The 471,031-nt window shown below is 37.3% G+C and overlaps 17 protein-coding genes, 4 long non-coding RNA genes and 1 other non-coding gene across 49 annotated transcripts; 10 read left to right on the forward strand and 12 right to left on the reverse strand.

Moving 5' to 3' along the window:
• Positions 1-23,346: 23,346 nt before the first annotated feature.
• hmgxb4a (HMG box domain containing 4a) lies at positions 23,347-33,643 on the reverse strand. Of its 8 annotated transcripts, none has more exons than XM_089128333.1 (14): positions 33,540-33,643; positions 33,257-33,462; positions 32,041-32,121; positions 31,850-31,959; positions 30,187-30,265; positions 28,723-29,355; positions 27,647-27,859; positions 27,126-27,304; positions 26,967-27,048; positions 26,817-26,881; positions 26,061-26,163; positions 25,783-25,958; positions 25,237-25,359; positions 23,347-25,093 (listed from the first exon to the last, which is right to left on the reverse strand). In XM_089128333.1, exons 3-14 carry the CDS (start codon positions 32,081-32,083, stop codon positions 25,049-25,051), a joined length of 1,851 nt encoding a protein of 616 aa, XP_088984459.1. In that variant the 5' UTR covers positions 32,084-32,121; positions 33,257-33,462; positions 33,540-33,643; the 3' UTR covers positions 23,347-25,048. The 8 variants fall into 8 exon arrangements, with proteins under 8 accessions (XP_088984459.1, XP_088984457.1, XP_088984455.1 ...); XM_089128331.1 differs by having other exon boundaries at positions 31,820-31,959; positions 33,261-33,462; positions 33,540-33,641; XM_089128329.1 differs by having other exon boundaries at positions 31,820-31,959; positions 33,540-33,641.
• Positions 33,644-33,810: 167 nt separating this feature from the next.
• On the reverse strand, positions 33,811-39,380 carry ankrd54 (ankyrin repeat domain 54). The gene is made up of 8 exons (XM_039685510.2): positions 38,758-39,380; positions 37,792-37,839; positions 37,599-37,697; positions 35,952-36,023; positions 35,784-35,831; positions 35,543-35,667; positions 34,363-34,470; positions 33,811-34,216 (listed from the first exon to the last, which is right to left on the reverse strand). Exons 1-8 carry the CDS (start codon positions 39,122-39,124, stop codon positions 34,142-34,144), a joined length of 942 nt encoding a protein of 313 aa, XP_039541444.1. The 5' UTR covers positions 39,125-39,380; the 3' UTR covers positions 33,811-34,141.
• Positions 39,381-40,289: 909 nt separating this feature from the next.
• Positions 40,290-47,518, reverse strand: foxred2 (FAD dependent oxidoreductase domain containing 2). The gene is made up of 10 exons (XM_039685511.2): positions 47,351-47,518; positions 46,720-46,939; positions 45,925-46,230; positions 45,566-45,817; positions 43,111-43,443; positions 42,870-43,036; positions 42,277-42,442; positions 41,525-41,751; positions 41,196-41,366; positions 40,290-40,591 (listed from the first exon to the last, which is right to left on the reverse strand). Exons 2-10 carry the CDS (start codon positions 46,932-46,934, stop codon positions 40,383-40,385), a joined length of 2,046 nt encoding a protein of 681 aa, XP_039541445.2. The 5' UTR covers positions 46,935-46,939; positions 47,351-47,518; the 3' UTR covers positions 40,290-40,382.
• A 711-nt stretch (positions 47,519-48,229) lies between these two features.
• hmox1a (heme oxygenase 1a) lies at positions 48,230-52,418 on the forward strand. 2 transcript variants are annotated; one of them, XM_039685513.2, is made up of 7 exons: positions 48,230-48,366; positions 48,444-48,486; positions 48,876-48,987; positions 50,084-50,299; positions 50,416-50,688; positions 51,857-51,905; positions 51,997-52,418. In XM_039685513.2, exons 2-7 carry the CDS (start codon positions 48,446-48,448, stop codon positions 52,119-52,121), a joined length of 816 nt encoding a protein of 271 aa, XP_039541447.2. In that variant the 5' UTR covers positions 48,230-48,366; positions 48,444-48,445; the 3' UTR covers positions 52,122-52,418. The 2 variants fall into 2 exon arrangements, with proteins under 2 accessions (XP_039541447.2, XP_088984461.1); XM_089128335.1 differs by having other exon boundaries at positions 52,006-52,290.
• A 39-nt stretch (positions 52,419-52,457) lies between these two features.
• Positions 52,458-61,160, reverse strand: mcm5 (minichromosome maintenance complex component 5). The gene is made up of 16 exons (XM_039685512.2): positions 60,819-61,160; positions 60,229-60,355; positions 59,773-59,901; positions 59,435-59,607; positions 58,394-58,549; positions 58,153-58,322; positions 57,888-58,059; positions 57,692-57,803; positions 56,574-56,717; positions 56,418-56,483; positions 56,133-56,309; positions 55,930-56,042; positions 54,697-54,825; positions 54,378-54,520; positions 52,954-53,081; positions 52,458-52,863 (listed from the first exon to the last, which is right to left on the reverse strand). The coding sequence occupies exons 1-16, from the start codon at positions 60,986-60,988 to the stop codon at positions 52,762-52,764; spliced, it is 2,211 nt and encodes a 736-aa protein (XP_039541446.1). The 5' UTR covers positions 60,989-61,160; the 3' UTR covers positions 52,458-52,761.
• Positions 61,161-61,883: 723 nt separating this feature from the next.
• Positions 61,884-66,557, reverse strand: gcat (glycine C-acetyltransferase). Its single transcript, XM_039646837.2, has 9 exons — positions 66,263-66,557; positions 65,044-65,174; positions 64,858-64,959; positions 64,610-64,756; positions 63,902-64,056; positions 63,631-63,713; positions 62,849-63,020; positions 62,432-62,553; positions 61,884-62,342 (listed from the first exon to the last, which is right to left on the reverse strand). Exons 1-9 carry the CDS (start codon positions 66,483-66,485, stop codon positions 62,191-62,193), a joined length of 1,287 nt encoding a protein of 428 aa, XP_039502771.2. The 5' UTR covers positions 66,486-66,557; the 3' UTR covers positions 61,884-62,190.
• Positions 66,558-74,055: 7,498 nt separating this feature from the next.
• LOC120465120 (uncharacterized) lies at positions 74,056-87,996 on the forward strand. Of its 3 annotated transcripts, XR_016155082.1 has the most exons (5): positions 74,056-74,332; positions 75,585-75,668; positions 76,766-76,841; positions 77,575-80,686; positions 87,588-87,996. It is a non-coding gene; the product is annotated as an uncharacterized LOC120465120 (long non-coding RNA). The 3 variants fall into 3 exon arrangements; XR_005618788.2 differs by lacking the exon at positions 87,588-87,996 and having other exon boundaries at positions 74,056-75,164; positions 77,575-81,164; XR_005618787.2 differs by lacking the exon at positions 87,588-87,996 and having other exon boundaries at positions 77,575-81,164.
• On the reverse strand, positions 82,558-93,278 carry tom1 (target of myb1 membrane trafficking protein). Of its 3 annotated transcripts, none has more exons than XM_039646834.2 (16): positions 93,127-93,278; positions 91,315-91,399; positions 90,669-90,747; positions 90,421-90,570; positions 89,785-89,919; positions 89,505-89,609; positions 87,911-88,027; positions 87,661-87,794; positions 86,347-86,386; positions 86,167-86,257; positions 86,022-86,073; positions 84,839-84,905; positions 84,608-84,676; positions 84,130-84,189; positions 83,353-83,383; positions 82,558-82,668 (listed from the first exon to the last, which is right to left on the reverse strand). In XM_039646834.2, exons 1-16 carry the CDS (start codon positions 93,176-93,178, stop codon positions 82,574-82,576), a joined length of 1,362 nt encoding a protein of 453 aa, XP_039502768.2. In that variant the 5' UTR covers positions 93,179-93,278; the 3' UTR covers positions 82,558-82,573. The 3 variants fall into 3 exon arrangements, with proteins under 3 accessions (XP_039502768.2, XP_039502770.2, XP_039502769.2); XM_039646836.2 differs by lacking the exon at positions 93,127-93,278 and adding an exon at positions 92,283-92,727; XM_039646835.2 differs by lacking the exon at positions 84,608-84,676.
• Positions 93,279-101,519: 8,241 nt separating this feature from the next.
• Positions 101,520-120,043, reverse strand: LOC120458966 (bMERB domain-containing protein 1). Its single transcript, XM_039646838.2, has 6 exons — positions 119,753-120,043; positions 110,076-110,199; positions 107,489-107,562; positions 104,905-105,019; positions 103,450-103,520; positions 101,520-102,254 (listed from the first exon to the last, which is right to left on the reverse strand). Exons 1-6 carry the CDS (start codon positions 119,829-119,831, stop codon positions 102,136-102,138), a joined length of 582 nt encoding a protein of 193 aa, XP_039502772.2. The 5' UTR covers positions 119,832-120,043; the 3' UTR covers positions 101,520-102,135.
• Positions 120,044-123,033: 2,990 nt separating this feature from the next.
• On the reverse strand, positions 123,034-126,206 carry mfsd6l (major facilitator superfamily domain containing 6-like). 3 transcript variants are annotated; one of them, XM_039646832.2, is made up of 2 exons: positions 126,001-126,206; positions 123,034-125,180 (listed from the first exon to the last, which is right to left on the reverse strand). In XM_039646832.2, the coding sequence occupies exon 2, from the start codon at positions 125,155-125,157 to the stop codon at positions 123,451-123,453; it is 1,707 nt and encodes a 568-aa protein (XP_039502766.2). In that variant the 5' UTR covers positions 125,158-125,180; positions 126,001-126,206; the 3' UTR covers positions 123,034-123,450. The 3 variants fall into 3 exon arrangements, with proteins under 3 accessions (XP_039502766.2, XP_039502767.2, XP_088984463.1); XM_039646833.2 differs by having other exon boundaries at positions 123,034-125,207; positions 126,001-126,199; XM_089128337.1 differs by having other exon boundaries at positions 126,086-126,190.
• A 530-nt stretch (positions 126,207-126,736) lies between these two features.
• On the reverse strand, positions 126,737-144,044 carry pik3r6b (phosphoinositide-3-kinase regulatory subunit 6b). The gene is made up of 20 exons (XM_089128338.1): positions 143,843-144,044; positions 143,579-143,726; positions 138,691-138,795; positions 138,021-138,112; positions 137,822-137,890; positions 137,490-137,622; positions 137,083-137,152; positions 136,453-136,639; positions 133,335-133,476; positions 132,957-133,043; positions 132,481-132,868; positions 132,294-132,387; positions 132,104-132,217; positions 129,894-130,007; positions 129,628-129,742; positions 129,240-129,310; positions 128,510-128,600; positions 127,660-127,715; positions 127,451-127,554; positions 126,737-127,314 (listed from the first exon to the last, which is right to left on the reverse strand). Exons 2-20 carry the CDS (start codon positions 143,583-143,585, stop codon positions 127,161-127,163), a joined length of 2,193 nt encoding a protein of 730 aa, XP_088984464.1. The 5' UTR covers positions 143,586-143,726; positions 143,843-144,044; the 3' UTR covers positions 126,737-127,160.
• Positions 144,045-148,458: 4,414 nt separating this feature from the next.
• On the forward strand, positions 148,459-198,889 carry ntn1b (netrin 1b). Of its 2 annotated transcripts, none has more exons than XM_039646830.2 (7): positions 148,459-148,712; positions 148,887-149,936; positions 173,658-173,846; positions 180,032-180,181; positions 181,893-181,946; positions 185,571-185,645; positions 196,661-198,889. In XM_039646830.2, exons 2-7 carry the CDS (start codon positions 148,922-148,924, stop codon positions 196,981-196,983), a joined length of 1,806 nt encoding a protein of 601 aa, XP_039502764.2. In that variant the 5' UTR covers positions 148,459-148,712; positions 148,887-148,921; the 3' UTR covers positions 196,984-198,889. The 2 variants fall into 2 exon arrangements, with proteins under 2 accessions (XP_039502764.2, XP_039502765.2); XM_039646831.2 differs by having other exon boundaries at positions 148,892-149,936.
• LOC148981989 (uncharacterized) lies at positions 153,017-228,289 on the reverse strand. 4 transcript variants are annotated; one of them, XR_016155083.1, is made up of 4 exons: positions 228,194-228,289; positions 224,661-224,764; positions 196,840-196,979; positions 153,017-153,839 (listed from the first exon to the last, which is right to left on the reverse strand). It is a non-coding gene; the product is annotated as an uncharacterized LOC148981989 (long non-coding RNA). The 4 variants fall into 4 exon arrangements; XR_016155086.1 differs by lacking the exon at positions 153,017-153,839 and adding an exon at positions 193,840-194,423; XR_016155084.1 differs by lacking the exon at positions 153,017-153,839 and adding an exon at positions 194,430-194,797.
• Positions 228,290-230,769: 2,480 nt separating this feature from the next.
• LOC148981990 (uncharacterized) lies at positions 230,770-231,894 on the forward strand. The gene is made up of 2 exons (XR_016155087.1): positions 230,770-231,242; positions 231,792-231,894. It is a non-coding gene; the product is annotated as an uncharacterized LOC148981990 (long non-coding RNA).
• Positions 231,895-235,003: 3,109 nt separating this feature from the next.
• usp43b (ubiquitin specific peptidase 43b) lies at positions 235,004-299,527 on the forward strand. Of its 3 annotated transcripts, XM_089128339.1 has the most exons (16): positions 236,001-236,938; positions 244,268-244,420; positions 259,064-259,173; positions 264,560-264,652; positions 266,189-266,324; positions 266,772-266,916; positions 269,908-270,076; positions 273,150-273,261; positions 275,523-275,626; positions 279,834-279,911; positions 280,045-280,174; positions 282,040-282,385; positions 285,737-285,895; positions 289,930-290,088; positions 291,577-292,247; positions 299,439-299,527. In XM_089128339.1, the coding sequence occupies exons 1-16, from the start codon at positions 236,348-236,350 to the stop codon at positions 299,502-299,504; spliced, it is 3,222 nt and encodes a 1,073-aa protein (XP_088984465.1). In that variant the 5' UTR covers positions 236,001-236,347; the 3' UTR covers positions 299,505-299,527. The 3 variants fall into 3 exon arrangements, with proteins under 3 accessions (XP_088984466.1, XP_088984465.1, XP_039506795.2); XM_089128340.1 differs by lacking the exons at positions 236,001-236,938; positions 299,439-299,527 and adding an exon at positions 235,004-235,076 and having other exon boundaries at positions 291,577-297,420; XM_039650861.2 differs by lacking the exon at positions 299,439-299,527 and having other exon boundaries at positions 236,003-236,938; positions 291,577-297,420.
• Positions 299,528-313,659: 14,132 nt separating this feature from the next.
• On the forward strand, positions 313,660-322,705 carry LOC120462129 (uncharacterized). Its single transcript, XR_005618313.2, has 3 exons — positions 313,660-313,768; positions 321,182-321,432; positions 321,528-322,705. It is a non-coding gene; the product is annotated as an uncharacterized LOC120462129 (long non-coding RNA).
• mchr1b (melanin-concentrating hormone receptor 1b) lies at positions 314,999-324,889 on the reverse strand. Its single transcript, XM_039650625.2, has 3 exons — positions 324,642-324,889; positions 323,665-323,734; positions 314,999-318,612 (listed from the first exon to the last, which is right to left on the reverse strand). The coding sequence occupies exons 2-3, from the start codon at positions 323,726-323,728 to the stop codon at positions 317,597-317,599; spliced, it is 1,080 nt and encodes a 359-aa protein (XP_039506559.2). The 5' UTR covers positions 323,729-323,734; positions 324,642-324,889; the 3' UTR covers positions 314,999-317,596.
• A 3,303-nt stretch (positions 324,890-328,192) lies between these two features.
• Positions 328,193-373,577, forward strand: grb2b (growth factor receptor-bound protein 2b). 2 transcript variants are annotated; one of them, XM_089128341.1, is made up of 7 exons: positions 328,193-328,332; positions 329,461-329,530; positions 329,616-329,766; positions 363,659-363,756; positions 369,099-369,221; positions 370,419-370,587; positions 373,032-373,577. In XM_089128341.1, exons 3-7 carry the CDS (start codon positions 329,689-329,691, stop codon positions 373,215-373,217), a joined length of 654 nt encoding a protein of 217 aa, XP_088984467.1. In that variant the 5' UTR covers positions 328,193-328,332; positions 329,461-329,530; positions 329,616-329,688; the 3' UTR covers positions 373,218-373,577. The 2 variants fall into 2 exon arrangements, with proteins under 2 accessions (XP_088984467.1, XP_039506750.1); XM_039650816.2 differs by having other exon boundaries at positions 329,461-329,766.
• A 6,003-nt stretch (positions 373,578-379,580) lies between these two features.
• Positions 379,581-379,662, reverse strand: trnas-aga (transfer RNA serine (anticodon AGA)). Its single transcript has one exon. It is a non-coding gene; the product is annotated as a tRNA-Ser (tRNA).
• A 4,051-nt stretch (positions 379,663-383,713) lies between these two features.
• On the forward strand, positions 383,714-414,064 carry bptf (bromodomain PHD finger transcription factor). Of its 7 annotated transcripts, none has more exons than XM_039650936.2 (32): positions 383,714-384,617; positions 386,343-387,168; positions 388,739-388,959; positions 390,905-391,111; positions 391,815-391,997; positions 392,376-392,549; positions 392,649-392,797; positions 393,012-393,343; positions 393,457-393,588; positions 394,513-394,642; positions 394,756-394,891; positions 395,003-395,290; positions 395,434-397,255; positions 398,850-398,974; positions 399,063-399,191; positions 399,332-399,482; positions 399,817-399,937; positions 400,194-400,434; positions 401,546-401,713; positions 402,866-403,002; positions 403,090-403,204; positions 403,457-403,632; positions 404,872-405,151; positions 405,506-406,179; positions 407,085-407,167; positions 407,380-407,605; positions 408,292-408,575; positions 409,962-410,135; positions 410,228-410,420; positions 410,705-410,789; positions 411,057-411,243; positions 413,424-414,064. In XM_039650936.2, the coding sequence occupies exons 1-32, from the start codon at positions 384,134-384,136 to the stop codon at positions 413,458-413,460; spliced, it is 8,670 nt and encodes a 2,889-aa protein (XP_039506870.2). In that variant the 5' UTR covers positions 383,714-384,133; the 3' UTR covers positions 413,461-414,064. The 7 variants fall into 7 exon arrangements, with proteins under 7 accessions (XP_039506870.2, XP_039506872.2, XP_039506873.2 ...); XM_039650938.2 differs by having other exon boundaries at positions 395,006-395,290; XM_039650939.2 differs by having other exon boundaries at positions 383,715-384,617; positions 412,585-414,064.
• Positions 414,065-415,133: 1,069 nt separating this feature from the next.
• Positions 415,134-418,566, forward strand: kpna2 (karyopherin alpha 2 (RAG cohort 1, importin alpha 1)). The gene is made up of 11 exons (XM_039650918.2): positions 415,134-415,191; positions 415,335-415,436; positions 415,538-415,678; positions 415,767-415,852; positions 415,943-416,211; positions 416,310-416,404; positions 416,834-417,097; positions 417,179-417,412; positions 417,504-417,686; positions 417,966-418,115; positions 418,304-418,566. The coding sequence occupies exons 2-11, from the start codon at positions 415,371-415,373 to the stop codon at positions 418,391-418,393; spliced, it is 1,578 nt and encodes a 525-aa protein (XP_039506852.2). The 5' UTR covers positions 415,134-415,191; positions 415,335-415,370; the 3' UTR covers positions 418,394-418,566.
• A 175-nt stretch (positions 418,567-418,741) lies between these two features.
• Positions 418,742-469,275, forward strand: smurf2 (SMAD specific E3 ubiquitin protein ligase 2). The gene is made up of 20 exons (XM_039650822.2): positions 418,742-419,176; positions 438,717-438,755; positions 440,688-440,796; positions 445,217-445,350; positions 446,915-446,980; positions 448,963-449,047; positions 449,201-449,284; positions 451,773-451,975; positions 453,339-453,423; positions 455,112-455,270; positions 455,403-455,447; positions 458,913-459,120; positions 461,913-462,016; positions 463,920-464,034; positions 464,129-464,307; positions 464,872-465,009; positions 465,099-465,219; positions 465,301-465,502; positions 465,580-465,655; positions 468,031-469,275. The coding sequence occupies exons 1-20, from the start codon at positions 419,125-419,127 to the stop codon at positions 468,128-468,130; spliced, it is 2,304 nt and encodes a 767-aa protein (XP_039506756.1). The 5' UTR covers positions 418,742-419,124; the 3' UTR covers positions 468,131-469,275.
• The last annotated feature ends 1,756 nt before the right edge of the window (positions 469,276-471,031 follow it).

The following is a 471,031-nucleotide window of genomic DNA, read 5'->3' on the forward strand; positions in this document are numbered from 1 at the left end:
ATCATAATTCAGAGTTTTGAGAAGATTGGAGAAACTTAATTTTTCGCCCCAAAATGAAAAAAAACGAAAGGGGTAACACTGTCGTTTTTTTTTCGGGTCGAAATTTTGAATTTTGATATCTCAGCTCTGGAAGGGTCTAGAGCCTCCATTTTTGCACTCAGGTCAAAGTCTCACAGCCCTCTATCATAATCCAGAGTTTTGAGAAGATTGGAGAAACTTAATTTTTCGCCCAAAAACGAAAAAAAACGAAAGGGGTAACACTGTCGTTTTTTTTTCGGGTCGAAATTTTGAACTTCGATATCTCAGCTCTGGAAGGGTCTAGAGCCTGCATTTTTGCACTCAGGTCAAAGTCTCACAGCCCTCTATCATAATTCAGAGTTTTGAAAAGATTGGAGAAACTTAATTTTTCGCCCCAAAATGCAAAAAAACGAAAGGGGTAACACTGTCGTTTTTTTTTCGGGTCGAAATTTTGAACTTCGATATCTCAGCTCTGGAAGGGTCTAGAGCCTCCATTTTTGCACTCAGGTCAAAGTCTCACAGCCCTCTATCATAATCCAGAGTTTTGAGAAGATTGGAGAAACTTAATTTTTCGCCCAAAAACGAAAAAAAACGAAAGGGGTAACACTGTCGTTTTTTTTTTCGGGTCGAAATTTTGAATTTCGATATCTCAGCTCTGGAAGGGTCTAGAGCCTCCATTTTTGCACTCAGGTCAAAGTCTCACAGCCCTCTATCATAATTCAGAGTTTTGAGAAGATTGGAGAAACTTAATTTTTCGCCCCAAAATGAAAAAAAAAAACGAAAGGGGTAACACTGTCATTTTTTTTTCGGGTCGAAATTTTGAACTTCGATATCTCAGCTCTGGAAGGGTCTAGAGCCTCCATTTTTGCACTCAGGTCAAAGTCTCACAGCCCTCTATCATAATCCAGAGTTTTGAGAAGATTGGAGAAACTTAATTTTTCGCCCAAAAACGAAAAAAAACGAAAGGGGTAACACTGTCGTTTTTTTTCGGGTCGAAATTTTGAGTTTCGATATCTCAGCTCTGGAAGGGTCTAGAGCCTCAATTTTTGCACTCAGGTCAAAGTCTCACAGCCCTCTATCATAATCCAGAGTTTTGAGAAGATTGGAGAAACTTAATTTTTCGCCCAAAAACGAAAAAAAACGAAAGGGGTAACACTGTCGTTTTTTTTTCGGGTCGAAATTTTGAATTTTGATATCTCAGCTCTGGAAGGGTCTAGAGCCTCCATTTTTGCACTCAGGTCAAAGTCTCACAGCCCTCTATCATAATCCAGAGTTTTGAGAAGATTGGAGAAACTTAATTTTTCGCCCAAAAACGAAAAAAAACGAAAGGGGTAACACTGTCGTTTTTTTTTTCGGGTCGAAATTTTGAATTTTGATATCTCAGCTCTGGAAGGGTCTAGAGCCTCCATTTTTGCACTCAGGTCAAAGTCTCACAGCCCTCTATCATAATCCAGAGTTTTGAGAAGAATGGAGAAACTCAATTTTTCGCCCCAAAATGCAAAAAAACGAAAGGGGTAACACTGTCGTTTTTTTTTTCGGGTCGAAATTTTGAACTTCGATATCTCAGCTCTGGAAGGGTCTAGAGCCTCCATTTTTGCACTCAGGTCAAAGTCTCACAGCCCTCTATCATAATCCAGAGTTTTGAGAAGATTGGAGAAACTTAATTTTTCGCCCAAAAACGAAAAAAAACGAAAGGGGTAACACTGTCGTTTTTTTTTCGGGTCGAAATTTTGAATTTTGATATCTCAGCTCTGGAAGGGTCTAGAGCCTCCATTTTTGCACTCAGGTCAAAGTCTCACAGCCCTCTATCATAATTCAGAGTTTTGAAAAGATTGGAGAAACTTAATTTTTCGCCCCAAAATGCAAAAAAACGAAAGGGGTAACACTGTCGTTTTTTTTTTTCGGGTCGAAATTTTGAACTTCGATATCTCAGCTCTGCAAGGGTCTAGAGCCTCCATTTTTGCACTCAGGTCAAAGTCTCACTGCCCTCTATCATAATCCAGAGTTTTGAGAAGATTGGAGAAACTTAATTTTTCGCCCAAAAACGAAAAAAAACGAAAGGGGTAACACTGTCGTTTTTTTTTCGGGTCGAAATTTTGAATTTTGATATCTCAGCTCTGGAAGGGTCTAGAGCCTCCATTTTTGCACTCAGGTCAAAGTCTCACAGCCCTCTATCATAATTCAGAGTTTTGAAAAGATTGGAGAAACTTAATTTTTCGCCCCAAAATGCAAAAAAACGAAAGGGGTAACACTGTCGTTTTTTTTTCGGGTCGAAATTTTGAATTTTGATATCTCAGCTCTGGAAGGGTCTAGAGCCTCGATTTTTGCACTCAGGTCAAAGTCTCACAGCCCTCTATCATAATCCAGAGTTTTGAGAAGATTGGAGAAACTTAATTTTTCGCCCCAAAATGCAAAAAAACGAAAGGGGTAACACTGTCGTTTTTTTTTTCGGGTCGAAATTTTGAACTTCGATATCTCAGCTCTGGAAGGGTCTAGAGCCTCCATTTTTGCACTCAGGTCAAAGTCTCACAGCCCTCTATCATAATCCAGAGTTTTGAGAAGATTGGAGAAACTTAATTTTTCGCCCAAAAACGAAAAAAAACGAAAGGGGTAACACTGTCGTTTTTTTTTTTGGGTCGAAATTTTGAATTTCGATATCTCAGCTCTGGAAGGGTCTAGAGCCTCCATTTTTGCACTCAGGTCAAAGTCTCACAGCCCTCTATCATAATTCAGAGTTTTGAGAAGATTGGAGAAACTTAATTTTTCGCCCCAAAATGAAAAAAAACGAAAGGGGTAACACTGTCGTTTTTTTTTCGGGTCGAAATTTTGAACTTCGATATCTCAGCTCTGGAAGGGTCTAGAGCCTCCATTTTTGCACTCAGGTCAAAGTCTCACAGCCCTCTATCATAATCCAGAGTTTTGAAAAGATTGGAGAAACTTAATTTTTCGCCCCAAAATGCAAAAAAAAACGAAAGGGGTAACACTGTCGTTTTTTTTCGGGTCGAAATTTTGAACTTCGATATCTCAGCTCTGGAAGGGTCTAGAGCCTCCATTTTGCACTCAGGTCAAAGTCTCACAGCCCTTTATCATAATCCAGAGTTTTGAAAAGATTGGAGAAACTTAATTTTTCGCCCCAAAATGCAAAAAAACGAAAGGGGTAACACTGTCGTTTTTTTTTCGGGTCGAAATTTTGAACTTCGATATCTCAGCTCTGGAAGGGTCTAGAGCCTCCATTTTTGCACTCAGGTCAATGTCTCACAGCCCATCATAATCCAGAGTTTTGAGAAGATTGGAGAAACTTAATTTTTCGCCCAAAAACGAAAAAAAAACGAAAGGGGTAACACTGTCGTTTTTTTTCGGGTCGAAATTTTGAGTTTCGATATCTCAGCTCTGGAAGGGTCTAAAGCCTCCATTTTTGCACTCAGGTCAAAGTCTCACAGCCCTCTATCATAATCCAGAGTTTTGAGAAGATTGGAGAAACTTAATTTTTCGCCCAAAAACGAAAAAAAAACGAAAGGGGTAACACTGTCGTTTTTTTTTCGGGTCGAAATTTTGAATTTTGATATCTCAGCTCTGGAAGGGTCTAGAGCCTCCATTTTTGCACTCAGGTCAAAGTCTCACAGCCCTCTATCATAATTCAGAGTTTTGAGAAGATTGGAGAAACTTAATTTTTCGCCCCAAAATGCAAAAAAACGAAAGGGGTAACACTGTCGTTTTTTTTTTCGGGTCGAAATTTTGAACTTCGATATCTCAGCTCTGGAAGGGTCTAGAGCCTCCATTTTTGCACTCAGGTCAAAGTCTCACAGCCCTCTATCATAATCCAGAGTTTTGAGAAGATTGGAGAAACTTAATTTTTCGCCCAAAAACGAAAAAAAACGAAAGGGGTAACACTGTCGTTTTTTTTTTTGGGTCGAAATTTTGAATTTCGATATCTCAGCTCTGGAAGGGTCTAGAGCCTCCATTTTTGCACTCAGGTCAAAGTCTCACAGCCCTCTATCATAATTCAGAGTTTTGAGAAGATTGGAGAAACTTAATTTTTCGCCCCAAAATGAAAAAAAACGAAAGGGGTAACACTGTCGTTTTTTTTTCGGGTCGAAATTTTGAACTTCGATATCTCAGCTCTGGAAGGGTCTAGAGCCTCCATTTTTGCACTCAGGTCAAAGTCTCACAGCCCTCTATCATAATCCAGAGTTTTGAAAAGATTGGAGAAACTTAATTTTTCGCCCCAAAATGCAAAAAAAAACGAAAGGGGTAACACTGTCGTTTTTTTTCGGGTCGAAATTTTGAACTTCGATATCTCAGCTCTGGAAGGGTCTAGAGCCTCCATTTTGCACTCAGGTCAAAGTCTCACAGCCCTTTATCATAATCCAGAGTTTTGAAAAGATTGGAGAAACTTAATTTTTCGCCCCAAAATGCAAAAAAACGAAAGGGGTAACACTGTCGTTTTTTTTTCGGGTCGAAATTTTGAACTTCGATATCTCAGCTCTGGAAGGGTCTAGAGCCTCCATTTTTGCACTCAGGTCAATGTCTCACAGCCCATCATAATCCAGAGTTTTGAGAAGATTGGAGAAACTTAATTTTTCGCCCAAAAACGAAAAAAAAACGAAAGGGGTAACACTGTCGTTTTTTTTCGGGTCGAAATTTTGAGTTTCGATATCTCAGCTCTGGAAGGGTCTAAAGCCTCCATTTTTGCACTCAGGTCAAAGTCTCACAGCCCTCTATCATAATCCAGAGTTTTGAGAAGATTGGAGAAACTTAATTTTTCGCCCAAAAACGAAAAAAAAACGAAAGGGGTAACACTGTCGTTTTTTTTTCGGGTCGAAATTTTGAATTTTGATATCTCAGCTCTGGAAGGGTCTAGAGCCTCCATTTTTGCACTCAGGTCAAAGTCTCACAGCCCTCTATCATAATTCAGAGTTTTGAAAAGATTGGAGAAACTTAATTTTTCGCCCCAAAATGCAAAAAAACGAAAGGGGTAACACTGTCGTTTTTTTTTTCGGGTCGAAATTTTGAACTTCGATATCTCAGCTCTGGAAGGGTCTAGAGCCTCCATTTTTGCACTCAGGTCAAAGTCTCACAGCCCTCTATCATAATCCAGAGTTTTGAGAAGATTGGAGAAACTTAATTTTTCGCCCAAAAACGAAAAAAAAACGAAAGGGGTAACACTGTCGTTTTTTTTTCGGGTCGAAATTTTGAATTTTGATATCTCAGCTCTGGAAGGGTCTTGAGCCTCCATTTTTGCACTCAGGTCAAAGTCTCACAGCCCTCTATCATAATCCAGAGTTTTGAGAAGATTGGAGAAACTTAATTTTTCGCCCAAAAACGAAAAAAAACGAAAGGGGTAACACTGTCGTTTTTTTTTCGGGTCGAAATTTTGAATTTTGATATCTCAGCTCTGGAAGGGTCTAGAGCCTCCATTTTTGCACTCAGGTCAAAGTCTCACAGCCCTCTATCATAATTCAGAGTTTTGAGAAGATTGGAGAAACTTAATTTATCGCCCCAAAATGAAAAAAAACGAAAGGGGTAACACTGTCGTTTTTTTTTCGGGTCGAAATTTTGAACTTCGATATCTCAGCTCTGGAAGGGTCTAGAGCCTCCATTTTTGCACTCAGGTCAAAGTCTCACAGCCCTCTATCATAATCCAGAGTTTTGAGAAGATTGGAGAAACTTAATTTTTCGCCCAAAAACGAAAAAAAAACGAAAGGGGTAACACTGTCGTTTTTTTTCGGGTCGAAATTTTGAGTTTCGATATCTCAGCTCTGGAAGGGTCTAGAGCCTCCATTTTTGCACTCAGGTCAAAGTCTCACAGCCCTCTATCATAATCCAGAGTTTTGAGAAGATTGGAGAAACTTAATTTTTCGCCCCAAAATGCAAAAAAACGAAAGGGGTAACACTGTCGTTTTTTTTTCGGGTCGAAATTTTGAACTTCGATATCTCAGCTCTGGAAGGGTCTAGAGCCTCCATTTTTGCACTCAGGTCAAAGTCTCACAGCCCTCTATCATAATCCAGAGTTTTGAGAAGATTGGAGAAACTTAATTTTTCGCCCAAAAACGAAAAAAAACGAAAGGGGTAACACTGTCGTTTTTTTTTCGGGTCGAAATTTTGAACTTCGATATCTCAGCTCTGGAAGGGTCTAGAGCCTCCATTTTTGCACTCAGGTCAAAGTCTCACAGCCCTCTATCATAATCCAGAGTTTTGAGAAGATTGGAGAAACTTAATTTTTCGCCCAAAAACGAAAAAAAAACGAAAGGGGTAACACTGTCGTTTTTTTTTCGGGTCGAAATTTTGAATTTTGATATCTCAGATCTGGAAGGGTCTAGAGCCTCCATTTTTGCACTCAGGTCAAAGTCTCACAGCCCTCTATCATAATCCAGAGGTTTGAGAAGATTGGAGAAACTTAATTTTTCGCCCAAAAACGAAAAAAACGAAAGGGGTAACACTGTCGTTTTTTTTTTTTGGGTCGAAATTTTGAATTTCGATATCTCAGCTCTGGAAGGGTCTAGAGCCTCCATTTTTGCACTCAGGTCAAAGTCTCACAGCCCTCTATCATAATCCAGAGTTTTGAGAAGATTGGAGAAACTTAATTTTTCGCCCAAACATGAAAAAAACGAAAGGGGTAACACTGTCGTTTTTTTTTTTTGGGTCGAAATTTTGAACTTCGATATCTCAGCTCTGGAAGGGTCTAGACCCTCCATTTTTGCACTCAGGTCAAAGTCTCACAGCCCTCTATCATAATCCAGAGTTTTGAGAAGATTGGAGAAACTTAATTTTTCACCCAAAAACGAAAAAAAACGAAAGGGGTAACACTGTCGTTTTTTTTTTTGGGTCGAAATTTTGAATTTCAATATCTCAGCTCTGGAAGGGTCTAGAGCCTCCATTTTTGCACTCAGGTCAAAGTCTCACAGCCCTCTATCATAATTCAGAGTTTTGAGAAGATTGGAGAAACTTAATTTTTCGCCCCAAAATGAAAAAAAACGAAAGGGGTAACACTGTCGTTTTTTTTTCGGGTCGAAATTTTGAATTTTGATATCTCAGCTCTGGAAGGGTCTAGAGCCTCCATTTTTGCACTCAGGTCAAAGTCTCACAGCCCTCTATCATAATCCAGAGTTTTGAGAAGATTGGAGAAACTTAATTTTTCGCCCAAAAACGAAAAAAAACGAAAGGGGTAACACTGTCGTTTTTTTTTCGGGTCGAAATTTTGAACTTCGATATCTCAGCTCTGGAAGGGTCTAGAGCCTGCATTTTTGCACTCAGGTCAAAGTCTCACAGCCCTCTATCATAATTCAGAGTTTTGAAAAGATTGGAGAAACTTAATTTTTCGCCCCAAAATGCAAAAAAACAAAAGGGGTAACACTGTCGTTTTTTTTTCGGGTCGAAATTTTGAACTTCGATATCTCAGCTCTGGAAGGGTCTAGAGCCTCCATTTTTGCACTCAGGTCAAAGTCTCACAGCCCTCTATCATAATCCAGAGTTTTGAGAAGATTGGAGAAACTTAATTTTTCGCCCAAAAACGAAAAAAAACGAAAGGGGTAACACTGTCGTTTTTTTTTTCGGGTCGAAATTTTGAATTTCGATATCTCAGCTCTGGAAGGGTCTAGAGCCTCCATTTTTGCACTCAGGTCAAAGTCTCACAGCCCTCTATCATAATTCAGAGTTTTGAGAAGATTGGAGAAACTTAATTTTTCGCCCCAAAATGAAAAAAAAAAACGAAAGGGGGTAACACTGTCGTTTTTTTTTCGGGTCGAAATTTTGAACTTCGATATCTCAGCTCTGGAAGGGTCTAGAGCCTCCATTTTTGCACTCAGGTCAAAGTCTCACAGCCCTCTATCATAATCCAGAGTTTTGAGAAGATTGGAGAAACTTAATTTTTCGCCCAAAAACGAAAAAAAACGAAAGGGGTAACACTGTCGTTTTTTTTCGGGTCGAAATTTTGAGTTTCGATATCTCAGCTCTGGAAGGGTCTAGAGCCTCAATTTTTGCACTCAGGTCAAAGTCTCACAGCCCTCTATCATAATCCAGAGTTTTGAGAAGATTGGAGAAACTTAATTTTTCGCCCAAAAACGAAAAAAAACGAAAGGGGTAACACTGTCGTTTTTTTTTCGGGTCGAAATTTTGAATTTTGATATCTCAGCTCTGGAAGGGTCTAGAGCCTCCATTTTTGCACTCAGGTCAAAGTCTCACAGCCCTCTATCATAATCCAGAGTTTTGAGAAGATTGGAGAAACTTAATTTTTCGCCCAAAAACGAAAAAAAACGAAAGGGGTAACACTGTCGTTTTTTTTTTCGGGTCGAAATTTTGAATTTTGATATCTCAGCTCTGGAAGGGTCTAGAGCCTCCATTTTTGCACTCAGGTCAAAGTCTCACAGCCCTCTATCATAATCCAGAGTTTTGAGAAGAATGGAGAAACTCAATTTTTCGCCCCAAAATGCAAAAAAACGAAAGGGGTAACACTGTCGTTTTTTTTTTCGGGTCGAAATTTTGAACTTCGATATCTCAGCTCTGGAAGGGTCTAGAGCCTCCATTTTTGCACTCAGGTCAAAGTCTCACAGCCCTCTATCATAATCCAGAGTTTTGAGAAGATTGGAGAAACTTAATTTTTCGCCCAAAAACGAAAAAAAACGAAAGGGGTAACACTGTCGTTTTTTTTTCGGGTCGAAATTTTGAATTTTGATATCTCAGCTCTGGAAGGGTCTAGAGCCTCCATTTTTGCACTCAGGTCAAAGTCTCACAGCCCTCTATCATAATTCAGAGTTTTGAAAAGATTGGAGAAACTTAATTTTTCGCCCCAAAATGCAAAAAAACGAAAGGGGTAACACTGTCGTTTTTTTTTTTCGGGTCGAAATTTTGAACTTCGATATCTCAGCTCTGCAAGGGTCTAGAGCCTCCATTTTTGCACTCAGGTCAAAGTCTCACTGCCCTCTATCATAATCCAGAGTTTTGAGAAGATTGGAGAAACTTAATTTTTCGCCCAAAAACGAAAAAAAACGAAAGGGGTAACACTGTCGTTTTTTTTTCGGGTCGAAATTTTGAATTTTGATATCTCAGCTCTGGAAGGGTCTTGAGCCTCCATTTTTGCACTCAGGTCAAAGTCTCACAGCCCTCTATCATAATCCAGAGTTTTGAGAAGATTGGAGAAACTTAATTTTTCGCCCAAAAACGAAAAAAAACGAAAGGGGTAACACTGTCGTTTTTTTTTCGGGTCGAAATTTTGAATTTTGATATCTCAGCTCTGGAAGGGTCTAGAGCCTCCATTTTTGCACTCAGGTCAAAGTCTCACAGCCCTCTATCATAATTCAGAGTTTTGAAAAGATTGGAGAAACTTAATTTTTCGCCCCAAAATGCAAAAAAACGAAAGGGGTAACACTGTCGTTTTTTTTTCGGGTCGAAATTTTGAATTTTGATATCTCAGCTCTGGAAGGGTCTAGAGCCTCGATTTTTGCACTCAGGTCAAAGTCTCACAGCCCTCTATCATAATCCAGAGTTTTGAGAAGATTGGAGAAACTTAATTTTTCGCCCCAAAATGCAAAAAAACGAAAGGGGTAACACTGTCGTTTTTTTTTTCGGGTCGAAATTTTGAACTTCGATATCTCAGCTCTGGAAGGGTCTAGAGCCTCCATTTTTGCACTCAGGTCAAAGTCTCACAGCCCTCTATCATAATCCAGAGTTTTGAGAAGATTGGAGAAACTTAATTTTTCGCCCAAAAACGAAAAAAAACGAAAGGGGTAACACTGTCGTTTTTTTTTTTGGGTCGAGATTTTGAATTTCGATATCTCAGCTCTGGAAGGGTCTAGAGCCTCCATTTTTGCACTCAGGTCAAAGTCTCACAGCCCTCTATCATAATTCAGAGTTTTGAGAAGATTGGAGAAACTTAATTTTTCGCCCCAAAATGAAAAAAAACGAAAGGGGTAACACTGTCGTTTTTTTTTCGGGTCGAAATTTTGAACTTCGATATCTCAGCTCTGGAAGGGTCTAGAGCCTCCATTTTTGCACTCAGGTCAAAGTCTCACAGCCCTCTATCATAATCCAGAGTTTTGAAAAGATTGGAGAAACTTAATTTTTCGCCCCAAAATGCAAAAAAAAACGAAAGGGGTAACACTGTCGTTTTTTTTCGGGTCGAAATTTTGAACTTCGATATCTCAGCTCTGGAAGGGTCTAGAGCCTCCATTTTTGCACTCAGGTCAAAGTCTCACAGCCCTTTATCATAATCCAGAGTTTTGAAAAGATTGGAGAAACTTAATTTTTCGCCCCAAAATGCAAAAAAACGAAAGGGGTAACACTGTCGTTTTTTTTTCGGGTCGAAATTTTGAACTTCGATATCTCAGCTCTGGAAGGGTCTAGAGCCTCCATTTTTGCACTCAGGTCAATGTCTCACAGCCCATCATAATCCAGAGTTTTGAGAAGATTGGAGAAACTTAATTTTTCGCCCAAAAACGAAAAAAAAACGAAAGGGGTAACACTGTCGTTTTTTTTCGGGTCGAAATTTTGAGTTTCGATATCTCAGCTCTGGAAGGGTCTAAAGCCTCCATTTTTGCACTCAGGTCAAAGTCTCACAGCCCTCTATCATAATCCAGAGTTTTGAGAAGATTGGAGAAACTTAATTTTTCGCCCAAAAACGAAAAAAAAACGAAAGGGGTAACACTGTCGTTTTTTTTTCGGGTCGAAATTTTGAATTTTGATATCTCAGCTCTGGAAGGGTCTAGAGCCTCCATTTTTGCACTCAGGTCAAAGTCTCACAGCCCTCTATCATAATTCAGAGTTTTGAAAAGATTGGAGAAACTTAATTTTTCGCCCCAAAATGCAAAAAAACGAAAGGGGTAACACTGTCGTTTTTTTTTTCGGGTCGAAATTTTGAACTTCGATATCTCAGCTCTGGAAGGGTCTAGAGCCTCCATTTTTGCACTCAGGTCAAAGTCTCACAGCCCTCTATCATAATCCAGAGTTTTGAGAAGATTGGAGAAACTTAATTTTTCGCCCAAAAACGAAAAAAAAACGAAAGGGGTAACACTGTCGTTTTTTTTTCGGGTCAAAATTTTGAGTTTCGATATCTCAGCTCTGGAAGGGTCTTGAGCCTCCATTTTTGCACTCAGGTCAAAGTCTCACAGCCCTCTATCATAATCCAGAGTTTTGAGAAGATTGGAGAAACTTAATTTTTCGCCCAAAAACGAAAAAAAACGAAAGGGGTAACACTGTCGTTTTTTTTTCGGGTCGAAATTTTGAATTTCGATATCTCAGCTCTGGAAGGGTCTAGAGCCTCCATTTTTGCACTCAGGTCAAAGTCTCACAGCCCTCTATCATAATTCAGAGTTTTGAGAAGATTGGAGAAACTTAATTTATCGCCCCAAAATGAAAAAAAACGAAAGGGGTAACACTGTCGTTTTTTTTTCGGGTCGAAATTTTGAACTTCGATATCTCAGCTCTGGAAGGGTCTAGAGCCTCCATTTTTGCACTCAGGTCAAAGTCTCACAGCCCTCTATCATAATCCAGAGTTTTGAGAAGATTGGAGAAACTTAATTTTTCGCCCAAAAACGAAAAAAAAACGAAAGGGGTAACACTGTCGTTTTTTTTCGGGTCGAAATTTTGAGTTTCGATATCTCAGCTCTGGAAGGGTCTAGAGCCTCCATTTTTGCACTCAGGTCAAAGTCTCACAGCCCTCTATCATAATCCAGAGTTTTGAGAAGATTGGAGAAACTTAATTTTTCGCCCCAAAATGCAAAAAAACGAAAGGGGTAACACTGTCGTTTTTTTTTCGGGTCGAAATTTTGAACTTCGATATCTCAGCTCTGGAAGGGTCTAGAGCCTCCATTTTTGCACTCAGGTCAAAGTCTCACAGCCCTCTATCATAATCCAGAGTTTTGAGAAGATTGGAGAAACTTAATTTTTCGCCCAAAAACGAAAAAAAACGAAAGGGGTAACACTGTCGTTTTTTTTTCGGGTCGAAATTTTGAATTTTGATATCTCAGCTCTGGAAGGGTCTAGAGCCTCCATTTTTGCACTCAGGTCAAAGTCTCACAGCCCTCTATCATAATTCAGAGTTTTGAAAAGATTGGAGAAACTTAATTTTTCGCCCCAAAATGCAAAAAAACGAAAGGGGTAACACTGTCGTTTTTTTTCGGGTCGAAATTTTGAATTTTGATATCTCAGCTCTGGAAGGGTCTAGAGCCTCCATTTTTGCACTCAGGTCAAAGTCTCACAGCCCTCTATCATAATCCAGAGTTTTGAGAAGATTGGAGAAACTTAATTTTTCGCCCAAAAACGAAAAAAAACGAAAGGGGTAACACTGTCGTTTTTTTTTCGGGTCGAAATTTTGAATTTTGATATCTCAGCTCTGGAAGGGTCTAGAGCCTCCATTTTTGCACTCAGGTCAAAGTCTCACAGCCCTCTATCATAATTCAGAGTTTTGAGAAGATTGGAGAAACTTAATTTTTCGCCCCAAAATGAAAAAAAACGAAAGGGGTAACACTGTCGTTTTTTTTTCGGGTCGAAATTTTGAACTTCGATATCTCAGCTCTGGAAGGGTCTAGAGCCTCCATTTTTGCACTCAGGTCAAAGTCTCACAGCCCTCTATCATAATCCAGAGTTTTGAAAAGATTGGAGAAACTTAATTTTTCGCCCCAAAATGCAAAAAAAAACGAAAGGGGTAACACTGTCGTTTTTTTTCGGGTCGAAATTTTGAACTTCGATATCTCAGCTCTGGAAGGGTCTAGAGCCTCCATTTTTGCACTCAGGTCAAAGTCTCACAGCCCTTTATCATAATCCAGAGTTTTGAAAAGATTGGAGAAACTTAATTTTTCGCCCCAAAATGCAAAAAAACGAAAGGGGTAACACTGTCGTTTTTTTTTCGGGTCGAAATTTTGAACTTCGATATCTCAGCTCTGGAAGGGTCTAGAGCCTCCATTTTTGCACTCAGGTCAATGTCTCACAGCCCATCATAATCCAGAGTTTTGAGAAGATTGGAGAAACTTAATTTTTCGCCCAAAAACGAAAAAAAAACGAAAGGGGTAACACTGTCGTTTTTTTTCGGGTCGAAATTTTGAGTTTCGATATCTCAGCTCTGGAAGGGTCTAAAGCCTCCATTTTTGCACTCAGGTCAAAGTCTCACAGCCCTCTATCATAATCCAGAGTTTTGAGAAGATTGGAGAAACTTAATTTTTCGCCCAAAAACGAAAAAAAAACGAAAGGGGTAACACTGTCGTTTTTTTTTCGGGTCGAAATTTTGAATTTTGATATCTCAGCTCTGGAAGGGTCTAGAGCCTCCATTTTTGCACTCAGGTCAAAGTCTCACAGCCCTCTATCATAATTCAGAGTTTTGAAAAGATTGGAGAAACTTAATTTTTCGCCCCAAAATGCAAAAAAACGAAAGGGGTAACACTGTCGTTTTTTTTTTCGGGTCGAAATTTTGAACTTCGATATCTCAGCTCTGGAAGGGTCTAGAGCCTCCATTTTTGCACTCAGGTCAAAGTCTCACAGCCCTCTATCATAATCCAGAGTTTTGAGAAGATTGGAGAAACTTAATTTTTCGCCCAAAAACGAAAAAAAAACGAAAGGGGTAACACTGTCGTTTTTTTTTCGGGTCGAAATTTTGAATTTTGATATCTCAGCTCTGGAAGGGTCTTGAGCCTCCATTTTTGCACTCAGGTCAAAGTCTCACAGCCCTCTATCATAATCCAGAGTTTTGAGAAGATTGGAGAAACTTAATTTTTCGCCCAAAAACGAAAAAAAACGAAAGGGGTAACACTGTCGTTTTTTTTTCGGGTCGAAATTTTGAATTTTGATATCTCAGCTCTGGAAGGGTCTAGAGCCTCCATTTTTGCACTCAGGTCAAAGTCTCACAGCCCTCTATCATAATTCAGAGTTTTGAGAAGATTGGAGAAACTTAATTTATCGCCCCAAAATGAAAAAAAACGAAAGGGGTAACACTGTCGTTTTTTTTTCGGGTCGAAATTTTGAACTTCGATATCTCAGCTCTGGAAGGGTCTAGAGCCTCCATTTTTGCACTCAGGTCAAAGTCTCACAGCCCTCTATCATAATCCAGAGTTTTGAGAAGATTGGAGAAACTTAATTTTTCGCCCAAAAACGAAAAAAAAACGAAAGGGGTAACACTGTCGTTTTTTTTCGGGTCGAAATTTTGAGTTTCGATATCTCAGCTCTGGAAGGGTCTAGAGCCTCCATTTTTGCACTCAGGTCAAAGTCTCACAGCCCTCTATCATAATCCAGAGTTTTGAGAAGATTGGAGAAACTTAATTTTTCGCCCCAAAATGCAAAAAAACGAAAGGGGTAACACTGTCGTTTTTTTTTCGGGTCGAAATTTTGAACTTCGATATCTCAGCTCTGGAAGGGTCTAGAGCCTCCATTTTTGCACTCAGGTCAAAGTCTCACAGCCCTCTATCATAATCCAGAGTTTTGAGAAGATTGGAGAAACTTAATTTTTCGCCCAAAAACGAAAAAAAACGAAAGGGGTAACACTGTCGTTTTTTTTTCGGGTCGAAATTTTGAATTTTGATATCTCAGCTCTGGAAGGGTCTAGAGCCTCCATTTTTGCACTCAGGTCAAAGTCTCACAGCCCTCTATCATAATTCAGAGTTTTGAAAAGATTGGAGAAACTTAATTTTTCGCCCCAAAATGCAAAAAAACGAAAGGGGTAACACTGTCGTTTTTTTTCGGGTCGAAATTTTGAATTTTGATATCTCAGCTCTGGAAGGGTCTAGAGCCTCCATTTTTGCACTCAGGTCAAAGTCTCACAGCCCTCTATCATAATCCAGAGTTTTGAGAAGATTGGAGAAACTTAATTTTTCGCCCAAAAACGAAAAAAAACGAAAGGGGTAACACTGTCGTTTTTTTTTCGGGTCGAAATTTTGAATTTTGATATCTCAGCTCTGGAAGGGTCTAGAGCCTCCATTTTTGCACTCAGGTCAAAGTCTCACAGCCCTCTATCATAATTCAGAGTTTTGAAAAGATTGGAGAAACTTAATTTTTCGCCCCAAAATGCAAAAAAACGAAAGGGGTAACACTGTCGTTTTTTTTCGGGTCGAAATTTTGAATTTTGATATCTCAGCTCTGGAAGGGTCTAGAGCCTCCATTTTTGCACTCAGGTCAAAGTCTCACAGCCCTCTATCATAATTCAGAGTTTTGAAAAGATTGGAGAAACTTAATTTTTCGCCCCAAAATGCAAAAAAACGAAAGGGGTAACACTGTCGTTTTTTTTTTCGGGTCGAAATTTTGAACTTCGATATCTCAGCTCTGGAAGGGTCTAGAGCCTCCATTTTTGCACTCAGGTCAAAGTCTCACAGCCCTCTATCATAATCCAGAGTTTTGAGAAGATTGGAGAAACTTAATTTTTCGCCCAAAAACGAAAAAAAACGAAAGGGGTAACACTGTCGTTTTTTTTTGGGTCGAAATTTTGAATTTCGATATCTCAGCTCTGGAAGGGTCTAGAGCCTCCATTTTTGCACTCAGGTCAAAGTCTCACAGCCCTCTATCATAATTCAGAGTTTTGAGAAGATTGGAGAAACTTAATTTTTCGCCCCAAAATGAAAAAAAACGAAAGGGGTAACACTGTCGTTTTTTTTTCGGGTCGAAATTTTGAACTTCGATATCTCAGCTCTGGAAGGGTCTAGAGCCTCCATTTTTGCACTCAGGTCAAAGTCTCACAGCCCTCTATCATAATCCAGAGTTTTGAAAAGATTGGAGAAACTTAATTTTTCGCCCCAAAATGCAAAAAAAACGAAAGGGGTAACACTGTCGTTTTTTTTTCGGGTCGAAATTTTGAACTTCGATATCTCAGCTCTGGAAGGGTCTAGAGCCTCCATTTTTGCACTCAGGTCAAAGTCTCACAGCCCTTTATCATAATCCAGAGTTTTGAAAAGATTGGAGAAACTTAATTTTTCGCCCCAAAATGCAAAAAAACGAAAGGGGTAACACTGTCGTTTTTTTTTCGGGTCGAAATTTTGAACTTCGATATCTCAGCTCTGGAAGGGTCTAGAGCCTCAATTTTTGCACTCAGGTCAATGTCTCACAGCCCATCATAATCCAGAGTTTTGAGAAGATTGGAGAAACTTAATTTTTCGCCCAAAAACGAAAAAAAACGAAAGGGGTAACACTGTCGTTTTTTTTTCGGGTCGAAATTTTGAATTTTGATATCTCAGCTCTGGAAGGGTCTAGAGCCTCCATTTTTGCACTCAGGTCAAAGTCTCACAGCCCTCTATCAGAATCCAGAGTTTTGAGAAGATTGGAGAAACTTAATTTTTCGCCCAAAAACGAAAAAAAACGAAAGGGGTAACACTGTCGTTTTTTTTTCGGGTCGAAATTTTGAATTTTGATATCTCAGCTCTGGAAGGGTCTAGAGCCTCCATTTTTGCACTCAGGTCAAAGTCTCACAGCCCTCTATCATAATTCAGAGTTTTGAGAAGATTGGAGAAACTTAATTTATCGCCCCAAAATGAAAAAAAACGAAAGGGGTAACACTGTCGTTTTTTTTTCGGGTCGAAATTTTGAACTTCGATATCTCAGCTCTGGAAGGGTCTAGAGCCTCCATTTTTGCACTCAGGTCAAAGTCTCACAGCCCTCTATCATAATCCAGAGTTTTGAAAAGATTGGAGAAACATAATTTTTCGCCCCAAAATGCAAAAAAATGAAAGGGGTAACACTGTCGTTTTTTTTTCGGGTCGAAATTTTGAATTTTGATATCTCAGCTCTGGAAGGGTCTAGAGCCTCCATTTTTGCACTCAGGTCAAAGTCTCACAGCCCTCTATCATAATCCAGAGTTTTGAGAAGATTGGAGAAACTTAATTTTTCGCCCAAAAATGAAAAAAACGAAAGGGGTAACACTGTCGTTTTTTTTTTTTGGGTCGAAATTTTGAACTTCGATATCTCAGCTCTGGAAGGGTCTAGAGCCTCCATTTTTGCACTCAGGTCAAAGTCTCACAGCCCTCTATCATAATCCAGAGTTTTGAGAAGATTGGAGAAACTTAATTTTTCGCCCAAAAATGAAAAAAACGAAAGGGGTAACACTGTCGTTTTTTTTTTTTGGGTCGAAATTTTGAACTTCGATATCTCAGCTCTGGAAGGGTCTAGAGCCTCCATTTTTGCACTCAGGTCAAAGTCTCACAGCCCTCTATCATAATCCAGAGTTTTGAGAAGATTGGAGAAACTTAATTTTTCGCCCAAAAACGAAAGGGGTAACACTGTCGTTTTTTTTTTGGGTCGAAATTTTGAATTTCAATATCTCAGCTCTGGAAGGGTCTAGAGCCTCCATTTTTGCACTCAGGTCAAAGTCTCACAGCCCTCTATCATAATTCAGAGTTTTGAGAAGATTGGAGAAACTTAATTTTTCGCCCCAAAATGAAAAAAAACGAAAGGGGTAACACTGTCGTTTTTTTTTCGGGTCGAAATTTTGAATTTTGATATCTCAGCTCTGGAAGGGTCTAGAGCCTCCATTTTTGCACTCAGGTCAAAGTCTCACAGCCCTCTATCATAATCCAGAGTTTTGAGAAGATTGGAGAAACTTAATTTTTCGCCCAAAAACGAAAAAAAACGAAAGGGGTAACACTGTCGTTTTTTTTTCGGGTCGAAATTTTGAACTTCGATATCTCAGCTCTGGAAGGGTCTAGAGCCTCCATTTTTGCACTCAGGTCAAAGTCTCACAGCCCTCTATCATAATTCAGAGTTTTGAAAAGATTGGAGAAACTTAATTTTTCGCCCCAAAATGCAAAAAAACGAAAGGGGTAACACTGTCGTTTTTTTTTCGGGTCGAAATTTTGAACTTCGATATCTCAGCTCTGGAAGGGTCTAGAGCCTCCATTTTTGCACTCAGGTCAAAGTCTCACAGCCCTCTATCATAATCCAGAGTTTTGAGAAGATTGGAGAAACTTAATTTTTCGCCCAAAAACGAAAAAAAACGAAAGGGGTAACACTGTCGTTTTTTTTTCGGGTCGAAATTTTGAATTTCGATATCTCAGCTCTGGAAGGGTCTAGAGCCTCCATTTTTGCACTCAGGTCAAAGTCTCACAGCCCTCTATCATAATTCAGAGTTTTGAGAAGATTGGAGAAACTTAATTTTTCGCCCCAAAATGAAAAAAAACGAAAGGGGTAACACTGTCGTTTTTTTTTCGGGTCGAAATTTTGAACTTCGATATCTCAGCTCTGGAAGGGTCTAGAGCCTCCATTTTTGCACTCAGGTCAAAGTCTCACAGCCCTTTATCATAATCCAGAGTTTTGAAAAGATTGGAGAAACTTAATTTTTCGCCCCAAAATGCAAAAAAACGAAAGGGGTAACACTGTCGTTTTTTTTTCGGGTCGAAATTTTGAACTTCGATATCTCAGCTCTGGAAGGGTCTAGAGCCTCCATTTTTGCACTCAGGTCAATGTCTCACAGCCCATCATAATCCAGAGTTTTGAGAAGATTGGAGAAACTTAATTTTTCGCCCAAAAACGAAAAAAAAACGAAAGGGGTAACACTGTCGTTTTTTTTCGGGTCGAAATTTTGAGTTTCGATATCTCAGCTCTGGAAGGGTCTAAAGCCTCCATTTTTGCACTCAGGTCAAAGTCTCACAGCCCTCTATCATATTCCAGAGTTTTGAGAAGATTGGAGAAACTTAATTTTTCGCCCAAAAACGAAAAAAAACGAAAGGGGTAACACTGTCGTTTTTTTTTTCGGGTCGAAATTTTGAATTTTGATATCTCAGCTCTGGAAGGGTCTAGAGCCTCCATTTTTGCACTCAGGTCAAAGTCTCACAGCCCTCTATCATAATCCAGAGTTTTGAGAAGATTGGAGAAACTCAATTTTTCCCCCCAAAATGCAAAAAAACGAAAGGGGTAACACTGTTTTTTTTTTCGGGTCGAAATTTTGAACTTCGATATCTCAGCTCTGGAAGGGTCTAGAGCCTCCATTTTTGCACTCAGGTCAAAGTCTCACAGCCCTCTATCATAATCCAGAGTTTTGAGAAGATTGGAGAAACTTAATTTTTCGCCCAAAAACGGAAAAAAAAACGAAAGGGGTAACACTGTCGTTTTTTTTTCGGGTCGAAATTTTTAATTTCGATATCTCAGCTCTGGAAGGGTCTAGAGCCTCCATTTTTGCACTCAGGTCAAAGTCTCACAGCCCTCTATCATAATCCAGAGGTTTGAGAAGATTGGAGAAACTTAATTTTTCGCCCAAAAACGAAAAAAACGAAAGGGGTAACACTGTCGTTTTTTTTTTTGGGTCGAAATTTTGAATTTCGATATCTCAGCTCTGGAAGGGTCTAGAGCCTCCATTTTTGCACTCAGGTCAAAGTCTCACAGCCCTCTATCGTAATCCAGAGTTTTGAGAAGATTGGAGAAACTTAATTTTTCGCCCAAAAACGAAAAAAAACGAAAGGGGTAACACTGTCGTTTTTTTTTGGGGTCGAAATTTTGAATTTCAATATCTCAGCTCTGGAAGGGTCTAGAGCCTCCATTTTTGCACTCAGGTCAAAGTCTCACAGCCCTCTATCATAATCCAGAGTTTTGAGAAGATTGGAGAAACTTAATTTTTCGCCCAAAAACGAAAAAAAACGAAAGGGGTAACACTGTCGTTTTTTTTTCGGGTCGAAATTTTGAATTTTGATATCTCAGCTCTGGAAGGGTCTAGAGCCTCCATTTTTGCACTCAGGTCAAAGTCTCACAGCCCTCTATCATAATCCAGAGTTTTGAGAAGATTGGAGAAACTTAATTTTTCGCCCAAAAACGAAAAAAAACGAAAGGGGTAACACTGTCGTTTTTTTTTTTTGGGTCGAAATTTTGAATTTCGATATCTCAGCTCTGGAAGGGTCTAGAGCCTCCATTTTTGCACTCAGGTCAAAGTCTCACAGCCCTCTATCATAATTCAGAGTTTTGAGAAGATTGGAGAAACTTAATTTTTCGCCCCAAAATGAAAAAAAACGAAAGGGGTAACACTGTCGTTTTTTTTTCGGGTCGAAATTTTGAACTTCGATATCTCAGCTCTGGAAGGGTCTAGAGCCTCCATTTTTGCACTCAGGTCAAAGTCTCACTGCCCTTTATCATAATCCAGAGTTTTGAAAAGATTGGAGAAACTTAATTTTTCGCCCCAAAATGCAAAAAAACGAAAGGGGTAACACTGTCGTTTTTTTTTTGGGTCGAAATTTTGAACTTCGATATCTCAGCTCTGGAAGGGTCTAGAGCCTCCATTTTTGCACTCAGGTCAATGTCTCACAGCCCATCATAATCCAGAGTTTTGAGAAGATTGGAGAAACTTAATTTTTCGCCCAAAAACGAAAAAAAAAACGAAAGGGGTAACACTGTCGTTTTTTTTCGGGTCGAAATTTTGAGTTTCGATATCTCAGCTCTGGAAGGGTCTAAAGCCTCCATTTTTGCACTCAGGTCAAAGTCTCACAGCCCTCTATCATATTCCAGAGTTTTGAGAAGATTGGAGAAACTTAATTTTTCGCCCAAAAACGAAAAAAAACGAAAGGGGTAACACTGTCGTTTTTTTTTTCGGGTCGAAATTTTGAATTTTGATATCTCAGCTCTGGAAGGGTCTAGAGCCTCCATTTTTGCACTCAGGTCAAAGTCTCACAGCCCTCTATCATAATCCAGAGTTTTGAGAAGATTGGAGAAACTCAATTTTTCGCCCCAAAATGCAAAAAAACGAAAGGGGTAACACTGTTTTTTTTTTCGGGTCGAAATTTTGAACTTCGATATCTCAGCTCTGGAAGGGTCTAGAGCCTCCATTTTTGCACTCAGGTCAAAGTCTCACAGCCCTCTATCATAATCCAGAGTTTTGAGAAGATTTGAGAAACTTAATTTTTCGCCCAAAAACGGAAAAAAATGAAAGGGGTAACACTGTCGTTTTTTTTTCGGGTCGAAATTTTGAATTTTGATATCTCAGCTCTGGAAGGGTCTAGAGCCTCCATTTTTGCACTCAGGTCAAAGTCTCACAGCCCTCTATCATAATTCAGAGTTTTGAGAAGATTGGAGAAACTTAATTTATCGCCCCAAAATGAAAAAAACCGAAAGGGGTAAGTAACACTGTCGTTTTTTTTTTCGGGTCGAAATTTTGAACTTCGATATCTCAGCTCTGGAAGGGTCTAGAGCCTCCATTTTTGCACTCAGGTCAAAGTCTCACAGCCCTCTATCATAATCCAGAGTTTTGAGAAGATTGGAGAAACTTAATTTTTCGCCCAAAAACGAAAAAAAAACGAAAGGGGTAACACTGTCGTTTTTTTTCGGGTCGAAATTTTGAGTTTCGATATCTCAGCTCTGGAAGGGTCTAGACCCTCCATTTTTGCACTCAGGTCAAAGTCTCACAGCCCTCTATCATAATCCAGAGTTTTGAGAAGATTGGAGAAACTTAATTTTTCGCCCAAAAACGAAAAAAACGAAAGGGTAACACTGTCGTTTTTTTTTCGGGTCGAAATTTTGAACTTCGATATCTCAGCTCTGGAAGGGTCTAGAGCCTCCATTTTTGCACTCAGGTCAAAGTCTCACAGCCCTCGATCATAATCCAGAGTTTTGAGAAGATTGGAGAAACTTAATTTTTCGCCCAAAAACGAAAAAAAACGAAAGGGGTAACACTGTCGTTTTTTTTTCGGGTCGAAATTTTGAACTTCGATATCTCAGCTCTGGAAGGGTCTAGAGCCTCCATTTTTGCACTCAGGTCAAAGTCTCACAGCCCTCTATCATAATCCAGAGTTTTGAGAAGATTGGAGAAACTTATATTTTTGCCCAAAAACGAAAAAAAACGAAAGGGGTAACACTGTCGTTTTTTTTTTTCGGGTCGAAATTTTGAATTTTGATATCTCAGCTCTGGAAGGGTCTAGAGCCTCCATTTTTGCACTCAGGTCAAAGTCTCACAGCCCTCTATCATAATCCAGAGTTTTGAGAAGATTGGAGAAACTTATTTTTTCGCTCATAAACGAAAAAAAACGAAAGGGGTAACACTGTCGTTTTTTTTTTCGGGTCGAAATTTTGAATTTTGATATCTCAGCTCTGGAAGGGTCTAGAGCCTCCATTTTTGCACTCAGGTCAAAGTCTCACAGCCCTCTATCATAATCCAGAGTTTTGAGAAGATTGGAGAAACTTTTTTTTTCGCACCAAAAAAAAAAAAAAAAAAGGGGTAACACTGTCGTGTTTTTTTTTCGGTCAAAATATTTTAGTATCTCCGATCTTCTTGAAACTCTGGATTCTGATAGAGGGCTATGAGACTTTGACCCGAGTGCCAAAATGCAGGCTCTAGACCCTTCCAGAGCTGAGATATTGAGATATTTATAATGCATAAATTCTACGTGGGATCTCAATATCTCAGCTCTGGAAGGGTCTAGAGCCTCCATTTTGGCACTCAGGTCTAAGTCTCATAGCCCTCTATCAGAATCTACCTGAGACAGTAATGGATCCGTGCACTACCGGTAGTTCTTAAAGTGAACGCAGCCATATGTGTCTGTCATTAATTCTGTTGTCATAACAACATAATATAGCATTAATTGTAAGCAATCAGAATTAATAGCCTATGTATTTAATTCAGTCTGGACTAAAAAGACTACCCAGTGTTATTTTACATTGGATTTCCGAATTTACTTTATTCAGTTTGTATTTCTGACATACCCAAAAAACTACCCAAAATGTCTATTTATTTGTGTCTTTATTCTATTGTATTTATTTTCCAATTTAATTCAAAGATTAAAATAAAGCTTCCATATGTTGCATAAACTCTTAACAAAAAATTACCCCATTGTAAAAACAAACATTTAGGTATGATCAATGTAATTAAAAAAATGTCTAAATATTTATATATTTATTTATCTATATCTATCTTAAACATAAAAAAACCTGATCCTGTTTGATCAAGCGGTGCGACTGTTCTGACTTGTCCATTTTCCAGTATCAATTTTGCATCTTGCATCAAAATCCTGTCTATTCATTGTATGCATTTAGTGTATAGTGTACCTAAAATAAAAAGATTTTTAAATACAGGTTTGTGGCTCTTAATTTATTTGTATTAATTAACCAACTGGTAAATTTATGTCCTGTTCTTTTTTTTTTAAATAAATATAGGATTTGTATTACATCCATATTCATTATAGTTTAATCGAGAATCAAATCAGGAATCGAAATCGAAAATCGAATCGAGAATCGAATCGAACTGAGAGCTTGCGAACCGAAATCGAATCGAATTGAACATGTGAATCGATACCCAGCCCTACATGTTTGTAACAACATGGTGATTAAATAATGACAGAATTTTCATTTTTCAAACTATCCCTTTTATGGAAAAGAGTTTAAAGGAAAAAGTACAAGAATGTACTTACTCTTAAGTTTTTACAGTATTTTAGATCAAATAAATCAGCCTAGGTGACATTAAGAGAAAAAAAAAAACTTTAATGTTTCCAAACTTTCGACTGGCACAGTACATCCAAATATTTTTTGGAGGCCAACGTATGACACACATCAGGAAAAGTCATTTATAAAAATATTTTATAACAACAAACCCACTGTTTTAGATTAGTTTTAGATTTAATGGAAATAAGTCAATGCAAAATGCACATATATCAATGCAAATATATTTTACTTATTTTTCCATCTTCTAAAACTATCAACAATCACTTTAAAGGTGAACTAAACCGTTGATGCATCAAGTAATTATTTTATGGCAACTGATACCCATCAAGCAACACTTCAGTTGATGCTACTGTAAAATATTCACAGGCTTATTTGATTAAGTTGTTCAGCAACCGAAAGTGAGCTATAATTGGCAGGTTAGCAAGATGTGATAAGTTTTCATCTGATCATGCGATTTCAAAATGAAGGCTACCATGCTGTGGGGCCCACTGATATGACTGGGGTCTTCATGTCATATAAGTGTACATTATTATAAAAAAAAAATAGTGAAATGAGCTATGGTTTCTTAAGGTATAAAACAATTCTAAAAGAAAAAAAAAGACTTAGTCCACCTTTAAAATGATTTTATGCATGCTTGTCCTGTAAACGTGCCAAACCTTGAAAACTACAGGTGTTGGACAATGAAACTGAAACACTGGCCAATATAGTGTTGGAGGTTGCATGTCTGTCTGTATATGCGAGGCCTGATGACCAATCTTCACTGATTCCACATTCCATCAGTAAAAGCAGAGTGAGGATTGAATTAGCAGAGCAATAGCACAGCTGTACATAAAATATTGCAACCTACTGTGCCTGATGGACGCATCACTGACAAGGACTGACGAAACATTCTGGAGGATGAAGGGGGTGCCGTGTATCAGCATAATAATGCACCTACAAACACAGCAAGACTGGTGACAGAATGGTTTGATGAACATAAAAGTGAGGTTGAAAATCTCCAATGGCCTGCACAGTCTTCAGATCTAAATATTTAGAGTCACTTTGGGGAATTTTGGAGGAGAAAGTCAGAAAACGTTTTCATCCAGCAACATCACATTGAGACCTGGCCACTGTCTGGAAGAGGAATGCCTCAAAATCCCTCTGGCCACTGTGAAGGACTAGCGTCTGTCATTCCTAAGATTAACTGATGCTGTATTAGCTGCAAAAGGAGGCCCTACACCACAATAATAATTCACTTTCATTGTCCAACCCCAGTATATTATTACAACATTCACAATACAAAAATACAATATGTAAGACATGAAATGATGATAGCACAGTTAAACTGCAGTTGATATAAATTAAGTCAATGTTAAATTAGAAAAACAACAACATTGGGCCATAAAACTAAACTGCACATATTTGTATAAAACATAAAAAGCATGTGAATTTGATCACATATACTCACAAACACATCTTTAAACAGACCTTGACATTTTGAGACGCCAACACAAACACAAAAGGGAAACTTCAAAAGTGCCCTCTAAAAAAGGATTTTTTTTTTCTAACAACAGTAAAAAAATGACTGACATTTTTCTAAAAATTGTATTTAAAATGTTTGAGATTAAGAATGTCCATTGATCAGAAAAAGTAAAAAAAAAAACAACTCTGGTCCTCCATTTGTTGCTTCTAGGAATATGTCCAAATGTAACCCAGTCTCTTTAAGTGCTTTTTAAGAGATTCATAGTCCAGGCATTATGTAAGCAATGTTGTCCAAAGTGTTTGACTGCAAAAAAAATTAAGAGTTGAAATCATAAACTGTGCATTTGATTCGCAAATGAGAATCTTTTGTAAACATTTTGTAGAAAACAAGTGAATTGTTGAGGAGCCCATAATAAAAAAACTGGAATGTGTGAAAGTGTGTCTCACCAGGACGTTGCGTGGACAGCCGTTGAGCTGAGGAACTTGTGCCGTCAGGCAGGTTAATGGACCAAGAGCACATAAAATAGAGTCTAACAGAACCGAAAGACTGCCAGACACCGCCACCATCCCCTGCAGGACGAACAGAGACTTTTATGAAGATGATCGACACTGATGAGACAAAACATTATGAACACCTCCCTAATATGAATGTTGTCCTCCTTGTGTTGCCAAAACAGAACCGGCCCACAGAGAAATGGACTGTACAAGACCCCTGTGAGTGTGTGTGCCTCATGACAGAGACTCAGGCACTGAAATTTTCGTTCTTATTCGGCCTGGTTTTTACTGGTTACGTCGGAACGGTTCCCTATTGGCACCGCGTTTCGGCACCAAACCCTATCCATAATGCATCCGTCTGTGTATTCAGCACCTTCGTCCATATTTTCAAAAAGTTTCTGCCGGTGAAATCAAACGCACTGACAGTGATCTGTGATAGGTCTGTTAGCGATTTAGGTGAAAAGGAAGGATTAAAAGAAACATTTTTGTGACACAAACCTCCGTTTCCTGAAGTCGGTGTCCAATCAGAGACAGCGACTCGCCCAAAAGCTGCAGGTGAGCTGCTGCATCTATGGGGTCCACATCAGGCACCCGCACCGGAGACAACGACATACCCAGAGACGAGCGGCCCTGAGGGGCCAATCCTGCTCCTAAACTGACACCTTTACTGGAGCCTGAGACAAGCAGATACACAGAAAGGGCTCAAGAAATATGTTGATACATGCGGAAAAATGAAATGTGTAAGACAGTTAACTGAGAAAAAGATTTGGTCTCACCTTTACTTTTATTGTCTGAGGTTGTTAAGGTTTTCCGCTTGACCGTCATAGCTTCAGCTTTATTCTGCTTGTGCTGGAGATATTGAGCTTTCTGTCTCCAAACCTTCAGTGTTAGAAAGAGGACATAAAGAGAGGTTTTTTTTGACTGAAATTACAAAACGCTGCCGTTAAGTATTTAAAGCCAACATAAAACAACCCATTTTACTCACAACCCATTTGTTACTTTCAATTTTGTTATTGTTAACTAAAACTATTAAAAATAGTTTTCGGTAATTGAAAAAACGATGAAATAAAATATAAATATTAGGTGAAAAATATTGCCTGTTTTGCTAAATGTTTTGAAATGCTGCCTGGACAAAGTAAGTTTAAGCTGATGTACTAAAATATATTAAAATAAAATAAAATAAGTTTAATGATAAAATAATTTAAAGCTAAATGTTAATAATAAAAAAAATAAGAAAAGCACATACAATTACTAAAACTATAGCATATAAATAGCATATAAATAATACTAAAATTACTCTGGCCTCTTTATGAGCATTAACCAGCATTACATATATATAAAAAAAAACATTATAATTTTTCCATTACAATAGCCTAAACCAATGACTAAATGACCATTAGTTAACATTAACCAGTGGAAAAGGAGTTACATTTTGATAAAAGATTCTAAAGACACAATAATACACACAATGCATGAAAATAGGTCACTTTTTTAATTTGAAATCTATAAAAGTAAAGGTAAAAGGTGCTGACCAGTTTGTCTTTCTCAGGAAGCTGTTTCCAAACCTCTGCGAGTTTCTTACTCAGCTCCCCGAAGACTGAGGCGGAAAAAGAACAAATTCAACCAATCACGAAACAGCACAGATGATTGACAGATCAGGTGCAGAAAACAACAGCACTCACCTAATCCAGGCTGCTCTGCGTTGATATTGACCCTGTACTCTTTACAGAACACCTGATAGGCCGTCATGTTCTTCTTCTTCGGCTGACACGATGAATGACAGAACATTAAAATTACTGGAAAAATCAAACCTCAAGGTGTGAGAAAGAGTTTTAATTTACCTTGTCCTTGTCATGCTTTTCTTTCTCCTTTTCGTCCTTCTTCTTCTTCTTCTCACCCATTAGTTCAATGCTTTGATGGTGATGGGATGAGGTGGGTGGAGCCATGGCGTACACGCCACCGGCAGAGCTGTGATTGGATGAGCTGTGCGTATGGGAGTGGCTTCTAGACTGATCAACTGATTAACAGAGAGAGACAAGTTTAAATTCAGAGTAAAATCAGATTCAGTGTAACCCAGAGTACACTGAATGTTCATTTGAAAGCAGACCGAGACCCATCTTTTCAGGCCTCGGCCCACTTGTTTGGTGCATACCAGGGTTCAGATGGCAGTGTTCACACTTATTCAAATGAATCAAACATGTCAAGTGTGAACACGACATTTCAGAAAACTCGTAATACAAAAAATGGTTGCAGTTCCTAATGTAATCAATCATTGGTCTACTCAATCAACTATATATTAATTCAATGTTTTACCCAATTCACCTGGGGTGTCTTGCCTTAAAGAAAGTAAAATGTGTCTCACCTGGACAGCTTTTCTTCCCTCCACTTCCTTTGCTGTGTTTCTTCTCCCTGGATCCTTTCTCTCTGTCTCGCTCTCTATCCTTTTTCTTTTTGCTCTTCTTGCTCTTTTTCTTCTTTTTTGAAAGATGTGTGTACGAGTCATCAATCACCAGCTCGCCGGCCTCTAGTTCTCCTCCTGAAGATGAGCTGTCTCCACCCATGCCTCCGTAATGACCTGATGAATACAAACAGAAAAATGATTGCTTAGTGTCGGTGAGTGTTTCATTTCTTTGTTCTTTAGAGATTTTGAACAATTGGATGTTGTCATTATATAGACACCATAAGTAAAGATTGACCAGTATTGACTTTTTATGACTGATACCGACACAGATTGTGTTTCAATATTTGTTTAGGTTTTTTTTTTTTTTTGATGCTATAATAAATATATAACCAGAATAATTTTTTTTTAATATACAATAATAAAATCTATGACTTTTTTTATTTTCTTTAAATAAAAATAACTACTTTTGCATTTATTTGATCAATCATACAGTAAAAAAAACACTAATATTGTGAAATGTTATTACAATTTAAAATATCGGTTGACTATTTGAATATATTTTAAAATATAATTTACTCCTATGATCAAAGCTGAGTTTTCAGCATCATTACTCCAATCTTCAGTGTCACATGATCTTTCACAAATCATTCTGATGTGATGATTTTGTGCTCAATAAACATCGATTATTATTATTATTATCAATGTTAAAAACAGTGATCTTTTTTTTTTCAGGATTCTTTGATTAATAGAAAGTTCAAAATATGTTTTACTGTCACTTGATCAATTTAATGCAATCTTGCCGAATATAAGAATGTTTCTTTTTCCAAAAACAAACCTTACTGACCCACAACTTTTAATCACTAGTGTATATCTTTGTTTTGTCTACACATTTCTCACTTAAAATAAATGGTTATTATTCAAATATTATTATTATATTAATAAATACAATTTTATTTAATGAAACAACACATTGATGGTTTTCTTTAAAGATCCCCCAATTACATCAGTAGACCCGAAAAGTGTAATTCCCCACTCACCCACGACCTCCACCTCTTTCCCCACAACAGGCAGCGGCTCTCGGCTGTGCTGCTTTTTCTTGGGAGGCTTCGGCATCATTTTGTCTTTGTCTTTCTCCTTCTTCATCCCTCCTTTCTTCGAGCTGGAGGACGAATGATGGCCTACCACACCCGAAGAGGAAGAAGAATGGACCGGGAAGGAGAATCCCTCGTTCGTCCCGACACCTTCGTTCTTCTCTTTTGAAGAAAGGATGAGCTTCATCTTCAGTCCTTCAGCATCACAGAGCGTCAGCGGCTCTCCTTTTCCAGCTCCTCCGTGGAACAGCAGTGACTTTGAGGAGGACGAATGCTTTTTAGACGAGGACGAGCCGGGCGGACGCGAGTGCGAGAAGGAATGGCTGCTTTTAGAGCCGCTGTCCTGTTTGCGGTCTTTGGAGGAGTGCGAGGAGGCGTGGGGAGGGTAGGAGGGTTTTTTGTAGAAGTGCGGGGTGGGGTCGGTGCCCGTGGCCAGCGGGGAGGTAATGGCCTCCAGGAGGCCCATGGCTGTGTCTGTGGAGTGGGACGGGTGAGAGGAGGATGAGGAGGAGAGGGAGAGCGAGTGATCTGAAGACTTGCGCTTCTTCTTGTGGGGCGGCTGACCAGAGCTGTGATGGTCTGTGGGGAGAGTTTAGAAACTATTTTAAAGCTGCATTATATTCTGTTTTTGCACAATGATAAATTGAATAAATTGAAGTAATTAACACCAAAATCATCCGGAATAACAGCGCAAGAGTGACTGGCAACAAAATTATTGGAATTTGTGTTTTTGCTTGGTTGGTAATGTATTTGCGGTCCATGTGTTTCTACTCACGAGAGACACCTCAGTACACAAGTATTCATCAAGTAGGTAAAAGTATTCATCAAGTATTCATACGGAAACAGAAATCTGCACCTATGGCAGTGATAATAGTAAATGTGTTCATTTTATAAAATGATTACAATTGTATACATAGTTATTAAATATAATAATAATAATTATTAATATTTTTTGATGTAATTTAAAAATGATTTAACAACAAACATTTACGTAATATTAGATTATTCATATATTTTAACGTATAAAAAGCAGCTAAATATAAAACATAATAATATAGAAACAAAAATATAAAATTTGAACATAATATAAGAATAAAAAAGGAATAAAATGAACTATTTCACGCAATTTTGTGTTGGCTGTTTATTTTTTTTGTGCTTAGAAAACAAATATGCTAACGTAAGACTACTGGAATCAATGAACAACATTCAACTTTGCGCACTATTTGCATAGTACACATGACAAGCCATTAACTGAGTAGCAGCCCATGAAGAATGTTTTAATAATGTTTCTGTAGCTTTAGAGGCTTGGTTATTATTTACAACACTAGCAAGAAGCTCTGGAGCACTTTTAATTTTGGACATGTTGGAACAGAGCAAATGCTGCCTATAAAACAAGACAAAACTCCTCACCTCTGTGATAGTAGTCATCACTCAAGTGCTTCTTTTTTTTCTTGTGAGAATCTCCTCCTAATAGGAAAAGGTCAGAATCCTAAAAGACAACAGTGCATGTTGAAACAGGCATGATATGTACCACAAAGATAATATTAGTGAGGAAACAATCCACATATGGTTACTGATCTAATACTACAGCTACAATGGGAATGCTCTGAGTAGGGATGCTCTGATCAGGGTTTTACAGATTATATAATTACTGATAATTGTTATAAAAATCGGCATGTGGATTCCCAATTACTGAAAGGTACACTATGTAACTTTTGTGGCAATAGTGAAAGGCAAAACTGCATACATTTTGCTGAAGAACATTGTTGTGGTTCGGCTCTGCGTGATTGTGAGGATGAATATGATCCTTCACAATAGACAATGCTTTACAATGAACTCTGTTAGAAAAATATATATAGCAATTTATCTGTTGATGAAAATACCTTATTCTCACGATGAGTAATAAAAACACCATCTTCACATTTACATTTCAAATCCCTCAGTTCTCTGCATCTCAGAAAAGCAACGTCAATGTTGATTCTTGTTTTATTACGAGCTCTGTAGAGTTCACTTTTTGCTAGCTGACTTTCCTCTCTTCAGAGTTTTATTTTTAAACGGGTGATTCAGTGATTAAACGGGTGATTTTTAAAAAAGTTGGTGATTTAGCTGCTCCATGTTCACCATTCTCGCTCGCTGTGCCAACAAACCTTTCCACTCACACACCATACACGCGTCAAAGTAACCGGAGAAACTTCCAGCGAAAAACCATCCAGCCTGGTCTAAAATATAAACTTATGATAGACTTACCACAGTGAATCAGGGTAAGACAAAACATGTTTTGGGATAAGGATTGATGATGTATTGACTAATTTTTTAAATGTTGTTAATTTTGAACAAAAAAGTTACATAGTGTAACTTTAATGAATTAAAAAATATACCAAAAAAAAGACATTTTTAAGAGGCTTAATAAAAACCAAGTAGGCTTACACAAAATATTATCTATATTAAAATAAATAACATTACGCAACTGACACTTTCAAGCCCCAGAAAGGTAGTAAACTAACTCTTTAACAAGGAAATCAGATGCTACTCTTATAGGAGTGTTTTAATAAAGATCTGTGAATTGTATCCCACTTTGTAACCAACATTATTATTATTTTACGTACACTTGAGGAAGACCGAGGGCAGCACATAGATTTTTCCTCTTTTCTCAACACTTTTAATACAATCACGCAGGTGATGACAGGAAGTGACGCTGAGGGCAGAAATGGAAAATCGAAGGCTTTTTGTCAGTTTATTCGATCAGACAAGTTGCAAGTCATAGGAAGTGAGTATCAGCCGAGTGATCACAGCATCCCTAAGCAAGAGTCAATGACAAGTGCCCTGAGAGGGAAAAACACAGGTCCAAATCCTTCTCAGACCAGATGTCATATCTACCTAGGTAACATCTCATCAAGTTGCGTGTTTTATTAAAATCATTAGTACCTACAAACAGGCAACACAGTTACGGAACATGTTTACTGGTAAAATCAATGGACTCGTCAACCTCTTGTTAACATGATGCAACTTGATGTTGGATGTTACAGTAACTCCCTGCTGTTACCTTGTGGTGTTTCTTGGAGGTTTTGAGCACCTGCGCTGCGATTTCTTCTTCCTCTCTCAACAGATCTTTATACGAGCGCCTCTTCTCTCTTTGGCTGCGACCAGCAACAAGACCAACCTCTCCTTCCATCCCTGAAATATCTACAAGAAAGGCAGTTTCACAGTAGGTTTTCAATGGACAAGTTTGAGTGAATTAACATGCTTTTGTCTGACAATCATTACCCATCATTCCTTTCTTCTTTATCTCCTCAAAGGCCATAGTCATTCTTGGTTCTTCAGGTGGGACTGGTCAGTCATGTGGCTCTAATGCACAAAAACAGATTAAAATCATCAAGCTCAGTCCAAAAAAACACTCTTGACCAGAACAAAGTGTTATCTTCAAAGACCTTTCCAGCTTAGGTAACTAATAACTCTGTTTCCATTAAACTTGCGCTTTGGTATGTACTAGTTATCTGCACTACTTGGAAGCAGCCTAAATGTCAAACTGAAGAATTGTTTTGCATGAAATTTGATTATAAATATAGTATTTTTCGGTTGGTCTTCAGGTGTATTCTAAATCTACCACTTTTAAGTCTTTTAGCAATAAAAGTGTATGCTTTACTACAATTTAAAGCACAAAATAAACATGAATGAACGTCAGAGTATCATGTCTCATGTAATCGCTCAATTAGTGTTTCAACCGCTGATAAAACAATGTCACGTAACGTTACATTTACCTCAGAAAAGCCATTCAGTATCCATGAACTGTAATTCAATCAATATCAATACAAACCCCATCCCTAATTCTCACTCCACTCCAAAACTCAAAAGTTGTCAGCCCTGATTGTTAACACTTTATTTGATATGTCCTTGTTACACAAGTTACATGCATTTACTATAATAAAAGCTAGAATTTCATAATGTAAATAACCCAAAACCAAACCCTACCCTAACCCTAAGAACATATTGCTCAGTAATTAAATCATGTACAATTACACTGTAACAGGGACAGCATAAAAATAAAGTGTAAACAAGATCATTTGATTATGGACTAAAAGCCACAGAAGTTTGCAATTACTACACAAAAAAAAGGGGAATTCTATGATATGATGCTTAACATATTAAAGATGTAAAACCAAATAAATGTAAGGAAGTAATCACTGGAAAAACTATGAAAACAAAACAAAACTCATTCTTCTGATTACGATAAAGGGTTTCTTCAAATACAATGTTGCATGCCAGAAGTGTTAAAAAACTCTGAAGATGAGCTACTGAAAGCACACACACTCATTAGTGACAGATCAGGCTCAGCAACACACATCAGCTTTCCTCCAGCCGCAACTTTAGTCAAGCTTCCAGTGGCATTCGCCGGAGTCCCAAAAACACGAACGAGAAGATCTGCCTCCTTCAACACTCATTATTGAACATTTCCCGCCTACTTTTGAAGAAATGTACTCACACACCCCCTTCCCCTCGCTTCATCAGGATCCAGCGCTTCCCTGTTTCAGCTCAAGTGTATTCGGGCAGCTGCGGACGTGTCGCGCGTCTCTGACGGATCGCCTAGCGCGCGCAGACCCGCGGCTGCGGTGCACATAGGCCGGTATCGGGTTACAACTCGATTAACGGAACGTTCTCACCATGCAATTTTATGGGGTTTTTTCAGTACTGCAAAAATGGCACGGAATGCATGTAAGTTACATGCAGAAATCAGCGGTTTTGTGCAAAAATCAGTGAAATATTACCTCGGGTTGGTTGTGGGTTTAGTTGGCGCTCGACGCCATCTTTGATGGGAGTCAACAACAAAGCAGCCAAAGATGAGGAGGAGGGACTTTGAGACCAGAGAGTGTATCACAACAATGAAAGCCCTCTTTTTTTTTTACAAACCAAAAAACTGACAATAAAAGTATGAAATAACGATAATTACTATATAAAAGCGATATGCAAATTCACAGCTTATACTTTAGTTTTAATATTGTAAGATCATTGCATCAAAGACAGAGTCCACAAACACTCTTAACATTATGCAATTTATTTGGCTGTCTTTCAAATAGATATACAGTAAACAGTGACATAATAGGCTACCATAAAGGCATAACAGAAAAGGAATTGTTCCAGGAACAAACATAAAAAGGCAATTCATTGTGTTCTCAGTTAAAATTAAATTTAAATAACCGGAAATACACAGTTGTGTTATACATTTAGGCAGTCAAAACTGAATTTAAATAACCGGAATTACAGTTGTGTAATACATGTAGGCATGTCATCATATATAAATAGTTTCTCCTATTTTCTAAACAAAAGCCACAGTTGTCCCATCCTCTCACGTCTTTTCTTCCATCCATCTCTACCTGTCTCCTATATTCTGCATCTGAATACTGAGAGACGTGAAGCTGGCCAGTAGGTCCGTCACCTCGTCCACCTGTGGATCACATGAAAGAATTACAACGTCCCAAAGATACAATGATATCAAAGACAGAGAACGGTACTTAAAAGGATTCAGCAGATGCACAAAATATATCAGCACCTTATTCTGAGTACATGCGCTTAGATGTGTGTGAGCTGTACCTGCTGTCTGGTGCGGGTGTTCTGCAGCTGGTTTGAGATGTGCTCTAGTTTCTCTCTCTCCTCACTCTGTCCCATTATATTCAGATATTCCCGCAGCATTTGAATGATCTACAGACATATTCAGAGATCATTGGTTCATCTTCCAATATAGCACATACAAGCATGTACAGTACAACAGGAGCCAAGTATAATTATATTATGTACATATTAGAAACCTTAGTCAGGCACATTAATATTAATTAACATTATTTTTTGCCATGTAGTCATTACAATTACACACAAGACTTCAATAAGAAGTCAAATAAATATATTTGTTAAATAAATATATGTGCTGCGCAGTGCCAGTCCTCCCTATAAGCAAATTATACAAGGTCTGTAGGGCCCCCAAACCACCAGGGGGCCCCTTGCTCTCAAAGTATTTAAGCATATCACTTTATAATGTAAAAATATTTTTTTATAACATACAAATGTGATTCAACTTTAGCGGAGTCAAGTGGAAATTTCTTTTTCTGATACTTTATAATTTATATTTAATTAGTAATTGTTTTGGACTTGGACATCATGCAGTGTGGCATATAAATTGTATGCGTCTTGTTGCAAGAAAAAAAGAAATAAAATGTGCCAAGAATGAAGCACGTAAGATTTTAAAATGTTACAAAAAAGCATATTTAACCTTGACAAACCAATAAATTCATAAAACAACAATGCTCAAATCCAGATCTCCAGGTTCAATATTAGATATCAATATTATATTTGTGTATCGTTGAACAAATCTTTTTTTGTCATTTGGTTCATTCAACAAACGAAATGAACGAATTGACTCGGAAAAATATTTGTTCATTTTGATGAACGAGTTCGAACAGGAGAGTCACGAATGCGCATCACAGAACAGAGCAAGGCGAGCATTTGAGCTTATAAAACTTAAACTTTGTTATTTTTTTTTTTAATGAGCGATCATTTCACTTGATAAGACCCTTATTCACTGTCTGAAATCGTTTGCACTGAAACGTCTTTTGGACCTTGAACCGTTTGGTTCCCATTGAAGTTCATTATATGGAGAAAAATCCTGGAATGTTTTCATCAAAACCTTCATTTCTTTTCGACTGAAGAAAGAAAGACATGGACATCTTGGATGACATGGGGGTGAGTAAATTATCAACAAAAGTTGTGTGTTAATGACCTGTGTGACCTCTCCTCTGAGGGTTTCTAGACTACGGGAGTCTCCCTCTTGTAAAATGTTGAGCTTTGAACGGGCAAGATGAAGAGGAGTCCGTCCAGCACGGTCCAGAGCATCAACACGGGCACCTAAGGGAACGTTCATAATGAACCTTTATTAGGAATTTGTTGAGAAATATCAGAAAGATGTCGGATGAATAAGATTTAGATCCATTTGTTTTTCCGTCATAGATGATCAATCGTACCTCCTCGCAGTAAGGTAGTGATGACAGGCACATGGTTGGTGCAGGCAGCTGTAAAAGGCAATTTAAGTCACAGTAAGCTTCTTTCTTACAGCTTTGAATATAGATTTAATTATACATGATTATGCAAATAAATATGTACCAAACAAATTTGCTAATGCACATTCTTACCCAGATGCAGTGGTGTGTTTCCGAGGCTGTCTCTCTGGTTTGGGTCAGCACCATAACTCAGCAACAACTGAACTACATTGTTAAAAGTGGAGATGGAAAGAGAAAATGGAAAATGTTTAAAGAGGACCTATTATGATCTTTTACAAAGTCTTAATTTGTGTTAGGGGTTCATTAGAATAGATTTTATTGCTTCCATGACCGGTTAACATCGGAGAGAAAAGCGAGGCAAGTCGATCTGGTACTGGTAATAGAAAAGCGCCATTAGACAGAGCGCTTAAAAAAATCATTTTACTCACCCAGTCAATTACTTTCCCAATTACCAGAACAAACACGAATGTTTTAATTTGTAACTGCTGTTCGAACGTTATCTTGGTAAATTTGTTTGCGATCAAATATTCATTACCCTCCATCATTAAGGTAGTAAGTACATTAGTAGTTTAAACTAATATCTGGTCATTTACGTCTCTGTGAGAATTGGTTGATATACCAAGGGAGGCTTGTTTCGAATATTAATGAAAGTCTTAAGATTAACGAAAGTTTCGAAAGACATGAGGCTGAGTAAATGATGACATGAATTAATTTTTTGGGTGAATTATCCCTTTAAAGGGTTAGTTCACCCCAAAATGAAAATTAAGTCATTAATTACTCACCCCCATGCTGTACCAACCCCGTAAGACCTTCGTTCATCTTCGGAACACAAATAAAGATATTTTTGATTGAATCTGAGAGCTAGATCAGTCCTAGATAGAATGCCTAAGGGACTGGCTCTTGACGGCCCAGAAAGTCATTAAAGAAAAGGTTTAAATATTCCATGTGCCTACAGCGGCTCAATTATAAGTTTATCAAGCGACGAGACTACTTTTTGTGCGAAAAAAACATAAATAACGACTTTATTCGACTATTCTATTTCTTCATTATGGGCGCATGCGCGAGAACTGAGACGAGGACGTTCTCCTTCGACTACTTTTTGTTACCGGCTGCTCACCGCTTAGGAGTATTACCGCCCCCTACTGTATAAAATGATGATCCATATATAAGGCGCTCCGGATTATAAGGAACACTGTCGTTTTTTTAGAAGATTAAAGGCTTATATGTGCACCTTATAGTGCGGAAAATACGCTAATTGAAAAGCGTATGTACAGCGCGCATCTTCCTCTGCTTGTAAACAGAAAGTTTTGCGCTTCCAGCTATAACAGCACATCATCTTATACGGTAGGGGGCGGTAAAACTCCTAAGCGGTGAGCAGCCGGTAACAAGAAGTAGTCGAAGGAGAACGTCCTCGTCTCAGTTCTCGCGCATGCGCCCATAAGGAAGTAATAGAATAGTCGAATAAAGTCATTATTTATGTTTTTTTTCGCACAAAAAGTCTCGTCGCTTGATAAACTTATAATTGAGCCGCTGTAGGCACATGGAATATTTAAACCTTTTCTTTAATGACTTTATGGGCCGTCAAGAGCCAGTCCCTTAGGCATTCTATCTAGGACTGATCCAGCTCTCAGATTCAATCAAAAATATCTTTATTTGTGTTCCGAAGATGAACGAAGGTCTTACGGGGTTGGTGCAGCATGGGGGTGAGTAATTAATGACTTAATTTTCATTTTTGGGTGAACTAACCCTTTAATATCAATCAGTTTTGTCTGATCTTACCAATACTCTCGTTGCCATTGCAGGAAGAGAAGTGTAAGGCCGTCCTGCCCTTGTCATCAGCAGCACAAGGATCAGTATCATCTTCCAGCAATCTACGAACTAGAAGGGAAAAAAAGGGAACAGACTTTAATCTTACTGTAGATCAAATCTTAGCATCAAGTGTGTCCACTACTGTCACGCTGATGACTCTCACCCGTGTCAATATCATTGGAGTTGGCAGCTTCTCTGAGCCTCTTCACAGCTTGAAGGAGAAAACGATACAGTATTGGTTAAGACAACTGAATATAATAATAAAAACAATCTGTTTTGACGATTAACATGTTCGCAAAAAAATCTCACAAATGAGGATTTTAAACACTTAATTATAATAGAGTTGATGTATTAGCTATGGAATTTTAAAAAAAAACATCACAGAAAATAAAACAGCTTGCTTATATATATATATATATACACATACACACACACACACACACACACACACACACACACATAGAGTACCATTTGGAAACATTACTATTTTGTTATTGCTATGTTTTTGAAAGAGGTCTCTTTTCTATTTTAAATAAATTCTGTTCTTTTTTTTTAAGTTTTTATTTATCAAAAAATCCTGAAAAAAGTAATCACATGTTTATATATATATATATTATATATAAAGTAGCTAAAACTGTTTATATTAAGTAGCTAAAACTGTTTCCAACATTAAGAAACAAATCGGCAATCTAAAAGATGATGTGCCACTGGAGTAAGGATTCTGAAAATTAAGCTTTGCATCACAGAATTAAATTATATTTTAAAGTATATTAAAATAGAAAACCATTATTTTAAATAGTAACAAATATTTCTTTTTTCGGCTTTTTTCCCCCTCTATTTTCAAATGCAGCCTTGATGAGCATTTCTGTTCCTTCCTGTTACCTATTTGTGTGGTACAAAATTGTCTAATAATTAACCAACATTTACATATAGGTTTTATATATATATATATATATATATATATATATATATATATATATATATATATGTATATATATATATATATATATATATATATATATATATATATATATATATATATATATATATATATATTCTTGGTGCTATATCTTTATTATTAGATAAGATATAACAATTGTAAAATGACATTTTGCATGCGTACACACACCATACAGGTCTTTTCCAATGGGCCCCATGTTCCTCCGGGCTCTTCCAAGGCGCTTCACTCTGCTCGATGTGATCTTGCCCGGTGAACTCCGTCCAGCCTGTAGCAGTTCACCGGGCTTCCATAACAGGTGTAGATACCGGAGCTCCGTGTCGGCGGACGGTCGGGTTCGGTTGAGTCTCAGTGCGCTCAGCGTGTCCAGACGAGAGATACTGAACCCGACCGCACCTGCAGCAGCCTCCATCGGCGTCTCACCCTCGCTTCTCTCGGGGTCTCTCACCGCAGGCCCGTTCGCTAGTGTGTACTCGCCCTCCGAACTGGACCGCTCGCCGTCCGAGGCAGCCGCAACAAGTGGGCTCGACACGTCCATATCAATAAGGCGTTTACTCGATTAATGTCAGCATGTAACTTACCAACAGAATGTAACTGTATCTGTTAAACAAATTTAACGCAACATTGTCACACATGCGCTATTCTTCAAGACTGCATTTCAAGTGATGTTTTTAAATAAAATAACATTTTGCGTTCGTTGCGATTTAATATTGTGATGTCGATTCGAATATGAATCGTTCCGTGTTCTAAAAAGCAGTGAACTGTGAGTCCAATTGAGCCAAAATGGCGCAGTTGCAATGTTTTGCGTTTGTTTTGAGTAAAACACGCCCGTATTGCTTAGTCTGGAGTCAACGTCACCTAGATAGCCAATCAGCATCGATGTTGTTAAGAAACCGGTCCATTGAGAACGTATGGTGGTAGCGGACATGGTAGCGTAATGGACTTGATTTCCATAAAAGGTGATCTCCCTAATTATTATGTTATAAAAACAAAGAATATTGTTTTGAATTCAATGGCCCAAAATACCTTAAAATAAAAAGTAATACATATTAAAATAATTAAATGTTTAACGTAAAATATTTAAACTGGAGCAAAATCAGGAATTTTTCATGCCTAGCTCTAATCTAACCGCATCCTACATTCACGAAACAATAGTAAGAAAAATTTGGGATTTTTTTTTATTACAGATTTACTAACATTAGATTTTATTATTATTATTTTATTATCATTCGGTTATTAATGTTTTAGATTTTGAAAACTACTTTTCTAATATTCCAGTCTTTTCAATAACAAAATGACTACAATAACGCTTTTCTAAACTTGTTTTATTTGCATGATACAATGCAATGTTTATTATATATTATATTATTTTTTTATTATATATTCTATAATTTAGTTGTAATACTAAGGTAAGCAGTAAGCACAAACACAGCTTTTTGAAATTATTTAGAGATGGGATGTTTTTATTGTAGTTATAAATATATACTTACATGCATGTCAACACATGAAAATTCTTGATATAACTTTAACAATAGTATAAAAATATAAGTTATACATTGTACTGCAACACCAAACCCAACACCATAAAACAATATACAAAGCTAAACTTTAGCTTATAATAACAAGGTAATACTCATTTCACTGTCATTTAACCGTATGTTTGATCATAGTCTGAGCGCAGTGGATGTGGGATGTTTTCTATAAAAATGCAAGTAGATTCCTTGAGAAGTGGGAGGTAGATGAACAGATGATTTTAAAAGTGGAACAGATTCAGTCTTTGGTACCATTAATGCCCCTCAAAGGTCAAAGTTCATAGTTGAAACAACTGTAGCAGCAGCATGTTTCAGGTTTTCAGGAACATGTCCCTGATGATCTGCCATGAGTCCTGCCTCACGGGCATGTTTCCATAGGTGGCTGTTTCCCACAATGCCCTGCTTTCTTAAGTAACCTTGGCGGCAAAAGAGGGGTAGGGTACGACTGGTGAGGGACAGAAGGAAACAGGATTCTGAGGGAAAAGGACACATAGAAGCACATAATAAATGATTAAGTCTTACAAGAACAGTTGCAAATGTTTTTTTTTCCAGGCATATACACTTCTATTAAAAAAATTGGGGGTCGGTACATTTTTTTATGTTCTGAAAGTGTCTTACGGTATACTCAGCATGCAAGCTGCATTTATTTGATCCAAAAATACAGTAAAAACTGTAAAATTGTGAAATATTATTGCAATTTAAAATTTATTTAATTTATTCCTGTGATGTACAGCTGAATTACTCCAGCCATTATTCCAGACGTCAATCACATGCTGAATAAAAACAATAATTTCTTTAAAAATAATAATAATAATTTACTGACCCCAAACATTTGAACAATGAGTTGCAATGTTCCTAAAACGTTAAAATGTCCAGTTTTCTTGTTGTAATTATAATATCATTTAAGGTTATGGTAATGTTCGTACAGAATTCTCTTAATCTTATTTTTACTAACAATATAACATTCTTTGAATAAGCAAATACAAACTTTTGCATTGTAAAACATCCAGAATGTGTACATTCAGTGAATTGTATTGGCACTCAAATGTCTGACATTTGCGTACAGTACATACTGACCAGCATAAAAGGCCCTGAGGTCAGTTTGGAGGCAGTGCTCAAGGAAGCGCCTGAGAGGTTGGCTGTGTGATACGGGCTGATCCCATTCAGTCAGGAAGTCCTCGACCATGTGATGAACGGCATCGGGTCGCGGTAGTGGCCAACCAACTGGACGCTGTCTCATATCTTTCTCTATAGAAACATAAAGCACACTTATTTTAATATTCCAGTACATGGATGTGGGACATCAACGGAAAGTCTAAAATATCTTCTCAAAAACACTACAATCTCATACAATTCCACATACAGTATGTGAGAGATCAACAAAACATGTTAGAGAAGCACTTCACCTGTAGGTAGAGTGTTATAGTAATACAGGACGGGATGGAGGAAGTTGGACCTCCAGGCTTTGGTCCATTCTGACTCAGCCCGACCGGGCCCTAGCGTATCAGTCCGGTTCAGTCCATACTGCATGACCAAGACCAGAAGACCATGATCTGAGAGAGGCCGACCAGATAGAGCGGACAGCTGGGGCAGAGCCTGCAGGGGAAACTCCTCCAGATATTCACAGTAAGACCTGTGGAATTCAGACATTAATCACGGTATTTCATTTGCTAAATAATTAAATCCCCTTCAATATGTCGTTAAAAACGAGTTTTGAGTCCCCTGCGCGTTTGGAAAGACTTAAACTGCTGTTTATTCAGGAAGACGCATTAAAGTGAAAGTAAATTTATGATGTTACAAAAGATTTATAATTTAAATAAATGCTGTTCTTTTGAATGTTCTGTTCATGAAATATTCATAAAAGAAAATGTATCATGGTTTTCAAAAAAAAAAAATACGAAGCAGCACAACTGGAGTTTTGATCAGCTTTGACATCACAGGAATAATTACATTTTAAAACATATTACCATTACAGTTATTTTAAATAGTAATACTATTTCACAATATTACTGATTTCACTGTATTTTTAATCAAATAAATACAGCCTTGTGGAGCAAAAGTTAAAATCTAAAATCCAAACCAATTCCAACATTTTGAACAGTAGGGTTCATTGAGTATTTCATCAGCTGAATGATTGACACCTTGAAACATCTCTTACCCTCGCAGTAAAATAATGTCCCCAAGAACCGCAAACATTTGGTACGGTCCAGAGGCTTCGTTCACCCTCTTAAGTATCCAAGACTGCAGCTGACTGATGGGTAATGTTGTAGCAGGCCAGGCAATGTTATGGTAACGTTGCTCCAGGATTTTATGAACAGCACGCACTGTAGTAGCAAAACACAGAAACTTTAATATGACCTACATTCTTATGACATAAAATAGGGCTGTAAAACGATTAATCGCATCCAAAATAAAAGTTTGTGTTTACATAATATATGTGTGGGTAGTGTGTATAATTATTTTGTATATATAAATACACACATATGCATGTATATATTTAAGAAAAATATGTTATTAATATATCAAATATTTATATTCATGTGTAATATTGATTTTGTATAATTATATATAAAGAATATACATGCAAATATTTATTAAATATATACATGCATGTGTGTATTTATATATACAAAATAATTATACACATAAATTATGTAAACACAAACTTATATTTTGGATGCGATTAATCGCGATTAATTGTTTCACAGCCCTAACGTGAAACGTCATGCTTAAGTGAGGTGTAATGCTTACCAGTGTAGCGAAACCCATGAACAAATCCCCCAGCAGACGATCGATAATCTCTGGAGTGGGCTGCCGTACCCAGGACAAACATGTTGGGCGTCCCTCTGCCTTCATACCAGGCTGTTACTCCTGGCAAGCGGCCTCGGGCACCGCTGCTTTGGGGCGGCCGCGCAGATCTGGATGAGTAATGAAAATACTTTGTCAATCTGAAAATAATTTACATTCAGAAACGTAATTGTTCAAATCTTACCCATCAAAAATAGAGAAGTTAAAACGGAAGCCCAGGCAGCGGATCACTCGGTCGTACGGCTGTCTGAGGGAGAAGTTATCAGTGTGGTAACCAGGCAGATTTTGACCGGTGACCTCTGAAATGTTCTTGCCATTCTGGTCATCAAGCAGTTCAGTAAGAGTTAAATACAGCGGCTCCTTTCCCACCACCGATGTTCGACTTCTTTTCTTTGCTGTTCTTCTTTTCCCACCATCTTTTCCTCTACGGACAATGGCGATATCCTCCAGTCTTCCCTCTACTAGACCATCTAGAGATTTCAACTGGTACGTGTCCAATAGCTCATTATTTACTGCCCTAAAAAACAGAAATGTTAAAGTCACCAAGAAATCTAAATGGACAATACTTGAATTCAGAACGTTGCAGTATTTTTTATAAATGATTTATCCATGCATGTCATCATTTTTTTTTTAATTCATGTGCACCCTGTAAACATCTCTTCATGATGCGTGTCTCAATAAAGTGCGAGACTAAGGCCCCGTCCACACTACTGCGTTTTTGTTTAAAAACGGACAATTAAAACGAATACGATCTCCGTCCACACCAGCGTTTTATCTGCATATTAGAATTGATCTCCGTCCACATTAAAACGACTGAAAACGTGGGTCACGTGACTATTCACCAACACTGGGCATGCGCGTGCCGGTGTAAACGGTGGCTGACGAATCAGGGAAGGATACGTTATGACTGATGACACCCAATCATAGAGCCTCCGCGTCATCGTTTCTAAAGTCCTCCATTTTTTCCCGTCAACACTAAAACGCCCTCCGGAGACTAAAAACCCAAAACGGAGCTGCAGCGTTTCTAAACTTCTCCGTTTTAGGTCTTGGTTTTTTCCGTTTTAGTGTGGACGGGAGGTGCAAACGTGGCAAAAGGTCTCCGTTTTTAAACGAAAACACAGCAGTGTGGACGGGGCCTAAGGGGCCATTTACATGACGCCATTTTTAACTGAAAACATTCCATGCGTTTTTGGCCGTTCATTTACACAGCGTTGGTGTTTTGAGGGCCTGAAAACGCAAACATTGGAAAATGGGTTTCAAAGTGCAAGTTCTTAAAAACGATAGCGTTACCGTTTTAATGTAAACTATAAAAACGTGAATTTGTGAAAACGTGACGTCATGTGTATTACGTGTTCAGTCTATAGGCGCATAGTGTTTCATTTGACATCGCCAACTACTGGCCTGGCAGCTTAAAGCGTTTCAGTTGTTTTATTTCACGGATCCTTGTGAACTGGGATTGTTTTGACAACGTTGTTTTCTGTACGTGAAAACAAAAGCAAAGGTAAAACTTCTCTGTGTTTAGTACATCGTTGACGTGTAAACACCCTAAATATCCTCACAACAAACTGCAAACTGGCATTCAGATCTGCCTTCATTTAGTTGGCAGCACCCAACTTCCTACAATCCGTTCAATTCCCAAAAGAAGGAAATCCAGTCCTACATTCTTTCTCATTCCAAAAGCTGTTTTACTTGAATATACTTCACAATATGGAAAAAAAAGCCTATCGCAACTTCCATTCTATGCTGACTCTTAACTTAACATATGTAAATTTCGACTTAACATTAGTCAAATTAACATTCGCCTATGCAAATTTCGACTTAACATTAGCCAAATGTCTTGGGCAAAAAAGGTCTATTGTCAATAGTATAGCGATGTATGAAGTAGGAATGTGAGAGATACTGCTGCTAGCTGATATTGGAAATCAGTTACAAAGGCTATGTTCAAATTACTGTCATGTCAATTTTACGTTTTAAAAATAAAACCTTATTTTGAAAAGTGTATATCTGGAGAAGAAAACAAAATCATTTAATTTCAACAGATTTTGCATTTGTATGCGTTCTCTATGTCACTCGCTATGGCAAGGTGAGAGAATATTTTGATTTAGAAGCAAGTCCTAATTGTCCTATGAACTCCCATTCATGAAGGGAAAAAAGTCAGAATTATAAGAAGGTCATGAAGAGGTAATTATGATACAGTGAATTTGATAAGTTTTTATTGGCTAAACATGAGCCAAGTATGGCATGTTCCAGGATTAACATCTTTTGTTGATCCTGGAACAACATTGTAATTAGGGTTGGCAGGTTTGTGGCCAATCAAAAAATAGCAACAATAGCCCATTATTATTTTTTCATTAGGGGATGAATTCTCCATGTGGTGGGGTGGGGGGATTAACCAACGGGGAAAAAAATAATAACAATAATCAACCCAGGGCAGCAACTCATAAGTAGCCCAATTTCACGGGATTTGGCAACACTGATTGTAATCATCCAATCAGTGCCCTCTGATTTTAGTGGAAGGGCCACGGATAGGTTCAGTGCTGTGATTAGTTGAGAACAAAAGGATGGAAATGTTAATCCTACCTGGATAAATCACTTAATCTAATGCATTTTGCAAAAAGTTGACAGAGCAGATTAAATACCTGAGGTCCCCAACGTAGTGTGTCTGCCATGCGAGACGTACTGGGCTGGGACTATACAAGTGAATCCGGCTCGCTCTTCCCAAGATGCTTTGGGCTGTCTCAAAGGCGGAGTTTCCTTTACCGAGGATTAACACAGCTTGTTCTTTAAACTCCTCGGGATCAGTGGGAATAGACTCATAACCCTCCACCAGGTCAGAGCCAAGAAAATCCACCTGCTGAGGAACCCAAAGGCCTGTAGACACCAACAGGACACTATAGAGACCAACAAAAATGAAATGACATAAAACATGTAATGGAGGCATATCAGAGAGCGCTAGAAAATATTATTAAATAAAAATAAATTCATGTAGATACTATACCTGCACTGGTAATTGACACCATTCTGATCGGACAGGATGTAGCCTCGGTTTCCATTAAATTCTGATGCTTTAATTTTCCCTATATCAGCTCCATATTTAACCTTCAGCCCCAGCTCCTTTTCAAACATTGAAAGGTAACGTGGGAAGTCGTCAGCATTGGGGTAAAGCTCCCGGCTTATTCGTTGAAACAGGAGGTCGGGCCTGTCACTCAACAGGGAGTTCCAATCATGACGCAAGTTGAATTCCTTGTTCCGCCTCCCAGTGTATATTTTATTAATGCTGATGAGCTTTCTGTGCCGAGGATATCTGAAAGGAATACAGTAAAACAAACAATGGTTCCTAAATGTTAAGACACTGAAAGCAAATGAATTATTTGAATTATGTTGCATGTTACAATAGACATAATTAAAACTTAGCATAAATGTATATGAAGAGTTCAGATGCAAAAGCCTCTAAGTGCCATTTGAAATTTTCTTCTAAAATGATAATTTTTATCAAGCTTGTATGTTTAAGTTCAGTAATTTCACTTAAATGGCAATGAAGATTACCTATTAATTGTCAGTCATTTAAGTGAAATTACTATACTTAAATATACAAGCTTGATAAAAATGGTCATTTTAGAAGAAAATTTCAAATGGCATTTAGAGGCTTTTGCATCTGAACTCTTCATATGTTTTACTCAATTATGTTCCCATTTTACTGCAGTATTTTGCAATAATTTAGTTTACATTCCTAATTGAAATTGCTGTAGCTCAGTTTAAGAAAAGATCCTTTGTCATTCAGATTTTCACATACATGTTGAAGAAGCTTCCAGGTCCTGTGTTTCTCTCTAGAATGATGTAATCTCTCTGGCTCCGAGACAGAAAGTAGCCCATCTGGAGCCCTGCAGGACCAGCTCCCAGCACACAGTACTCATGGCTCACGGTGTTGTTACGGCCATGGAGAGCAGAAACTGAAGTGGCCAGGGACAGGAGACACAGGAGCCTGGAGAGAAGCTGAATCACACTCATGAGGCCTTGTGATGGAAATAAAAACAGCAATTTATTAGAGCCAAGCGCTCTACCTGTAATTCAATGTTTACCTTTAAATCATTACTGATAGTTAATCATGCATTGGTTCTGTTTTATTAAACTAAAATTAACTGCAGATGGATACATGCCGAGAATTGGATACATGCCGAGAATAATAAGCTTTTAAACTAACTACATCATAGAAAGCATACAGAATAAATACATAACTATGGTAAACACAGTAATTGAAAATAGAAATACAAACTAAAGAATAATTGACATTATATAATACTTTTTATGTACATGTTTACTGATGGCTCCCCGTTCCAATGCTGGGGATGCGGCGGCAACATATAATACATGTAAGAGCGAAAAACACAGCATAATGTAAATACATTGGCATTAAATCAACGTACCGTCAAATACAGCTGCCCCTGTGATCCTTTAGTAACAGAAAGTATGGAAATATAAGGCAGGCATTTCGTAAACTACATCTTTGCGACTGCACAGATTTCATAACATCTTCCACGGACAGAGCCTGCTTTTGACGTCATGAAATGGATGGACGACGTCAAACCAATGAGAGACCAGAGGGGCGTGACTAAAAAGTTATCGTTGACACGTTCTGTGTTTTGTCCTGAGATTTTTTAATTAAAACTAAAGAAAGGCAGACACCTTTTTTTCTTCTTAAAAATGTTACTATGCACTCATCATTTATTTTTTTCTATTTTCAAATGATTTCCAGATGTTTCGCTTTTATTGTTCTTCATTATTAAATTGCGTGTATTTGCTTAACAAAGTTTGCGTTGACAGATAAATTAAACGAACTAGTGAGAGTATAAAATAGAGAAAATTATTATATATATTTAAAAAAAATATATTAAAATATTTTAAATTATGTTTTTTTTTTTACTAAAACATGTAAACCGAAATCAAGATTTACTTTGAAATCGTTTACAAACAAATAAAGCAAAGTATTGTATTAAACTACACTGTCATGGTTCTAAGATTTTGCTGTGTCATGTTTAGAAACACACCAACAAAGAAACAGTACAGTCATGAAATCATCGTCAACTATAAAATGCCCCATAATATATTTAAAAAAAAACGTTATAACTCTTAATAACAAACGTTGCAACACACTTTATAAGTTTATAACCCATATAAACATATTTGACTGAAACAACTTAGTTGACCTCATGTGACTTCATGTGTCGGAAAAAAAAAAAAAAAACCTCAAGTCATGGTTAGTGTAACCATGTGAAACTACCTCGACATTTTCACTTCCCTTTTCACTAAATCCAGTGACCTAGATGGGAAGGAAATCATATAAAAACCAAGTGGCACAGTTAGGGAGATCATAGCCCTCTGTGGACACTGACTGTGAAGAACGAGAGACCGCAACAAACACACAAGGACATCGACATCGCAAGTAAGATGGCACAACTTTTTTGTATATATATTACAGTGGACATTGTGAGATTGAATAACAAATATTTGTTGTTTTAGGAATGGAATCCATGAAAAGCAAACCGAGAGATGGCTCTGACAGGTAAAAATGTCTAACCACATTAATTTCAGTGATTATGAGACCAGCAATAATTGCCTCATAAATCATACCAAAAGTAGAAGCTACAGCAATTGGATTTATCCACAGCTGCACTACTTCCTGAGCTTCAGCCAGCTCCTTTGTTTCCTGTCTGCCATTATTGGACAAATCCAGGTGTGTCTGATTATTGTTGTTGTGACTACTGGGGTCAGGCACACCTGGATTAATCAGTTTGTCCAATAATGGCAGACAGGAAACAAAGGAGCTGGCTGAAGTTCAAGGAAGTAGTGCAGCTGTGCATAAAGTGTTACAGTGCTAGATATCGAGTCGAGTCAGTGATTCTTAAAAGCATAAATCAGTGAGTGAGTTAGCCTTAATTGTGTTCTTTGCAGTGATCTGTCTGAGCAGATTAAAGCTGCCACCAAAGACAGTCACGTCCGAGCTGAGAACACACAACTGATGCTCAACTACCAGAGAGGACAGATCACGCAAACACAGTACAAGGTAAATATAGCTGCACAAAGATCATATATTAGGGGGATGCAAACAAACAATGGGGACTATAACATGTAAACAAATTGATGAACTAGCCTATTATATATTGAAACAATAAAGGGGTTTAAAATAAATGTTTTTGGCATGTCACGTGACCTGTCAGTGGCTGGCTGGCAGTCTGCCTTGGCAAGTTTCAGAAACCATACATTTTTGGCAGTTTTTTTTGTTTTGTTTTGTGTTCTTCCCTCTCTAGCTCATTTAATAGTTGATATGATTATGTTATTTGTTTGATTGATGTATTGGGGCCGGTTATCCTAATTAAAGCCGTCAAATGGCTGTGATCACGGATTTACATTTATTCATTTAGCAGACGCTTTTATCTTAAGCGACTTAAAACAACAACAATATGCTAGTGCTACAACCCCTCTCAGTTTAATCTTACACAGTCCATGTAAAAAATATATTAAATATATATATATATATATTCTTAAATAATAAATAAATTAGAAGAGACAGTGTTAGTATTACTGGATCAATTGCCATCTTCAGCAGTTTACAGTTTAGTAATTTACAGATAATTAAAATTCAAATTCAAGGCTGTAAATGTATGAATTATGCTACATATTGTTTGCAAAAAGTTTAAAATGGATTAAATATCTCTTAAAACGATATCATTAGATTTCACATTATCAGTCATAATAATAAATAGTGTTAAGAAGTCTGAGAAACTTCAACAAGTCATCACTTTTTTCGAAGGTTAAGTGGGGTTTTATATTGAACACTAGGGTTCTTGACTTAATTTTAAAGAACGCTTTATGCAAAAATGATTCTATATAAGGAGAAATGTCTTAATACTTTCATGTTTCACAGGTTATTTAATTTTTTTCCTAATATTATAGTGTCTACGAGCTGTTTAATTGGTTAAATTTTAATTAAAAAATTAATTAAAACTAAATTCATAAAATGATTCCATGATGAGAACCCCTAAAAGGTTCTATATATGGAGCTCCTGACAGAACACTTTAAGGGTTCTGTCAAGAGTGTACTAACAGCTAACTTCATCTGTGTCATGTGTAATAAAGTTCCTCTCCATGTGTTTTTCCAGCTTCTGCTGTGTTCTCTGTATGAGATCTACCAAGCGCTAGAGGAAGAGCTGGACAGGAACGCTGACCATCCTTCCGTTCAGCCCATCTACTTCCCTCAGGAGCTGGCCAGACTGGAGTCTCTGGAGATGGACCTGGAGCACTTCTTTGGTCCCCACTGGAGGAAGAGAATAACAGTGCCGGCCGCCACACACAGATACACACAGAGACTGAGAGAGGCGAGTGTGTCAATCATCTCTTTAAGTGGAATGCATGAGGATGTGAAATCTTAGAATTCAACGCTCTTGCGTTCCAGTGATTCTCATTCTAACTCAGCGCTCTCTGTTCCCTTTAGATTGGCAAGAACTGTCCGGATCTTCTGGTGGCACATGCCTATACACGCTATCTCGGAGACCTGTCAGGAGGCCAAGTGCTGGGCAAAATTACCCAGAAATCCTTGGGACTGAGCGGCAGCAAGGGTATTGCATTCTTCTTGTTTCCTGGAGTGACGAGCCCCAACAGATTCAAGCAGCTGTACAGGAGCAGAATGAACAGCATTGAGTTAACAGAACAGCAGAGGCAGGACGTGCTGGATGAGGCTACCAGAGCTTTTGAGTTTAACATTGAGGTCAGCACTGATATCTTCTTTTATGTTCATATATATATATATATATATATATATATATATATATAGTTAATTTATTTTAAATCAATTAATAATTTTATTCAGCATAAATGTCATTTTAAAACATTAAATTAGAAAACAGTTTTTTAAAATTGTAATAATATTTCACAATATTAGTTTTTATTGTATTTTTGAATGCGGCCTTGGTGAGAATATATAACTTCTTTGAAAAACATTAGAAATGATTACTATGGATAGATGGATGCAGATAGAACGATGATCAATAGATAGATGGATGGGTATAGAACAATAATCGATGGATAGATGGAGATAGAACGATTATCGATAGATAGATAGATGGATAAATATAGAATGATAATCGATGGATATAGAACGATAATCGAAAGACATAGAACGATAATCGATGTATGGATATATAGAACAATAATCGATGAATGGATGGATTGATATAGGACAATAATTGATGGATGGATGGATTGATATAGGACAATAATTGATGGATGGATGGATTGATATAGGACAATAATCGATGGATGGATGTAGAACGATTATCGATTGATAGATGGATGGATATAGAACAAAAATCAGTGGATGGATATAGAACGATTATCGATAGATAGATGGATAAATATAGATCGATAATCGATGGATGGATAATATAGAACGATAATCGATAGATAGATATAGAATGATAATCAATGTATGGATATACAACGATAATCGATGGATGGATGGATATAGAACGATAATCGATAGATATAGAACGATAATCGATAGATATAGAACGATAATAGATGGATGGATATAGAACGATTATCGATATAGATAGATAGAAAGATAGATAGATATAGAACAATAATAAATGGATGGATAGATGGATATAAAACGATTATCGATAGATGGATAAATCTAGAACGATAATCTATATAGATGGATGGATATAGAACAATAATCGATGGAAGGATTGTAGATAAATGGAGATAGAACGAGGGATAGATGGAAAGAGCAACAGATAGAATGATAGATATAGAACATTAGATAGATCCAAAAGTAATTCAAAGTCTAGATATTCTTACAAGAAAATAGGGTTGAAAAATAGAGGTGTGACTTTAAAAGTTGATGCAATGTTTGTATTTGTCATTTTAAACAGGTTTTTGATGATCTCCAGAAAATGCTGAGCATCACAGAGGAAGCTTCAAGTGAGTATCAAAAAATAAGTCAAAAATCGGGTAGAAATAGTACATGTATATGCTAATGTTTTTGTTACAATCTTGCTTTTTGTTTGTTTAGGTGAAAAAGGAAACGACGCAGCATCCAAAACCCCAAAAACCTTCTCCAACTCGCCGATGCTCCAGTTTGCATTAGGTGTGGGAATCACTCTGGCAACTGTAGGAATGGGAGTTTATGCTTTTTGATTCAGAACATTTTATACTTGTCTGTGTCGTTGTGTTACATCTTAATATCACGCCGAAGTCAAATCAAACCAAGATCTTGAACCAACACCAATCATGATTATAAAACATGCACTTCTAATTTTCCCCCCAAATAGTTTTAGACATTACTGAAGGTATCATGTCAGCACAATTTTCCTTTAAAATGTGCATTTACATTTATACATTTGGCAGATGCTTTTGATTTTCAGAGTCCATCAATGTGATTTTTTTATGTATTTGGGAAATATGCAATAAAATTGAAGTTAAAATAAAAAAAAATCAATACTGATGTGTTTTCCATTAAAAGAGACCAGAATATTAATTTCTTAAATTGCTTTATTGTTTCCATACAAAAGTTACTTTAGTTTGACGAGTGGTGAACCATTTGAGAGAGTGTAAAGCATGGAGTTGCTATAGTAGCATTTGAAATCATACAAGCTTTGACAGAGCAAGATGAGAATAATTACTTTAGTAACAGTAAGATTGATAAACAGGACATTCTCCAACAACAGTGTCCAACACAACTATGTACAATAAATCTGAATTGTATATCATTTCTGCGGAGGTTTCAGATCAGATGTCAGATGTATGCATGAAGCAAACACACAACATCATCATCTCTCTACTTGACCCTATAAAGAACCTTCCTCTGCATGCGGTGCTGCAGCTCACCCCTCCTCATCATCAGATGAAGGACCTTGTGAATGGCGTGTTCTGGGTATTTCTGTTCAGAGAGGAGGAGAATTTATCTGAATGCTGTAATTGCACATTGACGGTGAAGAATAGTGACGTGAAAAGTTGAGCTTCAACTCACCTGTTTGGTGAAATCCTGTATAATGCTGTGTTCAGACACCTGAGAGCCGATGGCGAAGCGTCTCTTCAGCTGTTTTTCTATGCGAGAGATCATCTCCTGATCCTCCTGAGTGCTGAATCCTTCCACACCTAACGTTACAGACATACATCAGACTCTCCAGCTACATTTATAGAGGCTAGCGGCTCAATAACAGGATTCCGGCTGGTTTTTACTGAACATTTTTGGTATGAATTCCTGTGTTGCAAACATGGCTCAGGATCATTTATCTGGCCGTCATAGTTGAGGTTTTGAGAGAATGCGAGTTTTAGGCGCATCAGATACAACAGGCTAAAAATGGCAATCAATAAATATACCACTGTTTATCAACAAACATACTTCTGTAAATTTATAGTTGTCGTACAGCTGTATTTCCAGCTATTAATGAAAAAATTAAAAATGCTATATAAATACAAACACATAGCCTACATACAGTATATATATATATATTAGGGATGAGTTACGATTTTCAAATATTCAATTAGTTGATTTGATATCGAATAGATTGTGCGATTATCTTAAATAATATTTTTTTTTAAATCCCCATGTTTTCGGTACTGACACCATTTTACCAGAGGGTGGCGATGCCAATGACGCATCTGAAAGATGTCAATCAACTCTCAGATAACAATATACAGGGGTTGGACAATGAAACTGAAACACTGGCCAATGTTGGAGGTTTCACATCTATATGCCTGGCGGCCAATCTTCAGAGTGAAGCACGGGTGGATCAGTGATGGTTTGAGCTCCAATATCATGACAATCCTGATTGTATTTGATGGACACGACACTGCCGAGGACTACCAAACCCTTCTGGAGGATCATGAGCACCTGATGCTCAAACCGCTCAAACCACATGATCATGCACCAACACACACAGCAAGACTTGTGACAGAAGGGTTTGATGAAGATGAAAGTGACGTTGAACATCTCCCATGGTCTGCACAGTCACCAGATCTGAATATTATTGAGGTGTTTTGGAGGAGCGAGTCCACCAGCATCATATAGTGACCTGGACACTGTTCTGGAAGAGGAACGGCTCATAATCCCTCTGGTCACTGTGAAGGACTTCTATCTGTCAATTGGTGCTGTATTTGGATGCAAAATGAGGCCCTTACCATTCTAACAAATTATTGTGTTGTAAGACCAGGTGTTTCAGTTTCATTGTCCAACCCCTGTACACTAGGGCTGGGTAATAAATATCGATTTCTCTAATGAATTAAATCCTGTCCTATCCTGTCTTTGTTGCTTCTACATTCTTTTGAAGAGTAACAGAAATGATTGCAAAATTAAAATGTTTTTAATTACAGAAATTTTTTTTGATAATTTAGTAAATGTTTCACTAGAAAAATTAGTCTATTCTCTGCTTTAGAGACCAGCACACTTACCAGAGAGACTGCCGGACAGAGCCGCGTCTAGCGTGGACACCTGGAAGAGTCTCAGAGCCTCGTCCACCTCTTCCTCTCCAGCGATGGGCTGCAGCTTCATCTTAGCCAGAGACTCTGCAATGCGCACCACGGCCTCAAGCTGCCTGCAGGCCGACAAATGAACAAACACTTTATAATAACATAACCAGACAAGCGCTACGTTTGAAATAAGCAATAGTACTGCATACAGACTACTGAATATGCCACTGGGCTCATGTATATAAATACACAAAATGTATAGAGTTAAAACAGGTTACATATTCCTGAATTCAGTTGTTACCTGACAGTGATGGGGATGGATGCACGTCTGTCAATCTCTCTCTCGTGTTCCTTCGCTCCGCTTCTCATCACCACATATCTGTTCTTCAGTTTCTCTGCCGCGGCCGCAGACAGGCGGGGTCCACATTTCCTGTTTAAGAATTTACAACGCATTTAATTCTGATGACAACACTTGCGAATTTAACTTGGAATATTGCATAAAACAGGGAAATTGGCTCAAAACATCTGTAATAAAAACAGAACTTGCTGCTCTAATGTGGCTCTATTTCTTCCATCAAAAATTAATGAGAACACGCAGATGAAATGCAATAAACGCTGTCATGTTATCTTGCATTCAGAGGCTAGTGCTTGTGAAAGCACTTATGTGAGACGCTTTTGGGAGAGTTTTAAAGGGATAGTTCACTTTGAAATTAATTTTTGGTATGTTTTAGCTTGCCTCAAGGGCATCCAAGATGTAGGTGTCTGTTTCCGGAGTAGTTTCAATTTTTAGGTCAAACCGTTATTGTCAGTCATATAATGGAGGTCAATGGTCACCACCTCAAAATGAGTGGTTTGTGTGAGAAAACAAACAGTATTTATATCGTTTTAACGTCTTGTAACCACAGTCACCTCCAAGGGATCTGAGAGCGCGGGCACTTTGTGGCTGTGGTTAAGAGGTAAAAAAATGATACAAGTACTGTACGTTTTCTCACACAAACCGCTCGTTTCGTGTCTTAGGCCATCATTGTGTACTTACATTTACGAGTCATTAAACCATGTTTAATTTGGACTTCTCTGTGCATGCTCTTTGAGGTGGTGACCATAGACCTCCATTATATGACTGACAGACAAGAACGGTTCGACCTAAAAATATCAAAATTGAAACTACTGCAGAAACAAAGACACCTACATCTTGGATGCCCTTGAGGTAAGCTAAAACATACCAAAAATTAATTTCAAAGTGAACTATCCCTTTAAGACAAATAATTCTGATGACAGACTTTGGCTCAGATGCTTTTAAAAAATATATATATATATATTGGTCGCTGGTTAGTCAAGTTATCCAATCACAGGCACTTTTGGAGAACATGCTTTTTTTTAATGCACATTTTTAGAATTTATGTGCATCTTTGCATTTCCATCCAGCTTTTTTTATTTATGCAATATCCCAAAAATTCCCATTAAAGAGTGGATGGAAACTGCTACTGATGAATTAGGTTTCAGATTGTGTTTATGGACTTTGACCCAGACTTACACTCTCGCATAGGCGACGTATTTCTTCAGCATGGCCAGAGGAATCTCTCCCTCGACTCCCTCCGTCTGCGTCTGAGCGCTCAGGTGAACGTTCATCACATGCCGTGCCAAAGTCTACATAAACACACACAGACATGTGCATTAGCTCACATGAAATCACTGGGTAAAACTCTTCAATGAACTTTAGCAGTCTATAAGCAGCACCATGTCTCTGTGTTGGTCGTGCTGGTCTTTGATGATGAAGATCATGTCGAATCGAGACAGAATGGTGGGCATGAAGTCAATGTTGTCCTCTCCCTTTGTATCGTCCCAGCGGCCGAACACAGAGTTGGCGGCGGCCAATACCGAGCAACGGGAGTTCAGAGTGGTGGTGATGCCAGCCTTTGGGTGAAAACAAAGAATTGACGTGTCTATGTCTTCAGCTTACGGTCTCTTCAAACACAGAGGATGTGTATCGGCGAGTACAATGCAGTGATAAATGTCTGGTACCTTTGCAATAGAGATGGTCTGCTGCTCCATGGCCTCATGGATGGCGACTCGGTCATCCTCTCTCATCTTTTGAAAAGAGAAACATTCATAAGCATTTCATAAGACTGAATGAACATTTAATTTCAGGAAATCCAAACTGCTTAGAGGAAGTCAAACCTTGTCAAACTCATCGATGCAGACCACTCCACCATCCGCCAGCACCATGGCACCTCCCTCCATGATGAAACCACGAGTGTTGGGGTCTCGAAGAACCGAGGCGGTCAAACCAGCGGCGCTGCTGCCTTTACCGGAGGTGTAGATCTAACCCAGACACACACAATTCTCATTTAAAGGAAACATTTCCATTCATGCATTTAGCAGACACTTTTATTCAGAGACTTACAAGAGGAACAAAGCATACAAAAAGATTTATGTATCTGAAAGGAAGACGAATTGATTCATTTAGATTAAAATTGTAAAATAATAATGCATTCGATATTAAATGCTTCTATATAACATTAAATATAAATCTCTTACAATAGATTATATAATATACGGTCATAATTCTCCATTAAAGCAAACAATTATGTGACATGATTGATTACATGCACATCCATATATTATTTATAATAAAATAAAAATTGTATTAATACATTTAAAATTGTAATAGAGTATATAATACATGTTGTGCATGTAATAATATTTCAAATATAATTTAATAATATTGTAATATTATATTTATAATAACATATTAATGTCATGTAGTCAAGAAAATATGAAGATAATAACATTTAAGAATTTATATATTTTATAACATACAGAATGTCAACTATTATTAAATATATGACCTATTAAAATGACATGAAAATATAATAAATAATAATAAAAATAAATTATATAATAATAATATTATATAATAATATAAAATATATAAATTATATAATAATAATAAAAAGCATTACTACACAAATAATTAAGTCAATAAACAAATATATTTAAAAAATTATCTGTTTTAAAATAAAATCTATTTAAAAAAACATACATTATATCATATATACATATATTATATAAATACATGCATATTAAACAACATCCAGCACATTTCAAATATCTTTAAATAGGAATATATGTAAATAATTCCTTGGCCATATCTCTTTTATTAACATGGCAAAGAGCTGGATGAACATTCATCAAAAAAAAAAAAAAAAACAATCTTCTTTTCTGTTTCACGAAATGAAAGTCATACAAACGAGATGAGGGCAAATAAATGATGTCCATATTTATTATAATCTTACCCCAATGGGAGAACATCTCTCCACAAACTTCAGCAACTGAGACTTGGCTGTGCCTGGATCTCCCAACATTAGCAAGTTAATATCACCTCTGCGCGTCAGACCATCAGGCAACCTGACAAAAGCCATTTTGAGCAGATTAGAAAGGTGGCGAAAGCAAACTCAATATGAAAATGAGGCAGTTTCTGTGTCATCTCACCTCTTCCTGGAGCCCCCAAACAGAAGACACGCTATGGCCTTCTTCAGGTCATCGCTCCCGTAGATGGACGGAGCGAGAGAGCGAGCGATGGACTCGTAGACGGAGGGAGAGGAAGCCAGAGCCCTCAACTCTTCTTCCTCCTGAGGTGTGACTGAACCACTGGCTCCACGGCCTGAAAGACGGTGAGAAGGTCATGAGAATGTCTAAAGAGAGATGCCGTTTAAACCCAAAACAAATTTTCACATAATGTTTTGCACACGCTCACCTGCTCCTTCAGTGTCCACTTCAATGCCAACCACACGCAGGTACGCTGCTCGGATGCCCACACCTGCGCCCTTTTCACGACCTTTGGATTTGGTTTGAGCCACCTTTTTGATGGAGTAGATGCCCATGACGGTTACTCTGTTGCCTGGCACTACACGGTCACACAAGTACCTGGGAGGTAAAAGTCATGGATTAGACACACTACAGACAAATCTGAATCAACAAAGCGGAAAGACATCCACCTGTCGCAGTAGAGCTGCATGTGTCGTGGCATTTCCCCGTGGGGAACGGCATCAGGTGCTTCCTGCAGACGCTGAGTCTGGAAATCCACACACACGCACCGGTCCGGAATGATGAAATACGGATCCACGGGGCACTTGACACGGCCCGCCTGGTCACTGAGGGACAAAATAAAGACAGGAAATTGGTATAACAACATGGCCATTTTCTGCATCTATTTGGGCTAGGTTAAGAACAATAGTTCATTGATTTTAAATGACGCTTTATACATTATTTGTTGTAAACCTCCCACCCAAAAAGCACAATCTTTGCACTTTGAAAGTCAGAGCTTCCAAATTCTGTCTGTTAAATTTTCGTGACAGATCGCGGTAGCCACATCATTTCAAGTTGTAGTCCAATTTAAATGTGTGTTTAACTTAAGGGGACGTTTATACGACACCAACTACACTGCGTTTTGGCCGTTCATTTACACGAATAACTACGTTTTGGGGGCCTGAAACAGGTTTTAATGTGCACATTCTTGAAAACGATAGCGCTATTGTCTGTGTAAATTATAAAAATGCTAATTTCTGAAAACGTTGACGTCATGCAAACGAGTTTTAACGGTTCAGTCTATAGAGTGTCGAAGTTATCACGTCACTTCGTAGGCCAAACGCGGAAGTGAGTTAGCATTTTAGCACTCCCGGTTCCCTCGCTCTTTAAGTCTATGAGATTTTTGAATGGGATTTTGCTAAATCGCCTGAAATAATGTCTGCGGTGAACAAAGCCTCTTAATATAATAAAATCACGTGGGTGTCAAGATTGTGATTTTTTAACGATTAAACCTGCAGCTCTAATAACACATCTATAAGAGAGTCTTAAAGGCCCTGTTTACACGAAGGGAAAACGCAGATATTTCCCTGCGGTTTGGCCTGTCATTTACACGAAAACCACATTTTTATCACAGAAAACGATTATTTCTAAAAACTCCGGCCAAAGTGGAGATTTCTGAAAACGCCGGTTATGTTTTGTCGTGTCAACTGAGAGAAACGGAAGATACTTACGCGTTGCACTTGCGGGGCAGAGCGTAACCCTGCAGTCCCGGGGGCAATGGGATGTTACTGATGACTGCTCTGCATCCGCGGCACTGAAGACACACTTTAGTGGCTTTGGCCCTCACGGCCGTAGAGGATATGATTATACCGGGAATCTTCACGAGACGTGACACCTGCTCCGACTGCAAAAAATGACGTAGACAAGTTGAAAATAAACACTTAACCTAAAACGTCAATTGTTTTAACTGTAGATCTATGGATGTGGCGCACTATGCACAAATTAAGAGTAAACAAATACTCCATATCCGTTGGGTTTCATTTTTAAATTGTCATGGTTATTTTCTCACTTTCAAGTTGCGGATGGAGGACGGGTGGGCGTCGCTCTTCAGCATGACCTGTATGTCCTGTACGGTCTCTTCTCCTAGTGGCCGTGGACGTGTGACCTCATCAGCCACTTCCTGCGCCGCCTCCTCCAACTGTCAATCACAGAGCAACATCATTAAAGGGAAAACCTTATCAACAACAATGTTCAAATTGGACATTTTGTATTTCATAAATATAACACAGCATCCCGGAAAGTCATAAATCACAATAGTAAATTATTAAGTTATTTATTAATAAACTCTTCAGAATCTTCAGAAATTACATTAAATTGGCAAATATCTGATTATTAATGTACTACTTTGGTTTAAACTTGCTATTAAATATTTAATAATAAAATAGAATTAAATAATTACTTAAAATAAAAATCCAAATAAAACCGATATCTATTTGAAAAATTATTTCTGTAATTCTGTCCTTACCAAAGGCAAATTGTCTGTGGGAAGTTTGTAAAGACAGTCCGACAGATCTTCGTCAAAACTGGCCAGATCCTCCATCTCCACCTCAATCCAGTACTCGCCCAAAGTATAGTGCCTCTTGAGCTCATCTCTGAGGAAAAAAGACATTTAACAATGGAGCGAAGCATTAGAATGATAGAAATAGCAGTTGAAGATAATAACCCTAGGTAAAAAGTACGTTTTATGTACACAGTTCAATATATTAGTGGAAATGAAAAGTAGCGTTAAGGAATCATTCGTTTTAATCGATTTGATTCTTTCGAACCGTTCTGATCACTGAACCGACTCATAAACGATTCCGTCATACAAAACATGTTGCAAATGGGTTCTACTGAGTCACTCAGAATGAAGCAAATCCCACATCACTCCAAGATAAATACATCAAAAAAATAATAATATGAATTACGGAAAAAGTGGACATAAATATATAACGTGCAACGGGACTACACATGGAAACGGCAACGTTAGATACATATTGTGCAAAACATATTTTGAAAAAAAAAAAAGAAGAACCATCACCAGGACGCAAGTAAACACATCTGATATCACAATACCTGTATTTGTAGGTGAATCCAGTGCGATCGGTGCCGACCCTAAATTGTCTCAGAAACTCACGAAACTTCTTTTTGATCTGGCTGCGTTTCAGGACCCCCTCATCGCCAATGCCTTCTCCACCACCGAAACTGTCACTATAATAAACTCCTGGATCATCAAATCCCGACATTTTGCAAAATGTTCTGTAATGGACTCCTTCTAATAAATGATTAATAAGATATCACTTAAAAAGTGCAGTGAAGTCTTAAGGTTTGCTAATATTCTGTGTCGGTCAAAATCAACAATGTGTTTCCCTACACAGGCGAGCTGACTTTCGCGGCAAAACCTCTAGCCCTGCCTTGCGCTGAAGCCAGACTCCGCCCTCAGTGACTTTTCCGTCCCGCTTATTCGTCCACAAGCAGATATGACGAGTTACGTCACGAAAAAGGCGGTAGCAAAGCGGAGCACTGGCGGGAAAAACACAAAGCAAAGTGCAGGGACCGGAAGTAGTTGTTCTGCTTGGCGCGGAATTTCAGCATGGTTGAAGACTTTAAATGTAAATAAATATCATATAAAATAAAAAAGTAACGTAATGCCGAAATATTTGTTGTGTATAGATGGTGGAGACCGGGATAAAAAAAAACCACACAATGACATACATTCAGACAAGAGTCAATTATATAATGAAGATTTTAGCTGAAACTATCTTTAACTGTAATCTCAGAATAACAGTATTAGGCAATGGCCTAGAGTTTGTTATATACATTTATTACAGTATTTATTAGCCAAAACATTGTTACCCATAAATTGCTTTACTATTTATATAATTAAAAAGCCTATATTAGGCTGTTGTGACACAATGACAGACTTCACTGTGATAACATTGGGTTGTTGCTTGAAGAAATGTTGCAAATGGTAATAAAATGGACTTTTTGTTTATTAAACGTCAAGAATTAGGTTTCATTTTATAAAACTGTATAAGGGACAGAGAATGTCTAAGGTCTTGGAAAAAGGTGATTAAAAGGTCATAATTCTATAAGAAATAACTAAATGTTGTGTGCCAAAGTTTAATAAAGAGCAGAGGAGACATTAAATGGCATCTTTTTATTTTTTGAATCATCTATGGACAATTATACCATAAGTATGATCTACACATGATTTTGCAAATAATGTCTCAACTGAAAAAAGGTCAAGACACTTTTGGTATAAAGCTGCTGTGCAAGACTGCTGTAAAAGTAGCAACTATTAATCATAGAGAAAAAAATTATTCTGCCAATACCGAAAAATATACAAGCACCCCTCCCTTGACCTTCACAGATCTCAGAATTTCTATGATATGTAACTTTAGCCTCACTCTAACAGTCAGCCACTTTATCCATTATGTTTCTGGCATTAGGAAATGATCCCGTGCTTCCTGCCTGTCTGTATGAAGGCATCTACGGTACGATCAATGTCTTCATCAGTGTGAGCCGCAGAGATCTGGACTCGAATGCGGGCTTTTCCTTTGGGGACGACTGGGTAGGAGAAACCGATCACATAAACTCCTGATGACAAGGAGAGAAAACACTGTTTTAAACTGGACTATTAGATCTATTCATTTAAATGGACATGATATATACACCCAAATTCTCACCCAGTTTTAGCATGTCGTCAGCCATGAGCGAAGCCAGCCGAGCGTCACCTAGCATCACAGGACAGATTGGATGAGCTTGGCCAGAAATGGTGAACCCTGCCTGGGTCATGTTGTTTCTAAACCTTTGGGACAGAAGAAAAGATGCACAATGGACCATTGTGTTGAGAACTCCCATCATTAAACTCAGTGAACTCTAAAAATCCTTTCTTCTTAAAAGCATTCATACTGAACCAGCTAAAGTCAGCTCATTTTGTTTTGACTGCAGAGTCGACTGCTGCTTTGAAAAACATATTCTGTTAGTTTTAACACTGCTCATCCCCTTTCCACAAACGATAGATGCAGTGACACAAGCTAAAGGGTGTAATTGAATCTACAGTACAAACGTCACAGAATGCCAACTCCCACCTCCAGTCCTACCTCATGGTTTTAGCTGCCATGGACTGAGCAATTTCATTGGATGCCAGCAGCAGGTCCACAGCACCGATGGCACAGCCCACCACAGGAGGGGGGAGGGAGTTGGAGAAGAGATATGGACGAGAACGCTGTCTCAGAAGCTCAATTAAAGCCTTGGGTCCGACGGTGTAACCACCTGACAGAGAATCAGAAAAATATATGTTTGAAAGGACTGAAATTGCTTCAGCCTTTAAAGCAAAGGAACTGCTGTTTAATTTGTGATTTTACCCGACATAAGCTATGTTTCCATCCACCTATTTTTATGTGAATTTTACAATATCGCATAAAAAAAATGCTGTATGGAAACAGCAAGATGCGAAGATGCACATTTGAATCCCTCGATGCGTAACAAAAAAAACTTTACTGACTTTGCCTCAACAGTGGCTGTGACTGGATAACTGGACTAGTTTCATCGTACAGCATCTCAAATGTTGGTTTGATGGTCCTGAAATGCCTGAGCCAAAGTCGGTCATGAAAATTATTTGGTTTAATTCCCTCCCAGAAACGTTAAAAAACAAACAGCATCTGAACACAAGATAAAATGACGGTGTTTATTGCATTTCGTCTGTGGGCATTACAGATACAAATTCCCAGGAAGGGATGATTTTGTGATTTATTCGCAAATGTTTCAAGCGATAGTCCAATTTTGAGCACAAGTTAAATTCCCAACTTTAGATGGAAACATAGCTATGGTAGCTTGACCATGTAGCTGATGTTTAATATCTAGAAATGCAAGACATACGCACCAGCAGCACCTCCCAGTGCTTTTCCCAGAGTGGAATTGACAATGTGCACTTTGTCCATCACACCCATTAGCTCATCAGTTCCTCTGTGGGAAATAAATGCACAGATGTCCACTTGTAAGATATTATGACACAATAATTTCTCACACAGCAAGTCTTTAAAAATAAAAACATATAACTGCCTCAATATTTAAGGAGGAAGGTCCTTCTAAACAAGGGGGCCTCAAGATGATGTAGTATTTTTGTGCTACCAAGTGCTACCCAGTGTACTCACCGGCCGCGAGGACCCATGAATCCTGTGGCATGACACTCATCAATGAAAACCAAAGCTCCGTACTGCTCAGCCAGATTACAGATACCTTTCAGAGGAGCCACATCGCCATCCATGGAGAACACGCCGTCTGTGACCACCAACCTCAGACGAGAGGACTGTGGGGTTAAGTGACCGAATCAACACTAAATTCTCCAAAAATGACCTAGCTCCTCTAAGGTGTATAGGAACATAAATGAAATGCAAAACTAAAAGTTATGCATTTTTTGATTACAAAAGTTGACTAAACATAACAAGCTGTCACACAGTGATTAATTTTCATATCACCATGCACATAAACCACTTGCGGTGCGACCTCTGATTTGCATGAAAGAGATTTAAGAGATAGTTCACCCAAAAATGTTGTCCTCATTTATTCAGCCTCAAGTTGTTCCAAACCTGTGTTAGTTTCTTTCTTCTGCTGAACACAAAAAAAGATATTTTGAGTAATCAGACAGCTGATGGACCCCATTGACTTCCATAGAATATTTTTTCCTACTATGGAAGTCAATGGGGTCCAACAACTGTCTGGTTACCAACATTCTTCAAAATATCTTCTTTTTTGTTTAACAGAAGAAAGAAACACACCCAGGTTTGGAATAACTTGAGGGGGAATAAATTCCATTTTTGGGTGAACTATCCCTTTAAAACATGAGAAAAATCCAGTGATACCTGTGATTCTTTCAGCTTTTCTTCCAGGTCATTCAGGTCCATGTGCTTGTAGCGGAACCTCTTGGCACGGCACAAACGAATGCCGTCGATAATGGAGGCATGGTTTAGTTCATCAGACAACACGGCATCATCAGGACCCAACAGGACCTGAAGTAAAGAGCACCCATGTATTGAATTGTTACAGTGCATTGGCAGTGTAACTGTAACATGTTTACTTAAGTATATAATATGTCGATTGGTTAAGTCACCTCAAACAGACCAGCATTGGCATCAAAACAGCTTGCATACAGAATGCAATCCTCTCTTTCATGAAACTGGGCTAGCTTCTCTTCCAGGGTCTTGTGGAGGCTCTAGAGAACAGAGATTAAAAAACAAACATTAAGGCGTCGATACACATTGCTATCAATGTGTTCAAATACATTATTTCCCCTCACCTGGGTGCCGCAAATGAAGCGAACTGAACTAAGGCCAGCGCCATACTTCTGCAGGGCATCTATTCCAGCCTTCACCACCTCCGGATGACTGGATAAACCCAGGTAGTTATTTGCACAGAAATTCAGTATGTCTACAAATGAAATAGGGAGGCGTGGGCCATCAGAAGAGGAGCAAAAGATCAAATCCTCTTTATTCACATGTGGATATTCTGGACACTTGTTGGATGCTTTCCTTTACTATCCAGTCCGAAACATTTACAAAAATAACAATTAATTAAAAGATGTTTGTCCACCCTTGAATAATATTAGTATTGAGGTACTAACATAGTTTCAATTCATATTTAAATTAGTTTGGTAAAACTAAAAGTTGTATTTGTTAACATTAGTTAATGCACTGTGAACTTACAATGAATGGATTTTTAATATCTAATGTTGACACAAAATAAGAAATACTGCAACAAATGTATTAATCAGTTAATACATTAACTAATGTTAACAAATGAGACATTATGGCAAAGCGTTACCGTTACTTTTATTTAGGCATTTTCCAATTTTATAGTTTATTTTTGACATTTTTTTTTTGGTAATTTTGATTATCTTTTTGAAAATATGTCTGTATTGTTTTTTTTTAATTCTATTTTATTTCAGGTTTAGTTATTTAGTACAGCGAGATAAATTAAATGAAAATGCTAAATATATCTTTGTCAACTAACTGAAATAAAATAGGCTCCAAATGTTTTTTATAGTTTTGGTATTAAATAACTAAATGAGGTAACTAAATATAACAGAGTCCACACTATTTAAGCTACAGTTAATGTAAGCACAAATCTTTGGATCAAGTCAAGCGAGTTACAGAGAGACAGACAGACAGACAGACAGACAGACAGACAGACAGACAGATAGATAGATAGATAGATAGATAGATAGATAGATAGATAGATAGATAGATACCCCATATTTTAACTTCTAAGCCTACGTGATGTGACTATAAACCTAAATAAATAAAGTTTATAATAAAGTTGACAGATAAAACAAGTGTGTGGCGTCCTAAGCATAGAGTTCTTTTATTCAGAGGAGGAAATTTAAAAAAATAAATAAAAATTGAATTCCCCTTGCCACTGCCAGGTAACTGCCATGTGCCTCCAGGAACGTACAGCCCAAACATAACAATCTTCTCTGAAGTACAAGTAACGTTATTTGACTCTGCTGCGTAGCTCACCGCCTGTGCTGCCGTCCACAGAGATATGAGGGCCCTGTTTGGAGGTGATGACTCGCTCCCCCTTCCATGTGCCCGCAGCGCGGATAGAGTCCAGCTCGCTCTCCAGGACACACAGCGCTTGAGCCGCAGCCGCGTACGGTCTGCTCGCGTTCACTGCGGGCCAGGGCTGCAAAACACTCCTCAACGGAGCCCTGAGGCCACGAACAGCTGTGCGAAGTGACATTTCTCACACACTATCACAGCAAGTAGTACAGTAAAAGTACATGGACTCAATAAAAGTGACGTTTACGGCAATCATATGTAATTCACATGGGCGTTGAAACATCAACCAATCAGACGCATTTGCGTAGGAGGGGTGACAAGCTCTTGACCAATGGAAGAGCAGCTGATTCTGCATTTTTAAAGAAACAGGCTACACTCACATTTATTGTGTAACTGACTGTACTCTACAGTTCCAAACTGTAATGTAAAAATAAATAAATGAAGGGGAACAAATGTTGCAAGCACGATTATGCATGATATGAATCTCTTGAAAAATGCGAATGTGGCAATGCGGCCAGACTTGAAATTGAATTGCTGGAGCACCAGCTTAAGGTGGGAAACAGTATGTGAACATTAATCTGTCATTTGTTGTTGAATGAAATCTAAAGCAATAAATACAAATGTCTTTTGTTACAGGAAATAAAGAAACAATGAACAACACTTGACTGTTAACTGGTTTTAATTAACCCTTGTGCTGCATTAGATTTTTAACACCGTTGAGTGCATTAAGGACCAAAAATGGCCACATATTAAACATTGCCTAAAATATTATATATTATTATTATTTTCCACTTTTACCAAGTTAAATCTTTTAACCAGCATCAGTCCTCATCATAACTACCAAAAATGTATTCAATTTCAGGATTTTAACCCTTTAATTACCAGTTTTGTTTGCGAAACCATCGATTTGTATAAGAGGAAAAAACACAAAAATTCAATTATTTTCAATAAACTAAATGCAAAGAGAAAACTTTAGATTTGGATCATCACAGTCCCACTTTGCAAAAAATCCCACTTAGCGCGTTAGAGACCAAAAATGGCCACCTATTAAACATTGCCTATTGCCTAAAATAAGGTGCATTTCCACCCATAGGGAATAAATATGTAGTGACGTCATCTGGTGGAATACACTATATAATGCAAATATAATGCTTTTGCTTCAAAATGAAAGGATGTTTGTGCAAAAATCATGTTTCATGTATTACTGACAGCCTCGGATTTAAACAACGTTTTAATGGGTTTCAATGGGCCATTTTTGGTCTTTATGGTGCTGAGTGTTACTATTTGATCTACACAGTGTGTGTTATACATATTTTGCAAAATGGGATCACATTTTTTACATGTATCCAAAAAGTCACAATTTTGCCAAATTTCATACCATTTGCATTAAAACAGCCAAAATGGTCAAAGAAATTAAACTGCAAAAGACCAAAAATGTCCCTAATGCAGCATAAGGGTTAAAGTGATTTTGGCAAATCATGTCTTGTACTACCATGCCATCTCTTTGGTCTACTGGATGCACTGGGGCTTCCTCTTGTCCATCTTGAAACCTTAAACTGAAACCTTTCAGGATGCCTAGATGGTCATTTCCACGTTGAACCGTGTTCTGCTGTGGGCCAGGTTGAATTGTGCCTGCAGTCCAGGCTCAGGTTCAGGGTAGGGTGTCATCAAATAGGTCAGACAAGGGTACCCTCTGTCCCCCATCAAGTAACCATTGAAGTGTCCCATAAAGGTAGTTAAAGTGTATAGGTGCGTTCCATTCGACCGTAAGTGGACTGCGAAGTGGACTTCACAGGGTATTTCGCCATCTTAAGTGAGATTCCAATTCGAAGGGAACGAACATTTTCAGTCCGAAGGGCACTGCAAACGGCATAGGGAATAAGGGAACATTGGTACATCACTTCACAGGAAGTCAGTGAAGTCCCTTTCAACTGATATACCATGTTCAGGGAGTAGGGAGCAGTGAACACTGCGTAGGGACCCTGTTGAATGGAACGCACCTAATAATTGCATAAAAAAATAAAAATAAAAACATTTAAAAAAAACATTTTGTAAGGCAAAACATACCCTGTTGAAATTTGTGGCACAATAATGACTCTTAGTATATTCTGGCAACGTGTACAGACCCTGGCCATTTGGCTTCAAAATTAGTGATGAGGTGGGTTGCATCACATATTACCTAGTAGTTAGTGGGGACCAGTAATGAGGGTGATTTAATGGTTTAAACACCCAAACATTTAGCACGCAAAAAATCTCTTGTCACCTGCACATTGATGCTATAACAGTCTCCATTTACTGAAGGACCTTTATTGCATGAATGTGGGTTCCATTAATACACCCAATCAAATTTGGGAACCCTGAAATTGAAAGTTATCTAATTAGAAACATTTAAAATGTAACTGTCACCAGTAGATTAAGTAAATGGTCTGTCATAAAATATCATTGAATGGACAAACTCGCCACTCTATTATATATATTATATATATATATATATATATATATATATATATATATATATATATATATTATCCGTATTATCTGTGCTTCCTCATCCACTGGATCGTCTTCAAGAGGTCACGCCATGCTCCGTCACCTCTCTGAAACAAACTAACCCTACAACATAACCTGCTCCGGAGCAGGTTATCCTCAGAGAGTCAGTTGCTATGGTTACTTTTTGGAACCGAAAGCAGAGGTTATCCGCTTACTTACTCCTAAACTTACCCGGGTAAGACGTTGGAACAGGGAACCCCTCCCCCGGCCGCCCCCTAAATTCACCTAAGCACGGGCGTCAGTTTGAAATTTGCTGGGCACAGAGACACATTCGGAAGTGCTGGGTACAAACTTGTCAAACTGTGTAGCCTTTCTGCTCAATCCGTAAATAAATCGATTGATCCGCATAAGTTTGTATCATGAGTGTCTCAATGGTCTAGTGGTAACGTTAGATCTTTTGCCCAGAGTGCCAGAGGTTACGGGTTCTAATCTGCCCTCGGTACAGTTTTTTTTCTCTCTCTCATCAAAACAGAATATGTCCATCTGTGGTTACAGTCAATATCAAGCATAGGACACGTTTATTTCGTGATTTTACCTGAATTGTGAGAGTCTCCGACGTAAAGGCGATTAAAGTGCGCGTCCGAGTGAAGAAGACTGCGCGCCACTACAGTCGGTTGGTCTAGGAACGCCCCCGGGAACGCCCCGTCACGTGGTGTGAATTTAGCCGTGGGGGAAAACATTGCCTTGGCGCTCATTGAAATACATGGGACAATCATGCCGAAGTGTGTCGTTCTTGCTGTGTCGTTTTCTGTACCACCCATAAACTAACAAATTATAAATTGAAGTTCTGCAGCCTTTCTTACATACATACAGAACCGGATAGGAGGACAAAATGGCAAAATTAATCATATCTTATTAGATTACTGTGTGAGTAGAGGTCATGCAACTGACAGCAGCGGCAACAAGCGTTCCTCTTGATTTAAAAAACAAAACATTTTAGCGCTAGATCTCTTATTTAAACGAACTAAATTAATGCTCTGCTAGTTAACAGGAGATGTTTTATTATTGTTTAAAACGTTTTATTTTCCGATATGTGACTCTCAAGCACTGATGGATGGATCAAGGAGCGGTCCATCAGTAGTTAAGTCACCATATCGGAAAACATTTGGAATGGGTCAGACATGGCCCACAGTAATTCTGACTTATTATGTTTTTTAAAAGAATTTCGTTTTTATAAATTGTATTTTATTTTAATCAATGGTTTAATCAACAAGTTGACTGATACATTCTCAGAAAATGCATTTAATACCAATATATTAAAACGGTGCGTAATTCCGACAGACCCCCCCCCCCCCCCCCCCCACACACACACACACAAATAAGTTCCAACGTCCCTGGGTAAGTCACATAACCTGCTTTCTGGAATATCACCCACTGGTTTTGGTTGTTTTTTTGTTTTGTTTTGTTTTTGTTTTGTTTTTTCCGTCCTGTTCAGTAACCTACTACACTGACTGAAGTTCACGCTCCCTGAGTCACCGGAGCTCCCTGAGTCACTGCACCAACTCCTTCCTTACCCAGCTCCTCTGAAAAAAAAAACCCCGTTTGTAAGTTTTCATTCACACTCAATCGTGACTTCCAACCAATGGCAGAACTTTTCACACGCCAGCTCCTCCCCCTTGTCATATTTAGTTCTACATGGCACAGCAACGCCGACACTTGTCGCATTTAAAATTTACTCTTGAGATTTCAAAGACAATGACTGACATGGAAAGCAATAACGGAGGTAAGAATTGTGTAGCCTATAGCCTACTTTTAACGGCAGCATCTTTATAAACTCTTGTCATAATTGGCATGGCACTTGACCCTTTTTCTGCTGCTGCTATAGCCTACAGTCCCAACTTATTTATATTAAACGTGCTAACTATTTTGGAGTTGGTTAATAAATGCAAAATAATAGTCTTACAATGGAACTGAAATGGACTACCAATTTGCGTTCCGTTGCGGTGTTGTCGAGATGGTTTTTAGATCGTAAGCTGGTTTGCTTGAGTAAAAAAATATGTTTAAGTGTAGGCTAGCCTAGTACTTATTTAGCTACCGTAGCCTATAGTCTACTTTTTTTTATTAATGCAATGTTAACAAACAGAACATGTCAAGAGACAAGCAGTAGGCTAAACAATCCATCGTGAGGGTTAAATGTCCTCCTCACTCATATAGAAATATCATAACAGGTGTGCTCTTTTTATGTGTCCTCACTAATAGCCGATAAATTTCCTAAATCATGTTTCTGACTTGCACAGGTTTCTGTGTGACGGGGTCGGGCTGGCGCAAAAAAAAATGCGCATGCGCATCCGCATTAAACATTGCATTTTTTTAAAGGCTCACCGACTCTATATCTATCTATCTATCTATCTATCTATCTATCTATCTATCTATCTATCTATCTATCTATCTATCTATCTATCTATCTATCTATCTATCTATCTATCTATGATACTATCTATCTATCTATCTATCTATCTATCTATCTATCTGCTCTCTCTCTCTCTCTCTCTCTCTCTCTCTCTCTCTCTCTCTCTCTCTCTCTCTCTCTCTCTCTCTCTCTCTTCATGTACATGTCCATTCAGTACTAGCCGAAACAAATATCAGCAACAAATAAAGATTATCAACATCACTATAGATTTGCCTTAAAATCTGAATGGCTTTCGGTTTTACGTTGATCACTGTTTGCGGATGAAAAAAAAATAAAAAATAGGAAATAAAACCCAAAATCTCAGCGACGTCCCTTATGAAAAGAAGTTTAGGCCTATTCAAGTGTGCCATAGTATACATCTTTTAAACTGAACATATACTTTCAGTCTACACTTTATGTACTTCTCAGAAATATACTTCAAGTTACACTTGACTTGACTTATACTGAGAAAAAAGTCCAAGTATTTGGCCTGCTTATTCTTAATATTTTGATCGAGATATACTTAAAAGTATAATTAAACATTCAAATTATACTTGGCTTGAAGTGGGTTAACTCTTTTGATCGAGTAGCCTTTTAAATATACTCTTTTTTACATAGTTTTAATATACAGTGTTAAGAAATTGAAGTCTTTTGGAGGCATTTAAAATTCTTCCCACAGGTATACTTGAATGTCTCTGGAGGCCTCTAATAAGAGTCTGGGGACTTCTGTGCTGCCATGAGACTGGTGACTCTGGTATGTATCCAAAATATAATTTCACTTTACAGATCAGTTAACTTACAATGTTTGTTCATATTACTCTAAAGCTTTAATAAACACCATGAAAATGAATTCTGTATGTGATGTCTTACTAGAAATAAAACCATCAGAGGAAGAAACACAACTAATAATGCCCATCATCAGTGATGTTCCTAGCTCTGCCCATCCTTGGTTTTGAATCGAGAAGAAGATGATGGAGTTTCGGGTAAATACACAATTATTTTTACATACAATATTATGGTTCTTTGGGTCATTGCTCATGGGCACTCACATCTGTCCCCCATGCATTAGGAGCACCATCTTTCCACTTTCTGGAACAGCTCTCCTGGAAAAGGCCTTCCCCAAAGAACCACCTCCGGTTCATTCATGTCACTTGAAATGGGAAATTGAGTCAAGTATGGAATGAAGATTTTCCAAGTTCCTCTGGCTCAATTTAAGAAAGAAAGAAAGTTAAAAAAAAGCATGGCATTGTTATTCTGATAATACCATAATACTTAGCTGTAATTTCATCAGTATTCAAACTTGATGAGTATTTTGTTTTGATTGCCCAGAAATTAAAGTCTATTTTTTTTTTTTTTTACAATTGCATGAGAACACAGATTGTCATTTTTAGCGCTACTGTATTTGTGAAAGGCCCCAGCGATGTGCATTTAAAAAATCTGGGCATCAACTTTGGTTAGCAGATTAAGCAGAATAAAGATGTATGATAACCGACATTTCTATGTCGGTTATATAGGCTTTAGAGTTGTCGACTTCCGACAACTCTTTCAGTCGTTATTTCAAAAACATTTTCCCTGAAAGTTTGACTTATAGCTTGCAAGATAATGATTATAAAGACACTGAGGCTGTAAAAGTGGACAAGTGAGGAAATAAGTTTGCATGTTAGGCTGATGACTCTTTACATTTAATGTTGAAAACTTGCCTTAAGACATTTTTATGGGCCTACAGTTTCTTTTGTTTTATGGTTTATACGCATCTATTTAAGGTAAAATATATATTAAAATCTAATGTAATGAGATTTGCAAATGCATAATAGATCCAGTTGCTTTACACTGCTGCACAAAATGTGGTTAATGACAAACACAGTTTCTTCACAGTCATTTTTTTCTTCCTCTTTGTTGAATGGCGGGTTTAAACCACAAAGAACATCCGTTTGAAAAAAAATAAATAAATGAAAGACGTTTCTTTGTTCATCTCATAACAGCTAGTACTCATCAAAACACGTACATTTGAAATATTGTGGAATTCAATAAATGGGAACCTCATTGATAATTCAAGGCCTGATTCAAGGTCTTGATACCAAAACGTTTGATACTTTTTACAAGTATTAATAGACCTTATGCACCAGAGAAACGTGGGAGCCGTCATCTTTAGAATATTGTCTTTGAACTTTCGTTTTTACGGTTGCTCTATATGGCATTGCTGCCGAGGAGTAATTAGCTGGTGAAATGGATTTACTTATTGTAGAGTTAACAAAAGTTATCACGAGCATTGTAATGTTTATCATAAGCATTGTAAAGCAGATGTCTTAACAAATGTCGATTTTTTTTACGAGCAGTTCATTATGCAAGATCGCTGTGAAAATACAGACCGGAAGTCAAAAGACATAGAAAAGTCAAACGAGCCCATGATTTCCTTTTGTGTTTTTGCTTGATAATTCAAGGGAAATTCCGAAATATCCTGCATGTTTTTTTTTATTATTATTTTGGATTTTAAAACCTACTGTCACATGACACATTATTTTTTTCCCTCCGCATTGACATACATAGTAAACCAAACAGTTATTTAAATGTGAATTACCACTTACATATAACATTTACTCAAGAGTTGTATAGTTCATTCAGTCTTTGTGGTTTTGTTGTTATTGTCAGTACAATAGTGATTTTAGAAACTGCATGATGTCGTTCTGCCACGTTACATCGACTATTTTACGATCTTTATGATTTGCTGAGGAAAATAGACAGCACAAACCTAGTGATCAACAGAGAGGGCGCGATGCTCCATATTCCCTCTCAACCAAAAAGCAACCAAAGAAGAGCGACGCCCCCAAACACGCGCGGGAAAACCGGTTTCTCGGCAACAGGCAACGTGGTCCTCTCTCTCTTTTCAGGACTCATTAAAACAACGATATTGAACCATTATAATGGCTCTCTTGGTAAAAACACCGAAGAAAAAAAGATGCCGAGTAAGGCCATTTAATTCTGTCGATACTGCCGATATTTTCACAAAAAGAGGAGATGGAATGAGGAGTTCATTCATTTCCTTATTGCAACAGCTGGCAGAATTGACATGAGAAGGGGGAATTAAAAAGGTACGTTAAGAGTTTAACATAATTAAGTTTTTCCATTGCATTTATACAATTAAAAAGTCATACAGGCACTGGGAGCACTTGTTGAACTTAAAGTTTAGCAGAAATGTTAGGTCATCACTTGTTTGTGATCATTATTTTTTATTAAAAATGTCCTCTGTAATAATGTAACGTTAAATATCTTAACAAGTCATAATGTTTCTCAATGGGACTTGCACTTTTTGGAAACTGATTGTTACAGAAATGTAGAATAATGTTGGAGAAGCGCATATTATTCGGTAAGTTATATCTAACGTTAGCAAGAGAAACAGGCAAATTGAAGAAACAAGTGCAATGTCGTTAAGCATTTTTCCGAAATATAAATAAAAATGCAGGCTAACTTTAAACTGCAATTTGTAGCAAAAGTTACAGTCTTTGTAATTATGTTCAGTCTTATAAGTTCACGTTACCGCAACAGTTTTACATCAAACTGCGACTTTCTTGACTTTAAAATGTATCTTTTAAATTGACAAACATCATGTATACTTCAGGGCACAATTCAGAAGGAATAAAAAGATAAGTTGTCTCTCGCCATTGACTGCCATAAGTTACATAATGTCCCATGAGCCGAAAGGGAAAGGGAGAGGAGGGACTTTAGGCTTTCTATTTATCCCTCCCATTCGAATCTTCACGCGCGAGCTTGAGCAGCTCACCTCACACACTCATACACACACACTGCCTGGTGAAGTTTGCTTGGACCTGTCCGGACCTTTGTAAATTAAGTGTATAAAGGACAAATTAACACAACGATTGCTTCACCTTACTAATACTACTAGTATGGAAACCAACACCAGAGGTGAGAAATGCGTTGTTTTACTCTGGCGCCTTTCTGATGAAACACCGTCACCGGCGCGCGCCGAGTATTCCAACATGCAGTTTCCTACTGGAAGATTCTCATTTTTTTGCTTAGATCAAAATATCGTCCACTATAATTATTTCGGAGTTGACATTGCGATTTCACAGTTGATGTTGGGATTTCACACTGTTAAAAGCAAGATGAACCTCGAAATAGAAGTGACTTGTGGTTGTGGTCGGACATTAGCGAACACATCTTGAGGTGTCTGTCAAAACACGCGACGGTTTCGTGATGGATTCCGTTTACTAGAAGTTATTATAAACTAGTTTAAGTCGAGTTCATGGTTTAATCTATTTTAGAGATGTTTGGGACAATCGGAGATCAGTGCTAAGATATAATTATTATCTTGTCGTATCGCAGGTGGTGTGTTTGAGTGTGTTTGGAGGCCTCTGCGAAGAGTCTGGATGCTCCTGTCACTGTGCTGCAGTGGACCTGTGGAGGAGGGTGTGTATCTACTGATTTCTACTGTGTCTGTCATTGGGAAACACTTCATTATACCTTTAAGTCATTAACTAATATATAACCTAATGCCGAATAGATAAGTAGTTCATGAATGAGAATAACAAAATAACATAAGTACAAAACTAATATAAGTAATAATTTGAGAACATAAGTAATAATTTGAGTTTTATGTTAATATTTATTAATGTGTGGTATTGTATAAAGTGTTATATATTAAGATTCTTTATAAGTGTCTTTAACTACTATGTAGTAACATTTCATTTAATCATTTGATACAATGCAGAATGCACTTTTTGTGTAAACCTTGGGTTGGCCATTTGGGAAGGATAGGATGATTATCTCCTTGCTTTTTTTTTTAATAAGATATATTTCAGTATCTAGAGTTCCTAATGTCTTCTACTGTCAACTTTTCTATAGTAGAATTAGTCATAATTTTAATATGCAGCATACATCAAAAGGATGTTTTTTACTTCCTGTTTCAAAAACCAATGCAAAGCAATGTACTGTAATGTATAGATCGAGAAATGAAAATATGGAATGACTTGCCACCAGATATGACATTTTTTACAAGTAAAATGAGATTTAAAAAATCTTTACAATGTATAGTAAATTGTTGATTTTGAAATTTGGAACGCATTTGGGGTTTTAAAACTTTCTGTTTTATTGGCTTTTATTTTTGTTGATTAATCTAGTTTTGTATTATTAGTCGTCAGACTCCCAGAGAGTAAATTGGGATCCAAATAGACTTTTTTTATTTTTATTTTTTTTTATACAATTTACTTGTATTTAAAAAATACCTGCATGTCATTTATTTCTCGAATCACATCTATAATTACACTGTCGACCGTTCCTTCCCCCTTAAACCATAACCAGACCACCAAACCTGTCCCTAACCTTACCCAGTCACTAGCCTAGCAGTGTTTTGCAAAACAACATAAAAACAATTAACACATTGTTCCTAAAAATTTTATGCAAGGGCATATTAGTTAAAGACACCTAAAATACAGTGTGACCCTTATTCATTCTAAACACTATGAAAAACTGTGGTAAAAATTAATTGATATGTAATGTTTTACCAGAAATAAAACTTTCAGTGGAAGAAACGTCACCACTATTGCATGGCCAAAGCTCCGTTCGTCCATATTCTTCATAGAGGTGAGACAAATTAATTGTGACCTACACTGACTTTCATTTGCATGCAGTATTGTGTATCTGTTAGAACAGTAGTGATCTGATCTGAATACCATTTTTTGAGCTTCGATGCTTCGGGAAGCTGCATGGCTCACGCAAGCAGAGCTTATATGGTCCGAGAACGGACACTGCACTAGGAATATAAAACACACACAGGCCTGTTAACTTAACCAATATTTTTAATAAGGTATAGTCTTAAAATATTTTTCACACTGACAAAGTCGGGTCGATTTAAATAAATAAAAACGAAATTTAAATAGTGAAAAATGAAATTTGAAATGAAATTGTGATGTGACACCCCAGTAACATCTCAAAGTCTCCTATATTTCGAAGAAAATTAATTTAGATTGATAATAATGGGAAAAAAAAGGGTAATACATTTTCTATTTTACACAATGTCAAAGTAACACAGCTTAACCTAAAATGAGAGGCATGGACTTCTGTCCATTCAAACTCTGGTGTTCTGCGCTCTAGCCAGAGAATGCTCCCATTGCAGGAACACTTTTAGTAGTCCATGAAGAAGCAAATATATTTATTCAGTAGCTATAACAAAGCATTTAAGTATTATATTTCACCAGATTCAAGTGCAAATGAGAACTGTTTTGAGGGGGATGCCAGGTGTGCAAAAAAAAAAAAAATAATAATAAAAAAAATGATAATAATTGAATGTTACATTTTCAAATCTTTTTTTATATAGATGATCATTTTTGATGAATTGATGACCAGTAAAACTGCAGAATTCTTGGACGAACATTTGAAGCCAAGTTTAAAGACTCAGAAGATGGATATACTTCCCCTCAAATCTGCTCGACATGTCCGTCCCACTGACAGAATGTGATGTGTACTGGTCAAGGAACTTTATTACTACTGTGCACTCAGGAGAACACACCGTGCACAAGCTTTTGGGTGACTGACCTTTTGCTTTGACCCTCTGGACAGCACGATCTTGACTTTTGCCAAACCTGACAAAGGCCGTATACACTTATGGATCACCTTGAATGTCAAGAACACTTAAATGAGCAAAGAGGGAGTTTCATCTATTGCACGAAACGGACCTAAGTTGGTTAAGGTCAATGCAAGCTGTCATCAACAGCCGTTCAACTTGAAGAGAAAAAAAGCACTGTACCAGTGAAGTGTCCTTAAGATATATACGGGTACTATTGTTTCAAATATTGATTAATGTTAATAACCGTTTTGATGAGCTTATGCACTTATTGGTGCAAAAAAAAAAATTGGATGAATGTTTTCACAGAGAAATCATGATAAGGTCATGCTTTTAATCTTTTTTTTATCATTATTCCACATAAATCGTAAGCTCTGTCTCAGAACAAACTGTTTTCAGATTCAGGGCAAAGTGACGTACGTTTGCACAGGCCCCGCCAATGACTGTTGATGGACACTGTCGTATTAGCATAGACCTGCCCTGAGTGTGCTGTACACAGACGCGGAGCAGCTGTAGACCAGAATGTCTCGTAAGCAACTAAGGTGTTTTGTTGTTGGACGTACGAGTGAACATAGTAGTCGTCATTTACTTCTGACATCAGAACTGCGTTATAACCATAATTAAACTAAACTATGCATCATTTTAATAGCATTTCTAAAGTTCTGGAAAAAGCTGTTTTGTCACAGTTTCCCTTTCTGACCACTCACAACCAGTGTTGGGAGTAACGCATTACAAAAGTAATACATTACAGTAACATGTTACTTTTTGCTGTAACGCAGTAGTGTAAGGCATTACTAATCAATTTTCAGTAATATTTTACTCGTTACATGTTCAGTGAGGCTTGTATTACAGTTGTATTACAGTGTATTGTCTGCTTTTACTTCTTAAAGGCAACAGACTATGTGAAAGTTTTAAAGCAGTCTTTTAGTGCCAGTTCAGAGCGGTCGCGTCTGTAACATTGTTTTTTCCTCATAAATGCGAACACGGAAACTAAAATAAAATGAATATTTTAAGTTCTATGGAGACTGGAGAGCCAACCCTTCCTCATCCGATTTGCGCAGTGTAATTAACAGAATTACAAAAAATATATTTTGCCTCCTATTTTTTTGTCACGCATGAATGTGTGTCTTTCCCCTAATATTAAAAATAAAACATAGACTGATATTTGTCTAATGTCTGCAGTCCTTTAAGGAAGTAGCCTATATACGTTTCAATACATGTATTTTCTGAGAATTTTTATTTCAAGTTTTGACTGCAAATGTCATCATGTCCATAATGCTGGACTTCCCCAATTTTAAATAATTTATCCTCAACTAGTTTTGTGGTGTAGGTCTACGTATTTTATAATGTTAACTTCAAATAATACTAATAGCCTAATGTAAAGATAAGGCAGCATTGGATATGGACGGTAAGGAGAATAACGCTGGAGTTGGAAGAGGTGTGTCGCGATTCTGTAGGTTCGTGGATCTGAGTCGTGTGGCGAATCGCGATTTCGGTTTCATATTGCATATCGTTACAGCCCAAAAGTTAAGTTCTACTTAGTTATTTTGGTGAAAGTAACTCAAAAGTAATACATGAGTAATGTAACGCATTGCAATTCTGTGACAGTAATATTGTAAGGTAATGAATTACTTTTAAACAACAGTAACAAGTAATACCTAATGTATTACAGTTTGGAAGTAACTTGCACAACACTGCTCACAACATAATAGAACTTTTTCAGTCAGGTTTTATGTGGATGACTCGCAGCTGTACTTGCCTCTATAATCAATACAGACTCAATACAAGTCTTGAATACATCAAAAGGTGGATGGCTAACAACTTTCTCCAGTTAAATGGTGACAAGACAGAAGTCGTAATTTTTGAGCTCCCAAGGCAAGATGCACTGTTGTGCAAAATCTAGGTCACCCCTTGTGTCAAACCCTATGCCAGAAACCCGGGTGTCATCCTTGACCCAGAACTCTGCCTTGATAAACAGATTATCTCTGTTGTCAAAAATGTTTTTTTACCAGCTCAGAATGATCTCCCGCTTAAAATCATTCCTATCTCACAATGACCTTGAGAAAGTTATCCATGCGTTTATTACAGCACAGCTGGATTATTGTAATTCCCTCTACCTTGGCCTCCCCCAATCCTCACTTAGATGTTTGCAGTTAGTCTAAAACGCAGCTGCGCGTCTTTTAACTGGCCATTCTGGCCTCCATGCACTGGCTCCCAGTTCTTTTTAGGATTCAGTTCAAAGTTGTATTGTTTGTTTTTAAGGCACTAAATGGGCTGGCCCTAACCTATATTACTGACCTTGTACAGCCATACTCAGTTCAAAGGTGTTATCCGATTGACAAACACATCTTAATAGCAGGTGTACAGTAAAAAGAACCATAGAGAGCAAATGGCAAAAACAGAAGAAGAGGTAATCTGTTTCTCAAATTTAATCTTAATTTCTCAAAATATCTTTTATGTTAATATAGAACAAAGTCGTACAGGTTTGTAATGATATGTAGGTGAGTATGTGGCTGAACGGTTTACTTTCCATCTCAGAATTGGAAATGTAGTTTATAATATGTGGAAATATCTATCTTCTGAGATATTCTGAGACTTGAGATCTAATTTAATGCCTCCAGTAGGATTTTTTTTGGGGAATCCCTAAACACCTGAATTTCCTAGAGTCATGTGATTTTCCTCAAGGGTGTTGCAACAAGCACTTGTTCACATTACCTGAGTATTTAAAGGAACTTGGGTTAGTGCCTGTCCTGACATGACAGTGTTTTGACTTCTCACGAAGTGCCTACACTGGGAGTTTGTATCAAAGCTGTCTACACAGCAAAATGAGCAACACTGCATGCCCAGTCGCTTACAGTGAAGACAGGTAATGAGTTTTTATCGTTTTATTATATGGGGGTTTCTTAACTAAACAGTTAGTTTTGTTGGATTCAGCTCCAAAATGTTACAAGCAGATTGATTTTGTGTTGAACTCAACTTTACAGTGTGAATAGTGCCTGACTAAAGACTGTCCTCTCCCATTGATTTTGATAGCACTTATCCTTTACCTTTACATGCACTCTAACTTAAGCTTCATTGTGCCTTATTTTAATAATATTTATTTAGACAGAAAACGAACATGACCTAGTTAATGGACTTTTTTACAATAAGGAAGTGTCTTATTATGAAGTTGCTAATTATTTGGTTAAAAATAACTATTTATTTTCCAAAAAGGAATGCATAAATGAAATACTGAGATATCCTTTAAGAAGTTTGCTTGAAAGTCTTGCATTGTGTGGTACGTTTTAAATATATATGTCTACAATGTGGATTTTGCTGCCTGCATATGTTACATGTTTTGAGCAATAAAGTAAAATGATTCGAATCATTTTTGCGGCTTTTATTTATTACGCTAGAGGTCAAGCAACACATGCAAATCTCTTCTAACAGGCTTGCCTCAAGTTATGTTTTGCGAAACGTGTTCAGTCGGAGTTAGTGTACTTCTACAAATATACCGGTGTTAGGTACTGTGCAAACTCTTCGGACAATTGCTGAAGAGACAGAATATCATTGGTGCATTGTTTCACTAATAGATTAGTAATCATTAACAAAACATTCTTGATTACTGTTCAAGTATGTTTTGACAAACTAACTATACACACAAAAAGAGAATGTGTACCAGTACTCTCTCTATATACAGAAAACATGCTGTGTGTGTGTGTGTATTTATAGTTATAAACGCATTTTAAAATAACCTTAATTTTATTAAATATATTTTAACATAACCCCTAAAATGAGCTGTTTAAGGTTGTACATTGATTACAAACACTAATAGCTCATATACTAGAGCAAGGGTGGCGAATGTAGGTCTTGGAGAGCCACAGTCCTGCAGAGTTTTGATCAACCCTAAGCAAACACACCTGAAGAAGCTCATCAAGCTCTGAGGTTACTCAAAAGCTAAAGGCATGCAAGTTTTATCAGGGTTAGAGCAAATCTCTCCAGGACGTTCGCCACCCCTTCTCTAGAGACATACAGTAACCACAATTATTGTAAGAAAGAAACTTACCGACAAACTTCCATTTTTCTCTCTGTAAGAGCCACTTCAAACCAGTCTAATATAAAACATTTAGTTTATACAGACAACGGCTTTAACCTCAACGATCAAGATCTTAAAGGGATACTCCACTTTTTTTTGGAAATAGGCTCATTTTACAACTCCCCCAGAGTTAAACAGTTGAGTTTTACCGTTTTCAAATCCATTCAGCCGATTTTCTAAAATTTAGAAGAATATCAGTAACCAGAGAGTTTCTGGTCTCATTGACTTCCATAATATATATTTTTTCTGGTTACTGATATTCTTCTAAATAGCAGAAAATTGGCTGAATGGATTTGAAAACGGTAAAACTCAACTGTTTAACTCTGGGGGAGTTGTAAAATTAGCCTATTTCCAAAAAAAGTGGAGTATCGCTTTAAATAAAGTTCTTCATGTGTCACCATTGAGGCTTTCTCCATTAAACAATGAAAGAAAATGACCTCTACAACTGAAACAACATTACTGAAGAAATTAGTGTCTGGTTATAAATAATATTTCATAAGATGGCATCTGCAAAATCAAAATTAATGTAATATGAAACATCCACATAACCCGCACCTAAAGTTAGGTTCCTAAAATGGTTAGAAATAAACCAGAATTACTATACACAACCCGAAAAGTAAGAACATGGTTGTTAACTGAAACAAATGTTTTACGTCGAGATGTAAATCCAATCCAGAGCTACAGCTGTGAACGGCCGGGGTCGTGGGGTGGCGCTTTTACTGAAGGAAGACGTTCGGCTGCTTTCGCTCTCTCCGCTAGAAACTTATCGAACTCTGAGGGTGAGAAAGAGAAATTATGTCTTTCACACAACTGTAAGAAATGCCGCTTGCCTTGATTCAAACACGACTTGAGACAATAGGAAATGCCATATATGGACATACAGCAATTGCCATATGAAGAAATGCATTTATGAAGACTAATGGCATATTTGCTGTGTTTGGAAAGTACCAGAAAGAGTGTAAAAATGAATCACCGAGCTAAGCGTTTTCAGATTACAATAAGAAGTTAAGAACAGGAGGAACACAACAATGCCACATACTACTTCCATTAAATAGGAAGTAAAGATCACGAGTAGCGTGTGGGCGTAGGTGTACGTGACTTAAAGGACATTCGGCAGGTTTGACTGAGACTCTTACAAGAGGAAGACTGGATCATTCAAGACAGAATGGGGTTGGGGGAAAAAACATTCAAAGTTGGCCTCTAATTTAACATGCAGAAGAAAAGCTTACATGCGAACATGCAAAAATATAATCTTGACATGGATTTTTTATTTGTTTATTTTTTACACATTTTCTCTGTTCATTTAAAATCTGCATTGATATAAATGTGGCAAAAGGCATTACTTGCTGCTTATAGTATATGGGATATTATTCCCATAATAGTACAAGTCTTATTTGTAGCTGAAAGCATTATCATATTAGCCATATTAGTACATAAGCATACAAAAAGAAGAATACCTTCACTAGTCACCCCCTCTGAGTCATCTTCCTGCAACACAAAAATATACTTATGAAATACAGGAAACAATAATCAGTGTTTTAAGATTTCACTTTCTTCATAAATATCTCTGGTTTTATAGCAAGATTCAGTGCAACATTTCGTGACATTCACAAATCTTTTAATTATATATAAAAAAAAATTATGTAAATAGGATTCAAGTCTTTGATTAATAGCATATTCAAAAGAACAGAATTTATTAGAAGTAGAAATATTTTGTAACATTATAAATGTCTTTAAAGTCATTTAAGTCAATTTAATGCATATTGCCAAATAAATTGTTTTTAAACATTACTATATATATATATATATATATATATATATATATATATATATACACGATTAATCGCGATTAATCATATCCAAAATAAAAGTTTGTGTTTACATAATATATGTGTGTGTAGTGTTATTTTGTATATATAAATACACACACATACATGTATATACTTGATATATATTTTTTTTATTAAATATAAATATTTTATATTAAAAACACATTTTTCTTAAATATATACATACATGTGTGTGAATTTTTATATACAAAATAATCATACACAGTACACACACATATATTATGTAAACACAAACTTTTATTTTGGATGTGATTAATTGCGATTAATCGTTGCCCAGCCCTATTTATATATACATACATACACAATTGTTAAGTGGAATCAGAATTAAAACTGTTATTTCTCTTTCAATTCCCATTCTAAGAGGTTTAAGAACGTTTCACTCACATCCTCCATGTCAAGCCATTGCTCAATGTCATCCATCACTTCAGTCTGACTGACAGGGATCTGACAGCAGAAGCAAAAAATATGAATCAGTTCACTTTAGCATAATAAAGTACAACTATCAGTTCCAAACCACACCCATCTCAAACAAGCGTTACACTACTTTAAAGTATAAAAGAAAAATCGGTATGTTTCAGTCCTGAGAATAGGAAACAAGTTGGTTTGAAATGGGAACACCAAAAATACGTCACTGAGCAGGCCTGAAGGACAGAATGAACTAAACACCAAAAAGATCCACAAAACCTTCAGCAAATAAAGACGATGAAGCTCAAAACATGCAGGAGACACAAAAGCAAGACAGCAGACACTCGTCGTTCACCAAAGGAGAAAAAAATATGACATGCTGAAATAAAACACGAGCCCAGAGCAACAGGTACACAAGCTCAACCAACTGTCCATCTCATCGGCCAATCAGACCCACCATTCCCCTCTCAAGCATCCAATGAAACTGAGGTGAGCTGCCGAGGGAGGTGGAGTCTAGGCTGTCATCCTTAACATAGACAGACAACCGTTTTAAGTGAGGAACAATAGCAGGTGAAAACAACCAGAGGAACATCCTGACTGCTCTCTCATAATACAAAGAGCTGCTATTTGAACACCATTTCAAACATGATATCCTTTCTGTAGCGTTAAATAATTTAAAGACGCTTACCGCTCCAGTGTCCTGTCGCTGTCTTTGTGTGGCTGCCGGTCCCTCGAGAGCTGCACAGCTTTCTGGACTATCGAGAAATCACAATTGTAAATTGCTTTGGATATAACAAAAACCAATACATCAAATCATGCATAGTGAGCAACAGAAACTTTCTATACAACACTGTTTCTTTAAAGGGATACTCCACTTTTTTTTGGAAATAGGCTCATTTTACCACTCCCCCAGAGTTAAACAGTTGGGTTTTACCGTTTTTGAATCAATTCAAACGATTTTCTGATATTTAGAAGAACATCAGTATACAGACAGTTTCTGGTCTCATTGACTTCCATAGTATATGGGAGTAGTATATGTAGTATATATGGAAGTCAATGGGACCAGAAACTGTCTGGTTATACACCAAGTAGAGTCGCTGTCTACACAGTCAGGAAGAAATAAGACGAGGAAGATGCAAGGCAAGATTAATGTAGAGCTGCTGGTCTCGTTGGTGTTAGAACATAAAGAACTATATGACAAGCGTGACAGCGACTACAAAAATCTCCATAAAAGAGAACTGACATGGAGTGCTATTGCAGAGCAAATGGGCGGCATCTAATGTCAGGGAATGAATTTGCACGTTTACTCGGCTCATCGTCACCGAAAATCGCTTGGGTGCGAACACAAAAAACGTGTTGAAAAACACTGGCGAATAACGTTCGCCGATATTCGTCCCGGTGTGTACGGCCCTTTACATGCTAATATTATTTCCAGGCTATTATACAAACACATACTTTATTTCTAAAAAAATATATACTATAGTCACTGTGTATCCATTGCTGAGGAAGCCTCCGGAGATGCAATTCAAATATGGTTATGGCCGTTTGCTTTCCAACATGCGCTTCTCTGCTCTGATTGATCAGATCTGACCAATCAGAGCAGAGAAGGCCAGTCACAACAAACTGGGCAACAGATCTGACCAATCAGACCAGAGTAGCTCTAGGAGAGAGAGAGATTGAATCCTTTATCCAATCTTTGCAGACATTGTGAGAAAAGTTAGGAACCTTTAAATAGCAAAAGAGGGGCAAATTAATTTAAACAATCAAGGTCACTTTATAGCCAATAACATTTGCTCACAGCTGTAGTTTTTAATGTCGTTTAAATGAAAAATGAGACTCAAATTATACATATAAACTGCTTTAATTCTTACCTTTTATGTAATGAGCTGCTTTTATTTAGTTTTAGCGCATCTGTTTTTGTGCCTGTAGCAAATCATGCAACAAAATTATGTATTATTAACTGAAGGTTGAGAATAAAATGTGGACAAAATAAATATAAGCAAAATCGGCACTTACTCAATCCTGCCATCTGATTGGATAGTGTGGTCACTGTTGATTGGCTGACTGCATTGTGAGCACCATTTGGTGCTTTTGGATTTGCTGGATTCTGGAAAATAACAAAAAAATCAAGTAAGGAATCTATCTATCGATGAAACCAAACCAGCAATATTTAATATTAAATTGATAAATTCTTACAGACTGTGCACTGCTCTGTCGGTTGAGATGTCTTTCAAATCTGAAAAAAATAAATAAAAAAGAAGTAGTTGAGTCACACAGATGAGACAAGTTATTAATTATACTAATTTGATGTGGGTTACACTTTTTTAGCAAATCAATTTTCATGAGTTCAACAGTTGGTCATGCTTAGTTTACAAGGATTTTTTTCTATATATTGTAATATATTTACAGAAATGTATGCCAAGCTTTTATGCCTAGATTGTGGGAACCCTGCCATGCTAAACATATAAATGAAATTTCATAATTCCTATAATTGCCAATATTAGGATCATCTAGGTCAATTGGAACATTTTAGGAACATTAATTTGACATAACTTTCATTTGTTTTCAACATTTTTTTTGTTTTGTTTTGTTATGTGCTTTTGTCATTTGAATTGTTATTATTTTAATATTATTATTAAGTTTTAATTTATTTTTATAACAGTTTTTATTAATTTCCAGTTAGTATTTTTAATCCTTCAGCAGCTTCAACTTATTAAACTTATTTCAGTTAGTTGCAGAGTCAACTTTTTTCCCATCTAACATTTATATTTTATTTTATCAGATTCATTTCAATGAACAAATAAGCTTTTAATAGTTTTAATGGTTTACACTTTACAATAAGGTTTCATTAGTTAACTACATTAGTGAAAATAAACTAAGAATGAACAATATTTCTACAGCATTTATTAATATTACTTTAAGATCAAAAGTCAAATGTGAACATTTTTATTATCTAACATTAACAAAGGCTAATTCATGCTGTAAAAATATACTGTTCACTGCTAGTCAACCCATTAACTAATGCTAGCAAATGAGACCAGCATAACATGCCCGGGCAATGCATTTTTTGTGTTCATCATGCAATTATTTTGTTGTCCACTGGGGGGCAGTACACTGACGGATAAATATAGCGCCTAAGGTCAGGAGGTCAAGTGTCTTGATAATTGGGGATGTGCCCGCACAGTTTTTGGTTGGATATAGCATACTATTCTTACTATTACTAATACTATTTCTAACTAAGATAAAGTACCATGCTATTTGGAATTTGTGTTTATAGTGTGTGAGATTCTCTCAGAAATGTAAAGAAAAAACAACTTCACGGTGGAATTGTTAACCTAAACAACTGATGTGTACTTTAACTATTTTTAATATAATAAAAGCAGACCAGATCTATCATCAGTCAGATACTTATTCACCATATTTTTTAAACCTTGCAGGTCTCCATGTGCATGACATGAAAGTTTACAGATGAAATATTAATGGCACGTTCTCAAACATCATGCCTCTAACCTGTGATATTGTGCAAACGTGGTGTTAACGTCATCATTGGCAGTGAGTAACTGCTCTATGAGCGGCTCCTCTGTCAGTCGGGGTATGAGCTCCACCATCCGGCCCTGCATGTCCTTGCTCATGGAGTACAGCTGCTACTGACCGCCAGAGAGAGTAGAGAAACAGCAACAGGCCATCACATTTATACACTAGAGGATGAGTGTGTACATGCAGGAGAGAGTAAGAGTGTGTGTTTGAGTCCGATTCCAACCTGTAGCAGCTCTGTGTCCGTCGGCTCGAGACTTCCAGGCTCCATCTGACTCATCATGTCTGACATCACAGATATATTATTACGCACCACCTCCAGTTCAGCCCTCAATGTCTTCATCTGAAACACAAACACACTTGAAACCAGCACTATTCAATATTATACTTATAAAAACAACATTTTTACAGCATTCACATACATATCTTGGTTCATTTCTACATATACTAACAGATTTCAGTTAATTTAAAATAATTACAATGAGCAATAGTATATTCATTCATAAATTAACATGAACCCAGTTTGATAAATGCTAAAAAGTTACTTCATGATATATAATGCATTAATTAATGCCAAGAAATTAATCTTAATTTAATATGTAACCACCATAATTCTTCATTGGTCAGTGACAGAATTAATTCATAATGATAAGTGTGCATATATATATATATATATATATATACACACACACATGTATAGATCATGTTGTGTAGAATAGTAAATAAATAAATAAAATCCATCTAAATAACCTGGTTGGAGGTTATTTTTGCATTGACCATCATACCATGTAATATGCAAATTACTATGTACATACTGTACAAATTATTAAATAATATTAATATTAAACAAAGTATTCATTTAAACCTAATCTGAGGCCCTCTGGTTACTTTTGTAGTATGTTTAGTCAATCCATCACAATTTGTTCATTTCTAATTCTATTTTCCTTTCTCTCAGGGTATCTGCAGGTTTTATGAAGGTAAAGAAAATATAAAAATGTATATGCAAGAATATTTAATTTATTGAAGAGAACTCAATATGTCAATATTTTCTCTAAATGTGAATGTCTAGGGAGAAAAATAATGAGTTGTATTAGCAAAACTTTAGAATTTGAAAATGCAACTTCCAACATCCAGAATATGTACATAACTTTTACTGTACCGTCTGACAACACACTGCACAAAAGTGATGTTCTTCCTCAGTACAATTGTGAGAAGATTCTTAAATCAAGATGCATTTAATAAATTGAGTTTATGCTTAAAACAAGAACAGATATCTGACAATGGGCTCAATTCAAAGGGAAATTTTCATAACTCATTGACTGATATTTGCATAGACTCTTTAACATTTTGTTAAACTTTTCAAGATTTCATTTTACATTTGCATCTCAAGTTAATGTATCAAACATGTTTAGATATTTGTGTTGGAAAACAGGACAAAAACACTGAGGAAAACAATCTTTTTTTTGCCCCACCCATCCTTTATTTTAAAGAAATAGTTCACTTCAAAATGAAAATACTGTCATTATTTACGCCCCCTCAAATTGTTTCAAACCTGTATGAATTTCTTTCTTCTGCTGAAAACAAAAAAATATATATTTTGAAGAATGTCGTAAACCAAACAGTTGATGGACCCCATTGACTTCCATAGTATTTTTTTTCCGAAATATTTTCCTTTGTGTTCAGCAGAAGAAAGAAATTCATACAGGTTTGGAACAACTTGAAAGTGAGTAAATGATGAATATTTTCATTTTGAAGTGAACTATTCCTTTAAACGTGACGTGACATGCTAGTTAGCTTTGCTATGCTGGTGTGTGTGATACCTGTTGAGGTGACAGTGTGACGGGTGTCTCTGTATTCTGTGGCTGTGAGGATTTGATGGTGTGACTTTCTGCATGCGCCCTTACCGAAGGCGCGGACTCAACTGTCTGTTGGCATCAAGCATTAATTAATAAATCAAAAAATCGCATGCTAACACTCTAGAGATAATCTACTATGTGCAGCTTTTTTTTTAACAGTTATGCATTCCAAATTGAATTTATGCATTTATAATTGTTAATAAAAAGCTGCTTCAACAAGTATTTGAAAATGCAGCAGTTATACCCTGTTGGGAGTGTGAATTGGGGAATACCCATTCAGTTCAGTCATGGGAAACTCCACACCTTTTCTCCTGAGATCCTCATACACGGTTACAACACCCGTCAAATCTGGAGAGCTGCGGAAGGCATCGGACCACGCCTAGTGAAAGAGAAAGACACACACACAAACACACACCGCTTTGATATGATATACATTGATATACACAAAATTCATGATCTAGAAAATATACAGCATATTATTTACCATTTGAGTTTTGATGAATCATTTTCTTGCTGTAGCAGATGACTTAAGCAATTTAAAATAGTTTTGGCTAAATAACAGGTCTGGATCGCCATCTTTTTACCACATTACGACAACAAAATACCAGTTCACAAATGGAAAATATCATATTTTCCATAGCACGTGAACGCACCATGAGTTAAAGCCAGTCTGCGCCATTTTCATGTCAGTTTCATGCCAGTACTTTGTATTTTTTTTCACTTTCTATTCATAAAAGTATCCTGAAAAAAAAGCTGTTTTTAACCATAAGAAAAAAACGTTTCTTTAGCAGGAAATTACCATATTAGAGTGGTTTCTGAAGGATCATGTGACACTATTTACTCTGAGCACTAGCTGAGTTGACAAAGGGTTTATTCGCACCTGTATCATGATCAAGACTCTGTCCTGAAGAGCCATGGGTGCGTTGTTTTTAGGCAGGATTGTTTGGACCAAAACGTTCTCCACAAAGTCTCTGGTGGACACGTAGATGTGGAACTTGTGCCCGCAGTTCTTCACACAGGCCTCCAACACCTGCAGCAAAATGCACAATTCAAAACGTAATGTGAATTATTAATGTGTAAACATGAGCAAGAGGCTTTGATGGTATTCACAATATGTTTGACACTTACACTCAAAGCCAGCATGACCTCTTTGAAATTCCTATTTCCCAGAATTCTCTTCTTTATTGCCCTGACTGCATCTTTAGGTCTGCAAACAGAGCAGCATAACAAAAAATATGTTAAACAATGAATTTTATACAATCTAGAAACTCAAAGCACTATACTTGAATGAACTATTCAGGTTTGGACACTTTTATTTTATGCAAATAGTGACAGCTTAAACTAAATGAGAGTTTTAAATGTTAAAACAATAGCTATACAGCTCAAAATAAAGACAAACTGTAGTTGTGGTTGTGAAACATTAGCTTTTTATTGTTACTTGTCATATATCCACTGATTTATAATAGATCAGAGTACAGTATCAAAAGGAAATAATTTATTTGTTTACCTGCATGTCATGTGAGCATTAACCGACATCCCAGAATTGTGAATATGTGCATGTGTTGTTAAGCTATTGAAATGTCAACCTGAAAATCTCTAAATATTTTAAGGTCGAAGGGATTCGGCTGAAAGACAATTTTGTGAATCCTTGGTCTAATACAACGTTCAGATGTTGTGTAGTTTATGTGTCCAAATACATTTAGGGAAGGCTTAAAAATAAAATCCATTGTCATGACTGTATAAACAGAAATCTATCGTCTAACAACATACACACCCTTCATCTGTTTCATTGACAATGTCACAGATCTCCATGTTGAGGCCCCAGTCTTCTGACGGGAGAGAAGCACTGGTGGCATGTTCTGAGAAAGACACCAAGAAACAGTCAAACACTCGGTTTAAAATAATGGCTATTACATGCATACTTTATGTAGCAATTATGTAGATTAGATGTTTGCAAGCTAACTTGTACTGATCCTTATCAACAGAATCCACAGCACAAAATAAACTTTAGGATCAAATCAATGAACAGTCTATCTGCTGAATGTCCTAAAATACACCAGGAGGACATCATTGTTATCTTACTCATCAGCCAAGAGCTTTATGAGTCACAGCAATACTATCAAAGTTACAAGCACTGAACTTGTGTTGACATAATAGCTCCTTATTGTCATGAAGAGCCCAGACTAACTTTACAAAGAGGTCTCATATTGAAACTCCTCTCATACTGGATTAATGAAATCCCATCCATATGCTGAACTGGAAATTTGAACTACGATACCTAACTAGTTTGTTTAATAAACTAACAAGCTAGTTTAACATGACTTGTCGTATTGTTTACAATGCGCAAGGTTCCGCACCTGGGCAGGGAAAACAGGCTTTTCAACAGTTTGAAAGGGCAAGTTCCATCAAAAGCTCCCTCTTTACACTGCTTGTGTCATTCCATAAGGTGACTATCCATGAGTCACCATGAAATCAAAATTGACAATTCTTGTTTTTTACGCAATATTGCAGTATTTATTATAAATGGTTTATCATACTTAAATTCATGAGCCCTCATAATCATTAATCAAAATAACTTTGCCTTCCTTTTGTAATGCCAGCTCTTCTCTGATGTTCACTGGCGTGAAGGCGGGGTAACCTGTCATTCACATGACATCACAGAAATAGCAAACCACAATCATCCAATCAAGTCCCAGCCTACATTTTTTCTTGTTTGAAAAGCGTTCACTTGGATATACTCACAATTGGGAAGAAGAAAAGATTTTCGCAACTTCCATTACATGGCATGCTGACTTATTAAACGCTAAAAGAGACGATGACGTTGATTACAATTCTTAAAGATGTTCCACAGAAAAAAATAACACCATTAATTGAGTTAATATTCATAATCTGAAAATTGTAAGGATAAATTTGCGATGATGAGTAGAACATTGCAAAGATAATTTTGCTGCTAATGCATAATTATGGCGTTTGGCTAATTGCTCTATGCTGAGATGAGACTAGTCTAGCTGCAACGACACTATCTAGCACACAGCAGAACAAGAGGCCACCCCTTAAAATGAATGAAACGTAGACTTATTATTGTAATTCTTGCAAAAACAGCATTAAAATCTGGATTGAGTGGTTACATAACCGTTTTAATTCTCGGATGCAAATGGTTATTTTGCTCTTGCGGCAAAGAAATGGGTCAAAACGTTATTAGGATGCACAGAGACGTGCAAGCAACTTCGAACAAACCTCCTTGTCCCTATTTGCAGATGGCGTTTGATTGACACGCAACTCCGCCAATCACGAACGCGTTGATGAGGCGCCTCCGATTCTGGTTTGCACGAATGATGTGTCAATCTCATTTTAATCGTATCATTTGCTGTCATCCGTAATTAAACGATGTATACGTGTTCTGTTCATGTCTTGCAAGAAAACCAGGAGCGAATATTAAAGATATATTTGATGTAAACATCAAGCAGTCGCATTCCATACATCAAGTTAAAGTACACTTGCTGATCTGTATTCTGTGCTAAACTGACGCTAGCTTAAACGTACTGCGAGTTATTTCATTTGCGACCTCATCCAGCGTGTTACTCACCTATAAGTTGACCCACGGGTGAGGAAAAAGGGTTTCCTAATAAAAACTCCATCCCTCCGAGTGTCTCTGCCGCTCAGTGTTTCGGCTTCGGGCTGACCAACTGGAGAGCTAAACAAACTTAACTGATTACATCATTCCTTAAAGTGACAGTAGCACTATGAAAATATGGGCTTTCCCAGGTATTCACTGTATTCTGCGTACTGTTTTCATTTGTATGCAAAGCAGAATGCGTTATGCAACAAGAAACGTTTTAAACCGTCTTAAACAATTTACAACAAGCATAATTTTGCATGTTTAGTTCAAGTAGGCACGTTCTGGTTTTTCTTAAAGGGCCAGATCACCCAAAAATGAATGACCGACATGTATGCATTTCTTTCTTATGCTAAACATAAAAGAAGATATACTGTTTGGTTACCAAATATCTTTAGCCTTTGAACAGAAAAACAAATTGATTTGTTTGGATACTTGAGTGTATGAGTAAATGATGACAGGATTGTCATTTTGGGGTGAACTATCCTTTTAAATTGGATTTGAACTCAGTTTTGTATTGTTTTAATCTTATTAAATAATTAAAAATGAAAATTCCACTAATATTACTCACCAATTACACTGGAAATGGAAAGATGTGCATGTCAGGCATTGCATTGATGGAGTATCATTTTAAGCTCTTTAAATATCCAGATATTCAATGCATACCAAAAAATGTAAACATTATGCACCTATAAGTAATGCATATTACATACGGCAGTGTGAGCATGGTTGGATACTATTCTGAATATAGCATGGACAAACACAGCCAGGATTCTTATCATTTGAAAGTGCATAAATGTATAAATGATAAGGTGTGGTGCTCTTCAAACCAACTAAAATACAGGCCCTGCCCTGTATGTATTTCCCACATGATTTGATTTGACAGTGCATAACAAGCAGTCTGGTGACCTGTCTGGGTGTGTGTGTTTGTGGGTGTGTGTGCTGTATACACCAGAAAACATTGATTCCTTGGTGTATGAGATGCAGTTTTTGGTCTAATCAAATGATTTATAGGATCTATTGTAAAAACGTTTGCCGGAGGTCAAGCTAATTTTGATACATGTCAGACTTTATCATATCTGAAATACTGCCTCCACTAATATTAGTCTTTTTGTCTCTAAAGGTCAAGCGCTTTCTGTTAAACAGCCTATTAAACAGGCCACAAAACTGATCCCAATCCACGCCAGGCCTTCCAGTTTAAACAAGGACAGATGTAAGACATTTTTCTATATTAGTTTTGGGAAATGAGCCTATAAATGTTTGTAAGGGTTAGAAATCATCAATATTTAGAAGAGTGTGTTACGAAGTCTCTTATGCTCACCAAGACTGAATTGAAAACTTTTCAATTTAAAATGTCATACTATTTTAAATATTCAATTTGAGTGTATTTTAAAATGTAATTTATTTCTGAGATGCAAAGTTTAATTTTCTGATTCATTACTCCAGTCTTCAGTGTCACCCGATCCTTCAGAAATCAGTCTAATATGATGATTTGATGCCGAAGAAACAAGCCTTTTATATTTTTTATTATCAGTGTTAAAAACAGTTTTGCTATTAACTAAAATAAAACTAAAATATTCAGCAAAATGCAGTAAATTGATCAAAAGTAGGCTAACAGTAAATACATTTATAATACAAACGATTTTAAATTGTAATAATTAACAATAAAACAGTTTTTATTTTTTTTCTTAATTAAATGCAGCCTTGTTGGGCAGAAGACACTAATTATTCAAACATTCGACCAGTAATAAACAGCATCTCTGGTTGTGGTGAAACCTCCTTCTGTGAACTGGTTAACTTTCATGGTCAACCACATGGTGGCGTATGTCTCAGTGTAATTGTCTAACATTTTAAGGCAAACCATGTAATCCATCCACCTGGTACTGGCATTTAAAATGCTGCGGCCAGAAATTCACATAAAAACATCACTGAGACACTATATCAAAATGAATGATTCTTCATTACATTGTCATTTGTTCATTTCATGGTCTTAGTTATGAATACACTGTGCTGCATGTAATTTCAGATAATTAGTGTGCACTAAAATGACTGAAGTGCGATAGTTTTATTGGCACGTAAACCTGTTAATATCTCAAAGCTTTTCGCAGTTCTTTATGGAGTCAGAACTCTTGTAATTAAATTGGTCATGAATGAGTCAGTTATGACTCATCATAAGCTCATTCCTCTGTGTGAGATGCAGATCAACAAACGAAAATGAATACTTTTGGAGGAAAGAAATGAATACTTTTATTCATTAAGTATGCATTAAATTAGTAAAGTGACAGTAAAGACATTTTTAAAATAGATTTCTATTTCATTTAAAGCTACACTGTGTGATTTTTGTGATTACAAAATAATAAAATGTGATTACAAATCATGAACATATTATTTTTTACAGTGCAGGAATAAATTACATTTTAAAATGTATTAAAAAAGAAAAAAAAAGTTTTTTTTAAAAAAATTGCTTTAATATTTCAAAGTATTTATTCTGTTTTTACTGTTATTTTGATTTAATGCCGCCTTGGTTTGTATTTTATTTTTTTATATCATTTAAAAAAATTTTCCGACCCCAAACTTTTAAATTGTAATGTATATCTTCAGATAGACAGTTTTAGGAACTAAAAAGAAAAGAAAATCCTCCATGAATCCACAGTCAATAATGTGCATAAAACACACTGAAATACTGTCTTGTCAGCATCCCACAAGCTTCCCAGTCCAACTTAAAGCAAAATAAAGTACTCTTGTATGAAAATTAAGAGACATCACACACACGCACGCACACACACACGCATGCACGCACACACACACGCACACACACACACACACACACACACACACACACACACACACACACACACACACACACACACACACACACACACACACACACACACACACACACACACACACACACACACACACACACACACACAGAGGAAATGAGCTGGATTTCCCTACAGCTGTGGACAGTCTTCAGCCAATCAACACAAATGTCACGGACGCTGCATCCTCTGCCAGAGCTTGATGAAGAAGAAGAATGAATATCTAAACTAAATCCTGATTATACCGTCCACAGCGAGAGTCTGGACATTCAAAATACCAGCAGATTTTATTTCATCAGCCACTTAATTCCTCGGTTCCTTCCTGCCTACTGGAACCTGTCAATGAAGCCACACACTCAGTGACCTTGGCTTATTAAAGCTCGTGCACAAGAGAAGATTTGTTCTTACTTTTCCTGGGCTATGGAGACTTCACTAATGTCAAATCAACATAAAATCAGAAACAAATGCTCAATTAAATTTCCTATTCAAACTTAAAAGTGGAGACTATTCTACACGATGTTTTATTGTTTTATTCATTTTACAACCTTGGGTTTCATAATTTTGTTATTTGTATAGCAATAAAAGACGATTCTACGAGTCTGTATAATCTAAAAGTCAATGAAGCATTCATGGACGATTCATCAGAATACTTTTTTATTGATTTGTGGAAAAATATGCTTCTATTGTTTTTTTCATGCCACAAAATAATAAGCACACATAAAATCCTGCACAACTAAGCAGCATAACACATGTCAAGTGTCTGTGAGCATTGTATTATTACACATTTCTCAGTTTCACAATTTGATTTCTTTTGTAAAGATTTTCTTTTTTTTTTTTTTTTTTGCCTAAACACTATTTAGTTAAAACGATGCATCACAAATACACTATTTAAAAGTTTAGGGTCACTCATTTTTTTTAAATGTTTTATAAAATAGTCTCTTCAACAAGACTGCATTAATCTGATCAAAAATACAGTGAAAGCAGTAAAATTGTTACTAATAACTTTTTTCTATGTGAATATATTTTAATATGTAATTTATTCCTGTGATCAAAGACTAATTTTTAGTCCAGTCTTCAGTCCAAATCAATCTGATATGATTGATTTGATGCTTCTGATTATTATCAGTGTTGAAAACAGATATTCTGCTTCATATTTTTGGGGAAACTGATATATTTTTATTCAGGAATCTTTAATAAATGGAACTTTAGACCAATTCAGTGCAAATTGTTGTATAAAAGTATGAATTCCTGAAAACATCTTACTGACCCCAAACTTTTAAACAACGATTTATACATAAATAATATGCTTAAGCACTTTACAGAGGGGAAAGATAAACAAACTAAAACTGGGTAAAATATAAATATATCTACTTTACTAACTTTCAAACTGCATTTACAGTATATTGTGCCATCACAAAATTATACAGCTTTCATCAATATTGTAGTTAAAAATGCAGATGTAAAATGTGAAAGTATGCATCAGAAGCACTGGTGCATGTTCACCTATACGCAGATCTTCTGGCTGTCTCTGTTGTTCAATTGTATGGCCTAATTTTCCTAATACTCAGTCTTCAGTAGATCTAATGAAACATTTAGGAAGGTTTATTACTGTATCCAATCACTTGCCAGAAAAACTCATTGGCTGCGTCTGAAATCGCATACTTCCCCACTATATATAGGCAAAAAACAGTGACAGAGGAAGTATGTCTGAATTCACAGTAGCCTACTGATAAAATAGTATCTGGATGACCTACTACTTCCAGTGAGAATCTAAAGTGTACATATGATAGATTGGACAATGGACATTTGCAATTTGTGAATGACAGTGACGTGACGCAACTAACTGGTAGGTCATGACAGCATGGCGAATGTACATCCGATTACATTACACACATGCAGAGCCTACTATATAGAACGTACTTTTCTATATATAATCAAAAAGTATATTTCTATCTAGCAGTCGTGAATAACTTATTCAAAGTAAGGACCTACTCGAGAGAGTATGCGAACTGAATTATAATTGACGAAAATCTGGTAAATGGCGAGGACAGAGTTCTTATTTTGAATTAGTATTTATTCTTATATTTTTCATTTAATCTTAGTTAAAGTTTTAGTAATTAAGTTGTGTGAAATGTGTTTAATGAAAATGAGAAATGTCTCCTTGCTACTACATTTAGTTTTTTTTTTAATAGATTATTTAAATATAACTTTTATTTTATTTTAAGTACCTAAAATGTTTTGTTTATCAATTCTCAAATTGGTGATTTGCTGACAACATTTTTGGTTGAAATATTCCTTAAAGGCACTCTATGCAAGATCTGTACCTTAATATAACAGCTTCAAAGTCGTTTTGGTGGTTAACAAAGTCATAGTAGGGCGAATCATCCTGGTAGGAAAGCTTGGGGGGGACGCCGCCGGAAAAACCAGCCATGCAAGTTTGAGAGTGGCGCCCCTGACACAGCGCGTGAGAATCACGAAATGGTTTACGGCAACGACGTCACACGCATCAACAACATCATAGAGTATGAAGCTACTTTCGAAACAGGGAAAGAGAATCGGACCGTGCTAGAAACCGGACAAGAGTCCACTCGGTCGGGCTTTCACTCGTTGGCGCGAGCTTAAAAGCTGCACTGGATTGTAACTGCGATGCTGACCTGGCGATCTTGTTGATGGACTTGTAAGTAAATCTCTTATTTATAAACTTGTTTGTATTTGTATACTAGTTGTTTCTATATTGTATGTTGCTGCACCGGCTTGTGGTATGTAATTTTTTACGGTGCTGTTCATTCATCCGTTGTTGATAATAAGACCAGTTCAATAATTCTCACATGTCTATAGCTTTCGATTACCAGAGCTTTAAGCAGACTTCCTAAAAACAGTCGTTTCTCTTAGTCTTGTTGTTTTTTCCGTTATGTTTTATTGCCGAGCTTGCCACAAGAGCTAGTTTGCCAGCTGAACTCAGGTGTTGTGATGTGTATTTATCACGTATCTTTAGTCCTGTGTCTGGTTCGGATTTCTTATGACGTGTGTAAGTTACTGTTATATCAAGTTTACCTGACTAACAGTACACTTCCCGACTGTAACTTCAAATTGTGTTGATTATGAATCAATCAAATCTTGACGCTGTTGATGTTGATTCTTGCGATTACTATGAGGACATAGTCAATATCTCACATAATTATTAGGACATATATAAGCCTAGAGGTTGTAAATAATTGAACACAATTTGCTATTATGATAAATTGTAATCATGTCTAAATCATAACGTCCAATGTTATGAAATAATGCGACGTACATTTAACTTGATTGATGTCATCTGACATTTTGTAATTTTAACATTACAATCAAAAAACATGAATGAAATTATACAGTAGCCTATACACTATAGGCTATTTACTTCTGATTTTGCAGAAATCATGTAAAAACGCTATAAGCCAGCAAACGCGATAGGCAACTTTATTATTAAAAAGCAGTCTAGCACTTGACAGTAGTTCAGTAGATATGCAGTAACAGGGGAATAACGGTTATTTACGACAGTGCAAGTACACCACAGCGGCTCTAGAGGTCACTGTTTTACAAAAAAACCAGAGAGTGCATAGTGTGCCTTTAAAAACCCAAGGACATTGTCAGGGTTTTTGGTGACACACAATGTGATTGGCAGGTTGAGGAACCCGGCAACAGATAATTTGCTCTTTTGCAAGACAGAATGGAGAAAATAATGTACTTGCAAGAGAAAGAGTTACAATTTAACAACTGCTCTTGGGAATCCAGCACCTGATGGCGTTATTCCTGTGCTTTTAGACAGCTCTGTGTTAAAGGAACACTCCGACTTTTTGGGACTTTAGCCTATTCACCTTACCCCCCAGAGTTAGATAAGTCCATACATACCTTTTTCATCTCCGTGCGTGCTATAAGTCTGTTTGACGCACCCACCGCTAGCCTAGCTTAGCACAAAGACTGGATGTGACTGGTTGCAGCTTTCATACTAATCCAAATGAGTGACAAAATAACGCAAACGTTTTCCTATTTACATGTTGTGGTTTGTATAGTCACAGAGTGTGCAAATATCAAGGCCATATGAGACACAGACATCTTTTGACCGTATAAATACTATATTTTCTGAAGGGGAAGCACTGCTACTTGGGCAGAGTGATAACAATCACCTGAGACGCACCGTGACGAGGAGCAGAGAGTTCGCTTCGCTCAGCGTTGGAATAAAGAGTCAGCAATTACTAACATTAGATAGAAAAGCAAAGTTTATTATGGGTGTTTGCTTTTATTGTATGAGCTGTGACAATAAACAGGGGAGACCAGGTAATACAGTACCATGTTTCATTGATTTCCAACCAAAACGCACCCAGATTTATAAATATCACATGAATAAATAATTATTATTACAGGAATCAATATATTTTAAATGCAATTTATTAGCTGAACCAAATGTATTCAACAGTAAATACATTTGCCTATATAATATACAATATTGCATTACTATAGGATAGAATAAGGGGAAAGTAATAGCACAAATTGTTTTTGCACAATGAACTCACAGCCTATCGTACCCTTTTGCACGCTCAAGTTCGTTATTTCCATGGTTATTTCAAATTTAGGCTACTAGGCGCGCCGCGCGCAGGGTGCAAGTTCAAGTTTTTTTTTCCCAAGCGCGTCCGCACCGCATCAAGATAAAAACATATTCATACCCTAATCATATAATAGTGTCACTAACGTTACATTAGATCTGGCTAAAGGCACTGTTACAGTAGGTCATCTAAAAACATAACGGAACACTTACCTCAGCCGCAGGTCGCAGGTGATCCACTTGTCCTGTCTGTGCTATCGATGGGATGGCCGTATCCTTCAGCACATTATGGTCCGTGTGGCAAATTCCATTTTTTCAAAATAGTCGTCCTCATTGAAATGTACCGAGCAAACATAATGTCCCTTGATAATCTTAGGTGTGTTTGGATAAATATCCAGAGTAAGTTAGCCATTTCTTCATCCAGTCAGCGTTTTTAGTTGGAATTCTGTGAAACATGGTTACCTCCCCTGTTTACAGTCGCAGCTATTTACAATAGAGCGAAAACCCATGACTCTAAACTACGCTTTTACTATTTATAAATTGCTGACTCTATTACCCAAACACCGAGCGAACTCTCCGCTCCTCACCACGGCGTGTCTCCGGTGATGCGGTTATTACGCCGTCAAAGTAGCAGTGCTTCGCCTTCAGAGAATAGTTCCCAGGTTTTATACGGTTAAAAGATGTCTGTGTCTCATTTGACTTTGTTATTTGTACATTATGTGACTATACAAATCACAACATGTAAATAGGAAAACGTTTGCGTTATTTTGCCACTCATTTGGATCAGTATGAAAGCTGCAACCAGTCACATCGAGTCTTTGTGCTAAGCTAGGCTAGCGGTGGGTGCGTCAAACAGACTTATAGCACGCACGGAGATGAAAAAGGTATGTATGGACTTATCTAACTCTGGGGGATAAGGTGAATAGGCTAAAGTCCCAAAAAGTCGGAGTGTTCCTTTAACTGTGGAAATAAGGAACCGTACCATAATCACACTCCTCATCTTCTCCATTAGGTTAATGCAATAATTCTGCATAATATGCACATCAGTTGGGCACCCATGTACTGCCGTGAAAGTGTTAAAAATATTGGGTGACACTTTACTTGAAGGGGTGTGTATAAGACTGACATGACATGAAATGAATATGAATAGTCTTGAATATGAAGTAAGGTTTATGCATGTTTGTGGCAACGATCATTAAGTGTCATTCGCTCAGTTATAACATTTTGAATGCAAATATGACATTAAGATTTAAGATGTCTTTGTTATGACATCTTGACATAAGCCAATTCATCATAACCTGTCAGTGTCTTTTTCATGACAACTTGGCATAAAAAAGTTAAACTGTCATGTGGTTGGCTTTGACATTGACTGTCATGAGGCCATTATAACTGTGTCATGAATATTTTTTGTGACCTCAACTACAGTGGTACTAAGTGAATTTTTTCATTAAAAAGTTATAATGGTTTCATGAAAGGCAATTTCAAAACCAAAGTGTAAAGTGTAACCAAATATTGTGCTGAATCATTGGTCTGAGGGCTTGTTTACTTGTCACTCTCTCCTGTTTTACACCGGCGTATCTACATGACGGAGCAGGTGAAGCCGCAGCACTCCTTCAGCAGGGTGACGCCTGTCTTTGTCACGTAAGGAGACGAGGTCTGCTGGGCTCTGGACGTCATCCTCTTGTCCTTGGTTTGACCTGAAAAACACAAAGAGGGAGTGAGAGAAATGCAGTGACCTTCACAGTTAAAGGTGCAGTAAGCGATTTCTGAGAAGCGCAGTTGAAAGTGGATCGGACTGAGCAGCACAACACACTTATAGCCAATCCGCTGTAAAGCGTGTACACACTCATTGGGGGGAGGTGCTTGTGTTCATTTTTTAAGAAATCACACACTGCACCTTCAAGATGATTTGAGTTCAGTTAATTTGAGTTGAACTGAACTGATTTCATGAACACTGTTCTAGAAGAACAGTTCAACTTGGTCTGATTTGAACTGAACCGAATCAGTGAAGTTCAATCAAGCAGTTGAGAAAGTAACGCAATTTACTTTGTTTCTCCATTTATTGACGGACACGTCTCAACGTCGAGAGAAATCGTGAGAGTTAAATTACACAGATATATTTTATGTATTTTATAAACCAATGTCTTTGCTGTTGACCTTTCATGATCCAATTAAACCATACTAATAAGCAAAAATGACTTAAGATAAAAAGCACATTTGCGTTTTGTTTTTTTGCTGAAAGATAACACATTACTTTCAATAAAAAATAACTAAGTAGCACAACTAGATACTTAATTTATGAAGCAATGAAGAACCTTTATTTTTAAGAGTGATAGAAAATCTCAACAGCTTGATATTTTATTGAAAAATATTATCGCCCAACAATATATGAAAAGTCCTACTTTATCTGCATACGTAAATCTATAAAATGTTTATTTGGTTAAATAATAAACAGCCCCAGGTAATAAAGCAGCACTAAAGATTATGAAAGGTTTTTGTGAGAAGTTTCTAATTCTCACCATAATTAGTAAATTGACTATTTAGTCAAACATTCCCAATTCTAGTGACATTCATATACTTTAGCACTATTAATTCCAGTTCTGAAGAAAACAAATGAAAACAGCTTATTAACACCCTGAGAACAGAATTAACATTCACACAGGTTCTTTATTAATGTCTTTAGTTTCCATTTTTATTCAACTTGAACAGGCACCGAGTAAAACAATTATGGAGATGCTCAAAGAATGTATTATTATGTTAATTCGTGTAGGTTTAAGAGACTGGCTTTGAGCTCTCTCTCTCTCTCTCTTTCTCTCTCTCTCTCTCTCTCTCTCTCTCTCTCTCTCTCTCACTCACACACACACACACACACACACACACACAAATACATACTTTTCATGCGGAACCTGTTGGGGAATTTTGTCTGTAGAAAGTCAGCCATTTTGTTGTCTTCCTCTCGCTCTCTGCGTGAAGAAAAGCACATATCAGGGAGGCAAAAGCACAAACACACATTTTGAAACAAAAGTTTCAAAAAGCTCACTATATTTATTTGATTAAAAAAAACAGTAAAACAGTGATATTGTGAAATATTATTACAAGAACTATTTTCTGTTTTAATATATTTTAAATATAATTTATTCCTGTGGTGTCAAAGCTGAATTTTACTGCATCTTTCCTTCAGTCTTCAGTTTCACATGATTCGTCAGAAATTATTCTGCATCTGACGATTTGCTGCTCATTTATTATTAGTGCTAAATTAGGGCTAGTTTTTGCTAATTATTATTTTTGTGGAAACCACAATACATTTTTCTTTCATTGATGCGACTCAAAGAGCCTCAAAAGAACAACTATGACTCCATTGACTTGACTTGGACAAAAACTAAAACAAAACCAGCGATTTTTGTGCGAGCTTATCAGTGAACACCCCAGACCACTCGGTGAGTTTCACGTCTTTGTAAACTAAACATGCGTTTTATGAAGGATTGTTCCAGTGCACCTATGCAACCATTGTGGAGGTGCGATCTTAAAACAGGGCTTTAAGTGTAAAATACCAAACTTGTCCTTTAAGATATTATTTAGTGCGTTTAATAAGTCATTTTTCTGGTTCAGTTGTTGCTTGTTCCCCAAAATGCAGCAATATTTACTATTTTTCCAGTACCTGCCATGTCAAACTAGACCCACATACAAACAACTGTGAAGTGAGACACTGAACATTCACCAAACATTCACACCCAAACTCCAAACAATCAATTATTCTCTTAGCACAAGGGTTTAGTGTGCAAACGAAAAGTGTTTGACAGTTTTTCGCGGTCTCTCTCTCTCTCTCGCTCCACCGTCCACCCGTGTAATAGCTGCTTGTCATGTGGGTGACAGTGGCTTATTAATATCATGAATAAACTGTGAGGACTTCATTCGTGTTGGGTTCTGACGCGTGCGTCACTCACGATCTCTCACACACAGACACACACACACCCACACGTCAGAACTTGGCAGATGACAATCAGCCCAATCCATCGAAAAAAAAACAAAAAAAACACATCTTTTCTTTTTTCCATTTCTTTCTTGCCTGGAAATCAATCTCTCGTTTCTCAGAATCCGAGCCGCTGGGACCTTCTGTGAGTGTGATGTGAGGTGTGTGTGTGTGTGTGACAGGCGTGGTGAGGTAAGGGTGGATTATTGGCTTCAAGAGGAGGGTAATTGGATTGCAGTGTCTTCACAGATGAGGGAACAGCCACAAGAGAGACAAAACACATTCTTGGGACAGATAGTCACGCATGCTAGCCGGCAATCTAAAGGGTTGTGGCCCACGTTCCTGTCCCTTAAGGCTGGCGGCCCTTTAAAACTGACCTGAGCCTCTCGAACTCCATGTCATCCACTAGAAAGTCCCGTGTCTCCACCAGCTTCTGGATCTGTTGAAATAGTTCCTCCTCACGGTGTCTGTCCTCATTAGACTTTTCTTTGTCTGCAGAAAGGAGACGCGTGTGGAAAATCAAAATGATCATTCACAAATCTTGATGTCATTACAAACCTGGGGTACGTTTCCCGAAAGCATCGTTAGCCAACTATGGTCGCAAGTTCCGTCGTTATCGGCATAGTTCAACGAGTCGGTGTTTCCCGAAACCATCGTTCCAACGGACATTCGCAAACAGCATCGCAAAGTTGTGTGGTTTGAACGACAGCTGTCGACCTTTGGTTAGAAGCATCGTTTCTATATTGCAACACATTTGGACGTAATAAATTCTTATCTTGAGCAAAATAAGCAAGCTGACATTCAGTACAACCGGTGCCTTTTATTCAGAATACATACAAATGGAATTTACGTCTTTTAGTTTTTCAAAAGATTTGAAGTAATGTGTTTGAAGAGTGCGCATGTGCGAACGTGCTCTACTATGTAAGAACGAGCCAAATATTGAGTCTGGTAATAAAGCAAAACAACTGAGAACAATTAGAAACAGTCCTCAGATGACATGTCTGTAATGTATATAAAACAAATCTAGCGTTAATTGGATCTCAAACAGTTTCATTAAAAGTAGTTTTTACTCCACCACGTGCGAAACCAACATGGTTGAACGTTACTTTGCGACAATGGGTTTCGGGAAACAGTCGTGACAAGCTAGTTGATTTCTCCAACGATGCATCGTACTATGGTAGTGAAACAGTGAACTACGTCGTTGAAAGCATCGTTAGCCAACTATGGTCGCAAGTTCCAACCATTTTACCTTTCACTAAACATATTTAGATATACAGGAAATTGCAATGGAAGACGATTTTGATATCTAAATATGTTTAGTGAAAGGTAAAATTCCGAAATCTCTGTGTAAACAATGCGTGACCTCACTTCCGGGAGAGATCACTTCCAATGCGTAAACAATGCGTGACCTCACTTCCGGCGTAACGTCTGGGGACGGTTCACTTCCGTTCAGCTGGACATCTGATTCAGATCAGTTTGACGGCTGTTAACAAGAGGTAAAAACTATATAAATACTGTTTGTTTTCTCACACAAACCGCTCATTTTGTGTCTTAGGCCATCAGTGTGTACTTACATTCATGAGTTATTAAATCATGTTTAATTTTGACTTCTCTGTGCATGTTCTTTAAGGTGGACCCCCTAAATCTGCATTATATGACTGACAGACAACACCGATTTGACTGAAAAATGTCAAAATTGAAAATACTGTGGAAACAAAGACACCTACATCTTGGATGCCCTTGAGGTAAGCTAAAACATAACAAAAATGAATTTCAAAGTGAACTATCGCTTTAAGCGAAAATATCTAACATCTAATGACCTAATGAGTAAATAATCACTGGAATACATTACTTTTTAAAATATATTCAAATAGAAAACAAATTGTAATAATATTTCACTGTATTTTAATTAAATATATGCAGCCTCTTTGAGACTTCTTAAAAACAAAAAAACAAAAACAAAGACAAATTTCAGAGATTATCGATTAATTTTTTTGTTTGCTTTTTTTGTCCTTTGTGACTATTTTCAGTATCAATGTCTGCTATTTTGCTATATGCAAAACAAGAACATTCCTCAAAATATCAGTTTTTGTTGTTACACTGAAGAAAGGAAATCATTCTGGTTTGGATTAACATGAATAAAAGATGACAGATGAGTTAATGCCAAAGTATATCAAAATCCTGACTCCACAGTAAACCAGAAAGAACCCGAAGGTCTCCGAATAAATGGACATCACTAGTACTGGAATGCGATTTGTTTCATGCTTTGATGAAACAGCATAAGAGAATATTATCTGCCGGTGTGGATAAATAACCTCTTCTGTGAGTGCAAGCTTTGTATGCACTTGCGAAATGAGGTTTCAGCAGTAAACAAAACGTGGTGTACGCTTCATTCGTGTATCTCCTTGGAAACAGGAGACCTATAGTGAAGTATGTCACAAGCATGTGCTGAGAAAAGAGGCTGACATGAAAGAAGGAACTATAAACGAGGCCATTAAAGAGAACCAGAAGAGCATGCAGAAATGAAAAAGTAGCCATATAATACTAGGGGAGGGAAATATTATTTTTTTGGGTTCCTCAGATTAGCTTAATCAGTTCATTATACACTAACTGCTCAAAAGTTTGAGATTGATAAGAAAGAAGTCTCTTATGTTATCCTATCACCAATGCTGCATTTATTTGGTTGAAAATATAGTAAAAACTGAAATATTGTGAGATATTTTTTTAAATTGAATGTATTTTCAAATGTAATTTATTCCTGTGGTGCAAAGCTGTATTTTCAGCATCATTACTCAAGTCTTCGGTGTCACATGATCCTTCAGAAATCATTCTAATATGATGATTTGATGCTCATGGGCCACAAAGGGCCTTTAGGATTTGCTTTTGCACCACTGGGAATGAGATCTTCCAGCAATATATAAATGCTTAATATTTTGGTACAGTATCTTTTTGAGAACATACCTGGGATGGAAACCAATTTCTGGAGTTCTTTTTTGAGCCTTGTGATCTCCTTACACAACTGGATGTCATCCATCCTAAAGAATGAGGAACACAACAAAGAAAAACTTTCAAGATTTTTCTTTAAACCACCAGTCAAAATTTCTTTCTATGGAAAATAAATGACAAAATGACTTTCATGCTCTTAGATCCACAGTATTGCATGTCGCAAAACAGTTTCCAGTCAAGTGTGAATACCATAATTTATCAAAACAAATTTCACTGGTTGATGCCAAAGTATGTTCAGCAACGAAATAACAGATAATATGTCTTGCTAGGTAGTATTCACATTGGTATCATACATACGCACACAAATAACAACACAGACACATACATTTGCAGTTGTTGTCTAACTCCAGCAGAAATATATTACTGCCATAACACACAAATCTCACATACAGGGCTTGCGACAGACTCCCATCAGAAGCTATTGTTGTAGATAAGTGCCGTGAATCCCTTTTCTCAATCAAATGTCCTCAACAAGTTCTTCTGCTTTTATTTCGTCTATGCCTGTATCTCACACTCCTGATCTGCACGGATTTTTGCTACTTTTATTTTTGTTCAAACTTTTATTGAACAAAAAAACAAACATTGTGGTATAACAGTCATTGTGACACTTTCTCTGATTTTGCTTAAAGGCATACTGTATCTCAGCCAAAAGCAAGTATTTTGCAGAATGTCCAAGATGCTTTTTTTCTCTCCATACAATGAATGTAAATGGTGACCAGAGCTGTTTCCCTTCTGTTGTATAGCTAGTTTTGTGAATGAATGGGCATTGTGGGTAAAATGTGCCATAATGTACTTCTTGGTTCATGGTCTCAGTGTCAGGGATCTGCTCTGGCAGCCTCTGTGTTTTTGTGGTTTCATGTTTCTATTATGTTTATCTTGGTTTGTGTTTGCCATGTGCTCCTAATGTCCCACCTCCTTGTTTCCTGTTCCCACACCCCCTTGTTTAGTCCACGTCTTGTCCTTTTTTCACTAATTGTGCTCACCTGATCCTCATGTGCTCTGGTCCCTTTATGGTGGGGGTTAAGGGGTGCAAGATCATAGGGTGTCCCAAACCTCTAATAGTGTTCTCCAGGGCTGATCTTAAGGCCACTTAATGCACCCCTTTCGCAAGTGGGCATCAGACCTCAATTTGCTATGGGATATTACCCAGAATACGTTTCGAACAGCTAACCAATAGGGCAGAACGGTTGCTAAGGTGCTGTTCGGGAGCGGAAACTCCGAAGATAAAGGAAGTCGGTGTGGTGAAGTGGTTTTTCAAAGCCGCAAAATGTAAAAATATTGGTGTCATTGAGTCACGAAATCAGAATGATCTCATGAAGTAGCGTGTGTATGACACGCCAATTCGTATTTCCATTTTTGGCGTGCTATCAAGACGCATAATCGCTTTTCAGCGTGATTATGAACGCCGTTGACTTAACGTTATTACTGTATATATAAATATATGACTTACCTCAACCCCGTCCCTAAACCTAACCGTCACTGGGGTTAATGACATTTATGACTGTTCCCTTACCATCCTAGAAAAAAAAAGATCGCTCCCCAGATGTAGCCTACATTTTGCTTCGTTTTAGCGCGGACATTTAACGGCGTGTACAGACACGCAGAATCACTCGGACGTTAATGGTGTAGACATACACGCGGATAGCTCAAAATGCGTAGAGATAACACGCCACTTGACTCGAAAGTGGCGTGTATGTTTACGCAAAAGTCATGATGTCATGTTGCATGAAATGTAGTTTTAAGAGTTTTTCAATCGAGAATGTAGTTGTTTAAAACTCAAATCTGTGGTTTATTTATAAAGATAGCACCTTTCAGATGATCACCGCCACCGGGTGCTCAACGCTCATGTACCCCGCCTGAAACAGCCTAACCTCGGCTAGTCATTCTGACGTTTACCGCGGACTCTGTGTCTAATGGTTAAACATGAGCTATAAATCGGCTTGTGTATATCTAACGGGCGATCTTTGGTCTCATTAATCTATGATTTGTGTTTTGTATATCTTGTCTGTCTTGAGTCTCGTCTTGTATGTTCTTCTGTCTGTTCCTGCCCTGTGCCTGGCCACTGACTCATGACTGCCTGACTGGTGCAGCTATCTAACCCCTGTGTCGAGCCTCTGGTTATGTGAGGTTATGTTATCTCCATCAAGCTACGAGTTCCTTGTGTTCCTGCCTGGTCTTGGTTTGGAGCTGCCTCTATTGTACTCATGTCATCGCCATTTTTCCGTGGTCACTCATCCTGTCTGTCATGTTTTCTGAACCATGAATTATCTTGATTTGACAAAATAATAAAATGGATAATCATGAAAATATTGCATATGGTATGGGTTATGTCAGCATACACTGCATTATGAGATAACATGAAGCCTTCACTGAGCCTTTACTTCTCTTTCCTTTTGATGTCTAATGCATTGAACAGAAGGGATGAATGCAATGACGCAGTGCAACGTACAAGATGCAGTGCAAGTTGACATACCACTGTACTTTTGACCTCCTATATAAAGAAGCCACCTCAGGTTCTACCATAGTAAAAAACCTCACTCACATATATCTGAGCTCAGACTCTTTTCGGACCAGCGCATCCTTTATCCGCTCGATTTTGAACAACTCCCCCTCGATGTCCTCCACGGTGATGGTGGAATCAGCCATGGACACCACATCCTCTTCAGCTGTGAGTAACAACACAAGAACTATAAGTGATGTATGGCTCACGTCACGCACTTAATTACATTAAGCCCACCTGAAGAAGCAAGTTCGGAAAGATGCTACCAATCGCCGTTCTCTACTAGATGCAATTCTCGAATTCCCATTTTTTTTTGTTGAACGAATATGAATATGCAAGTTAGCCCTGCCTCCACTCACTCACACCAGCTCAGAATACCTGATCCACTTGGTCAATTCACAATGGCAAGTGGAAATACTGGTTTAATTCAGACATATATTTTGAACCAGAAACTGATTCAGAAAATGAAGAGGAAGAGTGAATTATACAGGCTAGACTACAAGTCGATGTATCAGAATGATAATGCATTTTATGTATCTCTCTCTACATTGTCGAGAATTCAGATTAGCCTTTTGCTTGACTATGTTATCAGGCAGCTAATAATGTGTTGCTAATGTCCCGTTCGCCCTATCAGAGTCAGACAGCTGCCTTCTAAGAATCAGCATCCTTAGAAATATTTGATAGGAAAAGCACCGCCCTGTCCGTTGACGGGATTGGTTACATGTTTGTGATGGTATGAGAGAGGGACGGTTTCAAACTGTGTTTTTGAGACGGTCTTTAGTTCATTTCAGTTTTAAGGAGAAACCACTCAGCAATGGTTTTGTTTTTTGAATTTGCACCAGGTTTGTCTTAAAGCACATTAAAAACACCACATAGAGATATAAAAAAACTTTTTTTTTTAAATTAGGGTTGCAAAGGGGTGGAAAGTTTCCATGGTAAGTAAGCTGGGGAATTTTGGAAATATTCCAAGTTCGCAAATTAATGGGAATTTATGGGAATTAATTGGAAATTTAGGTAATTTACATAAACTGTATAATTATTTTCAACAACACTTAAGTTTTCTGTTATGGCTAACTTGCAATTTTGCAAATTTCCAGTTCATTCCTATTTATTCCTGTTAATGCATGTAAAGTTTCTAACTTAAAAAAATCCTGGAATTCCCAGTTTGAATTTAAGCATATCTTGAAGTATTAAAATAAAATATGTATGTGAATTCCATATTTGTAACAAGAAATTTAACGAGGAAGTTTGTCATTTTCTGAAATAAAAAGAAAATGCATGTAAACAAATAAATGAATAAAATCATTAATTTAATCTAATATAATCTAATATAATAAATTTGCATTTCAGGACATGCATGGTGATATTCCAAATAAACTGACAGCAAACACTTTGCAATAGATACTGTAATATTGTTATACTGTTTTTCCAATTTTGTGCCCCTGAAGAGAAAAATGAAAAGCATCATCACACATTTGTTCAGAAGTAGAGCTTCTCTGATCTGGAATCAGCTAACAAGCACCCCAGCCACATTTCAAACCAGGCTGAAAGCAATGAGTTGGTTAGTCGTGCAGCCTGTGCTGTGTATGTGTTAATTGGGCTCGTGTTATCCTCACTGAACTTTGCATGAATCCGAGGGTGGGTGAGAATGTTCTGGTCAGTGTCAGATCAACATCTTCGTTTCATCGCATGCAGCATTTATTCAGAGGATCAGTCCTCTCTCTATTTATAGTAAGTCTGCATGATTTGTGACTTATACAAAACAGCACAGGATGAATCTGATGAATCAGACTCTAATAATCAAAAAAATCTAAAAAAAAATTAACAAATTGGGCAAAAGAGTAAATTCTGACCTTGAATTCCACATTAGACACATTAAAACCTGTTATTTTTTCAGTTTCAGTTGATGAAAAAACATTATTTTTGGGTGAATAATTTAATTTGTAATCTATGTGCACAGGCGTTGCTCATTCGTTTTTAACATTTCGAGGTGTTTTAGCCTTGAGAGGAACAGCAGAAAAGGCCAAGTATTTTTTGCCCCCTAAAAAGCAAGGCAGTCCGTATCCTCTGATGACTCATTTGGCTTATCCAATGATGCGTTCAACAACTGCAATGCCTCATAAAATAAAGTTCTGTCTCTATGGAAACAACCCAGGCCTTCAGTTTTACACAGTTATTGGATTTCAAAACTATGGGATTGACCCCCAAACCTAGTGGCGTCCTGTCTTTAAAACACTGTGATCCCTGGTGCAGACCGACAAAGAAAACACACACCATGACAACAACGCAACAAAACCATTTCTCTTATTTTACACCTTTGCATGGTAAAGTAAACAAAACTAAAATGAATATGAACAACATAAGCAACCCAAATATGGGTTGTTGGTTTTGTTCAATATCTTTCAGTACTGTCCTTTTAAAAAATACAAAAAGCATAAAATGAGTTAGAGGAACATTACTGTTATTATGATTTTTTTGCACAAGCAAGCTTAAAAAAGGCACAAGCATCCGGTTCATTTCCTTCGGGTAACATATTGCATCTTTATTAAGAGAGTCTGCTGTTATAATATTCAATGCTTATTAGGTTATCATGATTTAAGAGTCCCCTGTGAACAATATCTCTCTGATATAATGACAAATTGATTTATGTTTGATCTTGAACAGATGTACTTAGCAAAAGGTACGTGTGATATTAGTTGACCTTACGGACTCAACGAGAGCCAAAATAAAGGTGATTTAGATCAGGAATTTTCAAACTAGGGTCCTCTGGCAACAAGGGGATGCTTATTCATTTATTTCTAAATATTATATTACAAATATATGAACTTTATAGCAAATAATTTCTAGATTATATTTTAATTGGTTTTGGTTTTAATAACATAAAAGCCAGCATGTTGTTTTTATCATATTTTTCACACAGAATAAATGGGTTTGTATCATAATTTGTATAGCCTACACTAACTTTCAAAAATTGGGGTTTTAGCGTTTTTGAAATAAATATCGTATGCTCTCTAAAGCTGCATTTATTGATCAAACTTTAAACTAATATTGTGAAATATTATTAAAATACATATAACATATTTCATTACTCCAGTCTTTCAGTGTCACATGATCCTTCAGCCATATGCTGATACGCTGATTTGATGCTCAAGAAACATTTATCCATCTATAAATTCCAGGAACGTCCGTCTGTCTTTTATTCGCATACCTCTCGAAACGTTAGTCCGATGGATTTCAAACTTGACGGTTGTCTTGCTACGGGCACGAGTAAGTGCAAGGTCGAGTTTGACATTGTTTGAATTAGAAATACAAAAGATATCGGTAAATATATATCCGTAAAAGAAGCACACATTGAAGATGTTTAGAAGGTTGTGGTTTAAAATCAAATGTTGCTGTGTAATTGTAACAATGAGCATTCAAACACATGGAACCAACAATTAACACACACACAAAAACTGATTTTGCACGGGCACCGCAGTAGTTATTATCAATGTTGAAAACACTTCATATATTTTTGGAATTTTTCAGAATTCTTTGAAGTATATAAAGTTAAAAAGAGCAGCATTTATTTGAAATAGCAATCTTTTGTAACATTACAAATGTCTTTCTAAACTATTTCTAAGTCACATTTGATCAATTGAATGTGTATATGCTGAATAAAAGCATCAATAAAACTGATATGAAAAACAAAACAAAAAAATCAGCAGTGATCTTTAAGGGGTAAACTTTATATCCAGCGGTAAGCCGACGTTCCTCATGGCTTCCAGAAGGTTTTATCTGTGTGTTTATCTGCAGCTGACACTGACGCCTTTCTAAGGCTGTAAAGAGCGAAAGAGATTGTTCCGATATAATGTAGGCTACATCTTTTATCTCTCCAGTGCTTAGGCTAATCTCTCTCTCTCTCTCTCTCTCTCTGCCCGCGGAAACACTACAAGCTATGACTCACCTCAGCGCTAGAGTAGATATTGGCTTTTAATTGCCTGACAGTCAGGGAGAAAAAACAAAACAAACCACATTCTCATCCACCAAGGGAAAACAACAGGGTCGGAAAACAGGGCTACTAAATCAAGAGAAGGATTATGGCATATCCTAATGTGGATTGGTCAGTGTGCTGACAGTCATCGCCGCCCTGCACTCAAATGTTTCAGATCAATCCTGACAGTTTTATTCTCATGTGTCAGATCACCACAGATCTGCTCTGTCTCACTCAGGGCGCAGACATGATTTCACAGCTTCATGAATAAAAACAACAGTGAAACCCTGACAGGGAACAGGTAAGGTGTCAGAGAGGATTCAGATGGAGATGGAAGAAATGCTGCATTCCCCATGAGAGCTATCGTGCAAGACTGTGAACTTGAACTTGATAAGGACCATTCTTTTTTTAATTTTTTGCACCGTAAAATTATTTTCATGACAACTAGCACTTTTAAATCTCCTCTTTCCGTTCAATTCTCAGTATATACAAATATGTTTTTTTCCAGGAACAATTGTGCTTAAAGGCCACCTGAAATCAATTTTTGTAGTATGTTAGCCTTAAAGCTACACTGTGTGATTTTTACCCCCATCTAGAGGTGAAAAGGTATATGACCATCCAGTGAATATTAGTTTCTGTTCCTCTCAATTCCAATTTCATTTTAACTCCTACGGTGGCCAATGTAGTCCAAGACTAACATGGCTTCCAGTTCGACCTTGTAATGTAAACGCGAAAGGCGAAGCTTGAATTAACAGGTATGTCCCTCTTTGGCTAATGTACTTTCAAGATGGAGGGGCAACATGGCGACCGACATTAGAACCCCTTACCCGTATGTATTTTCAATGGCATATTCTACACTCACGAGAATACTTTAGTTTATTACTTGAAAGAAGTAAATATACATTAATGAGCACGTATATTTTTGAAAGATCTAAGTGTTTTTAGCTAAGAATAAACTAAAAGAGTTACACAGTGTAGCTTTAAGGTTATGAATATAGTGTGTTCCAAAACAATGACAAAATTCGCATTCAGGAGATATAAGCATTCATAACTTACAGTCCTTCACTTCCGCTAAAATGGCTCATGGATTCTTGTGACATCACTGCGGACTTTAGCTTCTCATCACATCTTCTGTCCAATCAAATGCTCTCGACAATCTTTAAAACGTCCCGCCACCCATGCTATACCACCTGGCCAAAGCGACCGTTGACACGTCACGGAGCAATATCAATGGATGTGTTCGGTTGAGTTTTATTCCGTTTTCCAACTGTACGTTGGTTAAAAATGCAATGGCTAGAATTTATTCACACCTCTACTATTGAATCCAACGTATCATCAGTGCTCGGATTCGCTTCCATGGGGCTGTCAAGTAGGCTACGATTGCAGTTTGTGAGCTAAACTAAACGCCATTGGGGGGAGGAGCCATTCAATATGTCCCGCCTTAGCTTGTTACAAGGCACTTCAGTGGGGCTTTAAGAGTCCTATTTTGCCCCAAATTATTTCCTAAAAATGTTAAAAACAAGATTCACCTGAATCAACAAGGAAATTGATTCTGGTCTAAGCTCTTGTCAACAGTGTCTGACTAAAGCAAATTAAAAAAGTACAACAGTAGATAAGGCTGGAACATCTCCTACACTTGAGAATCCCTCAAACCTGGAGATTGTAAATCTAAGTCAATCCCCTTTGGAACAGTGGAGGCTTTGGGATCTCACACTAACTCACAGTGTCAATCAATCTTCACGGTTTCAGTCACAACGCCTGGAGACACTCCTACACCAGCTCATGTGGTCTTACAACACACACACACACACACACAAATGCATTTTATCACAAGAACTAAGGCATCAAAAGTTTCTCTAAAACGCTATAAATCTGTTTGTTCGACCAATGGTGAAAGGAGGGGAGTAAACAGGAAACCTGTTAGTTTAATTATTTATGCAGTTGGTGAGATGCAAGAATGTTTTTCTTTTTTTGAGATTTACGCCTGCACACCCGCTGCGCAAACATCATCAAAGTAGTACTACGTACCATACACTCTGGCCTTGTTATCCAGCCCAAGAGATGTGAGGAAAACAGCACTTTTTATCTCATTATTTGTATTTCGTATGTCTGGTGAACCCTATAACTGTTAATGTCATTGCATCTAAATAATGAGTCAGATTTAAAGTATTATTGTGCCCAAGGATTGGAGGAGCTTCTTACACTTTTCTTTGCAGATTCTGTGAAGATCTGTCAGATTTCTTGTGAATGGCGGTCTTCGGATTTTACCACAGATTTTTGATCTGGGTTAAAGTTATACACTGTACTCTGAAACCCTCAGAGGCTTGTCTAAAAAACACATTTAAAATTTTATCTTTTCAGATCTTGACACATGCCAAAGTATTGGAGTGGAAGTGGATTTGCATGATTCTGCCTGGAGCGAAGAGCATTTGTTTGTAGCGGAGTCAGCGCGGGTGTTTTATCTCACTCGGAGACTGAAACGATAGAGCTCCTTCACAAGAATAACACTCTACACTCTTAAAAATAAAGGTTCTTTCTTGGCGTCAATGGTTCCATGGATTCCGTTGATGGAATCTTTCCATTGCACAAAAGGTTACAATGTTTTCACTATTGCTTAGTCTGTTACAGATCGTTTGACTTAACTGAAAGTACCTTTACATACATTTTTATAACGATGAATGTAAGAACGTAAGTGCGACAAACGATTCCCTCGTTACAGGAAAGTCCAAAAGTTATAACAAACATAAACAACATAACAACATAAAAAAAAAAAGTTTGCTGCACTGTAAAAAAATATTGATGGTTTAACTTAAAAAAGTAAGTAACCTGGTTGCCTTAAAATTTTAAGTTCATTGAACTGGAAAAAGTGAGTTAATACAATGAAGGAGATTAATTTAACCATCAGAAACTCAAAATTATATGTTATCTGAACTAAATAAATTATTTAAGTTGATTTGACAAAAGAAAAAATGTTATGATTACTACACTGTAAACAAATATTGTTGGTTTAACTTAAAAAAGTAAGTAACCCTGGTTGCCTTAAAATTTTAAGTTGATTGAACTGGAAAAAGTGAGTTAATACAATGAAGTAGATTAATTTAACCATCAGAAACTCAAAATAATAAGTTATCTCAACTAAATAAATTATTATAAAGTTGATTTGACAAAAGAAAATATGTTGTGATAACAAATCTTGAAAATATTTTTTACAGTGTGCCTTAAATTTTTAAGCACAATCAACTTGGATGTTTAAGTAATTCCATCTTAAATTACATTAAACTGACTTAAAATTTGTTCGGCATGAAATCAAATTTGACAAATCTTCTTTTTATATGTAATACTGCAGTGTTTATTATAAATGATTTATCAGTGCACTATAATCTTTAATCAAATACATTACCCTTCCCTCCCCCCTCGAAACTACCTCTCTTCTATTTTAGTCACGTGCCATGGCGAAAGGGTGCGGACAGATTCGATGAGGGTGCGGCTATCGGTGCACCGTCACTCAGAGAATCACATTCAAATCTGCCTCCATTTTGTTTGCAACGCCCAACCTCCAACGATCCAATCAATTCCCGAAGGACGAAATCAACCCCAGCCCTACTCTTTTTTTCTAATTTTAGAAGCCGTTTCACTCGGATATGCGTCACAACAAGGAAAAAATTACAATCTCAACTTCCGTTTCACGCCAACTTTAATTTATTTTGATGAGCAATGTAAAACCATATGGTGTCATAACTTAATGATAATATAATTTTTTACAGTTTATTTTGTACAGTGTTTTACAGTTATAACTGTACTAATAAATAATAAATAAATAAAATAAATAATTTATAAATAAATAAAACTTTATTTGCCACAACCAAGACCTCTTCATCACCTCTTCAAATTTAAAAAGACAAAAAAAAAAAAAAAAAAAAAAATCAATGAAGTGGACTTAAACTAGTACAGATGTGTTAAACCATGCGTTTTGTGCTTGTTTTTGTGAGAATCACAATGGAGCGTTTTCCTTAATCTGTGCCTGACGGTTTGGCTGACAGTTGAGACTCCACAGACCACATTAGATTAAACGGAAAGCCTTTCACAGACTCGTACATTTACGAAGAGCCTCCTCTGACATCTCTTATTCAATTTACTCAGATATTCAGTGATGTCATGCAGAAAAGCTGAATCACAAAGACAGTTTGCAATTTGCTTGGTCGCTTTGCATAAAAATCTCTATACTCTGATTGAAACATTCCCACGGCTGTTTGCTGAGGCATATTGTCATGCGGAGAACCAAATTCTTTCAGTCAATGAAGTTGAATGTTTCTCTAACAGTTTTAATTGCATGTTCCAGATTTAACGTCTTGCCATATTGTGCCTCATGATTAAAAATATAATGATGGGATTTTAAAAGAATGGTGTTGGCATCATCACATTATACTGTAAGGACACCATCTGTTCTACAACTTTCTCATTATATGATATAATCATCTCAAATCCTTCCAACAAATGATGCAGTTGGTCTAGTAGTTTACAAATCAGACTGTTCAAAAGTTCAACTCCCTGACATCCCACTGGAGAATATTATCAGAAAATACTGGCTTCAATTTTGCTTTGTTCTTCACACAAAGCTACAAGCGGTTGCAACACATTTATATATGTTTGTGTCTTTTTTTAAGTTTCCTCAATCTGAACAAGAGAAACTACAATTCTTCTAAATATTCATATGGATTTGGAATGAATCTGTGATGTGGAATATACAATTGATTTAATCTTCCATCACTAATGATCACTTCAAATCTAATGGCCTTTAGTTAAATAAACTGAACACACCCCGAGTAAAAAAACGCATGCTTAAGCATAATCAACCAGTAATCCTTTAAAGAACTAAAAGATCACAGAACGAGTCTGCTGTCTCCATTACGACTAAAGTGAGAAGGAATACATTTTAAGGAATACCTGCTGAACGGGCATCACAACCAAGTATTTATTGATAATCAATCTCCACTGGTGAGCATTCACTTCCCACAAGGTCTGTTTGTTGGGATTTCTTAGTCAGGATCAGTCACGACAGCAGAAAGCAGTCTCGCTATTTCCACCCTGCTGTCACTATTTCTGTATAATGATGAAAACATTATTGCATTTCCTTTGTTGGATCATAAAAAAATAAAAATAAAAACACAGGAGTGAGTATAGCATTCCTGGGATGAAAGCGATACTGGGACCTAACAGGAAAATTAACTTTAAAAATTTACTGTTAAATGAGGGACAAATCATGCCAATTACTAGCCCTAAGAAATGTTAGTACACATCAGATTGAAACAAAAATAATTGAGCAGTCTTTCTAAGATTAGGATCCAAATAATATTCACTAAAGATATTGTATGGAAGGAAAACTGTTAAAAGCGCTAGTGAATTTTTTTATAATTCATAATAAAAACAGTTATAAGAATTGTATCCTGTTGTCTGTTTGTATTAATGAGTCAATTGCACTCTCAAAAATATGTAATTAAAATAATGTCTTTACGTTGCATGCATGTAGCTTTCTGTAACTATTAGAGGAACTATAAATTACATACTATATACAGTTATAGTGACACTATAACTTCATTTCTAAGTTGACAATGTTAAAGATAACTGCATCGATGTAAAAGTAAGTTCTTTCGTCAAAATGAAGTCAAGCAGCCTATGAAATGTGAACGCACTCAAACACCTTCATAAACACAGAGACGGATGAATTTGTTCATAATATTCTTCCCACCTTGTTTTCCTGTTTCTTCGCAGAGCTCTGTTTGATCCAGAGATCCGTACTGTTTCGGAGTGCTTCGTCCTTTCTCCATTCCGTGAAGCTCCACAACACTTGAAGTTTGAGCAGGAGCAGGAGCAGAATGTCGCTGCTTTGCTCCTCGGCCGGTGTATTAAAGCGCAGTTTGACTGATGGAGGTTTTTAACTCCATGTCATCGGTGATGCTGAGTGATGCGCGCGCTCGCTCACACCTGCTGCCGACCGATGCTGCTATGAGTCAGTGTGACACATTGTAGATGCTCAACACGATTACTCTACCTGAAAGCGCCACCCTGTGAATAACGAGAAAAGGGACGTTAAGTTAAATGTTCAATAATTGAGATCAAATATAGAATATACCTTTCTTTTAAAATTAAACATATCACAAAACGTATACTTTACCGTTTAAGTTTTAAAAATATGATAACTACAGCATCTCATTGAACATGTACACTTTCATATATATATAAAAAAAACCATAATTATAAAAAAAAATGCACAAATTTGTCTGCTTTTTGATTCATGTTAACCTTCAAGGTAGGCGATTTCGGAGCGGCTAACAGAAAGCTAACTTAGCTTTTGGAAATGTCCAAGTAGCGTATCCATAATCTCGAAGTTATTGTATTTGGAAGAAATTATTGTACACGAGTCAAACGTACAGAATACATTTGTGTAGAGTTCTAGACCAACAACTTTTTGACACTGCAAATTAAGTTACTTTATAGCTAAACCAGCTCAACACGTTCACGTTCTCCTCAAAACCATGATGGTAACGTTAGAACCAGGATTCAACAATCATTTGAAGTTTCACAAAATTCTGAAATGATCGTAGGCTACATTATGGGATTTTTTTCATTATTGGTCGTACATCATATCAAAATTATCATACAAATAAGGTATGTTTGGCTGGCAGTCTCCAAAGCCACACCTCCTCCAATACACGTGAACGAGCACAGCAGCCAGCCATAGTCTGCAAAGTGTCACGAGACAGCGATAAATTAAAGCACATAATATTGCAATTTATGAATGTAAACAACCACAACTACTCTGGATGTTTCCAAAATTGCCCCCTGGCTATAGCCAACCCTCATTTACTATTCCCTTCACTCCACTAATACGTCCACTTGAAAGTGTAAATGAAAACGAGTGAGCATCAAATGATTATTTAAATCAAATCAAACTAGCAGCTCCGGTAGTAAGAAAATGATGTATCCTGAATTCGGTTGTGGAAATTAAACCTAATTTAAAATATTTAAAAATCAATAAAAAAGAAATGTCCCTGCAAGATATTACGCTGTTTGGAAAATGGACGGATGGATGATTGAGCTGCGAGCGCCATCTCCTGGCCAGACGTGGGAATTCACAATGCATTGTGGGTATTCTCCCACATACAATAACATTCTTGGCATATGTATTATGGTGCCATGGATTAAAATGGAAGTTAAAATATTGTTTTACATCCCCGTAATTACCAATTAGCAATACCCAACAATATCACAGAAGCAAAATGTGAAATACCACTTAAATAAAAAGCCTACTATTAGCTACTTATTTACATGCAATGCCAGAAGTATAAATTCACATAAAACCATATTATTTTCTGTTAGTTCAAGTTGACATTTATGGAAAGTCAAAATTCACACATCTAAAAGTAACACAACTGTAGTAGATACTTTTAAAATGTGAAACGTTCTCAGCCTTTGGGTCATTGGACTTGATGCCTTTTGTCATGTTAATATTCATAAAACTAAAAACCAGACAAGTATTGTTACAAAAGCTGTAAGACTGGCTATACAATTTAAAAGAATGATCCACAAATTCTTAGAAAGTTTATGAGAGCATACTAACATAAATCTATCATCTGCACGATACAGGCTTTCCTCTACTGTAAGTGTGATAATCTGAAAATGTGCATAAATCAATTTGAATGGCAAATCAAGTGGTTTAACAGTCAGGACATAAAAGATAAACATACATACTTTTGCACTGGGAATGCCTACAGAAATTGTTGGGATTCAGCTAAAGAATGTGTTACGGGAAGGTATCTATTGCTGAGCCATTAACAGCCTGTTTGCATTGATAGATTATGCTTTTGAAGCAGCAATTGAGGACAAAACACTTTTAGCTATGTGGTCTGACCCTAGTGTCAATGCACATTGTTATATTAAAGCAGCGTCAGTTCCGATCCAACGGAAATCAACACTGACACACAATGCCAAGCCATGAAATATCAACACGGCAAATTCAAGGTTATTGATTCCATTACATAATAATGTCATAAAACGGTTAATGCTGGACAAACAGTATCAAAGTACACCCCTTTTTACAGTACAGGGTTTATCAAGACATTTTAGAGAAAAAAAACTTGACTTCATGCATTTGTTGAAAGTGGAAATAATCATTTAATAGATGTTCTTGACTTCAAATATATGAAACGTACAAAATATTTATTCCAATCCTTCCTCACATTTAAAAAAAAAGAATTACCAGTCACAACTAATGTACTCAAGAACAAGTTCGGGAAGTTTCCCCTCACCCCAATACAAGTTAAGCAAATCTCACATCTAAGCCAAACATCTCTTTCTCAGTCCGTTAGGCTTAATCTGTAAATATGACACTTTTATTACGATTATCTTCAATAAACCTCTCCCCTTTTAGTACACCTAATAGTGCAAAACATGAGTGCCTCATACACAACAAATACAATAAAGTCTCTGCATAGGTAACTGAGGCGTGCCTTCAGATCACAAGTCTTTTCAAAACATAAGAATGAGTGGGAAAGAAAGGGTGTGAAGATGTTAAACAATCGGCACTATTTGCTCATGTGATTATTGCCGTTTTGCTCACACGCTTACTGTAAGCAAACAAACCAGATCAGCTCATCTCCAGTCATAGTCCCATCAGTTTACCAAAGAGCTGCCGTATAAATCTTCACAAAAGAATCATGACGTTCATTTTAGGATGTTCAATTATTGGAGCTGTAATGTATTTACATTTATTGATTTAGCTGACGCTTTTATCCAAAGCGACTTACAATTGATGTATGTCAGAGGTCGCACGCCGCTGGAGCAACTAGGGTTAAGTGTCTTGCTCAGGGACACATTGGTGTCTCACAGTGGATTCGAACCCGGGTCTCTCACATCAAAGGCATGCGTCTTATCCACTGCGCCATCACCACCCCAGTTCTGCTTTTCTCAAAGCCTTAAATGATCCCAGAAACTTCATAACTGATGGATTCGGCTTCATAGCACTCTCAAAAAAATATTTTCTGACTTGGTATTTTTGTCTCAATTTCCATTACAAATAAAGACATTCTTAAATCAAGATAAATTTCCTAGGAAAAATGACTTTGATATTACTCAGTCTTGTTTTCTGAAAATGAAATGGGGTGTCAATGCAATAAGAAAAATAATCTTGTTTTCCCTTTCAAATAAGTTTATATTTCATACCCCATTTACATATTTTTGTCTTGTTTTAAGCAAAAACATACTTAAATTTGAGTAATTTTCCTTCTCAAGTAAACAAATCTTGATTTAAGAATATTTTGATACATGGAAAACAAGACAAAAAAATACTGAGTAAGATTTTCTTTTTAAAGTTTAATGAACAATTTCAGTGTCATTTTACTCTCAGTTCTTTTAAATTGCTCTCTGTAGATGTTAACAAGTCACTCTTTACTTTACTTTCCATTGTCCAGTTATTTTCCCTCTGTCATCTTCCATTGCTGTCTCCAGCCAATCTTTCTCCTGGTCCGACTCGGACTCACTGACCTCGGTGTCGGTGGCCAGCAACCGCGAGTAGTTTATCCGCCGCTGCCGAGGAATCTTCCACTTGAGTACAGCAAGAGCGCTACTCCACAAAGCCAAAACGACCCCCGCACCTTGGAAAAGCAACATGAGCCCAAATTTTTGCACAACGAACCCGGCCGTCAGACTACCAAATGCAGCTCCCAGCTCCAGAGAAAGTGCCTCAAACAGCCTTAAAATGGTCTTTTCGGTGCCTGGAGTGGCGATGTCTTCGCTTTGCGATGTTACAGACCACCAGAGGGCGCCTGTGCTGAATCCTGCCATCAGTTGAGCGGGTATTACGGCCCACGGGCTCCACAAGAAGGAATAATAAAGGCACTGCAGGGCTAAAATGACGACGGCGAGTACTAGTAACCAACCGTGGTACTTAAGAAACCGGGAGAGATGCCCAGAAAGTGGAGCAAAGGCAGCCTGGCTAAGGTGCATCAGGGCTAAAGAGATTCCCATGTGGATTTCCGTCGCGCTGCAGTCCTGCATCTGCCAGAGGAGGAAATCCGACACAGCTGAGGTCACCATGCCCATCAAAACAACAGTGATGGCACATAGTATCGCCTGTGAGTTTCCATGCACCAATTGCAGTGCCTTAAAGCCGCCACTAGTGAGGCGGTCACGCTTTCGGAGGTAGATTGGTAGTAAGGCGGCAATCGGTATTGTTAGGATCATGAGTACGGTATAGGAGTAAAACTCCACTGAAGTTCCTGTTAGACAAAACAGGCTGGTTACTAGAACACCAACTGCACAATTGCCAAAAGCCGCCCCAAGTTGCTTCCAGACTTTCACAACACCATAGCGGTCGGTGGCATCTACGAAATCCAAGTATTCATACAGTCCATCATCTGCCGTCCATTCCAACGGGGCAGCCATGCACTCCCAAAATACCATCACTATGAGAACCAGAAAGAACATCTGGTGTTGGGCATCCATAGCTTTCAGGCTCCCCAGGAACTCAGTATAAAGACCTTCCTTTTTCAAAGATCTCAATCCTCTTGCTGACCAGTTCTGACTTACAGATGTGTTAACTTCGAAAGGATGTTCAGTACTTAAAGAAGTTTGATTCACTGAATAAACAGTAGCGTTTGATTGCGATGTCGCCGTCTCCTCTAGCGTGGCTAGAAGCGCGTTACTTAAAGAAGTTTGATTCAGTGAATAAACAGTAGCGTTTGATTGCGATGTCGTCAACTGCTCTAGCGTGGCTAGAAGCGCGGTAGGATCGGCATCGGATTGACTAGCGTTACACCGTCCGCTTTCAGCTTGGATTACTGCGGACGGGAAGAGCAGAAGAGTCAAAACCACCAGTGCCGAGCTGAGCAATGAGCCCACTATGACCGTCCGCCGTTTGTCATACTTCCTGGAGAGGACACTGGAGAACGGCCGCCACACCAGGGCGAGCAGGTGCTTCGACGCCATGATGATTCCGATCATGGCGGCGTTGAGACCCAGGTGCCGGAAGTAGAGCGTCAGGAAGGGAAGGAGGCAAGCGGAGCCACAGGAATGGAGGAAGTGAAAGATGCCAGCCATCCGCAAGGCTCCTTTCACGTTCCACTGCCTGCTCTTCTGCGTAGCTCCCTTCTTCATGTTTGTCGACTTGAGTTAGTGTTCTGTGTGGTTTGAAGAAAAGAAAAAAACTGAAATAAAAAAATATTGGCAACTTTACAGGCTTTGACACATTCACTGAGTACTCCCAGGTAATTTAAACAATAACACAGTATGTTATTATGATAATAGATTGGTAGCCTACATCTTGTGGAATGTTTAGATTTTTTGCTACATATTTTTAATTTGATGATATTATCTATTATGCTCCAAAAACGTGGTGATGCAAAAGTTTTATAGTAATATCATACTGGTAATTTTTCTTAGTTGAAATGATTATACTTAATCTTATATTTTCTCCTAGTAATGGGTCACATGAATTGTCACAAAAGACAACAATGTAGGCTTCTATAGCATTTAAATGGTAACGTTACTTCGACGCGCTTTATAGAATTCCATAATATGATATCGTCACGTTAATAAACTCCATATGGAACGAGAGTGATTTCTTTAGTCCAGTAAACAAACATCGTGTCATCATGATTTCTTTAAGCTGGAGATTTATAGAAAACAAACCGTATCACATATCAAATGAGAGCAAAACAAATAAAAAGTATTTAGGCTATCTTTCAAAACAATACGGAAGACAACGTGCAGTATCTCGCAATTTCATGAAATGACTTCTCCTACATAAGAATTATAACAGAGTTTAAGCAGATGTTTTCTAATACGTCTGTAAAACTTTATTTTAAATCGCGTGAGTAGGTTAAAAGAAAAAGAAAAAACTTTACTTTTCAGTAAGTACACGACACCTCTCAGTAACAGGTTAATCCTGCACCTGTTGTAACACGTCATGATGTTGCCGTGCGTTTAGCAACTATTTACCTGAGATCTGTCGTATCCGTAAAACCATGGTTTGCTTGACAAAATATCGTCGATTAAAGTTTTCTTTAACTTTTCATGTCCATACCGTATCCAGTTGTGGTGCAAAAAAGTTTTCCTTCTCTTTGACAAACAATCAATGGCCGACCTCCTATTTGCAGCAAACTGAGCAAATTCAAATATTTGAGATTCCAGCGCCATCTGTTGGTGAGAGGATGAACTCAGGTTTAAAATGAAATAATTAAGGTCACACGAGCGCTTTTTATATCTCATTGAAATATAGCATTGCAGATGAAAAAAAAGAAAAAGCTGTATTTTGAGTATGAAGTTCTGAACCAAGTTCTTTATTCATAAATACCGAATGTCAAAATCCCTCGTCTTTATGTGAGGATTTCTGTAACGAACTTGCTCTGTTAATGAAGTCACGTCAGACTATTGTAAAATATTATAAATTTGTATGGTGTTTATTTAATATAACCTAATGTTTTCTTTAGTTCTTAAAAAAAGAAGAAAATGTTAAACAAACTTCTATTGGCTTAGGTTCATTTGTCTAATAGTAAATAAAAATCGAGAACATTGTTGTGAAATTTAACACCTCACATAGCTGTATATTTTGGCAAACAGGTTTCCAACCCACAAGTGTTTAGGCCTATAGGCTACTGCAGAAAAACTGGGGTAGCATGTTATGCTATTGTGATCCAAAATTCCCACAACAAAATAATCCAAGCGTTTTTTTTCTATCACGTTTATTATTGCCAAGTAGGCCTACCTGTCATGAAAGTCGAAGTGCTTCCAAAGTGTTAAATTACGTGTCCAAAGTAATATACAAACACATTATTGCCATGCATGAAATTATATAAAAGTAGTGTAAACATGACAAAATGTGCACACTGAAGGACGTTTTTACAAAATTCGTGCATTTAAGATCGAGATTAATCTTCAGACACTATTTTAACATAACGCAGTATACATTCACACAGTCTATAAACAGCATGTACACAGTTTAACAGGAAGTCATGGCCTCTTGAGGTTACATGCATTTTAGACAAAAGAGAAGAGGCAAAAAGAGGAAATGCACATGTACAAACACTAAAAGCCTCAGAGAGGTGTAAGGTTCATTCCGCTTGTGATATGGGCTCATATCATGAATTGGAGTCATTATGTCATTGCTCATTGCCACAGAAGGTGTTGATTGGTAGCGTGAGGGTTTTATTCAGATATTTGCTCAGTGATTCGCCTCGCTCTCCAAGACAGTACTTGGATTTGGTACTCTGCTGATGGCAGTATGCTGGGTCCAAGCATGGAGAAACTTCAATACTGTGGGTAAAAGATCACACATTATGGCTCTGTCTGGGATATATACAGTATATGGTTTACCTAAAAGGTAATGCTTGGCATTGAGGTAAAACATTTTTTTTTTTTTTTTATAGAAAGGCATAATCTGACTGTTCACCTCAGGACATTCTTGAATGTTTTATGTGGGTCTTTATCCAAACACACTGTGAATGTTCTTTCCTCCAGAACCCTGATATTGGCACTGACAGCTCTGAGTGAAGGCTAGAGAGAAAATACACTTTTTACTTTATTATTTCATTCAAGATTACTACATATAACATCTAGAAAAATCAATATTTGATAAGCGCTGTCCAAACAATCACTCACCATGCTAGGCCTTGTGGGATTCGTATCTTTGAAACTCATGGTGACACTATGTAGACCTGTAGAATCAAAGCGTCACATTACAAACAAGGAAACTAACATCACTAATTATTTTCCTCATCTTAAAGGAATACTCCACCGTTTTTTGGGTACTCCACTATGTTATTCCCTTAACTAAGACGATTTGATACATTCCTCTCTCGTCTCAGTGCGTACACTCAATTGCTCTGGCGCGCGAGAAACTTTGATAGCTAAAGTTTGTGTTTACATAATATATTTGGGTGCACTGTGTATAATTATTTTTAATATATAAATACACATAAATACGCTTGTATATATTCAAGAAATATTTTCATGTATATATACTGTATATAGATTTATATATAATTCATATTATATATAAATATAAATATTTTATCTAAATAATGTTTTTTTTTAAATATACATGCATGTGTGTGTATTTTTAAATATACAAATAATTATATACAGTGCACCCAGATATATTATGTAAACACAAACTTTTATTTTGTATCGCGATTGATCGTTTGACAGCCCTAATATATATATATATATATATATATATATACAAATTCTAAGAAATTGAATTTAAATTGAAATAACTAAAATAACTAGAACTGAAACAAATAAAAAGCAACAAAAACACAACAGAATGAAACAGATAATAAAACATAACACATATTAAGTATACAAATAATATAGGGCCTACTACAAAAGTAAATTATTGATACTAAAATAAAATACAATAAAACCTATCTGAAATCACATTAATTCTAAGAGTTTTCCCATAAATAAACCGAAAAGAAGAATGTAGTATTGTAAATATGTGACGTACTTCTGACTCTGCAGGAAGGCGTGACCCTCATCAACACGCCACTTGTTGACAAACACATTCCCTTCTCAACTTCTCGGTCACTTATTGAGGCCTAAGAGAAATGTAAACAACAAATCTTTTATTACATAGGTTTCTATTCAAAAGTTTAGGGTCATTAAGAAGATTTAATGTTTTTTAAAAGAAGTTTCTCATGCTCACCAGCGCAACATTAATTGAATCAAACATGCTGTAAAATTGGTAATATCATAAAATATAATTACAATTTCAAATAACTCTTTGCTATTAAAATATATACCAAAATGTAATTTATTCTTGTGATGATAATGCTGAATTTTCAGCATCTTTACTCCAGTCTTCTGAAATCATTATAATGTGATGATTTGATGCGCAAGAAATATTTCTTATTATTGTCTATGTTGAAAACTTTTGTGCTCCTACACATTTTCAAGGAAACTGTTAAAAAAAAAATTCAGGACTCTTTCAAAAGAACTGAATTTATTTGAAATATATTAAAAAAAAAGTCTTTGCTCTCACTTTGGATTAATTTAACGCATGCTTACTAAACGTTGCTTTAAAACAAAAAATCACATTGACCCCAAACTTTTGATCGGTAGTGTATATAATACTAAAACATTGGATTAAATCTTAACATTCTTTTATATATTTTCCAAAATAATGTTAGCTAGTTAGCTTCCCTTATTAAGAGTCAATAGTTTGAGAGGAAACTCACCTTTCTATAATTTATTGACACAACTGCACCATGAAATTCTTGTAGGTTGTATTTTTTGTAACGCACAGAACCTTCAAGGCAAAATTTAATGACAAACATTTAGTACAGGCAGAAGAAGCAGCACAAACAGTAGATATATTGTGTAGAAACCCCCCATTTTTAATGGTTTCATATGTCTATGTGGTGTTTTATGACAAACCACGTGCAAATTCATACATTTTATATATCATTGCATAGTATTTTCTCCTTAAAACTTAGGAATAGGAAATGGTCTTAAAAAGGAAAAAGGAAAAAACTTTCAAATGTCATTTTGCTGATCAAAGATGAGTTTTAGTGGTAAAATGATTGACTATAGGGGGAATTTAAAACATTTCAATGGCATGAGCACCTTTAATTGTGTCTTTAAACGTAGCTCTGTAGCGCTTGACCTCGGGGAAGTCCATCGCGAGCTGAGCCACAAACACTTCCTCAACCGTGTGGGTTCTGAGGCCAGAGAAGCAGATCTAGATGTGGCAGCAAACAGACATTCAGCTTTTGTCATTGATAACAACTCACAATTTATACAATATTGACAAACTTTTGGTAAGAACAAGGGCAATGTCCTTTTCGCACAAATATTCATTTATTGGTACTGTATGCATGATTGAATGTAACCTTGACAGAGTAGACGGGAAGATGCACCGGATGCTGGCTGACACGCGTGTAGTACGAGATGATATCTAGCAGGAAGGTGTTGGGGTCTGAAGATTCGCTCTGACTGATGCTCTGCTACAATGAAACCAATTAAGAGGAAGGTTTTAAAAAACACACATATTCAAACTGCTCTTCAATATGTTACATTCATACAATTTCAGGCAAGCAGGTGAAAAAGCGTGTACTTTCAACTCAATACATTAATATAGTAATCAACTCTCAGGGCCAGCACAATTATGTATTTTCCTTTCAAATGTCGTCAATAATTCACAGATAATGAATGTCAACATATTGAAACTCAAAACGCTAGAGTTGAAAATAGGATAACATACATTTTTACTCCATTCTTCAAGCACAAAGACAGTACAGTAAGCCTCCTTTCTCTATAATCTGTTTTTTGTACTTAAAAACACAGTTATGCTCTCATTTTAAGTTATATTATGTAAATATACCGTTATGAAAGTAACAGCACAGAAAAGACTGAGGACTATTTATGACTGTGTGTTGGAAGTTGGAATCGAGAAAACGGTTTGATTACAGAAAAAATGACTCGTATGAGCCGATTCTTTTTAGTGAATCAAAATTACATCAAAACTAGAGAAGTTTAAAGGAAAAGTTCACTTCAGAAAAGGAAATTGTTTCAAACCTGTATGAATTTCTTTCTCCTGCTGAACACAAAAGAATTTGAAGAATGTCGGTAACCAGACAGTTGTTGGACCCCATTGACTTCCATAGTAGGAAATTATAGTTTGGTTAACAATTTTCTTCAAAATATCTTCTTTTGTGTTCATGAGAAGAAAGAAATTCATACAGGTTTGAAAAAACTTGAGGGTGAGTAAACAATGACAAAATTTTCATTTTGAAGGGAACCATTCTTTTACCTTCCGAGTGAATGACTCTTATGAGATGGTTGTTTTTAGTGAATCAAACTCATACAGTGCTCCCTGTGTAGTCCAACTCCTGAACAAATGAATTATGAGCCGATTCTTTTAGGGAATCACATTCACATTCAGTGTTGTTTCTGACCCATTGTTTGTATAACCAAAAGATAAGTATTATGAACTTTGCCAGTATAAATGGTAGAAAATAAAAGGATATTTTTTAGGAATTTAGTCTAATAATTAGATACACTTTTGTTGTACCTAAAAACCTGTCTAGGGCTTTAACATTCAATATGTAAACATACCTTTTGCAATTTTAAATGTATTTGTTATTGAAATGATGTATCGTCATTTACCAGTGGAATTACATTTATTTTTCCATATATTTATCCCATAAATCATTTAAAAGGTTGTTAATGGAACCACTAAAGCCTAGTTTACACTACATGATTTTAAAATGTCGGGCTGAACTGTGCAGTTCACACTACATGACTTGCTCTCAGTGAAATCATGAGTGTTCAAGTTGTTTAGCTGTTCACACCACACAACACAACGTGATTGATCCACAACAGGACGTAACTCACTACACGAGTTGACAACGCACTACACAGAGATACAACCACGATCGGATGATAAGAGCATATCATTTGTGACTCAATGAGAGCTGTTTCAGTACTATAGTACGGTCTAAATCCTGAAAATAATCAAATAAATAAGGAGTTGACAACAACACGATTCTATCTGGACTAGAAACCATGTTTTGTCACGAGAAACCACGCAATAAAACGAACCAGAAATGACGCGAAACTGCAGAGAAGAACACAACACGCGAATATGGACGTCAGACAGAAACTAGTGCTGCACACTGTTTGCTCGACGATCTGCTCTGAGAAAAAAAAAATGCAAAAAAGAAAAGAAAAAGTAAGATTTACCTGGTGTCCTCAACCCATGCGTTGCTATGATTGGCTGTACTCATGACATCACTGAGTTTGAGTCGCGCGACTGCTCTGGATATCTAGCAGGCTAGATATTTTTCTGGGCTCGGCGACCTGTCTGCGAGGCGTCTGCGAGCGTTTTCGCTGCGTTGTTGGCTCTTTCATACTAACAGATTGGCAAGCGTTCATCGTCCGCTAATCTCCCGCGATTTGCACGCGATAACACCCTGACCTGTCGGCGACTCAACGATTTGCAAATCGGGCATAAATCGGGCTTAAAATCATGTAGTGTGAACTTGGCTTAAGAAACCGGAATAGATAAGTGGAATTGGAACCGGAATACAATATTAATTACCATTTGGGCCAGTTTAAGAATCATGGCCCCCAAACCGGTGATGTTACAGTCATACCACAGATCCACACTTCCCAAGTACCCTGCCAGTGTCAGCATGTCTTCAGGAAGATCCCCCTGATAAAGACATGCATTACAATGAAACACTGTTGAGAAGTCATTGTGAAACATCTAAAAACACAAACTATATTACCTGAATGGAAGGCGGCGACTGCTCAGTGACTGGAACGTAATACATCTCCAGATTCACTCTCTTTGTCAGCAGCAGATGTCGTGCCTCCCTTTTCCTGAGCGCAAACACAGCTGAAATCATTAAACTAGACTTTTACTTTTTCAAATACAAATGAAACGTGTAAAAGAATCCATGCAGACATCTTTACCGTATAGTGTGGAGAGTCTTGGCTAGCCGTCCTAGCGTTCTGTCGTCACCCATTACAACAATGCGAGCCGTGAGGTTCCTTTCCTCTTTATTGAGTACGTATCCTCCATTTCCCTTAATGGCCTCCATCATGAGCGTCATTTTGTTCCCGGCTTTAGGCAATCGCATACACGGCCTCCTGTAGAAGGACTGGGAGCTGCTCTGTTCCTCCGGGCCTCCCTGAGACTCTATCATTATACAGGAGAACTCACTGATGGGCATGTCTCCCTCGATGCCACTGTCTGTGGATACGGTGGACACGACAGAGTTACGTTTCAGGTCATCCTCGTCCATATAAGCAGAGTTTCTGTCGGCAGGAACCTTCAGTGCAAAGTTCACCAGCTCATTCCCTGTTTAAAAGAAAACATAAAACAATCAAACTACGTCCAATGTCAGATTTGTACAGGCATTAGTTGAAATAACAGCAGTTGAGCTCACATATCTCGTCCTCTTTGGTCCAGACATGGAAGCTGACCTCAGGACAGGGCAGCTGAGTTTCCACTTTCGAGGTAGGACATGATAACTCTGATAACAGACAAAAAGTGTGAATATTAAAAGTCTTTCACAACCAGACTAAAATGCTAGTTTTAATTGAAAGCAACTTATCTTAAAATATGTCAGTGCCATAGTTTTGTCTTAAGATGCACACCAGTAATGTTTTTTTCTAAGGTACATTTTTAAAAGCTAATGTCCTAACTGAACGAAGGCCTAATCCTGGCTTAATTCAAGCCCCGTTTGTGAAAGCGGGCCTATATGTTTGAGTCTATTTGTGTCTATGAATAGTGTCTTATTGGATTGTGGTGAGGACATTTCTACCTTTGGCAGCAGTCAGGAAGTCTTGGTAGATCTTTTGTAATCTTGTTTTGTACTGGTTATCTTCAGAAGCTCCATCTTCTGTTGTCTGCTCTAGGATGGTGACAATATTCTGGAAGTGCAGCTCCAGGTCTTCACCTAAATTCTGAAAGAAACAAAAGACTTACACCGTGTCCTAACTACCCCCGGCGCGATAAAATTCCAGCGACAGCAAGTGTTACTGTACACACTAGACGCGACACGACTGTAAGACGCCACATGTCAATCAAAAATCACAGCCATTCAGAACAGTGTGAAAGCGCACTGCTGGCCTGCACTTGCATGCAATGGAAATGGGTAAGGACATAATCAAATCAAGAAATAACATTATTAAAAATCAAAACATTAACAAAATATAATCATTGACTAATTTTGTTATGAAGTACAGTTGTATGTTCGTATAGAATTCATTTTGAACGCTATTTTACATGCTTTCAATATCTGAGGTAAATTATCCGTTATCGCTTGGGGCACAGTGACCTATTTTTAACTAAAAATAAATAATGTGTACCGATAACCAGTGTAATTTCTTCATTCTGTCAGCCGCGACGTCGCAGAAATGGAACCGTTTCTAAATTAGAAACTTTGCGTGTCGCCGCCCTTACGAAAAAGAAGTTTATTCAAGTGTGCCATTAGTATACTTCTTTTAAACTAAAAATAAGAAAGTATACTTTCAGTTTATTTTTCCTACTCAGAAGTATACTATATGTACTTCTCAGAAATATACTTCAAATTACACTTAAGCGTACTTGACTTATACTGAGAGAAAAGCAAGTATATTTGTCCTGTTCTTGTACTCAATCTTTTGATCCAGAAATACTTAAAAGTATAATTAAGTATTCAAAGTATACTTGTATAAGTATTACAGTAAAAAAGTAAACTACTAGTATACCCATAAATTCACTTGCAGTACACATGAGATACATAATTATGGACTAGTTGTGCACTTACTGTTACACTTATAGTACACTTAAACATATACTTTTATGTACTAAAAGTGGGCCAATTTAGTCCCAAGCGGTATTAACCTCTTAACTGTCACCCCCCCCCCCTTTTTGAATAGACATGAAAATGCACATTTCGAACTTAAATGGCTGTAATTCAAGAATGCTTTGGAATATAGACATATAATTGGTCTTGTTTTAAAGAAGACATTTGGCAGATTTTTGTAGAAGTGAAATTAATTAAGAAAGTGAAACAGAAAAAAAGTTATAGAAGTTTGAGTTTATGGAAATGTACAATGTAAAAATATTAATTATTCATATTTTACATAAAATATATATTTTCAAAACCTGGGCTACTCTAAAACGGCAGAAAAATCAAAGCCAAAAATCTGAACAAGTTGTGTTTCAAATTTTAGATTGATATCTCAAAAAATGAGCTTTCAGTAAGATTTTGTTTGAGCGCAGTACCAAACTTTTTCACTAGGGCACAACCAGACTCCATTACTGCCCATATAAGGGCGCCTGCATTTCCATTCGTGTTTTGAGTGATATGAACCATTATTTTCACAATTTTCATACAATTTCTGAAGTAGAGATCCTATTCAGAAGTAGCATGGGAAGTTTGGCAGATTTTGAAATGAATTGAACCTCTAAGAAACACATACAAAGAACACGCATGTAAGTCATAGCTAGCTGCCACGTCACAAATGGTGAATTTATTATTTTTTTCTTGATATTTCAAACTTTTCAGACCTTTTTTTCCAAAATAATTGAATGGATTCTATCTTTTGAACTTTTGGCATGAAAACAAACAGGTATCTACCATTTTTTCATGATTTTTCATGTTTACTGCTATTTTAAAATAAAGGTCTGAACACGCCTTATGAGTATGAAAATATTCTTGTTGCATATTGATAAATTATGGCTCCTCTATAATATATTTTGAAAATCAGTCACCAAATATGGAAACTAGAGATTGTAAGCTTTCAAATGATATATAGTTTGTCAATATTATTTAAGGTATTTACTAAGATATTATTGTTTTAAAAATATAGTGGCAAACGTCTCACCTGTGGGACGGTGACAGTTAAAGGGTTAAAATAGTACACTTACAAGTTTACTACTAGTACATCGTGACATTAGTATACTTACTACATAATGTATACTTAAAAATATACTTGAACATTACTTAAGTATACTACATAAAATTAACTTGAAATATACTTCTTTTTCGTAAGGGCGTCGCATCTGGTTAGGACAAAAACTCTGATTAACATGGAAAAGATACCTTTTATCGTGTGTCACGGCGTCGCGAGTCGTTAGGACACGGTGTTAGGGCCAGATTTGCTAAACAGGGCAAATTAGTGTGAGAGTGCAATCCCTAAAGCGTCTACCAAAAGCCAATCAAATTAGCGTTTGGTTTAAGATGTGCTTTTTAGGGGAGGCAAATAATGCGGCAAATACCAGTAAATTGATGAGCGCAAAGTCGCAAACCCGTGTTTCCGTGTTTTAGTGCTATAATCGTGTCCCCAGTGCATATACCAACCCAGAAAACATGAAAAGTGACAGCTCAGTAACTTTGCTTCAGTGAGCCTTTCAATGCAAGCATGTAAAAAAAAAACGATCTGATTTCGCTCCCCTTCTGATGTAGGAAGGGGATCTTATTATAAAAAGCCCCTTAATCTGCACGTTTACGCCCATGGTGCCGCAATTTGGTTTACGCTAGCGTCAACAGTGTAACCAATTCTAAGCAATGGCAAAAGTTCGAGCAAAGTTTTTTTTTTTTTTTAAAACAAACAAAAAAAATTCAAGCATTTAATTGATCAAAAGTGACAGTAAAGACTTTTACATTGTTACTAAAAATCTATTAAAATAAATGCTGTTATTTTGTAAATTTATATTCATCAAAGAATCCTTAAAAACGGTATCATGGCTTCTACAACTTTTTTCAACAATGATAATTATTAGAAATGTTTCTTGAGCATCAAATCATCATATTAGAATGATTTCTAAAGGAAAATGTGACACATGATGCTGAAAATAGTTTTTACTGTATTACTGGTCAAATAAATGCATCCTTACTGAGCATAAGAGACTTCTTTCAAATGATCTCACAGTATTTTTAATCACACACAAACCTCTAGAGCATGTGCGAGCTGGTCAACATGGCACTGTTTTCCTAGTCCAGCTATCATCGTGTGCAGTAAAACCCTGCGTTTGCACATCAACGGGTCTCCACCACCAGCGTCCGTAGACTCCACGTCCGCCTTGAGCGCATTCAGCAGAGACGGAGGAAACACAGCGGGATCTATGAACACAAACACCCTGATCAAAGAAACACAGAGTTGCACACAGTGAATACAAAGACCATGAAGTGCATTTACAAATAAAAACACTTCATCACTAAAACTTCCCTCTTGTATAAAGGAACGGAAACACTTTCATTTCATATGCCTGAAATAAAAAGAGGAATTCATACTACAAATCAGGGGAAATTTCATAGAATGTTATTAAAAGAATAGTGTTTTAAAATCTAAAATGAGTCATCACGGTTTGACTTACAGTATTAACCAATTTGGGCAGATCACATGAGTCGGATTTAACTATATGTAGCTATTCATCAGAGTTAAAGTCTCAAAGTCTTTACTGTCACTTTTGACACATTAAATGCATCCTTTCTTGACAAAAGAAAAAAGTACCGACCCCAAACTTTTGAATGGTAGTGTATAAAAAAGTACAGTAATATTAATAGACTGGCATCATCTTACTTCTCATGAAGTGGATAAAGATCATTACGTAGGCTGTGTTCAGCAATGACTCTCCTCTGAAACAGTATTCCTGGAACAGATTGAAAACAGCACCTTGAAAACTGCTGCAGAATGGGATTTCCCCAGAATAAAATGCACATATGAAGTAGCTATCCATGTTTTCCTTGGTGCATCTTTTGAATGCCGTAAAAATTATTTCGATTAACTGCATCCAAACTTGCCATCTCCTCGCATGAGTTACAGGTGCACCAATGGTGGTTAGTAGGAAACACCCATGCAAACCAAACGGGGTTGAATGAGTGTATGCTAGTAACAATGTTACCAGAAATGAAACTGAAAAAATACTCCAGTTTAACAATGAGTTTGATCCATAGACAGCATTTCATGCTTTAATGTAACTGTATTACCTGGTGCAATTTGCTCAATTTTCATCTGTCTTGCATAGTTGAGTGCAATGGCACAGTAAGGTACAGGTAATGTGACTAAACTTCTCAGGCAAATGTACATCCTTCGATAGAGGTCTTCTGGAATAAATACAGACTGAAATACAGTAGAGAACCTGATGAGCAACATGCATCACACATGGCTAAAAAACAATCCAATCATGTTGATTTCCAGTTAAGCAACAAGGAACTGTTCCTACAATAACAAATCTGCCAGGAACCTGCTTGCAGATCTATTGCACATCACTGACTGGAAACAAAAACACAACACACAAAATCATTTACAGAAATCTGACCTGTAGGACTGTGTAGGCAAGTGTGTGAAGTAAAGGTATGATGCGAATCTTGGAATCGATTCTCTCCGCCTGGAATAAATCAGATAAAAAGGAGAGAAATAATCAGATGAAGTGAAAATCGCACGACTGCAACTCAACTTTGATGGTAAAATCTTGTTTCACACAGATCTTTGAAACATTTAACTTTAAAGAAACAGACCTTTTCAAGCTCTTTAATCAGAACCCTCACCAGAGGGACACTGATAGATGGGTTTCTGTCCACCCTGTTGTGCAGAGTCCATCTCAACATGCCTAAACAAAACGACATAACATATAAACTTAAACCGTATACTTTTCTGGCCTTTTCAGATGTGATTAGCATAAACTATCTTCAAAACTGCTTAGGTTTGGAACAGTTGAGCATTTTTGGATGAACTGTTCCATTAACCCTTAAGCATGCGAAAAGTCATCATAGGCAATTACCTTTGACCCTTTCCCATAATTCTTTGTGTCTGTTCTGTTTATATTTTATTGTGAATTGTATATATGACAACATTCTTTGCAATATTTGAAACTTTAGAACATTCTGGTAACATTGTTTTTTTTTTGGTTATAAAAATGCTATGTTAAAAGAAGGTTCCACACATGTTATGATTCGGTTCCCAAAGAAATAACCAAAAGGAAACCCAAACCCAGAATACACAATTTTGATGGGATAAAAACATTAGGAATTAAGTAATATGCATCAGAGGGACAATCTTGGACAAGGAAATAGCATATTTTTGATCATTCAGGGTGAAACGCATGATATCTCAAGGCACATTTTGGAGATTTAACATGCATAGATTTGTATTATGTTTTAGTTTAGATGGTTGGAACAGCGTCGGTACCTTTATTGCAGGCTGATCCGGCTTGAGGTTCACAGTCCAGTTCTCTGAGGATGGAATGGACAATGTGGTAGAGACTAGACTCCATGACTGAGGAGACGCCATCGACTGCAAAACAGTTCACACAACCTCGTGAAACACCAACAAAACACCAAAATTTGAAAACTTGCTGCTTAATATTTGGAAACCGTGATACATTTTATGAGGATTCTTTTGATAAATAGGAAGTTCTAAAGAATAGCATTTATTTGAAATAAAAGCAAACTTGAATAATCCTTTGTAAAGTACTACAGTAATATATGGTAGTACTATATACTCCCATTACATACACACTACCAAATAAATATTCAGCCCAGTCTCATTCCAAGGCGTCATATACTAGCGCTTTTGACATTTTGTCTACATCCAACGCACATGGCACCCTTTAGCGTCAATATGAGATGAATATATGGGCCAGTAGGTGCCTCCTAGTAGTCTAACCCTAACCTAAAATCAAGCCTTCCCAGCAGGCACAGTATATGACACAGTACAATGCCTTTAACACACCAAGCCGACAAATGAGACAACTGTCTATTTCTGCAGATATATTCGTCTATATTCGTCATTCAAAAAGGGAAACCGACGCTACAAGCTGCACCGAGAAGACTTAGTCGGCCGACGCACAAAAACTGCCCGACGGCCAACCGTCGGCTTGGTGGGTTCCGGGCTTAAACCCAACGTTTGTTTGGCGTCAAGCTCCAACGTCCTACAGATGCTGAATATTGATGTAAAAACATTTAGTGCATTAAACATTTTCTCCTACGTTATTACTTAGCCATCAAGAATCAGTGTATGACTCTCAACAATGGTGACAATCAATGAAATGCATCATGCTGCAGTGCATGCTGGGTACCACCAATCAAAACTCATAAATTATGCAGCTGGATTTTTTGTAGCTTGTTTTATGCTCAGAGTTGATCTGATTATCAGGATATTTTGTTTGATTGTCACCATTGTTGAGATTCATATGCTGTTTCTTGATGTCAGTGTGTCTAAGTAATGCCATAGATGAAAGGTTTTTGAGCACTAAATAGTTTTTAAAAACCAAGTATATTATTTGATAAACCACACTGCTAGATATGCTGTAGAATCAAATGACTTCTATTATGAATAAAACAATATCAAAACCACAAGTCCTATATAACCAAAACATCAGACACTGAATAAGATCAGGGATTCAGCCAATTACATGATGATATCATCATCATCAATAAACAGCCAACATCACCTGATCTCATTTTCTCATGGCTTTTTTAGCTACAACAATTGTGCTTTATAAACACACAATTATAGCAGTAAGAGAACATTTTATATTAAATTTCCAACCAAAGTTCAACGTTGGAGCTTGACGTCAAACAAACATTGGATTTAGACATCAACCCTACTTTCATTTTCTGACCGACGTTGTAGTCTATATTCTGTGCCTGCTGGGTTCAGATGAAAAGGACTAAAGGACTAAAAACCCTGCTTTTTAAGCAAGCATTTTTTTTACCTCTTGCTAACTTTTTAATTTTGCTTTCTGGTTTTTATCTTTGTTTATACTCTGTAGCACTTTGGGATTGTTTTAACTATGAAAAGTGCTTTACAAATAAAATATATTATTATTATTATTAGATGCAGAGCTGCCAAGTGCCAACTATCACGTTTTGACCGTGACTCACACAAATGACCCGTTTCACACTCTCACATCCATGTGTGATGCAGAGAAATCTCACACAGAGAAAAATTGCAGAGCAAAAAGGGCACTGACACCGACACACAAGACAGAGAAGGTTACTTTTGATATGGAACAAATTCCCAGCTCTCAGCTTCTGTCAGTATTATTACAAAATTCCATAAAATAGCTGGAGTTTACTTCAGGAAAGCCATTTAATGACAACAGCACGCAAGTTGGCTAGAAAAAATTGTGTTTTATAATATATTTAGTATTAGTATAAATTAGTATTTTACTAAATGTTTGCACTATATTACATATTTATTATATTTTTTACTTATATCATTAAAATATTATAAAGTTGTTGTAATAAACAATGCATTAGGCCTATATTTTTAATTTTAGTTGTTATTTTTAACCTTTAATAATACCAGCTGACAGGGCTCTCTAGCTATGTTTACAGCATTAGATATGCTTTTCTTTCTTGAGAAAAATGAACATCTTCTGTAGCCTATTTGTAGGCTATAACATGTATCCATATTGAATCAAGATCAGAATAAAACCACAAAAATTATTTGATTTTTGAAATTGATTTGTAACAAGCTATAATAAAAGCAGTAGCCTATACCAATTATTGCACCATGCTGTCACTAAACTTAATAAAAGTATGTGTGGTTAGGCTAACAAATGTTACAAAAAATACATAATTTTCGTCAATGTATAAAATGGAAGTGAGTCTGTAATAGAAAAGCAAGTGTAAGGAAAGAGTGTTTAAGTACATGTTTCTTCCATTCCATTCATGATTCGGCATGTCTGCAAGCACAAAATAAAGAGAACACGCCAACACACATCAGCAATATAATTATATTGCATGTATGCCCATTTCCTGCATTGAGGTTACAATTTGTAAATTTAGAGAGCAAAACACGGATGCAGAGAAGACCCCACGGTTCTCGGCACAGGAAGCAGATTTCAAAGGGGTGAAAACCTCACAGGTTTTCATGTTGCAAGAGAAATGTTGTTACTTCTCATAAATCATATGTTAGACATAATTACATATTTGTATTTTACAAATGAATGAGCTTAACATACACTAAACCAGTGGTTCTCGATTGCTGAGTCGCAACTCAGAAACAGGCCATAGATTTGTTCTTATAGTGTCACGGACAGAAGAGAAAAGACAATGTGAAATACAAATAATAAAATACAATGAATAGATAATAAAATGACATAAAAATAAATAGGCAACTTTTAAAAGGAAGAAGAAAACACTTCCAATATCTTTAGTAATTCACGTCAAATGTATGTATGGCACTTTTCCACAAATTAATTCACCATTTGATAATATGAATAATGCTGATACAATACTTAAGCTAGTGTTTGTTCCATGTGTTAGGCTACATCATAATATCGTAATATTAATACATTTGTTACTTTTCAATAATAAACAATTTGGGCCTTGTGTTGGGTTGCCACTTCATCCCAGCTAACAAAAATATGTTCTAAGAATAAGTTTTGGGGGGAAAAAATCTGAATGTTCTCTGAATATTAGATGAACATTTAACTAAAACGATTCAGAAAAAAACAACTCTTTATGAATGATGCATAGAAGATGTTTTTCAGTAAAGCTTGGGGACTCGGCTCATCTACTGCCCCCCTTTTTTGTGGTGTTCCACAGGGCTCAATTCTTAGACCACTTCTCTTTTCTCTCTTTCAAAAGCATAATTAGAAAGCATGGCATCTCCTACCACTTCTATGTGGACGACTCCCAAATATGTCTGCCCCTCAAAAGAGGTGAAAACTCCCTTGTACCTCTACTAGAGTGTTTAAAAGATATTAAGGCCTGGATGGCTTCTAACTTTTTAAATTGTAATGAAGATAAAACTGACGTCATTGTGTTTGGACCCAGTTTTGCCAGTGATATCCTTGACTTGGGATACCTGCAACAATATACTGTATGAAACCCATAGTGACAAATCTGGGTGTGAAAATAGACTATAGTTTTAAACTTGATAAATAGATAAATAATGTTCTTAAAGGGGTAGTTCACTTTGAAATTATTTTTGTTATGTTTTAGCTTACCTCAAGGGCATCCAAAATGTAGGTGTCTTTGTTTCCGCAGTAGTTTCAATTTTGATATTTTTAGGTCAAACCGTTCTTGTCTGTCAGTCATATAATGGAGGTCTATGGTCACCACCTCAAAGAGCATGCACAGAGAAGTCCAAATTAAACATGATTGAATGTCTTGTAAATGTAAGTACACATTAATGGCCTAAGACACACAACGAGCATTTTTTTGTGAGAAAACGAACAGTATTTATATCGTTTTTACCTCTTGTAACCACAGCTATGTCCAAGTGATCTTTGTGGCTGTGGTTACAAGAGGTAGAAAAGATATAAATACTGTTCATTTTCTCACACAAACCGCTAGTTTCGTGTCTTAGGCCATTAATGTGTACTTACATCTACGAGTCATTAAATCATGTTTAATTTGGACTTCTTTGTGCATGCTCTTTGAGGTGGTGACCATAGACCTCCATTATATGACTGACAGACAAGAACTATTTGACCTAAAAATATCAAAATTGAAACTACTGCAGAAACAAAGACACCTACATCTTGGATGCCCTTGAGGTAAGCTAAAACATACCAAAAATTAATTTCAAAGCGAACTATCCCTTTAATTCCAGTTTTTATCAACTGAGGCTTTAATCTAAAATCAAACCCATTTTATCTCATAAGCACTTTGAATATGTGATTCATGCTTTTATCTCAACTCCTCTTGACAACTGTAATACACTTTATATTGGCGTTAACCAAACCTCTCTCTCACGCTTACAGTTAGTACAAAACTCAGCCGCTCGTCTTTTAACTGGAACTCACAAGCATGAACACATTACACCAGCGCTGGTCTCGCTCCACTGGCTCCCGGTCTATTTTAGATCTTATTGTTTGTTTTTTAAGTCACTAAATGGGTTGGCACCTCACTACATCTCAGACCTTTACAAGTCTACAGGATTGGTTTGGAAACACACTTTTCTTTTTAAATATTAAGACTAAAACAAATGCTGCTGCTTTCATCCTATACTCAAAAATAGAACATTTTAATAGATTATCTTCGCTTATTATTGTATTATCCACGCAAACAATTATGAGCAAAAAAGAAATACACAGTAAATGTATATTACACAAGCCTACCTTCCATGCATAAAACAGCTGGGAACAGTGATAATGTGATAATCCCAGTCCTCGAGCGAGAGCAGAAGGTATTTGAATAATCTTGACAGCAATCTTGCTCATAAGGAAGTCTCTTTTCCCCAGTCTGATCATCTGTGTGAACGCCTGCCTGTGATAAAAGGAATAAACAGGCTCTTTACTGCCAAGGTATTCAAATGCTGTCTTGTCTTTCTCTTTCGAACACAGACAGACTGAAGACTATACTCGGTTGGTTTCCTGCCTTACCAATGTGTGGCTAAATGAAGCTAAGCGGATATATTTTTAGCACTGACGTTTTTTTCACCTTTCGTCCAGACAGGCCCACATCACTCAAAGCCTCATGCTCCTCACAGATACTGTGACTGTCTTTTTATCTCCTTTATTGTGCAAATAAAACCGGACATCACACTTTTTTACAGATACCAAAACCTGAGCTCCACCCCTTTTTGATCTTGCGAAGAAAAGGGAACTGTTAGTAACATTAGATATAACCCAGATTATGATGTGACTATATGATAGCATTCATAACCATGATTATTTACTGGCCCAACTTATGCAGATGACCCCTGACAACGAGTTTCTGGAAAAACAAACAATAATAAATAACTTGCAGAACATTCCGACATTCATCTGACATTCATCAAAACAGGATGTGGTCATTCTGGTTTTATATTACTGACCAATTAAATCTTTGGAGAAACAGAATGAGGACAGCAGTGGTTTAAAGAATTACCCACAAGGGGTTTACCTACCATAAAAGCTTTACGCCGGAAAGTCATAATATTTCAATTGTCATCTTTCCTTACTTTTAACGACAATGTCTCTTCTACGACTTGACCAACCTAAACGACCCAAGATGATGTCTGTGTTTAAGGTTCGTAAACTTGGTCCAGTTTTTATTAGAAGCTGTTTATTTTGGACTTTTTGGGTTACACTTTCTTTGTTACTTTTTGAGTACTGCGTAATATTGAGGAATGTATTTACTATAGGGGTTAGGATCAGCATTTGGATTAGGGTTAGTTGCATGTAATTATGCATCATTTATTTATTACTAGTAACTACTACAAGTAACATGTATTGTAAAAATGATATAAAAATACAGTGTTACCACATTGTGCTTATTCAATATATTAATTAGACTTATTTTTAAAAATCATGTTTAATGTATTGCGTTTAATGTAGAGCGAGTGATTCAAAAATTATTGTGAGCAACACTTGTTATTTCACACACACACACACACACACACACACACATATACATGAAATACTGTAAGAGTAAGTGTTATATGCCATGAATGCTTAACAGCATATTTGTTGAATCACTATATTAAAATGTCAACAATAATCAGATTTCTTAGATCTATTACGTTGACACTATGTAAAGCATCTTGATTGAGGCAAACAACAACAACAAAAATAAAGACATTTGCATCGCTATTATTTTAACTCTTCTCATACTTTGAATAAGTAGGCTATACATAAGAATTAATGTAATAATAACCGTGACAACATATAACCGAAGTTCATAGGAAGTAGATTGATTTTTGAGCCATGAGAATCACAAAAAGCTAGTTATGAAAAATCACAGAACATTTTCAATCGACCTACCTCTCGTGCCTGTCTTAAATTCATTCACACTTTACAGATGACAGATGAGCGCAGCGTTTGTGTAGCCCCGCCCACATCGAACACGTCACTTCCCACAATCAACAAAGCAAATTAATGAAGTCTCTGTAATCATTTGATCGACTGATAACATTTTGAGAAATGACGTACATAAGGAACTCTTCCAAATAAATAAATAAATAAGAAGGCTAAACTACATAAGTCTCTCAATTTATATATATATATATATATATATATATATATATATATATATATTTCAATGAAAAAATGTCACATATAGGCTAATGTATAAATAAATAAATATATAAAAAACATAATTAAAATATAATATTTGGCAAACCAATACAATATGCATTATGCATATCTGCTTTCTAAGATTACAGACTCCGGAAACTCAAACATTTTACATAGTTATATTTGTACACACAGCTCTGTTTGTATGCGAGGAAACAGCATGCTTCCTATTCACACACCACAACCATGCTGTGCACTCAGCGAACACCTCACATGTAGCTTTTCATTCTCATTTCACCCCAAAACGAGATGATAAGCTGCTTGACGGATGGCCATCAATCGTGCTTTTTACATGCACAAATGTAGCAGTTACAATGACAACCACAATACCAGCCCTTGCTCTTAAAAATCCATTCATAGCACATGGGAACTAAAACACTGGTTTGCACAAAGTAACATAACTTCCACCTGAAGTAGACACTGTTACGACATTACTACCCAAAGAGGTCAAATAAGAAGTTAATTTGCGATATTTATGTAAAAGAGGACATGAGAAACCTGACACTGCCTTGCAGGCACATGCATTTCCTTTTTTCAGTGGTTTTAAACTGACCTATGTTCACATGCGTGAGTCATCATAGGCCAGTTGTCATAAAAATCCATTGTGCCTACGTGAATCGAACGAAACCCAATACTGATGGAAAAATCTGAAGTCGTCTTATACCACGCAAGTGGGAAGCAGCCCACGACGCATCAGTGCTAAAATAGAGTCTGTATAATGATGTGCTAGACGGACGCAGTTTCAGTGAACCTCAGACTTAGTGGCCTATATTTGTTAAGACACATCTTTGGTAATGATGGAAAACCTGCTATTTGTCTGAGACCTGTGATGATGACATTATTCCAGTTTGTCCGTGACTTCAGCACCAAGGACAGTGGCAAGAAAAAATTACATGTAGGATAAAAAAACCCCAAAATGCATTCATCTGCTGCCAGGAAACAGAAAGAACTCATGTGATCCAATTTAGTGATTTTAGAAGATGCTCTGCTTATGAATGTGTTGCTTTTTTAAAGTCAGCATAAAAACAGAAGTTGTAATAGCCTTTACTTCCCTGTTGTGACGCAGGCCTGAGTGAAATTGCGGCTCGGACAAGAACAAATGTAGGGCGGGGCTTGATTTTGTCCATGAGGAATTGATTGGATGGTTATGGTTTGCTAGTGCTGTGATGGATGAGTGACAGGTTGTCCCGCCCTCGCCTAAGTAAACATCATCAGAGAAGAAATGTTGTTACAAGAGCGAGGATTAAAGATTATGAGGACAATAGTGTCAACTTTGATTTTTTGTATTCGAACAAAAAAATTAAATCTTTCTGTCACTTCTCCTCAGCATCTTTAGGAGTGTCGTGGACTCTGTAAACTCTATAGCCTGCAAAAAATATCGAAATTTAATAATTTTAGGTGGATGTCAACATGGGAGCATCTACTACGTTTCTGTTTACATGCGAGGCCTAACATAACATTTTTAACTGCATTGAAGGTGGCAAAGTTCTTATAGCTTGAAACCTAAAACTATGGAGAAACAATGGCACATATATTTGTGTATATATATATATATATATATATATATATATATATATATATATATTTTTTTTTTTTAAATGACTAAAATGGGCATTTCTTGTGTGATAAAATCCTATAAAACGGGTAACAAGTTGAGAGCTGCCAAATATTAAATGTTATCCAGAGTAAATTAATTTTACAAGCTAGCTAGAAAATTTGTAAAAGTAAAGTAAGGAGAAAATATAGTTAGCAAAGTAATCCTCGTACACTGTAAAAAGTGATCAATTGACCCATTGCCTTAAAATTCTTAAGTAAATAAACGTCATACATAAATGAAAAAAATTAAGTTATGTTGAATTGCCAAGTTCACTCAACTTAATTATTTCAATTATGCATGTTTATTACTTTAAAATGTTAAGATAAAGAGTTTCTTCACTTTTTTTTTAGTGTATTAAGGTAAGTGAAGAGAGACCTCTAGTGATTCTCTGTTGATCGGACTATTCTCCAGTCTACCACACGGTGTCGTTGTTTCTTTATTGTGAGGACCCGTGAATCAACAACTGGGCACGGTGGGTGGCCAAGAGTTGCGTAATCAGAACTGCGTCTGGAATTGAATGTACATGTAGGCTATGATGTGCATATGCTATTTATTTCCGTTTTTAGAGATTTAACGGAGCGTTCTGTAAAAAGGGTTAGGGTTTATAACTCAACATTCAATGTAGGCTATAACTTGGCAATCGTGTAGCTGGAAAGTTCTATTGTGCATGCAATGTCAGTTTGTCGAGAAGTCAATCTGTATTTCCATCCATCCATTCATCACTTTATTTTTGGTGCTTTAGATGTATTGCAGTGTAAATTGTCTGCTGTTTTATGTGGTTCGTATTTATGGGAAATGTTGTTCTATGCGATATTTAAATTAAATTAAAAATAACTTTAATATATATATTTTTTTATTTTGTAATGAAACGAACACAGATTAAGACGTTTTATTGTGCCACTTTAAATTTTCTTTTCATAATTTCAGGTTGATATTTGCCAGAATTTCTCTATTTCGCCACTTTTTTAACACTTTTTAATCCCCATCTACAAAATGACAAAAAAGTGTTAGTGAGGGGAAATTCTACTTTTTCTCAAGGCTTCAAAAATATACATTTTTGTTCAATAATTTGGTCTGTGTGTTTTTTAAATTGCATTCCTGAAAAAAAGCTCTCAACAAAACTGAAGTCATGGCGCATAAATAAAACGGTTTAAATGTGAGATTTTCAAGACTGAGAGTAGTCGAAAATTACCCTTTAATTACGAATAACTCAAAATGCAACTAGATAAACGTACATCAGAATTCCATTGTGCTTGCACACAGGGTAATAAAGCGCTTTACTCATGCAGGCGCACAGAGAGAATAGTGAATGACTGAACCCCCTTCCTATTGAATACAGGCAGAGCAGCAGAAAGAGAGAAGGGCTGAGCTGCGACACTCAGTCACAGTCACAGAGAGGCAGAGGTGTGAGTGAGTTAGGCAGAGGAAGAAAGGGAGACTTGGAAAGTAATAGCAGGTTTTCTGTTTCATTTTGGTTGAAAGTGGGAAAGAGATTACAACATATCCGGGAGAGAGAAAAGAAAGGGAGAGAACCCTATAATTTCTTTTTTTAGAGGGGTTTGTCATACTTCTCCACCCGAATAAAGCAGTCTCTCTGAGGTATAGTGCACTTTGTGGATTTGTCTTTAAGAAAAGTCGCCTACAATTACGCATAAATCTTTCACACACTTTTTTTTCTTCAACATAGCATGTAGGAAACTCCATGCTAGATTGCATATTGCATTTCAAAACGAGTCCTTTTTTTACATGCAAAAACGATTCTTTTCTGTTCAGTGCAGTTTCAGGGACACTGAGGACCAGGGGTTGCAATGATAAGGATTTTGGTAACTTGCGTCTCCATGGTGTCCATCACCGCGATGGTGGCTGGTGGTCGTGGTGGATACGGAATGAGTATGTTCGCGGCTCAATCCTCTCCCCCGGACCCTTGTTACGACGAGAACGGCAACCCCAGACGCTGCATCCCCGACTTTGTGAACTCCGCGTTCGGGAAGGACGTGCGCGTGTCCAGCACCTGCGGCACCCCGGCGTCGCGGTACTGCGTGGTGACCGAGAAGGGCGAGGAAAGATCGAGGGACTGCAACATCTGCGACGCCACGGACCCCAAGAAGACCCATCCACCTGCGTATCTCACAGACCTCAACAACCCTCACAACCTCACCTGTTGGCAATCGGAGAACTACCTGCAATACCCCCAAAATGTGACTCTGACGCTGTCCCTGGGGAAGAAGTTCGAAGTGACCTACGTGAGCCTCCAGTTCTGCTCTCCTCGTCCTGAATCCATGGCCATCCTCAAGTCCATGGATTATGGGAAGACCTGGGTGCCCTTTCAGTTCTACTCAACCCAGTGCAAGAAAATGTACAACAAACCGAGCAAAGCTGCGATCACCAAGCAGAACGAGCAGGAAGCGATCTGCACGGACTCTCACACGGACATGCAGCCGTTAACAGGTGGGCTCATCGCGTTCAGCACGCTGGATGGCAGACCTTCCGCGCATGACTTCGACAACTCTCCCGTCCTGCAGGACTGGGTCACGGCCACCGATATCAAAGTGATCTTCAACCGGCTGCACACGTTCGGGGATGAGAATGAGGATGACTCGGAGCTCGCCAGGGAGTCGTATTTTTACGCGGTGTCTGACCTGCAGGTCGGCGGTCGCTGCAAGTGTAACGGGCACGCGTCAAAGTGCGTCAAGGACCGGGAAGGGAACCTAGTGTGTGAGTGCAAGCACAACACGGCGGGACCGGAGTGTGACAGGTGTAAGCCGTTCCACTACGACCGGCCGTGGCAGCGCGCGACGGCCAGAGAGGCGAACGAATGTGTCGGTGAGTGCTGATGGTTCTTTGAAAGGAAACACGTCATAATAGGTTATGGTGGTATATGAAAATATATGCATCAGATCAGTGCTTTGTAATTTTGATCAACTTTGTTAAGTGTTTCCCCAGTCCAAAATTCCGAGAGACCACACATGAAATTAATTCAAACCTTAAAATAAACAGGTTTCTTGGATTTAGAAAGTAATTGTCTCTTAAATTGTAACGATGGTGTTTTTGATGGCCAAAATTGTGTATTTATTAAAGAAAAAAGCAAATAAACGACATCAGTGGCCTCAGATTTTTGGACCTCACCAGAGGTAGAAGTTTTCCAAAATGTTTAAAAGGTTGGACGAAAAGGTCACACTTTAGTTTAGGGTTCAGTTCTCACTGTTAGCTATTAACCTTTCTACCTCAATAAACTCCTAATTACTGCCTATTCATTGTTAGATGTTAAGTTTCGCTATTGGGTATAAATAAGGCATAGAGAATGGTCATTAATACTAATATGCATTCTAATAGAACAACTACCTTACTAACTATGAATAAGCAGTAATTAGGAGTTTATTGAGGAGGAAGTCCTAATAATAATAATAATAATAAAAAATCTGGACCACTAAAACGTATTATATATCCAGTAGCCTATGTTATGCACATGGCATGGTTTGTTTAAATGAATTGCCAGACTCTTGTATCATTCATTATTTTTTCTTGATGAATTGATCAAATTTAGTTCCAAAAGTAATACCAATCAATTCAAATGGAACATGCAGTCATATTCATCTTTATTCATTTCATGCAATCTATTAATATGTATTTGTTCTATAAGCAAACAAATCCTTACAAACTTATGATTAAGAATCTTATGAATTTTGTATGAACTTTCATATCAGACCTGAAACACTACTTTTATTTAATATATTATATATATATATATATATATATATATATATATTATTCAGTTTGTTCAATGCACTAAATAAACAGCATTCATTCTAATTTAAAATATTTACATCAGTTTGTGAGCAGGATACACTGTAAAACAATATATGACTTATTACAAAACAAAAAAATCTGTTAAATCAACTTATAATTAATGTGGCTCAGATAACATAATATTTTGAGTTTCTGTTGATTACACCAAACTCCATTGTATTAACTCAAAAAATAGGAAGGCAACCATCACTTACTTTTAAAAAAAAAAAATGAAACCAACAATAATTTTTGCAGTGCCTTTTCTTCACATTTTATGTTAATACTTCCGAAAAAGTAACTAAATTGAACTAGAAACCACATTTCACCTGAGTCGTATCCACATCAGCGCCTATATAATATTTGCTCTTACAACAGTAATAAGTTGATTAGATTTGGGACATTTATTGCATTTCCTTATTTAGTAAAATCAAAGTCATCTATTTGAAATCTTTGAAATCTTTGACATGTCCAACCATTTTGTTAGTTTCACAAAAGTAAGCAAAACTGGTTGCATTAAAATTTTAAGTTGATTGAAATTGAGTTAATACAATGAAAGAAATTGGTTCAATCAACATGAACTCAAAATATTATGTTATGTCATTTTTACTTCAATGTGTGGGTGTATCTGCGTTTGGAAGTGCCTTTCAACATCCATTCTGTGGAAGGAAACATTCTGGAGGGAGAGAAAAGGCTTGTCGTGTTATTGCAAGACAGGTGTCATTATCAGATTGAAGGCGAGATTACATCAGTTTTGTTGTTTGTTTTTGTAAGTTGAAAGTAAACTGCTTGTTTCCAGATGAAAAGTTAGTTTCTCCAGCCAAGGAAGAAAAATATATATATTAGAATGTTATTGTGAAACTCGTGCAGACTGAATAATTCTAATCATTTTCTCAATTTTAAAAGGGGCTCCAGCAGGTGTTTCATCAACATCTACGATTGTAAATTTCATGATAAGTTCTTTTGGTCTGTCACATTAATGCCATAAAAAAGATTTCCTCTATTGCAAGCACGACTCCATAACAAAAGCATCAAGCTGTCAGCAAAGGCTCTATTTGATGAGGTTGTTGTCACTTGGCAAAGTCAAAAAGTAAATTAAAAATGTGTGAATAGATATGAAACACTCCTGACAGATGGCCGTCACGCATATGCGAACATTGTTGTGCAGCAAATTAATGTGTAAGGTTTGTGGTTATAAATAAAAGTTTGTTCCCATGAATGGAGAATGAGGGCACCATCATGATATGAGAGATGACTGACGGAAGCTGTTTTCTCACAGTGTGCTTTTGCACGCGACAATGTTGAGCTGAACAGGAAGGCTTGATGATGAAGCTGTAAATGAGATCTGTGACAGAATCCCCCCCAAAAAAAGGCAAAAAGTTTTGTCTCAAACAGTTTCAAAGAGATTGTTCCATCTGGTACGAACTTACTTGCTTTGTTTAAATGATTCATAATTAAGATTAAGTCTCTCTGTGCGGATTCTTTCCATTCTTCTCGGTGGGGCAAGGCAGGTATTTGAGGGAAATTAGGTGTAGCGTTCACAGGTTGATAGGAATGTTATCTAGATAGATACTTCCGGCATTGATGTATGTTCTGTACAATTCTTGCCAAACTTGCAAAAACATGCAGAGCAAAAAAGCCATTATCACCGCATGTCAGACAAAATACGTCATGTTGAACAGATAAATGTATGTGTTTTATAATTATATACTATTGTGCATTATGATTATAATAGAACTTGATAGATACAACTTTAAAGATCTCACCTTAGTTCATTAGCAAACACTGAAACCAGTCTTGCTGTTTGAAAATACATTAAATATCACCACAATATTTTGAAGAATACAGAATAGGATGTCTTCATTTAGTTTCATGATTACACATGATAGCAATGGTTCTTCCTAATAAGAGAAGGAAGTCTATCCTCAAATGCTGTGGCCTAAAGTCACTGATATTGTCAATAAATTCTATTAATGATTTGATTGGAAATACTTGTCAAACATCTCTGCAAAATCATCGGCGCACAAAAAAAGTGTTTAAAATTCGTTTTTGGATTTCACAATCAGATCCATCATTCAAACGTGTGCATTCATTTTAAATGCAGCTTTTAAAAATGCTTTGCATTGATTTTTGATGAATGCAATTATTAATAAAGCTCTGACATGCATGTGTACATTTGGTCAGTTTAATCAAGATGCTTTGTTTCAGATGGAAAATTATGTTACACAAAACTGTACAGTAGTTTTCAGAGTACGTTCAGGGCTTGGTATGTGAACTTTGTATCTTTGTAAGATATGAGTGGTGTTATCAAGGAAGTATTTTGAAATAATCTGCACATGACTTAAGATCCCTCAGAAAGATCATCACTTGTGTACATGAACATGTTTTTGACGGACAATTTTTGTGTGGTTTAAAAAACAAAAAGTGCCATCGGATTTAATATATCCCACAATGCAGCTCAAAATGAGCTACTAAACTTAATTTAAAAGGGCAAAAGTGATAAAAACTGAAAATTTCATTGACGACCCACACACTGAAACACAAAATTTCAGAAACAAAGATGAGTACATATCTGAGAACTTTCAAGAAGTCCATTTTTATGTAGTTGAAACAAAATGTTGTCATTGACTAAATGTTCACATAAGCAAGTTGACCCGCGGGTGGAAGCTGATTGAGCCAGACGTGCATCGCAGCCCTTGACACAGAGCAGACGGCTGGAATTGTCCTGGCCGTTGGATCTCTCTGCATTGTTCCACTCGTAGTGTTTTTGGCCTGCTGTGATGTGAGCAGACTAACAGGAACCGTGAGCAGATTTCTGGGCTACCATGAAGAGCTGCTCGAGGTCTGTGGACCATCTGTGGGTTTCTCAGTCGTGTTGCTGGACCATAAGTCTGATGAAAGAATTGTGCAAAAGGGTGATGTCATACAACCTCTCGGGTCCCCCTGCAGAAAACAATGACTTTCAGTTCCTCATTCGTGTTTAAATGAGGCATCAGGAACAATTTTCCTTTTAGCAGCTTAGCTTTTTTAAATTTTCTCAGCTTTTTCTATGCTATCTCACGACCAAATTGTACGAATTCAACGAATGATTAAAAAAGTGGCTAATTCGTAACAATTTGTACGATTTCTCTAAACCAGGGGTGCCCAATCCTGCTCCTGGCGATCGACTGTCCTGCACAGTTCATCTCCAACCCTAATCAAACACACCTGAATGTGATCCTAAAGACCTTAATTGGCTACTTCAGGTGTGTTTGATTAGGGTTTGAGATGAACTGTGCAGGACAGTCGATCGCCAGGAGCAGGATTGGGCACCCCTGCTCTAAACCCACGTGATGAGTAGGTTTAGGGGCGGGGTAAGGGGTAGGTCATTTGTACGAATTCATACTAATTGGCCAATTTGTAAAATATGTACGATTTAGCAAAATCGTACTAATTCGTGCGAGTGAGGTCGTATGAATTGTTACGAATTAGCCACTTTTTAATCATTCGTCGAATTCGTACGATTTGGTTGTGAGATTGGGTTGGCTTTTTGGATCAGTTTTCCATCGCTGCAGCGTCACACTAAGTAAAAAGGACAGACAATAGTTTAGACAATAGAGCATGGCGCTAGCAACGCCAAGGTCATGGGTTCGTTTCCCCAGGGAAAGCACCAATACTGCGTCAGAAATCGAATATTTCCTTACTATGAAGTATGCGAAAAGCAGTATGCTAACAGAGTATGTCATACATAAATACATAGCATTTGATGGGATAAATACATGAGCATACTTCCGGAGAGATTCTGAAATGCATACAATGTACACTTTATTATCCCATGGGGCCATAGGAGAGGATTTGTGAATGACAGTGAACTGACGCTGGTAGGTCACGTGATATCCCCCTGAGACGAGAGATTTATGTATTTTTTGTGTGGAAAAAATCCTCTGATGACGTCATTTTGCATTTCGCGCTCTATTACCGGTAGGCGTAGCCTTCTAGGGCAGCGAAGCAAGTGCATTCTGGGAGTTGTTGTCTTTCATCCACATAAGCCAAAAATACATTTTCTGACTTTTTTCAGTCTAGAAAGCTCCAAATTCAAAAATGTTTTCACATTTCTTCTAAATGAATGACCCATTTTAAATACACATTCACCTTTCCAGAGGTGACGTATCCCTTTAAATGCAGTTTAAGCTGCTTTGTATAAAAGGGTCTCCCAAATGTATACGTAAATGAGTGCAGCCCCACCTACTGTGAATTCTGATCCAAAATCCTAACTACATTCATATCCTCTGATTGGCACTGATTTTTTTCTTGCCACGCAGTAATTTGTGGATGGAAAAATTGGTTATGACCATAGTGTTATCAATTTGCCTCAAGAAAATCAAAAGTCATTGGCTAAAAACAGGAAATGAAATTGTTCAAATCTCATAAAACTACCCCTGTGTGATCCTTTTTCCTAAATGAAAAGAAAATGAAGCCGCAAAAATGAAAACATGCAGAGATAGAAAAAAAAGGAGAAAGAGAGAAAGAGCAGGAGTGACTTTGAGCTGCTAATCAGAAGCAGGTGTGCTGCTGGTCAGCTGCTTCTAAGCCTGAATACATGTAAACTCACACATCTCCTGATATTCCCCAGCGGGACGCTTTAGTCAGGTGACTCGATGACTCACTCAGGTTAAATCAATTATCAAGGTGAATGTTGTACAATTGCATCAGAACAGAAAACAGAAATAATCTGTAGTGTATACGATTTGCCACGGCTACTTCTTGAAAAGATAACTCGATTTCAGAAGAAAATATGAGCCGCCATAATGCTAGGCTGTTGTTGATGGTTGCCAAGGTGTTCCTATGTGGTTGCAAAATGCTTCTTAGCTCATTATGTGGTTGCTAAGGTTTTCAGGCTTACCACTCCAAAGTAGGTCCCTCCTTCAATGCAAGTCTATGAGATTTTTTATCCATCTGCTTTATCCATCAAGTTAGTTGTGCCACATCTCTCCTCACCTCAACACAAGTTATGCACTGTAGTTTAACACTTTGAGATATGCTCACAAGTAAAAAAACAATGGCTCTATAATATTCATGCTCTTACTTGCTATAGAGCTTTTATGCTATTTTTGTCTTCAACAGAATAAGCATTTAATGTAACATTTCATTTATTTATAGCCATTTTAAAAACATCCTCTAAACCACAAGCATTGTTTGACCAACCAAAACTTTAGGATCGCAGGCTTGTGCTCTTGCGGTGAAGAAAAAAAAAAAAAACAGAACAAGACAAAGAAAACACAAAAGGGATGCATTTTGGGATTTCAAAATCCAAACCCGAGTGTATCTGCAGTCCTCTGGGCAAAGAGCTCCATGTTCTAGGGATTTTGATTTGTTGAGCTCATAATTCAAAACACACTTGACTTATGAGCCAAAAGGCTTTGTTTGGCTTTATGGGAGTTCAGAGAAAACACGATATATCCTGGGTTTAGAGGCTGGTTAGGAGAGGTGGTCCATTTTCTGGTGGAAGGGTCTGCTTGCTTTGGCCTTCTGCTTGTTTCCCCACTAATATTTATGTTTTGAATCCCCTGTCAGTCAGTGTATATTTGCGATTGGCCTTTTGGGTATTATTTGAATCTCTTTTTGGATGTCTGTGCCGGTGTTTCTTCCCAGGGGTTGTGAAACTCTTGCCAAAGCTTTCCGGCAGTTTTCAGGTCCTGTGATGATGTCACTTTTGAAATACACTTGTTATGGGAAAATGAAGCATCATCTGTGAAATGCTGAAATTGAATAAAATGATTCTGTGTCAGCATTGTACCCTAGCACAGTATGGATATCTACCATGTCGCTTTGATATTTACTATGATATGATTGAATGGCATGGATATACTGTAATAGGCCAGGCAAATAAAATTGCCCATATTTGAGCATTTTTCTATTTTGAGAGGCCAATAATCATAGGCTAATGAAAAAAAAAACAAACAAACAAAAAAAAACTGTAAACTTGATTAAATGTTATCTTAAACAAGTCTTTATTTGGTTTAAACCATTTTAAGTCTCATTTATTAAATTATTCATTTTAATATGTCTGTCTTCAGCCTTCCTCATAATCACCCATTAACTCATTATAAACCACGATGCACATGTCCAAAAAATATAAAAATGAACTCAAAAGCATAATTTAAGTATTTAAAGACACCATTATGCTTAAGTATTGTTTGCAAAACTGAGAACATTGGCAGAGTTTCATTTTTGTGCTGGGGAGTACTAAAATAATTTTTACTAGGTACAATTTGTATTTGTGAAGTCAATTTAAACTATTTGCAAATAATAATTTATTTTAAAATGTGCACACATCCACTCCTATTTGAATATGTGTAAAAAAAAACATAAATGCTTCTTGTTTCGTCACATTCATTTATGAATCATGATCACATATTTTCAATTCAAAAAGGGGAAATTTGCATTAGTAGATTAGTAGTCTATGACTGTCAGCCGCTGAACATTTCCAATCGTAACAGTGTGACAGTGACAGTAAGGTAGTTAGACCCGCCTTCTTTGATTTGATTGGCTGTCTCGATCATTTTGACATTGATGAGTGCTGTTAGACTGCTGAGGTAGAGCAGCCTAAAAATTTAACTTTTACAACTTTTTTTCATCCTAAAAACAAACAGCTTTACTCATTCTACACTAAAATGATAGGACAAGACAAATACATTTTCATATACTGTACATATTTTTCTCAGAAAAATGCTTGGCTCTGGTCTGGGGGGCTCTTGCTGTCCTCACCCCAGCCACCCCAAACTCCACCAATGACCGATGATGCAATATGTTGACCAAGCTCACATTGTTTCGGTGAGCAACCACAACAGCACCAGAAGTAAGCATGTCATTTGAGGTTAAAGGGTCTTGCAGAGTTGTGTTTGTGTGAAAAAGTTCAAATCTGCTTGTGTATGGTGGTGAGCTGTGTGTTTCTATTGGTTTTGCTGTGCAGGTTTGAATCTTTATGGCCTGCATTTGTGATAGCGCCCTGGCTAAAGGCATGACCACCCTGAGCTAGAGAGAAAAGGTGGAATAATGAATGATTGAGTAAATAGACACATTTTGTGCTCTCTCTCTCTTTCTCTCTCTCTCACACACACACACACACTTTTTGGATTAAACTCACTGGCACACACCAACAGAATTCATGCTTCACGACACAATAGACACGCCGCCAAAAAAGGTTTTGTGCCGCCACATGACCAAGCCAGGGTTAGAAACACACAGATGATCAGATACCTTTACTAAAACACACATTTTATTCTAGCCAATTTACCCCAAATTCCTTTCAGATCAGTTTGCTAAAGCTTAACTGTAGTTGACTTACTTTGGTAAATGATGAGTAGCTTGTGCTGTAGCCTGGGTAACGGTTTCAAACCAGCCTTCCCAACACACACTGCTGTTACAGTCATTACAAGCAACATCAAAGGCTGCATTTGCAGTAAACACAGAAATGAATGCATCCCAAACATGACTACATCTGCACAATGGCTGCCAATGAGCAGGAAATGATGGATGAAGGTCTTCTGTCATTGGCCGTTGAGACATGATTCAGGCATACTTTTATACTGTCAGAAAGTAGAGGCCATTTCAAGCCACAATTACTTCTAGAAGATGTCTGTCTGTAAAACAAGTTTGGGATCATTGCTGTGTATTTGCGGCTCACTTGTTGTGCGAGTGAAATGAAACATTTGCAATGCCTTTACATTTCGTATTTTATTTATTTCAAGAAAATAAATTTCACTCTGAAATACCATCACATACTGATATTAAATGCAGATACTTCTGGCTCAATGGCCATTAGATTATTTGATAATTTTATCCATAAGCCTTGGGTTACATCTGCAGAAATATTGTTTCAAATGGGGAAAGATATAACATATCTTTCAGGACCGCCTCGAAAACGAGATGTTACATCTCAAGGGGCTATCCTTCAAATAAATGTCAAATATCTGGAAAGATTTAGGTTTTTATATTTGGTTACTTTATTTTAATGGCTCACTTTAGACATTCTATACTTTAACTACATGTCAGCTAACTCTCATTAGAGTATTAGACTGTTAGACTGTTAGGTTAGAGTTGAGATCAGTAGAATATAAGTCGATGTAGTTGCAAAGTTCCATTAAATATCGATAGGTGAGCATCAAAATAAAGTGTTATAAGCAGATATTAAGATATTACAGTCTAATGAGATCATCTAATGAGAGTTAGTTGACATGTCACATGTAGTTGCAAATAAACTTTACACTCGTGAAATGTCTTCAAATACGGATTTATTTCTGTAACAACCCTGCATTTTTGCCAGCACTCTTCGCCTCAAACACTCAAAACACACGAAACCTCCACATCGCTCCACTGTGTGTATCTTTCCTCCTCCATAGCGCATATAATAAGTCATGTGATCTCAGTTGGTGGTGTCCATCATCTGAGCTGACGTCACTTTTTTAATGACGTACGACTCACATTTACTGGGGAATATCCGATTTGCCTGCTTACATGGGACTTGCAAATGCACGTATCCGATTCATATCTGATTTATTACCACATATGAGTGAGGCCCGAATCCGATCTGAGAAAATCGGAATCCATGCGCTTTTTTCCTGCTTATACGTTCACCGGTCAAATCCGATCTGTGCCACGTGAGAGGAACAAATCGGATTTGGGTCACTTGAACCATGCAGTGTAAATGAGGCCATAGTTAGTAGAATGTCTAAAGTGGACTATTGAATAAAAGTGTTACATTATATTTAACTGGTATTTCACTCATAGGCCTACTGATAAAAACCTCACTACATCCGACTGGATCATAACTTTCATCACTTCACGTTAGCATTTCACTTTCAGTGTGGAACAAAATTTTTCTCTTCAGTAAATGAATACAGAAAAACATACTTTTTGGAAACTGGCGAATCCTTCCTGTGTAAGCCAAGAGTTTAGCTGGAGGCATTTCAAATCACACCAAACTCTCAAGCCCTATCACTGGTATATTTGTCCAGATAGCAAGCTCTATTTCCGCAGGATATCTCTGTTGAGATATGCTATTTGCCCTCTAAACTCTCTAATGGGAAACGGAGTGAATTCTGTGTCCTGTGTTCGTCACAACAAAACACAAACGTCAAGATCACTCAACAGTTGCTCCAGCTAAAACGCTCGCCATTACCTTAGCACACTCTTATATACTATAAATACCCAAAACTTGAATGCATGTACAGCCACAAACATACAAAATTCCAGTGTAAATACTGGACCTTGTTAATAGGCACGCTGAAGCAATGATGTGCCACTGACACATACAGTGCAAATTTTCAAAACTCATTTAGTGTTCCTAACTCTTCAAATATTCCGTGGAGCTGATGCGCCACATTGTGTTGACAGATGCGGAAAGCCGGTCCGAGAACGATGATGAGATATTGCATGTTGGTGTTTCCAAGGGTTACCAGACAAACAGTTGCGCATGTCAGATCATTGTGTGTGCTCTCTTGCTCAGGATGTAATTGGCTATAGTGTGTTTCCTGGGACAACACACTTTTGGCTCACAGCAGGAAGCTCCTTCCCTCTTCCTTTCCCACCCTGTTGCTGAAAGCCACCTAGCTACAAGTGTGTCTCATTATAAAGTGTACTGAATGAGGCACAGTGTGGCTTGGCATTCCACCATTCTGGTATTGGCCGATATTTGTTTTTAATGTTATCGTTATCGTCCAGAAAATAGGAAAATTTGGCCAATATATTAAAGCAGAAAAATAATGGATTATATCCCTCGGGTGCGCACTGTTCGCCATGCTGGTTTTAAATTGCTTGAAATATGATTGGAATCTCTTAAAAAAAGGAAAATACAGTAAATTATACCATGGTCTGGGTGAATACTCGATTCTGATTGGCTGCAGGGTGTCCATTAAAAAGTGATAGAGGACACCTAATGGAGTTCTGGTGTAACCTGGGAAACCAAGTTATTGTTTGTAAAAACGTTATAGAGTTCGATTGTAAAACTAATTAAAATATAAAGTAATGTTTTAAAAATATGTTATTTGGAAAGTGACTATGGTATAAGCGGGTTAATGCCCATTGTCTAGGTATTAAAGGGTTAGTTCACCCAAAAATGATGTCATAAATTACTCACCCTCACTCACCCTCATCTTCGGAAAAAAGTCCGAGAGTTTTCTGTCCCTCCATTGAAAATGTATGTACGGTATACTGTCCTTGTCCAGAAAGGTAATAAAGACATCATAAAAAGTAGTCCATGTGACATCAGTGGGTTAGAATGTTTTGAAGCATCAAAAATACATTTTGCTCCAAAAATAACAAAAAATATGACTATTCAGCATTGTATTGTCTTCCAGTTCTGTTGTCAATCCGCGTTCACGAGTCCGCAGTGACGCTGATGACGTGCGTCCGTGTATTCGGGTTCAAATTAATACGTCTGGGCAACAAAATGCAAGTCTTCCTCTGTGGGGAAGTCCTTAGACATGTTTGCGAAGATTGTTTTATTTACAGCATGCGTCTCCCTCAGACTGTGAACGAAGCTCGAGCGCACCAGATAACACGTCACAGCACGTCTTACGTCATCAGCGTCACTGAACACGGATTGAACCGGAAGACGATACAATGCTGAAAAAAGTGTTAGTTTTTGTTATGTTGTTATTTTTGGATCAAAATGTATACTTGATGCTTCAAAACATTCTAACTAACCCACTGATGTCACATGGACTACTTTGATGATGTCTTTATTACCTTTTCTGGACAAGGACAGTATACCGTACATACATTTTCAATGGAGGGACAGAAAACTCTCGGACTAAATCTAAAATATCTTAAACTGTATTCCAAAGATGAACGGAGGTCTTACAGGCTTGGAACGACATTAAAATATAGAAGAGTTGGTAATGCACGTAGAGGCTATAGAACTCACACAATTCAACATATGTCATAAGGAGTTTATGACAGGCCTGCATCAAAACAGCCAAAGCACAGTTAGGATGAATGGGCTCCTGGAGTTTGTAATTTACAGCTCTGCTACTCGGCTTCTTGTCCGCGGTGGGGTAACTGCAGCTAGAGTGTGTGGCAGATTGGTTGAGGTTCAGCCCGCTGTGGCGTCTACTGAAAATACACCTCCAGCCTTCAGAGATTCATCTCATTTTCTTAGTGCTTCTATAATTGAGTCTGACTGACAGCAGGCTACTGCTCTCTGTTCCTCAGGCAAACTTATAATTAATAGCAGACACACCTTCATATTCTTTGTCTGCAGTCTTTAGTTGGGTTTGGCTTATGGATATGTAGCTATTGTCCATTTTTCTCTAGCTCTTTATTGTAATAGACTTAAATGATAAAAACAGATTGCTTGCATGCATGCATACAAATGGCTAAGACCTTTTTTTTTGGCTAAGACCTTTAAGGGGTCATATCATGTATTTTTTCATTACGAATTTCCACTGATGTTTTGAGTTTTGAAATTACATTATGTTTTCAAAGTCCATTAAACTCTCTCTCTCTTTTTTTAAAAAAATCTTAACAGATTTTAACAAGGAAAATTTGATTCCATAACCCCTTTAATACATTATTGTGCACTGCGACACTAAAGGAGTTTTTCCTTTTCAAATTTTGGAGGAAAACCGGTGCAATAGATTTAAACATAAAATTTAAAGCATAAGTGAAAACATATTCAATGCTATGGATGTTAACCAATAAATGACTTGTATAAAAATTATTGTAAAAAAAAAATGCAATTTTTTGCAAGTTTCAAATCAAAATGCAAATGTTTCAATAAATTGCATGTTGTAAAATAATAAATTGTATGCCCCAAATGTGTGACTTTTAGGTGTAGCAGAAGTGTGAGCTACTGTATATGCTCATTTATGTTTGTTTTTTAATGCATCTATATAGATTACTGTAATTAATAGTATACCTGCAAAATAATGTATGCATTTTGCAGACATTTGTATCAAAATATAATTAAAATGCATCCAAGCTCAATGTTTTCTCATTACCAGAATAAATATTCAGAGTATTTTACTGAATTGCAATTCAACAGACCCATCTCCTTAAGACTGTTTAAAAAAACACTCTAATATTTTTGGTCAATGTCAAACCAATGTTATTACTGTAGGTGAATAATTAAAGGTCACATAAAAATGACAATTCTGTCAGCATTCACTCACCCTCAAGTTGTTTCAAACCTCTATGAATTTCTTTCTTCTGCAGAATTAAAAAAAAAAAATATATATATATATATATTGAAGAATGTCAGTAATCAAACAGTTGACCCCATTGACTTCCATAGTATTTTTTTCCCTACTATGGAAGTCAATGGGGTCCATCAATTGTCTGGCTACCAACATTCTTCAAAATATCTTCCTTTGTGTTCAGCAGAAGAAAGAAACTCATAAAGGTTTGAAACAATTTGAGTGAGTAAATGATTTTCATTTTTAAGTGAACTATTCTAAGCGTCACTACATTATCATGTACAGTATGAAATATGAAAGGACTGTTAGACCTGATTTTGTTGATAAAAATGGTTGAATAGTTGAAATTAAAATAGTTAGCAAAATAAGTATCCACAATTAAATATGAATTCTAAACAAATACAAGTCTTGATAGGCCTGCATCCCTTCTGAATGCACACTGAAACTTGCCACTAATACCACTAAGTTCAGCACACTGTAGTCATTCATTGTCTTTCAATCATCCACATCAAGTGCACACCTTGTAAAGCTCATCACGGAGGCCTTTCCTCAGCATGGAGCTGCATTCCAGTAACGCAGCGTCAATGAGGCTTCATAGTGCCGTTCGAGGGCTGTAAATCTCAGCTGGTGAGAGACAATGAGAGTGACGACACCTGCAGTGGAAAAGCACAATCCCTCCGTCCCGTGCCACATCACAGCGTGATCCGAGGGAGATTCCTATTTACGGACCATTTGGGATTTGGACCCCGGACTCCAGCTGTGGTGGAACCAATTCGCCACACATCTGCAGCCCGGGCCTGTCGTGAGGATGATTTACATAGGCTCGAAAAACAGAAGGCATGCCAAAAAGATGGGAAGCGCTCACGTTGCGGTCCCCTCTTTCAAACTGATTTATGTTCCATGGGGAAGCCTATCCAGTCCTGCCAAATTCTTCAGCGTCTGGTGTCCAGTGCTGCTACAAATGTCTTTATCTTTTGCACTCGGCTCCAATCTAGAATTTTTTCCATTCCACCAGTTTCACTTGTCTCTGAGACAACATGAGATATTTAATTGAAGTTTACTGAATACAAAGAAGAACAGACTTCAAAACGTGAGAAATCCAAGCAAAACTTACGTTAACTGTAAAAAAATAGGATAATGTTTATGCTGGATCATAAGGTGTTCCTGTTGCTCAACTTAATACAATATGTTACCAACAACACCATGGGTTTCCCTGGAAGTACATGTATCAAGATAAAATGTGTCTTGAAATAAAAGCCAATCTGACAAATGCATAAACTGGCAAAATTACGAGCCCGTTCTCATCCCAAGGCGGCATATACACAGCTTTTGCCAAAGCGTAGTCATCCAAAACACACGGTACCCTTTAGCGTCAATATGAGACACAGATACATATGGGGCAGAAGGCGCCTCCTAGTGGTCTAACCCTAACCATATCCCAGACCTAAACCTACCCATACCAGAGAATGTCTAATTGTAGAGAATTGGCACTGGCTGGTTACTTCCAGTTTCTGGAATGGCTGCAGTAACACGTCTCTGTCCATGCGGGGGCGCTCGCGGTCGAGTGCAGAATGAATGGGAGTCAATGGGGTTTCACTCCCAGAAATCCACTTTTCTCAGGATGTAATTTTTTTTCAAGTAATTTGAAAGTTGCATTCAAAAGGGAGGGCTAAGATAATACACTCAGCTGAAAATTGCGTTTTTAAGTTCACTTATCTGTTCTAAAAATCCGTTCAAAAATGTGATGACGTCACACAATAGCAGAATGCTACCGTGTTCTGGCCAACAACAGCCTAACCTGTAAGAAATCAAAAGGACATAAGTACTCGTTCATTCGACTTTTGGCCTATAATCTATATTGAACTTCCGGAATCAACAATAAAATCTATGTTGATTCAACGACAAGCAGGTGAAAGAGACACATTTAGCCGTTTAGCCCCATAGACTCCCATTCATTCTGCTCTCGCCCGCGATCACCTCCAGTGGAATTCTAATGGATCTGCAACCAAGATGCTACACAATGGGGCTAATAGGAAGTGCCAAGGCTCTCCGTTAGACGGGCTCTGCCCATACTCTGTGCATGTTATATTGACTCTAAAGGGTGCCATGAGCATTGGATGTCAATTACAGTCTCAACATTATACTTGCCAATCAGAAAATTCCAATTCAAGTAGTTGTATTTCACGAGTACCAGAATGAATTCTGATAAATGAGTTCAATTCAATTCAATTAGTAGCACTTGAATTGAAAGTAGTAGCAAAATAGTTAGCAAATATAGCAAATATTCAGCACAGTACATCATTAATAAAAATAAAAATAAGAATAGAAAGTGGATAGGATGAGTGCATCGGTCTATGAAATGTTTTAGCACAGTTCAAAGATTTGGGTGGCGGGCGGTGGCTTGGAGTTTAGTAGCAGGACAGCCCTGAGGACAAAGCTCACCTTCACACACTTGACAGCGAAGACTGCGCGTTGAGGGTAGCCAAGTCTCATACAATACATATAGCATGTGATGGATCACGAATGATTCTACAGGCAGTCTACAAGGTTTGCTGTTCACATAAGGCGGGAAGAGCTCTCAGGGGGTCTCCAATAATTCTGGAACACACTTTAACAATTTGATGTAAACAGTTTCTATTTTGAAGAGTAATAGAGTAATCTTCAGAATAGATTACTCCATTGACTCCAGATTACCCCACTCATAATTGAAATGAAGTATTGTACTTCAACACATCTGCAAATAAACTTGATGATTTTAAGCTTTTTTTTAAGAATTTTTTAGAACGCTTTGTCAAGCCAACATTCAAAGTTAGCCTTTTAATGACAAATGGCAGTTTTTTTATTTCAGAATTTCAGAATTATTTGTCATATCCTAAATACAATTCCCCATCCCTTTTGCTACAGTACCTCAAACCATGCTCATTTAAATTCTGAATGGGACACAACCTTGCTTAAGCACTCCCTAGGAAAGAAACCCCATAACCTTGGCTTTGATAGCGTCATGCTATACTAGTTATGCGACAGGAACATCAGTAAAAGTTCAATTAGACATGCTAAATCTTGGGTATGGATCCTGCAATATGTCTATATTCCTTGATGTTAGATGTCTTAATTGGACAGGATGTTTTCATTTGAATTGGAAAAGCATCTGAAGTTTCCTAAGGGCACTCATGCTGCAAAGTTACAGCGCAACAGCTCCGTTGGCAGGTTGGCCTTTCCCTGAGATTTGCAGCTGCTCCCACACTGTACATGTAAAGAAAAATTAAAGCGCTGCAAATTAATCACCAATGGGTGTGTTGGGTTTATGAAAACAAACAGGCAAAACTCGGAGATAAATCAAATGACTAACAAGCCGCGCAATGATTCGCTGATGCAATATGTAAGCGTGGTGCGATGAGTTTCACCCTGGCACATTTCTCCTGTGATTATATTCCAAAAAGAAACATACTCTCCTCAACAGAACATGCCGACACATCCACCTATATTGTTTATTTTCTCAAACTGCTCAGAAGCCCTGAAATATTAGCACGACTAATGTGTCAGCCAGTGATTTAATTGGAAATTTTTATGGGCCAATGTTTTCCAGTGCCGCCCGCCCAAGCAGTCAAGTCACTCTTACTGTAAGGTCTCGTATACTCAATGCCATTCTGATTCAATAAGCCTCAGGGAGGTTTAATAACACAGCACAGGGGTTCTACGAGGAGTCAATAGAGTGTGACATGAAGATACACAGGCCATGAGAAACAAGTTACGATTCTGAGAACGGTTGGACCGGTTCCCTTCTGAGAGTTCAGCGTAGTAATGGTACCAGCCAAATTCCTTATGGGATAACCTGGGCCAATTCCAGCACTCTAAACAGGAGAAAAGGCCAGAGATATTCTGGCTATTATGTATTATTATCCATTTCATGTTGTTATCATTGGCACAATGCACTAGCGAGATTTATTCATGAAAGAAATGGAGACCTGGACATCAGCCATGTGCACAGATAGACCCCAAGTGGTGCTCAAGCACCTTCCTTTTTGGTCTCAGACTAGATAAGTGCCCTTTTCTAAAGGTACGTTTACATGAAAACGATATGCTTAAAACCGTAAAACGATAAGCCGCAAAAACGTAAAAAAAATGCTAGCTGTATTCTGCTGCCAGGCCACTAGATGGCGATAAAACACTATAGACAGAATATTTAATACGCACGTGCATGACGTCATAACGTGTTTCTCAAAACCAAGAATGCAAAAAACGAACGAGTCTGTGAACAAACTGGCCGTTTGGCTCGCAGGCACTTATGGAGATTCTCATTTCCGAAAACTTTGAGCACATTTTCGATTTGAGTTGATTTCTCGCATCAAATATTCTCAGAAGTAAATTTAGTGATGAAATAGCGTACATAATTGTAGAAAAACAAATTACTGTATTGATCTGCCTCTCCTTCCTTGAATGCCGGGATATTTCTGCCATCAAGTTCACACAAGTTACCAATCGATGCATCCTCGGTAACATGGGCGTGTCAAGAACACATTCGGGATTTTTAACCGTTCTTGCCAAAATGCAAACTTATCTATTGGGACTGTACTTGGGCCACAAAAGATGATGTTTCACAAGAACACAAGGACAGACAAGAACAGATTGAGAAAGGCCCATGGTCTTCAGAGATTCGCAGTTTTGTTGTTTACACAGACACCATCCATTTTCAAAAATGTACACTTTGAAATCTGTTTTCAAAAGTTTGCGTTTTCAGGCACCCAAAACGCCACTGTCGTGTAAATGAACGGCCAAAACGCATACAAAGTTTTACGTTTTTAGTTGAAAACGGTCTCTGTGTAAACAGCAAAAAATGTGACTCTCTGAAAACGATGATGTCACGCACATGTGTAATACTGTACGTCTTCAGTCTATAGTGTTTCATCGCCATCTAGCGGCCTGGCAGCAGAATACAGGGTTTTTGGTCGTTTTCGCAGATCTGTGTGAATGGGGATTGTTTTGACAATGGTTTCGTCTGTATGCAGAAAACTCAAAGGAAAAACTTACCTAGTCATACATTTTTATTTTAGTTTTTGGCCCATGGCATCAATTCTCAATTAAATGTGTACCTGAAAACTGCATTAAGATCTAATTCTCTGTCCCTCATCACAGCCACCTTGCAAATCAAGGTGAGCAGCATTTTCTGGTGATGGCGAGGTACGATAGTGTCAAATTAAACCTCTATCACAATATCTACAAAGAGCCGCCTAACTAGGCAGCAGCCGTACATTAACTTTACAACAAAAAGCCGAGCCTGGCATTGGTGTAAAATAGTGTTGAACAGGGTCAAAAATGCCACCAAAATGAATAGAAATGCCACCAAAATTTTATGAAGTGTATTAAATGTACGATTTTTGTCTTTTTATGTTTATATCAAAAGGGCTATTTTCCCAAATATCAGCACGTCGCAAATGTAATTTTTCATTTTCGTATAACAGTTCAATGAACAAAAAGTTGATATTAATTTTAAATTTTAAACACAGTAATGTCAATTTTGCTAAATTTCACAAACAATAATAAGTTTTAAGGCAAAACAGTTGTGTCTCCCTGAGTGGTGTTTCTGTTACGAACTACACCAAGACTTACAAACTATTCCGACATCTTTATTGGGACAATCCAGAAGCAAAATGCATATAACAGGGCAATAGATCAAACACATGGGCCAACAATCCAAAATTGAGCAACAGCAAACACAGGAAAAAAGTGTAATCCATAAACCATGCAGAGAATTAAAAAAAAGGAAACCAGGATAATGCTTAGAAACACAATGCAACAACACACAAGACTTTGCAATGAATGAGTGAAAACACAGAACGTAAAATGGCAAACACAAACAAGTTGATCACACAAAGGTGGAATTAATGAGACCATAAAGTCCAGGCAATGGGTTTTGGGAAGTGTAGTTCATGATGGGAAAGCTGTACAGGAGAAAGTCCCTCTGGAGGTTATCTTGGGTACTACAACTGCTTTCGTTCATGAATGAATCAGCTAGTTTGAACGAATCAGTGAATGAATGATTCTTTGACTCACATATTTAGACTGGCTGCCACCAAATGTCAAATCTTTAAACTGCAATTTCAGTTTAGGATATAAAGGTAATAACTTCATATTATGCATTTTGTATAGTAATAATGAGAGGGGTCCCCTTTTTTCTCACTTAAACACCTCCCCCTAAAATGTCTATACAGCCCTGCTGGACAATAATCTTTATTTTGCATTTAGTTGTCCCAAGATTCCACACCTTAAGAGGCCCATGACCTCCAGAAGCAACTTTAGGAATTATTGTGACTAAGTGTAGAACAGTATAAACTATATAATGTTGTTTTACAACTTTGCTACTGGCATGTGTCCCTGTGCTGATCTAAGATAGTCTTTCTAAATCATTAAATATCACATGAAGTAGTAGGCTGAGTAACAATCTACGTTGTAATCCAATAATACTTAAGCAGGCTAAATGATGAATGCCATTCAGGTCACGTACATTTTTGAATTAAACGTGCAAAATCATACCGATTTGTGATGAATGTTGTAGCAATTTCACAGCCAGTTAGTGGCAGAATAAGCTCTTTGTTGTCTTTTGCCAGTTAAGCGCGCGGTGTGGCTTTATTTGGTCAGATCGTATTTGTTGAGACGTTGTATATCACTTTCACTAGGCAACTGTGGCAAGCAGTTACACAAACAAAAAGCAGGGAGGTCCGATTGCCCCGCTAATTGGTGCTGGCAAACGATTACAGAGGCCCATAACGGAAACTCCCCCTTAATTCTCACCCGTCCTTACATCACGGCACACTCGGTGAACAGAGGCTCTTCCAGATGGCCACGCGGGAGAGGAAAGATTTTTAAAAAATGAGAAGCAGCAAACCTATTTGAAGAAGAGCGTCTTGTTTATGAGAGCATTTGTATCTTTTTTTAAAACAGTTCTTTAATCATTGAGAATAGTGAAATTATAGTGACCTCTGAAAACGTTGCCAATTTCTAATTTCTCTATATGTTTTATAGGCCTAAATAAAAAATAAAAAAACATAAGAATCCAATTATACATTTCATAATTTCATCAGAACTGATATTTTGCTAACTCACACCCTAACAACAAATACACCCTAATTTTCACCGGAAATATATTATACATAGTGGGCTACAGGGACTTGAATCATGAGCAGTTTTACATTTTTTATTTACATTACCTGAACCAATAAACTGATTCAATAAAATTAACTTATCTTTTCACTGCTGCGTGTGAGAGAAAGAGAGTATTGTTTAGGATTAATCGATTCACTATAGAATGAATCAGACAGTGCAAAGTATGAGAAAGAGATTCGTTTAGAAATAATCGATTCACTAGAATGAATCACGCAGGGCAAAGTATGAGAGAGAGAAAGAGAAAGAGTGTGTTTCGAACTTGGCAAACCTAGGGTTAATTGTATCAGAAAAGCTCCAACGCACTAAAATCATGTGTTTTTATACCTACATCAAACAGAAATATTAACTCTATTTCTGACGGAATGAGAAAAAAAGCAAGAGTCTATTTACAATGGAAATAGCTTGCCTGCTCAAAAGTTCGTGAAATGTCACTAGATAATGTCGTGTAAACGGCCTTTCTCCCCTAATCGCTAATTTAATACCCTAATTTTAATATTAATATAGCCAAGCTGCAAATGTCTAAGCTGTTCACATTTACATATTTAGGCCTAAGGAAGTCGCTCGCTACAGTATGAAAAGTCGAAAAGTCACTAATACTAAACAAAGTTGCTAAATTGTCAATCCTGATACTGTACATCCACTTCTTTCCACATAAATACTTATTCTCAACTCACACATGGCAATTTATGATATCAATGCTCATATTACTCATGAGTAACTCTCTTTTTCCTATAAGCTTACATTTATCTAAGCCTATATCAAAAGCATTCCAGATAGATAAATATGATTCATTATTGTACAGTCATTCTCCTGGAAGTGGGACCTTTGCTACTTTCCCCAAAAAATAATAATAATAACAAAAAGCCTGTGGAAATGAGCTGTAGTTTAAACTCTTAAAGTAGCTGGTGTAGTAAAATAGGGCTATATATATACAGTATATATATATATTGGGCACAAACGATGTGCAAACACTGATGGGTCGTTTTTTTTAACCAATGTATCTGCCCACTTTGGTCCACATGCACCATTTGGAATCACTCAATGGTAACATTAATGGCACGATTCAGTTAATTTAACCATGTTTATACCATCTGAGTTTAGCCTGATCATTTGCCCCATTTCTACACCTCTTGCTTTAGATTTTCAGTTCTCTGAGGATTACTCACCCAAAACCTGCAAGGCTTTCGTAGTGAGAGGAGCTGGTCTCTGTTGTGAATAATGGAGCCATGCTTGGCTGAATATCTTTTCACATGCAAGCTTGGCGTGCCTGGATGAATGACAAATGTAACCGACCTTTTCCATTTCCAACTAGTTTAGGCAATCAATAATAAATCATCTCCTCAATGTCTGATTAACTGACATTGTGACATATTTGTAATAATATTGTGATCCTATCAGAACATAACAGAGTAAAAACAAGTAAGAGATTTAATGTGCAAACAATGTTTTGACAAACATTACACAAGCAACGATCGAACCGAAAATTTCGGCGCAAATAAAATCATAATGAATTAGGGTTTGAAAATGGAAAAACAATGTTTATTATTTTCAGAGAAAAATAAGAAAGTGCACTGGAGCTGGTGCAAGTAGAACAATTACTTTCAATTCTCATTTACTGTTACAATATCAATTTGTGTTGTGTTTTTCCAGCTGAAAAGTCACAAAAAATAATGTCAACATGGAGGCCTCATTTCAGAACTGACTTCACTTGACTATGTATGAGCACACTGTTATGGTGTGTAAAAGAAAGAGAGAGATAGTCAAGGCCTGGTATGTTATCACTACGATGAGTGGTTGAAGTGTTCTAGTGTCAGCAGGATAAAACATGACAGCTGCTTAGCACTTTTTTTTCTGTGTATGTGTGAGCGACAGTCCATGTCCCTATTTAGTCACACTCAGCAGGTGTGATGGTGCCCGCAGTCTCTGTGTAGATGTACAAATGTGGCTTCTCTTTTGTGGTTATTTCAACGTATATACTTTATATCAGGAATGGAGTTGCCCATCTCTTTTCTATATCGATCCATAGACTGTAAAAAAAGGACTACGCAGCTTCACTCGCTTCCATTTAAAAAAAAAAAGGTAAAGCCATATTATCAAGGCCCCGCCCACACTCCCACAGAATCGGCTATACAGTTTACTGGAAACAAGTCAACTCATTATGTTGGAGTGAAATTAACAGTAATGCAATTGTAGAAATTAAAGTTAAAGCTCCAATCTCCTCACGAAAATCCAGAAAAAGTCAGTTGGTGTCTCAGTGACTTCTTCACTCAGAGAAGCTGTCAATCTCATCTGTCAATCATGACATCAACCCCCACCCCTATTTTATAGCATCAAATAACAAACTAAAACTCAACTTATTTAAAAAATGAACTCTTAAATTTACATCAGTGTGATAAAATCTACAGAAAATGACAAAAAAAAAAAACATTCAACAAGTGTAATTTGATTGTTTAGTCTTACGTCCCATTCGATTACATGAAGACGGCGGGGTTTATGACCTATACTGCATCCAGCCACTGGGGAAGCTTTGGCTTCACTTTTCAGTACTTGTGCGGCACACTGATCAGATAGAAAGATAGATGGATGAGTCAGCGAGACCTGCACCTATAATCTGTCTCTTTTGAACTCTGATATGTCTGATATGATATATTTTGTGTGTATTGCAATATTTTATGTACAGCTGTGCTATTGCTCTGCTAATTTAACCTTCACTCTGCTTTTACTGATGGAATGTGCAATCAGTGAAGATTGGCCATCAGGCCTCGCATATACAGACATGCAACCTCTAACACTATATTGGCCAGTCTTTTAGTTTTATTGTCCAACCCCTTTTGAAATGGATGAAGCTTGAACACCATTTGTCAGTAAGGGTTAGAGGTCAAAGTCATGGGCAGGTGTGTGTGCCGGATCTGGAGCGAGTAGTTTTATAAAGCCATTGTCTCTTATTGAAACATTGTAAATGGACGGAAGCCCGGAGATCCAATGATGTCATTAAAATAATAAAGCTCTCTCAGGATACTAGTCATATGTCTAGATGAATCTGGCCTATACTCTCTCGCTCACTGTGTTAATGGTATTCTATGATCACCAGGGGACAGAAAATCATTTCACATCACATCAGATTCAGACTCCACATTATCAGAAGTGGTACAACCTTCACCACCAATAAAGCAATTGTATGATTGTTCACTAAAATATATGATGTTTGAGAGAAGTACTTCATGGGTATTTTACAGATAAGCACTAAAATTGTTGGAATGTGATCTCGCAGTCATTTTCCCTTTGCAATTTCCTCAGTTATAGCTCTCAAAAGGAACGTGTAAAAATATATTTAAACAGAAACAGACAGGTAATGTATTTGTGAGAATTGAACAACTGCTAATCTCTTTTTTTTTTATCTTCCCAATTTCCATCTCTTCTAAAGCCTGTCACTGTAATCTTCATGCCCGCCGCTGCCGCTTCAACATGGAACTGTATAAGCTATCGGGCCGCAGGAGTGGAGGAGTGTGTCTCAACTGCAGACACAACACAGCCGGACGGCACTGCCACTACTGTAAAGAGGGCTTCTACAGAGACATGACCAAGGCCATCTCACACAGGCGAGCCTGCAAAGGTAAGCAATCACTGCAAATAATGAACTTTAAATCTAGATAAAATGTTAAAATTCCTAAATTTTGTCCAAACTTGCCTGAAACAGCCTAAAAGAGAACTTGGCTGAATGCCTAAACAGTAGAAAGGTGACTTAAAAAAAAAAAATGATGGTACCTGACTATAAAAAAAAATAAATCAATAAAAAAAAAACAGAGAAAAAAAGACTGTTGTCTTACCTTTGTCCAAATACAGGAAGACTTAAAGGAGTAGTTCACTTTAAAAAAAAAAAAAAAAAAAAAAAAAAAACTTTTGCTGATAATTTACTCACCCCCATGTCATCCAAGATGTCCATGTCATTCTTTCTTCAGTTGAAAAAGAAATGAAGGTTTTTGATGAAAACATTCCAGGATTTTTCTCCATATAATGGACTTTAGTGGGAACCAAACGGTTCAAGGTCCAAAAGACAGTTTCAGTGCAAAATACAAACTGTTCAAATGGCTTTAAACGATTCCAAACGATAAATAAGGGTTTTATTAAGCGAAATGATTGCTCATTTAAAAAAAAAAAATAACAAAGTTTAAGTTTTATAAGCTCAAATGCTCGCCTTGCTCTGTTCTGTGATGCACGTTCGTGACTCTCCTGTTCAAAATTGTCCATCAAAATGAAAAAATCTTTTTTCATGTCATTCAACGAACGAAATGAACGAATTGACTCGGAAAAAGATTCGTTCATTTTGATAAATGAGTTCGAACAGGAGAGTCACGAACGCGCATCACAGAACAGAGCAAGGCGAGCATTTGTGATTATAAAACTTAAACTTTGTTTATTTTTTTTTAAATGAGCGATCATTTCGCTTGATAAGACCCTTATTCATCGTTTGGAATCGTTTAAAGCCCTTTGAACAGTTTGTAGTTTGCACTGAAACTGTCTTTTGGACCTTGAACCGTTTGGTTCCCATTGAAGTCCATTATATGGAGAAAAATCTGAAATGTTTTCATCAAAAAAAAAATTAATTTCTTTTCGACTGAAGAAAGAAAGACATGGATATTTTGGATGACATGGGAGTGAGTAAATTATCAGCAAAAGTTTTTTTTAAAAAGTGAACTACTCCTTTAAAACACCCATAATAAGGGGTGTGTCTGAGAGAACAATTTGTTGGCAAGAGCTCATCACAGCCCCGCTGGCATTCGACTGACATGAAATGTTTAAATGTTGTTGAAATAATGTCAGTTTATGAAAAAAAAAACATGAATTCAGCGTCAAAACAACGTTGAACACCATATAGTTGAAGTCACTATGGATTCAACATAGAAATATCAACAATTTTTGAGTTGTACGTCAAATCAACATCATTTGTCGGCTACAACTTCAAAATTCAACAGTTATCCAACACTGGCACCTGCGTTGATTCAACAGTGACTCGAAGTCAGGAGCAGCGGTGCTTCTGAGTGGGCATCTCTGGCCTTTTGAAATATCAAAAGGTACAGTAGGTAGCATTATTATGCTTTATTTTGGCCAATTTCTAAGGGAGCACTGCATATCCTTTGCAAACAAAGCAATGCATTGTGATATGCAACCATTCAATATGGATAAATGAGAGAAATGTTGGTTATAAACGATGGTTTAATGCCAATAGTATTGATAAAACAGTTAACTAAATTAAATAATTAATAACATTCCAGTGTTTATTAGAATATTTTAAAAGTATCTTGGCAAACTTATGCTAATGCTATTGGTACACACTCTGTTGGAATCAATTGTGAGTGTAATCTCCCATGCACTTCACATGAGGACCATAATTCGTATGACACACACCTGCTGCCCATGTAGAACGTTCCAAACAGTCACTTATGCAACTTTCCTGCTCACTAGGATTTGCAACGTGGCCTGAGTGTGGACAAGAAATGAGAAAAAAAAGATGGCCATACAGTTGTGCAAATGCATGCCTAAAGATATATTTAGATATTCATATAATATTATGTTACTTTATATATATATACACAGAGTATATTCAATTTTTCATATCCGTTCACAGCCTTGCGAAATCAGACATTCCAAGGCGGCTGTAGTTTTAAATGCATGGATTTGATCCACGGTTGGTCCACAGATGAATTTCACAATGTCAGTCCCCCGTGTTCCCATAGTCCATTCACTCACAAAACATTCTTTGCTATTGCATATTTCCCACCTTCAAGCCAAGATAACTTGTATTCTCATCTGACTCTAGCAGACCCAGAGTTTGACGAACTGAAAGCTTCGACAAACCACAGCATAATTGATATGAGAGGTTGCTAACCCAATCACTGGGGTAGCTTAATTTTTTTTGCGGACTGTCGGGTTCTAATGTGCAGATGTGATGGATGGCAAACACTGCCCATGTTACATTGACTTTGCTGTGTGTTATCACAAGAGGAATGCATTTGATTCATGGGAGGTTTCAAATGGTTTTAAACAGCTTTCCCCTGCCAGCCAAAACATTTACTCGGGCTATATATGGGATGCTCGGAGGCCAGATGCGAGGGATACGGGCTTGTAAGGTCTTGTAATGACCTTAACATACAGAATACGGCCGGTAGAGTCAAAGCTTGTCCGGGAAATGCTGAGGAGTTCCAGTCACCGTTGTCAAGCTGATTGCTTCACTCGTCTCAGGTGAAAAACTCCTCAACCGTGTGACGTTGTGTAGCGGACTGCTGTATTTATTGTTCGTGTCAGGTAACCATCTCATTGTGCTTATTTTGGATGGGAAACGCAAAATCGGGCCAGCAGTGTTCAGCGCGTACGGGTCGTTTGGAAAAAGAAGGAATATCGCAAATCAGACCCAAAACCAGATCCATTGTCAGTGGCAGTCTGGAACACCTCATGCTTTTATATCCCAGATTGAGTTCAGAATAAACACCATGCCACACTCCAGAACTACGACATTTCTCTCTGTCCCATACTTGTGCTTAAAGCTGAACTGTTCCTTTAAACAACAGCCATGAGAACTTAGTCTATGCCGCATTGCCCCACGGCCATTTCCCCAGCATTTCTTCTTACTGCTGCTGAATTATTAGTAGCTCTGGTTTAGATTATGTGCTGTAGAGTTGTAGGGTCGCCTGTGAAGGCGTAAGAGCGGTGTCGTAATTCAGCTGGCGGTGGGCTGGTTGGTGGGTGGCTTAAGTGCAGAACTGTAGCTGCTTTTAACCTAATGTTAAGTGGGTATTGAAATTCAAAGCATCCCACCACTTTGTGTAGCATTTATCAACATCAGCTAAATCATCAGTGATGGGTCAAATCCAAATTTAACTAAAGCACTGCTAAAACATTTTCCTTAAATGTGTTTTAAGGGATTTCTACAGTTCTTCCATGTGTGCCTTCTATTCAGAAAATAATATGCGGAGCGCATTCTCATCTCTTTAGCCAAATGCTAAGGCCCGAGACGTATTCTATATGAATGTGAATGCAAATTCTTTACTGAAATACTACACAACCTGAATTTCACACATTGCGTTCAAAAATGTTTATTGAAATTTCTTCTACAGTCAGTTTTCTCAATCGATAGATAGACAGAATAGATAGAATGGATAGAATGACTGTCCGACATACAGAACATGATAGATAGACAGACAGACAGACACACATGGATGGACGGACAGACAGATAGACAAGATAGATAGATAGATAGCACAACCAGCAGACAGACAGACAGACAGACAGACAGATAGATATATAGATAGATAGATAGATGGATAGCAGGCACAACCAGCAGACAGACAGACAGACAGACAGACAGACAGACAGACAGACAGATAGATAGCACAACCAGCAGACAGACGGATAGACAGATAGATAGATAGACAGACAGATAGATAGATAGATAGATAGATAGATAGATAGATAGATGGATAGCAGGCACAACCAGCAGACAGACAGACAGACAGACAGACAGATAGATAGCACAACCAGCAGACAGACGGATAGACAGATAGACAGATAGATAGATAGATAGATAGATAGATAGATAGATAGATAGATAGATAGATAGATAGATAGATAGCACAACCAGCAGACAGACAGACAGACAGACAGACAGACAGACAGACAGACAGACAGACAGATAGATAGATATATAGATAGATAGATGGATAGCAGGCACAACCAGCAGACAGACAGACAGACAGACAGATAGATAGATAGCACAACCAGCAGACAGACGGATAGACAGATAGACAGATAGATAGATAGATAGATAGATAGATAGATAGATAGCACAACCAGCAGACAGACAGACAGACGGATAGATAGATAGATAGATAGATAGATAGATAGATAGATAGATAGATAGATAGATAGATAGATAGATAGATAGATAGATAGATAGATAGATAGATAGATATCACAACCAGCAGACAGACGGACAGACAGACAGACAGACAGACAGATAGATAGATATCACAACCAGCAGACAGACAGACAGACAGATAGATAGATAGATAGATAGATAGATAGATAGATAGATAGATAGATAGATAGATAGATAGATAGATAGATAGATAGATAGATAGATAGATAGATAGATAGATAGATAGATAGATAGATAGATAGACATCACAACCAGCAGACAGACAGACAGATAGATAGAGAGATAGATAGATAGAACGACCGTCTTGCAGGTAAGAAAGAATGATAGACAGAAAGAAAGACAGAGACAGACAAAATGACAGAAAGACAGCCTGAGACAGAGAGACAGACAGAATGATAGATAGACAGACACAGATAAATGGATAGAATGACCACCCGTCGGACAGACAGACAGACAGACAGACGCTTCAACAGTGTCTCCAGTATTTAGTGCGTTCAGATTAGTCACTTGTGAGGTTGCATAAAACTCACAGAGAAAAAAAGGCAAATGATTAACGGCGCAATGACTCGTCTCTTCAGAACAACCATTTCTGTTCTGGCACTGCTACGACTGTGTACCGCTTCTCCAGGGCAGACATAAATCTGAGACGAACAATTGCCTTTGTTACTAATTCAAGAAATGACTTCTAATATTCATCACATTTTTTTTTAGTCCCAAGAGCTTTAGCTCTCACTACGGCTGGACCACTTCATATAATTTCCAAATGAATCCCTGGCTACATGAAAAAGACCTGATGGGAAGAGTTAAGTTGAGACTTCAAACAAGCAGCTTTATGGTAAACGTTTGGCAGCGTGAGCGCACAAAGAAATTCTCACATTTTAACGTGTGATCATCTCGACTAACAGCACAGCCAGAGCACCTTTGAAGTAGACGTCGTTCCGTCATTATTAATGGGAACATTATTCAGCCTTTATTTGTGAGGGTTATTCGTTGCCAAGAGTCTTTACGTTGGAAACTTGATCAGACTGTGCTCATATGCGAATGACAGCGCTGTGTCGGAACGTAAAAAGTAGCTATAACTCTGCATACACAGACGCATAACAGGTCTGTTTCCTCCACACGGCGGGTATCCGCGGTATCCACATACACACTCTGGACAGGATCAGTGCATGGACACAGGTGTGGGCCATAACTGTTCTTAAAACCCCACTAATTTATTTCAAACTGAAGTTTCTGGTTTGTGATACGGCAAAGTAAAGTACCAGATTTGAGGGGGCATGACCCATGTATAACCTTGTGCTCCCCGCTGTGAAATCTATGCCACGGCAACAGAAATAATATTTTACTATATTATTATTATTTTACTTTTATATAGAGTTTCTTTCCGGGAGAAAACAACATATAATAGTACCAGTGTAGTACGATTCAAGGCAAAATGAGTCATGAGAAGGTTATTTTTAGTGAATCAAAACATACAGCGCAATCAGTAGTCTCATTCACAAACAAATGAATATTATGAGCCAATTCTTTTTACTGAATCAAAAACACAGCACGACTAGTGTAGTCTGATTCCCGAACAAATGTCTCTTAAGCCATCTTTGTTTATGAATCGAAAACATTCCAAAGCATTAAAGCAATACAGATAAACAAAAGATACACATGCAGACACAACTAAGTTGCCTATAAAAAAAGTTATTATTATTTTCTGTAGGTCTCTATGTTTTTGAGTGATGTATCACTTAAAATAGTGATAATTTGCATTGTAAGCAACAGTGCAGTATTACAAAGTGTAAAATCGACAATATGAGTCAGTAGATCATTAAAGTGCTGCATCAGTAACCACTGGTTTTATGTTTTCTCTTCAGCCTGTGATTGTCACCCGGTCGGTGCAGCTGGTAAGACCTGTAACCAGACGACTGGACAGTGTCCATGCAAAGATGGTGTGACTGGCATCACCTGCAACCGCTGTGCTAAAGGATACCAGCAAAGCAGATCACCTATCGCCCCATGCATCAGTAAGAGTTATCTGAGTTTTTTTTGTCTATTTCTCCTAATGTGTCTTCAAAAAAAAAAAAAAAATGTCGAAAAAAAAAAGTGTCGAAAAAATCAACAAATTAATTACACTACCCATTATAAAGTTTGGGGTCGACAAGATATATATAGCCTATATATATTTAAAAATTAATACTTTACTCTGTAAGGATGCATTATATTGATCAAAAGTGAAATCTAAGGCATTAATGATTCGAAAGATATATATATTCCAATTAAATGCTGTTCTTTTGAACTTTCCTGGAAAGAAAAAAGGTCTCCACAAAAATGTATAAATATTAGAATGGTTTCTAAATGATCACGATCTGTCATGTCAGCTTCATATTTACTAGTCGTAAAAAAATAGTAAGTGCATTTCTAATACATTTTAATGAGAGTACCAGAAGATCAATTGTAGGCCTCCTACCAATGAAACAATATTTTTGATCAGTTAAATTGTTAACCACAACAAATGAATATTCTCACTATTACTACTATTCTCATACTAATGTTAAGGAAAACATTTCTGAATTTCATTGTCTCTACCTCTTGAAAAATGTGTGTGACCTACAAATAAATAACAGAATGACACAAAATGGTTGTTTTAAAAGCAGAGTGCAGCTTCCTTCAAAAATGATTCATGGACTAAATGAGGTGGTGCAGCATGAGTTTTTTTTCCCATTACCACCCACAGAGACATTAATAATAATACTCCAAAGAAATTTTGCATAAACACCTATTATTATTCATGATTTCATGGCCCCAGCCCAGTTAATTTCCGTATCGGTCCCCTGTTCCATTATTTCCTTGGATGGACATTTCACTGATTGCCCTCCGCTAAGTCAAACAGACCATAAAGCCCTGGCTGACATGACCTAGTCTCCCCCCGAACCTTGCTGACGGCCTTTCAACTCATAAATCTCACGCCTGCTCCAGGGGCATGATGGGTGATGTGTTTATTGGCAGTATCAACAAGGCAGCAGACGGTCTCTGTGGCGATTTAGGACAGGCCCACACAGCAGCTGGCATTTCTCGATAAGATACTCACCGGGAGAGCTAAACAATATGTGGCTATTAATGTGAACCGCTTCTATTATGCACTAACTGATGACATCCAAATAAAAAATTATCTGGCCCTCTGACAAAAGCAACTATAGACATGAAGCCATTCAGATTTGCTTGGCAAGGATTCACGTAGAGACAAATAAAACCCTTAGAAACTAGATTTCCCCTAATTTCTCGGGGTAAGTAACAAATGTGCTGTTAAATCTGGAAAGAAAGAAAGAAAGAGAGAGAGAGAGAGGGAGCCCCGACAATTGAGTGGAAAATATTTGGTTTCTCATATATCTTGTGATATAACGTGCTTTTGTTTTAATAGACTGATATTAAATTTTTGTGACATCACACATTTTGCCAACTGCACATTTTAACAAGCCTCGATCCCCCATCGGCGTATATCTAACAGCAGAACGCTTAAAAGAGGAAGAAGGGGCTTCTGAGAGGAAACTCATTAAAACTAGACACCACCACGTCTTCATGGCACAAATTATATGTCTAAAAAACCTGATATGTCTACTAAAATTATCTTAAAAACTAATGAAAAAAAAGGTGTAATGTATATTGAAAGCAACAATGCCTAGAAAAAATATATATGGCATGAGATTTTGATTGTTTGTTCTTGACTTTTTGTTACAGAAATCCCTGTTGCTGCTCCCACAGCCACCTACAGCAGTTCAGAAGAGCCTACAGGTGAGTTCAACCAATTAAACCATTTACTGGCATTAATGAGCAATCAAGCTCTATATGATAAAATATCCCAAATACAAATTTGTTTCGATTTTTTTATGCGTTGATTCAAACATTATAATGTTATAAACATTAACATTATATAACATTACATAACATTATATATATATATATATATATATATATATATATATATTCTCCATAAAATTAATAATTTAATAAAATTAGTAATAGTAATTTCATAAAGTATAAAATTACAGATAAAAATGACAAGAATAAAAAGTGAAATTACAAGCATAATTTAAATGTGTTTAAGCGTAATAGTTAACAAGATTAAAAATATAATAATAATAATAATAATAATAATGTAATTAATAATAAATAAATTGTTGAAATTAAAGGTAGACTAAGTAACTTTTGGCCCTCTAGTGGTTAAAAAACAAAACTGCATGTATTTTGCGGAAGAACATTGTTTTGGTTGTGCTTTGGCTCTGCGTGTCTGTGCGAGGATGAATATGGTATACTGCTCATAACACATTCACTTTTGGGCTTAAGAGTTATAATCAGTTTAGATGGAAAGGATCTCAAGCTGACTCGCTGAAGCCGTCACTGTAGCTTTAACCATTAATAGACACAGTACACTGCGCTACAACAATAATAAATTGACCCTTCACAATAGATAATGCTATAATTCTGTTAGAGAGCTACAAATGGCAATTTATCTGTTCAATAAAATACCTTACTCACCTGTTGAGTAATAAAAACAAATCCCTCAGTTCTCGTCATTACTGAAAAGCAAAGTCAAAATTGATCTTGTTTTATTACAAGCTCTGCCTTTTTCCCTTTTTGAACAAAAAAAAAAACACGTTAGAGTGTACCTTTAAATACTTGAATCAATAATATTTATATCATATTGAATAGAAATAATATGAGATTCACGTATTTAAAGGTACACTCTAGCGTTTTTTGTTCAAAAAGAGAAAATGGCAGCGCTTGTAATAAAACAAAATATGAAATTATCTACATACTGTAGCTTGTCTCTCATTTCACACCAAAACAGATCAATATTTCATGTCCACTTAGATTGCTACCTGTGTCAATATTACACAATAAACCTTTTCATGGCGACTGCCAAAACAGTCCCATAAAAATGTATTGGTGGATCTTTCACACATATGATCTGGTGATGTCAACATAAGCCAATGCTTTCCTTCTCTACACGCTTTGTCTCAGTCACCATCGAAACTGCCTGGGACCTTAATCTGATTACATGCTTCATTTGAACCCGTTTGCTTTTCCGTCACACTCTCGCAGCGCTGTGCCATGAGGGAAAATACACCCTTGTACTTTCATTCATACTCAATTACCCTAGCTGCCCGATCACTGTCTGCGCTGTGGGAGTAACGCCCGTGACGTGCAGTCGTCCCATGGAGCCAAACTCAGCTGCTGAACACTTTCTGGCTCTGAGATGTTTCAGTAAGAGTATTTCCTCAATTTCCCCGGTTAGCGCACATGCAGACACAGTAGTAGTGGTCAGTGTGACCATATCATTAATTGAAACAATAAAATTGGCTGGTAAGTGTATCAAATTCTCTGTTTATCACCAGCCATTATTTTCATCATGAAACAAGTTAAACAGTTGAGTTTTGCCATTTTCGAATCAATTCAGCCGATTTTCTGATATTTAGAAGAATATCAGTATACAGACAGTTTCTGGTCTCATTGACTTCCATAGTATGAAGTATGAATCGGCTGAATTGATTCGAAAATGGTGAAACTCAACTGTTTAACTCTGGGGGAGTTGTAAAATGAGCCTATTTCCAAAAAAAGTGGAGTATCCCTTTAAGTCTTATATTTAAAATTTTAACCCAATAGTTGGGTTTGTCCATATTTGACCTAAGTTTGGGTTTAAACAACCCAGCATTTTTTATAGTGTGGTTTCCACAATGATATTAATAAGATATTCATGTTTTCAAAAGTGTTTATCAAATCAATGTAGGGCAAAACCTAAATGTAATAGTAAGTTTAACCTCTTAAGTCCCGATTCTCTCTACCTGTCCTGCTGTACTCTACTGTGAAGAATGCTCTGGTGTGGAGAAGCACAGTTGTGCTTCAGGGACTCTATTAAGCAGACATTTGTCCCTCCACAGGGGACGTCCATTATTTGGGGGACGTGGGTGCTGGGCATTGTGCTGCTTGCCTAATGGACGCCCAGTCTTATTAAAGAGAAGCAGGATGAGGCGGACAAGGGCCATCGCTGCACAAAAGCCGCCCCGTCCATCGTTCATGCATTAACATGGAATGCAGGCGTGGCTGATATGGACTCGTCAGAATCATTTACTTTCTGCGACTCCGCCCCCTTTTCTCTGCACTTTCTCACTCCCTGCCTCCAGTTCTCCCCCCACGGTCCTTCACATCCTAATTCTGCGCACCACCTTTTTGTGTTACCACCACCCCCCAAAGCTGCCAGACATCTCGCTCTTCTAGCACCCCCCCTCCCCCTCACTTTCCCCTTCAAACTTTTTTATATTCGGGTTGGTGGTTCTTTCCTGCTTCGCCGTTGCCCAGGTAACCTCATTCAGACGGAATATAAAGGGACATGAAAAGGGTGGATTGGACAGAGGGCTGGAGAAAATAATGAAGTTTGTCCATATTCAGGCGAAAGCTGAAAGGTCTTCTCGCTCCCATCTCTTCCAGTCCACCAGAAATCTCGAGGTTATTACGCTATGTGAAGTAGCTGCGACGAGAGACTCTCGGGTTTGCGGTTTGCAACAGGAGAACTGAGCCATTTTAACACTCCCAGTCCAAGAGTTGCCTGGTGTTCAAGCGACTCACATCGCCGAGGGCTCAATGTGGGGTTTGGGTCTCCATGGTGGTGTCGGATAGATCCGCTTGAGCGCTAGAGCTATAAATCATTGCGTGCTGGATGCCGTCCCTGAGGTTTATATGTGGAAAGCTGCGTTTAAATGAGGATTCGGTATTGTGGGCATTGTGAGGGGGGTGTTCTGTGTCTGAATGACGTTTAAATGACCTGTGAACCCCCTGCCCTGACATTGCTGAGTAAGTGGGGGGATATGGGGAGGCGCTTGATAATTAGGGTGAGAAAATGACTGGGTTAAGTGAAGAAAAGATTAAATGATTAAATACCCATTAAGTCTTAATTAGGTCTAACGTAACTCTCTTTAAATGTATGAATGATACAGCAGCCCCAAAATCATCTGGACACTTGAGTCGCACTTAAAAGTGCATGAATGCTGTTGCAGTAGACATTACAAGCCATCAGAATATCATCTTACTTTTTGGTAAATAAACATCAGCAACTGCACTAAATTACACACTTTTGCTCAGTTTGGGCCTCTGAATAAAATGTAGGTGTTTTTTTACTTCCTCAATGATCTTTAGATTCTCATTCTAAATGAGCCACGAAAGCCTGATGTATCAAATGTGATACCCCAATTTTTTAAATATTTTTTTCTGATTATTATTTCAAATGTCAGGCTTTACAGTACCAAAGATGTTGAAAATGGCAGATGATTCTCCACCTGCAAACACAGCTGAAAGCCTAATTTTGTTGTTTCTCACAGACTTTACCTGTGTTTCACTAGTTATCTCTCCTATCTTCCTCAGACTGTGACTCCCACTGCAAGAGCCCCAAGGGCAAGATGAAGGTCACCATGAAAAAATACTGCAAAAAAGATTTCGGTAAGTAGCTGTTATTTAGAAAAGCCTGCTGTCTTTTCACTTCACGTCACTAGACATCTTTCTCTTCTAGGTCTATTCTATCTCTCTCTGTAAATGTGTTCCCCCTCTCTCATAGCGCGGACAGCTTATTCAGAGGCTAAAGGTTTATGTTATAGCATCAAAGCGTGTGAACTCAGCAGGTTTCTCCAGATGGACACGCTCAAACTGCCTCGCAGCATATAGAGGACAAAGGGGACAGCTGGTTCCTGTTCAAAGCAGAGATTTCACAAGTTTAAATACTCATATAGTTAATATAATAAAGGACTTATAGAAGTTCAAGAATGTAGTTGTAGGTTTTAAGTGGCACTACAGATTCTTGAAAATCTGGTCAATGCTAGTTTTTTTCATCTTCTTGTGAAAGTTGTTGTACCACACATGAGAAACAGATTACAAAGAAGAAGAAAAAAATACGGAAAACTTCACATACACTAAATTTCAAACTCTATTCAACTATATTAAGACAATGTAGCTCAACTGGTAGAACAAGGGGCCGGTAAGATTTGTTAATGTTTTCAAAGAAGTCTCTTCTGCTCACCATGGTTGCATTTATTTGATAAAAAACAGTAAAACTGAAATATGGTGAAATATTATTGCCATTAATGATAAATTTATGATTAAAGCTGAATTTTCAGCATCATTACTCCAGTATTCAGTGTCCAAGATCCTTCATAAATCAGTCTAATTTGCTGATTTGATGATCAAGAATTGTTATTTCTTGTTTTTTCCCCTGGTTTATTTGATATAGATAGATAGAAAGAACAGCTTTTATTTAAAGTAGAAATCTTTTGTAACATAATTTATAAATTAATTAATTTACTCTCTCTTTTGATCGATTTAAAAAATTAAATTCTTAAAGAAAAAATATGCTGACTCCAAACTTTTGATATAGTTACTATATAGTTATACTGGCAAAATGTATACTTTGAATGTTATTTTACCATTTTTTGTAGTTTCTCTGGATAAAATTGTCTGTTAAATTCATAAATGCACGGACAAACTATATTTCTTATACTTCACCTTTTATCAGGGCCCAATATAAAGGCTCTTGCATGCATATTCGGTAGAGGCGGAATCTTTATTTGACTGCACACATGTCCTCTGGCTGTTCGCAGAGATGAGAAAAAGAAAAGATGTTTGATTTCACAGTGTGATATCGTAAACTCATTCCTTGCTGGCCTCAGGTCTGGAAACACATCTGAGATTTGCGGTGTCCAAGAGTGAGGACTGCACTGCCTCTGCAAAAAAACACTGCCAAGCTAGAAAGAAAAACTAAAATGAAGAGAGACACACGTCCTAAAATGGTGCAATGCAGTCATTTTTCTGTCCTTACAGAAACCATAAGTCCTTACATATAAACAAACATAAGCTAAGTTTCCATCCAAAGCTGAGAATTTAACTTTTAAAATAACATTTGTGAATAACGCAGCGTTTCCATCCCTTGTGTTCAAGAGAGCAAAATGGAAAGTTATAAATAAAAATGGAATACAAATGGAAGTTACTGCAATTGTGGAAGAAACGATGGCTCTTTTATCCTACTGTACATCATAAATGCGCTTGTGAACGCAATCATGCAAGACACTTCTGGGATGGAATTAAACCGAATTATTCTGATGACAGACTTTGGCTCAGGCATTTCAGAACGATCAAACCAACATTTGACATGCTGTGCAATAAAATTGGTCGCTGGTCAGTCAAGTTATCCAATCACAGCCGCTGTTGAGGCAAAGTCACGTGAGTTTTTGTGTTGTGCATATAGGGGGATTTATTCAGTAAATGTGTTTCCATCTTTAATGGAGTAACACAATATTGTAACGGATTACTTTTAAAAAAGTAACTTTCCACAATACTGGTTAGCATTACATTTTATATTTGAAACTGAAAGTTTAAAGTTGAATTAAGGAATCCAGCATGATTTGAAAATGATCCAAAGAGCAACTTGAGCTTCAGTGAAAGCAAAACCATCTGCACAAACAAGTTCATTGTCAAATTGTCACAAATTAGCTTATTTGATTAGTGACCTAGAAATAGTGCAGAAGCAACTTTGCTTGAACTTGTTTGGTTTCAGAGTTTTGGACCCCAGCGTATATATGAAGGCCTCAGCGTGTCTGCAGCATCTAGCACAAACTGAAATGTGAATTTGCAGCTAAAACTATTGCACACAGAATTAGGGTTATAAACACACAGTGAGAACCACACATGTCCAATTTATCCCAATCACACAGGCCATCTAAAGTGCAATTTCCTCATTAATATAGCACCTTATCTATATTAAGATCTCTGTACGTCTCATTACTTTTAAATGACTCATTTACAATCCCTCTCTGCTATCACATTGGTTCTCAAAACATTTTAGGCATCTCTTGGGGCGAAGCAGATAATATTAATATAGATAATATCCACAGGTTGAATCAGTAACCACGAAGACTAACTGAACAATAAAATGAAGCAAAGAAAGAGAGAGAGAGCAAACTGTTAATGGCATGGCTGGTCATCTGTAGCTGCTATCGTTCAGGCTGTGATATTAAGTTTCATTCGTTTTTCACTCTCAGCCACAAGTGTTCATACTCGGAGGTTGCTCTCTTTGGGAAGTCATTCATCATGTTGATGTTATATAGGACAGGTAACATTGGCTAAGCCGAGTGTCCTGACTGCAGTATAAATCTCATTGGGTGGGGTGTATGGAAGGGCTAATGGCGTGTCCCTGTTCAACCGGCCCCCATGTGCAAGAAAGACCCAATGATTTTTCGGTAACACTATAGTTTAGGGTCCTATTCTGCTTATATTACTAAGATGTTGGCAATTTATTAGTACTCAAAGCACATATTATTGTCTTATTTTGCATGACCATACATTCCTCAATCCCCAATACCTAACTATTAATTATTGAGGCAAAAGTCGTAGTGATGCAATAGTTAGTTAAGAGTGAGATTTGGAGACAGTAAACTGTGACCAATTTTTCTTTTTCACACTACACAACATAAGCAATATTTGCAAGTCTGGCTTAGACTTGTTACGTTCTGTGTATAATATTTTCAATTTAAATTTTTTTTATTAACACAGGATTCATTTTTTTTCTGGGTTCCATTGGCGAGCATTACAGTCGGCCTACACTGTAACTATAAATTTATATTTGTTTTACAACATATGTTTTACAGTGCTTTAATTCACCAAATTAATCAATCAATTTTTACCTTTTTATGTTATACGAGATTCAACTCAAGTCAGTTTAATGTAATGAAAGTTGAAATAACTTAAACATCTAAGTTGATTGTACTTAAAAATTTAAGGCGGTACTGTAAAAAAAATATTTTCAAGATTTGTTACCACAACATTTTTTCTTTGGTCAAATCAACTTAAATAATTTATTTAGTTCAGATGACATATTATTTTAAGTTTTTGAGGGTTAAATCAATCTTCTTCATTGTATTAACTCACTTTTTCCATTTGAATCAACTTAAAATTAAGGCAACCAGGTTACTTATTTTTTTAAGTTAAACCAACAATATTTTTTTTACAGTGCATAAATTACACATCCATATCGGAAACGCAAAATTTGAAGCTGTTATGTTTAATAATAAAAACTGTTTTTAATAAGTAACTAGATAAGAATGTTTGGGGGTGTGATTGCGTGCAGTTTATGTTGTAGAATAAAATGTCTAAAGCCCGGAAAACACACCAAGCCGACGCCGACGAACTAGCGCTGATGAAAGCTGACTGTGTTGTCGCCTCTCGTCGGGGTAAATAGCTGCACTTGAACACACCGAGAGAACTACAGGCGGCTGTCAGCTATAAAGTGCGTTCTGCGCCTGCGTGTAATGAGCCAACTGTCTATTTCTGCAGATATATTAGTCTATATCCGTCATTCAAAAAGGAAAACTAACGCTGCCGGCTGCAAATACACACAGTAAACAAAGCAGCGCCTGCTTACCGTTTTGAATATCAATCCTGCTAAACGCTGTCTTTATTCCACTCCACTCATGTTAATATTGAAATATTCGCCAACGAAGACTTAGGTAAGAAGACGTAACTTAAGAACAGCCTTCTATCTTGATTCTTTTACCGTTTGACCTTCTTTGCTCGCTGTTTTGCTTTTATTCTCATGCACTGGCTCTTTCACTAAGCTGAACAGCCAATCAGAGTTATCTGATTCCCCAACGGCCCGACGCCGATTCAACATGTCGAATCGGGCGAAAGAAAGCCGACGAGGACTGTTTTCAGCCGACAGCACAGAACGAGGAAACTTAGTCGGCCGACAAACAAAAACGACCGTCGGCTCGTGTGTGTTCCGGGCTTAAGTTTCATCAACTTAAAGGATTAGTTCACTTTTGAAAAAACTTTTGCTGATAATTTACTCACCCCCATGTCATCCAAGATGTCCATGTCTTTCTTTCCTCAGTCGAAAAGAAATTTAGGTTTTTGATGAAAACATTCCAGGATTTTTCTCCATATAATGGACTTCAATGGGAACCGGATGGTTCAAGGTCCAAAAGATAGTGTTAATAACAGTTTCAGATGCAGCTTCAAATGTCTTTAAACGATATCAGACGATGAATAAGGGTCTTATCATGCGAAACGATCGGTTATTTCAAAACTTATTCCAAAAATGTAACTTTTCTAAGGACAAATGCTAGCCTTGCTCTATTCTGTGAGGCGCGTTTGCAACGTCACGTAATACGTAATTACGTTCAAAAGGTCACGGGCGACGTAGCCGAAAGTACAGAGTCAGTGTTTACAAGTTGAACGCATAGGTTGAACGTGCAAACTAACTCAAACGCCGTTTACAAAAAAAGGAATTAAAAGGAAAAACAACGATGTCGGACGATACTTCGGGCTACGTCGTGCGTGACCTTTTGAACGTAATTACGTATTACGTGACGTTACAAACGCGCCTCAGAGAATAGAGCAAGGCTAGCATTTGTCCTTAGAAAAGTTACATTTTTGGAATAAGTTTTGAAATAACCGATCATCTCGCATGATAAGACCCTTATTCATCGTCTGGTGTCGTTTAAAGACATTTGAAGCTGCATCTGAAACTGTTATTAACACTATCTTTTGGACCTTGAACCATCCGGTTCCCATTGAAGTCCATTATATGGAGAAAAATCCTGGAATGTTTTCATCAAAAACCTAAATTTCTTTTCGACTGAGGAAAGAAAGACATGGACATCTTGGATGACATGGGGGTGAGTACATTATCAGCAAAAGTTTTTTCAAAAGTGAACTAATCCTTTAAGTTCACCACAGACCTTATTTTACTCATAAATAAATAAATAAAAAAACATTCTAAAAACCCTATGAAAATTAACGGAGCTCTACAACATCAAATAAGAAAGAAAAATTTCGACCTGGGCTCTTATAGCATATGACAGACCAGTGACCGGACCGGACCAACTTGTGCAATGACAGTCTCAGTAAAAATGGTACAAATTGTCCAGAACTCACAACATTTACACTACTGGTTAGTGCTGCTGCATCTAGCTCGACATTTCAGTCCTGGCCTTGGTGAAGTTTTAAATCTGTCCAGCGCTGGCAGATGAGACCGACAGAGAAGCGAGAAAGGAAGAAATACTCCCCGTCGATACACTTTTGTTCGGCGTCGCTACGGAGACAGCGGTCCGAAAGGGTCGCATTCTCCTACTCTTGGGTGGGGGGAGGATGACAATGAATCAAAGAACTGTGTGTGTGTGTGTGTGTGTCAGTGTGTATGGAGCTGCTTAGCATTGCCACACACACTGTGGAGGCAGCAGTCAGTACCCCGGCGTAAGCGGCTGGGCGTAGGGCGTCCCAGCGGGGAGCTCGCAGGAGCTTCAGTGTGGTAATCAGGCGCACTAATTAGATTAGAGCTCGGCTTGTGTACCGCGTGCGGGTCGTGTTCCAGCACACTGACTGCACACACAGAAAACCAGCGGGACACCTGGCAAATCTAGGGGCCTCTTCCTCTTTTTAAATTCATTTCTGTCCCTCTCTCAATCAGGAGAGAAATCCCTTACCTTCTAACTCTTTTCTTTCTCTCTTTCTCTTTGCATTGTCATGAAAGAAAATAAAAGTGGTCTCATCCCATTCAGCCGATCTCATGGAGCTTTGGAGATGGATTGTCCTGCTGGCCTGTGCCGTGTGGCCTCATGCAAAAGAGGGTTTAACTTGCCAGATTAAACAGGCCCTATAGACACTTTAACATATTCTTATCTTTTGCATCTTGGCTTGTGGTATTTTTAGCCAATTATTCTATGTTATCACCTAGATTTTATGCCACATAGTAAGTATTTGTAAAGAATATCGAAAGGTCAACCTTTTTACTCTAACGTTACGGTTTAGATTCAAATTATTTTTTTATTTTTTATTATATGCATCAGATTTTTTAAAATAATTTATTTTCATTATTCTTCAAGTCACAGTGAAATAAAATTTTACAATTCTTCTTTTTCTTTTATGGAATAGTATAAATCATTTGTCATCTTCATTTTTATATTAATGTGTCCTCAATCTTTAATCAAAATAACTTTTTTTTTTTTTAACATTTTTCGTTTACTGGTGTCTTTCTTTTTCTTCTTTTAACTTCATTGCTGACTAGGAGAATCTGTCTACTAAAAAGATCTCCTTTCTCGTTCCCATTTTCTCTCTATAGCTGCATCATGGTCAGAAACAAAGTTTAAAAATCTTTCATTTGCCGCTGAAAATAGTCTTTCTTAGTACCTGGACAAATCTGGAAAGCGTTTGCCAACCGCATGGCGTATCTGAGACTCAGTACTGGATTCAGACAGGAAATGTGCCAGTTTGGCAGGGTACGATGAAACCAGTGCCAGTGATCACAGCATTAAAGCGTCGTGCAGAGAGAGAGAAAGATTTGATATATTATAGTAACACACTCTCAATATAAGCTCACTTTATGCAGTATGTGTAAAATAAACAGTGATGACATCACTTTTAATATATTTTCAGCACAAAGCATTAGGTTGTTTCTCCTCGTGGTTGTTTGAAAGTCATACAATATCAATGTAATACACACACTGCTATGTGGTTGCTAACCTATTTGTTTAGTTGCCAGGATGTTGCTACAGTATGTGGTTGCTAAGGTGTTCTGTCTGGTTTCTAGAATCCTGTTATGTGGTTGCAAAGGTGTATTAAGTTGTTGCCATGATGTTGATATGTGGTTGCTAAGGTGTTCTAGGCAGTGTTGGGGGTGACACATTACAAGTAACTTGAGTTATGTAATCAAATTACTTTTTTCAAGTAACAAGTAATACATTACAAGTAACGCGAGTTACAGTACTTAATCTGATTTTTTTTCAAGTAACAAGCAACTTGATTACAAGTAATGCGAGTTATGTAACCAGATTACTTTTTTCCAAGTAAAGTACCAGATTACAAGTAACGCAAATTATGTACTCAATTTACGTTTTTCAAGTAACAAGTAAAATAACGGATTACAAGTTAATGTGCGTTATGTAATCAGATTATTTTTTCAAGTAACGCAAGTTACGTAATCAGATTACTTTTAGTGTAGGTTAGTGTAGGTTCAGACTAAATGTGAGCAGGAATTCACTCAAATGAATAAAAACAGTTCAATTCAAACTCAGAATATTATGACAACCTGCAATCATTACATTTTAAAAAATGTATTAAAAATGTTAATACGAATTTATTAAGCAATGTCTTTGGTGCTGACCTTCGATGATCCAAATTACTAAATTCAACATCACATTTGTGTTGTGCAGCACAGCTGAAAGGTTTGTTTGAGCCGCGCCCTCTACAGTACAGGCGTGAATTTGCATTTCCGTCAGCCTGAGGCTTATTCATTTCACTTTTGGTGTGAAAGTGCCTTAACATTTGCCAAAAATACAACTTAAACAAAATAAAATAAGCAAAAGCCCAGCCCATGTGAGAAAAAGTAATGCAATAGTAACGTAATGCATTATTTTCCATAAAAAGTAAATAAGAAATGCAAAGTAAATTTTTAGGGAGTAACGCAATATTGTAATGCATTACTTTCAAAAATAACTTTTTTGTCGAAACTCTGGTTCAAGGTGATCACAAGGACAATGCTATGTGGTTGCTAAGGTGTTCTGGATGGTTTCTAAGTGGTTACTTTTGGGAACAAGCATAAAGAGTTTATTAAGTATGGTATATTGAGTCCTCACTTTCTAAATGGAACTTTTTAGGCATTTTTTATTAAAAAAAAAATTAGAATTTTAATACAAGCTGAACACAATTTAGCAAACACCACTAATGAGTCAAAACAATTGTTTTCAACCTTTTTAAATAAGCTCAGCAAAACATTTTGAGTCAGGTTTCGGCTCGCTGCCGTCTCTCGCTGTGAAGAGACGAGAGCGGGTCAAGAGCGAGACCCGGAGCAGGATTCTCACGCTGCTCTTGGACCGGGCACCGCCGGCCGGGCTCAGATAGCTCATGAGGTCGAAACACATCCGCAATTCTTCTAGCAACTTCTCTGTGGCTGGGATGATAAACAGTGGCCCCCCTCCTCTCTCAGCCGCGCTACCCTCCGCACACCCTTCTTTTCTTTTTATCTCTTGTTATTTGGATGGCGAAGTGGGCTCCGGCCCAGAGAAACACAGGCGATGAATGGAGGGGCTGTGGGAGTGCGTTCTCTCAAATTGGGTGCAATTTGCTCGCAGCCTCCCCCCCTGCTGCTCAATTGGGACATTCCATTCAGCGATCGGGGCGATCCTTGCCTCCCTCTCTAAAGAGAGTGTTCACATTCAAGAGCGCAAAGAAAGAGTGCTAGGAAAGAAAGAGCACTTCCTGTGTCATTTTCACACAATGCTGTAATGGCATATTTCTTAAACATGATGTGCCACTGGTTCACGGGTTACTGGCTGCGGGGTGTGTGTGAGTGTTTCAGGGCAGCACAGCGATGCCTCAACGTTACACACCGGGTCCATGCTAAATGCGTAATCGAGGTCTTTTCCCCCCTCTGGGCGTCCTCCCCGTGTGAAAACACTTCATGTCAAGTACAGATTAGCTCGCAATCTGCGAGTCTGATGATAGTTAAAATGCATGACCCGAGGGGATTTCTGCCGACTGGGTTTGTTAGCGGTTACCACATGGGCTGGATGTCAACATCTGATGTAGAACTTTTTATGTTTGCTCCAAAGCTGCAAAATACTGAGAACACATTCAAATCACATTTTCTTTCTTCATTTAAAACCTGCTAATATTTTAGGACTTTGAATGGTTTTTCCTGGTAATAATATTGTATGATTATTTGTTTTTAGTTGAACAAAAATAATTGTGATGGTATAATTTTCAATAAAAAAGTTTTGAATGTTTTAAGATTTTGAATAATTGAAAACAAGGAAAAGTTCAAATTTCAAAAGTGCTCAATAAATGACAATGGAATGATCCATTTCAATGGTGGCCAAAAATACATATCTTCATATTTACTACACTGTAAAAATATATTGTTTTCTATGGTTTATAGGTTTTCTATGATTGCATAATTCTTATTATTACACTTTTCACAGATATAGGGACTAATGTCGATCATTTAATAACATGTGTCTGATAATCTTAGATTCTCATTGTTTTTCCATTGTGCATCTGCTTCTGTCTTACTGTTTTCCTTATAATGAATATTATACCTCAGAAGTCCATTTTGGGTGAGAACGTTTAACACTTTATTTAAATGTACAGTATTAGATTGTGACTGTTCTCGGCCCGCCGGATGTGATATTCTGGCCAATGAGTTCCCCACCCCTCTCTTAAAGTCACATAAAAGCTAAAACTTTCACACAAAAGATAATGAAGAGAACGGAATGGGCGGGTCTCCATCTTTTCCGTTTTATCACTATCAGGAGATGGAAAGAAAGCTTTTCTATGGCAACTTCCATTGTGGTCAAACATCACTTTAAATATACTGTGGTTTTGCCAAATTATACTATGGTAACTGTGGCTCAACTTGGCCTGCTTCAGGACCCAGATTTTATATCGGACAACAAATAATGACTCGTCCTAGTCCTAAAAGTGCTAATTTTAGAAAAATATTTTTTGTTTTTTCAAATTAAATATATTTATTCAATTAAATATATGTTTAATCATATTAACCATTTGTTATTAATATAACAAAAACAAAAATATAATGTAAATATTGTAGATCTACATAAAATGCATTATGATTTTTTTGTGTGTATCTGTTCCTTCCTTTATATTATTATTATTATCTGTGTATAAAAAAAATCTGACTGTTGCAATATATTAAAAAAAATTACTGTTGCAATATACTGACATAATTGTTATATATATATATATATATATATATATATATATATATATATAATGATATATATATATTACGGCTGTGAAACGATTAATCACAATTAATCACATCCAAAATAAAAATGTGTGTGTTACATAATACATGGGTGTGAACTGTGTATAATTATTTTGTATATATAAATACACATGCATGTATAAAATTTGTACTATACATAAATATTGTATATATAAATAACACATTTTTTTAAATATATACATGTATGTGTGTGTATTTATAAATACAAAATAATTATACACAGTTCACATACATATATTATGTAAATGGAAACTTTTTTTTTGATATATATATATATATATATATATATATATATATATATTTATGGATGGACTGACATTATTACACATTATTAAACACTCTTGTCAAAGTTTATATTGTGGATTTACATTTACATGGTCAAACATTATATTATTAATAGTTTTGTCCCTTGTTAGAATGGCCGACTCTAAGGAAAACTCGCAATTATCTTTTAAAATGTTTTATTCCTTGGCAGAAAACAAGCTTTCATGGGTTTCTGTCCGATATATATATATATATATATATATATATATATATAGTATATGTTTTGAATTTTTTCCTGCTGTTCACAAACCAATTAAAACAAACCTGTGACATTTTGGGGTCTGAATTAAGTGTCCTAATTTTGCTGTTTCTGATCTTTTAATCTGATTGTCTCTCTCCGCAGTGGTCCAGGTTCACGTACTAAAAGGAGACAAGGCGGGCGAATGGTGGAAATTCACTACCAACATCATATCCGTCTATAAGCAGGGCGGACACCGCATTCGCAGAGGAGACCAGCCCCTGTGGGTCCGCGCTAAAGACGTGGCCTGCAAGTGCCACAAAATTAAACCCGGGAGGAAGTACCTGCTCATGGGCTCCTACAGCGACGACTCCCGCGGTCAGAGCGGCGTGGTGGCGGACAAGGGCAGCCTGCTCATCCCGTGGAAGGACCTGTGGGCCCGTCGGCTACGGAAATTCCAGCAGCGTGACAAGAGGGGCAAGTGCTAGAGGGATTGAAGAACAGGAGAGAAGGAAAGTAAAATAATGACCCGAGGCACCTACAAGTCGGAGCAGATTGATTGACGATTGATCAGAACTGTGGTGAAGGACAACCACTTGTGCAGTTTTGCCTTTTTTTGTTGTTGTTCCCATCAAGATTTTATTTTTTTCATATCTTCAATTTTGCAGAATTTGCACCTGCTATTAAGTATACATATATGTAAAGTCGTTTATGTGTGATCCTTTATGATTTCTGCCTTTTTCCACAAATATAAAAAGAAAACAAGCTACTGAGTCAATGTATCTACATGAACGCTTCACTTCAGAAGAAGGGTGATGGCAGTCGACGTTTAAAAGCGCATGCAGTGGGCTCCGAAAGTCTGAAGCAAGATTTAAAACCTGGAATTACACATAATTGCAGAACTGTAAAACAAAGAAGAATTTAAGTGACAAAATATTCATGAATCTGGAAATGTATTCAATTATTTGACCTGTGGTGCACATTTGACTCATTGGGATGATGTTGCAATCTCATTCCCCTACTTTCAAAGAACATAAAATAAGTGCAAAATAAAAGCACTTTCATGACTTATGGGCCACACTGTACAGTTTTTATGAGAATGCAGCATACGTGATTATGAGGGAACTATAAAGATCTGTTAAGCCAATACATGCCAAAATTTCATACTGTATAACATCATTTCCATTCCTTCCACTCAGATAGAGAATCTGTTGACAATACCTCACTGTTGCTGTTTGGAAGAACTCTGATTGGTTCAAAACTGCATGACACCATTTGGATTATTTGGTGCCGTACTTTTGGCCTTTGATACTTTGATAACTGTGGTGATCTTTAAAGTGTGAAGTCTACCTTCTGTTCCATAACTAGTTGTAGTATGAGTTTAGACAAATAGAGTATGATTGTTTTAACCACTTTATGATTTTTGATTTGAAAAAATAAGTGTATTTTTCATTACGAACAACATGTTCTCTCTTTACTGCAGACTCCTATTATATTATACAGAATAAATCTGAGATTTTCCAGATATTGATATTGCAATAATCACAAAATTCCCCAAAAGTAGATTTCAGAGGAATCAGAGAAGCTCTACTAAATTTGAGACATACTGTAAGGTTTAGTGATACAGGGATCAAGGATATAACAGAACAATGAACACAAGCCTGAATGGTCTTCATGGCTGTGTTGACCAGTGTATGCAAACGTAAGGTTACCGCGTACCAAAATAAATCGGATAAAATGACTCTTATTATTTAGGGAAACAAACTATTTTCTGTGTTATCACTTGTGTGGTACCTTTCTTTGCTCTGGTACTTTACTACAGTGATATGCTCTACTGTTTTTGTATAGTTGTATAGTTTTCTTCTTTTTTTGTACAATATATTTAGTAGATTATATTCACATGCAATTAACCATTTTTTATTTTATGAATATTCTGAAAATAAGAAAAGGAATTTTAGATTTTCTTTGTTTACACGAGTTGATAGTGTAGAGAGAGGGATGTACTATGTCTATGAGACATGAAAATACACACACACACGCACACACACACACAATTTAACATCCAGTCACTGTCCAGCTCTGAATCTCTGACAGCGACTACGAACTGAAAGTCAGTGACTTTGGTTTATTAAAACTCACAGATGGTCTAGGTCTTTGGAGACACCCTGACCTCACAAGTAGACTTTGACCAGTTTTCCAGACATTTTGGAAAATGACTGAAGAGAATTTTCTTTCTTTTTTTTTTTTTTTTGATGAAGACATTTAGGCTACAATGTTCATGGTCCTCCTGTATATGATGTTTTACTGTGTACTTTGCAAAAGCTGTGTATTGTCCTGTAATGCATACTAATATATTATGATTCTCATAAATGAACATATTTAATGATACATGAACTCACATGGCTGTGTGTTTATTTTTCGTCCCAAATATGATATTTTATATATTATCTTTGTTTTTTTAGTACATATATATATATATATATATATATATATATTATATTCTGCAAACTGTGTACTTGTAATTATATTTAATTATATTGTGGCACAATAATGAAAAATGTCAATTAATAGTAGAGTTTTTAATAAGATGCAGTTATTTTATTGTGTATAAATGGGTTTGGACTTTATAAACCACAACATGTTTAATATGGATGAACGTAGTTAAAAACTATAATTATATAATAATTACTTTAATTTCATAATAATAATAATAATAATAATAATAATTGCTATAGTAATTATGATTATATTGAAATTGTTATATAATTTATTATAATATAACTTATAATGATAAATAAATAATAATATATATATATATATATATAATGCTTATTATTTATTTGTTCTATATTAGTAGTAATATAACATAATACATTTTCAAATGTCCAAGTGATATTATTTTATTCCGTCATGGCCTGAAAGAGACTACACAGATGAGCACTCTGGGCTAATTTAATGGTACCAACTAAATAACAATAAAAAATTATAATTGTAACAATTCCGAAAGCCAGAATAGCAAGCCAAGTTAAACACAACCAAATACTGTACGTCAAGTGCCGCACGGATGGAGGGCCTGTTAAATGCGAAGCAAAGACTTAGTGTGAACAATAAATGTCAAATGGAAGTAATATACAGTTCTGTTTTTGCAACAAAACCCAGCAGCAGACGCGATAAGCTGCATCATCATTTACTTTGGCTCTCTGGACCTCACTAAACACCAGAGCCTTTCAGAAGGGCTTCAACATGTAAATGTCAGGGCCCGTGTATTTCAGCTTTAACTGAGCCAGTGATATATCAAACGCGTAAAACAGACCACTGGTAACCGGGTGGGCACTTGGTGGTACTTATTCGAATGAAAACTAAGCCATTTTCAGAAATCGTCTGTGTGGTAGAAGTTGCGTTTTGTCCTAAACATCCATTTTAGCAATACAGCAGGTGTATAAAAGTACAAAGGCATTTTTCTTAACAAAAAAGTAAACTATTTAAAACATTTTTTTTTAAGGTGAAGTATGGTGGATGCATGCGAATATACTAAATATACTGCTAAATAATTACGTCAGTCAGTGTCAGGACAACCAATAGCAACAGAGGAGACAGTGACACATTTTAAACAGATGTGTCTAAATGGAAAGTGTACATTTCCAATAATTTAGGGTGATATTCTAAGGGAAGCACCAGTTAAATGCAAACTCCCCGGCCTGCTCTCAAAACATTTATCTTAGACACACTCCCACCATTGTGTCTCTGTTAACAGCCATCAGCCACCTCCTAAAACAACGGCTTCCGGAATGTCTGCAAGTGTATAGGGCTGGAAAGGTCAAGTTCAGATCACCCCAAGACACGACTACACCAGCGCAAGCACCAAATAGCACATCTTGTTCTCAGAGCATCAGATGGGTAGCTGTTGTGAGTGACAGGAAGGACGGATCAACTCTGTTTGATGGGTTTCTCAGCCTCAGCTTCTGAAGGAAATGACTCTATAAGAAACCTCATTAAACTTCTTGAGGTTAGTCAACATTGCCCATTTACTGTAGATCCCATTCATTCCGCTTTCATTTCAAGGAGTCATTTCAAGAATCATTCCCTTTCTCTCTCAGTAAACAATCTACAATTTTGATCTCTTTCAGTCCTGAGGGGCTCCTGGACTTTCATCAGCAGTATTAACCCTCACCAAAGTTTCCTTTTTTTTTTTGTCATTAATTTGCAAAGATTTTTTTTTTTTTTTTTTTTTTTGTATAGACATGCAGATGTTATCTACAGTTGCAATCGAAATTATTCAACCCCCCTTCCAAATCAGATTCATTGGCAAAATCTACAGACTTTCAGATGTTAGCAAAGAACAAATCAAACAAAAGTAATTTAAATAGCTCAACACCACAAATGTTTCAAGTGGTTTCCCCAAATTCAAATGAAAATGTAATAATTTAATAACTTCCGCAGTCTCAGAATTATTCAACCCCCCTGAATACAACCCCCTTACAGCTGCACAAATCTGCAAAAAAAGGTGAAGTCTCAAGCACACCTGATGCAACTAATCAAGGGATTCATTAGTTGCACCAGGTGTGCTTGAGCTAGAAATACATGATCTGCCTAGGTGCCTAATGGTGCGTTCTATTATTCATCCGTCTCGGAGATCCGAATCGGACGACAGACGTTGCCTAGCAACACGCCCCCTTTCCTCGGATTTCTCCTCTCGGACGTCGGACAACCGTGAGGACACCGAGAGAGAATTCCGTTTCGGAATTCAAGATGGCTGCGCCCTGTGACTTGTAAGAATGAATTGTTTTTGAACCACTTTGGTATTTTAAATGACGGTTATAATCACTCGTATTACTGCGTCCCCTGTAGTTATGGGAATCGGTTGTTGTGAGTGCAATTACTGACGTTGCTAGCGTTGCTAACAGAAGATTAACATGAAAAACATTAATAAAGTGAACATTTTCAAGTTCAAATGGCTGCGTTTTAATAAGGTGTAGTCATAATATTTTTTCGTTTTAATGTAAGTGCCTGCTACTCGGCCAGCGCTACCATTATAACAGCTTTCCGGGTGGCGTCCATTTTTTTCTCCGACTCGGACGCGTTAAACAAATAGAACGCTTGAAGTGTGGACGTGACGTCAAATCCGAGGTCCGAGTCGGTTCGTTGGCTATAATAGAACGCACCATAAGGCCATGTCCACACTAATACGTTTTCGTTTGAAAACGTATATTTTTCTCTCCGTTTTGGCCTTCCGTCCACACTGAGACGCCATTTTAAGTCACCAAAAACGTATCTTTTGGAAAACGCTCTCCAAAGTGGATAAATTTGAAAACGCCGTTTTCACGTTGTAGTGTGGACAGTGAAACCGGAGGTATTTCAAAACGATGACGTAAGTTTAGTCATGTGATCCATGAAGTACCAATAGATATTCATGTTTATTGCTATTGTGCTAGTTATGTGTTATTCATGTTTACACTGTTGCTAAAATATGTTACTTTCTATGTTACTTAATATGTGCTATTCTTCATAGGACAGCACTGCAAAGATGACAGAATGTACTCACATTTTGCTGTCCTGCGGCAAAACAGGAGAGCAGTTGCGTTTTAGACCAAACATATGGTGACTGAATGCGATGGACGCATCAGTGATGGTGAGATATTTTGCTAAATAAAATTATCCTGTTATTGTGCAATAACATTATTATTTATTTTCCTATCTGTATTATCTCAGTGAGCTTTCATGAAGTTTCACGCATGCACAGTAAAGTGAATTTAGAAGTTTCTCATCCACACTGAAGCGTCGGGAAAACGCCGGAAAACGCTAGTGTGGACGGAGAGCGTTTTTAAACGAAAACCCCTTTTTTCAAATGTATCCGGATTATTGTGGACGTAGCCTAACTCCCGTGAAGAGACGGTTTCAACCCCCGCAAAAACTTTCAGATGATGCAAACTCTGAATCAACATGCACCAATGCTATATTTTCGGAGGTCTTCATAATTGGCTGGATCCAAACTGGAACCTCAGTAACCTACAGTTACCTCAGGATGGGCATCCCAAGATAAAACAGAGATGTTAAAACAGTGACCTTAAAGGGATACTCCGCTTTTTTGGGAAATAAGCTCATTTTACAACTCCCCCAGAGTTAAACAGTTGGGTTTTACCATTTTCGAATCCATTGAGCCGATTTTCTGATATTTAGAAAAATATCAGTAACCAGACAGTTTCTGGTCTCATTGACTTCCATAGTATATATTTTTTTCCTACTATGGAAGTCAATGGGACCAGAAAGATGTCTGGTTACTGACATTCTCGGTTGCAATTTATTCACCTCAATATAAGGATGGCATGTTTTTTTTTCTGAAATGTAGCTAAGCAAAAAGTCATGCATCACATTTTGAATGTAGAAATATACATTTCCCAAAGTCAAATGATTTCTTTTTATATGACAGAAATCTTTATGCAAAGCTAGATACACAGAATATACTAGAGGAATTAAGATTACCTGGCTGGGACGTTTTGCACTTTCAACCTATTATTTACTTTTTATTCATTAATGTTCCAGATTTTCCCTTAATTCACCCCAGCATATACTCATGTTAGGCAGAAGCAGGCCATCAACCCTCTTTAAACCCCATACGAATGTTCATTTAAAAACCAAACCAAACAGTCGCAATGCTTTTCTGGTGTCTTGTCTCGTGAGCATCAGGGTTCAGCGCTTTCTTGTCGCCAGTTTGGAAACAAAGCGAATACACATTGAGCATGTGCACTTCCCAGTTCTCCTTCTCCCACCCCTCTAATTCTCCCCATCTCTCGCTCTCTCTTCTCTCACATCGTTTTCACAGAATGGCCCAAAGCCTTTGAGAATTGCTCCATGAGAAACAAATGCCCAGGCGCCTTAATGGAGTCCAAATCAGAGCAGGATTCAAAGAGGTGCTCAATATCAAGCGCTTCACCCAGCCACACATACACATGCACACAAAATAGGGGCCCAAGTGTTTGACACCTACGCCCTTGGCATTTCTTTCTGTCCTTTTCCCTTATTCCTTTCACTCATTCTCTCCATTTCCCCCTCTCTTTCAGTACTAATTTCTGGCTTACGAGACACGGGCACAAAGCCGCCTCTTATGTGCATAAGAGTGGCTGGGATTCCTCACCGCGCACAGGAATGTGAGGTTGGGTTGCTTTTATCTCATTAACATTTCCATACAGGATTAAGCCCCTTGGCCCTCAGGACCTGTATGTTATATATGTCAGCCATTCCCTGGGATATAGCTATGCTCTCGCCAGCTGCAAGTAAACAACCAAAAAGACAATTGGCTAATGCTCAAGCACACTTCATTTTCATTCACACGCTTTTAAGAAAGGGCAAAGGCAGGTGTGAGCTCGATGCTCTTGTTTCGCCAGTGGGACGACAACTAAGATGTGCTCTTCACATTCCAGGCCGTATATACAATCTTAAGTGTTAGTGCTAAAAAAACAACAACAACTTATGCACTTTATAAATTCAAATTTAGAGAAGACTCTACATTTGTAATAATACAATTTAATGTAATAATTTTGTGTCATTTCCACCTGATTGAAAGCATGAGTTGGATGCAACATACACTTTTAATTTGATTCCTTTTTTAAGAATTTAAAGATCAAATAGTGCGATTTCTCAGTTACTTACCAAAAATACTTTGATGTAATTGCCATTTTCAACCAGAATGACCTGCATGCAGACCTGGCTATATTAAACTGTTATATTACAGTAAAAAGTCACAATTATGACATGCCATGTCACAGTTATAATAACATGAAATAACATGTAAATACTGATATACTGTATGTACCATTTGATGTACAGTAGTTATCAGTCATATCAATATCTTTATGCTGCCTTATAGACCAATTCACAAGATGTAAACAACACTGGTCCAGAAGCACTTCCTGTTTCAGTTTTACATAAAAGCTGGGATAAAATACAACCAACAGAACATTTAAAAATGAATCAAAAAGTTAAACAAACATCTTTAAGATGTTTTCTTTACATGTGAAATAAAGAAAACAGTTAAAAACTGAAACAGGAAGTGTTTCTGGACCAGTGTTGTTTACATCTTGTGAAATGGTCTATAATTTCATAACCCAATACTGTTGCTACAAAATGGTGAATTGGAATTTACAATACGACATATTACAACATTTAAGGGCGATTATACATAACTGACAAAACTGTAACTTCAGCACATTTATACTACAGGGCTGTCGAATGCTCGAATCTGATTGGCTGACGAACGTTCTAAGGTGTGCAATTATTTTCAGGGAAATGCACAGCTAAAGTAGGTCTAGGTCTTGACCGCATTACAGTTCCATATCACTTATTTTCAAAGGTCTTTACAGATAACATCAGCAAAAGAATCAAAACCCACAGTGACACTGTCCAAGCAAATAAATATAGTAAACAATAGGATAAAAACGACAAATTATTCCCATATTTTTTACCACAAAATTAAGTTTTTATTATGTACAGAAAGCACATAGCCTACTCTCTTTCACTCACTCAAACACACACACACACACAGATACAGTACAGACACATATTCGCACAGAAAAGTGTTGTCAGCGCTGCTCTGACGATTTTGTCAGTAAAATAATTCAACAACTTAAAAGGTAGCCTACATGACAATTCTCACTAGCGAGGTAATAACAGCACTGTTCTTGGAGAAGATAAACTAACAGTTTCACTATTATTAGTGACGACGCTGCTGCTGCTGCTAAACAATGTTCAGAGACACATATTAATTCGCTGAATTACCTCTCTCTCTCACTCTCTCTCTAATAACTGCATTAATATCAGTGGCTCAAGCCTCATTATTAGCTGTAAATTTACAAAATTACATTTTGGAATTAGCAACTGATGCTTGGTTTAGATGCGTAAGAAAGTAGTCCTACACACAAGAGTATTTTAAGGACAAAAACCTAACAAATGTCTTGAAATACATGATCTGAAGAATATTTTAAGGTGTGGTATAAGCGGAATAATTGACTCAGTCGTTGAATTATTGAACAATAATGCATACCAGAGGGTGTGCATTATTTTTCAATAATTCAATGGCCCTAAGTCAATTATTCCTTACCTAGAATATGAATAACAGAATCAACTTGCAAAAGTCACATTTACCTTTTTTTACTCTGAGACTTAAATAAAAAGATGTGTACATAAAAAAAAAAAAATCACGAGTGCTGCTCGCCCATGAAAAAAATTGCCAATATGCAACAGTTCAGTAAAAATGTTAAATATTCTTAAAATAACATATACTTTAGAAGCAAAATCTCATTATAATATTTGTTAATTCAAATAATGAATTCTTAAGTGTAAGTCTATGGGATTTCTTCAGCCGTTTTATCCATATTTGCTCAAAAAGCCTTTAGGTGACATGACTACAATAGTACAAGTAAAAGATCTTCTCTGAAAGATCTTCAAGGAATATAACCACTGGAAAAAAGCTAACCAATCAAACCACGCATTACTGAAGTGCAGCGCAGGTCCAGAGAAGATCAAAACTTTAACGCAATGATTCATTGGACATTAAAAAAAATCAGATCGGAGTGTTCCCTGTAAAAAAAAGTTAAGTCCACTGTCAAGCGCTGTTGGATTAACAGCCCAATGGGAATACAACTACAAAATAAGTGCGGACAGAAATACAACAGTACGGTGAGAGCATGGAATTTTCCATCCTTCACAGGCAATCCCTATTGACCCCCATTTCATCAGAATGCATTAATATTCCCGAGTATTGGCACTGGTCTGCGGCACTCACTTGCCGAACAAAGTACTCGGTGACTTTGACGTCTGGGATCTTCAAATAAACCCCAGCTGGGAGCCATGGGGACAGGGAAGTGGAATTAACTGCTATATTAGCTGACCTTCATCCTGTTGTTTCTCCAAACTTGCCTGGTGGAGGCCCCTCGCTCCACCGTAACCAGGGTCTCCCAACTCAACAATGTGGGCATTTCCCTTCATGGCGCTACACAAGACTGTGAGGTTTACTGTGCAAACAAGACCCAGTTCTGCCAAAGGATTTCACTCCGACATTCCTACATCATTCTTTCTGCTTCTCTGCCAGCCCTTCTGGATGATGGAGGGAGTGTAACAGTAGATGAAGGCTGGCTTGTTGCTGTTGAATTCATTTCGGTCAACTCTGAGGGTGACTCATATTGCATCATGCTTCTTTTCACCTGATGTTGGCCATCACATCAGAACTCACACTACATTCTCTCAGCGGGACTGACGTCTCAAACGATGAATACGAAATCAGCACGAGAGACCTCTGGATGACTTGCAGAACGAATTTAGATTAGAAATTCAACACCTACTTAAACTTTCATCCTTATCATCCTCTTTAATCCTATAGCTAGCATTTAGAAGAAGCACATATGCAAACTTGATAGCATCAACACAAAGTCAGTCATCTCTTGGTTCCAAAACATCAATGCCATATAAGAGCCATTTTTGGCTCCACAAAGAACCTTACTTAAAAGAACCATTTTCCTTAGTGCAAAAAAAACATTTTAAAAATCTAAAAGAACCTTTACCAGAACCTTAATGGAAAGATTCCATGGATGTTGATGGTTCTTCATGGAACCATCAATGCCAATAAAGAACCTTTATTTTTAGGAGTGTTTGAATTTGAGTTATTCAATTCAAAATGGCATTTGAAATAGTCATTTATTATATTCAAAATAGTCATTTATATATTTTTTGATATTGTATAATTGACACATTTCCTGACATTTTAAGAACAAATTCTCCCATATAAACATTGTATCATATTAGAACTAGCTATCATAACACTACGAGAAAAATAATAACTAGCCAGAATGGAAAAGTATCATAATAATAGTGATCTCAGACACATCAAGGTGAGTTCTCACACTCACACACACACATACACACACTTTAATATGCTATTATACTCCATAGAACTCTCTAACCCTTTGTCTAAAGGGTTAATGGTTCCATCAACAGTAAAAATTAAAAAAATGTACCTCTTTGATAAAAGGTAAAAAAAAAAAAAAATCCAGTTCGCAATCATAATTTACTGTATATTGAAAATAAGTCATTTTGTGTGTGTGTTTTCCCCCCCAAATCGGTGACATCATTTATGAATTTGGCAATTAAAGAGTTAAAAACATGATTTTTTTTTTTTTTAATATTTAGTAGTTTTGATCAGGACTGAGGTTGATTAATAGATTTATGCAAAAAAAAAAAAAATTGAAAAAAATATTTATTTGATACATTTTCACAGCAGTGTAAAGAGGTGGCTGTTTTCAGCCACGAACATAACGAAAGGGAAGGCACAAGGGTTAATAAATACTTTCTGACAGTGCCTAAATGATTTAATGTTTCTGAATGTACTGTGGACTACTTTTCTGACTTCTTATTGTAACCTCGATTTACTACTAATATTTTTTTCTTGCTTTGTTTACAGTTTATGCTTTTCTTCAGCTAACCCACAACTGCTTAAGCAATACACATGTAGTGTACAGTATCTTGTAATGACAATAGAGCAGACTGAAACACTGAGAGGGATAGTAATAGTTCCCATCTGGCCTTGCCTCAGTTTAAGTCAGCGTAACAGGGGATAGACTCTGATAAACACATACGGGAGGCGATGTCCTCTGCTAGCTGACGATGAACAGAGCGCTCGCATCTCCATTTGGTGCCTGACAAATATCACCATCCCATTCACATCCCTCCCAAACAAAGAGCTTGAGATATGCATGACATACTTTGAAGCAAACACTGCATTTAGCCATGTTTAACCTATAAACCTATTGGGACATAATTGATAACTTTGTTAATGTTCCTAAAGTTCCTAATCCCAGGTCTAACTCCTTCCTTATCCCGAAAATCTGATTGGTTGAGAAAAACTTTGTTCCAGGACATTGATCCAGGAACATGTCCTACTTGCCAAAATCACATTAAGCGCCAAGATGCATGAAAACGTAATCATGACACCTGTTTGAAATGTGTCAGAGTTTCTCTCTCCTTCTATGCCAGATTTAACATGAAAACACTATAAAGATGTTTGTAATTTTCTCTGGATAAGAGCAAGCAAAATATTGGATCACCAGCAAAATGCCTTAAATGTCAATATAAAACTGTTACTAGCTACTACAATGCTTTAAGGGAAGATTTCAGGCCTGTTTTGCCAAAGTCTGCACTTGTAAAGTGTTACAAGTCAGGCATTGATCATTGCAAGCCAGAATGTAGAAACCTTTTGATTGATCCCAATTCTGCTTAAAAGCTCCCAGATTTTCAGGATTTGATGTCAAGCCTGAACTATGATCTAAAACAAAGTGTTAAGACAAGTATTATGGGAAAAAGATGACCGCATAGAAGTGCATAAAAATCAGATGGATTCTGATCAAGTTCCTTGCCAGCAAAGTACACGAGATAGATTAAGTCCTGGAAAAGGACCTTTTACCACATCAATTAAAAAAAAAAAAAAAAAATCTGTCCTCAAACATTTTGTATTAATATGATATTCACTGAGAAAGTTCATCAATGTTTTTATATAATTAAAGAATGACTAACACTTAGTATTTTTACCACAGGAAGACGCTGCCCTCTGTTAGCCTGAAGCTGCACGTTCAAGACGCTCCAACAGCTGGTGGATTATAAATGTTAATCTTTTTTATTTTTTATGCTATAGGCCATTAAGTCAGAAAGCATTATCTGGACCTTTTTTTTTAGACGGAGGAAAAAGGTGAGAGAGATTAATCCAAGTGAAAGAAGAACCCTTCAGCCAAAAAACACCACCTCCCATACCCCATCCCAGCCAAGACCTGACTCATCCACAGGAAAATATAATACATCATCTGTTCTAAATCAATAATGTCTCATATTTTAAAAATGTAAAAATTCATTTCAATTATCAAGGCACAGAGGAAGGTCACTTGTGACTTGTGAATGTTTACTGTTCCTCCTACTGTGGATTTTATCTCGCATTCAGTTTTATTTTATTTTCAGCTTTATCCACCCTGATATTTAAACTATTTTCTGTGAATTTGCTATAGGGAAATAACTAAGAATAACAAATTGCAGTAAACGGTAAAACTATTTGTAAGTGCAAATTGGCATTTCTAGCCAAGTATGGTAAGAAATAGTATCAAGCGGCATAGCAAGCTGTTTTGTTCAGCTGAAAATTACTGGAAGCGAATGACACAGGAAGCCAGACACATCCATTTTGCGTTAAAAATAAGCTGGATAGTGCGGTTAATAAAAATTAATACATTAATTAATTTATATTTCATACCCACAAAAATATAAAATACACTACTGGTCAAAAGTTTGCTATATACGTATAAATATATATATATATATATATATATATATATATATATGTTTTTGAAAGTCTCTTCTGGTCACAAAAGCTGCATGTATTTGATTGAAAATACAGTCAGAACAGTAATATTGTGAAATATTGTTACAATTTAAAATAACTGTTTACTACTTGAATATGTTTTAAGATGCGATTTATTCTTGCAATGCTAAAGTTGATTTTTCAGCATCATCATATCAGAAAGATTTCTGAAGGATCATGTGACACTGAAGACTGGAGTAACGATGCTGACAAAATTCAGCTCATAAAATGTAAAATATATTAACCCATTTGTGCCCAATTTTTTCTGAATGGTTTCATGCATATAGTCGTGTTAATAATGTCCTATGTGAACATGTTCTGCATTTATTTTCCTCAGGTTTTTTTTTCTTCTTCTTGAAAATCGTATTTGAATGTGCGGCAACTATAGTTGCCGGTGGGCAAATATGTTGTATGCACCCCATCAATGTTAAATATGAATAGGAGGAGAACATTTGGCATCTATCTCAAAATAACTGGTTTCAACAGATCAATCTTTATTCCTAAACAAATTTATTGTGTATAAAAGTCGAAGAATGTTTGATGCGAACCCAAAAAAAGCAGAATCTATAGCTTATAATGTCTTGAATATAAAAACACAACAAACAACAAATCCATTTGTCTTAAACCTTGTGTGCTGTTTGGGGTCTTTTTGACCCACATTTCTAAGTTTCATTAATGGGGATAACATGGATAATTTGACATGGTTTAGTGTAAGATTTTTGCCAATTTTTTGGAAAATGCCGTTTTAAAAGTAACAAATTATCACTTTAACCTGTAGATGGCTGCAGAGCTCCACTATTTGCGATTTGCTATTTGACTAAATCAAAGACATATTTTCACAAGTTTTTCCAGTTGTATTCATATCTAGATATTATGAAATCACAATTATAACAATAAAAGTAACTTTTTGTCGAAGTTTAGGCATTTTTTGTACTGGAAAAAAATCTGTTTTTCAATAATGTTATAGAATCAAATGATTTTTGTCAATGGACAAAATTCATCCTCAAAATCAGAAAGAACACAGAAATTTGGTGGCACACTTCACACAAATTTTAGAATTATATGAAAAACAGATGTTTCAAAATAAATTATAAACTCTAAAGACTCCAACTTTTCTCTTCGTAACATCCTGATCAGGTTTGATTCTAATCGTAATGTAACATTATTGTAAAACTGATTTTTTCAGTACAAAAACTGCTAAACTTTGACAAAAAGTAACTTATATTGTTATAATTATGATTTTATAATATGTAGATATGCATATATCAAAAATGTAATTTGTTACAAAATGTAACAAATTACATTTGTACAAAATTTGTACAAAATTTGTTACAAAATTACATTTTGTTGCCCTGAGAAAATGGCAAAAAACTACAATAACAGTGCATACAAGGGTAAAGTTATGTTTATGCACTAAACAAGTCCAATAACCTTGAATTATTAACCTATTAACACAGTATACCCCATTTCCCCATGATATATGTACTTACAAGGCATTTGCCCACCGGCAACTATAGTTGCCGCTTGGACTTTTGACTAATTATACAAAAAACTATAGATCTATTGTAAGATTTGTTTTGTTTAGAGGATTCTTGAGACCTTCATGATTATTTAGATATATAGATGTCAACAAAAAATACTTATTAGTAATATGAAAATTAGCTTTCTTTGGGAGGGTTTGCCTTCGCCATGCTTCCTGGAAAAAGAGGTAGGAAGTTGACAGCCTCATGTGACAGGAAGGAAGTGAATACCTTTTTTTTTTCTTCCTTGAAATCCTTTATTTGGTTGTTTCCTTGCATGGCATTGCGACATACAACATGGATAACATCTAGAAAAATACTTACACAAGGAAAATGACAACTATACACTGCGGCAACTATAGTTGCCGGTGGGCTTAAATGGGTTAAAACAATAGGCTCCAGCGTCCCTGCAACTCTCCAAAGGATAAAAGCAGTATGGAGAATGAATGAATGAATATATTAAAATAAAAAAGTGCTATTTTAAATAGTAATAATACGTAGCATAACAGAGTTCTTTCAAAAACAATTAGCATTTTTGACTTTTGACTGGTAGTATATGTGTGATGACTGGGTGATATCAAACATCAGAGTATTATTAAACTACACACTACTTCAAACTATTTTTACTTTCCTTCTCACTTCCTGTCTCTATTGAGGAACAATGGTCTGAGAGAATGAGACCCCCTCCTCTCCCCTCAGCATCTGGTCTTCAGAAGTGTCTGTGCACACATGGACCCATTAGTTCCACTTCTGGCTGGACCTGGCCCTAATCCTGTCCGTTTGCTCCCTCTCTCTGGAATCTTCAAGGGCCCGTGGGGGCCACCCATGAGACCCATAACCACAGCAGCACCAGAACAAATACCTTAGTCCTTACATTCAACTTCACAACTCCAGGTGATTCTGTCCCTGAAAAACCACTTCAAAGCTCTGTGTGTCACCCTCTGCGTTATTGCTGTGGCTTCTCGACTGACCTTGAGGGAAGCGAGAGAGATAGTCAGAGGGGAAAAAAAGAGGAAAGACAAGTGAGAGTGAGAGTGAGGGAATGTGTGGGAGAAAAAAAGGAAGACGGAGTTGGTGAGGTGTTGGAACAGGAAACGGGATGTTAGCTAGAGGAAAGTTGGATGTGAAGGTGTGACCGCACGGGAACGGGGCCAGGATCTGCTGAGCTTTACCATAAGCACTTCATCCATCAGTCACTTCATGGACAAATAGCTCACTTTACATCAGCAAATTACACATATTCTTTGAACTAAAGAGAGTACTCTCAGAAGGGAATTACTCTTTATAACACATTTTCACAAGTTGTCTTGCTAAAATTATACTATTTAAACCTCCAATGTTGGGGAAAGTTACTTTCAAAAGTAATGCGTTACAATAGCCGCTTTCACACAGCAATCCCGGTAAATTACCGTAAAATTGAGAGAATGACTCTAACAGTAAATTCAAAAATGTGCCCTTCACACAAGCAACAGTATTCTGGCTTTTTAGCGGTAATATACCATTCCTATGCAATCTCACCACCAATTCGTACGAATTCGACGAATGATTAAAAAGTGTCTAATTCGTACGATTTTACTCGTACGATTTGTCTAAACCCACGTGATGGGTAGGTTTAGGGGCGGGGTAAGGGGTAGGTCATTCGTACGAATTGGACAATTCGTAAAATATGTACGATTTAGCAAAATCGTACTAATTCGTACGAGTGAGGTCGTATGAATTGTTACGAATTAGCCACTTTTTAATCATTCGTCGAAATAGTACGATTTGGTCGTGAGATCGGGTTGACCATTCACACATCAGTTTCAAAATAGCGGTAAACTCTGTGATGATGTCATTAACCGGAAGTGACCTCTAAAGTTGTTTACAAATCTCTTCATCCGCCAAGACGAGGAGAAGCGCTTTAGTTTCGGTATCACTACTATTTAAAGACATTTGTAAACAGTGCTGAGTTAAACGCATCATCTGCGTCACAATTTTATGAATGGCTGAGAGCTGTTGCTTTTTTGACGGCTTCTGATCGGCCCAAATCACTTCTTATGTCAGTGCGTTCTGACCTCCTACATGGTCAGACCTCGTACATTACTTTCTTTTCAATTAAAATGTTATGCTTTTGACTGAACACCTTGTTTCATCTATCTTCACACCCTCATATTTCTCCACATTACTCAAAACGGGAGCTTTTGCCACTTCTACAACTTTAAATTTTCCCCCAGGCAACATCTATTTCCGATGCCCCATTTCATATCCCTATAGCCAAAAGTAAATTTATCCTCCTCCTTCAAGTCAAAGGTTAGACACATTGAACCTTGCTCAGAGTTGAAGATCGTGCTCAAGAATATATGAGAGCGTTTATATATTAAAACCACCAAATGTTACAAGTAGCTTGGTGAAATATAAAAATCTAGTTGGTTTGTAAATCTGAGTTTTATACAAATTCCCAAAAAGCAGAAGGGAATTTTAAGAAATGTTCTCATAACGTCTGTTAAAACAATATTAAGAGAACATACCATCAAATGTAAAGTGCTTTTATGATGATACTCTTTGAAGAAGTCATGGGAAATTCAAAACTCCCTTTCAACAATATCATAACAACATAAAGCAGCTGACCTAACACCTGTAAATTTCCAAACGTGGAGAAAGGGAAGGAGGAAAGGTTAGGGACGAGTGCAGCTGGAAAGCTGCAGTACAGATGTGCACTCCCCCACTATATGAGAGAGGTTAAGTGCTTGTGACCTTGACCTTTTCTATAAACTTTGATATAAATCCAGACTTTCCCCAGCTTTCAGAATAAGAAACATTCATGTGATTTATACAAATCAACCCTTGCTCAAAAGCAAAGCCTCATAAGACCTTATTTATTACAACAATAACCAAGTAGATGGGTCAAAAGAAAAAAATTACAACTGCAAATAATTTAAAATGATTTTTTCTTTTAAATGGGTACATATCGACAACACATATTTTTAGTTCAAAGATAATTTAGGCTAGTTTAAGACTGCAGGCAAATCAGCCTAGCATTAGTACTAGTATTAGTATCAGCCTAGTATTAGTATTAGTACAGCCTATAACTGAAGAGTTCAGATGCAAAAGCCTCTAAATGCCATTTGAAATTTTCTTCTTTAATGATGATTTTTATCAAACTTGTATATTTAAGTTCAGTAATTTCACTTAAATGGCAATGATAATTACCTATTAATTGTTATTTAAGTGAAATTACTGAACTTAAATATACAAGTTTGATAAAAATCATCATTAAAGAAGAAAATTTCAAATGGCATTTAGAGGCTTTTGCATCTGAACTCTTCAACTAGTATTAATTGTGATCAAATAAGATTTGTGTGCACACTGCACAGACATAACCAACCTGGATCTCTTGCTTTGGCAACGACATATAGGCCTACCAAAATATGAGATGAGGCTTTCAAAACAGATGCAGAAAAGATGGTGGTGCATCATCTCGCTCCCCAAATAAGCGCCCTGTCGAATTGAGATACAGAACTCAAATGTTGCACAGGAAAATGCAGAAATCTTTGGAAATACCATTTGAACACAGAATACTTCTGGCATTTTCATCACCAGTTTTGGCGTTATCGTTGTGTGTCGCGCTAAGAGTGGCGTGGTTTGAAATCAAATTTGAGCAGTCAGAGCGACCAGACTGAGACGCATCTGTAAAAATCTGATTGGAATCGCATTTCAAACCACCTCCATTCATGGTTTACATCAGTCCAGACTTTCAAAAACCCATCTGGATTAAATCTGGATATGCAGAAAATCTGATTTTTGCTGACTGTCTGAACACTGTAGCACCATGATACAAATCAATTAGTCATTATGGACCCTTTTTCACATTTCCGGGTTGTGAAAAGTTCCTAGTGGAAATTGTCATAGTTGGGAAAACTTCTGCGGTGAACGGGACAGGCAGCAAATATCATTTTTGTATTTCCATTTGTTCCATAGCAACAGAAAAAAAAATCTGTTTCCACGACTTTACAAAAGAGGGGAACATATAGAGAGATTGATCAGAAGAAAGAAAGACAAATTTGGAGTCACTCCCACAGATGCTGTATCAGAAACATCCTCTCAGCAGCATTGATTAATTTCTTTAGTCATTAGCTGGCAAAGTAATATCAAATGATATAGCATAATAAATGTGCATTACATTTAAAAAATAAATAAATATGAAAAACTTTATTACATTTGCGATATTGATAACGTCCTGGTTGCATATGCAACCCACTGTTCCTTGAAGAAGGGAGCGGAGGACGTAGTCAATGTCGACTGAATGGGATCACACCAGGGAGCCAGTCATCTTTGAGTACTATTCAACGAGCCAATGGAATTTGCCGTGCGCGACTCACATCACACACTCTGCATGAGCAACCAGGATGTTCCCTTTCAGTCGAGAACGTAGGATGTAGTCGACGTCGAATTACTGGGGATCACGCTAGGGAGCCAATCGTCTTCGAGTACTAATTCTGCGGGTATAAATAAGGAAGTGGATGCACGCACTAGTTGCCTTTTGCTTTGGAAAAGGCAAATCTCTAAATGTTTGTGTGTTGATGGCTGGTTAGAGGGCGGAAAAGTGAGTGCATGCTGAAGCAACTTTTGTGGATGGTTCATGTTCCCATTGCGGGAAATCGCGGTGCTGAGATCGAGACTCCGATCTCCCTTTGTCCGAAAAAAAGCAGCAAACCACCCCTTTAATGAAATAATGTTAACCAAAATGAATAAAACTAAAATTAAAATTAATATTGAAAATACATTTTAGGATTTAAAACCTTTTAAATTTGTAATGTACATTTTTCGCATTATTTAAACATCTTTTAAAAATAATTTCTAATTAAATTTTTTATTTTATTTTAGTTTTAGTAATTTTAGTATTCAACTTCAACTTATTTTATTTCATTTAGTTGCCATGGCAAAATATCTTTATTTTATTTTATTTCAGCCTCATTTCTATTAACGAAAACGATGAACAATAACAACATTAGGTTGAACTAGATTTAGTCACACCCATGGACTAGATATGATTCATATCTAAAATCTACCATTACAATGCTAACTAGTGGCAGAGAAGACAAACAAGGAGAAGACGAAGAAGGTAAAGACAAAGATCATCATTCAAAAATCCTGAGCCCGATCTCATGAAAGTTCGTATCTATAGCACGAATGGCATTTCAAGCTAGTTTTTGTGTCTATATGGTACGTGTTTTCCGCGTGCATATGATACACACTTTTTGGCGTATAATAAGTACGAACTCCCCACCCCCCTTCCCCCTAAACCTACCCAGGGGGTTTTCGGTACGTAGCATATGCACGCAAAAAAACATTTTTGGCGTATAAATGCCACGAGAAATGACAATCGTGGTATAGATACGCACTTTCATGAGACTTTGTTGAAATCCTTCTGAAAGTGATTCCAATAATATCACTCTTCCTTGTCATTACTGTTATAGTTGTGGACTTGCCTTATTCACATAAAATTAGAACAATTATACAATTTTATAGTTATTGTTACAGTAATCTTTGGTGTGAATGGCCATTTAAAAATAAATATGCATGAATTTAAAAACTAGTTGCCATTGGGAAACTCAATATTTGGTTTTAAAACAATGAATCTTTAGAGTGTACAACAGTGTTTTCTGCACAGATTCATATTATTGCATGCTGAATTCTCCTTGTTGCACAAAACATCAAATGCTGTCTAACAACCTGTAACTAACAAATGACTCTTAGATGAATCAGTCAAAAAGACTTGCATATTAATCTTGAACTTGACAGTTTTAAATCACTCTAACAACTCGCTCACTGATCAAGCAGGTACTGAGCTGACAACTGACTCATTGAATTGTGAGTCATTTTGCCGATATGTCCAAATGAAGAACATTTGCTTCATAACCATCTATATTGAGTGATTCTGTAATTTGGCATCTCAAAAAGTAATTTTGCTCTTAAATGCATTAATTTTAGGAGCCAGTGGCCCACAGTATTTTTATGGTTATTTTTAGTCTGGATCCCTGAACCACATTACTCAGGCATTACGAGCATAAAGTTTCCGACCAAATCGGTCTCAGACACGCAAGAGTAGACATTGTATTTTTACAGCAGAGAGAAAGCCATTTTGTGAGAAATATGGAGACAGAAATGTGTATTTTACCGAATGATCAAGGGAAAAGAACTGAGAGAAGGAGAGCAAGAGATTCTTTATAATAAAAGGGAGTTTAATAGAGGTTAGCCCCCAGCTGAGGAAACACAAAGGTTGGCAATGAGAGCCTGTTTGTGGTGGATCTGGAATCACAGGCCAAAGAAAATGTTTGGGTACAATAGCTCTGCAATAAAGCCCTCAGTCAACAGAGGAAACCAAAGTCTTACCGCAAGACACACCAACATACACGCAAGCGCACAAGCGCTGACCCTCTATCACACACGGCCACCCAGAAATACATCTGTGTGTTTACAGGAAGCCAGCTCTCGCAAATGTCCATGTTCAAAATCATCACTGTCATTTAATAGTTCATTAAATTCACAGGGCAGATTTCCAAGCCATATTTCCAATATTGTGTGTGACGGACAGTGTATGCATTGGACATAAAATGGCAGTAATAAGGAAATATGATCTCGGTCACTGATCACTGTTCCTTGTGTCTGTTGTGGTCAACTGATTGATCATTTCTGATTTTCTGAGAACAATTTGAAGTCATTCACTTTCATAACATTCACAAGCACACACATTTACATAACTGCCAAAATAGGACATTCCATTGACTTTTTTTTTTTACAAAATGATTTAACTTTTTTTTTTAAATTTAAGTAATTGTTATTTTAGAAATATTTAAATTAACCCTGACATAAAGAAAACTTAAAAATAAATAAAGTATAACCTCTTTAGCTACATCATACTGTTGTCTGCTAGATACTGATAGTGATACTGAGACAGATACTGTTTTTACTTATTCAAAACCTTGCATACTAGACGTGAAGCAAACAGAGATGAACTGTACACCTCAGAATGACATGACAAACCACAATGATGTTTTGGCAGCTTCTGGTTTATGGGTGCACTGAGTGATCAAACAGCAAACATCGTCTCCCTGGGAGAACATTACATAGAATGATGAAACCATAGGAACAACTAAGGTAATCCTCAACCAAATGTGTCTGCAACCAAGGGAATGCCTGTTTTAGTGTTGTCCACCGTTGCCAGTGTGCAATTCACTTTTGCTTCTGCCTTGTAATACATATACATGTGTGAATCACTTATTTCAAAGCTTAAAGGGTTAGTTCACCCAAGTTTTTTATTTAAGTTATTGTTATTTTAGAAATATTTAAACTAACCCTGACATAAAGAAAACTTAAAAATAAATAAAGTATAGTCAAGTCAAGTCACCTTTATATAGCGCTTTTTACAATACAGATTGTCTCAAAGCAGCTTCACATGAAAATAACACAGCACAGATCAATAATATTGTTGAATATTACATATCCCCAAATAAGCAAGCCAAAAGCCAAGGCAAAACTCCATCAGGAGATTGAATGGAGAAAAAAACCTTGGGAGAACCCAGGCTCAGTTGGGGGCCAGATATCCTCTGGCCAATGAAGGAACAGTGTGATTCGGGCAGCATTACAAGTCAAATTGGATCGGAACATTTAGAGTATTTGTCCATTGCCATCTGTTTAGAAGTCGAAGTAATCACGCCGGTATGGAGACAAGATGTTGAGGATCAGTGCCGATGAGGCCGGCACTTAAGGATGAGTCGGGATGGGTCCAGGCGCACGTCCAACATAGAGGGTCCCTCGGGATAAACGAAGAGACTAATATTAGCGTAGACGCCATCCTTCTTATGATGTGCATCCGGTAAATCAGGATTTACGTGACGTGTTCCCGGTTCCGGCTGATCTAAACTACTGTATGCCGCCTAATTTTGAATTAAGGAGTCTGTATGCTAGGCCAAAGAGATGTGTTTTTGGTCTTGATTTGGACAGGGTGTGTCTGTTTCCTGGACAATGTTAGGAAGATTGTTCCAGAGATTTGGTGCGAAATAGGAAAAGGATCTACCGCCTGCAGTCGATTTCAATATTCTAGGTATTATCAACTGGCCGGAATTTAACACTGTTGGTTCAATTGTTCTCTCCTCTTAGTCCAACTGTTATGGCAGACCCTAACTGAGCATATAGTACTTGACATATTTTACCGTTCATCTCAAGTAGCGTCCTCTCAGGCGGACGTAAGATGACAAAACGAACGTAATGGCGTCACCCTAGTTGTCTGTACAAAACGTCAATATAAACAGTACAAATTTCCATATAAAAAGAAGGTGGCTGGTTTGATCTCCATCTAATGTGAGCGATGAAACAACCATTGTTACTTTTTAATAAGTGTAGCGTAATTCACTATGGATAAAAAATATGAGCTTCATCGACACTGATCCTCAACAATTCATCTCCTTACCGGCGTGATTACTTCGTCTTCCAAACAGATGGAAATGGATAAATACTCTAAATGTTCCAATCTAATTTGACTTGTAATGCTGCCTGAATCACACACTGTTCCTTCGTTGGCCAGAGGAGAACTGGCCCCCAACTGAGCCTGGGTTCCCCCAAGGTTTTTTTCTCCATTCTGTCACCTGATGGAGTTTTGATTCCTTGTCACTGTTGCCTTGGCTTTTGGCTTGCTTAGTTGTGGACATTTAATATTCAACAATTATTGATCTGTGTTGTATTATTTTCATGTTATCACTGTGAAGCTGCTTTGATACAATCTGTATTATAAAAAGCGCTATATAAATAAAGGTGACTTGACTTATTAAAATGATAACTGACTTGTTCAGTGTTAACTGTCTTGATGAGCACTAATGGATCAACCGACAGACAGATGGAGTGTGAATATCGTGCGGACTCAGGTTGGAATGGTGTGTCGCTATGAAGGTGTGCCCATTGATTTACACAACCTCACGGATTTAAAAAAAAAAAGAAAAAGAAAAGCAGTGGATCACCCAGGAGGAATGTGGCAATTTTAACTCTCCAGCTCTACTTCAACACCCAAAAGGAGACATGTGGAGGTGACAGACCATGACTTATAGAGAAACAGAATGGAATATGCATGAGCGTGGTGTACAGACTCCTCCTGGAGCCAATCGCCACTTGGGTTTGTACTCCCGCCAGGAGCTGACTTATTTAATCATTCTCACACATAACCATTTTTTCCCCCGTCACCTATTTTCTGCCCTTTTTTCACTCAACTCTTTGTTCCTATTTCTCATGCATTCTCAGAATAACTTAAATGCAGGGTACTGAGCAACATTAAGCATCATCTAAAAAAAAAAAGGCATTGCACAACCATGACTGCAGTCATCCATTATATTAGTGAATACATCAGAGTTATGTCTGGCTTCTCTATCTATAGTATATATCTTAAACAACCATAGAAACAGACAAGAAGTACACTGAACTACACAACTACCCAGAACCCTTTTGCAACTGTGTAACACTTTTGCAGAATCTTTTCATACATCTCATGGTTTTTATGACTTGTTCTAGATTGTAAAAAAAAAAAAAAAAAATCAAAAACTATCATTGTAGCACTGTAGCAACACCTTAGCAACTCTAGAAAAGCCATGGCTGTCATGTTGATCAAGGGATGAGGTGAGGATTCAGAGATGCAGAGTATGTCTTTACTTAATCATACAACAAAATAACAAACAAATGCTACCCTGTGGGGGGAAACAGGACAGGCAGATGGACTTGACAGGACAAGGGAGGAACACTTATGATGATCTGCCACAGGACTGAGAACACAGGGAAAATAAGGTTACATTTACATGACAATAATGTACTTAACATAAAAATGTTTTTTTTTTCCTCGTATAGACGACAATGTTCACAAGGATCCGTGAAAATGACTAAAAATGCTGTATTATTCATGCCAGGCCAGTAGTAGGCGATGTCACTTTGTAAAGAAACACTGTGCACCACGTAATACTCATGTGCATGACGTCACCGTTTTCACAAATTCATGTTTTGGTGTTTACATGGAGACTACAACATTTTTTTTTTTTTAAATTGCACTTTGAAACCCTATTTCAAAAGCTTGCATTTCAGGTCCCCAAAATTATGTTGTGTAAATGAACAGCCAAAACCCTGACACAGAACCGAAACCAAACTAAAGCAAAAAGCTGGGATGTATGGAAAAGCATATGGCCTGACACTGGCAACCACCCAGAACACCTGAGCAATGCCCTGGCAATCACCCAGAAAACATTTCCACCACTAAGTAATGCCCTAGAAACCACCCAGAAGACATAGCAAAGCCTTAGCAACATCCAGAGCACCCTAGCAATGGCTTAGCAAAATCTATTTAATCATCTACTTATCTTGAGGTCATTTTTTTATAGTATCCTGTCCGTGTATGTACGTCCTGTAAATCCATCAATATTTTAAAATTATTTTTAAACTTTCAGACAAGGTTTTGTTCTAGATTTTTATTGTGATTCCAGCTAAAATAACTTCTAAAATAAATAGTTATTGAGCTTTTTAATGTTTTGGCTTCGAGAATGCATGAAAAAAAGTTAAAAGTAAAATATATTGTGTTCTCATAGAGGAGTTTGGCTCATGCTGACTGGAATGTTAGTCCCTGACAAAGACCCAGGCATTTTCCCTGCATTTGCGTAAGAGAATCTGATCATGTGACCCTATCTATATGAAAAGAAATATGTTTCTTCCACTATTTCCTTCAGCAAGTAGTTATTCAATAATATAGCTGTATTCCTTTTTGCGGTTTCTCATGAGCAGAATCTGCAGACTCTTTTCCACATCTTCTCCACTGGAATTCTGCAGAATGCTCTAAAACACGGCAAACTACGTTCAATTGACTTCACCGCGCTCATGATCAAATAATATTTCAAACTTGCAAGTGAACTAGAGAATGATAAATTCAACTACCACCAAAGCAGCATCCCGAATAATACTCCTTCTTAGGAAGCTTATCCCTGGGATTTAGTGGCACACCAGCAGAATACAGGGAGTGTGAACTATGATTAGGATACCATCACCTTGCAAACTATTTACAAAAGTCCTCACGTCACTAGGATGACTACTACTTGAAGATTTTGAAGTACTTGAAGACCTGCTTCAAATCTGGAGTGAGTGTGACAGAGAATAACCAGGCTTGTAATGGACATCCTTAGTTACATCACTCCATAATTGGAGTCCATGAGCAGCCGAAGAGATGTATTCTGGGATACATCATGGCTTTCAGACCTGTCTCAGAAGAACATAAGAGCTCATTGACATTGTTGAAGTGGCTTTTTAAGGTCAAGAGTAAGGCAAAGCTGCTCCATCCTTGCTTTGAACATACTGTATATTGCAGAGGCCACAGCGTGACTTAGAGAAAAAAGAGTTTCTACCCAACACGAATGCACTGCTTCAGGCTCAATAATGTGAAAATAGGATTACAAAATATATTTAGGTGGGATATTGTGTTTAAATGATTGGTAAATTCATACTGACAACATGAACAATGAAACGAAAACCTCCAACAGACTAATGCAAAAACTTGTTCTTCGAATCTTCCTTGTTGGCAGACAAACTCTGAAGGAAGACGACAATAAATCTTATGCCTTAAAAACTGGATTGTTCATCTCCTTCCAATCACAAAACAAAGAGCTTTTTTTAAGGGGAGAATCACAAATAGATATTGTTGCATACATTTCTCATTTCCAGTCAGTTGCAATGCCATGAAAAAAATGTTTTATGCTAGTAAAAATTGGAAAAAAGCCTTAATGGTTAGTTGTCATTTAGCTTGTCAAATTTGTACTCACAATAACACACATTTATTTAAGCTAAGCAAATCAGCATTTATATTTTGGACAGTGTTTTTGAATTAGTCCTCTTGAGAACATAATGGGCCTGAGTGGTGCCCTCCATTATTCACCTAAATGAGATTCAAATTATACCAGAAAATATGATTCAAAACACATTAATGAAAGAGCATATTGAGGAATAATAAAACATATTTCATTTATATAATGTGTCTGTATGCCCTGTGTGAATGCTAATTTTCACGTCCTATAAAGTCCACCTTATAAGGTCAAATCTCACAACATATGTAAAGACTCTTGCGCTGACTTTACTCTTTTGTAAAGTGTTCTGGAGGGTAACGGGTGAAGAAATGTGTTGAAAATGATACTTGCAGTAGTCTGGGTCGTATCACTGTCAGCCTGTTTTAGCCAAATTACCCTGACCTCACTGCACTGGTCTAATTACGCTCTATGACTGATTACATTTCCTTCATTTTTCTGTTTGTAAGTTGTGTGTCTTTTTAAACCAGGTACAATTGCTACTTGTCTGGTGACCTTAAAAATAATCCTAACACTGTATATTGTTCACAAATTGTTTTTTCGTATAATCTATATACATTTCAAATCGCATTCCGAATATGTTTGATAGAGTTGCCTGTGCAGACTCATTATCACTAATAAAAAAAAATGAAAGATTAAAAAAAAAAAAAGGTGTAACAGCAAACCTGTATGCATTATCTCTCATCATGGGATTCTTGGCCAACTCGGATCATCTGGGCAACGTTTAAGAATGATATTACAATGACCTAATGCTAAAATGATGGAATGATTGGAACTGTTAATTTGCTACATTTACATTTGTCTCTGTGGCATGGGTCATTTTCACATGTGCTGCACTCATGTGTCTTTGAAGGCTGGTGGAAATCACACACATTACACAAAAATCTATTAATGACGTCTTTAGCTGCAAGAGCTTATGTGGGTGTTAAAAAAATGACCAATGATTGTGGTTCCTTGAATAGTGTCTAAACCCAAAGACCTGCCCTATACAATAGAACAATACACCCATACACTAACAACCACCTATTCCACACTTACAGATCAATTTGACTTCACAATCACATTTACCCTCTGTTCCCATGTTATATAAACCGAATGCTAATTTAAAATTGTGGTACCTGTGGATATTCACTGAACCAATCAAATGCATCTGAGCCTCCATAAAGACCATCTGAATAGATTCAGCTTACTTTGGTCTTTTACAATAGAGTTGCAGGAAAGAAGCCAATGGGGAAGTCCAACTCAATATTCTTTTATCTCTTGGCTTATGCATTTGCAAACAGTTCTGTTCAAACGGTTCAATTTAAACACTGATTATATGAGTCTGCACACAGATTTTTCTTGAACGGGTCATGGAATCAACACAACTCTCACACAGACACACAGCAATCTCACTCACTCACCTGAATGCTACCCATCTTCTGCTCCTGTTCACAATCAGGAATCAGATCCGTCATATAAGCACATCTCGCACAGTCATTGACTCAGTGATTCTTCATATTGACTTCTATAGAAATAATAGAAATAGGTTGACTTTCAAATTACGAAATGTTGAAATGCACAGGATGAAATATACACATTTGTTTGTTTTCTTTATTTGAATGCTTTAATTAGTAGCCATAACTGAATTTCACTTCTGTTGATTTGTATAGTGCTATTCACAATACAAATTGGTCCAATGCTTCAAGAAAGTTATTAAAACAACTGTCAAATCTGATATGATAAGACTGACCAGGGTTGTTTTTGTTAACTAAAACTATTGCAAATTATTTAAATGAAATAAAACTGAAATTTAATAAAACCTAGGGTACATGTTAGATGCTGTTTTTTAAACGTAAAAAGTCAAAAAGTTTAAACTTAAAAAGTAAAAAAAAAAAACAGTATAGATTAGAAATGTTGCCCTGGGCTTGATAAATATGTTTAAGTTTAATTGTTAAAATGACTAATACAGAAGATAAAGCTATATAGAACTATAAAAATAATAATAAAAATGAAAAAAGGAAAAACAAAAAATTTTAAAATAATATTTATAAATACTACACTATACGATCCCAAAGTAGCGAATAATCTATTTCTTTCAGTATAGTGCCCTCTTTTGGTAAAAAAGCAATGTGCAACTCATTTAGATCACTGCAAAATCATATCCTTGGTTGCCGTTCTAATTTGATCAATAGAATCTCCGTATGAATCATATGAATCGACTTTGATTTACAACTTTAAATCAAGCCTTTTTATAATGTACAGAGAAGAACAAATATTTCCACATGATTTATTGGGGTCAGAGCATTCCAGTTATGAGACAGAGATCTGTTTGATGAAGTCTACTAGTCTGGCTCGTCCTTTGCTCTCCCACTCACAGGGGAATCTTGAAACATAAGGTTCTCTCTCGGCTGAAAGTGATTCTTTGTGTACAAGAGCCATTTACTGTTAAACTGATTCCTACGCTGGAAAAGGTCACCAACAAAAAAATCCTTCTTTCAACAGGACAGCAAAGCGCTTGCTTTGTTTGAGCATGTTTTGTGACTCTTTTTATGGTTATTACTGACATGCATATTGGGGTCTTCTTTCAACCATATGTTGACTTGAATGGATTTTGTGCATGCATACGGATGGGTGGTCCGTGCCGGATATGACCCCGGTTTGACCCTTAAATTGGCCCATTTCTGAGCAATATGAACTTTAAACTGGACAGAGGTGTCAGAGGGCGAATGGTCAATGCACATTATGCATAACTCTCCATTGCGTATACAGTAGACTCCTCTATAACACGCTTCTTAGACTGTGTATTCTGAATTATTCTAAACATATTTCAAAACATTACAACAGAGATCCAGTTTCAAATCAGATTCGTATTTCTTTCATTTGTTTTTGTTATTTACTTCTTTAAAAGCAGTGAAAGAAATAGCTAAACTACTAACCGTACAGACATATGAACTAAGCTCATTTTGAGAAAATACTACACTATAAGGTACATGGCAAAAGTGGCTTTCAACAGTTAGGCTGACCCAACGTCTTAGCTACTGAACTATGATTTAAAGAGCCCCTATCATAGCATTTGACATGTTCCTATTTTTGTTTTAGGAGTTCCCAAAAACAGTTTAACGTGCACGCAAGGATAAAAAACACTTTATTTGCTTATAATATGCATTTATTTTTAACTGATTTGCTCAACGACTCCCAAATGATTCGTTCGACGATTCAGTCAGACCCAGTCAGTTGTTATTGGTAAACCGTAGGCACTAGGCAGAGACTGTCGGCAACGGAACGCCCATAACCAGGATTATAGCTTGTCAAGTGTTGAAAATTGTATATAGTGTTTGAACAAACGTGTCAGAAAAAGTGCACTTTCCACACGGTCCCTTACTCGAGTCTCCGTCAAGAGCGAGCTTTCCCGGCGAAACTCACATTGCGGGGGCTTTTGAGGGGCAGTGCTTATTATATAGAGCGAAGTCATACTTGGCTAAGTCGTTTAGGAGGTAATTGCCATTTTTCAATGAATGTCTGGTGAATATCAAAAACAAAACTAACTTTACCTCGCTTAGAAGCTGCGCGGAGTGTACACAAGTTACACAACACACACAACACAATATAACTATATTGTGCATTCTACAGAAAACATAACAGCAAACATTATTAATATTACTTACAGATTGTGATTCGGAGGAGGACGAACCTGATCCATATACACTGGATACTGAGACCTTGCACAACTGGCTTGCGAATGATTCGTCATTAAAATGATGAGAACACAAGGTTCGGGCTATACTGTTGCAAATATGAACTCAGACCACTGATTCTTCACATGCTCGTCCCTGGACAATGGAAACAAGTGGCTGAACTGTCTTTGCAATGTAGAACAAAGCGTCTTCTCGACATGATGCGATTCAGCTGAAGTATTTGACTGTGTTCTAGACGTCACTTCAAGTCTACGCACGCAGTTGTTGGGAGCGGCCAATGACCTCTCTACGTCACGATGTAACAGCTAATGACTTTTAAAAACAATTAATTTCATAGACTCAGAGTCGACTCTCACTTTTGAAAGACAACAATAACTTTATATACGGTGCACTTTCAGATATAAATCTTTGCAGGATGTTTTCATTCCCTTAGAGCAATATTCCACACTACATGAAACAGTCATTTTCAAAAATCCATGATAGGTGCTCTTTAAAAATAACTTGCTATCATCACTTTTTTTTACTCCAAAATGTAGATAAAATAGCTTGAAATATACCTTTTCAACACTTTGTAGAAGTAGCTATAAAGCTATTTCATTTACTTCTTAAATGGCACATAAAGTGATTTACCAAAATTTATGATTTACTAAACATACCAAAAGCTAAAACATACCAAAAATTAATATCAAAGTGAACTATCCCTTTAACACTAGAAATCAAAAATGCATTAGACTAACTTTAAAGGATTCGTTCACTCTAAAATAAAAATTCTGCCATCAGTGACTCTCCCTCGTGTTATTCCAAACCTGTAAGACTTTCGTTTATCTTTGGAACACAAATGAAGAGCTTGTTCAAAATGGAGAGCTTTCTGTCCATGTACATGGTCAATGTTTATATGTGAGTAAAAGCCTAAATTCAATAAGTTCATGATATAAAGCGATCATGTCCATTCAGAAAATTTTGACTAAACGGCTCAATTCATATGGATTTGTTTTACATCAAAGTGGTAGTTGACTGTCAATGGAGGGATAGAAATCTTATTTAAACACGTTTGTGACGACATGAGGGTGAGCAAATGATGACAGAATTTTCATTTTTGGGTGAACTATATTTGTAAAGCATGTAAACCATACAAGTTCAAGCTGCAATGTGTAAAAAAGTTGAGTATCTATAAACAGAAATGCAATATGACATCCATAACTATGCTTTAAGTTGTGTATAAAGAACTTACTTAATAAACCGTAATGTTTAATTATTACCTGAGACATTTATAACTCCAAGCGCGGGAATCCCTTCTATGAAGGTCGCCATGTTGTGACGTCATGTTTCTACCGTAGCCGAACGCGAACAAACAGCGCTACAGAACGCGTTTCATCACTTCCATGAAAGAGACGCAGCAGAAAGCAAGCCATAAACACAGTGAGTAGTGACTTTTCCCTTGTCAGTGGTGTAAAATATGTAGTTGGGATTGTTTCATGTAACTTAGTTCTCTCACTGTGTTATGTGGGGAAATGTGCTGTAACGTCCGCGAGACAGCTGATTAGTACTCATGTAATTGGCCGTAAAACAGTATGTTACAGGAATCACAAACCCGTCGATCTTGTAAAAGATCTAAGTCGATCGCGAAGAGTTGTAAAAAAGTCAAAATCAGAGAAAAAGCCTATTATGTGTTGTAAATGGTGTCTATGGGTCGGGATGCGGAGGTGCACGCGCTGTTACAATCATTTTTGCCGCGCATACTCATGCATACCAGTCGAATACAAGGGTACACTTTAACCAGTTCAGTACTGTCCACAGTAACAGCTAATATTAGTCAGCTAAACTTTTACTACCATGTTAGAAAAAATATATAGCTGTATAGTTGCATGTGGTTCTTCTCCCTCGCTGTATTATGGGTTTGCTACATGGGGAGAAATGTGCTGCTGGTTACCTTTGTGAGACAGTCAGCTGATTACTATTATTATATTAAAATGTATATTAAAACCCTTGATCCTCACCTCACTTTAAAAAACTTTATAAGTAAACTTTATCGATGATGTGGTTTATAATAGACTGTGGTACAGAAACAGTGAAAATGTTACACACTTATGGCTTACTCTGGCTGTTCTTTGAGGCGAGGAGAGATGTTTAGTCCGTTTTCTTCGAAAGGGAGGGGTTAGCAGTGGGCTGAGCCCTTAGTGCAAACCTGGTGCAAAATCGCAACCGAAGCGCTAGATGTCGCTAAAAATCCCACACTGCACCTTTCAGTCCTCAAATATCAAGCCATTTTCACTGCGAGGAAGAAACACTGACGACCTGAAAAGGCATTATGCTTTCAGATTTCTTTCTACAAGGGCTTTTAAGGCCATCAAGGGAAGAGAATGAATGCCATTTTACTTGCTCTTCAGGTGTTCTTAGTGTGAGAGCCACAACAGAGCAGTCATTCAATGGCATAAACAATGTATTTTTTCTCGTTTACCACTAGATGGCGCCCCAGGCTAACCAATACTCAAGTGTACCTCACTCGTCACTGTCTTTAGATCAATTTAGATGAAATTAAGGCTTCTCTAAGCGATTTTGACGGTGGTATCGGTACCAATTAGAGTTGCAAAAATAATGAGTGTAATGTATTCAAACATTACATGGTTTCTGAAGCACTTACCCTGTCTGCCTTGGTTTAGTCAAACATCTAGTCCCAGTTTACCTGGAGTTTTAGCCAGAGTCTGATCGGAGGCCTTGCTCAGTCAGGTATAATTTAACACGGAATTCAGCAGCATATGAGAGCAATAATCATTTTAGAATCTGCAGAAGGTTCAATGACAGCGATATCTAAAATTGGTGATATGGATGTCATGACAATCTGTGTCGTGGGATTTAGAAGCATTCAGATCTGTCAGTCTGGAAAAAGGATTAGATTAAAGTCTTCACCAGTGATACTGACATTAAACATTCACATTATTGGTCGGCAGGATTCTTTGCCTGAACCAATGAATCCAAGACCATAACAGAGACCAAAGCATTGGTCTGCAGCAGACGTCAAACAACTAAGATCAAGCTGTACTGCTTATCAGAAATGTAATTTATGAAACTGTTTTTTAGAATGCACCAGCCTGTAATCTTGCTAAAACTGATTGTGGATTTGAATATAATAGTATATATTCTAAAACAACTTTTTTCAAGCTCTCTTTCACTCACGCCATGATTTGTTTTTCATCTTATTGCCTTTCACCTTCATAGTAGGATTCAGATTGAATTTCTCTCTGTATGAAAAGAAAAACATGAGCAGTGTCTGTTAAAGAAAGAATATGCCAAATTTTACACACATACACTAGGTTTCCAAAAGCGATGCCACAATTTTTGTTCCCCCAAAGGACCCTTCATTCAACATTTCTTAAAATAACAATTTTCACAATAAAAAAATGTGTATAAGAAAGGTTAGGGGGTGTAAAGGGACAATTCACAGTTATTCTTTCTAGTCCAAAGTAAAGCTCAGATCAGTATTTTATACCTTGGTGTAAATCAATTTGGTCTACACAGCTTGCTAGCAAAGTATGTGGACTAAGGCTGTGTTAACGGCATGCTATCATTAGAGATAATGACTGTTTTTAGAGACAACAGACCCCATCATCATGTTGATTATTGACCCCAAAAATCTTGATCTTCTCACAACAGTTGAGAGAAATGTTAGTGTGGTAAGGTTCAAAATGAAGACTTAATAAAAAACCTTAGAGAACCATGATGCGGTGCATGCTTGGCAAACCAGACTACACTGAATTACCTCTGGTAGATAAATTAAAACCAGATTATAGCGTCTCTTCTCATTTTCCAGTCCAGTCCACATGCAAACTGTTAAAGCAGAACTAAGTAACTTTTTTTACCTTAACTGAACAGCTTTGGAGTCATTGTAATGTTAATATTACTGATTTCGTGTTGAATGGTGATCGTCTCGCACCCCCCTGGTGCCTGTGAGCCGCAAAACCACCCTTGCAACTTTGGGCCGGCGGCTCGCCGGCCTCAGTGTTAGGAAGTATCGTGAGATTTCAGGTCTCGCGAGGTAACGAATTGCTTTACGGCACTATACGCGCACACGCATGCGTACACGCCCCCGGCCATCCAGGAGCCGGCTAGCTATAAGAAAAAGGTAACGCTAGATATTGAATTCTTCAAGTTTTCGTGATGGCTGATGTAAAAGAAGAAGAAGACAGCTCGGAAGTGTTTATCAGAGAAACAAAGAAGAGAAAACGGACCGGCTTTTTCAGAATAGAGAGAACTGAAAGAAAGTGAAGCCTGCAAAACCGATGCTGACCTGGCCTTCTTGCTGTTGCACTTGTAAGTATCTTTATAATAAACTGTGTTTAATGTTGTTATTTCTTGTAATTGTGACCTCGGGAGTCGGGATGTTTGCTATTGTCTATTATTATTATTATGCTCGCTGTCTGTTACCGGCTTACTAGTACGTTAGATACTGTAACTTAGATGTTAGCATTTTCATTAGCAAACAAACTTGCTTGTTTTCTGTAAGTATAAGTGTTTTGTCCGTTCCTCTAGTATCAGGGTTTATTTGTGTTTCTCAGATCGCCTATAAATCGATATGAAATTCTACAAATTATGCATTAGTTTAGCTTGTCGTCAGCCTCAGAATTAGTAACGTTATACTGTGCTGCTGACTTGATATATAATGCATAAACCGACACGAGAGCTGCTAGCTAATAATGCAACTTTTTTATATTTATTTACCCACATTTACACAAACAGAACTATAAGTAAACGATAAATTGCATTGCAACTTCACACATGCAACTCCATCTGTGCTATTTTGACCTTGTCTATAAATGATATGTTGATAAAAGATTGATACATTTTCTTTTTCCTTTTTAGCTACAAGCGTTGGCAAGTGTTATCAACTCCGAGGCACCCCAGACCACCAGTACCACCGGTCTCAAGCTTCAATAATAAAATAAACAAACTTGTAATAAACAAATTGAACGTGTTTGACTTTCTTTGGTCAATCGTTACGATAGACAACTCGGATCACCAGAAAAATGATGAATGTAACGTAACATGTATTTTGATAATGCATAATCAAAGTAGCTATAGCTGTAGGCTAAACTAAAAATAAATAAATAGCGGAAATATTTCTTATAGTATTATTGATTTTTAACCATAATGTTACTGATAACGTTTGGTAACACAATACAAATATACACTATCTCAACATTTGAATAATATTGTTCTGAGAATCATACCTCAGTGGATATGGCTCGGGCGTCAGTTTGGTTTGAAATGTGCTGGGGACAGAGACGCATTCGGAAGGGCATTTTCAAAAGTGCTGGGTAACGCATTCATTCTTTTTTCTCTTTCGAGTAGGTAATGTTTTGAACGACGATGTCCATAGCTTCCTTATGCACATAAATAAAAATGAGCACAATACAGTGATGGTCCGGCCAGAGGTTCCGCACTCGAATAGTTTTTATTTCCCCCTCATCAAAACCAATAATGTTTATCAGTGGTTAAATTGATATAATGTTTATCAGTGGTTTTATATGTTTTGATGAGTGGGGAAAAATATACGAGAGAGGAATTAGAAACCATGAGAAAAAGGGACACGTTTGTGTGCATTTTGATTTGTGATTTCACCGGAAAGAATCTCCGCAACGGATTGAAGCGCGTTTCTGAGAGAAGCCAACACATTTCAGTGCTAGATCGCCTGTTATTTAACAAACAAATGAAACGAATGCTGTTAACTGGAGATGTTTTATTTGCATTGGTACATCTGTGCCGCGAGATGTTTCAAAAGTGGTGGGGACAAAATCCGTTTGTTCGCCGGCTTCTCTGAAAACAAATTCACATGGCCTGCCTGAACGAGATGGGAGGGGGAGTTGACAACGAGTTTACGACAGTTTTCTCATATATAAATACTCCGAAACTGTAGGGGGAGCTCGAGAGAGAAACCTGCGAGAAAACAGCAAAGAAGTTTCCAATCTTACTGAGCGCTGCTTTAACACAGTCCAACGAGAGCTTATGTCATGCTTTTCTGCATTGTTCTGTGTCTTTTATCACACAGAAGCAACGACAACAAAAGAAAGGATGTAAATGTACCTCCGAATATAAAAATAATCTGCTGTTTTGCAAAGGGCTGCCACACTGAAAGCGATAGCTGCCAACCTAGAGACATTTATACACACAATAAGTCTTTAAGCTCTGCATGTTCTGTACTTTGAAGTCATTTGCATATAAGATCTCAGTAGAAAAAAAGTACAAAGAACCGGAAATCTAAAAATAAGACCATTTGGCCATTATCCTCAGACATTCATCTCGTCTGATTGTTCAGATGTAAAGAGGACAGAATGAGTTTAAAACCACCTCAGTGATTTGGCTGTTGATTTGGCTGAATGCAGTAGAAATGGAAACTGTAGGTGGTCTGGTTTTGAGACAAAATTCCATCACCGTGGTAGTCAAGAGATAACCGGGGAACTGGATTTCACTCTGACTGAGCGTTTGTTCTCGGTCCACAAGAGGTGATGATAAACCAGTGAAGGTGTGGGGTTACGCAAAGTCCAGTAAAAGACATATGGAAACAGGGACATAGTGCAAACATCATGGGAGTGATGGAGTGAAATTAAATAGTCAGAGGCGATAACAACATTCACACCATTAAAGGGAACCTATTATGGCATTTAAAATGTTTCTAATATTGTTATGGGAGTCCCCAACAACAGTTTTATATGAATGCAATGACAAAAAACACGTTTGTTGTCTTATAATATGCATTTATTTTTACCTGATTTGCTCACCGACTCCCAAATGATTCGTACAACAATATCAATAAACATATTGTTGCACACACATAATTATTGCGCCTTCCCTCCTCGCGCCCCGACGCTACAAATCCCATAAAAGCAACAATTATTAATAATACTTACAGGTTGTGATTCGGAGGAGGAAGCTGATCCATATACACTGGGTACTGAGACCTCCTTCGGGAACAACCGGCTTGCGAATCCACATTTGAATTCATTTATGTTTCTGAATGATTCGTCATTAAAATGATGAGAACACAAGGTTTGGGCTATACTGTTGTGGTATCGTTGCAAATATGATCTCTAACCACTGATTCTTCACATGCTCGTCCCTGGTAAATGAAAATAAAGTGGCTGAACTGTCTTTGCATTGTAGAACACAGCGTCTTCTCGACATGATGCGATTTAGCTGAAGTATTTGAATGTGTAGACTTCAAGTTTACACTTCCGTTTGTGTGCGCAGTAACTGGGCGTGGCCAATATGCTTATGTTTCGTATCTACGTCACTACGAACCAGCTAATGACTCGTTTCAAAAACAATTCATTTCATAGACTCAGAGTCGACTCTCACTTTTGACAGACAATAACTTTATATACGGTGCACTTTCAGATATAAATCTTTGCAGGATGTTTTCATTCCCTTAGAGCAATATTCCACATCAAATGAACATTTTCATTTCGTCATTTTCAAAAATCCATGATAGGTGCTCTTTAATATTACAGTTTTTCCAGTCGCGTTGGTGCATTTCTCAGATCACGACTAAAATTCTGAACAAATGCTTTGGTATATTGATGCAATTGATTATGTAAAAGTGCCTGCTGTTTCCTACATTATCAATTGTTATGTTGATCAATATATATTATATGGTTGAGAATGGTAGTTGTCATTAACTGTCAGGCATGTTTTCTACACATTTTGTTAATATGTCCTGAATAGCTTGTTTTCATATGACATGACGCCACTGCGTTGCCATAGTGCGAAATACAAATGGAGGGCAGGAAGTGATTTTCTGTATTTAGAAAGCACTGTAACAAACTCAAAATGCCTGTGTTTTGAGTCATTTATGGCTACTTAAATCGATCAAACCACAAGGTGTTTTAATCATGTACCAAAAGTTGTTGTTCATAAGGGGGGAAAATGCAAGAAATTGATCGAAAAACTCTGGAAAAACTGTTTGCAAACCTATGTCTGCGGTCGGGAGGAGCCGAAATCAACCAGTCAACCAGTTGATCAACCAGTTCTCTAAAAGAGTCCAAAGGTATGTCATGGAGCTTAATGTGCTACAAATTCTGACAATGAAAGAACAACAAGGAAACAAACATGGTCAGCACTCAGCAGTATGGAGGTAAAACAGAGTAAGAGGTAAGAGGCCAAGATTGTATAGATATTTCTGATTAAATGAGGGTCAATATCAGCATGGCATTTTTGAGACTTGACTGCTTCACGAGTCACGACTTGACAGCTTTACAGGTGAGCAAATGTATTAAACAAATCAATGTTATATAACATTAGCTCAAGTTGCTCAACATGATGGAATGTTAGAATATCAGTATGTTATTCTAATGTTGATCTCGCTTACTGCTAGTTTCGTATGGCAAACTAATTAACACGTCATTTAGTGTGATAGTGTAATGTTAGACCAAGCAAAGTTTAATTCGTCTAAAAAAACTGACCTGTATGAGTAATCCAGCACTTGCGGGTAGTTCGGTTGAATTAAATGTCCTTGTATTCCTTTAAATCCGCGGGACTCGCGTGTGATGGCTGTCTCTTTAGCCATCGCGACCTGCTTCATACTGTAATGTTGAAAAAACATGAATGTTTGCACTCATCCATAAACATTATTATTAGATCCATCAGCTTGACAGCAAGTCCCATCATTCAGCTCATCACTGCGTCATAAACGCCTTTTATAATGTTGGAAACCACGCCCCCTTGAGGCGAAAAAAACTTAAATTTTGTGCCTTAAACTAATAGTTTTGAGAAATGTACATACTAGTTTGCAAAAAGATGATTCAAGAAATGAACAAAAGCGACTGAGAAAAATATTAACAAAGCACAACAGAGTTTTTTTTTATTCAAGATTTTTTAACCCTTTTTTTAACCATCTCCCAAGGTCGGAAAATACATTGAAGGTTTGATATGTGCATTATGATGGTATTTAGAATGACTAAATTCCCTCTATTGACAGTAACCGTCGACATTTAATAAAATAGAAGCACCTTAAAATTATTTCCAAACAGTCGACCCCTTGAAAGTCATTATATAGCCCTACTTCGCACACTGGTCACTAGGCTTGCCGTACTGACAGCTCCACCTGTCAATCTTCGCTCGCTCTCGAAGGCAGCTTCCCCTCCACAGTATGAAGTTCCAGGAGCGCTCGTGCTGACCACTATTGAGAGCTGTCAATCATTCATTCGCTCCTAACCGTCTGGCAGTGTGACGTCGCCGTACTGACCGCTCTACCCGTCAATCATTCCTTCAGGGCGAGCGTAAGAAAAAAATATCAGCGCTGATGTGCGCGTGAAGCGACTGCTGTCCATAATGCTGTATATCTAGCTAGACCATCAGGTGAGGATAACAACACTCTACGTGCTTGAACGTTTTAATAACACAGAGGGAAATCAACAAGAAGCATGGATAAACGCGTCAAGAACGCGAAAAAAGATGCGGGGAAGTCTACTAAACGCGCAGGGAAACTGTTCAGGAGAAAATCGTTTAAATCTGTGGAAAGTTTGGTGAGTAAGATCTTCAAAAGTTTGGGAAGCTTAGCTAGCGGTGGGGAAACAACAGAACGGTCCGATGCAGAGGATGATGATGGTGGGTTTGGAGAAAGCGCACCTTGCGCTGGAAACTCGGGACATGTGAAAATAGAGGACAGTGGCAGCCAAGTGAGGAAAAGTTCCTCTCTTCCCTGCCGTTCCTCCGCGAAAGAACGACTGTTTTCACTGTACGGGGACAAAACGCCAGGCGCGTTGGGTCTGAAGAACCACGGGAACACCTGCTTCATGAACGCCGTCGTGCAGTGCTTGAGCAACACGGACATGCTCTCAGAATATCTGGGTTTGGAGCGATATAAACTGGATATGTGTCACAGGGGAATGAACGGATTTATCATGGATGAGAACGGTCAGCACGGGATAGGAGAAGTTACGGAACGGCTTGCGTCTTTGGTCCGAGCGCTTTGGACTTTTCAATACACACCTCAACTCTCGGCTGAGTTTAAGGTAGAGTCAACTCATTCAAGTTTACTGTTTTTTTTTTCTATTATGCTTTTATCCATACAGGCATCTCGTGAAGGTTCCTCAATGTATATAGCCTGCTCAAATGCGCATAACAGGTCAGGAGCAAACAAAAGCAATAATTGTCCTTAAAAGTTATTGCAGGAACTTGTGAGTTCATATTAAAAATATTAAAAATGTTTTACAACCTGATAGCCCACTTCAGAAGATCCTTTTTAATGTCTCCAAATATCATGCAAATCATATAGCCTATAATTAGCATGCATGCTGTCTTTATGGTTTCATAATTAGAATGCATGCTGTTTTTTGACCAAACTGAATTTATTGAGAAAATTTGTACTTTTAAAAATTAATGTCACACCAGATAACCTATTAAAATGGTGAAGATTTTGGAAATGGTGACCTTGTACAGTCAGCACCCAAATTAAATACATTCCTTTTTACATTAAAGGAGTAGTTCACTTTTAAAAAAAAAACTTTTGCTGATAATTTACTCACCCCCATGTCATCCAAGATGTCCACTTCTTTCTTTCTTCAGTCGAAAAGAAATTAAGGTTTCTGATGAAAACATTACAGGATTTTCTCCATATAATGGACTTCAGTGGGAACCAAATGGTTCAAGGTCCAAATGAGAGTTTCATTGCAGCTTCAAAGGGCTTTAAACGACACCAGACGATGAATAAGGGTCTTATCAAGCGAAACGATCAGTCATTTAAAAAATAAATGAAGAAGTTTAAGTTTTATAAGCACAAACGCTCGCCTCGCTCTGTTCTGTTCTTCTGAGCATTCGTGACTCTCCTGTTCAAACTCGTTCATCAAAATGAACAAATCTTTTTTCGAGTCATGATTCGAAGGGTCCTAGATAAGATCCTTATTCATCGTCTGGTGTCATTTAAAGCCCTTTGAAGCTGCACTGAAACTCTCATTTGGACCTTGAACCGTTTGGTTCCCAATGAAGTCCATGATATGGAGAAAATCCTGGAATGTTTTCATCAAAAACCTTAATTTCCTATCGACTGAAGAAAGAAAGACGTGGACATCTTGGATGACATGGGGGTGAGTAAATTATCAGCAAAAAGTTTTTTTTAAAAGTGAACTACTCCTTTAATGTATCTATTTAACTTAAAATCTCTTGGACGTGTTTCAGCTTCCCACATACAACTTCAAATAAGCTGATGAGGCTTTCTCTGATGTGACCGTTTTGTTCAGTATGCGAGCAAATGCTTTCCCACAGGATGATCTCTTCTAAGCAAAAAATAGATCAGGAAGAGAAACTTCCCACAGATAGCATTATCACCACCAGAGAGTAAATGTAAAATCTAGAGTGTACTCTCAGAAAAGCCACCACCACCACGCTGAATACGGTCCACAAAGACGAGGACAATCTGGAACGCAAGTCTTATGTAACACCGCCTTCTAAGAAATCGACTACTATAGAGTACATTTGCTTGAGAAATGATGACGAAAGAACTTGCCACTACAGTCTTAAAGACAGACGTCAGAAAGCAAATGGTTTACTATGGTAGAAGCACAAATGTCTTCACGATGACAGTTATGTTACCTAATTAGTCCAGCCTTTGTTATCTTTAGTAATATTGCTAACAAAATTACTCAGCAACCTTCTAGTTGCTTCGTGTGTCCCTGATTTGACCAACCCGATCTCACGGGAATTCGTACGAATTTTACGAGGTGGCTAATTCGTAACAATTTGTACGACCTCACTCGTACGAATTAGTACGATTTAGCTAAATCGTACATATTTTACGAATTAGCCAATTCGTATGAATTCGTACGAATGACCTACCCCTGACCCCGCCCCTAAACATAACCGTCACGTGGGTTTAGACAAATCGTACAAATTTCTACGAGTGAGGTCGTATGAATTAGTACGAATTAGCCACTTTTGAATCACTCGTACGAATTTCGTACGAATTGGTCGTGAGATAGGGTAGGATTTGACCTGTAGGGGAAAAAAAAACTTAAAGAAATAGTACACACACAGACACAAAAGTAAAACAGTAGTTTTTTAGAAGAGCAACTCAGATTTTGTAAAATATCTTCATGAATAATTAATCTCCGAATGTCAGATTTGGAATGACATGAGGGTGAGTAATTGATGACAGAATATCATTTTTGGATGAACTAACTCTTTAAGACTTTTAGAATGACATGTACAATAAAACACATTTAGCAAGCCATTTATCTTGAGGTGGGAGGAGTAGCTAGAAATCCAGAAAAGATTTCTGTGGAAAAGCGTCATTGAGAAGAGGTGGGAGTGTAGCCATAAAGTATGAGAAAAAGAGGCCCATTTCTTCACACACCCTACTATCAAACGTCTGAAATTACTGGTATTGCCTTGATGGACCCCAGTCTGGGCTGACTGTTAGACAAATGGAGAATTACAAGATCACTCAAGGTAAAATGTACAGCTTTTGCCCACTCAATGAGGGAAAACCCAACACTGAAACAATATGCTAATGTATATTAGCCCACAAGACAAAATCTACAACCTCATCTGATTCAGAGTCTAATAAGTTGCAAATCTCGCTCTGCTTCTCTGACGTCTGTTAGAGTTAATGAGTGCCTGACTGAAAAAATTGAGAGCCATCTACAAACAATCAAGTGCTCTACACTATAATTTAAGGCTCCTACTGCGCCTAACTTCATTTGCCTAATATCGGCGTCAGTGAAGTGCAATCTATTTCTAATTAGACTTAAAACGACCTGAATTATACAGTGACGACAACATTACAAGTGGTGACTGGTTCAATTGTGTAATTTTTGGAAGAGCAAAATCCAAAAACTAGGGCATTGTTTGTGTACAATGTAGAACATCTACATGGTTAAAAGTGCTATTGGAACTCAAACCAATGAGTTGTTTAAGGGGAAAAGGCTGTTGAAAAAGATGGTATGTGGTTGATGGATGACAGGATGGTATTTCAAAGATCACAAGGTCATGTTGTACTGTTCCTGACTGATTAGTCCCACTGACTTAGAGTTGAGCGTAGCAGAGTTAATAGTTGATGTGAGTCTACATTGATTCATCAAGTCTGCTCAAGTTAGTATTGGGAATAAAAATAACTGGAAACAAAGTCGTACTCTATGGGCCAGATTTACTAACAGTTTGCGTTCGCACAAACCCTCTTTTGGTGTTGAGGATTGTGGGCAGTGAGGAATTATATTTGGTCTTCCCACTCCGGCCGTAGATACAGACAGCTACCCCATAACAAAAATCATGCCCGGTGAAAAGTTTTGTACTTTCAGCTATAAGAACATTGAATTCACAGAATGGATAGGCTAATTAAAACATTTTTTAAAATTTTATTTACTATTGTGTTGCCATTTTTTGTGCAATATGTCTATTATATTCTGTGTGGTATGTGCATATAATGTGTGATGAATGTTGCTCGCTCTTTTAAGGACAATCAAGAAATAATGAATCTTAATTAGCTCTGAAAAGGCATGGACATAGTTATTTTTTGTGGCTGACCTTATTGCATATGCCTTTGTTGGAGTTTCCCTTTCAAATGCAAAATTTATGGGAGGAGAGTGTTTAAATGAATCACGCAAGGTGATTTACTAAGGTTTACGCTAGTCAATTTACTGGTATTTGCGCCGTTATTTACCACCCAAAAAAGCATGTCTTAAACCAGACTCTAATTTGCGCTGCACTTGCTATTAGATTGTGTTGGTGATTATGGAAATGATACGGCTGTGTCTGTTCTTTAATTTGCGCGTTGTCAGTAGATCATGCACAGATCTTAACACTCGAGTCAGTGGGTATTGCGCTGACTTATATTGGGCTCTCATGCTAATTTGCCCTGTTTTAGTAAATCTGGCCGTATTGTATGTCTGTTGGCTCTGACATAATCTATGTAAAGCAGTGTACTCCTAAAAGTTGATGTAACTAGCAGAAATATGGATTTCAAATTTACACTGTTTCTTTTACAGGAAACCAAAAATTGATGCAATATCGAATTCTAAAAAAATAAAATGTTTGTGATAAGAATGCATGTGTACTACCTGCAAACAACTAGCAACAGAAAGTTGTCATGAAATAAAATAAAACATTTTATTAAAGGACCTGATAATGAGTTAAAAATCTTAAAAGGTCATATTTCTATATTATCTATATATAATCTTTTAAATTCAATTTGTTTTCATAGTTATGCTCATCAGTTAGAAATTTCTCATGGTGCACGCAATGTCTTCAAAAATATGTTTGTTTTTTTTTTTCATGGAAATCCATGTTTCAATTTGAAATGCATCAACACTGGAAAGAAAATTGCATTGACAAATTATTTAATGAGATCATACACAATTATTTTATCCTTATATTTGGGTTCACTCTCTGGATTTTAAGAAAAAGTGGCCTTTGAAGACCAAAGCTTTGATGTTTGAACTGTCCGATACTATTTTAATTTTTTTGACTATTTAATGGATGGTTCTGGGTACTTTTCCTTACTTATCTCTTGTCTTGAAATATATAAAAACATTAAGATGTTTCTCCATAATGCAGTACAGAACTTTTGTTGTTGAAAGAGTCGGTGAATGTCTATAAACCCAGTTGTGTTTATTCACAAGAGGATCAAAAACCAAAAAAGACACCAATAAAATTCATGGCCACATTGTCATTAAAGGTTCTGCTTCCATACTAATACTAGTTTTGCACACAAAACTCCCGTTCAAGTGCAAGTCAATCCTCTTCAGGCTGAGCACTCATTGACAAAAAGAAAGCTTTTCTTTTCCTACAGTATGAAACTGTTAGGAATCCTATATTTTAATTCCACTATACGTAGAGGCCTACATTTCTCAAAGCTTTCACAAATGCCGAAGAAATTTCACAGGACCTGAATTTAAATAGTCAGTGACTAATGACTAGGCTATATCTTATAAATTAAACATTAGGCTACATTTTTATCCTCCCAACACAAGCCTTGTGACCTTTGTCCTTTGTTTATATATAAATATATCTTGCAGTTTTTCAGTCACATTCTTTTAACTAGAAGGTGCTTTGAATGAATTGTTGAATAAATAACTCATTAGGACAAGGCATTTGGGCATCTAGACTTTCATTCTTTTGAAGATGGGTTTAAACTCTGTGACCACGTGACCCACTTTCTCACTATATGACTAATGTTAAGATTATTATGTTATCTCAGTCCTTAGGCCTACGGCTTCATATTATTATCTGCAATTTGCTTCCAGCTGCTAGATTGAGTTCGTATGGTTAATGCTGCTGTAATTAATCTTTATGTCACTCAGCCTTAAAATTATTATTTTAAATACACCTGACAATCAAGACTACTTTAAACTGGATTGAGAATATGATGTGGACTAGTAAAACATGTGTGCCTTCAAGTTACTTTGGAATGATGATTTTTTTACTAGACTTGGGCACATTTGTCATTAAAAAAAAAAAAAGACTAAGCTAAAAGAAAGCAGTTTATGATAGCTCATATACAGGATAACATAGTACCTTACTATATATTTACACTCACCTAAAGAATTTTTAGGATTATTTGAGCGTGGCATTGTTGTTTGTGCCAGACGGGCCGGTCTGAGTATTTCACAATCTGCTCAGTTACTGGGAATTTCACAAGTGCACCATTTCTAGGGTTTACAAAGAATGTGAAAATGGAAAAACATCCAGTATGTGGCAGTCCTCCTGTGGGCGAAAATGCCTTGTTGGTGCTAGAGGTCAGAGGAGAATGGGCCGACTGATTCAAGCTGATAGAAGAGCAACTTTGACTGAAATAACCACTCGTTACAACCGAGTTATGCAGCAAAGCATTTGTGAAGCCACAACATGCACAACCTTGAGGCGGATGGGCTACAACAGCAGAAGACCCCACCAGGTACCACTCATCTTCACTACAAATAGGAAAAAGAGGCTACAATTTGCAAGAGCTCACCAAAATTGGACCGTTGAAGACTGGAAAAATGTTGCCTGGTCTGATGAGTCTCGATTTCTGTTGAGACATTCAGATGGTAGAGTCAGAATTTGGCGTAAACAGAATGAGAACATGGATCCATCATGCCTTGTTACCACTGTGCAGGCTGGTGGTGGTGGTGTAATGGTGTGGGAGATGGTTTTTGGCACTTTTTAAGGCCCATTAGTGCCAACTGGGCATCATTTAAATGCCACGGCCTACCTGAGCATTGTTTCTGAGCATTTCCATACCTTTATGGCAACCATGTATCCATCCTCTGATGGCTACTTCCAAACCCCCTCCTGCATTCCATTTATTTATGTGATGGTGAAGCTGAATGTTTAGTATCATTACTCCATGCAGTCTTCAGTGTCACATGATCCTCCAGAAATCATTCTAATGTGAAGATTTGATGCCCAAGAAATATTTCTATGGAAACTTGTTTCCGCCAAAGAATAAAAACATTAAAAAGGTAATTGCGATTTTTATCTCTTCTATCTCTTTTATCTTTTTTTTATCTCAAAATTCTGACTTTTTATCTCAGAATTGCACGATATAAAATCATAATTGTGAGTTATAAAGTGCAATTCTTGCAATTCTGACTTCATAACATGCAATTCCGACTTTATTATCATGCAATTCTGAGAAATGTCGCAATTGTGAGATAAAAAGTAGCAATTATCTTTTGAAATGTTTTATTCTGTGGCAGAAACAAGCTTCCACACATTGATTATAATCAATTTTGAAAACCGTTGTAGTGCTATTTAGGGTTCTCTTTCAGTTGGTCACTTTCGACGTTACGTCTCTGTTACTTCCTTCAAGGGAACGAGGGTTACATACCTAACCTACACACCTAACCTTTTTGTTAAAACTGATTTTTTTTCCTGAATTCATTGATGAATAGAAAGTTCAAAGCATTCATTTGAAATAGAAATCTTTTACATTAATGTAAAGCAAAAAACAAACAATCACAAATGTTGCTGCTGATGTTATCTGCCAATGCATTTCATCAGAACTTTTTTTGTGACCACAGATGTTATGAGGATTCTTCAGTTATTTGTTTACACAGTTGTTGTCATGATCTGCAGTGAAAAGCATTATTCACTATATAACAGAATGCAATTTACATCCTCCATCTGGTCTCCACTGCATCTCAGTATCTAACAAACTCCCTGTTCTGAGTCAGATCCACTGCGGCTGTTATTCAAAGAGTTTGTTTTTTGTTTTTCTCGACAATCTATAGACAACTCAGCATTTTATATATCAAGTGTGTCAACTGAATAAAGGGATCATGTTCAATACCATTTTTGTGTTATGTCTATATTAATAGACAATCTGACACTGGTATTTGTGTGACCTTTATCTTGTTTCTTATCTCCAGATGACCGTATCTAAATATGGTGCTCAATTCCGGGGGAATTCACAGCATGATGCTTTGGAATTCCTGCTCTGGCTTCTGGACCGCCTCCATGAGGACGTCAACTCGTCTTCAACCCTACCCAATGGAAATAACAGAAGCAAATCAACTGGCAAGGTAAGCGCGTCTCTCAGAACCTGCCTAGGGCATGAAATGGCATGAAAGAAGTGAAATGATGCAACATTCAATCTCAAAAATTGGCTCTGGAATTTTTTTCCCCCCTGATTACTATGCCCCAAACCACAAATCATCACCTGATCTACAATGTGAGAATCTACGATATGAGAACTCATATTTATTTTACAGATCAAGTTAGTAGGATTTACCAATGGCTCTTCTAAAACCCCATATGGCCAACCAGCTGTTACCTTCACCATTATCATGACTTGGCAAGGTGAGAGAGTCTTGTCTACATGCCCCTGCCACCCGTAAACAGCACATCTGTTTATGAAATATGGATATTCGCGCCAAGCGACACAGCGTGCATTGAGATAGAGTGGTCTTGTACGTAACCTTGGCATTACCCAGATGAATAGCTTTTCACAGTGGCTGGGATTTTCACAAGGCGTTTTTCATGGGGACTGAAATTGATTCGAAACCCATTGCATTTTGAAGGTGTACAATGGTTTCCACTCATCTTGGACCTCATACGAAAGCCACATCACCATGGCAGCAAGTTGCAGAACTTTTCACAATCATTGCCACTCAAGTAGATACATCCAATATGAAAACCTACTTTTTATAGCATCAATCTTAAACTGCATCAAAAAATTGCAAATTTACTACATATCTCTGAAATTAGGGAAAATTTGTTTTCAACATTGTTAAAGCCATTATCACTGCACCATATCTCCAATATTAGTGTCTCCAAAATATCTATAGTAATATCTCCAAAATTAGCATATCGCTGATAATGGAGAAGACTGTTTTTTTTTTTTTTTAAATAAAGCCACTATCTTATTTAGAAACAATTTTCAAATAGAGGACGCAGGTATATTTTTCTCCATTCATAGAGGCCAAACATTTCCAAAAATCTACTTTCAAACTATCAAAGCTACTCTTGTCAGAAGAAAGCTTATGCTATTTTAAAAATCACAAATATGAGTAGCTAAAGTTCACTGAACAGGAACTTTGATTGTAGTCTGCTTCTTTGGTCAGATGAGGTCTTTTGGCAAAAAAAAACCAAAAACAAACAAACATCAGAACTTGAAAAGAAACTCTTCACCACTGTGAAGTACTGAGTTGACAAATTAAAATCAAGAGATCATTTTGCCGAAAAAAGTAAGATTTGAACCCCTTAACTGTCACTTGCCCGTGAATACGAGCAACCTAAATTTACTTCACTATATTACTATTAAATCCTGATCTAGTCATGACAAACTATATATCGTTGGAAATGTCTAAGACTCTTGAATAGATGTTATTTAATCCCAATTATGAATGAACAGTAATAAATGAATTTATGACAAGAGTGCGCCTCAAAAAATAGACGTCATTACAGGAGTATCTGACCTTTGTCACAAAAAGTTGACGGACACACTTTTAATAATTGAAACTTTGATTTTTAGTGCTAAAAGTTCATAATAAAACATAATCTAGTATATGTCTATAAAAAAAGATAAAATTATATTTTAAAAAGTAAGGTAAGAAGTCCTCTAAAAAGTATAATATATATTATATATATATTTTATAATTATTATATGACATATTTTAGTAGTTATCATAAATTAGGTATCATTTGAAAGCTTACGAACTCCGAATTCATCCTGTGAAAACCATTTTGAAATTGGATGTTGCGTTATCATAGAAATGGTATTTTTTTTATTAGGCCCCTCCCTTTTGGGCATCATCTTTCATAATTTATTATCAAAACCTTTTCTAATCTTGACAAAACACATATTGTCAGAAGGGTCTTAGTCTCAAGGTTCCATATTTAGTGACAGAAGTGATATTTGGATAGAAATTTATTAATTTGTTATGGCAGAATGCATACAATTAAATTCAATGGAATTCAATGGCACCCGGTGGCTATTTTTGGTATAACGCCTAAACAAAATCTCATAGGAACTTCAATTTTTGTGATAACAACTTTAAATTTGGAACACAACTTGGTTAGATATATAGCTTTTATTTTATGGTAATTTTATAGTAAAAAATATTTTGTAAAATATTTATTTTATATTAAAAATAATATATTATTAAAGTATATTTGATTTATTTTGATTTTTGGGCCTGAAAAAGCGAAATTTTTAAAACTGGTTTCAATGTGCACATTTTTGAAAACAATACCTTTATTGTATCTGTGGAAACTACAAAAACACGAGTTTGTGACATCATGTGCATGAGTATTACGTGTTCAGTCTATAGGCACGTAGTGTTTCTTTAAAAAGTGACATCGCCAACTACTGGCCTGGAAGCAGTTTTAGTGGTTTTACCGGATCCGTGTGAACGGGAATTGTTTTGAACGTGTTGTTGTCTGTATGCGAGGAACGCAAAAGGACCAATTTTCCATTTTTAGTAGCCTACATCATTGTCGTGTACTAGATTAACATTCATTAGTTTAACTATTTGCACTGATGGAGCAAATGTAACTGGCCATGTTTTGTCTAAAATATAAGTTAAATAAGGTCTTTAAAATCGTGCCCTGCTTTTTGATCTCTGGCCCTGAATGCTACATTCATTAATACATTCAAATTGCATCGTTTAATGAGAGACGTTATTACTTTCTCATTGGATTTCGGAAAGGAGATGGATGAAAATAGTGAGAAAAAAATGCCAAATGCAGTTTTCAAACATAATTATTGCCAGGACATGTTTTATGACATTACAGAACTCATATTGAAATGCTGGTGATACGCAGTGTGCACACACTAGCTTAACAATAGATCAGAAGTGTGACGGCCCACTTTTACTAGCTTTAAATGGCTTTTAGCGCACAAACACCATATTACGCCTACGATTTTCTTCCGTTTGCACCATGCTGCTAATTGTCTCTTTTTGAACTCAACAGTGCCTGAATGGTTATCAGATGTGATTTGATGTAGTTGGTTTTGTTCGCTAATTAATAATTTGTTTAGAGACACAAATTTGAATCGCTGCTTAGTGATGAACCAAGATTTGAGTCTTTGATATTCTGTAAAACAACTCATTTAATCTATAGTCTGGTAGCACAGTGGCGTATTGTCTTTAATTGATGATCTTTGTGTGTATGTGTGTGTTTGTGTCACGAGCCGGTTCAGTTCCTCTGGCTACGCCTGTAGCTACAGCCTGGTTTATTATCTCTGAGCAGTACTTTCATCTACTCTCTGTTGATACCCCTTTTGACTGAACTTAATCCATTATTAAAAGCCCGCTTTTTTCTCCTTTTAAGATATGTGCCTATGTAGGCGCAGAGATAAAGGCTTGTGGTATGATGCTGGGATATACTAGCCTTAAAAGCCATTGCAAGGTCAGTAAAAGAAACATCAGTATTCAGATTGATAGTCGGTGTTCATGCATGCTATGTGTCAAGCTGCTAGAGACCCACAGTCAAAAATCTGAACAACAAAGATATAGCCTTCACAACATGTAATGTAGTGAAGTACCTTTTTTTTTTTTTTTTTAAATGAGAGGGAACCTCTAAAACCCATTTCTGTCCAGGTACAAAAACCAGGTGCCAGAATATATTGACTGCACTGGTTCTTAAAAGCTGGGACAGACTTTCCATTTCCAAGGTAGGCCTTTTAGCTCATGCAGTGATGAATAGATAATCAAAAATCAACTTATTCATTCAAAAATTTCTAATGTAAATTAGTCACTTTTCAAAATAACCAAAAAATGAACAGTTGCAATGATTTATTTAATTCATCTTTAATTCAAAAATCCATTTCATATATTTTTTATAATTAAAAAATAATTGTTTACCTCGGATTCAGTGCATCTCAGTAAGGATAAGGATGGTGTCTCAAAATGCCTCATTTTTGAGTCAGTCCGCAGCATGACCCTTCTTCATACAAAGTACATACCAGGTACATTCATACCTACATAGCCAGAGCCCAGCGGACATTTTCAGACTCACTCTTGAAGACATTCATTATAAATGTATTATACATGTGTGTTCTAATGGAGGTTGACATGCCTGTAAACAAACAGCTAGATCTATCTTTCATTCTCTCTCTCTCTCTCTCTCTCTCTCTCTCTCTCTCTCTCTCTCTCTCTCACACACACAAACATTGACCCCGAGGCCACTGATTTTTGGCATTCCCTTCACTATGTTTACTGGGTATCACTCTGGAAACAGAACTGGTGTGAAGCCATCTCTCAACGGAATGAAAGGAAGCTTTTGTGAACGAGTGGATGAAAGAGACGCTTGTTTAGGACATATGGACTGAAGGAGAGAGATAGAGAGAGGTGCAAACCCCCTCCTGCAGCCCTCATAGAGGGTTTAAATTAATTTACAGTTATGTCATTATGTGTCCAAAATCCTTACAACATTACACATTCTTTTTAATCAATCTGGTTATTACAGTAACTCTAGAGATGCAATCTGTCGGTATAGAATAGATGATGGCTGTATTTTGTCATCGATGGACCACACAATACATACAGTACTATGGATGTATAAAAGCAGGTTGAAATTTAGGCTCACCTGTTTACGGACAGTGAAGCAGCAGATGTTATATAAAGTAAAATTAAATAAATAAATATTTAAAAAAAAAACACATCCATACATTTATTATCGTATAGGGTCAGAATAAAATAAAAATAACGTTTTTCCTTGCATATCTGCAAACCTGTACACAATGTCTAAAGAAGTTTGTTTAGCTTTTGAAAGGCCGACCATGATCATCTCTTTTTTTTTTTTAATTTATTTATATTTATTTTTTTATACTCTCACTCTATCAATAAAACAGTGGGTCACGCCACCTGCAGATGTTTTTCTGTGGACTTATCATTGCAGTATACATAACATCAGCAATGTCCATGAGTCAGAGTACAGGAAGCTGCTGGAGGACCTCTGGTGTGGAGGAAACCACCTACTGTTGAACATCTGCAAGACAAAGGGGCTGGTGTTGGACATCTGGGATATCAGGGAATTTCTGGAACTGCCCAGGGGGAGCAATCCAAACCTGAGCAGCAAACTGGGCTGACCAGAGAAAGGTTACCGCGGGCTGTACTGTCTGAGGTGGGCTTTTTAACTTGGCAGCACCAGAGATGTTCTACTAGCAACACAGGTGTTCTTCTGTCAGTTTGGGACCAAGACCAGCTCAGGAAATTCCATTAATGTAATCTGATATCTAGATTCAGAAAGTAATTACTTCATTATTAATTAAGTAATTCATTATTATTGTAAAAATTTAATATATTAATTCGTAATCATATATATATATATATATATATATATGTATATATATATACTGTATATATATATATATATATATATATATATATATATATACTGTATATCGAGACGCTTTTCTCACGAGATTGGGTTCATGAGACGGAGATGAGATTTTTGCACAATTTTTTTTTCAGAAATCCTCAATGACAAAATTCATGACTGGAAATATAGTATGCAGGTGCATTTTACAATCTTTTAATTAATAATGCACTAATGCATGTCATTTCAGGTCTACTTTATGAGTGTGAGTTATCAAATGCATTGTGAGAAAACAATATATAAGCACTGTTAAAGGTTTTTATTGACTGGCTTTTCTCCTGTTTGATTTCACATGAGTCTCTTCGGACCTTACTGTACATTTAAGAGCTTCCATAACTTCTTATTGAGGCTTTGTGTGACCTCCTAACTGAACTCATTGAAGTCTGAAGTGCAAACAATAAGTGCAAGTGCAACCATAATCAAAGTTAGCACACAGACTCTTTATAATTGTTTTGAAATTGCTGTTTTATTTTGCACTGACAGTTATAGGGTTAATGCGGCGAGTTCGGAAATGGTAGATAGAAACAAGGCTGGTGTGTTTTGTCTCTAAATTGTACTTGTGTTCTGGTTATAAGTTCAGAAACAGAGCCTCCCTTAGCATAGCTGTCAACATTGAACATTGAAAATGAGGGAGATTTCCTGAATTCCATCCCCAAAAGTTGATATCCAATTTCGATTAATGTATCGATTTTATTTGTTTGTCACTTTTGTCCCTTATCTCAAGAATCAGTGCTCTATATTTATAAAAATAACAGAGTAAATAATATTGAATTGATTGTATATACATCATGTTGTAAAATATAGAACTAATAATATTGACAAATTTTGTCTAATTTAATAATTCTTTGTAATACTCTCAGAATACTCTTGTGACAAGTGATACTGAGAAGCGACATCACATCCTGTCTTTCATCGTAGTTCGTTTCCCTTTCATTCCGTCACAGGTGCCTCACAGAGGTAAATACGCTACATGAAATGCCCCTCATTATTATTCATTTCACATACTCTTGGTTCTCCCTGACGATGTCTGAAAGGAAATAAACGCTGCTCTGCATCCAGTTCTGAGCGTTTGCCAAGAGCTCTTCTCCGCGGAGGACTAGCTTTTCTTTCCCCTTCTCTCTTCAACTCGGTCTCTCTGTCTCTCTTTGTGTGTTTGCCCACTGGCATCTCCTTAGAAACCAGCACAAGGTAGGAAGCCAGAGTCTCACAGCATTGCTGGATGAATTGTTGCCCACCTCTAGGGAAAGGCACAAAGGGAGAGAGGGAACATTGAAAGACACTTTTTTGTGTGTGCATGTCCTTATTGGACTTTCTATTCTTAGCTCTCGCTTAGCGGAGCTTCACTTCCTCTTCCTAAACAGATGGGGAGATTGTCTGTTTGCACAATGTTATTGATCAGTCACACTAATGAGATCTCCCCTGCATCTAAACACCTAAAATATTCATCTGAATCATTTCATCCGAACACAAACTCAAAAACAGTATTCCTATAACATATGGGTCTGGTTTTTCCAACCGAAATTCTGATGGCAAGTACACACGATTTGCACTCATTGTTGCTGTATCAACTTTTTCCAGATAAATCCGCCATTAAATGACATATATAAACAAAACGAATTGTAGTCGTTCTCTTTATATGTCGGTAGCCAGTCTCTTCCTGTCTAATTTCTTGGCTCTTGGCCTGATAACCGTACGTACACACCGGCGCCGGCGAGACCGGCGAGTCTTTTTTCAAAACTGTATTTAATGGGCCTGCAAACTAGCAAACAAGCATGAGGTGGTGATGGCGCAGTGGATAAGACATGCCTTTGGTGCGAGAGACCCGGGTTCTAATCCACTATCAGACACCAATGTGTCCCTGAGCAAGACACTTATAGTTGCTTCAGAGGCGTGCGACCTCTGACATATATAGCAATTGTAAGTCTCTTTGGATAAAAGCGTCAGCTAAATCAAAAAATGTAAGCATGTTGATCGTTATTTTTGCAGAAATTTGATCGATGGAATGAACTTAACAATCATAGTGACATGTTTGCTAATGAAATTGCTTACTTTGCGGTGTGAACGCACCATAAGCCGCAAAGGAAAACATGGACCGATAATGTGAAATACAGTCATATTTTATTTTATTTTTTTTTGATTTCTAGATTTCTAAGATTTTTGCATTAATCTATCAAAAGTAGATTCTCTAAAATTGTTGCTGCAAATTGATTTTTCTTTTCTTTCCCACGGTTAAAGGTTGCTAAATTCATTGGGCTAGTTTTGTTGCACAGACCTGGCAACCCTGCCTATAGACTGAACTCATAAGTCGTTTTCACAAATTCACATTTTTGTTGTTTACACAAAGATGATTACATGAACGTCCTAAATGCAAAAAAGTTCAATTTGTTTTAGTAAACTGCACTCATTAGGCACTCATTCACTCTTAAGGGCCCTATCTTGCACCCGGCGCAAATGACTTTATACACTGACGCATTTATCATTCCTATTTTGCACCCGCACAAAGCGGGCTTTTCCCTCCACAGACGCACATCGGTAAACTAGGAAATGAACTTGCGCTCCCTTGGCGGCTCGGTGCAAAAAGGAGGTGTGTTTCGGCGCAAACATTCCCTAGTGCTATTTTGCAGTTCAGGATCATCAGAATCATTGGGGTTGATAGGTATTTCATCGTTGATTACTCAATATGTCATGGGACTATTCAATTTAGAATAACTGTCTTGCAGGATATATTCAGAATTTCCACTCTTTTGAAACTACAACTTTGCTAAAAAAAAAAAAAAAAAAAGCTGATGCATTATTATTCTCAAATATTACATTTCAGGCCTGTAAAGAGAAATAAATGTTAGTTCATGGTTAGTCTTTTACACTACAGCATCAGGAAACATCTCAACTATTCTAATAGATATCTAAGATTTATACTGTCCTGAATATTATCTGGTTGCCCAAGTAAGAAACTACTGTACATTTATACAGTATGTAAATATTTTAATCAATATAAAGACCCTTTACAATCATAAAAGGCCCTCATCTCTCTTTGAACATTGTCTTGCAAGTCTTGAACTATTTGTAGTGGGATACAGCATCATCCTTCAAGCAAAAAGACTAGTTCTTTACCGGACGAAGGAGGTGGATATCGTCTATGATTTAAATGGTGTTTAGATCTTTTAATTACATTCGAAAGGCGCACATGAAAACACTCTTGAATCAGTATAAACACTGACTCTCCTCTGTCAGCATTTCTTCTCTGACACTAGTCTTTCCATCGTTCTCTTGCTTACATTCTGACTGAACAACGCTAACATTAGCAAGGCAAACATCCACAGCTCTAGACACATCATTTAACAACTGTCTCTCACAGTCTGACGGGACATAATTATTTTTAATGAAATGCCTGCCCTGTTTTACCACAGTATATTTACATAGTTAATGCAGAATATCCTAAAAGGAGGGAATGCAAACAGAACTATGCAGATGACATGCACCTAGATTAACTCATTTGTTTTCCTTCCTCCTCCTCGTGGAATTGTGCAGAAAACTTTCGGAAGAAATGCAAACAATAGTGATAAACACATATACACAAAAATGTCTGAATGCCATAAAACTAATTTCATAAAATACAAAACCAACGAGAGATGCACAACGTTAAATTATATAGATTTTTGGCAATGTTGGCAAATATTAAAATTCCATACCATTTTAACTAATAAAATATAAAGCGTATTTAAGCATAACATTAATTATAATGTTCAGTATTGAAATAATAAAATCTATTTTGAGATTTACTGGTGTTAGAGTTATCAAATTATTAGTGTTTTTAAAGATAACTAATAATGAAATATTACCAAATGTAAAAATAGAAGAAATAAGAATTTTAAAAAAATCAATACCAATGTATTAAATGAAATAATAACAGTTGCAATGCATCAGTAAAAATCATTTTCTATTTAAAAGTTTTTTTCTGGAACACTGCTCATTTTAAACAGTATGTTTATTGTCTTTATAATTTAAAACCTAATCGTTTAGATCGTCAAGTGTGCTTATTCTGTCGGCATATATTTAAAATAAACACCACTTGGTTTGATATTTTGTTAATTAATGCAATTCCATTCATGCATCAAGTGTGGCTTAAGCTTACAAATACTTTTTTTTCGGGACACTGCTGTAGATTTACTCCATTACTCACTAGTTATTCCTTGTAGAATTGCTTAGATTACTATTTTACAAGCTTTCTATTGTAAGATCAGTGCAAAAATAAAGTCAATGAGAGAGAGATCTCCTGCAGGGCATAAGTAGATGTCCCATTCTTCATCCCTTTCTTTCATCTTCATCTTTTAAAAGGGGGGATATTTTTAGTTTGGAGCCCAGCAGGTAGTGGGATGTCCATTATATATTAATGTATCCGGTGTATGTGTAACTTGGCATGTGTGTGTTTCTGTGTTTTAGCGGTTTTAAAGGCTCTTTTTGCTTATGTGGGCCATGCTGTGTTCAGATGCACTGAATACAAGGTACGCATCCATCTGTCTGATCAGGGTTGTGAATTATTCATCTTAATGCCATTATGGTAACAGCATGTATTGCCTGACTATACTTTTCAGGTAGTTTTCAAACATATATCTTCTCAGCAAAGTGCAGTATATATTCTTCTACGTATATTTGATGGTTGTGACTGATGACACTGGACATAAACACCACTGATGATTTATGAAGCTCAGCCAAAATAACCCTGACACAGGATAGAAAGTCATGATTATGAGAACAAATGATGAGAGTAAAAACTGCCTGCTTCACCTATTTGCTAATTTAAAACATAATTTCTCCTATTCATTTTTAATGTCGCAGTGCTTTAATTAAAATGAGATCTGTGCAAGCTTGCAGAAACACATGTTCTGTATATGCTAATGATTGCAGAACAAATCTACATACTGACCTTATTTCAGTTTCTCAGACCAGCTCACATGTTCAAGCCATAAGCCTATATGGCTTGATTTGTCCATGAGGTATTTTTTGGATTGTTGGAGTTTCTGAATTGTCTATTTTGATTTCATGGTGGCTTTAAGAGGTTAGGGGAAGTGATCCTTTTCCTGGTCAGGACACAGTTAAAGATGAAGCTCTCTTAAACACTCACTTAAAGGCTCCAGATGCAACACTTCAAAGTGCTGTCCAACCTGCCATTTCAAACGACACCTTTGGCACCGGGTACTTTTGGCCATGTTTCAAGCAGCTTGTGCTCTCCTACTCCCATTGGAAGAGTTCACTCATCCACTACCAACTCTATTCCTTAGATGTCTGTCTCATTCTTCTTGAAGCATTAACAGTATAGTACTGGCGAGACCATTTAATTTAAACATAATGGGCCCTATCTTGCACCCGGCACAAATGACTTTATACACTGCCGCATTTATCATTCCTATTTTGGATGCGCAAAGCGGGCTTTTTTCCTCAACAGACGCACGTCGGTAAAATGAACTCGCCCTCCCTGGGCGGGTCGACGCTAAAAGGAGGCATGTGTCGGTGCAAACAATCCCTGGTGCTTTTTTGCAGTTCCAGAAAACAATTGCGCCAATGACCAGAAAAAAACCTGGTCTAAAGTCAGCGGCGCGTTGCGCGTACATTCAGATGCTATTTTAAGTGCGCATGCTTGGCCATAATACCCGCATAAACTGTAGATGATTCTCTCATCTACACAGATGCATTTTACTTTTTGCAAATGATACATTATTATAAGAAAAAATATATAAACATGAGGGAAATCATTGTTGTGTTCATGACGATGGGAAAAATAGGTAAAGCTTACACATGCATGTTTAACCGAAAGCTAATTTGGGTGGGTTTGTCCCATCCCCAATGTCCATTCTCTTTCTTTTACGGCCCTGACGAGAACTTCAATCTCCTCGGCTGTGAACCGATTGTGAAGCGCTTGGTAAATGCGTCGTTGAAATAGAATTGCGCCCAAACCACATCTATGAATAATGAAGCTACTTCAGACCAACCCCTTTTAAACTTGCGCCCGGCGCAAGAGTCATTTTTCCCGCCGGCAAAATAGCAACAGCGCCCAAGACCCGCCCATAATGTTACTTGAGCTTTGCGCTTGCTACTTGCATTGCAGATCGTTAAAATAGGGCCCAAACTTCTTTAACTAACAACAGTGTGTTTGTCTGCACAATCAAGACTAATGTAGGTTTGTTAAAATGCACAGTGACCTATTATTTCAGAGAAAGCAGCGACTCCACAGGTTTCAATGTGTAGGATATAGAGGAACAAAGCAATGCTTAGAGAAAGTGACACTCACACCCCTTGTTCCACAAGGTTTTTTTTTTTTTTTAAATGCCATTGGAAAACAATTTTAGTTCCCAAAAGAACCTTTCAGTGAACAGTTCTTAAAGTTATTTTTATTTTTTTCTCAATGTGAAGAAAATTTCACATTTTCAAAAAAAAAAAATAAAGAACCATTTTGTGTAAAGATTCCATGGATGTTAAAGTTGGCTTGAAACGGAAGTTGAGATTGTCATTGACATACAGTATATCCAAGCGGCTTCTGAAATTAGAAAAAAAAGAATTTAGGGCGGGGCTTGATTTTGTCCTTTGGGAATTGATTGGTTGGTTGGAGGTTGGGTGCTGCAAACAAAATGGAGGCAGATTTGAATGCCAGTTTACATTCAGTCTGAGAGTGGGGGGGGGGAGTCAAATTTGACTTCATGCTGACTTTAAAGGTTCTTCAATGAACCATCAATACCAATAAATATATTTATTTTTTAAGAGTGTATGAATTAAAAAATGTTACATGTAAAAATGGCACATAAGTTAAATGCAAATAAATCAACACTGGCAGTTTATAAAGTCAACTGTAAAATGGTTTGTTGTATACCACTGGCCAGGGATAGTTTTATGTTTAATGATTATAATATATATTGGTTTCTAAAGCTACTTTTGGCACAATATTTTCATTAACTTATTAATCTGCCACATCATTGAATTATCTTCAACTGGAAGCTTTCATTTGATTTGTGGTTATAATTCAGTTAAACCATTGCATTCATGCATTCACAATAGGTTCTCTCTTTCCAGCAGTGTGGAATGGTACTCGAGTTACTATCAAGAGATACATTCCCTACTAAGGGTCTGGGACCATTTATCTTAACCATTTATCTTAACACTCATTAACCAGGCTAGGGCAGGCAGAAGAATTTTGTGAAGTGATAAGCCCACTTGTTGAATTATGGACTGAAGTCTTTTCCTACTTTCTGCCCAACACAGATAACAATGGAATGTGTATTCGTACAGCAATTCAGTGTTGTGCCTGTGGGACTTAGTACTGAGCTCTCAGAAACACAAGGCTAGACACGTCACTGGGGGGAAAAAATCTTTGACAGCAGCCCTAGATGATTGAAACTGATGCTGCAAAATTCCAAGTTCTTGTTTGCAAAATCAGAATAATTACAGTTCCATTAGAGATCCGCTGCACTGCAATATAATTATGATGATTTCTATTTTGAGAGGCATGAAGCATGGCAACCAACAGTTTTAAATCAGTTTAACCACAGTCAAACTTCTTGTTTGAAAATGTATTTCGCTACAATAGAAGATTTTAACCACAAAATATCTACCACAAGATATAATACATATCAACCAGAGCCTAAAAAAAAACAAAAAACATTGAGGGTATTTGAATGTGTTAGAATCTCAATTATGCACTGAACAAATAAATATACTTTCAATTAAACTTAAAAAATGGTACAGTATAAACAACAACATCTGGGGAGCATTTTTAATCAGTTCAAAAAAAGTACAGTTCCAACAAACGGATTCATTTTCCAATGCTAAAGAGAGAGATGCTTAGTACACAGATTCACTTGAATGAATCAAAATAGAATGATTCAAACTGTTTGGGTTGAACCAATTCTCTAGAATGAATCAGAACGGAATGAATCAGATTATTTAGGATGAACTGGTGTACTAAAATGAATCAGACCATCAAGGATATACAGTACCAATTCACTATAATGAATCAAAATAGAATTAATCAGATCATTCAAAAGTTATCAATTCACTAGAATTAATTAGTTCATTGAGAGAGTGGACATTTTAGGATAATGCTTTGATTATAATTTTAGTTACAGCTGTGATACAATATCTAAAACAAGTAAGCAACACAGTTGCTAAAAAAGGAGCTTGTTACTGAAAAATTAGTTAGTTACTCCTCAACACTGCTCTTTTTTTCAGCACAACTAAAGTACTAGACCCAATGAACAGTAATTACGTCAATGAACCTCAAATCTTGGTGTTCCTCTTTGAGCTCTGGAGTACCATTCTGCATGAAACTCAAGGCCCTAATTATAGCGAAGGAGGATTAAGTAGACTAGTGCTGAAAAAGAGTGAAAGAGAGGAAAACAGGTGGTATAAAACAAGAGAAGAGAAGGAGAAAAAGGATTGGGGGTGATAAAGACCACATTTTCTTCTGGAGGGTCAAAGAAAGGAGGTGAATGAACTCTCCCGGTGGTAAAGGGAAAGTTTCAATCATATACTAGCAAAAGTAGACTTTCTCATCAGGACTTTGCTGTGTAGTTTCTTGTGTGAAAAACCTCCTTTCAAGCATAAATTCCAACACTTTCAGATCATCAGTGAGGGGGCAGACATGACTCAGCTGACAGTGGGGAATTGTGGGGAGTGTCTTTCTGAAACATTTTGCCTTGCCAGACACCTTTGAAAGGAACCAACCGACTGAATCGAACTGCAAAGCTTTGATAAGGACAATATGCTTCCAAGTTCGTTTTTTTTTTTTACTTAAGATGCTTGTAAAAGTCTGAACATTTACAGATTTAATTTTGACAAAGCCTTGACCTACATGTTTATATAAACCAAAAGCTAAACTGTGGTTAAAAATCCTTACATCTTGGTTATTATCATGCTCTAAAACAGGTGATGGAATGTAATTGTTCACTCGTTTAGGTCTCAGACGCCACCACTCTGCTTTCATCTCATGGTTAAACCGCAGTTTAACATTCTCTACTAGTTGAAGCATTTAAACCTGCCTTTTTGTCTGACAAAAAATCTTTTTGGTAAGGCAAACAGTCTCTACGATCTCTTATGTTTTGTGACCTTGAGAAGTGTATCAGTGCTCCCTGTGGTTTTTATCCTCCCGTCTTTCTTTTAGCTGTTTTTAAGTTCACTGCTGCCAGTATAAAACTTCAATACAAACTGTAAAAATGAGAGCACAGTATTGGCTCACTGGGTGAGGCAGAAGTCAGGTCGATCGATATTCTCAACAGCACCTCCTGGAAAGAGGCATGGGGCGTTCTTGGGGACAGTATATAAATGTCTGTATGACCTTTATGCTTTTGTTGCAGGGTCCAGAAGGAGACGATGAAAAGCCCACCTCTGATACCCTGATCACACCACAGGCGCAGCCTGATGTACGTCACAGCTTTGTACAGGAGCACTTCCAAGCACAATACAAGTAAGTATTTAATAAATAAATAAATAATATTTATTTATTTAAAATAAATTAATTAATTCATTAAGAGTGAGTGTCATCAATAGCAATAGATAAGCATAAATAAATAAATTAATAATAAATAAATTAGTTTATAAATAAAATAAATTAATTAATTTTAAAAAATAAATTTCTTTTGGAAAAAAAGAAGCCTTACTGACTTCCAACTTGTAAATGTTGTTGTTAAATGTATAAATTATATCAAAGTTATATATCTAACTATGACATTTGAAAGCATAGTAGTAGAAAATAGCATACATGTAAAATAAATTGTCTATCTGTGAAAGTGGAGAAAATGGGACAAAAAAGCACAGATCTTAACTATACAGTATAGTTATCTACACTATTTTCTTTAAAAAGCATATTAAAACCAAATGGTATTTGTGTTTTGGACACTGTTTTTAAAGCATACCAAGTTCATTTTACTGTATATATTAATAAATCCCAGTGACAAGCTGTTGTATTCCTTAAAGGTAAACCATTTGCACATTTTCTTACTGAGAGTTTTGAGAGAATGATGACTTAGGACCTGGAATATTTTTTTTTTAAATCCCAGGACCAACTTCCCAAATCTGCCCCCTTCCACTTGCTATGACATGAGATGAATGAGTTTATTTTAACTCCAGGGATACGGTCCCCTCTTTTCCCCCAGATCAGCTAATCATATGTGTTAACGAATATTGATAAAGCCAACAGATTTGGGATGCAGCATATGTCCAACTGCAGCAAGCTGTTTTTAGACAGAAGATCCAAACAAACCATCACCATCAAGCAACTCCAATCAGGCCAGATGGTTTGGTTGTCCACAAGGGATCTCCATTTGAAGTCTCCATCAAAAAAGCAAAGTCTTTGATTGGTGATCCATTTAAAGTTTTAAAACAAATACCTTCAGTCGGTTTCAAATAAAACCAACTTCACATTCAAACTGACAGACAACTCAAGCTTTATATATATATATATATATATATATATATATATATAAAAAACATTATGTAGGACACAATACTGTATGTATCAATCAATCAATCAATCAATTGAATTGAAACTAATCTTTTTCCGAATCATTTGGTTCATTCAACCAACGAATTAACTCGAAAAATTCTTCGTTCATTTTGATGAACAAGTTCAAGAACTGAACAGAGCAAGGCGAGCATTTGAGCTTATAAAACTTAAATTTTGTTATTTATTTATTAAATGAGCGATCGTTGCGCTTGATAAGACCCTTATTCATCGTCTGGAATCGTTTAAAGCCCTTTAAACAGTTTGCAGTTTGTACTGAAACTGTCTTTTGGACCTTGAACCGTTTGGTTCCCATTGAATTGCATTAAATGAAGAAAAATGTAGAATGTTTTCATCAAAAACCTTCATTTCTTTTCGACTGAAGAAAGAAGTGGACAACTTGGATGACATGGGGGTGAGTAAATTATCAGCAAAAGTTTTTTCAAAAGTGAACTACTGCTTTAAGTGAACATAAACAGTTGGGAGTTAAGTTGCATATGTAATAGTCTATTGAGTCTGGGCATTCGATCTTGAAGTGACGGCAGCCTAATATTCCTAATATTCCTGTCATTAATGTTAATCAAACAACAAAAGACAAAGAGAAAACCACACACTGCTCTAATACTAAATTACAAGCAGATTTTGTAGGATTCATCTATTTCATTTATACAGTGAAGACTTGCAGTGTTGTTTTACATTTGATTACTTTATATTGATAAAGACTTCTGTTTTTATTTTATTTTTATTTCTCAGAACTGCTATATTTGTTAAGCTCTAAGCTTGTTCTTAATCACCTCTAAGGGAGGGGTAATCTGCCCCATGCATCAACACTAGTAACACTTCACTTTAACACTTCTGTTTAATTTTTAGTTTAATATTACCTCCGCATGTTAAACTGAGATATGATAAAGTATTTAAAAAAAATTAAAATACAAAAATATGAATGAGTAGTAATACTTGAAGATTGAGTCGTTTTATACCCTTTATGTATACTATAATATATTGTGAGAGTTTGAATCACATTCTAAAACCTAGAGAGTTCAGATCTTATATTCCCTCTCAATCTTCTTCTCGCTCCAGTGGTGATATGCAGTTTTGTCACTTCCCTGCAGTTCTTCACTGACACTCGTCTGAACAGTTTATGTCACTCATCTAGCCTCGCTTAAGCTGTTACCTGTTCTCACTGTCATTTTGAGACATCATTACATTACTTTATCCTTCTCTTTGGCATCCACATCTCTTTTTTTCCCATCCTCCATCTGCTGCTAGCTGGTTAATTTGTTCATTTTACATAAATTTTATGATGAATCACTGACATGAGAAGAAAATTACTGTTTATCATCACCCAACTGCTGACAAAAAAAAAGCTCTGCACAAACACCTGGCCTGCAGACACATCAGCAAGCCTGAGCACGTCAATACGCAAATATCAACACAGACCGACATAAAAACACTGATTAAATGTGTGACGTAGTCTGAACCTCTCGTTCATGAGAACTGTGATTAGTTTTGAAAATAACAGCATACTAGACATTTGCAACTTGTTTTTTGCTGTACTTCTAAAAATAAATCGTGAAATATCTGCAATTTCATCATAGTGTTGTTCAATGCCCATTTAAAAATTGAAAAACAAACATTGATCAGCGAATCAACTTGCAGAGCACTTGAAATCCAACAATATTGCACAACAGCTGAGTTTCGGAAGTGAAAACGTACTCGGATACTAACGTCAATAATATTTCGATTATTTTCAATGCTTCATGGGATTGTCATTCTTTTTGTCATTAAAGCCAAATCTTGTACTTTTTGTCTATTTGTTCAATTTTCAAATGCTATTTTTCTTCGAATATTCGGATTCACCTCGTAGCTGGCTTATAACCCTTAATCAAAGAATTTTCTCATAAAAATCTCATTAAAAAAAAGTGAAAAATACTTCCAGAACCAAGGCTAGTGTAAAAAAAAATAAAAAAAAAATGAAGCATGCACTGTTGCAGTAGGTCCACAGCATTGGTTTCCAACCCTGGTCCTGGAAGTACCTCCAGCAATGCACAATTTAGAGCTGTGTCCCAATTCAGAGGTAGCCTCCTTCGAAGAAATGCAGACTTCCACGAAGGTCGGACCCAACACAACACCACACAGATTTCCAGTAATTACAAGAAAATTCAGGCCAAACTGTTTCTTTCTGATATTAGTTACTGTAGGTAGTACAGTATCATCTCATAGTCACTTTTATCCCGAGGCCCAGAGGTTCTGAACGCTAGTGGAAGAAGTTGTTGAAAGAGCTTCAGTTTCAGCACAGCAGGAGAGAAGGTTTAAAAGTCAGATTCATTGCACTGTATACAACGACAAGCCCTGTGTGGAATTTAAATGACTCCCACTCAAGTGGCCTTCATACTAATGCAGATCATGGCACGAATGTTATTCTCATCAACGTCTTCCAAATATTTAACTAGCTCCTTCTGTTGTCTGGATACCAGTAAATATTGAGGGAGAAATATTATTCCAGAAGGGTGTGTTTGCTTGTTTGTTTGCACTAATAATATGATCCAAATTTGTCAATACAAAATACAGTATATTACAGTATTATATAGTATTATTAATACAAAAATTTGCCAGTAAACAACATCACATGGCATTAGATATTGCATCCTGACTGGCATTGCAACTGACTCAACCCTTTTTATAACCAGTATGGCAGGAAACCATGTTATGATTATCTCTTTCTTGGCTTGTTCATAAATGTATATTTTAAAAACTACAAAATAAAATAAAAAGTTTTTTGTTTGAAAAAATAAACCAATAGTAAAAATAACAAAAAAATGCGAAACGTCCGTGAAACTGCTAAACGTTTATTTCCAAGACGACACGCTGTCGTTACACACACGCACAGCACACTTAGTTTGTATTCAGCAGTAAGGACAGTGACGTGGGTGAACTGCACCTGTAAAACTGAAGTCTCCACATAACACCCTGACAGCTGCTGGAGATGAACGGGCTTTCCTTCACTCTCTCTCCACCTCTCTCTATTTGTCTTTCCAACTGACAAGTGCCAGTAGGGAGAAGATGTGGAGAATTGTTTAAATTAAAAAGGCATAAGTATAGTATAGAGTTTTGTATTCTAAGAAGAATAGATTTAAAGTTAAACTGTAAATCGAAATTAATATCCATTACTTTCAAGAAAGTTTATTGGTGCATGTTATTCAAAAAAACATTGTGTTCATAATATTTCATTTAAAATTTAGTATAATGATAATTACACTAATTGCAAATAGCCTGTCTTCCATAAAATTATGGAAGATGTCGAATCATCAACATTAACAATGGTGTAGGGGTAAGGTGCAAATCGATGTGAGTTTGATGTGAGTTCCGCCTTTTGCCAAACTCGCTCTACTCCCTTTTACCATCACATATCAGATCGGAAGGCATTTATTTTCTATTACTGTAAAATGAAAAAAATATTCGAAAAGTGTGAATAATGTGTCTAACATGTGTTTAATAATAAAGTATCAATAATTAATAATAATTACTGTCCCAATAAGACAGCATCCATTTAATACTTATAATAAATATTATTATTGACACTATTTAAATTAAATAGATAGATAGATAGATCAACACATTCTCATCCTTTAACATCATATAGAACGCTATATGACAAAACGGCGCTATACTACGCACATGGCACCTGTTATCGTTAATATAACACGCACTGTGAGGGCTAAGTTTAGGTGTGGGGTAGGGTGTGCGTGTCATATTCACGCTAAAGGATTTATAACGTCTTGGGTTCGCGTGTTATATTAACGATAAAGTGTGCCATGTGCGTAGTATAGCGCCGTTTTTGCATATAGCGTTCTATATGACGTTAAAGGATGAGAAGGGGCTGGATAGATAGATAGATAGATAGATAGATAGATAGATAGATAGATAGATAGATAGATACATAGATAGATAGATACATAGATAGATAGATAGATAGATAGATAGATAGATAGATAGATAGATAGATAGATAGATAGATAGATAGATAGATAGATAGATAGATAGATAGATAGATAGATAGATAGATAAAGACTTCATCATCAAAGTCACACAGGATCTAAACATGTACTGCGTTTGAAATCATGCTGTAAATGTCTGGCAAGGATGATGCAAAAATCTGCAATTGTGATTCTGTGGGCACTAGTTTCCGTAGCTACAACAATAATTCTTCCCAAGAGACGTTTTGTGCTTCCTCTTCCCTGTGACATCACTTCCTCTTCCAATGAACTTTTTGTTTGTGTGTCCACTAATCTGAGTTGTTGGCTTTTTACCAACCATCTTGCTTTCTCTTTTTCTTGTCCTTTTTTTTTAGGTCATCTCTGACATGCCCACATTGTCTAAAGCAGAGCAACACGTTTGATCCTTTTCTGTGCATTTCTCTTCCCATTCCTCTAAGACAGACGAGGTGAGTAAATTCTACCCAACAAAAGTGTCTAAATCATGCAGAAACTCATATTTAGAAAATCAGGCTCAAAACCAATAAAACACTTAAACCAGTAGAATCAGATGGATTGCCAAGGAAATCCTCATGGTTTATTTTTTTTGGGTGGGGTTGAGGAAATGACTGCTACATTTGTCACAAAGGCAAACTATTGTCCCACATACACTATAATGTCACATCAGATATATCTATATATACATCTTCATATAAACCAGGCTTGCAATTAAAAAAAATTGCATTTAAAAAAGTTGGGTAACTGCCTTACTGCTTCCGGCAATTCATTCAGCATCTAACGTAAAGCGTTTTCAGGCTTTAGGTCAAATCTCAGCGGGGTTAGGGTTGTGTAGCTCTCACACTGAAGTGTCACACTGTTTCTGAAGAGTAGATGAAAACCAGATCACAGTATAAATAATGCTGTAGTAGATGATGTTACTTCAGCTGGAGCTATACAGTTTGTTTGTTTTTTCTATACAGCTAATTTTTTTAAAGAAATTAATACTTTTATTCAGCAAGGATGCATTAAATCGATCAAAAGTGACAATAAAGATATTTATATTGTTGCAAAATATTTCTATTTCAAATAAACGCTGTTTGTTTGAACTTTAATCAAAGAATCCCGAAAAAAATAAATATTTCATGGTTTCTTTACATAAAAAATATTAACCGTTTTCAACATTGATTATAATCAGAAATGTTTCTTGAGCATCAAATCATCATATTAGAGGGATTTCTGAAGGATCATGTGACACTCATTTACATTTTAAAATAGATTACAATAGAACACAGAAAACATTTGTTTCTTAATCCAAAAATCGCACGGACCCCAAATCTTTAAAGCTACACTGTGTGATTTTTTACCCCCATCTAGTGGTGAAAAGGTATATGACCATCCAGTGAATATTAGTTTCTGTTCATCTCAATTCCGATTTCGTTTTAACTCCTACGGTGGCCAATGTGGTCCAAGATTAACATGGCTTCCAGTTCGACCTCGTAATGTAAACGCGAAAGGCGAAGCTTGAATTAACGGGTATGTCCCTCTTTGGCTAATGTACTTTCAAGATGGAGGGGCAACATGGCGACCGACATTAGAACCCCTTACCCGTATGTATTTTCAATGGCATATTATACACTCACGAGAATACTTTATTACTTGAACGAAGTAAATATACATTAATGAGCATATATATTTTTAAAAGATCTAAGTGTTTTTAGCTAAAAATAAAGTAAAAGAGTTACACAGTGTAGATTTAAAGGGTAGTGGATATTGCATTCAGAATACACAGCTACTTTTTTAAATGCCAGGACATCGGTGTAGTTAACATTTTCCTGCAGTGCGTAACCGACTGGCCAATCAGATGAATTCTTTAGCCACACCCACTTTCTAGCTTTTGTAGCCTATGATAGAGGTTGTTTGAGATTTGACATGCCTTTCAATGATTTCAGTAAAATTTGAAAGCTGCTTTTTGATCATAGAGGATGTGTTTTCTTGTCTCTCTACAGACCAGTGTGTGTGACTTTGGTATTCAGCAATAAAGGGCAGCGGTATCTGAGAGTGGGGCTCGCTGTGCCTCTCTTCGGCTCTTTGGCATGCCTGCGCAGGATGGTGGCGGATGAGGGCAAGATCTCTCCTGATCAGGTGACAGGTGCACACACAGCATCACACAGACAGACCTCATGCCTGCAAACAATATATCACCTGACCAAACCACCTTCCCTTCCCCACTGCCACAGTGATTGTCAGATGGTAATACTATAGGACTTTTATATACACCAGGATACTGAATGATTATATACAGCACATACAGTATTATGGGATTTGTATGGTCCTCCAATACCACTACGAAGAATAAAATGGTACCTGTTTGCTTTATAAGACCATTATTTTATTGTTTTATTCAGCAGATTAGTTTTTTTAATGTATATAATGTAACAACTTACTGGGTATTAATAACTGTGAATTATTTAAATTGAATTTATGTGCTTCAAATCTGAATATTTAGTTGTAACTCTATCTAATGACAATATCCTGAAACAGTTGAGTAATTTTATCCGGTTTTCAATTTTTAATTCTCTGTTGTACTAGGTAATATTGACAGAGATCTACACAACAGGATTCAAGCGCTCGTTCTTTGATGACGATGACTTGACCAGCATCGCAGAGAGTGACGTCATCTATGCTTTCCAAGCCCCGCCCCTTTACATCAGGGGTGGATCTGCACGAATCTCAGGTAAATATTGCCAAGTTTAAGGGTGTTTTTTAGGATTAAGTCGGGATATTTGTTTTTATCAACCCGATCTAAATATAAGAGTTGTTTTCTGAGTGAAATTACGCGTGTATATTGATATTTAAATTTAAATTTGCTGTATAAGTTCCGCTGTGATTTTGTTTTTGCTCCAGTATGATAATAGACCGGAAAAGGGGCCATGATTTATATAGGGTGGCCAAGTCTGTTTTCACGAGGGTTGGGCAGAATTCATATCTGGCTCACCTTCAGATCATGAAAATGTGATTTGAACTGGCACCACAGGATTGGCAAGAAGAGTAATCTTACAAAATGACAAAAATGTAAAGAAATGATCACACAAATGTTTTGCAACAAAGTATAAATATTGAATTATGACTTAGTGATATATTTTAGATCCCCTAAATTTTTTTCTATTATTTTAGTAATATCTTGTATATTTATTTCTGGAATAAATCAAAACTCAAAACAGATATCACAACTTGGAAGGATGGCTGTAAAAAATAAATTTGCATTGTTTGGTAGGGGAAATCACATTATGAAATAAATGTATTTCTCCAAAATTGGGAACAATTGCAGTTTTAAAATACTTTTTGCAGCCTCTTTTTTCCAAGATAACAGCTCTGAGTCTTCTCAAATAATCCCTGGTGAGTTTGGAGAACACCTGACAGGAGATCAGAGACCATTCCTCCATACAGAATCTCCCCAGATCCATGTTGGTGCTTCTTCTCTTCAGTTCAGCCCCCACTCATTTTCTTTGGGTTCAGGTCAGGGACTGGGACGGCCATTGCAGATGCTTGGTTTTGTGCTCAGTGATCCACTTTTGTTTTGATTTTGGTGCTTGTTTTTTGGTCATTGTCCTGTTGGAAGATCCAGACATGGCCCTTTATGAGATTTCTAGCAGAGGTTGTTAGGTTTAGATTTTTTTTAATCTGTTGGTATTTGATCGAATCCATGATGCCATATCTGAACAAGATGCCCAGGACCTCTGGCAGAAAATTAGACCCACAGCATTAAAGATATAGCAGAGTTTTTAATTTTACACATGGGGTACTTTTTTATCCCTGTATGAACCAAACCCATATTAAGTGTTTGCTGCCAAAAAGCTCCTTTTTTATCTATTTTTTATCTAAGTATTTTTAGTTTACTCATGTATTATGAATTTATCAATTTTATTTGAATTAAAATTTCAGTTACAAATCTGCATCTTGCTTCTTTAATACAGTCAGCTCTGAAAACACACTCCTTATATGAATTAAAACTTCAACAGGGCATATCAAAAATAAATGCATTTGTGAAACCAGGTTCTGTCTCATTAGGTTCTCCTTAGGTAATTGATGTGTTGGGTTCAGGTGGTTTGCTGTGTGATCTGTGGAGAGCAGAGGTGTTTAATTAACAATCTCACAGTGTTACCCTTGCCTTGAGTGATAACATCAAACACACTCAGTAAAGTTTATAGGTCAGCACAGGTCATTCCGATACCTTCCCATTGTTCATTTTGAAAACCTGGTATGAAAAGACCTTGAGACAGAATGCTGGGTAATACAGCCATCCTGATGTTTAGCCATAGAAACATCCCTTCTTGATTAAAAAGCCAGGCCCATCTGTACATGATGGCACATGTGACCTTCCAGTTGTAAAGTAATGTGTTCATAAAGTGTAATGGTCTTGCTGATCGACATTGTCAAGTTGATTTCCCAGTCATAGGCCAAGCATAAATGCAAATCAAAGTGAATTGTTGAAAGGGTCTTTGTCAGAACGCTAGATAGACGATGATATAAAAACACAAAAGTTTGGAATCTGTACGTTTTTTTAAATTTTTTTAAAGAAGTCACTATGGCTGCATTTATTTTTTCTAAAATACAGTAAAAACAGTAATATTGTATATCATTTTATTCCTGTGATCTTCAGTGCCACATGATCCTAATATGATGATTTGATGGTCAAAAAAATTTTTCAGATTATTATCAGTGTTGAAAACAGTTGACAAGAACAATAAAGTTGAATCCACACAAAGCTTTTTTTCCCCACATATTTTTGTGTAAATTGTGATCTAAATTTTGATAAATAAAGTTATTTATATTAAGAACAGCATTTATTTGAAATAGAAATATTTAGTAAAATTATAAATGTCTTTACTACTGTCACTTTAGATCACGTTAATGCATCCTTGCTGCACAAATCTGTTAATTTTGTAAAAAAAAAAAAAAAAAAAAAATCAGACTCCAAACTTTTGAATTACAGTGTATAGTGTATCACGGTACTGATACTGATGTTCTGTATGCTAGATTTAAATTAAAGTGTTAAATTGCTAAATTGTTTAAGTTAGACCGTCTCGATTTAATGCGCTGAGAGAAGTTATTTCTCCTGAAAAGTACCATGAGTCTTTTTGCACATCCAGACCAGCCTGACACAACAATATTTACTTTACCAATAGCAATACATTTTGAGGTGTGTCCAATGAGGGGCGTCATAAAACACATTTTAAAGTTCCAGTTCTGTTCGGTGATGTTCAAGGCGCAGAAATAACACACTTCCGCTTTTAATGATGTCTGTTTTGTCCTTGATCAATTTAACTGGGTGACTTCTGGAAAATAACTAATACACTAGTCTCCGCCTTTTTTATTAGTTTGTTCTGGGTACTTAATTTCATGTTTCTTAATGGCTGCTGCCCGGTCGTACTTTATTAGGAAGAAAACGTCTGAAAGCTTGACATTATATTTAGTATGTGCATCTGTGTGGCTCATACAACACCCCACTGTGTTCAGTCTGCTGTCTGCTGTGCTCTATTTGCATGTCTCCATCTGCCTCTCTGTCACTCCTTTCCTCTCTCTATCTGTGTGTATGTCACCTTGTTTTGTAGCACAATAAAGTTTGACATTATTCATCTATATGGAGCCGCAGACAGTAAATCTCCCCGCAGATCAGTGTTTGGAGGTGACCTCTACCTCTCCTTGGCTCCCCCTCTCATCGCAGGGTTCCACCACAGTCTTCCGTCCTCTCTGTACACCTCGTCTGGGCCGGCGGGTCACCGACTGGCTGCGTCCGGAGCGCTGTCCTCTGAGTTCCTGAACCAGGCCGATGGGATGGTGAAGATCTTGCTGTTGGTGTGTAATGCAGCCGGAGCAGGACAGCAGGCAGTGAGGTAACCCACAAAATACCAACTTTTTGAGGTTGCAGATCTGGATTTGAACCACATATAAAAGTCTTTACAGTTCTAACGTTTAATATTCATCAGTTCGGCCCACCCTGTGTGAACTTGTCAACTCTTACACATTTTATTGCGGCTTATTTTTTTGTCTTTAAAAGAGAAAAATTCTTTGTCATGTTGAAATATTTACTACATTTATTTGTCTAATTTTAGTCAGGAACATTTTAGCTATTAATTTTAACGTGAGGACACTCTCAGAAGAAAAGGTTCTATATAGAACCTTTAAAAGGTTCTATCAGCGCTACGTATTTGGAACCCCTAAAAGGTTCTATATACTCTTAAAAAAGGGTTCCTCTGAGTTCTATATAGAACCCTGGGGTTCTGTACCAATAGAACCTTTTACCAAAAAAATGGTTCTATAGAACCATTTTGAAGTTCCATATATGAAGCCGGGGATGGAACCATTTCTTGCTAATTTGCTGCTTGTATATAATATCAATATATAATCAATATATCTGTGCAAACTGTAATAAGTTTTTCTCAGGATTTTTGGATGAACTGGCTGTTCAAAATAACAGCATTTATTCAACATAGAAATCTTTTGTAACAATGTAAAAGTCTTTTAATGTCACTTGATCAATTTAATGCGTCCTTGCTGCACCCCCCTCCCCAAAAAAACTGACCTCAAACTTATGAATAGTATGTATGTTAAGGTATTAATTAAAACAACATAATTAACAAATTATTTTTCATGATGCACATTATTGTTATTTGATGCACATTTTTATTGTTGATAAATTCATTAACAAACATTTTCTCCTGTAATTTTGTTGACTATATTAACACTATGCTGGTATATAGAAGTTAGCCAATCATAACAAAGGTCATTTACAATGAAACTTAAAGATATGTTTAATACGAAGGGTCACAGGGTGGAACTAGCACATTTTGTGGACTTAAGAGGACAAAAACATGCTACAAGTGTAAAATAGGCCCACTTTATGCCACGTAAAAATGCCACGCTCTTTTACCTGCACCTTTTCAGTTTTGCTCTAAAAGCTTCTCAAAGATTTTTTGACATGTCACATCAGAGCAACCCTTCAGACACACTTTTGACAGTGACAGTCGCTCAGAGATCAATACTCTCTTAGGCGTGAATGTGTCCAGAAATCAAATTTGGTTCCATGGCCTTTTGTGGTGTGGGTTTTTTCCCACAATTTAATGGAAGTGAAAGAGAGATAGCTTAGGACAGATAGTTGTCTCTTATTGATGTGCTAGAGTGAGTAGATGTCAAGCAGTGTTATTTTGATTGATTATTTTTTTCTCCCTCCAGATTCTGATAAAGTAAAAGGTCTATATTTCACCTACAAATGTTGTCATGGGTTCATTAAAGGAGTAGTTCACTTTTCAAAAAACTTTTGCTGATAATTTACTCACCTCCAAAAAGAAATTAAATGAAGTCAAAAAGAAATGAAATGAGTCAATTCGTTAAATTCATGAACCAAATGACTCGGAAAAAGATTTGTTCATTTTGATGAAGTCCATTATATGGAGAAAATCCTGGAATGTTTTCATCAAAAACCTTAATTTAAGCAATTGAGTCATTGGTTTAGGCTATTAACATCTTGCTAATATGTAATGTAATTTAATAATAGAGATGCAATAATAGCAAATAGATTTAAAAAGACCATTGCAATATGTCAAGATGCTCTCAATGGTGAATTTGACCTCCCCAAAATTGTCATCACCACATTATTGAGGTAAAATGCTGTTTTATAATATTTATTAAGTGTCTGCAGAATCAAGCATATGGACGGATAGTTGTAATTTGGTGAAAATCTCACCATGTTGTTGTTGCCCGGGGCGAACTGTGACGTTACGAGCATCAAAGCATGTTTGTCCAGATCTCAGTTTTCTCTCTCTCTCTGCCTCCTGTCAGGGAAAACTCCACAGTTGTTTTTGGCTGAGGCGAAACCCAACACAATTATGTGTTTATCACACTCTGAAAGACTCGCTTTCCCTCAGCTCACTTGTGTTTGTTTTGTCTCCTTTATTTATGCTGTACAGATCCTGTGGCAGAAATCTGGCTGGAAATTTAATCACTAAACTCCTGCTGCTGCAAAAAAAAAAATACTAAGCGAAAAAGGGTGGGATAGATTTCAAGGACACTGGAACATAGAGTCCAAAATTAAACTGTAATTTATCTAAACAAACAATGTGACAATGTTTACATAGTCACTACCTGAAATCATGTGAGATTTATAAGACCGTCCTTTGCAGTAGTACATATTTATTCTTTTAAATACGGACCCCTTAGTGGATAGAGAGATTGTACAAGACCCATGTTACATATTATATATAACGAATTGGTATTATATATAATGGATTGAGTTCAATAACATGTTTCCGGGTACTTCATGAGGCTAACGCATAATTTTACATAGTTAAAACATCTCAATGTGGGATGTCAATGAAACTTTAGCTTGTTAATATTAGCTTGGGATGTAGTAATCTCATTTTCAGGATTATTATACTAAAACCATAAATTAATTTTCATTTTAAGTCAACGTGATCAATGAACTGTATATTTTTTCTTAGGCAATAATGGAAATGTTCAATAGCTTTTTGTCGCAAAAATTAAGATATTTGTGTATAGAAATTGACTGTCAAAAATAAACCAATGCGAAACCTAAAGATTTTCTGAAGTAAAAAAAGTGTGACAACTTGCCCCGTTCTCCCCGCACCATACACATGTATTTACCTGTGTATCTTAAAGGGATACACCACTTTTTCTTTCTTTCTTTTTTTTTTTTTTGGAAATAGGCTCATTTTACAACTCCCCCAGAGTTAAACAGTTGAGTTTTACTGTTTTCAGATGTATTCAGCCGATTTTCTCAAATGAGCCAAATTTCCAAAAAAAGTGGAGTATCCCTTTAAACAAGCAACAATGAAATCAGCGTATTAGCTAAAACTGAAACATTCCTACTTTTTGGGGATAATTGCATCTATTTGAGTTTAAACTCACTAATAGTAAAACATAATTAACCTCATGTGTGTTTATCTGCAGATTTGGCCCTCCGTTTCTGATGAGAGAGGACAGATCAGTGTCGTGGGACCAGCTACAGCAGAGCATACTCAGTAAACTCTACTATCTAATGATCAACGGATCACACGCACATGTGAGAAGAACTTTATGACTGCCATACTTCATGGAGGTTATCATTCAGTATACTAATTTAAGTTATGGAGTATAAGAATTAACTCTAGATAAATTATGGATGCAAAAAAAAAAAAAAAAACGAAATATGTGCAAAATTTAAACAGCCAACCCCCCAAAAAATACAATCACAATTCAAGATCTTTAGGTTTCAGAGAATCAGTAGTTTTGTTGGAGGCTGGTGATGGAGTAAAGTCTCTTGCACGATTCCATCATTTCCTCTCTTCCTGTCACTTCCTTGTGATCAGCAGTTGTTTGGTGCCCCCTGTTGGGTGTTTTCAGACACACCAGCCAGAATAAAACAGTGTCAGTCCACATCCAGGGCGTTTTAAAGGTGCCCTCTGGGATTTAAAATCAAATCATACAACATGTCCCATACCAGATGGGGGCAGTATACCTCCAGAAATACCTCCACGGCCACGCGCTCTCTCATGTCTTCAAACAATATGGGCGAGTGCTGTGTTGCTCTGTCTCCCTCGTGCATATTAATCAAATCAATTGACACGATAGTAAAAGGTTGGAAGACCGCAGTTTCACGTGGAGCATTTGGAGATTTTCAGAGATTAGAGACTTAATGAACAACATCTCAATACTAAATTATAAGGGCCGTCTCATAGACAAGTCGGTGCATTTCGACGATATGGGAAAATTAAAGCCCAGGCTATTATTTCTAGTTTTATGATATTCGATTTGTTCATATTACATTTTTTATCATTAGTTTGAATTAATTTGACAGACAGCATTCCCTGATGTGGACCAAGCTAGCGTCTTTCAGAGCTGCCAACTCTCACAACACTTTTCACACACTCTCACGCCACACATCAATTTTGTCATGCACAGAAAAGGACACGGAGACCGATGTCAGCTCTCAGATTCTGTTCATTTTATTATGCAATTCAAACAATAAATACAGTATTGGCGCTTTACACGACAGATCCCTAACACACGTGAACCGATCATCTCTACTAGCTAATGGTAAAAAAACACGAACACTGTTAAAAGATACAGTATGCTACAACTTACCAAAATGTATTCCTCATGCATAATATCGACCAATTATTGTTTTTTAACTCTTCCCTGAACTGAAATGTAGTAGTGGGCTGTATTTTCCACACGACTGACGTCAGGTTCAAGTACACACAAGCTGGCGCGAGCGCGACTCACTCGTGTACTGCAGTTTGGCTGGTGGTAACGTTGCCCGCCCGCATATCGCCTCCCATGGTCGAAACTGGTATTACGACACCTGCCGGGCCGGGGCTAGTAATTTAGCATGCTAATTCAGATTAATATCTCGGCAGCACTATAACGTGTCAGTTTTTTAATGACATCATCAACCTTATTTCTTCTCAATCTTTTGATGCGTGTAGCTCATTTTTGGGATATTTTAACCTCAATTTTTACAGATGGCACCTTTAATAGGTGTCTACAGACCCCAGGATGTCATTGAAGGTACTAGGGGATCTGCGAACAGATTTATATACACACTGCTGTTCAAAAGTTTGATACGAATTTTTTAATTATTTTATTCACAAAGGATGACAAAAAACTGACCTGAAAGGCTGTTTCTGATCAATTTTATATAGAAAAGAATGTATCATGGTTTCCACAAAAAATACAAAAAAGTTAGTTCACTCTAAAAGGAAAATTATCCCAATTACTATCTAGTGACTATCTTCTTTCAGACGAACACAATCGTATATTGAAAAATAAAATATCCTGGCTCTTCCAAACTTTATAATGGGAGGGAATATGCCATCATATGCCAGAACTCGACTCTCTTGTGAATGTGTGGACGGATGTTACAGAAAGATAGTGATTACAGTTTATAAAGTTATAAATATGGATATTTTCTCACAAAAACGCATCGCTTCGCTTCAGAAGGCCTTTATTTACCCCTGGAGCCGTGTGGATTACTTTTATGATGGATGGATGCGCTCTTCTGAGGATATTTTTTAATATAACTCTGACTGTTTGCCTGAAAGAAGAAAGTCATTTACACCTAGGATTGCTAGTAAATTATGAATAGTTGTAATTTTTGTGTGAACTAACCCTTTAAGCAGCACTTAAAGAATCATGTGAAACTGAAGACTGGTCACTTCTCTGGCTTGATGTTTATAAATTCAGATTTTACAATATCACAATGGCCATATTGAAGCATTAGTGTAGTTGCACCTTCATGACAATGGCAGAAATCGATATTTGTCTCCAAATCTTTTTCATTAGAATTTTAGGGTGTTGTTCAAGATTCGTGTTGTTGGAGGATCGGCATCTTATAGCTACTTGAATCCTCAAGACGGACGGCCTCTTAATCACCCTGCAGTGGACAGGTAATATTGCCTGTGTGTGTGTGCTCGCATACATGGATAAGAACAGAATGTAAGCGAATATCATCTTTCTCAGAGTTGCCAATTCAGTTCAGAGGACGTTTGGAAACAGTTTTCTGACATAAGCATTTCATTTTTATCATGCTTAATATATCAAATGAAACAAACATTCAGTTCAGCTTTATTTATTATTCATTGTTAGCACCATTTCATAATGCATAGTACTGTACAGTATTTACATATTGAGTTTATTATAAAAAAAAAATCTTAAAAGTCAAAGAAAAACTCTGAGCTTCTGCCAATATTTATTATCACACTCATAAAAATATATATACAGACCTTAAGGAGTTTGTTAAATCACAGTGGGTTGAATTATGACATCAGCCCTCGAAACCATAAAATACTGTCAGCTGTGTTTTTAAAAATGACACTAATCTCATAATCATCTTATCGTCGTCTTACACATATTACTGCGGGAATTCTCTTGATGATCAGTAGCGGTTCCTGGCTGCAAATATAGTTAGGGCAGTTTCTGGGTCTTAGCTCTTGTTTATAATACACATTTTGTAAGATTTATATTCTAAATGATGAACACGTGCATGCACACTTTTTGGAGAGGTAGCTTTATTCAGCCAGAGGGTGGCGCTCTAATATTGATGGTCAGACTTGCATGACAATCATATAGAATGTCATCTTAAAATTGTCTCATTGCCTCCATTTTTTTATGTTATGTATGTTTGTGTAACGTAAGCATGAAAAAAAGTGGATTAGTCTGAAATATGCCCCAATGCCTCTCAATTAGAGCACTCTGCAGTTTCATAGATATTATTTTGAAAAACTGTGGGACACTGACACACTTACAGCTGATTATTGACTATGGGTCTATGTTTTGGATTAATATTTAAGTAGGGCTTAGTAAAGCAATATTCTGGAGGTGGAAAAAGGCTGATTTGGTAAGTGATAAGATAAGAGTTGTGAATAATGTTTTTTACAGTGGTCGAAGGTCAAACTATCAATATTAATATTGTCAACAGAGACAATTATATTTGTTTATTAGCGTTTAGCTGGTCATCCTTGCATTTATTTCATCAATACAAGCCAAAATGGAATTGGTGGGGAAAAAAGCAATGCATTAGGAACGAATGTACTGTAGAGCTGGGTGTCATCTGCATGAAAGGTTAAGCCTTGAGGACGGCTAATGTGACTTAAGGGAAGCATGTAGATGATGAAGAGTAAAGGCCCAAGAACAGAACCCTGTGGAACACCATGTGAGACAGGGGCAGTAGTGGATTTAAGGCTGCCATACACTAAAGATATTCGGGCCAATTTGGACTGAATTCTCTCCTTCCGACAATCCTTGGTTAAGTCCCAATTATCCAGCCCGTTCTCATCGGCGAAAACGGCGAAATACTACGCATATGGCACCCTTTATCATAGGCGCGGGAAGGGGGGTGCTGCGGGGGCTGCAGCCGCCCTCGTCATAGCATCAGCCCCCCCTGGTGAGGGGCTGTGGTGGTGGACTATAATAAATATTATACTTAAAATCGTGAGAAAAAAAACTAAAATAGACAAAAGATACGGTGTTTGATATGGGATAAAAAATAATGGGCAGTGTATAAGATATAAACTAATGATTAATTATTTTAATATTTCGTGAATCGTTGATACACTACGCCTCCTCCTCAGTTGCTTCCGTAACCTGACACTCGTTTGAATCTCTCTTGTTCGGAGATTCATCAGAAACACACCAGAACGCAAGGCCATGTTTGGTGCACTTTAAATAGAAGTAAGAAATGGTTTTAAAACCCTTATAGGCCTATACTGCCGCCAAGCATTTTAGCTTTATTTATTTCTGTATTATGTTGCCTATTCATCGTCGTCCTGAGGCAGCCCATCACTAAATAATATGCATGTAAAGTGATTAAATATGACATTAGTTACATTTTTATTTTTCAGATAATTTCTGAAAAATAAAAATGTAACTGTCATATCATTATGCCTAGGGGAAGTCAGGCATCCAATCTCGTCCGACATCTTAAATAAAACATTTTAGTTGACACACAGTGATATTTGTGTTTGGCCTCTCATTTTATGTGATTGATTATTGATGAAGCGTGATCAATGGACAGCGTAGGCAGAAGTTGAGTTTCGGTGCCCCCAAGTTCACGTGCGATGCAAGTGATTGTGCCAGCGCCTTATTATTCTGCTAGATATTTGCTTCTTATTTATTAAATACAGGCAAGGTTGATAACACATTGATCACAATTAAGATATTTATATTAAACGAAAATCCTTTAAAAAGAGTCTTTTTACAGAACAAAACACAAATGAAGTGAGTGGTTAAAATCATGTCTCTCATGATGCATCTTTCTCATGCTGCATGCTCACTTTCATAATCAACATTGATTAAATAAAAAAAAACATTAGTCTATAATATTTAAACAAACATGATACTAAATATATTTACTTTATTGGCAACAACACGTAACGTATACAGAGAAATTTACTGGTTTTTTTTGGTCATAATGACGTCATATTTTTCAACCCAGCCCTTAGCCCCCCTCGTCTGAAACAGCTTCCCGCGCGCCTGCCCTTTATCGTTAATATAACACGCGAACCCAAGGCGTCATAAATCCTTTAGCGTAATATGAGACTACCCTACCCCACACCTAAACTTACCCATCACAGCGCATGTTATATTAACCATAACGGGTGCCATGTGCATAGTATTTGGCCGTTTTGTCATATAGCGTCACATATGACGCTAAAGGATGAGAATGCGTTGAATTATCTTGATGGTTGTACAGATCATCTTATTAGACTTTTCTGTGTTGTGAGGTGTGTTAAGATTGACTGAATCTGCTTGGTAGAACATCAGATCCGTCCCGATCTCGATTAGAAATGCTGTTGTGTGGGGGGGACCCTGAGGACAAACACGCGCACGCTCTGCAGATTATCTCGTCAAATGAAACGATCAGACAGCGAGCTGATGGAAGACTCACCTCCAGCTCATTCTATAGCATGTAAAGTCCATGTTCACACTGTTTCCACTCCACTACCAATTTTCTTTTTATTCCCCCGCAAATTTTGTTTGCCAACCGTCATTAAACCCTTAGTTTGTGTGGGTTGTTTGTGAATGGAATCTGTTAGTGTGGTGTGCTTTCCTAATCTCATTGCTGCACTCCACACAGAGCAAAATGGTTAACCCAATGATTTCTTATCAACATGATTGTGGTCTCTCATGACCCAGCCTTTAGCCTGATGGTTAGAAATGTTGTACTGAAGATAAGACAAGTATGAAATGAACCACGACAGGATAGTTCCTGAAATGCCAAGAGCAGAGAGTCATGAAGTGAGAATACTGTGAGAAATGGTGTCATATGCAGAGGAGATGTCAAGGAGAATTTATTAAAGTGCAGATGGAGCCTCAGTCAATGGCCATAAGAAGATCATTTACAACCCCGAGGAGTGCTGTCTCAGTTCTGTGGAGAAAACCTGATTGGAAGCATTCATAAAGGTTGTGTGACGACATAGTTAGACATAGCAGCTCTGAGAGAAATGGAAGATGTGAAATTGGTCTACAATTAGCCATGTCAGGCCGGGTCTCTTTAAAACAGGGGTAACAGCCACAGTTTTTAATTCTGCTGGATTGTTTAATAAATAAGCAGCATTTTGACTGTACATGAGATAAGAAGACCTTTTAAGGGGAATTTCACACTAGTACTTTTGGTGCACACCCACCCAAGTTTGATCGATGTTAGAGTTCGGTTTGCATGGATGACGAGAACACTCTTGTTGGTTCATGGCTTACATCTCGTTAACAAAGACTCGTTTAAAATTCCTGAGAAAAGAAAATGAATGGGAAAGATTCAGATATCAACACCCTATAGCAATAACTCAATAATAGCAATCATAATAAGTCACATTTACTTTTCTTTGTTAGATTATCTTCAGTGTTTGTTCATGAAACTGTATTATTAAAGCAGATCACTATTTATCTAGCTCGCATTTTCATCATGCTCTGATGCGGTGGGGTTAGTATGTGAGGTCAGATATTATTCAAAGATGGTTATGCCTAAGCAGTGGCTTTGTAACTTTTATTTGGAAACCAGAAATCGAAAAGAAAGCAAAAATAGTGTAAAATTGTAGAAAAAATGTATGTCTGTTCATTTCCTTTGCAATCCCTTTGGCTTGTTCTTCATCTCCTCAGAGCTCTGAAGCTGTGCGGCTCAGGTGGACCTCCACATGTGAAGCTCATTGTTGAGTGGGAGCACAGAATGAAAGACTGGTAATGCAACCTTTTATTTCCTTGTGAGTACGTGCGATAATACAGAGATGTGTATCTGCACTTAGTACATGAAGCCAACAAAACAGGCCTTGAGGTCAAATCACCTATAGGGACACTGTGTGTTTGTTCGCAGTCTGTTTGGTAATATCCAGGAGGAGGTGGTGAAGGACTCGGAAAGCGTCCGTGCTCAACAACAACACCACGTTCAGCAGCACAGCTGTACCCTGGATGAGTGCTTTGAGCTGTACACCAAAGAAGAACAAGTAAACAACACAAAAACACACATTATACTGAATATTAGCAGCAGAATGCAATGGAAAATCACAACCAAGTTTAAATTTAAAGGGTACATATCATGCTTTTAAATCATTCGTTTTTACATATAAATCATACCGTTGTGGTCTATATAAAACATAACTGCAATGCTTGGGTCTGAATTCCTCATTATTATAGCCCCACAGGCTCCATTTCTACCCCTTTTCTGATGTGCGTCTTTGAGCGGCCCCTTTCAATGCGTCCCCTTTAAATAAAAAGGAGATGCGTCACACCCCGCCCGCTCTCCAGGTCGATGAGTTCACGGTCAGTTCAACTCCCCACGTTCGGCCATTATTATTGTAGTTTGATTAGAGATATACGATTATATGCGATACCTTCAAAGAACATTTTTACTCACACTTTAATAAAATGTCAACAACAGAAGACTTGTCCATCAAGCCTTACATATTCGAGCCAGAGCGAGCGAGTTGATAAAGACGACGAAAGACGACGACGAACCTGCAGAACAACCACTTCTTCATATGAATATATTGGTATGTGAGTTAACTGTTTTGTGTTATTAGTGAAAGTCGACTTTTCTCTTGTTAAAACAAGCACACTAACAGATAAATGACTATGGTCTAATCTTACCACAAAAAAATCTGTATTGACAATATGATACGTTTAGAAAAGCATCAGAAAACAACGCAACTAAATGACCATTGATGAAACTCAAGAACAATAATACTGCAGACAACAAAAACAAAGAAAGACAAACCTAAACCATGACCACCATGTGTTTTAAGAAAGTAAAGTACTTTATTTTTATTAACGATATTTACAGCTTATCGAAACGCTCTGTTCGTCATCTCCAAAGATAGAAAGAATTTACCTCTCATTCAGACGAAGTCGATCGGCAAACCCTTCTTTATACTGGCGGAGGTTGTTGAAGTGGGAATCCTTGAAGTGCTTCAGGTCACTAACGTACATCCAACAACCGAACATTTTGACTTGCCCTCTCGTAACTTCTGCATCATTGAGCTCGGACTACATAATCGGAGCGAGAAATAAAAATGGCGGATTGCTCGAAGTGTTGGTAGTCAATGTCCTTATGTCAGTTCCGCTGCAAATACGGTGACGCACTTGCTCAAAAAACGTCATAGACAACAGAAAAATCTGAACAGGTTGAAAAATATGACCAAAACAGAATATAAAGATATAAACGAATCACCTGAAGAGAATAATTTCATCTTTTCTGTACTTATAAACACTCCAAACATACAACAAAATGCATTTAAGGGCTAAAAAAGTGGATTTTGCATGATATGTCCCCTTTAAGGCTAAATTTACCCAGTTAGTTGGTACTGTATATTTGTATTTTTTTTTCTCTCCACCAATTAAAAAAGTGAAGCGAATTTCTGTTACACAAAATGTCAAAATGCCGCTTGGCCAGGCAGATCTTTTTTAGCCTTGTGTAATTTCTAATTTTGAAATGTTTGTAAAATTATGATTGGATGATTTTTATTATTTTATTCTGAAAATACAAGCGCCGTTCTCCCTCTCTTCAAGAAACTTTCATTATTTCAGCAACATGCATAACAGCTGAGACCTGGACATTTTCTGAAACTCATGATTGGGATGTTGTTCTTTTGATTCTGAGCAACTATAACAATAATATTTGCTCTTGTGCAGCAGGTGTTTCTTTCTTTTTGAAAGAGGACAAAAACAGGAAAAGATTAACATTGCCAAAAGTACTGTGCTTTTTATAGAACAATGGAATATAATCAACACGTAAGAATTACATGCATGTGGTTCTAGAGGACTAAATAAGCATAACTTTCTTATGCATAATTTTTCATCCCTGTTTACGTAGCTGGCCCCTGACGATGCATGGAAGTGCCCTCACTGTAAACAGCTGCAGCAGGGCACAGTGCAGATGAGCTTGTGGACCCTCCCAGACCTCCTCATCCTTCACCTCAAACGCTTCCGACAGGTGGGAGAGCGGCGTAACAAGCTCTCTACGCTGGTCCACTTCCCCCTCATGGGCCTTGCTATGGGCCGCCATGTGGTCAAGAGGAGCAATTCTGTCCGTCCACCACATGGCTGGAAACAACAGGCCCATCACAAGCCTGAAACCAGCCGACACTCACTCGACTTCCTATACGACCTGTATGCTGTGTGTAACCATCATGGAGGCATGCATGGAGGCCACTACACAGGTGTGTGAGCAAAAGAGAAATGTGATCTAAAATGTGCCTTTTAGTAAAACCTGATGAGACAAAATTTGGGATTTTCAGCTTCACTTTGTATTGTTACAATGTCAGTAGTATATGTCTACTTGTCCCTGTTTTACCTGGACTGAGAAATTCCCATTTATTTTGTCAGCAAATGTTTTGACAGCTTCAGGGCTTTTGTGAAAACTACAGATTATACTTCTGCATTTTTGTATCCTCACCCACAGACAGTCGGTTCGACAGAGTTAACAGAAAGGTTATTGTATCACTGAAAATTGGATCGTACTTCATCTACTTTTTAAACATCTTTGTTTGTGGTAAAAAATGAAACACTATGACAACAGCTTTCTTACTTGTATGCAACATGTTTTGCTTCAGGTGGAACTGAGACAATGGCAGTGTTCATGGTCATCCAGTTTGAAATGTACTGTTTACTATTTACGATTCTTTGCGCCCTTTAGCTACTGCCTATGAAATGCGCTGGAGCCTTAACTAGAAAAACTCAATTCACTCCCACTAAATGTTTCTTCTGAGTTCTTGCACCCAGGAACAATACAAGTCAACACCATTATGACTAAAAGATGCCTAGTGGGTGTTGAAGTTCTCCTATACCTGCATATTTGGCATAAGGAAGGACAACAGCCTTTTTTCTATGTTTTCTCTAGTCAAGTAGCTCTGATTTAATTTTTCCCCCACCTTTGTACTGTATAGGCAGCCAAGTTTTTTTTAGCCAATTTGCCAACATTGAAGTCCTCCTTTAAAGGGACACTTCACCCATTTGCATTAAGCTTTGTATCTTTAGAAACCCAGTCATATTTTTGAACGGTCATGGTTTATTCACTTATGTTCCCCTGAGATGAGAGAAATAAGGATTTAAGTTTTTTACTTCCTGCTTATTATGACGTAAAAATCGTCATTTTGCCTCATAATAAGCAGGAAGTCACATTTCATTGAAAAGTGTAGAGACGACAAACATTAGCTCATTATTATTCCCAGGTGTGGGACCCATTCACCCTACAGGCCTATTGCAGATCAATGGATGGGACTTTACTTGCAGAAACTGAAATCAATATCCGACCGCCATCTTGTTTGGAAGCTAAGCTAACAAGACCTGTAGAGATAGGAAGTATGACAATGACCGAAGAAACTAAACATGATATGGAAGAAGAGGATTTTGAAAGTCTGCTGCTCGAATCCGATGTTTTTGGCTATCTTTACGAGCCGCAGTGTAATGAAGAGCAGCTGAGGCTGATGGAGGAACAGGAGGCGGCTGCCTGTCGCGCTCGAGTAGCCCGGACTGGCTCGAGCTGGGCGGACTGCTAGTGCATGTGCTCTTGCTGCGTGCTACGGCTTACGGACACAGAGTCCGTCTGCTGCAGAGAATTTCAACAATGGCAATTTCTCCTGGACGAAATCTCTGAATCAGACGAGCACACGGACGTTTGGGTACACTTGAGCACATGTGCAACTAGTCCAATCTTGATTGGTGCTGTGTCACTGCTTTCTGTATCAGCTTTCTGTCCTTAGCAAGCTCTCTGTATGAAAAATGCCAGTCTTATTAAATGTTGTCTGTCCCATTAAGAATGATTAAGCAGCTTCAATCTGTGCCCGACGCTACATTACGGGAGGTGACGCACACAATCTGTGTGTGGTTGCTTGGGAACCGAGAGCGCATATTCTGCTCTTGAGAGGGCTGTGGTCATTCATAAATCCCCGATGTGTACAGACAAAAGCGTGCACTATAATGAGTTTCAGCTCTGTTCCTGTGGACTTTCTTTTTATTCTTATGCAATAAAGAATCGAGTGGCTAGTAACGCATAGATTATGGGTCCACAATATATATATATATATATATGAAGAGTTCAGATGCAAAAGCCTCTAAATGCCATTTGAAATTTTCTTCTAAAATGACCATTTTTATCAAGCTTGTATATTTAAGTTCAGTAATTTCACTTAAATGACAATTAATAGGTAATCTTCATTGCCATTTAAGTGAAATTACTGAACTTAAATAATAGATTCATCAGGGGGATCTGAGGTCGCATCCTATATACAGGCTGGCACACCAGATCCTCCTGTGACCATTTGAAAATCCAGACCATATATATCCCTTCCATATATATATATATATATATATATATATATATATATATATATGTATATACATATATATATATAATTTGGAGGGAACTGAGTAGACTTGAAATTCCTTGAAGTTGTCTTGAGAAGTAGACTGAGTAGACTTAAAAGTCTTTCTCGTTCCTCTGACCACGTGCAAATTTTACAGGGTCCTGGGGAGAGGATTCACATTTCATTGAGATATTGACCGCAAACAAATCTCAGCACTAGCTATTTAGGGCAGGGTGCTTGATTCAGATCGGGTCACTTTCGCCCATCTAATTGCAACTGGAGCACAGAGTTAAAAGACCATGGAAAAAGGTGACACAAGATGGCTCCCGATATTCACACGGGAGGAATGGGAAAAATATTCCAGCCTCATTTCTGCACAAGCTGCTGGATAGAACTGGCAGAATTTTGCTGAAGCTGAAATCATTTGGCTCAACGTGCTAGCCAAAATACGAAATATTTTATCTGAGAATTCTGTGCTAATTAATTTACACTGCAAACCCCTTTCTTAATAATGGATCGAGATTAATTCTAATTTTTCTAATTCTGTTTGTAATTTTGTTTTTGTAAACTGTTTCTATTCTTGCTTTAGAGCATCATAAATTTAAAGCATTTCAGAAGCATAAGTTGTTTACTCTTGTAACCCTGCATTGTGATACTGTGATATTTGGCTTGTTATTAATTACTTGTGATATTCCTAATTTGTAAGTCACTTTGTATCATTTTAAATCTATATTAAATGCACACAAGTATTCAATTATTTAGCAAGGATGCATTCAATTGATCAAAAGTGACAGTAAAGACAAAAAAATATATATATATTAAATAAATGCTGTTCTTTTGAACTTTATATTAAAGGATCCTTAAAAAATCTGTCACCGTTTCCAACTGAAAATCAGCATATTAGAATGGTTTTAAAATACAGTTTTTACTGTATTTTTGATCAAGCCTTGGTGAGCATAAGAGAACCCAAACTTTTGAACAGTAGTGTGCATGTACCTCATTACGGTTTTTTTTTTTTAGATTAATGCTTACATACAAATTTGTAAATTGTATTTATGTTTTGCAGTGTAAGTACTTGAATGCATGTGTATGTAAATGTTTAAAATTTAAACAATACTATGCATGGTCCAAGTAATTCTGGCCCTGTGCATACTTGAGCATGAAGTAAGGTACATTCTGAATATAATGAATCTCTGTTTTGAACAGCATACTGCAGGAACTCAGTGGACGCTCAGTGGTACGCCTACGATGACAGCACTGTTGAGCCGGTGCCTGAGGGAGAAGTGTGCACTCGTGGTGCTTATATCCTGTTCTATCAGAGACGTGAAGTCATTCCATCCTGGTCAGCGAACTGCTCACTACAAGGTGAACACTCGTATCTGCTTTACTGTATATCCTCATAACAAGGGCAAACAAACAGAAAACGTACTAAAGACTGCATTATCAAGAAAAATAGTAGTGTAGTTTTGTTAAGCATATCATTTCAGCCTGTCCGTTGTGCTATCTCTTCATGAGATGTAACTTTACACTAAGAAATGTATGATTATTATTGAGTTTGTGTAGCAATGGATGTTGATAAGGGAAGAAGGTGGCGGGAATCGGCAAACATTCAACACTTTGATCACAACACTTTCACACTTCCACAATTTGCAAAAAAAAAAAAATATTTTATTTTATTTTATTTTTACCAAAACCTCTAATCTACAGAACGCATAAATCACTGCTAGAGTAACTTTACTTCCTATTTATTTTTTCGCAAAGTAGTGCATTCTAGGCTCGAAGTATCTATCCCACCATCTGAAGTTCAAATATTTTATGTATTTCTGTATCAGAAATGCTTAGCTGTAATAGTTCACAATAATACTGATCACGTAAGTGCAGGTGGCGAGCATAAGAGACTTCCTTCAAAAACGTTAAAGAAATATTTCCCCAAATGGTTTAACAATAGTGTATATCCGACAATGTTTTGCATTGCAGTGATGAGAAAAAAGGCACAAAGGCTTTTCTACACAGTTCTCATCATCTTTCTCTCTCGACATCTTGGGAACCACGTCTTCAGAATCCAAATATAAACACAGAAATGACACAAATGAATTCAACAACCAGTCTTAGAGTAACCTTACAACAATAACCTTGGTGAAGGAATAGGAAAACACTTGCAGGAAGGATGAGCTGCTGATCAGCCTCACTGGGAACAGATATGGTTTCGAGATGCTTGTCTCATACTGACAAAATTAAGTCTCTTTTCTTTTTCTGCTCAAATGTCTCTGCTGCTGTTTTCCTTTTCTCTCCAGTCCCCTGAAGTTATGCTATATGATTCTTCTTCAACAAATCAAATCTACACTGACATGTAAAAGTATCGAAGTTATATAAAATGTATTATGACAACCGCATATCTCCACTGAAGCCAGCTGAGCGGGCGTTTTCAATTCATTTCTCTATGGGGGTTGAACAGAAGGCTCACACATCAAAAAGTCGAGCAGTGTTCATGCAACTTCATGCAAATGAGAGGTGAAAAACACAGGGTGACAGCAAACCGATATGAGATGAATGCAGTAACGTCTGTCTAAGCTTTTTTTTTAAATCTGCCTGTAGTGCTGGTGGATTCTGTGGTTAAATGTCATTCTTGCATATCATTAGATTTAATTCAGATTTAAATGCATTTTGCACGCACTACTGTTTAAAAGTTTGGGATCAGTGAGATTTTTGAAAGTCTCTTCTACTCACAGAGGCCTTGTTTATTTTATCAGAAACACATTAAAAATCATTGTATTGTCAAATATTATTATACAAAAAAAAATGCAAAAATGTAATTTATTCATATGATGCAAAGCTGAATTTTCAGCATCATCAGTGTCACATGATCCTTCAGAAATCATTCATGATGATTTGCTGCACAAGAAACATTTATTATTATTAGCAATGTGTTTTTGCAGAAACCGTGATATATTTTTTCATGATTATTTGATAAATTGAAAGTTCAAAAGATCAGCATTTATTTGAAATAGAAATCTTTTGTTGCAATTGAAATCTTTACTGTAAAAAAAAGTATGACTTTCTTTGCAAAAAATCTTACTGACCACAATTCTTAATGTAAGTTAAGAACATCCGCTTTGGTTGCATGAATCAATTGCACATGAGCAAATAGTAAATTCGTCTAGGGGTAGGGTGTCCCGATTCTTGTTGAGATCGAGGGGTAGGGCTAAGGGGTGGGGCTACATAGCCACTCGAAACTGAGATTTTTCAGAGGCTACGAGAAAGTTCACAGAATGCATTGCAAATCGCCGGCGAGATGGCTTCGTAAACGGTTAAAGCTACACTGTGTGATTTTTACCCCCATCTAGCGGTGAAAAGGTATATGACCATCCAGTGAATATTAGTTTCTGTTCCTCTCAATTCCGATTTCGTTTTAACTCCTACGGTGGCCAATGTAGTCCAAGATTAACATGGCTTCCAGTTCGACCTCGTCCATGAGTGTTAAGTCAAACGTAAATGGGAAAGGCGAAGCTTGAATTAACGGTATGTCCCTCTTTGGCTAATGTACTTTCAAGATGGAGGGGCAACATGGCGACCGACATTAGAACCCTTTACCCGTATGTATTTTCAATGGCATATTATACACTCACGAGAATACTTTATTACTTGAACGAATTAAATGTACATTAATGAGCACGTATATTTTTGAAAGAACTAAGTGTTTTTAGCTAAAAATAAACTAAAAGAGTAACACAGTGTAGCTTTAAACATTTAAATTTAGCGCCAGATGACACCACCATGCACTTTTTATTTACCCTTATAATAATACTATAGTCATTTAAATGAAGAAATGGTATAATAAATGACCTTTCCATAGACATACATTTCGAGGAAGGAATGTTATAATCATCATGTTTTGGCCACAATCTTACGTACGGCTCCTTTAATAATCAAAACGGCATGCGCCTTGCAGAAGAACACTGTAGCCAGAGCTCTCTGTTTATGATAAATAATGCCTGGTCTAAAATATTCAGAATATAAATATTAATTATAGGCATAGTGATGAAACAAAAAGATGGATTCATGCTGTACTCGCTCATTATATAAATATTGTACATTTTTAACAAAAAAGTTTCATAGTGTACCTTTAAGGTATGGTAACATATTTCCATAGTGCAGCAAGGTGCATATTTTGGTATATTATTGTAAATGGTAATGGTAAAAAAGTGATGCAATTTTAGTGTTGAGATTTCAGTAAGCTGCTCTTCAATGATACTGAATCTTACATTATAATAAATATTGATATTGTCAAATGTCCTGTAATTAGTCATGAAATGTCATGCAGAGGGCTTAGGTAACTCCATTGTGGTAGTAATCAAAATGGATCTGTTATCAGTAGCTCCCATGATTCACAGTAGAAACAGTGGAGTCGGAGCTCGACTGAGTTAAACTGTTGTGAACCGCTTCAAGTTACATTTCAAAATAACATGATCTGTCAGGTTCACATTTGTGGAGTTAATGCTATCAGCTTCAGTGTTGACTGTCGTGGTCTGATCAAAGTTATGATTCACCTCCACACTAACATGCCCCAGAGCATTTATGCATAAACTTTATAAACTCTCATTTATGTCTATTTGAAGATTGCAATGTGCTTCGCCAAATAGTTCTCTTTTGTGTGATTTGCCAAGCTTTATAATATGAAACTTTGCTGCTTAATCTGCACATAAATATGACAGCTCTTTTTGTCTGTATGTCTGATGATACAAAGAATATGTTGTTCCTACTTTCCATAGATGCCGTAAAGGGGATAGTACACCCAAGATTATGAAAACTTTTTTCAAAAAGTTCCTTTTGAACTTTCTGAACAGCAAAAAAATGTTTCTTGTGCATCAAATCATCATTTTAGAATGATTTCTGAAGACACTGAAGAGTGAAGTAATGATGCTGAAAATGTCACAGTATTAGTTTTTACTATATTGATTAAATGACTGCAGCCTCTATAAGCATAAGAGGTTGAAAATATTTGATTAAATAGATGCTGCCTTGGCAAGCGTGACTTATTTCAAAAACATTAAATACCATCCTTCCCACATAATAACATGCATTGAAACTATCAACCCATCTGAGACATTTTTTTGTACAATTCTCACAATCATTTATATGCATAGCATGATTTTTGTTTGGACCCATTCCATCTTCATGCATGTTTAATAGAAACGAGACTCGCACATACAAAGACTAGAGCAAAATGATAACAGGGTTCCTGGTATTTTCAGGAACCTTAAACCATAATGCTTGACCATAATTCTGTTTGCTCAGCTCCCCAATGCTAGGATTCGGCTACCAGTTCATTATCAGAAAACAAACAGAATTCTGACTTGCGTGAAATGGGCAATGTTAACTAGGCTGCTTTTTACCCACAGGTTCCTCCAGCGTCTCTATATCAGATCACTGGCTCATCCGATTGAATGCAGACAACCGAATTTCCAATTCAACTAGTAAGCTGTCCAATTCATCTTCAGCTCCTGAGCCCCAAACACCGCACGTTCCTGTCATCCATGAGCCTCTAAATGAAGATGATGGTCAGTAAACTCTTGATTTACGTCTACTACTACTAAAAACAATAAGTGGTATTTCTTTTACAATTTAATGAAGTCATATGTACAGTAACCTGCTCCATTGTTTTGAGTCGTTTTTAAAGGAAAGTCTCTGGCTTTCTGATTATAATTATTATAATTTTAGATGTAATCAAATCAAGTCAAGTCCCATTTATGTGTATAGCACTTTATACAGTACAGACTGTTTCATTTCAATTAAATGGTGGCTGTCATAACTTGTTTTGGCCATTTTCATACAGAGATTTATTCAAATATACATTTAATAATTACTAACAGGTTAAGGAAGGTTCCACTTGTTAGATAACTACCTTAATTAACATGAACTAACAATGAAAAATACTTCTAAAATCTGTTAATGATCATTTTAACTGGCTGAGCTGCATTAGAGAAAACTGTTCTCTTGTGTTGTCGCTTTGTTGAAAACTCATTTCCAAAACTCATTTGTTTTACCTAACTTATTGTAACTTATTTTAAACACTGTTCCTGAAAATTATACAGTAACCCCACCATTTATCTGTGCGCTGCACATGTTATGGAGAACAGCTTGTTTTCAGTTGCTTTTGTAAGACTGTGCACCGCTCAGGAAAATTAAACATGGTTTTGTGATTGATTACTCCTTGTATTACCTTAGTTTTCCGACAAATATCACGATTAAATGGTGAATAACACCGTATATATAAAGTATAAGAAAATAACAAAAACATACCACTCTGAAATCTATTCTGCATGATCCACTTGTTCGTAAACATTGTCAGGGTCTGAATCGGGTTCAAATTGCTTTGAAATTTACACCATCCTCAGTATTTATTGTAGAAAAGAACTTGCAGTTATGAAGGGGCAGGACATTTCCCAAACATGCCTAAGCGCTGCCAATCACAACACACAGGGGCAGCAAACCAATCACAGCACATTTCATATTTCGGAAGGAGGGGCTTCACCAAAATCGGGGTGTTCGAGCCAGACTGGGGAGAGAGGTGCTGTAATAATGTAAAATATGTATAAAAAAGTCTTTTAAACAATCAAGAATGAAAAGATATTTTAGTACACCCTAAAAACAAAATTGAGACTTCATAAAAGAGCATGAAAGGACCCCTTTAACTGTATTTATTAAACTTGGAAGGGTCATAGCACATATATATATACAGTATGTTATCCTATTGTTAGTTTAACTGCTTCTATTGTTCTCATTTGTAAGTTGCTTTATATAAAAGCGTCTGCTAAATGAATAAACGTAAATGCAAATTTATGATTTTACGATACATCAAAACAACATTAGCAAATTTCGCAAATAAAATGTGAAATGTGCTGTAAAATTAATTTGTAAGCTGAGACTTTGTTTTATCGAAAATAACACCGTAAAAAACCCACAAAGACACACACTCTTCTCCTGAAACAGTTTTCAGACCACACGTGTCACATATGACTTACTAGCCCTCCATGTTTTGCTTTTAGGTGTAGTTGAGCCGACGCCATTTGTACGGAGCTTCCGGGGTCACAGCATGAGTATGCGCTACCACTCAAAATCCAAGACAGGCTCAAGCAAAGTTCTTCCACTACGCTGGTCATTTGCTTCTAAGGAACGCAGAAAGCCCTCCAGCGTAGCTCCACAATTGGCAAACGACGAGCTGGTGGAGTACCTTGAGTCTGGCCGGCGGCCTCGATGTACCAAGGAGCCCATAGTCAGCATCGTGGCTAGTCCTTCACAGGTCAAAGCCCAGCTTCGCGAGGACGATTCCCTGAGTTCCCCCAGCTGTAGCAGTAGTCTCAACGGTGTGGAGCGAAGTAGCCATCGAGGTCTGGATTCACCCAGACTACCCGAAGGCCAGAGCAGACCAGCATCAGACCTTAATGGTATCGGTTGCGATGGTTCATGGGCCAAAAGCAGCTCAACAGCAACCAGGCAGGAGCACGTAAGGACTCAAGGAAGCAACTCACTTCAAGGTTCCCCTACTGCACTCCCCAATGGCACTAGCAACAGTGCATCTCATTCCAGAGACTCTACGTTAAAACGGCTCCGGAACCAGGCGGCCGCAGCAGCTAGCAGGATTCATACCAGCCAAATGCTGACGGCCACTGGTGAAAGCAGGAGCAAAGATGGCGTCCTTCCCGCCATCAACAAGGAGGTGGGTAACGGAAAAACGCTTTCCAGTAAGAGCTCGATCAAACTCTCTCTATCCAACGGCACTCTGAATGGGAAGGGAATCGAGTCAAGGAAATCCGGAACTTCTCACAAGAGTGCCAATAAAATGGTTAGTAGCAGAGAAAACCAGGTTCGTTCAAGCACAGCTAATATAAAACGCGCCCACAGCTCATCCAGCATTCAGAGCAGACTAGAAATGACTTTGAAAAGGACGTCGTCCCTCCAAAGAAATAGTATGTTGGTGCCGACCCCCCATAAAGGACTTGCGGTTGATAAATCCTCCTATGCAACACTACAAAGAATCAGATACAGCAGCACTTCACTTGGCAGACAGAGACCTGTGCCCGAGTCCTGCTTCTGACTGGTTTCTCCTTAACAGTGGGTAATGGTGTTTGTAAATATGTTTTATGCATCTGGCAACGCTTAAAAACTAAACACTATTGCTCTTTTCCTAAACCTAGTAAGGATTGTGTGCACCTTGTTTTTGCCAAATTCAAGGCAGTAGGTACCCAATGTTGAAAACAGTAGTGCTACTTAGTTACAGCTTGATTGGAAATTGTGAACTCTCATGTCACCTGTATTGCAATCAATTGCAAGTTGGGTTTCCCATTTGTATGACAGTTTCAGCCAATGTTGAGCATCCTAATTGTTTCTAATACAATAAATGCTGCCTTAGAAGATAGATATTTAGGGTGTAGGGCAGACTCGCTCCTGGAGGGCCACTGTTCTGCAGAGTTTAGTGGAACCCTAGTGTAGGGTGTACACTTGGCTAAGCTCACTAGCTTTTGAAACAGAGCTTGTGTCCCCTCTGTATCAGTCTATTGTTGGTATGAGCAATATTGAACTTGCATATCTCAAAGCCTGTTCTTAAATCTCCATTTATACCTTAAAATATGTAGCATCACACGCTAATTGCTGGAATAATTACCCGATTAGCAGTATGGATACATTAGGACCTGCTTAAATGTCAGAATTGAAGTCTGCTTTCAGTGGAACTGTCATGTTTATTTATGCAAGTGCCTTTTTGTACTGATCTCAGGAGCGTGATGTTCGTTGGAGCAGAATGGCTGTGTTTTAATTTTTTTTTTTTACTCATGAATATACATGCACACACCTTACCACAGATCAAATAAATACACAAACAGCCTAAACATTTATTGATATTACTCCCACACAGTATCCCGGATGACACTAAATGTTTCATTGTGTACCTTGCTCTTTACTGGATTCACTTGTTTTCTGACCATGCAAGCACAATCAGACATGTGCATGTCGTGCTCATCGCTCTATTCGATGGTTTTAAGCATCACCTGGAAATTGAGAACTAATTGCAAGAAGGATCAAGGTGCTGATTTTCATTTTAAAAAGAAATATTCATATTGTATGAAGGAAGATCTGTAACTGAAGATAAATTGAGGCATAAAAAAGGCAGTATCTTAGAACAATATTTAACACAGGGAAGAGGAAGCAGTTGTCTGAGAAGTTTTCATTATTGATGCTTGTCATATTCTTATGTTCGGAAATATGGATCAGAACATAATGGTTTTGGATTGTTTTTCTCAAGCATAGTCTTTTTTGTTACTGTATGTATATCATAGACATATACACTAGACCTCACCTGGGGGTTCTAAGCATGCGTCAAAACCGCCGCCATCTTGGAACAGGGGTCTTGTCATAGGAAATAGCTAGGTAACGCTGCTATCTCTGCCTTTACTTCGAATTCATTGATGGTGGCGGACTTTTGTGCAGCGTATGAAGTTCACGGATGAAATCTGAACTAGGAAGAATGTTTTTTAAAAAAAATAAATAAATAAAAATTCTTTCTGGAATCAATGATAAATACATGTCTGACCGTTGGAACAAACCAAAAAAACAAGAAAAATCGCATTCATGATGATTTATGGTGATTTTATTTGCGTTAGACCTGTGTCTACTACATTGACGCTGATGCATTAAAGTGGAGGGGCTCCCCTGTTTCAAGATGGCGGCTCTATTGACGCATTCGTTCTAATGAACTGCCGTATCCAAGGTGAGGTCTAGTGTATACGTCTATGACTGTATGTAAACGAATGATACCTCAAATTGCATGGCTTGTTGACTTTTCTGGCCAGTTACAGTCACCTAGCAACGGCATAAACTTCAAGACACTAAAAACCACTCAAAACACATTCAAGTTACCACACTCGTACATTCAAGTGCCATACAAATGGCTGAGCTCGCTTGGATAGAAATGGCTGTATATCGCCTCAAACTTTCCTGAAGAATTATGACTGCAACTTAATAAGGTCTAATTAGAAAGCAAGACATGTAATATTACTTCACTCTGTTACACTACTTACACTTTAAATAATTAATGAAATGATAATCCCAATGCACTTTCCAGACCTTTGGAGAGATGTTGTGCCCTCATATCACTAACCAATCTGAATATGATAATGCTGTATGTGAACTGTTCACCTGAAATTAGACTCCCCGTGTTATTGTTAATGTGCACTTAAGAGCCGTGCTTATGTAACAGGCTATTTAAAAAGCAATGTGCTATTATGATAAATGTTGTTGAGTGTAATTATTACTGTGGATGACATTTATTCTGAAAGAGCATCTTCTCCTGTGCTCCTAGGTGAGTTTTTATGCTAAGTTTTTGTACCACGCTTTTTAATTGGATGGATTATGTGTAATTATATACGCTGAGATGCTTGTTAGCAAGATAGAGCAAGCCATTACACCCTTTGTGCTAACACATTGCACCTAGTTTATCTTTAGGCTAGTTGTGTTGAGGGGGGCGTGGTAAAGCTAAGTCAATGGAGGAAAGAGTACAAGAGGTGCCTCTGGGTTTTCCCCATTCGAGCTTTTCCCAATTCGAGCTTCTATGGTTGTCAGCCCCGTGGGGTGCTTGACGTCATCAGAGAGGCTTAGGAGTAGGGCCCTTCTAACAGCGGTAGTGAAATTAGTATGTTATGGACCTCTGAGCAAAACTCTATACATTGGAGTGACTCTCAATGGAGATTTTGCTCCAGGCTCAAGACAAACAAAGTCGGCTGCACAACAGGGGTACATGGCAATTTACTCCGGGAGAGAAAATGCTTGTATTACTTCCAATGTCTAGTTCTAAATTACCCACCAAGTGGCAAGGACCTTTTGTGGTTACACGGCGAGTCGGGAATTTCAATCATGAGGTATGAGAGCATCGAATGAGGTGATTCATGTAAAATTTATCAACTCAGTCTTTTAAAACGCTGGAATGAGGTGACATTGGTTGAGTTTGCATGTGGCTGTTTTAGCAGTGGAAGATCTCGGACCAGATGCAGCTGATCACTCTGATCCTGTAGCTCACCGATTTAGCCAAGTTGCGAGCAGATTTTACAGACGTGTTTTCACCCCTACCTGGACATTATACAGCACCATATCAAAACGATCCCCTGGGAAGTGGCGCACAGCCTTCCCTAACGTTACCTGAACACAAGAAAAAAGTGATCCCTATAGTCTTAGTTCCTAAAATGGACGTCTCTTTCCGTTTCTTTGTCGATTACAGGAAGGTGAATGTAGTGTTTCGAAATTCAACACTTATCCAAGCCCCGAGTTGACGAGCTGCTTGATCTGTTAGGTTCGGTTCAATTTTATTCGACACTGGATTTAACGACAGGGTATTGTCAGTAGAGCCAGACTGATATATCGGCAGGCCGATATTATCGGCCGATATTAGGCATTTTCCAAACTATCGGTATTGGTTACAATGGACGATAAATGAATATTTCAAAAATAAAATAAAAACGGACTAAACACGCTTGAACCATGTCATGAGTTGTATAGTTTTTCCACCAGAGGGCACTCACCAGGGGACGGTCCCTGTTGGCAACACTCGTTGAGTTGGTCACGAGACGTACATTGCTTGAATAACAATTAAAAGAACATCCCCATCAGTTCTCTCAACTCAAATAAGCATGACCAAATTTGTGACTATCATGTCCAGTTTTGGTGATGTTAAATAAGCCGAGAGTGATGCGGAATTAGCTAGTAATAGTTACGTTACGTTGTGTAGTTGACAGACTGTCCTTTTAACTTTTGACAATGTGACTGAAGTATTTCTTTGATAGCGCTGACAGTTATAGCAATGAGACGTATCATCTCTCCTTGGCCTGTTATATTGAAAATGTATGTTTTAAAATCAATAAATATTTGTATCGGTATCGGCCTTCAAAATCCTTTATCGGTCAGGCTCTATTTGTCAGATTCCCTTGCGATTATCCAAGGAATAAACAAAAACACAAAAAGGAAAAAAGCACAACGTCACTTGGATTACACCAATTTATTACTCTTCGGGTTGGGTTGTTTGGGGCTCCCGCCAACTTTTAGCGTTTCATGGACACAATCCTCCGCCCACATACGTAACGCATATGCCGCTGCCTATCTCGACGACATCATTATATACAGTAAAGATTGGCTGAGCCATCGGGAACATCTACGCACTGTCCTGAGTTTGCCGAGGGTGGCTGGACACACAGTAAAAACCTGCGGAAGTGTGCAATTGGGCGTGTGGAGGTACGGCATCTGGGCTTTCACATGGGATATGGGCAGGTCCGTCCCCAAATTGGTAAGACCGCTGCAATTGCAGCCTGCCCAAATCCCAAGACCAAAAGCAGGTGAGACTGTTCCTGGGGCTGGCGGAATATTATAGAAGGTTTATTCCTAATTATTCGGACTGATCTCTCTAAAAACAAATGACCAGATCTGATCCAGTGGATGGAGCTGTGCCAACAGACCCTAACCAAGGTTAAGGCTGCTCTCACCCTCTCTTAGCTTTGACATCCCTTTTTTTGTTGCAGACTGGTGTGTCGGACAGGGGGCTTGGTGCAGTCCTGTCCCAGGTGGAGCAGCCGGTTCTGTATCCGAGTCGTAAGCTCTCAAACAGAGAGACTAGGTACAGAACCATTGAAAAAGAGTGTTTGGCCGTTTGGTGAGCCATCCTCACCCTCCGTTATTACGTCATGGGACGGGGGGTTCACTCTCTGTTCGGACCTGGGGCAGGGAGAGGGAGAGACTGGTTACTCACAGAGACTGTTATATTGCTGTGTATGTTACTGTGGAAGCAGAGATTCTGACACAATTTCTTTTGTTAATTTTTTCTTTGAGTAATAAAAAGCTTGGATTACTCGCCACCCCTGACTTTTCCATCCTTTTTCCTTTGAATATATCACAGTAGTAAATTAAAACACTGTCACAAGTTTTCTAAAACTCTAAAACTTGTTTTTAAAAACAGATGCATTTGCACCTCGATCAATAAATCTTTCAATGCCTCTAAGATTGCCATTCTTTACTGTTTATGCGATGACGCAATGCAATCAATACCAATGTATGCTGTGAATGCTGTGAAATGGCACTGGAGATATAAATAAAACATCGTGGCCGACGTAGTTGCTATTGCTGTTTCCTCCTCTGTAACATCCAAGTTTGTCTTGACAATAATCCTCCATGAGAAGTTCACGTTGAAGTTTATTTTACACATACATTACAATGTGCAAATCATGAACATTTCGGCTTTCTTTTTCCTGATAGCAGGAAAATCTTGACCAGAGACTGCAAAAAAAATGTTTTGTATGACTTTAAGACAAGAACTCTGCGTCTTAATATAAAGAGCAGAGACATTTTACTGACAGTCTTAGTTGGCTTTGATTATCCACTATTGTCCTGTTGACAATCATATTGCATGACTGAGCTGAATAGTCTTCTAAGGATTCTGTTTGGTTCGAGGTACTTGAGCAATTCCTTTCAGGTGAAATCAAAGGTGTGCTCTCAGAAACACATTTTATAGTCATTTGGCTTCTATAAGATATTGATTCAGACGTTTCCTCCTCCTCAGTATGAGTCATTTAGCCCTGCCACAGGATTAACACCCAGCTATTGAACGCTTTTATTCAAATATGTCCCATTTAATTCCCCCTCCCATCATTTGAAGGCTGATTATGAGCTTGTTTGAGACATTTCATGTACCTTGATATTGCCATCAGGTTATACAACACCCTACCCTCCACTGGAGGCATATTGCATTAGGCTTGAGGTCAATGACGTTTATTCACAAACAATGTAATTGATGTCCTACAGTCATATCATTGGAGATCTGCAGCAGAGGGTAACAAGCTAATGATATAATAAAAATGTTAAATTTCGAGTGCGCTGCAGGGACTCTATAAACCCGCAAACAAGTTAGCGTTTTAACTCTTTTTAAAATATAAAATACATCAGTAAAACCCCCTTCTGATTTTTTAAAAGCTTTTACTTTCAAAAATAAGGTTATTAACAAGTTTCTAAATGAGACTGCAAAGGCTTTTGTGAACATTAAACGTCATCACATCGAATGGGTTAACTTATCTACTCACTAGCATAGTGTTTGTAATTGTGCTCTTGCAAACCTTTATAACTCAAGCTCTCCTGAATTTTTTATTTTTTTTTTAATAAAGACTTGCTGTTGTCGGAAGCTTAATGGTGGTGACGTTCATTAGTTCATTAGTAGTTCGTTCATAGCCTTCATTTAGCTTTTTACGTCTGCTGATTGTATTTAGGCTTCGGAATTAAAGTTATGTTCCTTTGTGATGATTATCATGATGAAAAATTATTCAAAAGCCAATGGAAAAATCAGTTGGGTTTTTTTGTAAAGGGAGCCATTTTGATGCTGACACACAAAATAAAAACCTTTTCACTGCATTGCTCTATTCCTTTATATAAGAGAAAATGCATTTTGAAATCATGTCTATCATGTCAGTTTTAGTTAGTCTTTGTTTTCAATCAGTCTTTGTTTTTAACTGCACAGTTAGTAGGCCCTACCGTTCCCAAAACATTGATTTCATGCTGTTGTTTATGACTCTGTGCATTTAGATTTGATGCATTAATAATGCTTCACATTTATCATAAAGTGATAGAAATCATAAAACCACTGGATCCGAGGGATGGAATCAAAGTATCCCAGCAGCTCATCAGCTTTTCCAGCCTCTCCCCACTGGAAGCAACTGAAAGTCGTTATCATTAAAGAACCTCTAGCGTAATGAAGAGATTATGCCTATGGTTACCCATCAGAACTGCTAGACTGTTGTGTTTTAAACATAACATATTTCAATTTTGAAGCTAATATTTATTGTTCTGGTCTGACCTGTTTTGTAATTGTTTACTTTTTACTGAACAGAGCAACACATCGCGGCATGGCACGCCACAACTCGGCATGTGCATTCTCAATAACCTGGCCTCATGATTCTAGCCGTAAGTATGCTTAAATACTCCATTTAAAGAAAATGAAAAACTGTTGTGATGTTACGTTCAACTACGAAGCTTCTGCCAAAAAATAACACATTTCAGCACTGAATGTGTTGTGGTCACCAGCTCTGTCACTAGACAAGTTTGTTTTCAAAATGATCAAAAACGACCGGCCACTGAAAGTGAATCTAAAATGGGAGAGACTGAAAATAAAAGAAAAATGTAGTTTCATCAGCATGTTCATTATGTTCATGTTCACATACACTTTATATACAAGGATTACTAGGAACACCTGTTCAATTTCTCATTAATGCAATTATCTAATCAACCAATCACATGGCAGTTGCTTCAATGCATTTAGGGGTGTGGTCCTGGTCAAGACAATCTCCTGAACTCCAAACTGAATGTCAGAATGGGAAAAAAAAAGGTGATTTAAGCAATTTTGACCGTGGCATGGTTGTTGGTGCCAGACGGGCCGGTCTGAGTATTTCACAATCTGCTCAGTTACTGGGATTTTCACGCACAACCATTTCTAGGGTTTACAAAGAATGGTGTGAAAAGGGAAAAACATTCAGTATGCGGCAGTCCTGTGGGCGAAAATGCCTTGTTGATGCTAGAGGTCAGAGGAGAATGGGCCGACTGATTCAAGCGGATAGAAGAGCAACTTTGACTGAAATAACCACTCGTTACAACCGAGGTATGCAGCAAAGCATTGGGCTATAACAGCAGAAGACCCCACCAGGTACCACTCATCTCCACTACAAATAGGAAAAAGCGGCTGCAATTTGCAATAGACAAAAAAACCAAAATTGGACAGTTGAAGACTGAAAAAATGTTGCCTGGACTGATGAGTCTCGATTTCTCTTGAGACATTCAGATGGTAGAGTCCGAATTTGGCGTAAACAGAATGAGAACATGGATCCATCATGCCTTGTTACCACTGTGCAGGTTGGTGGTGGTGGTGGAATGGTGTGGTGGATGTTTTCTTGGCACACTTTAGGACCCTTAGTGCCAATTGGGCATCGTTTAAATGCCACGGCCAATCTGAGCATTGTTTCTGACCATGTCCATCCCTTTATGGCCACCAAGTACCAATCCTCTGATGGCTACTTCCAGCAGGATAATGCACTGTCACAAAGCTCGGATCATTTCAAATTGGTGAAAATGAGTTCACTGTACTAAAATGGCCCCCACAGTCACCAGATCTCAACTATTTGGGCCAACATTTCTAAAGAATTCTTTCAGCATCTTGCTGAATCAATGAAATGTAGAATTAAGGCAGTTCTTGAAGGCGAAAGGGGCATTGGCGATTGGCACCCCTGTGGCCACCCCAGATCTGATAGGTAGTTGGTCAAGTTCGTCAACAAAAGAATCAAGAGAAATGCTGTCAATCAATGGTGACAGCTGATCAACCGATTTAGGTCCAGTTTTACATTTTTAAATAACACAGTAATGGTCGCACTGAGGCTGTGAGAGCCGATTTCTGCTCAGCGGACGTTTGGCCATGCAGGTCAGGTTACTAATGAGATGCGCGCGCTGGCTGCTGTTGCTCCGTGAAACAGGTGGACGGTCACAGTTACAACTGGGGTCAAACACAGTATTCGTATGGTGTTCCTAATAATCCTTCAGATGAGTGTTTGTGCATGTGCGCTTGTAAACATCGAGCCCTTGGACCTGTGCATGTGTTGATACATGCATACACACATTAAAACACCCAAACTATCTTGAGTATTACACACATTTTTCTTCAAAGGGAGAAACTTGATCATACCCATCGTGTGCAAACTGGTTTTAGTCTGCAGTGACCCTGTTATTTTTTTTATAACAAATTTCAGACAAATTATTAAGACATTGGGTTTTGGGACTGTTCTCAAACAGCCAAGAAATATAGCGCAGACATTTATAAATGCCTCACAGAGCCTTGCTTTGCATTCATTTTGTAGCAGCACAAAGGCGAAGAAGCTCTCTGTGCATGATGTTATTCATCAGATCATTGATCGAGATTCTAGTTAGGAGGAGACGATGCAGGATGGATCTCACAAGGATGTCTCTAACTACCTTGCCTCATAGGCAAGGATAAAGACCAGGACAAAGATCCATCTTTCGACCAGAATGTGACCGTAGCATCAGCTTGGGCCCTCAGAAGACTGCTGCTCTTCAGTTGTTTCAAGGTCTCTAGCATCTGGTGCCTTCCTTCACTGCAAGATTCATCCTGCATCACCGCACTTGAGATGAACATCAAGTAAACAACATTCATATATGCCGTATATATTGCCGTTATTCCGCTGTGGACTGAAATATTATTGAAAAAGATTGTGGGTGATTGACAGGAGCTGTAAAGAGGTCAGGACAAACGGTGTGGTGTAAACAGTGTTTAGCACAGAGAAGAATCTGGTGCACAGTGATTCATTATAGCCTCCAGGAGCTCAATGCTTCGCTCAAGGGCAGAATGGGAACAGAATTAGATTATGACCTTAGAGATTGTTTGTTATCACTTTGAGACTAATTAGGTCAGTGTCTTATCAAACCTATAAATCCAGAGATAGTGGTTGTTCCCTAATTTCCATATCTTGGAATGCTATATTTGCTTACGGTTCCCATTTCTTGTTATATAAGCCATTTGCTTTATTGGTAAAGGTTGTTTTTTACCCATGGATGTACATTTGCGTCAACTGAATAATCCTGGCTGAAAAAAATAGTTTTTATTCTTTGATTTGAGCTGAAGTAACATTTAACACTTCTGTCAGGAAAGTGATTTGATGTTAAAATGTTTTGTTAAAAAAACAAAACCAAAAAAACACTTTCGGTTTTTTTTTTTTTTTTTTTTTTAATCCCAAATGTTCTTATTCCATAAAACAGACCTAAGGCCGCAATAATGATGCATTAAATATGGCCACAAAATTATTGTTGAATTTGACAGATTTCAAGATCAAGACCTCCAAGCTTGTGTAACCATGTTGGCCCCAAACATTATTGAAAGTTCACATCACATTGCCTTATGATCGAGTGTGACTTGACATAAAAAGCACTAATCGATTCCTCAGAGGAAGGGAAGCACTCAAGCTGAAACAGTCTACACACCGACATTCGGAGACAAGAGTCATGTCAATATACAGAATAAACTGGTAGCTGTGGTTGCCAGAATAATTATGTTTACAAAAAATACAGTAAAAATGTAAACATACTGAATGTACAAAACAACCTGTACATTTTACAATTTAAAACTGCAATTTAAATTGCAGTTTCAAATTGTAAAATGTACAGATTGTTTTGTACATATATATATTATTTGTATATATATATATATATATATATATAAATTGTAAATACTGTATGTATGACCCAAATTTGGGTCAAATATAGACAAACCCAAATGTTGGGTTAAAAATGTAATAAAAAAAAATCCCAGTTGAAAGTGAAAGTTGAAGTTGGGTTAAAATTTTAAATGACATTTTTTCAAATTTATGGGTTTGTCCATATTTGACCCAAATTTGGGTTAAAAACAACCCAGCATTTTTGAGTGTATATATATATATATAACATTCATAACTAGGACAACTGTAGCTTTTCTCTGAAGTTCCCTACAGTATTTCAAATGATTCCTTTGCTTAAAATAGCTTAAAATCAAATTATTTTAAGCTCCCCGTGGTAAAAAGTACAATGAAAGAAATTAATTTTCCAACTCAGTCATTGAGTTCAAATCTTGCGGAACATTTTGAAGATTGAACTCTCGGTTCTGTGCACCCAGTTGCTGGATTTAGTCTGATGACGATAGTAAGACTGATTATAAAACTGTGACCAAATCACAAACACTGTCTGGGTTAAATTAAATATAAGACTGAACTGTACAACCCACATTCTTTCCAAGCTGTAATGGGAAACCTTATTTAACCTCTGAATTTTGTAAAGATATATATCTTGCTGGGATCCATAAAAAAGATTTTGTAACACTTTAGGGTCAAATTCTCACTATAACGCATTTTGAGCTATATGCGTGTATTTTTTTTCCTAGGATAGGGGAAGACTCATAAATGGTATTAAACCCAGTGACGGGTAGGTTTAGGGACGGGGTTTGGGTAAGTCATATATTTATACAGTAACGTAGGCCTAACGTTAAGTCAACGACGTTCATAAACACGCTGAAAAGCGATTATGCGTGTTGATAGTATGCCAAAAATGGAAATACGAATTGCCGTGTCATACATACGCCATTTCATGAGATGAGTCTGTCTCATCCATGATTCCTTCAGCGTACACTATGAGGTCCCGTTCTTTCTGTCATCGCCGATCTTCATCACCCTGGCTCTTTCCATCGTCATCTACCCACAAAGAAACACATCTTTAATGTCAGCTAAGTCATCCATCGCAAGATAATCCATCACAACTAGCCTCGTCATATCGGTAAATAGAGAAAAGTTGTTTCGGCTACTTTGACGGGAACAAGAAAGTTTGACATGGAGCAGCTATGGGCACTATACACAACAATGATATAATAATACAGCAATACAGGAGAGCAGTCACGTTTTAGACCAACCATATGGTGACTGAGTGTGACCTGGACGCATCAGTGATGGTGAGATATTTTGCTAAATGAAATTATCCTGTTAGAAGAATTGCGCGAAAACTTTATTATTTATTTTTCCATCTGTTTCGTCTAGGCGAGTTTTCACGTATGCGCGGTATGGTGAATTTAGAAGTTTCTCATCCCCACAAACGTCGGAAAACGCCTGAAAACGCTAGTGTGGATGGAGAGCGTTTTTAAATGTATCCGGATTAATGTGGACGTAGCCTGAGAGTGAGAGAGAGACTTAAATGTCAGAGGTGATTGCAGTACTGATGATGTGCAGGTGTGCAATCAGTACTCAGGAGAAGAAGTGCGCTGTGATTGTGTGTGGGTGGAGCCTGGCGTGATTGTGACACGTGTATGTAAATTGAGAGGTGATCAACTCAAGTGTGATCGTGTCTCGAATGGGGATGGTAATATAGGAATAGAGTTCAAATTTTAATTTCCTTTGTTTTCTCAGAGAGTAGCCCTCTCTTCCAGTTCTTCCAGTTTCTCCAGTCTTACAAGGGGCCCATCCGAACAGAGGAGAGTCTGCTGGCAAAACAAGAACACGACATACAGTAGCTCGAAATAAAACAAGAATCAACATTGGCTTGGGTTTTTCGGAGATGGCGAGAACTGAGGGATTTGAAATAACGTAAGCGTCGAGGAGATGGTGTTTTTATTACTCAACATGTGAGTAAGGTATTTTATTAAACAGATAAATTGCCATATAGCTCTCTAACAGAGTTCATTGTAAAGCATTATCTATTGTGAAGGGTCATTTCATTATTCGTTTTCATGAAAACGCCAAACATATGGAATTTCTTGTAAGCTCTGGTTGTTGCTTTAAGATGCATAAGGATAATGTATGGATAATGGATCGTGTTTTCATAATCTTTCATTTCTGAAAAGTCTCCATCTGCTTCCTTTTCAGCTGACATCACAAATTGTGAAACTCATAAAAGAGTGTGCGAAGGAAATTGAATGTGAAATCAATGACAGTTTTTTGTCTTTCCTCATTCAGAAAACAGCTTTGGCAGTGTTCCTGCAAACATTCCCCCTGCCATTGGATTCACTGATGAAATACTAATTCAGCTTTTAGTTAAAGTCAACAAGGATAACGTGGGTTTCGCATTACTCAGAGCTTTAATATTCTCAAATCGGATTTCATTTCTGAAAGCATTCTTCACATGTTCATTTTCCTGTCTTTTAGATAGCTCTCCTCCATCTTCAAAACCCTTATTTTCTAATAGGCTGCTGCTATTCTAATATAGAAGCTGTCTGTCTCAAGATGGTGTCATTTGTCAACATAAGGCCTGGAATGGAGACTCTGCACTTCAGTATTTTGTTGTTGTTCTCTTCTCTGTAAATCTCTAAGACAATTGATTGGAAATTGGTGCATAATCCAATAAGAAACTGAGTATTGTCTTCTGAATCGAAGAAGCCCAGGTGCACTGGTACGCTCGAAAAAACAGCAAGATCATGACAATGAGAGAAGATAGAAGAGCAAGAGATTTGATGAAATTCATGAAAATGAATTTCAAGAGATTCATGAAAATGTTCATCCACATTCCTCAGATACAGCAGTGTTACCTGAGGCACATAAACGCATTCTCGTTATTTTGACAGGCTATTTGTGACATGAAATCAATAAAGATGCATTGAGAGTCATACTGACATGCTTCTTGCATGATCATCACATTCAGTTCATAAGAGTGAGAAGTTTGACAGAATAATAAAGTCAATGCCATCCACTGGTAGTCATCATCTGCAGCAGAGCAGAAGTGTGGACGAAATAATTTATTCATGTGGAAGTAAATTATTGATGCAGGTCTTATTAATGGATTTCAAGTTGTCATTCCATTTCAAGAAGTTATTCGTAACATGTAATTATGTGCGGACACATGCAGTCATACCTGTGTTGGTCATAAAGTTATACATGCTATAAAAGTGTAGCAGTTCAGCTATATTGCTGGTTTGCTGATTACATTTCCTAGTAGTTGTAGTTATTGCTGTCTTTGGAAAGCATTTTTTCTTTCAAGCCCATCAAATTGATTATTTTTATGATTTAATTAATAGCAAAGAAGGGAATATATTTTTGTATTTTTATATCATTATGGTACAATATTATTCTTGTGATGCCAACCCAGAAACGTTTGAGTAATGATCCATTTGCAGCTTTATTTGAGCGCACAGAGGGGTGAAACAAGCAGAGATGGGTAACAAAGTGACAGTCAATTAACATAGGGATAATCCAGCAGACAAAAAAAAAGGCAGACAGCAAACAATCAGTTATCCAGGCAGACATTACAAAGTCATTAAGCAGGTGGCAAACAACACAAACCAGAGGATGAAAACAATAGTGTGATAATGCTCAGGTTCTGGGTGAAGTGTGGGTGATGGAAGGAGACACAGGGTCGGCGATATCTGGGGCTCGTGCACTTTTATTTTTAATCTCCCCACAGCGCACTCGGCGCTCACAATAACATAACTCAGGAACAAACCATCAACAGAAAGTAAATATGCAAATAAAACTCTTCCCACAGCCACAGCTTCGCTTTTGGCTCCGTCTCAGTAAATGGGCGATTTGTGTCGCGTCTTGTCGGTCCGCGCACGAGCTCCCAGTCTCTCTCCATCGTGCTGTCTGCCCGGGCTGCTTATATGCGGTCTCCTCACGCCAATTACTGCAATCACAGACAGGTGTTCGTCATTTGAACTTGACCCGCTTACTCACCGCCTGGCTCCGCCCCCGCTCTCCCGCTGCAGATCTCGCCAAACCACGCACCCCTCGCCACAAATAGAAAAGCTCAGAATTGTAAACTGAGGCAAGAACAAGATTTTATGTGCTCAAGAGTAAGTACCTCCTCCCCTCCTGACAGTTTTGAGCAGGGAAACGTGAAAAGTGGTAGAGTTATGATAATAGGGCAGTATGATAAAGTTGTAATTTGTCTGAGTATCTTAAAAGGACCCACATACCTGGGACTCAGTTTTTGACAAGGGAGGCCACGCCCACTGGCCTGATTTGTACTCTGGGTTGGGGCGACGATGATGATCAGCTTTTTCCTTCTGAATGTGTGCTTAATCCCACACTGCCTCACTGGGTCTCCAGTTGTTGGCGGCAGGTAGGCTACTTCTGAGGCGAGGTTCTCGGTTGAAAACCCAGCAAACACACACTGGAATGGCGTGAGCCCGGTGGATAATTTCTGCAGGGAATTTTGTGCGTGTTGAGCCTATGGTAGATATCCACTCCAATCTGATTGATTGCTTTGGGAGTAGTCCTAAGGAAATATGTGATCTCCTTATTTAATCGTTCTGTTTGGCCGTTAGATTGGGGGTGGTATCTAAAGGTAACGCTGACGTTTACGTTCAGCAAACAGAACAAAGCTGTCCACACCCGACTGGTGAATTGTGTCCCTCTATCTGAAACGATAATATCTGGTAATCTGTAGAATCGAAAGACGGAATGGAAGAGTTGTTCAGCATGTTCAGTTGTTCCAGTGCTGGAGCTTCGGTAGCTGAAACTGTTGGCATGCCTGTGTTCTCAGATAAACGGAGGAGGGTGAGCCATGACCCTTCATGACCGGGAGCTACCAGGTCTCTTGTGCCGTGACTTTTTGACAGCATCGCCCCTATGTCTGTGTTTGATGTGTCAAACTCTCACACAAAAAAGGAAGACTGGGGTGGTGCTGTATGGGAACAGAGGTAAATCATAACTTGAGGTCTTGGAATGCCGGGGTGGCTGCTGCGGACCATCTAAGCCTGAGACTGTTAGCATGGAAGTGATGGGGGCTATGATAAAGCTAAAATACCTGATGAACCAGCAGTAGAAGACCAGGAATGATGTAGCCAAGGAATGCTACTGATGACTGGTGGAATTCACACTTTTCTGCCTTGGCTTTTAGAAGAAGCATTGTAGAACCGCTCTGATGTGGGACATGTGTTCTTCTAAAGAGCTGGCTTAAATCTGGATATCCCAATGATTGAGCATGAACACATCGTTGATGAATGTCTGGAAAACTGATGGACTATTAAGTCTGAAAGGCATGACCATGTACTTGTATTGTCCGGTGCTAGGGGGTTTGTGAAAATGAATGAGATTGTTAACTCGAATTGTCAAGTCCTTCCCTCGTTTTAGCTGTTAGAAAGTTAGAAAACTTTAGCTGGTATAGTGCAGGATGTTGGCCCAGAAACATTGAGCACTGCACAAATAAACCTGCATTTAGACGGATTACTGTCACATTTCTCAGGGAAAGAGAGCCGGGGTTGGCAGTAGTTGCTGGGTGTGACAATATAATGGGAGTTCACATTTGTGCCGATTCCGTGAGGGTAGTCAAGTGGTTTATGTTTAGCCAAATTGGTCGCCTGGGAATATAATCCAGTAGAAAGCTGTTGGAAAGACACTGGATCAGTTGTTGGCAGAGCCTTCTGTGATGCAGACTCAGAAATTTTGTCAAACAGCCAGTGGCGCAAAAAGTGGGTATGCGCTATATGCGGCGCATAGGGGCGCAGCACAATGGGGGGCGCCAAAGCGATGGTAAAAAAAAAAAAAATTATATATAGGCTATATTGTATTTCTATATGTAGCTGCCGTTGTCCGTTTCTAAATCATTTCTGCATTCCTTCAATGTTATATAAAATTTTAGAGGACTAACAGCCAGGCTAGAGTAGGCGCCCTCATGGAGAAGGGGGGCGGGTAATATCGCGAGCGGGCGGGGGCGCCGAGAGCTCTGAGCGAGCAGGTACGAGTAGTTAGTTGTCGTCGAAAAAGATGGATAAAACAAAATGCTGTGGGGCTAAAAATAGAAAAAGAAAGAGAGAAAAGGAGATGGCATGTCAATTGATGCAACAGCAGCTAAATAACTGCATGCATTGCTGAAAGCCAACAGGTAGGATTTAAAATGTGACATCCAGGCATAGGCTATCTATATCTCGGTGGCCATCAGGACTACCGGGAGATTCCCGCTGGGCCGACGTGCTTTTCCTTTTTTAATTTATTTGTCTTAACGGCCCACAAAACTCATACATCGGCGGCCCATTTGTTTGTTTGTTGTTTGTTTTTGTTTTGTTTTTTGCTTAATTGGCGGCGCTGTGCTGGTGTAATGCATTGGTCAAAAAAGTCAGCTTTAGTTTTTTTTTCTGACACACTGGCCCATGAAATATGTCATTATGCGCAAGTATCTTTCAAGTATAGAAATTAGTGCAAAACTAATTATGAAAGTTTCCTTTATTTTTCTGTGCATTTGTTTTACAATAGCCTTAATGGCAATTACTATCATGGGATTCATATTATAACTATTATTATGTAGTAGTGTAATGTAGACAGACACTAACTAAAAGAGGTTCAAATTTTTCTCTGTTTAATTTGCACCCTGAAAATGGGTTGGAGCTTTTAATTTTGAACTCTCAAAGTGCACCAGACTGCTGAATTTAACATTACAGAACACAAAATTTTCTTACGGGGGAGCATGCCCCCGAACCCCCCTAGAGAAACAGAGGTCCACCTACAGTTTTACCTAAAATCCTGTGAGAAACACTGCTATTGCTGTTACAATGGAGCTTAGTTTTCTTAGGGGGGGGGGGTTCATCAAGGTGGAGTAGCTATAGTTTAATTGTGTTAATAAACGACAATTTTGCACTTATTTTTTTCTGTTAGCTCTCATTTCTTCCTACTCAGTTATTACATAGCACACTTACATTACATTTATTTAATTTTTTTTTTTTTTTTTGGGGGCGCTAAAATTGTTGCTGCATACCCCTTTGAAACTGGGTAGTTGCGCCCCTGCAAACAGCATAGGGAGAATTCAGCAAATGAGAGGAAAAAAAACAGGCAATGGTCAGGGCAGGCAGCAAACAATCAGTAATCCAGATAAACAAGCCTGAGAGTAAGTAGGCAGGCAGCAAACAATTGTACAACAGGGAAACAACAGTCCAAGATCAACAAACCAGGAGTATCAAAACAATAGAAACGTACAGAATTGTCAGAATTGTTCAATCTTTTAAAATGCAAGCTAGAGTATATGTCAGCAGTATCATATAAGACTTAAAGTCTGTCAGGTAAAACAAAATCTTATTGATGCTGTTCTTTTCAGTCAGTCTGCTATTTTATTCAAACCTTTAGTCCTGTTTGGAGGCTTCCGTTAATATTCGTTTATACCTTCACGCTTTAACTAAGTTTAATGGTGCAATGCAAAATGTTTAGTAATGTGTACGTTGTAACTTAGTGCCCATTTATGTCAAAACTAGGCTCGTGTAACAATTTTATTCAATTCAATGTGACAAGTTAGGTCAAAAGTAATCTAAAAGTTATCAAAACGTAGTCTGATTATATTGCTTAAAATGTGTAATGTAATGGACTACTGTAAAAAAAATTGTCATGTAATTTGAAATCAGTAACTGACTACAATTTATAATCTACTCAGCACTGTATACATAGATACACTGTAAAAAAATATATATATATATTTTAATGGTAACCTGTTAATTGTTAATAGTAAGTTCCCTTAAAATATATCTAATAAAATTTTTAATTTTTTGGAAATGAAAACAAACAAACAAACAACAACAAAAAACTTAAATTGGCCTTTCCCGGAATTCCTGTGTAACTTCAAATTTGATGTTTTTATAATAATTTATAATTATAGTTTCTTTTTTTATCAGTTATGTGGTGTTATGTTGCATATAATGTTGTTGAATGAATGAATGAATGAATGAATGAATGAATGAATGAATGAAACCTCCACTTGGATGATGCGACGGCAGCCATATTACAACGGCACCAGTGCACTCACAACACACCAGCTAATGGTGGAGAGATAAGAGATGGTGATTACTGAAATGTTCTTTTATATCCATGCATGATGTTGCATGAGTAACACAGCCTTTGTTTAATTCAATCACAATAAAATGGCATTTCACATAAAATGGAATTTGAAAAAGAGATGGCTTGTGATTAGATGAACAAAAAACCAGGGGGTTATTGCAACCAAAATTAAACCTAGAAAACAAAAATAGTTTTCTGGCAAGGTACTGAATGATTCTGGAATGCTGCTTCAGTGTGTCACGGTGTGGGTTTTGTGTCTTGTTTCTTGTTCTTGTCTGTCATGTGATTCCCTGTTGTCATGTGGTCCTGGCATGTGTCTTGTCATTTGTTGATTGTCAGGTCATTGTTCGCAGGTGTTCCTTGTCTTGGAATTAGTCAGTGTAATTACCCTGTGTCTTTGTCTGTTTCTTGTCCAGGTTGCCTGTCGTTCCTGTTTCAGTTTCTGCTTCATGCCTTTGTTTTGTATTTTGATTTAGTTATATTATTAAAGTTTGCATTTGGGTCTTACCAGCTTGCCTCCAGCCATTTGTTACAGAATGTATATGCAATGAGTGATTATTAGGTATTAATTAATATTTTTCCTTCTAAACATCACATAAATTGAATGACTTCTCTAGGCTTGAGAGAGTTTACTTTGTTGTAGGAGTTACCATGTGATTACTGAAATGATCTTTTCATGTCTTCTCTAATGTCTATATTTGTTGTCAGTGCTCGCTAAATTTTCCCTGCTTCCAGAAATGAAATAGCCTATGAACTATTTTGAGTTTGAGAAAGGTCTTTAATGTGTTAAAACATATAAGGGTCATAGGTGTCTATAGTCTAGTTTAAAGGGACCATTTCGTATTAAAGCTGTTATATTTAAAGTCCCTGTGAAATCAAAACTGACAACACTGGAGAAAAGTCACTTGCAACTTCCTGTTCATGAGGACTTTAAGTGTCCTCTCCTTGAGAAAAAGAACGCAGTATCTTGATGTTTTGAGAGGACTCTCTTGTTAGAGCCTGGCCAAATAAAACCTTGGAAAAGCTGTGTGTGTGTGTGTGTGTGTGTGTGTGTGTGTGTTACTAAGCTAAAGGTTAAGGAAGAACTGTATTAATGGAAATTGACTTATTGTTCTGGACTGGATCTTCACGACGTGCCTAACTTCAGGGTCCAAGTGTCAGCCACATAAATGATGGAGATATGCTTCATTCGGAAATTACTATGTTTACCTTTCTTAGCAAATCAGAAGCATTCAACCTGCAGCAAGGACATAGTTTAGACCTTGGTGAAGGGTTTAACTGCTGTGATCTTTGTAAAGTGGAGCGGCCTAAGAACTCCATGTGAGTCTTGAAGCTGACTTCAACATGATGAAAATGCAAACTATCTTCAGTAAATCTTTTCTTTAATTTATTATCATTTTGACTCTGGGTCTTCATGACTATAAATCCCCTTACGGTATTAACCATGTGGAAGATGTATTACAAAAATATTAGCGAGCAGACTTCTTTTCAGAATAGTCATATAAATTACTTGTATATTTTGAAAGAAATTTGATTAAATTTGCCAAGAAGCATGTGTGATTATGATAGTGGAATGGTAATGAATCCGGCGAATACAAAAAAACTCACGGCCACATATACCGAGGGGAAATGTGTTGTCCATTGTATAATACGGTTCATTTAAAATTGAGTCAAACATTTCAAATTCTTTCCAATTAAGGGTCCACGTGAATTTTAAGGTTAGAAAACATAGTGAACCCATTTATGTTGCATTCTCTGTATGAGTGTATATTGTTTTTATTCTGCTTTTAATGCTCATTGTACCAACATGAAGCATGAATAAAGTTCATTGATTGAAACTCCCTGTTAAAATAAGCAACTGTTCATTTGCCTTGGGCTGTATAGAGCTGATGGGAACAACAACCACCAACATTTAGCCTAACATAATTGCGTTTTTTTGTTTGTTTGTTTGTTTGTTTTTAAACAGAGTGTTATTGATTGTGTTACACTCTTTTGTTTAATCCGGAAAAGCAGAAAAATCCTTACTGTGATTTATAAAGAAACAGGCATGAATGAATGCCCATTTCATTCATTCATGCCTGTTTCTTTATAAAGGATTTTTCTCCTTTAAAACAAATGAGTGTAACACAATCAATAACAATCTGTTTTCTTTTTTTACGCAATTATGTTAACTGTTGGTGGTTGTTCCCATCCGCTCTATACAGCCCAAGGCAAATGAATGCTCCCAGAAATCACACTCAATTGGTTCTTAGAAAACCCTTCATGTCATCACATGGGCTACTATGGAAAGAGGGGGGAATGCACTGCATTGCTATGAAGCTTCTCACGAACAAGGACACAGCACACTCTATGATGTTATTACTGCATATAGTGTTTAATGTACAACTGAGGTGCAAAAAGTATCTGCTGCTACTATTTATAAGTAAGGCTAAACTTGTTTGATGCTATTTAGCCTATAAATACTGGCAGAACTATTTGCACTTATTGCAAATAACTGCCACTTTTATATAGTAAACAAAATCTATCTCTATTTTCACTTTGTAAGCAAGGCCTATCGCCAGTGTTGTGCCTGAACCCGGCCGTTCAATGAAACGATAGTTCATGAACTCGTTCATATTTTAGGTGAACGTGAACGCGTTCATTCTGGTGTCTGTGAACGCACGCTCTCAGTTTATCTTCGTACAGTCGGGTGCCAGATTTGTATAGAGCCTTCCAGACGAAAACCCGGCTAAAAAAAACACTTAAAGGGGTTTTATGTAGCGAAAAAACATCCAATCTGGCAACACCAGCCCGTGTCGCACCCATCGCACCGCGACATCAAGACAAGAAGCAGCGTGGTTGACAAATCATCGAGCGAGGAGGCGTCTATGATCATTTAAACGAGTTTTATAACAAGGTCGGTGAAGATGATAAAAATCTTACATTTCATTACTGTCTGTGGTTGTCTCTATGGGTTGTAAATGGGCTCTGGCAATTATAAAAAAGAAGAAGAAGCAGCTCGCAGCAACATATGGGAAAAACAACGACAATGAACTAGTTAATTTTTTGAAGTATAAACTATGAATTGACCTAGTTACAATTTGTGAACTGAACTTTAAACTAGTTAATGTAGAAAAAAAACTTTCTCAACACTATATACCTATCGCTAAGAAAATGCTGCCATTTTCACTTGGTGTAAATAGCATCTACAGCTATAAGAAAATCTGCTATTTTCACTTGGTGTGAGCATCTATCACTAGTTGTACATGCACACAGTGTGTGTGTGTGTGTGTGTGTGTGTGTGTGTGTGTGTGTGTGTGTGTGTGCGTGTGCGCGTGCGTGTAGGCTACACTTCCCTCTTCTACTATGAGCTCTTGAAAGTGCTCAAGGCACTTGGCTAAAATGTATATCCATATATTTGATACAGTATCACAGACAGATTTTAAAAGATAACCAAAATATGGGAACACTTTGATGAAGAGGTCTGTGCCCCGCCCCGGTCCTGAGGAAAGGTTCAGGATATCGAGCACAATCGTTGCGACGATCTAAAACAGTTTCAGGCACTCAGCCTTATTGCATCTGTATTCACGTGTGCACTCAAATGAATTAAACACAAAACCACTTAATGTATTGCAGACCAAACATTCTCCACTTTATGCACCAAAAATCATGTTTACAGTGTTTCCTAGAAACATCACTAAGCTCATGCAGGCTCGTTTCCTGTGGTAACAGTACACGGTTTACACATTCACTTGATTCTTGACATGAAATTTTTAATTAGTTCACATTTTGTTCAGGCAATTTCCTCTCATGGAGTCACCTTTACAGAGTGTTTTTGTCTCTAGGTGTTGACTTTTTAATTAGCCCTCATTATAAATTTAAAATGATAAATTCATAGACAAATCTGCTGACGTGTGTTGCACTGAAGGGATGCTATGAAATTGCAAGGCAGTTTCTAAATGAAGAGTTCAGATGCAAAAGCCTCTAACTGCCATTTGAAATTTTTTTTTCCAGAATGATCATTTTTATCAAGCTTGTATATTTAAGTTCAGTAATTTCACTTAAATGGCAATGAAGATTACCTAAATGTCATTTAAGTGAAATTACTGAACTTAAATATACAAGTGTGATAAAAATGATCCTTCTAGAAGAAAATCTCAAATGGCACTTAGAGGCTTTTGCATCTGAACTCTTCAAATATCAAACCTTTTTTGTCCAGTTTTCCACTGCAATCAAACGAGGAAATGGAACACTTTAAATTACTTTATATCCGGATTTCAGTAACAGAAGTTGTTTATAAAATGGGGTAACCATTTTCCATCCAATCCTCTCTCTTTTCAGAGGAACAATGGCTGGCATTGTGATATGTCCAATAGAGTTGTTGTTGTTCTATACAGACACGCACACAATTTGCCATACTATTTCTCCATACCGGTGAATAAAATTAACATTTTTTTTTTTATTTATATGTACAGACTATTTAAAAAATGTATACATCACCAAAATGATTAAAGAAGTCAACATAAAACATAATATCAAAAACGAGTATACACATTTACACTGACATCAAAAACAAGAGTTGTGTTTCAAACACAAAGCATTGATCTAATTAAAACATAATTAAGAATAGTATACAAGAACCATTTTCAATGACTTTACAAGGCAAAATAATTGTTTAAATAACATAAAACAAGTAGTCTCTTGTGAGACAATGTGACACAGTTATGGACTATGGTCACAACTGTAACACACACAAGAAGATAAAGATCCAAGACAGGCTTTAGCAGCAAATACTTTAAAAACTACTTTAGTAAAACGAAACATAAGCAAACACAATCGTAAACATTGACAAGACCTGACAATACTGAAAACTGAAACAAGGGAACAGGTAAATGAGAATAACTAAAGACACACCTGAACTGAATAACAAATCACATTAGTGTCCACGACAGACAATGTAAAACGAACACAAAGTCCAAACAAAGGGAAACTGACACTTATGAGGAAATATAGGTAACATACAGAAACTTTTTTTTATAGTTAACTAAGACCATAAAACAAATCAGCACTGTTCGAGAAACATTTATCATTTTCATAGTTTAACTTAATGAACTAAAATAAATAAAACAAAAAAAAGTTTTGTCATAACAGGAATAAATTACTTTTTTAAATATATTACAATATAAACAGTTATTTCTAATTTAACACATTTTTACTGTATTTTTCAACAATTGGTTAGCAAAAGAGACTTTCAAAAACAATATATATATATATATATATATATATACATGAAACACACCTGGTTACATGGTGTTGACGAGCTGGGAATATGATGGCAGACATCGTGAACAATGTTTCTATGTGCAGTTTGTCAACATATAACATAAGACATCATCTTTTTGTCTAATGACTGCGCCTAACATTAGTCGTTCGCGGTCAAAACACTGTGGTGTAAACAGTTTGATGTCGGGATATTCACTGCCCAGAGCCTGTTAAACTAAAGCCAACCAACCCCCGTGACGTCACATGTTAGAATACTGCACAACGGCGGCGAAAGATATAACGTTTTTTCCTTTTTTCTTTTATATGTTTACATTTGTCATGTTTCTTATATAATTGTTGATTATAGTGGAGATCCATCTTGTAAAACATGCAGTGGTGGAGGAAGTACTGAATCTCAGTACTTAAGTAAAAGTACAAATAACCAGATAAATATTTACTTTAGTAAAAGTAGAAGTAACACAATGACAACCATACTTAAGTAAAAAGTACCTGATTTTAAATGTACTTTAAGTATTAAAAGTAAAAGTACTTGCATAACAATTGATTCTCTTAATGACCATTTTCTAATGATTAATAAAACATTTAATTCTAACTCATTCAACCTAATACTCCTATAATGATGTTCAATAATGATGGAAAAAAATTGTTGTCACCATTTCTGAAACAAGCTTGCAATTAGGCAATAAACACACTGCGTGCGAGACGCATTTAGTTGATGTGGCAACCAAACATTACTGGTGAGACAAACGTGCAACGAACGGACGGTCAGATTACGTTTTGGCAGGGAAAAACTGATCAGGAAATGTAATGAAAATGTAACAGAAGTTGTAGAAATGTAGTGGAGTAGAAAGTAGAATAATTGCTGCAAAATGTAACGAAGTAGAAGTAAAAAGTATGCACTATTTATTCTACTTAAGTAAAGTAAAGATACGTGAAAAATGTACTTAAGTAAAGTAACAAAGTATTTGTACTTCGTTACATTCCACCACTGAAAACATGTAAACTTGATTGACAGCTTCATTTCCCCTTTAAATGTCTCATTTAAGTTATTAATACTGTTGTTCAGAATGTATTTAACTTATGAAAAAGTTTTTTTTTTTTTTAACTGCTCTTCCACTTTTTAGGATAACTTCAAATAGGACTAAGCAGTGACCTTGACAATTAGGAAATTGTAGGTTGTTCTCTAATTTTGATCTCCACTTTATATCGTACCAACCGCAAACTTTCCAAAGCCCTATTTTACAGAAAACAAAAGTTACAACTGAAAGGTAGTAAATCACTGTGATGTAAAAGTGTTGCTAATTGGGTTGCGTGTCATATCTCTTTCACTGCACAGAAATATGACAAGGAAAATGTGCAATCACAGATCCATTGAAACCCACGTACTCTTTTCAGCTGTATGTTCATTATAGACACACAAATGTGTCTGCAGTTTCCCAGGATTTCTAGTGAGATAATAGTTTCAGGGTAATGCCACGGTAACTGGCAACAGCTCCCGAGAGGACTGAGACTGCTGAACAGCGTCAGGGGCCAAACGAAGACTGACGCTTCCGTCAGCCGTTCCCGGATCAGCCCGGAAGTCTTTGTGCACTGGCCGGATGGCTACGATGAATTGTCTTTTGAAGGTCTCACTGAGAATGATGTAGAGAAGCGGGTTAATGCAACTGTTGGCGTAGCCCATGCTAATGGCGATGTTATAGGCGTAGAGGAAGGCGTAACTGGGCCGCTGCACGCTCAGATGTGCCAGTTGCAAGATGTAATGAGGCGCCCAGCAAATAAAGAACGCCAGGCATATGGCGACGGCCATCCGAGTGACCTTTCTGGTGCGCAAGCGAAGACTGTGCTGGGGAAGTGGGGCAACCGTGGCCGCCATGTTCTGGAGGATCTTGAAAAAAACCACGCAAATGATCACCAATGGCAAAGCGAACGCCAGCGCGAACTGGTAGAGAGTAAACCAGTAGGTGTCTGTAGCCGGATTAGGAAGGAGCAGAGCGCATCCTACTGAACCGCTTCGCAGAGGCATGAGGCCGGCGTACATCCAAACCGGTGTGATGGACAGCAGCGAGAGGATCCACACCAGGCTAACGACCGCCACGGCCACGCATGGAGTGCGAATGTGGTTGAAGCGGATGGGATGAACTGTCGCCAAGTATCGGTCCAACGTCATGACTGTTAAAATGTAGGTGCTCACGATCTGGCTGTTGGAGTCCAGCGCTGTGATGACGGTGCACATGGTGGCACCGAAACACCAGGAACCGTTTCCCACCAGCTGGTGGATGAGGAACGGCATGCCTAGGAGAAACAGAAGGTCTGCGATGGATAGACTGAAGATGAAGATGTCAGGCACTGTCTGTTGCGCCCTGAACTTTGTCTTTTTCACAATGGTGTAGATGACAATGCAGTTGCCTATAATGCCGACAAAGCAGATGACACCATAAATGCTAGGCATGAGAACATTGTGATACTCTTCGTCAGTGTCTGCAAGAAACAAAAGAGAGATTTTAGTGCTTTTGGTTTTCCGTATCAAAGTACTGTACATTTAAAATACATGCTTTTATCTATATCTATTTTTAGTTTCAAAAGTTGTACACGTAACATTTTCAGCAATGCATTAAATTGACAGTAGAGACATTTATAATGTTACAAAAGATTTCAATTTATTCTGATCTTTTTTATTCATCAGAGAATCCCAAAAACATTTGATCTGTAACATGTTGGAGCACAGGAGGGAGAGACGTGGATCTAAATGCAGTAGTTTTTGGTAAAATTAACAAAACAAACTAAGCAAGGAAACCAGGACTGGAAGCAACCGTTCCATGTACAACAACTGAGACACAAGGGCTAATACACAGAGGCGAACAAGCTTAACAAGACAAACCTGGAAAGACAATCAAGGGGGAAAGCTACAGAGGACTACAACATGACAAGACAGGAAGTAACACAAAAGTCCAAGGACTAAGCATCACAACTGTTTTCAACATTAATAACAATCAGAAATGTTTATTGAGCACGAAATCATCATATCAGAATGATTTCTGAAGGATCATGTGACACTGAAGACTGGAGTAAGGATGCTGAAAATTCATATATGTAATATATGTTTTAAATTGTAATAATATTTCCCAGTATTACTGTTTTTACTGTAGTTTTGATCAAGTAAATGCAGCCTTGTTTAGCAGAATAGTCCAGTCATTTTAAGCCAAAATGGGGGTCAGCCTATAGGACAAATTACAACAGAAGCAAACTCAACTGATTTTGTATCCTATCCACTTTTTACAATACAGATTGTATCAAATCAACTTCACAGTGATAACATGAAAATAATACAACACAAATCAATAGTATTGTTGAATATTAAATGTCCCCGACTAAGCGAGCCAAAAGCCAAGGCAACAGTGACAAGGAATCAAAACTCCATCAGGTGACAGAATGGAGAAAAAACCTTGGGAGAACCCAGGCTCAGTTGGGGGCCAGTTCTCCTCTGGCCAACGAAGGAACAGTGTAATTCGGGCAGCATTACAAGTCAAATTGGATTGGAACATTAAGAGTATTGATCAATTTCCATCTGTTTCCATCTCTTTTGAAGTAATCACGCCAGTATGGAGACGAGATGTTGAGGATCAGTGCCGATGGCTGTCGTGTTGATGAGGCCAGCACTTAAGGATGAGTCGGAATGGGTCCAGGTGAATATGTCCCGAGTAAGGGGAAAAAAACCCTCCAAAGAATCCCATTAGGGGAAGTTTAGGAAAAGACCCAAAATAGCCTATTCATTCTTTTTCTCATGTGAATAGGCAAAAAATGTTTACCTTAAGATATCACCATGAAAATGACTGAGTTGATAATTTACATTAAGACAAACAAAAATGTATTACACTTTTTTTTAAATTCTTTGGTAAGATAAACAAACGGTGCATAATAATGTATCCGTTCATTTGCAACATATCTAAACATTGGATATAGCAGGATGAAAATGTCTTGTAGAATCTTGTTGACATCTTACAGTAAAAGACTATAGAGGCAAACAAATGTCACCATAAGGTAGTGTTGTAGTATACTCGAGACCGAAACGTCTCGTCTCAGACTCGACCGCTTTTGGTCTCGGCCTTGTCTCGGACATTGAGGACTCAGGATTTTTTTTCAAGACCATAACTGTGAAAATATCACTAATTTGCCAGTATATTGATTTTTTGTTAACATCCTTGCTTTTATTGTATGTAAAATGTACTAATTTAAATCCAAGCAATGGACGTGACTCATTGGGCATTGCTAATTATGTATTTTTATTACCGCTGCCTGTCACCCATGTATTCATGTTCATGTATTGTTAATAAAAGGCGGAGAAAAGTGAAGAAAGTGTACTAAATGATAGAAGTCACCCAGTAGTTTTGAATAAAGATGGTTTATTTCAGCTTTGAGTGTTAAATATCTCTGATTTTATGGGAATGTGGATCTTTCACATCAATCTGAGAAGATTTCAGATCACTGCTATCCTTCACTGCTAACATGCAAGCTGTTCCTCTGTATTGAGTCAAGGAAGAACACAAAGAAGCCTCACATGTGGAACAACAAGGCTACAAAAGAACGGCTTGGCCCAGACATATGTAAGCTTAACTTGTTCTTACACGCAGTTCTGGGATGTGACACTACATCTAGCCAACCTGGGATTGGGAAAGGAGCATCGCTCAAGAAATTCAAAGAAAGTGACATGTTTTGAGAGCAAGCTGAGGTGTTCTATGAACATTAATCTTCTACGGTGATTCTTTGCAATGGAATATCTACAGAAACCCAGACTCCCTCCGATATCATCGGTTCTGTGAGAAGTGGCATCCAGTTCCCCATCCAGCTGACATCATGGGGCAGCAAAATACCACAGCATGCGAGTGTACTTAGGGAATCAACATCTGGTACATTTCAACTTTACTGAAACTCCGTTCTATGTTTATTGTGTCATTTTGCATCTTGTGTACGTCATTGCTGCTGTGACAATATCAATATCTCCTGCATGAGGTTAATAAAGTGTATTTTCTTATCTTATATACACTTTCAGATGGACGTTTTCCTATGGAGTGGGGATGGCACAAGTGTGGCGAGGGATTTGTGCTAATTAAGACAACCCTACCTCCTGAGAAGCTCATGAAGGTCATAAGGTGCAGCTGCGAGTCTGACTGCAGCACCCTGAGATGAAACAATATAGAATGAGTCAACTGCCTGTGGACACTGCAGGGGAGTGAGCTGCACAAACTCAATGCAGATGGCCTGTGATGAAAATGAAGATGAGATTCTCTAGTGGTGCATTGTGTACGTAATTTGATTGTTTGATCCAGCCACTTTTTATTTCACTCACCTTTTGTCTTCTGCATTCTCCTTACCCTTGTCTCCTGTTCTTCCCTCAGACTCATCCCCCAGAAACAGTCCCACGGATCCAGCCCCAACCCCCATCTCTCCAATAATAATTCATAAAGGCTGGTTTAAAGTACTCATTCCTGCCTCTATGTATTAATTCTCATGGGTAGCCTAAATTCAGACCTTAACATTAAGTATTTACTGTTATTGACCATTTTGCAAGATGTAAACAACACTGGTCCAGAAACACTTCCTGTTTCAGTTTTTTAACACTACATAAAAGCTGGGAAAAAATACAACCAACAGAACATATAAAACTGAAACAAAAAGTTAAACAACATCTTTAAAATGTTTTCTTTATATGTGAAATAAAAAAAACAGTTACAAACTGAAACAGGAAGTGTTTCTGGACCGATGTTGTTTACATCTTGCAAAATGGTCTACAATATGTAAACAAAATTCAACAAGACATTTTCACCTGGCTATTCCCAATGTTTAGATCTGTTGTGGTATTTATGCAAATCAGCACAACATGCGTAATTGGATTATGCACTGTTTGTGCATGTTTGTCTTGATGTAAGTAATCAACTCAGTAATTTATAGGCTATCTAAAGGTTTTTAAAAAAGAATGAATATGCATGTGAATAGGCTATTTGGGTCTTTTTCTAAACTTTCCCCTAATGGGATTCTTCTGGGTTTTTTTGACCTTACTCTGGACATAATGAGGATACAAAATCAGTTAAGTTTGCTTCTGTTTGCAATCTGTCCAACTTTTTTTTTTTTAATAAAATGATTAGTAGAGAGTTCTTTCAAAAGCACAAAGAAATATACCAACCCCAAACTTTTTTTAAACGAATATTGAACTCTTGAAATTTACCAAATGTTTTTATTTTATAGACATGTATTTTCAAACAGCTAGTTTTTTTTCTTTGTTCTGAATTCCTATACTGCATATATTCAGTTTTCTATATTCTTAAAAAAAGCATGTTGCTTTAGCAATGTTTATCAGGAATTTCCTGAATAAAGTTCCAACATCATTTAACAGATTTCTTGAAGTGAAACATCTTGTGTTTGTTAGAAAGTGAATGACATGGCTATTTTGTGACATTTAAAGAGATTAAGATATACATAAAGTGAATCTGCAGCTTTAAGGAACAGTTCACCCCAAAATGAAAATTCTGTTATTTACTCTCCCTTATTTTTTCCCAAACCTGTATGAGTTAATATCTTCTGTTGAACACAAAAGAAGACATTTCAAAGAATATTGGCAACCAGACAGTTGAAGGCATTGACATCCATAGTATTTTTTTTCTGCTACGGCAGTCAATGGATGCCGTCAACTGTCTGGTTGCCAATATTCTTTAAAATATCTTCTTTTGTGTTCAACAGAGTTTAGAACAACTTGAGGGCGAGTAAATGATGACAGAATTTTCATTTCAGGGTGAACTATCCCTACCGAGACATTTTAATTGAAAAAAACATAAGATCTTTTATTTTTCAAGATAAACTCATTGCTTAAATGCTGCACATTTAAACCCGAGATAAACTCGGCTGGAAAAATTGGACACCCATGCCATAGTGCTTTCTTTTGATATTGAGGTATTGACAGATTTTAGACAAATAGAATAAATAAACATAATTTAATGATATTATAATCATAGCCGGAATATTGAATCAAATTGTGTTTGGTATATTAACAGTCTTGAATGTGACTGATAATTGAATTGACTTGTTCTTAAGTAACATTATGCTTTCTTTTTCAGATTTTAGAGAACCCAAAAGGAAAAGAGGCAGCAGTCTGAACTGAACCGTTGGACCTCCTGTAGTTATAATGACAATTGATAGGTTGTAATGCTTTTGTCCTATTTCTACACCGCCTTTAAATGTGGGTGCAAACGTCATATTGAACTAACATCACTTCATAATTCAATGCAATTAATGTTGAGCCGTCAAAATTGACTTAACATTGTCTTCAATGGTTGTTTGCTATCTGTGGTGAGTCATGAGCTACACGCAAGCAGAGAACAAAAGATCTATCTAACAAAACATTACACTTAAAACAACTTATATTTTATGGTCTAACCTAATGAAGTCAAATAAATAATATGTTTGACTTGAATAAAGCCAGTTAATTTATCACTTGACACACATTTAGGTTGCTGGACAACTTTTGGATAGCATATTTACCTGCATTTAAATGTTGAGATGAATTAAACTCATCACTGGAATTGGTGGTTGCATTGAAATCCATCACAAACTTGATCATAAAATACAAATGCACAGATGTTATTATCAACAGGCAGTCATAAGAGTTATGATCATTTCAAAACATATTTTAAGTGACATGAGAATAAATGCTTAAAAGAAATTAATTATTAGTGGTCTTTGTCAGAGAATGTCTGCACCATTGTAGAGACTGTGGGGTAATTCAAGATAGTCTTGCACTCTTAAAAATGCTGGGTTGTTTCACCCCAACTTTGGGACAAATATGGACAAACCCAGCCATAGGGTTATATTTTTTATAAAGTAAAATGGGTTATTTACAAAAATTGAGTCAAAACAACAGTGTAGGCTATATTCAACACCTGTTGAGTTTTTTTTTTTTTTTTTTTTTTGTAAACAGTCAAATCTGCACACCATGAACTTCAAACAGAGCAATGCATCTTTTGGATTTGTTTTCCACCCTTAAGAAATAAGAACAATTGTATTACATTGAATAGATAATGTCAACAAATGGAAATATCTCTGGGTACTATTTTAATTTATTTATTTTAATTTAATTACTTTTGGCAACATACAAGCAAATAAAGTCATTTTAGATACAAGACATATTTATAATATCATGCTTACTATTTTTCTCACACTGATTTAATTGGGTCTTTGTGCACACTAAAAAAATGTCAAACCTCACTTTTTTTTTCACACTGCATGAACATTTATTATAGACTTTCTTTTTAACTAGCATCATTTATAGGCAATCCTAACAATATCAATATAGGCCACCATAGTATTTACATTATACAAGGTACTTCCAAAACATGGTGCTATTATGAATATTATGAAATGTGTTATTGGCATGTTGTCTGTCCACAAACACTTTGTGGTACTTTTTCTTAGTGTAAAACAATTACGCATTAAATTATATCTCATTTGCATAAACCTACCTTAATATGAGTATCTCCAATGGTTAGCCTTTCATTTCTCCGAAACGCATGCCACTAGTTGACAGCTCCTCAAACGCGCTCTACACCGCCCATTTCTGCTTCTACATCGCCAATATGTCTCCAGTTGCTCACTTCACTGCTTCATTGTCCGATGAAGATGTGCCTGCCGCCTGTGATGTTAACGCTCCCATTCATTCCTGATTTACAGCAGGACGTTTGGGAGAAAATGAGCCTTGCTGAAAAGAGGTTGTGCGTTGAGCTCGATGTAGCGTCTGATTTGCTGCCTGCAGCTGCTGACGCGAGGAACAACGTCCATTTTTGGGCACTTTTTGTACAGAAACGGGAAACTGCACACACAACTGGTATCAGCAAATAATCTCATTTGCATTTCCAACGCATAATGTGTTCATGGCTTGCTCCACTGTAATTAGTAAGCTGTTTCATCAGGCTGGGTTTGAAGTGTCTAAAGTGGAAGCATGTTTGCGAATGTAGGATTAAATGTTGCCTTTATAATAAACCGAGTGGATGGATTGATCAGCCTACGCGTGAAGCACACATAATCTAAGCAAAAAGAAACACCAATTATTGTGTGATAGCATTTTGAATATCTTGAAAAAGTAGGCTACTAAAACGTAATGTTTGCCCAGCTTACAGGGAGCGTTGTCATAACTTCTTATCAGCTTCTTTAACCGTTCAGAAATAACATTTTCCAAAAAAAAAAAAAAACATATTTTTTATATCTGGGTACATGGATATTTTAATCAGAATGGCATATCAGTTATTAGGGTACGTTGGTACTATTTTCACAAGTCAGGTGTACATTTTCAAAACTCTTGTTCAAAACCTGATCTCATGCTTTCATTCTAGTTGTACATATTTTCATTATAATCATTGTTTCAAACACAAGATTTATTGTAATATGAAACGAGAACATTCGGTTTAATCATTGAACACACAACAGTAGGCTACGTTTAACAATCGCTTAAAGGAGCCTAGTTCACTTAAAAAAAAAAAAAAAAAAAAACAACCTTTTGCTGATAATTTACTCACCCCCATGTTATCCAAGATGTACACGTCTTTCTGTCTTCAGTTGAAAAGAAATTAAGGTTTTTGATGAAAAATTCCTAGATTTTCTCTATGTAATGGACTTCATTGGGAACCAAACGATTCAAGGTCCAAATGAGAGTTTCAGTGCAGCTTCAAAGGGCTTTAAACGACACCAGACGATGAATAAGGATCTTATCTGACTAGGACTCTTCGAGTCATGACTCGAAAAAAAGTTTTGTTCATTTTGATGAACGAGTTTGAACAGGAGCAGGGGCGCAACTACCCAGTTTCAAAGGGGTATGCAGCAACAATTTTAGCGCCCCCAAAAAAAAAAAAAAAATTAAATAAATGTAATGTAAGTGTGCTATGTAATAACTGAGTAGGAAGAAATGAGAGCTAACAGAAAAAAATAAGTGCAAAATTGTCGTTTATTAACACAATTAAACTATAGCTACTCCACCTTGATGAACCCCCCCCCCCTAAGAAAACTAAGCTCCATTGTAACAGCAATAGCAGTGTTTCTCACAGGATTTTAGGTAAAACTGTAGGTGGACCTCTGTTTCTCTAGGGGGGTTCGGGGGCATGCTCCCCCGTAAGAAAATTTTGTGTTCTGTAATGTTAAATTCAGCAGTCTGGTGCACTTTGAGAGTTCAAAATTAAAAGCTCCAACCCATTTTCAGGGTGCAAATTAAACAGAGAAAAATTTGAACCTCTTTTAGTTAGTGTCTGTCTACATTACACTACTACATAATAATAGTTATAATATGAATCCCATGATAGTAATTGCCATTAAGGCTATTGTAAAACAAATGCACAGAAAAATAAAGGAAACTTTCATAATTAGTTTTGCACTAATTTCTATACTTGAAAGATACTTGCGCATAATGACATATTTCATGGGCCAGTGTGTCAGAAAAAAAAACTAAAGCTGACTTTTTTGACCAATGCATTACACCAGCACAGCGCCGCCAATTAAGCAAAAAACAAAACAAAAACAAACAACAAACAAACAAATGGGCCGCCGATGTATGAGTTTTGTGGGCCGTTAAGACAAATAAATTAAAAAAGGAAAAGCACGTCGGCCCAGCGGGAATCTCCCGGTAGTCCTGATGGCCACCGAGATATAGATAGCCTATGCCTGGATGTCACATTTTAAATCCTACCTGTTGGCTTTCAGCAATGCATGCAGTTATTTAGCTGCTGTTGCATCAATTGACATGCCATCTCCTTTTCTCTCTTTCTTTTTCTATTTTTAGCCCCACAGCATTTTGTTTTATCCATCTTTTTCGACGACAACTAACTACTCGTACCTGCTCGCTCAGAGCTCTCGGCGCCCCCGCCCGCTCGCGATATTACCCGCCCCCCTTCTCCATGAGGGCGCCTACTCTAGCCTGGCTGTTAGTCCTCTAAAATTTTATATAACATTGAAGGAATGCAGAAATGATTTAGAAACGGACAACGGCAGCTACATATAGAAATACAATATAGCCTATATATAATTTTTTTTTTTTTTACCATCGCTTTGGCGCCCCCCATTGTGCTGCGCCCCTATGCGCCGCATATAGCGCATACCCACTTTTTGCGCCACTGAACAGGAGAGTCACGAACGCTCATTACAGAATAGAGCAAGGCGAGCATTTGTCCTTATAAAACTTAAACTTTTGTATTTATTTTTTAAACTGAAAGAGGAGAAATGCAAATCAAATGTTTGATAGTAAAAGCTTTATGAAACGTAGTTACTTATTTTGTGTAGTGGAAATTATGCTTGGTGATCTTGTGTATTTTCAATTGTGTAAAATTATTGAAAACATGGCGAAATGTAAATGTAAAAAGTGCACTTTTGATAATAATTTTAGTAGCCTACTAAGACTTGAAAATGTACCAATTGCTTGTGAAAATTGTGCCAAAAACTTTAATGTGATGTAAATGCTTTAACCTGATGCCATACACAGATGTCCCACACTGGTAGTAAAAAAACATAATTTTGGTCTTGTATAGGCCAATTTAGTTGAATATTATTTGTGCATGCGTGTGTGTGTGTGTGTGTGTGTGTGTGACTTGGTACACCCTATCATGGGAACAAAATGTCCCCATAAAGATGATGATATCCAAAATACGTGTCTTTGTTGGGACATTTATTGCCCCCCATGAGGAAAACAGCATATTTAGTGATATTTTTTTTTAATATACAATAATAATTACAAGTATTATTGCTAATAATAATACACTATTTTGATCTGTAAAGTTAATCTGAATAAGTGACGATGATGCAGTTTCAGCCCATGTGGTAAAAATCAATCTTAAACGTCTGAGCATCCACAACCAACTATAGAAAATGTTTATTCCTTATCATATTGAAACGCTCTTAATATTTTACCAAAGGATGGCGCTATGCCGCAGCCAATGGAGCATCACTGTAAAAGTGTGTAATGACACAACTCTTCCACTAGAGGCAGGCGGAAGCTGCACATGCTTTATCGAGGAGGAAACGGAAATAAACAGAAAAATACAGCAATTTTTCACCATTTCAAGTCGGGCGAGGTACAAGAGCTCAACCTCACCAACGATTAAAGACCAATTGGAGTGGATTCTAGGTTCATTAAAACGAGAGAGCGAGTATTGGCCCTTACAGTTGTTTACAAGAGTGAGTATATGAAACTTCGGGTTTTCCTCTGACTGCCAGCGTCAGTTTTTTTTATGTTAACATGGCCAAAGGCCATAAGGCCTGTGTGCTTTACTATAACGTTACATTATCAATATTCGCTATTATTTATGGTTATGAAACCATCGCTTTAATGCTTCCAGACATGTCGACAAAACGTCGACAAATGAAACTCCATCTCGTGTGTTATTGTAAAGTTGCTATACGGGATTTATAAACTAGAACCTTCGGAACTGTAACTTACTGAAATTATTGATGTATCTTCTATAATCGTTTAACACAGTTGAATAGTAATACTTTAGAAACTTGAACATTATAGACAGTGAAAGTGAGTTTTATGTTGTGTTAGGTTACTTTATGCATAATTGTAAACAGTATTAAGCGTAGCAGTATTACAATTAATATCAATTTTATTTGAATGTTGTAAACACTGTGTTATTCTATTACATGATGCTAATCGTTTCAATATGTATAGCTACAGTTGGACAACAATACGTCAGTGTAAAATGCTTCCTGTTGATTTCCAATCCTCTGCAAGATGTCATTATGAATAAAATGTACAATAACATGTCATATATGCTTTAGATACAATCCACAGCGGTTCCATTTCCGGTGTCATTTACGCAATTTTCTCCGCAAGAAATATGATCTCGTTAATACATTACAGCTGCTTTGCATAACTGTGTTTACGTTTCGACTTATGTCTGCGCAATCCTTGATATTTGCTCACAGTTTTAAACGAATATTATTCTGTGCACGTTCAATAGCACCATGACGTTATCGAGCCTTGCGTTGTCCAACGCTGAGAAATTCCGAACGTTTATTGGTCGAACACTAGACGGAGCGAAGCCAATTGGGTGTTGATGTCCCTTCTAGGGCTTTGATTGGCCGAGTCCTCTTCGACGCGCTAATCTGATTGGACGGTCCGCTATGCTCGCGGTGCGTAATTGGCCGCTTGAGACGTCAAGCAGACGGGTTTCCTTCCTCTTTATGGGGAGCATTTGCTTTTTAATGCCAGTTGTATCGTGGGGCGCGGCCCATTGAACAATCTAGAACACTAGATCAACACTCTCCTATCTGATTTTCTGAAAGAGTTTATTTTGTTTACAGGGTTCTCGCCGTGATCTTTATGTGAGGATCGCGACGGGAAGAGAGACGCGGGGCTGAGAGAGAGAGAGAGGCAGGTGGACATCCTTGTGTCTTCTTGGATCTGTGCTCATCGTCGCTATTGAGATCTCATTGTCTGGTCCTCTGGTCCACAACAGGGATATAAACTGCATCAGGAGGCATTTTCCACTGCTTTATACCCAACCACACAGGTGTCCGTCAGGCTGAATCATGGAGGCCATTGCCAAGTATGATTTCAAAGCAACTGCAGATGATGAGCTGAGTTTTAAACGTGGGGAAATATTGAAGGTAAGGCAAGATTATTTATATTGTGTATTGTTGTTGTTTATTAATATAAATCCACACGAGCGTGTATTTATGGCTATCAGGATGCGTGCAAGTATATAATTTCCTCATTATTATTGAACTACTGAAACAACACTTTACACATGTTATATTGGACATTATTTGGGTTGTTAGTTATTGATTAGTTGTATTGTTTGATCTTCTATTCACATGCAAGGAAGTATTATTTGCCATTTAAACGAAATAGAATATGTTTATGGTATTGTAAAAACGGCAGTGCTTTAAAAAATCTTAAATAGAGATTCCGCTTGCCGATTTTTTTGTCTTTACTAGCAAATGGGCCAATTCCTTCCTTTCTAACTTTTACTGTTACTTTGCTGACATTACTGCTTGCGATCTTAATGTCCTGTTCTCAGAATTTTTTTGGAAATGATTCCAATGCAGTTTGTGTGTATGGGTGTACTTCCAGAAGAACACAGATCTGCCAAAGTAAAACAAATCAAAAACCCTCCCGGCTGGTTCCAATGGATGGTTGGTTGGCATCTCTTATCTTATGATATTGTATATTTCAACATATTATATTTCAACACACTGTCAATATGTGCACATGTTTGTGTATATGTTACTTATTTAGCAGATGCCTTTATCTTGGAAAACTTGGAACGGAAAAAATTAAGGAATTTTTAATAAATGAGCTGAAACTGAGGAGGCAAGTAGATATTTTTCAGCATTTGTAGGACTAATGAATAAAGAGCAAATAAAGACATTAGTTGATTTCAGTGAGTAGTTCCTGTGCATTTCATGGTCACATTATTTCCTCCCTTCTTTTTGTGATATCAGTGTAGTTTCATCCATCAAAACGGCAGCTTCTCCGAATGACTGAATGATTATGTGCGCAAGCACATCATTTCCTCTTGCGTCTGAACGTTAATCTCAAGCGCAGCATCTGTTAATCTGGCCAGACCTCACAGATGTATGTTTTTGTCCAGCTTATGTAAAGCCGTGGTCTTTTGTTCACTCCCTAAGGAGAGTTCGAGCCACCCCTCTTTGAGCTGGATTGCATCATATCAGATGTGTGGAGGAAAGGGCTTGTACTCAAGTGCACGAAGATTTAAATGCAATCATTCTAATCCTTCAGGTTAAATTTGGGGGCATCTTTCGTGCTTCATGCCCGCATAAGCCTCTCATAAGCACGTCAACCGCATTATTCCTTTGATCTGATTACCTGAGACTGAGACTATCATCAGGTCTTTGTCTTTGCGATGGGACGGCTAAAGAGTCACTAAATGAACCACGTCCTGGAGTGGTAAGGAAGAAAACGCATGACATCGGGAAGGATTATGACATAAGTCTGTTCTTCTGTGGGCTTTTTTTTTCTCGACTTCAGATTATGTTGTTGGATAAAGCATGCAGAACAATAGGGTATTAATGAGATAATTCAACGAGGAATCATGTATGTTCGAATGTGTGTTTTATATTGATTGCATGCAGAGACCTGACTTTATTTAGTCCCTTTTACTCATTATATGGAAAAAAATATTTAGAAGAGTGGTTTTATCCAGTCAGTGGATGTCAATGGGGTCCAAAACAACATTGGACCCCATTGGCATTCATTCTATGAACAAAAAAAAAAACATTAAAAAAAGAAAGTCAGGCAGGTTTGGAATGATTCAAGGTTGAGTAAATTACTGGCTGAACTGTCCATTTAGTTTCACATGTTGTGTTTTGATGTGCATCAGGAAGAGTATTTCAGCGCATATCTTTTTTGCTGATCGACAGTCACAATGACGCGCTGTCTGTAAAATAACCGGGTTTGCTCAATCTCATCAACAAACTGTAAGATGTGTTTTCGGACCTGTGTGTTAGAATGTTCTGGATCAATCTGACAAGTTTTATTGATTTGTTTCTGGGCTGGTTCACACTGCCCCGACAATTGTTGCAGTTTGGTGTAACATTGTGCACAAACATCAAGTAGCCCAAGTTTCTTTACCATTGCAAACGTCATGAGTCTTGAGTAGAGCACTGACAGGCTCCAAATCTACCCACTTCCCACAATTCCTCCAGCATTTTTGCAGTCTGATGGAAGGAAAAAGGGGAAATCACCCATTTTCTAATGTAGATAGATTCAGGGTTGTGTGTTATATATTTAGTTCTGTGGAGTTGCTGGCCACTATGAACACACTGTGAGTGCGTTCTTGTTTTTTTTTCTTGTTTTTTTTCATTTTGCATCTGTGATTTGATGAGGAAGTGATTCTTCAGAGTTTGCAAAAAATACACCACAAGTCAGCTTGGGTGCTAAAATTTCCAGATAGGGATAGGTCCTCTTTATTTTCTGTCTGTCAGCATTTTATTTTATACTTGATTTACATTTTGAGTTGAAAATGGTGTTTGCATATGCAAAAGTCACCACCACAATGCAACGGGGTTCTTGGTGGTTGTCAAGGTGATGCTTTGCAGCTACTAAGGTCTTCTGTGTGGGTTTTTTGCTGCGTTCAAGTCATCTCGTATAGATCGTAATTACGAGTTGAACGCCACCACAATGTCGTAAATACCAGAGGGGAGCTCGGGATTTTCTTTCTGTCAGTGAGAAACATGAGGGAATCAATGGATGCAACGTCTGTACTTGACGGTAAATTTTAATTGAATTTTAATATTTACTCATTGACATTGTAAGGCTTTTTTCATTTATAAAGCAAGCTCTCTGCACAAAATATGATATCATTGTAATATAAAAATTATGCCCAATGATGATAGAGTTTACATTAGCTTCATAAGCTAATAAAAATCATAAAAAGAAACACACCTGATGCGCATTCTTTGTTCTTCATTTTTTTTTTATTAGCAGAGTTAACAAACCTTGCTGTATTTTCGTGTAATTCATTAAAAGAAGGTACACCGCCATTTTTCTCTGACAAAACTGACTTGAACGCACCTCACGTCGTACGAACTTCCCAGGAGGACTTGAACGCAGCATTAGAGCAATTTCTCTGTAAAGCCTTAGTGATGATTTCTGTGTTTTAGCAAATTGCCTCCAACTTAAGTACCTGTTGATGATGGACATGTGCTGTTCACTTAAAGAACTTCTTGAGCTCGTCAGCCTCTAATGTGACATGAGTATAACATCGACATATCTGAAAACGGTGGTGATGTAGAAAACCCACAGGTTATCTCTTGGCCCCTCGATCTAGGCTGACCCTTGCCTTATTACTGTACCCTGAATCGTCACAGACTGAGGTTTCAGTGTTGAACATGCTAAAGTCATTTTGTCTTGGTTTCTTTTCTGATGCAATAACTCAATGAGCCTCATCCTAAGTGTAGTTCATCTTATATGGCTTGTTTTTAGTGGTCAGTTATCTATGTGGGTTTGCCTAAGACCAATGCTGATACGATAGGGTGATAAATAATACAATTTAATGACATTAAATGAGAAATACAATAGCAAAATGTAAACACATTTATTTTTATACAATATTAAGCCACCAGAAAAAAACAGAAAGGCGTGTTCTGTATTATTACCAGAGGACTGTGCATTATTCATTAACAAGTATGTCAGTAGATCTTGAAACTGGCTGGTAATCTCAAAATAATCAAATTGATTAATTTTGCCCGATACCAGAGTTTTACTATTTTGTTCTTTTGTTCAGCACTGGGAATAAACTGGACATTTATGCTCTCTTAGGCAGGTGTTTCAGCTTGTGTTGGACACATAGGAAGGGAACACTGAATAGACATAAGACACTGCAGTACATCACATCACTTTAAAGACACTTTGCTCTTGTGTATGAAGTTTGGTCCATTAGTCCAGGGGAGTAAGTGCATGTATTCAGACCCATTATTATGATAGTGCTATCATGCTTTTAACAGTTTTTTGATCTTTAAGATTCCAAATAGACATGTGCCGGTATTCGGTAATGCGATAAATCGCGGTAATGAATATGCACAATATTGTTATCGCGGGCTCTTCAAAATACCGTGAAAAATAATAGATTCGAATTTAGACTTTTAAAGCGCGCATTAGCTGCTTATTTTCCTTCAACCGCTCAAACACTGCGTGCTGCGCAGAACACGTGCGCACTCTGATGTAAACAATCCCCATTATGTATAAGCACTGTGTGCATGCAGTGCGCACTAGTCTAATGTAAACAGTCCTCACATGGAGTAGAAGCATGGCGGAATACTCCCGACGATTTATCCCCGCAGGGCTGCCAACTCTCAGACATTCCGCTTTAGACTCAAGCTTGAGACTTTCAGACAGGACGCGGAATACGCGCGCGACGCGCAGGGATGTTTTGTTGCTGCGTCGACCTGCATCGACCACGCCGGTGTTAAAGTTCAAAATAGTTAAACTTTTTATTTGTAAAATGGCAAATCGCGTTGTATCTGAAGGGCAACGTTGAACCAAGCGGCCGCAGCGTCGCGCATTCCGCGTCCTGTCTGAAAGGTGCTTAACGCATTTGACACTTTTCACACGCTCTTCTACAGAGAAAAATCACAGAGCAAAGAGGACACTGACACCGACAGACTAGACAGAGCAGGTTACTTTTGATATGAAAGTTGTTATTGATAAATTGAAGTTGATAAATCAGCTCTTCTGATCACAGATCGTTGCTCCTCAGTTCAAGTAAACCGATCATCATGTTACTTTCGTTTTTATTTAAAGATACAGTATAACTTACCGAACGGTATATTTACTTGTACATAATAACGATCAATCAGTGTTTTCAAACATGGAAAGAGGTCAGTAACACTGCAGGAGAACAGTTGTCACAAAACGTAACATTTACCTCAGGAAAGCCATTTAATGACCAGCACATTAGTTGACTAGAAAAAAATATCAAGGAGTATTTTGCTAAATATTATATTTAATTTCTCTCTGTATGTTTACAGCATTATGTTAGTTTTTTTTTCTTGAGAAACATTAACAGACTGGGGCCTACCTAATATTTATCCAAATGAGTCAATATTGAATGGGCTCTATGCACGGCGTTATTTCCGGTGAAGCATTAGGGATGCTCGATAACTTCCGCCGATCATAGAGTCCAATGCAATACCGAGAATTTATATTGAATTTTATACTCCATGGTTATACTAATGAAACGTTAGTCACAAAAACAGATAAAACAGACACCCCTCGTTGTGTTTATGCTTCTTTTTAAAATTATATTAAATAAACATAACTATATATAAAATTACATCTAAACGTATGTACGTTTCGTTTCAAAGACGGGAGGACAGTAAATATTGAAGACTCTGCCATAATCCCGTTTTCTCCGGTTTTCCTCCGCTTTAATCTACACAACCGGAAATGGACGAGCATCCTTACGTCAAATGCGGAACTTATGCGTGCATATAGCCCATTAAGACTGAAATCAAATCCAAGAATTTAATTGAATAATACAAACAGTAACCTACCAGTCATTGTAACATGTTGTCACTAAACTTTAAACAATTTGGTTTAGTTTACCATATGTTTCGAAAATCACAATTACACATTGTGATACAAGTTGAGGTTTTTTTAGAGACCCACAATGCATCTGTTTTTCTTGAGCATTAAAATATAACTTCATTAAAATATTGTGATAATACCGTATACCGTGATAAAAGCTCAATCAATTAACCGCAGCATGAAAATTTGATACCGGCACATGCCTAATTCCAAATATATCAGTACGGTCCTCTTTGACTTACAGGAAAGCTTAGACGTGACGGTGATCTCACTCTCACACATTAACACATGTATTTAAAGCATGAAAGTTTTTTTTTTTGGTAAATAAAGGGATTTTGCAGGGTTTTTTGCTTGCTACCACAATAAGAAGAACAACCTGGTTTTACTTTACTTCTTACTTCTAATTCATCTGCGAGACGAAAATAAAAAAGACAAAATGTAGTATCTTCTCATTTTCACTTTCCTCTTCTCGTTTTGCTTTTGATAGCTGGTCGGCATGCAGAATGATTTTCCTAAATGGACAGCAGTGGCTGTTTCTCTTGTAACGTATTGTGGAATAAACATTGACTGGTTGATAGCAGTCGCTGAAAGGCCAAGCGTCTTTGAATTGACCTTTCATTCACTCTTAATTTCCCACATTGAGGCTGATTGGGAAGGACTGCTCCGTTTATGGGTCTGTCTCATCTTAGAAGCGATGGAGACAGAGTTCGTGAAAAGATTTGCTCGAGGGTTCGTTGTCCCAGCTGACATGAAAACGTTTGCAATGCCGTTGAAACATGCCATGTGCCTCTGCGCGTCTTCCTGGGATGGCAGCGCAGCTCTGAAATGAGTCATTATGCTCCAGACTCTTTATTCTAGGAATAACCATGAGCATTTTTCCCCAAAAAAGAATGAAAAGGTTTTATTTCAGTAGTCATGAATGATTCGGAATACAATACAGTAGAGATAAAGTAAAGGTTTTACCGCTTAGTTAAGTATTAACGTTCTGCTTGTAACTTGTCTTCCAGATAATGTTGCATACATGGTTGATACTTTGAATTGTGGGGCTTGTTAATAAGAAGTGTGTTACCTAATGTCTTGGCTTCAATTCCCAGGGAGTGTATAACTGATAAAATGTATACCTTGCATGCAATGCAAGTCAGTTTGGATAAAATCGCCTGCTAAAATGTAAATGTAATGTTATTAGGTTTATAAACATTAGGAGGAGGGACCTGAGCCATATCTGGTGACTAGAATAGCTTATATGATTAGCTATTTAGCTATTTTTGAGCCTACATGCACTGTAGCAAGTAGCAACCCACCACGTATAAAAAAAACTGAATACCCTGGCAACGCCCTGGCTGTATGTCATGCATCCATTCTCTAAAGTGATTAAAGACTCGCTTACTTGAAAGTAAATCTATCAAAGGTAAGGTTTACTGATAATCAGTTTGATTGGTTTTATTCACTCTTTTCTACTTAGTCAAACCATATTTTACGCTAGTGGGTGCAGGACAGCAGTTAATTTATGCAAGCAAGGATAGCTTAATATAAAAGTAAACTAGACATATTATACCCAAAAATTATTCATACAGTGGACTGCCTGACAGTAAAATGTATAAAAATGTGGGACCAAAAATTATTCAGACACTTTTTTTTACACCACAGACTGAACAAAATGAAGCATTGCTTGGTAAATGGTTGACCGAAGTTGGTATTATCTCATTGTGTACTTAAATTTAACAGCCGACAGCTATTCAACCTAATTCATTTGTGAGACAGTCTAGAAGGGTGGCCAAAACCAGTGAAATATCAACTGATTTGATAACTCTTGTCATATTTCAGTACCATTTTCTAAACTATAGCTTAGTGAATAAACTGTGAAAATGTGAGAAATCTTGAAGGTTTCGGTATAAATTTTGGTTTGACAATCAGATGGTTACATCAGATTTATGACATCCACTCAGTGGGGTAGGTACTTATTTAATGTATCATTTGCCTCAATTATATTTTTATCATGATTATATTCAGAATGACTGAATTTTTTCCTATTGGGCCAAAAAGCAGAAATAAAGCTATGATTAAGAATGTATTCTGGATGTATTTGTCATAATCTGTATCTGCCGTGATGATTGGTTAAACTATGTCTCTTTATAAAAAAATAGTTTAAAAAAAACCACAAGATCAGAGGATTTTAAAATAAAGTCAGTCGTGGGTTTACTAATGAGTGGTTGCAGATGCTGTCTATTGACCTGGCTGCAAAGTTTTTGTAGGTTTCATTTCATTCCTCCACATAGTTTCAGTTTCTCCCTTTTGAATTACGAATCATTTCAGCAATTTTCATTCAGCGTCCCCTGTGTCTCACCTCTGACGACTTCATAAAGCTGCCGCATGCTTTATGAACAGTGCGCTAATGTCTGTTATTTGCTCTTTACATGGTTTGTTTTATCAGTCAGGTACATTTGCCTCTAGCTGTGGAAATGAGGTGAAATTATCCCGCAAAATGGTAATAAATACAGTTTGCTAATGCTGCAATAAAATGGCGCAATTTCCATTGATATCAATAGCCTACATTTGTTTTTCCAAGAGTTCTTTTTTTCTTCTCCTGCTCCATCTCTCTCTCTCCTCCCAGACTGTGACACACGCTCTGATCTTTTCCTTGAGATGAGTCTGTAAAGACAGACATGATTTAACAGGCCCCTGCTCCATTGCCCCCGGCCTCTAGTCAATCTGAATTTAGCATGTCAGCTATTAGACTGCATGGCTACCCTTTCAGTTCATCTGTTCTTGTCTCCTTTGCTACCAAGTCAGTCTCTATTCATACTGACGGCAGTTCGCACTGACAAAACCAGAAGCTGTAGGTTTTTGATGAGAGTTGGCGATTTCTGGCAGCAGAGACCACTGGCGATGTGACAATATTGAGTAGAATTCAGCTTTATGTGAACAATGCGCAGCCGCTACCAATGGGAGTTGAGACTAAGGTCGGATTGATACAAAAAAATGTGGCTTCTGTGCGATACCAGCCTGTGGTACTAAATCGACACCTCGGGCAACAAATACGCGACAGCAGATGTCTTGCGCAATTGATGAAATTCAACTACGACATATAAATTAAACCGAACGTATGCAATGCGTTAATAAAATACTATGACTTTCTTATTGACACTTCACTTATGTTAATAAATGTTCATTAATATGTCATAAATATAATATTTAATGCTTGTTTATCATGGATAATTAAATTCCAACAAAGAGTAGAAATTGACTTTTGTTCCTAATCCAAAAAAATTACTTTATAGACAATTTGGATTTACTTTATAGACAATTTGGTTAAACTTTTCTTAAACGCTTTACATATAATGTATTTTATTGCATTAATTATACGTTGCAAACCATTGTATGGTCCCATGAATAATTGCCAAAATTATAAAACATACTAATAATCTAATCATTGAACACACCTTTATAAAATATAATGCATTAAAACACATCGAAAAACCAATTTCAGATGTATCAAGGAGTCTGCAAATGAATTTTAACTTCGGTTACAATTATTCATGAATCCATATAATGCTTTATAACATATGCATTATACATTAAGGCTTTAAGTAAAGTGTTATTTACAACAAGGATACCAAATGTTTTAAAACACTGATCAGATTCTGAAAATTGTTTTGTGCTTTACTCCATGCAACAGATAGCAAGCAGATAGTGAAGTTCACGTGATGGTGTTGCAGTTGGTTAATACAGGAACTTATTAGGAACGTGATTTTTAGTCACTGAGTTGCTTCAGGCTGCTCTTGGCGGCCTAAAGCTCATCATCATCATCATCATCATCATCATCTCAGAGGGAAATGACAGCAGGCATGTGGTTTCTTCCACCTGTTCTGGAGTTTTTTCTGCTGTGCCCTAGATCTGGAGGTGGGGGCAGTTACCTCCTCAACCCAGCAGCATCCTGAACACATCATTCCTGTACAGAGCAGGCCGTGTTGCAGGCAGGTTTGGTGGGTGTCACAAATATGAAGTGAAACGCATCTTGATCGTTGATTTTGAATTTTATTTGAGCACTTTATAATGAAGTAAAAAATGTCGGAAGCCAATGCCTATTACCGTAACTACATAGTTTCAGCTCACTTCAAGCTTCCTCAGCGATTGCACACTATAAAGACCGCAACAATGACATTGTTCAATATCAATCCGAGCGCGAGTCTGATGTAACTGTTGGGGGTAACGGTTATAAAACCCAAGACCACATATGGAAGACCAGGAGTCGTGAGTTTCAATCAAATAGATAAACATTTACTGAAGAATAGTTTGCAGTTTCATCGGTAGAGCGAGCGTCAAAGGAGGTCGCAAGCCAACTGTACCTTACACCATACACCAATTATACCATTTTGCAAGGGCATGTATTACATCATTGTCACTCCTGATTGGCTAAGAGATCATAAAAACCTAAAAAAATTTACACATATGGATGCCTATCGCCATTAGTAAAGATGGTTGTCGTCCGATGATAAAACATTCACTCCTCAGAAAGAAAGGCAGATAATGGGCAACTTGCTCCATAGTGAAATATGCTGGAGAAAATACATTTATGACAACAGGTAGAATTATGTAGAGCTTGATCATCCGACTGTCCAGCGAAGGCCCATATATGTCCACACCACTTTTAGGATTCCTCCATGACCTTTCATATTGATCCCAGAGAAAGAGACAGACGGCCTCCTAGCCTACGTGCCAGGTCCTAAGGGCAAGATTGGAATGCACCTAAAAGAAGCTGGTTACTTACATCAACATCCATTTAAAGGGTTAGTTCACCCAAAAATGAAAATTAAGTCATTAATTACTCACCCCCATGCTGTACCAACCCCGTAAGACCTTCGTTCGTCTTCGGAACACAAATGAAGATATTTTTGATTAAATTTGAGAGCTGTATAACTACCACATTGGCTCCTAAGGGACTGCCTCTTGACGGGCCAAAAAGTCAATGAAGAAAATGTTTAAATATCCCAAGTGACTACCGTGGCTCAACTATATGTTTATCAAGCGACGCGAATACTTTTTGTGCGAAAAAACAAACAAAAATAACGAGTTTATTCGACTATTTTTTTCTTCCTTGTAGGCCAGAACGAGACTTCCTTATAGATTTCCACGACGCATGCGCGAGAATTGCGATCTGAAGTAGTGTAAGCCGGTGTACGCAAATCTCGCGCATGCGTCGTGGAAATCTATAAGGAAGTCTCGTTCTGGCCTACAAGGAAGAAAAAAATAGTCGAATAAACTCGTTATTTTTGTTTGTTTTTTTGCACAAAAAGTATTCGCGTCGCTTGATAAACATATAGTTGAGCCACGGTAGTCACTTGGGATATTTAAACATTTTCTTCATTGACTTTTTGGGCCGTCAAGAGGCAGTCCCTTAGGAGCCAATGTGGTAGTTATACAGCTCTCAAATTTAATCAAAAATATCTTCATTTGTGTTCCGAAGACGAACGAAGGTCTTACGGGGTTGGTACAGCATGGGGGTGAGTAATTAATGACTTAATTTTCATTTTTGGGTGAACTAACCCTTTAAAGAGCCCCTATCATAGCATTTGAAATGTTCCTATTTTTGTTTTAGGAGTTCCCAAAAACAGTTTAACGTGCATGCAAGGATAAAAAAAAACACTTTATTTGTCTTATAATATGCATTTATTTTTAACTGATTTGCTCAACGACTCCCAAATGGTTCGTTCGACGATTGGTCAAATGACCCAGTCAGTTGTTATTGGTAAACCGTAGCTTATAGCTTGGCAAGTGTTGAAAATTGTATATAGTGTTTGAACAAACGTGTCAGAAAAAGTGCACTTTCCACACGGTCTTACTCGCGTCTCCTTCAAGAACAAACTTTCCCGGCGAAACTCACATTGCGGGGGCTTTTGAGGGGTAGTGCTTATTATATAGAGCGAAGTCATACTTGGCTAAGTCGTTTAGGAGGTAATTGCCATTTTTCAATGAATGTCTGGTGAATATCAAAAACAAAACTAACTTTACCTCGCTTAGAAGCTGCGCGGAGTGTACACAAGTTACACAACACACACAACACAATATAACTATATTGTGCATTCTACAGAAAACATAACAGCAAACATTATTAATATTACTTACAGATTGTGATTCGGAGGAGGACGAACCTGATTCATATACACTGGATACTGAGCCCCACAACCGGCTTGCGAATGATTCGTCATTAAAATGATAACACAAGGTTCGGGCAATACTGTTTGCAAATGTGAACTCTGACCACTGATTCTTCACATGCTCGTCCCTGGACAATGGAAACAAGTGGCTGAACTGTCTTTGCAATGTAGAACAAAGCGTCTTCTCGACATGATGCGATTCAGCTGAAGTATTTGAATGTGTTCTAGACGTCACTTCAAGTCTACGCACGCAGTTGTTGGGAGCGGCCAATGACCTCTCTACGTCACGACGTAACAGCTAATGACTCGTTCAAAAACAACTAATTTCATAGACTCTCACTCTCGACTCTCACTTTTGAAAGACAATAACTTTATATGCTGTGCACTTTCAGATATAAATCTTTGGAGGATGTTTTCATTCCCTTAGAGCTATATTCCACACTACATGAACAGTCATTTTCAAAAATCCATGATAGGTGCTCTTTAAAAGTGTAATTTCACTAGCACAAAGAATATAGAAATGATTATGTGATAATTCATTTGATTATTGATTTTTTTATAAGAGTAATATATAAGCACTCAAAAGGATATATGAATATAGATCTATATTGATGAGACAAGGGTTTTTGACCAACCCTTCAAAACATTTGCAGAACTTATTCAACTCGAACCTCCATCGCAAGGATGACTTGAGCTGGATATTTCTCAATGAAACGCTTCTCACTTTGATGTACAAATGTTAATTCCTCACTATCAACATTAACAAGTGAATGTGCATCAATCAACAAACACGTGTGCATTTCTAAATTATTGCGGAGCACATGCGGGAACTAACTGTATCAATAACGGTACGTATGTTAGCCGAGCACTAAAGTGTATGACTGATGTAACATTAAAGTTTGCAAAACAAATCCTGTTTTGTTCCATCCTCCATCATTACTCAGAGTGAGAACACACAATTTGCATTTTAGATACTATTTTAGGTAATGGTTGTTCACAGCTGCTAAGCAGACCTATTTCTGTAAGACACTAATAACATGAGGTAGCCGGAGACCTACACAATAGAAAACACAAAATTTGACCGATTTGGACAAAATGAGCTTTCAATAAAACATGGCTGCTTATGCGGTACCAGGTAGATAGGCGAAAATATGAAATCGCAATCGCTGCTACCTGACTTACTACCTGACTGCTACTATAATTAAATAGATGAATATTTATACAATGTTTTATACATATATATATATTTTTTAATCTCATTTACTACGACTTCTTTATTGCCAATTATTCAGTCACATTTTATTGTAGTTGTTGATAAAAGACATTGATTTCTAACGGATGCTCAATGGCAGGTCATTTATAGGGATAGGCTTGTGTAAACTCTTAGGCTGATTGCTTGCTCGACGACAGCAACAGCTCAGTGGTTTTACCTTGATTTTATCTGTAATCAATGGAGGGGCTCTTCGAACTGATGGCGAGGCTGTGGCCTTGTGACCTGCTCTAATTTAAACGTCTCTTCCTCTACTGTGTGTGAGCAGAGCTGGATGCCTCTTGTTGAATAGCATTTTAGTTGAGTCAGGATGGGCTGCTCGCAAGCCACTTAATTTTGTTGGAAGTATTTCATGCCACTAAGCTTTTCTTGCAAATTAGATAATGCATTTTGGCTTCGTCTAAAAATCTAATTCAACCAAAAACTTTGAAGAAATTCTTGCAGTGCATGGGTAGATACACTTGCATCCATCCAGCTGTAAATGCGGCCAAAAAAGGAAAACAGTGCGACTTTTCCAGCTCTTTGATGACAGTGTGTCTGTGGTCTGATGGTATTGTTTGTGATGTTACGAGTAAAAGAGAAAATAAATCCACATCTGTTGGCATATGTAGTAAGATGTAGCTTTTATAAAATATAACTAGGTTATGGGCTATAACTAAGGAAGAGCCATTACATTAAATATTTGTGATGTATCATATCATTCAACATTTTGTTGCACTGTAAAAAAATATTTTCATGATTTGTAATCACATTTTTTCTTTTGTCAAATCAACTTAAATAATTTATGTAGTTCAGATAACATAATATTTTGAGTTTCTAATGCTTAAATCAATCTCCTTCATTGTGTTAACTCCATTTTTCCAGTTCAATGAACTTTAAATTTTAAGGCAACCAGGTTACTTAATTTTTTAAGTTAAACCAACAATATTTTTTACAGTGTGCTGATATAAAATAAACCAATTAAATCATTAATCATTTAATACTTTTTACTTGGCTCCATAAGTTTTTGAAGTCCTCAGTATTTGACTAATTTTGCCTGTAAGAATTTTTTTTAGGGTTTCTATATGCAAGCTGGGATGCGTCATTGATGGTCTTGTTAGAATGGGATCATGGAACTAAATGCTTTGCAAACGTAAGCCCAGCTTCACTCTAAAGGTGCACACTTGTAAGAAATCCCCCTGAAGTGACTTGCGACTGACAGGTTCTCCACTTCAGCTACTAATACTGAAGTTTGCTTATTACTGATCAACCTGTTGGAAAGAAACTGTCACTAGTGGAAAGTGTCATGTACGATTACTTTTTTTCTGGTACGCAGTTGGATTGTCCTCACTTCCCCTAAGACTCTGCGTCTTAAAATGTAATAAAGGGGAATGGAAAGTCGCCTCCTTCGGCTTAATGGAAGTTCTGAATCTTTTTCCCTGAAAGCCAAACTTGCTTTTAAACTATTCATCGCCTATTTGAAGAGCAGAAGCGAAAGATAAGGATATAAAGTAGTTCAGTGGCATTGGACCGAGTAAATGTGGCTTACGTAAAAACTCAAACCCATGTCTAAAAAAAAAGTCCTTAATGTTTAAAATAATGTTGAGATTAAGGACAGGAAAGGGGTGAGCTGGTGAAATGTTAATGTGGCCATCTGTACTGTAATTGAAAAGAGCCGTCCGACCGTTCACTACAGGCACGAATATGTTACATTTTTAATGACAAAGGACAGAAGTCTTGTCATTAAACGAGGCTAGTCTTGTCTGTTTTAGCAGCCGTCACAAAGATTCATACTTTTAGATAATTTAGGTTGTTTTCGTCTAAACGTCTAAATTATAAATGTAGGGTTTGAAAGCAAACTGACAAAAAAAAAAAAAAAAGATTTGTTTGGGACCTTGAATGTTAATGTTAATTAATGCTTTAGCATGAAAAGATTCAACAAGTGCCTTTTACTCAAGGTTTTTTTTTTTTTTTTTTACTTGGAATAATGTGCACTGCTTATTTAGATTTAATTAACTAAGGAATATTTTCAGTTCATATTTGAGTGAATTGGATATAGTATTTAGCAGCCCGATCTCATAAAAGTTCGTGTCTATGGCACGAATGTCATTTCTCGTGGCATTTATACGCCAAAAACAGTTTTTGCGTGTATTTGGCACGCGATTTTCGCGTACATATGATACGCACTTTTTTGCGTATAATACGCACGAACTCCCCACCCCCCTCCCCCCTAAACCTAACCCAGGGTTTTTTAGTGCGTACCATATACACGAAAAAAACACTTTTGGCGTATAAATGCCACGAGAAATGACACTCGTGGTATAGATACGCATCTTCATGAGACTGTGTTGTATTTAGATGCCACACTTCAAACACTTCAAAGCTCTAAATTTAAATGCGCCATTTAGATTAGTGCCCTAAAATATTGTGTATGGAATATTATGTGTATAGATGTGTATCTAAAATTATGTGTATATGGAATACAGAAGGTTTTCACAAACTCTTGATGGCAAAGCCATAACAAAATAGAAACATGGATGCAAATAATTTTAACATGTTTGGTAGAGCTGCTTTTGACCAAATAATAGCAACTAAAGAAGTATTATTTTCTCGTATTGTTCCTTGAGCCGTTGTATTTTGAAAATGCTTGTTATAGCAAAGACATGCTGTATACTAATTTACATATTGGTTTAAAAAAAAATCAAGCATATTTAGACAAAGTTCAATCTCTTGATTCTCTGCGTCATCTTGCTTTGTATGTATTATCAGCTGCTTCATGTAACTTTGCTGTTGGCATCTTTTGTAGAGGAGTTCAAACATATTTTTTCCCCCCTTCAGGCATTAATCGCATCAAAGCTGTAATGTGTAAAGCCCTGTTTTCTGCATGGAACCACTAGATTTTTCCAAGAATAACTTTTATCTTTCCAAATCGATTTTTATAAGCCCAAAGCTGAAAACAAACCTAAAAGCTGACTGGCGTCGGTTTAAGAAAAACTCGTCATCAGTTCTCTTGTTATAGTCGATAAGCATTATGTGGATGTTAACCAGTTAACCTTGGTATTTGCTCAGATTAACTCTTCCTCTTCTGTTTTGCCGTTTTAAATCAGGCATGTGTTTGGTAAAACCCTATTTTGTTACTTCCGTTCAACAGAGTTCTCAACTGGTCTGGTTAACACATGACCACACTGGGTTCTCTGAAGCAGACATGAAATGATGACATTATTGTTCTTGCGACAGCTCAAGTTGAGAGATGATCACTGAGGCACTTTGTTAATGTCCATTTCTGTAATATAATAATCGCACATTTGGTGGCAGTTGTTGTGGCACTTGCTAAATTATATAAACCGCCACGTTGATGATTTGAATGTAGTTTGTGTATGTTATCAGTGCAAAACACTTATTGGTTTGGTTTCACTGGGACAATCAGAATTTGTTGAGTCCTTTGAACATTTCCCATTTTTTTGCGTAGGCTTAGGCTGTTATAGTGCTTGACCAACCTTCCTTTAAGAAGCTGATAATGACCATCGATTGTAGAATTAGAATCTTGGATTTTTTGATCTTTAGTGGATTAATTATCATAAAGTGGCTGTTATATAATAAGCTCTCCGATTTCTCCAAAAATCGACTGGAAATTTTCAGCAACGTCTTGTGGTTTTGAATCACACAGCCAGTAAAGGAGGAACTCATCTAGTTTAGACGCACATCAGCTGAGCTGTCTAAACATGCACAGAATTAAATCTAGCGCTTCTGAAACTTTAATAAGATTCCCTTGCACATCCATCAAAGGGCTTTCTATTACAACATTCTTTTCATGCCAAATTAAAGTTTTTTTTTTAGTTTTTTTTTTTATAATTCGAAATGTATTGTGGTCACAATATTTTCCCCTCTAGTTGTAATTTCTAGGTCTGAAGAAATCATGATAGAAATGTTTGTAGTAAGTAGGATGTCAGTTTACCATTATCAATCTGTGTTCAAAAGTTGTCACCATTTTTACTGTGTTTTCGCTGTTATGCTTTTTATAATGTTTTAGTGGGCTTTGCGGTTTTAGATTTCCTGTTTTAGAGGCGTGGTCGACTGACCGTCGACTGACTGCATGCGCGCTCATTTTACTTATTGAAATGTTTGTACATATGTGTGGTGAGCAGGACGGCCGAGGGACGTGAGAGAAAGTCGCGAGGCCGATGTTGCGATTGCTAATGAGCAGCACCTGCGAAGCACACCGGTCTCGCATCTCTCACGAAGGAGCGGAGCCATAAAGGGGGAGCGACGGAGTGGATGATCGAGAGAGGAACAGGCCTGCTTTTGTTTGTATTTTATATTTTATTTGGTAAGCCAGCAGTCGTCCGTGAGGGGCTGCTGGCAGGTATTTTGTTTGTTTATTTTATTTAAACAAAATAAACAAACAAAATACCTGCCAGCAGCCCCTCACGGACGACTGCTGGCTACCGAAAATAAAATATAAAATACCGGCCAGCAGCCCCTCACGGACGACTGCTGGCTTACCAAATAAAATATAAAATACAAACAAAAGCAGGCCTGTTCCTCTCTCGATCATCCACTCCGTCGCTCCCCCTTTATGGCTCCGCTCCTTCGTGAGAGATGCGAGACCGGTGTGCTTCGCAGGTGCTGCTCATTAGCAATCGCAACATCGGCCTCGCGACTTTCTCTCACGTCCCTCGGCCGTCCTGCTCACCACAATATGTATTGGTTTTATCCGTCCTATTTATTGTATATTGACTTGTTTTAACTCTTGTGTATTTATTCATTTTAAATTTTATAATATTTTTATTAAAGGAAGAAAGAATGATGAATCTTACACAGAAAAATTTAACACTGTTCCTTGTTTTTACATTTACCCACTTTTCCACAACCCACCCACTGAACCCCAAAAAATAAATTAATTAAATAAATAAAAACTTGTTATATTACATACAGTGAGGAAATAACTTGCATCATTGTTAGCCCATTGTGTCAATTTGCGTTATCCGTTCCACTGTGCACGGGCCTTTTAATAACAATATTAGCTTTAGTTTTTGGGAAGAGTTACGTCCTTTTCAAAATATGAAATCATTGGGGACCATACTTAGTAAAACCGTTTGATGGATTCTCTAAGAGAATATTTAATTTTCTCCATTTCCAAAAACAGCATCACATGACTAATGCCGTGTGTCCACCGAAGCGTTTTTCCACGCGCCTAGTGTATGTTTTCGAATGTTTTCCACGTTTTTTTAAACGCCATGAGCGTAACGAGGCGCTGAGTGTTTTTTTCACGCTGAAGTGCCGAGCGCCCAGCGTTTTTTATTGGTCGCCGAGAGTTGAAAAATGTTCAACTTTGGATAAAACGTAACACTCATCACTGTCACTTCTTACCCCCGGTCCAATCACAGTGGAGGAGGGGCGGGACTAAACCACACCGACCAACTGTCACAACATTCTTCAACGACATCAACCAGCAGAGCTAACCGAACAAAATGGATGAAAAATAAATTTTTAATATGAAACTAATTTTCTGCGAAAGTTACAAGTAAACTGTGCTGCGGATATTCTGTATCATGGCAACGAAAAGTTTCAACGGAAAAAAAAAAACGCCAAAACGCTCTGCATCTTTAGCAGAGGGTCGAGTGTTTTCAGGTGGCTAAAAACGCTTTGGTGGACTCACGGCCTAAGCCAGAGTGAAACTAAAGGTGGTTTACCTGATTTCTAATCAAGTAATATTCTTCTCCGAGCCAAAAGACATGCAAAAGCACATGCGTTTTGACAATTTTTGGATATGACCACACCATCTCAAAACTAGGCCTGATGATATCCTTAACATATGCCTCAGACAAAGTTTTAAATATAGCTGTCCAGAAAACCAGTAGTCTGGGACAAGCCCAAAACATATGTGCAAGGTCTGCTGTGTATTTATTTATTAATCATGTCAAAGCAAGAGCTGATTTTAAAATGGTACACTCCAATTAGTAAGCAGGAAAATGTGTATTTAAGACAGCCGTCACTAGTGGAAGGTGGATTGTGGGATGGTTTTTGAGGGAATTGATGAAGAGGAGAGTAACACTTCTAGTTTTTAGACTGCTTTTTTTCCTGTTTCTTTTCTGCTCTGAACCATGTTTGCTTTAATAAACACCTTTTTGGACTGCAATGTTCTGCTCAGGTCCCCATCACATGTTCGTCATTTAAATTGACATCTAATAATCAATTGGTCGTTAACTTAACCTCTTAAATCCGAAGTGGGTCCGTTTGAGCTGGTGGTCTCAAACAAAATATTAAGACAATGCGTAGATCACGGAGTGACATGACTGCTTGGTTGAAGCTATAGGACTTCTGGGATCCAAACGGAGGGGTTAATTGGGTTAACAATTGGGGTTTTGGCCCAAAAAGTGTGGCAACACTGAATGCAAGAGTAGAAATATTGGATTTCTCTTCAGACTGATGTTATATATCCACCAAGAGTTTTAGAGATTTTTGAAGGTCTAAAATTCATATTTTTGTAAGTAAAGAGTAGGGTTGGGTATCGAGAATCGAGTATCGATTGGAACCGAGACTAACTTTTCGTTTTTCCCGGAATCGTTCAAAAGTTAAAATTTCGATTCCTAGTTTCGATATTCACAGTCCGCCGAGCGGAAGAAGAAAACGCTGAACAACACCAACGAAGAAGCGTCTACCGGAAGTGTTGGCATAACCACGCGAGTCGAACATGAGTACCTTACGTCGGCGATCCAAAGTGTGGCTTCACTTTTCTAAAAACTAACGAAATCTTGGCAAAATGCAAAATTTGTGACAAAAGGAGTATTTTTACAGAAGGAGTATTTTCACAGAAGGAGTATTTCCTTCAGAAAGGCCGTTGGTTAGCAAGGTTAGCTAAACTTTTTTGACCCTGCCTCTTAAAAGAATCGGAATCGAGAATCGTTAGGAACCGGAATCGAAACAAGGAATCGGAATCGGAATCAGAATCGTTCAAATTCAAACGATACCCAACCCTAGTAAAGAGAAACAGAAAGTCGATGTTTTACTTATAAATGTGTGAGACGACTGTAAATGTTAGCAGTTTTATGTGGAATCTGTAAGTATGATGTTCTCCATTGGACGGTCAGTGACGCATCCTTTGTACTCCTCGTCATCTTCCATCCTGACCCAGCCATTCTGGGAAATCGCTTCAGCCTGAAGGGGACCGAGCGCATCATGCAACGGCTCCCTGGTGACATCAGCATGTGAGCTTGCACCCGGCTTTAACGCTACTTTGTTCTCACTTCCTGTTGGTAGTGGGTACAGCTTCCACCCCCAGCAGTTTCCTGTATCCGCAGAGCTGCAGTGGAGTGCGTGCGGCAAGCATTGAGCAGTCTGATTCTACTCTAGTGTCACTGTCTAATAATCACTGTTAAAAACCTGTCCCGTCCTGCTTCAATTCAGACTCTGTTCGCTTACTTGCCAGGATTTTTTTTTTTTTTTTGTTGATATCCTTCAGATATTTTTGGGCTTTCATGTTTGAGTTGTTCATCGCTCTCTGTTGGTAATCAATCTTTCTACATTAGTAATTGTGTGGCACATATAATCAGATTCTATTTGCAGCACTTAAATTCTTAAATTAGGTCAAATTTGTGTAGAATTTCAAACTAAATGAATTATATATTTAATTTTGATTGTACCTGGTAGAATAGTGATACAGCAAAGTTTGTATTAAGGATTCATAATTGATAATCAGTTATATATTTCAAATTATAATGTATTTCTTTTTAAATGGACTTGTATGGATGAATAAAATTAAAGTAATCAAATGTATTAAAATTGACGAAGAAATGTGTTCAGTAAAATGTATAAACAAGATGACATAAGTTTAAAATAATTGAAGACCATAAGTTAATTTTGAAGTGAACAAAAACAATTGTGGTGTTGAATGATTTAGTTTATTATTATTAATAATTTCATATCCATTCAAATCCTATTTTAAATTGAAATTTTAAATAAATATAGAATAAAAGAATTTAAATGAAGATTAAGGAAAGAGTCCTATAAATGTATCAGTTGTACAGTCATTTACAGTATAAAATGCTACATTGATAAAAACATATTATTGGCAAATAATTGTCATTTGATTTCTGTATTTTCTGTATTTGCTGTCATTTTAAATTTTATGATTCATATTTCAGTTATCACACTTTCTCCATCAGCCATATAGGTTGCGCACCAGTCTGTATGTTTATATTACACTCTTTGCATTCAGTGTTATTGTGTGTTTAGTCTCTCTTTAATGTTTTCTCTGTGACTCATATCAAGCTCTTGTGTGCAGTATGACTCTGTGTGCATTGCATTAGCAAAAGCCTTACTCATGCATTCAACATGGGCATTTGCTGAAATGATGCAGTCAGTGTACGTTGTTCACGGTTACCTCGTCATGCTTCAGATGAAACTATAAGCAGACATATGGAGAAGAGTAAGTTGTCGGTGACAGATGAGGCTGCCCTCGTCAGGGCCGTTGAACGCAGCACAGCAGTGTTATCAGCAGGAAGGATCTATACGGACTGAGTCATTGTGGCTAGACGTCCATTGTAAGCGGTTACGGTGACTCAAAGACGGCTCAGTCAGAAACTACAGCCAGTCTGAGCCTTATGGTTAAGTTGAAAATATGTCCAAAAATATACATTAAGGGATTACCTTTCCATCCTTTCTTTTCATTTTGGTCATTTTCTTCACGTCATTCTTCATTTTATGTCCAGTTGACATAAAACCCATTTTTGACTTGGTCTTGAAGGGATAGTTCACCCAAAACTGCAAATTTGCAGTTAATTTACTCCCCCTCGGGCCATCCAAGATGTATGTGTCTTTTTTTGTTTTTTAGTACAATAGTTAAGACTTTTAGATGAAACTATAGTTCTTGGTAATTTATTGGCTATATAATGCAAGCCAACTGTTGCCGTCATCTTTGAGAGTAAAAAAAAAACACAAAACATAAACAGGCAAAACAACATTGTGGTCTTATGAAGCAAAACAATCAATCTATGCACATTTATTTACAATTAAAAAAAATATTTTTTTTTTTTACATAACTGCAAAAAAAAAACTACTTTAAAATGGTTTTAAACGTGACTTGTCAATTTATTTGTTATGTGATATATAAAGTGGGACTCTATCTTAAATGTTACTATGTTTCTTCAAGTATAAATTCCTATTATTTGTTTGGAAGAGATGTTGCAATAGGGAAACAAACTCATTGAACATGGCATTTAAATGGCAGGACCAAAGAGGGGCCAGAAACATTTGAAGAATCCAATTTGGAATGATTACATTATCAAGTATTGAACAAGGTGGCTAAGATCACAATCCCTGGGCTGAGCTCATTAAAACAGCCTCCTAAAGCAGGGATTAACACGGCCCGTCACTTCTTGACCACATCGGCTTGTCAAGAGCGTCCTTGCTAATGCCTGTCTCACTCTCTCTGCCTCTGGATTAGAGACATTAGAGTCCTGTCCATAAACTGTCTGTCACTGACTGTGATCACAGACTTCTGTTCATGTGACATCAAGGACACGGTTACATAACAGCACAATCCATGATTTATAATTCACGGATGGGCAAGCAGAAAGACTTAGTCAACCTATAGAGCTAAATAGGTTTGATTTAATCTTTTGATTTGAGTGGAACAGATTAAAGTATAGATCACTGGTCCTTACATGTGCCATGTGTCCTGTTCACTTACTGTCGTCATGTAAATGATGACACCCTTTCTCGTTAAGATTTATGTTTGTCGGACAAAAAACAACAACAAAAAAACAAGGATGAACTTTAGAGATGCATTGATATTTAAAAGCAGATACTGAAAATATTGTTATGCTCCATACTGAAATTATATGTATTTTTGTGTAAAGATAAACAATTAAAATTAAGGGGCCGTTTACACGACTCTGTTTTCTTTTTGCTAAAAGCTATGGCTGTACAATTTGGGTATAAAATTTAATCGCGATTTTTTTTTTTTTTTTCTAATTAAAATTCTGATTTAAAATGTTTGTTTTTGTTGTTTGTTTTGTTTTTTAATGACAAATTATAATTATTGCTTAGTACCAATATTAAACAAAATAAGATATAGTACTATTGTGATAACATTTTTTTTAATTAAAATTAAAAAATAGAGTATTTACGAATAAACTTTATAATAAGAAAATTTTAATATTTTACAGAAAACGTACTTTTAAGAAAAACTGCAGGGTAACCTGTTAACATACATAAGGCAGCCTTACTATAAATCATTAATTTATTATAAAAATATATATATTATTATAAATCTCGTACAATTTCTTAGTTTTCTTATTTCTAATTTCTTTTTGTCAGGAGGTTTGCAAAAACGAGTCCATATCTTTATATAAAAAAAAAATGAAGCTCTTATGCATCGACTGTGGGGGAAAAAACAAATGGATTCTCATATAAATTTCTTCAGAGAAAAGTATATTTTTTCCTATTTTAAAATCACAGCCTTTGTGATTTCATTATCACACTTGGCCAAATCGTGATTTCGGTTTGATTTTGAGTAATTGTGCAGTCCAGTTTTGGTCATTCATTTACACGACAATGATGTTTCGGGGGCCTGGAAACTTTTAAAACTGGTTTCAAAAAACTGGAATCTATCTTGCAATAAATGAATCTGTAATATATGCCAATAACCAATATAATCCAGATATATTGTGCATCTCTAGAAAAGCCCCTTTCATTAAGGGTAGGACATGAGCCATTACCATATAGACTTGTGGGACTCTTCGTTTGGTCTATTTTCAGGAACACAATTCTAACAGACTTTTTTAATCCCTGCCTGAAACATGATGAAATGGGTTCTCTGAGCACAAGCGAGCTGTATTTAATGAGCAATCAGAAGTCCCAGCGGGAGAGCTGTGAATCAGGATGAAAATGATTTCTGTTGATTGACTTCTGCGGCTCCCTATCTCCGATTGCTGAGCCCTGTTGTGAAATGAAAACGTCAAATGCTGTTTTAAAGTCGAGACTGTTCGCCTCTTCTCCATTCAGTGTTTCCATTTGAGCATTTCTGCGTGAATGTTTTCCCCAGGCTCAGCAGAAATGGCATCACATGCAAATCTAAATGTAACAATGCCACTTAACTGCAATCAAACCCTTGAAATGACTGTAATTTGTGGTTGTGAGACCTAGACCTAGGTAATTAAGCGCAGTGACTTCACGTCTGATCGAGTGCTGAGTCCGTGAATGCATGAAAGGACTCATGGGAGTAATGAGCATAAGGACTTTTTGCTCCCATAATGAGGTCAAACTTTCTTAATTACCATAGCTTAAACGGGCTTTAAATGGGTTTTAATTTGTCTTACTACCTGCAGTTGTATGTGGCATTTTGATACGCCTCAACAATAAAATGCTCCCATCAAAAGTGCCAGACCTTCTACAACTGCTCCTTGATCCTTACAGATTAAGATTCAGCGTCTCACAATTACTTGATGTGTTTAATTCGTCATCAGGTTGTTCTGTTACCAATGCAATGGTATAGTGAGTGAGAGCCCTAATAGAGATGCTTCCCTCCATTCCTCTTTCTTCAGGACGCACATTCAGAACTGAACCACCAGCATCCCATATCAGATTCTCTGGTGGACATGGCTTGTTTTGCTTCGGAGAGGGTTATGGTGTTCAGATTTGGTCCCAGGGTCAGGTGAAGGAGCAAGATGGCGCATGTTTATTGTTTCTAGAGCCCCTTTCACACAGAGCTCCCACAGAATACACTGGTATTTTGTCCAGGGATTTTGATTTTGGTTCATTCACACTGGCAGTATATACACACACATATGTTTTATGTATTTATTCAAGTCGTTTCATGCATCCAGAAGGTTTCGGCCCAAAATTTGATTTTCGGTGCGTCCCACTTTTTTTTTATATTTTATTGTATTTATGAAGTTACATTAATTGTATTCTCTTTTCTATTCCTTTCCTCACTGGCTGTGACGTTAAAATATCATTTTGTGTGACTGAGTGTGTGAGATGGACTGGCAGCGTGTGTTGCCTGTAGAACTGTCGTCCAGTCATAAGCAGAGACTGACACTAGCGCACACACTGGTATCTTTGTGAAAGTGGATGCTGGGATGAAAGGAAGACTTGTTGTAGTGCACATCAACGTCTATGGTGGTGTATCGTGCCCTGACCCTTTGTGAAGTTGTGGATGCCCGTGTTGATAACAGCACAAGGGTTATGATATGAACGGCTTGCTGATATTATATAAGCTAACAGTCTGTGTGATTTCCTGCATCAATCGGTTTCTTTTCTGCATTGATGTTTTCATTTACTTAGGCAGACGTAATTTATAATTGCCCTTTCTTAGCGTTAACCATAAGTATTGCACTTCAGCGTTCAAACATCAAAATGATTAATATTATTTTTAATTTGATTGTTTATTTGTTTATTGTAATGTAATATACAGTAGTCAACATTTGAAATGACTACTGTATATATTGTGTGTGTGTCTGTGTATATACTGTATGTGTATTTATGCATGTGTGTGTGTGTGTATGTATATATATATATATATATATATATACAGTATATGTGTGTATTTATATATGTGTGTGTGTGTATATATATATTAGGGATGCACGATATATCGGCCATCATATCGGTATCAGCCGATATATGTTCATTTTTAATGTTATCGTTATCGGCCTGGTAAGAAAATGTGGCCGTTATATTAAAGCCGATAAATAATGTATTATTCCCTTTAGCTGAGACACTTGTTGAGCACTGTTTGTTTTTGAATTTGATTGTTTTGAAATATGATTGAAATCTCTTCAAAAAATGAAAATACAGTTCGGTACAACATGTGCAGCGCAAATCTGTAATGAGAAAACACTATAATGAGAACATCATTATAATCGTGCGCTTGGGACATGGGTTTAATTGTGAGACTTGTTTTTGTAATCAGGCTCTCAAAATTATACAAAAATTTGGAATTAAATTTATTGACCGATATATCGGTTATCGGCTTTCAAATATAAAGAATTATCGGTATCGGGCCGGCCAAAATTTTCATATCGGTGCATCACTTTATATATATATATATATATATATATATATACTAGATACACACATACACATATACACACACACAAAGTGAGTATGCCCCTCACATTTCAGCAAGCATTTCAGTATATCTTCTCAAGTGGTAATATTGTAGAAATGAATCGTGGATATAGTTTAGATTAGTCAATGTGCTGCTTGTATAGCAGTATATATTTACTGTCCTCTGGAAACAACTCAACACACCGCCATTATTGTCAAAATATCTGCCAACAAAAGTGAGTACGCCCTAAGTGATAATATCTGTATGTCATTTAACCATGTAAAGCCACATGTCCTAGCTTTTTGAGGGAGGGGAAATAGAGTGGATTTTTTTTTTTTATATTGTATGATGGTTGTCCACGCACTGCAAAGACACATTTATAGGTGTCACATAAGTGAATTAAGTATCCGATGACCTGTTTGTTTGTTGAAATTGTTTGTCACCATCAACAGCAGATGATGGGCCACACACCAGATTAATCCACACGTTCAGATAATCTACTGTCTTCATCCATCAAAATCCTCTCTGGATTGCATTTCCACCCCCTCTTGTCTCTATCACGCTATGAAACCTTTATAGCCTTAACCCTCATCTGATGACTTCGGAGTCTCCACCGATGCATCATATCTGCTATATTGACTGAAGCAGAGGTGGTAGCAGTGCATCGTGGGTATCCCAATGTGCCGTCTTATCTCAGACTGGGAAGTAGTGGCTGTTGGTTGTAGCAAAAGGCCATGACAGCTGTGGATGAGATTATCTCTGCCATACAAAACCAAAGCGCCATTACTATTGCGCCATAGTCTGATTAAAAGCGGGGGTGAGTGCTGGTGGATGTTGACAATAGAGATTGTGTTTGTAAATGAGAGGGAAAGTGTAGGCCACAGCGTTCAGCTTAGCACAAGAACGCAGTTGTGTCCACTGGTGAATCTGCCAACAAAGCAAATAGTTTTCTTTCTCTCTGATTAGATGTTTCAGGTTCAACTGTGTGTATTGGATGAAAAAAAGTATATTGTTGAAAAATGAATGTTATGGGGGATTGAGCTTGCCCAGTTTATCTCAAATATAGATCTGACATCAGCAACTTTATAAGGGGAGGATTTAAAAGAGACAATCCAATTTGTTTAAGCTTGCATTAGCTGGGCTAGCCTGAAAATAGTGTGCCAAGAAAGGACATTTTGTATTACCATTGTTGTCAGTTTACTTTATTACAAACTGAAATATGTGTTTTGAATATAATTTAGACCTACAGTTTTGGAGATTTATGTTGGTAGGAGCCCTACTTGGATGCCTTGAAATAGCTATTACTGTAGTATTATGCTAACGGCTATTTAGTTTAAATATGCATAACAATTGCTGCAATAAAATGTATTTATTTGACATATTAGATAAATTAGAAATAATCAATTGTAAAATGAATCGATATGGAAAAAAAGTATGGTTTAGCAACTCCTTGAGTCTGTAAACCGATTATAGTACGTTTTAAAAAATGACGAACGTTTAAACAGGAATAAAAAAGTAAACGGTTAATCTGGTAAATAAGTCATATTTTTTCAAAGACTGTGCAACACAAATTTTGCATATAGTATACAGTGACATATGACATGAAGCTTTAAAACAGATATAGTGCAGCAAAGTTTAAAATCAAGTGTTCAAAGATCATGCTAGCATCTGCTGCTGGCGTTCTTAGTGCTGTCAAAATAAAAGTCCCAAAGTTGTTGAAATAATAAAATCGCTGTAAAATTACAACACTTCCAAATATCGGCCGAAATAATCCAGCCGATATATCTTTCGACCTCTCGTAGCCACTTGTTTTAGATTTACTGCTTGTAACAAGTGAATTGAGTATATTACCTTTTATTTTTAAAATCTGTTTTCTTTGTATGTTATATTCTAGAATAGTGTAGTTTTTGTACATAATGTTAATATACTACAAAAAAAGGATTTATTGCAAAAGACAGAGCCGACTTTGATGATGATCAGATTTAAATATATGAAGATTAATATCCACGTTCTCAGATGTCAATCAGTTCACATATTTGTAAATAAATTAATTTCTTGCAATCAAGGAAAAAATAATTAGCTGGAGTAGCTGTGAAGCACATCAGAAATATAAATGGATGTTCATCTCATCAACTGAAATCACCAAGATGTGGCACAACAAGCGCCACTGATTATAATCAGCACCATGTCATTTTGATGCAAATTCTGATGCATTCTGACGCAATATAGACGTGTGTGTGTGTTTAGAGACGCACATAATTATTGACTATTTGAAATATAGCTATTTGAAAAACGCATGCATTTCGCTAAACGCTTGTGTTTTGTAATATAATGGGAAAGTTGTTTTGGGGATAAATGGTTTACATTTCCACTGCTATGATATTTTTATACGGCAAACAGTTGTTTTTGCTACCGGTGTGCAAGATAAACTTCTGTCCACATTTCACATTTAAAATAGCACTTTATTATGTCAAAATATGTGCAGAATTTTGCTGTTGTAAACCATTGTATTTAATAATCATAACAATGACTGTGACAGAATCATTTTATACTAAATGTTATATGAATATGCTTTCTGACATGTCATGGAGTGAAGTTTTCAGGGTCGTGCTTTTCTTGTTTATTTAATTTTGCCATTTGTGTTGCTGTTCTGTCCAGAGTCTTCTGGTAACAGGTTTTGTTGAGGTCTTGTAACGGATATACGCACAATCTGAGGTTAGTCAACCTTTGATCAGAAAATGTCAAACAAATGTTAAAGCAGCTTAAAGGCAGTTATGCATGAACATTTCTTCTACAGTTTCCCTGATGCACTTTTTGGGTTACTTTCATTTCCTCTCTGCAATCATTCCCTCTCACACAAAAGAATGGGGCCACTTCCCTGAAGCTTGTTGGCTTGATGATCTTGTTCACTCAAAATCTCCCATCTCGTTTCAGTTGCAACTGGTCCAGAAACTTAAGCTCGAGGTATTTTACCTGTGCCAACACACTCTGTTCTTTCTCTTTTGGTTAATAATGCTAAACATCCATTAGACCAGCCTTTCTTAATCTTTTGCACTTCCTCTAAGTCTTCATGTTTCTAGATTGCCAGTCGTCTAAGAATAAAGTCTGATTTTACAGACATGCTGTTCAAGAGATTCTCTTATCACTCTCTGGTTAATGTATTAGATCCAACTTTAAATCTGGATTATTATAATGTTTTTTTGCATGTCACAGGCTGTTTCTGAAGTCACCCCCTTTAACCTTAAATAGGGCACTATTTGAGGGCACAGACATTTGGTGTCCGAAACCATAGTGGACATTATGGAATGCACTCATTTAATCCCATAATGCACCACAATAATGAGTGTACAACCGAAGTACACTCAACAGCTAGAGAATACCCATAATGCACTGTGAAGCCTGTTTTATGCTTCTGCGTCGAATCGACGGCGTACCCCCGCAGACACCTATGCGTCGACGCGAACCCCTCTCCGACCCCTCCGCCGTAGCTCGACGTGCACCTCCAAAAATTTGTAACTACGCGTCGAGGCGACGCAGACAGCAAGGGCTTTGATTGGTCAGATTAAACACAATTTCAGGTGTGTAGCTTTTCCGATTTCCCCCTCCTGTTATAGCGCTATTTTTAACATTTGCACCCTCGTTCTTTTAATTATAACACTCTTAAAGAAAGTAACGTTAAATAAAGAATTAAACTAAAAATAAACTCTGTTTTTATTTCATTGCTAATATACATCTATATTCTTTTCTTTCTTTCTCGCAATAAACTTCAATCAATCAATAAATCAACGTTGTTTTGAAACACAGTTTGTTGTTTATTTTCAATACAATGTTCACGGTTACATCATTGATAATACAGTACTAACCAAGTCTGCCACGGGACACATTATCCTGCCATAGCAGTTCAATGTGGAGACTGAAAAAATCCTTTAAGTCATTCCGAACAGGTATCGTTATGGCAGCTCAGGTGGAACCTTTATTTTACTGTCTATGGGTGGAACGGGCCCTGGACATCCGTGTTGATTCTGTGGGGATAAAGTTTTGTGTCGTCTTGTTATTCAACGTCGATTAGCTCCGTTTATATGTCTATGGATTAGCTCCAGCTGGCAGCTGCAACAACATTATCTCTCTTTCGCTCGCGGCGCACGGAACCAAATTCGCGAACCCCCCTAGCGTTCTGGCGGCGAAATGCACCGCGAACCACCACAACCTCACGCAGAAGTATAAAACGGCCACGACGCCGTAGTAGTGACGACGTAGCTACGCCGTGGAGTTGACGCAGAAGCATAATGAGGCCTTGAGAGTCGCGTGACGAATGAACTGAAGATGGCGCCCGCATCTGAATCATCCATCCGTCCAGTTTCCAAATTTGATGGTCCAATGTGGCTACAGCGTAATATCATACATGTATTGATTAATTTGTAATTGATTATTAGATTGTTTAATTGAGGTTTATAAATGCTAGTTTCCATAACAGAGTTTAAGAAAAAACTTTTCATTACAAGAGCTAGTTTGCGGAGTTTCAAATGATATTAAACAACAGTAAGCTCAAACTATGCAAAAGTGTCAACCCTTCTGCCGAACTCAAGTCTCTTTTTTTTATTCACTCTTTTAAGTGGACTATATCTGTGAATGTAGGGAATAGTGATGAGGGTATAGGGGGAGATGTCAAACACAGCCAAAGATTGTGTTATTGGATGTTAAATTCACAATTTTGGCTTGATTGGATTTTCAAGCTTTTTGCCATGTCTTTTTCTGGTGGCTAGAATTTTCACTTTTTCATGCATTTACTCATGCATTTGTTTAATCATGCATTAATATATCCATTTATTTCTTTATTCTTGCATTTGTTAATGCATTAATTTATGCATTTATTTATTTATGCAAAAAAAAAAAAAATTGTGAATGCATTTACTTATTTGAGTAGGCCTTTGAGAATTGCCAGAGGGGTTTTTAATTTATCATTAATACGATTCAGAAAATGTAAATAATGTAATTTAAAGTTTAATATGACTTAAAAAATGATCATAGGCTGCAGTATGACTTTGACATTCTTTAGCAGGCTTCGTGAGATTCACTCTACGTGACCTTTCGTGTCGATGAAGCGGTATGTGTGGTTGGGTAAATGATCAGACCCAAACTTGATGCAGGATTGCAGGCTGTTAGTGAGATCTCTTCCTCTCTAAATAAATGATGGCCATCTGTAGCTTTCACTCCAGATTGGAGCCGCTGAGTGGATGGTGTCAATCTCATTGTTGTCTTTTGGGTTTAGCAGAGAGCTGTTAGCACCCTATTATGTTTGAAGTATGCATCAGGGAGAGGACTGCACAATCAATTCTCTCTGTATTTCTCTTTGTGGGTTTCTTCGCTCTGTTGCTGCACTGAAATCCGCCCATCATGTCCTCTTACGCTTCTGACTTGGCACCCACTTAATTCCAGTTATGAACAAAGCAAACTGTAAGTGTGAGTCAAAAAAAGACAATCATTTGCTTCCAAAAATGGGAAGGAGAATGTTTAGAAGTTGTCTGTTTTGTTTTATTTTTTTTAAATGTTAACTATTGCATAAATTGAGGTGTGGTCAGAGATTGCATTAGCTGGAAATGTTGTCATTGACTTTTGATTTCCATCTTTATAATCTGTCAATGTTCAGTCAAAAATGCACATTATATAACTCACCATGCGTCATGAAAACTGGCTTATTTCTAAACGTAAACGACTCGCGGGTTTGAGTACGTCTATAATTTGGCCTGCATTGTGACCGTAGTTAGTTTTAGTTGGATTGTGGATGGCTGTAGTTCTCTTCACAAGCAAAATTCATGGTAAAAGTGAACCACGAAGGTGCTAACCAGGTGTTAAAACCACATATGAAATCCACCGTCATGGTTTTCTATTTTCATTTGTAGCCATTTCAAGTGGAAATGGTCATCAGGTTGGACATTTAAGTGGTTGTTCTCACCGTCTTTAATTGTTCCCAAACCAGCCCATTTTTGGTCAATGGTCCATTTCTTGTTGACAGGCTTTCTCTTTCTCTCCTCTTCCTTTGGTTGTCTACCCATCAATCTTTGCAGCGGAAGGATGTTGTTGCATGCTCTGTTTCCTCCGAACCACAGTTTTGAGTCTGTTCTCTGGCAGATATTTGGTTCTCCACCTTCCCTCTCACATCTGAATGTCATTGAAAAGGACATTGGCCAGTACAGAGAATCTAAAGACAGGCACCATGATTTCCCTTTGGGATAAATTCAGAAGCCGCTCTGTCGTAACAATCTCAGGACAATTTTTTTTTATCAGTATCTATCTGTCCATATTAGACGCATCTAATATTTAATTGTCATATTTGTAGACATTTAGGTTTTTTATCCACAGTTATAGTATGGAGCACCTAAAGGGACCTTTGCAACAATAAAAATACAGATATCTCGTCTTTGCAAGAAACTTTCGCATGCGCTCAAGAAACTGTCGCGTGCTCGCACGAAAGTCTGAATAGTTTTTATTTTAGCAAAGGTCCCTAGGGGCTCTGTAGGATAGTGTTTGATTAGAGCAAAAAATTTTGTGTTCACAAAAACAAGAGTGTTTGTTTGCCCTTCTGGATGTCTTATTGCTCTTGCTGGACTTTATTTAGGATTAATAGTTTCCAACAACTTTATTAAAGGGTTAGTTCACCCAAAAATGAAAATTCTGTCAGTATTTACTCACCCTCATGTTGTTCCAACCCCGTAAGACCTTCGTTCATCTTCGGAACACAAATTAAGATATTTAAGATGTTAAGATCGCTCTTGCATACTAGTCCATAGGATTCTTGAGGGAATGAAACTTGCTGGCATCGAAAAGTCATCAAAGACATCGTTAAAATAGTCCAAGTGACTACAGTGGCTCAATTTTAACTTTATCAAACGACGAGAATACTTTTTGTGCGCAAAAACAAACAAAAATAACGACTTTATTTCAACTATTCACTTCCTTCTCCATGGGCCTGTAGTCAGTTAACGTAGCGTGATTGCGTAGAGCTACGTCACACGTAGGCTCACTATTGGCCGACGCTGGTCATGTGTGTGATGCGTGTGACGTACAATAACAGAAGCTTACGCTATTAAACTAGTAACCTGACTCGCTCAGAGGGAGAAATAAACGAATAGTTGAAGTAAAGTCGTTATTTTTGTTGTTTTTGCGCACAAAAATGTTCTCGTCGTTTGATAAAGTTAAAATTGAGCCCCTGTAGTCACTTGGACTATTTTAACGATGTCCTTTAATGACTTTTCGAGGCCAGCAAGTTATTCCCTCAAGAAGCCTATAGACTAGTATCCAGGAGCAATCTTAACATCTTAAATATCTTTATTTGTGTTCCGAAGATGAACGAAGGTCTTACGGGGTTGGAACAACATGAGGGTTAGTAAATACTGACAGAATTTTCATTTTTGGGTGAACTAACCCTTTAATATAAAACCTTTTTTTGTGTCTATGCTTATTGCTAGCGTCTAGCATCATTTATAGACATTTAACAAATATAAGGAATCAAATTCCGACTTTTGGAATTGAACATGTAATAGATTTGATCAGAGTGGTGGATCTCTGTCTGAAGCCTAAACTGATAAAGCCTCAGTCGATAGATGCATTTAGCATCCAATCAGATTAAAAGTAAAAACACACATTTCTGTTTTCGTTTTATTACACATACTGATGCTAAAATAAGATAAATGACCAAAACGCAGGTGGTTTGAAGTGGGAGTTAGCACGACTACTCTTGCGTTACTCTTTCACACAGATGTTTAACTAATCTAATGCTGATTTGATGTTTGGCTTCTTAGATAGTGGTCTTGGCCTCAGTGACTCGCATGCTTGTGATAATTCAGCAGGATTTTTTTTTTTTAAACCTTGTAATATGCCTGACAGCATAATGCTGTATGCAAACTATGGTGTAAAGTAGTAATGTGCAATTACCGCTGGATAATCGTGAATCATGTTTGATCAGTATTAATCGTCTTCTCTTATATTTGCAGGTATTAAATGAAGAGTGTGATCAGAACTGGTACAAGGCAGAACTAAACGGCAAAGACGGTTTCATTCCTAAAAACTACATTGAGATGAAGGCGCATCCGTGAGTACAAGATCCTTCCGCTGCCAACACCTTTCAAACCACTCTGAGATCATTCACTGCTTTAAAGATAGTGTCACCAAATGAAATGACACAACTAGTTCCTCTTTTCTCATCTTAAGAAACGCTTCATTCTGAATCTTTTTTAAGGTTTAAGGAACTACGCTGAATCTACTAAGTGTCATTTTCTTGGTATTCAGCCCAAGTTTCAAGCATTCAGAGAATCGACTTTTCTAACATGACTTTAATTTACTAATCTGAGAGAAACACCTCTGGTGTGGGTCTGTTCATTGCAGACATCTGTTTGATGAATATGGCTGTATTATTGAGGAGATTTACTGTAATTATTTTATAACCAGAGTCTCCAGTTTAAACTGCCATCAGAAAGCATGCTGAAAGATGTTGTTCATTTATTACATCATTTAGAATGTACATCTTGATATTTATGTATTAGAACAGCTTAAAATAACTGGTGAATCATCATTGTTTTGAACGATTCATTAAAATGGTTCAAAAGAATCGCTTCCTAGAACCAAACTAAACTGATTGGTTTTAAATCCTGAAAGTGTCAGTTTCAGAATATACCAACAGACTTGACAAGTGGATGTTGCACATCTTATATTTTCAAATATTTGTAAATTATTTATTTTTACACAATATTTTCTCAATCTTATTTTAAGTCAGCAATTGTTATATACTGTATACACAACTGTTTAAAAGTTTGGGGAAATGTAAATCAAAATATAATTGAAATATAAATCTTTAGTAACATTTTAGTCAACACGTGTCTTGACTAATTTAATACATCCTCGCTGAATAAAAGTATTAATTTCTTCCCAAAAAAAGAAATAGAGCTCAAATTTTAAACGGCGTTGTATAAGAAACTACAAATAAAAACCCATTAATCACTGCAATATTTATGTTGCTTAATTTTATTTTGGCAATAATAAAATCTTTGTACATTATTGCTGTCTAATTAATTAATTGAGATTTAATCACGTCTAACATAAAACATTTGTATGTAATATATATATTAGGGCTGTCAAACGATTAATAGCATCCAAAATAAAAATTTGTGTTTACATAATATATGTGGGTGCACTGTGTATAATTATTTTATATATATATAAATACACACACATGCTTGTATATATATTCATGTATATACTGTATATAGATGTAATATAATTTATATTATATATAAGTATAAAAAATTTTATATATACATTTTTTTTCTTAAATATACATGCACGTGTGTGTATTTATATATATATATATATATATATATATATATATATATATATATATATATATGCCCACACACACACACACACACACAAAATAATTATACACAGTGCACCCACATATATTATGTAAACAGAAACTTTTATTTTGGATGCGATTAATCGTTTGACAGCCCTAAAATATATATATGCGGTCAACTGCTTAAGTATAACACACTGTTGCCATGGACTTGGTTCTCACAGGAACAGACTATTTTCGTTGGCGGAAGCAATACAATCGTTTTTAAATCAATGAACTCCTTATTAAATCAATATTTTGTGTCAAATTATTGATTCATTTGGTAGGCAGCCATGTAATAAGCAGGATAATGTAGAGCGAGGCGGTTGTTATAGCGAATACAACTCCAAATCAGCCTGTCAGGGTTTTATTCACCATAACAACCACCTCGCTCTAGTCTACATTATCCTTTACATACAGTATAGCGCGGTATATTTATTAATTATGTATATATGTGTAAGGCCTTGGCTCAACTGTTAATTTGTTTGAACTGTTGCTTTGCAGAATTCCTGCTAGAGCTCGTAATTAATATTTTAAACAGACCAACAAAATAACTTCTCTTTGAATTAAATGTTTCTGCGTTCAACAGCACACAAAGGCATTAGACTTGTACGTTTAAAGAAACTCCATAGTCTATCGGTCTTGAGAGTGAGACTAATAATGTGTGAGCTAATCTAAACATTTCAGGAATTACATCAATAATTGTATCGGGTCACAGATTCTCAGGTTTGCTTTTCCAAATTCCTCCTTTTTTGCGGTTTCTTGTTTTTTTGTCGGTGAACTTCCTGATGATTTTTGTGGGAACACTTTGTTGCCCTTTTGATACCAATCAGCTTGATTGAACTCAAAGTCTTTGTACGTGTACATGAACAGGTTTGTTCCTACCGCTCTCTTCCTCATTCGTCTCCGTGTTTCTCTCTCTCGCTTTAATGAATGAATGAATGATTGACTAAGATTTGCCTGAGAAAGAGAATCGAAATCCTTGTAATGACACAATCAGGCACTGAACAGGATCCTCCAATCAAAGACCTTCTTTTCTCTCTCTGAAATGAAAATGACGCAACAGTTAGCGTTAGCCGCCATGATGCTAGAGTGTTGTTAGTGATGCAAGTTGATTGTTTGTTGTGTGTTAAATGATTGCTAGGTGGTTGGTAGTTGGTTGCTAAGGTGTCCTGAGTGTTTTCTTGATGACTCAAACCATAAGAGCTCACCTTCGTTTGTTTCAGCTATACATTTGTTTCCTTTTTAGTATTTTTATTTGAAATATCACAACGTAAATATTAACCTCATTTGCAAATATTGGATGGCCACATGTTTTATGTTTAACTTGATATTTTACAGTAATATGTATCTTTTGAATTAAGGAGAATTCATAACATTAGTTTCTGCTGTGGTGTCCTTATGAGAGGGCCTTTGTTATGAATGGCTTCCTCTATTTAACAGATAATTGAATATTGATCATTTTGCATCAGTGATGTCATCAGTCACAGTAAGGGCTTTTATTTCAATGTTATTCCGAACGGTATTTTTCTTGCTTTGACATCCCAGAAAACACACCACTGACTGGTTTTAATATCCGAGGACAGTGACACAAGATAGGCAAGGCAAGGCAAGGCAAGGCAAGTTTATTTATATAGCACATTTCATACACAATGGCAATTCAAAGTGCTTTACATAGAAGAAATTAAAATAATCAAAATAAATCAGAATAATTAAAACAGTTTAGAATAAAAAATAAGAAATAATGAAAAATAAAAATTATGATAAAAATAAAATACAGTAAATTAAAACTATTTAGAATAAAATGAAGTGCATGAATAGTGCATGAGATAGGCCAGGTTTATGGGAAGGGGAGGTGGATGTTTCTTATCAGAACAGGGAATGTAAATGTACGTGTTTGAGCGGAGAGAGACACGGCGTGCAGACGGTGGTTGAGTGGAATTTGCCCTTGAGTGCTTTCATGTCACATCCTGGTCACATGCTCTGCGTCTGTGTGTCCACATCAAAGTGGACAGGAAAGGTTCGGCAGGTACAGCGGAGACAGCCCGTGTTTTTATGAATAGCCTTACGTAACACCCCCTGGGAGCGTAAATGTTATGTTTTTATTTGTAACATTTAAAAAAAACTAATTGTATTTTTATATCTATATATCATGTTTATTCACTACATGTTTGATTTGAATAAAAATAAAGGTGTGAGGGTTGGTATATTACATTAGTCTCTCTCTCTCTCAGGTTTTCGACTCTGCTGTATTTTTTGATTGACACCTTTTGAATGATCAGTATTATAGCATTGAACCTTATTAATGAAACAAGCATAACTGTAAATCATCGGTAAAACTCGGTTCTTACATTACATGTAAATCTTGTGAAATTAAAATGCAACCGTTTTTTTATTAATAGTATTTCTGGCATTGAAATATGGCATGTAGGGCTGTAGTCAAGACCACCTTTGTCAAGTCCAAGACCAGGACTAGTTGGGTCCAAGTCAAGACCAAGTCCAAAGAGGTTCAAGTCCAAGACGAGACCGAGTCCAAAAAGGTTCGAGACTGAGTCCAGGACAGGAAAAAAAAGTCTCTTATGCGTGACATTATAAAGATCAAGTAATTTTAGGTTATTATTTGTTGATCTAAAAGCAAAAGTGCCACAACACCCAGGATTTTTAAGGAGTAGCTAGTAAGATTGTAACTATAGTAACAGCACGAGAAGACGCGCTCCGTTGCAGTGAGCACTTGATCGGTTAATTTTGGCATTTTCCAAGTTAACGTTACCCTTATAGGCTAGTAATAAATGAACACGCATACAAAAATGTATTTCGTTCTGTAGGCGTCCTGGAGAATATTTCTGTTCGTCCTAAACACATTTTCTATTGTCAATTTAAAACTGAAGAAATCATCACCAATGTCAGATAACATTAACGTTACCCAAATGAACCACCTTTAAAGGGATAGTCCACTTTTTTGGGAAATAGGCTCATTTTACCACTCCCCCAGAGTTAAACAGTTGAGTTTTACCATTTTCGAATCCATTCAGACGATTTTCTGATATTTTGAAGAACATCAGTAAACAGACAATTTCTGGTCTCATTGACTTCCATAATATATATTTTTTCCTACTATGGAAGTCAATGAGACCAGATACTGTTTGGTTACTGATATTCTTCTAAATATCAGAAAATCGGCTGAATTGATTCGAAAACGGTAAAACTCAACTGTTTAACTCTAGAGGAGTTGTAAAATGAGCCTATTTCCAAAAAAAAGTGGAGTATCCCTTTAACACACATGACACACACACCCACACAGCTAGCTACTACCACCATACGTAATCGAACTTAGAAGTTTATGAAGTTAGGCTGATGCAAAGTTTACAAATGCAAAATTAACAGGCATGCATGAGCGTGACGTGCGTGGATAATCTAGTGTGATTGGTTATTAGGTGTCGGTGTTTCAATATTATTAACATAATAGAAAGACACCTTGACTCGTTCGAGACCAAAAGCCATATTTGGTTAGACCAGTAGCCGAGACCATAGAAAAACGGTCTCGAGTCCGGTCCACAGCCCTAAAAGCATGTACTCCCTCTAAGGTTTGTAAGCACAGTGATGATATTGGATATAATTTATAATACCACACAGTAATTGCACTTTGGATTTGTCAGCTGTTCCTTGTCTCTCCAGTAAATAAAGGCATTTTGGTTTGCTTAACCCTGTTCACCTGACTTTGCCACACACATGCACAAACACAGCAAGTTTTATTGAAATTAAAGTTCATTCAGTAAAGGAAGGACATATAGGTTTGTTAACTGGCTTGTACAAGAAAGACGAGCTTTATTCTAGAAGAAACCCTCTGTGCTGATCCTTGTGTTTTGATGATCTTCTAAACTCTGTAGCTGTTCTTCTGAGCTGATTTTTCTCTGTACTGTCTGTCTTTTTGAAAATGATCCTCCTCTCTATTCATCCACACTTCCATGTAAATCAGTGAAATTCATCAGATCTGTGTCTTCAACCTCTCTCTTTAATCGTGACGTTTATATTTGGTGGTTCAGGTGGTTCTTCGGGAGAATTCCACGGGCCAGAGCGGAGGAGATCCTAAACAAACAGAGGCACGACGGAGCCTTCCTCATTAGAGAGAGCGAGAGTGCGCCTGGAGACTTCTCACTGTCTGTCAAGTACGTCGACACACAAACACAGCCTGAAATCCACCTCTCTTTATTCCCAGCACTACAGGTTTAATGAAGTCCGAGTCCTGACCGGGAGCGCAGTGATGCCTGAGATCGAGTTTGCGTAGCTAGAAGTGTTTGTCTCAGGCTTCCTAAATGTTATATTGTTGGCTTTATCAGTGAACACAGAACATGTTTTCCATTCCACTGCGCTACTTTTCCATTGCCTTTCTACGTAAACTCTCTAGACAGACTAGCGGAGTGAGCGGAGTTTCACGATAAAACATAGGCTAATTATTTAGAATTCAGTAATATATAACTGCTTATAAAGGAATAACTATTAAGGAGTAAATCAATTTAAAATTTCTTTCTATTGGTAAAAAAAAAAGCAACCGGTCGAACAATAAGAATGTCAGTCGACCAAGACGGCATCGACCGATTAGTCGACTAAATGACTAGCCCAAATGGGAGAAAAGCGTGAGTTGGTCTATCTAGCGTGAGTTTACAGTAGGCAATGCAGTACAATGCAAAAACGTGTTCTGTGGAAATGGCTCCGTACTGTTTTTCCGGTTTTGTTGTTGCCAAAATGGCATGAGCAGGAAAGGCGCAGTTGAGGAGGAGCAGCTCATTTCCATTTAAAGATACACACACGAAAACGGCCTGTTTTTACTTCCACCCAAAAGAGGGATTTCTTAAAAGAAGACATGCTATAATAAATGATCTGTGGGGTATTTTGAACTGAAGCTTCAGTCACATTCTGGGGACAACTGAGACTTATCACAATTACATTGTGTAAAAAGGAGCATAGGTCCCCTGTAAAACACATTAAAATAGAAAACCATTTTTAAATTGCAACATTTCAGTATTACTGTTTTGCTGAATTTTTGATTAAATAAATGAGGAAAAGAGACTTCTTTCAAACGCATTAAACTGACCTCAAACGTTTGAACTGTAGTGTAGATATCTTTTGTAACGACATCATTTGAATTGACTGTTCTTGTCTCAGTCAGGCCGAGCTCTTTGATAGACATCAGGGCAATTACCCATTTGATCCCCGGCTATCGTGCCCGTCTCGCCTGTTTGCATACACGTGTTAATATGCTTTCTGACCTCCGTTCACTTATGTAACTTTATTTTTGGATCATGATGGCACACAAAAGAGTGCATTATGTTAATCTCTTCGGTATTGTGTCTTTCTTGTTTAAGGTTTGGTAATGATGTACAGCATTTCAAAGTGCTGCGTGACGGGGCTGGAAAGTACTTCCTTTGGGTCGTGAAGTTTAACTCTCTAAACGAGCTGGTGGACTATCACCGCACCACTTCCGTTTCCAGAAACCAACAGATCTTTCTACGAGACATCGAGCAGGTGCCCCAGGTCTGTATGCAACACTTTTTCAAGTCAAATCTGTGGAACAGGGAAGTTGTTTCATGGGAACATTTTTTTTTCTTCTTTGGAATAACCTGCAGTAAATAATCGTTTACTATAACATAAGGGGGAAAAAGCATGCTATACACTCTAAATGAAGACAATTATTTAATAATAAAAAAAAAATCTGAAAGCTGGGTAAACACCCCACACCAGGGATTTTTGGCAATGTTTTTTAGAGATGAGATAATGGCTTTGTTTACACTGTCAGTCCAAGTCCGATTATTTGTGTATTTGTTTAGAATCTGGGTATCGCAACTGTTCAGATGTGATGTGTGTCCTGTGCCGCTCTTTGCAATAACACAACCTTGTTCCTGCAGCAAAACTAGTGATAGACCGATGACTGGTTTTCCCAATATTTTTCCCTATATTTAAGCATTTTTCCATAATCGAATATCGGTTTTGTTATATTGGGTTTACTGATAAATGGCACCATCTTGTGGGCGTTTTAAAAATTGTGTGCAATACTGCCATTAAAGCACTGTGTTTGAGGGGAGATGGGTGTTTAAAGGTAAAATAACTTACCTCCCTTAGTAAAACATGTAACATAACAGCCACTAATGCACAAATGAGATATGTTAGTCAAATTACCTTTATTTCAATAGCGCTTTATACAATACAGATTGTTTCAAAGCAGCTTTACAGTAATAAATAGGGATGCAAACAGAATTCAATTCTGAGAGAAAAGTGTTACAGCAGTTTTGTTCACTTCAGTGCTTTTATAACTGTCAAATCTGTATATCAGTTATCGGTCACATCATGCAAATAATCACAACATTATAAAAAAGACAACACCGTTGTTCTCTACCAATAACTTCGACTGACATTTACATATTCGAGCGGTCGGACTGAAACAGTTTTCCAGAAATGTGATTTGAATAGGACTTCAAACCACATAAATGTTGCTCAAATTAGATTTGTTGCTGTTCACACTTGCTAATATGATCGGATTCCAATCGAATATGCACAAAAATCAGATTTGGTCTGACGATCTGAACGAGGCTAAAGTCTTCAGTCACTGATTTAAACAAATTGACTTCGACAGTTTAGAACTGATTTGTCGAACTGAATCAAACGTCCTAACTCAAGTTTTTAGGAGACGTAATGGACAAATAAAAAGTTCCTCAAAATCCTCTGTATTCAAGGTCTTTATTGAATGTTTAAAGAATATTTGATATTTTAACTAAGTTAATTTATACTATCTTCCTTCTTGAAGATTTTTTTTTTAATTAATACTTTTATATAGCAAGGCTTCATTAAATTGATCAAAATAGACAACAAATAGATTTATGTCATAAAAGATTCCCATTTCAAAATAAATACTGTTTTTGAAGCGTTAAATTCATCAACAACAAAAAATGTCCGGATAAACATTTATCAACGATTCCACAAATATGAAGCAGCACATCTATTTTCAACATTGATAATAATCAAAAATATTTCTTGAGCAGAAAATCAACATATTAGAATGATTTTGCAACATGTGACACTGAAGACTGGAGTAATGATGCTGAAAATCCATCAAAGGAATAAATAAAAAATTTTTAATTGTTTTTTTTTATCAATAATGCAGCCTTGGTGAGTCTTATTTAAACTAATGCCTGGTTCAAATTACACGATTTTAGCCTGATTTTGGCACGATCTGTTTGACGTAGGGTGTCGTGGGGATTCGTAAACGACAACGGGCGTCGGGACGCAAGATTCGATCGTATCATCTGGTATAGTGTGTCATAGTGGGCGACAACCTGCGTCGCGTCTGCGATGCTTCACGACAAACAGACTAGCATGTTTAATTTTTTTAACGGTCGTCCACGACGGTTCCGTCACATGTATGAGGTTGACCAATTGGAGCACAGAAGCTTTTCCGTACACAACTTTCAAAAATGGCGAAACGAAAGAGAGACGATGGTGCTAACGTCAAAAGTAAAAATATATAAGAAAACAATATTTTACTTCAAGTTCTCTTTGGAGGATTGACAGCCCATACTCTCCTCGTCGAGCAATCCTGGAACGTGTCCACTGTCGGGTTTTCCTTCTCTTTTTTTAATTTACTTTTTTTCTGAACACAGGACAGCCAAAACAACACTCACCACTTTATCCATTGTTTGTTTACGTTCGTTTCCGGAAGTCACTCGCTACTAGTTTCGCCTTCTCGATGACATCACGCGCGCCGTTAAAGACCGCATGCGATGACTGGTCAGGAAGCAACGTGTTGTCTGACATGTCTTGTCCACGACACGACAAGATTTTAGGAGTTAAAATCGCGTAATCTGACACAGTGACTATCATGTAATCTGATTCTGAACCAGGCATAAGATTTTGTACAGTAGAGTATGTGTTAGATTCAAACCGTGCCATCATGTTATTTACACGTGTCTATTGTGCTTCTGCAGCATCCAACATACGTGCAGGCCCTGTTCGACTTCGACCCTCAGGAGGACGGAGAGCTCGGCTTCAGACGCGGAGACTTCATTCAGGTCCTGGACAACTCTGACCCCAACTGGTGGAAGGGCGCCTGCCACGCCCAGACGGGCATGTTTCCACGCAACTACGTCACGCCTGTGAACCGGAACATGTAAAGGAAAAAACCAAGTGATTAGTGAATAAGTTGTAATTATCGGCCCCTCACATTCACATACAATCAGACTACCCTACATGTCCCCGTCAACATCCTTAAAGTCCTGTGAAATCTAAAGTGGCACAGAAGAATGGAAATTGTGACTGAAATCATGGAGAGAGAGAAAAAAAAACCGTAGCAGAGAGGCTGGACGTTTCCACGTCTTTCGTGGTGCCCGGGCGAAACTATTATTCCTGAGAATCGTGATGTCTTCTTGAACGCTTCCAGTCCAGACTGAGCTGTTAGGGTGAAGGAAAGGCTGAATCTTAGCATAGTAAACAACGCATAAATTAAAACAACAATGATTCTATCTGTAGATTCATTCTGCTGCTTCTGGCTTCTTTTTTTAGTCTACAATTAGACTTTTTTTTTGTTTGTTTGTTCTTTTTTTGGCTGCATGTTTAAATCTCTTTATAATAGTAAATCCTGAAGCTGTTTTTAAAAAGGAAAAAAAAATATATAAAAATGTAAGAGTAAAAAAAAAATGCTAATGCATTGTACATCTGGGCTGTGGAAAAGAAAAAACACCTATAGAGAGAATCCATTTTTTTAAGAATATATATATTATATATTTGTATGTGTCTGTCAGTTTTATCTTTCAACACATTTTTGTTTTCTTTTTTCCAATTGTAAATTATGTTAATTTTTTGGGGAGGGCGATTGAAACGGAGTAGCTCTGGGACGTGCTAATTTTACGAGCATCCCAGACGTAACGCCGTAGTATTTAACTCATCATGTATTCCATTTGACATCATTCTTATTTTTAGAACCAATAGATGAGTGGATCCTTGACGTTTTATCGCAAGGGAGCTTCCGGTGTTGCAGGAGTTGATCTAATGTGAAATGCCCCTGCGGCTAGCCATCATTTTAAGCCGATGTATTTATTGCAGCCAGTTTTTATTTTTCTTGGGTTGTGAATGTAGCCGACATCACTCTGTAGAGACCATCATGAGGGACTTCAGATTGGAGAGCTGAACTGCAGGTGCATGATTTCAGAGACGCATCTATTCATGGTGTCAAAAGCTGTTCACGTACTGCATTTGTAACGAAACATTTGAAATCACAGTAATCGGTGTCGAAAAACTGGCAGATGCCGGTTAAGCCAGTAAGAAGTAAGAAACCAGAGAGTCTTCAAATATATGAGTTGTCACATCGACTAATGTGATGCATTTTGTTTTTTGGTTTTCCTTCATATTTTGTCTTTTCAGTGTTGTATGTTTTAGCTCTTCATATGTATTTTGTTTGCCTCCTTGTGTATTGTGATGTTTTGTTCTCTCTGGATTAGTGCCTTTTTCTCTGGTGTGACAGTGTCTCTGGCTTGCTGCTTTAGCCTGAGCATTGGGTTTCGTCAGACCCGCAGTGAGAAATCATGTGCGCCCTCCTCCTCCTCCTCTTGAACACACCTGCACACATTCACTCCTATTTAAATGTCTTGCCTTTTTTTTTCTTAACTTTTTTTTGGCCTTTTTCCTTGTTTCTTTTGAATAAATAAAAAGAAAAATATAAAAAAAAGAGCATGTTGCGTCAGATACTTTATATTGAATGACAGGCTTTTCCGGTTTCTTGTCATAATTTGACATTCTTCTGTTAAAGGGATAGTTCATTTTGAAATTAATTTTTGTTATGTTTAGCTTACCTCAAGGGCATCCAAGATGTAGGCGTCTTTGTTTCCACAGTATTTTCAATTTTGATATTTTTAGGTCAAACCGTTCTTGTCTGTCAGTCATATAATGGAGGTTTATGGGGTTCACCTCAAAGAACATGCACAAAGAAGTGCACAGATTTAATGACTCGTAAATGTAAGTACACATTGATGGCCTAAGACACGGAACGAGCGGTTTGTGTGAGAAAACGAACAGTATTTATATCGTTTTTACCTCTTGTATCCAAAATCACCGTTGTCTGTTGATATATCGAAATCGTCTTCCATTGCAATTTCCTGTATATCTAAATATGTTTAGATCTTCACAGTGAAGGGTAACACTTCTGAAATATCTGTGTAAACAATTAGTGACGTACACACGCGAGAGATCACTTCCGGGACTTTACGGATTACTGTTTTCTCACACAACCCGCTCGTTTCGTGTCTTAGGCCATCAATGTGTACTTGAATTTACGAGTCATTAAAGGGTTAGTTCACCCAAAAATGAAAATTAAGTCATTAATTACTCACCCCCATGCTGTACCAACCCCGTAAGACCTTCGTTCATCTTCGGAACACAAATAAAGATATTTTTGATTGAATCTGAGAGCTGGATCAGTCCTACATAGGATGCCTAAGGGACTGGCTCTTGACGGCCCATAAAGTCATTAAAAGAAAAGGTTTAAATATTCCATGTGCCTACAGCGGCTCAATTATAAGTTTATCAAGCGACGAGAATACTTTTTGTGCGAAAAAAAACATAAATAACGACTTTATTCCACTATTCCATTACTTCTTTATGGGCGCATGCGCGAGAACTGAGACGAGGACGTTCTCCTTCGACTACTTCTTGTTAAAAGTACTGCTCACCGCTTAGGAGTTTTACCGCCCCCTACCGTATAAGATGATGTGCTGATATAGCTGGAAGCGCAAAACTTTCTGTTTACAAGCAGAGCAGAGGAAGATGCGCGCTGTACATAGGCTTTTCAATTAGCGTATTTTCCGCACTATAAGGTGCACTTAAAAGCCTTTTAATCTTCTCAAAAAACGACAGTGTTCCTTATAATCTGGAGCGCCTTATATATGGATCATCATTTTGTACGGTAGGGGGCGGTAAAACACATGCGCCCATAAGGAAGTAATGGAATAGTGGAATAAAGTCGTTATTTATGTTTTTTTCGCACAAAAAGTATTCTCGTCGCTTGATAAACTTATAATTGAGCCGCTGTAGGCACATGGAATATTTAAACCTTTTCTTTAATGACTTTATGGGCCGTCAAGAGCCAGTCCCTTAGGCAGTCTATTTAGGAGTGATCCAGCTCTCAGATTCAATCAAAAATATCTTTATTTGTCTTACGGGGTTGGAACAGCATGGGGGTGAGTAATTAATGACTTAATTTTCATTTTTGGGTGAACTAACCCTTTAAATCATGTTTAATTTGGACTTCTCTGTGCATGCTCTTTGACGTGGTGACCATAGACCTCCATTATATGACTGACAGACAAGAACGGTTTGACATAAAAATATCTTTGTAATGTAGGCTACAAAATCTGCTTCAAAATCCCAACGCCGTCGTCATCGTATAAAGCCCGTCCCAACGTTTCTGATTGGTGCCGCGATTTCAATGGATTGGAAATGGGCTTGAAAGAGCTCTTTGCCAGACTAACTTTCAGAGCAAATCTAAATTTGCCGGAAGTTGCCTGGGTTTTCCCAGGCTAATATATCCATTAAGAAGGGGTAATTTGGACTTGAATGATAAAATTCATGTTGTTGCCCCTATTTTTGGTTTGATTCCTTCTTATTTTTTCCATATTTTTAAGTCACTTTGAATAAAAGAGTCTACTAAATGAATATATGTAAATGTATTTAAATGTGGAGCTGAATCGGAATCCGCAACGATTGACAGTGATTTTTTTTAACTGGTACTGAAATTGGTACATAGAACTGTGATCGTTAAGCTGCACTGAAACTCTCTTTTGGACCTTGAACCGTTTGGTTCCCATTGAAGTCCATTATATGGAGAAAAATCCTGGAAAGTTTTCATCAAAAACCTTAATTTATTTTCGACTGAAGAAAGAAAGACGTGGACATCTTGGATGACATGGGGGTGAGTAATTTATCATTAAAAGTTTTTTTTTAAAAGTGAACTACTCCTTTAAGTCCTTGTTACTTTAAGTAGCTGAGGCTTTACAAACATTGTTATAGTCACATTTGAGTCTAGTTTTCTTAACTCACAATGGGATCTATGGTGACCACCTTTATTTTGCAAAAATGACACGACTGAAAAAAACCCCCCTGAGTTAAGAGTATTATTAGCAGATGCATGCATCTATATGCATCAAAACAGAAAGAAGTGTGTGACTGTTAAGACACTTACATATTCCGGTGTACAATGAAACCATCGCAGAATCACTGTCAGAAGCTCTGAACTGACGAACCCTGTTCACTGCAGCTCTCGGACCCAATGAAAGGTCATTTCACTGTGGCTGGATAATTGCATACTTGCACACTTCGCCGAAAGCCTCGCTTCCTGCTGAGGGTGAAAGACAGGGCATCTCTGTGTTTCACACTATCTATATGGTGTTGTCACAGCCCTTCGGCTGGTTGATTATAGGAAGTTATCTGCACTGCTATTAGATGTGTAAGGGTTAGTGATCTTTGCTGCAGCGTCCTTGTTCAAACGACTGTTAGAATCAGCTTTAATATGATTGTAGTGTTGTGTATAAGCTAAGCCTGTACCTATAGGAACATTGCACTATATTGCTTCTTAGAATACACGACATCTCGGGGAAGATCTGAGGTGTTCTCGAGCTGAACTCTTCTGAGAATAGTGATTAAGGCACAAAAGTGAACTGCCGTTTTATGTATTGATTCAACTTCTTGGATGTCCTGCTTTGCTGGCTATTTGTTTGGTCACAAAGTGGGCAAATTGAATAAAACTTCAAGCCCCTCCATGATGGATATTACAGGGTCAAACTCACCCTACTCGACAAAATAAAGCTTGAAAGTCCATTTTTAATCACATATGTGGAGGATGTCAGGTTAAAAGTTGACGTTCAATTGCAAGAAATCTGTGTTAAAGTCTAAAAACAGGTCAACATGACCCATAAAAGCACAGAAAGTCCAAACTAATTTAAAGCTCAATTTGCCTTATAAAATAAGCCACACATTTGAAATGAAGAGAAAGTTATTAATAGACAAAAAAATGTTCATTTCCACTTAGTTTTCCAAAAGGAATTTAAATCGTTCTTTACAATGGCAAACAAGCACTATCATTCATATTTATTATATATTAAAAACATTGAAATTCTATTACTATTTTAAATAGCAGTTTTCTATGTAAAATATTAAAATGTAATGTATTCCTGTGATATCTAAGCTGAATTTTCAGCATCATTACACGGTCAAAAAAGTCTTAAGTCATTTCAACTTAAATTACATTAAACTTACTTTAAAAAAAATGTGTTGACTCTTGTAATTTAAAAAAAGTTGAAAATTGCTTAACTTATTTTGATGAGTTAAGCAATGTAAAAACATATTGTGTTATAACTTATCGTCGATCGTACATTTTTACCGTGTGCTCCCATCTTCAGTCACACGATCCTTCAAAAATCATTCTAATATTCGGTGCTTAAGAAACATTTTTATTATCAGGTGTGTGTGGAAAAATGATACATTTTGAGATTAAAACTTTTTTTTTTGTTTAGTTTTTTAAAGCATTAATTTGAAATAGATATCGTTTGTATCATTGTAAATGTCTATCACTTTTGATAAGGATATAAAAAAAAAAATCTGACCGGCCGCTAACTTATGAATGGTTTAGTATAAAGTTTCTGCCAACCTTTTCTTTGCTGCATGATCTCAACATTCCCACAACTCAGCCTGAACCTGTGGAGATATTACATAAGGAAGAGACAGAAGCCAGTCTTTGATGAAGTCAGCTTTTTTCCCCTCTTAATTTTATCGCTCTGTTTGGACAGAGGACAAATATGTTCGGGTCACAGCAGGTGATCTGTACAGTATCTTGGAAGGCAAAGTGTTTAAGTGCAATTTCCGAATCATGTGATGTCATTGGGTGAGACAAAGAAACCCCTGTTGGCTTTAAACTCTTCAGCTGCACCCTATGCAAATGTGTTCCAAAATGCAAACACTGATCTCTGGAACATTGACTTTCCCTATCATACACATATAGGCCTATCTTACGTCAACTTTCTGTTTCCCTTTTGCCACATTAAACTCCCCCCTTTGGAAATGATAAGCTGATTCTATATTTGGGGTTAACTAAAACAGTTTAAATGCCAATTTATTTAATTCAATTTCCATAGAACTGCTTCATCTTCAAAGGATACTTGACGATAGTTGACCCTTCATTTAGTTGCCCGCCCCTCATGTTTTAATTTTTCAAGAAGCTATTTTCCATTATATGGAAAAATAGATGCTATATATGAAAGTGTCATCCTCGCTATATCTTTTTACGGTCAAAAGAACAACATGAGAGTGAGTAATACAGTAAATTGACACAAAGGCGCCACCTACTGACAACTTCTCTTTATTTACTATACCAGCTACAAATACATGAATTAATGCGAAATATTAGGGATTTAGCGACACTAAAAATAAAAAAACCTTTACATTTACAATAGTAAAACGATGTTTGTGGAAAAACAAATGAAAAAGTTGATCGTAGTCGGCAGGATTCGAACCTGCGCGGGGAGACCCCAATGGATTTCTAGTCCATCGCCTTAACCACTCGGCCACGACTACATGAAATAACATGTTTAAGGCCATGTTTATGAATTTATTAACCAATTCAGGATTGTTGTACTACAAAAAACGATTTTAATTACGATTGTTCAGAAGAACGTCTGACGCGCGACACAAAGAAGCTCGAGCGCAGTGTATGTGTTTGGTTATAACTGAGAATGAGAATGTATTCAACGAATAACACACCTGGTTCGTAACTAGCCTACACAATATCACAAATCTTACAGCTGTTACTGGGTTGATTGACTGTTAGTGTGCACAAATCGTTACACACTAAAAAGGAAAACGCTCACGCGCTCGATAGTCATGTTTTATTGTCAGATCTAAGATATTATCACACCCGACAATCCCAACCTAACCATCAGAGGTCACTGTCCCTCCAGTATTGATCTTAATTTCGTCTCAATCTGCATTGAATGACTGACTGAAGATGATGATTGGCAAAATAAGATAACTTTTCATGAGGTTTAAGATTTCATGATGGACAAAATGAGATCTCTAAGGGGCAAGAGCATAAAAATCATTTAAAGACTGAAGTGTTGATTCTCACAATGTTGCAGTTCTGCCAAATCAAAGTAGGCTAAGTGTTGCAACCAACTAGAAGGAAGCCATTCTGTTTCCATATAAGACGTTAATTAGTTACTTAAAATAACATATTTTACCTAAAATATGTAGCATGCACTACTTTATTATTTTTACCAGAAAAAAAAAACTTTTTTCAGTGTTGGGTGTAATTCATTACTGTAATTTAATTAGGTAAGATTCCCTTAAAAGGGTAAAGTAAGCTAGGCTATTACATGTAATTTAATTGGTTACTTATAATAAGATTGTGTTAAATACTGTATTCGACTATAGAACAGTTCTTATTAATTGTGAAAGGTCCTTTCAGTTCAGCATGAAAAATCAAATATGGTAATTACTGATCATATATTTTTATGCGCATAACACATATCTCCTCCAGTATAGTACAACTTCTGTTTGGTCTTTTAATATGACTGAAATTAGCTTATCAAATTTAGCACTGATAATATGCTAATATAATATGATAATATTTTAGTCATTATTTAAATCTGACTAATTTTCAAATTGTTTTTCATAAATTAACATCTCAGGAAAACGTTATGGGGTTTCTAATCAAAATATGACTTGTTACAAAACATGGAAAAATTATACATCAAAATTCCTATTATATATTATTTTGAAAATGTTGCCAATTTTTAACTCCCATTATTACATTCCCAAGAACACAAGGGGTCATGAACTGGCTTTTTAAATTTTATTATATTGTTGTCTGAGGTCAACTTAGGACGTTCGCTTGGTTTTTGCATTCAAAAACATCAAAATGAATAAGTAAGGCTATTTTGTACCCTAGTTTTGAGCCTAGCTGAAAAACGCTAGATTTTTATGGGCGTCACACACTGAAGACTTGGAAGTAAACGCCCACTGCTGTGAGTGGATAACAGTTTTGCATATTATAATGAGTTTCAACTTTACCTCGTCGATGCACTTGTATTGTTTTGAAACGTCCAATGTTGTAAAATGGCAACCGGAATGATTCGACCATGGATTCGACCCAAAAAGACCCCATTTACACCTGGTATTAAAATGCGATCTGTATCCAGATAAGTTATCCGGATAATTAGTACCGATTCGATTCCATTTACACCTGGCCACATAAATGTGTTTTTGCAAAACGGATATAAATCCGATCTTAAACTCCCGCGTTATATGCAGATTTAATGGATTGCACGCCACCAAAAGCAACAGATATGAGCTGCATTTCGTTGATCATCAGCTAATTTCCAAATCAAAGACATCAATAAGAGAGTGGCAACAGCGCTGGTAAGATAATTTTGTTTCTTTACTTGAAGATGATTGTGTGTTAAGCGTCTGTGACTTACTTTCACTTTTTTTGCGATGTTTGCACGTTGGCTCGATGAATAGACGCTCATCTGCGGTGATGCATGTCGCAGTAGCGCCGTCATTTATGACTATTTATGACATATTGCCTATATAACAAGCTCTCACTTGTTTATTTGCATTTTTTGGGAGGAGTAACATATACATATGTGGTTTCAACAACCAGATTGCGTTTACACCTAGTAAAGATCCGGACACAATGCGAGCCAGACTACCTCCAGATGTGGTCAGATCCGATCACGATCCGATCACAACGCATTTACACCTTGCATTGACATGCGTTTTTTATTATCCGGATAACTTATCTGGATACAGATCGCATTTTAATACCTGGTGTAAATGGGGTCTGTGTGTTGCACAATTCCTGTCAGATCCAATATAGACGGCACAGCACCGTTCTTTACTCTTAATCGGTCTGCAAATCTAGTCTTGTTTACAGGACAATCCTCAGTGAAATGAAGCGAACAGACGACGATGTTTTACCTCATCAGTGGACGATGTTTTACCTCATCAGCTGGAACGTCATTAAAAATAGTGTATCCATGCAAAAAGTTTATCCATGCAATCCAATTGGAATCCAGAGGAAGCATATGCAATGACTGTCGTCTTTCACAACCAGGCACTGCACAATATTCTGTGTTGCTCGGTAGATCGATTATCAGGTTTGTCATCACAAGGTAGGCTAGGCATGTTATTTAGCTATGCGTGATTGCGTGTAATGCGAGAATCGGTGGGCGGGGCTAAACCGGCCCTGTTGAAGTAGGAGTTGATCTTCTTCTTTTGCGGGGGTGGTGTTTTATCCTCTTTGTCGTCAGTTCCCCAGTTCCCCAAAAACGAGTCGTTTGCAGAGGCTGGTGTCAATAAAATCTTTTATTGGACTAACAAGGACGTTTTCAGTTCTGAAACATACAGGATAGTTTTATAATATGATGACCTCTTAGATGTCAATTGATTTCTCAGTTCATCACTCCTTTAATATTCAAATTGTATACAGCATTGTATTGAATAGAACTACACATTTATGGCCATTTTACCCACTTATCACATAAGGTAAAATTGTATATACCTGCATTCCATTTAATTTTTAATAACATAGTTATAAAAAAGTATAATCATTCTTTATACAAAAAAATCCTGAAATTGATGGGTGAATGAAAAACAAATCCCATTCTTTATGTCCGACCCTTATCATATCACAAAGTAAAAGAAAAAGAAAAGAATAACATACAAACAAAGATTTACATACAACAATCATTATTTAAAAACATACAAACTTGAATTCCAGTGCTTCCAGAATCAGGAGGAATACCTTGTATCACTTAATGTTGGATCATTAAGACCATTCTGATTGTATTTCTTGAATCCCCTAATCAACATTTACATATTTTTATTATTATTATACTGCATATAATTCCTTAACGCAGCATGCAATGTAGGAACATTATTCAATATGAACATTTGGCTTGCACTTCTGCCTTGGGAGCTTAAGCTAAATTCTAGCTTTTAAGCATCATTAAAGCATCATTAAACACCACCTGAAGCTTTTTCATTTTAGCTTTACTATCTACACATAGATGTGCCATATAAAATAAAGTACAGATGTACAGCACATGTTCACATATAAAACTTATGTGCCAACATATTTTTCAGTCCATAAAACGTACAGCACTGGCGCTGCACATCATCATTTAGATAATTTCTAATAATGTGACGCAAGTATTTTATTTACCACATTTAATACGAGGTCACCTAAATAAAAAGAGAGAAAGCTTTGCTTAAGGTCCTCTTTAGTTTTAAAAATCATAATAATCACAATATTAAATTTAATACAATTTTTTTGTCTATTCATGGCTTCTTTAAAAAAATGAGTTCTGGTGTCAACTACAGTGGACATGGCATAACATATGAATAACATATTTTTTATGCTCTAAACAATGTCGAAACAAATAAAAGTTCAAAATGAGGCTATTTTCCTATTGTGTACACATGGAGAAAAAAAGGCTACATCAACACCAACTTGTTTTATTCAGTAGGTCCTTAGACCAATCTGTTTCTGTCAACCCTCCATCTCAATGAACCGAAGTTAACACGTAGAAGAAAATGGAGAACGGGTGACAAGAGCCACTGCCTCAGAACAACACTGTCTAAAATCAACAAATCGACACACAGAGGCACATTTTCACGTGCTTAAGAGCCTAATGATAGTAACAGAAGCTCTGGAAGCGTGTTGACAGTCGCGAAACGCAACAAACATCGTGGCGTGCTGAAAGCGTTGAGTCGGAGCGCGAGTCACGTGACTCCAGCACAGGCCTGCTGTCTGTTGTCAGCGGACGGAGAGGGAGGAAAGAACATGGCGGCTACGAGCGACCTGAAGCGGGGCGCCGGGCGTTCGTTTTGAGCTTTCTCGCGTTAACCGAGACCGGGGCTCCGCGGGACTAGTGCATTCTCAGCTGCACGGGATCAACTTTGCGGTGGTGCCCGAAATTCCGGGTTTGGTGCGTGTAAAGTGCAGGCAAAACGCGAAACTGAAGAGAATAGATTTTTATCCATAATGAGGGGGAGACGAGGCAGGCCGCCCAAAGCGCAGCTGATACAGGAACCCTCAACGGGACCGGTGCGCGGTCTCAGACCCCGCCGGGGCTTGCGAGCGAAGGTGAAAGTTACCTCCGATGACGATTATGTTACCCCTAAACGAGGGATTCATCATCATTCAACACGAGGCCGGAGAAAAGCGCGATCCGCGGTATCGAGGGGCAGAGGAAGAGGCAGGGGAACGGCCAGAGGCAGGGGGCGGCGGAACACCGCGAGCGGGGTGGTTTACGACGACCACGAGAGCGATGAAGATGATGATGATGCGGTTAGTTTGAGATCAGAAGAGGAAGAAATCATTGAGGAGCCTCTGACGGATGAAGAGGAGGAGGAAGAAGAAGAGGAGGAGGCCATCAACGACGAGTCCGACTACCTGGAGGAACTGGACGAATTGGAAGAAGATGATGCGAGTTACTGCACGGAGAGCAGCCACGGCAGCAACGCAGGTACGAGCGATCTTCATCGATCTCACCGGCGACTGATCCGTGTGCAGTAATGAGACCGAAAACAGTGCTCTTTTGTTGACCAAAACACTCAAAATGGATCCTGGTGCTTTTCTATGCTGGCAAAGGCCGCGGGTTTAGCAAGTAGCATTAGCGCGGTAGTAATTTGTTGCGATGAAATTGCAATAGCGGGACGTTAACAAGATGCAAAAAGCTTTAGAATTAAATATTAAACTTTAAAAATCTCATTATACAACAGTAAAGCAGTTTTTAATATTAACAAAAAGTTAGCTTCACTCGTCAATTATGTATTTGCTAACGGCTAGCCTGTTAGCTTATTAAATCAAGACACCCTCTGCATTGTGTTTTAAATACTTTTAAATTACTTTCTCTTGTTATGTTATTATATGTTTCTGTGGGTTTAGACTAAAACGGGATCACTTTCTAATCTTACATATGAGCACACTAAAAAAGTTAGTTAGCCCGTCATCTTGCTAATTGATTTCGAGCTGATAAGATAATTTGTTTATAAAAAACAACATCTGCATATAACCATCAACTTTGATAAAAGTACGGTCGAGTGTTGTATTTAGGTGTTTTACTTACTATCCACCCTCATTTGCATGAGGCAATGGTTGTCTGACTGGTGTTTTGGAGCACGTAGCCAAAGCTGAAGTGCAGCTAATGACAGGGCAGCATGCAGCCGATTGTTTTGAAATCCAGCGCCAGTGCCGTTGCACCTGACGCGGGGAGGACGTTTAATTTCGACCCGCTACTCTGTCACTCTCGCACATGACGTCATAATTCCATTTATGCTGTAGTTTATGAAGGTTTTGCTGCTGTTAGGATGATTTACCCGCCTTATGAGAGGAAATTAGGTTTAAAGTATTTTTAGAGTGATGGATGATGTATTAACCTCCTGTTGTCGTTTTAAAATGTAATTTATTCCTGTGATTGTAAAGCTGTATTTTCAGCATCATAACACCAGTCTTCAGTGTCACATGATCCCTCAGAAATCATTCTTATGGGATGATTTGATGCTTAAGAAACATATCCAATTATTATCAATGTTAAAAATAGTTGTGCAGGTTAATAGTTTTGAGGAAACGAAATGCATTTTTTTCCAAGGATTCTTTAATGGATAAAACTGTTCAAAAGAAAGACATTTATCTTTTTTTGTATCCATTTTTGATCAATTTAATGTGACCTTGCCGAATAAAATTATTCATTTCTAACCCCAAACTTTTGAAAGGTGCTGTGCATATTACGTTTATACGTTTAAAATATATTTTTATATAATTTAAGTATGCATTAATGCAGATTTGTGTTGTTGCTTTAAAACACATTTAGATGCTGGAATTATGTACATGCATTAAATGCAAGATTCACCTGATTTTATTTTCTTATTATCTTTTTCCTTTGGGAATCCTCACTGTCTCATTTTTGAGTTGTTAAGTTGTTAAGCAGATGATCATTCCTGATTTATTACTAGTCGGCTGAATCAACATGATTTTGTTTGGGAAACTGATCATTTCATGCACGTTATTCATAACCGTCTCTCTTATTTTTAACAAATGAAATGAGACTAAGTTTCTATATTACATGAACATAAAATTGTGTTGGGACTTTGTTTTCCTCTTGGAGAAAAATCATGTAGTCTTTAATTTGTTCCTAATTAGAGCACTCCCATCCTGCAATCAAAACTGATACTGATTCTCTCTGTTTCAGCAGGTCGTAAAAGACCAAGACCAAGGCGACCACCTTCTCCTATTCTGGAGCAGAAGGAGATTCCTTCTCTGGAGCTGCCCAGTTCCTCCGAGGACCTTCTCATTCCCAACGAGCAGCTACTCAACGCATCAGCTGTTTATGAGGTCCTTCGCAGTTTCAGCACAGTCTTACGTCTCTCTCCGTTCCGTTTCGAGGACTTCTGCGCCGCTTTGGTCGGACAGGAGCAGTGCACGTTGATGGCGGAGACGCACATCTGTCTGCTGAAGGCCATCTTACGGGAGGAGGACACCTCCAACACCACTTTCGGACCCGCAGACCTCAAAGACAGCATCAACTCCACGCTCTACTTCATTGACGGTATGACCTGGCCAGAAGTGGTGCGTTCGTACTGCGAAAGCGACCCTGAGTATCACCATGTGCTCTCTGACCTGGAGGGTGAAGACTACCCTTTCAGCCCTTTGAAGAGCAAAGTCAAGGTCTTGCAGTTTCTGGTGGACCAATTCCTCACCACCAACCTCGCCCGCGAGGAGCTCATGTCCGAGGGGGTCGTTCAGTACGACGACCATTGCCGGGTTTGCCACAGGCTCGGCGACCTCCTGTGCTGCGAGACCTGCTCGGCCGTGTATCACCTTGAGTGCGTGAAGCCTCCCCTGGAAGAGGTGCCCGAGGACGAATGGCAGTGTGAGATTTGTGTGGCGCACAAAGTGCCCGGCGTAACAGACTGTCTGACAGAGTTCCAGAAGAGCCGGCCGTACATCCGGCAGGAGCCCATTGGTTACGACCGACATCAAAGAAAATACTGGTTTCTCAACAGGAGGATCGTTGTGTGAGTATTTGCAAAATGTTATGGATACAAACTGTTGAGAATATGGTGTAGGGAAAAAAAGCCATGTATAAAGCAGTTCTTAAAGGGATACTTCACCCAAAAATGAAAATTCTGTCATCATTTACTTACTCACCCTCAAGTTGTTGCAAACCTGTATGAGTTTCGTTCTTCTGCTGAACACAAAGGAAGATATTTTGAAGAACGATTGAAACCAAACAGTTGTTTGGCACCATTGACTTCCATTGTAGAAAAAAAAAATGATGCTATGGAAGTCAATGGTGCAAAGTTCCAGTCGTTCTTCTAAATATCCTCCTTTGTGTTCATCATCAGAAGAAAGAAACTCATACAGGTTTGCAACAACTTGAGGGTGAGTAAATGACAGAATTTTAATTTTTGGTTGGAGTATCCCTTTAAGTGCTCACTTTCAAGAAGTTTATTGACCTGTGTAATAATAAACAAGCAATAGTATACAATAAGGTCTCATAACAATGGGCAATATATTTTTATTATTTATTAACCTTTTGTGAATTTCTTTCGTCTGCTAAACACAAAAGAAGATTTTTTGAAGGATGTTGTTAACCGGACAGTTGATGGACCTCATTGACTTCCATAGTAGGAAAATAAATGCCATGGAAGTCAATGGGGTCCATCAACTATTTAGAACAACTTTCTTCAAAATATCTTCTTTTGTGTTCAGCAGAAGAAAGAAATTCATACAGGTTTGAAAAGACTTGAGGGTGAGTAAATGATGTCAGAATTTTCACTTTGAAACTGTTCACTTTGGAAACCTTATTGTAAAGTGTTACCATAATATTATCACATAACATGATATTTTCTAAAGACTTGATTCTATCGTTCATGCATTGACATATTTGTGAACATTATTGTTGTAACTATAAGCTAAAGTTTGTGAATAAACTTGGCTTGAGAAAGCTTGAACCTTGAAAGTGGGGCTCGAACTCGGGTCGCTTTGGGTTATATTATTTTGGCAGCTTTGGATTTCCATAGCCACAGTGCTATTTGCTTTGATGTAACGGCTAACTTACAGCAGTTATTTAGTCTATGGGTCTTAACATTTCCTTACAGATTTCTGTGTGTTCTAAATTAGATACAGATAAATTAGCACAAGTAAAATAAAATTTATTTCAATGCATTAATGAGAGAGCGATGTGTGTGTGAATTGTTCCTACCGTCTCTCTGTAGTTACTTCAAAAGTAGAAAAATCTATGCTGTAACTGTTCAGTTTCTAAGCTACATTATTGATAAATCACAGGACAGCATCGATAATGAAAGTTTGGGTGTTGTACAAACATTTCAATTTTAGAAATTCTGAAAAAGTAACTACATTTTCTACATCATGTAATTACTGTAGTAATCATGCATAATTGCCATAATTAAATTATGCGTAAAAACTCAGCCTAATCCTAGCCAAGTACAGTACATGTTGTTAATTGATATTACTTAGTGCAATTACACTGTAACAGGGACCCCTTAAAATAAAGTGTAAACAAACTTTGGTTTAAGTTCATAAAGTGCATGCGTTTAATGGGTGTGATCTGATCCGTTTCAGAGAGGAAGATGGCGAGGATGAAAATAAGCAGACGTGGTACTACAGCACTAAAGTCCAGCTGGGGGAGTTATTGGAGGTTTTGGATAAAGGGTTCTGGGAGAATGACCTCTGCTCCGTGCTGGAGGAGATGAGAGAGGAGATCCACTCTCACATGGACATTACCGAGGAGCTCACTAACAAGGCCCGTGGGAATAACAGGGCATACCTCACCATTGCCAATGGTAAGAAAATATATGAATCAATGCTCATACATAGCATTTTTGTTACCGTCTTGGAAATACACATTTGTTGGGATGTGCAAAGTGAGAAAACCACAAACTGTTGCTAAGTTTTTTATTAGATTTTTTTGGACAGCCATATTGCATATTTTTTTCCCCCAAAGTAATAATTTTAGTTTAGTAAGATTTACTCACAATATAATACATCAAAGTTTTTCTTTTTTAATTGTAAGATATATTTTCAATTATTTGCAAGGATGAAATCAAGTTTGTTTCTTCATTTTTTATACATATCTTTAATACAGCATACACAACCATTGAACATTATGAGCTGCTTGATCGTTCCTGGATGTCTGACTAACTGACTGATGTATTTATGGACATGCATGTTTGAATCATCATGATTTCCTTTTTCTTTTCTTTTTTTCGGAAACTGGTCATTTTAGCAACCAACACTCATTTTTCCCCTTTCCTAATTAGTTCATGACATTGTTTCTTGTCTGCTTTGTGGAAGTGGGACTTATTTAATTTCTTTAAGTTAAGCCTTCAGCTTTCAGCTTTAACAGAAGTTATTTTTCTTAAGTATGTGTAAGTATTTATTTATACTCGCTTATGATTCCAATATAAGACCCTGCTTTAATTAATGCTCAGTGAATTTAACTTATGCATGACTTTTTCACATAATTAAATTAAACCTTTTCAACAAATATAATTTATCCAAGTTTTAGTTATGTTGAACAAACTTAATTCCATTTAGTAAAACCTACTAGGTTTTATAAGAATATGATGCACTTTTAAAGTATTTTCTTCTTTTTGTTTTGTTTTTTGAATGACTTTCAATACTTATTTTATTGTAGTATTAACATTTCTATTGCATTGCATTACTGTATAATACCATTACACATTTCTTTGCAAATGTTTACATTTTCATTTTATTGTTATTATCATTATAATTATTGCCGGGCAACGATTACTCGCGATTAATCGCATCCAAAATAAAAGTTTGTGTTTACATAATATATGTGTGTGTGTAGTGTGTATAATTATATTGTACATGCGTGTATATATTTAATAAATATTTGAATGTATATATATATTTATATTAAATATTAATATTTTATATATTAATAACATATTTTTCTTAAATATATACTTGCATGTGTATGAATTTTTTTTATATACTAAATAATTATACACAGTACACAGACATATATTATGTAAACACAAACTTTTATTTTGGATGCGATTAATCATTGCCCAGCCCTAATTATAATCTTTTCCTGGTATACAACAAGTAGCAGACATATTTAAAGCAGAGTACTAAATTAAATAAATAACTTGAATGGATGATAAAATAAAAAGAAAACATGGTAATACTTTTTCACTTGTCCCATTGCAAATAAGGACTTGCATTGTTGTGTATTGTATTACACAAATGTATGTGGTTGCCTGCTGTGTGCTTAAGCAGTGTCAAAAAGAAAATGTGGAAAGATTTGTGTTATTTTAATTAACTACAGTCAGTACTCAGTGACTGTCTTAATAGTAGTTGATGTGAAGGAATTCGGATGCAATTCAATTGACTGTAAGGTGTCTTTCCGCTCAGCTATTTTTAGCGGTGCAAAAGCAGCTCCACCTGCACTGAAGTGAGATTCATCTTTTAAAGTTTCACTTGCTTGCTGCAGATGTTTCATGCATATCTTTTGCCTCCTGCTTGCAAACTTTGTTTTCATGTGGTTACTTGAATGCTTAGTCAGGAGAGATAACTTGTAGCCCATTGTATGTCAGTGATTAACCAGCTTAACTCGACATATCTTTAGGCTTATGAAATGATGATGATCTCATTTGATGTTAGTAGGAATTAGGAACGGATTTGTTTAGGGATACAAATTAGACAGCTGTTGTGGTGTTTCGGTGCTGTTGAGAATATTCTTCTATGCGTTTCCTCCAGATGTGATCTTGGACCGCTTGAAGACCAAGCAGGAAGCGGAGCTTGAGGAGGTGAAGCGACGAGCAGCAGAGGAGGCTGAGAGGGCCAGACAAGAGTCGAAATCAGGATCTGGTGAACCAGCTGTGACCGATCAGATGAACTCGAACGGGTCGTGTCCAGAAGACTCCAGTAACGGGAATGCGATGAATGAGCAAACTTCTGCAGGAGGTTAGTTAGAGATCTTTCTATGCCTCTATTAGCTGTTTTTAAATGATTTTGTGTGTTTTTTGCTGTCAGTTTTAATAGAAGTATTTCAGGCACACTTGTGATTTGGGGTCTGTTAAGTAGTAATTACATCTTGTTAGGCTAATTATCATATCACACATACATAATTTTCAGTATCCCACTGTTGTTAACCTGGAAATATCAGGATATTTAAAAATGTTTTTGGGCCTTAAAAAAAATCGATTATGAATTTCCTTTTTTTAGGGCTGTGAAACGATTAATCGCGATTAAACGCATCCAAAATATAAGTTTGTGTTTACATAATATATGTGTGTAGTGTGTATAATTATTTTGTATATATAAATACACACACATGCATGTATACATTTAAGAAATATTTGCATGTATGTACTTTATTTATATTTATACACAATTAATATTGTACATAAATATAAATATTTTATATATTAATAACACATTTTTCTTATGTGTGTATTTATATATACAAAATAATGATACACACTACACTCATGTTATGTAAACACAAACTTTTATTTTGGATGCAATTAATCGTTTCACAGCCCTACTTTTTTTTTTAAATAGTTTTACACTACTCTTAATTTAGTTTTATTGTTAATTATTAAGATATTACCCTTGTGTAGTGATTTTATACTTGCTAAATATGCTCTCTTTTGTCAAATTTCAGCTTCAGTCTCAGCTGTCCCAGGTGGCGAGGTGGGCAGCACCACTAGCGTTCCTGAGCTAGCGGCATCCGGCTCAACCATTCCGACTAAGGCTGATTCCCAGAATCCCATAGGGAATGCAGTGACATCGTCTTCCAGTGGTGAGGAGGCAGGGGAAGGGACTGATGGGATGAAAGAGTTGGCAGGTACAGCAATTTCTTTTCTTGATTTTCAAGTCACATGCTATTATTACATTTAAGACAGTCCTATCTAGTTAGCTGCAGTTGATTTCCAAGCTAGAAACAGATACCATCAACTTTTCCCAGCAACCTTTGCTCAACAGTGCCCTTTTATATATGGCATCACTGGATCTTTGGTATATCATGTTTACTGAAACTATAGAGCCTGTTTGAAGTTTGTAATGATGTACTGATATATACTGCAGTGTTCATATACTGCAATATTATTTTGGCTGTGGCTAGAGTGAAATACTAGTAAAAAAAAAATGTGTGTACTATGGGAGTATTCTACTCTTAACTCATTAACAATGTATCTCATCTTAATCTTCTGTCACTGATTTTCAGAGTCTGCTGCTCATGGTGATGGGGAATCTGTATTAGAGACTGAACCTGCGCAGACAGTGGATGAGAACAGCTGCAGCAGTCATTTCTCCATCTCTGAATGCCTGCGAGGTCCAGAAGAACCTGACCTGGTGGACAGATCTTCACAATCTTCTCTCAATAGCCAAGATGAAACAGGTATCTATGCACCTACATACACAGAATATACTTTTAAATTTGTTATATATGTTTAAAATTTGTTATAAACAAACTTGCACAACTTTTTTTTTTTTTTAGGTGAGGGTAAAGCTAATGGAGATAGCGCAAAGACAGCATCTTCACGCATGATTACACGACTCCGGAACCCTGATAGCAAGCTAAGCCAACGCAAGGTCATGCAGGACAAAGATGGCAGCTCTCAGGATGGTAGCAGAGCCCTTAAAGAGGTAAGGCTGTTGTCTTTATTAATGGTGACAGGTTACATCTTGTATAGAGGTTGTTGATGTTTTGATGACAAAATAGATCTTTAGTCATTAGTGATATTTGCTAAGGCATGAATTAGTATTAGTATAAAGGTACCATAGGTCTTCAACAAAAAAGTTACATAGTTGCTAAATCTGTAAATCTTTAAATCATGAAATCATGTCGTTGATGTTTCAGACTCCCCCACTGTCGTCATTTGGCTCCTTTAAGAGAGATTCAAACAAGAGCAGTGGCTTTTTCAAACTGGGCCATGAGGGAAAATTTCGCGTCTACCACAACCAGTATAGCACTAACACACTTGCCCTGAACAAGCACCAACATCGTGAGGACCATGACAAACGCAGACATCTTTCCCACAAGTTTTGCATGACCCCTGCTGGTGAGTTCAAGTGGAACGGATCGCTGTATGGCTCCAAAGCCCTAACTGTGTCCACTCTGAGATTAACCATCATCCAGCTGGAGAATAATGTCCCTGCTCCATTCTTGCATCCTAACTGGGCGTCACACAGGTGAAAGTCTTACAAGTACCCATAGGACTTTTTTTATTTTATTTTAAATATGCTAAAGTTTCCTAGAAGAAGCAATTAACCATGTCATCTTGTGACCTTTTCTGTTGCTGTAGGTCAAACTGGATAAAGGCTGTCCAAATGTGCAGCAAGGCGAGAGAGTTTGCTTTAGCTTTGGCCATTCTGGAGTGTGCAATCAAACCTGTGGTCATGCTCCCTATGTGGAAGGATTCTCTAGGTCACACAAGGTCAGTTTAAAAAAACCTACAATCTTTTGACGCTAATTTATACAGAATTGCACCACGAATACAATATGGTGACCTCCAATGCGAGTGCAGACAGTGAAGTTCATTCGACCTGTTGCCCGTTTGAGCTGGGTAGGATAGACAACGCCGCTTTAGTTATGGCATCTGATGCTATAGCTGTTTCAAAAGTCTTCCTATAATAGCAGCCATTACAAATCCTCTAAAAGTATAAAATAGTTAAAGTATACATGTAAAAGTATTATATAAATATCAAAAAACTCAAAAGTTGTAGTTTGAAAGTCATACAGGCCAGACAGATAGGTCCATAGATGAACAGTTTAAAGTGTTTGTGATCAAATTTGAGTTTGAAATCATCATCGACATTGTCAATTTACATCTGGACATTGTCAATTTACATCATTCCAGAGATATGCATTTAGATTAAAAAAAATCTGATTAATAAATCAGAATAGGAAGTATGTGATTTTGGGATTGTTTGATATTCTGCTTAGGAAAAAAAATTCAAATCAGTAAGTAAAGTCATAATAACCCAATTCATGTCTGGGTTGTGTTTGGTGGATGTAGCTTGAAAGCTTTGGAAGGATTTGCAGTCAGAAAGGGCTTAGGAATTTTGTATAAAAAAACCACACAATTCTCAATATCAATTTGTTGGCTTTAAGCTAGCACAATTGTTATGTGCAGTTTATTGTCAGGTAAATTGAATGCTTTTTTGCATGTGTGGATTACAAAACCTCCATCCAGTAATGTATTTCTGCACATTATTGTTTCTAAACCCAAAATCATCCATTTTTTTACTTCAGCAAATTCTGTGCTGGAGGCTTCCCAAAAATGTACAACGAGTCACCTTTATGTCCCAGTTTTGGTGATCTTTCTTTTTCCTTTTTTTGTGCCTCATTTTTTCCGCAGGTTTCATCGCATGACCTCTGTTGAACGGGAAGAGAAGGAGAAGGTGAAAAAGAGAGAGAAAAAACTAGAGGATGAAGAGACTATGCAGCAGGCCACATGGGTGAAGTACACTTTCCCCATCAAACACCAGGTACATCTGAATACTTGCCAGCTTGAACGTTTTGTTTGAACATTTTAGGAAATTACATCAGCTTCAACATTTGAGTTGAAGGCATTCAGTAACTGTTCAAACATATTCTGTAGGTGTGGAAGCAGAAAGGTGAGGAGTACAGAGTAACTGGGTATGGAGGTTGGAGCTGGGTGAGTAAGACGCACGTCCATCGCTTTTTCACAAAGCTACCTGGAAACACCAACGTCAATTACCGGAAAGCAATTGAGGGTGAGTTGTTTGCTAGTACAGAATGCTAGAAAATGTAATTGAACTATCTAGGAAACAAGAAAAAGTTGTTTTTTTCCCAAATTTGTCTGATGAAACTTTTTTTTTTTTCAGCAGCTAAAACTGGAATGGACAATCAGGCATCTCTTTCAGAAACACCAAGAACTTTGGTTAAAACAGATGAAATTTCCTCTGAAAATGTGCCTGAAAAGGATAACGTCCAGGACACATCCCCGGATTATTCTGAAGAAAAGCTGTCGTTGGAAAAAGATCATGTTTTAAAAGATGAAGAACAAGATGAAGAAAAAGAGAATGAAACGATTAAAGAGAAGGATGATGAGAAAAATGAATCCGTGGAAGAAATGGACACCAGCACTTCAAACTCTGTAAATGATGAAAAAGGTATTTGCAAAGTTTTACTGTTCATTTTCACAGCCCAGAAATAATAAAGCATGTATTGACTAGAATTTGAATGCGTAAAAATATTTGCGTTGTAAGGTGGAACAGTTGCTAATGAGTCTTTTTTTTTTTTTTCGTTATTGTAGCTAACATTACAAATGCCTCATCTGATGCCTCTCCTTTAAAAAGAGAGCCTTCGGATAGTGAGGTGGCCAAGGATGGTGCTCCTAATCAACCCCTGCAGTCCTTCTGGCATGATGTTGTGAACGTTAGTGAAGGCTTCTTGCTACGCACGGCATACAAGAAAATCAAGGCATCAAAACTTGATGGCCTTTTGGAGAGGCGGGTCAAACAGTTCACCATAGAAGAGAAGCAGAGGCTTGAGAAACTCAAGCAGGGAATCATGTCTAAACCCTCTACAGAGAAATTATTGGAAAACAAAGAGATTACCATTGCTGCTCAAGATCAAAAGATTAAGATTGAAGGATCTATCTCTGAAACTCCAAAGTCTAGACAGACTGAGGGAGTAGCATGTCTAGTAATCCAAGAAAAAGACAATGTGGTCAAAAAGCTTGATTTTAACCAGGAGGAAGAACAGGCTAAGACAAACACTTCAGGACAGAAGAATATCCTGGATGTCAGATTAAATGACTCGGGTGACTTAGCCCCTAAAGAACATGAGCAGAAGTTGACAGAACCTGAACCCAAGACCGCCAGTAGGGTAGCAATGTCCGAGCTTAATGGAAACTCTCAAAGTCTGGATCAAAGTCTCAGCTTGAACGCTAAACCTGAGAAAACCGTTACAGAAGTTGCGTGCCCACCCGAAGACTCTGAGAGAAAGGACATCATTGAAAACAATGAAAATGACCTAGATGTAAAGAGAGCTTTGCCTGTGCAAGTAAATGGGAAGGATGGTCCTGTTGACCCAGAATGTAAGACTTTGACTGATAATGTTAACACAAAGGAGCTAACCAATACCGTTGCGGAGGAGATTAAAGCAATACCACCAAAGGAACCTGTGAAGTCGCTATTGAATGGTGACGCCACTCAAGAGTGTCTTAAAGAATGGACTAATAGCACTATTCCTCAGCTCAATTCGGATGAGAATAAAGGGGTTACCAAGCTTGATCCCGATTATCCACCACCTCAGAAAGTGGCCAAGTTGGAAAACAACGTTGAAGAATCTATAGGCTCTTCGGTTTCTTCTGCTGTACCTGAACCTTCTTCTGTAGCTTCCGAGCCGAATGCAAGATCCGAGGTGCCTAGTCATAGCTCAAAGATAGAGCCAATGCACGTTGATGAGGCAAAGCCTCCTGTTCCTTCTCCCGTCCCTTCAGCGGAAGAGTCCAGCTTAAGTAGTGACCTCACCGAAAACAGCAACAGCGTTAGCGAGACTACGACCGTCATTACTCAAGTCACGACAACTACAACCACAGTATCCACAGCGTCCCGCATGGTGTTGACCTCACGTGATGGTCTTGCTTCCAATAACGGGATCAGTACACCTGTACCAACAGATTCCAAGGTGGAGTCTACCAGCTCTGTTTCGACACTCTCCACTACAACTACCACTGTTACACAGGTTACAGACTCACCCCAGGAAGCTACTCTAACAAAAGAGTGTTTGACCACTGTCACAAAAACACTGACCGATACCATGGTGAGTCCTAGTGGTTCCACTGTAAAATCTATGACAGTGAGTCACGAATATTCCACCAGGGACAGGGTACGACTGTTAAAGTTTTCTCGCACCAAGAAAACGCGGTCCGGCACAGCCTTGCCCTCGTACCGCAAGTTTGTGACCAAGAGTAGCAAGAAGAGTATCTTTGTGCTTCCCAATGATGAGCTGAAGAAACTAGCAAGGCGTGGTGGTATCCGTGAAGTTCCTATCTTTAACTATAATGCCAAGCCAGCCCTGGACATTTGGCCCTACCCATCCCCACGACCAACATTTGGGATCACATGGAGGTATATTTATTTATATTATTTTTCCCTGTTTCATGTTATCTTTCTAAACACTTGAATTAATTGATAAAGCAGTCATCGGGTAGGGGTGTCCATTCCTGCTCATGAAAGGGACACTTTCCTAGTTTAGTTCTATCCCTAATCAAGCCCTTAAACTCAAGTGTTAACTTTTTGTTCTATGGACAGGGATTATACTTCAAATCTTGTGTCTTGTAAAGGAAAAGATGTGCCATCTCTTCATTTGGCAATCAGACTCATGTTTTTTGCCTTGTGTTTGAGAAAATATATGAAAATCATAGACTCTCATTTAGGGCTGGGCAAAAGAATCGATTTTTCGATTAATCGTTTTTTAAAATGTGTTCGATTCAAAATCGATTCTCAACGGCCACGAATCGATTTTTTCCATATAAAGGGCTCGTGGACGCGGTGCTGCATCTTCTCGTCTCTCTGCACTAGGCAAGCGCTGCAGCTGTCGATACACACACGCGTTTAGCAGTCGGGACATGACAGAATATTCACTTAACAATCGGGCCAGCATTGCATCGTAACCTGTGATCGTAACTAACGTTTATCATTTTCACGTCTTTTTAAGTTTTACAAGCAATGTTAAACTATCCCGTGCTCGCGCACTCTCAGAGATGTCTTTCACTGCGTGCACAGTAACGTTACAGTGAAATTACATTACCATTTAGGTAAGATCAATGTAAAAAAAATGTCTAAATATTTATATATTTATTTATCTATATCTATCTTAAACATAAAATAACATGATACTGTTTGATCAAGCTGTGCGACTGTTCTGACTTTTTTTGTATATTGCATCAAAATCCTGTTTATTCTTTGTATGCATTTAGTAAATAAAAAGAGTTTTATATACAGGTTTATGGCTCTTAATTTCCTTGTATTAATTAACCACTAGTAAACTTATGTCCACTGTTCTTTTTTATAAATATAGGATTTATATTACATCTTCATTATAGTCGAATCGAGAATCAAATCAGGAATCGAAATCGAAAATTGAATCGAAATCGAATCGAACTGAGAGCTTGTGAATCGAAATCGAATCGAAATTGAAATGTGAATCGATACCCAGCCCTACTCTCATTGTCCTAAGCCGTATGGGACCAGAATTTCGTCGAGTCTTGGGGTGGGCTATTTTGACTTGGGCCAGTAATAACCTACCTATGTCCTACAACCACTGAGAACATTTTGGCAACCATGTTGTAGTGCACTAAAATCTAATTTGAACAACTTGGTAACTTTACTTTAATGCACTGGCAACCCCTTAGTAGTTTTGGGGCAGGTTTAGCTTCAAGAACCACTCACTTTTGTTCAGAGAATGTGTACTGGAATCTAGTTTATTTAATTAATCTACTAGTTTCCTTAATAGTGCAGGAATAGGCAACAAAATACCTTATGTTCTTGGTCCCAATTAGTTTTCAAATATTTCCTCAAGGTTAATTTTGTGTTCGGAGGAAAGACCGGGCTATTGATGCTAGCTGTCCATTTATGAACATTTTGAAGAGCAGTACTAGTCCCCAAAAAACCAAATAGGCTTATGAGAGCTGTATGAATACAATTATGTTCTTTCATACAGATACCGGCTCCAGACAGTGAGGTCTTTGGCAGGAGTGAGCCTAATGCTAAGGCTACTTTGGGCCTGCCTCAGATGGGATGACATGTCTGTGAAACCCTCACCCACAGGAGGGACAACGCGAACAGGTTGGCCTTTAACCAGTTTAAAATCACTTTGGCATTCATGAGGAACTTTAAAAAGTCAGTGCTCAACCATTTTTGTGTAACTTAACAGAGACATCTGACACTGATATCACCACCACGGAGATCATAAAGCGGAGAGATGTTGGTCCTTATGGCATTCGTTCAGAGTATTGCATCAGGAAGATTATTTGTCCCCTTGGGGTACCTGAGACTCCCAAAGGTAATGGTGACTCAATGAGTCCTTATGCCAGGCAACCGATTAGTCCATTGTTTTCAGACATGGATAGTTTTCTATAATGCAAGGCTGGAATGACCCGAAACACTGCTGATATTTGGTCTGTCCATCATTCCTTTGAGCAGAGACTCCCACACCTCAAAGGAAAGGCCTTCGGTCAAGTGCTCTGAGACCAAAGAAGCCAGAACCGGCTAAGCAGACAGGGCCTGTTGTGATCGAAACCTGGGTGGCCGAGGAAGATCTGGAACTCTGGGAGATTCGAGCCTTTACTGAAAGGTGGGAATTCCCTCTTTTTCCTGTTGTATTTGTGAATTTGCACGCCCTCATAATGCAACATACTGATTCCCTTGAGATACTCATCTGGCAAACGCTCCATCAAATCTTTCTCTAATGTGAAATATTTTGGATCAAGGATGGTTGTAGATAAGCATTTCCAAATATTGACATGTAGACATGCATTTTCAAATATAATATTTTATTGATAATAAAAACTGTAGGATGTTATTTCCTGTGGATGTTTACGCAATTACCAATTTGTATGTCTCCCAATAGTCAGTGTGTCCCAAGTTTTCTGTTCTTTTAAAGATTTTCAAACCTTCTGACTTGACAGGGTTGAGAGGGAAAAGGCACAAGCGGCTGACCCAACTAAGGTTAGTGTGCAGAAGAAAGCAGAGGAGGTCAAGGCCCAATTGGAAGCTCAGCTAAAGCATCAGAGATTGGCAGCCCAGCAGGTGGGAATGTAGACATGTGCCCACCTGGGGCGCCCCTCTTAACCAGGGGCACAATGCTAAAAGAAATGAGTGTTCTTTCCAATGGGCCTTATGATTGATTGTTGCCTGTAATGATTATTTAACTCTCAGATTGGTTGTGTGTGTTCTTAATTTTAATAGTTTTGTTTTGGCTGATTATGTCTTGTTTGTTTATCTTATTGCATCGTATCTTTGTTTTTTATTGTCATGGTACATTTTTTCGATGGTTATCTTGCAGAAACGGTTGGAACAGCAAAAACCTAGCACCACCAGCACCACATCCACCTTGACCAGCACCCCTACGACCCCTGGCACCACTACTCAGAAGGTGGTGGTGGGCTCTATTAGCGGTCAGGTAACTTCAGCGCCAAAAGTGGTAATGACCACCAAGCTGGGCTCTCCGGTGACATTCCAGCAAAACAAGAACTTCCAACAGTCCTTTGCTTCCTGGGTCAAGCAGGGCCAACAAGGCAGTTCAGGTTAGTCTTTAAAATGTTATGAGGATGCATGGTTAATTACAGTTCTTGATGACTTTAGTTCAGATGATGTTGTATTGTGTTTTTGCACGTCAGTGTATTTGATTGAAAATTAGCAGAATTTTTTTTTTTGGTAAGCTTCTTTGTAGTGGTGTGTTTAGTGCTTGACATCGACGTTCGTTGTCCGTGGCGTACTTGGATGTAGAGCCAGACCGATATTATCGGCCGATATTAGACATTTTCCAAACTAACGGTATCGGCAGTTATAATGGCCGATAAATTAATATTTCAAAAATAAAATAAAAACGGATGAAACACGTTTGAACCATGTCATGAGGGTTGGAGTTGTACAGTTTGTCCACCAGTGGGCACTCTACACCGTCCCTGTTGGCAACACTCGTTGAGTTGGTCACGAGACGTACATTGCTTGAATATAACAATTAAAAGAACATCCCCATCAGTTCTCTTAACTCAAATAAGCATGACAAAATTTGTGACCAACATGTCCAGTTTTGGTGCTGTTAAATAATTTGAGAGTGAAGCTGAATTAGCTAGTAATAGTTACGTTACGTTGTTACAGTGTAGTTGTCTGACTGTCCTTTTAACTTTTGTCAATGTGACTGAAGTATTTCTTTAATAGCGCGTGACAGTTATAGCAATGAGACGCATCATCTCTCCTTAGCCTGTTATATTGAAAATGTATGTTTTACAATTTGCAGTATGACGTAATCCATTGCTAAATTATGGCTCATCATAGACTAGCTAACCACAAAGCTAGCTAATACCACTATTATTAGTCTGTTCTGTTGTGACAATAAAAGAAACAAGTTTCTTATTAAAATGCATTATCATATTATTTTAGTTAAAACTCTTAAATAACTACAAATAACTAATGTTAGGCAAATCTGTTAATGTTTTGTTGCGCGTTTCTGAAATAAATAAATAAAATATCGGCCGATATATCGGAATATCGGATTTTAAAACCAACAAATATTTGTATCGGTATCGGCCTTCAAAATCCTTTATCGGTCGGGCTCTACTTGGATGCAACCGCTGCTGTATTACCTGATTGAGATGTATGTGCTAGGGTGGTGATCAGACCTGTGTCTTACAGTCTCTACCAGTTCGGTTGTGACTGTGGCGGCGAGTAGCGCCTCCACGTCTGGGCAAACGTTCCACATCGCTGCTGCTGGGTCGATGGCCGGCAGTGTCATCACCGCTAAACTACCTGTTCCAGCCAACAGCAAGATAGTCACAGTGAACGTGCCAACCACGCAAGGAGGTACGGCAGGCCTCCAACATCATTGGCATGTGGTTTTTGTTTCAAGTTAGGCCTGCCTGCACGCAGATTCGCAGAGAGGCATAATATCGGCACCATATTCTTAAATGACGTTTATTTTTTACTTCGTTTCTAATGATGAACGGCATACCGTGTGCATGGGTCACTTAATGCTGCCTGTTAGTTTATCTAAAAGGTTGTTCAGACTTGCAGCAGTTTGCTGCAAAAAAAACAGCTGAAAGTCATTTAGCTTCAATGAGAGTTGAAGGAAACATTCAGTTTAATTGCTGTCATTGTGAACATCCCATAAAGTTTGGTACAAAGCTCTACGTCCTTTTTGCAAATTCAGTTTCAATTCAGTTGGTTGTCATGGTTAAATACAAAGGATTTCTTTCTTCCTTTCTTTCTTTATTTTGTGCTAATTTGTTTGGTTTTCAAACAAATTTTTTTCATTTTTCATTTTTGTTTGGAAAACACTTAAACTTTAACATTACAAGTCAAATACTCTTATTCTGATATCAATACACTACTGTTTAAAAGTTTGGGGTCAATGAGGGTTTTTTTTTTTTTTTGCTTTTTTTTTTACTTTTTATTTTTAAGGAATTAATACTTTTATTCAGCAAGGATGCATTAAAATAATCTATTATGCATATGCACATCTATTATGCTTATGCATAAAAATAATAAATTAAAGTAAAACATTTTTAATGTCATTTAAAGATTTAAATATCAAATAAATTATGATCAATTCATCAAAGAATCCTGAAAAATATATTATGGTTTCCACTAAAATTTTATGCCATTTTGATATTGATGATAATAAATGTTTCTTGAGCATTAAATTATCATATCAGAATGATTTCTGAAGGATCGTGTCATGTGGCACTGAAGACTGGAGTAATGATGCTGAAAATTCAGCTTTACATCACAGGAAAAAAATGACACTTGAAAATATATAAAAATTAAAAAAATAAGTTTACATTTTTCACAACGTTTTTACTGTATTTAGTATCAAATAAATGTAGCTTTGGTGAGCATAAGAGATTTTTTCCAAAAACATTTAAAAATATTACCAACCCCAAACTTTTGAATAGTTTTGTATCTATGTAATGCAGTTCTCTTGGAGCAAACTAAATCTACTCATTGTCTCAACAGGTTTGGTACAGGTACAGCAGAAGGTGGTGGGCATCATTCCATCAAGCACAACGGCCACCGCACAGTCATTCCCTCCATTCCAGCCCCGTACGGCCACCATTAACATCAGACCCAACACAACCACCTCCACGCAGCAGGTATGAACTCTCACTAAAATGATCCGCTCTGGTCAACTCAACATTTGTGTTCCTGCAACAATGTTTAATTTACTCATTTATGCCCAGGTCCTAACGACTGGAACCACTCTACGACCAGGGATGACTGTGATACGCTCTCCCCTGCAACAGGCCACCACCCTGGGGAAGACTATCATTCGCACACCCCTGATGGTTCAGCAAGGTATACTCAACATGGATTTGTCCTGGAAATTAGTTTTTAACATTACTTTTAATGGGTTTCTTTAGGAAAGTAGGGAAGAGACAGGAAATGATGGGGTTTCATTTAATTAGTGGCCATTAAACCAAAATGTTTGACAGCAGAAGGCTACTTTGTGACCATGTGATGTCCACAGTAACTTATGCCCAACTCTGTTGAATACTCTACAGTTTTCTAAATCATTTCTGAGTGTGATTTGTGATTTATATCACGCAGGTCAAGTGCAACAGCCAGTGCAAACAAGTGTGGGCACTCAGGTGGTGGGCACTCCTCCTCGCCTCTCCACACCAAATCAACCCCAGACCCCACAGACGGCCTCTTCTCCCCGACCACAGCAGGGTCAGGTGAAACTCACTCTGGCCCAGCTCACTCAGCTCACCCAAGGGGCTCAGGTTTGTACCAGTTTTAAATCAGCATGCATTTCAAATGGACCTTTATTTACTTCCATTAACGCAGATTTTAATGTTCTCATTGTGCCCTGTTATTCTGTGCACGACATTTAATATTCTTAAATACACTTAATATTCTGTGAAATTAAGTCGCAATCTCCAACTATGAATTAAAAAATGGAATTGTCTATGCTGTCAAGCCCCCTTGTCACGAAAAAAACGCGTGTTGAAGTGCTGCGAGTCAACCTCCTCTAACTTAGCTACAGCCAGTCAAAAGATAGCATGGCAACTGCAGATGCAGGAGACCCATCGACAAAACTTGAACCCCCTCTGGTGTGAAAGTATTCTGGATTTCCAGTTATGATGACAATGTCGCTCTTCAAAAAAGCCACAGTATGTGTGTGTACCATATTCTTCCACTTGCAGCATGACTAACATGGCAGGGCATCTCCGCAGGCACCACAAAAACAGATCTGTTAAACCAACAACTGTTTGTTTGTTTTGTGAACTTGAATGTCATCTTCTATGAAGAAGACTGCAGTTACAAAAGTGAAACTATGACAGGTTATTTTATTATATTATAAGCCCTTTATGTTGTTAATACATATTTTAAATTTGACAATGTAGTGTGGTACATTGCGAACAAAGGTCAGATATTATATTGCATAAAATATTGCATTGCAACCTGTGCTTTAAAAAAAAGTTAAAATCGAGAATCGAATCGAAAATTAAATCGAATCGAAGATTTGAGGAATCGTGACACCCCTACTGTGCACATTATAGAGCGCTGCAGTGATGTAGTCAGGATCACCCTGGGTCCCTCGACAAAAACCCAATAGGTTTTTCCCATTGGCTTTGGGAGTATTGCAGAAAAAAAGTTTATGATTTCTACATGTTTTGTTCATTATGATAATTTTCACAAGTGAACACAGCTTTTAGGAATTTTGAAGCATTAATCCGCAGAAGTAAAAATCGAAACTTAGACTATTAAAGAGCTACAACGTGGTCAGATGACTTCAACATCACCAAAACTAAAGGTCCAACATCCCTTTTTGTCTTTATTTAAAAAAAAAAATCCTTGAAAGTTTTAGAAAAGAATAGCTTGCAGACAAAGTAGATGTTTACCCGTTATGATGTTTAATGTCCCGAAAACTTCTGTAGCCGCATTTAGACACTTAACCTTAAGTCAAGGTTATTGATTGTTACTTACGACTGAAATAAACTTATGCTTTTGCTCTTCAGGGAGGGAACCAAGGGTTGACAGTAGTGATCCAAGGGCAAGGTCAGACCACCGGCCAGCTGCAGGTCATTCCTCAGGGGGTGACGGTCATCCCAGGGCCCGGTCAGCAGCTCATGCAGGCAGCCATGCCCAATGGCCAAGTCCAGCGTTTCTTGTTCACTCCCATGGCCCCTGCACCAGTGTCTGCCCCCGCAGCCCCCGCCATAACCACCTCATCAGGCGTCCCAGCCACAGCTGCACCAGCTGCCGTCACCAGCACAACTCCAGCACCCATTCAACCAGGTGAGATTTTATTAGACACTTTCCAGTTTTCACACAGCATCAGTATGGAATTTGTCTGGCAATGTTAAGTCTTCTTAAGCCAGCAAAACGCAGAAGCCAAAAAAGTGATGACACTTGAACTTCCTGCACAGATTACCTAGATGCCTACTAGTTTTGTCAAATTCTGAATATTTGGAACTGTTTAATTACTCTTTTCTTTACTTGTTTTGTGTATTTTAGCTGTTCAGGGCTGTTTCTTAAAAGCTTTGTAAACCTAAGTAGATAGTTTAACCAATGGCACCAAGGGTCTCTATGATCAGCTTTGCTCACAATGAGTGTTTTAAGTTCTAATATATTTTCTCTCTCTTTTTCTAGCTATTCGTCTTGCTCCACAGCCCCAACCTCCAACCACACTTCCTCCCACACCATCTCTGCCTCCATCACAGCCAGTCCAGCACATACACACCCCGGTCCCAACCGCAATCGTTCCCCAACCGACTCCACCTCTACAACCCCACCCGCCCGTACAGCTCCGACCTCAGCCCCAGGTCCTTCCTCAAACATCAGTCCCGCCCCCTACACCTGTATCTGTCCCTGTCCCTCAGATAGCACAGGTGACGGCCACCGCACCTCCACAGCAGATCACCACCCTCCCTGTCACCCAGACCACCGTTACCAAAGTCCAGCCCCAGATCCAGCTCCCCCCGCAGCTCCTCAGCGTACCCGGGCTCCAGCAGCAGGTCATCTCCCACATCCAGAGTCAGGTAGCGGCCCAGATTCAAGCTCAGGTCCAGCAGGCCGGGAACACAGCCGGGATGCCCCAGCAGATCAAACTGCAACTGCCCATTCAGATCCAGCAGCAGGGCGGAGGGCAAGTCCAAGCGCACCAGATCCAGAATCTGGTGACCATCCAGACGGCCAGCGTACAGGAGCAGCTCCAGCGGATCCAGCAGCTCTGCGAGCAGCAGCAGCAGAAGAAGAAACAGCAGGAGGCGAAGAGAGAGCAGGCCCAACAGCACGTCAGCCAGAGCGACCTGATACAGAAACAGGTGACTCAAGTTGTTTTAATGACATTAAGAAAGATGGGGTATTATGCCAACTTTAGGCTACTTTGGTTCGCACTGCAGCAGTATACGGCTGTTTGTGATTTGAGTGCTAAATATGGTTCTGTTAAAATTATGATCTTGATCAGAAATTGATAGAATTTGCAACCAAATTTTGAGAGCGAGTTGGCTTGATATTTGCTATCATTTCTCTTTATAGTTAGAGGCATTACCTATGAATGAAGTCAGACTACGTTCATATGCATGTGTAAATGAGCCTTAGTTGATTAAAATTTAATTGATTGAAATTTGAATTTAAATTTTATTATTGTAATTTTAATTCTTATTGGTAGCAATGAAAGTTTAATTGTATTTCTTTAAAATGTCTCATCTTATGTTATATTTCAGATAACTTTATTGATCCCAAGGGACAATATAGTTTTGGGAATAAAACAAGCAACAAAAAACAACACTAAATTCAATAACATAAAGATGGGAATGTGTACCTATAAATAATGCATAATATTTTTTATACATATAATGGACAAATTATAATAGATATTTAAACATATATATATATATATATATATTTAACTAAATAAAAATGTTCTTATTGTGTACAATTTCTTAGTAAATTTCGTTAATGTTGATTGACAACCTTTTTTCTGAGACAAGATGACCCCAACGTCATTAAATGATAACTGTGACTACATCAACATGCAATATCGTTGACGAAAGAAGAATGAGACTAAAATGTAGTTCTAAAACAAAATATCTTTTTTGTCAAATAAAATCCAAAATCCAGTGTTTTACGCAATATTTGCAATCTGGCAACCATGCTCATGCGCTGTGGAAGAAGCGCGGGTGAGCTCTCTTTCTTCAAATCTTAAACGCACTCTGTTTTCGCTTAGGTGGCTCAGAAGCAGAATGTGGCCATAGAGCAGTTAAAACAGAAGAAAACCATGACTCCTGCTGAAAGAGAGGAGAACCAGAGGTAAACAATGTCAATCTCCATTCTTCCCCATTTATACCTTTCCAAGTCATTACAATTTTAATGACATTAGGGATTTTAAATTCCACAAAACATGAAGCGTTATTCAGTCTCATTATATTTGTTACATGTGCACAGCAGATAAACCATAAGCCACTGAAACTGTACTTATGGAAACCAAATCATTTGTTTGTTTGTTTTGTCTGTCTGGGCAGAATGATTGTTTGTAACCAGGTGATGAAGTTCATCCTGGATAAAATCGATAAGGACGAGCGGCAGGCGGCCAAAAAGAGGAAACGGGAGGAGTCTGTGGAGCAAAAGCGCAGCAAGCAGAACGCCAGCAAGCTGTCGGCTCTGCTCTTCAAACACAAAGAGCAGCTCAAGGCTGATATCCTGAAGAAAAGAGCACTGCTCGATAAAGAACTGCAGCTGCAAGTGCAGGTGAGAGGATCGGGAAGTGCGGAAACTCTACTGTTTTGCACTGATATGAGAGTTTGAGTTGATTCGAGATGTTTGTAGGGGTTTCAAGGGTTTTTTTTGTAAAGAAGGTTGGGATAAATTGATCAAAACTGACTGTAAAGAATTTTTAATGTTACACATGATTTCTAACAAATGAATGCTGTTCTTTTAAACAAAATCAAGAACATTTCACTGTTTCCAAAAATAGAAATGAGAAATTAGAAATGTTTCTTGAGCACCAAATCATCATATTAGAATTATCTAATAAGACTGGAGAAATGATGCTGAAAATTTAGCTTTCCATAACAGAAATATCCATAAGTATATATATAAAAAATGTTTTTTTTTTTTAAATTTTAATAATGTTCCACAACATTACTGTTTATCTTGTATTTTTGATCAAATAAATGCAGCTTTGGTGAGTAGAAGAGACTTCTTTGAAAAAATCTTACCGGCTACAAATTTTTGAAGGGTCATATGCATTTATTAATGAGTGTTCTGCGGCGTTTATGACAGCACTTAGCAGTGAGAATCTGTCAATGAAGACGCATGCTTTCATTTCTCACGCACGTCTCAGATTTACTCGCGCACACACACTCTGTTCACACCGCATCAGTGTTGCCAAATAGACAGCTGAAGCTGCGTTTACATATTTATTTTGATTGCAGGAGGAGTTGAAGCGCGATCTCATTAAACTCCGGCGAGAGAAGGAGAAAGCTCAGGCTGCGGCGGCTCAGGCTGCGGCGGCTGTCAGCGCACACGTGCACAGCGGTCTCTCCTCGTACGCGCCCACGGTCACCTCACCCTCCGCCGCACACAAACGCAAGCGGGACGAGGAGAGAGACGCCGCCTCCAAGTCCAAACGCAAAAAGATGATCTCCACTACCTCAAAGGACAACAAGAGGGACATCAAGTTATACTGCATCTGCAAGACGCCCTACGATGAGTCTAAGTATGAGACTTTTACTGTCCTTTTACCCATCTATTTTCCAGTTGTTTTTATGTGTTATTTATGTATTTATTGTAATTGCATTATTATGTGTATTTTGACATGAAAATATTAACATAAGGTTACTGTTTATTTAAATGTGTCATTATTACAATGTATTTAAGTACTGGGTAAGATTAACAACATGCACTGTGTAGGATTAGGGTTTGGTTGACTGTTAATTTACTGTTATTACTATGTAAAGTGTAACAAGGACAATGTAATATAAAGTGTTACCAAACATACAATAATATTTTAAAACAAAATACACCTTTTCATCATGCGATGTTTGTTTTTTGTTTTTTTTAAATATTATTTTTATATTACATTTCTAAACAATACTACGGACGTCCATTGCATTCACTTGAAAAAAATAAAATAAATCTACTCTGTTTATCTGAATTAACGAGTTAATTATCTCAGAATTACAAGATCATTTTTCATGGAAAAAAGTTTTTACTTTAATTGTTTTTCTAAATTAATGACTTAATTATCTCAAAAACCCATTCATTCCTAAAAACAGAGTGAAGTGAAAAAAATGTTTTTCAAGAAGAATATATCTCATAATTCTGACATGATTAACTCGTTAATTCAGGAAAAACAGCAAATACTTTTTTCCATGAAAAATTATCTCGTAATTCTGACATAATTAATTCGTTAATTCATAAAAATGGAGTAGATTTTGTTTCCTCAAGTGAATGCAATACACTTCCACACAATACACCCATTTATCATGTTTTTTATCTGTTAGTAATTATTAATTTTGTTTTCTTTAGTTACACTACTAAGAGTATTTTGGCATAAAAATATAAACATACAATAATAAAACGCAGAAATATACATATTTATCAGGTGTGTTTTTTATCTGTTAGGAATCATTTATTTATTTTCTTTAATTACACTGAGATTTTTGGCATGAAAAATGTAAACATACTATAAGATATTAAAGAAGCAATTTGCAGAGAATTCTAAATATAATGTCAAATTAATTTTTGTGCATCAGACTTGATATGAATACATCTGGTGTAAAATGATATTATACTAGAGATATTTTATACTTTTGTTTTGTGTAGTTAGTTTCCTTTGGCTACTTTGCAAGTAGCAAAAAAATCTTTAAGAACATTATTTCAATGTATTACTTGGTTTGAACATTTATCAGAGAAATTTTTTTTAAATGGTCTCACATTTAGATTTGACATATTTTGCAACTACTATGTAAGAAAATTAAATTTAAATTAGTGTCTGTAGACTCAGAAATGTAAATAACGTTAGAATTGTCTACTGAAGCCATACAAATATAACTGGTTCTGGATGTGGTACCAATCTAATGTTGGTGTGTTCTTGACTCAGGTTCTACATTGGTTGTGACCTCTGCTCTAACTGGTATCATGGCGAGTGTGTGGGCATCACCGAGAAAGAGGCCAAGAAGATGGATGACTACATCTGTTCAGAATGTAAACGAGCTCAGGAGGGCAGCACAGAGGAGCTCTACTGCATCTGCAGAACCCCATACGACGAGTCGCAGTAATCATGCTTCTGCAGTTTCATCACATTTATTTCGAAAGGTACACGTGGGAGCGTGCTTTCTGACATGATATTGCCTGCTTCTACTTCAGGTTCTACATTGGTTGTGATCGCTGCCAGAACTGGTACCACGGGCGCTGTGTGGGCATCCTGCAGAGCGAAGCCACACACATCGACGAGTATGTGTGCCCGCAGTGCCAGTCTACGGAGGATGCCATGACGGTCCTGACGCCACTCACAGATAAAGACTATGAGGGGCTGAAGCGAATCCTGCGCTCCTTACAGGTTTGTATGAAAACAAATACGGTTTCATGGCTGGTTTGAATTTACGGGTTGTAAATCCGGCTGCTGCACTAACTAACATGGTGACAGACTAACGTGATCATTAAAAAGGAGTTTAAACAAAGAAACACATTCACTTACATAGATTTGAGAATCAGATTTTGAGTATTTTTATATATTTTTATATTGTGGCTGCTGTTTACCATTGTATGGTCAAAAATGATAATGGAAGTTATTGGGAACACAAACAAATTTTATAATCATTGTAAATGTTTCCTCTATGTTAGTCTCATAAGATGGCGTGGCCATTCCTGGAACCAGTGGATCCGAATGATGCTCCAGATTATTATGGGATCATCAAGGAACCGATGGGTATGAGTTTTTGTTCCTGCTTTTTTGTATGACCAGAATAATTTTGACTTGTAATAAAGAATATTATACATTTTAAAGAGGTAGCTCCTAAATTATTATACTTTATTATATTACGCTATATTATAGATGACTTGTTAACAATATTTTGAACAATTTGCACCAATTAGATTTTTTTTAATTATTATTAATGATCCATTTTAATCATATATTTTTATTTTTAATGTATTTTTTAGTAATTGGTTTTATTATTTTCCTCTTTGTCTTCAGACCTCTCTACGATGGAGGAGAGGATACAGAAACGCTTTTACAGCAAACTCACAGAGTTCGTAGCGGACATGACCAAAATCTTCGACAATTGCCGCTACTACAATCCCAGCGACTCGCCTTTTTACCAGTGTGCTGAGTTCCTGGAGTCTTTCTTTGTACAGAAACTCAAAGCTTTCAAAGCAAGCAGGTAACGTCTGCTCCTACACACACAATAGAGCAGCATAGGATATTGTTAGGATATTCGTTCACCCAAATTTAAAGTTTTGTCATACTCTCACCCTCATGTTGTTGCGAACCGACATCACTTTATGACCAATACCCATTATTCTAATGTTTGGGTGTCTCATAACTGTTATGCTGAACAGATTTTAATAGTTTTTTCCCCTACTTTTTCAAACGAATCGATCATTTAGTGATGTATTGCCTTGTTGTTTAACCGATGATCAGGGCCAATTATATCCTGTCAATCAAAAGAGGGTGGGAAACATGTGTCAAACTGCAGAAAATCTCTTTTGTGTTGAATTTAGGACTGTCAAAGTGAATGCGACACTTTAAAAAGATTTATTTTTCTTTAAGATGATCAAACTATTGGCATCTGAAGATATCGTTCTGAATAATATGCTATCGGTATCTATACTTATAATTACTGTAGTAACATAATATGCTAAATAATATTTCCTATGTTTATCTTTGTTTTAATTTAGCTACATATTTTGAGTTATCCAAACAATACATTAAAGGGATACGCCACTTTTTTTGGAAATAGGCTCATTTTACAACTCCCTCAGAGTTAAACAGTTGAGTTTTACCATGTTCGAATCCATTCAGCCGATTTTCTGATATTTAGAAGAATATCAGTAACCACAGAGTTTCTGGTCTCATTGACTACCATAGTAGAAAAAATAGATACTATGGTAACTTTCTGGTTACTGATATTCTTCTAAATATCAGAAAATCGGCGATTCGAAAAGGGTAAAACTGTTTAACTCTGGGGGAGCTGTAAAATGAGCCTATTTCCAAAAAAAGTGTAGCGTCCCTTTAAATGTTTTACAATGACCAATCCGTTGATGTGAAAAACTGTTTACCAAATCAAAATTATGAATATCGGTCAAATTGGTCAAACTGATTATGGGTTTAAGCCACAAATGGCTGTGTGTTACAGCGGTTTTACTACAGGTAAAAGAATGTTCTTAGGTGTCTTTGTCACTGTAGTGTAGTTTATTCTAGTGTTAATTTTACTATTTTCTTGTATCTTTTCCATTGCATTGGCTTCCATACATCCAGTTTTGTCTTGTGCCTGCCTGTCTTGTCTTTGTTCACTTTGTTTTTCTCTCTATGAATGATTCTGCTTTGAAGATATGTTTAATTCAGAGGCTGTAGTCATCATCTAATCTCTGAATTCTTTGTCTCACATTTCATCCTCTTATTTCTGTCCTTATTTCAACTACAGTATGCTGACAACATAACTTTTTTGTGTTTGTGCTTCTTCATGCATGTCATTCATACAACCCATTGTCCTTTCTTGCAGATTGTGATGTCATAAGTCATAGTGGCTGAAGGGGCGGAGTCATTCTTTATTAGAGAATCATGGAACTTGCTGTTTTATTAACAGCGGAAACCGGTGTACATTTAAGTGAAAACTGTTTGGAGAATGAAAAACTGGTCAAAAAAGCCAAAACTCCAGTGAAGCCTTTGACAATCAGAGAGCGGCAGCCATGTTGAAGCACTGTGAACACACAAATCAAGGGAAATGCTGTCTGTGCATATTTGAACCTGTTTTTTTTTTTTTGTATTTGTTTTATTTTACCCCATTACGTTTGCTGGTCACATGATGTTATTTATGATGTTTATGGATGCATGATCATATTTATCTCATGGATTGGCTGATTAAAGACATTTTAAGACTTCTGTTCAGTTTTATTGTAATGTGCTTATCGACATGTTTGTTTCAGCTGGTTCGCTGATCTGTCCAGGTTTTCATTGAGAGGACTAATGAATTTGATGATGTATGCATAATGTTGAGCAGAATCTACACGGTTTCAGATGGCTTGAGAATAGTGAAATCAAGAGTTTTAAATCCTTTTATTAGGAAATTGAAATAAAGGACCATGCTTTCAAATCAAGTTTAAATGGTATGTTTTTGTTTTGTTTTTCATCTCTTCTAAATTTAATCTGACACCAGCGTCAATTTAAACGACCGAAAGTCATTCCCGGTCTGTTACACCAACATGGCTGCCATTCCTTTAACCCCTGAGGCTATTTTTATGTTTCCATGCGGCAGATTTCATTTTCCACTCGTCTCGTTTTATTTGTGAATATTCAATAAAACCAAAGGGCTCTTAACCTCATTCTCTCTGTATTCTCTAGGTCTCATAACAACAAGCTACAGTCATCAGCCTCATAGAATACAACCACATGCTGTTCTAAATAAACTTTGAACATTTCATTCAACATGGAACTCTATCCCAGTCAGCCAGCATCGCACATAGCCACAGCGTTTGGTGGAATATTGGACGTAAATGAGCTGTGGGTTTGGATCAAGAATGGACGGTTTACATTTTTGATTGTTAAATCAATGAGTTTTGACTGGGATCATGCTCTCCTAAAGGATTTCTTTCTGGATTAAATGCCTACAGAAATGTTTTTTGTGAGTTTTTAAAACCCTTCGGAATCATGTTCACATTACCCAGGACAGCAGGAGTCTATCATGGGTGCACCTGTTGGTTTTTCCCCTTCATATGATTCAGCATACTACTTCAGAAGTGGAATGTGGATGCAATCGGCTAATTGGTTTTAAAGCGATGGGGTAGCACAGGTTACCTAAAATAAGAAGGTGTTGCTTTGAAAGAAAACGAATGCATTGAGGACTGATGAAAGTGCTAGTTGAGAAGGTTTCCTGTTTGTATAACTTGTCTTTAACTTTTTTTTTTTTTGTATTACAACTGAAGAAATATTGATGTATATGAAACAAATAAATGGAGGGGACAGGATTCTCTCTTCTACATTGATTAAGATGTCTCTATATTCTCTTTATTTGAAAATTAATTACATTAATGTGATCCTCCTCAGTAGACCCCTAAAGAATCTAGCCATTTAGATTTGAAATTCAGAATTTTCTTTTAATTGTGTTTATGGATTCATAAAGGATCTAACTCTAACACAATCATTTATATTTTGTCTAGATAATTGTGTTAAAAGACACAAAATTCTCATGTTTATAGTTGAGGATGTTTATAACTTCTTATATTTTTATGGCAATAACTGTTTTGTTCCAATATTTGATCTTATTGATGAATTTCTTTAATCAATTAAAGTTTTCATTAACAATTTGAAAGTTGTCACCATTAACCAGTTGTTTTTCGTTATCAAACAAATAATTTCCTATTATAAATATGGTGAGTACACATATGCCAAAGGATTATTTAATCCTAAATTTAATACTAAATACTTTTTTGAACTGAGGCACGATATCTTGTGTTATTTTTCAGCATAATGGATGTGTGCGTTCTATAAACAGTGTAAAATGTGGGGTAATGGCTTTTCTTCCACAGTGGATTTTAAATTTCAGAAAGCCCTGCTTTGTCGCCATTGACCAATCAGAATTAAACCTGGAGCCGTTTCGCCCCGCCCCTTTGTCACGCGTACATTCCTTTCTACCAAAGCACGTTCTACCAATTATTTATGACAGAATAAATATTTAATTAATATTAAATAGTACATAATTTTACAGTTTTGAAATTTTATTGTATTTTTAAAGACATGTATAAAATAAAAACATTGTACGCGTAACTTACTGAATGGAAAATAAAATATTCATTAAAGTTAACATTATATAAATGTTATGGAGAACCTTAAGTCAGATCATCAAATCGATAAAGCAATTAGATGTTAAAGTCATATGTGAATATATATTTATAATCTGAAGATATTTATTCCCAGTTCCCAGAAATCTATTTGGCATTCTCGCCAGATCTCGCGTTAATACATAAGCCCCGTCCCCACGCCAGCAGTGTGATTTTTCAAAACAGTCCAATGGGAAAGTGCTTTTGCTCGAACGGACCAATCAGATTCTCCATAGCGCGTGTTTAAAGGTCTGTTTCATACTTCCACCTTCACAGTCCTTTGGTTAGAAGCGGTAAGTTCCTTCTTTTGAAAAAAAAAAAGGTTTGTAATGTAGTTTTTCTAGTTTTAGTAAGTAAAAATATCTGACTTAAGAATTGTGAACTGATTGTGATGCACCTTATGTTGATCTTTACACGAACATGTTTTTAATTTCAGGTTGCGATATACTGTGATTAATCAAACGTCATTAAAATGTCTGCTGCAAACGAGAACACTCCACGACTCACTCAGTTCAAGAACAAAGGAAAAGATGCAACTGTGAGTAATAAATGTGCTGGCTGCTACAATAAGAAGTGCTGTTTTCTTTCAAAAAATGTGCCACAATTATGTTTCATATAAATATGAATACTTGTATGTAGGAGCTGAGACGTCGAAGGATCGAAGTCAATGTTGAACTTCGTAAAGCAAAGAAAGACGATCAGATTTTGAAAAGGAGAAACGTGAGCATTCTACCGGATGAGGCGACCTCTCCCCTTCAAGAGAAAAGCCAGAACTCTCAGGTAGGTAGATCCATCTTATTGTATAATTCATGTTTAGGTATAATTACACATCGTGTAGATATCGTCAAGATTTGTCTTTTTCAATCAGGCTCCGCACTGGACTGTGGAGGAGATTGTAAATGGTGTGAACAGTAATAACTTGGAGATTCAAGTTCAGGCCACCCAAGCAGCCAGGTAAAGCATGAAACATATTATTTTCATGTGCAAATATATGCGTTTCTATCAAGTGTTTTTCAAATCATGATTTGTGCTATTGAAATGCAGGAAGTTGCTGTCAAGAGAGAGACATCCACCTATTGACCGTATCATCAGCGCTGGTCTGATTCCCAAGTTTGTGAACTTCTTGAGCCTGGCAGACTCTCCTCCCATACAGTTTGAGGCAGCCTGGGCTCTGACTAACATTGCATCTGGAACATCTGACCAGACCAGCGCTGTGGTTCAGGGAGGGGCCGTCCCAGCATTCATCAGTCTTATTTCTTCACCACATGCTCATATTAGCGAGCAGGCAGTATGGGCCCTTGGAAACATAGCTGGTGGGTGTCTATTAGTATTTCATTTAAATGAGAAACATTTATTTTGCCAACTTGGTTGTATGAGGTTGAATTTGTTTTTGCCCTTTTTGTGTTTATAGGTGATGGCTCGGCGTATAGAGATAAAGTCATTAAGCATGGTGCGATTGCCCCCCTATTAGCTCTGCTGGCTGTTCCTGACTTTTCTGTATTCCCTGTAAGATTTATTTATTTATTTTTTTCCAAATCTGTCATTTTAAAGATTTAAAATATTTTTAAAGTGATTCTCAATTGGGTAGTCAATTTAAAAATGAGCAGCTTGAATACAAAAAAAATATATATTTTACCTACATATATACACACGTGTGTGTGTGTGTGTGTGTGTATTTGAATAACATGAAATTTGTAAACCACTTTGAACCACAGATTGAATGTCATGGCTCATCAGCTCATGATGATTTTATAGAATATACAAACTTTAATGTGTGTAAAAAAAAATATATATATATATATATATATATATATATATTTTTCTCCTGTTGTGGGTTTAAACTGCTATTTAAAATGTAGTGACCATACTTTACCAGTAGGTGGCATTGAAACTTTAATATTTTGGCCTGACTAACCAGTCTGTCTACTTCTGCAGTCTGGTTACCTGAGGAACGTCACCTGGACCCTGTCAAACCTGTGCCGCAATAAGAACCCTGCACCACCTCTAGAGGCTGTGAAACAGATACTGCCAACACTTATCCGCCTTCTGCATCATGATGATAAAGAGGTTCTGGCGGACACCTGCTGGGCCATCTCATACCTTACTGATGGGCCCAATGAAAGGATTGAGGTGGTAGTGCAGACTGGCGTGGTCCCTCAACTCGTAAAGCTACTGGGATCAGGAGAACTTTCTATCGTGGTAAGTTGGTGGAAAGTAATGCTCGTACAGGGAATTATAGGAGTGTGTATCTATGTGTAATTTTTTTTTTTCTTCCCACAGACCCCTTCACTTCGTTCCATCGGTAACATCGTCACTGGCACAGATGAGCAGACCCAAGCAGTGATCAACTCTGGTGCTCTTTCCATGTTCCCTGCTCTGTTGCGCCACCACAAAAACAACATTCAAAAGGAGGCTTCCTGGACCTTGTCCAACATCACGGCTGGCAGGGACTATCAGATTCAGGAGGTCATCAATGCTGGCATTGTACCTTACCTGGTGGAAGTTCTCAGACGGGTATGTTGCCACAGTATAAGTACACAATATAAGACTTGTCCATGAAGCTGTCTTTATTTATTTGTAACAATTTTCTCATACTTTTATCCAGGGGGACTACAAGACCCAGAAGGAGGCTGTATGGGCAGTGACCAACTACACCAGTGGAGGCACAGTAGAGCAAGTGGTTTACCTTGTTCAGGCCAACATACTAGAGCCCTTGTTGAACCTGCTCTCCACTAAAGACAGCAAAACTATTCTTGTCATCTTGGATGCTATCACCAATATCTTTTTGGTATGATTTCTTTAAAGCCAGCATGTAATGAGAATTATTATTTTTTAACATTGTAATGCCTAAATGACTTCTCTTTAGTGATTTGTATTTAGGACTTTATATTAACCTGCCCCTTCAAGTTCCCATTCATTGCTTCCAATAGATTCTTTTTTTTTTTTTTTTTTTGGGACAATGTTTCACTTGAATGTTCATCACAATATGGGATTTTATACAATTGGTGTCAAACCTGCATCTTATTTGACAATTTTTTTCTGATCTTTTTTTTTTTTTTTTTTTAAGGCTGGTGAGAAGATTGGTGAGGTCGATAAGCTGGCCCTGATGATTGAGGAATGTGGCGGCCTGGACAAAATCGAAGCTTTGCAGTCCCATGAAAATGAAATGGTCTATAAGGCCTCCCTCAACCTTATTGAAAAGTACTTCTCTGGAGAGGTCAGTTGAATGTGAACTTTAGTGATGCATTAGGTGTAGGTTTGCTCAATTTGTATATATTAATAGTTTGCTTGTTCTATTAATTAGCAAAAATGAGCATCTCAACCCTCTTAAATGTTTTGAAAGTGATACACACTTGTACTTAAGAACCTGCTTTTCCTAAATGCATTTTTATTTCCATCATGCAGGAGGAAGAGGATGAATGCGTCGCCCCTGAAGCTACAACTGACGGCTATGCATTCCAGATCAATGACAACCAAAGCACTTTCAACTTCTAAATATCTGATCTATGTGTTTGTTTTGTGTATGATTGTCTTGATCATTTCTTCACACCACTTTTCTTGTTCATGTTGGTTTTTGTGATGACCTCATGGTCTGAGTTGTACATACTAATCTGTTTCAATTTTATTTGTTGTAAATAAAAAAGTCAAAGAACAAAAGTGGGGTTGTGTGTATCTTTAGCCAAGACTTAAAATAAATATAAGTAATGGTGGGAAATGAGTGATTTCTAAAGGCCACATGTTATCTATAAGTGTGGATTACAGAGCTCTTTGAATAACAAGTGGGTCTGATGTCACCTTTTGGGCGGTATTAGTGGCTCAGCAGATGCCAGACACATAACAAACCACATTTCCTCTATTCAGTCGCCTGTAGCGAATACTACTAGCGATACAACTTTTCCCTCAAGGTCTCCTTGGAAGGGCAGCAGAAGAACCCGAGGGCGGTTCGTTCGTGGAAAATGCGGAGAACTTCAGGAGGTCTCTGTAAGCGGATCTTTTTAGGGAACGTCGTGGATTTACTTTCGCAGAGGGTAGAAATACGAGCAGCACGTTAAAACCGAGTGTATATGTATGTAGACATGGCAGGGCTGTGCACATCCGGGCCACAGGACCGTGACTCCATTATTTTCTGTTCACTGTGAAACTGGCTTTGAGAGGAACCAAAAAGCAACTCAATAGCATATTCGACTCGTTTTCAGTAATAGTCATCCTGGATAAGGGACAAGGACATGTCTAATCAAGGAGTTAGAAGAAATGGACCCGTCAAGTTGCGTTTAACAGGTAAGGAATTTGCGACATCGCACAGTTTCATCTGAAACTGGCTAGCTGGCTAACAGCTATTGCTGTAAGTCATTGTGGTGTTCAATCTTTACATGTCCAATTCCATTTAAATGGAAAATAGTGTGGTTAATCGCCAGTTAATAAATGATGTTTTTGCTTTATGGCGAATTTGACCGAAACTGGCGTTTCTGCAGCGTCATAATGAATCCTTGTATGGAGCGCGAACGCAACAATTACAATTCTTATGCGTTCATTGTTTACGTTTACTCTAAGTTGCGTTGCGAGTAGGTTCTCCTTTATTTACGTTTTAAAGCGAATACACGTAGCTGCATGCGCAAGGATATAGGGCTTTTAATAAATACTTGGCGATTGATTCCACGAACGATATGGCTTATTGACAAATTTCGTGTTATAATTTTCTAAACTTGCACATTGAGTGTTTTTATGTAGCCAGTTCAATCCAAGATGTGGGTTTTAAAAGAGATCATGTTGCTTTAGTCACATTAATCCTATTCTGCAAGTGTTTAATCTCATATTGTATTTGAAATGTTTGCACCATGTGGCACAGACTTGACCAAATACTTGTAACTAGTTACATTTAGCAGTGATTTAAAAGAACCTGCAACAGAACCTCTGGTATCGATTTTACATAAAAACTGTCAATAGTAAGGCGCCACGATACGATTTTATTGTGATTATAAATATTTTGCGAGATGCTGAGTATTGCAGTAATAAATATAGTGCAATTTATTAAAAAAAAAAAAAAAATCAATTGCAAATGTCCCCAAAGGAAATACATGGGAAAAGTTTGTTTTTATGTTGGCTAATAAGTTCTGTCTGTTCATTTCATATTTTCATATCCATCTCCTTCATCACTTCCTTGTCCAATATTTTCCCTTTTTATATCAATTTCAATGTATGCAAACGCAGTTCAGTGTGTTTGTTTTTACAAAACGTATTGTTTTAAGCAGAACAACCTTACTCACACACCTTACTGAACAGTCTAAGCACAATTTAAATTATGAAATCTGATTATGTGCTAAATCATATTTTTATCGTGGTTTGGGGAAATTTACATACAGCCATTAACACATACTTAAAAGCATAGGATAATAGCTTGTTGTGCACTATGTTTTTTTTCCCCCGTTGTGATATAATCTACAGTCTGCACAATAACACAAAACAGTTTGAATATAAAAAGAATAGCTGGCAGCTGGCTTGCAGATGTGATGTGATGGCATGTCGAATTAACACATTTATTGACTACTACAAGGAGTCCATGTTCAGAAATATGCAAGAACGTGCTTCCTTTACTCACAGTTCACAGTTAGCACTGATGCTGTTCTGTACTGATTGTGAAATTAGTCATGAAAGATTTCAATGTATTATCATTTCACACACTATAAGCATGGTTTTTACAATAAGATATGCACAGTATTCGTAATCTCGAGCTGAAATTCAGACCCTGGAAAGACCAATACTTGGCGTCCCTGTATTGATACTGTATCCCCACGCTAAATCATGATACTACGCTGTATTGATTTTAGAAAATAGACGCAGAGGTTATGTAGTTTCTGCTATATGAGTATCATTGGTTTTGCTATGTTTCACAGGACCAAGATATGCTGTTGTTGTAATGTTAACTCTAGTAACAGGACCGTTTTGAGTATCATTATTTGTCTGGAGCTCCTGCGACTTACAACCGACTCTTGCTTGTATACTGTTGTATGTTCGCCATATTCGCATTATTTTGCTTCGCTTCAGATAAATAGACATCCACTCTTGCATTGCGTGTTTGTGCACATTGAGAGTGGAGCAATGAAGGGAGAGGCATGTTTGTTTGGGTTGATTTCAATATCAATATATATTGGGATATCTCAATAACATATTGGGATATGTTTCTCATAAATTGCTTACTGCACCTTTAATATAGCCCGATCTACTGATGAATGGCAACATTGTGTTCCAAATCTTTGCCTCAAGCTTTGTCCACTTGAAACCTGAGATATTGTAGACATTTTTTTTAAATTCAAAATATTTTATTTATTTTTTATTATTAAAATATCCATAATTCTTATGCTTTTATTGTTGTACTCTAATTTATCATTGTGTTAATATAAAAATGTAAAACCTAAATCTTGAATAAACTGTCAGTTCATCGATAATGTGGACTATTTCTGTAATGGGTGCCTATTTATTTGGCTGTTAATTTTTAAATCGTACTCATTTCTCATGTCAGATTGAATGGCTGTTGCATACAAGATGAGTAATTTATGCAAACAAAAAAGTAAGTTGTGCTTCCTGTGAGCCCTGCTGTTTCCTGTTGAACTCTTGGTTGTGTTTTTGAGTGGTGTTCTTTGAAGACCCACCAAATGGCGATGAAACCCGATGTTGAAAAACCAAAAAATGTGAATATCGGTGAAAATTATTGCTCAACCTTAATAGTCTGTCTCCCTAAAAGTTTCTGTTCATGACCTCAGGGAATGCTTTCCACAATGAAGTATACTGTGCAGTGAAATCAACCTCCAAGTATGCAGCAGGATGTTGTAGTATTCATCATGACCCAGCAGTGTGGTTGTGGGAGGAAGCAGCAGTCTGTGAGACTGTGTCTGTGGGGTTGTGGAGATGTCTGGCTGTCGCATATAGAAAAAGCTCATTTTCCTCCCTGGTTGCTGTTGCACCCTCAAATGAGCTATTTTCACTGCACTGTGGGTTGAAATTAGGATAAAAAAAAATTGAAAATGACTGACCTGCTGTCATCTCGCAGCTTCCTACCAGTTCCCAGTGCTACAGTATATTGGAAATTTACCTAGTTGTACCAATGTGCAGCTAATTTTTCAGGAATCAAGTCGTCTCCTTTGGTTGAAAGCATATTAATCTCTCTCTGATGCGTTTTATTATGAAAACGACTTCAGTGTGGATGCTGTACATAATACAGATGTTTTCCCATTTCAGTGGTAATGGCATCAAAGTCTGTGCATTACAGTGATTTTACCATGGTTTGCTTTACATTTTGGCTAACACCTCTAAGGTAAAATCAATTTAAAGCATAACTTCTCTTGGCTAGTGTACCCTTTTCACAGACTGTTTGCACAGTTCTTAACAAAGTGTTTTCTATTCATGAAAAATAATATATTTCTGAGTGGTTTTAATACGGAGCAGGGAGTCATGGCAAATTTGACGTATTTCTCTCATCTCACCACCGTAATCAATCTCAATATTTTTTTATTCTTTTGCTATTGTAGCAATTAGGTATGCAACGATGATATATCTACTAGTTTCCGTTCATCACTATAGAAGTCTACCCAACAATGACAACCTCTGCTTCTGAGAACCCCAGGAATGTGAAAAGGGGTTCATGGTTTTAATGGATTGTCATTGCCCGATTTGTTTAAATTGTGATCCATGAGCCCACTTTTAAGGATAACCACTTCCTAGTGATCTTACTTCCTTCATGACTTTGAACAATTTAGTCATTTTGCGTTATTAAAAGTTAGGGCTGCCCCTCTAATAGTTGAGTAAATGTTGGTCGACAAGAGGCAGTTCAGTCAATCAAATTTTAATTAGTCAGTTAGTCACAGAAAAAAAAAAGTAAAGTAGTTTGCTCAGCCATTACCAGCGTCCATCTGGTAATTATGTCGGGCAAACGGGCATGTAATTCGTCGACCTCAAACGTGGCTTATCATTTGAAATGTAAGTGTTTGCCACTTAACATCTAACTATCTAGATAAACGTGCGCTGTAATTTGAGGCATATCGAAGTGTTTGTGCGGAGTGTGGAAGCTAAATTAGTATAGTGCTTACTGAATGTTTACCTTAACATTTATTTATCTCAGTAGACACATCCAGTATACTGTGCAGATGAGAATCAGCGTCATGATCACCACTTTTGCCGGTACTCTGCGGGAAGCTTGGTGCATGTGCTTGAGCGCTTCATTTATATTTTCAATGCAAATGCAAGCATAAACACCTATTACATTACTTGAGCCAAAAAAGAAGAGCTAAAATATATAATATAGACGCAATAAGGTGTACGCAACTGAAACTTCAAAAAGTTCATAAAGAGATTGATCTGTTTCTGAAGAGACTTGATTGCTTTAATGGACAGATTGAATTTAGGCTTTTATTGCCTTTTTATTATGCTTTCTGATATCAAGTACTATCAAGGACAATACCACTACTGATGATAAAGCTATTAAATGGAATTGTTTTTAGCATTTTCTGAGGATAAAATGGGTAGCCTATAATTATTGCCATTTACCATTATATTTTAAACTTGAAAGCTACGCTTTATAAATTTAAAAGGCCAAAAATAGGTCTTTATAACCAATACATCAAGATCAATCCATCATTATTTTACATTAGAGTAATGAAAATTAATAGGTAAAAAATCGCTAATAATTGTAATAGCTCTAAAAATAGGCTTTATTGGCTTTAAGCCAGTACAATTATTTTTTCATTTGATTTTGGGATGAAATATTGACTTAATATAGACAGGTTTTGTGACTTTCACCCATATACGTTGATATATCATTGAAATGGTCATACACCATTGAGAATATTCTGAATTAAAGAAGAACTCTGGATGAATTATAGTAATGAGAATTTGAGGGGATCATGTTTAATCATCATTAAAATAATTGTACAATATATGGTTCAAATTTCTTTATGTGAAATACAATAACTTTTTTTCTTTTAATTGTGAAAAGACTCTTACAAATATAGAGGATGTCGTAGAAAAGGACTTACAACAAGGATGAAAAGTTGTCATATTCACACAGCTGAGCAATGCATATGCAATTCCCTTAAGTTATCCATCATGTCTCTTATTCATTCGATGTGACTAACTTTGCCATCATTTTTTATATATAATAATAATAGTATTATTATCATCAAATATTTATGCCAGGGAAATGCCCTTCATCTCAGCCTCATCTCATCCTGTGTGACTCACTGCGTGGTTTGGCATCTACACGCTCTTTTACTCTATTTATGCTTTGGCGTAAAAATAGGATCCTTGTATTTTTATTCTCAGACTGTATAGAAAGATTATACATTTCAAATAAAATGTCAATTCTATTTTCCTTCTTTTTCATCAAAATGTAATAACCTGCTGCACCTGAAACAGCTTTCCATGTTGGCTGACATCATCAAGCACTCTTATCTTTCAACCCCTCCCCAATCAAGTCCAGCACTACTTTTTTCCCATTTAATATTCTGTTTATTTCAGTAATGTCATGTTGCTATGTAAAATGGGTCATGTTGACTGTAAGCATGCAATGCAGTATTAGTCCAGCACAGAATTTCTCATCTGTAGCTGAGGTTCAGGTATTGACTTAATTACAGGGAATTCAGAGTAAAGTGTTTTGTTTGTTGGCATCAGACAGTTGTCCTTGTGTAATTGTGATGTAATGGTTAATGTGGAATGTCATTTCAGCCATGTGGGTCTCCAGACGGAACGGCTGGTAAAAAAACCCCACCATGTTTAGCTGCATACGGCTGTCGACTCGGCTGCCAAATTTCCGAATTGCATTCTAGCAGAGAGTTTAAAGGGCAGGAGGGGAAAAAAACAACAAATTGAAAGCAGGCTAAAAGAAAGTGCAATAATTGCGCACCATTTGTAAGCGTTTTTCTTCTTCGACTGAGAGCCCTCGAATGATTGAAATTGTTCCACCAATTAATAGACTGAGACTGGATTTCCTGTTGGTTCAGCTGCTCTGCTGGAAGGCGAAGGCCGAGACGGCGGGTTGTGCTTACAAGCCACTGCATCTGAACTGTAACGGCCAGATAAGCAGGACAGCTGCGACAGAAACGCAGACGCAGGCTGTTTAAATAAGAGACCCAACTGCACTAACTGCTGCACTGTGCAATACTTCAGACCAGGTGTGAAGATGTTAGAAGCGTTTAGATGTGTGTGTGTGTTTTTTCATGTCCCTGAGCAATAATGCTGTCTGTTTTTCTTTTTTTCTTTTTTTTTTTAAAACCTTGATTGACCAGATTGGACTGGGGGAAATGTGATCCAGGATCAGAAACTGGCTTGTGGTCCGATGCCAGCTGAGACAAGTCTGCGTATGACTTCCACCGCATGTCTGGCTGAAAATGGAAACATTTGGCTAGACATTCCTCATTAGCACTGTTTAATTCTGTAGATCAAGAACAGCTTTCAAGAAACTTCACATGGTTTTGTGGTCAGGCGGGACGATTTTTAATGGTAAACATTTGGATGTTTAACTTGTATATTGTGCTTAGGGACTCAGATAAAATGCACATGGGATAGCATTTTTTTCTGGTCGTTCTTTGTTAAAGGCTATATAGGCCTCGATTTCTTTTCATTTTTCTCTTTTTGCTGTCTCGCCCTGGTTGTTTGTGTCAATATTAGAGGAGACCAGTCCAGCTTGTGGAGAAAGAACCACCTTATTGTGTCTATATTATATATTTTAGCTCTTCATTTAGGCTCATCAAGTAATGTAATAGGGGTTCGGCCAAACATCATGTAACAGTTGGTAACACCAACTTTAGGAGGTCCAGACGAGCTGGTATCATTAGTACACTCAGTTTTAACACATTATTTTAAAGGGATACCTTTTAAACTATGTTATCCCCTTGATACATACCTCTCTCGTCTCAGTGCATGCACTAAATCACTCTGTCTTGCGGCGAAACTCAGTTAGCACTTAGCTTAGCCCAGTTCATTCATTGGGATCCAAGCAGTTAACCAGTTAACCTTCTTTAAGCACAATGTGATTACATTTTCATTTGATTTTGGGGTGACATACAAACATAATGTAGACAGGTTTCGTGAGTTTCATCCATGTAGTCAGTAGCTAAATGTTTTAAGCATAAACCTCAGTAAATTAAGTCAGATTTGTGCTTAAAACATGAAAATAAATTATTTGCCAATGGAGTCTAAAATATATAAATGAAGAGTTCAGATGCAAAAGCCTCTAAAAGTTCAATTAAATATACAAGCTTGATAAAAATGATCATTTTAGAAGAAAATTTCAAATGGCACTTAGAGGCTTTTGCATCTGAACTCTTCAAATATCTTCTTTGAAAGCAATATCAATATGTTTCAGTTTAGCCAGTTGTTGGATTAGTAGTTAACATCGAAAGACCCCAGTGCCGTTATTAGCCAATGTTGATAGTTTAAAATGGTCAAATATTGGTTGTTTGTTGTTAATACGTTGCTCTTCTGCTCTTTCAATGTATTCCTAGGATCCCTTAAAGAGCAAGTGCTGTTTATAGTAGACGACACTGATGGATTTTTAGGAAAATTAACTCGGCTAAACTACATGCTGTTTATGGGTGATTCAGATGGGAAAGTACTGCTGTGTTGATCAGATAGAGGCGCTTAATGGTTTACATTTGGAAAAGCATGCCAGGGTTTTTCTCTAGTGGGGAATTAAATTGATTAATGGCAATAGACTAAAATACATGTCGTCTTCTGACAAACAGTAGAACAAAAACTAGATTTTATTAACACTAGAACGGCCACAACGGTCATTTTGACCGTTTTGAATTTTATATCTACAATAACTTTGTTGAAAAAAATAATAAAATCCTGCTGGTACCTGACTTTTCCTAAAATTGTCTGTATTTTCATTTAAAATGCTTTTCATATAAATTAAGTTACGTAAACGTAAGGCAAAACAAAAAAATGAACATATTTACCTATTTCGGCCATAGACGGTCATATTGACCGCACTGAATTTTGCGGTATTTTTTCGTTAAATATCCCGCGGTTGATCGTGTTCTCTCTCAACTGTCAACAGAAAGGTCCGTCCGGTCACCTCTGTAGCGGTGTTTGCTATATAATAATTTCTATATTAGTTGTTGATCAGAAATAAGCAAACAAAACCAGACTACAGTTACCTATAACCTACGTTATCTATAGGCTACATATATATATACACTCACCGGCCACTTTATTAGGTACCCCATGCTAGTAACGGGTTGGACCCCCTTTTGCCTTCAGAACTGCCTCAATTCTTCGTGGCATAGATTCAACAAGGTGCTGGAAGCATTCCTCAGGGAGTTTGGTCCATATTGACATGATGGCATCACACTGTTGCCGCAGATTTGTCGGCTGCACATCCATGATGCGAATCTCCCGTTCCACCACATCCCAAAGATGCTCTATTGGATTGAGATCTGGTGGCTGTGGAGGCCATTTGAGTACAGCGAACTCATTGTCATGTTCAAGAAACCAGTCTGAGATGATTCCAGCTTTATGACATGGCGCATTATCCTGCTGAAAGTAGCAATCAGAAGTTGGGTACATTGTGGTCATGAAGGGATGGACATGGTCAGCAACAATACTCAGGTAGGCTTTGGCGTTGCAACGATGCTCAATTGGTACCAAGGGGCCCATAGAGTGCCAAGAAAATATTCCCCACACCATGACACCACCACCACCAGCCTGAACCGTTGATACAAGGCAGGATGGATCCATGCTTTCATGTTGTAGACGCCAAATTCTGACCCTACCATCCGAATCTCGCAGCAGAAATCGAGACTCATCAGACCAGGCAACGTTTTTCCAATCTTCTATTGTCCAATTTCGATGAGCTTGTGCAAATTGTAGCCTCAGTTTCCTGTTCTTAGCTGAAAGGAGTGGCACCCGGTGTGGTCTTCTGCTGCTGTGGCCCATCTGCCTCAAAGTTCGACGTACTGTGCGTTCAGAGATGCTCTTCTGCCCACCTTGGTTGTAACGGGTGGTTATTTGAGTCACTGTTGCCCTTCTATCAGCTCGAACCAGTCTGGCCATTCTCCTCTGACCTCTGGCATTAACAAGGCATTTCCGCCCACAGAACTGCCGCTCACTGGATGTTTTTTCTTTTTCGGACCATTCTCTGTAAACCCTAGAGATGGTTGTGCGTGAAAATCCCAGTAGATTAGCAGTTTCTGAAATACTCAGACCAGCCCTTCTGGCACCAACAATCATGCCACGTTCAAAGTCACTCAAATCACCTTTCTTCCCCATACTGATGCTCGGTTTGAACTGCAGGAGATAGTCTTGACCATGTCTACATGCTGAAATGCACTGAGTTGCCGCCATGTGATTGGCTGCTTAGAAATTAAGTGTTAACGAGCAGTTGGACAGGTGTACCTAATAAAGTGGCCGGTGAGTGTATATATATATATATTGCTAGGCTAAAATGTCTAAAATGAATGAGTGATGAGGAGGAACATGACTCGAACCATGGCCCTGGAGATGCTTCAGAACTTGACGAGTGATGATTCGGATGCCGGGGAACAATCGGAGGTGGAAAGTGACAGCGACGTTTCCTGGGTGCAAGTTAACATTTCCTCCTCATCAGAGAGTGATTCAGAGTCAGAGTCCACATCAAGGAAAAAGAGACGGCTATAGCAGACACGGCGGATCCAGATGTTCCATTCATGTCGGATGATCCTGGTGAGCTCTGCTGCCCTGTCCTGCGCTCTTTGTTTTGCTGCATGGGCTGTTCACTAGTTCTGCTCTTTATTATTATTAGCCTATTGACCGCTTCGCAAATCGTCACTATCTAACATTTTCGTCATAGTTTTTGTCATTAGTTTTTATTTAGTTATCGTCTCGTTTTCGTCTTTGAAAAAATGTGGTTGACGAAAATAATTACAAAAATTATTCATCAACGAAATAAACACTGTTTTGAATCTAATGGTCAAAATGACCGTTTGTGGCCGTTCTAGTAGTTTTGGAATTCTGGCACTTCTAGTGTTAAACCTTCCCTTCTGGAATATTTTTATTTTTATTTTTATTTATACATTCACATAATACAGCTCGTGTAAAAGTGAAGCAAACCTCATATTCATCAAAAATGTTCTGCTCGCTCAAACTTCTCGGATCAGACGTGAACTTTCCTCTCGCAGGTAAACTCCGGGTCCGTCCGCAGAGCCACACACAGCAGTGGTCTCGTTTGGGAACAGATCTTAATGTTTACCTGACGCAGCTCCAAGTGCACCTAGGCAGTCGTCCAGGCTTCCTGAGGTCTGCGTTGTTTAGTCTGAGCTCACTACCCTAGACCTTCCTCCACCGGTGCACAACGTCTTTTTCCTTTTTGTTGAAGTGTTAAAGGTCTGGGTTATATGACCCAGATCTTTGGGTTTCCCTGCCACATTTTTGAGCCATATTCTGCAGGATGTTGATGTTGATGTTGTCTCGTTTCTGATTTTCTTGACATGAATATGAGAACAAAGCGTGTAACCTTTTGCACCAGAGAGAATTTTTCAAAGCTGTTTGTTTTTTTGTTGTTGTTAATACCGTTGTGGCAGCCAAAGGGCATTGCCATGGGTTGGGTGGATTTAGCTTTCAATTTGTTGAAATCCTTCCTGGTGTGATTAGATGAAACATACCTTCATTAGTTTAGGTCATCAAGTTAATCATGAGGCAACTACACTTAAACTTTAATTCAACCTGAGTGTGAACAATCAGGCAAATATTTGTTTTCTCAAAATTGCTTGTACTCCTTCCAAAATGTTTTAGTTCAGTGAAATCTTGTTCATGGAGGTTTTGCTTCACATAAAGTTTAAATGTTACCAACAGGAAAGCCCCTCAAGAAAATGTGTGTGGTCAATTTCTTTTTTTTCTTTTTTTTTGTGGAAAACAACCACATGCTTTTCAATTATGATTTCTTCATCAAGATGGAGGAATGCCGACCTTCTTGTCTCACAGATCATGCAAATGGTTTGTTTTTAAAATTGTTGATCAAATCTAGTTTGTTTTGTCTTTATTGTAGTGATTCCTACAGATTTTTTTGTCCACACACTTTTGAAAGTAAGATTGAAAGTAATGATAACTTGCAATTTAGTAAATGAGTTGATTCAGTTAAAGATGTGTCTTGATTTGTCAGCCTTTTTGAATTGAGTTGTTTGTTCATAAATCGTACTGTGCTGGTTGGGCATTGTTTTAGGTTATGATTTAGTTACAAAAAAGAACTTAAATTTATGAATTGGACTACACTGATAGCATTTTTGTTTGTTTTTGCATGCAGAATAAAGACAACACAATAGATAAACATGTTTTCTTGCCATTATTTTGCACTAAGTTGCAATTTATTCAATTCAACTGCAAGCGTACCCATTTACAAATAATAAAAGCAGTAATGGAAGGTTACCGGTACTTTGTTGACTCAGTTAGTCTATTTGAAACTGTAGTTTGCAATTGTGACTTTCTTAATGTTGTGCTTCTGCTATTTTGTGTCTCTAGCAATATAGTTTTAAATGGTAAATGTACATGATTCAGACACTTTTCAACCAGGTAAATTATTCACAAAGGGTGTAAATTGTCTCCGTCATGCAAGCTTTCAGTATCGGCTTAGGCCAATCCCTTGATTTGTGACCCAAAATAAATGATGCACAGTCTGAGATGCAACCACTCAAGAATTCTGGGATAGCCACTGATGGTTCTTAAGTCTCTTGTGTTTAGTTTCAGTATTATGTGGCTTACAATTTGTGACTAAGAGTTGTCTCAAACCTCTGACTAAGAGATTGACCTAGACACTGTAAAGAAGGTGGTGGAAAATTGATTCCAGAGCTACGATCCGATCCGATAATGTCTTTGCATCTCCTGTAGCAATGTTCTCGAATGGTCATTTAAGTTCACCCTTGATAAGTGCACGTCTTGACTCAGATGTGAGCTCAGCCAAACAGGATGCCAAGTCGTGGCCTAATGAATGAGATACCAATCCAGTGAGTGAGAAAGCCAAACTAAATCCTTCCCTACTCACGAAAATCACGAAAGGGGGGAAACTGGAGAGTGCGTTAGCAGGAAGCGAATTCGAGATTACACCTAGCTCTCCACTAACAACGAGCCGACCTCTCCACCCTTCTCTCCTTTCCTCCGTCGTCTTTCCCGTACTTTTTAAAGAAGCTAAGTAGGAAGGAGTGGCGCAGAGAAAGGAAGCCTTTTGTTTACAGACGAACAATGCTGTGAATAAGAGCATGTGGCCCTAGAACTGGAGACAAAACATGGCTCAGACGGGCAGGGCAAGGCTGGGCCGGTCCGCAGATAGTGTGAGGGGAAGCGGGTGAGAGAGAGAGAGACGGGGAGGAAGGAGGCCTGCATTCCAGTGAGATGCCTCAGCCTGTTTGGAGTGACTGGATTATACATTCAGAAAGTCGTGGATGAACTCACAGGCAGATATTTCAGTAAGGCAAGCTTTTAGGTCGTCAACCATTTTGTTCCACCACAAAAGACCCTGTGAAAACCAAATAGGAGCTTTGTGGATGTTTGTTAGCTTTGGGGCTATCTGTATGCTAGTTCTTTTATTTACTTTATGCATTTTTTACACTCTACTGAATATATAAAAAATATTTACAATATAATCTGAAAAAGTTATTCATCACAGTTATTTTATTCTATTGATAAGTTTATATGGTTCTACTTTGGTTGGTAGACTTTATATTTCATGTAATATTAAAATAAAATGGAAAAACCCTGCTCTAACGTATTGAGAAACTTGAGAAAACTCAAAGATAGGTGTTCCATCTCAGATTGTATCCCAAAGTGTTAATTATATGAGCAACATTCGGTTTTAATGTGCTTTCTCTCTCACACCCCCACTTCCTCTACACTGTTGCTTTCCATTACGCAGATTTCACATTATTTAACCACTAACCCCCCAAATCTTCTCACTATTCCTTATGGAATTTCCTATTTATCAAACTCTTTTGGGGAAAGGCTGATGACGGTTGAAAACTTTGTAATTGTCACCATCAATGTTTTAAGTATTGTTTGTGAGTTGTGTGGATGGGTATTAGACTTAAGTTTGGCGATTTAGATAGATACAGTTGGAGACAGTCCATCTTTGTGCTGTTTTTCATCAAATAGACATTTGGACAAACTTACATTGCTTGCACTAAACCAGTTGAGCTTGTTAGTTTTCAAAGCTTTGTAAACCTTAGGGGAACCCTTCTCAAAGGAAAGAAGGGATTTGGTGTATTGTATAGGATGGCGAATTCCCAGACATTTGTGAAGAGAATTGGAATTAGCAGAGAACAATGACCATTGTGCCGTAGTTGGCATGATTGGTGTGTTTTGACAGTGTACAAAAGTGTTTTTGACAGCTAATATTTGTCTTTTTGCTCAACTGACGGGTCCAATCATATCCACTTCACCTCTCCACTTTTCTTTCCTCTTGTTATTGTACTGTATTCACAGAAAGCATGACACAGGACTCCCAGATAGGCCATTAAAATATTGATGTGCCGCTCTGTACGTGTGATCAACTAAAACGTCTTTTTCCAAAGAAGGTCATGATCCACTTCTCAGAAAACTGTCTAGTCAATCATGAGACGTCCGCTGCACCAGACACGAAGAGTGATAAGATCTCAACTTCAATGCTATTTTGAGCTCCCGTTCTGCAAGAGGGGGAGCTCACGACGGTATCTGGGTTAAAGTCAAAACGAGTTGAGTACATCCTGTTTTTCAATTGTGTTTAAATAGTTTAGATGATAAGTTACTCGGGCATGGACGTGTCTACATGGTAACAGTTTCTCTTTCAAGAGATTTCGCAGCATGGAGGTTACCGTTTAGACCTCAATTTTGGTTTCGCTGTCACGTTTTGGGCTTTGTTAAATTGGGTTTCACTCTCATGTTTGCTTTTGTCTCATTTTAAGACTACTTCAAAAAGCAGTGCTTTCTACACTAACAGAGTCCACATGTGATTCAGAGAACAAGAATGCATGAACTTGAGGACGTGACACAGAAAAAAAAGCAGAATGGAAGAAAAGGGCCACGTGTCATGGGAATGATAATGTATGCATCACGTAGAGCTGGAAGCTCGTCGACTGTGGGAACGAAGGCTTTTAGAAAGTCGTTACTTTTCCAGAAGTCCTTCGAGACTTTGCGGAAGAGCAGTCCTTGAACGCTTCAGCTATTTTCACGCTGCTTCTAAACTTGTCTATCTGCAAGTTTGTTTCCCTGCCTTTGTTTTATCCCCTCATTTTCTGTGTCTCTCCATGGAGCTCTCACACCTCAGTCCTATCTTTTATCTTTCGGCCATTTTTGACGCAAAGAAGGTGTTTGTGACGGACACATATGCACATTGCAAGCACTTTGTCCGGCTCTTCCAGGCCTCTTGATAAGGGCAGAGCTCGACGGCTGCTGGTACTGACCGTGTCACTTCCCTTTACCGGTATCAAACTGTTCTCTGTCACCCTCAGACTGCCGCTGTCTTGGCTTCTCCAGCCTAAATTAGCTACTATCTTGCCTTCTGGAGCTGAACTCACACACACACAAAGCCACACACACAGTTGGACCTGAAAATGGCTTTTTTGTCTAATTCATTGAGTCAGTTACGCATTGAGTGCCCTAATCACTGTGAGAAACCAGCGACTGTAACTTTTTTTTATCGCTGTGTTCACTGTGTATTGTGGTACATATCCATGTATATATTAATTGTTGATTAATCGTTTCTCTAGATAAGACCCTTATTCCTCTGCTGGGATTGTGTAGAGCCATTTGAAGCTGCAATTTGCAATTTGGACTGTTGTACCCCATTGAATAGAGCCAGACCGATATATCGGTAGGCCGATATTATCGGCCGATATTATGCATTTTCCAAACTATCTGTATCGGCAGTTATAATGGCCGATAAAAGAATATTTCAGAAATAAAATAAAAACGGACGAAACATGCTTGAACCATGTCATGAGTGTTGGAGTTGTATAGTTTGTCCACCAGAGGGCACTCTCCACAGTCCCTGTTGGCAACACTCCTTGAGTATCCTGACTATCATGTCCCGTTTTGATGCTGTTAAATAAGCTGAGAGTGAAACGGAATTAGCTAGTAATAGTTACGTTACGTTGTTACAGTGTAGTTGACTGACTGCCCTGTCCTTTTAACTTTTGACAATGTTGTGACTGAAGTATTTCTTTAATAGCGTGTGACAGTTAGAGCAATGAGACGTATCATCTCTCCTTACCCTGTTATATTGAAAATGTATGTTTTACAATTTGCAGTATGACGTAATCCATTGCTAAATTATGGCTCATCATAGACTAGCTAACCACAAAGCTAGGTAATGCCACTATCATCAGTCTGTTCTGTTGTGAAAATAAAAGAAACGAGTTTCTTTTTAAAATGTATTATCATATTTTTTTTGTTAAAACTCATAAATAACTACAAATAACTAATGTTAGGCAAATCTGTTCATGTTTTGTTGCGTGTTTCTGGAAAAAAAAACAACAAAAAAAATATCGGCCGATATATCGGATTTTAAAACCAACAAACATCGGTATCGGCCTTCAAAATCCTTTATCAGTCGGGCTCTACCATTGAAGTCCACTATATGTAGAAAAATCCTGGAATGTTTTCCTCAAAAACCTTAATTTCCTTATCTGACTGAAGAAAGATGAAATGGGGGTGAGTAAATTATCAGGAAATTTTGGTTTCGAGTAGCTGATGTTATCTGACGTGCTAAACTAGTGTTGCATATTTTGAAAGTGTCACAGAAACCAGTCAAACCTTTTTTTTTTTTGCTTTGAGACAGGACAGAGATAAACATTGACAGAATCTAAGCTGGGTTTTTATCTGTTGTTCGGTGCCAGTACAGCAGCGTCTTGTCTATTTATATGAGTTCGCGCATTGACTCACGTCGTTTCACATCTGATGAATTGATAAGCGTGTTTTGGTGGCTGTGAAACACTCCATTCATAAATTAACATCTGTGTTGGGGCAGATGCTGTTGCTCGGAGGGAAGATGTGTCAAAATTTCATTTTGCAAGTGATTCATCGCAGTTGATTTGTAGGAATGAAGATTGGTTGCATTACCTGCTGCCAGTTCACTATACGTCTCACAGAAATATTGATTTGTCAGTGCAGACTGTCAGTGCAGGAATGGTGCTTTATGAACAAGGACTGTGCGTTGGATTAATGGTGTGTTTTGTTAACTGCTTGAGTGCATTTCAATCAAGGAATTTGGCATTGTTCCTGATCTAGGAACTTCTTCAATGAATAAATGACTGTAGTCAGAGGGTATTGCCATATTTAAAGTCAAAATTAAATTGAATTTGACATATTTACTTAAATACACTATATACTAATACAGTAATTTATGGTCCAGGTTATCCCCCCCAAAAAAATCATGTTTCATAATGCATTGTTTGTTAACAAATTAAGGTTTCCTGTCATCATCTTACTCTCATTTCATTCCAAATCCAAACACGTTAGACTTTTCTGTTCATCTTCAGAACACAAATGAAGATCTTTTGATGAAATCTGAGAGCTTTCTGTCCCTCTATTTATGCAACAACCACTTTGACGCTTGAAAAAGTTCATAAAGAGATCGTAAACCTAATCCAAATGAATTGAGTGGTTAGGTCCAAATTTTCTGAAGAGACTTGTTTTAGGCTTTTTTTTTTCACATAAATATTGATCAGCGAACATACACAGAAGCTCAACCGAACTTGATGCGCTAAAATTAAGTATGGTGTGGTGTCTACTCCGAGTCTATTAAAAGGGCAGTTGCTACAAATATTACTGTAGTCATAATTAAGTTGTTTTCACTCATAGTATTTGGTTTTTAAATTGTGTTCTTTCAATATTTGTACTCATTCCTAAATGCTTTGTCTCTAGTTCTTCTAATTTGTCTCTAATACAGATACTGTTGCTTCTTGTCAATAATTAATGGAGTTGAGTGCAGACGAGGTGTTGAAGGCCGAGCGTGTGTGTGTGTGTGAGTGAGACTTCAGAGAGAGAGAGAGAGAAAGAGAGAGATGCATTCCAGATGGTGGAATGATGAGGTGGGTTTCACTGGACCGGTAAACATTCCCAGGGATGTTTGCACAGAGAAATTCTTCATCGACTGCGAAGCAAGCATGTTTCCTTTTTATCCGATCCCTCCCTCTCCTCTTTCTCTCGCCATCTCCCTCACTTTTCTTGGATTCAGACCGCCGCTATCATCACCTGCTGCAACTGTTCGAACCCTTCACACGAGTCTCTTCACTTTTCCCGACACAGTGGCGTGATCATTTTTATTTTTCTCTGTATTATCCCAGCTAACAGGGAACGTTCTCAGAACTTTAACATTCAAAGTGTTTTTCAAACACTTTGACATTTTGAATGTTCAGAGCACATTTTAAAAATAACATTTTCATAACTAAACTTTTGCTGTGTTGAAAACCCCCTCTTGTTCAAAAAAATTGCTTGTAAATGGCTCATTATGCTATATTAATATCCAAATATTGGATTCAATCTTTTTGGCAACTGGTTTTCTTTCAATTATGACAGTTTTTATTTATTTATTTTGGTTACTGATTGATTATAGGCTTCCTTTATCTGAGGTTATGCAAAAAAAACTTTTTTATCACAAAAAAATTTGGGGAAGTAGTTAAACCCTATAGGAGTAAAGTCAGTAGGTTTTAGTCCAATGCGATAACGTTAACAAGCATTTTCGTGAAAAAAGTAAATCCTCTCCTGGTCAAAATGAGCCAAACACAACACGACTGCTGAAAACTAAGCTTTGCCATCACAGGAATAAATTAAAAACAATAATATTGTGAAATGTTTGGGGGGACAAAAACCCCGCAAGCCGAGGCTGGAACAAAATACACATTATTTTATACATCCATGTATGTGTATTTTTTTTCCAACCCTTTCATACACGTATTTTCTCTCATATGCATTTCTTACATGTATTTTTGTGTCTGCATGCATGTATAATTGTCGTGGTGGCGCACGTGTAGATTGAGGAATAGCCGTGGTCATGCCGCAGACAGAATCAATAGCAGTCTCAGTATGGGTGTTTCCAAGTCTGTTTGGATTTGCTAAGTAAAGTCTGCGACTCACCTGCACTTGAACATTTTCTCTGCCCTTTAACCTCCTCCACACATTCCAGTTATTCTTACCGTCTCAGCTTTCTTACATCTGGTGGGGGGAACTGCTTTAGTTTTACTTTGAATACCTCAAATGTGTTCCTCCTGCCCTCCAGTCGCCCTTCATTCCCGTCGTCCACGGTTCCAGTCTATCCTCCCTTTTTAGCTTTTCGTCTCTTCATCAAATATCTGTCTCCCCTCATTTATTTTTCTCTTTCTTTGAATAACACACACTCAGTCTCTCTGTCTCTCTTTCATTTCTTACAAGTGGTAGACTATTGCTCATTTTCACCATTTTTATATTTAGATTACATTTTCCTGCCTTGTAACGTGTAATCTTTAAAAACACTACTAATTAAATAACACTGAATGTAACTAACTCTAACGTTAGTTATCTAACGCTCACTTGGTTAATCTTACATTTTCCTGCCATCTAATGCGTAATCTTTAAAAACACTAATAATTAAATAACACTGAATGTAATTTAGCATATCTCTAAAAATGTTATAGCCTACTGCACACTATGACGTTGAAATGCCTAAATTCACTTTTAGCATTTCAATTGATTGATTTCTGTTCATAATATTTTATTTTCAAATTATTTAGACAAAATGTGGCTAGTCATTTTAATTTCTTACTCCTTCAGTCCATGGTAATTGTCTCCAAATTCTCCTTGGATTGTTTCTGAGCCTTTTACAACCCAATAATCAGTATTTTGAAAGGTTTCTCTGTCACAAATACATTTCTCACCCTTAGACCCATTTTGTTTGTCAGTGCTCTTCAGCTTTGTATTACGTGTTATTTTTTGTGTGTTCGCTAACAGCTCATGCTTTTCCAAAAGCATTGTGAGCCCAAGTTGATCGTAAAGACCATTGCCACAAATGTTCTCTATGACTTACAACTTAGCTTGCGATGCATTTGGGAAACGTACCCCAGGCCAGTTTGAAGTCAGTCGAACTTTTTTATTTAATTTTTCAGAGTTAAGCTGAATGTAGGCCAGCAGTGGGATGTGGATCAGAGGGCTTTTTTTTTTTTTTTTTGCATCTCTTAATACACTGTGAGCTTGATCTGGGAATGCTGAGCTCCGTAAGAGCCGTGCTATGGATTTAAACATTTTCTCTGCGGTTTAAACATGCTGAGATCCTACAAATACAGAACTCGGAAATTAAAAACATATCTATGTATCACTGTACTGTTACGGGACCTAAATTCCTCTGAGTTTTGAACACAAAAAAAATATTTTATTCGTCATTGTCTAGGAAGGATACATTTATTTCATAAGCCAAAATCACATTCAATATAACTTTAATGCTTGTTTTCAGAGATAATATCTTGAATTATATGGCGCGGTGGATTAGACACATGCCTTTGGTGTGAGAGTGAGACATCAATGTGTCCCTGAGCAAGACACTTAACCCCTAGTTGCTCCAGAGGCATGCGACCTCTGACATTTATAGCAATTTTAAGTCGCTTTGAATAAAAGCGTCAGCTAAATGAATAAATGGAAATGGAAATGAATTAGGCTTATTGTGCCTATCCCACTGGCAAATTGTCACGTTTTAAGTATATAAAAAAGAAATGTATATTTTGAAAACAATCCTTTGTATCTTATGTTACCCGGTTTTACTTAGTAATTTAAATAATTATTGTTTTAGGAATTTCTTTTTTTTACTGTAAAACAGAATTAGCTTTTTTAATTATTATGTTTTTCCCTCTTTTCTCTGCAGTTTTGTGCGCAAAGAACCTGGTGAAGAAAGACTTCTTCCGTAAGTATCCAGCCTTCATAAATACTGAGAACGAGTGAATGCGAGAGCTCTCTATGCCTGTCACCGTGTCTCAAGCACTGTGTTTTAAAAAGTTTGCAGAGAGAGATAAGTGCTCTTTCCCCACGAGACAGCAGAAATGTGGGTCAGTTCGGGGAGACAACCGCTGGTTGACACATGTATACTCACCACAGTTTCTCCACCTCGATTCCCCCGACAAACACAAACAACCAAGCCCACATCTGAAACTCTCATCACAGATCAAAGAGAGAGAGATGCGTTGTTGGGGGGGGGTGAGAAGAGAGACAGGTACCAGGCGAGTCTGAGGAAAAAAGAGGAGAAAGTAAAAAATGTAGGAGCAGAAATGTTTAGCAGAGACCGTATGTAGTGAAATGAAAACTAGAGTCTCCATCTTCCCCTTCCTTCTCACCCTGAAATTGAATTCATAAAGCCACACAGATCTGATTTCTGTTGATTCAGGTAGCCAAAATAGCAGAATTAAAAAATATAATGAATAGAGAGAGAGAGAGAGAGAGAGAGAGAGAGAGAGAGAAACAATACTTTGGGGATAAGTATGTGTTAGGAATAGGGATATACTGATATAATTCTGGCTAATAATCTAATAATTGTTAATTATGTAAGGTTTAACAGAGTTGAAGTGTCCATTGTCAGGTATTAATGGATGACTCCAGTGAAGATGATACCTAGACAATGGACATCTCGAAGGGCATTAACCCGCCAATACCATGGTCATTTACCAAATAACACATTTTCAAAACATTAGTTTATATTTAATTAGTTTTACAATCGAAATCTAAAGTTTTTACGAACAATAACTTGGTTTCCCTGGTTACGCCTGACGGTTTATTTAGGAACTGGAGATATTTATAGTCCGCTCAGCTCAGAACACTTCAGTTTTTTAGCTAACTTCGAGGCAGAAAGTTAATATTTTTTTTTTTTTCATGTAAGTTAGGCTTGTCTAGTCTAGCCATGGACATTACACTTTTGTTTGTTTAACCTATAATTGAAACATATTATAATGGCTAACTAGATGTTTGTTTTGATACAATAAATTGTAAACAGGTACTTTGACTGCCTGTTGCTATGGTTACTCACAAGCCAATCAGAATCGGTGTAGAATGGTATAATTCCCTGTAATGGCTGAAAACAACAATTTATTGTGATGTTTAAGTGTCAAAATATTATAATCTGAATTATGAAATGTAGATAACTGCTTTTTTTGAAATAACCAATATGGCCAATGTTTAAAAATTTCATTTAAATGCTAAATCTAATTTAAACAGCATCAATGCCAAAGTGCCAATCGAGTACTATATGTGTCTTCAATCCAATCCTTCTTCAATCCCAATCCAATTCTTTTTATGAATGCAAGAATTAAATGACCACCACTGTCGGTTGTAATGCAGGAAAAGTACTTTTTGGAAGTAACCTACACAAATTATGTTCATTTAATTGCTCTCATTGTAAAAAATTCGAACTATAAAAACCATAATCTGTAGCAGTAACGCTGCATAATTAGTTATAAAAGTAATGTTATATACAGCAGAATGAGTACGGCTTCAGACCCATTTATTAAAAAGAAAATTGGAATTATCAAAAAGGAAAACTGAAATATGATTTAAAAATGAATAATATTCTAAAGTATTTAGCTGTAAAATGATAAAATTTGAATTTATGGTATTTCTGAATGCACTGTAAATGTTATAATATTGTGTGGGAATAGCCCAATCAAACACATTATTTGACTGTGTCCATTTCTAGTGTTAGTGTGTATGTAGTATTTGGAGCTTTAGTGTTTTGGATTCTGCTGCAACATTTACAAGTTTCACAAATACATTTTAATCAACATTATGAACTTGTATTCAATGCCGTCTTAAATTCCAGCTCAGAAGATGTTGTTTCTGTGTTTTGCAGGGCTGCCAGACCCCTTCGCTAAGGTGGTGGTGGACGGTTCAGGACAGTGCCACTCGACAGATACAGTGAGGAACACTCTGGACCCCAAATGGAACCAACATTATGACTTGTAAGAGCACTTCCTGGTTTGATTGCATCACACACACACACTTGAATGCATTTATTTGGATCCGAAAGACATTACAAAGAAAACAAGATCCAAATACTCTCTGGGAAGGGTCTTTGACAAGGTGACAGCTGGTGACACACTCACACTCTCTATCACACCTTGATTTCCTTAAAACCTTATACCAGCTCAGTTTAAAAGAAATATAATCCTGAGACAATAATGTTTAGAAACCAGAATCCAGAGGAAGATGACTCTGAAGTTGACAGATTTCGAAGCACATGGCCACTGTCCAGTAGTCTGAGTCTTATAGGTTTGGCTTTTAGTGCTGTTAGACTATCATTAGACGCCTTGAGTGGTTTCATTTTGGTCATTTGTCTGTGTGAGTCACCACATAGAAACTGTGCCTGTTTTTGACATCTCATTTAAGTGTACTTATGGATTATGGCTCACCGTGTTGAAAACATTTGAATTGAAAAGGAAACAAAAATGCATTATGCAAAATATTTCTTCCCATCATGGTGCTCCAAATTTGTATGATTCTTCTGTGAAACAAAAAGAGTTCATGGAGACGAAGACGCAATCGCACACCTTGTTTAGTCTCTTTATTTACCAAAACCACAATGTTTGATTTCGATTGTAAGTGGACGCATACAAAAGTAAACAGTTTATTTTGTCATATTTCTTAAGTCTGTATGACCAGAAATTATATATAGAGTATTTTAAGTCTATTTTGCTGGCATGTGAAACAAATCCTGCAAAAATTAAAAAGCCACGGCACAGCACAGCGCGGATGAATACAATGTTTGAGGAGAATGTTCGGCTGTCAGTCGCCGCGCCGGTGTGGATACTAGCATTCAGAATCACAGATTCATTCATCACAGATCAACATAATAATTTTCACCAGAAAATGACATCTGAAGTAAGTAAGTAACATCCACTTTTGTTCTGAACAACTAAGGGCGCTGAATAAATCTAAAGATCACCGATTTACCAATTTTAGCCGATTCTGATTTCATTTTTTCTAACCACTTTACAGCAAAAACAAATATTATATATATATATATATATATATATATATATATATATATATATATTTATAAAACACCATATCCTTTTGCCCAAACTTAACAATACAAACATGTTTAAAATGGGCAAATTTTCTATAAATATTTTTGAGTCTTCATTTTCTTTTCTGACATAGCCTACTCCAGTTTTTGTTAAAACACAGTAGACATGCACAGTCTGTGCATTTTGGGCACTTTTTGTGTGAAATCATATTTATTTTGTCCATGAAAAGTGTGCTTTCACTTTAATTGAGTGTGAGTAGCGCAGCAAATATAGACTCTGCGCCGAAACCCCCACTTCACTGCTGGTCACGTGACGCTCCTGCTCCCAGTATGAATGTTGGCTACTCATTGATTAACATGCACAGTGAAAAAAATCTCACGCTTGTCTTTCATCTCCGTTCAAAATATCGTGTTCAACAAAAGAAAGAAAATCATTAAAGTCCGGAATGATATTAGGGTGTGTCAATGGTAACATTTTAATTTTGTGTTGAACTAACACATTATCATGCGCTTGAAAGTAACCCCAGGGGTTTTTCTTAAACCAGTGGTGTGCGATTTCTTTCCAATCTCTTAATCAATGTAGCCCATCAGTAAAGCTCCCAGCATCCTTCAGGCTTTGAGGATTTAGGTCACCTCCTCTGGAGTCGACGGCTCTATCTGAGGAGATCACAGTGCGGATTTCCATGGGAGTTTGGGCATGGGTGGAAAAATCCCACATCCATTGGTTATACCGTATGCTTCTAGCTCTATTTACATTTTTACAGAGGTTTTATTAACAACTACAAAGATCAACGGGAATAAAAATAGAAACTTTCCCTCCGAGCAGGCCTGCCACTTTTCTCACAGACCAAAAAGCTGAATGTAAGAGAGGATGGAAAGGTCGACAAGAAAAAAACGAGCTGATTTCCAACATTTGTCCCCTTCGCATGTCGAGCTGACAGTCTGCAGCTAAAGAAAGCACACGTCTTCGTTTGTTTGGTTGCCAGGGCAATGGTAGCTTAACCCTCACCCCCCAGGACGGCTGTCGAGTTAGCCAAACATGTCACGTCTGTCAGCGGAAAATAGGCCGCCATTTCCACAGCCCTCCCTGCAACCCGGAATAATGGGTGGGGAAGAGAAAACCATGGAGATGTTGCTTAAATCCTCCATCCTAAATACTTAAAGTACACTGGGATTTCTGTTCGCAATCAGGGTTTTAGCAAGTACTTTTGAACTCAAGTTTATTTGTTAGTGATACTGTAATGTGCAATTATGTACTCCCATAATGCACATCACAAGGGTTCAGTTGTCTCGTTGTTGGCAGGGAAATATAGCCATTGTTGAAAGGTTATCAAGCTATTTAGTAGTTTTGTTATTCTTGTTGAATGTCAAAATCATTTAGATTGACAGGACTGAAAACCTCAAAAGGCTGCATGTTGCACAGATAACTGCTAATGTGCATAATGAACAATAGGACAGAGTCGGTCAAGCAGGAGAAAAACTGGCTGATGATAACCCAAAACAATACCAACAGAGATTAGCATTTACATTTAGCAGATGCTTTTATCCCATGCGACTTACAATAGAGCAACATTAACCTTGATGTGAGGAAACTGTTAAAAAATGAATGCAAGAGAAGATGTGCTCGATATTTAGGTCAGAACCACTTTTCAAAGATGTTCTGGTCTGTAGGAACTACCTTACAATTTTAGACACGTCAAATCAAGGTTTTCGTTTTTTGTTTTTTCAGAAATTAATATGAAGTTTACATTTGTGTACACTTGGCACGTATGGTTTAAATTCAATTTAGTACGAATATATTCAATTATATTGCTATATCTATTTTTACAGAGTTACAAATGTTTGTATTTCCTTCAGAAACAATCACTCGGGTTTAATGAAGAAACTTAACATGCACAAAACATTCGATTTCAGGTTTATTGTCTTGACTTTTTCTTTGTTCTGTCTCCTCCACAAGCTCTTGTCTGGTATAAATCAAACTTGGCATTAAGACTCTCCTACATATTTTGAATAAATAAGGGCTGTCATGAGCTAAGACTTCATGCTGGTGTTAGGCTGGGTAGACGGTGGCTAAACTTTCTCCAGATCTGAGAGAAGTACATCGATTGTTTGGGTTTGGTTGGGCTCAATCTGGTCAGAACATCCACTGAGTCATTGGCGTTCTGTCTTCTTGTTTCTTTCATCCCTACCCCTTTTTCTGCCCTTTCGCTCTACTCCTCTATCGCTTCGATTGGTTTTCAGTCCAAACAAGATCTTTTGCCCAGGGATTCTGTCCCATTGGCAGGCCTACAGAACATTCAAACTTTGCTTGGACGTTTTCTGACAGGCTAGCTCCTTTTCATGTCCAGTTCTTGAGGTGTTTCTGTTCCCCCGACTTTAAGGGAATCATTTGTTTTGTCTAACGCCATGCCAAAACCTTCAGACAAACCAGCTGAGTTTTTATGTAGGACTTGATGAAAGACAGACAGTGGTAAGAGAACAAGAGAACTGCATTGGTTTGCTTGAAGTTCTTGAAGTTCTTGGTTCGTCGTGCTGAAATTAGGAGAAGCGAGATCAAACCGAGACGCCTACAGGTGGACCAAGACGTCAAAAAACCCAGTTGTTTTTCTGTTTCTTTCTCCTCGTTTTCATCTACTTCCTCTTTGTGGCCTTCTTTCTTTCTTTTCGTAATCTTATTCCTCCTCTCCTTCTTCATTGTGTTCATCTACTTTGTCTTCCTCTTTTTCATCTTGCACTTCTTCATCATCTTCTTTCTATTCTTTATGGTATTTTCTTCCTAGACATGCCTCTCTTTTCTTTCTTTTCATCCACTTCCTCTGTCATCGTCTTCTACTTGTCCACCATCTTCCTCCTCTTTTTCTTTTTCATCTTCTTCTGCTACTTCCTTTTTGTTTTCTTGTTCCTCTTCTACCTTTGTCATTTCAATCTACTTTGTCATATTCTTTTTCTCCTTTCACATCTTCGTCGTCTTCCTATTTTTTATCATCTTCCCTTGTCATTCTCCTCCACCCCTTTTCCCTGTTCTTCGTCCCCTTATTCATCTACTATGACATCTTCTTCTTTGTCATCTTCCTCATTGTCATCTTCCACTTCTTCATTGTCAATTCCAACCTCTTTCTGTTTGTCATCATCTTGCTCTTCTTTTTTTATTCTCTTCATCACTTTTTCTACTCTTCTTGATTGCTTTTATCTACTGTCTATTGTCTTCAATCTTTTTTATTTTCTTCCTTTCCATGCCATCTATGTTAACTATATAAAACTAAAATAATGTAATCACGTTCCTCAATGTACGTTCTAAGCAAACATGGACTGAGAAGTCTGATTTAAAGTGACATCTCTTGTTCTTTCTCAAGGTATATCGGGAAGTCGGACTCCATCACCATCAGCGTGTGGAACCATAAGAAGATCCATAAGAAACAGGGAGCAGGATTCCTGGGATGTGTACGACTCCTCTCCAACTCCATTAACCGACTCAAGGACACAGGCTGTAAGTGTGTTTTTTTTTTGTGTGTGTGTATCACAGTCTCATAGGTGTGTGTGTGTATAATTAGCTCAGAAAATATGGCTCAGGCCAAATTCAAATGTACTTGTGTGTGTACAATTGGCTTAGAGAGGTTGTAAGTATGTGCTACAATGGCTGTGTGTGTTAAGTGTGCAAACTCTAAATAAAAAACCGCAACATTTTTAAACACAGTAATATATCTTACTTTGGCCTCTCAGGTAATAGACGTCCCGTTATTTGTGTATCACTTTCTTGTCGGCTACACAAGAACTGGTGTCAGGATGTTTAGGGTACGAGGGCCCCTGTCACAGTCTGTCTGGCTGTGTTCCAGCCCCATAGTTGTGTTTAAAAGCAGGCTTTCCCTAGAAACCCTCCAGCATGACCACTGTCCTGGATAAGCACAGGAAACCCACAGCCGCTCCCACAGCTGGGAGTGATTCAGTTCACCATTTCCTGTTGCACCCCTCTGTCTCTCTGCCATCATTCTTTCTCTGTCTTTTCTCATTATCTCTCTCTCTCTTTCTCCCATTCAGTCTATCACTAATAATTAGTGTCTTTAATAAGAAAAAAATGGTCTCTGACAATCTTACCTTTTTAAAAAAACTTTAAGATAAATTCACAAAAAAAAAAACATTCCTTTTCATTTTCATCTGTGTGTGTGTACAAAATTGTCTATATCTGTTTCAGGTAATATTCTTTTTAAACCATATGTATTTGATTATCTTTACTCTATTGTAATTGGCCAATGTTAAGTATAAATTTAAATTAAGATGAAAATGTACCATTGACCGCTATATTGGTATCTGATGAATCATTTATTACAATAAATTTACATGATGCATGATATATTGTCGACAACTGCAATTTTTTTATGCATTTTTTTTAAACAAAGAAATGACAATACATTTAACTTATATTTTAAAAATTATTTTAACTAGTCTGGTCAGCTAATCATATATGTATATATATATATAATTATTTATTAATATTTATTTTTAGGGTTTTTTTGCGCTTTTATTTTTACTGTTATTATATCTATATCAGTGCATCCTTAGTCTTTAGTAAAAGTAAAATGTTCGCAGGTGCTTGACCATATTGAAGGGGTTTAAATGTGAGATGAGTGTTTTGGGATCGGTGAACACTCATCCAGCCCTGTTTAGTCTAGCTGTGCGTGTGCATCCTGATCTGACTGTGTGTGTGTCTATGTGAGAGTGAGAACAGATAGTGGCCTCTCTAATGTCTGCAGGCTACTTGTTATTCCTGTCTCCCTCTTTCCGGCAATGACAGAAAGCCCCAGCGTGTTTCTGGAAGCGCCTCACTCCTATCGGCACATCTACAGTCTGAGAGGAATAAAGCAGCCTCTGTGTGTGTGTACGCACACACACACACACTGATACAGAACACTGCAGTATATGTGACCTCACACATGAAATATGGAGCATTTTAGGCCTCCTTTAAGTCTCAGATGTCTCACCGAATGGGTCTTCGGTTTCTCACATGAACGTTTTCTTTATCCTGACACTAATTTTTCTCTTTCCTTCATTTACAGATCAGCGTTTGGACCTAAATAAATTGGGGCCCAATGACAGCGATACCGTGAGGGGACAGATAGTAGGTGAGTCACAAGCTTTGCTCGTTCGTGAGAAGGACCTGTCAGGAATATGGAAAGCTCCTCTATTTTCATCTCCTTTTATCCCATGAGTCACACCAGCGCTAGAGTTTTTCATTAATGATGGTTAAACCCACACATTTACCTTCAACGGCCTAAAAACGTCTCTCTGTTGGGAGCATAGGAGGAAAAAAACAGCCCTCATTCTGCCTGATTTATCGGTTTCTCTTTGATATTCCACTGCGCTTTACTTTCATGCGCTCGAAGAGCCGCATTGTTCCTTCATCAATAAAGAGTTTTGTGGTGTGATGATGTATTTCTGCACTGGGTTGCACGTCCCATGGCCACACCACAGGTTTTACAAGCAGCCATTCATCAGAAGATCCCATGAATTTCAAACAACACTGTTATATTCCATTTGTTTCTTCAACTCGCATACACTTTTTTTTTTTGTGCCACGTGTGTTATGAGTCACAGTTGCCGGTTGATCGTTAATGAAAGCAAGTAGTTATTAAATCTGAGGCAACCTTTATTCTAAACACTTTAACGAATCCCCTTACCCTTAATATATCTCCTCACACACCATTTGTATAAAAATATGTCGTGCTATATTTGTTATAACTAGGGATGGGGCCGATCGAGTATCGGTATCGGCACCGATACCAGCGTAATTCACGTATCTATTTTCCCGATCCAACCTGCGGAGATATCCGATATCCTTGAGCCATGTCTGCGCTTTAAAGCTCCAAAAGTGATTCCCGCCAGCTAGTCTGCTAGCTGGCTGCAAACTGTGGAATGGATTTCCTGAACGGAGGCGCGGCTCAATGAGACGCAGAGTTATTAGACACGCCTCCGGGTAATCCGTTCCGCAGTTTGGAACTCGGTGTGCAAGGGCCTTAAGATGTTTACAGCTATTGCACTTTTCTTATATTTCTAATATTTGACATTTTAAAACCTCGATTTGTTAATGCTACAAGAGCCAGTGTACTTGATTTGTGCTGTTCAGATGCACACTGTTTTATTGATTGTGTGTGTGTGTAAGATGTTTACACTTGCACTTTTCTTATATTTCAAGTATTTGACATTTTGGGTATGTAATAAATATTGACATGACAATCAATTTGAAACTCTTACAGTTGCATATTTGTTTTCAGATAGGGGTTTGTCCTGTTAACAGGATTTTCTAATTTTCTGATTCTAAAATAGAATCGGTATCCGCCGATATCCAAATTCAGGTATCGGGATCGGAACGGAAGTAAAAAAAAATGTGGATCGGTGCATTCCTAGTTGTAACAATTGATTATTTTTTTAAATGCATTATCTTTATTTGTGACGATGTTGCAGTTTTTTTTTTTTAATGGATAATTCATTAAATGCCAATCTATAATCTTTTTTCCAATAATAAAGTTAATATAGTTTTTTTTTTTATTAGGATACATTTTTAATATATACATAAGTTTAAATGACAATGAATTACTTAGTATTATTTGAAGCAAACCACTTTTTAACTAAAACCATAAACTTGTTTTCTATGCCAAGACCAATAATCAGAACCCTGATTATTTAACTCATTATTGTCTAGTTTAACTGGTGTTTTTGTGCGAATGAACTTCCTGTACACTTATTGCAGGAACAATTGCGCAAAGTTTCTGTAAAGCTTATGCATGCATTCATGCATTTTCTGTAAAGCTGCTTTGAAACTATGTCTATTGTGAAAGCTCTATACAAATAAATGTGAATTGAATTTAAAGAAAGTGCTCAAGGTCACTATAGTGATTTTCTTTTGTGGGGATCAAAGCTACAACCTCTCGGTTGCTAGTTCAGACTTGTAACAACTGCCTCAACACCCCAAAATGGCAAAATATCCATGCTATGCATGTATTACACTCATCTCGACATGGCTCACATAGTCTCAGTCAATCCATGACATACACACCTTTCACAGATGGGACCCATCTAACAGCCTGTTTTTGTGTTTGTGTCAACAGTTAGTCTTCAGTCCAGGGACAGGATAGGCACAGGAGGGCCCGTCGTAGACTGCAGTCGTCTGTTTGACAATGACCTGCCTGATGGGTACGTGAAAAATCCCAAATGACCGCTTATATATAAAACAATTTTTTAACAGCCACTGTTTTTATCCGATCCCCTGTGTTTGTTCCTGCGCCGTGTGTGTGTGTCTGTCTGTTTGTTCATCTGTATGAATGTCTCTTTGTGTCCTGTCTGCAGCTGGGAGGAGAGGAGAACTGCATCTGGCCGGATCCAGTATCTAAATCATATCACACGCAGCACCCAATGGGAGAGACCTACCAGGTGGGGTCAGGTTTACTTTGTTGTTGTCCCAATTTACTTTTTTTTTATTAATTTTTTATATAATTTATATTTTTTTACTTTATTTGTATTTATTTTAATTTAATTGTACTCATTTTTTTAATACATTTTATTTACTTTTGTTTTTATTGTTTTTATTTTGGATTGTAACATTTTTATTTTTAAGTATTATTTTATGTATTTTATTTTATTTTATTGGCTTTATTTTTTATTCTATCTTTAATTTGCACTTTTGTTTTTTATATTTTATTTTGTGTTCATTTTTTGATTTTAAAGGGGGGGGGGTTATTGTTTTTTTTTTTTTTGTTTGTTTATATTCTAGTTTTTTTAGAAATGTGAATGGTATGCAGATTGAACTGAAGACTAGTTGGATCAAGGCATTTTGGCTTACCCAAATGAATGTCCAGGTCTTTGGGTTTGAGGTGGTTTTGTTGGTTAAGAGAATGGTGATTTTGTGTGTACGCGTGTGCCACACAAAAGGAAAATGTGCGTCGGCCACATCTGTCTCCTTTGCCATCTAAGACACTGACCCAAATGTATCCAGAGTACAGCTGAAAGATATATAAAGCCATGTCAGGGAGCATCCCCACTTCATGAATGTTTAAGGAAACACTCAACCATAAAGAAACATTCCAGGCAACATTCCAAGACGAAGATCTAGATGAAGCGCTGGTCTGGTCTGCGTTTCCCAAAAGTTTTGGTTTCTGTTATCTACTTAGGCTTCTTTTGGGAAACGCAGACCAGGTCAGCAAGGACAGTGTAAATGTCCAACAATGAAAATACCTCAAATAATAGAAGGTTTAAACCAAAAAACAGGGCCATAAGAACCTAAAGTTGAAAAACACCTATGTACTGTTTTGTTTCTACTCCACAGCCGTTGTTTTTCTAGTCTTTCCTCAAAACATTACTGTAGCCTGTAGGGATTTGGTTCAATTCAGCCACAAGCACGTTGGTGAGGTTATGTGTCGACATTGGCCGACTAATCCAAGTGTGCAGCACGCATTACAATTCACAGCCACGAGAGCTCTCGAAACATCATTTCCGCGCTGGCGTTGCTTCCAAAGTCAGTTCTGAACCTCTGAAGTGTTGAAACCGAGTGGAACAGAGGGAATATTGAAACCGAGCACAGGCTGTGTTTATGCGCTACATGATTCAGCACTTCGTCTTCATTCGTTGAGCTTGTGTTGCCAGCCGCTTCACGGTTGAGCTGCTGTTGCACTAAGATGTTCCCACTCTACAATAACAGCACTTACGGTCGACCCGGGCAGCTGGAGAGGGACAGAAATTTCACTCCCTTGTTTGGAGAGGTTGCAGGTCTGCGACTTAATCAAGTCCCTCAGCTCATTGCAGTACGCCGTTCTGCTTGACAGTGTCCCGTCTTCATTATTCAGTTAGCATTCAAAGCAACTGTACATTTTGGACCATAGAAATTTGAATTTCATACCAAAGGGCACACTATTGTGTGCTTGGGTTTCCAAAACGAATGCCTGATTGCACCTCAGAAGAGCCACCAAGCCTTTCATGATCGTTTCGTTAGAGATGCAAATGCAGACTCAAATAAAGTCTTGTAGGACTTTTCTGTCCAGGTCAATGGGTTTGAGGTGGTTCTGTTGGATAGGACAAGATTGTCCAGTGTAAGACAAGGCTAAAATGGCTTACTAGTCTTAGTTTGGACCAGTAAGTTAGAATGGATGGTTTTAAAGGGAATTTGGATGTTTTTTTAGCTGGTCATGCTGGTACACAAGCTGGCCACCCAAATAAATCTCTAACTCAGCCAGGTTTGGAGGTCATTTTTAACCAGTTAAGACCAGAAAACCAACTTGGGCTGGTTTGATCGTTTTTGTTGTTGTTTTTTTTAAAGCTGGAAAAGTCCAAACCATATGGAAAGGGACAAAGGAAAGGATGCTGAGACTTTATTTCACCTGTACTTTCTGAAGAATCTCAGTTTGAGAAAATTATGTTTTGTCATTTTTATATTTGTTATGATGTTTTGCATAAGTAATCATAAAAATGCTCTGTAATCTTCTGTTCTTTCACAGTTACGTTGTACTTTCACACATTTAGCACACACTTTCATGGAGCATTTCATAGTGTTTGAACTAGGACTCAAATATAAAGAAATGCGGTCAGTGCTTAACTCAAGGAGATCAGTAAAGTTGACAACATATACACTTATATTCATATATTCTTATATTCATACCTACAACCTATTTACTAGGTTATCACAGTAACCTAGACAACGATCTACAACCCAATTCTCCTCAAAACAAGCGAGGGAACGCAAAATTTCTCGGGGGAATGCAAAAGTTTTACGTGGGAAGGCAAAAGATTTGGAAAAAAAATTCCCATCCTAAACATTTTTCCACCACCACGTCCCTTTGGGCACTTCGTAGCAGTCTAATGTGAATTTGAACCATTTTAATGTAGTCTGTTGTCTCATACTTTCTCATTTATTCTTTCAAACACACAGGCCTGCGTCCGAGTACTCGAGTCCCGGCCGGCCACTCAGCTGCCTGGTGGATGAGAACACGCCCATCATGACCCCCAACGGGGCAGCAGGCGTACCTGTGGATGACCCACGGGTGCAGGAGCGGAGGGTTCGCTCTCAAAGACACAGAAACTACATGAGCAGAACTCACCTACACACACCGCCCGACCTGCCTGAGGGATACGGTACGCACGCATCAGTTCTACTGTTAATACTGGCCAGCTTGCAAAGGTCAAAGATACACCCTCCAGCATACATTTCACACACACACACACACACACACACACACATGCACATGCAATGGAAATTTGTGCTGCAGCAGGAGTAATTAAAACGTCTCTTGAGCTGTAGAAAGGGAACTTGTCTGAATATGTCAGACGTGCCGTCAGCTCCAGCTGCAGGGTCAGACGGGTGACCTGGAAATCCCTCTATGTCTGTGTGCGTGTGTGTAAGTCCATGGAAAGATAGAGAGGGCAGAGGTTAGACGCAGGTTAAATAGAGCTCTGTGTGCTCTCCTCTGCTCAAGCAGCTAAATGTGGGTCTGTAGACATGGGATACAGGTCAAGTACTGTACATGTGTGGAACAGGGACTTAAACCATCATTTAAAGACTTTGAGATGAATCCATATTGATATTTATAAAAAAATCCACAAAATCACTAATACACTTTTAAGTAATTTCTTATATTTAGCCAACTCAAAAGTCTTCTCAGTAAACCGCTAATTTGAAAGTGCTATATTACTGTTATAGTAGAATAGTTGTATTGTATTATTATTATTATTATTTTAAGAAATATCATACAACCAATATATGTTTCTTCACCTGTTTTAATTTATAGAGTATACTCATTCTTTAAACAAAAATGTTTTGTTGCATAATAATTATGTTTTAATAGATTTTTTTTTCATTGGTCCCAATTTATTTTATTAGTTTCATTATACAACATTTTTTAAAATAATTTTGGCAAGTTTTGTTTAGAATTTAATGCTCTAACACATGAAATGCATTTCCTTTTGCATTAATGGTAGTAAATTAATTTTGTGATATATATTATCAATATTTAGGGAAACAATATAGTGGCAATATTTTTGCCCATATCGTTCAGCCCAACTTTAAGGTGATTTTTCTGATAGAGCATTAAACCTTTATCTCCTCGTTAAAATATATTGAAATATTTAAAATTGCACAGATTCATGATAATCTTTCTTTAATGCCAGCATGTGAGTGTAATTTAGGACAAACAAGCCTTTTTTTGGAAGGTTAATGCGATCTTTGTGGTTTTGTGAGCAATATATCATGTTAAATATTTTTAAATGAATCTGCTTGTTTATATTTAGCCATTATTTTCCCTTAAAGTTGATTAGTTTGTGTGAAACGAACATATTTTACAGTCATGGACCAGGCAAACATACGGTAAATCAAACTGAAAGTGAAAGAATGAAAGTATCACACACATGAACACAAAAACTACAATGATAGTATTCAACCCTCTTGTAATTTTTTTCACATTGTAAATGACGAATGATGCCCTCTGGTGTTTGTTCACAGAACAACGAACAACGCAGCAGGGCCAGGTCTACTTCCTGCACACGCAGACGGGCGTCAGCACATGGCACGACCCCAGAGTGCCCAGGTACCTCCTTATCCTTTGTGTCTTTTACATGTTTAATATAATTACAGTTATTTAACTTATCTTGTTTAACAAATATTTTATTCTGAATGTGGTTGGAAACCTGCGTCTCTAACCAGTCATTCTATTGTAACATGCAAAACATCAATGTTTAATAATACAGATATGTTGTAGAGTGTGGTTTTTGACCAATGAGATATTACTGTGTGCGAACATTATTCTTCAAAATGCCTCGAAGCTTTTGACGTTGAAACTGGTTAGGGCAGAAACTGAGAAGACATGAACTTGGGGAAACTTGGAGCTTTATAATGAGACCGTTTAGTCATTTATCTGAGAGGAGAACATGATTGGAAAAATCAAATGTGGCTTTGGGTTGACATTGAGCATTTTTGCAGCGCTGCACATTTGTTGCTTTGTTAGTTTTATGAGGTTTGGCTTGAGCCCGAAATCAACATCTCTGAAGTTTGTTTCGTCTCGTTCTTTTTTCTTTCTCTCTTTTCGAGCTTTGTTTTGTTTGTCTTCTTGCTTTGTTTTTTTTTCTTTTTATATCTCTCTCTTTTAGTTTAATGTCAGTCTAAGGAGCATGTTACAATATATTTAAAGTGCTTTAGCACCGTTTAAGTGATGCCAATTTTTTACTTTTTTGCATTAATTTTAAATCATGAACACATTTCACTTCCATCAAATCACGATCATCATGTTATAAGTTGTTTTTACTCAATAAATATTGTTTAAAATATAATTAATTATTATTTGAATATTATATATACACTCACCTAAAGGATTATTAGTAACTCCTGTTCAATTTCTCATTAATGCAATTATCTTATCAACCAATCACATGGGTCAAACACAAAATTAGTATGGTGTTCCTAATAATCCTTTAGGTGAGTGGATATATATATATGTATATAATTAAAGTATAAATAAAGTATAAATAAATAAAATAAATGACTAGACTAGTTGAAATGATGAAAATATTTGTAATAAAATCAACACATGGAATATAAAATTCTCATTTTGGGGAATCGTCCAGCTAAAGAAGTCGATATGAATAGTTATGAAGTCCTTCTGACATTTTTTTCTTTTAAATGAGCCTTTTTTATCAGGCTCTTATCATGTTTAGGTCAGTAATTTCACTTTAATGGCAATGAAACCGTTATGAGTCAATTATTGAAATGCCTTATTTTCAAAAATATCACTTTAATCAATTCAAGACATAGTAAACAGTTGCACTACTAATCACTACTGTCACATCTGTATCATATTCAGGCCCATGTGCTCACAGGGCTCGAATGTGACCCACGGTAATGACAAAAATGACCGCACACTTTATTGGAGAACAACAAAAAACAGAAGACAAATAGAAGACTTTATGCAATAACTACAACATATTTCCGGCCACAAACCGGTATTTCTAAATGGGCTGAGGCTGGGATTTAGCGGATTTGAATCGAAAGTATGTGATGAACGTTTACTATGTTCGGAGAGCATTCACACAATATCGTTTAGCTGCTTTAGCATCTGAAATCTTCAAATATACTCCAGATATTATCTTGCACTATTTGCATTTATACGGTAATGTCCAATTTTGAACTGGTTCTCTACAAATATCATAACAATTTCTAATCTCACCAGGGATAAAACCACTGCTAGAGCTGACTAACGGTGCTCCATCTTTCTCTCTGCAGGGATCTCAGCAATGTGAATTGTGAGGAGTTGGGTCCGCTGCCTCCAGGCTGGGAGATAAGGAACACCGCCACAGGACGGGTGTACTTTGTGGACCACAACAACCGGACCACACAATTCACGGACCCGCGACTCTCAGCTAACCTGCACCTCGTCCTAAAGTGAGTCTCTCTCAACTTCATCAGAAAGAACCTGACACCATTCAACCTAGAAGCTGCTACTACTAGAGACATGAAAGACATAGTCGAATCGCAGACGTCTCATGCTGCTGTGTCTTACGTTTACTCCAACAGTCCCAGTCCGAATGGCTCCCGTGGGGTCGTTGAGGCTCAGAGCAGGTAAGAAATGAATTAGATTCTCTTCAGTTGGAGCAGTTTTATCGATCCACGTGCTCGTGACCGTGCATGTTTAGTTGTGTGTGTGTGTGTGTGTCGCTTGAGCCAGAGGAATGCATTAATGGGTAGAGATCGAGTTTCCCTTTTCCTGTCCTGACAGATCAAAGGACATGTCCCACATTCCGCCATCCCACTTCATGTTGTTCTTGCAGTAACAAGAATATTCTGTGGGGTACGGCTTGCACGAATGGCATCACACAAGTCAGGGAATATCAGTTCACGTTGGATCTTGCAAATGAATCATTGCACCTGGATAGTAACTTCACGGAAATGTGAAGCATCCACCTGTCAACTGGGATGTTTGGATTGATGTTAATCAATATGGTTTTTTCAAAGGTCATTGCCAACATTTTGCAGCCTTTATTTATTCAAAATTTGCCTAAAATATTTGAAAACAGAAATCCTCACTTTGGTATGAAATAAAGATTAACAAGGTAAAACTGTAAAAGACAAAGAATAAAGTCACATAGGGAAATAGAAAGTCAAAGTTGTGAGATATGATTATGGCTCATAATAATTTAGCATCATCTTTTATTAATTTTATAAAACAATTAATTAGTTAGGGTAAAAATATTATGAAATATACTATATAATATATTATATTATAATATTGTATTGAAAAAAGGATCCATCAAAGTCAGTGTCGCATGCAGAAAACCGTGTTTAGTAAGTTGGTGTTGTTGTTTTAATATTAGGTATTGACCTATTCCAACATTAAATTTAGTCACCCTAAGAAAACTAAATAATATTTATTCAATTTTAGTTTTTTATTATATTTTTATTTATATTATATTTTTGTGAAAAAAGAGATTGTCCACCATTCAGAGAAAGTCCAAAATGTACTTTAGCTTTAGGTCAGCACAAACGAAATTATTTCCATTTTACCCCAATCTAAACTCTGAATGAGCACTGAATGTAATGATAATACAGCATCAAATAGTAAAAGTGTGCAATATAACACAGCTTTGAATGATTATGCACCAAACATGCAAAACCACATTATCGTGCCATTACCTAGATTCTGATTTAATATTGTCTCGCTATGTTTGCCATAAAGAGATACCAGACAGATATCAGTCCAAACAGACCATTTGCATTAAGACATCATCCCTCAAGCAAACTAACTGCCAGAACGAGTCAGTGTAAACGTTCCTGGCGCTGCAGTTGTCTCACTTTTGGAAAAGGCATCAGATAGATTATGTGGATATCTGTCGAAACATCTGCCTTGTATCAGAGCAGAAATTCTCACCTCTCTGTCATCTGGCAAAACTCTTCTGTGCTGTGTGCTTTCCTCTCAGCCTTGACGGCTTCATGATCTCACGATCGAGTGCGTGATGGGAGCTTCGGGCGGGTGGGCGATTGTCATGGCCGTGCGTGTGTGCATGCATGAGCTGCGTTTGTTTTTTCATGGATACACCCTCATGATCCACATCCAGCATTTCAAGGGTTGTTAATGGATTACAGGATTTGGGGGAAAAAAAGTGTTTGTTTTTTGGTTTTGTTTTATTACTTGATTCTGTTCAGTTATTCAATAATATTATTTAGAGAAACTAATGAATAAATCTCATATTTATTGTAAATGGTTTAAACGTCTTCATTTTGTTGTTGTTCTTAATATCAAAAAAGTGATTATAAGATATTTAATGGCAAAATGATTGTAATGATTATCAGAGATTAATTATAATGACAAAACAGGCGGTAATTCTTTCTAGTAGGATTTGGCATGAGTAATTTTTATTGGAATAATCTTTTATTATTGTTAATTTTTTTTTTGTTAATAATGCAAGCAGTGAAGCCAATTTGATTTGGTGGATAAAAGTTGTTGAAATATTAATGTAAAAAAAAGTTTAAAAATATTAATATTTGAAAAACTTTTATCCACCCAATCAAAGTCAGTGTCACTTGAAGGAAATCATGTGTTCTTTTTTATTTAGTTATTTATTTATTTTTAAATATAAAAAAAATCACTTTTTCACCAGTTCAAAGGAAAACTATATTATATTCATGGCTAAAAAATATATATATTTTGGGGTAAAAATAAATTTTGGGAAGGAAAAAATACAATTTGGCTTCAAATATATAATTACATTTTTTTTAAATAATGATTAACATTGAACAAAAAAAAGTGAATTCAAGTTTAGAAAATACTTGTTACTTGTTTTCTGGATAGTCACTCCACTATTTTTTATTTATTTTTATTTATTTTTTTATGAAAATGGCAACAACGTGATTAAAAACCTTAGATTATAAGTTTAAAGGTGTGTGTGTTCACTATTGTTGCTTGGTTGGTTTGGTCCAGACCCAAAAAAAAAGCCATTTAGTCCTGGCCCGCTTAGTGTTCACATTTTTAACGCCGAATCTAAAGAAGAACTTTGAAAGGAAGAGTTTGAAAAGGAGTCAAAACAACGACACGAATCCCTCCATCACACACACTAACGAAGATCCGCTGTAAGGAGACACGTTTCTGATCCTGTACCGAACTAAGGTGGATAACATGATGAGAAAAACCGGTATGCTTGAACATTCCTTCCTTTTTAGGGTTGCATCTTGTGACATCACTTCCTTATTCAAATGAACCGCATTATCAAAGCAATCGCACCAGTTCGTTTTAATCCAACCACACATGCCAACTGTGAACACACCCTAAAAGAACTTGTTTTGAGCTAGTTTTCTCCTTTACATCATCATCTCAGACATCCTTATTTGTCATTGACCCATGGCCTGTATATTATAATGAACATCAGGCTGTTTTTACAAAGTAGCAATAAGATATAATCTTGGCTGTTTACACATTGATTCAGAATTAAACAGATTTTAGATCATTATAGTGCTATAAATGCATCTAGAAACTGTAAAACTGCAGGCACAGAGAAGTTAGTTTCTGTTTGTCAAGGAAAAAGAATGGAGGAAGGGAATATTTGAAGAATGTGGGTCACGTGCAGACGGAGAACGAGCGTTAGGATCATGGTGTCACATGGATAAATGAGTCTGAGAGTGTCTGTGAAGTGCGTACGGAGGGATATGTGAAGCGAGTGTGTGTTTACATATTTAAGAATGTGTTGTTTATGGATAAATGTATGCACACCTCACTTCGTCACACCTCTCCCCGCTCACCACATCTTTATTTGTCAAGCACTGCAATTTGAAGTCAGTTATTCTCAAGCAGCATTTGTTTACTGATGCCTCATTGTTTGACATTTGCGTTTAACATTTTAAGTGTCATTAAGTGTTCAAAAGTGTCCAGATACTTTTGGAGCCGACCGTGCATTCAGAATTATATCAGTTCAGGACCATACTGGAGCTTGTGGAGAGAACTTGTGTCCTCAATTCCTTAAGGAGCTCATTTTGTCCGTTTCTGTCGTGACATAAAGATGGGGTCAATGTTTCATCCTCGCTCTTTCTCTACAGTCGCCCCGGACAGCTAAAGCAGGAGGCTCAGTCGGTCATATCTCCCATATCTCCCGGAAATCTCCCAGAGGACCCCGAATGTCTCACGGTGCCCAAGTACAAGCGAGATCTGGTGCAGAAACTGAAGATCCTGAGGCAGGAGCTGTCCCAGCAGCAGCCTCAGGCGGGACACTGTCGCATCGAGGTTTCGCGTGAGGAGATCTTTGAGGTGAGAACGAACATCCATCCAAACAATCCTGATAAAATCATAGCGATGAATGGATTCTTTTCCAGCAGCAAATTATCAGTTTGGAAATATATTTGCACACATTAAACACAGCTCATAATTAGTATGTGGTTATATTTCGGCCTTTAGACCATAATCAATATGTATCTACTCAACCATTGAAAAAATTGGGGTCAGTAGGATGAAAAAGTAATACTTAGGGGGCTTTCACACTAGCACTTTTGGTGCGCACCCGGGTTCGAATGACGTCAGAGTTCGGTTTGTTTGGATGATGTGAATGCTGTTTTCTGAACTCGGTTGCGCACCCGCGAACCATACTCAGGTCTGCTTAAAAAAGGGGTCTGGGGTACAGTTCATGTGAACTCCAATACGGTTTGCTGCCGATATGAACGCAATTGGAAGTGAACCGCTATTGATGACGTATAATGTGGTCGTATAAATTTTGCGACAGACAGACGCAAGTGTGTTTCTGTGTCTTTTCTTTAAAAACAAACCCAAAGATTAAAAAAAGAAGAACAATTGTGAAGCCAGCTATTCTATACATTTTGATGCCTTTTCATTCATAGCGGTTACCAAGCAACATGATTACGAGCAAGCTGCAGCTTGATGACGCAAGCGTACCGCGGTTCGGATACAAATATCGAATGTGAACACAGTCCATCGGGGGGAGCAATCGAACTCTGGTTCGGAACAGGCAATCGAACGAAAAGTGTGAAAGCCCCCTTATATTCAGCAAGAATGCATTCAATTGATCAAAAGTCACAGACATTTATAATGGTACAAAAGATTTCTAAAATGGTCTATTTATCAAAGTATCCTGAAACTAAATGTATCACAGGACAAAAAATTCCACAATATTAGTTTATACTGTATTTTTGATCTAATAACTGCAGCCTCTGTGAGCTTGGGAGACAAAATCTTCCAGACGCCAAACTTTAGAAAAAAAAATGTAATCAGGAATAATCATTCATAGATTCAGAATGTTTAATTTTACAATTAGAAAAGTAAAAATAAACACTTTTTACACTAGAGACTAAGAGAATATTGAAATTAAACGTTTTACCAACTAAATTACCAATCAATTGTATTCCATTGGCATATAAAAAAATGTGAAAAAGCATAAACCTCCCTAAATGTCATTAGATTGATCTTATTTCCTTGTGCTTCTCATGTAAATGTAAAATGCTTAGACAAAACAAGGCTAAAATACTGAGAAATCAAATGGTTTTAGACTCATTTACAGTCATCACTCATGTGGCACAAATTCAAAGGTTTTATTCTCTCTACTGCATGTCTATCCAATATAGTCAAGTGGCCAAAACAAATAAAACTCACATTTTCCATTTCTTTGGGCTATTTTTTGTTTGTTTGTTTGTCTGTTTGGTTTTTGTGCACCCTGCAACCACTGAACCAATCACAAAGCAGCAGAATCCACTTCGCGGTGACTCAGTTGTCAGCCCTGAGATGTGTCGTCAGCATGGAGGCAGATGGGTTCTCTGTTGTTGTTCGAGGGTGTTAAATGCACCAGTAACACCTGTCAAACTGAACCAGACTGTAATAGCGATATTTCAAAGCCTTAAGGTCTGGTTAACCTTCAGCGTTTCTAAGGCCTTTGAACTCAGCTGGATGTCACCCACAAATCAATTTACGTGTGGAAAAAAGCCATCATGCATCAGACATGATGTTAAACCTCATTAGCATGCAGCAAACCCCATGCTGAGTTCAGCTAATGCGTGTTACATGTACTGCACACAATTCTGAGCCTCATCTCAGGCCTGTTGGAAAAACAGTTTATCCCCCTCGCTCAGCTTGAAGGGGTTTTCGTCTGTGTGTCATCTGCTTTGGGGTGTTTAAGGGTGTTGAGCTGGATACGCACAGGCATTTCTGGATGCTTCATTCCAACATGTTGCGCTCGGTTTTATTTATTGTTATCATAGTTAAATAAAAGTACAATTAAACATTGTTGTTTTTTACTAGAGCTGTGAAACGATTAATCACGATTAATCACATCCAAAATAAAAGTCTGTGTTTACATAATACATGTGTGTGAACTGTGTATAATTGTGTGAACTGTGTACAATTATTTTGTATATATAAATACACACACACATGCATGTATATATTTAAGAAATATTTGCTTATATACATGTACACACTGTAAATATATATAATTTGTACTATACATAAATATTTTATATATAAATAACACATTTTTCTTAAATATATACATGTATGTGTGTGTATTTATATATACAAAATAATTATACACAGTTCACACACATATATTATGTAAACACAAACTTTTATTTTGGTTTCACAGCCCTATTTTTTACTTGAAATAAAATAAACATTAACTGAAATCAAATACTTGTTTATAGACTTATTCTATTGAAGGTAGTTGCCAAGGAATCATTTCTCATTTTCAACTAAAACTGAATTAAAAATGAATAAAAAGTATTTAAACAACAATAGCTAATAAAAATGACACTAAAAACTAAAAACATTTTAAAAAGTAATTAAAGCCATTAATAAAAATATATAATAGTATCTCAATGAGACTAAAATAACATCAGCATATCAAATTTTGTTTATGACCCTTGACAATTATGCGAAGCAAGAGAAGTTTGAAATTAGTTTGTCACCTTTGTCACATTTACTAACCCCTTAGTTTGAACTTAATCGCGACTGGTGCATCCTAATATACGTCTGTATAATCCAGTTGAAATTTGTGACCTTTCATAAATTTCAACTCTGTGTTTCTACTATTTCCTTAGGAATCATACCGGCAGGTGATGAAGATGAGGCCGAAGGACCTGTGGAAGAGGTTAATGGTCAAGTTCAGAGGAGAGGAAGGTCTCGACTATGGTGGAGTCGCTAGGTATGAGTTTAAGAGTCCGAGCAAAAACATCCATGTAATTTTTGGCCCTCTAGTGGTTAAAAAGCAGACATAAAGAACATCGTTTTGGTTGTACTTCGGCTCTGCCCGACTTCACTATAGAATATGCGCTTTAAACTCTGTTAGAGAGCTACATATGGCAATTTGTCTGTTCAATAAAATACATAACTCTCCTGTTGATTGTATAAGAACACCGACATCTCTAAGTTGCTTTTACAACATTTCAAATCCCTCAGTTCTCACCCATCTTAGTCAATGCTGATTCTTGTTTCATTATGAGCTCTGTTGCGTTCCCTTTTTGCCAGAAGACTCTTCTTCTTTTTTTTTACATGTGATTCCTGGAGTTTCAGGATTTAGCTGCTCCATTTTCACCTTTCTCGCTTGTTGTGACAGTTAGCCTATTTCACTCCCACAAAGTAACTTTTCTCTATTTATAGATATCACCAGACAAGTGACGTGTATATATATATATACAGCCCAGTCTTAAATATAAACACTTACAATAGGCTTACAGAGAACCACGGATTGATGATGTATTGACTTTTTTTTAAAGCTAAACTGTGTAACTCTTTTAGTTTATTCTTAGCTAAAAACACTTAGTTCTTTCAAAAATATATGTGCTCATTAATGTATATTTACTTCGTTCAAGTAATAAAGTAATTTCGTGAGTGTAGAATATGCCATTGAAAATATGTACGGGTAAGGGGTTCTAATGTCGGTCGCCATGTTGCCCCTCCATCTTGAAAGTACATTAGCCAAAGAGGGACATACCCGTTAATTCAAGCTTCGCCTTTCGCGTTTACGTTTGAGTTAACACTCATGGGCGAGGTCGAACTGGAAGCCATCCTAATCTTGGACTACATTGGCCACCGTAGGAGTTAAAACGAAATCGGAATTGAGATGAACAGAAACTAATATTCACTGGATGGTCGTATATCTTTTCACCAATAGATGGGGGTAAAAATCACACAGTGTAGCTTTAACAAATTCTGAGTGTTACATAGTGTGCTTTTAAATCTGTGTGTGAAAGTGTGAATCTGAACATTTTAGTTTTTCTGTTTAATGTTCCTGTTCGTATTGTAGATTATTAATCTGTGAACATTATTCAAAATGACTTTCATTGTCCATTGATGAACAACCCGTTATCACTTTCCCCAATCCAATCAATTCCAGATTGGTAAAATCAACTCCCAGCATACATTTTTGAATGTTTCTCAACTAATACATATCACACTATGGCAGTAAAATGGGGTTTGAATGCAGTTTCCTTCTGACTTTTATACGTAGCTTGTGTTTCCATCTAGTGGTAGGATTAGTGTATAACAATGTTACAGTGTGCCATGTTAGACTTGATGTAGTCAAACCAAAATTTATTCAGACTCCTTCAAGATTTCTCACATTATCACAGTTTATTCGCTATAGTTTAGAAAATGGTAATAAAATATGACACGAACTCAGAGTTATCAAATCAGTTGATATTTCACTGTTTTTGGCCATCCTTCTGTTAGACTGTCTCACAAATGAATTAGGTTGATTAGCTGTCAGCTGTTACACAATGAGATAATACCAACTTAGGTCAACCATTTACCAAGCAATGCTTCATTTTGTTCAGTCTGTGGTGTAAAAATTTTTTGCATTAGCAATTAAAGAAAAACATTTAAGCAAAACATGGTCAGATCAAAGTGTCTGAATAATTTTTGGTCCCAAATGTTTATAAATTTTACTGGTAGTCCACTGTATGAATATTTTTTGGATATAATATGTCACAGTTTACTTTATTTTGCTATTCTCACTTACATGAATGAACTATAGTGTCCTGTACCCACTAGCAAAAAAAATATCAAAAATGTTAATAGTGTGTGCCAAATGTGTGTTTGTGTCATAGGGAGTGGTTATACTTGCTGTCGCATGAGATGTTAAATCCATACTACGGACTGTTCCAGTATTCCCGAGACGACATCTACACGCTACAGATCAACCCGGACTCTGCCGTTAATCCTGTGAGTGGATCTGGAGCTGAAGCAGATATTCCTTGAAATCAATTTCTTCACAAATAACGCTCACCTTTTTATGTTTTATTTTTTTTTTTCTTAGGAGCATCTGTCCTATTTTCACTTTGTGGGGAGGATTATGGGAATGGCTGTTTTCCACGGCCACTATATAGACGGAGGCTTCACTCTGCCTTTCTACAAGCAGTTGCTCGGGAAACCCATCACTCTGGATGACATGGAGTCAGTGGATCCAGACCTCCACAACAGCCTCGTTTGGATCCTGTCAGTGTGCTTTATACATCCATACTTACCATATACAAAACAATTATTACTCTGACTGTATTTTCAGCAGAAAATGGCCTGTAATGATTCATTAAAAATATATATATCTATGCTTCATAATAATAGTAATAATACAATTATATATATATTTTACATTAAACATTAAATCTAAAGTGGGACCAATGGAGAGTTGGTCCCACTTTATATTTGGTGTCTTAACTACAATGTCAAAAATGTATTGAATACAATGTACTTATTGTTTTCACATTATATTGCAAAACACATTTTCAGCTTTTGATGTGGGATGTGGTTGGTCAACAGTAAAATTAGAGATGTATTTACAGAAATTAATTTTTTAATATAAGTAAAACCATTAATATTTTCTTGTAGATATATAGAGTTGACAAAATAAACCTTTCATTCAATTTCATTCATATTAATGTACATGGAAAAGTGTCTATTTTTTATTTAAAGTACAACATATAATTGTATCTACCAGTTTTGATCACGTTTTGGGGTATTTTGTCTATAATAATCATTTTTTTCTTTGGGTTGTGTATTTAGAGATAATGACATCACAGGGGTTTTGGACCACACGTTCTGCGTCGAACACAATGCATACGGAGAGATCATTCAGCATGAGCTGAAACCCAACGGCAAGAGCATCGCCGTCACCCAGGACACCAAGAAGGAGTATGTGAGGTGAGCGTGGGGTAGAGCTGTCTTTCAACACCTTCCTCGTCCTTGCAGATGGTTTTAAGTTGTAATGTCTTGCGCCTGTTTTTGCACAGGCTGTATGTGAACTGGCGGTTCCTGAGGGGCATCGAGGCTCAGTTCCTGGCCCTGCAGAAAGGCTTTAATGAGGTCATCCCACAACATCTACTCAAGGCGTTTGATGAGAAAGAGTTGGAGGTATAAAAACATCAGTCCTTCAAATTTTGCCATTGCCAGCTTTAACGTTGTGCAGGGTTCAAGTGTTTCTCTGACTTTCAGCTTATTGTGTGTGGACTGGGGAAGATCGATATCAACGACTGGAAGTCTAACACCCGTCTGAAGCACTGCACGCCTGACAGCAACATCGTGAAGTGGTTCTGGCGGGCCGTGGAGTCGTACGACGAGGAGCGGAGGGCCAGACTGCTGCAGTTCGTCACCGGCTCCTCCAGAGTCCCGCTGCAAGGATTCAAAGCCCTGCAAGGTACCTGAGGTTTCTCATTCAGGAAATCTGACTTGAAATCCCACATATGTGTTTGTACTAAAACGTTGTATGATCAGGTGCCGCTGGACCACGACTCTTCACCATTCACCAGATTGATGCCAGCACCAACAACCTGCCCAAAGCACACACTTGGTGAGCACATTTCTTTTTCAAATGGCAATATTATTTAGAGAGCTGTGAGACATATACAAAATTCTAGGGGTGTAACAATACCCTCATGTCACGATTCGATACATATCACGATATTGAACTCGCGATACGATATTATTGTGATACTCCAAGACGTGGTAAAAAGTTAACAAAAAATGTAATGTTGATCGAAATGCTAAATTTGATTTTACATTAAAGGTTTAAATGAATAGGCTTGGACTTGGTGATTGTAATCAAAAACAATGGAAATGATTCTGAAGCTGAAATTACTGAGTTATTGTAGTAGATGAATATGCTTGCACGCTTTCACCGACTAGATATATTTAAAATAATGTCAGCCGCTTTTTACTGGTAACATCAGACATTTGGCATTATCCGGACCCACAAATATTCCCCCATTGCATTATTATACATTATAATCAACATTATATATAGTAGTTTAATGTAGTACGTACACTAAAACTCTGAAAACTTGAATTTTTTCTCACACAGTAATTTTTATTTTGGGAGAACTTTCCACAATACATATTGTCACTATCTACGATACATATTGTTGCATTTTTGTATTGCGATATATTGTGGCACGATATTTGTTACACCCCTACAAAATTGTATTATCATTTTGCTTTTTTTATATTTCCTTTTTATTAAATTGTAGAAATATTTAAAGTATTATAAACTACCATTGAAACATTTGCAGTCAGTAAGATGTGTTTGAAAAAAATCATACTTTTATTCGGCAAAGACATTGCATTGTTTAAAACTTTCTACTTTCACTTTCTATTTTTTTTTTTACTTTCTATTCATCAAAGAATCTTTAACAAAATGAACACAACTGCAAATCCAAATCACAAAAGCACAATTCCAAATCAATTGGAATGATTTCTGAAGGATCATGTGACACTGGAGTAATGCTGAAAATTCAACTTTGATCACAGGAATAAATTGCATTTTAAAACATATTAAAAAATAATAAAGTTGTTTTCAATTTTAATAATATTTCACACTATGTATCTACTGTATTTTGATCAAATAAATGCAGCTGTAGTGAGATTAACCACTTAACTGTCACCGTCCCACAGGTGGGACGTTTGCCACTATATTTTTAAAACAATAATATCTTAGTAAATACCTTAAATAATATTGACAAACTATATATCATTTGAAAGCTTACAATCTCTAGTTTCCATATTTGGTGACTGATTTTCAAAATATATTACAGAGGAGCCATAATTTATCAATATAAAACAAGAATATTTTCATACTCATAAGGCGTGTTCAGACCTTTATTTTAAAATAGCAGTAAACATGAAAAATCATGAAAAAATGGTAGATACCTCAGTTTGTTTTCATGCCACAAGTTCAAAAGATAGAATCCATTCAATTATTTTGGAAAAAAAAGGTCTGAAAAGTTTGAAATATCAAGAAAAAAATAATAAATTCACCATTTGTGACGTGGCAGCTAGCTATGACTTACATGCATGTTCTTTGTATGTGTTTCTAAGAGGTTCAATTCATATCAAAATCTGCCAAACTTCCCATGCTTCTTCTGAATAGGATTTCTACTTCAGAAATTGTATGAAAATTGTGAAAAATAATGGTTCATATCACTCAAAACACGAATGGAAATGCAGGCGCCCTTATATGGGCAGTAATGGAGTCTGATTGTGCCCTAGTGAAAAAGTTTGGTACTGCGCCCAAACAAAATCTTACTGAAAGCTCATTTTTTGAGATATCAACCTAAAATTTGAAACACAACTTGTTCAGATTTTTGGCTTTGATCTTTCTGCCATTTTAGAGTAGCCCAGGTTTTGAAAATATATATTTTATGTAAAATATGAATAATTAATATTTTTACATTGTACATTTCCATAAACTCAAACTTCTATAACTTTTTTTCTGTTTCACTTTCTTAATTTATTTCACTTCTACAAAAATCTGCCAAATGTCTTCTTTAAAACAAGACCAATCATATGTCTATATTCCAAAGCATTCTTGAATTACAATCATTTAAGTTCGAAATGTGCATTTTCATGTCTATTCAAAAAAGGGGGGGTGACAGTTAACAGGTTAAGAGGCTTCTTTCAAAAAAAAACTTATAGACGACAAACGTTTTGAAATGGTAGTGTATAAAAAAAAATATATATATATATATTTTAAAACAGAAATTGACATTGGCTGTCTGTAGATTTATGAAGCTGATGCAAGGAAGAGCCAACACTTGTACTAAATATTTTCACCTGAAACAATAATTAGTAAATAAATCGCCCTGTCATTGGTACAAACTACTAACATTTTCTGCACTAACGACTCATTAATTCACCAATGCCGTTTGTTTCTTTTCAACTTCACCTCAGCTTTAACCGTATCGACATTCCTCCATACGAGAGCCACGATAAACTCTACGACAAACTGCTGACGGCCATCGAGGAGACCTGCGGCTTCGCTGTGGAATGATGGTCAGCGGCCGGCGCTCGCAGAGGAACCTTTCTCCAGGCGGGACAGTCCTGTCAGACAGCCGACAGGTGTGTGGACCTCACGAGGACGCTCCGACGGAAGGGTGGATTATACCGCAGCATTCAACGCCTGATGCTGCTTTACAGATCTCTTTGCGTTATTTGAAAAGAAGAGAAGAAAACAGTGGATCTTTTCAGCTGCTAGTAACTCTTTTACTCACTATTTTGGAACCTCCTCTTCCTCTTTTTTTACATTTTTTTTAAGTCCATACTTTGATTATTAGCATTAAGACAACATATTAACAGTATTTCATGTAGCATTTTCACAGATTAGACTTTAGGAGAGGCCGAACTTTAGCAGGGCACGCAGAACAAAAGCGCCCCGGCATAAGCTTACGTAGAAGCACTACTGTCCTTACCGAAGACGAGACGAGAGGAAGATGCCAACGTCAACAAAAATACTGCAAAGTTTGTCATTTGGGACTTGAAACTTTTGTTGTTGCACAGGGTGCTGGTGTTCGGCCCGCTTGGACTTTAGCAAGCCGCGAGATGATCTTCCTCTCGATCAGGGAACTGGGCTCCGCTGGCCTCTTTTGGGCTGTCCTACACCAGACACCACCCTGACTACCTGTGCTCCATTCCTGGAGACTGGTGTCTCCCGCAGTCTGACTCATAAGCTTGTTGAAAGTGAACAAACGAATACATGAAATCTTAGGTAGGTAGGTAGTCTAGCTTTATTTTTATACGGTGTGACAGGACGAGGTTAAAAGAATAAAATTATACAGATATAATATATTGGCATCGTCGCAGGAAGCGTTGCCGATGTTTCCAGAGCAAAAAAATGAAGTTTTAAAAAAGGATGTGCCCAATGAAAAAGGCTTCAGTGAGGTTGGCATTGGCTTGCTTTGAATGTCTGACAAGTTCCATCTTTTTTTCTTTTTTTTTAAGAAAACTAAAAGTTGTGAAGAAAAACATTGAAATATGCATTATTGGTGTCAACTTTTTTGGTAATGGAATTCTAATTCGTCTCAAATGTCAACTGAACCCTTTAAAAGATTTAAATATGATGAAAATGTATGAGCATGTTAATGAGATGTGAAATGTCTTCCATTTCATACCTTCTCATTAAATTCTTAGTTTTTTTGTTGTTGTTTTTTTTTTTTTTTTTTTTCATAAAAGAAGTAAATGCATTCGTTTGCCCCTCATGGAAATCAAGGGAGATGAGTGTCTGTATCACTTGTTATTATTGTGATTTATTATTAACCCATTGTAGTACCAATTTACTGAACTTTTTACCATACAAAAATGTCACTGGCCTTCAGTGAGCATTACAGACGAACTGCAAGGAGGATCTCTGTACTAAAGAACAAGAAACAATTCTATCTTTTATAGAAATACAGCTTTAGGTGTAAATCTAGCAGAAAACTGCAAAAGCATGTCTGATGTGCTCTTTGTAAGCCTCCGAAATGCACAGCTTGAAAACCTGTTTCTTCAGGATTATTAAAAGAAACTGCAGAAAAAACAAATACAGTTTTATATATATATATATATATATATATATATATATATATATATATATATATATATATATTTATATATATATATATATATATACATATATATATATATATATATATATATATATATATATATATATATATATATTTATATATATATATATATATATACATATATATATATATATATATATATATATATATATATATATATATATATATATTGTTGAATGTTTCTGAGATGCTGCCTGTCTATAGCAATCCTCTATGACCATGGACTGTTGTTAAGAGTTTGCATACGCTGAAAATGAGCTATACATCTTTTGTTACTTTTTTTAATAAATTTGAGTGTGAAAGAAGGTGAAAAAAAATAATAAAAAAGACTCTGGATGGATCAGTTAAATATTCTGAGATGGTGCTTTGTATAGTTATAAAGTATTGTTCATATATGTGAGTCAGTGACTGTCATTTATCTTTAATTTAATTAGATTTGAAAGAAAAAAAATACATTTTGCACACACACTATATAATGGCTGTATATAATAGGCAAATATATATATATATATTTACCAAACTCTTTATGGACTGAATGATTATATATTTCATTTAAATCTGGTGCACACACAAAGATCTCTTTGTTTTTTTTATCTCCTTTTTAGCTTTTTTTTAACTGTATAGTTAAATAGGCCTCCATTTGAACTGGATGCCCTGTTGACTTTGAGAGGGTTGTTCCTTTATAGCATGATTTACTAGCAACACTTTTAACTTTCATAGCTGACCGGTGCAATTTGCTAAATGTAACACACTATCATTTTTTGTAAGAGTGTTTTATTTTTGTGTGTAATTAGATCTGATTAAACTTGCCTTCCTGATGGGATCACTGTGGCCGTCTGGTTCTGTATGGTTGTGTCTGAATGATGCAAAAAAAATATTCCTTCATGGTATCAACCAATCATTCGAGTAATTGAGTTAAAGAGGATTCTGAGTTAAAAGGGGTTACAAACTTGATCCATTGCCTTACTACAATAAGAATGATTGCACATACTACAGTATCGGGTTTGGTATTGTGGAAAAATAGTGCTTCACAATCCTTTTGTGACACCAAAGTGGGCTATTAAGCACCATCTCGAAACAAAGGGGCTGATGCCACTATTAGAATAAGAAAGACATCTTGAAACGTGGGGGAAGGTGTTAATATCCCCTTTTAGCAAGTATTTTGACTTGATTTGAACCAAATCTAAAGACAGACTTAACCTTTTACACAGTGTAATGTTACCCAAAATGAGAGCATTTCCAATAAACTGCTTGTTTATTACATAATTGTATGATACCAATCACAAGTTTGACCTCACCTAACTCTTTCACATTTTATAATACTAGTTAAA

The sequence above is a fragment of the Pimephales promelas genome, chromosome 3 (genome assembly GCF_988280905.1).
Source record: "Pimephales promelas chromosome 3, fPimPro1.hap1.1, whole genome shotgun sequence".
Taxonomy (NCBI): domain Eukaryota; kingdom Metazoa; phylum Chordata; class Actinopteri; order Cypriniformes; family Leuciscidae; genus Pimephales; species Pimephales promelas.

What these genes read in the sequence shown, in the direction of transcription:
- hmgxb4a (XM_039685504.2), bottom strand. Translation starts at nt 32,083, where the DNA reads ATGACTATGGCCTTTGAGGAGATAAAGAAGAAAGGAATGATGG. An exon ending in GAAAGAGGTGGAGGTCGTGG is followed by an intron (nt 27,860 to 28,722) that starts GTGAGTGGGGAA and finishes TGTATTCATCAG; the next exon opens with GTCATTACGGAGGCATGGGT. An exon ending in AGGGAAGAAAAGCTGTCCAG is followed by an intron (nt 27,305 to 27,646) that starts GTGAGACACATT and finishes CTCTCTGTTAAT; the next exon opens with CAGTTGATCAGTCTAGAAGC.
- ankrd54 (XM_039685510.2), bottom strand. Translation starts at nt 39,124, where the DNA reads ATGGACGTGTCGAGCCCACTTGTTGCGGCTGCCTCGGACGGCGAGCGG. An exon ending in CATTGGAAAAGACCTGTATG is followed by an intron (nt 37,840 to 38,757) that starts GTGTGTGTACGC and finishes TTCTCCTTCAAG; the next exon opens with CTGTGAAGAGGCTCAGAGAA. An exon ending in AAACACACCACTGCATCTGG is followed by an intron (nt 35,832 to 35,951) that starts GTAAGAATGTGC and finishes TGCCTTTTACAG; the next exon opens with CTGCCTGCACCAACCATGTG.
- foxred2 (XM_039685511.2), bottom strand. Translation starts at nt 46,934, where the DNA reads ATGAGTGTGATTCAGCTTCTCTCCAGGCTCCTGTGTCTCCTGTCCCTG. An exon ending in GACATTATTTTACTGCGAGG is followed by an intron (nt 41,752 to 42,276) that starts GTAAGAGATGTT and finishes TGAATTCCACAG; the next exon opens with GTCTTACTGTGAATATCTGG. An exon ending in CCTCAGGGCCTTTTATGCTG is followed by an intron (nt 40,592 to 41,195) that starts GTCAGTATGTAC and finishes CTTTTCCCTCAG; the next exon opens with AATCCTGTTTCCTTCTGTCC.
- hmox1a (XM_039685513.2), top strand. Translation starts at nt 48,446, where the DNA reads ATGGAATCCATGAAAAGCAAACCGAGAGATGGCTCTGACAG. An exon ending in TCACGCAAACACAGTACAAG is followed by an intron (nt 48,988 to 50,083) that starts GTAAATATAGCT and finishes GTGTTTTTCCAG; the next exon opens with CTTCTGCTGTGTTCTCTGTA. An exon ending in CATCACAGAGGAAGCTTCAA is followed by an intron (nt 51,906 to 51,996) that starts GTGAGTATCAAA and finishes TTGTTTGTTTAG; the next exon opens with GTGAAAAAGGAAACGACGCA.
- mcm5 (XM_039685512.2), bottom strand. Translation starts at nt 60,988, where the DNA reads ATGTCGGGATTTGATGATCCAGGAGTTTATTATAGTGACAGTTTCGGT. An exon ending in ATGCAGCTCTACTGCGACAG is followed by an intron (nt 58,323 to 58,393) that starts GTGGATGTCTTT and finishes TTTACCTCCCAG; the next exon opens with GTACTTGTGTGACCGTGTAG. An exon ending in TCTGTCCGGCAGTCTCTCTG is followed by an intron (nt 53,082 to 54,377) that starts GTAAGTGTGCTG and finishes CTGTAACGTTAG; the next exon opens with GTGTGGAAGGATTCAGCACT.
- gcat (XM_039646837.2), bottom strand. Translation starts at nt 66,485, where the DNA reads ATGTCACTTCGCACAGCTGTTCGTGGCCTCAGGGCTCCGTTGAGGAGT. An exon ending in AAAAGCTGAAAGAATCACAG is followed by an intron (nt 64,057 to 64,609) that starts GTATCACTGGAT and finishes TTAACCCCACAG; the next exon opens with TCCTCTCGTCTGAGGTTGGT. An exon ending in TTCATGGGTCCTCGCGGCCG is followed by an intron (nt 63,714 to 63,901) that starts GTGAGTACACTG and finishes TATTTCCCACAG; the next exon opens with AGGAACTGATGAGCTAATGG.
- tom1 (XM_039646834.2), bottom strand. Translation starts at nt 93,178, where the DNA reads ATGGAGTTTTTATTAGGAAACCCTTTTTCCTCACCCGTGGGTCAACTT. An exon ending in AATGGCTTGACATGGAGGAT is followed by an intron (nt 83,384 to 84,129) that starts GTGAGTGAAACG and finishes TTTGTGTTGCAG; the next exon opens with GAAGATGACTCAGAGGGGGT. An exon ending in AGAGGGGGTGACTAGTGAAG is followed by an intron (nt 82,669 to 83,352) that starts GTATTCTTCTTT and finishes TCTCACCCTCAG; the next exon opens with AGTTCGATAAGTTTCTAGCG.
- LOC120458966 (XM_039646838.2), bottom strand. Translation starts at nt 119,831, where the DNA reads ATGGAGAAAGGACGAAGCACTCCGAAACAGTACGGATCTCTGGATCAA. An exon ending in CGAAGAAACAGGAAAACAAG is followed by an intron (nt 110,200 to 119,752) that starts GTGGGAAGAATA and finishes TGTTACTCACAG; the next exon opens with CTGAAGAGGATGTGGTGTCC. An exon ending in ATGGAGTTCGAGAGGCTCAG is followed by an intron (nt 103,521 to 104,904) that starts GTCAGTTTTAAA and finishes TTCTTCACGCAG; the next exon opens with AGAGCGAGAGGAAGACAACA.
- mfsd6l (XM_039646832.2), bottom strand. Translation starts at nt 125,157, where the DNA reads ATGAAGAAGGGAGCTACGCAGAAGAGCAGGCAGTGGAACGTGAAAGGA.
- pik3r6b (XM_089128338.1), bottom strand. An exon ending in GTTTAAAGACACAATTAAAG is followed by an intron (nt 129,311 to 129,627) that starts GTGCTCATGCCA and finishes TTTGCCTTGAAG; the next exon opens with GTTCTGTGCGTTACAAAAAA. An exon ending in ACATTCAAGAATGTCCTGAG is followed by an intron (nt 127,315 to 127,450) that starts GTGAACAGTCAG and finishes TTTTACCCACAG; the next exon opens with TATTGAAGTTTCTCCATGCT.
- ntn1b (XM_039646830.2), top strand. Translation starts at nt 148,922, where the DNA reads ATGATAAGGATTTTGGTAACTTGCGTCTCCATGGTGTCCATCACCGCG. An exon ending in ACACAGGCGAGCCTGCAAAG is followed by an intron (nt 173,847 to 180,031) that starts GTAAGCAATCAC and finishes TTTTCTCTTCAG; the next exon opens with CCTGTGATTGTCACCCGGTC. An exon ending in CAGTTCAGAAGAGCCTACAG is followed by an intron (nt 181,947 to 185,570) that starts GTGAGTTCAACC and finishes TATCTTCCTCAG; the next exon opens with ACTGTGACTCCCACTGCAAG.
- usp43b (XM_039650861.2), top strand. Translation starts at nt 236,348, where the DNA reads ATGGATAAACGCGTCAAGAACGCGAAAAAAGATGCGGGGAAGTCTACT. An exon ending in AGCGAACTGCTCACTACAAG is followed by an intron (nt 285,896 to 289,929) that starts GTGAACACTCGT and finishes TTTTACCCACAG; the next exon opens with GTTCCTCCAGCGTCTCTATA. An exon ending in GCCTCTAAATGAAGATGATG is followed by an intron (nt 290,089 to 291,576) that starts GTCAGTAAACTC and finishes TTTTGCTTTTAG; the next exon opens with GTGTAGTTGAGCCGACGCCA.
- mchr1b (XM_039650625.2), bottom strand. Translation starts at nt 323,728, where the DNA reads ATGGATTTCAATGCAACCACCAATTCCAGTGATGAGTTTAATTCATCT. An exon ending in ATCTCAACATTTAAATGCAG is followed by an intron (nt 318,613 to 323,664) that starts GTAAATATGCTA and finishes TGTTTCTTGCAG; the next exon opens with ACACTGACGAAGAGTATCAC.
- grb2b (XM_039650816.2), top strand. Translation starts at nt 329,689, where the DNA reads ATGGAGGCCATTGCCAAGTATGATTTCAAAGCAACTGCAGATGATGAG. An exon ending in AACGTGGGGAAATATTGAAG is followed by an intron (nt 329,767 to 363,658) that starts GTAAGGCAAGAT and finishes TTATATTTGCAG; the next exon opens with GTATTAAATGAAGAGTGTGA. An exon ending in ATTGAGATGAAGGCGCATCC is followed by an intron (nt 363,757 to 369,098) that starts GTGAGTACAAGA and finishes TTGGTGGTTCAG; the next exon opens with GTGGTTCTTCGGGAGAATTC.
- bptf (XM_039650936.2), top strand. Translation starts at nt 384,134, where the DNA reads ATGAGGGGGAGACGAGGCAGGCCGCCCAAAGCGCAGCTGATACAGGAA. An exon ending in ATTCGAGCCTTTACTGAAAG is followed by an intron (nt 399,483 to 399,816) that starts GTGGGAATTCCC and finishes CTGACTTGACAG; the next exon opens with GGTTGAGAGGGAAAAGGCAC. An exon ending in GATCATCAAGGAACCGATGG is followed by an intron (nt 410,790 to 411,056) that starts GTATGAGTTTTT and finishes CTTTGTCTTCAG; the next exon opens with ACCTCTCTACGATGGAGGAG.
- kpna2 (XM_039650918.2), top strand. Translation starts at nt 415,371, where the DNA reads ATGTCTGCTGCAAACGAGAACACTCCACGACTCACTCAGTTCAAGAAC. An exon ending in ACAAAGGAAAAGATGCAACT is followed by an intron (nt 415,437 to 415,537) that starts GTGAGTAATAAA and finishes ACTTGTATGTAG; the next exon opens with GAGCTGAGACGTCGAAGGAT. An exon ending in TGGTGGAAGTTCTCAGACGG is followed by an intron (nt 417,413 to 417,503) that starts GTATGTTGCCAC and finishes ACTTTTATCCAG; the next exon opens with GGGGACTACAAGACCCAGAA.
- smurf2 (XM_039650822.2), top strand. Translation starts at nt 419,125, where the DNA reads ATGTCTAATCAAGGAGTTAGAAGAAATGGACCCGTCAAGTTGCGTTTA. An exon ending in TGGAACCAACATTATGACTT is followed by an intron (nt 440,797 to 445,216) that starts GTAAGAGCACTT and finishes TTCTTTCTCAAG; the next exon opens with GTATATCGGGAAGTCGGACT. An exon ending in AACCTGCACCTCGTCCTAAA is followed by an intron (nt 455,271 to 455,402) that starts GTGAGTCTCTCT and finishes TTACTCCAACAG; the next exon opens with TCCCAGTCCGAATGGCTCCC.